General features: G+C 41.8%; 74 protein-coding genes and 1 non-coding gene across 133 annotated transcripts; 34 read left to right on the forward strand and 41 right to left on the reverse strand.

Moving 5' to 3' along the window:
* The first annotated feature begins 230 nt into the window (after positions 1-230).
* LOC132260421 (uncharacterized) lies at positions 231-6,214 on the forward strand. 5 transcript variants are annotated; one of them, XM_059758505.1, is made up of 6 exons: positions 231-873; positions 3,629-3,862; positions 3,929-4,053; positions 4,117-4,314; positions 4,865-4,934; positions 5,123-6,214. In XM_059758505.1, the coding sequence occupies exons 1-6, from the start codon at positions 575-577 to the stop codon at positions 5,319-5,321; spliced, it is 1,125 nt and encodes a 374-aa protein (XP_059614488.1). In that variant the 5' UTR covers positions 231-574; the 3' UTR covers positions 5,322-6,214. The 5 variants fall into 5 exon arrangements, with proteins under 5 accessions (XP_059614488.1, XP_059614489.1, XP_059614490.1 ...); XM_059758506.1 differs by having other exon boundaries at positions 4,868-4,934; XM_059758507.1 differs by having other exon boundaries at positions 3,929-4,047.
* Positions 6,215-6,464: 250 nt separating this feature from the next.
* On the forward strand, positions 6,465-9,974 carry LOC132259377 (fatty acyl-CoA reductase 1-like). 2 transcript variants are annotated; one of them, XM_059756986.1, is made up of 7 exons: positions 6,465-6,489; positions 6,555-6,813; positions 7,011-7,347; positions 7,801-8,071; positions 8,136-8,328; positions 8,546-8,640; positions 8,694-9,974. In XM_059756986.1, the coding sequence occupies exons 2-7, from the start codon at positions 6,641-6,643 to the stop codon at positions 9,260-9,262; spliced, it is 1,638 nt and encodes a 545-aa protein (XP_059612969.1). In that variant the 5' UTR covers positions 6,465-6,489; positions 6,555-6,640; the 3' UTR covers positions 9,263-9,974. The 2 variants fall into 2 exon arrangements, with proteins under 2 accessions (XP_059612969.1, XP_059612968.1); XM_059756985.1 differs by lacking the exon at positions 6,465-6,489 and having other exon boundaries at positions 6,510-6,813.
* Positions 9,975-11,377: 1,403 nt separating this feature from the next.
* Positions 11,378-17,589, forward strand: LOC132260213 (putative sodium-coupled neutral amino acid transporter 11). The gene is made up of 6 exons (XM_059758192.1): positions 11,378-11,680; positions 14,263-14,319; positions 14,380-14,936; positions 15,280-15,350; positions 15,408-16,007; positions 16,504-17,589. Exons 1-6 carry the CDS (start codon positions 11,624-11,626, stop codon positions 16,620-16,622), a joined length of 1,461 nt encoding a protein of 486 aa, XP_059614175.1. The 5' UTR covers positions 11,378-11,623; the 3' UTR covers positions 16,623-17,589.
* A 434-nt stretch (positions 17,590-18,023) lies between these two features.
* On the reverse strand, positions 18,024-21,042 carry LOC132260214 (rhythmically expressed gene 5 protein). The gene is made up of 3 exons (XM_059758193.1): positions 20,741-21,042; positions 19,732-19,915; positions 18,024-19,126 (listed from the first exon to the last, which is right to left on the reverse strand). The coding sequence occupies exons 1-3, from the start codon at positions 20,843-20,845 to the stop codon at positions 18,528-18,530; spliced, it is 888 nt and encodes a 295-aa protein (XP_059614176.1). The 5' UTR covers positions 20,846-21,042; the 3' UTR covers positions 18,024-18,527.
* An 8,634-nt stretch (positions 21,043-29,676) lies between these two features.
* LOC132259574 (uncharacterized) lies at positions 29,677-35,772 on the reverse strand. The gene is made up of 7 exons (XM_059757267.1): positions 35,210-35,772; positions 33,407-33,856; positions 31,517-32,828; positions 30,520-30,813; positions 30,204-30,453; positions 30,030-30,139; positions 29,677-29,938 (listed from the first exon to the last, which is right to left on the reverse strand). The coding sequence occupies exons 1-7, from the start codon at positions 35,373-35,375 to the stop codon at positions 29,734-29,736; spliced, it is 2,787 nt and encodes a 928-aa protein (XP_059613250.1). The 5' UTR covers positions 35,376-35,772; the 3' UTR covers positions 29,677-29,733.
* Positions 35,773-35,894: 122 nt separating this feature from the next.
* On the reverse strand, positions 35,895-37,317 carry LOC132259569 (retinol dehydrogenase 13-like). 2 transcript variants are annotated; one of them, XM_059757259.1, is made up of 4 exons: positions 37,146-37,317; positions 36,973-37,052; positions 36,072-36,900; positions 35,895-36,011 (listed from the first exon to the last, which is right to left on the reverse strand). In XM_059757259.1, exons 1-4 carry the CDS (start codon positions 37,226-37,228, stop codon positions 36,008-36,010), a joined length of 996 nt encoding a protein of 331 aa, XP_059613242.1. In that variant the 5' UTR covers positions 37,229-37,317; the 3' UTR covers positions 35,895-36,007. The 2 variants fall into 2 exon arrangements, with proteins under 2 accessions (XP_059613242.1, XP_059613241.1); XM_059757258.1 differs by having other exon boundaries at positions 35,900-36,011; positions 36,069-36,900.
* Positions 37,318-37,365: 48 nt separating this feature from the next.
* Positions 37,366-40,227, forward strand: LOC132259442 (putative inactive tyrosine-protein kinase Wsck). Its single transcript, XM_059757081.1, has 4 exons — positions 37,366-37,758; positions 37,819-38,887; positions 38,947-39,450; positions 39,626-40,227. Exons 1-4 carry the CDS (start codon positions 37,589-37,591, stop codon positions 40,112-40,114), a joined length of 2,232 nt encoding a protein of 743 aa, XP_059613064.1. The 5' UTR covers positions 37,366-37,588; the 3' UTR covers positions 40,115-40,227.
* Trnat-agu (transfer RNA threonine (anticodon AGU)) lies at positions 39,479-39,552 on the reverse strand. The gene has a single exon. It is a non-coding gene; the product is annotated as a tRNA-Thr (tRNA).
* Positions 40,228-42,566: 2,339 nt separating the features above from the next.
* LOC132260343 (hillarin) lies at positions 42,567-54,386 on the forward strand. Of its 4 annotated transcripts, none has more exons than XM_059758392.1 (9): positions 42,567-42,610; positions 46,119-46,406; positions 46,967-47,108; positions 47,641-47,825; positions 52,232-53,566; positions 53,629-53,772; positions 53,832-53,945; positions 54,006-54,169; positions 54,226-54,386. In XM_059758392.1, the coding sequence occupies exons 2-9, from the start codon at positions 46,209-46,211 to the stop codon at positions 54,371-54,373; spliced, it is 2,430 nt and encodes an 809-aa protein (XP_059614375.1). In that variant the 5' UTR covers positions 42,567-42,610; positions 46,119-46,208; the 3' UTR covers positions 54,374-54,386. The 4 variants fall into 4 exon arrangements, with proteins under 4 accessions (XP_059614375.1, XP_059614374.1, XP_059614373.1 ...); XM_059758391.1 differs by lacking the exon at positions 42,567-42,610 and adding an exon at positions 42,830-42,932; XM_059758390.1 differs by lacking the exon at positions 42,567-42,610 and having other exon boundaries at positions 45,548-46,406.
* Positions 54,387-54,399: 13 nt separating this feature from the next.
* LOC132260344 (uncharacterized) lies at positions 54,400-55,555 on the reverse strand. Its single transcript, XM_059758395.1, has 3 exons — positions 55,351-55,555; positions 54,940-55,152; positions 54,400-54,886 (listed from the first exon to the last, which is right to left on the reverse strand). Exons 1-3 carry the CDS (start codon positions 55,458-55,460, stop codon positions 54,601-54,603), a joined length of 609 nt encoding a protein of 202 aa, XP_059614378.1. The 5' UTR covers positions 55,461-55,555; the 3' UTR covers positions 54,400-54,600.
* Positions 55,556-55,619: 64 nt separating this feature from the next.
* On the forward strand, positions 55,620-91,105 carry LOC132260731 (heterogeneous nuclear ribonucleoprotein K). 4 transcript variants are annotated; one of them, XM_059759041.1, is made up of 11 exons: positions 55,625-55,727; positions 59,183-59,232; positions 73,036-73,174; positions 73,271-73,327; positions 74,617-74,660; positions 77,628-77,700; positions 80,396-80,494; positions 86,460-86,588; positions 87,374-88,027; positions 88,287-88,456; positions 89,802-91,105. In XM_059759041.1, exons 2-11 carry the CDS (start codon positions 59,195-59,197, stop codon positions 89,827-89,829), a joined length of 1,431 nt encoding a protein of 476 aa, XP_059615024.1. In that variant the 5' UTR covers positions 55,625-55,727; positions 59,183-59,194; the 3' UTR covers positions 89,830-91,105. The 4 variants fall into 4 exon arrangements, with proteins under 4 accessions (XP_059615026.1, XP_059615024.1, XP_059615027.1 ...); XM_059759043.1 differs by lacking the exon at positions 59,183-59,232 and having other exon boundaries at positions 55,620-55,727; XM_059759044.1 differs by lacking the exons at positions 55,625-55,727; positions 59,183-59,232 and adding an exon at positions 70,620-70,987.
* Positions 91,106-93,475: 2,370 nt separating this feature from the next.
* Positions 93,476-94,409, forward strand: LOC132260735 (SOSS complex subunit B homolog). The gene is made up of 2 exons (XM_059759050.1): positions 93,476-93,666; positions 93,727-94,409. Exon 2 carries the CDS (start codon positions 93,740-93,742, stop codon positions 94,337-94,339), a length of 600 nt encoding a protein of 199 aa, XP_059615033.1. The 5' UTR covers positions 93,476-93,666; positions 93,727-93,739; the 3' UTR covers positions 94,340-94,409.
* Positions 94,410-94,570: 161 nt separating this feature from the next.
* On the forward strand, positions 94,571-100,556 carry LOC132260733 (ubiquinone biosynthesis protein COQ4 homolog, mitochondrial). 2 transcript variants are annotated; one of them, XM_059759047.1, is made up of 5 exons: positions 94,571-94,596; positions 99,593-99,766; positions 99,828-100,035; positions 100,096-100,319; positions 100,378-100,556. In XM_059759047.1, the coding sequence occupies exons 1-5, from the start codon at positions 94,586-94,588 to the stop codon at positions 100,535-100,537; spliced, it is 777 nt and encodes a 258-aa protein (XP_059615030.1). In that variant the 5' UTR covers positions 94,571-94,585; the 3' UTR covers positions 100,538-100,556. The 2 variants fall into 2 exon arrangements, with proteins under 2 accessions (XP_059615030.1, XP_059615031.1); XM_059759048.1 differs by having other exon boundaries at positions 99,828-100,032.
* On the forward strand, positions 94,616-96,185 carry LOC132260732 (UDP-sugar transporter UST74c). Its single transcript, XM_059759046.1, has one exon. The coding sequence runs from the start codon at positions 94,892-94,894 to the stop codon at positions 95,894-95,896; it is 1,005 nt and encodes a 334-aa protein (XP_059615029.1). The 5' UTR covers positions 94,616-94,891; the 3' UTR covers positions 95,897-96,185.
* LOC132260739 (akirin) lies at positions 97,397-99,265 on the forward strand. The gene is made up of 3 exons (XM_059759051.1): positions 97,397-97,558; positions 97,647-97,731; positions 97,789-99,265. The coding sequence occupies exon 3, from the start codon at positions 97,867-97,869 to the stop codon at positions 98,425-98,427; it is 561 nt and encodes a 186-aa protein (XP_059615034.1). The 5' UTR covers positions 97,397-97,558; positions 97,647-97,731; positions 97,789-97,866; the 3' UTR covers positions 98,428-99,265.
* Positions 100,557-100,921: 365 nt separating the features above from the next.
* On the forward strand, positions 100,922-104,847 carry LOC132260725 (uncharacterized). The gene is made up of 2 exons (XM_059759035.1): positions 100,922-104,504; positions 104,563-104,847. The coding sequence occupies exons 1-2, from the start codon at positions 100,925-100,927 to the stop codon at positions 104,775-104,777; spliced, it is 3,795 nt and encodes a 1,264-aa protein (XP_059615018.1). The 5' UTR covers positions 100,922-100,924; the 3' UTR covers positions 104,778-104,847.
* A 96-nt stretch (positions 104,848-104,943) lies between these two features.
* On the forward strand, positions 104,944-119,939 carry LOC132260724 (nucleosome-remodeling factor subunit NURF301). 3 transcript variants are annotated; one of them, XM_059759032.1, is made up of 17 exons: positions 104,944-105,209; positions 106,213-106,745; positions 107,069-111,093; positions 111,165-111,430; positions 111,491-111,729; positions 111,800-111,841; positions 111,969-112,193; positions 112,261-113,547; positions 113,618-113,754; positions 117,087-117,345; positions 117,496-118,001; positions 118,062-118,258; positions 118,319-118,543; positions 118,605-118,772; positions 118,842-119,037; positions 119,124-119,208; positions 119,275-119,939. In XM_059759032.1, exons 2-17 carry the CDS (start codon positions 106,457-106,459, stop codon positions 119,478-119,480), a joined length of 8,352 nt encoding a protein of 2,783 aa, XP_059615015.1. In that variant the 5' UTR covers positions 104,944-105,209; positions 106,213-106,456; the 3' UTR covers positions 119,481-119,939. The 3 variants fall into 3 exon arrangements, with proteins under 3 accessions (XP_059615015.1, XP_059615017.1, XP_059615016.1); XM_059759033.1 differs by lacking the exon at positions 104,944-105,209 and adding an exon at positions 105,666-105,943; XM_059759034.1 differs by lacking the exon at positions 111,800-111,841.
* A 10-nt stretch (positions 119,940-119,949) lies between these two features.
* LOC132260729 (uncharacterized) lies at positions 119,950-122,455 on the reverse strand. The gene is made up of 3 exons (XM_059759039.1): positions 122,263-122,455; positions 121,154-122,187; positions 119,950-120,969 (listed from the first exon to the last, which is right to left on the reverse strand). The coding sequence occupies exons 1-3, from the start codon at positions 122,369-122,371 to the stop codon at positions 120,214-120,216; spliced, it is 1,899 nt and encodes a 632-aa protein (XP_059615022.1). The 5' UTR covers positions 122,372-122,455; the 3' UTR covers positions 119,950-120,213.
* Positions 122,456-122,561: 106 nt separating this feature from the next.
* Positions 122,562-132,047, forward strand: LOC132260727 (sphingosine kinase 2-like). Its single transcript, XM_059759038.1, has 4 exons — positions 122,562-123,554; positions 129,450-129,549; positions 129,617-129,999; positions 130,162-132,047. Exons 1-4 carry the CDS (start codon positions 122,641-122,643, stop codon positions 130,700-130,702), a joined length of 1,938 nt encoding a protein of 645 aa, XP_059615021.1. The 5' UTR covers positions 122,562-122,640; the 3' UTR covers positions 130,703-132,047.
* Positions 132,048-132,186: 139 nt separating this feature from the next.
* On the forward strand, positions 132,187-138,870 carry LOC132260726 (armadillo repeat-containing protein 8-like). 2 transcript variants are annotated; one of them, XM_059759036.1, is made up of 5 exons: positions 132,187-132,320; positions 132,521-132,725; positions 132,967-133,173; positions 133,368-134,856; positions 138,554-138,870. In XM_059759036.1, exons 1-5 carry the CDS (start codon positions 132,297-132,299, stop codon positions 138,591-138,593), a joined length of 1,965 nt encoding a protein of 654 aa, XP_059615019.1. In that variant the 5' UTR covers positions 132,187-132,296; the 3' UTR covers positions 138,594-138,870. The 2 variants fall into 2 exon arrangements, with proteins under 2 accessions (XP_059615019.1, XP_059615020.1); XM_059759037.1 differs by having other exon boundaries at positions 133,371-134,856.
* Positions 135,455-137,442, reverse strand: LOC132260730 (probable cytochrome P450 6a13). Its single transcript, XM_059759040.1, has 5 exons — positions 137,171-137,442; positions 136,878-137,118; positions 136,721-136,816; positions 135,977-136,659; positions 135,455-135,909 (listed from the first exon to the last, which is right to left on the reverse strand). Exons 1-5 carry the CDS (start codon positions 137,347-137,349, stop codon positions 135,624-135,626), a joined length of 1,485 nt encoding a protein of 494 aa, XP_059615023.1. The 5' UTR covers positions 137,350-137,442; the 3' UTR covers positions 135,455-135,623.
* On the reverse strand, positions 137,504-138,449 carry LOC132260734 (trypsin-4-like). Its single transcript, XM_059759049.1, has 2 exons — positions 137,790-138,449; positions 137,504-137,725 (listed from the first exon to the last, which is right to left on the reverse strand). Exons 1-2 carry the CDS (start codon positions 138,396-138,398, stop codon positions 137,591-137,593), a joined length of 744 nt encoding a protein of 247 aa, XP_059615032.1. The 5' UTR covers positions 138,399-138,449; the 3' UTR covers positions 137,504-137,590.
* A 2,818-nt stretch (positions 138,871-141,688) lies between the features above and the next one.
* Positions 141,689-167,979, reverse strand: LOC132260219 (protein vein). 8 transcript variants are annotated; one of them, XM_059758205.1, is made up of 7 exons: positions 167,665-167,975; positions 161,612-163,079; positions 147,034-147,202; positions 146,509-146,645; positions 146,352-146,442; positions 144,950-145,011; positions 141,689-142,273 (listed from the first exon to the last, which is right to left on the reverse strand). In XM_059758205.1, the coding sequence occupies exons 2-7, from the start codon at positions 162,300-162,302 to the stop codon at positions 142,191-142,193; spliced, it is 1,233 nt and encodes a 410-aa protein (XP_059614188.1). In that variant the 5' UTR covers positions 162,303-163,079; positions 167,665-167,975; the 3' UTR covers positions 141,689-142,190. The 8 variants fall into 8 exon arrangements, with proteins under 8 accessions (XP_059614188.1, XP_059614183.1, XP_059614181.1 ...); XM_059758200.1 differs by lacking the exon at positions 167,665-167,975 and adding exons at positions 164,641-164,693; positions 164,784-165,151 and having other exon boundaries at positions 146,352-146,645; XM_059758198.1 differs by having other exon boundaries at positions 146,352-146,645; positions 167,665-167,979.
* Positions 167,980-176,216: 8,237 nt separating this feature from the next.
* On the reverse strand, positions 176,217-177,645 carry LOC132259809 (inositol monophosphatase 1-like). The gene is made up of 3 exons (XM_059757589.1): positions 177,378-177,645; positions 177,032-177,165; positions 176,217-176,968 (listed from the first exon to the last, which is right to left on the reverse strand). The coding sequence occupies exons 1-3, from the start codon at positions 177,444-177,446 to the stop codon at positions 176,338-176,340; spliced, it is 834 nt and encodes a 277-aa protein (XP_059613572.1). The 5' UTR covers positions 177,447-177,645; the 3' UTR covers positions 176,217-176,337.
* Positions 177,646-178,216: 571 nt separating this feature from the next.
* Positions 178,217-184,506, reverse strand: LOC132260043 (acetyl-coenzyme A synthetase). Its single transcript, XM_059757948.1, has 7 exons — positions 183,914-184,506; positions 180,987-181,182; positions 180,384-180,923; positions 180,003-180,157; positions 179,585-179,943; positions 179,357-179,503; positions 178,217-179,290 (listed from the first exon to the last, which is right to left on the reverse strand). The coding sequence occupies exons 1-7, from the start codon at positions 184,222-184,224 to the stop codon at positions 179,001-179,003; spliced, it is 1,998 nt and encodes a 665-aa protein (XP_059613931.1). The 5' UTR covers positions 184,225-184,506; the 3' UTR covers positions 178,217-179,000.
* Positions 184,507-185,686: 1,180 nt separating this feature from the next.
* Positions 185,687-186,638, reverse strand: LOC132260044 (glycine cleavage system H protein, mitochondrial). Its single transcript, XM_059757949.1, has 2 exons — positions 186,309-186,638; positions 185,687-186,229 (listed from the first exon to the last, which is right to left on the reverse strand). The coding sequence occupies exons 1-2, from the start codon at positions 186,436-186,438 to the stop codon at positions 185,856-185,858; spliced, it is 504 nt and encodes a 167-aa protein (XP_059613932.1). The 5' UTR covers positions 186,439-186,638; the 3' UTR covers positions 185,687-185,855.
* A 400-nt stretch (positions 186,639-187,038) lies between these two features.
* On the reverse strand, positions 187,039-189,466 carry LOC132260398 (uncharacterized). The gene is made up of 6 exons (XM_059758470.1): positions 188,984-189,466; positions 188,302-188,584; positions 187,932-188,059; positions 187,681-187,869; positions 187,466-187,548; positions 187,039-187,409 (listed from the first exon to the last, which is right to left on the reverse strand). The coding sequence occupies exons 1-6, from the start codon at positions 189,041-189,043 to the stop codon at positions 187,073-187,075; spliced, it is 1,080 nt and encodes a 359-aa protein (XP_059614453.1). The 5' UTR covers positions 189,044-189,466; the 3' UTR covers positions 187,039-187,072.
* Positions 189,467-189,601: 135 nt separating this feature from the next.
* Positions 189,602-192,912, reverse strand: LOC132260397 (uncharacterized). The gene is made up of 6 exons (XM_059758469.1): positions 192,228-192,912; positions 192,053-192,167; positions 191,805-191,972; positions 191,381-191,517; positions 190,374-191,319; positions 189,602-189,721 (listed from the first exon to the last, which is right to left on the reverse strand). Exons 1-6 carry the CDS (start codon positions 192,276-192,278, stop codon positions 189,693-189,695), a joined length of 1,446 nt encoding a protein of 481 aa, XP_059614452.1. The 5' UTR covers positions 192,279-192,912; the 3' UTR covers positions 189,602-189,692.
* Positions 192,913-195,018: 2,106 nt separating this feature from the next.
* On the reverse strand, positions 195,019-196,045 carry LOC132259160 (odorant receptor 85b-like). The gene is made up of 3 exons (XM_059756712.1): positions 195,903-196,045; positions 195,160-195,847; positions 195,019-195,093 (listed from the first exon to the last, which is right to left on the reverse strand). Exons 1-3 carry the CDS (start codon positions 196,043-196,045, stop codon positions 195,019-195,021), a joined length of 906 nt encoding a protein of 301 aa, XP_059612695.1.
* Positions 196,046-197,040: 995 nt separating this feature from the next.
* On the reverse strand, positions 197,041-200,719 carry LOC132259161 (uncharacterized). Its single transcript, XM_059756713.1, has 4 exons — positions 200,580-200,719; positions 199,826-200,513; positions 197,186-197,725; positions 197,041-197,115 (listed from the first exon to the last, which is right to left on the reverse strand). Exons 1-4 carry the CDS (start codon positions 200,717-200,719, stop codon positions 197,041-197,043), a joined length of 1,443 nt encoding a protein of 480 aa, XP_059612696.1.
* Positions 200,720-201,774: 1,055 nt separating this feature from the next.
* On the reverse strand, positions 201,775-203,230 carry LOC132259162 (uncharacterized). Its single transcript, XM_059756714.1, has 5 exons — positions 202,993-203,230; positions 202,727-202,841; positions 202,489-202,662; positions 202,289-202,425; positions 201,775-202,229 (listed from the first exon to the last, which is right to left on the reverse strand). Exons 1-5 carry the CDS (start codon positions 203,044-203,046, stop codon positions 201,837-201,839), a joined length of 873 nt encoding a protein of 290 aa, XP_059612697.1. The 5' UTR covers positions 203,047-203,230; the 3' UTR covers positions 201,775-201,836.
* A 172-nt stretch (positions 203,231-203,402) lies between these two features.
* LOC132259908 (uncharacterized) lies at positions 203,403-204,177 on the reverse strand. The gene is made up of 2 exons (XM_059757724.1): positions 204,116-204,177; positions 203,403-204,049 (listed from the first exon to the last, which is right to left on the reverse strand). The coding sequence occupies exons 1-2, from the start codon at positions 204,128-204,130 to the stop codon at positions 203,510-203,512; spliced, it is 555 nt and encodes a 184-aa protein (XP_059613707.1). The 5' UTR covers positions 204,131-204,177; the 3' UTR covers positions 203,403-203,509.
* A 1,524-nt stretch (positions 204,178-205,701) lies between these two features.
* On the forward strand, positions 205,702-206,825 carry LOC132259633 (uncharacterized). Its single transcript, XM_059757344.1, has 2 exons — positions 205,702-206,171; positions 206,252-206,825. The coding sequence occupies exons 1-2, from the start codon at positions 205,867-205,869 to the stop codon at positions 206,640-206,642; spliced, it is 696 nt and encodes a 231-aa protein (XP_059613327.1). The 5' UTR covers positions 205,702-205,866; the 3' UTR covers positions 206,643-206,825.
* A 608-nt stretch (positions 206,826-207,433) lies between these two features.
* On the reverse strand, positions 207,434-215,323 carry LOC132259594 (uncharacterized). The gene is made up of 7 exons (XM_059757294.1): positions 215,188-215,323; positions 211,779-213,862; positions 211,477-211,710; positions 209,800-210,075; positions 209,553-209,732; positions 209,131-209,482; positions 207,434-208,949 (listed from the first exon to the last, which is right to left on the reverse strand). Exons 2-7 carry the CDS (start codon positions 213,747-213,749, stop codon positions 208,945-208,947), a joined length of 3,018 nt encoding a protein of 1,005 aa, XP_059613277.1. The 5' UTR covers positions 213,750-213,862; positions 215,188-215,323; the 3' UTR covers positions 207,434-208,944.
* Positions 215,324-216,662: 1,339 nt separating this feature from the next.
* Positions 216,663-217,256, reverse strand: LOC132259164 (uncharacterized protein KIAA1143 homolog). Its single transcript, XM_059756715.1, has 3 exons — positions 217,152-217,256; positions 216,951-217,086; positions 216,663-216,838 (listed from the first exon to the last, which is right to left on the reverse strand). Exons 1-3 carry the CDS (start codon positions 217,254-217,256, stop codon positions 216,663-216,665), a joined length of 417 nt encoding a protein of 138 aa, XP_059612698.1.
* A 480-nt stretch (positions 217,257-217,736) lies between these two features.
* On the reverse strand, positions 217,737-222,121 carry LOC132260328 (potassium voltage-gated channel protein Shal). Its single transcript, XM_059758370.1, has 5 exons — positions 221,757-222,121; positions 220,083-221,158; positions 219,301-219,489; positions 219,090-219,242; positions 217,737-218,376 (listed from the first exon to the last, which is right to left on the reverse strand). Exons 1-5 carry the CDS (start codon positions 221,956-221,958, stop codon positions 218,347-218,349), a joined length of 1,650 nt encoding a protein of 549 aa, XP_059614353.1. The 5' UTR covers positions 221,959-222,121; the 3' UTR covers positions 217,737-218,346.
* Positions 222,122-222,546: 425 nt separating this feature from the next.
* Positions 222,547-226,787, forward strand: LOC132260873 (dosage compensation regulator). Of its 2 annotated transcripts, XM_059759258.1 has the most exons (4): positions 222,547-222,704; positions 222,766-223,276; positions 223,620-223,793; positions 223,854-226,787. In XM_059759258.1, the coding sequence occupies exons 1-4, from the start codon at positions 222,620-222,622 to the stop codon at positions 226,768-226,770; spliced, it is 3,687 nt and encodes a 1,228-aa protein (XP_059615241.1). In that variant the 5' UTR covers positions 222,547-222,619; the 3' UTR covers positions 226,771-226,787. The 2 variants fall into 2 exon arrangements, with proteins under 2 accessions (XP_059615241.1, XP_059615242.1); XM_059759259.1 differs by lacking the exon at positions 222,547-222,704 and having other exon boundaries at positions 223,229-223,555.
* Positions 226,788-226,957: 170 nt separating this feature from the next.
* Positions 226,958-228,380, forward strand: LOC132260876 (uncharacterized). Its single transcript, XM_059759265.1, has 2 exons — positions 226,958-228,037; positions 228,270-228,380. Exon 1 carries the CDS (start codon positions 226,964-226,966, stop codon positions 228,032-228,034), a length of 1,071 nt encoding a protein of 356 aa, XP_059615248.1. The 5' UTR covers positions 226,958-226,963; the 3' UTR covers positions 228,035-228,037; positions 228,270-228,380.
* On the reverse strand, positions 228,351-232,637 carry LOC132260875 (uncharacterized). The gene is made up of 4 exons (XM_059759264.1): positions 232,383-232,637; positions 230,667-230,822; positions 229,242-230,242; positions 228,351-229,185 (listed from the first exon to the last, which is right to left on the reverse strand). The coding sequence occupies exons 1-4, from the start codon at positions 232,476-232,478 to the stop codon at positions 228,483-228,485; spliced, it is 1,956 nt and encodes a 651-aa protein (XP_059615247.1). The 5' UTR covers positions 232,479-232,637; the 3' UTR covers positions 228,351-228,482.
* An 839-nt stretch (positions 232,638-233,476) lies between these two features.
* On the reverse strand, positions 233,477-262,116 carry LOC132260874 (protein phosphatase 1 regulatory subunit 12B-like). Of its 11 annotated transcripts, none has more exons than XR_009468377.1 (20): positions 261,501-262,116; positions 248,386-248,498; positions 247,259-247,801; positions 247,115-247,194; positions 246,827-246,931; positions 245,861-245,995; positions 245,475-245,550; positions 244,814-245,029; positions 244,450-244,524; positions 244,262-244,375; positions 243,883-244,054; positions 242,311-243,057; positions 241,878-242,160; positions 241,700-241,812; positions 241,587-241,637; positions 237,449-237,588; positions 237,164-237,254; positions 237,008-237,094; positions 235,927-236,391; positions 233,477-234,867 (listed from the first exon to the last, which is right to left on the reverse strand). XR_009468377.1 is itself a non-coding variant. In XM_059759261.1 (19 exons), exons 1-19 carry the CDS (start codon positions 261,753-261,755, stop codon positions 234,781-234,783), a joined length of 3,486 nt encoding a protein of 1,161 aa, XP_059615244.1. In that variant the 5' UTR covers positions 261,756-262,116; the 3' UTR covers positions 233,477-234,780. The 11 variants fall into 11 exon arrangements, 3 of the variants coding, with proteins under 3 accessions (XP_059615244.1, XP_059615246.1, XP_059615245.1); XR_009468376.1 differs by having other exon boundaries at positions 245,475-245,553; XR_009468378.1 differs by lacking the exon at positions 246,827-246,931 and having other exon boundaries at positions 245,475-245,553.
* Positions 262,117-262,549: 433 nt separating this feature from the next.
* Positions 262,550-284,017, forward strand: LOC132259165 (uncharacterized). Its single transcript, XM_059756716.1, has 19 exons — positions 262,550-262,747; positions 262,804-262,897; positions 262,959-263,123; positions 263,185-263,507; positions 263,565-265,746; positions 265,911-266,034; positions 266,717-266,901; positions 266,997-267,214; positions 267,370-267,401; positions 268,921-269,329; positions 269,392-270,087; positions 270,151-270,372; positions 270,430-271,004; positions 271,068-271,442; positions 272,975-273,560; positions 274,098-275,235; positions 275,305-275,913; positions 275,970-276,468; positions 283,901-284,017. The coding sequence occupies exons 1-18, from the start codon at positions 262,550-262,552 to the stop codon at positions 276,413-276,415; spliced, it is 8,577 nt and encodes a 2,858-aa protein (XP_059612699.1). The 3' UTR covers positions 276,416-276,468; positions 283,901-284,017.
* Positions 271,511-272,786, reverse strand: LOC132259015 (gastrula zinc finger protein xFG20-1-like). The gene is made up of 3 exons (XM_059756547.1): positions 272,611-272,786; positions 271,881-272,537; positions 271,511-271,826 (listed from the first exon to the last, which is right to left on the reverse strand). The coding sequence occupies exons 1-3, from the start codon at positions 272,700-272,702 to the stop codon at positions 271,805-271,807; spliced, it is 771 nt and encodes a 256-aa protein (XP_059612530.1). The 5' UTR covers positions 272,703-272,786; the 3' UTR covers positions 271,511-271,804.
* Positions 276,493-280,393, reverse strand: LOC132259166 (mucin-3B-like). Its single transcript, XM_059756717.1, has 5 exons — positions 280,360-280,393; positions 279,654-279,724; positions 279,019-279,596; positions 277,169-278,919; positions 276,493-277,095 (listed from the first exon to the last, which is right to left on the reverse strand). Exons 1-5 carry the CDS (start codon positions 280,391-280,393, stop codon positions 276,608-276,610), a joined length of 2,922 nt encoding a protein of 973 aa, XP_059612700.1. The 3' UTR covers positions 276,493-276,607.
* A 778-nt stretch (positions 284,018-284,795) lies between the features above and the next one.
* LOC132259014 (protein bunched, class 2/F/G isoform) lies at positions 284,796-290,030 on the reverse strand. The gene is made up of 4 exons (XM_059756546.1): positions 289,151-290,030; positions 287,697-288,589; positions 285,097-285,148; positions 284,796-285,025 (listed from the first exon to the last, which is right to left on the reverse strand). The coding sequence occupies exons 1-4, from the start codon at positions 289,730-289,732 to the stop codon at positions 284,810-284,812; spliced, it is 1,743 nt and encodes a 580-aa protein (XP_059612529.1). The 5' UTR covers positions 289,733-290,030; the 3' UTR covers positions 284,796-284,809.
* Positions 290,031-290,753: 723 nt separating this feature from the next.
* Positions 290,754-293,245, forward strand: LOC132260177 (estradiol 17-beta-dehydrogenase 8). Its single transcript, XM_059758139.1, has 3 exons — positions 290,754-290,908; positions 290,973-291,587; positions 293,149-293,245. The coding sequence occupies exons 1-3, from the start codon at positions 290,875-290,877 to the stop codon at positions 293,229-293,231; spliced, it is 732 nt and encodes a 243-aa protein (XP_059614122.1). The 5' UTR covers positions 290,754-290,874; the 3' UTR covers positions 293,232-293,245.
* An 853-nt stretch (positions 293,246-294,098) lies between these two features.
* On the reverse strand, positions 294,099-299,313 carry LOC132260176 (uncharacterized). Its single transcript, XM_059758138.1, has 4 exons — positions 298,876-299,313; positions 297,596-297,928; positions 295,613-295,906; positions 294,099-294,267 (listed from the first exon to the last, which is right to left on the reverse strand). The coding sequence occupies exons 2-4, from the start codon at positions 297,906-297,908 to the stop codon at positions 294,113-294,115; spliced, it is 762 nt and encodes a 253-aa protein (XP_059614121.1). The 5' UTR covers positions 297,909-297,928; positions 298,876-299,313; the 3' UTR covers positions 294,099-294,112.
* Positions 299,314-299,434: 121 nt separating this feature from the next.
* On the forward strand, positions 299,435-305,092 carry LOC132260542 (ruvB-like helicase 2). Of its 2 annotated transcripts, XM_059758736.1 has the most exons (4): positions 299,435-299,581; positions 299,659-299,940; positions 300,001-301,151; positions 304,945-305,092. In XM_059758736.1, the coding sequence occupies exons 2-3, from the start codon at positions 299,677-299,679 to the stop codon at positions 301,147-301,149; spliced, it is 1,413 nt and encodes a 470-aa protein (XP_059614719.1). In that variant the 5' UTR covers positions 299,435-299,581; positions 299,659-299,676; the 3' UTR covers positions 301,150-301,151; positions 304,945-305,092. The 2 variants fall into 2 exon arrangements, with proteins under 2 accessions (XP_059614719.1, XP_059614720.1); XM_059758737.1 differs by lacking the exon at positions 304,945-305,092 and having other exon boundaries at positions 300,001-301,212.
* LOC132260538 (bromodomain adjacent to zinc finger domain protein 2B) lies at positions 302,143-361,177 on the reverse strand. 6 transcript variants are annotated; one of them, XM_059758723.1, is made up of 16 exons: positions 360,745-361,177; positions 360,503-360,687; positions 360,250-360,436; positions 359,870-359,930; positions 359,769-359,789; positions 359,491-359,701; positions 359,153-359,243; positions 358,877-359,089; positions 358,099-358,817; positions 357,712-357,996; positions 354,062-357,116; positions 353,501-353,613; positions 349,863-350,579; positions 349,516-349,637; positions 349,227-349,406; positions 302,143-302,186 (listed from the first exon to the last, which is right to left on the reverse strand). In XM_059758723.1, the coding sequence occupies exons 1-15, from the start codon at positions 360,833-360,835 to the stop codon at positions 349,250-349,252; spliced, it is 6,228 nt and encodes a 2,075-aa protein (XP_059614706.1). In that variant the 5' UTR covers positions 360,836-361,177; the 3' UTR covers positions 302,143-302,186; positions 349,227-349,249. The 6 variants fall into 6 exon arrangements, with proteins under 6 accessions (XP_059614706.1, XP_059614705.1, XP_059614708.1 ...); XM_059758722.1 differs by lacking the exon at positions 302,143-302,186 and adding an exon at positions 323,731-323,815; XM_059758725.1 differs by lacking the exon at positions 302,143-302,186 and having other exon boundaries at positions 348,208-349,406; positions 359,491-359,555; positions 359,613-359,701.
* On the forward strand, positions 319,668-332,485 carry LOC132260546 (segmentation polarity homeobox protein engrailed-like). The gene is made up of 4 exons (XM_059758741.1): positions 319,668-319,749; positions 328,316-328,321; positions 331,117-331,226; positions 331,539-332,485. The coding sequence occupies exons 1-4, from the start codon at positions 319,695-319,697 to the stop codon at positions 331,785-331,787; spliced, it is 420 nt and encodes a 139-aa protein (XP_059614724.1). The 5' UTR covers positions 319,668-319,694; the 3' UTR covers positions 331,788-332,485.
* A 139-nt stretch (positions 361,178-361,316) lies between the features above and the next one.
* Positions 361,317-362,323, reverse strand: LOC132260545 (uroporphyrinogen-III synthase-like). Its single transcript, XM_059758740.1, has 2 exons — positions 362,197-362,323; positions 361,317-362,139 (listed from the first exon to the last, which is right to left on the reverse strand). Exon 2 carries the CDS (start codon positions 362,129-362,131, stop codon positions 361,373-361,375), a length of 759 nt encoding a protein of 252 aa, XP_059614723.1. The 5' UTR covers positions 362,132-362,139; positions 362,197-362,323; the 3' UTR covers positions 361,317-361,372.
* Positions 362,324-362,396: 73 nt separating this feature from the next.
* LOC132260540 (phosphatidylinositol 4-phosphate 5-kinase type-1 alpha) lies at positions 362,397-369,908 on the forward strand. 6 transcript variants are annotated; one of them, XM_059758729.1, is made up of 12 exons: positions 362,397-362,703; positions 363,706-363,893; positions 365,250-365,447; positions 365,510-366,264; positions 366,768-366,900; positions 366,963-367,050; positions 367,343-367,405; positions 367,843-367,923; positions 368,063-368,128; positions 368,435-368,680; positions 368,843-369,036; positions 369,519-369,620. In XM_059758729.1, the coding sequence occupies exons 1-11, from the start codon at positions 362,616-362,618 to the stop codon at positions 368,998-369,000; spliced, it is 2,064 nt and encodes a 687-aa protein (XP_059614712.1). In that variant the 5' UTR covers positions 362,397-362,615; the 3' UTR covers positions 369,001-369,036; positions 369,519-369,620. The 6 variants fall into 6 exon arrangements, with proteins under 6 accessions (XP_059614712.1, XP_059614710.1, XP_059614711.1 ...); XM_059758727.1 differs by having other exon boundaries at positions 362,401-362,703; positions 368,843-368,996; positions 369,519-369,908; XM_059758728.1 differs by lacking the exon at positions 367,343-367,405 and having other exon boundaries at positions 362,402-362,703; positions 368,843-368,996; positions 369,519-369,908.
* Positions 369,909-370,182: 274 nt separating this feature from the next.
* Positions 370,183-372,914, reverse strand: LOC132260543 (E3 SUMO-protein ligase PIAS1). Of its 2 annotated transcripts, none has more exons than XM_059758739.1 (8): positions 372,467-372,914; positions 372,058-372,405; positions 371,310-371,468; positions 371,167-371,248; positions 370,870-371,104; positions 370,647-370,813; positions 370,498-370,580; positions 370,183-370,436 (listed from the first exon to the last, which is right to left on the reverse strand). In XM_059758739.1, the coding sequence occupies exons 1-8, from the start codon at positions 372,521-372,523 to the stop codon at positions 370,365-370,367; spliced, it is 1,203 nt and encodes a 400-aa protein (XP_059614722.1). In that variant the 5' UTR covers positions 372,524-372,914; the 3' UTR covers positions 370,183-370,364. The 2 variants fall into 2 exon arrangements, with proteins under 2 accessions (XP_059614722.1, XP_059614721.1); XM_059758738.1 differs by having other exon boundaries at positions 370,498-370,583.
* Positions 372,915-373,025: 111 nt separating this feature from the next.
* LOC132260541 (zinc finger protein 569-like) lies at positions 373,026-375,247 on the reverse strand. 2 transcript variants are annotated; one of them, XM_059758735.1, is made up of 5 exons: positions 375,133-375,246; positions 375,002-375,063; positions 374,590-374,934; positions 373,652-374,523; positions 373,026-373,590 (listed from the first exon to the last, which is right to left on the reverse strand). In XM_059758735.1, the coding sequence occupies exons 1-5, from the start codon at positions 375,160-375,162 to the stop codon at positions 373,430-373,432; spliced, it is 1,470 nt and encodes a 489-aa protein (XP_059614718.1). In that variant the 5' UTR covers positions 375,163-375,246; the 3' UTR covers positions 373,026-373,429. The 2 variants fall into 2 exon arrangements, with proteins under 2 accessions (XP_059614718.1, XP_059614717.1); XM_059758734.1 differs by having other exon boundaries at positions 375,002-375,247.
* Positions 375,248-375,414: 167 nt separating this feature from the next.
* Positions 375,415-376,431, forward strand: LOC132259167 (queuosine 5'-phosphate N-glycosylase/hydrolase-like). Its single transcript, XM_059756719.1, has one exon. It carries the CDS (start codon positions 375,415-375,417, stop codon positions 376,429-376,431), a length of 1,017 nt encoding a protein of 338 aa, XP_059612702.1.
* Positions 376,432-376,501: 70 nt separating this feature from the next.
* Positions 376,502-381,763, reverse strand: LOC132260073 (histone-lysine N-methyltransferase eggless). 3 transcript variants are annotated; one of them, XM_059757986.1, is made up of 6 exons: positions 381,467-381,763; positions 379,827-381,398; positions 377,614-379,397; positions 377,078-377,544; positions 376,815-376,969; positions 376,502-376,755 (listed from the first exon to the last, which is right to left on the reverse strand). In XM_059757986.1, exons 1-6 carry the CDS (start codon positions 381,467-381,469, stop codon positions 376,549-376,551), a joined length of 4,188 nt encoding a protein of 1,395 aa, XP_059613969.1. In that variant the 5' UTR covers positions 381,470-381,763; the 3' UTR covers positions 376,502-376,548. The 3 variants fall into 3 exon arrangements, with proteins under 3 accessions (XP_059613969.1, XP_059613967.1, XP_059613968.1); XM_059757984.1 differs by having other exon boundaries at positions 377,027-377,544; XM_059757985.1 differs by having other exon boundaries at positions 377,027-377,544; positions 379,827-381,763.
* A 68-nt stretch (positions 381,764-381,831) lies between these two features.
* Positions 381,832-384,861, forward strand: LOC132260400 (uncharacterized protein CG5098). The gene is made up of 4 exons (XM_059758471.1): positions 381,832-382,112; positions 382,168-382,296; positions 382,354-383,889; positions 383,987-384,861. The coding sequence occupies exons 1-4, from the start codon at positions 382,023-382,025 to the stop codon at positions 384,365-384,367; spliced, it is 2,136 nt and encodes a 711-aa protein (XP_059614454.1). The 5' UTR covers positions 381,832-382,022; the 3' UTR covers positions 384,368-384,861.
* Positions 384,862-403,923: 19,062 nt separating this feature from the next.
* LOC132259954 (uncharacterized) lies at positions 403,924-405,319 on the reverse strand. The gene is made up of 2 exons (XM_059757804.1): positions 405,026-405,319; positions 403,924-404,900 (listed from the first exon to the last, which is right to left on the reverse strand). The coding sequence occupies exons 1-2, from the start codon at positions 405,247-405,249 to the stop codon at positions 404,201-404,203; spliced, it is 924 nt and encodes a 307-aa protein (XP_059613787.1). The 5' UTR covers positions 405,250-405,319; the 3' UTR covers positions 403,924-404,200.
* A 3,102-nt stretch (positions 405,320-408,421) lies between these two features.
* On the reverse strand, positions 408,422-413,797 carry LOC132259949 (protein hairy). 2 transcript variants are annotated; one of them, XM_059757793.1, is made up of 3 exons: positions 413,480-413,797; positions 412,006-412,101; positions 408,422-411,635 (listed from the first exon to the last, which is right to left on the reverse strand). In XM_059757793.1, exons 1-3 carry the CDS (start codon positions 413,600-413,602, stop codon positions 410,901-410,903), a joined length of 954 nt encoding a protein of 317 aa, XP_059613776.1. In that variant the 5' UTR covers positions 413,603-413,797; the 3' UTR covers positions 408,422-410,900. The 2 variants fall into 2 exon arrangements, with proteins under 2 accessions (XP_059613776.1, XP_059613777.1); XM_059757794.1 differs by lacking the exon at positions 413,480-413,797 and having other exon boundaries at positions 408,422-411,651; positions 412,006-412,079.
* A 1,018-nt stretch (positions 413,798-414,815) lies between these two features.
* Positions 414,816-416,341, forward strand: LOC132260180 (toll-like receptor 7). The gene is made up of 2 exons (XM_059758143.1): positions 414,816-416,023; positions 416,076-416,341. Exons 1-2 carry the CDS (start codon positions 414,944-414,946, stop codon positions 416,337-416,339), a joined length of 1,344 nt encoding a protein of 447 aa, XP_059614126.1. The 5' UTR covers positions 414,816-414,943; the 3' UTR covers positions 416,340-416,341.
* A 176-nt stretch (positions 416,342-416,517) lies between these two features.
* Positions 416,518-418,263, forward strand: LOC132260179 (protein artichoke-like). The gene is made up of 2 exons (XM_059758142.1): positions 416,518-417,918; positions 417,976-418,263. Exons 1-2 carry the CDS (start codon positions 416,518-416,520, stop codon positions 418,237-418,239), a joined length of 1,665 nt encoding a protein of 554 aa, XP_059614125.1. The 3' UTR covers positions 418,240-418,263.
* Positions 418,264-418,283: 20 nt separating this feature from the next.
* On the forward strand, positions 418,284-420,425 carry LOC132259168 (leucine-rich repeats and immunoglobulin-like domains protein 2). Its single transcript, XM_059756720.1, has 2 exons — positions 418,284-420,112; positions 420,174-420,425. Exons 1-2 carry the CDS (start codon positions 418,739-418,741, stop codon positions 420,423-420,425), a joined length of 1,626 nt encoding a protein of 541 aa, XP_059612703.1. The 5' UTR covers positions 418,284-418,738.
* A 185-nt stretch (positions 420,426-420,610) lies between these two features.
* LOC132259534 (leucine-rich repeat and death domain-containing protein 1-like) lies at positions 420,611-423,802 on the forward strand. The gene is made up of 2 exons (XM_059757200.1): positions 420,611-422,029; positions 422,093-423,802. The coding sequence occupies exons 1-2, from the start codon at positions 420,656-420,658 to the stop codon at positions 422,402-422,404; spliced, it is 1,686 nt and encodes a 561-aa protein (XP_059613183.1). The 5' UTR covers positions 420,611-420,655; the 3' UTR covers positions 422,405-423,802.
* Positions 423,803-424,628: 826 nt separating this feature from the next.
* Positions 424,629-426,030, forward strand: LOC132260243 (ras-related protein Rac1). The gene is made up of 2 exons (XM_059758240.1): positions 424,629-425,651; positions 425,711-426,030. The coding sequence occupies exon 1, from the start codon at positions 425,021-425,023 to the stop codon at positions 425,597-425,599; it is 579 nt and encodes a 192-aa protein (XP_059614223.1). The 5' UTR covers positions 424,629-425,020; the 3' UTR covers positions 425,600-425,651; positions 425,711-426,030.
* Positions 426,031-432,153: 6,123 nt separating this feature from the next.
* Positions 432,154-433,791, forward strand: LOC132259927 (adult enhancer factor 1-like). The gene is made up of 3 exons (XM_059757753.1): positions 432,154-432,397; positions 432,618-433,144; positions 433,626-433,791. The coding sequence occupies exons 2-3, from the start codon at positions 432,659-432,661 to the stop codon at positions 433,665-433,667; spliced, it is 528 nt and encodes a 175-aa protein (XP_059613736.1). The 5' UTR covers positions 432,154-432,397; positions 432,618-432,658; the 3' UTR covers positions 433,668-433,791.
* Positions 433,792-437,829: 4,038 nt separating this feature from the next.
* On the reverse strand, positions 437,830-441,840 carry LOC132260128 (protein Smaug). Of its 3 annotated transcripts, none has more exons than XM_059758070.1 (5): positions 441,732-441,840; positions 440,714-441,350; positions 439,526-440,514; positions 439,232-439,466; positions 437,830-439,102 (listed from the first exon to the last, which is right to left on the reverse strand). In XM_059758070.1, the coding sequence occupies exons 2-5, from the start codon at positions 441,271-441,273 to the stop codon at positions 438,625-438,627; spliced, it is 2,262 nt and encodes a 753-aa protein (XP_059614053.1). In that variant the 5' UTR covers positions 441,274-441,350; positions 441,732-441,840; the 3' UTR covers positions 437,830-438,624. The 3 variants fall into 3 exon arrangements, with proteins under 3 accessions (XP_059614053.1, XP_059614054.1, XP_059614052.1); XM_059758071.1 differs by lacking the exon at positions 441,732-441,840 and adding an exon at positions 441,425-441,713 and having other exon boundaries at positions 440,759-441,350; XM_059758069.1 differs by lacking the exon at positions 441,732-441,840 and adding an exon at positions 441,425-441,713.
* A 453-nt stretch (positions 441,841-442,293) lies between these two features.
* Positions 442,294-444,444, forward strand: LOC132259169 (sodium channel protein Nach-like). The gene is made up of 5 exons (XM_059756721.1): positions 442,294-442,539; positions 442,596-443,095; positions 443,155-443,639; positions 443,693-444,200; positions 444,393-444,444. Exons 1-5 carry the CDS (start codon positions 442,294-442,296, stop codon positions 444,442-444,444), a joined length of 1,791 nt encoding a protein of 596 aa, XP_059612704.1.
* Positions 444,445-444,788: 344 nt separating this feature from the next.
* Positions 444,789-451,500, reverse strand: LOC132259170 (EGF-like domain-containing protein 1). The gene is made up of 8 exons (XM_059756722.1): positions 451,342-451,500; positions 449,273-449,524; positions 447,722-447,896; positions 446,912-446,995; positions 445,981-446,114; positions 445,628-445,919; positions 445,234-445,475; positions 444,789-445,177 (listed from the first exon to the last, which is right to left on the reverse strand). Exons 1-8 carry the CDS (start codon positions 451,498-451,500, stop codon positions 444,803-444,805), a joined length of 1,713 nt encoding a protein of 570 aa, XP_059612705.1. The 3' UTR covers positions 444,789-444,802.
* A 2,957-nt stretch (positions 451,501-454,457) lies between these two features.
* Positions 454,458-455,844, reverse strand: LOC132260155 (ninjurin-A-like). Its single transcript, XM_059758108.1, has 3 exons — positions 455,303-455,844; positions 455,175-455,242; positions 454,458-455,111 (listed from the first exon to the last, which is right to left on the reverse strand). Exons 1-3 carry the CDS (start codon positions 455,709-455,711, stop codon positions 454,659-454,661), a joined length of 930 nt encoding a protein of 309 aa, XP_059614091.1. The 5' UTR covers positions 455,712-455,844; the 3' UTR covers positions 454,458-454,658.
* Positions 455,845-455,991: 147 nt separating this feature from the next.
* LOC132259486 (ninjurin-A-like) lies at positions 455,992-458,916 on the reverse strand. 3 transcript variants are annotated; one of them, XM_059757136.1, is made up of 5 exons: positions 458,636-458,916; positions 457,764-457,964; positions 457,137-457,236; positions 456,841-456,879; positions 455,992-456,772 (listed from the first exon to the last, which is right to left on the reverse strand). In XM_059757136.1, exons 2-5 carry the CDS (start codon positions 457,932-457,934, stop codon positions 456,180-456,182), a joined length of 903 nt encoding a protein of 300 aa, XP_059613119.1. In that variant the 5' UTR covers positions 457,935-457,964; positions 458,636-458,916; the 3' UTR covers positions 455,992-456,179. The 3 variants fall into 3 exon arrangements, with proteins under 3 accessions (XP_059613119.1, XP_059613120.1, XP_059613121.1); XM_059757137.1 differs by lacking the exon at positions 456,841-456,879 and having other exon boundaries at positions 458,636-458,914; XM_059757138.1 differs by lacking the exons at positions 457,764-457,964; positions 458,636-458,916 and adding an exon at positions 457,303-457,473.
* A 407-nt stretch (positions 458,917-459,323) lies between these two features.
* LOC132260182 (uncharacterized) lies at positions 459,324-462,108 on the reverse strand. Its single transcript, XM_059758144.1, has 3 exons — positions 461,995-462,108; positions 460,489-460,684; positions 459,324-459,763 (listed from the first exon to the last, which is right to left on the reverse strand). Exons 1-3 carry the CDS (start codon positions 461,995-461,997, stop codon positions 459,447-459,449), a joined length of 516 nt encoding a protein of 171 aa, XP_059614127.1. The 5' UTR covers positions 461,998-462,108; the 3' UTR covers positions 459,324-459,446.
* Positions 462,109-465,402: 3,294 nt separating this feature from the next.
* LOC132259300 (dolichol phosphate-mannose biosynthesis regulatory protein) lies at positions 465,403-465,851 on the forward strand. The gene is made up of 2 exons (XM_059756866.1): positions 465,403-465,659; positions 465,718-465,851. Exons 1-2 carry the CDS (start codon positions 465,560-465,562, stop codon positions 465,849-465,851), a joined length of 234 nt encoding a protein of 77 aa, XP_059612849.1. The 5' UTR covers positions 465,403-465,559.
* On the forward strand, positions 465,772-469,545 carry LOC132259298 (nicotinamide riboside kinase 1-like). 2 transcript variants are annotated; one of them, XM_059756863.1, is made up of 3 exons: positions 465,776-465,887; positions 467,683-468,152; positions 468,213-469,545. In XM_059756863.1, exons 2-3 carry the CDS (start codon positions 467,684-467,686, stop codon positions 468,320-468,322), a joined length of 579 nt encoding a protein of 192 aa, XP_059612846.1. In that variant the 5' UTR covers positions 465,776-465,887; position 467,683; the 3' UTR covers positions 468,323-469,545. The 2 variants fall into 2 exon arrangements, with proteins under 2 accessions (XP_059612848.1, XP_059612846.1); XM_059756865.1 differs by lacking the exons at positions 467,683-468,152; positions 468,213-469,545 and adding an exon at positions 466,707-467,573 and having other exon boundaries at positions 465,772-465,887.
* Positions 469,546-471,484: 1,939 nt separating this feature from the next.
* On the forward strand, positions 471,485-473,444 carry LOC132259171 (cell surface glycoprotein 1-like). Its single transcript, XM_059756723.1, has one exon. It carries the CDS (start codon positions 471,485-471,487, stop codon positions 473,174-473,176), a length of 1,692 nt encoding a protein of 563 aa, XP_059612706.1. The 3' UTR covers positions 473,177-473,444.
* A 650-nt stretch (positions 473,445-474,094) lies between these two features.
* Positions 474,095-480,549, reverse strand: LOC132259297 (uncharacterized). 4 transcript variants are annotated; one of them, XM_059756862.1, is made up of 6 exons: positions 480,177-480,357; positions 479,701-480,036; positions 478,976-479,059; positions 477,957-478,149; positions 476,728-477,368; positions 474,095-476,089 (listed from the first exon to the last, which is right to left on the reverse strand). In XM_059756862.1, the coding sequence occupies exons 1-6, from the start codon at positions 480,195-480,197 to the stop codon at positions 475,475-475,477; spliced, it is 1,890 nt and encodes a 629-aa protein (XP_059612845.1). In that variant the 5' UTR covers positions 480,198-480,357; the 3' UTR covers positions 474,095-475,474. The 4 variants fall into 4 exon arrangements, 2 of the variants coding, with proteins under 2 accessions (XP_059612845.1, XP_059612844.1); XM_059756861.1 differs by having other exon boundaries at positions 477,951-478,149; XR_009468308.1 differs by lacking the exon at positions 474,095-476,089 and adding an exon at positions 477,664-477,900 and having other exon boundaries at positions 477,268-477,368; positions 480,177-480,549.
* Positions 480,550-483,272: 2,723 nt separating this feature from the next.
* LOC132259707 (uncharacterized) lies at positions 483,273-485,070 on the reverse strand. The gene is made up of 2 exons (XM_059757438.1): positions 484,936-485,070; positions 483,273-483,805 (listed from the first exon to the last, which is right to left on the reverse strand). The coding sequence occupies exons 1-2, from the start codon at positions 484,964-484,966 to the stop codon at positions 483,378-483,380; spliced, it is 459 nt and encodes a 152-aa protein (XP_059613421.1). The 5' UTR covers positions 484,967-485,070; the 3' UTR covers positions 483,273-483,377.
* Between the last annotated feature and the right edge of the window lie 2,289 nt (positions 485,071-487,359).

Consider the following 487,359-nt stretch of genomic DNA (forward strand, 5'->3'; position numbering starts at 1 on the left):
ACTTCACGATGTCGCGTCGCTCCGAAAAGTGCCAAAAATGGCAGAAAAGCATTGCCAGTGAAAATCAGTGCTGCGGAGAGTGCAGATGATTTTGGAGGGAAAGATTCAGAGGCGGATAGGGGTGTGCTCGAACCCCACTTTGCCCACGCCCATGCTTCGTGTGAAAAGTACCGAAGGCACGAAGAGAATAGCACCATGATCTTGTGTATTTAAAAGCTAAGAAACCGTGCGCGAAAGATCATTCGTTTGTAGAAGTTTCTTTACGTTAGATATTATCCTCTATCCAGAAGCGACTTCACTGATATATTTAGTATCTATTGGGACTTTGAAGACGTTGGACGCTTTTCACCATTTTTCCTCCACGCGCGACCGATCAATTGAGGCTCTGTGATCTTTTTCGCCGAGTGTGATTTAACAATATACGTGGCGAATTATGACTTTTCTCAGCGGTGAATAGTGAAAAAGATAATTTTTGAGCGCAAATAATCAGACAATTTAGGCACTTTTGGGGTGCATTTTTGATTCTCGTGATCGCATCGCGTTTTTTCATTGGAAATCCATATACATTTTCACGATGGGAAGCATTCGACGGGCTGGCGTGATCGAGGGATTGATGGTGTTGAGCATCCTGCTCTCGGTGGCCGTTCTCAGTGCTCCTGTGACGCCGGAATTCGAGTCGGGCACCATCCTGGACCTCAACAATCCCGATCCCAACATCCTCCGCCAGTACAACATCAATATCACGACGATTCGCAACCGCCAGGCCGCCCTGAAGAATCGCAATACCTTCATGACGCCTCCGTCGAGCATCAGGAACAATGAGTCCTTCCTGCACAGCAGTCCCAGCTCCACGACCATCAATCAGCGAAGAATGTGAGTATGATCGTGAAAAGTGCGCGATGGTGGGTTTATTTATAATAATTGGGAATTCGTGGAAGCAATTTGGCATACCTTCCCGACAGCGGATCTGGGTTGGAAATTGGTGAAATTTCGAAAGTTGTAATTTTCCCACACGTCGATTTGGTGCGCACGGAGATCTATAGATAGAAAATGCATGTGAAGATGTCGAACTTGCGGTGATATTTTTAGTCACTTTATTCCACCCATAATTCAACATGAAAATGCATACATTCATCCAAAGTGGGATATTATTAATAGAATTCGCGCTATTATCTTCGTGTTGTCGGCACGCGCAAAAATATCTCCCATACAGATTCCCAAATGACAAGGAGTTTGATATTTGAGCGAAAATCAACACTATCATCATCGCAACTCCCGAAAATCCACAAGCGTGCGCCCATCCTTCCAGGATGGCGAGCGCCAAATCATGCGGCGAACGCTCAACAAGAGCTAATTTTAACAGTGACTTTCGCGGACGGCGGACTTGCAATAAATTCTTATTGTGCTATTTTGTAACGCAATTGCTGTGTGTGCGCCTTGCGTGGTTATGTAGAATCTGTCTGGCCGGAGTCTAGCATTGAAATCCGCAAATGAACTTTTTGTAGGTCGATTTGACAAGAGTCAGAAGAATGCATTGAACGTCTGGCAATGCAGCAGAGCAACACCTTCAGAGGTCTCACTCGCCGTCTGGGGGATCCGCTTTCGCGGATTTGTCCTCCCTCTCGAGCCGGATCGAATAGTGTCTGCCCAGACGGAATAACTGTTGCCACACTCGCGTCTGGCCACGGGGATCTTGATTGCAAGAGTAACACGCTCCGTGGCTGAAACTCTTCCAGACAGTCAGTCGAGAATTTATGCATGAGTTCCGACACTCCAAGTGTCCAGTCCAGATATGTTTATCGCACATTTTCCGCCACAGATTCGCACACGACCGTCTGAGATGACTCACGCTCGACTTTTGGCTCCTTCCCTCTGAATTTTCTATATAGGAACCAACGCTTCGGTATTGAAATTGCAAATAAAATTTTACATAGAGAACTGTGGGGTTTTTCAGCACGCTTTTTTTCCTTTCATTGCTTCATATTTATAAAATAAGAAAACTCATCTCTGTTAAATTTGAAGAGCAAACAGGTAATTTAAACGCTGAATTCCTAAGATTTTCTAAGAGATTTTTCTGCGATTGAGCTTAAGATATATACCCCAAATCTGTCCAAATCTCCCCTATTCCATACTTTATTTGTAGCAATTTGTGGTTCTTGTTAGTTGACATTAGACCATCATTATACATAAATTTCTTGATGGGTTCATTCATTACCCTTCAACTGAGGCCTTAAAAGGATGTCGAGGATGTCTTAATTATTCGTTATGGCAAAAATCCCCCCCCCCATGATTGTTAATTCTAAAGACCAGGGATGACTTTATCATGGAAGTTGTGGACATTTTCCACCTCATTAATGTGGCTGCAGGTAATTCCATTGGAGTTAATTGCTTGCGGAAATGGACGCACATCTCAGAGCCATTCAACGTCTGGGGCGATGAAAGATGCCACAGCCAGCCAGACAATTAAATTGTTCCCATTTTGTAATTTTCTAGAGACGCTCGATGTTCTTTTTCTCGTCACTCTCTCTCCCCGTCCCGTAATGCTAGGATGTCTGTCTCAATGGAATTCGATCGATTTGTCCAAGGCGAGACTGGTTAGCGGAGAACTAGTTGGGTGCACTGAGGGGTCCAGACAGCATCAAGGGCCTGGAAGGTCATACGGTTTTCGGGGCCTCCCGCGCTAAATTCCCGGCGGTGCGCGATGAGTCTTAGCGACCGCACGCTGGCTGAACAAATAAATTATGTAATACGAAATAAATGCGGAAATAGAGTGGAAGGAGACGCGATGGCCATTAATTTTCGTGAATGTGCATCATCGAAGCCCAGACGAATTGTCTGGCTCGAAAATGCGATGGAGTGGCGCGGGATGAGTTGATGAGGCTGAAATGCGAGGGTGACCATTTAATGGAGCAATCATATTATTTTATTAGAACGCGACAGAGCAGCTCCGTCAGATCGATTGAGATTGAGGAGAAATTGACGAAGCAATTAGCCTTGGCCCAAGGCGCTCCTGCTTATAACTCGAAGATTCCTCTCCTCGCGGTCACAGAAAGTTCGCAATCTAGGGAGCACGACAATTAGTGCAGCTGTAATTGCACATCAATCAATTGGCAAACACTGAATGGCCATACCTTCAGATGAGATGCGAGCGTGTGGAATTTAGAAAGATATCTCCTTAATGATTTAATCATGGGCAATATTGCTGCGCCTGTGTTGTCCCCTGTCGCGTGATTTCCCTCTCTTTCTTGCCACTCTCTTCGAGTAATTTATCACTTGGCTGCCTCTGGACTGCAGACGTCTGTCTATCAGTTTTATCACGATATTCCGCATATTATTTGATGCAGTTGAATGCAGCTCTTCACTTCTTTTTTCTCCCTCCTTCTTCTCCGTCTCGTCGCACACATTTAGACGGTCTAATGTCGTTTGGGTGACCTTCAAGAAATACCCGAAAAACCACACTCGTCAATTGATTCACGTATTTCAAGCTTGTTCCTCCGGGACTTGGTTTTGGTGTGTATCTTTTCACGCGAATTTTTCCACGTTGTACCGCGCACGTACACCTGAACATATGCTAAAAAATGGAAGTCAACCAACTAGGAAATTAACCCATTAATAACATTTTTTTCAGTTTTGAGGAGAAAGCCTTGGAAAGCATCCGAGAAACTATATTCAGGAACATTTTGCGGAATGACACGAGACCTGGCGGAAACGAGCCAATTTCCCATGATGTTGCGGCCTATTCACTTTGCCAGGCGCCACGCAATACTAATGAGACGTTCTGGAATGAAGGAAATTCCTACAATTTATACTTCGAACCGCCACAAATGTCGGCCAACATGAATTTGAGTGCAGCCACTCTTAGGTAAATCTTCTATATATCTCGTCCTGTTGCATGGCTTCTCATCACGATCTCATATTTTCCAATTAGACTGTACAAAATTGAGACGCCGGTGTCGGAGAGGAGGAACCAGACGAGACAGGCAAACGACTGCGGCCACGTGGACGAGCTACTCCGAATCACCGTGTCGGCCTACGTGAAGAAGCATCGTAAAGGTTTTTCTAACATTACAGCCAAAGGACCGTTCGACTAAATTGATCTCTCTTGCTTTGTTACAGCCGAACGCAAGAAGCGCATCTACAGCAGCACAATGGTGGACAAGTCCTTCGTCGGCTGGGTGGAGCTTGACGTGAGACAAGCGGTGAAGCTGTGGGAGAAGCCCAACAAGAATTTAGGTCTGGCCATCGACGTGCACGATCAAGACGAAAACTCCCTGAGAGCATCACAATTCTTCTTCCAGCACAGCTGTGAGGCATGTGAGTGTGCAATTGAGTGCTATCTAACCCTATATTAACCAAGATGATCGGTCGATGAGACATTATCACCTGGGCCACAGTGCACATGCAGTGGCACTCGGCACGACGTCGCAATTGCATATTTTCTCACGTTTCCCCAACACCACATAAGACATGGGACACGATCACCGGTCACATTACAAGCGTACACAATTGATATCGCGCGCATAAAATTCTTCCGACACTATATTTCCCTCCCAACACACTTTATATAGTCAATGAAGGAGTTGAATGGAAATTATGCACAATCAACGTCTACACATCGTTTTGTATTGCATAGACATTTCCCCGGACTCGAGACGGATCAGCAATTTTCGGACGATGCCTGGTAGTATCAGTTTTCTTGAGTTCAATCGCTAACAATTCTAATTGTGATGTTAATCTTTTTTTTGCATCTCGTGTAAATTTTCGTGTTGTCTTTTGCTTCTGTGGTGTCAATATATGCATTAGAATGCTCATGTCACACTGTTATTAATGCCAAGTCAATTCACACTGAAATCTTTTTCTATAGCAGCCCCGTACCCCTGGACCTTTCTTCGTAAAAGTGCCTGGCCTTATTCTTCAATGGAAAAGGTGCCTCGGTGAGTACACTTGTTTAACTTAAAGAAACCTTATGCGATATTGCCTTGTGATCCAATCAAATTTCAATTCATTTGAAAGCTCTCTGAAAAAAAAATGCTTTTGGCACATTGAAAGCTCATAAATTCCCCGCAAACAGTGTCGAATCAGCTTTACTACATTTTATTCTAAACATGGTCTTATATTATAGCCACCCCAGAATAGACTTCAAGTTCTGCTCCAAGCCGCTATCCGAAAGCTCAGAATTCCCGCCCTGGTCTCATCACCACTCCAGATCGTCCTCTTCGGATTCATCCCCGCAGGACGCGTTGGAGGAGGATGACAATGGGTGCATTCACCGCAAGAAGCGACGCCACATACACCATAACCACTCCAGAACTCACGCTTAAACTGCACACTTTCCCCGGCCGAAAGGGTTAACGCGGAACACGGAAATTCCACGAGACGCCCTGTAGAGGCGAAAAATCAGTCACAAGTGTGTGCAACGCTTTTTCTTCATCTGACCGCGCTATTTCTTCGCTCTTTCGCGATCATATTCTACAATGTCGCCACTGTATTTTCCTTGAAAGGGAATGCAATGAGACGTACGGAATTAAACAAATACAACGAATACAACACAATACTTAAAGGTTAGCATTTTACAGCGCGATGCTTTTCCGTAATTGCGCGCGCTGTGTAATAATGGTTAAGTATAGAATTAGTTTTTTTTTACTGCAATTATAATTTTAAATTATTATATTAATAATTTCTGTTGAAAAATCCTCACTGCTTGAGGCAAAAATACTTCATAACGCTCATTTGCAATGAAATTTGTACAGGTGCGAAGTATATTTCGGGAAAAAAATCATTGATTAGTTTCACGTTTGACGACTTCTGTGGTGAAAACAACACCCTAAAGAATTTGGGCGGCTATACTGAAAACTACTCTTTGTATATAATAAAAATACTCTATTTGATAAAGTTGAGCTTCTTAGTATGTAGAATTTAGATGTAAGTTAAAACATGAATGGGAGGAATAGGATTGAAAATTTGGTATGATCTTTTTCGGAGGGATAGGAGAAAAATTGTAAATATACTATTTAAATTTCACAACTTTAAGAAATGTGCCTTAGATAAGATCGCAGCACCGTATCCTCTCTATCTATTAGTCTGTAGGACATGGAAGATCATTCTTTGAGAATTAGAGCAATTTCAGGACATCTTCCGCATGACAAATTAATTTTAATTTTATACAAACATTTTTTGTATGTTTTTAACAAGAATAAACATATTTTGGTAACGATGTGAGTCAATGATCAATTTCTGGTGACCAAATATAGGAAGACACGCGATGCAGAAGCGCGATGGAACTGTGAAATATCACAGTTGTGGGAATTTGGATTACAGGCGGTGTCGTCATTCATTACCATATATTAGATGGATGGAAAGAGGTGCTAAAAAACGTACTGGTTAAGCAAAATATACAGCGACTTACTTCCGATTTTAAAAGTCATTTTCGTCCACTATCTTGTACGTATGAATCGTCATGCATATTCATGGTCAAGTTAGATTGTTAAGGTAGTAGCTCTGGCTAAGGAGTCAGTTCTTCAGTGAACGTGCAACTGATCGCATGTGCTCTACAGGTGCTCTCATCAAGTTCACAGCCAGTTTGTAGTGACCACAGTTGAGTGTGACTCGTTCATCTTTGCCTTCGAAGTGCGCCGAGAAAATGCAGAGACTGATAGACGAGCGGAAGTTCGATGGTAAGGAGGAGAAGCTGGAGATCCAGGAGCCGGATATGGCTTTGTCCACGCCCATGAGAGACTTCTTCCGTGGCAAGAAGGTCCTCATCACGGGCGGAACAGGCTTCATTGGACGACTCCTCGTGGAGAAATTGCTCAGGTAAATCAGTCCACTAATGTGCTCAATAATTCTAGTTGCTAATTGCAAAAATGTGTGACAATGGGTGAGCAGAAAACAGGTTGGGTGATTAGAAGGGGCAGCAGCATTTTTGCATTTTCATGCGAGACGCATGGAAAATATTCCACGCGCACGAGCGAATTAATGTTTTGCCCGTTTGCATGTCGCATTTCCTGCAGAGTTGGGGTCAGCATGGTGTACCTGGTGGTGAGACCGAAGAAGGCCCAAGTCGCCAAGCAGAGGATGGATGAGCTGAGCCAGGGCGCAATATTCGATCGCCTGCGCCTCCTGGATCCCAACTTCACGGATCGCATCCACCCAATCGAGGGAGATCTGTGTCTGCCCGATCTGGGACTCGATCGAGAGAGCATAGAGCTCCTGGAGGACAATGTGGAAATTGTCATCCACGCGGGAGCCGATGTGAGATTCGACGAGACACTGGCGGCCGCCGTGCAGGTCAATATCCGCGGCACAAGAGATATTCTTGACATGGCGGTGCGGATGAAGAAATTGGAGGTAAACACCTTTCACCTCACTCTGCACTTTTTGGCCAGCACTCTTCCACCGGCATGACTTTCAGTCTCACGTCGCGGTGGCACAATTTTTTCAACTAATGAAATTGGGGAACAATTAGAATTGATGTTGATATACTTCCCCATTTTTCGACTATTGTGACACACTCCCCAAATGCTGATTGAAGTGGACAAATGTAATTCAAACAATTTGAGTCATACACTTAACCGGTCAATCACCTGGCCATTATTGCAAATTAACAGAGTCCAGTCGTTCATTCTTAAGAAATTTAAATATTCCGTGTTGCGGTCGCACGTGATTATTCTGAAAGACATTGTCAAGGAAACGGGATGGCGAATGCACGGGAAAAAAATTGACCTGACCTTTGTACAGGTCTATGCGAATCTTGGTGATCGAGGGGGATTCCCTTGATAACATTTCATCTCTCACTTCCAGGTTTTTGTGTACGTTTCCACGGCGTACTCGAACTGCCCTCGGCGCGAAGTGCACGAGCAATTCTACAGCCCTCCGATGGATCCCTACAAGATGATTGAGCTGGTGGCTCGTGTGGAGCGCGGGGAAATCAGTGCGGATGACTTGAGCACTCTCTCGGCAAAGATTATCAACCCATGGCCCAACACGTACTCATACACGAAGGCGCTGTCTGAGGGCATGGTCAAGGACTACGGTGAAAGGCTGCCAATTGCAGTTGTACGACCTTCCATTGGTAACAACCGCCTGACATGCCAGAAGCCACTTCCGACTTTGAACACATTCCCTTCTTATTGCAGTGATCGCGACCCACTCGGATCCGTTTCCGGGCTGGAGTGAGAATGTCTACGGCCTCAATGGGATTCTCGTGGCATGCAGTCTGGGACTCTTGCGTGCCCTGTATCTCCGCAGTGATTATGTGGGTGATGTTATCCCAGCGGATTTTGTCTCCAACACTGTTCTGGCTGTGGCGTGGCTCACGACAAAGGAGAAGTGAGTAGAATCTTGCTTAATTCTTCAACTATTCCCAGTTCACCATAATATTGTGACTGGTTCTGCCTTTTTTGCATCTTCAACACAATCCTTAATTGCATGAATACATCTTAATGCTGTCTTTATTGCTTTTATACATCTGATATTTATATTGATACTTAATGTCGGACAATAAAGTGTTATTTTTATACATTTATTTGACTCGAATCTCTTTCAGGTCGGTTAAAGCCGATGCAGAAGTGGAGGAAAAGGAACCCCAGAGAACAAAGATCTACAATTGCACCAGTTCAGCGGACAATCCAATAACTTGGGGTGAGTTTTCAACGATCCGTTCTTGATCAGAAAACTAATTAGTTAATTTGCAGGCCTCGTAAATGATTCCATGTACAAAATCTACGAATGTTATCCACCTAAGCGCGGCCTCTGGATCAATTGCTTCACATACACTCGCTATAAGCTCCTCTACACCCTCAATGTAATCTTTTATCACGTCCTGCCAGCGATTCTGCTGGATGTGATCTTCAAATTCGGTGGCAAGAAGCTGCGTTTGCTGCCGGTGTACCGGAAGATTCAGAAATTTACGGAAGCCTTGTCGTATTTCACCACAAACGAGTGGATGTTCTACAATAACAACATGAGACATCTGTACAAGAGTCTTGCGCAGGAAGACTACGAGTATTTCCCATGCGACGTGAAGAAGATGATTTGGATGGAATACATTCATGACTACGGCAAGGGGATGCGTCGTCACATCGGTAAGGAGACGATGGACACACTTCCCGAGGGACGCAAGAGGATGTTCAGAATAACAATTCTGCATAACATCATCAAGGGTCTCTTCTATATGTTCTGGGCGGCAGTTATCTACGTGATTCTGCGCTTCTACAGAATCATTGATCCCATCGACTTTTCAATGTTCACAAGGAGCGAATAATGCGGCATCATCAGGTGGGAAATGCCCTCCTTGAGTGGGGACTTGAGAGTCCAGCAAAGCCAATCTTAAGTGTATAATTCTTGTTGATGTTTTGAGCACTCCTGAGGCCGCCCCGTAAAAATTCTCACACCAGCACAGCTTCAGGTTATTCAATTTAATTAAGAGTATGGAAAATGTTGCTGCCAAGCATCAGAGTTGATGTTGTTGGCCAAAGGTAGATAGAATAAACAGATTTCGGATTTACCATCGAGACTTTGTGGAACAGATAGAAGACCCTTCGTTGAAACTTCTTTGAAAGCGTGATATCTTTTATATTTTATCTCTCAACTAGGCAACAACTTTCGTCTACTTATTAAGTATCACAGTGGAACATTTCGCCCCAAAAGTGTGGGTTTAAAATTCGCAGCGTGTCGTTTTAAGGGTCCCCCGCTGAACTTGCACTTAAGCGTTAATTTATTTAGGAAGCTTTTAACATAAGAGTTTTTCTTTTTATTACACTTCTTCATGCCAATTATTTATAATTCAATTTTGTACACCTGAATGCATAATGAGACACTCGAGGGAATGAGGATTAAAATGACTTCGCGCTAATTTGTAATTTATTTGTAAAATACATTCGACTAAAATTTTCCAAAGGTGACTTGAACTAATTTTTTTTTTCATCTGACAAATGTGAGTTAGAAAGGAGATGAGAATAAAGCGTGAGATTTCCACTTTGATCCTAAAGCAAAGAAAAAGTGTCCGCAAGCCAATATTTTTCGACATCACAGGGACGGAAAATTGATTTTCCCAATCTTCAACTGATAATCCTCAAAAACAAGCAAACAAGGTGGAAATTGAATTGAGGGTGAATCGATGGCTGTGGTATGGTGACATGGAACTCATTTATCACATGATCACCAGATGAAATCGTGTCGCTTCTCATGTCTCATTAATCCACTGTGGAATTGCCCTATTTCACCCTCAATTTGCTCCGATAAAAATTCCCATGCTGTCCCTCATTTTTCACCTGCTAATGGGCCTTTTCATTTCCACCTCAAATTCATATTGCATTTCACAGCTTTTATGGAATATTTCTGAATTTAGCATGTACACATGTTGGAAATTTTCCACTCGCAATTTTCCCGCCCACACAAAATCCCCCTGGAGATAAATTGTGAAGGGAAAAGACCTCTAAAAAGTTTATTGAAATGCTATTTATGACCGTGGGTGGCAATGCTCATAAAGATGCATGTTCGTGGGGGGATAAAATCTAAAATATATCTCATGCTCAAAATAAGTATCTGATAAATGCGAAATTAATTCAACAATGATTTACTGAAAGCATAAAAATGCAGAACATCTTGCTTTCTCCCGAAAATTTGCGCCTCACACCATACTGTCAAACTTGATGACCTTCAATTAAATGCCATGTACAAGCGTGCATACGAATATTCATTTCAACTGCATATCGAAATCTGGTTTTCTCTACTGAATTTCCTCTGCGAATTCCCAGAAAGCTTCATCACCATTCTCAGAAACGGGCTGCAGTTTTTCCCCATGTGTCGTGGATGCCAATGAAAATTTGTCGTGGCACCATTTCGATGTGTCACGTTCAATTCGAGAGGGTGTTAAAGAGATATTTGTGCCTCCCACGCACTGTGAATAAAAAAGGATTTTAAGTATTAAGCGAGATGTTACGGAAGTACAATAAAATAAGCGATTTGGGAGAACTTTTGTGAGTTATTGTGGGGTGACTTTTCTCCTTTCGCCACGGGAGAATTTTCGTGGAAATGCGCGCGAGAGAGAGGGAGTAAACAGAGTTGAGAAATATCTAGTTTAAGTTAATAAACAGTCTGTGTTATCAAGCGAATGCCAGTGACGACAGAGACCCACATTCCAGAGACGATCGAGTTATCAGTTGATCCGCGACTCTTGCCGCTTATCAACTCGGGAGCGATGGCCTGAGAGCGCGGGCAGTGAGCATGAGAGATGTTCTCCAAAGGGGTCAAAATGCAGGAGAAAGACACGTGGTTCGTGCTATTGATTCGCCAATCGCTCCTGCGCCAAATCTTCCCCCTCACCAGAGGTTGGCTGGAGAATGGCAAGCGACGAGAGATGCTCCTCAGTCTCAGCCAGAAGTTCTTCCGTGTTGGCGGGCGCGCCCCCAGTTGTGGGTGAAGTTTCTGTGTTTGTCCACCTCCCCGCACAGTTTTCACCTCCTCTCGTGGGCTCTTTGTTCCAAAGGTTCAAGTGCACCGAGCCAAAAAATTAATTCACGCCGCCTGGCAGGATCAATAATTCACTTCCGACATCCAGTCAGGGCTTTCTTCAGCACTCCTTGGAATTTTCACGGACTTCTCCGGCCACTGTGGACAAGCGATGGAGCCAGAGCGACGAAACACCGCCACGGAGTTCAGCTATATTCTCCACAGGCAGGTGAGAAGCGGAAATTTTCTGCTATTCCGCTGTGATGTTGACTTGAGTGCATCCTGAGTTTTCTGTGCATCATAATTATGTCACACCACTGAAGGACACCTCGGTGCGGGAGTGGGAATTTTAGTATTCAGTCTGTGAAGGAATTTCACCAAGACTTTCCACATTTGCGGAATTTTTTCTTCGCCAGCATTCTCTTATAAGTGCTGCCCTTCAATGAATAATGGAATTTCACTGGAGAAACGCCTACATAAAAATACCGTCACTTTCACACATCCTCAACGCGTTTCACTGCAGGAAGTTCTCCTCAATCCAACAGAGAGTCAATCATCAAATGTCACCTGCAAATGATGTCGTAGTGAAATGAATAAATCCAATTGATTTTCGGAGGCCAAATTTGATGGAAAAATATGCGCTTTTATCAATTTCCCCAAACAAATATTAACTACGTAAAAATAATTGACATGAGCGGAAACCGAAATCCTCACAAAATACCATTGAAAATGTGTTTCACCCAACATTTCAAGTGCTGGAAAATTAATTAAATATTTAAAGAGCTTATGGCGCAATCAATCATCACAATTGGATACCCTTCAATTTGGCGCGAAGGAGTAAATTTGATGCTGAAAACAATCCTGTGCACGTCAACCCATTCCTAAAGCACCACGCAAAGTGGGTGGAATTGAGTTTGAATTTTTCAGTATGCGGTTTGCATTGAAGCAATAGAGAATTCCAATCTAAAGTATTTTCTGCTGAGTTTCTTCGTGCAAATAGTTGGCAAACTTTCTCTCAAGTGCACATTCAAAAATGACATTTGCAGTGTGAACTGAGTGTGAAAATCAATTGAATTTTCATTGGAGAACTAGAAAATAATAGAAACGGATGAAATACGTACATAAAGTAAAAATGTTGCGTGCAATTGATTGCATGAAACCAAAATGAACACAAAACAGACAAAACATCCAAAGTTATTTCTATTGCTTGGGATTATTGTAATCTTGAATGTTGGGTGTAAATATGGTAAAGAAACCACATGGGAAATGAATAATTTTCCTGAAGAATCACTTCCCCGAGGGGAAAATCCCTCTAAGATCCACCAGTTGATGACTGTGACGCACTCATTCACTTTAACCCCTTTCACCCACTTTGCCCAGCCGCCCACACAACCCTTTCGTTGAATGCAGGTGATGAGTTAAAGTGCGACCACACTCCAGAATTATAACAGACCGAGCGACAAGGTGTTTGGTAATGAAGAAGGGAATGAAATTTTCCCTTGAGAAACACACGCCATAAAATGAAAGCAGAGTTGTTTGATTACAGATCTCATTCTCTTAACCTGTGATTTTGTGTAAAATTGGTTGTTATTCCAGAAAATGGATTGCATGTTTAGATTTGCAATCCTTGTATAGAGAATTAAAGTGTTTTATATTTCATTCTGAGCAGTCATCGACGTGGTTTAATTGAAATTTCACATGCTTTCTGTGAATTTGTCTGTAAAATTTATTAAGAAACACGATATTTAAAATTTAGGTTGATATAAATTGAGAATTGCATAAATCGACTATGTTATATTTTACTTAACGTAACGACGACAAGTTTTGAAATTTGTGATTTACCAGATTTTCACAGAACATGCTTTTGCTAGCGCCAAAGAAGCGCAAAATTCTCCTTGAAAATCTCTTCCGCAATCGCATCAACTCTGTTTGGGAAGTGTCTGAGCGATGAATTTCATATCTCTTTGTTCTTTTGTGATTCCATCCTGTATATAGCGAGACCTTATGGGATAATCCCTATTATCGCCATGACCATTTAATGAAGTTCCCTTCCAATATTGACTATACGGCGAGTGGGTGAAATGGGATAATTGCATTAGTGGAATGCCGTGAATGCGGAGGGCATCCGCCCACCCGCCCCGGGCCACTCGAGTGGGTGGCTCAGATGGGTGACGCGACATGAGGGCACTTGTAGGGCGACCGACAAGTGGGGAGCAGGCTGAATAATTTGTCAGCAACACATGACGATCTCGAGAGTTGATTATGACGAGGCCTCTCATAGTGCGTGATTTCATTTTCCACCCCTTTTCTTTCCGAAAATCTTCCTGCATATTTAAATTAAATTAATGCCACATTCCCATCTAACTCGTCAGTAATTTCCCCAGCCGTGCAAATTAGTCAAATTACACTTGAGAGCATCACAAGTTTAATTGGTCGGAATGGAAAACATAAGTTGGGACACATCTTCAAAAGTACCTAACTGTTTGCGAAATCGATCAATATACCGAAATTGGATGCTTTTGAGTATTTGCAGGCGTAGGGTATTAATTGAACGGTGAACAGAATCAGATTTAAACCTCAGTTTTAATTGAATGATGAGCTCCTGCGAAAAGCCTCTTAGGAATCACTTTTTCCAACTTCCCGTGGGAATTTGAATAAATTCGCTGTGGAAAATATTTTATAGATGTGATTGAAAGCGATTCTTCTTTCCTTGCCACTGACCTAGTCTGGTCCGAGAATTTATCTGGGTCACCTTGAAGCTCTCCTGCATTCACTTGCTAATTTTTCCCGCCCTCCTTTGGCCTTTTGCAGGGCTCTGATGACTCAGTGGAAGCGCACGCTTTTGATGACATCAAATCCCTGATAAAGGTGAGTTTAATTGCACTAATGCTAAGTGATAATTGCTGTTGGTAATTGCTACGCCTGCAGAACGATGCTGCCGCCAAGACGGACTCGTTGTCGTCCCTGCCGCAGGCGGCCTTCAACTACATCAACTCAATTGTGGGGAGCGGCGTCATTGGCATTCCTTACGCCTTCCACAAGGCGGGCTTCGGACTGGGGATGCTTCTGCTCATCCTCGTGGCCTACGTCACGGACTACTCCCTCATTCTCATGGTGCGCTGTGGGCACATCTGCGGTCGTTTCAGCTACCCGGGCGTAATGGAGGCGGCGTATGGAAAGTGGGGCTACTACCTTCTGTCCGGCCTGCAATTCACTTACCCTTTTCTGGCCATGATCTCCTATAACGTGGTCGTGGGAGACACACTGAGCAAGGTTCTGGTGCGCCTAATGCCCTCCTGGGGCTCCTCCATGGGCGCCGTCCGAGCCGCCGTGGTATTCGTAGTGACCATCAGCGTGATTGTCCCACTCTGTCTCTACAAGAACGTGTCACGCCTGGCCAGAGCCAGCTTCCTGAGCCTCGTGTGTGTGGTCTTCATACTCTTCGCTGTCCTCTGCAAGCTCATTTCCGGCGAATACAATGTTGTGTGAGTAATTTCTATGCTTTTGTAAATAACTTCAAAATTCTACGAATTACACCCTAAACTTAAAATCGATTTTCTGGCATTCTCTTATCTGAGCGTGCCTGACTTGAAGAGTGTATCTCATGATAGGCAATTTGCATATAATTGTGATACAGTGAAGTTTATACTGGGGAAAAATACAATGGAAAATTGAATTTTTACTCATATGTAGTTTTTGCAACATGCTTTTTGCAATGTTCTACATTGTTGCCAATATGTATAATGAGAATGATGGAAAAATATAGTGCGGCTCCTCGGATAATTAATTACGCTCTGTATTGATTGGTTTTCATGTGTTCTTTCCCAGGCCAGACACGCAAAATTCCTGGGAATTCGCCAATTCTGACATCATCCCAGCCACAGGCGTCATGGCGTTCGGTAAGCTCTCCCTCTCACACTCTTCTGACCTCTAATGACCCCGGGAAATTTTTCCAGCTTTCATGTGCCACCACAATACCTTCATCGTCTACCAATCCATGAGGAATGCCAGTCTGGAGCGCTGGGAGAAAGTCACCCACATTTCTCTGATTTTCGCCTGGAGTGTTGCTGCGCTGTTCGGCATCGCGGGATACGCTATGTTCCGCAGCCTGTCACAAGGTGACCTCTTGGAGAACTTCTGCTGGACAGATGATCTGATGAACTTCTGTCGGGTGTTGTTCTCCTTTTCCATTTTGCTGACTTTCCCGTTCGAGTGTTTCGTCTCACGAGAGATCGTGAAGACGCAACTACAGAGATTCGTCTCATCCGAGCTGCCCGCACTGGACAAGGAGAAGGATCCCTCGCAACAGACAGAGGACAATGACAGACACACCGTCATCATTACCCTCGGCATCCTCGCCCTGGCCTTCATCATCTCTCCCATGACGGACTGTCTGGGCTCTGTGCTCGAATTGAATGGCATCCTGGCCGCTATTCCACTGGCCTATGTTCTTCCCGGACTCGCATTCATTCAGCTGGAGCCGCACTCCCTCTACAGCCGCGAGAAATTGCCCGCATTAGCCCTGGTCACCTTTGGCGTCATCTTCACAATTGCAGGTATCTGTGATATCTATATTGTTCCTCGTCTCGGAAATAGCTTAATTCTAATTACTTTGTGCCCATCATGCTAATAATCCGTGTCGCTGCTGAAAGAATAATCCGACAGACTTGATGACTTCCTTTGCGACACTCCCCTTTTCGCAATTTCACTTCAGTAAATTCCTTATTATGCGACTTTCTCAACCTTTTTTCCTGAAAAGAATGCGAGGAAAAAGTTTTCTGGCATTTGCAAACTTTCCGTACAAAGCGTAGGAGATTTTTATTTAATTTCGACCAGCATAATCTCGTGGGAGGGACTCAGAAGGACTCTCAACTCGGCAAAGGCACTGCTTTGTTCTGTGCTCGCGCAAGAAAGCAAATAGAAAAAATCGAGATATTAAGTATGGGGAGCTTTAATTATAAAGACTTTGAATTTAGAGTTGAGTTGAAATTGCCCTAAAAACTCCAGCTCCGCATAAGCTTGTCAGTACATATCATCCCTTTTTCTCCGCAGGAGTCGCTGTCCTTATCCCTGATCTCAGCAATAGCGATTGCAAGACCGATGTTGTGATGAGTTACTGCAGAAATGAGTCACAAACTGTGGAGAATGTCACTCTTCCTGCCAAACCTTAGAATGGATGAAGGTCAGAGGGAATTTTAGGGAATGGAATTTCATCGATAAAAATGGCACTAAAAGAGCTTTAAAGCAGTTTGCAATAGATCAATGGATTCCTCTGATTTTATGTGACGAACATACAAAGAAAACAGGTAGATTTACAATCCACACAAACTTCTAACGCAACTTTGGACACTTTTATTTTTCAAATTTCTACACACACCAAATCTTATGCAAACGAGTTCTTTCCAAAATGAGCGTAAGTAATCAGACGATGGAAGCTGCTTTAAGAAGAATTTTAGACCAAAACTCAATTTGAAAAGTTTTTGGCAAGTAGAGAATAGAGAATTACATTTTGCGTGAGAAAATCAAGGAATTTACGAGAAAACTAATAGGGAAAATATCAAAAATCATATCCAAGTGTATCAAAGAAAATTTGAAGGACAGTATTTTCTGAAAGGACTCATGCAAAGTTGGGACTATGCTTTATTAGTACCTGGAAGTGGCAGAAAAACATTGAAAAAATATTTTTGAGGTGAATATTTAGAGATTGACGTGAGGAGTATTTTGTGAGTAATTAAATTGGGATCATGAAATGTACCAAAAGCAAAAGAATTTGTTAAGTTTTCAAATTTTAATTCAATGACAAATAGTAATCAAGATTACAAAGAAAAAAAGATCAATGATAATTATATCTAAAATGTATAGTTAGAAAAAATAGATGATATTGAGAGAAATTATGTGAAAAGTGTTATAAAGAATATAAAATTTGTTGCATGCTCAAAATTATGAATGTGTAGATAAAAATGTTTTCTCCTTCTACGAAATATAAAACTAACTTTAGAGAGTGTCTATTTTTTGATAAGAAAAGACTGATATTTCATTTAAACTGTATTATCTATTTTTAAGGATTATATTACTTCTTCATATATACTTATGTAAGTCTTTAACAATTTATTGAGAAGACGCACCAATTTTTCACACAACCGAGTTTTGAAGAATGCTGAACTTTTGTGATCAAAGCTCTACCCAACAGAAAACTCTACTTTCAGGCGTCTTTGTGCACCAATTTTCGATATATCGTTCTTGTTTGCCTACATCACGAGCAAAGATCATTTCACGCGATCGATGATCCTCAGAAAATAAGGAATAATCAAAAGTGAGCAAAACAAGAGACGAAATCCGCGAAAATGAATCGCATTCCAAGCATCATTAATCAAAATACTTATTACGAGATGATCAATCATGTGAAATGATCCTCCAGTGAATTTCCTTTTTGTAAATTTGCCATTTATTTTTGAAATATTGTATTGTATTGTAAATAATAAAAATTGTCATTTTCTCACCCAGTGTCGTTGAGAAATACAATATTTTCCGAATCTTATCTCAAAATAAATATATTGAAAGAGAAAATGAAATAAATTATATTAGCGTTTTATTTCACATATGTAGCATATAAAATCTAAATTGCATGATTGACTTGCTTAAAATCTAAGGGAGAAATCACATTCTTCGCTCTTAAAAATTCACGGTAGCCAAAAAATATTACTTCTGAATTTCTTAAGGCTATCAATAAGTAATCGTTTCTTCCAGACAATGTGGAATACACTATCGTACCTTTTCTCGATCATTTATCACAAAAGATACATCGCTAGATCATTTGATTCATAAAATCTAAATGAAATGCTTATAGTCTAAAAGTGGGAAGGATGCGTGGCAAAATTGATCATAAGATCATTTGAACCTTTCTCTCAGGATCACATCCTTTCCTCTATCCTAATAAATAAAGGACAAAAATAGGAGGAAGACTGATGAGGTATAAGTTAAATTAACTCGCGCGAGAAAGTTCAGGGTTAAGTTGTCTCCTTATGTCTAATGATGATTTGGCAAGATGCGCGCTCTTCTAAAGAATAAGCAATTGCTTAGTAGAACGTCACGACGCCACCGTTCCGTCTGATCGTCCTGTATGTGGGATAATGTCTGAAAGTGGCCGTCGGCTGAGTCGCCGCCACTTCAGCGCGCTCATCAATGCGATTCTGCGTCGTGCTGAATGATCTGGCGATCTGATCCAGCGTTGGCAGACGCGCTCGACCAATCGTCATCTCATCGCGATCATCGTCTTTCGGCAGCCTCCGATGGCGATCCTCAGCCACAGGACTGCCGTCGGGCATCACTCGCACCACCATCGGTCCGGTCAAGTAGTTCGACTCGGACACTCCTGAAGGATTGGCGTACAGCGGCCTAAGGTTTGTGGGCGCTTCCTGGGCGAGGTAGTTCGTCGGGTCAGAATAGAAGACGTCCGACGAGGCCTCGGGAAGTCTGTAGTTCTGATAGGCAACGTCTGAGTCCATTCCCATGGCGTAGTCCTGATGGGTGGTGGGTTTCTTCACGGCCGGCTCCAGTCCATCGAACAGGGGATTCTTGGCGTATTGCCCACCCTCGGGCAGCATAATAGGACTGGCGGTGCTGGTCTCCTTCTTCTGCGGCTTTGACGAGTGCCCCTCCATCATGGAGTCCCAGACTATAAAGAGATTCAACGGAAAAACACACAATGAGCCTCAAATGATCGTCAAGGTGCTGAGAGCGATCAATAACAGATGATTGATTGGGGGATTCTGCGAACAATGCACGCGAGGCCACTTCCTGATCTCCTTCCTACACCTACAACATGGGATGTTCTAAGTGATTCTCATGGGAAAAGGCCACCGCTTGACCTCTTGTTTTTCTCGCACGATCACTGGAGATTATTTACAATCTCTCCACTCGTTTTTCTGCCTTCCGCTCAGTTGATAGGAGGAAGGAAGGGCTCTCGACACGCTTTTGCATATTTATGTGATTGTTTTTCATCTGTGAGATTTTAGAGAGGAAGTCACCACTTGAGTTTCCTGACTGGTTAGACTGGCCAGCGGAGATTACAAAATTTACAAAGTTCAATGATATATTTTTTTTTAGAAAAACATCCAATCAGAGAGTTAAAGGGCGTTTCCAGTGGAATAACATTAAGAGGAAGGTGTTGAGAAGACATTGAATTGAAGATGTTTCTATTTTCAAAGTGATCATTGTTATGTGATCGCGTGTGATCTTCAGTTTACAACTGAAATTGAGAATTCGTGACGAAATACTCACTTATATCATTGGCGCCCCTCTGGTAGGGATCCATCGAATCCAGGTGACTCTCTGGCATCTTCTGCAGCATCTCCAAGCCATGCGTCAGCAATTCTCTCTTGCATTGGGGTTTTGAGACCAAATCCCTATTTGTTTTGCAGTAGCTCGACACTTGTTTGGCGAACATCGAGTACAAATGGGACATCTGTGAAGAGAAAGAGAGACGAGATCAGGTAAAGATCACCGGAACACGTCGTAAAATGTGTGCCATGGCGCAATCATGCTCAATTTACATAACAAACAAATCACGCGAGACTTGTGGGTGCAATATAAGAGAAAAGTGTGACAAGAAGGTGACGATCGTGATCGGCTGTGAATGGCAATTTCACCAATTTTGCTTTCAGTGCAGCACACAGCAACAATGGAATTTGTAATCACACCACGGCCGGATACAGGTGAGTGGATTATAAATTGCGCATGGGGCAAGAGATCGTGAGATTAGCCTGAAGATCACTTGAAGATCATTTGAAGAAGTTTTCGCAGGTGGAGCGTGTAAAAACGTCTTGCGCCGCGTTCTTTTTTGATACACTTGCTGATCTCATGTGGCGGCACAAAAAGAGCAGCTCTTTTGGCATTGAACTTGAACAATTTTCCAGGCACTCTTTTCACGATTTTTGCATGAGCAATGGCTCGAGACCACCAGAGAAAGTTTGCACTTTGCCTTTTCGATATAGGGAGAAAGGGGAGAGAATCCATTCTGTTGTGTGGACACATTCGTGCCGGAGTGACTCGAGGCGAATGCCAAAGTGCTTCATGCAAAATATATTCCGCCAGCAAATATTTGTCAGTGAATAATCTTGGGAGTTGACGCAACAGAAATGGCAATTAGTGGCTCTGATGGGTGTTGCAGCTATTAATAGCCATTCTTGGATTATTTATTGATCGTATCATTGACCTTGCCGACGATCGCGCGCAATTGATGGTCTTCGCGAGGATCACGCAATTCTAAATGCGGAGGATCTCAACTTACCTTTTCACCACGACTCAGGTATTCCCACATTGGAATGGCAGAGCCGGAACATGCAACGATCACTGTTGCAAAGGTCAATGTGTAAACCAGCATACGATTTGCCATTTTACTGCCACTGAATATAAAGTTCCTCTCAAGCAATTGACTTAAGACACTCTCGAGCACTGCAAGATCACTTTCTGAAATCCTATATGATCACTCGCGATCACTGAAATCTTCGCAACAATGGGCAAAGAATGAACTTGGGTTACAGCCTTAGCTCAGCGCTTTGATCTTTCCACATCGACTTCTCCACGCAAAATGACTCAAGATCGGAGCACGATCAGCATTTTATACGACGTCTTGGTCGCTCTCTCGACGTCACAACCGACAATTTGACGCCAGAAGCATTGGAATTCTGATCGTTGGGATGTATTGCTTCTGCCGTGATCGTGCCTCTCCTCTCCTTCACCCACAGATCACGTCTCCGGAGGACGGCCGGCAAAAAGCCAGGAGAGTTCATCTCGAGAGCCTAAGAATTTCTCCTCTAATGCATCATCGCATGAATATTTTATGGTGTATGGCGATAGTACGGTGAAAAATCTCTTCCCATGACGTGAGTAATGCTGCGCGAGAGATTATTCCATGTCGTGTGCCATCAAAGAGATAAACCCATAAATCATGAGCATCCCAGCATTATTGGTGACATCGACCCACGTCATTGGATTCCAATGCAGGGAATTATTCACAGTCCGCTTCCATGTGGGGATCATTATGCTATTTTCAGTCTGATGTGACGATCATCATGCTGGGCGATCGCACTCAATGACGAAAGACTTCAACGAAAGACTTCAATAGATCACATAGAGCCAGAATATTCACGGATCAGTGAAATAAATCACCCAGAAGATGGTATTTGCTACGGAAAGATCACCATCGCCCACATTTGCCATATCTAGAGTGATTTTCCAGGCGAGCGAAATAAATCTTGTCTGTGGTGTTTTGTCGATGGAAAAATCCCCTAACGATCAACATCCACATTCCAATAAATTTCCCTGGCAAACTAGCCAAAGAGCATCTCCGAAATTCCTGACGAAGGACGCTCTGTTTGTAAACATATGATTGGCTTGTGATCCGCTTATGCAAATCAAGTCACATCAAAATCGAAAGTAATCAAGAGTTATCAGTGAAATTTTCAAGATCCAGCGCGACATAGCAATTAATTAAATGGATCTCTGTTGTCATTTTGGAGGCGACACGCTTAAGCGCGGTCGCCGGCTGGTCGATTGACGTCACTGCAGCTCAAATGGCCACAGATCGCCGATCCGGACACGGTTTGTGGAGAGATTTGTGGACACGCGAAAAAATGTGCACAGGTTCGTCTTCGGCATTTCGTAATGCTTCATTTGCATAACGAGTGTGATTCGCGGAAAAAATGTGATCAAAACACGATCAATAAATTCAGCTACAAAAGATCCTCGGCTGAATCTTGCAGCGATCATACGCCATAAGTTGCATTTTAAAATATTTTGGCGCTGTTTTTCCCAGCTCGCGGGTTTTTTTCTTTTGCGTCCATGTAAATGGAGGAAGAGCGAGATCACAGAACCCTCTTAAGCGCAAAATACGCAACCGAAGGTCGTTCAAATGATCAAAATATCGTTGGATGATAAATAAATATTGATTGAGTGAAAAGGTAGAATTGTGACTGTGTGGTGGATTTTTAACTGATTACCCATGCAAGAGCCGATGAAGAATCACTCCTCGGCAATTTTTCAAGTGTGGCCTTCGTCATCAGTTAGAAGTGTTGTGCCTAAAAAGATTTCATGTCTCGTGGAGTCATTAAGATTGCCGCAAAGTGAGACATTCTCGTGTGATTATTGAAATTAATACCACGTGCTTCTCTCCGGGTGTTATGAGACAATTCAATCAATTTTATTTTTATGTCTTTTTCATCCCAAGATTCTTGGCGCGCTTTTTCGGCGTGATGTCAGTCCGAGATCAAGTGATCATGTGTTTATTTCCGACTCCACTTCCTGTGTCATCGACTGTTTTTAACCACATGAACCACCTCGAGAGCTGATGGAGAAGTTTCACGTGTGACTTGTGTGATTTCCTGGATAAACAAACTCTCGAAAATGCGAAGATTCTAAGTGGAATATTCTTCCTTCCCGGAAGAACAACATCTCGCCGTGTGCGTGTAAAAACACTTTGCAGCTGATAGGCTTTCATCAAGCAAGTGAGATCGCGATCTTTTTATGTTGGGGCTCTTTAAAGCATCAATTAGCATCAAATGCGGCAATTGCGCGGGAAATTAAGTCCTCGGGTGATGCGCGTGACTTTTTGCCCAAACCGAGCAGAGACTTTTTTGCCCGCGACAATCATGGAAGATCACACCAATTTTCAGGGAACGTGTGCAGATCAGAAAAAACACCTCCATGTGGCTGCGATAATGAATATTTATGGAACAATCGTGGCATTAATTGAGCGTCTTTTTCTGACCACAAAAGCAGCCTGCGAAAAAAGAACTGATCATGATCCGCATCCATGTGATCGCTGCCGGGGAAAAAACGATGGGATCATCTCTGGGCAAGTGAGAAAATAATTGGAGTGAATTTGAGATCTGCGCTGGGAAAATCCCCATGTGAGAGAAGATCCGTTTTCGATGGCAGCGCAAAGAAATACCAAAAATAGCATTGGCAGCTTCTGGAATTCACCAGCGCGTCCGAGCAATTATTTACATACAAAGTGATTCACGAGAGATGCTTTTTGTCGATCCACTCCTTTTCTCAACACCTGCCGAGTGAGAGTCACATTTCTGTCTGATGGTACGGCAAATAATAATTTTGATAGATTACCATGACTGCTGAGCAGCATTTTTGCCGAGAAATGTTTTCGCGATGATGCAATCCAGCAATGATCAAAGGCAATTTCAATGCACGAGGCACTTTTCTTCGCAACAGCACTGTTTACTATTTGTCTCATCACTTCACTTTGCCCAATCCATCATTCACCGCAAGTTAGATTAGCATTTATCGCAAGTCTGATCCATTTAGGAGTTAAAAAAAAGCGTCGGGAATTCCCAGGAAAAAAGTAACACCTAAAAGTCATTTGCATATTTGTCATAAGTCCAAAATTGGCTCTCTATTTGGTGTTCTTGGAAGAATGAGTCTTAAGTCAGCAATGTAACTACTGACTGGAGTTAATCTCAGCACTGTTTTCTCTGAGTATATTGGAATTACAGCAAGAATCACTGAATAATCAAGCTTCAGATGTGGTTTATAGGGCAGAATGTTTTCTCGCAAAGATGTTCAATGTCGAATTCGCTGAAATGAAGAAGTTACGCTGAAAAAATAGAAATATAATTGAATACAAGATGGTATTTGTGTCACTAAAAGCCTATGTTTTAATATTATGTAAACGATTGGATTATTACGAAAATTAATTTGCCTCTATTGACATGTTGATTGTATTTATGGTCTCTTGTGAAGGATTTCCAAAGTCGTCAACTTTGAATCTTCACCTCCAGCATCTCATTTTCCCAGTTACACTGTTTCACACTTTATTCAGCAGAGATAAAGTTCTGTACAAAGTGGAGTTGATTAATTTCCTCTATCGAGTAAATTGACCCATTTTCTCCGTCGCACAGCTCCATTTTTTTCCCTCTCGCGAGCATCACGTCTCCGCATCTCATTAGCAATCAATTGTATGGCAAAAGCGTGGCGCCAAGAAGTCAATAAATAATTTGGTGTCATCTCCAATCAAATGGAATTTAGTCCATCACCATGAACTGTGCACATTTTCAAGCTCTCTTTGAAGGCTGGCACGACTCTATGGAAGTTCTGGCGAGGCAATTGTGGGATGTGTTTGAGAGAAAAAAGCCCGTTGATTTATTGCTTTTGCGCCAGATGATGTGAATTGAGGCGAATTGAAGAACTGAGTTGGTGATGAGTGCAATTAAGCAGAATGCTGTGTGCTGTTCTGCCCCCGCAATTGATTGCTGCAGAAGAGCTTGTGTATTGTAAATGGTAGCTGAGCTGCGCATTAAATCTCCATGATAGTAAAATATCAACCGGTCTAATTATTATGTATGTCTTTTATTGATTTACAAGCGATTTTACAGCCACATCGCTGGTTTTATAGTGCGCCTCAGCTTACAAATTTACAACCCGGCTCGAGCATTCGGCAAAAAGCCATGGCATTCGCCGTGACTCCTCTGAGAGGCATCGGAAGTGGGAGGTCAGGGAGTCACTCTTGCCTTTGTTCTTCTCCCACAATGCCAATGGCTCGGGAGAGATGAAAGATCATCCGAAAATGGGCACTCATCGTCCGCCTAATTCTACTGGTTGTGTACTTTGGGTCGCTCACGAGAGTGGCTCCGAAGGCGAGTCTTTGTAGAGTGACTCTGGGGCCACGGCGCTGAGGCTGTATCGCGTTGCTCCATGGAAAAACAATTAGAGGCCGGTGGGAGCTGAGAAATTACAAAGTCGCGCCTTCTTAATCGATCTTCACACCTTTTTATGCAAATCCCAAAACCCCAAGACACCCAGGAATGCTGCCAGAGGCCAATAAAAGTCCACTTCTTGGGCAGATCGACGGCGGGGCCAATTGTGCGGCGCCAGACATCATCCACTTTTACAGCCATCCAATCTCTGGATGGCTCTTGCGTCACTCCGGGAGCAAGAACTCGCGAGTGCAAGAGGACAGGGAATTTGCAGAGGCCGGCACGTGTGTTTATAAAAGCGTGAATAAAACATAACAAAATTCGTGTGATCTAAAAATAACCTCGCCGTATGACCAAAATTGGCCAAGCAGAAGAAGATTCCATCGGCAGCCTTCTTCATTCTTCCCCTCTACATTCAGCCACTTATCTTTGATTTTCATTTACAACGCGATTCGTCTCCGCAAAAGTCACATCTTACTCTTAACCCATCACTGCACGGTTCTAGATTAAGCACCTCTTGGTAGAATTTCTTCATTTATCTACTATACAAAAGAAAATTCTTTTTATAGGAAATTGCTTTCAAGTAGAAAGTTTTGTTCATACAATTTACGTAAAATTGATATTTCCTAACTGAATCTTTATGATGAGTAGATAGAAAAAAATTTACACAAGAAAATAAATAATTTTAGCCTTGAAACATTGTTTTATTCATTTCTAGAAATTCTCTTCCTTCGGTGAAAAAGCTCTTTATTTATTTCAAATTATATGATTAAACCCGATTATTTTACCTTTCCAAATAAATTGCTATATATTCAGCCTTCACTATAATTCGGAAAACGATTATTTCAAAGTCTAAAAAAATCTATATTAAAGACTGCGATAAAGTGGTCAAACTGTGAGGAATTGCAAAGGGTTAATTTCGAAACAACCTGCAATCTTGCGTCCTCCAGGATCTGGCTCCGGGCAGGGCATGCAAAATACTTCTGACCATGTCATTCTGGAGATTCAATAGCACGATAAATGAGTCTCTTCACGGAATTTCAGGTGATTCTGCTCAAATGCCTGAGGAAAAGTGGAGGCAAAAGTTATTTTTATCGAGAAAATTGATGCACTTTGGGAAGGCAGTGCATGAAGTTGCATTATCTTTCGCAGATCAATCTCTGGAAATTCCTATCAGGAAGTGCTCAGCAAACCTGATAACCTCCCACTTATCACTCACGAACTGCAATCGATCATTCGGCGTCATAGGTGTTCTTTAAGCAAATGTTCTCTTCTCTTCACTAAATCAAGCCATGGCTCAATTCCTAAGCAGTGAGATGATCAAAATATTTTTCTAGCAGAATAAAGTGGACAAAAAATACCTCCCAATTTGCTCAGAATGATCGAATAAAATTGAAAATTTATGTCAGATCTTATCTAAATGCGAGTGTTTTTTGACCCATGAAAATCAACAAGTCCAAATTGCCGATACAAGATCATTTAGAGAAAATATTAACCCCCATAAATAACAATATAGAAGCTGATCACCCACAAAATAGTTCGGAAAATGTTGTTTTGCGCCGCTCAAAACAAACCAACAATTTATGATCGCCGTGAGAGCAACTTGCTCATTAAAATTCTCCTCCAACCCATCCTTCCACTTCACTTCACGGGGATTTATGCTAATCACGAGCGTCACTCCTGCGCAATTTCTTCGTGGACCATTTTGGAGCCGCTGCCAGATTAGTACCACTTTAATCCCAAATCTCCCGAAATCTAAGTTGTTTACAAAACTTTCTCGCGTGCTCACCGGCCATGTTTCATGGATTTCGCCAAAGTGGAATTGTTGGCGAGGAAATATTTTGCCACATGCGACAAAATCCGGTTTCGCCGCGACCTTATGAGGTCACATATTCCAACCAGCGAAAAGGTCACCAAGGACGTTCAAAATCTTTTCACTCAATCTTCCGCGCCATCGAAATACCAAATGGTCTTTCTCTCAGCATCATCAGCCACTTAATTGCTCAATTCTGATCTGCCTAACCAGTTCCACAGCGTGGAATCTCACACAATTTGCCCAGGCTTTTTGCTCATTCGCGCCATTTTGCCTTCTGCCATGTCGTAAATTATCGAATTAGTGCATTGATTTGAAATTCCTCAGAGTTCCGCATTGATGGGCAGGGAAAAACACCTCGGCGACGTAAGCGAGAGGCTCATTTAGTGGGCCAAAGAGCGGAAAAACGCACTGTTTTTCCCCCAAGATGAGCAAGGCAATATTCTAGCAAAATCAATTGTATGAGTTTTCCTCAAACAAGATAAATTTCTAGCCTAATAAGGCCTACTAATGAGATCTTCCTTGCCAGGAAACGGAAAGCCAGCATTGATCAACTCAATTTGGCAGATTCACTGTTTTCTTCGTCATAATATTCACTGAAAAACTTTCAGAATGCAAACCATCGAAACTTTCTCTGCTCACTTCTCATTATGTGCAATAATCGCTGGGTGAGAATTGCTGATGACGCCCAAAGATTAGCATTCGCGACGCATTTGAAACAGGCACACAATAAATAATTGGATCCCCGCCAATTTGGTGTGGCGAAGAGCGTGAGGAAAATTGCAAAAATTCACCATCCAGCGACTCTGTGTCATCGTGAGCCCACTCGCAGAAATATTCCCTCTTCGTGTGTAAAGTTCTCGCGCGCACCGCAAGAATGTCTCTCAAGCTCTATCCGGGTTTGGGCGCCAGACGAGACTCTTAAATTTCTTGAGGAATCTCCCAAAAGCGATCGCCAGAGAGAATAACATCCAAGTATGTGGTTGACCTCTTGGAGAATTCCGTATGAATTATTTAAAATAACATGCCATTTCATTAGTATACATTATTTTAAGAGCGCACCGCGTTAGGATAGTAAAAAATGAGAAAAATATTCCACTAATTTGATTATCGCGGGCTCGTCTTCACTGTGCAACTCACTCTTCAGTGAATAAATGACGAGAAGAACTTGTGTTCATCCGTCAAGAGAGCGAAGAAGAAAAAACTGTTGAAAATGAGACGGATCGAGTATTTAGGAAATAATTTTTATATTTTTCATATTACAATTGATATTTTTTACTCTTGTGTCATAAAAAATTCATTAGTAATTTTCTCCTTCCCTATTAAAATGTTTTTTTTCTCCCTCTCATCTTCTCTATCATATCTTCATCATCAAATGTCCGTTTATAATGATATATGAGCAATTATTTAGTCTCAAGAGTTTTTCGCCATCTCCATTGCTTGATTTTTCATCATTGAACACCTACAATTGAAGCTGAAAAAATATCTACTTGCCTACGCGCCTTTTCATCATTGTTATAAGAGTTGTTTCTCTACATTATCCCCAACCTCTCATCTTGTATATCGTTAATAAAATGTTAACTTTTAATTTTCTATACATGGGGTATTATTGCATTTTTCAATAAGTGATTCTTTTCCTCGTCCTCATCCTTTAAATGTGTTTTTATATCAGTTTTGCCATTTGATTCAAGTGTTTGTGTGTGTGCAGCGACACATCTTTCTATTCATAAGAATTTTATGAACTTCATTTCCACTTCACATTATGGCAACTATTATATACAAATGATTAACAATAAATATTAATAATCTTGTTTCCTTTTAAACATAGATACAATATAGAAAATCTTTATACAATACATATTTCAGCATGTTCTTGTTTTCTTTTTTTTTTCAATAGAACCAAAGAACATAAAACGTCTTCATACAAAAACACAAGTCAACTATGTTTTGGAAACGATTTTAAAGTACGAATACACAATTTACTTCGAGTTATATCAACTATAATAATAAATAATATTTCATTAGGATTTCCTTTCGCTCTACTAAATCAACGTATGCTTTATGTCCTATTAACCCGCTCTTTGTGTATCGCAAATCGAAGAATTGACTGAGAAATTGTCGATAGGATAAGATAAATCCCTAGACGTCTGCACCGCATCATTGGTTTGTAAATATAATATTAAAAAAATAGAAAAGGCACTAGATAACGTTAGTGATGTGTGTGTGTTTCATATTCAGATAGTTACATCGTTATTCCATATTTCACAATTAATCTCATTGAACAAGAGAAAGAATAGTTGTAAATAATTCACAAATATTACTTAATCTATAGAGAAGTCCATCTTCCGTGAATATTATCAACATGTTTCTGTTGTTTGTTAAATATACAAATTGTTATTGCATCTAAAAAATTGGTCCAATAAAAATAATTCAATAATTCATCTTCATTTTGTCCGTATATAATACAATTTTTCATCGCTTTTCATCTATATTATCATAATGAGATAAATTGCAAGAGAGGGATTCATGTTATTAATTTTTACTCCTAACACTGACTGTAACTATTTTCATCGTCCATCAAAAATACTACGCAGCGTGGATATAAACTGCCGAAAGTCACCTCATCCTCTCTCTCTCTCTCTCTCTCGCTTATTCAATGATTGTTTTCTATACTCTCGAACGAGGAGAAAAGGATCTATGTTATATTACCTACTATTGCTCACCGTATCAGCGCTGAATTTCATCGGAAGCCCAACACATTTAGTTTGTATTCTTCTTCAGTGACGATGTGAGGATTTTCTCCTGTGCCTTCTCTTGGTCCTCCTTGAAGAATATCTTCGTTATCACAATATCACCGGTGCTGAGCGTCTGACAAGCCTCATCTTGCTTCATCACCAACTTCTGTCGATTCACACCGCGACCCGGCGCCTTATCGTGACATGAACATTGGCAGCACTTGCCAGAGCTGCAAAGCAAAACACATTACAAAACAGGAAATAATGATTTCTCCTCAGCTGATAAGATAAAATGCCTTTCATGCGGCATACAAAACACACCTTCGATTCTCTGCCTCGCGATGCACTTGATTCTTGAGATTGTTTTCGTTGTTGGCGTTCAAAATAGCACTGGTGGCCGAGAGTATCTGGTCAGGAGTCTGCGAGAAGACCTGCCAGAGAGCAACCAACCCATCAATCTTCTATTCGCACATTTTATGCTAAATGTCAACTCACCGGATCACTGGGAAGAAGTGTAGCTGCCGATAGAATGGCCTCAAGCTTATCAATCTTCGCCATTCTGTCCATTGTCGTGTCCGATAGTATCTCATCCATTAGCTGCATTGATTCCGTGAGACTCGGTGGCTCGGAATTTCGCGGGGAGAATGTTCCAGCGCCGGGCAAGGAATTGTCCGATGGAACACTGTCGAGGCTCGCGTACTCCTGCTCAGCAACCTCACCATCGTCCTCTGAGTCACTTTGATCGCTGCAACGAGTGTCAATTTCATTATTATTTTCCACATTTCTGACTAGACTGAATTGATAAGCTCACCGATCTTGTCCCAAATTCTCCAGCTTCTCCAACTTCTTAGCCACCTTGTACGATCCCTTGAGCTTTTCCTTCTCCTCCTCCGTCAAGTCCAGATAGCGCAAAAGACGAATTTCTCGGTTACTTAAAACTATGTTCTTATTGCTCGACTGTGACAATTTAGCACGCAAATCAGCCACTTCGGTGCTAATTTTCCTCTGCTTCTTCCTCATCTTCACCTCAATTGGACGGATTAGCATTAGAATCTGTTCTGTGCACAGTTCAGACAACAATCCACGATATTCCGGCAATATGGCACTGCAAAATGTTAATAAAATAGCTATTAATACTTTGTAAGTGAACACAAATCATTGAGGATTGCAATTGCGGTGTAAATAGAGCAATTACTTGAAATTTGCACCTAAACAACTACTCAAGAGGGAAGAGGGGGAGAGAGATAGAGAGATAGGAAGATGTTCTTGAATCTTTTTGCACTCGCATAAGTTTTGCTATTTGCCGCAAAGCAGAATCCATGTGTATTTAACTGTTAGGCACACATCTCACGGCATGGAAAGTCATAAACTCTTCCGGATTGTTAATTTCTCTTTCTTACACTCAGAATGAAATTCTCAAGGTAACAGAGTTGAGAACGGCGAGACACACAATCTAGAATAGATTGCTGACGGAAAAAAGTGTTCGAATTCATTCTCTAAACAAGACATTCTCAACTCTCATCGCAATTTATCACAACATGCGAAAGAGTCCAAAGGGAGTAAATGGAAATGATTAGAGATGCTACATTAAGTGGGATTTACCATTTTCTCTCCTCACTGAATTAATGTAATTCAACCAGTCTTTTCTGTGAATTACCACCATCTCTATCTCCCTCTTTTCGTCGACAAGATAATTGGGACTTGGCATTTTGCACGCGAGGAGAAAATTCACAATCACGAGACTTGTTCACAAGAGTCAAAAAAAATCTGTTTTTGTGGGAAAAAGCTTGTCTCTCTCTCTCTCTCACCTTGCCATGGCTGCATAGAGTTGCTCATTGATCAGCACGAGGACATCACCGGCGGCATAGAGGAGCATATCGCGCGACAGCGGCCTCCTGGCCCAGTACTTCTGATCCCTCCGATATACATTCTTCAGCTGATCCTTCATTGGATTTATCGGGGCGCCGTACATCTCGCACAGTGTGTTGAGTGACACATTCTTCACCTTGTACACCTGCTTCCCGTGATTCTGAAGCTGCAGAATCGCATGAGCCGATTGGGTGTCGAACACATTCCTCAGCAGTATGTTGAATTGGTTGTACAGATTGATGGAATCATTGCGACAATCGTGAATTATCTTGATGACATTCTCACTCTCGAGGAGGTTCTTCAGTCCTCCGTCAACCACCATTTCCGGACACGAGAGTATATCGAAGATAAACGCCTCGCCACGCGTTGTGCCAATCTCCACGAGCGTCAGCTGCCCTTTGGCGCCCAAATTGATGCCCTCACAGTCGAAACTGATCACCACTTGATCATTCACCGCCGACTTGAGTATGGCTTCAGTGACGAAGAGACACTCCTTGATTGTGGCAATCACGCGCGTATTCTGCAACACCTTGATCTTCCACGTGTCACCCACAAAGTAGTTGTTCACATGGACCGGACTCGAGTTCTGCGACTTGCCATCATTGGCTGTCGCTCCGCCCTGAAGAGCACTCATCGCTTGCTTGTCCTTCTCCAAGTTCTCGGCCAGCGTTTTGATCACCAGACTGTTGATGCGCTGCTTCAACGTCTGGTTCTTCGCCGAGGGCTTCTCCGGCGCAGGTTGCACAGCCGGCGGATTGTGCGGAGCAGTAGCCGGCGGCGTGGAGCTTGTGTAGTACGATCCAATGGCCCCACTGGGGCAATTCCTGTCGCACAAGCTGTCCAATTTGGCATCATTGTCGTGGACCAGACTGTCAAATCCACTATTTGGTTCGCTCTTGTTGCTCGCGGTCGGCGAATTGCTGCTGTTACTCGTCACCGGCTCATTCAGCTTGAAATCCCCCACCGTCTGCGCCACAGTATTGTTGTTCTGCAGTCTCATTTGTGGCGACATCGTCCTTGTGGCATTGTTATTGAACTGATCCCTGGCTCTGGCCTGAGCCTGCTGAATGTGAGCATCGGACAGTCGTGGCTTCTGCAGTAGTGTGACTAGATTTGATTGAATGTGGAAGCAATCTGAGAAGAGTTTCAGGAATGTCGACAGATCACTCGGTGTCTTGAACATCCGCAGCCACATCTCCTCAGGAAACTTGGAAGTCACCATATGGAAGAGCTGATCAACAAGAATTGGCCCTGCAAGACACAGACACATAAAGAAAATTTCACTCTGTGACACATTTTCAAAATGAAAAAAGAGCAAAATCAGCATTTCTAATGACGCAGCTGCGATTCTATGCATACATTATCAGAATGGAGAGAAATTGTATAGAGTGAATGTGAAAATATTCCGTAAAGAAACCCGTACTTATCATGTCATTCTTTGCATACAAATTACTAGTCTATTTTCGTTCACAAAAAACCGTCTCTTTTAAATCTATAAAAATAATCAACTCTGCCCAAACTGCTAAAATAATCAATTAAGAAATTAGACAACAAAAAATGCGTTACAGAAAGACAATTGGGCGTGACAAGAGGCAATTCCCCCCTAAAAAAGAGATTTCTACAAAATCTCCGTGTCCAGCAAATCTCTCAATTTTTTTTCTTTCAATTGTGTGTATAATTACATAAAGATTGGAATAATTTCATTATTTTTGCCTCGCGAACATCGGAGAAATTCACTATAACACATCTCTTTTTCTCCCTCTCGATATTTTATAGAGAAAAATAATAATAAATTTTTCGTGTTACTCCATTCCTCAATCGAGTAATACCTTTGTTTTCGATCCAGTGAGCAAAAAAGTCGAGCAACTGTTGCGTGGCAATTGTATCGATTGAGGGTTGTGGCAGATGGAGGCGCTCTCCAGCCGGAATATCCTTGAGATCTTCCGTCTCCACCAGCATCACGTGCTCATCAATCACAGTGAACACGTCCGGATGTTTGCACAGGAAGTCCGTGAACTCCTTGATGTGCTGCCCCGAGATGTGGCGCACCTGCGGCGAAGCCTGACTGCGATGGCCCAGAAGACTGCGGATGGGCACCTCAGTGCCCAGTCCGTACATCAGCAGCTTGTTCTTGAAGTACTCCTTCGCCTCCTGCGTGTAGTCGCGACTGGGAGCGCCCGTGGGATCGTCCGGGGACGCCGACAAGTACGTGTTGACGTGCACATAGTCTCCGTTGATGTAGAACAGCGCCGGATAGCTGGCCAGGAATTTCTTCAGACCTGCGGAAGATCCCAAAATCGCGCGCATTCCATCAGTGAAGGTCATCACACTTTCCACCCCCACGACAAATTCAGTGACCCACAAAAGAGAGGCCCAGAGTGGCAGTAAAACGCCTATTGATCCAACAATCAGCTCTCTTTACGTGCCAAGAAAAAGCGTACAATAAAAATCCGCATGAGCCATGCCAAAGTGCCGCAACACCGCCATGCATTCCCATCTCTGAGCCGATGCTCCAACGAAAGTGAATCAATTTCAGCAGATCACCGCGTCTTTCTCAATTGACAGGGTCATTTCGAATGAAGTCTCTTTGAAAAGTTATTCGACTCTTGCACGAATATTTCATGAGGGAAGTTTCGCAAAGAGAAAAACCGAGGAAGTTTGGCAAAGTTTGCAGTCTGACGAAAGTGGTTAATAAATTCAACTTTAGCAGAGAAACACTGGCACTTTGCCCATGCATAAACACAAAATGCTACTGAAGTTCAATCAAAACAACCCTTAAAATTTCATTTACATTCATCATGATTATGAATTTCGTATTGTGACTGAAAGAAACACCCTCAAAACTTCTGCGTTAGTTTGGAACAGTTAAGAGAACTAGATTAATAAGAAAAAAAACAACTGAAATTGTAAATCATGATGTGAAATTTGGAAGTTCCCTCTAGAAAAAAATTCACCAGACATTAAGCCGTCGACCTCAGATGAAATAATAATACAGAAATCGCGTGACATTGTATGGAGTATGTTGCTTTTCTCCCAAGAATTATCACAAAATAAAAGCGATAATTTCTTTATCTTTTAACACATGCTTTAAGATTAGAGAAAACCAAAAACAAGAATTTCATCAGTTCCAATCCATGCCAATATGAACATCAGTGAGATTTCTGATCAGAAACTATTCAAACAAGACATGATGTCATTTCTAGCAAGACAATACCTTCTCCAATGTTGTCTTTTGCTACTAAAATCGCGACAGAGTACATAAAAAATACAGAGTTAAAGTCAAAAATGACTCATTTGCATATCTGTGCGTGGAGTTGGAAAAATACCCGATAAATAACCTGAAAGTTCTTGGTTAAACAATAACTCTTGCCCCCTTTCTTCTTGCTTCTTTTCTGCTGTTTTCGCGTGTTTTTTTCTCACCTCGCGCACACCCAAAAAGTGAGGAAATCTCCTGCGAGTGTGAAATATTTATAAACTCAGTGAGCAAAATAGAAAATTGAGGACAGTCTCGGCATATTTTTGCAAGAAAAAATACAGTGTTTTCGGCCACTTCCGCGGCGCAAACGTGCCAGAGTGGAGACAGAGAGATGCAACAGTTTAGAATGACTGGCGCGAAGTGCACGAGGACGCACCTGATTGACTCCCTCCGGCGATCTGTCGCATCTCCCGCGTGAATCCCTTGGCGCCGAACTGGCACGAGAGATCATGGAGGGTGCGCGGCTCCCCCTTGTCCAGGAGGCGCTCCAGGAAGAACAGCAGCGTCATGTTGCGCGCCAGCTCGTACTCCATGGTCTCCATCGTGGGGCCCCGGAAGCCCTGTTGCGCAACCCCTCCTCAATCTCAAGTCGGCTGATCAGATGAGAAATCGCCCGGGATCCACTTTGCTGACCATCGAGAGTAGATTTCTCTCGGCCCGCGAGTCTGTGTGCACTTCTGGAATTTCGCTGGGAATGCACTTGAATTCTCTATCGGACTTGACGTAACTGGCCGTCCGCCTGTGTGCGTGGAGACTCCGCACTTTTCTCGCCACCCTCACACGCCGCCGGGTCACGCACAGTCGCACTCGCGGGCCTCAGTGACACGATATAGATCCTCGCGACAGGATTCAAGTGATCTGGAAACGGTGGTCTGCGCGAAATTCACTTAAAATTAGGAACCAACCCACACCGAACAATCGCCAATCACGTCGCCATGTTACACTGCGATTCCATCCACCGATATATCGTCTAGTGACAGCCCCGCGCCAGAGCCATCTGGCGAGTCAGCAGAAACACGGAGCTTAACAAATTCATATATTTATTGGCGCGCTTCCTGCGAATCATGCAAATCTACGTCTTCGATCCCCATCTCCTTGTATGCCTTCTTGAAGATATCCTCACCCTTCTCGTTGACGATCTTTATGTCCAGGGTGTCGAAGTCAATCATGAAGCTCAACTAGAAGGAAAATAATTGTTATCTCGTTGCGAAACGTCTTCAAAAAATCAATTCTACTACACATTGGGCGCCTTGTGGTCCAATCCCGTCCACTTCTCGCTCACTGACCACAGCCACTTGGCCACATTATCATCCTTGGCCGCTTCCGCTACCTCTTTGGCAGCGCAATCGCTGAAGTACTGTCCAGTAACACCGTCCAGATCAGGATCCAGGGCACAGTACAGTGTTGTCTGTGCACCAGCTAGCGGTGTCTTGAAGAAAGGCCACATCAAAGGCTTCACAATCAGCCCAGAAAAGAAGCTGGTAAAGATGCTCATGTGTCGCATGAGATCCGTATTCACAACGCCCGGATGCAGAGCGTTCACCGTGACTCCAGTTCCTTGCAGCTTCTTAGCCAGCTCGCGCGTGAAGAGAACATTGGCCAATTTACTCTGGTTGTAGGCCTTTCCACGTTCGTAGTTCTTCTCACTGTTGAGGTCTGTGATGTTAATTTCCCCGCGAACATGAGCTAGGCTCGACACCACAACAATTCGACTGGGAGCAGAGGCTTTGAGGGTATCCAGGAGAAGGTTTGTCAGCAGAAAGTGCCCCATATGATTCACTCCGAGTTGCATCTCAATTCCCTCTTTCGTCACGGATCGAGGACATCTCATAACTCCGGCATTGTTGATGAGGATGTCAAGTCTGTCCCTCTCGTGCTGGAAATTGATGACGAACTTCCTGATGGAGTCGAAGGAGGACAAATCACATTCCCGACAGTAAACGTATTTGTTCTTTGAATCTAGGACAATCTCTGTCCGGGCCTCTTCACACTTCTCCATGTCACGGCACACCATATAGACGTGAGCCTTCCTCCTGGCCAATTCCCTGGCAGTCTCCTTCCCAATTCCTGTCAGTAAATAAACACAGATGAGTCACAGAAAGAAACGGACGCATCCAATGGAACCAAAATGGAACTCACCGGTGTTCGCTCCTGTTATTACAACTACTTTTCCCTCTGCCATGATTGGATTTTTGAATGTGCCGCCCTGCATATAATCCCTGAAACACAGATAATGAGACAAATTGGTCAGAGATGTCCAGGAATCTATAATAAATGTGCTAATCAAGATGCTAATAGAGAAATTCTCTCACTTGAGAATCATCGCGAGTCCGGCCACTGTTCCTACGGCACTCACGGCCACCACTTTCGTGTTCCGAAGAAAAGCAAACGCCATGTCTGTGGAGAAATCTCTTGCAGTTCCTGGACAGCAACACGGACTTCTTGTCCTCCTAAATCTCTGGAATCGTGGCAGGTGCAAAAAACCGGCTGATCAACAACCTGTCTCGCGGCGAACTTCACGCCGCTCAGTTGTCAAAGAAAGCTGTTATTTTACACCCATAAACAATAACATTCCGTCCAAATTTTCACCGATTTTTCCCATTTTCGCGGTGAATTTGCACTCAAATCACAGATCTTCCTACTCTCTAGACGTATCCAGGTGCCTGTGAATTGCGATGGCGAGGTGAAAGGGCCGCAAAAACAGTATTTCTGGTACCTGGTTTCCGCCCCTTTTGTGAATCACACCTTTTTTGTTATGCGAACCATGCTTCTCTGTGTTCTGATGTTTGGCGTCCTCCTGGCCGCCGCCCAGGAGAATGATGGCACTGTGGGATGTTTTAAGAAGAGCTTCCGCCCAATTGCAACCAATACCCACGTCGGCACGGCGACAGAGTGCGCAGAAAAGTGCCGCGAAGGCTTCTTCAAGTGAGTTTCAAGTTGTCCGGAAGTATTAATGCACTTCCTCATTTGATCATTTCTTTTCAGGTATGCAGTTGTTCAGAGCACTTCCTGCTCTTGCTCCAACACGTATCCTACTGATCCCGCAGAAAAACTTGATCCAGGGCGATGCAACATTCAGTGTAGCAAGAACAAAGACGAATTCTGTGGCGGCGACGATGTCGAGAGCTACTATGAAACCAATCTCAGTGTTCCCGGGCCACCCAAACACCTCCGGATGGATCTGGACACGGTAAAGAACACTTCCTTCACTATCCTGTGGGAACCGCCGGACGCGAGCAACTTCCTGATGCAGTACGCCATCACGGCTCGTGTCATCCACACTTTCGCGCATCGGATGCTCGTCCCGATTGAGTGGAGAGCGGCGAGGACTGATGTCCAACAGGAGTTGGTGGAGTTGCATCCGGCCACGAGGTACAACATCAGTGTGACTTGTCTCTCGGCCACAGAGGAGGGCGGCAGTGCGTGGATTGTGGCAGAAACGCGCGTTGGTGTGCCAAGTCAAGCGCCTCCAGAGCCAAAGATTATGGCCAGAGATGAGAGGACAATCACAGTGCAGATAAATCCCATTGAGAATGGGAATGGCCCCATCACTTTCTACCGCGTGGTTGTGGCTTTCGTGAACTACGGCCTGGTGCAGAACTTCGACTTGGCACTGCTGAAGGACTACCGTGGCTCCCGGGAGGATGGCACGCAGTATTACATTGCAGCGGAGCTGGATTTGAAGAACACCAGTCGCTTGTTCCGTGTGGGTGACGGTCAGAACTATCGTGGCTTCTACAACGCACCGTTGCCGGAAAACAGCCATGTCCACATTAAGATTGGCGTCGTCAGTAGTCTCAGCGGCGTCACGACTTATCGCTACAGTGATGATTCTCACGACCAGCACGAGGGTATAATTTTGGACACCAACGCGGACTCTGAGGAGGACAACAGCGTCATGATTGCCGTGCTGACTGTGGCATGCATCATCCTGGGCATCTTGCTGGTCGGCAGTGTGGCCATGTACTTCTACTTGCGGAAAAGAGTGCAATCCACGCGCCGCAGATTCACTGACGTGCATGAATTGACACTCCAAGGACCGATTGTGGAAGTTGTGAGTAGTCGATGACATACGCTCCAGATCAGATGAGTAATTTTGGTGCATCATTTCAGGAGAACAACGGCTTCATCGGTGATGAACTCGACAAAGGGAACTTCAATGAACAATTGAGGATGCTGCTGGAGAAGTTGGGCACTTCTCAAAAGATCCCACGGAATGCCCTGTCAATGGAGATTGACAACATCCTTGGCACGGGACGCTTTGGGGATGTCATCCAGGGCAGAGTGAATTCCGTGGGTGACTTTCATCAGTGCCACATTCACGTTGTCTCAGACGATATGGAGCAGCACGACCAGAGCCTCTTCCTCAAGGAGTTTGACCAGGTACTCAGGGTGACTCCTCATCGCTCAATCCTGAACTTCCTGGGCGTGTGCCAGACCAGCGACTGGTTGTACGTGATTTTCGAGGGATGCAATGTGAATCTGAAGAAGCGCTTGGTGGACTCTCGCTTGCCGCCCAACTTCGATCCGCGTCGCATGACTTCCCTGTCGGAGGAGTTTGTCCTGCGCATCCTCTGTGATGTGTGCGATGCCATGGAGTACTTATCGGCCAATAAGGTGAGTGGTAAAAAAAAAGTTGTGTCTGAGGCTCCGGCGAGATTCGAACTCGCGATCTCCTGTTTACTAGACAGGCGCTTTAACCAACTAAGCCACGGCGCCACTGTCTCCGGGACTGCCGTGGATCATTCCTCGAAATTGGACACTTTTCACTACACACAATCTCTCTTTTCAGATCGTCCACAGGCAACTGTGCGCCCACAATATCAGCCTCACGACTGAGGATGAACCCAAGTTGTCCATCTTCGGGCCGACACTGTTCACGGAAGAGAACAAAATAATTGACCTAACTCGCTTCCAGCCGCCAGAAGTGCTCAAGTTCCAGAACTACTCCTCAGCCAGCGACGTGTGGTCTTTCGGCTGCCTCATGTGGGAGTGCTGCACAGTGGGTGGCACGCTTTTCCCCAGCGTCCCGGCTGTGGACCTCATGGGCAGGCTGAAGAACGGCGTGCGACCCGAACAAACCCCTTTTCTCTTTGACGATCTCTACCAGCTCATGCTGAACTGCTGGCAGCTCGACTCACGCGAACGCGTGACATTCACGGAGATCGCCAGCAACCTCCACCAGATGTTGGCCACGTCGCCCAGGCATGTACTGGACTTCGACCGGAGGGATCGGGTGACTCTGCCCTATTACCTGCCGCTGCTGGAAATCAAAAACTAGAGCAAGCACTGAACCACAGAATCTTCACCGAATCTCAAGGAGCATTCCACGGTATTTTTGTGCAGTTTTTTTTTTTTACTTAAAAGACAAACTTTTAAAGCGAATAAAGACAAGTTGAATGAATCTCACCCTCAGCTTTTGAGTCCCATTTAATAGTGACCTCAAAAATCCCAGCTCTGCATTAACTGAGCAAAGCGCGTTAACTTATCAACTTTTTTGTTAAAGGAAATATGATGAAAATACGTGAGAATTCCGAAATGAGTTATTTAATGTTTACTCAAGTGCACAATGACGGTATTTGTGATAATTCGAGGTATTTTTAGAGCAAATTGACTAATTGGAATGAAAATTCATATCGATTTCAGAGTTTAGTCGAGGGGAAAATGATATGGGCAGATAAATGGTCAGTTCGTGATCAATTTTGATATCTTTGATGAAAGTGAGACTGAATTATTTAATGGTTCATCAGCAAGTAGACGGCTCTTTCTCCACCCAACACAACAATTAACTCACGATAATCCTGCCTCTTCAATTTCACTTTCAACGTGAACGTGATAAAATAATTTCTCAAGTTTGCCAGTGCGGTAGAAAATTGCCAGAGCGTCGACAATCCGTTCCAACCTCCAGAATTCGTGAATGAAATCGTGAGTTGTGTCGTGCTCGAGCGCAAAGGGAGTGGATTTTTGTGTGTATTTCCGCGGATGTGGTTGTCTGATTTTCAATGTGAAACACCATGCCTCGCTTTTTGTCCCCTCTGGCAATTGCCCGCGACAAACACAAGTGCCAAACGCTGTGTTGGTGCCGTGGAAAAGGTAAAATTCACAGGTGTGCACAATTTGCTTCACTCGCCTCAATAGTCGAAAACGCGACGCTGACTCGTATTGATCTCAAGAATTTTTCAATTAAAGTTTATCCGAAAAAAAAACACCCATCTCGAGTGGTGAACAGAAACGAGATTATCAGTGAGGAATAAAGTGTGTATTGCTGACACAATTCATCTTTTCCGCACACACGCAGTTTTATGTGTGCGTTGACAAATGTTCCCATTCTTGGTGGACTTCTTTTCACTCACTCAGAATTTCACTTGAGAAAAAAATAAGGCGATGAGTGGAAATTGCTGAAAAATGCCAGAGTATCAGGCAAAGGGAAATTAAAGTGATTTAAAATTGTAATGCAACATATAAAAGTGCTTTACTGTTATGTCGTTTCTGGCTTTATTAACAAAATGCTACTCTCTTCAGACCTTTTATGCACATATTTCAAGTGAAAATTAAATTACTTCTGCTCGGTAGAAAGAAGAAAAAAATCTCAGACCCAAAATTGACGAAAGTACGCGCGCCCAAAGTGACTAAATTTCACCAATTGATCCTCTTCTTCGTATGTATCTGCCTCGTTTCTTGCCTCCCCGCCTTTGTATTCGTGCGATTTACGATTGTGTAGGAAAATTGCATAGTTTATGAGGTATGAGATCATTGCAGTGTTTTATTGAATGCATATATGCAATTACTGTGTTGATCTTCTGAGGAGAGTTCATTGCAAAATTGCGCCCGTGATGACGAAACGAAGGCGCAAGAGGTGAAAATTTTCTTCTCCATTGAAGATTCACCAGATGTTCTCTCTCAGGCTCTTTTCTTCTACACTTTCCTGCATTTTTTCCACTTTTTTCCACTCACATTCATAAGACGAAAGTCAACTGGGTGTTATTCTCTCAGAGTGACGTTAAACTAAACGATGAGAGATGTCGAATTAGCTAATTTTTAACTCAATTAGCATATTTATAATACGGCTAGATTCAAGAAACTCACCAACTTTTCTATGCTTTTCAAATTTACACTCGTTCCATGAATTCTACCGAAATGATTCAACTTTAGAGGAAAGGAAGGCTATTTTGAACAAAATTCCAATTTCACAAAACACAACTATTGATAGTTTTAATTTTTTAGGAATCGAATTTCAATAGAATTTTAAGCACTATATCGGAAAAAATTAAATGTCTCTCCAAATCAAATTTTTGGCCGGAAAATATTTTTAGAACACTCATAAACAAATAAACAATCCTGCAAATTCTATATGGAAATTAGCTGTTGATCTTTATGAACTCCGCCCATTCGAATGCTCCGCCCCTTGAAAAATTCTTACAAGTGTCTTGCAGACATTCCATAGAAAAATCACAGCTAGCACCCTATTAGCCTCAGCTCTTCATTTTCAGTCCGTCTCTGTGCTCAAGATCATGGAATTCCTTTTCTCGCTCTCCTCACCTGTGCAATGGAATTCAATTCAAGCTCGCGAGAGTGAGCGAATTGCCTCTCTTTTGCTATGCTATTCAATTCTTCTGTGCGCCTCTCAGCGCGGAGAGTCAGTTGAGCCTCGAATGTGAAACGATTCACATCGATTTTCACGTAGTTCACAGCGAAGTTGTTAAATAGTAATTTCTTCTCAAGTCTTCCCGTGAAGCGACCAGAGGGGAGAGGAATCTTCTCCAAGAGTGCTTGAAAAGTAATTGCATCGAGTATTTTATACGTCAATTGAATATTATTGTTTTAGTGGCAAGTTTTGAGTGAGGATTGCACTTGACACAGAAATTCAAGCAAATTCCTCAGCCAAAGTGGGACGTTTATGTGAAACACACACAATTCGGTTAATGGTTTTTCCATCACTCTGAGGTGCAATTTTACTCGTGCACACGGATCAGATCAGGATACTCCTCATCTCTGCCACTGTGGCCACTGCGGAGGTGGAGCGAGACGAGCGTGGTGAATTTAGGTGTATTTAGTATACTTAATTAGGCGACGTCATCGCTTCTCACCTGGTCTCGCGGGTACGTTGAAAAAGATACAGTGAATGGGGAAAAAAATCCCGCAATGTCAAGAGTGTGGCGCGCGAGAGAGCAAAATCCATTCCCAATAATATGGTGAATTCTTTCGGGTTCGTCGCTTAAATAAACACCAAGTCTTTCGTTTAAGTGCACACACTCTGCCGAGCCTTTCCCAGACTTGTGCGCTCCGTTGATTTTTCTGTATAAATTCCACCGCATACACACACTCTCCGCGCCACCATGATTCTCTTGTGTCTGTGGCGATCATTCTCCATTGCGATCTCCTCTTCCTACAACACCATCGCGAGACTCTCGCGGCCGAGCAATTCCAGTTTTTCAAACATGTCTCAACCCGGAGCCCCCTTCTGGCTGCCCCAAAACCACCACTGCGCGCCCGTGAGTGTGTGTACGCGACTGACATTATACAAGAGTCTCGCAGCATTTTCACGTCGCCTTTTTTCCAGCAGCACTCCATCTCGGCGCGGCTGCCGTGCAAACGGCAAAATAGAAGGAATTTAGAAATTCACTTTATGTATTGATATAATATTTTCTCCATACCCGATCTTTATGATGTGATTTTACACTACAGCATCGTTACGAACTTTGTTGCACAATTTGTCACTCTGCTTGACACAATTTTCCTGGCTGGTGCGCGTAATTCTTTTTTATTCACCATCCCGCAAATGGACTATTAAATGTGATTTTTATATCCATTCCGAGTATGGATCAATGTAACGATTGAAGGAGCAAACACACCTCGACCAGCGCATTTGGCTTTCAAATGAGTGAGATTTATTTTCTAGCCGAACTAGATAATAAAAATCCCTATTGAGAATTTGTCTAGACTGCCTACAAATGGAAATGTGATTTGCAATATTGATAAGCCAAGAAATGGTTTAAAATAGAGTAAACTACTTGCTATCAGACATTCAATATATCGTTGGGTTTAGACTAAAGTATATTGCGATCACTTATAATGTACAAAAGTGATTTTGAAAATAAAATAGTTATGATCTGAAGTCAAATTACTATCGAGCACTTGAAACATCAAGTCCCCATGTGAACAATGAGCAGTTTAGGTACCTCCAGTATGGTTTTTGTTTTGAGAAGATTTAGGAAAGCCAGGGATAAATTATTTCTAAGATACGTAAAACAAACACCTACCATCCGAATTTAATGATATTTCTTTAAGGCAATAATCTAAAATGACTATAAAAACAACTGAAACCTTGACGAAATCGTAATGTATAGACAAATTGTATGGATAAACACTAATTTGTTATTTGATCTTCCTGGACTTATCGAATATTTGTCTTTCGATACTTTACTTTCGACCCGACAATATTGTCATTAAGACATTATAGGTTTCAAGTTGTATGCAAGTCGAATGTTTTGGATTGCTTTATTCTGCTAAACAATCCCAGTTGATTGAGATCATTTCCACTGATGTCACATCGTCTGAAATGAAACACCTGGAGATATAAGATTTCTTGCGTTACATTTCGACAGATTTCAGGCGGAAATGTAAAAGGAAATGTGAGTGTTTGGCAGTGGATTTCACCCGCCTCCGAGGCATCGCATCACAGTGTTGAGATAAGCCCATGATATTCCTGCCCATGTTACATAACAATTTCGACATTTTATCGCACAACACTATTTTATTAGTCGCACACCGCGGATGACAGTGTGGCACACATTTTGGTCTTGATCCATTAGAATGTATTGATTGAATGATCAAACCACACACGCAAAAATCCATCGTGGTGATCTCACGATTGTATTTTTACAGCTTGATCGTTTTTGTGCCTCTTCCTCTTCTTCTTCTCTCACCCAAAACAACCAGCGTGCTTGTTATATCGCACGTCTCCTAATCGCCACCTGATGAAGTCAGTGTGGTGTGACACAATTAAGGAAGTTTTCTTGTGCGCTGATCGATTTTTTTCGCCTCAAAGCCATTCCCGTAAATGGCAGAAATTCAGCTTCACTGTCATTGAATTCTTTTCACGTCTCATTGACTTGCAAATTCCCTCTCGTGAGGACTCTTTGCTCAAACAATTGGCTCTTACATGAAAATTTCACCTTCGGCAAGTTCCTCAGCACATCGTCGGACCAAAATTAGACAATTTATGTGCTGATGATTGTGGAATTCACTGACCACGCCAAATATGATGAATCCCATTAGGTTTGTGTGCACAGAAGAACCTTCAAAAATGTTCGAGCGCAATTCTAAAAGCTCAGTCACTGATCTTCACAGTAAACCAAAACACTCTTTGAAGACGAGTTAGAGGAAAAAAAGAGAACAATTTATGCAATTTACGTGTGAAATACCCACAGTATGAAGTAATGTAACAGTGAATTCTAGCTCGAGTCACTGTTTGATCAAATTTTACTTTCCCACCTCACACATATTCAGAGAGGATTTTTTCTCCACCACCTGTACATTATTAAAATATAATTTTTTGCCCTCTCCGCGCAACATCCAAGCCATGTGAAGAAGCGCTCCACGAAAAAGAGCATCAGCAGCAAAGCGTGAGATTTTACACAGCGACAATAGAGAGCTTTTTCTAGCGAAGAAGAGATTGAAATAATCAGTGTTGTGTTTTTTTTGCTTCGCAACTCTTCAACGCCAAATAAAGCATTCTGGCGGGAGATTTATGCTTTATATTCCTCACCATATCTCTCCGCACCTCAACTGTGTCAATTTTCTGGCCGTTCTGCAAGGAAATCCAGTGCTGGCGCGTAGGAAATGACGTGGGAGGGTGCGCAGATCACATTGTGGTCAGTTGTATTCTTCACCAACTGATCGCCAGCAGTTCGATTACTGAGAAAAAAGTGGAGCTATTTTGTGTGTGCACAAATCATAAATATGTTGAACAGCACTTTCGCGTGTACGGCATGGATGGAATGTAATCAATAATTTGCGATAAATGGCCAAGAGCGATGGGGGAGACGCGGAAAATGGCCTCAGCACGCGAAATTATTATAAAATTAAATGGAGAGTGAAGAGAGAAATTTCTTCATCAAATAAATTAATTCACTGAGCACAACATCTCTTTTTTCGGGCGATGAGGAAGCTGACCACCCTTTCGCCATGTTCAACAGATTACCATACAGCAACACAGCAATCTCATACTAAATAGTACAGAAATGTTTAATTGCAGCACAGATTACTCTTGATAACTCTTGCAGAAGTTGCCGCGCGGAGTGCACTTGGCCATCAATCCCACAGCTGAGGTGCGGAGTGTGCATGATTAAATGGTGTGAGCGCGATTCAGCCTCATGACGACCATGTATCGCCCAAATTTCTACGAGTCCACGTGCCTGAGATGCAACGAGATTGTCTACCAGGTGGACCGCGTGGGACCGCTCAAGGACTTCACATTCTTCCACTCGGGCTGCTTCAAGTGCATCCACTGTGGCACCAAATTGACCCTCAAGACCTACTACAACAATCAGCACAAGCAGGAGGACAAAGAGGTGAGTCGCTTGCACTCATGCTTGATAAGAGACAATTTCCATTTATAAACGGCCCAACACTAGATTTACCATTGTTATGAGCAAGCATTCTTCTCGGCCTACTCTATCTTCTACGGACATACACTAATTAGTGGCTAATACTCCTGCCGAGATATCTTAACACTTTACACACTAAAACAATCCAGTTGTCTTTCCAAAATATCATTCTCTTCATGATCTGTACTCGAATACTAAGTACACTTTATTACTCCATAGAGTATCGTAAGGATTTTGTGAAACTACTATTAAAATTCAAGGGTGTATAAATAAAGTATCAAATTCTCTGGTAAATCTAGTGTTAATCGCGCTCTTTGAAAAAATCAAACACCGTTTTTCGAGCGATCACTCGATCAACAATGCGTGATTGTATCAAAATAGTGGGCTCAATTAATCATGCTGGATTTGAGATTTTCTCGGAGTTGCGCCGCGAAGAGGTTGGCAGCATAGAAAAATTGCCTATTGGCCCACCCACTTGAAACATTCCTCGTCTAATGGCAAATTGTCTTGTCGCCCACTGAAAGGTCTACTGCTCGTCACACGTACCAAAAAGTGGTCCTGGTCACTTGGATCAGACATCCGTGGGAATACGGCAGGCGCTCAACGTACCCAAAACCAACAAGTTCATCAATGAGCAGATCAGAGGTCAGAGAACAGATCAGGACGGTGAGTGCGAACAAAGGTGGTGAAGAAGGGCAGAAAAGAGAAATTTTTACCCGAGCAAATAGACGGGGCTCTCGCGCCTGATACGCTTCATCGAGAGACTTCTTGGTCACTCCTGAGGTCTGTTTTGTGTGCAAATGACCCATTGTTGGCGATAGATAAGTTATTAACTATTTAATCGCCATACATTTTGAGAACACAGAAAAAAGAAGCGAAAATATTGGTGCGGAGAGTTTCTCTTTTTCCACTTGGCTCTCTCTCTATCGCCTTTGTCGCGATCGCGATGCATGTGATAATGTTTTCTAACGAGAAAATTGATTGCCACAGAGTGAGCAATCAATTTATGCTCTCTTATTCAATCCACTCTAGATTGAATATTTGCTATGATTCCAACTTTTAATCAAATGGATGAACTATCCCATGAAAAAATGATCATCTTTCGTCAATTTTAATGTCAAAGATGCCACATTTGAATTGACGGCAGTTGAACAATCGATCTCTAATTAGATTTCTTCTCCTGCTTTGCCCCAAAAAGGATCCCGTCAATCCACACCAAATGGTTACCACAGAGGCCGAGATTTGAATTCATCGGCAAATGACAGTGACTACAAATATGGTAGATTCGACGCCAGTGCACTCCACATTGCGCACGCCCTCAAGCAGACGGAGATCCAGAAGGCATACAACAAGAGACGCGAGAAGCCTATTGACTTATATTTGGTGAGTGTTCGAGAGCATAATTTCCATGTGATTTGTTCGCCAATTTGGCAAAGTAGCAATTTTCAGCCACAACCATCGGCAATCTCTCACGTTCGCGTTTGGAGTGCGTGCGTCTCATTTTGGATGGGCTCGAAAAGAGCGCGCCATATATTTTTGCCATTCATGTGAAATGCAAAGTATCCAACTGACCGAGAGACACTCTTTTCTGAGAGGCCACGAGAGAAAACCGTATTCAAATGCGGCGCACTATCGTGACGATAGAATATTGTGGATCAATTTAGAAATTATCCACGAAAGAATTTCTCATAATTTCAAGTAATTTCGCATCCGACTCTCTTGATGACTTTCTTGTGGTGAGGCAAAAAATATCGTTGATTGATCCTCTCCCGAGCCAAGTGCACCGTGGAGAAAAGGTCATTTAAAATTCATTTTTTACACTTTCCAGAGCCCAAACATTCAGTGTAACGCGCAATGGATGAAAGAAAAAAGATCCCAAACAGTTGAATGAAAGTAAAAATGAAAATGACTAATTTACGCCTCTTTTTCACCACACATTTTCACCCAACAATGTCTTTACAGTCTCTCTCTCTCTATCTCTCCCTCTCATTCTCCCAGCTATGGCAAATTGATGAAAATCAAGCCAACAACAATAAGTAAATGAAGAAGAAAATCTTGCAGGCAATAATGGCGCACAAACAATGATAGAGAGTGAGGAAAAATGCAAATTGATAGCACTAGTATTTCCCATTCATGTGATATCTTGTGCGTTAAATACCTACCATCTGTTGGACAACATTAACTTACAAGATGAATAAACGTAGTGCAATAATTGCCGCTGAAAAGACTCGATTTGCTTAAGTAAAACGTGTTCAAGTGCTTGGACGAAAAAGCGTACGAAATTTTCATTGATATTTCCTACCGATCATAATAATGAAGTGCATGCGAAATCCCTCAATTGACTCATGTTCAATTTAATGGCATAGCAAATAATTCCATAAATCACCTTTCATGTCATGTGGGAAATGTTTATTTACCGACGAACGCGCGCCTCTGGACAAAATCCTCGAGTTGAATTGATCCCAAAACAGGGTGCTTTGTTCAAGAAGACAAGCTTGAGGAACACAAAGAAGCTTATGAATGATTGAGACACTCTTTCCAACGAAAACACCCTGCATGTGAAAACCATTTCGGTGAACAAGATGATCAGAGGGAAGTCACGAAGTTGTTCTCGCAAAGTACAATATCGCGTCATGAACCGTGAAAATAAATCAATTGATTAAGAAATTCACTGCGACTCAACTTATGCATAAAAATGAAAGTATTTCGGTTGTGAAATGCAAATAGCAGACGGAAAAAAGCAGAGCAGATTAAGTTAATTTCTCTGTGAGACATTTAAAAGAAAAAAACGACACTTGAAGAGCTCGAAAAAATGCCTAATCGAAAAATATTCAAATGAGTGTTTGAAAATGTTATTTTCCTAAAGATTCCACCTTCCACGAGGAGATATTTTTATGATTGTATACATTCTGTAATCTCTCTCTCTCTCTCTTTCTCTTCACTTAGTAATTATATGGATAGCAAGTCTTAACGGCTGTTGCGCATCGTTAATGAATTTTTTAGTAGAGCGTTGAAAAATATCAAAACATCATCATGAGCTCTACCTCTCGAAAAAAAATGTACTTCAAGACATTCTAATTTATCGCTCAGCGCATTTAAATACCGACAATCTTGCACTCAACGCGCAAAGTTCCTTCATGTGAAACTCACTGGAAATTTTTGGAGGATCGATGAATTTGAAGAATGGAAGAAAGTTCTCGTCAAAGCACTTTTCATCAAATTTAATAATAATTGCACAGTAAAAGTGCTGAGAAATTTCGTCGCATTAGAGGCTTTTTAGGATCCCGGCACACTTTCCAGCTAAAGTTAAGACCAGAAAATATTGATGGATAAGTCGTGACTTACTTTATCAGTCACACAAGAAGACAATATAAACTTCCCAATAAATTAAGACTCGTCTCACGAATCAAAATCCAATGCAATCCAATTGACATAAGCGTGCGTCTTTCATCACGTTTCGTTTGGGACTCACCCAAAAATCGCAATTATGCTAATGATGTTTGATACATTGGGAGTGTCTCTAAATTGCAGATGGACTAATTTCTTAATTTGATCTGAACTCCAGATTAACTTTCTCACCAACATCTCCCAAAATGTTGGATTTCCACTTTTGATTTCGTTCTTTCCTCGCGCGTTCATCCAACAAGACGTCGCGCAAAAAAGTGATTTGGCTTTTTGCATGTTCAATGTAAATATTTTCAAGAGAGCGCGCAAAAAACGTTGAACCGAAAAACACTTTCTCCGTTCAGTTTCATTGAGGGAATAAATATTAAGTTTTTAGCTCTCTTTATCGATCAACTCCCAAACTGAAATGCAATATAATTTCATCGAGCAAGAAAGATCTAAAAAATGCGTGAGGCAAGTTTGACGAGAATTTGGAGGCTGAGATTTGTTAAAATATGCAAAAATTGCCATCTGGGTGGTGATATTTGTCCTACAAATCCACCCACTTGAGTGGCTTCCAAATAAAGCCCACAAGATTGTCACTGGTTTGCACGCCCGATCTGAGCGCCTAGCAAATTTCAATTGTAAATTCCAAAAAACAATCTGGATTAGCAAAGTATCGAGAGGGCCTCTCATCGACAGCCCAAAAGCACAGTCATATCATCAAACAATGCCACGATAAATCACACCAACTCTTCTCTCTCTCTCGCGTACAAAACTCTGTCTCCAAATTATTTCTTCACACACTTGTTACCATTCTTGGTGAGATCTCTTCGTGGCGCCAATTTATTCCCCTGCTCATCCGCCCACAATTGCCCGTCAATGGAGAGACGCTTATTGAATTAATTATGCGGATCAATTTTCCATTAAAATTCCATCAGTGTGTGTGCGCGCCTGATTTTTACTCAACAAACCACACTCTGTCAATTTTTGCCACCACGCCATCGCAAAATGCAACATTTTCTGAGGAATAATATCAAATCACTTTCATCGCACGCCTCATGCCAGCACTCACTGAGACAAACACATGCTTTTCTTTCTCAAATATTGCAATTAAAAATCAATTTGCCTCACAAAATCATAATTTTCGACAATAAATCCTCGACACGTTTGTGCATTTATTTCAAGTCACAAGTATTAATTTCGGCTGAACCTGGCATCACAAATCTGGCATTTGAATGATTTTCGGGATTTTCACCTGTGTGAGTACGACGATGACTTTTCAATATATCAATATATGAAACTTTCGCACTTTTTCTAGATAATCACTTAGTATTCAGAATAAATTGTGTCTTTAACGCAAGTACTGCAATAATCAATCATATTATAAGTATAAAATGGTCGAGGAAAAATGAAGAGTTTGTGCGATACATAAAGTCAAGCATTAAATAAAGCATTCTGTTGATAACTGAATTACTGGTTTTATGAGTGTGATACCAAGGAGTTAACCTGGAAAACCATTAGAAAATTATTGATTTCGCTATATCAACATAATAAAGCTGGCCGAAACAACTCAACAGCATCGCTAATCGATATGCCCAATACACCGGAGTCTTAAGACGCCCAAGTATCATAGTAGATGGCAATACTTGAGTGCGTTTTGCACAAATAAGCCATATTTTCATGTCCAGATGCTCAAAAATATCTCACCCATTCATCCTCGTGTCTTACAAAGCCACTTCTGGGCCTACATTTAATTACACATTCCCCCTTCTTCAGCACTCGCTCCGAACAAGTGCTTCTGCAGTTCAAAATAAACAAACTCGCCCGAAATGTAATTTTCCTCCTACGCGATTTTTACACGGCACCCGCGCGGGCTCGCAATTAGACGAAGGCACGAGATGAAGATCTGAGAAAGTCACCATGTGGAGCGCTCTTTTGGCGCCACACTCGTGAAAATTGTGGTAGAAAGTACAATTCTTTTCACACCACGAGGGAGAGAGAGAAAGAAGAGAAAATAGCCGGGCAGAGTGACAAAAACCCACACGTAACAATTGCATCACACCGGAGGGCAGAAGTGTGGATGCAATTTCTCAACATTGTGGATATATATAGAGTTTTATGGAGCACGAGATGATCATCGAAAAGTAAAAATGTCCCGTTGTTCATTTGGCCAAGCAATTGTGGGAGAGATTGAACTGAGAAGGGCCTCTCAATGGTGGCTAATTAAAGCCGCGTTGGATGTGCAATTACTCGCCTTTTCCTCTGCACTTGACTGACTCCACAAAGAAAATGCTCATAGAGCTGAGGCGCCATTAACAGTTTTCCACACTCCCACGAGATTACGCTGCCATTTCTTGGAATGAATCAATGCTTGCAACTCACTATTTTTCTCCTCATTGCAGGATCGAGCTGAGCAGGCGCGCTTGGAAATGAAGCACCGGAAGGAGGAGGATGATCTGTATAGGAAGTTTGCGCGCAAGAGAGAAGAGGAAGACCGCAAAGTGCAGGCAGAGATTCAGGATGAGTGGGAGCGTGAGTTGCAGCGCCTCACGCATAAATTCGAGAAAGAATTGGCAACATCGCGACGCAGCCGCGACGAGCAGAACATCCTCACGATGCGCCATGAGCAGCAGAAGGAGGATCTGGAGAAGAACATGACGTTGCGTCGCAACAAGAAGAAGGAGAGCCTCACGCGGAAGATGCTGGAGCATGAGCGCAGCGAGACCGCCGCTCTGGTGGATCGCCAATCCAGCGAGATGCTGGAGCTCATTAGTGCGCGCCGCAGTGAGTACATGCAGACGGAGAGCATCTTCCTGGACGACGAGTTCACGGAGGGCACGCTACCGCTCGAGTATCCCAATGTGGCGCCGCCGCCGGCTCCGCCAACAGTCAGCAAGTTCCAAATCTACACGGATCCCATAGAGTTCGAGGATGTGGACCGTGTGGCCATCACGGTGGCCAAGGAGGACCAGAAGACCTTCACAGATCTCGTGCGACAGCTGGTCGGTCGGTGCACCAGCGACATCGAGAAGGCGCGCACGATCTTCCGCTGGATCACCGTGAAGAACCTCAACACGATGCACTTCGATGACGATCTGCGCGGCGACACGCCCATGGGACTCCTGCGCGGCATCAAGTACGGCACCGAAAGTTACCACGTCCTGTTCAAGCGCCTCTGCAGCTATGCCGGCCTGCACTGCGTCGTGATCAAGGGCTACTCCAAGAGCGCCGGCTATCAGCCCGGCGTTCGCTTCCAGGACTCTCGCTTCCGCAACTCCTGGAACGCTGTCTACGTTGCCGGAGCGTGGCGCTTCGTGCAGTGCAATTGGGGAGCGCGTCATCTGGTGAATGCCAAGGAGGCGCCCAAGACGGGGCGCGGGAAGAATGACAGCCTTCGCTACGAGTATGACGATCACTACTTCCTTACGGACCCGCGAGAGTTCATCTACGAGTTCTTCCCACTGCAGGAAGAGTGGCAATTGCTGAAGCGTCCCATCACACTCAAAGAGTTCGAGAATTTGCCCTTTGTGCGCTCTCTCTTCTTCCGCTATGGCCTCCACTTCGCCGACGAGGGCTATGGCGCTGTGGTCTTCACCGACGACACAGGAGCGGCCACTGTCCGGATCGCCATGCCCGCCGACATGCAAGGCTGCCTTATCTTCCACTACAACCTCAAGTTCTACGACAGCGAGGAGGATTCCTATGACAGCGTCTCACTCAAGCGCTTCGTCATGCAGGTCAGTTGCCGAATGAGCAGCTCAAGTCCATCAATAATAGCTTTTCCTCTTCAATTTTCCAGTCGGTGATTGGAAACATCGTGGCGTTCAGAGTGCATGCGCCCTGTTCCGGGGCTTTTCTCCTGGACATCTTCGCCAATGTGGTCACGCCGCAAGAGTACTTGACCGGGGAGCCCATGAAGTTCAAGTCTGTGTGCAAATTTAAGGTGAGTTCCTCTCACTTGTCTCATAAAGCACAATATTATACTCACAAAACATCTTCTAGATTTGCTGCGAAGAACTACAGACAGTCATGGTGCCCCTGCCGGATTGCGCGAGTGGCGAATGGGGCCCCACCAAAGCCACTCGCCTCTTTGGCCTCGTGCCAATAACTCATCAGGTGAGTTTCTATGTCGTCTCTCCACTGTTCAACTCTTAATCCAGTGTCTTATCACTGCAGGAACCTCTGATATTTGCCGGGAGGATAATTGAGTTGCAGTTCCGGATGTCGCGGCCACTCACAGACTTCATGGCGACACTGCACAAGAACGGAATTGAGGAGAAAAAGCTGGCCAAGTACATTTCCCACAGCATCATCGACGATGTCGTCACGTTTACAATCAGGTAGACTTGTCCAATTGATTTGTGTTCCTTTTCCTTAACTCTGGATGTCTTTGCAGCTTCCCGGAAGAGGGTCAGTATGGCCTGGACATCTACACACGAGAAGTGGGCGCTGTTTCTCACTATCACAACAACAACTCATCGAGTGAGAAGCACTTGCTCACGCATTGCTGTAAATATTTGATAAATTCATCAAAGCGCAACTAAATTGATAATGTTCTGGGGATGCAGTAAGCATTATTAACAGATCCTCCTCACTGTCTTAACACCCAAAAATCTCTCTTCACAACGACATGGTGCTAATCGATCAAAAAACTACAAGAGATCAACTTGTTTGAACGATATAACTAAAAACTCTTTTCCCCGTTTGTTACTGTATATAATGGAGACAAAAGAAATTCAATGTATATTATAGACAATCAAATAAACCATTATTATTCTCGAATTCTGTCCAATAAATCATCAACTTTATCCGATAACTTCTGCAACTCTGTGGACTCCTGAGTTTGACTCTGGTGAACTTTCATGAGATCAGTGAGGACAGACCGATTAGTCTTCAGCGTCTCCAGACTTTCTTGAATCTCCATGAGCTTTGGGACGCATTCCTTAAGCTGGGTGTCTTGGAATTGCAGCTGCATGTTCAGATATTCGAACTTCTTCTGTAGAGTTTTCATTACAAACGGACGAAGCTGCTCCTGAGGCGTCTTGCCCGTGGGTCTCCTGTAAAAGACGTCAGCTTAGGCTTGCTCTCATTCCCTCCTCACGCTCCTCACCATTGTACACCCGCTTTATCTGGGGCCTCCTTTCGCAGACACTCCAGACCTGCCAAAGTCTCAGTGAATTCCGCCTCTTCCCACATCTGATCGAACTCACTCAAAACGCTCTTCTGTGCAAACTTCCTGAACTGAGCATTAAAATCCTCAACATCCACTGCATCGTTGGGATCCTCCAGAAAAACTTCCGTCATTGGCTGGAAGACGCTGGGGCTGCGAGAAAAATACAGTAAGACCTCTCCAGGCACTATCAACTCACATCTCGGTGATATTTGGACTCACCAACAGGCCGGAAGTGGTGCAATACATTGTCAAACGCACTGTTTTGCCCCACGACCGACCCACAAGGAAGTCCACGAGGAGAATGAGAGAAATTCCTGGAAATTTGTTATTTCATAAATGGAACCTAACCTCAATCCGTCGACAACCTTGCTGAGATCCTGCATTAACTCCCTTTTCGCTGATTTTGCGTAATTCTCGTAGATGAGCTCTTTGATCTTGAACTCATTATTCTCCCCCATGCTTGTAAATCAGAGGAAAATCGTGGAAAACCAGAGAAATGTGAAAAATCTCACCGTTTTGCCTCCAAATGCCGCTTCACTCCTCAAATCGCCAGCAACTGAACGAGCCGACGAACTGAACGAAGCATTTTTCCGGAAGACGAAAGCATGATTTGCACATTCGGAGCCGCGTGGTGGCGCGACAGTCGATCACAGAGTTTTTCGGTGGTCAGCGCAGAGAAAAGTGTTTTCAGTGTTGGTTCTCGTCTTAAAATTAAATTTTCATAGGTAAGTCCCTCAATAATTCGTGAGCTATTGATTAGAAAATAGGCGGTGATGTCCACCCCACAGAGTGGAATACATAATTGTGGGAGAAACGGTGAAAAATGGTGTGTTCGCTCGGCTTCCCCTCACCTCCGGCCATTGGAGTTTGTGGAAAATGGCATTTTTGCATAAATTCTTAATTACTCGTCCGTGCACGCTGTCTCACGCCGCAAATCGCCTCAATTATTCACTGGCCGATGTGTTCCACCGCGTGGGGTGATCTGGGGGCGCACGGGTGGCTTGGGAGGGTGAGTTTTGGGGTGTCCGGAAGCCTCCTTGGCTACTGCGTCGCCTTTGTCCCGGAGAGAAAATAGCACCTTGCCCGAATGGGGAGCAATGGCGTGGGTGCTCTTTTAACTGTATTTTGCGTGAGATTTTGCGTGGCTTCACCCAGAAATGCTCAGCCAGACACTGTCCTCGTGACCTGAGCTATTTTTCACGCCTCCGCTGGCCGCCCAGAAGGGCGCAGCGGCTGGCAGATTGATTGGAGAGCGTTTTTCATTGGAGAACTCCCTCGAGGAGCGCCCCCGATGACTCACTCTTCCGCTGGCTCGTGTGCGCGTTTTAATGAAATAATCGATGAAGATGAGGGAAGGACACTGCGCGCTCCCCCGGGCCAAAATCCCATCGCTTCTCCAAGCCGCTGAGTGCCAGAGGAAGCCCCAGAAGACCGGCAGAATGGCAGGGAAATATCCCGGTTCCCTGGTCGCGGTAGGCCTTGGCAAGCTTACGTGAGTTGTGATTCTCTTCTGTGCCGTTCTGCTCGCTTCTTACGTGGAGAAACTGCGCGCCTCTATTGATTGATCTGGGAAATAGAGAGCGATAATCCAATTAAATTTATCACTTTCGAGCGAGAAGAGATTATACACTCTCCTCCCCGAAATCTTAAGACGCGCTTCAGTATTTTCTTATGGACTTGTAATGAAAGATAAGCAAAAAGTGTTTTGCTTGCCAATAACACTGTTTAAACATCCTTTTAATTCAATGCCAGCATATTTTAAACACTCGTTCGTGTAGTATTTTGATAATTCAATGAATTGGAAGAATTCTTTTTACGCATGGTGTGACTTCTAGGAGTTTTGCTGATGAGGATTTTTTTTTTCACAATTTGGGCCTCTGCTTTTCCGCCAAATTCTGTGAAATTGTGTGCATGAGAAAAGTATATTTTGCATGTTAATAGGAGCTTTTGGTTTTCTCGTTGATCACAACTAGCTTTGACAGCTGCCGGAATTTGAAAATTCTCCCAGTAACGTCGATTTGCTGATTTCTGAGCATTTTCCGGGGTGTTCCCATTTTCTTTGAAATACCTGATATATTTTGTTGGATGAGGGGGAGATCAATAAGTTATATTACCGCTGCAGAAATCACATAAATGCCACAATATATAAAATCACGGAGCATTAAATCTTGAGATTCAATTTAAAATGAAATTTCCGAACGATGTGGCGGAAGCATGAGTGTACACATGTGAAGGCAAAAAGTGCAGGTGCAAAAGCAATTTTGATATAAAATATTGTGCACAGACAAAGGTAAATGGTGAGACACACCATAAGGCAGGCGGTATTTTGTGTGTTGGAGAGAAGATGATGGAGAAGAAAAGCGAGAGAGACGCTGAAATTCAAGCTCTGAGGCCTTAAATAATAGGAACCGGCTGACTCTGCTCTGACCACACAATCACACACTCATTTTAATCTCAAATCTGTCTCTATCTCGCGGTGGAATTTTCAAGTGTTTCCTAACATAATGCTTCCACAGGGAATTCTTCGCGCCTCTTGGCGCGTCTCATGCAATGCGAAATATACACAGAGAAAAAATAATTCATTATTTTGTTAGTAAAAGTTTGTACTTCTCTCACTGTCGGATTGTTTCTTTAACAATTCTTGTAGATTCATAAGGAATTTTCCTGTTCCAAATACTATTTTCACTCTGAGAGACTTTTCAATTGAGTAAGATTTATCCAATTTAAGTTTATTTGACAGAAATCATAAGAATAAGTTTTGCGGATTGTCCGCAGTGAACAATAAAAACTGCTTGATATTGTGCTAAAATTTGTTCGCTTCTGAGCATAATAACATAACATTTTCTTGCAACAGATAGTAAAACGTGTTTGAAATCCAATTTTTATAAATAAAAATTTGTGATATTTACAACTAATGAATGACACAAATTTCTGCTAAACTTGTTGGTTCTCTCTGTGTGTCAGACAGCAAGCAAATTCACGTGTCTCCTTTTGATATCACGAATATTGGTTTCTTGTTGGAATTGAGACACAGTTGAAAGCACGTCTGGGTTGAAAAATGAACTTGAATCGTGTGCACAGGAGATTCGCGGCGCGCTCCAAAAGCATTGATCCATTTTTGGAAGTGTATCTCGTGCCAAGATCAATGCTTAAGTGGTCAGACTACAAAGTCATCGTTGGCATGGTTGTTTCGACAAAAGTAATGCTTCTTTGAGCAAGTTGGTGTGGAGTTGAGACAACCTTGAGAGGTATTTTAATATTTTTCTTTGCATTTTTTCTCATGTCGCGCAATTGCTTGTAGCACCGAAAAAAAAGAGTGGAAGGTAGACGAGATGGTTTGTGCGCTAATCTCACTCTCAATTGTTCCACGACAAATTGGTGAATTTGGATAAATTTCAGTGTGTCCGGGTCTTGCTATTAAATTAAATATTTACACGATGATCATGCGAAAAGGAAATATAATTTTGCTTTTTGCTTTTTATCTCTGAAAGTGTGTTATAAAAATGTCATCTGTGAGCTTTTTGAAAACATAATAAAGACTGTTGGGCTATAGCATTCTGCACATTATGTACAAAATACATAAATAGGGGGAAGACATTAAATTTCTCATGGAGTTCATAGATGATGATGACACGGTTTAGCTTTTATACTGCAAAAGACGAGAGTGGAAAAATAGCAACTGCCATACAGAAGAAGTAATTCAATAAAATTGTATTCACATATAGCAATTTTATTTAATTAAACTTTGACGCACTGCAACGTGAATAAATGTCAAGTATATAAAGTGTATTATATGATATGAACGACGGTATGAGAGAGAAGCGAGTGAATTGAAAGATTCCTCAAAGGAAATGGTGAAAATTGTCTGGAGAAAACTCCGTCTTTACTCACACATGGCGATATGGTGGAAGAAGGCGAATGCATGTCAGTAATTTGCCGCTTGTTGGAGTGAAGAATGTATGGTGTATCTCTGTCAGAATATATATGGTTAGGTAAATTGCAAACTGTTTATTTTTAACGCCTCCCCCTTTTATACTAAAATTCATTAATAAAATGGTGGAAGGACAAAACACGATAAGCATGGTGTAGGAATTGAAGAATAATAACACTCATTTTCAGATATAACATCATCCTGTATATATTGCATAAAATTAAACATCCATTTTTTATCTCTTCTCAGTTTTGAACTTCTATGAGGAAAGGCTTCAACATGACTAGCAACGAAGAATTGTATGTCCCCATTTTATCACATTGTACAATATAAATTTACATATGCTTATTGTTCTTCTAAAAATGGTGGTTGAAATGCGACGTGATTGGCAAGTTTTCGTCTGAATTTCGAATTAGACACAGTCTAAGAAGCGAGAAGTTTGAGAAAAATGATTGAAACCTGAAACAAATCATCTCTTGAGCTGCGAAAACGCCCTGATTATAATATAACTTTGCTGTGTAGCGATTTCAAAATCATTAAAACCGGACTATTAGAATGTGGAAGTTATGGCCTGTGTCTTCATGAAGCGCCCAATGTGGCGATTCAATGAAGTTCACATATTTAGATAAAGTGAATAATGAATTTTGCTATCGTGTCGCATCGCACCATTGGCTTGGAGATGATTGTTTAACTATGTGAAAAGTCGACATAGCTGTAGCTGGGCAAAGACTTAACGGGAAGAAGAATAATAATTTTCCAGCGCACACCTAAATTATGTGTCTCCTTGTTGACTGTATAAACTTTCAACATTTTATCCATATTGATTTTTCTCTTTACACGAGCTCACGGTTGTAATTGAAAAGGCAAACATTAAAATGTTGAACGCGATAATTTATTATGAAATGTATTAATGAGTGTGTAAAATGGTTCTCGTGAATTGGGAAGATGTTGAATGCGGAGGTAAAAAATGAGTAAATGTGTGGAGGTAATTAAAATTGATTGAGAATGATGCTAAAATAATTTCATGAATAGCAGCGTCTGTTTTTGGTGTATTATGTGAATTAATTGTGCAGAAGAATAGGAAGGATGGATGTAGAGGAGTGGAAAGTGATGAGAATGAAGGTGGTTTCTTTGTAATGTATCACAATAAATATGGATTTCACATTGGCTCACATCTCATTTAGCGGCATCGCCTGCATTTGATTGGTATTAAATAATATAAATTGGAATTCAGTGGATTTGTTTTGCAAAAGTAATGTGGGTCAATGCAGATGGCAATAATTTCTGTGTTCTTGTCATTGTTGGCAAAATTGAAGAGGCGGTTTTCAACTACGCATTTGTGTGCTTGCAGATTGCAAAATGAGTGGTATTATGAGGAATATTTAACGCACGTGTAATTACAATGAATGTTTATATTGATTTTTTTCCATGCTTTTAATACCAATGAAACTCTCGTGTCAATTGATAGATTCTCTCGTTAGTTTCCAATTCACTTTGATGCTCACTAGTAATTTTGATAATTAGATTCTCACGAAAATCCACCCTCCACTAGGTGCTTAAATGTTTAATCAGTGAGACTGTGTGTGTTGTGTGCTCTTCTACATGTGTATACCTGCAAATGGATAAGAGAAGCAGTCTTTTACTAATAGTCTGTGTCCCACTTTAGATGTTTACCAATTCAGAAGAGACGAAGAGACTTATCATGGTAAACTTTCTCACAAGTTTTTAGCTGATGGTGTCGAATTGCATTCCATTTGATGAATAATTTCACAAGAGGTTGTCTGACATGCGGAAAATTCTGAATATCAATCGTAAATTGCATTAGACTTTCTGCCAAAGAGTAGAGAAAAAGAGTTGCTTGTATTAAATTTGGGCAATTTTTCATGGATAGAATTTCTCTTATGCGGGACTTTGCATATTTCCCGCAGGAATTGGGAAGAGTGGAAAATTGGAGAAATATCAAATATAATCTGCATTTTGGGCGGTGGAGAGATCAAATATTGTTATATAAATTCAATAGTTATGCATGCTTGTGCCCGTGATTGAAATATTTTCCAATATTTCTGCATATATTTACTCAATTCACCTCATGTTCTTGCGTTATGTGGGGAGAGGAAGAGCATAAGGAAATGTAGGGTGCTTCAACTCCACAAGAGTGCATCTCTGAGAAACACTTTGATTGTTAAAAATTTGTCGTCTGAGTGGGGAGAATGAAAGTGTGAGAGATGGTAGTAAAATTCCGCAAAAATCGACTCTTGGGCAAAGATATTTTGCAAGAAAAGACGGTTTTTTTGTGTGTGTTGAATGACGGTCTGTATCTTTGAAGCATAGAGAGAAGGAGTTGTCTTATACATAAAAAGAGCGAAGAAAGATGCTAAAGTTGGGCTGAGAAGAGTGGAAAGAGACACGGGAAATGTGTTTCTGTGCAAATCTCCGGAGTCAATTTAGCAGAGTTTCTTCAAGTTTATGTGTTTATTGGTTGTATCTATATAGTGAAGGGTGAGAGAGAGACATTTTAACCGTTTTGGAGAGACAAAAGAGTGAGCAATTTTGTCTTTTAGTTTTGACATTGTCGGTATTTGTGTGAGTGCGGAAAACTGTTTCACAATTTTATGTTTGTTCTAGATATTAAAGGTGATTTGATTCCCTCACTCTTCACATTGTATCTTCGTCTTTGGAGACTTCATAGATAGAGACGAAGAGATGTGAAAACATTGACCATTTTGTTGGTTTGGAGTAATGGAAGTTATATGAGAAATTGTTTACTTTGCTCCGGATAAATCATGTAAATTTCCTTGTGAACACATTCAAGTTTTCTTGAGATATAATAAGAAAAGGTCTCTTTCTCACTCACTCTTGCTTGCAAAATATGTACAGTACAGTGTTATATGTATGAACGGAAATATCCTTCAAACTTTATCTTCGTCTTTGGCAAAATAATATTGATGATGAGAGATGGCGAAAAGAGTCATGACGATGAAGAATTTTACGATGCCACAGTCTGCTTTTCTAAGTTATAAAAACTAAAGGGATAAAATTCCCTTTGCACTCTTTTCCTCATGTGCAGAGATACTGGAGAAGAGAGCGTGGATGTATGAAGTCTCACTGCCTTTTAGTGGGTAGCAATTAACTGTCCGTAGAGAGTTACAAATTGTGGGTGAAATGTTACCTTTTCCGACTGCTTATTTGTTAGCTCTTAATTGCGGGGGATGAAATCATTTGGATGCTCTTTATTATCACATGGCATTGGCCTGTGTAAATTGCAAAATTAAATTGATTATGACCCAGGGAAATAGTGTGCATGTGATACAAGTTTAATAGGGTTGACATTATTGATTAGCGTGATTGAAGGCTATTTCAGGTTAAACCTGTGTGATAAAGCTGGGTTATTGACCCGATACGCATTGGTTGAGCGGAATATATAGGGTGTTCCGTGGGGTTTTCTGCTGGAAAATTTTGATCATTTATCCTAAATGACTCAGAGGATTCACACGATGGACAGAGAGTCTAAGTAATCACCTTTCTAGTCTGGCAGTGAATGATTAAATGAAATGGAAAATATACACACAGTAAATTTATTCCATACACTTTTTTCGTACACTGTGTGAAGTCGATAGGGGTGGTTTTTCCTTCTATTTATTGCAAATTGAATTGCAGCGGAAAATCGGCGGGTTGGCGCGAGGGGGGAGCAAAAGGGATTGAATCTCTTTCTCGCAATTGCTGTCTAGCTCTCGATTCTCCCCTTGATTTTTCTGTTCCTCCTGATCGTACGATTGTCCCTGCACGACAGACTGTATGCATGATAGGAGGAAGACAATTGTAGTGTATGTATTAATAAAAACGGCATTTTTCTCATGCTTAGAGAAGAGAATGAAAAAGGGGGTGGTTTGGCATTTTAAGCAATTTCACGTATACAACATTGTGTGGAGACTCATGTATATATATATATATATTTTCTTTGCCATCCAATTTTCGGAGAGAGCGAGGAAAACAGACGGATAAAAGGGTGAAAAGTGAATAGAGAGAAAAAGTTGCTGTGAGAGGAAAAAATCGAAGTCTCTCTTTTTAAAAAATTCATAGACATTCGGTCGACACGCGATGTGGCCATTATTTCGTAATCAATTCGTGTGTAAGTAAATTAACAGTATGTGAGACAGAGAGCAAATGAAGGACTACCCGATGGAAGAAGATGGATATAAGAGTGGATGTGAAAAGTTATATTTGATATACAACCAAATTGGAGTAATACTATATCGACATTTTCTACATGGGTTGAGTTTAGGGCTATTCTTAAATTTCTCCACCATTTCTTCTTCTACATGTTTCTTTCTACCGTCCCCTTTTCATGGAGTTGCGGTCAAATCTCCTCGAACAGCCTGAAAAATTTTCGGTCAGACCGTCATGATGTGAACGGAAAACGGATGGAAAAATCGCTTTTTCACCCCCTTCACCGAATGTGTGTGTATGTGGCTAAATTCGATGATTGGGAATTGTGTTATCTGTTCCTGTACATGAAATAATTCCAGTTAAATCGGCGTGGAAGAGCGAGAGAGAGAGAGGGTAGGGGAATGAAATCAGAAGCAGGAAGAGGGTAATTTTTGATGGACTTTCTTGTTGGTGTGAGGGTTTGAAATAATGAAAATCGGAAATTTAGCGTTTTATTAGCATAACAGCGGAATCATATTTTTCATGTCTAATTTGATTACGCCACTTCATTTTCATTCACAATTCACTTTCACGAAAAAAGGGAGTTTCTTCATTTTTCTTGCTCACAAGTGAAATGTTTTAATTAATTAAGTTTCCCTGTGCCTTTGACTTTGCACAGAAGGAAATGTGAGGAGATATAGGAGATGGGAATGGAGAAAACTTCTAAAAAATATAAATTATACATTTTCCAGGTTTGACTAAATTTTATCTGTGATTGCTTCTCACTTTTGATGGCCACGTAATTGTGATGCCAGCAATCAAAGGAACTCTTTCAAGCTGTTAAATAATGTAATAATAAATCGTGCATCCTTCAAATTAACGCATACAGTCGTTTTTATTAATTTCATAGACAGAAGAAACAGTTGCTCCACAATTTTCTTCTTGGGAAACATAACTTTCTGGTTTGGTGTGAGAAATGAGCGCAAATGAAAAATGGGTGGTGGTGAGTTTTAATTAAATTAAAAGATTTATGCTTGCAGTGTAATGTTGGTGAAAAAAATGACGTGAAACATTTTAGAGCAGGAATTATCATTACACAAATTGATGGACTATTAACTTTCCATGGACGTTTCTTGCTTCACTCCCGCGACCTCTTTTCATCCATTTCACCATAGCAAGTGTCCAATTAGGCGAACCCTCAATGTATATGTGTGTCACTTTCAATTTATTATCTAGTTCTTAATGTTTATATCTCTTTACTGGCTTTTTTCTCCATTCGCTCCATTCGCTAACCCTCAAAGTTGGTGGTTTTCGACTGTCTTGCTGGCCTATTGAATCGATTCAGCGCTTTTGGGCGGGCGAAGGGCAAACAATTGTGTGGTTTTCGGGGTAGGAAAAAACATTGGAGAGAAAGGGAGATATAATTTTTGAAATGAGTGATGGTAATGTCCGTGAAAGGGGAGCCGGAGTAAAAGTTGTGAGGAGAAAATGGACATTATTGTTCAAATATTCAGCCAAACAATATGAAGCAATCTTGTAATGAGAATATAATGGATGTCAAGCGAGAGAGAGAGTGAAAAAGAAGAAGAGATCCACTAGAGAAAAGGCGATATTCTCATGTATAGAATTTCCTCTCAAAGTGTGAAGTATGAGAAAAGGGCTCTTTAAGAGGGGGCGTCATTGCCATAAATTTGATCACACTGTTTAGTTTTCAATTTGTCCTTAATTTAATACAACATTTCACTTTGAATTCTGGGTAGAATATGGGAATGCGTGTGTTTTATCTTTCATTTGCCATGCTTTTGCCCTCGACAAATTATTTATATTCTTCCCGGATCTCTTTGATTCCGTCCAAAGGTTGTATTTGGAGTGAAAATATCATACATCGAGAGTTATGAGTTCATTCTCTTCTCTCGGGCTGGGTGTAAATATAAATTGTATACAATTTTCTGAGGAAAATTGCCCCAATGATAGAAGATATGGCTGCCAATGGTGGAAAGATAAGGCAGTTCGTGAAGGATTCTTTTCCCTCCTTTCCTGTTGTTGTAAGAAGAAGGAGAGAGACTGAAACGCAATGTGAAATTCAATATCAATTTTCAACACTGATAACCATACGGTGAAGTAATGATCTAAATTTGAACACAATATGAAATTCTATTAGATATTTAGAGGGGTTGATATTGATTTTTTGAAATTCTGACTTTCTTCTGAAATTTTCAATGACTCGTGACTGTGGAATGGATGAATTTTCATGTGCCAAAACTGTGTATGAGAGTGTCTGAAATGATGGGTGGTTCTTGATTAAAAATCCATCACGTTTTCTCCTGACTCTGAAAGAGAACACTTCCACACAACGCTCTGAAAGTCATCAAGATTGTATTCATTAGAATAACGATTTTTCTGAACGTCATTCTCTCTGTAGACTTGCGTCCGTTTACCGCGAACTTTTATGATATTTTCTCCCCAGACAGAATACGCATAAAGTGCGTTATTATCATCGTTAAATTGTATCTCTGCGGATGGAATTGAAGATTTTCACAATTCTCCATGCGAAAATCTTCCATTTGTGTGCTGTGTGTGTGTGTGTGTGGATTGTATGGCAGGGAATTGTGTCATGCGGTGAAAAATTCAAGCTGTACAGTGTGTGTCTGCGATATTGCAATAATTGTATGAATTCCATAATACGCTGTACAATTGTATATGAAAATAAGAAGAGGTTATTTTGTGGTAAAGTTTGTCGATTTTCTATTATATGATTGCATAGGGAATGTGACAGTGTGTATTTTAGCACAACAATGTGAGAAAAGGAGTGGAATTTTTCCTTTTCATGCCTTTCTCTTCATCCTGTCTGTCTATCGTCAAAGTGGAGAGGCATCAGGAAAAGATGGTAGAAAATATTTTGGAGGAATAAAAGGTTTAAGGAGATAGCATCCTCTTCCTTTTTCTCTCTTTCATGCAGACATTCATGGAGTAAAGAAATAATATGCAATATTTTAAACATCCATAAAAAGACATATTAAATTTATTTTTATTTCCTAGGGAATATCGTGTGCTGAGAAATCCTAAATTGCGATATCCCTTCGTCTTTTCTTCCGTTTCTGCCATACGAAATTTCCCTTCCGTGTGAGGGAAGAATAGGACTCTTTTTGGGAAGAAGAATTTCTCCGTCCCGCATCTTATCTCTCCATTGTGCCACATAAATTATTCAGGGCATCAATTGTGACGAGTCTCAGTAACAAGGAGTTGAAGGAAAAGGTTTCTGTCTCCGTGTTTGACTTCTTGAAGAGGAGAAGGGTTGGGGTGATGAGGCAAAGTAGAGTGGGATATGATATTTCAGTGGAAATAATTGAAGATCATCTATCACTTTGGGCTCACATCCAATTTCTACTATGCAATGCGCGTCTCAAATTACCCGCATGTCTGCCAATAGGTGATATTTTTTTAATTTCATAATTATTATCCACTGCTGGAGTTTCCCTTGCAACATTGTATTATTCACATGTTATCCTGGGAAAATGTCTCAAAGTGTCCATCAGGTTGCCGATGATAGAATTATAAGAGGTGCGAGTGGAAGGGGGTGAGAGGGGATGTAAGATAATTGAAGGGGAGGAAAATGTGGATCACATAAAATCATTGGAGTATGGCAAAATGTTCTGTAAGATGGTTTGAGTGGTGGAGTTTGAATTCCCGCAGCATTTACGGGGTGCGTAATTTGCATATTTGAGTATGTGAAATATGGAAGAATTCTCTCAATGAAAATTTCATGGACTTTCTAATACAAGAGAGTGTTTGATAGTTTTCGAAAGAGTGTGGAGTTGGGGATTGGAAAATTGAGAACTTCGTTGGGGTGGCATTTTCAGGGATGGAATGGGATGGGATGGCAGGGTGGAAAATCATGTGAAAAACACGATAGAAGCGTGTGTCGATTTCATGTCACATCACACTTGTGGATAAATTCAACAACTGTATGTATGGATTTTTCCATTGTGTTTTATTGAAAAGAAAGAGAGAAGTGGGAGGTTTCAGGAGTGGAAATCATGAAGATCCTCCCATGTTGTTCGGAGGATTCACATTAGAAATGTGTGAGGAAAGACGAAAAAAGGGAAAAAATGTACATTTCTATGGGAATAAGAAAAAGAATCTATTCTTATATTGCCTTCTAAAATCATTATGATGCAAGATGGTGATGAAGTAATAATGTTTGTATCATCACGACTGGTTGAATCGTGCAGAAGGAGAGGAACAAAAAAAACTTGATTCAATGTATTTTCAGCGAATTCCTGAGAATGTCGTCACACATGCTCAAGTGTAGTCTCGAGTGTTTGGAATTAATGTGTTGACTTTTTGCTAAGAAATATCGATATTATGAACTTTAAAGAGATACAAGACAAGCAAGAGTAGATTTTTGGAGGACAATGCTTAGCAGCTGTGCTCGCAAGTTTCTGTAATCGTTAACCTTCATCTTTAGCATCTCTAAATCCTTTGAGATATGATAGCAATTTTATGACACGTCTCTGCGTCGTAAAATATAAATGCATTATCAAGATTTCACGTTTTTTGCTAATGTTGGTAAGCCCATCGTAATTTAAAGTATTCAGTCAGAAGTCATACAAATACTCATACAAATCTGTTGCCTATCTTCACGAAATAAAGACCAGAGAAACTGCTCGTTCTGAAGCATTTCGAACTGTAATTCTATTGACACATATGCATATAAAACATATTGTCAAGTGCATTTGTCACAAAAGACGCTTTAAAATTGAATAAAAGACGTGCGAGAGGTCGAGATGAATAATTTTTGAGGAATGTTTATAATATTTGTGAACATTACCATAAAATTGCGATATACATAGGAGGTTAATATGTATAAATATAGGTGTACTAACAATGATGTACTTGGCATAGAAGGTTTCATCATGCTCTCTTTTTCCTATGCCTTATGTATGGCTTTTTGTACATTTTTCAATATTTATGTGTGAGGCGGAGGGGGAAGATCGATATGGGTAAATTGTCATGAGAGAGGGTGTGGGAAAAGAATATTTTATAAAGCGATATACACACCTGAATGCTTGGTGGTCGCGCGATGATGGTGAGAGAATTCCAGGTAGAACATTTTGTGGTGTGTAGATGAAATGAGGGAGGGAGAGAATGGAAGGAAATTGCGGCCTATATGATTGGAAAGTGCCATTATTGGAAATTGAATAATTTATTGTCACACACAGAGGAGGTGTTCTTTTTTATGTAAAAACTAGATAAAAGAGTTGCATCATATGCGTAAGTTTTCATGAAAAATTGATTGTCAAGAGAGAATTGTTGAGGCGGAGAAATATCTTGAATAATGTATAATGGTAGTTTTAGGGCCATAATTCAATTAATTTCTAACCAATTAATGATCGTATTTGTGTTTGAAAATTAATTAGAGATTTTCATTAATTTTCCCGGTGAGACACGAGACTGGAAGTGGTGGGTTTTCTATTTTCTAGGTTCTCAGACAATTATATTGTCTTCCTTTTGAAAAACAGATATATCATAAAATTTATTTGTGACATACTTTGTCTGTATGTATGTCCTGCTCTACAGCATGTTGTGCACACGATGTTTTCCAACTTTTTCCTACCTCGCCCTCGCTCAACCCTTCTCCAGTGAAACATTTTCCAATAAATATATTACATAGTAGTAGAGTGATCACACATAGTTTGTTACATTCAAACTATTGAGTCACACAAACACAACTGCTAAGAGGGAATTTCTTTCAGTGAAATACACTCAAGTTTGCCACCCCATAATGGCGCCACTGCACTTAATTATTCATGCTAAACGATGTCTAACGGGGATTATTGTACTACATACTATGTATGCTGAGAGAAGGAAAAAGCGACAGAGGGTGGGCGAGATATTATATTGTGTGGAGCATGAGTTGAATTTGATTCGAATATTGCAGAATTGTACCTTCTCCGTCCCTCCCAACAAAGTGTCTTGCTTTTGCAATATTTATTGGAGAAGAAGACTCTCTCTCTCTCTTCACGTCATAATTGTTTTGTTTCCTTCCTCACGAAATATGAATAGGAATTGGTGGGGTGTCGGGCTAATACGGGTGAGATATAGGAAATTTTTGTAAAAATACCATTAATCCTCTTTTCTCTGGGCTTCCTTTCTCCTCTTGGGCACCGCGTTGACTGTTGGGTGTTCTGTAGCCAATGAATGATGAGGACATGTTGTGTGCGGATGAATTTTTTTATGTATGTGTGTAGAGCTTTTACCCAAAAAATTGTGAGTGAGAAAGAATGTCAGGGAAGAATAACATGGAATGTTGTTTGCATTATATGTGTTGTCCTAAATAAAACAATTAATCATCGTACTGTCACTCCTAATTCCACGCTATATTGCACTTCCATTGAATGACAATGCAATATTAAGTGACGTGAAAATTCTCTCATCTCTGCGTGAGAATAATAATTTGGCGTAAGTTTACGGTGGAAAAATTGAGAGGACAAATCATTTTTGATGTTCATCGTGTGGGAGATTTTTCAGGGAATTATTGATTGAATTTTCATCTTTTACCCATTTTTCATCGTGGTTTTTATGATGGGGTTTTGGTGGTGCGAGTGAACATTTTCTTTTGTGACACTTTTACCACCAATTTGATTGATAGCATTTGAATTGTGGTGTAAATTATCAGCGATTTAACCCCTTTCTGTTGGGGTTTCCCTTTTGAAGGGAAATTCTTGTGTGGTGTTTTGTATATGGATGAATCAACAGATTATATTTTTCATGTGCTCTTCCTACTAAAGGTCTGTTTTATTTCCAGCAAGTTAATTGAAAGTCTCTTCTTGTGATGCAACAAATTCATTAATTGCACATGTATTTAGGGTTATTCATTTTCTGTGGATATGATATCCTCTCGATGACAACAGAGAAATGTTGTTTGTATTTATGAAACATGATGATGAGAGCGACGAGGGTAAATGTTTATTGAATGAGGAACCTTCAATCATGAAATGATTGCAGATTTTTCGTATATGGATATAGATAGGAGAAAGAGATGGAGAGATATTAGGTGGAGTGATTTTCTGAAGAGGATAGAAAGGAGAAAAACTTTGGATTCACCCTCAATTTGATTGAGTCTTTGTCTTATGCCATGTACATGCTATATAGCTGAATTGGTCATGTTTGTGTGCCTCAATCAATGCTTTGTACGAGTGGGGTTGTTTCGTGTGGAGTCAATTGTCCTTTTCCACTGAAATTCATCCACGCATTGGCGGAGAAAATACAAGGTTTTTTTTCTCTCTATCCTGTGGCTATGTGCCTTCCCTGCATTGTAATTGTCTCTCATGGTGTTGTAGTGCTGTGAGCGATGAAAGGGATGTAATGTGTCTGTGTGTATTGCTTTGGTAGGTGACTATGGAAAATAGTTTTTCATTTTTCCCCACCATTCTTTTGGCCACATAAGAAATATTGTAGCAATCAACCTACCCCTATTTTCATCGGTTTTGATAAATGGCAATCGGATACCGATTCTCGTCAGTGTTCATTCTGCTTCTGAATAAAGTAGATAGAGAGCTTGAGGAAAGACGAGCGAGAAGCGAGGATAGAAGAAAGTAATAGTGAGGCTAAAGGGAGATTTAATACAAGAAAAAAGTATCTGTATAAAGAAGAGAAAGTCATAAATTTTTATTCAAAAAATCCATTATACCAGGATTGATCAATAATATGAATATTATTATTTTGATATCATGTTGTAAAAGTGTTCTCTCTTGATAAAGCCCAAGTGATATTATACAAAGTGGACTGTAGGAGTTTGGAATTAATGACATATTACAACCTAAGTGAGGAGAGAGCGAAAAAAATCAAGTGGAATCATAAATTACAAGTCACATTTCTCACACACATAATTAACTACAGCTGAAGGTAAAAATTATACTTTAAATTTATGGTATTTTCTCATTTTTTCCATGTTCACAGCCACTATATATTTCACAATTTGAATGCAAATTAAACTCCAATGCATTCTCAATGAGGTGAAATGTCATTTGTCAGAGACAGAAATTTGATTTATTTGAGCATTTTTAAGTTTAATGATGATTCAAGTTAAAAAAGAAAAAAAAAATTGGCAGTATTGGGGTTAAAAATCGTATTTGAATGTATAGACAAACATTTCTCAGTGTCGGGTTTGTATTGATTCACATGGTAATTTGCATTTTACAATATTTATTTTTACTCAAAAGCAAGAGAGAAGGAGGAAAAGTCGTAAAAAAGAGCGGTGAGGGAAAAGTTGTGTGTTTGTGAATGAGTCAAATTGTCACAACATGCCTTTTTTACGCCAATCCTCCGTTTTTGCAAGAAGAAAGTTGAAAGCTATCCACTTTTTTCCGTATTTGCCTTATTGAATTGGATGTATTGCATTACACTGGGAAAAAAGGAGGGAATATTTGTAAAACTTAGTTAATAAACTTATACATAGGAATGCTGGTGGGGTGAAAAGTGAACAATCACGCTACGGTAGTGAAAGTCATATTGGTGGAAATTATAGTTATTGGAGGCTTAAAATGAAGTATATTTTTGATGCCCTTCCTCCCAATGATTTTCCATGTGGCAATTATGTGCGAGTCTAAGCAATAAAATGGAGCTGATATGGTAGCGTAGTGTGTGAGGCAATATAAATTAGAATAACCGAAAATGCGTGGCAGGTGGAAGAGAAACTGTACTTAATGGATGAAAATCAATCAAATACTGCTCATAATTCCACCCACACAGACCATGTTCTGAACCACAAATTGTCTATTGTTGGTGTTATTTGCATTCTCACTGAAAATCAATCCAACATTGGCCCGCTATTGTTTAAGCGTGAGTGCATTTTCGAGGATAGAGGGAAATGACAAGAGAAACTAAGAGAGAGATTGTGCTAATAAAGCCAAGATATGGCTTATTTGTCACATAATTTATTGAGGTAGTTATTAAATTAGACTTGAAATTAACATACAATCACACCTGCAGTGTTTTTGTGAGGTGACAAGGTATTAGAGGAAGCGAGATAGTATAGCCAGACAGACTCGTTGGCATAAAGAGAAGTGAAAAACAGAGGCGAAAAAGTCTTTTCACCCACTCAGTGGAATGTTTAACATAGTGACACACAAGTGGTGTCTCTCTAGGTAATGTTCGTGATGCTGAGGAATAACAGAGACAGTTGAGAAGGTGCTTTTTTCCGTGAAATTGATTTGTATATTTTGTGCGCCTACATTTTCTCACATTTCCGACAAGTTTCCCTAAAAGGTGTTTGAGCGAATTCCAAGATTTTTGTTGTTTATGACTATTAACAGCCTATTTTTTGTTGCTCTCTCCACTTTATCGTTATGTAATATGCGCTCCACTTGAAATCAGAGTGTGTGTCTTTCTCTATTTCATCTGCATTTCGTAAGAGGTGGAGAAAGAGAAAGAGAGAAAAGGGCATTTGTGTGGTGTGGATGTGGCGAAAAAAGGCCATAATTCTTCGATAGTGGCTAATTTAATAAATTGCGGAATTTCACATTTGTGCATTCATGCAAATGAGAAAAGTGTGCGCATGGAGAAAAGGAGGAATGTGAAGAAAAAATTCACTTGGCTATAGCGGAGAAAGGGGATCTCATTTCATGATACAATTTGCATATCATGTATTAAATACACTCGACATTCTTTTTGCACAATGCATAATTGTTAATACACATGGATTTTTTAGGGGTGTTGTTAGGAAAGAAGTGAGGAGAAAAAAAATCATGTGTTTGTGTGCCTGAACTCTTGAAATATTCACCTGAATTTTTAATTAAAAACTTTAATAATTATTTATGTGTGAATTTTTGGGGGAGTAGAATGAATGAATAAAGAGAGCACGAAAAGAGAGTTGGAAATATTTTATACTTGCCGCGATAACACACTGTATAGCATTTTAAAGTTTGATTTTATGCCTTTTTCCACTTTTTCAGAGAATACTACTACGAGCAGGAGAAGGACGGTCAAATTGAAAAATCCAACATGAAGCGTGACGCAGGTTCGGACGGCGAAGGGCCCAACAAAAAGATCCGTAAGAATGATGAAGTGATTCGCTTGTTGATCCCAAGTAAGGTAAGTGGAAATTGACAAAAAATAATAATAACAATGCGCAAAGTATGACATTTTTTAATACTTTGCTAACACAACTTGTTTATAATTTCCATTCAGATCGCAGGCGCAATCATTGGCAAAGGTGGTCAAAACATCCAAAAGCTACGGGCTCAGGTATAAAAATCACCTTTCTATGGCTTTTTCTTTCTTTGTAATTAGACTTTTTTGCATAAAAAAATCAAAGAGTTCCGGTATTTATGAATTAGGATATTTCTTTCCTGCAAAATGTCCTCCAATTTAACAAAAAGAAACAGAAATCGCTTACTGACCTTTAAATAAAAAAAGGAGTTCTGTATAAAAGTGACATGTAGAAGCCCATTGAGAGTCTTTTGAAGAGGATGAACAGGATAGATTGTCTTTCAGTATTGCAACTAGGACTTTTTTCATACATACTTTATATCTAAGTTTTAATCTGTGTTTTTAATTTTTCTCTTTTTCTTATGATCTCGATAAGTGAAGACAAAAAAGAATGAATTGAGACTATCTTTATGTTTCTTTTAAATGAGATTTAGTGACGAAGAAAGTCCATTTGTCTTTTAATTTGTGTCTTTAGTTTATTTTCACTTGATTATGATTTTAATTTTTTTTAAATTATACAATTTAATATTTTTATGAAGCAATACACTTAATGTATGAAATTTCTCATTTGCCCTCATATTATGCCCGCCCCTGCCCGTCACTCGCTGCGCTCTTCAACTTGTGCGATGCCCAAATCTCATCTTCTGACTATCGTCGCCTTGGCCCACGTCCACACGTCCAACCAAATGGGTTCCTGGGATTCTTGTGCGTCTATCTGCTGCAAAAACACACAATATATAATGCCAAAAAAATGACAATGAACGTTGATTGAAAATCATTCACCAACATGACCGGATAAATATCGCTAAAACCAACGCCAACGAAATGCAAAAAACAATGATCCATTTTGAAAAAAAAAAAAAAAAAAATTGCTGAAACAAAAAATGGAAATTGCACTATTTTTTTACTTTTGCTTTGAAAAAACAAAAACAATAATATTTGTTTATCGCTGTCCAATTTGTCTTCCATCTGGCAATATGATGAAAACTGTAATATTTTGCATATTTATTGTCCATTCACAACGAAAAAAATAATAATGAATTTGGAAAAACACACACATGAAAACAATCTGTCATCGACCTCCCGAACACACCCGAACATGTATACATGACCACGGTGCAAAACAACATGCACACAATGTTGGATCCATGGCGATATTCGAATACCCGACCAATGTCTGAATATTCATGACCTCGGTGTGACCCGAAAACGACCCGCCCGAATGCCTTGCCCATGTGACGTCATGTGACCCAAAACATAATGATAAAATGACGTCTCTGCCACCACCAAAAATTGACCACAAACACACCACCATCCAAATGCAGTATAAAGCCACTGTGTCTGTCGACGATTGCCAGGGTCCCGAACGGTAAACACTCTAAATATCTCTCTTTATTTTATAACTTATGTCTTTACCTGACATTATTATTATATTTTTACCACTACTGTATACTTTAATGCTAAGTCTCCACCCGAAAACCCCCCTTAAATGCCCACCTCAGAACCCAGTCAGAGAATAATTCAGTGCCACCAAAAGTATTTACCACTCCGCAGGGGAAGAAAGAAGTGAAAGAAACAGTCTTTAATCACCAAGTTGAACAGTTTTATAGCTCCAATTTCACCATAGGCGAAGGTTGAGTTGATGAGGAGCATGGTTAAAATTCAAAGATATTGTTTTGTTGGTAGCATTCGCGAGAAAACTATCGCCCAAGTGGTTTTTTTGAGGCTCAATTCCAGTGTTTGCACGCATAAGCAAGATGTGTCGTAAAATGGTATCGAATATGCTAAATATGAAACCACTGTTGAATAATATCTCGAACCAAAGTAACGCTTTCAGATAACCACAATTGGAAGAAGGGCAATGTTCTACTTCTTGTTACAACTGATTACGAGTTATCAGTTGTTCAGCATTGCACCTTGCGTATCAAAGCTTGTTCATATCTTATCTTGCTTTAAACAGAAGCTGTCAATAAAAGTTACGATATTGACGTCTTATTGTTACTCATCGGAGGATCGTGTTTTTTTGCACTATCACATGGTTAATGTTATTATGTTGGATTCGATAAACTTCTTAAACTGTTGTGATAATGTTATTACAGATATGGTTAATATTCTGCGACTGAAAAATTAACGTTTTCGAATTAACCTTGAAATGTGTTCTTATAATATGCAATTGTTTGTCATTGTGAATACAATGAATGAGTGAATAAAGTTGCACTGCACACGATCACTTTACTTCTTTCTCAACACGCACTTAAAAGCGGTATGAATTTAAGGATTTGCAAACTTTGTGTGACCTTTACGACGCGTCTTTTGCCGACACTGGTTAATTCCTGAACATGACGTGGACGCTTTCACCTGCGATATGGGGTGGTTATATATTTTTTATGATTATAGCGTCACCATATAACGTACAGAAGCTGGAGTGTAGAGAGTAATTGTAAAAGCTGCCGGAGAAAATGTTATGGCATGTTGTAGGCATATAAAGAAAAGAAATGTGTGGAGAAACGTCCAAAAGTGTCTTGCCACCCCAAAGCCAAGCCCATTCCTGGAAACTTAAGCCAGCAATCCACTGGAAATCATTGCTCGAGTTGTCTCTGTGTTGCCAAGTGTCTTAAATCCAATTGTCGCAAGTGTTTGCTGAAAAGTCTCTCTAATGCAATTGACCTCTGGACAGTTTTTTCTGTAACACTGTAGCTCTATGTATAGCGACTTCTTTTTTCCGAGTTGTTGTATAAGTTTCCATCCGCGTACACAAGGAGAGTGACTGATTCTGTTGCCTTTTATGAGACAAAGTGACATGAAACAGAAACCCACCCTGACTAGAAAAGGGAGAAGAGGCAAAAAAGAGAGACACCTTTAGATGAGCGAAAGATATTTAATTAAATTTATTTAGAGATATTGTTTCCACCCACGTAGAATGGTTCTCTCTTGCTTGTGAAACTATATACGCGGGTATACAACACAGAAAAAAGTACATACAAAAACAATGTCATTTGTGTACAGATACCATTGCCCTCTAACAAGCAATCCTAATCCATCAGCTGAAAACTTTTTGCCAGCTACATTTATTTGCGATGAATTAATTTCTCACACAAAATGTTGGAAGATGGTTCTAAAAAATGAGTGGGAGTATTTTGGTTATTATTCTTCCCTCTAGAATATTGTGTTGCTTTCATGAAGAAATTTTAATACAATTCACTCACAATGTATTTTAGTGGGAAGATGTGTGGCAAAAGTTTCTCAATCCAACTTGTTGATAATGTTCTGAGATATGTATACACAATGTAGTGTGTATGTTTGTATGTATATATTTATATATATTTGGAATGGAAAAATTCTTCCCATTTTGGCTCTTTTGCGCGACTTATATATGTGAAAAGTTTTTCCTCTCTCTAAGCATTTAGTAAACTATATATGAGAAACTTTTGCCCGTAAATTCCGCCACTAATAAATTAAAATAGTATAACAATCACTGACGAATGAATCCTGTGGGGAAATCAGCGGAAGTATATTACCAAGTTGGAGGAGTGATTTTTTAAATGGCTTCCTTTGTTGGGTTTTTTGATGGCAAAAGGGAGAGAAGGAAAACATGTAATTCCCTAATGTATATTCATTTGTTTTCAACAATCTTGTTCTTGTCCCTGACAATCTCTAATCCAATTTTTCCATCACACCCTGACATGCAGTAATTTATATCACGGAGAACTTTACTCTCACTTTCTTGCATTGATGAAAGTTTTTTTTACTGTCATTTTCCCTTTTTTTTGACATTATTGGATTTTATTCTTCATACTTTTCTCCCCATTATGGGTTTCCCTTCAAGGGAAGAGTGGAAAAATGAGGGACAAGATAATACATAGTGATATGAAGAACACCTCACTTTGAATGCTTGCTTTCCAGTGTGATATTTCTTTCTACTGTCCCAGAAAGTCCATGACAGGAAAAGTGAGAGAAAGATGAGGAATTCTCCTGTGAATTGATAATGTCAGTGTTATTATTTTACCATCCTTTTTCTCTAATATCACCGCCTTCTCCTCTCCCCACATCTGTGCCCACTCGTGTAATTCATTCAATTAATATGAAATGCAAAATCTGTTTGTTGGTGTTCAGAAATCATGAAAAATTATGAATCTGTTTTGTTATTTCTAAAAAAAAAACCACTGCAAATGTTCATCACTAAAAGATACACACTATCACATCACTTTCAATTGTCCTTTTTCCTCTTTTTTGGCGAAAAAACATACATGACGTATAAATCCAGAGATTGATTTAACGCCGCTTCTTGAGCTGTTGTTATTAATTTTGACTAATTGTTTGCTTGTTTTTCTTCCAGTACGGTTCTCATTTCATCTGACATGGAGTCTGTGTGTAACATTTTGTCGGAAATGCTGAAAAATTTCGAAGAGGTGAGTTATGCGGAGTACTGGCATTCTCTTCGTATTATCCTTCTGTAGTTTAAGTTGACTTGTAAATTCAGAACTATTGTATAAGAAGTGTTCTAATTCTAATCTTATTAACATCAAAATAACACTCTTTCGAAAAGTTTAGTTTCACTAAATTACTCAATTATCATAATTTATATAATTACATGTTGAATTTTGTAAAAAAAAAATCTCTTAATAATTTTTTTGTACATCATATTTTATCGAACATTGAACTTTACGCTTTGTCTAGGTTCGTCTGTGTATTTGTGTGTGTATGAAATTTTCATATGATGCTTGTATCTATGGGAAAGAAAGCAGATTGTCTTCTGGGTTTTCCTTCCGCTGTCTTTTCCGCCCAATGTGGGTGGGTAATGAAATGGAAATTGAACGACATTTTAAGTGTAGACTGTAAAATTCTCATTGAATATTAGGGTGGGTAATTTATATTTAAATTTTTGATGAAGACACCACTATTAGGGTGAATAGAGAAGACGAAAAGTTTTTCTTTTCCCAATAGAAGAGAGCGAGGAGAGGTGGAAAGTGAGTTATGTCGAATTTATAGAGGTGTTTTCTCGTATTTTTTTAACCTCACTCTCCGCCGAGGAAAGAAGGGCGGCTGCATGTCGAGAAAATTACTAGGTGCCTACTCTATGCCCACCCACTTGCCGACAATTTCCAGACCACAATGCGGCGTGTGTGTGTGCTATAGTTTTTATTGAAAACCCTCTTTCTATACTCGCTCACGTATCGATTGTTTTTAATGTTATTTTTTCTATGGACATTTTGCTGTTGATATCATCATTTTTTTTGTGTAAAAATTCTCCTTGATTTTACCCGTCTGTCAACACTCGAGTTGGTCCACTCAAGGGCCAGAGCGGAATTTCTCTTCTCAATTGATAGCCAGAGTGTCGCATATTTCAACGTGAACAGTGTTGAGGACACAAATTGTTGAAAATTTAATAAAAAAAATTTCTTCGTGGAACATTAAATTGATTTTTTCTCTTCACTCTCTTTCAACCAAAAAGCTCACGAGGTGCGCTATTAAAGGTTGTACACTGCGTGATAAAGAGTCCTGGGCAGAAAGGGTGAAAAAATACTCTGGTGACTTTGTGCTAAAAAACACACCCTCTGCTTTTATATTCCAACCACCCACTAATGGGGCTGGATGGATTAAATTGAACTACGTTAAGAGATGGACAGAATGTTGGGAAAGTTATAATTATTTAATAGATATTTTTGCTTTGATTACAAATGTCCATATGAATAATTGAGTGAGGTGAAAAAAAAAATTGAATGGAGGTGAAGAGGAAAATGTGTAATATTGGTATTTAAATAAAATTGGGACTCGGTTTCTCTCTTTTTCCTTGTGGTTTTGATAAGAGAGTGAGAGGGAGAAAATAGAAGCATAGGAAAAAGTGAAAAAGGGCTGAAATAGCACGAAATAGAGGAAAATCTATTGATATCGCGTGTCTCTCGTAATTACTCTTTTAAAATTTCATACCAACTATGGCGACTTTCTGTCTATAACACAGTTTGTTCTCTGTCGCCTTTTTTTCACTCCCTTCCACTGCTCTTTTTTCCTCTAAACCATAGAGAAAAAAACACCGTTTGGTCTCTTTCTGTGGCGTCACACTTCCCAAATTCAGTGAGATTTTCACATAAAGATAATAAATTATTTGGTCAGCTAAGGTGTCTTTTCCTATCTCTCTCTCTCTATATGGCTTTCGGTGTCACAATGTAGAGAGATTTCGATCAAATTTGCGATTGAGATGTCTTTCCCATCTTCAAAATGATTTTCTCAATAAATTCCACTGTGCAATATTTCAGCATAGAATGTAAATTTTTCACAGGTATCACCGCCAAAGTGGAATAAATCATTTAAATTGCGTGCTTTTTCACACTCTGAAGGGATTTTGTGGGGCGGAAATGGTGGAGGAGAAAAAATTACCTATAAATTGTATTAGGTTGTGTTGTGTTGTATGTTATTTCAGTCGTTTGTTGAGTATTGATTTACAGAGCTGCAAATTTGTGTAACTACCTTTAAAATGGGTTGTGGAAAAAAGCACACATCTTTTATTGGCTAATTGTTTGAAAATTGTATAGCACACAGAAATAATTGGTATTGTTTTTTTTGTGTGTGAATTGGCCATTGGAGAAACGGTTTAAAAATATAAAAAACAGCTCCTGAAAGTTTAATAAAAAGTTTTGCGCAAGTTAAAAAATATAATCTGAACTTTGGTTAGTTTTTTTTCAGTCTGTGAGTTTTTTCCGTTTTCTTTCTTGCGCAAGAAGGAAGATGTTTTTGCAAATGACCCCATTATTATCATAACAGCATGAATGCTTTAAAAAATATAACAAATTCTATGAGGAAAGTGTGAAATGTCGAGAAATGTCATGTGATTTTCGCTCTCTGGACTCTTTAAAATTGAAGTCTCACGTACGATAAAATTCAATATTTGCTGATTTTGTACTTTATCCCATGTCACATTTTATTCCAAGGATTTGGAGCACATTGAAAAGATATTTGATATGACAAAAAGGACTGAGGGAGATGGAGATGTGGAATTTATATGTATTTGCCATGGAAATTTAATAGATTAATTTATCATTTACTTCGCGTGCCCTTCTTGCCTCTTATGTTGTCTCTATAATGTATTTTTGGTTTATTTAATTGCAGAAAGAGGAAGGTGAAATTGATCTTCGCTTGCTCATCCATCAAAGTCTCGCCGGATGTGTGATTGGCAAGGCCGGGAGTAAGATCAAGGAGTTGCGAGACGTAAGTTTGTGATACATATTTGGAGCCTACACCGAAGGGGAGAAAAAGTGTGCGAGGGAATTGGCAAGAAATCTGTCTCTTGCTGACAGTTTTTAAAGTGCATTTTCTATTCTTTGCAACACTTTGCTCCTCACTGTCTCAGCATAATGCAATAATTCATGTTATTCTGCTTTTGGGGGTCGTAAAGCAGTGTATAAGGAATGGATGGACGGGGAAGTTGTCTTGAAAATGCTGAGTACATTCTTCAGGCATTGTTGAGGAGATGGAGTTGAAAGGAAGTGAGAGAGAGTGATGAGTTAAAAGTGGATGGAAAACAAATTGAAGAAATGGAAAATTTATGAGTCAAATAGTACATTTCCAAGGATGAGATTTTGAAATACATATTTTGACGAGAAAATGTGGAAAGGGGGGGAGAAAATGGGTGAATGCGTATATTTGATTTTCATGTGAATTTTTGGAAATAAAATGCGCAAGTTGAATGAAAAGAGAGAGAGAGAGAGAGATGAAAAAAAAAATCCTTCAAATTGAGTGGAGAAGTGTGTAAGGGAGAAAAGGCACGTTTTTCTCCAGTGTTTGTGAATTGATGGGATATATGGATTAGATTAAAAATTGAATTTTATATACAGTCACACACAAAACACATTTTTCGATTTAATGGGAAGGAAAAGAAGAGCGCGGCGCGTCCATGTGAAGGCGCATTGAGGGTGAAATATAGGGAAAAAATTCCTTCCTTCATTTAATCTTATCTAACATTTATATTGTGATGTCAATATGGTTGGAAATGGTTCTAGATGGAAATGTTGTCTTCCTAAGGTAGTCATTAGCAACCTTATTTACGTGACACGTCGATACGTTGTACATAAAAGTCGGTAATACATCAGGTGAAAGGAAAATTATTGGACATTTTTCACTGGATTTCACTCATTAGACGAGGGAAACTGTCCGAATGTGGGTGGAGAAGAATGGACAGTACAGTGAATTATTTCCACATACATATTACGGAAAAGGTGTACTGCTCACTTTTTCCACCCTGGCGTCCATTGAGGGTGGGCAGAATGGGTTTTGGACTGAAAGAGAGAGGGGACGAAGAGGAAGTTCTGTGGGCTCTCTATATTGACACAAACAACTAATACACATGCTAAAAGAGACAGACAATCAATACTGATGGAAAGAAATGGTCATATTGCGGCGATAAATTTAGATAGAGTGAGAGAAAGAAGTGGTCAATTTATTCCAATGGATATCCACAAACTGAAGAGTGAAACACCCACGATTTTGCCCAAAAAATTAATTCACCTCTTCACTAATCGCTAAATTGATCTTGATTGCTTGTCTCACAATCATTTGATGTGGTTAGAATGTCTTATTGTCTGCCTCAGGAATTGTAAGAAGTTCAACAAAATTGAGCCATTAAATCATCATCTCAATAAATCCAACTATAGTGTAATGATTGGAAATTTAAAGAGATATATCAAGGCATTTTTCTGTAATATTGCTGGCGGATGAGAAGGAGTTTATTGCAAGAATGAGGCTATAAGTAATAAAATTAATTTTCCCATGTTAATAAAGCTGAATGCAATAAGAAGGGGAATTGATTGAATTTGTGGGTAATCAAGGGAAGAGAGGGAAATGGGCTTTTTGTCATCAATATCACAATACAAACCGGAGGAACAGTGATTTTATTTATATGTACCTATAATATTTTGTATTCGATTTATTAAGTATTTTTAGCTTGTGATTCAGATTAATCCTTATTACTGAAAATCTCCCAATATATTCGCGTGCATTAAGAAGTGGTAGAACAGGGAATGGAATGTATTTTAATCGGTTGCCTCAAAGGCGTGATTGGTTGCTATTTTGGAGAGTAATGTGTATTTGAAATTATTTTTCAAGCGCATTAAACCGATGAATGTTTTTGAATTTTGGGTATATCGTGTGAAAAGCTTAGAGTTCAAATTCAAGCTATTAAAGCCAAAATTATCTCAATAGCTTTAATTGTGTTTTAGTTTGTAAAACAATTCACATCTGAATATTGGGCATATTGAGTGTTTGCGAAAGCACAACCGTTGAAATATTAATTGGATATACTGTGAAAAGTATTTTAAATTCATTGTATTGTGTTTTTTTTTAAATCTTTCAGTATTACGCAGTTGTACTTTTTCCCAATACAATTGTTATATAAAACTCCTAAATTCCCATTTTTTATTGAGCTTTAGTAATATCAAGTGGACTTTTGGCACAGTTCCCTCTTTATGTGTGATTTGTACCAATAACTGATTTTAACTAATAAAAGTCACCACGAAAGAAAACGATATTAATTTATAATTGCTTTGAATTTGTCAAAGAGAAAGGGAGTTTGATAGATCTCTGAGATGTGTTGCACAGCTCGTAATTTGCATGATTGTGTGTCAATAGCAAAGTATGAAGGAAGAGAGTGTGACTGAATGAGCGCATTTTTTCGTCCTTTTCCAAATAAATCCATGTAAAGGGTTGAAGTGAGATTGCGGAGTAAATAGAATTTGTGTCTTTGCCACACTCTGTAGCAAGTATCCTTTGAATGGGGAGAGGGTGTGTGTGTGAATGTGGGTGGTGCACTGAGAGAAAAAAGAGGGCGGCTATTAGGGGAGCTTGAGTCCTCGAGGATTCACAAGTGGTGTGAAGTGAGAGGTGAGTGGTGATAGTGATCCTCTGCTTGTGTATTGCTGAATTCACAGGAATGTTAGAAGTTTGCCTGCGGTGCTTGTGTTCATGTGGGTGCAAAATGTTCGTTGAGAGGTGGAATTGTGGAGTTTAGTTATAATGTGGATCGAAATGAGGGCAACATACGGAGCAAGGATAAATTTCTTTCTCTCTCTTACGCTTTAGCTTTTTTTCTACTGGTTCTCTATATGTGTGTTATTGTGTGGAGTTATTGTTTGAAGGAGGATAAATGAGAAGAAAAAGGAGAGTAAATACACTTGCCTAAAGGGTGGAAGAGGATGATATTTGGTCCTTTTTTAGTTTATTTAGCAAATACTCCATTTACAGTCTGATATTTGTGATAGGAGTGAGATAATGTGGAGATTTTCCTATAAGAGAATGTTTCTCTTAAATTCTGACAAATGTCCGTTCATTAATAACATATTTAGTAGCAGTTGAGCAATGAATATCAGGAGGGGAGAAGGGCAAAAACCCAGTAAAAGTCTGTTGGTGTTGTATTTGAAAAAGAATCCGTATTGAAACAGGTGAGTGGGAAATTAAATTTTCTCATTCATCCTTTATATCCTGCCATTTCTATGAATTTTCATGCTAATTAGTTTACTTTACACCTTTCATGTGAATTTATCACTGGCGGAAGTGGCTTTTTCAATTCGTATTTCCAACACTTGTCTCACTTGTCTATTGTTGAGGGTGAATTTTCATTAGTCAACTTGGAGATGTGCAGAGTTTTCCTAGTGACAATTGCTGGAAGGTGATGTTTGGTGACATAAAAAAAAGTCCTCGTCCGTTTTAGACAGTATCTACTATATTCAGCAATATCAATTACGTGTGACTTTTAGATTAGCAAAAGTTACCACTAAAACGTGACTTTATGGACTGCTATTAAAGTTGCAGTTGAAATTTTGTGGCAAAACACTAAAAGTTCATGTTGTACATTTGACATTCTATGTGTAAAAATGTAAGTCAAAATGTATTTGGCGCTTTTAATGGCACATGCAATGTGGCTCTCTTTTTCAGTATTCATAGCGTGAATTTTCATTAAGGAAGATAAACAGTGGTTTGAGTGGGTGGATGGATGATGACGGGAAAAGAACTGGCGATTTTTCAACTTTAATTAATCTGCAGAAAATGATATTAAACATGTTGAGGTTTAATCTCTACAAACGCGCGAGTGAAATGGGTGTGAGGGTGAGAAGGAGGGAGAGAGTGAAGTCATGGGTTAACGAACCACAATTTGGATAGTGGTACCTACAAATAGGGGTGGTTTTTCCCATCTATCCATCTCGCTTTTTACACTGGACACTAGTGAGAATTTCCCATGAAGTGTGCAGAGGAGCAACACTGTTGTAAACTATCAATAGACAAGTTGTTGGGTATTTTTTTCCTGAGTGTCCAAGTATTTTAAAGAGTAAGTGAGAGGATTTCTTTCGGGAAAAACACAGTGGGACATCCTGCTGAGAGGATTTCTCTCACAGGAGATGACTTTTTGAGAGAAATAAAGTTATCCTGCACATGCGTTCTGCCCACTTGTGTCCTGTCTTTTTCACTCTGGTACACTTTCAGTCGAATTCTTTGTGCTTTTCGTCCCTTTTTCACTCCCCACCAGTTCTTTTTCGCCACTGAACTGTCCCAGTGAAGTCAGATGGGTGAGCAGGACGGTGGTAGATTAATTGAAGGGAAGATCTACCAATAGTGGGGTTGGAAGGAAAGCTCTTTGAGGGGTAAAATGTGTGTGAGAAGGAAAAAACGCACCTCTATTGAGTTTAGTTCTCCACAAACTGTTATACGTGCGGTCTTGTCGAGGGAGAGACGAGATATTGAAGAGTGATTTTTTCTAATTTTCATTTCCTCTACACATTTTTGGTGCCTTCTGTCTTGTGAACAATTGAGGGTGGGCTCTTTATCGCGGGACCCTCTCTCAATTCATCCATTATCCTTCGGCGAGAGTGGAACGTGTGTTTTTGTGGTAGCGAAAGCTAAGGGTAATTTATTGTATTGAGTGTAATTTCTGGGAAATTGTTCTGAAAGTGGCGAAGAAATGTTAAAGTCACTCATGAGTGAATTTTACCTATAGCACAGAATGAATTATCGTGATGTGGTTTCTCCCTATTCTGTCGTGCTCATTTGTCAGTGTGAGTGGGCGTGAAAGACTCAAGATTAAATTGAGAGGAAGAAAGAATTGAATTAAAACACCCAAATTAATTTGATCTCGTTTTAATTCCATGTAATCGCCTTGTTGGACGGCTTTTTTATGGGGTTGTGAGCACTTTTTTTCGCCTCTTTCGCTCTTTCTCTTGAGATCCGATTGATGGAATCAGACGAAAAACTGCTTCAGTAAAGGAGGAGAAGGAATTAATGAATTGTTGGCAAATGATTTTCCTCACTGCAAAATCGTTCTCTCATTCTTAATCCGGGAAAATGGGTGGGCATTTAATTTAATGCGCGCGGAGTGAGGGAAGGTGGGTTGAAAAGGGGGATGAAAATGAAAAATTTGTGTTTATTGAATCTTTACCTCCTTGCGGAAGGAAGTGAAGAGTGTGAAGCTAGAGGTGTTGAAATGTGTAAAAATGGAAGTGATATTAATTTAGGAGAGAAGGTTGGAAGGCATGGAAAAGTGGTTTTTATATGAATGTGCATTTTATACACTTTTTTTCCCTTCACTTTTCGCAAGCATAGAAATTGTGTGAATATCCTTTTCGTCGTGTCGAAGGAAGGCAGTGGGAAAGTGAAGAGGCGAGGAAGGAAGAGAGGGAGAGTGAATAGTTGAGATGGAAGGAAAAGTGCTGAATAAAGTTGATGGTGTTTGTCCCTCAAATAAATGCCGGAAGTTTAATAAATTCTCCTCAATTCCCGTACATACGTATAACCTATGCCGTGAAGGGATGAAGAATGTGAAGAGGGTGGTTGAGAGTGGATGTATGAAGAGAGAGAGAGAGGAAAAAGTTGAGTGAAAGAGTGTCTGAAGAATAACTCAGCATTATTACTAAAAAGTACTATTTCTGAGCTATGAAAATATATCTTTCCGACTTGTAGAAAAAAGGAGTGTTTGCATGAAAGATTGAAAAACTTTGAATGGTGCGCGTCCGGGGAAATAGAAGGAAATGCCGAAATCTGTGTGAGGAAAACAGAATATGGGAAAAATACTGGCTTTGGTGGATGGAAAAAAGGGGGTGGAATAGTGAAGAAATTGCCAATAGAGAAAAGATCAATTTATTTACATTGTATTTAACTTTGTTGTTCTTTGTTTTCTCTCCCACAATCGCAGAAAATTGGATCTCGCATCAAAATCTTCTCGAATCTTGCACCACAGAGCACAGATAGGATTGTGCAGATTCTCGGAAAGCCAGATCACTGTATTGATTCCATTAAAGAGATTGTGAATCTTGTTAAATCGGTAAGTATACGCTCAGTGTCTTCCTTTTTCTTCAAGTAGGAAAATTTGTTGGTGAAATTCCGTCAAAGGCCATTGAGAAATTCTTTGTTCTTTGACCCCAAAGACCAGAGCGAAGAGCGAATGTGCGGACTGAGAAGGACTAATTGGAAAAAAAGAAAAGTATCTTTGAAAGACTTTCTGAGGGTACTTCAAATGGGATTTCCGTCAAGTGGAATTGAGAAGATATTGGTAAAATTTGTAAGATTTGAGCAATATTTTCTGAGTGGTACTTTCCCTCCGTGACTAACTTGGGGATGAATTTCATTTGAAAGTAGTTAAATCTTGTACCATATGGTTTCTATTCATGTTATATTGGCAAAAGAACAATTGGGAAACTTTATTAACACACACAGTTGAGAATTTCTCAATATGATTCTAGTTTTATGTCAGGATTTATTTGTCAGAAAGTTCGAATGCACTAAGTTTTCAAGTATTTGAAGAATATAACTTGTTTTAAAGACATTCATGTTCTTAATTCCTATACAGTTAGGTTTTCTTATCTTGATGAATAGATTTAAATTGCTAATGTGTTTATGCTAAATATAGAGAAATTGGATTGAAACAAAAGAATGTCTCGAGTTAAAAGAAAAATTTTGATTCAAATTTTGTGCAAAGTATTTTCTTTGCCAATTAATAAACATTCAAAAACTTTATGTTGGCCTAATGATACAATTTCTTCGGATCTCAGGGATTTTCTTCTCTTTCGTTATCTTGATATATATGTGTTATGGTTTTGATCCTTGCAGACACCAATCCGTGGGCCAGTGCACAACTACGATCCGCTCAACTTCGACGATGTTTACGCAGAGGAGTACGGCGGTTATGGGGCTAATGGGGGCGGCAATGGGTTCCGCAACGGTGGCGCCAGATTCAGCGGTGGTGGAAATCCGCGCGGAGGCGACCGCTCGGGCGGAATGGATCGCTTTGGCGGCGGTGGCGGAGAGCGCGGCGACAGACGCGGGGATATGGATCGCAGTCGCGGCGGCGGCGGCGGTGGCGGAGGCGGCGGACCAATGGGCCGAGCCTCAATGGAGAGCCGGGACTTTGTTGACCCGTGGGCGAGACCGCCAATGGGCAACGGCGGCGGCCCGATGGGCGGCAGCAGCCCCAACATGAACATGTCAATGGGCGGCATGAGCTACGGCGGCGGCATGGGCAACGGCGGCGGTGCCGGCGGCGTGAGCGGATCGTCTGGCATGGGAATGGGTGGCGGCGGCGGTGGAGGCGGCTCGGGAATGGGCATGGGCGGCGGCAGCATGGGTGGCGGCATGAGCAACAGCTACGGCATGGGTGGTGGCGGAGTGGGTGGCAATATGAGCAGCATGGGTGGCAATGGCGGCGGCTCTGGGCCAATTGAGATGGATGGAAAGAATACGACTCAAGTCACAATACCCAAAGACGTGAGTATATGAGAGTTTATACTTAAAATTATTTATTTAGAATCATAAGTGTGCAAGATAAAGCGCCTTCATGGGTGGCTGGCGATGGGTGGAGGAAAGAGTCTCTCTTTCTCTCGTGAGATTTATAACAGAGTATTTTTGCAACTCGTTCCTTCCCATCTCCTTGATTGATGCAATTTTCTCTTTCATGTCGCTCCGCTTCTGTCCTTCCGGCGGGGGGTTGCCACATATTTATCCGGGGGGCGGCTGGCGTTGGCAGTTGGCTGGTGCGATTATTGGAAAGGGTGGCGGACGCATTCGTCGCATCCGGACTGAGTCGAATGCTTTCATCACGATCGATGAGCCACTTCCCGGCTCAAATGATCGCATCATCACCATCACCGGGACACCAAAGCAAATACAGACGGCACAGTATTTGCTACAGCAGAGGTGAGTTTCTCATTTGCCATCATTTTCTCCCTTGCACTTCCCTCAGGGATGAAGTGGATGTGTTTTTTCTGTCTCCGGTAACCAATTTCTATGGTAATGAAATCAATGTGTTGATGCCTGCTTTGCAACGAACACAAATCATGGTGCTTCTTTTTTTGGGGAGTGGAATTATTAAAATTCATTGCATATTCTCGGCAATTCCGTACAGAATAGAATTTTTTTTGAATACATCCAAAAAATGAGTTTGCGAATGCATTTTTTAAATTATTGACTCCAAAAAGGCACAACAATTCATCGCTTTGTAGCTGAAACGTGTGTAAATAATTCTAATCTCATATTATTGCTAAGCTTTTGTATTATTGCTGCTTCTTGCCTCGTGTGGTATTTGGATAAAGAAACCTGATTGTAAGAGAAACATTTACGTGTAATTGATAAATACTGAAATATTCACAAGAGATTTTCTTTGTGTACTTTTCTCAAAAGACATTTTCATGACACTTCCAAGAATCAGTGGGGAAAGAAATAAGGAATTGAGTGAAGCGGCATAATTGCCAAGGAGAAACAGAGGGAGAAGTTGATGTCACTCGCAAATCAATTTTACATTTAGATAACGCAGAATTGGAAAATAATGTACAAAAAGAAATACAGATTGTGTTTTCTGTTGCAAAGCGGAAAAAAATTCCTTTCAAAATGGCAAACAATGCTCAACTCTTTCCTCTATGATGACTTACATTCTTTGTAATGAAATTACTGCAATTTACATGGTCTAATTTGACTTGCAACTGCCACGGCAGGACGACACGGGGTGCTTTTTCTCATTCTTGTAATTTTCTTGTTGCATGCTTTATCCCAACTCCCCTTTTGCCTTTAACAATATAACATAACTTTAGTGTGGAGTTTGCTGTGGTGATGGTTGGCGACATGCAGGAATTGTGGGGCACATTTTGTATGGAAGACTAGTGATTTTGTTGTTTGGGTTAAGGAATTAACAAAAAATCTCTCGTCTTTCTACAAAGTGAATGCTATGTCTCATCATTTTTCGACCACTCACAAGGACATTTTTGTTAATAATACTGTTTAACATATAGGAAAGTATCATATACAGAGAGACTGTGCGTTGGTGCGCAGGGAATAGGCTGAAAATTCATCAGGAGAATTTTAAATTCTTCAATTTCTTTGTTATTTTTCCGAGTTACTTTCATTGTGAATTTGCAAAGTGATTAAGTTTATGGCAGAAAAGAGTCTTTCTGTATATGACTGATTGTACTGTTTATATTGGGAGAAATTGTTCTTTCTGTCCACATCAATATTTCTAATTCTTGCTTTCTTTTGGCTATTTTTCCAGTGTTCATGAGAATCGGAGGAAATTCTAAAGGGAGAGCCGACGAAACATCACAAATACACATGAGAGAAGGGATAAAATGATGCAGAGCAGGTGTGAAGAAGAAGAAGTGTTGGGAGAGGAGGAATTTCCAAGGAGCAGAAGCGTTATTTTTTCTATATATTGAAACTAATTGCCAGTTTATCGTGTTTATTACACTCCCTCACTGAATTATGGGCTTAGAGAAGAGGAAGAGATGATGATGGAGAAAAATACCCCACCACTGGTCTGCTCTATATTTAATAATTACGATTAATTAAGTATAATAATCTTATTTTATCAAGAAAAAGAAGAGAGAAAGAGAACAGCAAAGAGATGGAGAAATGTTTTATTATGTGAAGTTATAGACAGTGTTGTACGTCTTTCCTCTATTTTTCTTTCTCTTTGGGCATCAAATGTGCGTCAGTTTTTCTATACGTCTATTTGTCTTCCCCTTTGCAGGCATATTTCTTTCTTCTATTATTAAATGTGGGACTTGCATTAAAAATGAGATTGAAGCTCACATACGTGTACTTGATTGTTCTTTTCTCTCTTTATTTTCGGGGGATGTGTGGTTTTTTTTTGTTTTATCAGTGCAGAACAATATAATATTGTGTAAAGTGAATTTTGGGGATAAAAAAGCACAAAAGAGGAGAAATAAAAAATAATTGAAATTTGAGAGAGAGAGAAAGAGAAAATCATAATAACGGGGAAGAGAAAATTTTCATACTCTTATTACAATTGTCATAAGATTACTTAGAATGTTAAATATAACATTTAGTGAGTAGAGAGTATAATTATGTGTAAGGAGAGTGTCGATGGTGAAATTGAATATGTAAACGCCTATTTTTTTTCTTTTACTTTATTAAGAGAAAATCTTGGACATCATTTTTTATCCACACGTAAGGGAAAACGATCGTATTAGATGGAAATGTGTTGAAATTTGCAGAAAAGTCGAGAATGGGTGAAAAAAAATGGCGATACCAGAGTACAAAAGCATCAAAGGGTTCTAAGGAGAGTCATTAATAAGAGAATCATGGAAAGAGGAAAAAAGAAAAAAAAACGACAAGAAATCAACCAAATATTTAACACATTAACTCTAAAAATAGATCAATTAACACACTTTTGTTAGCTGGGAAAGTCACAGTAAATTCTTTTGGGAGGTTCCCTCGACCAAAGAAAGCCTCCAAATTTACCTTCTAGATAAGGGATAAGATGTAAGAATGAATTTGCATTGCATATATATATATATGAGTAAGTTTCTTTTTTTCATTGATATTGTTTGTGGGAATTTGAACACATAAAATTTTGGCGACATTTTCTGTAGTGTCCATTTCAGTTCTATTTTTTCTTGAAAATTTCTATGTAGTGCTAAAGAAGGTATATTGTAAGAACTCTATATTATACATTGGAGGAAAATGGAAAAAGGAGGAAAGATTTGAATAAAAGTAGCGGAGAAAATACGACAAAATGTGAAATTGTAGAGAGAAAAATCACCCATCATTAGGAAAAGTGGATGTTCTCGTGTGACTTTTGACTTTTGCCATTTGAGACACAATTTCTGTCGTCCTCAAGAGATGCCACATGGCAAAAGGGTGGAATTTTTCATCATAATTGAACTGTCAGGGAGCGCTTGAAGAGGGACGGACGAGAGAGACTGCAGAAAATGCAAGCTCAACCACACTGAGCATTACAGTGCAAATGATTTTCATCCATTTCCCAGATTAAGTGCTCTCACGCCAGAGGGATTCCGAATTTGAGCATTCCTGCAGAGTTGTCGGGATCGTCTGAATATTTAAGGGCAACTCATCATTGATTCCACTGTAAAATTTAGGGGCGCATTTCTGCTCCATATTCTTGCTGAGAATCTCCGACAGTGAAGAGGAAAATTTAAACATTCTGCTTTGAATTTCTGTTTCATTTATTTAAGAGCAGATTTTCGGATAAACTAAGGTAACACTTATGGTACTATAAAGAGAGAAGACGTGAAATTACGGGATTTGCTTACTAATTTGCACCGAAAGCTTTCCGAATGGACACAACGATGTTCTCATCCACATGCGATTTACTCATAAAGTCCATTAAATCCGCCAAGTTCTTGCGATCATCAGTCGACATGAACATGGAGAGAATTCTTATCTCATCATTAATCGCCAAGGCGTCCAGAATACTGTGAACGGGAAGATTATTGCTCACAAAATGTCCACACATTGTGGCCAGAAGTTGCGAAAGAAGGCTACTGTCCAGCAGAGGCCCCAATCCCTTAATCACCCCACTATTGGCCGTCACCATGGCCTCTAGATACTGTGCGCGACTCTTCTCTGTGAGATCTTTCCACGTGCTGCAGAACTGGACGGTTGTGCCCGGCACTTCAGGGATCATCTGCTCGTCTTGTGGCGGCGGATCCACCGTCACTTCAGGCTTTTTCAATTTGGGCGGCAGTTTCGGCACAATTTCCTGCCTCGGAGGACTCTCCTTCTTCTGCTCGTTGTACCTGGCCAGATGATCAAACACGTCATCCTCCACATCTTTACTCGTGGACGGACGCGGTGAGAAGGGCAGCGCCAGCATGGAAGTGTTATAATCCAGTACAGACGGTGGACTTGCCGATGGATTAAATTCACCCGTGAAGTTGTTGAACAACTTATCGACAACATGATCAGGAATGGGCTCCGATTCTGTATGATGCTCAACCACTTCAATCCTCTTGAGACTCTTCTGCAAGAAAACATACCATTAACTTCCCTCCTTTTCGCTTTCGTCGCACTATTTACCTTCGATCTGAGGTGTGGCTTCTTCTCCACAAAGTCCACGTCTTTGGCATCCCGATCGAGGCGACTCCACGGCTTCCCAGGGACACCTTTCCAGGCCTCCTCGCGCTTCCTATTGTTGTTTATCTCATCGCGTGACGAGTGATTGCGCTCGTTCTTCAGGCGATTCTTCAGCCTGTCCAGCTCTCGACGGTGTGACAAATTGCTTGGCTCTAACCTCACCACCTGCTCGCAATCCCTGAGAGCAGCTTCCGTGTTGCCCAGAGACTCATTTGCCTGCATTCGCCTGTAGTAAGCCTTCACGCACTGTCTATCCAGAGACAGTGCAATATTGCAATCCTCAATGCATTTATTCTGCCGATCGAGTCGCAGGAGGCACAGTGCACGATTTGTGTAGTAAATGGGGTCATCCGGGAAGATCTCAATTGCGCCAGAATAGAAGTAAATCGCCCCCTCAAAGTCCTTCTCCTTCACACACTTGTTCCCCTTCTCCTTAATTCCATTGGCTACGGTGTGGGGGTCCTCCGCCTTGGGAGCCTCCTCCTCAGTCTCTCGCTTCATCTGACTACGCACGGGCACATCGATATCCTGCCACAAAGGGAGCAACATTGAATTTTCCCCGTCAAACAATGGAAACTTCTCGAGGGAACCTAACCTTATTGTCCTGGGGCTCCGTCTCCTTCTGCTTCATCTCCCGCTGGAAGTCCAGCACCTCCTTCATCTTGATCTTCAGCTCCTCGCAGTTCTGCTCCACTTTCTGCTTGATCTCCAGCTGTTTCTCCACCTCAGCCATTTTTCCCATTTTCCCAAAAACTCCCTGTCGCTGCTGGTCCAACGATGGCCGACGTAGATGGCGCTGCGGCCAGTTGTCAGAAATGCTGTGAGTTCTCTGTTTGGCTGTGTTTTCTCACTCTCACATCACATCACACTGGATCACGCTTTTCCGGGATTTTCTGGCCAAAATCTCCACCAAGAGTCACTAAATATTTGAGAAAATGCAACACTGGTGATCATAGAGCACCGTCACACATTGCATGAGTTGTAAATAGGAGGTAAAACCTGAGAAATCTCTAAAGAATGTAAGTACATTGCCGTGGAGAAATTGATTTCCAGACACTATCCATCAATTCTCCCCACAGATTTCCTCGGAACATGTTCACCACAGATTGTACAGCCATCAAGGACATCCGCCCAGGGCTGAAGAACATCAATGTCGTTTTTATCGTGTTGGAAGTGGGCGCAGCCACTGTGACAAAGGAGAATCGCGAGGTGCGAACATTTAAGATTGCCGACCCAACGGGATGCATCAATTTGTCGATCTGGGACGAGCCCGGGAAGTTGCTGATTCCGGGTGATATTGTACGCCTCACGAAGGGCTACGCCTCCATTTGGCGCCAGTGTTTGACGCTGTACTCAGGCAAGAACGGGGATATTCACAAGATTGGCGATTTTTGTCTCACATTCAACGAACAATTGAACATGAGTGAACCCAATCCCAGCCTGACGGCCATCAGCCAGCCTCAGATGATTGTGAACAATGGAGCAAATCTGGGACCAGTCAGCAGCAACAATGGCACACAGATCGCCGCTCGGACTACACAGGGCAGCAATGGGGGCGCCGGGAGCAGTGGCAGTGGGTCTGTCAGTGCCTCGAAAGCCTCTCGCGTGAGCAATGAGACAAAGTCCAGCACTAAGATACGCACGGGACGCTCCAGCGGCGGTCGGGGGAGTGTGAAGAGCGACAGGAGGTAGTGCCGAGTTGAGTGTGTGCAGGGATAATGTCTATTTATGGAGAAATATACACGGGAATTCCCATTTTCACACAAAAGGCGAGAGCACGGTGAATTTGAATTGCGCGCGCGCTAGAATTTCCGGAGATTCCGGAGTGTCATTGGATTGAGCGCGGCGGCTGAACAAAAAACAGCGCAAAACAAGGTGCGAAAGTGGTGTTTAGGCACAAAAAGTGGAGACTCTTCAAGGAAATAGCAAGACGAGTCAATGCCGATGAGGTAAATTGATCAATTGTGTTTGTATATTTGGCGATTACTCAATGCAAATGACGGGGTGTCGCGGTGCGGCGCGCGGCAGCCGTCAGATGGCCTGTCATCGTGGCCGCGGGATGTTGATATTTCCACGAGGCTTTTCCGGGCTGTTTCGCTGGGTAGCGGTGTGATAGATAGTGCTGCCGATGCAGTTCTAGCCCGGCAATCCAGTGTGTTAGTGGGCCAAGTGTGAAATCAGGCCAGTGGACTTGCAAATGCTTGGCGTGCTAAGTGCTTTTTGATTCGTGTGCACTTTTCAGCCATGGGGCGAGGGGCTTCGATGGCGACACCATTGCTGGGGGAGGATGACGGAGGCGCGGGAGCGCTGTACCTGAAGAAGGTGGGCAGTGCGGTGTTCTACGGAGTGGCTTCGCTGATGATCACAGTGGTGAACAAGAGTGTCCTGACATCCTATCACTTCCCGTCGTTCCTGGTGCTGAGTCTGGGTCAGATGCTGGCGGGAATTACGGTGCTATGGGTGGCGAAGAAGGTGGGCGTGCTGACGTTCCCGGATATGACGAGGGATACACCGCGGAAGCTATTTCCGTTGCCGCTGCTGTACATGGGAAACATGATCTTCGGCTTGGGTGGGACTAAGGCGCTCAGCTTGCCCATGTTCGCTGCCCTGAGGCGATTTTCCATCCTCATGACGATGTTCCTGGAACTGAAGGTACTGGGCATTCGGCCCAGCATTCCCGTGCAGATCAGCGTGTACGCGATGGTCGGCGGCGCTTTGCTGGCGGCCAGCGATGATCTCAGCTTTAACATGGAAGGCTACACCTTCATCATGATTACGAACGCCCTCACGGCCGCCAATGGTGTGTACGTGAAGAAGAAACTGGAGAGCGTGGACATGGGCAAGTACGGCCTCATGTACTACAACTCCCTGTACATGATCCTGCCGGCGCTGCTCATCACGTGGGCCGTGGGCGATCTCAGTAAGTCGGTGGCCTTCCCCATGTGGACGGACCCCCTGTTCACGGTGCAGTTCCTGCTGTCGTGCATCATGGGCTTCATCCTGTCCTACAGCACGATTCTGTGCACGCAGTACAACTCCGCCCTCACCACCACCATCGTGGGCTGCCTGAAGAACATCAGCGTGACCTACCTGGGCATGTTCGTGGGCGGCGACTACGTCTTCTCCTGGCTCAACTGCATCGGCATCAACATCAGCGTGTTGGCCAGCCTTCTCTACACCTACGTCACATTCCGACCCAAGGACACCACGCCGCGCAAGATCCTGCCCGAGAAGATCGAGGCGGTGTAGCAGAGGGTTTCCGCTGGCCACTCAGTGTCATACCAAAGGTGTAGTGCAACTAGCGGTGTTGTAAATATCAAGATGATTAGTGACAATTACTGTTAATCAGACATTGTATTGCTTTGTGACACTAATTTTCGATGCCATTCACACATTTGTAATTTATTGTATATCTCTTTTTACGACCAAGGAAAATTACCACACAAAAATATTTGTGTGCCCGGAGAGATCGCAGGAGAATCTCTGGGATTTACTCTATGAGCTAGACATTATGTAGGTGAAATATACTATATTTACTCAGATGAAACAATATATTCTTTGCTGTGTCCGTTTCCGCCATTCTCATAAATTTCACGGCGTGTGTGATAAGAATATGTTTCGGCAATAAGATGAATCGTTGTTATCTCAAGTGCCAGTCACACATGCTCAAAAGTGTTTCCTCAATCCCCAAGTGAGCTTTGGAAAAAGCCATACCGTCGCACAAATAATGGTTTAATGGGTTTAAGTGAGAATCCGTCCTAAAATAATCACATAGTAAATCTGTCCAAAAAAAATTCTACGTCACTTATCAATTGCAGCCTTTTAGACATAAGAGACGAAAATATTTAAATAACCATAAAAATTGCAAAGATCAAACAATATAATGAGGTTTAATTGCCCATGAATAGAATCTTGCGAACAGGGATTTTATGTGAAAGCAGTAAAACGGTGCCATTGAAATGTCAAATGCCTTGTGGATTTCTTATCACAGCACACCTGCTGCCGTGGCAATTATGCAAGTATTCCGATAACTCCAGAACGCAAATTTTTAAAAATTCATCATTTATCAAGGAATTCATTCTATTCAGTCTAGAGTTCAGGTCTGACAAAATCTAGAAATATTATCTATCGCAGAATGCTCAATAAATTTGAGGATAATAATCATTGAAATATATAATTTATCAAAAGTTTTTTGCTCTCAATCTGCGATTTTCCTAAATATCCTGTTTTCAATCTCATTATCTAAAAGTTGAATTCACAAAGAAAGTAATGAGAATAATTTCAAATTATCAGATAAATAGAAAAAAGAAAAAAGATCAATCCTATCGAGCAGGAAAATTTTTGAAAATCACATTCATATTACAGAAATCGAGATTAATTTTTTTATCAGAAGTTTCTAATGGATAGATATGCTTACAAATAGCGGCGGGTTTTCAGAACGGCCGTTTTATGAGCCTCCGTTTCACTGATGTTGCATGAAACATGAAATGACAACGAATTCGAATTTTTCGGAATCTTATATGATTGTATGCTGCCAACTTCACGATATGACGCCAAAGAGTAATTTGATGGGCTCTTTTTGGCATAATTTGGACAAAATATCAATGAATAATGGCAAAATTTAATTACTAGCAATGCAATTAACTTCTGGAATTGCCCAAGAAGTATGATTTCATAGCTTTTTAGTGGTCCATTCAAATTGGCATTGTGAGTTTCGGAAAGTCGTCAGAATGCGAGCGTGTTGCCAGATGCGATGGCTGTCATTGTGTAGTATCGCGAGAGCGAGGAAAAGGTGTTCTTTTGTGTAAGAATCTGTGAAAAGCGAGCAACTCGGGGTCCAACTGGAACTTCCGGGCACATTGTGGAGGTGCAGTGTGAACATTGGGCGGAAGTGCGCTGGACAGGGAGCGAGTAAGTGTGATTAGTGGCCGAACCACTCAAGTGTGCGTTGAGTGAATCATTTTGTTCTCTCCTTGTGACGATTGGGGCGCTACCATAGGGGCTGAACCGGACTTTGCGACGACCTGGGCATTTCTGTGCAGTGACCATTTGAGGACTGGAGCGGCCGTGGGCAGCAAGAAGAGGTAAAAATAGCGAGGGCAAAGAGGCGATGTGAGTGGCTGACGTGCGACATCTTGCAGGCAGTCTCACCAACACAATCGCCGAAGGAGGCCTTCCGACATTTTGCTGGGGCGACCGGACGTGAGTGGGGCGGTTGAATGGCGTGCGCCACCCTGAAACGCTCCCTCGACTGGGAGTCCATCAATCAGCGCCCGTCGAAGAGGCGCCGCTGCAGCCCGTACGGGGCGAATTCTAGTGCCACAGCGAGTCCCAGCGTGCGTGACGCCGCGTGCGGGTGTGCTACGGAGCCATCATCGTCCCCCTTCGCCAAGACACCTTCGTACCCTATTCTTACGCCGGAGAAGATGGCCCAGACGGTGCACGATGAGATCAAGAGACTCCACAGGACGAAGCAGCTGAGCGCCGTGGCCATTGAACGGATGCAAGACTCAGAGTCGAGTGGCTCGGAGATGGGAAACGACAGCCCGCGGCGTCCGGACACGCCGCCAACCATGAAGAATCCGGACAAGGCTCTCTTCACATTCAAGCAAGTACAACTGATATGTGGGCGGATGCTGAAGGAGCAGGAGGAGAAGCTGCGCGAGCAGTACGATCTCATCTTGACATCCAAGCTCGCTGAGCAGTACGATGTCTTCGTCAAGTTCACGTACGACCAGATACAGAGGCGCTACGAGGCGGCTCCCAGCTACCTCTCCTAAGGCCATCCTCGCACCGCGAAGGCTGGATTCCACTCCGGACATCGAAGCGACACACACACACACACACACACACACTTACACACCGGATCAGGCGGAATGACAGACATTTTCGTTACTTTTTCTACACACACACACACACATTATATAAATTAGAGGATATAGAGTTTAGCGGACGTTGGGAGGCCCTGCGCCGCCCAGGGCAAAGGATATCGCGTAAATTGACACATACTTGGTAATTGTGCGGAGGCACACCCTCTCCGGATGTCAGGGAGTGCGAGAAGCACCAGCTAATGGGCGGAGGAACGAGGAGCGATGCTCGCGCGGACTGCAGAGATGCGATGATAATGATGAAAATTAATCATTTTAGTGAGGATAAGGATGATGATGATAGAAATCGTTTTAAGGCCCCTTTAAGGAATATCGAGACATTTTTTGATAATAATCTCCACACACGATGGACTTATTCTTGAATTTATATAAATTATTTTGTGCCCATTTGCATATAACTTTTGTTTTCTAATCTTATCCATTTGCCATTTATCTCTCTCCCTCTCTTTCACACTTCACATTGAAAACACACAATTTTTCCTCCCTTCGTTTTTTTGTATGTGCAAAATCGAAGGCAAAAGAGGCACGCAAGGTTCGCGCTTTTGAGATGAAAGAAAAAAAAATAATATGAAACAATAAATGTGTACATTGAGAAAGTAATATTTTCATACGGAACAATTCGCCACAATATTTGCTCCCCAATAGAATAAATGAATAGCAGGAGAGAAGAAAAACAGTGAGAATGAAATATGAAACCAATAGAGCAGCTAAACAGAGGGAATAAATAAAAGCAAGGGAAGGATTTTGCGCAACAGAAGATGATAAAGTCATTGAGATAAAATACCACAAGTAGTAGTTTTGTGCCTAACTCTTATGGATTACACACAACATAATAATTGCTATATTATTTTATAATGAAGAGAAAAAGGAGAGGACATAAGTGAAGAAAATTAATAATTATACAAGAAAAAAAATACATGAAATTCATAGTAAGTAAGTCTATGTAATACCAATAAAGATACCGCAAGTAGAAGTGTCTTATTATTTGCCATTTTATCCATTTCATGGAGAGTTTTTCGTGATATCTCTCATTAAAGCTTCCTTGTGTTGTTTTTAGGTCTTTGAGAGGGATTTCCCTGTTCGGGCGATTGCAGGGATTCAGAAGATTATCTGTGGAGTCGACAGGACGCTTCGAAGATGACTTTCACATGAGAAAAATCCCGGTGACAGAGACTCAGAGGAAGATTCTGTCCATTGGATCCTCAGTGGCGGCATTGTTGGATCCAAGAAGGTTTTTGCACACCTGCAAAAGTGTCCAATTACCACTAAATTGATGATTTCATCCGTTTTAGGCACGATATGATAGCGTGTCTGGGCGAAACAACAGGCGAGGTGGCACTGAGGCGCATCCACAAGGAGATGAAGTCATGCGAAGAGGGCCTGCAGATCCTCGACGATATGCCACGCATCAATTCTCGCACTGTGGACCTCGAGAGCCTGGGAAAACTGCCCGCAGATACATTTGGTCATCACTATTGGAAATTCCTGAGTGACAATGTTGTAATTCTTTCTGATAAGCTATCGCATTATGAGGATTAAGGTGTCTTTCTGGGTTTACAGAAGGTCACGCCAGACTCGAGGATGGAGGTGAGATTCCTGGAGGACGCCAAACTGGCATACGTGATGACACGATACCGAGAGTGTCACGATTTGATTCACACCGTTTTAGGGATGCCCACAAATATGCTTGGAGAAGTGGCTGTAAAGTGGGTAGAGGCACTTAATACCGACTTGCCAATGTGTTGGGGTGGAGCCGTATTTGGGGCAGCCAGACTAAGGCCAAAGTAAAGATGCGGAAGTGCCATCAAAAAGAGCCCTCTTTAACGGTTTTTTCTTCTACAGGCAACGGAAGATGTATGTGCAGCATTACTTACCGTGGGCGATTTCTGTGGGAAAAGCCGCCAAGCCACTGATGTCGGTGTACTGGGAGAAACGCTGGGAGCAGAGAATTGATGAACTGAGGGATGAATTGCAGATAAAAATGCTGGAAATTCATGAATAAATTTGTATTATGGATGATGCTATAAAATTTGAATGGAGTGTTTATAAAGAGTGCGCTGCGATCGCGCTTGCGCTGTCAATGAAAATCATTCAAAAAACAAGCGTTCAGTGTGTGCGTCGCTCAATGCAAATTGATGAAAATTCGTGAAAATGGATGGAAAAGAGAGGAAGCGGGATAACAAAAGATCATCGGTAAGCGGTGAAGTGGTGATTGATGATGTGGGATTGGTGAAAAGTGTGAGATTCCTTGCAGATTCTGAAGAAACCCTGCGATCCTGACACCTCGGATTGTACGGCGGATACGAAGACAAAACTCATCCGAAGGATCAGTTTTTCCGGGAAGAAATCCGTCAAGTGAGATAATTTGCGGTATATTTTGCCTTGTCGCATGCCTAAAGATCATTTTTGTAGGGAATTCATCCAGGATGAGGACAAAAACACAGTTTGGGGCACTTCCTATGAGGAGTCTGCAGAGTCCAATGTCCCGTTGAACAATTCCAGCTTAGAGAAGAAATATGAGGACAACAATATCTCAGTGGCCATGGAGATTGACCCTGAATTAGCAGTACATCATCAGATGGATCCGCTTAACAAAGAGAATGAGATTCCCGATGTCACCATTTGGTCTGGTAACATCAGCAGAAAGGCGCCTCTGGCCAGTTCAACAATGCTTGGAGACACTGAAATGGACATCTCATTGAGAGATCAGCCCAATGTGAGAAAAGAGAGCTCCAAGCAGTTCATGAAAAGTCCGCCCAGGCTGCTCAAGACGAATCCTTTTGCGTGGCTGGCGGATCCCAAAGTCGTGGGAAAGGATGCATTGTCTGAGTGCACATTTGTCCCCAGTCCTCTCACCCAATCGCAAATGATGAGAGAAAGCACGTGCAATTTCAATATATCATCACTCCATGATGACCTCAAAGAGAACCAGAGCAGGCTGAAAGTAATGGAAATGAATGAGAAATTGCGTGGTTATGCTGAGCAGGATCAAATAAGCCTGAACTTTACTGAGATCTTTCCTGACAAGAAGAGGAGGCAGCTTTCGGATGAGTATCACCTAGAGCTCACTGAAATGACAGAAAGAAAGATTTCTAATCTGCCCGAAGTGAGTAAAACTGGCAGACGGACAATTTATTTCACTAAGGAGGACAATGAGATGACTGTGTGTGAGAATCCAGATGGAAATCGCACCAAAAATCTGCAGAAAACCATACACTTTGCTTCTGATGGAGAGCAAATGAACATATCACGTTATCAAGATGACCAGAAAGGCAATCGAAGTGTGAGATGTGTGGAAATGGAGATGTCCCTGAACACTCCAACTACTGAAATCAGTAAGCAAGACAGGAAGACGAGGAAGACCGAACTTTTCTCAGCGGACAACAATCAAATGAATCTGACGGATACTAAAGTGTTATTCAATACAGAAGGTCTTGAGAAGACAATCCAGAAAAAGCGTAAAACAACAGTTTTTTCTCCTAACGACAATGATATAGATATTACTGGCGTGTCTGATGAGAGAACAGTCCAGGGAATGAGGATATGTCATCAGGATTCGATAAAACTGATCAGGAAGGACAGAAAGACAGTTTACTACTCTCCAGAGGACAATAACATTGATGTTACTGGTTCTTCTGGTCAGGATCTTACAGATGAAATGGATATTTGCACACAGGAGACAAAGAATGTGACAAGTAAGGATCGGAAGTCAGTCTACTTCCGTCCTGGTGAAAATGACATGATTATCACTGGAGTTTCTGTCCAGAATCCTGAACGTGAAATTAGCATTACTCCTCAGGAGACGGCGAAGGCGGCAAGGAAGGATCGCCAAACAGTTTTCTTCCCTCCAGAAAATAATAGAATGAATATCACAGAAGTTTGTGATCAGGAAATAAGCCTTTGTTCTCAAAACACTGGCAAAGTGACAAGTGCGGGTAGAAAAACAGTTTATTTCTCTTCTGATGGCAATGAGATGAACATGACTGGTATTTCTGGTCGGGAGCCTCAGCAGGAAATGAGCATTTGTCCGCAAGATGCAAATGATGTGACTAAGATGGATCGCAGAACAGTTTATTTTTCCACAGAACGCAATGGTATAAACATTTCTGGAGTTTCTAATCAGGATCTCCAACAGGAAATGAGCGTCTGTACTCTTGAGACGAAGACTGTGACAAATAAGGATCGGAAGTCAGTATACTATCGTCCTGGTGAGAATGACATGAATATCACTGGAGTTGTACGACAGGAGCTTCAGCAGGAAATGAGCATTTATCCCCAGAGTACAGAGGAGGTGGTAAGAAATGATCGCCAAACAGTTTTTTTCCCTCCAGAGAATAATGGAATGAACATCACAGGAGTTTCTGACCAGGAATGTCGCCCGGAAATGAGTATTTGCCCTCAGGAGATGGAGAGTAAAACAAAGAAGGATCGTAGAACGATTTATTTCCCTTCTGGTGGCAATGAAATGAACATCACTGGAGTTTCTAGCGAGGAACAAAGCATTTGCAATCAGGGCATGAACAAAATTGGGAAGATTATTTGCAGAACAAATCTCTACCCTGCCGAATGCAGTGAGATGAATATCACAGGTGTTTCTGGTCATGAAATGAGTATTTGTGTTCAGAATGCGGTGAAAACAGACAAGAATAACCGTAGAACAGTGTTCTTTCCACCTGGCAAAAACCAGATGAATCTCACTATGAACATTGATGAGAGTGATGGGAAATCTGTACAGGAAATGAGAATCAGTCCTGAACCATATCGAGATGCTGTTTGGTTCGACCGCCGTTCAATTCCTCATGAGTTAAACACGATGAATGTGTCCGAAGTTCATAGTCAATTGCCAGCGATGGACATGAGCTATCTAGCTCAGAAATCTGAGAAGGATCAGATGGAAATTGAGAATGAGAATCCAATTATTGGTGGAGTGAGAAGGAAAATGAAGGACGGTGATAAAAGATTAACTCACGAGAGTCTGGAGAAAAGTTTTGGGCAACAAGAGACTGAAGAACTTCGATCTACGATGGAAAAATTGGATATTCAACCCACTGATGCATCTCTGAAGAAGGAAAATTTTGGTGAAATGCCCGAAGATTGGAGTAAAGCCAACTGTTCGGTCCAGAATTCCACAGTTTCTTGTGAGATGATGGAAGAGTCGAAGTTATCAGACACGAAGATGCTCATGGAAGAGTCTTATGTTGAAGCTGCTAGTATTATGGACAATACATCAGCGGATATGCACGCCTCGCCAAATATGACGCTGGACAACACAATCTTTCGTGTCACGAAAGTTGTTCCAGAACTTGGGGAATGGCGTCCTCGTGAGGTGCCGTCCAGAAATATCCGTCGAGAGACATTTACAATTCATAAGAACTCTAGGAAGAGTGAAGTGGAAGTGGACATTCCTAAAAGTCTTTCATCCACCATTGAGTCTGTGAAGATAAGTTCAAATCGTTCATTGACTTATGAGAATACGACTTTGGGCTCAATATTCATTGAGAGTGAGCATGAACGCTCAGGAGCACCTGTGGAATTGCATCAAGTGACTCAACCTGATCAATCGCTAGTGGACTTCTTGGGAAGTGATTTGTTCGAGATACTGAGTAATGTGCGTGGAGCGAAAGCACAGGCTCTGGAGGTCCGAGAACGTGTCTTTCATGAGTACAACACCGTGAAGCAGCATCTGGAGTATTTCCATAAGTGCCCCAACCGATTTCAGCTGCCGCTGTGCCCGAACTATAGAGATCTCGTTGGAAACATGGTGGAGAATCACTGCCAAAGCATCTGGTTCATCGACAAATTCATGGACAAGGGCCTAATGATGTTCAAGCATCGGAAGATCACAACCTTTGAGATCCACATGAAATTCCAGCCGCGGCTCCTCAGGAACATGGATTACGTGCAAAATCGTGGCTGTTTGGTCTTTGATAGCATTGAAGTTCGGGACACGGATTGGTACATCGGCAGAGGTGAGTTGTAAGTTGTTTCGTGGTATTGAAATAAGCTAAAGAATGCTTATTCTTGCAGATCCTGCGACGAAATCCAAGCTGTGGATCTATCTGCACAACAAATTCCGCCGTCAAGTCCTTATGGATTCCTATTTGTTGAACAAATACCGCCACTCAAACGATCTTCGAGACTTTCTGCAATACATCGATAGGATCTGCTGCGATATTTATGCTGCGAGGCCCAGGGCGGTTGAACTCATTAGGATGTTCAAGAATGGGGAACTAAATGCGTGAAATATGATATGATATGGAATATTGTGTGTAATTGTAATTATAAATGAATTAAATTTAAATAATGAAATCTGAGAATTGAGTCAAGCTTCAGTTGGTATTTGAATTTGCCCCTCAGTCGCACCGTACGCCACCTGGTGAGCGCTGCTATGGCATCAGCGCCGCCAATGCGGATTGTCAGCGCAGTGGCGGAGAAAAAATTGCACGGGTCGCTCACGCAGGTGAAAAAGTAGCGTTTTATAGTGAAAATAATCGTGTGGCATAATGCGTGTGTGCACAGAGTCATAGGTGACGAGTTGTGTGACTCGTGAGTGTTGTTATTTACTCGATTAGAACACTCTAGCGCGTGTAAGGAGCTTGTAAAGTGATTTCGCCCACCGCTGGTGACAGACGAAGGGAATTCAGTGGCGTTCCACCATGGCGACCCTCCTTCAGGTATAATGCGGAGTTTTGTTGTCTAAAATGCTGCGTCCACTAGCGTAGAAGCTTGTGAGGGCGTTCTGTGTGTTGTTTACAATTTTCACAGGGATTTTGTGCGATTTTCCGAATGTCATTTTTCCACATACTGAAAAACGACAATAGTCAAAAATGGCTTCTTGAGGATAGAAGATGCCCTCTGATTGGTTGATAGCGGGTGCATGGGAAAATTGCATTTTAATTAGTTTTGGGGGAAATTCCATGACTGAGCTTATGAAGAGGGATGCTTGTGGGGTTTTTCGTGGACTTCTTTAATTTTCTTGATAGGCACATATCACACAAAGGGGCTCAAATGCGGGAAAAATGCTGAGAGATGTGTGGCTTTTCAGCAATGGCGGCCAGAGTGGCAGCCAATGAGAGAGCTCGTACCATCGCTGCGTCCATTTTCTGAGCATATTCTTCGCGTCTCTCAGTGGAAGTGGAGAAAAAGTGAGACTTTATCGTGCGTGTGTGAAATTTTCTACAGAATTTTACCAAATTCTTGACCCGTGGTGGGCATTTTTGAACGCATGTCGAAAAAGGAAGCCGCCACAGGTCGCATGGTGTAGACGATTTTCCGGGAGAGTGTTGGGAAAAGGTGGAAATTGCGTGTAAAGCCGTGGCAATGACTACGTCGATTGCGGGAGTCGAGAGAAAATTTGATTATGATGAAATTCATCTTTGCACCATTGATTGGCGGTCAGAAAGGCAAAGTAGGTGATTTACTACACTCTATTTTCATGCGGATTTTCAATAGGAGCCCCAAGATGGGCTTCCGGGGATGATTTGACGGTTGGTGTGTAACAAAAGAAGGACCACGAGAGTCTCGACATAGCGTTGTGAAATCTGGGACGTCCCAGGGAGAGTGATTTTGTGCGCAAAGTTCACTTTCTTCGGCTCTGCAGAGTTTCGAAGGAAAAAAGCACACTTTTCCGCACAGTTAACAGTCATCTAATCGCTGTCCTTTTTTCCTTGTTTTCAGCCCGCGAAATAGGTAGGAATTTGTGATTTTCCTGCGACGAAGATAAGCGGAGGTGCGGGAGAAAGCCCTCTGCCGATGGTCCACATGTTAATTATCCATCGAAAATATAAACAAACTCCATACGTAAAAAAGTGACATTGACAGTGAAAAAGTGACACTTGCGTGAGAATTCCCCTTTCCCGGGGAAGCCGGACTGAAGTTGCCAGGAAGTGGTGAGCAGGCGGGAAGAGACACCGCGTGAAGGATGTCGGGGCGGGGTGGAAAGCGGCGTGGGAGGCCACCCAAAACCCCCGTGGTGGAGAGAGCGTCCAAGTTCCAGTACCACTTGATGAAGAAGCCCAAGTATCTGCTGAACAAGGGCTCAGATTCGCAAATGAGTACACCGTCAGCTTCAAGGGCATCGTCGCCACAAGGCAGTGACGGCAGTCGCAGGAGCACCTTCAGGGCATCGGCGTCCAAGACTCGGAAGACCCGCGGCGGAGGAACTTCCAGCCGACGAACAACACACTCAGCGTCGGTGTATCAGCGAAAGGGTGAGTTCTTCCACAATGTGTAATTTAGTAATGCAAGAGACTGAGGCCTCGATGTTGGTATCAAGATAAGGATCAAAACAACAAATACTTTTAAGATCATGATTTCCTTCCACACGTTGCTCGACATTGCAAGCGTCAGCAAGTTTTTCGTGATAATGAAGTGATTTTGTGACTTGCATTCTCGAGATAGATCATTTATGCATCAGTTAGGAAGTTTCAAACTTAATTACTTCATAGCATTCCGTAGAGAAATGCAATTCTGATTGAAAAATATTGATTTTCAAAATCTGTAAGACATAATTCACACATATAATATCTTTCAGGCTATGAATCGGAATATCATTATGGCTCAGATTTTGGAGATTCCACGGACAAGAGTGATATTGAGGATGATCCACTGCTAATGTCGCCATCAGAAACCGACAGTCTTGACGCGGTGGATCACGAGAGTGACAGTGACTTCTCGTTGAGCAGTTACAGCACTAATAGCAATCACGTGAGACGAGGTCCTCGTCCGCCCAGTCCAGAACCTCTGTGGCTGCAGGCGCGCGAATTGCCGCCACTTGAATTGCCGGCCACGTCGGATGACTTGCTCGTGCCGCAAGCATATGCACTCAAAGTGGCGTCCATCTACGAGGTGATGCGACGATTCAGGAACCTCGTAAGACTCTCACCATTCCGCTTGGAGGACTTTTGTGCGGCTCTCATGTGCGATGAGCAGAGCAATCTCCTGACTGAGATCCACATGATGCTACTGAGGGCTATTCTACGCGAAGAGGAGGCACAGGCGACACATTTTGGACCGCTGGACCAGAAGGACAGCATAAACATCTCCATCTACTTGATGGACACATTCTCGTGGGCGGAGGTGATGCGAAAGTATGTTGAGAGTGATGCGAATTTCGACAGAAATGTGTTGAATATTCTCACCACGAAGGAATATCCTTTCTGTGGCATCGACGATCGGATGGCGGTGCTGCAATTCCTCGTGGATCAGTTTCTCATAACAACACCCGTGAGAGATGATATGCTGCAGGAGGGTCCCATTCACTATGACGATCACTGTCGAATTTGCCATCGTCTTGGGGACTTGCTGTGTTGTGAAACGTGCCCAGCGGTCTTTCATCTTGAATGCGTGGATCCGCCACTGGTGGATGTGCCAACGGAGGATTGGCAGTGTAGTATTTGCAAGATTCACAAGATATCCGGCGTGATGGATTGTGTATCGTCGCAGGAGAAGCAGGGCGTTCTCTGTCGCCAGGAGCACTTTGGCTTCGATCGACACGGTCGGAAGTACTGGTTTGTGGCGCGTCGACTGTTTGTGGAGAACGAAGAGGGCACGGAGATTTGGTACTACACCACGGTGAAGCAATTCGAGAGACTCATGTCGAAGTTGGATGAGAGTGAATTTGAGATGTCACTGTGTCATGAGCTTAATGAACACAAGGAGGAGATTGTGCGACAGATGACACTCACGGAAACGCTGACGAATCAACACAAGGGCGGCAAGAAGTCATATCTGGAGATTGAGAATGCGAGCATTGAGAAGGTGCAGAAGGAGGAGGGCCAGGAGAATGGTCAAGAGGCGGAGAAGTCCGAAGAGGAGAAGAATGACGAGAGTGAGAGCAATTCCACAACAGAAATGGACGTTGATGGTGAGTGTATGAACAATAATGGAACAGCAAGTGGGGTGAAGGTGATTAAAAACATGGTGACACGCTCAAAGGCCACCCCAATGAGAGATGGTAAGAATTCTGGGGATGATACGATGGAATCTAGTCGTATTACGCGACATCGTCTGAGTCAGATAGCATCTGGAACGCTGTACTTTAAGTTGGGCATGGAGAATTCCTTCCGCACGTATGTGAATCAATACACTACAAATATCAATGCACTGAATAAACCGCAGAGAAATGAGGAACGTGACAAGAAGAGGCATTTGTCACACAAATTCTCTCTGACACAGGCGTCTGAGTTCAAATGGATTGGTGCAGTGAGTGCCACACAGATAAATATTGTGACAACACTGAGGGCAACATTCCTGGCATTGGAGCAAAACATCTCAGCGCCATACTTGCATCCCAATTGGATAAATATAAGAAAGACATGGGTCTCTGCCGTGGCCAATTGCAATCAACCTGTTGAATTTTCGCGGGCACTCATTGTTTTGCAAGCATGCATGAAGAATGTCCTGTTTGCCAATGTGTGGCACGAGCAATTGGGTCACTTGAAATTGTACAGAATCACATCTGGTGAGCGCGAGGAGAAGAAGAAGCTGGAGAAGCGTGAGAAGAGAGAGATGGCCGATGAGGAGGAGAGAAATCGCATGACATACAACTTTGTCAAGTATTCACTGGGACTGAAGCACCAGGTGTGGAAGCAGAAAGGGGAGGAATACAGAATTCATGGACAATGGAGCTGGATTTGGATGTCATACAGTCGTCGACAGGGACGTGCGATTAATGAGGGGCGCGACTGTAATGTGCCCAATAAGGTGATGACGAGACTGAGTATGTCGGATGGAAGTGAAAAGATTCTGGCATTGGAGCCAAAGTCCTATGATTTTTTGAAGAACACTGATTTGGCTAATCCTCTCAATTCGTGCATCCCTGAAAATCTACGAGGTGCAACAATTCAACCAGTTGTGGACAATTTTGACAATATCAATGTCTCTCAAGCGTTGACGTCCTATGGACGCTTGTTGTATCCAAAAGTGGCGAAGAAATCCCGCTTGGATGATCTTCTACAGCGCCGCGTTCATTTGCGGGACATGGAAGAGCGCTCGATGAATCGTGCGAAGGGAGAGATGGACGTCGAGAGTTCACCTAATGTGCCCAAACACACGATAGCCGGACCCAAACTGGGAATTGTGCCGGATTTGGGAATTGTGAAGCAGCCCAATAACATTCAGAAATCCGGACAGATTGGAGCAGCCAATGCAGATATGTTGAGCAATTTGTCTAAGAGAATTGATGCTGTGCGCTCTCACTATGGTCAACTGAACAAGGCCTCAAAGATGTTCCAGTGCTACAGTCAAGAATGCAACAATGCTTCTAATGTGGTACTCACAAAGCCCAACAATTGCTACTCGCCACTTTGTCTCCAGAAGGATCGGGTGCGACGGGAGTTGCTGGCGCTGACGAAAAGAGCTCATGGTCAAGGCAATGTGACGAATGTGGCGGTGGGCAAGAAATCATCAATTCTGGAGCAGAAACTCACTGAGGGGCGTTTCGAGGAAAGCTTTGAGGAGGAGGATTTTCCCACGATGATTAAGAAGTCTCTGGAAAGCGCTTATCAGACAATGCGTGACTACAATGATGAAGCCATTCAAGCGTGCATCAATCAAGTGGATCCGGAGGAGCCTGTAAAGGTTGAGAATGAGGTGAAGGAGGAGAAGATTGAAGAAAAGCCTGTGGAGAAAATGGAAGTTGATCCAGAGCCACCGGCAGCAGAAGTGGAAATACCTGAAACGCCAACCACAGCAAATGGTGAGTCTGACGCAAAGAAGCCTAAGTTGGAGGAGGAGGAGAGCGATCAGAATTCCAACTCAACGGATGCTACGTCGAAGGAGGATGATAAGTCAGGGAGCGGCGAGAAGGAGGAGAGCGTAGAAGCGCCACCGAGAAGGACACCTCGTGGTCGGCCGCCCAGGATTAGTCGCAATCTAACAACTCAAACTACCACCACAACAACAAAGACAACGTCAAAGTATGTGGATGGGAATTTGTCTAGTTACCAGTCCGAGTCCAGCGTCAAGACGCAAACTGTTGAGAATCAGGAGGGCGTGAAGAGTGTCACGACAAGTACGGTGAACTCTGTGAGTGGGAAGACACAGTTTGTTGAGCGGCAGAATCGACGCTTTGCCACGACGAAGACTGTGAAAAAGGAGGAAGTGACGAAGGTTGAGAAGGAATATGGCCCTAATGGTGTGGAGAGGGTATTCTCAACGAAATCCTGCCGCGGTAGGATTTATTTGAAGCGCTATGTCACTGAAGCGGCAGAGACAAAATCCAAACAGAAGCCAACAACAATCAAGTATCCAATGACGGGTGATTTCCTCACGAAGCAAGGATCGCGATCCATATTGATACTGCCAAAGCATGAACTGATTCGATTGGCACGAAGTGGCGGAAGGAATTTCGTTGTTGGATTCCATCAGATGACGAAGAATAACACATCAATTTGGCCGTATCCGTGTTCGAGACCGTTATTCCGCACATGCTGGATTTACAGGACAATCAATGTGAAGACATTGAGTGCTGTGGCATTGCAGCTGAGGATCCTGTGGACTTGTCTTCGGTGGGATGATATGATTACTAAACCACCGACTACAGATGGGAAACATCAGGTATATTTCACATTGTGCACCGCATTGAGCTATAAGGGAACGCTGCTAATTGTAAATTTTCATTTATTCAGATTACCACAGAGACTGAGATAATGTCACTGGAATTACTGAAACATCGGTATTTGGGGAAATTTATGGAGCGAACGCAGTATTTGAGACGTAAGGTTGTGATACCACTTGAATTGCCGAAAGCGGTGCGCGAAGTGACATCAATTCGGTCGGGATTGAGGAAGCGTAAGAGAGCCGAATCACCTCAGCACACAGAGCCTCAAGTCACAGAGGAGTGGGTTGATGAGGAGAAGTTGGAATTGTGGGAGATTAAGTTGTATGGCGAGAGGTATGAAAGGTTTTATAATTGGTTAAGTAGAATATTCACGATGTTTGTTTATATTCACAGACAAGAGAAGGCGAATGCATTGCCGGTGACGCGTCAATCTACAGGAAAATTGCCACCGGCGAGACAAATGGACTTGCAACATGGTAGCAATTCATCATCATCGAGTGGTAGTGGGACGAAGACAATTATTGTGAATAGTAATGCAACTCCGGAGGAGATTAAGGCAAAGATGGAGGAGCAATTGCGCATTCAACGCGCTGCTCATCATCAAAAGCGCGCTATGGAATTGAAGGCACAAGGTAAGAAAGTTTCTTTCTCATTCTCTCTACTGACTGGAAGATTGCTTTCATGTTTGATTTGATTTCCAAGCAAACAAAACTAGAGCGGAGGATGAGGCTTCAAAGAATCCAGGTAGAAGAAAGATGCTTGCTCTTGTGAAGCTGAATCTGACTATATATGTATTTTATGATGTTGAAAGTCATGTTGATTGCTAGAGGAATTTATATTGACTTTGATTTGTCTTTTCAATGTGTTTTAGGTGGAACTGTTTCGACGGGAAGGGTAATAAAGAGTCGCAATATCCTTGTGAAACAAGCTGATGGAACGACGAAGATAATTCAGCAGCAAATTGTGAAGCAGCCAGAAACACAAAAAGTCCAGATTATTCGGACGCCTGATGGGAAGGTGTGTGTGAAGGGATTGAATCCGGGTCAGCAGCTTTATCAACTGCCAGATGGGAAGATTCAAGTTATCAGTAGTCCAGGTAAGATGAGAATTTGAGTGGGAAGTTAGATGAATGGTACTTGATACTAAAGGTGATTTTTTTGCAGTTGGAAATAATGCTGCTGGGAATAAGGCAAAGACTTTGATTGCCAGGGCTATTCAGCAGAGTTCGGGAACTTCTTCTGGTTCATCCACAGTGACTCGCCATCAGGTGACGCCAAAAGTTGCCGTGTCATCGAAAGCCATTGCGAGTCCCGTTCAACCGAAAGCAATTGGCCAGAAGATTCAAGTGACTGGCAATCAGATCATCAGTTCTGGTGGAGTGGTGAAGCAAGTGATTTCGACCTCACAGGCGGGAAGTGTGCAGAAGATTCTCACTAGTGGACAGATTGTGGGCAGTTCGTCGGTGCAACAGCCGAGTCAGCAGAAGATTGTCACCACGTCGAATCTGCAGCAATTATTGCAGCAGACTGGTGGGCAGAAGTTGGTGTTGAGCCAAGGACAGGGCCAGAGGATTCTCATAACGCCGGCGGGACAGCAAATTGCGCAGACCGCGACGACGGGTCAGCAGATTATTGTGCAGCAATCGCAAGCGCCGAGCGTGCAACAGCCACAGCAACAGCAGCACATTGTGATCAATCAGGGCAAGGTGCAGCAGGTGATTGGTGGTGGACAGCAGCAGATCATTGTTGGTGGTCAGAGGATTTTGTTGAATCCCGGTCAGCGGATTGTCACGTCTCAGGGTGGGCAACCGGTGCAGCTTCAAGTGCAGGCGACATCGGCACAGCAACCGCCAGTGTTGGCGGCCGCAAGTACACCAACTGTTGTCCAGGCGAATTCCACGCAGCAAACCGCTGTTCTGGCTTCACCATCGCAGCAGCCGCAGCAACTTGTGATTCAGAATGCCAATCTGGCTCAACAGTTTGCTAGTGGAAAGCTTCAATTGGCTACAATCAATGGTCAGCAAGTGTTGCTCCGTCCTTTGGCTGGCAATCAGGCGCAGATTGTGGCTCACGTGAAGCCACAAGACACCTCAACGTCGACAGTGGTTGTGGGATCGAGCCCGACGCAGCAACAGCAAGTGTTGGCATCACCCACACAGCAAATCACATCTCCACCGACCACACCGCAGAAGGTTGCTGCTCCCATCTCACCTCAATCACCGGCCACGTCCAGTGGGCAGCAGCAGACGAGTCAGACGATAGTGTCGCCGAACATAGAGCACTCTCTGCTGAAGGGACAACCACCGGGCACGGTGATAAAGTGTGTGACGGCGCAGGTGATTCAGACAGCTGCCGGACCGAGGATTGTTCTGCAGGGCTTGGCGAACAATGACTTCACGCCGCAGCAATTGTCTCTTGTGCAGCAACAAGTGAAGCAGCAACTTCTAAAAGGTGAGAGAGAGAGAAAATTTTTAATTGTCACAGACAGAAATATTGATCATGTGCGATGGGTTTGTTGCAGCTCAAGAATCGAGTGGGAAACAGGGTGTTCTTGGACCAACAAAGATCTATCTCGCCGTGCAGCCGGCTACGCAGCAGGCGCAGCCGCCACCGTTGGCTCCTGTCCAGAGCAAATCAGACATCTCGTCGCAACATCAAGTAAGTGTTTAGAGATCAATTAAGCATATACAACAATAGAGTGTTTAAGAACCTCACCTTTAAGAGCACTGAGAGAAGGAAAATGCGAGGAAAAAGACCATGGATGTCGACTCTTCTAATCTAGATGATTTATACATTTGCTCTAACACTTCTTTAAGGATGATGTGAAAAGGTTGAGGGACTGCATTTTGTCTTTCCTCATTGCATTGCATTTATTTGTAGTTGTTTGTTCCTTCATGTCTCTGTTTTTTTTATATATACATATATGTATCTTCTGTTTGTCCAATTTTTTCCTCGTATTGACTTTATAGTGATGATGAACAATGCTAAAAAAAAGTATACAATACATTCTCATTCGCCTAATCATCATTATGTTATCAAATATTCTTACATCATTTCTCTTATTTCTCACATGTGGAAAATAATTTTTTCATGCAGACTTTCTCACGTTCCATTGACATTTTATTTTTTTGTATTGTGAGAGCATCTCGAAGAATTGATGATATGAAAAAAAAAAATTTTGTATTTACAATACAATAAAAAATTATTGATATGAGAGTAAAAAATTGTATAGATGAACCATTTTGGTTTAGTTTTAATGATAAAAATTATTATTTAAGGAGGAATTTAACGAAATTTTTATAATACAGAGAGTAATAAAGAGAGGAAAAATTGTTAGATACACGAATTAGTTAGAAGAACAAAGGTTTTGAAAGTGACGCTGAGAGTAAGGAAGTTGAATGGTAGAATGCGTGCAATAATTTTAGAGAAATCGCGCTGAAAATCACTGAAAATATTATAAAAGTTTCGTTCCAATAGCATTATTTTAAAATTTAATGAAGCAAGAAATAGCGTTAGATTGTGTCTTATATATAGATAAAGATCAACAATATATTAAACAATAATGTTATATATTTTATACATTTTACCAAATGAAAAGATAACTAAATGATTTGTATTAATATATTTTTTTGAATTCCACTTCTTATATGAAAATCATGTTTTATATTGGTTTATCCCTAAATTTCTCATAAGTTTTTATTTATTTTTGAAAATATTGTGACGAGACATAAAAAGATATATTGATTGAAGGCATTTATAAGATTAAATTGAGAATAATTATTCAGGAATATCACACTTGTATGAAACTAAAACTACTGAAAAGAGAAATGTATTTTAAAACATCACACAATGAGGAGCGAATTTGTAAGTATTTTGCAAAGACTTAAATGCCAAAAATGTGATATTGTAGTCATGACAGGAAGTAAAGGTATTTAGTACGTTTTACCAAGATAATGAGAATCGAGAGCGAGGCGAGGCGAGGGCGTTTATCTAGCAGAAGCAAACTTCAAATTTAGGAGTTGTTCCACTATTTTATTTCTACTACTGAACTAGACTTTACTTATCAGTCACATTAATCACATAATTTTGATTAGTTGATTGCATAAATGGGAAGCGGAGAAGAGAATTAATCAAAGAATTGAATGTGTAGTTTGCACAGTAATAACACTATAAAAGAAGAAATAATTGTAGACGCATATACATGATGATTAGGTTATTTAATTTTGATGAAATGAAACGATAAAAGAATGATAATTTTAATACGAAAAAATGCAAAAATAAGAGAAAAAAGAAAAGAGAAAGATAAATTTAAGGATCATAAGATTATTATAATTGTAAAATTGTGAGAATTTTACGAAGGGACGGCATTTTTGGCAAAGCTTTTTCTCTCATTTATTTTTTCTATTTTTATACTATATACATAATAGCTGGTAAAGTACCTTTTTTTAGATAAAACATCTCTATTCATCTTTATTTATTCTTTTTTATAACACATTGTGTCTTTTTTCTATCTAATCTGCTCATATCAATAATTTTTGTGTTATAAAAAATCATCTCATTTTCTTTAACTGGAAATACATTTTTCTCAAGAAAAAAAAAAGGTGGTAGGAAGAGGAGATTAAAATAAAATAAAATATTGTTGATAGAACAAAAATTCTACCTAAATATTTAATATGAAAAGACATTTTAATGTTTTGCATAACATTCTCAAATTTATATTAATTTGTCTGTCGCATCAAGCATAATGTTTTTTTATTACTTTATATTTGTCCCCCTAAAATATGTCTAAAAACACGAGGCTTTTAATTTTTTTTATTTCATTTTTGCGATAAAATTTTTTCATTTTTTGTATGAAATTATACCTAGATATGACATTCCTTTCTTATATCAAACAAAACAAAAGAAAACTAGAAAATTTCCTCAAAACTAATATTAAAATAATCTCTAAACGTGTATTTATAAATATTGCCCTTTAGGCCTTTCAAGTGACGTTATTTTTTTTATAGTTTTGACTTCAAGTAGAACAATTTTGAGTGTGTGTGAATAACTTTTTATAATAGTTTCTAATCTTGTTTGTTTTTACGCGTAAATCAATAAATTTTCATTTTGGTTTTCTCGGAAGGCACACACTAAAAGTTAATGTCTGTCTATTTGTTTTCAGTATGTTACAAATATTGAACAAAAAGTACATGAAGATCATGAATCTGAAAAACTGCCAATCCTTCTAAAATGCTTGCATGTAAATATTTATTTAAAAAAAAAAGAAGAATTGAAATTGAAAAAGAAACAATGAGAAAAGTGGATGGTGAAGCATAGTGAAAAAAAGAGAATTATTGAGACAAGCAAGAAAAACCCGAATAGGTTTGAATAATAAAATAATATATAAATTGTCAATAAATGTTTTTACTCTTTTTGCAAAAAGATGATAAAGAAAAAAGATTCCGACCTAATTTTTCCACAAATTGTTTTACTTTCTTGTATAGTTTTTCGTTTGTATATTTTTCCATCACTTAGTTTTACTTAACACTCAGTTTTATTTTTCTTTTGTAAAATACTAGTTCTAATGGTTTTCTTGTGAACACTACCTTGGTTTCGTGATGTCAAATTGGGTTTTCTCACGAACGGCGTGGGAGAACGATATTTATTGACTTTGCGTGTTTGTTGAAACCTTTGAGCGTCGACGATCAGGATATTCGGTCTGTCTTGATAATGATAAGAGAAAATTGCTGGCATTTTAAATGGATTGGTCCTCGTGATTTTAATAGCATGACATTTTTTACCTTGTTTTCTGTTCATTGCCTAACAAAACAAAGCAAGAAAATGACACCCAAACAGAGAGAATTTGAGAGAGAAATGTCTGAAGATTTCCTTTTGAAGAAAATGAGATGAGATTTGTTAGAGCGAGAGAGTGAGAAAGAGAGGAAGACGTTCTTAGCAGAGTGTTGCCTTGACGAGTGTTGTTGACAAAGAGATTTCTCTGCACTTTGTAGAGTTCATCGGGTCAGACGACACTGCAGAAGCAATTGTCGGGCGGTGCTGGTCAGAAAGTGGTCGTCAATGGGGCTGGCATAAATGCGGATTTGAAGAAAGGGTTGATTCAGAAAGTATTGACGGGGAGAGTACAAAAAGCCCAGCAGCAGGATGGCAGCGAAAGTGCCAATGATAATGAAAATGACGAGGGCCAATCCACAACAGATGCCGGCGATGATGGGGGTTCCTTTGTCGTCACTCCCGATTATATCCAGCAAAGTGAGTGTTGCTTTCATCTTCGCGAGTTTTTTGTTTCCCTAACACACAATTTTTTTTCTTTTCAAATTTTCTGCGTCCCCAACGCTCTTTTCTCCCCCTCTTGTTTTGGTTTGTTCTCTGGGGAAAAAACATTGAAAATCCCCTTTGCAGCCATCAAGAATGCCCTGAAGCAGGAGAATCTCAATCCGGAGATTGAGGAGAAACTCCTCAATCTGCAACGCTATCAGGAGCGTCAGATGAAGAGTGACACGCCGCAGATGATGAGTCAGCCGAGTATGCGTGCCATTTCTCCGTATGAGGACATCCCCTCGCCGCCAGCGAGGCGCAAGAGGCGATCGAGTATGTCGCAGGATGATGAGGATTGGGTCTTGGAGACGCCAAGGCGACGACCAACGAAGAGCAGCGGCTCTGCTCCGGGAACATCGTCGGAGAAGAAGTTCACAGACGGAGTTAATATTAGTACGGGACATCCGGTGACACCATTTGTGGGCTCTAAGCTGAGGAGTCATCTCAATAGTGAAAATAAGATACTCGCCACGTCCACACCTAATCCGGACAGGAGTGGTCTCGTCACGAAGATGCGGCCAGTACCACGAAGGGAGTTGGTGACGAAGCGAGAAATAGAGTTGCGGAAGAAGCAGCAGCAGCAAATGCAGGTGCGATATCAACTCAACGGCTCTTTTAATCAGCCAATAAAACTCAATTGTGTCTTTCAGATGCGTCTCTATCGGCAGAAGGAGTTGCTGAAGAAGGACATCCTGAAGAAGCGAGTGCAGCTCGAGAAGGAACTCCAGATGGAGATCCAGAAGGAGTTGGCTGTGGAGTTGGCGGCAAGGGCGAGTCAGGAGAGAACGAAACAAGAGGATGTGAAACCACCTCTCGTGCCAAATCCCTCGAATACGACAAAAAGAAGGTTTGTTTTGAGAACAGTAATGCCATTGTGATAAGATGCTCATTTCAAGTGTGTTTGCAGATCTGGTGGAGGCGCAACTGTGGTGGTGAAGAAGTCTCTGTCTCCCGTGCCAACGCCTGTTTCGTCGTCCAGTGCGCCAAATCAGGCTCAAGTGCCGCCAACGAGAACAACCAATCGCACCAGGAAAGCCACGGTGAAGAAGGCAGAGTCTGGACAGCACACGAGTGGCTCGAAGAAGAAGGAAAAGCTGTATTGTGTCTGCAGGACGCCCTATGATGACACAAAGTGAGTTCAACACGACACTTAACACTGTTCTGATGAACTGATCTTAATGATAATTCCACAGGTTCTATGTGGGCTGTGACTTGTGCAACAATTGGTTCCATGGTGATTGTGTGGGAATCTCGGAGGAGGACTCGAAGAAGCTCAATGAATTCATTTGTGGTGAATGCAAGCACGCCAGAGATACTCAAGAGTTGTACTGTCTATGTCGGCAACCTTATGATGAATCACAGTGAGTTTCACTTCGTAACATTCACCTTTAGCTATGGATTCATGACTTATTGCTGTGCGTCTCTTGCAGATTCTACATTTGCTGCGATAAGTGCCAAGATTGGTTCCACGGCAGATGCGTTGGGATTCTCCAGAGTGAGGCGGAGTTCATTGATGAGTACATCTGTCCAAATTGTACGAAGAATACTTCAGTGAATTTTGCCAACATGAAATCTCTCACACCGGCTGAGTTTGAGAATCTGAAGAAGTTGATAAAACAAATCACGGTGAGTAGTTTTCGGAATTTAGTTGAAAAAAATAATGTGATGATGAGAAAGTATATATTTATCTTTACTTTTCCTATTTCTTGCAGACACACAAGAATGCATGGCCATTTATGGAGCCTGTGGATCCGCAGGAGGCTCCAGATTACTACAAAGTGATCAAGGATCCTATGGGTAAGTTTTTATACTCTTTCACAACCTTAATGTGCGACTTTTTGCTAATGGACAAGTTTTGTGCAGATCTGGTGAAAGTGGAGGAACGCATTGATACGAAGTGGTACACAACATTGTCCCAATTTATTGCTGATATGACAAAAATCTTTGATAATTGCCGATACTACAATCCGAAGGAATCGCCTTTCTACAAATGTGCTGAGAGTTTGGAGGCATTCTTTGTCCAGAAGATAAAATTTTTTCGCGAAAATCTAGTTGATAAGGGACAGTAAAGAGAGAATGAGTGTATGAAAATTCCTTTGTCTCATCCCCCATAAAAGATGGTATGAATTTAAGCAATTTTTTTCTAAAGGATATTTTTGAGAAACGAATGTAGACGTAAATAATTGTTTGAAAAGAGGTACAAATGAATTATGATAGAGAAGAAGAAAACAAATCTTCACGGTTTTATTTTAACTTTGCTGAAGAAAGAGAGAGATTGTATGAAGTTCTTGTAGAGATATTATGTCATAAGATTTGCAAATTTTACGAAAGGCAAAAATACCAAGATTTCAATTTCACTCACCAAGAATGTGTGGAAAGGATAATTTTTTTTAAATGATAGACGTTGCATTGAAGTAAGGATTAGAAACTACAATAATGAATAAGAACAGAAGTATAATTTTAAGGAATTTTATGAATTCTTTTGAATTTTTAAAGATCACATAATAAAGAAAAATGATGAAATTAAAGACGAGTGTGTTTTGGTTTATAAATCGAATCGTGCAAATTTATTATCAAAAAAAATCCTCACATTGTGATGCGTATAAATGTTCTGGCATAGCGTGAATACAAAAGTATACCAAAAGGTCGCATTATACAGGCTAGAGTAGAGTATACAAAAAAAGAGACTCAAAAAGTGGAATTGGCAATTCTTATCACTAGTAATATCAATGAGGGAGAATGTCGAGTGCTGTGTAGTAATATACTACACGCTGTGCAATCGCCCCTGGCAAGCGCGAATCCTCAGTGCGACTCCTCGAACGTGTGGATGCTCTCCGTAATACTGTCCATGGCATTCACCGGGACCGTGAGGTGCTTGATGGGCGAATCCACGTTGATCTTGTTGATGGTCTCCACCAGGCGACTGTCCACGTGGTGACTGTCGTCGCTCCCGCTGGACGCCGAGTAGTTCTCCACGGACACTTTATTGCACCAGCGCACGGTCTTCCTCGCTCCGGCGGCTGCCTCCTTGGCACTGGACTTGCTTCCGTCGTCCGCCAGAGCCGAGTGGTTCTCATGAATATACAGATCGTCCGTGGCAGAGGCCGTCGTAGTGACGAAGAAGCTGCTGTTCAGCACTGTGGAGTTGTCATGGATGTTCGCGTCGATGTCTTGCAAGTAGTTTCGCCAGTGCTTCATTCCCCTGTTGCTCCTGTTGATGTTCACCACGCACATGTTCTCATAGTCCCTCGTGCTCAGCAATTCGTTGCTGCTGAAGCTGTGCGTGTCGATGAAGCTGGACAGGATCTGGTCTTGCAGCTTCAGATTCTGTATGGTCAGCTGATTCTTCTTGATTCGCTCCTGGAATATGATCTGATTCTCATAGATTGCCGCATCGATGTTCTCCAGAATTGAGCTCTGTGTGCTCTCGTCCACAACCTCGGGAAACACCTCGAGGAGTTTGCTGCTATCTAACTCTCCGCTGTCTGTTGATGGATTCACGATGCTATCTTCCTGTCCAGTATTCAACTCTATCAGGCTCTTGGCCAGAATGTCCACCTGAAAGTATTTCACATTGGGAAATATGTGTTATTCAACTCTGGATGCCAATTGCGCGGCTTTTATGAAATTGTTTTTTTTTGACGCAATCGTAGAATTACATATTAATTTCTTCAAAATTGGCCAAAAAGCGAGTTTATTTGTGCAGCAGACTGTAAAATGGAAATGAGATTATTGTACTCACCTGTTCAGCTGAGAGATTCTCATTCATGATGTCCACCAAGTGCAGCATTTCCTGGGATGAGCAGATGCCCTTACGCTTGAGGACAAAATTGCCCTGACCCTCGGCGATTGGAGTGCTTGACTTCGTCGCCTTGTCTGATGATTCCGTAAGCTTGTCCGTCGAGTGGTATTTCTTGAGTGTATCACAACTGCTGGACAAATCCTTCTCCAGCTTCGTCCAGTTGTTCGCCTCCTTGATGTTAGTCTGCACTGGAAATTTCTCCGTCACGATGCTATCGTCAATCTCGCAAAAGACTGTGGACTGGTTCTGACCATAAAGATCAAAATCATCCCTCTCATAGATGGGCTTTCGCTTGTTGAAGCTGAAGATCTTATTCTTCTCAACATTCTTCGGCGCCAGCTTCTTTGCCATGAGATTCTTGTCGTCTGTGCTGTACAGTGGCTTCTCGAAATCCTTGAAGTTCTCCCTCAGCGTGGCCACACTTCTGCCCTGCTGATTCGACTCGCTGCCCTCCACTGACGCGGAGAGATTATCAATGATCCTTGGAGCTGTGCTGCAATTTCCCAGCTCAGCGACTACGGAATCCTCATTGTAGCGCTTGATCAGGTAGAAGAAGTGGATGAACATGTGCCAGAGAAAGGAGAAGCCCGAGAGACCAGCTGACACGCCAGTGATGACACATTTGTACTTTCGATGGATGATCAGGAAGGACTGGAAGATGAACTGGGGACAATACTGCAGCACAGAATTCACCGTCTGTATGGCATTCACTTCACGGATCTTGTATCTTATCACGTCCACCTCCTGGATGGGGCCCTTTTCAATCTTCCGTAGGATGTTGTGATACCTGAACGGTATTCCCATGAGACAGAGATGCCAGAACACTGCGTTTCCGGACATTCGCTGCTCTTCTGACCGCAGCAGAACTAGCGAATAAATTTGGCACAGAATTTGTGGCACGACAATTATGGTGAGTGTCACCGTGGCCCATTGCAGCTGATTCTCGTGAATGTAGTAGGTAACAAGGCACAGATCTGCAAAAGACAGGCAGGGGCCCCAAATAAACAACGGTGAGAGGTTATGAGGGTGTGGGGGCGCTTTGAGCTCACCTGTTACGAGTTCGGTGACAAATATTAAGGCACTGAACCAGATGAAGTATGTCTCGATGGAGTAGTGAATGATATTGGCACGATTTACCTTGTTTTCCTCATGGTTCATCTTAAAAAAAGAAGATACAGAAAACCCCTGAAGCGTTGGGGCTCTGCGACTGCAACGCCTGCGGTGACGGGGTATCTGAACTCGCGCTCTTTCACCCAAGTTGCTGAGGTGTGCTGTGCGGTGGCGCTGATTGCGTAGCACAGTCTCGTTTGCATCTTTTCGGGAGCGTTCGCTGGTGGTTTTCGCAGTCAGTCGAGCCCCAATCTCCGGAGAGTGGTCAAGTGGTGTCCAATTATGGGTGAGTAGTGTGGCGAGAAGCAGTGTGCACAATGAGTATCTACACGGGTGACTCGATAAAGTTGCAAGACTACACAACGGTGGAGCACAGTGCATCCCCTGTGAATGAGCAGTTGAGTGAAAAGGGCAGCGAAAGGGTGTTTCTGGCGGAGACCTTCTATATCACCTCCAAGAAGAACACAGTGTTTCAGGTGCGCCTCTCAGAGAAGGGGCTGTGCCTGCGAAAGGAGTCCAGCAGCGGCGTGAAGGAGCAGACGATTCTCCTGGCCGACATCATCGGCTGTCGCTGCCTGCGCAGCAAGAGACGCGGCCACGGAGGATCAGCGTGTGCCTGCTCCGCCCTGCCGGGTCCCGCGCAACTCAAGGTGGTGGAGGCCAACTCGGGCGAACAGGACGAGTCGGACGCCAGTGCATATCTCTACATCTACGCTTACATCTTAAAGCGCTCTCGACGCGGCGGACGTCGCGAACGCACCACCATCACGCTCAGATTCCGCTCCTTCGACAAGTACGATGACAACAATCGCGAGGCCCAAAAGTGGCGCACAGCCATCAAGGCGCTGATCAATGACGAAGTCCCCAAGACGCCCACTTACACGCCTTCCGACGCCCGCAAGATGCTGATCATCCTCAATCCAAAGTCGGGCTCGGGAAAGGCGCGCGAGGTATTTCAGCAGCGCGTGGCGCCCATCTTCGTGGAAGCGGAACTGCCCTTTGAGCTGCACGTCACCAAGAGGGCCAACTACGCCCGGGAGTTTGTGCGCACACGGGACATCTTCGCCTTCCGCGGCATCGTGGTGGTCGGCGGAGATGGCATCTACTTCGAGGTGATCAACGGGATGATGGAGCGCCCGGACTGGGAGAGAGCTCTCGAGGAGGTCAGCGTGGGAGTGATTCCATGTGGATCTGGCAATGGATTGGCGAGATCAATCGCCCACAGTTATGGGTGAGTTGCAATTGGCAATTATTTGCGATTCATTGACTTTATAGCTCTAAATTCATTCACACTCAAATCGTCGTATCAAATTAATTGAGCTTGAAGAAATACGAAAAATACCCACCTTTATTGGGAAAGATAAATGCGAATGAATTGGCCAACAAATTGCCCAAGATGACAAATATTCGCGTCGCGCGTGAAAATGCAAATCCGCTATTTTTGCATACTTAATAACTTTGAGTGCTGCTGATTTGCGATTTGCAGAAAAAGTTCGTAGATAAGAAATCGAATAAACCTCTGGTTTTACGTTTTTTCACATTCTTCAATCTCTGTAATTCATGACTATCTCGTCGTTAACCCTTATTCAGTCATAAAGTAATATCATAATCTCCCAAATAAAAAGTATGTTGAAAAGATATGTGGAAGAGGCAATTCCATTGCTTATGCAAATACATTTTCGAATCCCGAATCATTGCTCTATACGTCGAAAAATGTAAAAAAAATTGTATTTATTCACTGATTACTTCTCGTAATTTTGTTGTTCATTGAGTATTTTGAATTGAAAACCAATAAAGAAACGGCTGAGGGTTAAGGTATGTTTGCGACGAAAGAAAAAACAGCTGAATCTGTTTCTAGCTTGAGAACGCCGAACCGCTTATCGGTCTCGTGATAAGGTGATAAGAGAGGGCAACAATGGTCGACTGAGAGGTGTTGTTTATTGCCTGCTTCTCGGTCTATTTCGCGGTGGCGAAGTGATGAAGAAGGATTGAAAAAATGGACTGATTATATTGGAATAATGTGTAATCGATGGGATGTGAAAGAGAGACGCAGAGATATTGGAATTACCGCACTCAAAATCTGGCCGATTTTTTCCCTTCACTACACACGACTCTCGTTAATTTCAATTTGTTTTTATTGCAATTACAATTTCCCATATTTTGCCTGCATATTGAATGTTGCTTTGCTTCTTTTGCTGCCTCAATCAGTGGCTGTTGTTGTTGCACAAGGGCCGAATGTGTGCTCGAGTGACCTGATTATCATTTTTTCAAAGAATGTGGAAATGAGGTGAATGAGGATTTGATGGTCCAGATGAGAGAGAGTTATTGAAAGTATGAGTTTAGCCACAGTCAATTAGGCGAGTCTGTGCTGAGAATTGCTCAGGAATGTTGATTCTATCTCTGGGTATGGTTGTGTTTTGAAGACTTTGCCCCCTCTTGGAGGAGTTTCTAGTTTCTTGGCATGTTTCCAAGGGAATCCACTTGAGAGTTTGTGCTTGCCTCTCAGCTGTTTTCCATGGCAGGAGCGCCGACATAAGGCACTCTCGGACTCTTCATGCTGTGATTTTTAATGAATTTATCAAAGGCTTGCAGAAGAGTCACTCAAATCCCCATGATAAGGCTTGATAAGCATATCTTCTGCGCAATTAGTCGTGTAATTAAATAGAAAATGCAGAACTTTAGAAAAACAGTCGCCAGTTTCTGATCCATTCACTGATATTGGATATTTTCTCCGTCATGTTTGTTGCATGTTAGCAAATATGTTTCAATTAAGGTGGAAAAAAATATGGGGCTGATGTGGGCTGAGTTAGGGAAAAATACAGACACTTTGTATTACACAAGAAAAAAATCAATGAAAAATGTATGAAAACTTTATTTTATTTTATTTTCATTGCTCTTCACAGCACAGTGATGATATAAATAGCTGTTATTGTGATGATAATGACTCACGATGCAGCAATGTACTTTCATTCATACGGGGAAACTGCTGTGGAAAATGTATTTTCCATTGAATGTGAATTATGACCTGTGTTGAAGCATTTGCCAGAAGAGGGGTCACTTTGGATGAGGACAAGTGCAGCGTCGTGGGAAATTATATCATTTTTCCAAAGACATATTCAGGCTTGAACTTGAAATTGGTCCAAGACGATTATGTAGAATTCCTTCGAATCGCACAATTTGTTTTCCGTGTTGAACAATACTATTTCCCGCTTTGTTGTGTAATTTTTCATTATCTAATTAAATAATATGACGGAATCCGGAATCTTGGGGTGTGTTTGGGGGCTTTTTTCGCATTGCACACGCGAAATGTCTCCACAATGTGTTTGCTTTTGAATGATAAATTACACGAAAGCTTTCTTTCTGCCTTTTGCACTCCTTTCACCCTGTTATAAGAGCTGTATTTCTGCCACCAGTCCTTATAATAACCATTTCGTATTTAATCGCTTTTTCATATATAATTGCTTATGTGATCACGAACGTCGTTAAGAAGAAGGAATTGGCGTGATTTGATCCCTTCCAAAAAATGGTGATATTTCCCAAACATTTCCACGGTATTTTGGGAAAAGACTGAGAATATTTAGAATAAGGAAATTGTGTTTTAATTAATTATGGAATTGCGTGAAAATGAGATTGTTCCGGATTCGCGGACACTTGTTATCACACCCGAAAAGATTAATCACCAGATATCCTGTCCTTACGGTAATAAATATGTTGACATGTGAATAATAGGAATATTATGTGATTCACATTCATTCACACTACCGAATTCCTAATGAAAATATCATGATAATTTTTCCCTTGGAGAGTTGCTGACGGGAAATTTTTCTTGGCTCTTTGCTTTGTTTCCATTCTCTTAACGATTTTTCTCCTTGTCAAGATTGCCCAAAAGCTTCGCAATATCATTAATTATTCAATCTACAGAGCATCTGAGATAGTGTGGTATTCTTTTGCTGTTCATTCCTGAGATTGTAGATAAAGAGAAAATGAAATTGAGTTAAAGGAAAAGAACTGTCGTAAGTTTAATTTTTAATTATCCAATATGTGGTTATTTTTGTTGACGGATAATCTGAAAGTAAATCATAAAAATTTCAGGCGAGAGTCTGACTTTTGTCTAAGCTATAAATTCATTATTATTTAATTGTGTTGTGTAGACTAAGGAATAGGAATAGTTTGCTAGCCATCGACTGAAATGATAGATGAATTGACGTTACTTAGACAGGATATAAGTATTTCTTTTATTCAGTAATATCTTTCTTTCTTTTTACATAATGAAAGCCAGCAGTCTGGCCTTCGATAGATCTTCAGTGACTGAAGAGACGGTATTTATTGAAATAACATCGATTTATTACAACAATGCTTTTGTATAGCTTGTTCCGGTTGCTGATTTTTTATGCACGATGTCTAATTTTAGGAATTATATGGTGAGAACATTTTCTTATCCTGATTACAGCGCATTTAAGCTGAGGTTTTCCAAAGTGGCTTCTCAGCATCTACAAATATTTGACGTCATGTACATTTCTTCTTGTGAGTTTATTTATCTTTCTCCTCCACAGAAGCGCACGGAAAAAAACGAAAATCAGATAAGCGCGCAAAAAGTCATTTTTTCATCGATTGAATCACATTTTTCCGTGTGAACGCATTTTTCAAGGTAGATGAGACTCTTCGCGTGTGATCTTTGTCACATTACTTAGTGAGACAATAAGGTTTTTTTTATCTGCGGCCGCCGTTTCGGCATCCGCCACTTCCTCAGAGGTTTGGAGCACGTTGATGTCTTTTTTAGCACCACGACATTTCTTGCCAATGGCTCATAAGATAATTGACTGTGTATACAAAGTGATTTTTCAAGATGAATTTTTGCGCTTGTATTTTATTTTTTTGTAGCAATTGGTGGAAAATCAGCGCTAATTGCTTTATTGTATATTTTTATAATATTATATATTTCCAATGAAAAAAGAGTCATAAAGATGTAAATTCTTGATAATTGTCATGATTAGAATGTTTTCTTGGACCCTGTGTTATTTTGACTGTATCAAAACATCAATTTTCCAGTCTTATCTCATCGCAAAATGAAACTTATTGAAGTGCTGAACGTGGCAAAAAAACACTATGAAGATGGAGTTGGTCTTTTAAAGGTGAATTGTGGCAGTATTTTATATTGAAAATGCAGTTGAACAAGTTGTGTTGTTATGCAATGTTTTTCAAGCAGATGAAATTACAAATTACTCAATTCCTCTCCACAATGTTGTTGTGGCGTTGAGAAGAATTGAAGTTAAATATGGAGATACGGCACTTTTTCGATACTTGCGCTGTAAAAGAACTTTGAATATTGCGTGAAGTCATCGTGATTGAGTGGAAAGATGCCTTTTAAAAAAAAACCTTAATGACAAGAGACGTCTTAAGGTATTGAAAATCATTATTTGCTGGTGTCACTGAGTGACGAGGTGGTTTTCATTCATAAGCATTTGCCAACGAGTAATGACTCGTGCAGATGAGGATTGTTATTTAATTATTGCGTCTGTGGGTCACCGAGGGTGGTGATGATGCTTGTGGGATTGTCCAATGGCGTTGATTGTAATTTTCACCGCAATTCCAAGAAGAAATAGCGTGTGGTTATTTACGCACTTAATCATCTTCATTGGCTGACGTCAGACTGTGTATGATTTGAGAGAGAGAGAAAAAAAAGTGTGCAGTATTTCTCCTTCAAAAGTATTTTGCCTGATAAGTTTAAAGGCTGTGCAGAATGGCGTTCAATTGAGATTAGTGCTTCACTATGGAAAATGGGACGAGTTTATTTGGTCGATAGAGAGGATGAGATTAATTGACAAGCATCATTAGGAATTTGATGAAGACTCACGTGGCGGAAATCTAGCGCTATTCATGAGTATGATTACTAGCTTATTATCCATGTTTTTTGCAACTTAAATAGACATGTTCAGAGACATCAAGACACAAACGTGTGAAAAAATATATGAATTACTGATAGTGTATATAGATAAGGTTGAATATTTCAATTTACACTTATAAATTCAGAAAAGACAACAGCAACCTTGACTGAGGTCATGCAATTGAACATTTAAATGTCTCATGATTCATGCTTTTATTCTCAGTGCTGAACATTATTGAAAGTGTTCTGAGAAGATCAATTTTGCTGGATTTCGCTTTTATACTCATCTTTGTGATTGATAAAAGCGTGTATGCAATGTCGTGTATCGATAATTTAAATTCAAAGGAGTGTGAATTAACTTAACTTATGTCAAATTCAAATGAATATGAATAAAGGTATGATTTTTTTTCTAAAAATTCCAATACTTGTTGATGTTAGAAATCCATTTCTCACTTGTTTATCAATCGACCAAAATGATAGCAGCTTATTTCTCGTTAAAAAATGACTGACACATTCAGAGTTGCTTCTCTGACTTCAGCTCCACATAATTGCTAAACTATTAAATTGAGCTGGTGCTTATCTGTATTTCTTCTCTTACATGATTAGAGTGAATTGTTTTGTTGAGCATTGCAGTAATTAAAGTAATGATTGTGCCATGTAAAGTAATTTTTTCTAGAACTGCGAAGGAAATTTTCCACTTTGTTGTAGAGTTTTGTAGAGTTATTGCAATTCTGTTCGAACGCTGCAATGGTGCGGCGATGTTGACATGAGTATAAATATGTGCTTATCTGCAGAAATATTATTCAATATACATACTATAGAGTGGAAACATGATGATAACATCATGCATAATTAGAGGTAATTGCTAATCTAATTTCCATTCGAGCATTAAGGAAATTAATGCGTCACTCTTTTCACCTTAAGCGCCTCTCATTCTGATCATCTTCCAGGGCATTGGGAGTGCTCAAGAACTGAACGAGAGGTCATGACTGTGATCTGTGACCATATTTTCACCCCATCTACATGGTTGTTCAATCAACAATCAAACGCCTCGTGGTGATTAAATGGAAATGTTGCTCACGGTCTAATTAAATTGGTGTAAATGTGGCTGAGTTGGAGAGGGTCACAGGCGGCAATGGGCTGTAATCCAATTAATTGAGAGCAATTTCAGGAGATTTGACTAATAGAGAATACAAATTTTCACTTTCTGACTCATTTCACTTTTCCTCTTTGCTCTTTCAGTGAGCCATACGAGCCGAAACCCGTTCTGGGAGCCAGTCTGACGGTGATTCGCGGACGATCCACAACCATGGACTTGGTGCGCGTGGAGACAAAGAGTCAGGTGAGAGTTTGAGAGTTGATGTCAATTGCTTATTGTTATAGTTTTTCTTTGTCGCCTCCCAAAATAGATTATGTACTCATTCTTATCAATTGGCTGGGGCCTGATATCGGACATCGACATTGAGAGTGAGAGACTCAGAGCCATTGGGGGTCAGCGCTTCACCCTCTGGTCAGTGCATCGATTAATAAGTCTGAGAACGTACCAGGGACGCGTGTCGTACTTGCCGGCCAGTCAGGTGGTCACCAATGGTGTGGAAAAGCAATACGACGGTGGTTTCGGCAGGAATTCTGGCCCGATGATGAGACACAGCTTGAGCTACAACAATGCCCTGGATTGCCCGGATTGCCATGGTGAGGGTGACTGCGAGACTTGTGATACCGGATTTGGGGATGTTCTGTCGCTTGAGACGTCCACCGGACTCGATTCATTCCGTCCACGGCTGGATAGTTGGTGAGAAGCCATTGTATATTGTTTCACTTTCAACATGCAATTTTGTAGACTTGTATCACGCGATAAAAGTGGAGTTCCTCAAGCTCCAGTTAATATTTCTGTGCAGAGAGAATAAAGTGTGAAAATAATGCATTCTTGCATGCGATGCTTTCTGTCTTCCAGGTATTCGGCAACATCCCGCAAGAGTGCTTACTATTCCACGGCGGAGAGCATTTACCAGAGTGTTCACGAGAAGAGCTCGCAGGAGGGAAGCCGAGGTGACGATGAGACGCAGTCGCATCAGATGTTTGGACCGGCTTCGCGAATTCCTGCGCTCACAACTCCTGTGCCGGACACGTGGACGACCATTGAGGGGGAATTTGTGATGGTTCATGCGGCCTATCAGAACCATCTGAGCACCGATTGTCACTTCGCCACGTCCTCAAAGCTGAATGATGGCATCATTTGGCTGTGCATCATTCGCGGTGGCGCTTCGCGGTCACAATTGTTGACCTTCTTGCTGGGACTGAGTTCGGGAACGCACATTCCCAGCACGCAAAGCGAGTACATCAAGATGATCCCTGTCCAGGCGTTTCGGATAGAGCCCACAAGTGGCGGGCCGCCGGGTTGTGTGACTGTTGACGGGGAGAAGGTGGAGTACGGACCCATTCAGGGTGAGATTTACGGAGATATGGCCAATGTGATGGTTCCTGCGCAATCGTAAACTTCCACCGAGAGATTCTGGGTCAATTTTCTATATAGTGTTTACGAAATTATAGACATTATTTAGAGAGATCGCCGAATTCAGGTGATTTGCAATGCAATTGAAGCAATTATCGCATGAAATATTTAACTGTTTAACATGAATGGGAGCTCTCTACTTAATTTCAAGCATTTTGGGTGTCTTTTTGAATACTAAGAAGAGTGTATCTTTATAATGAGGAGAAAGAAAAAAACATTCCGCAACACACACGAGTTATCAGCCAGAAAACTGGCTTTTCTTCCGGCGAGCATGCGGGGGGCAGAGTAAAATCGATAGTGTCATTGGTCGTTTTCTTTTGTACACCATTTTTTACTGCTAAGTAACACTAGGCAAGAGGAATAACAAAGCTAAACTAAAGCAAAGCTCACACATGGGGCTGTGAATATAAATTTTTGGAGAAAATACCATGGAAAATAATCAAATATTTGTTGTTATGTATAAACGGATTACAAGTTTAAAGGCTACTTCAATGTAAGATTAAGGTTGATTGTGAGCTATAATTTACCCTTTGCTTTATTTCATGCTAGGGAGGTTCTTTTTTCTCGGTTAAGCACGTCATATCAGAAGGAGGAGCAGAAAAAAGCGCAACTATGTAAATACACACAAGACATTCAATATCACAAGTTAGTATCGCACTCGTGTTTCATAAATACGATTATACAAGGCAAGAACGTTCAGTCATTACGAAGAGTCATCATTAGACCTAATGATATATGGAAAAAATGTTATTGCAATTCATGTTACCATCAATTTCGATACAAATTGTAAGACCTAAATATCTTAGAATAGTGTGTAAAATATGGTATAGAATAGTGGCTAAAATTCTCTAACTTGGTGAGATTATAGTGAAAGAATAATTGTATAATGAGGTTGTGGAGATCTAAGGGGATCCAATATATTTCTTAAATTCGTTATTTATCATTTGCTATGCCGTTTTTCTGGAAGAAAAATCAGACACATTTGGCCAAGGAAGTGAAATTGCTGAAGAAACGAACTGCCAATTTCGTAAAGCCTAACAAAATTGATAAGTTATGTGAATTTACCTGATATTTCAAACTAATTGTAAATGTATTCGCAAGATAATTGCTTTCGTCTTCTTTTGGTGATTTTCAAGCCCCATCTAAAGTATCTAATTGAGCATTTTATGAGGCAAGGAAGTTTGTGGAGATGCAAGTGAGGAGTTTACTGGTGAATTTCATTATAAACATAGTGATAAATATGCATGTTAAAACGTCCAAGAGGCATACTTTATGTCATTCATCTAGTGGAAGAGAGATTGTTGATGAATTATAGTGAAAAATCAGTAGATTGTGGTTTTATTCCCTTCGCCATCGCTTTCCCTCCAATTTTACCCGGCGCGATCATTTGGCGCCATGCGCCATCTGCAGGTGAGATATTCTAGTGGCGAGAAAAATCACCAGCCCTGCAGGGGAATCTGCAGTTATTCTCCATCCCTTTTGCGTGGTTGCACGGCCGAAACTATTTTTAGGTGGTTTTTACTGAAAAATAGTGTGTATTTAGTGAAAATTCTTCTTTATCATCACTCGCGGGTGCAATGGAGCCTTTTACATGTTTCATGGCAAGTGGAAAAGTCTGTAAAATCAGCCGGAAAGAGTGGAAAATACCGCGTTTCACACGAAGGCACCGCATAACCTCACTTTTTCCGCAATTTGACACTTTCACGGGGTTTTGCGGCCCCAAAACACCCTTTTGAGCCCCTTATCACACTGAAGCGCCCCTGCGTTGTTGTCGCCGGCACTGATGAGTGGTGTTTTGCAGGAATTCCGGTCGTACATCGATGAGCTGTATTCGAATGACTACCAGAAGTGTCAGGAGGCGATGATCTGCCTGAAAAATGCAGTGATCGGGAGTAACAAACAGAAGGCATCTGTGGTGTCTCAGGGAATCGTGCCTAGGCTTATAGCACTCCTCACAGACGAGTCTGTACCCCTGGCGCTACGCTGCGATGCAGGAATTGTCATTGGTGGGTATCTGGTTCCGGCATCGACTGTTGCTTTCCGGCGGGCTATTTTGATGCTTGCCGGTTGGTATCTTATCGGAGAATCTGCCGAAGTGTGTTTAGTGGTGTCTTATTGGTGACTGATTAGGAATTTGATGGATAATTCGTAGGAACTGCAAGATCTATTGAATAGAGCCGAAGTGACCTTGAGGGAGTCACATTGAGTGTTGGCGCCAAAATTCCTAAGATTCCACTGTCTTTGCAGGTTCTCTGGCCAAGGGAGCGAATGACCAGGTGCGTCAGCTGATTCTCTACGGGACGATCCACGTTCTGCTGCAGCTCATCATGAAGAAGAACAGTGAGAAGCAGCTCGTTGAGATCTGCTTGAAATGCCTGAGATCCATTTACCAATATCGCTACGCACCGACAGATGTTCTGCACTCTAATAACGGAACACTCACCTATCTCATAGGTATTTCAGTACTCCTGAAAGGGATGTGCAGTGAGGAGCAATGACCTACCTCATTACTCTTTACGTTATGTCCGTTTAGCGGATTCTGTGCCTCAATTTCAATACAATGGACTTTGCGATTACGTTCTTCCTCACTGTATAATTCCCAGCTGGGCGTTTTGCGATATCTAACCGTGATTTCTTTGGTCCGAAAGCAGATCTAGCATCGCCTAACAGCTCCATCGAGTGCCAATCGTGTATTGCCAACATCCTGGTGCCCATCTGTCACTCGTACATCGAGCAGATGCTGCTGTGCCAGGCCGGGGCGATTCCTCTGCTAGCGCGCCTCATCACCTCCAATCATCTGGTGTTGCAGACGCCAGCGCTCAAGTGCCTGGCCTCCATGTGCTTCACCAATCGCGCAGTATCGGACATCGTCTGCGCCACTAGTCACGACGACGAGATGATTCCCGACATCCTCACGCGGCTGACTTCGCGCTCGCGACCTGTGGAAGTGCAACTCACGGCTGCCAGATGTCTCACGTACCTCCATCGATCGGGTTCTCTGAGCTCTAACGACTCGAGAATTGAGTTCAAGACGCTGCCCTGCCTGGCGCGTCTCTGCACTGAGGAGTTCGACGAAGACACGCGGGCCACGGCGGCGGAGACGCTGGCTTATCTGGCGGAGATAGACTCGGATCTGCAGCGATTGGCGGCAATCAGCAACCACCTGATAAACTCTCTTAACTCCCTGCTGCAGTGCACGTCGGCATTGCCGCGGCAAGGTGCTTTTCGGTGTTTCGCCTCTTTGGGCGCCAACGACGAGGACATCCGGAAGCGGATTATAGAGATGGACGGGCTGATGGAGGAGGTTCTCGCGGGTCTGGGTGATCATTGTCCGGAGGTGCGTCTCGCGGCGGTGCGATGCTTGCACTCGCTGTCGCGATCCGTGCAGCAATTGCGGACGACGTTTCAGGATCACTCCGTGTGGCGCCCACTGATGGCTCTCCTCACCGGCCAGCCGACGAATGAGCTTCTCACCGTGGTCACGTCTACCATCTGTAATCTCCTGCTGGAGTTTTCGCCGGCCAAGGAGCCCATGCTGGAGTCGGGCGCGGTGGAGATGCTGTGCGAACTGACGCGGAATCAGGATCCGGCATTGCGACTGAACGGGAGTTGGGCACTCATGAATATGGCCTTTCAGGCGGAGCAGCACGTGAAGACGAAGATCATCAACACACTGGGCACTGATAGGATTTTCCAATTGCTCGCCGACTCGGACACGCGCGTAATCATGAAGACGCTGGGTCTGCTGAGGAATCTCCTCAGCAACACTCTGCACATCGATAGCATCATGTCAGACCACTCAGAGAAGGTAATGCAGGCGGTGAATCTGGTACTGGACTCGCAACACCCGAGCGAAGTGAAGGAACAAGCGCTGTGTATCATAGGGAATATTGGCGCTGGTGCTCAGGCCACGGACTATGTGATGGAGGATGAGAATACACTGCGAAAGCTGGGGGAGTTTCTCGTGAACAAGGACACGAAGTTGCAGGCGGGCGCGAGATTTGCCATTGGCAATCTTATAAGGAAGAACGATATCACCGCTCCTGCCAGACGCAATAGACTGAAGGAATTGGGAATACTCAATCGATTGGAGGAGTCCAGACGGCAAGAGCTCTTCGGAACGCATGTCTATGATGAGTGAGTACACATCTTGCATTCCTTTAATGCGAGATTATTTATTTTAAATCACGCTCGCATATGAATATGCATGTCTCATTGCAATTTAAGTCATTCCATTCTCCTGTGATGTACATGTGAGCACAATGCTCAGTATTACCGAAAGCTGCATTGGGCTCACCTGCATTCCAATTCGTATAGTTGAGAATATTTCCATTTCTCACCCAACGCCACAAACCGTCCGTTTGGTAGTTATAGCCGCCAATCCAAGTTTCATGCTTGAGCTTCTTGACAACATCAGTAATAATTTTTTGTTCGGTTAGTGTTTCAATTGATGCCAAATTCATTTGGTACCCTTCACAAAATTCCTGTGCGATATTCCATGACAACTTAGAATAAAAAAAACACAAGTTATGGAATATCAATTAAAAAAATATAGTGCAGAATCACCTTAATATTAACGAGAAAATACACTTTTTCCACTCCATAGTAAAAAACAAAACTGCTTTGATAGTATATGAAAGTTTCATAGGAAAATGAGTGTGGAAGAATGGTATAAATTACTATTATAATAGCAAACTGAATTAAATTCATAATTGTAATTGATAACTTTTTGAGAAAAAGCACAAAAGACTGGAACTTGATATAGAATTTTCGTTGAATTTATAGCAAAATGTTTCATACGATAGCATTTTCTTGGAATATTATTTGATTATCTTACATTTTTCTTTACACATAAGACATAGCACATAAGACTAAGGAACGAACTTGATAAGGTTTCATTTTGTTTATTTCCTCTTCTCAAATCTTAGAATTAATCCATTCCGAGATTGTAGTGCCAATGATCTCATGTCCATGGCGAATTGTTGGCAACTTGGAGACTTTTTGATCTTGAAGTGACTTAAGATACTCACAAGAGCCATTTTTGTCTGTAAAATGCCAAATTTCATTCCAATACAAATTCGGGGACCGTCGCCAAAAGGCAAAAAGGTACATTTTGGCCGACTTTGTCGTTCTTCTTCGGTGAATCTGTGTGGATTGAAGATCTCTGGGCAAGGATAGAATTCAGGATCGCTAAAATTTGTAAGAGTTTAATTAGTTTGTCTTATTCTAAAGATTTTGTTTCTTAACTCTGCATTACTTGTGCAGGGAGTAAACAGGAATGAGAACAGTTGTTCCCGGTTGGAGGATCGTTGGTTGCTTCTGTCCAGGCAGTTTGGGCATTTCATATGGCTTTGTGCACACTTTCTTCATCACTGGAAAGAGAGTGTTGACACGTTGAGTCTCTTGAATGACCAAGTCTAGATATTCCATTTCACTTATCGCTTCGTACGAAAGGGTATTTTTGTGTTTCTCTAGAACCCTCTTGATTTCTTCATAGACTTTCTGTTGAATCTCTTCATGGCGAGCAATTTCCCACAAGGCAAAAGACAAAACGGAGCTTGAAGTCTCGAAGCCTTCGACAAAGAGAGACACAGCATGACCTGCAATTTGATTCAGTGATATGCTGAATTTGTCCTGACTGTCCAGCAGAATCTGCAACATATCTTCGCAATCAAGTTCTCTGTGTTGGCGGGATTTCACATTCTCCTTGACCAGTCTTTTTGCCCATTCTGCCACTGGTTTTGGGATGAAAGATACGCGAAAGAGTCGCTCGAAAAATGGCAACAATTGCATTACTGTGAATTTGATGCCCAACCAAAACGATGGTTTGAATAATGTCCTTCCCATTCGTCGAAATTCACTATTTAGATCATCGAAGCAATTGGCTTCCAAGCTAAAAACACATGACGCCACATTTTCAGTTGTGAATTTTGCAGAGAGCTGAAAGAGTGAATGAGAAAGTGAATAAATCACACACAATGAATTGATAAGGAAAACTCACACTTTTCGCCTCGTGATCAGCTTCACTTCCCTCTTGATTGATATATTTAATCAAACTATCGCAAGGTTTCTTCATAAGTGGAAATATTGATTTCATCTGGGAAAAATATGTACATAATCTTTACTAAAAATTCTATCTTGAAATTGAAAAGTCTTACTTTGTTCGTGGTGAACATTGGTGACATTATGGAGCGACTCAATTTCCATTTCTGTTCGTCTGTCTGGAAAAATGGATTTTCTGCTATCATATCGTGGGGATCGTAATTTATTGCTCGTTCATTTGCCAGAAAAGACGTAAAGTCTCTTATTAGAACGTTCTTTATAAGCTCCACATCTCTTATCATGATTGCCGGTGTTAAGACATTGTAGTAACCAATGAAGGGAAGATTGGAGAATTTCCTATAATTGCATTGTCCTAGAGTGGTTGTTTAATACGCACTCGGTGACTTACTTGTACCAGTCGTCCGCTAGCATTCCCAGGTGTTTCTTCTGAGCGATGGCAGGACCAATGTTTCCAGTTAAGATCGAAGGATTTGGTCCCGGAACACCATCTCTCTGCCAATATGAGTAATTCCATTTAAGCAACAGATGCAAAAAAGCACAAATGATGACAATTCCGATGAGAAACATATTTTGCGCACTTCACCGACGATGTGTAGCTCACGAATGTCTCTCATTGAATTCCATCTGGACGGCAGGGTCGTGCAATAATTGAGAATGAAGATTTATCAGAGTCAATTGAAATACATAAACCGGCTGTTTTCTTTGGTGTGCGAATGGAATCTTTTAGATTTCTTATGGTCGGTTTATTTGAACTTTGATCTTAATTATGGCTAATTATACCCAAATCTGTAAGCATTAAGCAAACAGACTAAATATTTGTATGCTCTCGTATGAAACTCCTGATGTCAGGATGGGCGATGTTGGTGTAGACTCCTGGATAGATGGGAGCACCGCATCCCATTCCCCAGCTCACGATGCCCACTAACATGTTCCTGGAATCCGTCTGGAGGGCAAAGGAGGATGAGTTTGGGAAAGAAAGCAGGGCTAGGGAGAAGATAGAGTCTCACCAGTGGTCCACCATTGTCCAGAACACAGATATCCCTGCCAGACTCTCCTGCGCAGATCATTGTCTCTGACACCCTTCCCATGTAGGTTGAGTTGCACACATCCCGGCTAATGATGGGAATTTGGGTGAACTGGAGAACTTCCGAGGGGCTTCCGTCGATATACGTTGCTCCCCAGCCGCTGACGAAGACGCGAGAGGCGGCTAGAGGTTCGGTCGTGGTGAGAGGAATTGGTCTGACGTTGGGGCCTCCCATGATGCCCTCGATTTCGCACACTGCCACGTCCATGTCGTAGACGTAGTCTTGCGAGAAGTCGGGATGGAGGATGATTCGCAGCATTCGGTGGATTTGGCCTCCATTTTCTCGATAGCGCGTCCCGACGCGGACTCTGATGGAGTCCAGCTGCAGACTGTAGACGCAGTGAGCGGCAGTGAGGAACCAATGGTCAGAGATCACAGAACCGGCGCAAACTTGCTCATAATCAACGTATTCGATTGCGCCGATCCAGGGAAATTGCCCGGGTTGGGCATCTTGGCCGCCGGCTATGAATTTCTCAGCGGAAATTTTTCCGATGAAAGGGAGTAAAAAGCACAGTAGAACGAAGTGCTTCATGGTTGAAGATAAACTGATTAGTTGGTCAGCAAAGGGACTCTGATCGCCCAATATCTCTTCCGCGATCGATAGGCTGGGGATTTAGATAGTTGAATCGATAAGATTTGACTTGTTGTCACTCTTTTAACATGCTTTTTACATTTGTTTTTTTGCAGGATCACATCTCTGATCCGCGAGTTTGACTATATGACGTGATGTGGCCAGTGGAGACCATTTCTTGGGAGTTTCTGCGTGAAGGCAAATAATCGAACAGCATCTTCTTCGAACAGCACATTTTTACTTCACTTGTTTATTATTGTAAACTTATGTTTAATTTTTTTTATCTAGTCATGCACCCACAAATCTATCATTATTTCACATATTTTCATCCCATTTGTCCTCTTCTCCCAGTTTAAGAGAAATCACGATCATCACGAATTGTTAGGGAGAGAGTGAAATTAAATAAAAAAAAATGTTCAAATTGTGCGGAAAAAGTTGTAGAATCATGAGTTAGGGAGAGAAATTGGAAATATTGTATTTTCTTCAAGAATATTTTCCATATATTTGTTGTTAAGCGGGAAACTCCCATTTGTGACTGTTTTTATTAGAGGTTTTTACTGTATAATGGATTTCCTTCTTTCACTCCCTCAATAAAATTATCACGCAGTTTCTCTTGCATTTAACATGCATGAAGACACACATAATTTCGCAATAGTCTCTCCGAAAGCATATAAATATGACAAGGAAAAAAATCAATAGGGAATAGTCCAGCGAATATATAGCAATTTAATCTATAGAATTTACAATTTACAGTATATGAAAAAAATGCCAATGATCCGTGAAATATTGCATAACAATGATACTCTCTGGCTTATCAAAAAATCAATGTTTATACACACTTCACTGTTTCGGGAAATCGTAAATTGTTATACATATTTATTGTAGTTTCTGCAAACATTTATGAATTACTTTGTGGCTATAGTAGTTGTGTAACGTTTAGTGATGATGAATATCAGGAGCGAGAAATAGGAATTTACAATATTCACACGACATTCTAAAATGAATGCAAAATATCCCATTATAAATAAACGAATTCATCCTCAAATTTCCAATTTTTCGCATACAATCTTATATAAACTCCGCAATGAGACAATTCAGGCATTAAATTTGATCAGAAGGAAATCCTCAGTGTCTCTTACTCCTCCTGTCATCTCGATCGCTTCCCTTATCCCCGCGTCGACGCTTGTTCAAGGGATTCCGTGGATCGTACACGTCATACCAGTCATCCTGCTTCGTGGCAGCATCTTTGGCCAGCACCGGCAGTTTCTCCTCGAAGTGCAGCTCGTGCGACAGCCAATCGTCGCCCTGGATGTCTGCATCGTTATCTGCTGGCGCTTCAACAGGCGCTTTCTCTGATCGCTTTGCCGTGTCGAGTTTGTCCTTAAACTTGGCGAGAAGAGAGAGCGTGAAACTTTCCCTGGAAGCCCCCTTTCGAGGATGATTCTTCTTCAGGCCATCGTATTTTCCCTTCTCAGACAGATACTCCTCAAGCAGTTCACTCCGCTGCTTCTTATCCTCCTTCACTGTTCGCTCCTTGTCCAGCAATTCACTCTTGCGCTTCCTTTCCTGCTGATATTCCTTCCGCACTTGCAATATCTCCTCCCTGATCCGTTCTCTATGGGCAAGAAAAGACATCATTTGAAAGCTTCCACGGACAAGAGCACTCATACTACTTACGCGTCTTTCTTTCTCTGGGCCTTTCGCTGCTTCTCTTCGTCGAAGAGATCATAATTGTCATCAGAATCTGAGGAGGATTCCTTAGGTTTCTCCGTAGATGTCTTTTTAGTAGATTTCAGCTTGTTTTTCACACTCTCGGCTGCCCTTTTTACCTCCTCCTCATCTCTCTGCAGACTGGAAGATTGTTCGGGCTCTGGTGAGGAGGATCTGTCCCTCTGTTTCTCTACCTTTGCAGTTTCCTTGCTCAATTTGGGATCTTCAACAGCATCGTGCATGGATTTCGCCTTTCCAGAAGACTTCTTAACAAATTCATTGGTCTCTTCTTCATCTTCTTCAGCCTCCTCACCGAAAGATAACAGCCCAAAGTTCCTGGAGAGTCACAGAGAATTAAGTTCACGCACTCCCGGAGGTTCTCTTATACTCACTTAACGCCCTTTTCCTTTTTCTTTTCCTCCTTCTTCTTCTCGGCCTTTTTCAAGACTCTTGGCTCAATGTCCTCGAAGGGATTGTGCAAGATCTCCGCCTTGATTATCTTGTGCGGATACGTAGGTCGCTCATCCTCATCCACAAGTCCCTCTTCCAGTTTCAGCATGTTGAAAACCGTGTCTCCAGTCACCTTCCCGAAGATCGTGTGCTTGTTCTGCAGCTCTGGTGTTGCGCCCAGCGTGAAGAAGAACTGCGACCCGTTATCATTGGAGCCAGAATTGGCCATAGCCACGAGTCCTCTCCTCGAGAAGCGGAGCCTCGAGTGGAACTCATCCTTGAATGGCGCTCCGTAGATCGATTCGCCACCCGTGCCATTTCCCTCTGGATCGCCTCCCTGGACAATGAAGCCTTTCACGAGGCGGTGAAAGATTGTGGAGTTGTAATATCCCTCCATGCACAACTGCACAAAGTTCCGGCATGCTTTGGGCGCTTCGCGGGGCCACAATTCTATGTCAATGTCCCCGACACTGGTCTTCAGGAGCACCTGCGATGCGATTTTCATCAGTTTCAGCAAGTCTTGAGGGATATTTGGCATTAACTCACCTTCCCCGATGTTGGGGGCTCTTGAATGTATATACTACTCATCTCTGACCTTCCCTTTTAGGATTGAATCCTAAAAATTCAGCTAAACGCAAGGCTTGATCATCCACTTCTCCAGTCCACTGCAGACTTCAAAGCTAATTCATCTTATGCTCACTAGCGCTGCTATCGATGTGAAGGAGAGGAAAAGCGCGAGAATCACGTTTAAACCAACTAAAAATGATATTTGAAAAACCGAAACGAAATTTACTGAGACTTTCAACTTCTTGTGCACGAAAATTTGCTAAGTAAAATGAACAATTTAAGAGATTTTACAAATGTTATGGTTAAAGGTGATCAAGATGAGACATTTATTCCAGAAAATGATTTTCGACAGTCATATAATTAAAGTGGAAAATAGTAATGATGAAGAAATCTTCTTTCCTCTAAATCTATGTCTTAGTTAATTCAAACTAAATACTTACCACAACTCCTTTTTATCCAATTTTCATTAAAAGAAATGAAAAAAAACTCTGTTTTTAGTTAGAAAAACAAGTGAAATTATGTTTTGTCAAGCATTTTTATTGATCTTCATCCATGAAATATTTCATTTTATTTGTTACTTATATAAAAGTTAACAAGATATTTATATAATCGTCCCATACAACTCATAATGAATTTGCAGAGAAGCAGCTGCTAGATACTGTGTGATGTTGAGATGCTCTCAGAAAGCACTAAACACAGATTTAACATACTTTTCATATCTTATTTATATTTACATCTTTGGCATTGCATGAAATCCTACGTTGGCTTCAACTAATTAAATCTTACAAGCTTCTCACTATTGTCAACAGTTTTACACACCTACAATTATTACCAACTATTTTTGTGCGTGAAAAGGGGGAAGAGAAGAAGTTTCTCAGGCAGTTCTATTCTGGTTTTTAGATTCTAAGTGAAACAGGCGCTCTAATCCACACTCAGTGACTGTTTTTAAACTGTCCGCCATCGTGCAATTCAAGCGGAAAGGAGCGCCATTTGTGCGAGAATGTCTTGAGAAGGGACTTGCGAGGTTCAGAAAAAGTCTTCCTCGTCGTCGTCGAAGACGGTGCTGGGTGGTGCAGGTCCCATGAGAAATGTGAACCGGTGATCCTGACCTACAAGAGTGTCAATAGAAAAAAAAGACTTTGTCAATCCACGCGAGAAAAGGCATCCAATTGAAATGTTAAACGATATGAATTAGCAAAAAAATTGCAAGGAAAGTCGCAAAAAAGGCAAAAAGGACAGAAATAAGGAGGCAACTCGAGCGAAAATGGTTAAGTAAATTAAACCGAAACCTCCGTAGAATGTGTTAGAGAGAATAGGAGTGAAGAGTATATTAGAATAATTTGGTTTTCAGGCCCGGATCACAGGTTTTTCTCATCCTTCGGACGTGAGGAATAATCCACCAAAAAAGAATGATTGTATGACACTATATGTACACAATGATGAAGTGAAAAAAATAAGGAACAAAATTGGAGGAAAAGGAATTCATGCAGTAAATCATTTTAGATTCCTCACTGAATACATCAAACAAGGGATAAAAATGAAGCTAAATAGTTGTGTTATTGTAATTTTTTTTTACAGAAGAACTATAACAAGGCTTCGTTTATGCAAAATGTTAACTGTACTGCATATAATATTTGCTGTATCTGTCATGAAATTATCCATTCACACGTTTTCTCAAACTTTGGCATAACTTTGTGCAATCTTTACTTTGTTATTTAATCTCTGTTTATAGGAAATATTATACACTTTATAAATGTGATAAATAATGTAAAAGAAAATTAGCTCAATACAAACACTGTATTTCTGATATTCAAATAAAATTCAACACGTCTCACAACATATACAAATAAACAACAAAAGACTCATTGCAAGTTATTTTTAAAAATTAGTTGTTACGCTTATGTTAATGTACTCGATTAGCTTCTTTTAAATAAATATTTCTAGGCCAATTAAATCTCAATTTAAGGACAAAAAGTTTCTTAAAGTAGCTCGCAAATTCTAAATAGAGTCAGTCTTACCTCGTATTTAAACTATACAAATACATAAATCTTTCAAATTGCAGATTTTTTGCAAGTTTCTCTCACATTCATTTCTTATTTTCATAATCTTTTTTATTTTCAGAAAAGCTAAATTTTTAATACATTTTTTCGTGTTACTTCAATTTACATTTTTTTTTCTATAAACTGATAAAAAGTAATATTTTTATAAGAGAGTTAATGAAAGAAAAGTTTTATATATATATTGTGAGGCGAGGCAAGTGTAAATTTAATTTTTAGCTACATTTCACTATTTTCTTTCATTGACTGTTTGGTTTAGTGATCTTTGTGATTCGTCATTTAATTATTATACTTAAGACAAGAGGAGGAAGAATACATTTTTGCTGCTCAAATGAATATTTCCATCTCATTTTGCAAATTGGAAAAAAAATATACAAAACAACTAAACACGTACTTGAAATTATAAATAAATAAATAATGCCTACATTTCTCATTCAATCTATGTGCTTTTTATTTATTTTTTTATGTTCATCCACTTTCCATATAGCAGAAAACAAAAATTTCACTATTTGAAATCATACTTTTACTATTTATGCCATTTTTTCAAAATGTAAAACCATTTCATAAGATTCTTTTTTTAATATTAAACTTCCTACATTTCGGTTCTCACATGAACCTATACACAAATTCTTTTAAACAGTTCCTCGAAGCCAAATTTTGGGATATTTTGGTTATTTGCGAGTAAAAAAATGTTTAAAATTGTCTTCCACCGAAAGTCAATCAAAACAAAATTAAAGTCAGAACAGGAAATAGGAAAAAACCACGTCCCAATAAATCACTTCTAAAACCATGGCATTACAATTTCGAATGAATGAAATTTGGAAAAAATATAGTAAGAGACAAATTTATACGGTTAGATCTGTTTTGAAAAAAAAAATCATTGAAGAAAGATTACATATAAATAAAAATGAGAAAATTTTTAAAAATAAGACACCATCACATGTACAGATCAATTTGGAAAAAAAGAATATTTACATATTGAGACATTTTTGCAAAATTTTCAATATTTTTCGCATTGAATTTTTTTGTCTAATAAAAAATCAAAATTATAAATCGCTATTAGCACCAATTGCTCGATATATATTTCCTCAATTACAATTTAAATCTTTTTCTAAATAATAACTTTCACAGAGTATTGCATTTACTCTTCTCCTAAAATGTTCTTTTCCTTTATTTATTGGTATTTAATTTACAAAATACGTGAATTTTGACTGGAATGTTTGTACATACAAGTTTAAAATAGTTATTGTCACTAAACATAGATGAATTGAGAAGATACTTTTCTAAACAATTCAAATTATTTGTTTGAATTTTTTCGTTTTTTTATCCGAAATTACTTTTAAAAGTAAGTGTTTAAGAGTTTAAAATTAAACAATATAGTGTTTGCTTTTATTTTTAAGTTTCTTTGTTCTTTTAAATACATAAAGCAAAATTACTGTAATTCTGTTGTAGCTTTTTCTTGTGTGTGTGTTTTAAATAAATATATACAAATTTGTACTATAAAAAATCTTGCGCGATTTTTTCATTATAATCTCGTTTAGAAAAAAATTGATGAGAGCAGTTTGCAGATAATAAAATAAATTTTCGTTTTCGCATGCTCTTCATACGTTCATTGATCTTCTCGCTTGGCTTTTTTGGTAAAGGTAGCAATTGGTGCTAGAGAAAGCCTATTTTAGCAATAATACCCGCCATGATATATATCGCCACATTGTGTTTTGTTGTACGTACTCGGATGGGAATTTGTTGGGCTCTTAGTCTCACAGCGGTTCCCCATGAAGCCATCAGGACAACTGGAAGAGAGAGCAAACAGGATTGTATAAATTCAAGTATGAAACACATTCTCACTCCTTTAGACACCTCAATTGTCTTGCAAGGTCAACAAAGAAGACCCTTAGAACAGATAACACTGTATGAATTGCGTCCTTATTAAATCTATACGCGCAATGTCAGCGGTGAATTCTGTCTGTGATCTTGTATCTTGATGATGATCTTCAATGGAAAAGGCAGTGAAGCTGTATTCTGCAGTGTTAATTATTCCACCATCGCATCTCACTATTTATAATTTTTCACAAGACTTGCTTTTCAACTCTGTTTTTCCACGGCGGAAATTAGCCTTAAAACTGTCGTTTGTCTTTTTCACAATGTCCCCCGTCTCACTCTCGCATCCTGAGAACAATAATTCTTTTCGCAGTCGGGCCAAAGAGAGGCACTTTTGCTTGTGGGAACTTTTCATCAAAATTAATGAATTCGCTACAATTCTTCTCTTTTTGCGCTCTGTGGGTGATGAAAAAAAAACAGCAAAGTAGAAGAAACGCACGAAATGAATTTACGCGAGTGTGGAGGAACTTTTTTTTTATCTTTTTTCCTGTCTCTTCATTAAGTTTGCGATAGAAATTGGAGGGAAAATGCTGAAGAACCGCAATCTAGCTTAGAGCGCCGAGAGTGCAAGGGTGGCTCTAGCGTAGAGTGTGATCTGCACGATGTGCGCGACATTCTCCATGAAGTTGAGATACGGTGAGGAGAGAGACGTAAAAGTATATTCTAAAAATAAATGTCATCACCACTAAACTTGCGGCAAATGATGCGTTACAATAACAGTAAGATGAGAAAAGGAAAATAGATCTTGTGCACATCACTATCGAGAGGAGAAAGTAATGCCGCAGTGTTTGGGTAAACTTCGCAAGAGGAGCACTTTTGTCATTGTTCGGAGCTCCTTCCCTCCCAAAATTGCCTCTCTAAGTGAAGAGAGAGGGACCTTTGGCACTGCGTTGCTTCGCCAGAAAAGGCAATAAGCGCTCGCACTTCTGCGATGCAGTTGGGAAATGCAACGAGACTTCCCAGACGAGACATTTGGGCCACTTAGGAAGAGTGCAGTCATGGAGGGTGAAGAGGAATTGGCGCCTAATTGCGGTTGAAAGCCGGAGTCAATGAGGACATGGGAGAGAAGGAAGCACGATGAAATTATATTTGTCAATTAAGGGAAGAGGCAAAAAGTGTGTCTCGTTTTTCATGAAGATAGAGGAAACATGTGTCCCATCAAATCTCAGTCTAAACACAGCGAAATTTGTCACATTTTGTTGTTCTTGCAAATGTTGTCTCAATTTTTATGAATTGCATCTTTGATACTCACAAACATGCTGGCTCCTTCACATCTGGAAAATACCTACAGGTGCCTCCGTTTAAGCAATACCCATTGCCATTCAGTGGACAATTTTCGTGAGCTGAAATGAGAGACAAGGCGTTCTTTAGCGGCACAATCTCGAGCCAACAGGGAGGAAGTGTCTCACTTTGATCTAGCTGGTCGTCAAATCTCATGAACATTGATCGCGTGACAGGTTGCTTCCCCAATTTGTTCCTAGCTCGACATTCATACTGTCCCGCATCGTGCTTTTTTGCTGACTCAATGGTCAAGATCGATCTTCTCCTGTTGGAAAGAAAATGAGAGCAAAGCGCGATCAGTGCAAATTAAACAAGCGAAAATAACCGCCGAATTACATAAGATCCACTGATGACATAAAAAACAGCATCTCAATCAAATTGGTTTAGTTCTATTTTTGGTGTGATTTCACACGAGAATATCCGTAGAGAATGGCTTTTTGACAAACACACATTCACGTGGAAAATTGACCCGGATCTCCGGCCAATTTACAAAAATCAATTCTCAAATCCGCCAAATTCTATTCACCTCCATTTTTGGCCACTGTTTGAATTTATCACACCAACAAAGAAGGGTTCCATTCATCTAATTGACGATGCTTCAATATCACATTGGCAAGCCTTCATTTTCTCTACAATATCCAGTGCAGACTTACTTGAGGTGAGAAAAAGTGTATCTGTTGCGATCTCTCTTAATGGATCTGCCATCTTTGAACCATGTGATCTTCGGTGGCGGTTGACCTTTCACTCGGCACACCAGGCGGATTTTCTTGCCCACCCGCACTGGAAGGTTTTCCGTAAGGAATTCAATGGAGGCGCGCTGTCCTGAAAGAAAATCAGACAGACATTCAAAATTATAACGCTTTTCCCAATTTTGGCTGTGTGCTCGCTGTGGAATGTCAACAATTCACACGAGTTGCACCATTCCAGCAGCAAGAAGAGAAATGGGGAGAAGATTAAGAAAGAAGAGAAGAGTGAAAAAATGCACGAGACACTCTCGAGGGATTCTGTTCAATGCCAAAATTGTCCCTGCGGATTGGCAAATAAGGTAAGACGAATACTTAATGCGATTGTGGGAATGAGTTCAATCATGTGTAGCCAAAACACTTCCTCGCACACTTCTTGCCGCATTTCTACACAAGAACATTCTTTCAATTGGAAGGCAACGAGTAGAGGTGAGCAGTTTTCATCACAATTGTCGACATTATCAACTCATGTTGAGATCTTCATGACTTTCTGCAGATAGTGTTCAACTATAAGATTATTTAGAGAGCATAGTTTTTGCAGATACTTCTATTTACTGTCCTTCTTAAAGTTGACAGGAGTTTGATTTCCATGACAAGTGTCAACAAATGTGTAAAGAATGCCTAATATACCCAAACACTCAATAATTATATTCAAACACATTTCTCATTCCAAATTTACTACTCATAAGGATTTTAATAAGTATTCCTATAAGATAATGATAGTCAAATGAGTTGTATAAATGACCAGTAATCAATTCGCCCATCTCCCAATTATACTTTCCAAAAGTTGTTCAATTCTCTGGGTAAATTGCATATTAAAATTATCTCTGGTGTCAAGTGAACCACTTGGAAAGTCTCAGACAGCAACAAATCATCAGAACAAGAGCACTTTCGCAGAGTGCCTTTCAGAAATTCATCTTTCTGAAACATTGTTAGCACTTCACGCGGGAAACGTTCTATTTCGGTGCATGCTATTGTGATTATGCTGAGCCATGCGAAGGTTACTCTAGGCTAGAGAATCATAAATGGTAGAAAATGCCAAATATTCAAAATGGAAAGTTTATTGGTGAATGTTTACAGTAATCTCTTTTCTTATTGCTTGTTTCAGCCCACTTTGGCAAGTTGCGATGCTGGAGAATGAGCAAAAGAATTACTAATTGGCTATCAATTTGTTCTGCAAGTTTGTTGCAAAACCTTCTGAAGAACTTCACTCTGCTACTGTATAGTAGCTTGCAAAATGTATTGCAGAGATATACGCAGCAATGAAAATAAGTTTTCTGAGTTTGGATATTTTGCGCCAAATTTTGCGCACAACTGTTGTGCGTATTTATTTAAAAACTCACTACCATATGATCATGCAAAATATTGCCAATTTTCCGCAATAAATTGCAAAGTGTTAACATTTTGCGTGTAGAGTCTCTTAATATTTCCTTTAAAACGCACTAAACCCAAACAAATATTACGTGCTAAGATGGGCAATTTCTGTTTAATTGATGATCGCACTTGAGAGTTTGTATAATGGAAGAAGGAAATCGAGTGGAGTGCACTCTAAAATGAAAATAAAGTGTAAAATATCGGATCAATTCACTATGATTTGTAGAGGATGAAAGTGGAATTAAACCGAAAATGATTCAGGTGCGGAAGAGTCACATTTCAGACATTTTTAACAGATAAATCACCATCTCATTAACCTTCTTGGCGAAAAAAAAAATTGATGGTCTATTTTGAGCGTTGCGCATGTCATTGGAAAGTTTGTTTTTCCGCCATTCTTTGCAAGAGAAAAAAAATGCTCTCACTCGCAAAATTACATTATTTCCGCGAAAAAATCTTTTTCGCAAATGTTGATGTTTTCTTTGAGAGCAATTAACTGTTCCGCGAAGAATTTTATAGCTCTCGCCTTTGGATGGAATTTGCAATGAATTAATTCCACTGCGCCGCTTTTCATCTCACGACCATCTCAATTCTTTTCAAATTCAGGGAAGTAAAAAAAAATCTAAATTGCGATTTATTTGCAAAATTTCAGATAAATCCCATTTACGGTTAAGTTTCTTCACCTGATTCGCTTATTATATTTTTCGCAAATTTTTGCCGTGTGAAGACTTTATTGTTTTCCTCGTTGAGATATCAACCAGAAATAGCATTTATGTAATTTGAAGAATATTTTCATGATAACGCCCGTGCATGAGTATATATTTGCTTTCACATTTAGTGGGTGTATTGATTTCAATTGTATTTGTTTGGCACATGCCGTGAGATTTATCACAAATATTTTCATTGAGAAAGGCGACCAGTTGGGCGTGCAAAATAGAGGAAAATCTCGTGACTGGGTAATTCCGTGGTCGGTGTCCAATCGCATGAGATTTTATGGCGCAAATATTTCAGGGAAACAAGCGTATTCGACGCATTCCTCGGAAACAGGTGTAATTGATGGATTTGACTTTGAAGCCAAATTCACTTGTAAAGAGATAAACCATACGGAAAAGCTCGCTTTTGCGTCAAAATACCATCATATTGTGCACAATGATCGTGAGGAGCCTTTTAAGTAGCTTCAATTGCGTCAAGATCAGCCCCGAAGTGCGGCACAAGACTCTACTTAATCCCAAGAAATGTCTATGAGATTATTAGAGGACAAACGGGCTAACTCGGATAACCATTTTCCAGAGCGACATTTATCTATCAATATTAGATTGTGAAATTATCGCCTATAAAATCTATTTTGAAATCGCTGTCCTTGCACAAGTTCCAAAACTGTTCCGCCAAAATTGCGATATAATCGTGTAAAATTTGAAGTTTGTTTGTAAAATTTGTACAATTTAGTGGTGATAATTTTGATGGATTTCCCAAAAAGATGCACCATTCAAAGTACTCTTGCCCTACGCAATATGAGAAATACTTTGAACACATCTTCCGCAGAGACGCTAATGTCTGCAAATGTGTCTGAATGAAAGTTCTGGCTGTATTCGAATTAATTAAATCGCTGTATATTTGTCTCTCGACTTCTTTGCAATGTCTCTGAGTACACACGTCCAATGAATCATTTAAATTACATCTGACGACAAATAGTGTGGCAGTGCCAAGAGATTCATATCGTCAGACTGAAGAGGTTGGTAAAAGTGTGGAATGCAGTGTGAATTGGAATCAGCTGATTTACTTTGTCTTATCAGCGACATATTTTTGTTAATCTGCAATTGGACAGGCGAAATTGTTTGATTGTGTGATGGAACACCCTGATAGATTACCACCGAGGAATTCCTCAGGAGTGACGTGAAATTTATCTTTATCACTGATCACTACAAATGAATTTCACAATAGAGAAGTGTTTTTCCTACTAATTATTGCGGAAGAACTATCAATATTCGATGAAAGTCAAGTGATTAATCGAAGTGGTATTTAGCATAGAGATACAGGGTTATTTTCTGCATTCATCGGCATCTGATAGTGGAAGTGGTTCCGAGGAAATTGATTACAGTATGGAATAAACAGCGTTTTGGCGCCAGGTACTGGTGACTGTGGCACCTGAACGATAAGTTTCTATTGTGATATCAGTAATTTCATCGCCACCGACGCCAATTTTTTGTGCAATCTCACGTTGACCTAAAATAGGCTCTGTGTAGAATTTTCTCATGCGAAATTGGTAAGTATTTATTGCAAGTATAGGAGAAAATGATGAAGAAAACGCTGATGATGATTAAATCAAAGAGTTTATCGACCGTCTATGTTTTCGGATATTTTTAAACACTGACGAGAAGTGAGAAAACTCCTCATCGCCTCAGACGAGGAAAATTGTGTGCCGCCACAGTTTTTCGCCAAAGCGCAAATGGGATTCTAGTCAATTAGTCAATGTTGTATGTTTAAAAGGCAACACTCTTCAGTCATACTATTCAGCGCGTCATATTTTCATCCCAGACTCGAACTTCCAAGCAAAAGGCACTTTTCCAACTATGAAAAATTGTTCGATGTTGGGAAGAACTGAGCTAAGGCGAGGCGATATCATTAATTTAGCAAAATATTTGTTATTATACTGTTTATTTATTGCACTTTAGAGTATAGCTGAGCGATTAAAGAGGCAAGACAGTTGGTGTGAGAAAAAGCGCCACAGGCAAGGTCAGAAGACAAGCAAGATCGCATGAATTTCAATCCGGCATCGTGACGAGACCTTCTATCGTTACAGAAATTAAAGCCAATATAGATTCAATTCTCAAAAGCACATACAAATTGAGGCGTTTTGTGAAAATCCGTCTTCGCACAATTAATTGGCACGTTTTCGCCAATAAAGTGATTAAAAGTGTGATTTATGAAGTTGGCTGAAATGACTTAAATATTTGGGAAGAGAGAGAGATGATTTACATTTTTCTGCTGCTCTTAATAGAATTTGACATTCTTTGGCAGACTTTCAATAAATTAATTTAATTTTATTCTCAGGTGCTTTATCAATTTTCATGCGGGAACGTGCAACAATGTCGGAGAAATCTGATCATTTGAGCTGACACTCTGCGAATGGAGTCTGTGAACATTTGTCAGCATAAATTGTTGCAGAAGATTGGGTGGAAGAGTGAAAATGTGGCTATAAAGTTTATTTTCCTCCAAGTGGTCAGAAAAAGTCAATGATGAGGAAGATGTAAAAAAGATGGGAATTGGAGGAAAGAACTAGACTGCCTGGGTTCTGGCGGATGAGGCCACATAGTTGAGATGATCGCATGACGAATAGACAGAGAGGTGAAGAGACAGCATCAAACAGAAAATCACAATATTGCCCGTTTTAATAACACCCATTAATCTAATTTGTGAAAATGCCAACTTTTATACGCGCCCAAATACGCTCATTTACGCTATTTAGACGGTCAATCTATATGTTTTCTCCTGTTGTAAAAATGTGGCATTTTACGATTCTCGCCCGAAAGGCCTGAACACACGACTACAGTGAGGGTGAGAGCATAATCGTGCAGGAAAAATAAATGCTGAGAAGCCTTCTTGCTCTCACGCGGGTTGACGTGCGCCACAGTTATGATGGTGGAGAGAGGAAAATATTTGGAGTGACTAATTGGCTACGTGCTCTGTGCCAAGATGCCTGAAGAAAAAATATCATTTTTATATGATTTTTCTCGGGTCATTTGCGGGGGTGTGGGGAGACAGCCGTGAGACTAAATATTCGCAACAGTCATCGCAAAAATCTTGCGGACGCTTCTTGGAATTTCTCCGACTACACAAATAGATTAAAAATATTGATTACAAGAGATTAATAATCGCACAGAGCTTAGCGCATCTAATAGAAGCCTCAATTCGGTGGTGAGTTGAGAAGTTTGTTCAATTCTCGACGTCTCTGCCCCAATAAACACATTTTCAGTCAACACTACCTAAAAATTAATTTACTACTTGAAATTTTAAGTTTCTTCCCAACCACAATAGCCAACATTTGAGCCATTTTCACCGAGTATAAAACGTGTTGAATATAAATTTTCCATTATATCACATCGTATTTCATAACATGGCTGGCATTTTCTTTTTATCTTCCACCACTGAAGTCAGTGCATGAGGAATGATGTCTCATCATTGATGAATTTCCATTTGGTGGAAAAGCCATATCGCTTTGCGGGCTGCGCGACCAACCGGAGAAGATGGAGAATAGAATAAAGAGGGCGATGGTTGTAAGGAGATATTTTTAAATTAGAGAAAATCACACAAAGTGTAACACAAACCGCAGATATAAGCACTTTGGGCTCACGCTGGGCGCGCGAAGAGTACATTAAGCCGAAAAGCCGAAGAGCATGGCGATCGCGAAGGTGTGGGATGAGATCTAACTTGGGCAATTCCGTTCGAGGACCCTATTGAAATACAATATATAAATCTGTCATAAGTTTGCGCATTGACATGTAAAAATAGATGGCGGCGAGGAAGAAGTCAAAAACCTGAGGTGAATATTGGGAAGGAGGCGCGCGCTCTTCTGATGTGGCAACGGAAACTTTTACCAATGCGCACAAGATCCGATGATGATGATGAAGAGGAGATGTGACAGGATTGTTTACATTACAAAATCTTGGCAACTTATCTTTTAAAAAAGATGTAGGACAGCTATTTTTTCGCATGTTTCTCCACACATCATACATTAATACTAAATTAAAAATCATTTTTCACTTTTATGCATAAGAAGGAAAGGATAAAGGAAAAGTTGCAAATGAGACAAACACTGTGGAAAATCCTATCCTATAGAAAATGCACCTAAAGCTGCTGGTAATAAAGTTTATAGTGAATTATTATTTTGGTGCCAGAACATCGGCTCGGAGACCAAAGATCCCTTCCTTATTCAAATTATGTACATACATATGTATGACGGGCCACTAGAAAACACACTCAACGACTAGCTTAAGGCTTTGAGTCATTTTATTTAAAATTGCAAAAGCCTTGCTAGTGCACTCTCTCAAATTTATTGTCAAGTTTAAGCATTCAATTATGTCACGTTCGCAATGCACTGTGCACATTGCAAGATTTATCTTCTTTCGAAATTTTTCTTTTCGGCGCATGAGGCAAAAACAAAGCGACAAAATCACTATAACGGCACACTAATTGAGCCAATTCCACCAATGCCATTTGGAAAATATCTCACACAACGCCACAATGCAAATCTCATGCGCGCACTCCTTCATCTTTCTGCGAAGTGCATTACCGCAATTTTAATTTGATATTCAGCATGGAGCCTATCTTACTTCATTAGAGGAGAGTCACATAAATAATACTTATTGGAATAATAAATAATTCACTCGTTTGTTATTACAATATCTCAATATTGCAGTAGCGCGTCTTGGTCAATCTTCAATTGGGCTGTCTCTTATTAATATATGACTCGGGTGGTGCTTTCAATGGGTATGCGTTGTTAATAAACCACGCAAATTTGCCGCATTGATAATATTAGGCAATGATAATTGCCATCAATGTGCGTATAAATTGGATTTGGCTGGGAAAATCGAAACCGGAGCTGGGAAAACACCTGACTATCTCATTAAACGACTACATATAATTGTTAATAAATCGTGGGAAGAGCTACATTGCCTTTTATATCATTTTCCCTCATTTATATTTGTACATAATTTACATAGAGATTTGTATTTCACAATTGCACAATTTGCAAAAGACTTCCTTAAGCAGTCTTTTTAGTCATGCTGGCTATTTCCACGTCACTTTTTTGCTGCGAAAAACTACATTGAGGTCTGAAGTGTGATGGCGCGTGTTCTTGATCTCCTTTGAGCATTTCGCACGAAAAAAACATGATGCTGCTTGCGATTTTTCACAAGTGACTCTGGGTGGATTTTCCACTTTTTCCACGCCTCAATGTGCCCATCCTAGGCATCGTGAGTAATATTTTGAACTCACTCAGACACGATCAATCAAAAGGAGAGCAATTTTTCTCACATCAATGAAAAAGAAGTGACCGAATTTCATAAATGGGTTATTCATCCACGTCTGTCTCTCTGGCGATTCATGGTTTTTTTTCTTCTGCCTTTCGCACTGGCAAAATTTGTGGGAGTTTGCCAAAAACAGTTGCGATCTCACTTGCGATAAATTTGTGAAATTGTACACCTTCGCTCTGAGTCCGACCTGAAAATTGCAAGTCAAGAAAGGCCAGAAAGTAAATTTGCAGTTGGGTGATCTCATTTGAAATTGTGACACCGCTGGCAATATCGCAGCCCTGCTGGCACTCATAGTATCGTCCGATGGAGTTTTGTTTTCTATACCAAAAGCCAAACATCTTGTAACCGCCGAGACGCGAAATTGAGACACTGTCTGTTGATATTATTTTAGTAGCTCATACGCCAGAGAGGAGAGCTTCTGCCTTTTAATATGTGGCGATCATCATCGTCATTTGTTATACACAACACTCACGACAGTGTCATTGACCTTAAAATTTAATGAATGTAATATATAAAATTATCGCACGACATGTGAAAGAAAATATAGTGATTAATTCAGGCAAATTGTCCAAATTCCCCGCCTACATCTTCGACCAATTGACTCCAATTTATTGATTTTACGACAACTCTTCTGACCACTCACTTGGTCACAAATTTGAGAGTGTGGTGAAATATTTCATGTCATAACTTCCTCGGGATAGTAAAAGTTTTGCGGGCACTGCAAATTCGTTAATTTTATGACAAAAATGAGGTTTGTTACCCAGAGTCAGCACTGAAAGCGGCAGATTCTTCTTTTAGTCACATCTCTTTCTAACTATGATATTATCCTGGCGAACTTGCTTCAGAATCAGAATCACATCCCCGATTGTAGCTGAAGCTAATTTTCCGACAAGTCTATTTCAAGCGCAAGTAACTGATTATCTCTCTGATTTTCTCATACAACTTCTTTTGTGTCTCATTTTGAAAATTCGTTTCTCCACTCATACGCCGAAGGTAAAATGCAGATGTGGCGGCACGAATGGAAAGGGTGCGGAAAAGGAGGCAATAAGAAAGGTGAAAAAAATAGTAATGAAAGAGAGAGAACGAAACAAAGCAAATTGTATAATAAATTAGAATTTTTAGCCTTACATAAAATGAGATTGTTCTCAAACGATAAACAATCGCATTATATACTAATTTCTATCTGCTATTACTGCTAGTACATAAAATATCTTATGTACAGTGAAGAGCACTCGTTTGAGTGTGAGGGTGTCTCAGAGTGTTAATGGAAAGGTTCAAATTCAATTTGAATTTTCCACAATAATTTGTGTCACAATATTGTAAGCATTGTTAGATTCCACCAGCGTCTGCATATGATGATGTTGTTGTATAAAGTGCAAATTACAGCGATTTTCATTTCATGTTTCTTTTCTTATTATTGTTAAGAGATTCAATTAAAATCATTACAGCAATAGAAGAAGCGTATACAAGACAGTGGACAAGGTGTATTCACGGCTTATTTACTTTTTCTTTTCACTTCTCTCTGCCCATGAAGATGAATGTACATGGGAAAAATTGGGGAAGTGACACATTTTCCTCCCTCAAGTCTCCATTGTTCATCATTTTGTGTGTGGGAACACTGAATAGTACGATGGATGTGTTAAAATCTCAGTTTAAAGATCAAAAATTTCCGGATAAAGCCACCAGAGAGAGATATAGAGTGTGTAATTCTAACCAAGAAGCTTGAGAAATTCTGTGTGTGTGTGCGTATTTATTTAAAATTGGAAGGCAAATATAGGGGCGTCTCTTGGTAATTTTGCTCAATTTAAATTCTATTTGTTTGCATTAAATTGAATTATGGTGTGTGGTACAGATTTGATGGAAATAAATCGCTTTTTGGATTTTGCTCATTGGTCGATCATCATCACTCTTCATGCTTCTCTGATAAAAGTTAATAGTCCAGCACGGAGTTATTAGACATACAAATTGATTCAGCAATTCTAATTACAATATATATCGCAGAGTATTTCGCTATTATTTGCATTTTAGCAAATTCTCTCGTCACTTGAACATCAACTTGAACAACTTTTCCCAACATTCATTCCTCTCACGTGCCAAAGGCTGAAGAGCAAATGTAATTCTCTTTTCTCCATGTGTCATTTCAGTGATCAAATCACTCAGATTTTCTCTCTAAATCCGCTCTTATGTATGATGAATACGATGACACAATCGCAAGAACAGAAGGAGTTTGTCATTGGAAAAATCGCACAAATGGCGGATTTTGTGTGTGAAAAATTTTGTAGGACAGATAAAAATTACGAATGATCACACAGCGCAGAAATTGTGAAACATTGTAGCAATTTTTCATCATTTCTTCTTCAAATTTCTGTGCACAAGCGAGAGAAAATCTCAATAAGTGACTCACGATAGACTTAAAATTCACAACATGTCGTGTTTGTCAAGGGAGTCACACACAAAATCACGAACGTTTTGGAGGCCTGAATACTTCTCTTCAATCAGAGCATTACACAATTTGCCACTGCGACTGATGTCATTGAGATAAAGCGAAAGACCACTAGTGGATTTTTAATAAAACTTGTGCCGTAAATCACCAAAGTTTTCACACGTGCCAGTAAAGTTCCCCGTGTGATCTTTTCTTCCCATTTTTTCCACTAATTGAGTGAAAAGTAAAAACAAACGATTAAACGGGTAAATTTAGAGCATTAGAGGGATTAATTGGGAGAGGAGATTAATTTGTGTTCCATGTGGATCATAAATTGGGATTTTATGGGTACGAAAAATATGTGTGTAATATATGTAATCTCATCCAAAGACCGCGCTTAATGCTGAACGTGTGCCTGAAAATCGTCTCCGTGTGATTTTCATGTGTTCATCCGACAACGCTGTGTGCATAAAATATCCCGATGATGCGTAGTTTGAGCAAAATTTTACAATCCACGCAAAATTCAACTGCATATGCCTCAATTCAGCTCAACCAGCGCCCTTTGCAGCGTGTCTGACGAAATCCCCATCAATAAATTGATCAAGTGAGAAGTGATCTAGCAACAAAACCATCTCTCCATGTTCTATTTTTGTGAATTTAGACATGGTGTGTGAAAATTTGGGGTTTTGATCTCTGAAATCCCTCCCATTACGAGATTTTTCACCTCTCATTTTGCCAATTGATTGAACACATGCACACTATTATGCTTAGTGCCGATGAGTTATTCTGGAGTGGAAATTAATGATCGTGAAAATTTGCTCTCGATGGGGTCAAGGTTGCAATTTCGTACATTGTGTACAAAATGCCAGAGGCGAGAAAGAAATGCCAAATTGAAAGAGGCCTTTTTTATCTTTAAATATCCCATAATGTAAACAAATTGGTAAAATTACACCCAAATGATAAGTAGATCGGTTGAAGTCGATGTTGAGAAAAACCGCAAATTGGACACATCGTTGCGTGCAAACTAAATTATCGAATTTGCAAACTAAAAAGAATGACTTTATCATGTGAGACACAAATTATCGGTGAATTATTTCCATACTTTTTGACTTTTCACTTTGTTGGGACGTTTATTGGTCGTCCAAGAAGGAAAAGATGGCTTTTTTAATCTACATTAGCTGGCTTAAAAGACTCACTGTAATTGTATATTCTTATCGATAAGCAAGAATACCTGCAAGTTTTTCCAATAGAAAGTTTCTCAAGTGAGATTATAGCATTACAACGGAGTAAAAATTTACACAGCAAACATCGAATATTGACTCAATGTGATTGAGTTTCCTGAAATTATTGGGCTAAACAGCCAAAGGCGATCACATTGAGACGGAGTGCGGAGAATTTGCGCAAAATGTGTGAGGATCATTGGTGAAAATTATCTGTAAATGTTTATATTTCCACTTCAAAGAATATCCATCTCGATTGTAGTGATTTTTCAGAGAATTTCTCACCTTGTATTGAAATGGAGCAAGCAGAAAAAACTATGTGTGTGTGGCTTATTTTGTTGCAGATGACAAATCACTGAATTGCCACTAAATATCCCAATCTGTTTATTTATGTTGTGTGTGACTAAAACTAAACTGCTACCCATCGTTTTGCACACGTACTCCTATTGTGAGGCTCTTTTCCTTTTCACTCACATATTTATTTATTTCACAGGCACCAAATGTCTTTCTCCTTGGCTGTGTGTATGCGATGGCAAAAAGCGGAAATGAATTGATAACTTTTTCTCTCTTGGTGCCGCTCCTTTCTCTCCCATTTTCGTCCCTGTCATCTTTTGTGGGACTGCGACGGTGCCGGGGACTTTTGAGACCCTTGTCGCATGTCCTGACCACCTTTAGACCATCATTATTAATACCCATCTAATAGTGTGCCGAAGGTTTTTTTTCCTGAAATCACTGGAGATCTTCTTGTGTGTTTCACACAATTTGTCACCATGAGATTGGACAGGAGGCTCGGCCAATTGGTCCTGGATCACAGAACCCTCCGGAAAGTGCACGAGGAGTCACAATACAGCTGGACTTTCCCTCCGGCCTTTTCAACACTCTTTTGCCACCAACTGTGATCCTCATTTTATCTCCTAATGTCTCTCTCATTTCGGCAAATTTACTGGCAAAATCTCGCACTACAATGTATCTTCAAGCCCGTGTGTTTGCAATAATTAGCAATCATCAGTTGAATCATCGCAATCGTTAATTGCGTGTCATGTACTGGGGATTTCTGACGCCAGCAATTTGTCACATGTGATCGGGTGTCTTTTCTGTCAAAGTGCATTTATTGGGGCACATCAGAGGAGGTGATCGCGCATTGGTCAAAACAGTGATCTTGAGGATGAAAAATGACGATCATGTTGCAATTGAAAATTCCTCTGCCTTTTTCGTCGCAATCAGAAGTGTGAGGAGAGCAGCCGGTGGAGAAGAGGTTGAGGTATGTTTTCTTGGCAAAAGTGGGTAAGATAGATTGTGTGGCTGCGCGATCACATGGAGTTCTCTCTCTCATGAGACACTCACAAGAGGCATTACATTACTTATTGACCACCGACGAGCGTATAGTAAGTTACAGTTTAACCAAAAATGGAATTGTAGAAAGCTATTTCATCAGCAGCCGGACAACATAGTGCCCATATAAATTGTTATTGCTGCCGCTGAAATACGTGAGATTGTTCACAAAAATTTATATACTCAATCAATTCTCAGCCTAGCAATTCTCATCTCTTTTTTGCCCATGTGCGCGCCTCCCCGTCATATCGATGGTGATATTGTGTGATATGGAACCGAAGTGAGGAGAAAAATTACAGTGGGAGTCAATGAGATGCGATCACAAATGTGCGCCAACTATTTATAGATTGGCGATTGCGGTGCTTGAGAGAGCCAAAGACGAAGAGGAGATATTCTCAATCAATTTTTCTTCAATTGTACATAAAAATAGGTGTAAATACGCATTTTTCCCAGAATCACACACAAATCTACACGATATTCCATCGTTTATATGCGGAATCAAATGCGAGGGGAGTTTTGGATTAGCACAGAGGATAAATCGAATTTGGTGTGCCAAATCCTGTGATCTCTGCTGGAGGAGCAGAAGAGCAAACAAATTTTTATTGTACCACCCATAGTCAGAACTCCGTGTTGCAAAACACGGTGAAAATCTCCTTGCAGAGAGCGAGCATTAAGCAGATTAAAGTATATTTCTTGGGAGAGCGGCAAGAAAAAAAACTCATGTAAATTAGTGTGAAAAGCAAAATATACGGAAAATTCTCAGCGGGCGAGATTATTTGATGATGATTAATCAATTGGCTGGGAAAGAAAAGGTGGAGGTTCACAGAGAGTCGCGTGAGTGGCTCCAAAACACCTCTAAGCCTCAACTGTGCGCACAAATAAACACTCATGCCTTCTCATCTGCTTTCTATAATTTCCCAATAATGCTGTGAATCCTTTCTCTTCCAGTCAGGCACATTTTCTCATTTCGCCTTGTCGGTAGAAATTGGAAATGTATCTCATGAGCGTGAGAACGACAATGAGATTCTAAAAGAATTTATCCATTAACCTATTTTTTTATTCCAGAGAAAAAGTCTTATCATTGTTGAAATATGTATTTCCTAAGAAATGACAAGTTTTTTTTGCAACTCAATAGGACTCCTCGTGATTATCAGTGCAGTATAGAAAGAGAGGCAACAAGGAATATTTATATCAGTGTACTAGAGTGTATAGAGAGTGAAGATATGAAGAATAAGAGCCTAACCACCATAAAGTAAGGAAAGATTGTATTATTTAAATTATTTTGACGATTTTCATTTCTTCATTAAGCTCAAGTATAATATTTCTCAAGATGTTCTGTTTAAAAAATTGAAATTTTTATTTTAAAATACATATTTGAGATGTGGATGAAATTACAATTTACTCAAACTACTAAGACATTGTATAATAATCGTAATTTTTCAAAATCACTTAATTTGCCGTTTATCACAACAAGGATATACACATATGTAAGTTAAGAATAACAATCTTCTCAAATATTTCCTCTACTCATTGTTTCCAATCTCCTTTATTCCTTTCGCACCTGAGTTTCTTTAAATGTATATCTCTATCTAACTATTGTATTTAAACGTCAGGCTCATCTGTGAATGGTAAAATTTGTACACGCAAATGTGATGTAAAATCCCATTTGAGACTTTAAGTTCTCGAAAGGCTATTGCCTAATCCCAGCTTGCGGACTTAAATCTGAGGGATTAACAAATTCTATTGACTCGCCCACAACTTTTCGACTTTCTACAACTGCCGGAATAACACCGGGTAACCCCTTACCTGAACCCCTGATTAGAGTGTGTCGTGTGACGATTTTCCTCTTCAATATGCAACATTGTATGATTCACCTTCACCATAAGCTATGCATCTTGCATTGGGAACTTGTGCAAATATGAAGAAATTTTCTTTTCCACGAAGAGCTGTGATTTCTCACATTTGCAAGTTTCTATAAATCTGATGATTTCACAGAACTGCGCTGATCTCACTCTCCCCGTGGAGGACATATAGAGCAAAATGAGCTGCAGTTGCGGCGCGAAATGCATAATGATCATTTGCTAAGTATGAGAGAATTGCCAGGGACTCACCATATTTTTCGCTAGCTCCAGTTTTGACCTCGCTGAGTGTCTTCTTGGTCTTCTTGATGGGCTGCCCGATGATGGTGAAGTTGCCCAGGGCCACTTGCTTCACGAACAGAAAGTACACCTTCCCCTGTTCCAGCTCGTCGCGCACGTTGCCGCGCGGTCGGAACTTCTCACGGTAGATGTCACACTCACTGGTATTCCCGAAGGAGAACTGCAGCCGCACGAGCGGCGGCAGCTTGAACGTGGACTGATTCTTGTGGATCTCCTTCACCTCGAACGTGGCGGAGAAGTTGGCGCGCCGGTCGGAGCTCATGGAGCGCACCTTGCCCTCAAATACTGTGGGTGCCTCGAAGGCGAGCGCCGTGGGATCGCGCGCCGAGCAGTAACGCCGCTGGCGGCGTCCCGACCGCAGACGCGACTCGCGCCGATTCCTGAGGTAACTGGCTTCTGACTGGAGGTCCGCCGGCGCGCTCACTTTCAGCCGCGAAGAGATCAGGCGCTTCAGCAGCGGCTGGTGGAGATCGGCGTCTCTGACTAGGGGCGCCAACGAGGGCGTGGAATTCCTGGTGGGAGTCACGAGGTGCATGGCGGAAGCGCCCTCACACCAGACAACCATTAGCAGTGTGCAGGCCACGATCCACAGGTACATTAGAGTTCGCATGAGACACCATTTGCGCAGGACGCGCACATTCATGGCGTCCCAAGTCGCCGCGACGGTGGGGCCGCTCGGAGCCTATGGGGCACCCCTGGAGCACTGGTAGCACGTGAATTGTCGCCGCTGTGCTGAGTTTCCTCGGCTTTTCATTGTTAAGTCTAAAGGCAAATCTATCGCACTGTCCTCTTGGTTCTCGCGAGTCTAGTTCACCACACGCACTCTACACCGCTCACTCACTGTCTCTTCCGGTCGGCCGTTTTCGCAATACAGGAAGTGTAATCTGTGCCGGCGTATAGGACACTTCATTTCACACTATGTTGCTTCGACGACTTGGCACACGAGGCTCTTCACCGTGTCTGAGGATGAGTCAAATCATGAGAATTCCCATGTGGGTGAGGCGAGGAAGGAAAATCTATTTGCTCAGGCACTGGGTAGGTGTCTGTCGGAAGAATCATCAACGGGAAGGTGGAAAGGGGCTCTCGCTTGGCACTCAAGACACCCGAGACTGCAGAAGATGGCTTTTTTATGGTCAAGTAAGATCTCGTCTGTCGCGCGCTGATGGATTTTCCACAAAACTATTCTCGTCCGCAGTCGCAAATTCCCAATATTCAAGTTGACACGCACTTGACTATGTTTTCACAGTTTGAGATGAAAATCCGCTGTGCGGTTCAAAGATTCGAGCATACACGGCAATGGGCCTCTTTTGGGGTAAAATCTCAACACTTGCGCGCGCGCGCGCACTTTTCACTCCTCTCTTTTCCGACGGCGACGACTTAAGTTCTTAGCTTCTTTTATTTTCGCCTCTGAGTCGGTGTGCTGTAGTCGAGGGAAATTATATATAGATGATGTCTATTTTTAAATAATTTATATTTATATATCAAAATCTCAACACACTTTCAGGCGCACACACGGAGGGTTTTTCATCTGTGGCGAGCGCGAGCGGAGTTTTTTGGATAGCAAGACACTGTTTTTTCGTCTTCATCTCCTATGTATTCCAACTGTATCGTGGAGAGTTTACTAAACTCTCCTTGGGCATGAGTTTTCCCGATATTCCAAGGAAAATACACTCTGTGCCATGGGCGTAGTTACAATTTCTACAAATGTTCAATGTATCAAAAAATCACAGAGAATCTTGATTAGATAGTGATTGCCACTCAATTAATTTGTTTGAATATTTTTCGATCTATGAAATAAAAGTCTTTAACCGTAAGAATGTCTCTACGAACGCCTAGAGTTAAAGCATTTTGCAATCATTGCAGGTGTTTGGAACCTAACTTTCCAGAACTTTTGCAAAGTGTGGAATCTCTAGAGAATCAGTGATGGATTGCCTCAATCTCACTTGATCTTAGCCTACGCCCATGCTCTGCTCCATTCTCAATGCAAATCTAGTGCGTATGCGTTGCACTGACAGCGGAACGCACTGTGTATCTAAAGTTTGGTGCAGTGAATCAGTCGCGACAGACGAAAAGGTAGTTGAAGGTAGTTTTCTTGGACAAATGGGTGGTTGTATGTAAAATTTAATGCCAACGAGAGAGAGAGAGGGAGACACAGTATTTCTTGTATGTTTTTATCTGTTTTTGCCCGTGTTCCTGCTGAATATTGTAATGAGAAGAAGTGACTCTGCCTCGTAACTCTTCTCACACGGTTTATATTGTTGAAAAGTTGAGCTGAATTATAATTTATATATTCGTACTCGATGTATATTTATCCAATTTCTTGAGGAGAGTAGGCACATTTAAGAAAAAAAGAGAATCAACCGAGACAGTGAGATTTTTTCCACTCCTATTTACTGCCTCTCTTTTTCACAATTAAACATTGGACAGTTGTTTTGTTGTATATTCCTCTGTCTTATTTTTCTGTTGTGCTTTCTCAAAAAAAAAGATGAAAAAATACATAGTTTGCAGTGATTGTAAAACAATTACTTCAACTGATGATTTTTTTCTCCTCTCTTCGTGGCGAGATTCGTGAGAAAATCTCCAAGTCGCACTCATACAATTGCATTGGGGACTGTCATTAAGAATTTGTGAACTTTTATGCAACACTTTTCACCTCGCGGGATGAGTCAAAGTCCCGCTGTGGGATTTTCTTAAATTGCACACGTTGAAAAATCGCCAAGAAGCAGCTTATTTTGTCACTACAGCAGATCACAGAAAATTTCTTCAATCACACTTCATCCATGAAATCAATCTCATTCTCATTTCCCGATAACACTTTTTAGTTTAATGATCAAAATGTGTGTGCGTGTGTGTGTGTGTATTTGAATTGTTCCTATGAAATTGTGAATATAAATTCAGCAATTCAGCTTTCTCACTCATGTGTGAAATAAATCATAAGAATTTCAATTCTTGTGAAATTATTCCACACTTTCGATGCACACCCAAAAAAGTCGATCTGATCACTTCGTTCGATGATATATTTATATGTATTTTCCTATATCGAGAGAAAAAGACTCATTATCTGACAAACTGTGTCATATTCTGTGTGCAACTTGTGAAAAATTCAAAATTCATGTGAGCTCACACTGCACGATTCGCGATGATGCTTCATAGTCGGTAGTCGATATTGTACTACCCGGCCGTCTAAAGTCTGTAGGAGGAAAAGCCCCCTGTATTCTATATGATTTGTGTGCGTAAGCGATAAAAATGCGATTCTCTCGCCGTCTCGCTCGCATCGTGCCTCTTTCACACACTCGCCCAAAGCCCCGAGATTAGTGGCCAATGCAGTGCTCTCTGCAAGGTTTCATCGCGACTTTATCTGTGTCTCTGGCGGAAAATTCTTCCTGATCAAAAAATTTAATTTCACCATACGATAGTTATTCGTCTGCAACGATGATCGAGCTGTTAGAATGTCTGCAAGCTTTGCAGAGTGCTCTAATTACAAAAATCCGCCCAAGAAGATTGATTTTCTCCATCGAAAATATAAAACGTCTTGCTGTGTAGTTTTCTCTAAAATAGTTCAAGTATTTTGTGAGCTATGAGAAGTCAAAATCTTAGATATTTAGTGCACAATCGACGGATTATAGTGTGCAACTTCTTCATGGAAGACCCCGAGTTTATGGTTGGAAACTGTCTCATTTGCGTGTATTTCAGTGCGGCATAACAATGTATTGAATGTCGACGAAACGAGTGGCACGGATGGATGAGGAAAAGTCGTAGATTTTCGCTCCTTCCTCACAACATGATCTTGCGATCTCCACCGTGAAGTTCCCTTTTTCCATTAAATCAGACACATGATCTCGATTTCCATCGGTGGAAAACATCAAATGGACGCAAACGAAAGAAAAATCAAATAGAGGATTTTAATCTTTAACATGAAAATTCACACATCAATTGAGACGGTGAGAAAATGGTGAAGGAGAAAGAGAGAGTGTGTAATTTTGACTTTATTGGACTTTTGGTCTATTTTTCTGTTTGGCTGGCAACAATGTTGAAAATGATTTTCTTGAAATACACCGAGAGAGAGAGAGACTGTAATTTCTTCTGACTTCTTCCATATACATTTTCATCCAATTTTCCAAAGATATATTGTACAATTTGAAAATGGGGAAAAGCCGCGTGTGTGCGTGATGGCTGGTTCTGCCAAAGAAGTGTAGAGTTTCTCTATGTTTAAATCTCATTAGTGCGTGTGAGAGTGAAATATTTTCCTTATTTTAATATCAGTTGGGAAGTTGAAAGGAGATTCTCTTTTCAACTATCTCACTCATTCTCTCAATAATCCCACCAACTATAATATATTTAGAATTGACGAATGATGAAACAAATCTTGGAGCTTCAAGAAGGCGCAAAGTGAGACACAGGATGTTGAGTTAGAGATTGTTAATAGTTTGGAATGTGTATTTCTTACACTTTTCCTATACCCATTTTCACTTCGGGACTCGCGACATGGAGAAAAGTTACACCAACGAACACACATTTAATTGGCTCTACATGACGGAAGAACAATCATCTATTTTCCATCTCTTCATCGCACACACTGTGTGGAAAATTGCGCAAAAATTCCTCTCGCTGGATAAGTTGTCTGGAAAAGCCGCTCCGTGGGTGGCGCAAAAGGTGAAAAGAATTCATCCTGATCTTGTCAATTTCACCTTGTGTGTCTTAATTAAGTTGAGAGTTAATTTCAGTGTGGAATTATCTCAATATCTGTACAACATATTTCTTTTTTTCTATCTCACATAATTTTTCACTCTTCTTCATCGTCTTTTTTCCTTCCTCTCTCAAATGATCGTCGTGCGAGTGTGTGAAAAATATGTAGAAAATTCACACAAAGTGTTGAAAAAGTGAGAATTACGAGCATTTTTCTAATTTTTCTCCTCATCCACCTATATCATGTGGTGTTTTCGAAGCATTTTCCGACTCTTAATCATCATTGTATCATCATGCTTATAAATAATTGCTAAACACACCAAACAGTCTCCCGTGATTGGAACTCTGCGACATTTTTCATTCTTATGCTGTGCACATATTGTGAAGTGAATTTGGTTGAATTCATTGGCAAACACCATCAGACAGTTTCAGACACTTCCCGACCCCTCAAATCCCTCTGAATTGCCCCATAATTGCACATTTTGAGACATCTGTCCATATTAGTCCAGCGTTGGAATAAACGCCCAGTTGTTGAGATAATTATCACAAGTGGACAACGGGGAAAGTATTTTATCAAAATAACATTTTTGAGATGGTTTCTTCTCCTTGTCTTTAATTTTAGTTTGAAAAGACGAGTATTTCTGTCACGAGAAAAACAGCATATTTCCTAACGAACTCACGTAGGATTTCTTGTTCCGCTGAAAGATGATTGAACATTGACAAACATTATCACTTGTGTTGAAATTGCATCTTTTCTCCACCTTCAGAAACCCATGGCACACACTTGAGAATTCTCTTTGCCTTGTACGAAAGCGCACGCGGGGGACAAAATATATTCTCTGACTCTCTTCTGCAGTTGTGCCGCGAATTTTTTTGGGGCGCAGCGCTTCTTTTTTTCTCCCTGCAAATCTCTGGTGAATCTGTGACGAATTTTTCACATGGCTTTTATTTTAAGTTCAGTTGCTATCTGGTGCGTCGCCCGGGTTTGGCGGAGTGGAGAAAAAGAGGAGTGATCGACCAGAGAGACACACAGATCATCAATTCAATTTTTATACAAGTGGCGTGGCGAATTGGTGGCACACACAATAAGGTCGATGGAGAGACGGCCCGCGAGACTGCCAATGGGGCACTCGCGATGGACGAAAGGATCGCGCGGGGTTTGATGCTATGTGGGTGTCTCTGGATAGCGAACGCCAAGTGTGAAAAAGGAGATAATGTGATAAATAGCCGCGAATGAGTGATATATGCAGAAACATTGCGCGAGATGACAAATGGAATTAGACTGAGCACTCATAATTTGCTGAAATGTATTTGCTCACATCAATTTCTTTTTTTCTCTCTTTCGGCGGGAGACGATCTCCACCCGGCACTTTTTACGCACTCTCCCACAAGATCTCCTGTCTCGACAATTCACTTCAATCCCTGCGGCACAGAATGTCAGCTTGATTTGTCACTGGGCACATTATCACTCCTCATCACCCAGTCAGTTTCCGTAAATTCCACCACTAATTCCTCACTCGTGCGGGAAATGTCTGGGTCTTCTGGTGCACATGCAAAAAATGCACGAGGGAGAAGCACTGTAATTAGGGGAGTGTAGAGTATGATGAGAGACAGTCAATTTGGCTGGCACGGCGTGCGAACAGTTCAACTGTCGGTTGTAAACTAAACTTTTGTGCTGGCTCCCAGTTTTGTGCGATGGATTGTGGATGGATGGATGACTGCGGAGTCGCAGTGCACACTGTTAAAAACCGAGCCGAAGTGGTCTAATGTCAGACTAAAGTGTTTCACTACACTCGCGTCTTTCTCGTCACGATAATTATTCGCACCGTAAATTTTTCACGAATAATTCAAAACATTTACTCATAAATCATTTTTTAACCAAAAATAATATTGCAACGATTATGTAATTTAAAAAAAAATTAAAAATTCTGAAATTGATATTGTGTCGATTGATAAAGGCAAAGAGCACAGAAATACTTTCAAATTTACTTAACCATTAAAAAATTTAATGCTGCAATGCTTCCATTTTGTGCACTAAACGAGAACCATCAGTGCAACTGCTGTGCACGTCATTTTTTCCCGTGCAGCTCGTATGCTCTGCTATAGGCAGCGAAATGTATATACGACTTTTATACTTGCCTATAGTGTGGTGTCTTGTACTGGCTACATAAAGCCAGAGCACCCAACATACAATTCAAATTCTCCACCACAGCGGCACAGATGCACACATTGTATGCGCCTCTGCCACACATTTATGCCTCCAATTGAGCATGGGACACACTCGAGGGAGAGATAAGTCATATGGAGTGGAATAATTCTTATTTGAGCTCAATTAAAATGAAAACAGAGATATTGGGCGGTGCGAAAAGCGGCGATTACATCCACAGCACCGAGAGCGAATTGGGTGAGGAGCGAGTGTGCAAGAAGTGATAAAGGCATCCGAGGAATTCAGGCACAGTTGACATTTTGAGCTAATTGTGTATTTTTCCCGGCTCAATCGCAGACGAGAGTGACGATCGCACTGGGCGATAAAATATAGTGTCTCCTCGGGGGTGGGATGTGTGCCTCATTCTAAGCAATCGCGAGCCGCGGGACGCAGAGAGGGAGCCGAGATGGGATGATCCAAAGAGAGCGCGACGTGACTCTTGTGGTGTGGGTCAGGTGCTTCTGGTTTTTGTCTCTAGACTGGCGGGAACCTCATCTTGGAGTGATGTCTTCTTGGCGCAGACACATCGTCTCTTCTACACAATTTCCTCCTCACTCGCTCTCTTTTAACATCTTTCTTGCACACATTATCTTGTTCACTGTGTACGATGTGATGCCTTGTATATCAACAACGTACAGACGCAGTATCACCAAGCTGTGAGACACTCATGAAATTCTGCGTGGCGTCCTCGAAATGTGACACACACGATTAACTTATTAATAACTGTTCAATTAATTTAAATTAAATTTAATCATTGACATGTACGCGCGCACTGCTTCAGTGTTTGTAGAGCAAGAACACTTGAAGGTTAATCATCTTCTTGCAACAGTGCCCATGGCGCACCAATCTTCTGTGCCGGCGCAGATCATCTCTCTGGCTCTAAGGTGCCAAAACGGAAGACCCCGCGCGAAATCTCAAAACCCAACCCACGGCGAAGAGGCAGGAAAACGGTGGCGAGAGCAATAATGTGCATCGACGAGTTGCTTCTTTATTATTGCTATTAGAGAAATGTTTTACACCGGGAGAAGTCACCGTGAGCGCCGTGATCAGGAGACCATAACGATTTTTGAAGGGTGACGCTCAACAGTGCGCCAAAAAAAGCGCCTCACGTGCGCAAGAGTGAGATGGAGAGCGGTCTCCGGAGCTGAACAATCCCACCAAACTCCCCCACAACCGTGCGACTTGATCGCTCAAGTCTTTCGTCTCCTCTAAATGAATCCACTCCTCTTGTCCACCTCTCGGAATTAACCACCGTTTAGGTGAGGTCACGATCAAGGGCACACACAGTTCACACGCCAAAATCTCTGAAAGTTGGACGTGACATTCTCGCAGATCTCTGCACGTTTTCCAAATTAAACTTTGAGGAAGAACCATTTGTCAAAAAGCCTGAGCTACACGCTGTTCCAACTCATAGTCAAAGTATTTATGGCACAAGAATGCCGTGCAAATCAGCCAAGAGGTGCACTCAAAGTGTAGCACTCCTTGCCAAGCGAGAGCCCGAAACAAACCCCTCGCCTTGGCAATATGCAAGTTTTCCAATCGGGACAAAGGTGCCGGAATTGAGATTCGCTGCGGAATTGGATTAGTTGGCAGTGCGGTGAGAGAGTTCCCAAGATAGGGCGACGAAGCGGCGACAAAAGGAAGACTCGCGAGGCGATGAGGTCACAAGTGGTCCGGCGAAGATGAGAACAGAATCTTCGCTTGGGCGCAACCTTCTATAGGAGTGCGACGTGTGCCCAAATTGGTAATCGCGCATAGCTCATGGATTGCGCGCATGGATGACTCTGTTGGCAGAAGCAGCAGTGGCTGACTTGAGACGCGGACACACGGCAAATATATAAAGGTGGTTTCACCAAATAAAGAACAATTGTTGTACGGTTGTGTGTATACTCCTCTGGAAGCGGCGATGAGAGAAATACCTTCTTTCGCATGGGGACACAGAAGTGGAAAATGCCAGAGAGCCACGGTGTGCCACCACAATAATGTGATCTCTTTCTTTGGGATCGCGCGGCTCACCGGGCGAAAGATAACACGGCGATATGTTCGCTCTGTGTAGCATCCCAGAAATGCGCAAAGTGCCTCCAGCTTGACTTTTGCGGTCAGGTGATCTGATTTTGGTGTTTGTCTCCTCTTCCTCATGGCGAAATCCCGCCACCAGTTTCCTTTTGATCACCCCATAACTGACGCGCGCAGTTCTCTGACCAATTTCATACTCTCCGCCAATTTTGATGCAGCCAATCAGACACTCGCGAAAAAGGGCACCAAAAGGCACATTTTTCACCTCGAAGGGGAAAAACCAATCACTTATACAGTCATGAGAAGGAGCATAAGTTCGCTTTGAAATTCATACGATGTTCCTCTGGGCGCGGAGAGAGAGCGAGAGCCGCGAGCAATGATAAAGACTTAAATGGATCGTAAATTCGATTGAATAAGTCCAAAATCGGAAATTTGTCATCAGTAAATTTAAGCACGTCGTATTTCATTGTTTTTTTCACTTATTCCTTTTCTTCTGACCCTTTTTATCGCTCTCTCTCTCTCAGAACAGAGATCTTTTTGCCAACGGCAAAGTCTAAAATCGAAATCCTAGAGCGATTGCAATTACGGTTATGACAGAGCTAAAAATATGACTCAAAATCGTTATCTCTCAACCTTGCACTTTTCGTCAAAAATCTACTTGAATTGATTTAACGGAAAATCTCTTCCGTCATCATGATATTTTATGCACTTGAGGAAAGTCTCTTAATTTGCCATTTTCATCACCACTATTTCAGTACAGAATATCTGCTATTGTAAATAATTCTGGCGCTTTTGGCATTGGCGAATATTAAGATATCAACGAAGTTTCACACTTTTGCCAATTGATTGTTTCTTTATTTTTATTTATTGCCGCTGACAGTGCGTCTGATTTGCAGAGGAGAGGATTTATGTTCCCAAATCTCTTTTGTGTTTGCTTCTGTTGTGTCTGGGTGGGGGAAAGGTGAGGTTCTAAATAAAATAATAGAAGTGCCGAGTTAATATGGTATGCATGAGACAACCTTATGAATTGAGTGGATTTTTTCGGGTGGTTCTTATTTATAAAAGTGGAGGCGTGATTGCTGTGTGCGTCTCTTCTTCGTCCGTTTGCTCCCTGTGGGCACGCAGAGTGCCTCAGAATTTAATGAAGTCGAGGAGAGAGGAATTCAGACATTTTAAATTAAATTCAATGGATATTTTTACAAAACCCAATTTCTCACACGGTGATCTTCGCAGACTGTTTGTACCCTGCGCCACCTTATAAACAATCACACAACGTCGCGCTTCAGCTTCGCGATGTAGGTGAAAGCCAGAAGCGCACCGCCGAGGAAATGTGGTGGAATTTTTTCGCCGCCCCGCCATTGAATAGTGTTCTATAATGTACTGAAACATCAAGCACGTGTCGCGATTTTTAGACGCTCCCCAGGAAGCCAAAATCATCACCCAAAAGCCGCGCGTGACTCAATGAATCGCGATCTCTTCCTCAGAAGAACAATGCGTCGTGAATCTGAGCATGGACTTAATTTGCAATTACCACCACTGTTTTTGTACATATTCTAAAATTATTTGCCCCGCACTATAAATAGCCAGCGATATTGCGAGAAAAACCCTCCTCCATGGGTTAATTTTAGTCCAATTGTTTGAGAAATAACCATTTGAGTTTTATGTGACCAATATTTTTTATACACATTCACATAATGTGGGGATGAAAATAGAATTGAAAGTTTCAAAATAATTATTCGTAATTTTAATTTTAGATTGATTTTATTCGACGCGAATCACCAGATAAATTCACAAGAACGTGGGATTTGCAGTTTTCGAAGTATTCATCCAATTCTGCTAAACTACATTTGTGTGCTCAATGGACGAGGCAATGTAGAGGAAAGCTCATCTCTTTTGATTCTAAACAATAAATTTCCTCTGGCAAATGACCCAAGCTGGAGCTTTTTGGTTACACGAAATGGCATGGATATTTTCTCTTATTTGCCAATACAGTCTCGAATAACACTAAATTAAATCCAAATATTCTTGTTTTTCCATTGTTGACACAAAGAATGAGATAAAATATGTGAGAAATCAATGGGAGGGAATAAATTAATTCGCCATGACTTGACAAAACATTCCCAGTGGCGAAAAGCACAAAACTCACAGAGCTTCCAATAAATTTTTGGTCAATGACCGATTTATTGGGTGGCCAAATAGACAACAGTCCTTTCGGGAGAATACTCGAAAGCTCACCAAATGTATAAAAGATAGAGAGAAACATTCACCGATTTATCATTGCCATATAAACTCAGACATGCTCTTTTCCTCTCTTCTATTTTTCATCATTTCCCAGCATAACTGCTTACATTATGACCGGAAGGAGATGACAAGCCCATAGCAATGTCCTGACCAACTTGCAATCAATTGTGAATCTATTGATGAGGCGTTTGTGCGATGAAAAAAATGAAGCTATGGCTGAATTTCCTGCTTTAATAACAAAATCCGTGACTTCTCCATGTCTAGAATGGCTGTTAAATGCAAAATAGAAAAGAATAGGGCAATAAAATGATTTCGTTCTGGGAGTAACAATTTTTCAGGCAATCGTTAAAAATTGCGAAAAGAAATGAGTGCCATAAAACACTTCTTTGCATCATTTTTCGCGTTCCAAGCTTTATGGACACAAAAGTTCCCATTTTCTTCGCTTCCTCTTTCCCAAGCCATATCCCAAAACTACTCGGGCAATATATCGTGTGTCCGTCCACTGGCTCAGCCGCCCATCCGTCCTCCCAGTGCTCGTAGGAATATTGTAAAATAATCATTGTCTCTTCGCTGAAAAGTTTTCCATTCTCCCAAGCATTTGGAGGTCTTGTGTATGCATGCGAAAGTATATAAAAATGCGAAAGCCATGGGATTGTATAATAGTGTTATAATAAAAGTCCGTGCGGCAGCGAGAAAAAAATCATCATAACGAAAGTTCAAATGGGTTTTCCGGATCTCTTGCCTTATGGTTGTGCTGTGTGCGGAGTTGCCAAGCAACTCGCGACGCCGTCTCGACGCTCTGGGATATAAAGTTGTGTGGCGCCTCAACGGTCCAGGCAATGAGGAGAGAGTGAGATTAATATCTTTCTTTCTCCAACGGCTCGTTTGCTCCCTCCTTCGCCCCAGACAAAGTTGGAAGTTGTGTCAATAAATTTACGATTGAGACACACATTTTTCGGGAATTGCTCCCATACTTCAATGCCTTTTCAACTCCACCTCAATTTCCTCGTGCTTTCCACGCTCTGCACTTTCGACACCGATAAACATCCTCGCGCTGTGTGTTTTTCAGGTAAAGTTTGCCGGGCTTTTAATTGATACGCCCCAATTACGTCTAGAGTAAATGTCAGAGAAAATGCTCTTCGACTTCCCTCCCTTGGACATGCAGCAAACTACCCTTGCAAGTAGTTCACAGAGTGCCTCAACAGTGAATTTGTTGAGATTCTACCAGTTAAGCAATGGCGTTATGACTCGGAAAAGCACTCGGCTTGAAATGCATGCATCTTCTCTGTCTGTGACAGATTCAAAGTTTATTTAAACATAAATTTTAAACATTTCCTCAAACAATTTCTTGTATAATTAAACGATCTTCAATAGTTTGGCAGAATTATTTGTATGGCAACTAGAGTATATCTGATGCGATACTCAACAAACTATAAACAAATGTCCAATTGAAGCTTTCTCAATCATCTCTTGACAAGTCCGTCAAAACAGAAGCAAAATCGAGATTGAGGAAAAAGTTCATCTCAGTTTTTTCTTCTCTAAAAATAAATTTTTTATCATCAAACAAATAATGGGCAACATTCTGTAAACTCAACAGTTACGGAAAAAGAAAAGAAGTGTTTTAAAATTCCTAAATATAACTCTTTGAGCATTAAATACTAGACCTGGACCTTTCGAAGAAACAGTAATTGAATCCCTTCTATTCTTATTTTTATTCAACGGAGTATTTTTCATACGATAATAAGTGATGCAACTGACCATGCAATCTCTTAACACCCCGAACAGACTGGGCTTTTTACATTGATTACACAGACCCGGGACTTTTTTACGCCCTTACGGGACCTTTTTTCCCAAAATGCCTATTTCGGCCAATTTTTGTTCGGGAAGATCGCGGAAAACGATCAGATCACCTTCGCTCTGCATTTATTTAACGTTTCATAGGAATTTTTACCGTGAAAATTCTCATTTTCGTGAAAAACATGTTAATATACTCAGCTGTGTGGCAGAGTGAAAAAGAGAATCGACACTGTAGGGTGCCTTTTTCAAGTGTCGTCACAGCTCGGGTGATTAGCACAGCCGCTCGGCACTCGTCGGACTGTTCTACTATTGTGCCAATTCGTTTGAACGTCACTCCGAGGCCAATATTTTGGAAATTGGCAAGAAATATTTAGTTTTTCGTGAAATGTATGAGCAAGACGTGAAGAATATTGCAGAGAAGTGAGAGTGGAAGATGTTTCCGGATAAAAAGCTGCATCTTCTGCGAAGGATTAGTGATAAAGGCCGGTCAATTGCAAGGCAAGTTGCAGAAGATGAGCTCAGAGAGAAATTGCCGAAGAACGTCTTCCGTGCGCATATTCTTCAGCATCACGCCAATGAATTGTTGACAAACTGAAATAGGACGATTTCTGGAGGAAAAGAATCACTGTGAACTGATTTAGAAACAACACGAGAACACGCGGTAGACGCTGAGCGAGCCATCAGATATTGAGAGCGAGCCTAATCATCAGTTTTTATCAGGAAATCCTTCGTCCCGAATTAAAATTTACGGTGAGTAATTAAAATCAAATTAAATCATGATTAGAAGTTAATGATTATGATATTTTCAGGGGATTTCTTCCAAGATCTATCCAGAATATTGCAGTACCAGTTCACCTTCTGTACTTTCCTGGACCAAAAGACGCCGCGAATAAAGATCAACGCTTTTTGATGGGGTGTGATTCAACCTGATTCCCGGCTCTAGATCTCGCTGACGCTCTCGCTAGCGTTTACTCGGAATATTCACCATTCGTGGTATTAAATACGGAACTAACAATGCAGTCGCGACCTTTATATTTTTTTAGCGAAATTATCTCAAAAATTCGGTAAGAATTGACACCAAAAACTTCCATATAAAATAATGCTTATGATTTTGAATAATTTTAATTTTGTGGGAAAAGAGAGAAATAAAAACCTTGCATAAAATGCACTTTAAATTTGTGTTTTTGACTATGACGGAGAATTAAATAGTTAATTTGAGATATTTTATGTCGATTTCCGCAATACTTTGCTGTCTGCAAAGTATAACTGAGTAATTGCCGATAGCGCCGCGTTTAGCATTAAAATCGGCGCTGTCTGCTTAACTGTAGCACAGAAGCACGAAAGCTCCAAAGCGCTAGAGCAAAAAAGGGTCTTAGAGCGAGTGCCCTAGAGAGAAGTCCCCGCTCGAAAAAAGTCCCTCAACTGTTATAAAGGTTGAGTCTGTTCGGCGTGTAAATGTCATGCTCATCTTTTTAAAGTGTGTCTCCGCTAAGCTTATCGACATCTCAAATCTGTATCTTTCAAAATGTGAGACTCAACGGACAATTGCACCTTTTAGAAATCCCTGTGCGAAATATCAATCGATTCGTTGTTGCAATCAATTAAACATGATCAATTCAATTGTTTATTCTACGCAAACTCGACACATGCAGGAAACATGAAACAATGAGTAATAAATTAGATACAATCCGACATCAATGAGAGTGATGGCGACGAAATTTCACGGGCCTCATCAATCGTCTCTGGGCTGTGGATAGAACTGCGTCAGCAGCTTGATGAAGTCCTCTGCCAGTTCGCGAGAACTCGCGGCCAGAACGCGCCTTGACATGATGTCCAGCGGGCCACCGGCTGGATCCATAGTGACGCCGCCGGCTTCGCGGACGATCAAGTCGCCAGCCGCCATGTCCCAGGCGTGAGGTCCGTACTCCCAGTTGAGGTCCGCCGCTCCCTGGGCGACCATGCACATATTGAGGGCAGCGGAACCGGTGACGCGAATCCCGTGAACCGCAGGGACAACCTTGGCCAGATTTTCAAGCGTCACGCGAACCTTGTCGGTTTCGCGGCTGGTGCCGAATTCGGTGGTTATTAAAGCTTTGTTGAGAGCTTTCTGACCGGAAACGGTTATCTTCTGACCATTGAAGTAAGCGCCTTGGCCGCGACGAGCTGTGAACTTTTGGCTGAAGACAGGATTGTAGACAACGGCCAGTTCGGCGGATTTGTTCACCCACAGTGCAATGGATACGCAAGATTGCGGGTAACTGTGCACGAAATTCATGGTTCCATCCACAGGATCAATAATCCAAGTGGGATCGTCTGTCAGCAGAGATTTCCGACCTTCCCCGAAAGCCTCCTCGCCAATGAATCTGCCCAAGAGATTTAAAAAGTCATTAGAATTCTAGAAAGGATATCTCTTACTTCATAACTACTTGTGGGAGGGAAACTTCTCGTGGAGTCCATCGACCAGGAGCTTCTCAACCTGCTGGTCCGTCTCCGTAACCAAGTCAATGTCATCCGTCTTCTCAGCAACAGTCTTGGATCCCGAATTCCGGGCAGCGATAAGCTGAAATGCAGGAAGAGAAACAGACAGGAAAGCATATTATCGGCACATGTTTACAGCATTACATAATAACTCCGCCCGATAAAGCCTCAATATCAAAACCACAAACTATAAATTAAACATATAAAAAATTCACATCGACACCTTGATGGAAAATTTTCACAATCTACCCCAACCCCATCCCACTAATGGAAACTCAATGGAAAATTACTCACTTTTCCAGCTTCGTCGACGAGTTTGTTTACCGTCTCCCAGCACAAATCCCAATCCCGATCAGAAGCCATTCGGTGTGGTTGAATCGGAGCAGCACTAATTTACAAAATATGCTTTTCGGCAGATGACTGAGGACCGAATGAACTGGGACGATTTTTGTGTGTTGAATTTTCCACAAAGCGAGCGTGTGTGCTCAAAATAAAAAGTGAGATAAACGTCAAATGCCGTGAAACAAGCATGCTTGCCGAAGAACAGACGTAAGAGCGCCCGAATATGGTCAGAGAGCTCGTAAAATTTCAGCATTCATTCGCCAAGAGCTTTGAGGAAACTCGGGAAGTAGAGTTTGGTGTCTATTCGATATACCAGATTCTGATGTGTCTGAATGTGTTAGTTAACACTTCTCATCATTTTCTATACATACAGTGTGTAATCTTCATGCATCCTTTACACGTTGTCATTCCTTTGCAATGCATCATTATATTATCAAATTTCTGGCAGTTGTTGCAGTGGACTGAAAACCAAATCTGAAACTTCTTCTCGAGTTTGAGAGGTTCGAAGTGCATTGCAAATCTGTCTAAGCAAAATCACATGAAAATAACAGAAATTTTCATGTGGGAACTCTCTCTGCAGCGAAATAGTTTCTTATCAGTGTTCATGAACCAGAAATTACTGCATACAGTGATTAAAGCGATTGAGGACAAAATATAATTACAAGAAAATTGAAGAGTTGTGCTGCAAGCGAGATAGTGAAAATAAAACAACATTTTTTCCACAAAATGCTCCTTAATTTTGAAGAAGGGAATGCAAGCAAAAAAAGCTATAGTTTTGCAAGATAATCTTTTAATATTATTATCTTCAACACATTAATAGTTTTTTTCATCTCTAAATATATATATAGTTTTCGTGTATATTTCCTGCTCAACAATTAGATATTTCTTCGCACTGAACATTTCAGTTAAATAGTGACGTTTCTTTCATTCTCTTTCTCTTCTTTCTAAAATGTGAATGATAAGCCAGCAACAAGAAACAATTATGTATTTATATAAATAGCATATTTTTCCATTTATAGAGTAAAATTTGTTCCAAGCGAGTCCAAAAAAGGGATGTGACACGCTGGAATGATATGTATTTTTTTGGGCGGTTGTGAATACACATTAAATATTCAATATATTTTAGCATTTCTCTTGATTCCTTATTTCATGTCACTTTTGTCGCATTGCTATATTTAGACACTAAATAGATTCACATATTGCCAAAAGCGTAAAGACTAATTAGAAGATAAATTATTGGAAGTTAACATGTAAAAAACAAGATATTGCGAGAATTTTTGTTCAAAGGAACAGCTTTTCTTTAATTATTGCGAAAATGCATCTCTTTACAGTAAAATATAAAAAAATATTCATACACAACAAACTCATTCAAACGACTCAAAGTCCTATTCAAAAAAAATACAGCATCACATCTCACAGATTTCTCTCTTAGCCCTGCAGAAGAATTTCCTAACAAGTAACTTAAGCTATGGTGAATGTTAAATTAAAAACTCGTCTTTGCGTCTATCGAGCATTCATCTCAGTGTGTTGGCTAATCCTAGGCTTTTACAGTAAGATCTCTGAAGAACAGACGCCTTAGGGGCGGTTCTGGAACAACTGCTCCACAATAGATTCATCGGCTAGGGTGGAAATATCACCCACATCGCGATCATTTATGGCCACTTTGCGCAGAATGCGCCGCATAATCTTGCCAGATCTCGTCTTGGGAAGCCCAGGAGCGTGCTGAATGACGTCCGGCTGGGCGAATGGTCCGATCCTCTCGCGCACAAGCTTCTTCAGTTCATCCACGAGCTTCTTATCGAACGGAGAATTTTCGTTGGGGGTGATGAAGCAGTAGAGACACTCGCCCTTGACAGGATGAGGTCCTGAAGTAATATGAGAACAAATCAATAGTGTCTCCATGAAAATTGAAGATTGACAGATAAACTCACGTGCGACTACAGCCGCTTCTGAAACGCTGTTGTGCTTCGTCAGAACTGACTCCACTTCAGCCGTGGACATCAAGTGGCCAGAAACGTTGAGCATATCATCGACACGCCCGGTAATCCACAGATATCCGTCGGCATCACGGCGAGCACCTGAAATAATCCGCAAATAGTGCCATTGAGTTTGGGGCCACTTTTGGCAGATAAGCCTCCAGCCAGACAGATAACACTCACCGTCTCCGGTGCAGTAATAGCCGGGGAACTTTGAGAAGTAGGTAGTCTCGAAGCGCTCGTGATTATTGAATAGCGTGCGCATCATTCCCGGCCAAGGGCGTGAGAAGACGAGGTATCCCTCACCCTCTCCTTCAATCTCCTTGCCACCCTCATCCAGGAGAATCGGTTGCACGCCGAAGAAAGGAAAACTAGCAGACCCGGGTTTCATTGGTGTGGCTCCGGGAAGTGGAGTGATCACGTGTCCTCCGGTTTCTGTCTGCCAGAAAGTGTCGACAATGGAGCACTTTTCCTGGCCAACGAGGCGATAGTACCAGAGCCATGCCTCAGGATTGATAGGCTCTCCCACGCTGCCCAGCACCCTGCAATTGGGACAAGAAATTAGTTGAGACATGACAGATAATAATGATCAAGTTCTCACCTTAGAGACGATACATCATGTTTCTTCACAGGCTCATCGCCGAATTTCATGAGAGCCCTTATGGCTGTTGGCGCAGTGTAGAATTGATTAACCTTGTACTTGTTAACAACTTGCCAATAGCGATCGTTGCCCGGGAAGAATGGTGTCCCTTCAAACTGCAATTGAAATTACATTGATGATTGGAATTCTAATCTGTTCTCATGAAAAATTCATCGACAAATCATATTCGAAAGCTTCGAAAGCCTGTGATTGTTTGAAATATCAATCATTCAATCTGTTTCACGCCAGACGTGATTGTTAATCATTTAGGGTCGACAACTGTTATCAGCTGTCTCACTGTGACAAAAAGTATTGATCCTTAGAACTGGAAAACGAACGCACCATTACAGAAGTGGCTCCATTGGCAAGAGGACCGTACACAACGTAAGTATGACCGGTGATCCATCCAATATCCGCGGTGCACCAGTAAATATCACCAGGCTTGTAATCGAACACGAGTTTCAGCGTTGTGCTGGCGTAGAGCAGGTAGCCGGCAGTCGTGTGCAGAACTCCTTTGGGTTTCCCCGTGGACCCACTTGTGTACAGCATGAAGAGTGGATCCTCCGCTTCCATCCACTCAGGATAGCAGGCCGGCTCGTGGTTCTCCATCTCCTGATGCCACCAGAAGTCTCGATCATCATTCCATGGAATATTTATATCCTCAGATCCCTCCTTCCCCGCTGTGACGCGATTCATGTGAGCCACAACGATGCAAGCCTCAACGCGATGCCCGAGGGTCTCGCATTTCTCCAGAGCTTCGTCGCACAGAGCTTTCAGTGGCAAAGCTTTCTCGCCTCGCCATGCGCCGTCTGCCGTGATCAGTACCTTTGCTTTGCAGTCGTTCATGCGCTCAGCCAGGGAGTCTGGGGAGAAGCCAGCAAACTGGAAATAAAAGTAAATTTAAGCATAACTGGTCAATAAAAATCCCTTACAATTGCCACTTACCACAATGGAATGGACAGCCCCAATTCGCGCGCACGCAAGCATCGCCACTGGCAATTCCAACACCATCGGCATGTAAATGGACACTCTGTCGCCCTTCCTGACTCCGTGCTCCTTCAGGACATTAGCGAATCTGCAGACTTCTTCCAGCAGCTTTCTGTACGTCAATCGACTGTAATCATCCGGATGATTGCCTTCCCTGCAAAAGTGCACTTATGAGAGAAAATCGAGAAAATTGAGGGAAAATTGCAACATCACGCCTTGAATTTATTCAAGTCGTGATGCATTTTCAATGCCACACGACACCCTATGCAACAGTATAATGTTAAGAAAATGTATTATCGATGATCCTTGGAGGAGAATCTTATGACCCCTTTTGTAATGCAAAGTGAATGTGGCAAAAGAAAAATATTCCTAGCAATTTGTTATGCGATTCACTTATTAATTTGGTTACCAAATTTTTACAGCAAAAAAAAAAAACATTTGTAGGTGTTTTACCATGAAAATGTTCACACTTGGCTCTTGTGTTGTGTTGTCTATCGTTGAACTTGATTAGAAATTCCGATCATGATCGTGTGCTTTTGAAGCCACACTGAAGAGCTTCCTAATGAGACATTTCTTTCAGTTTTTTCCGCAACCATCACAAGGACGACTCACTCATTAAAATGCAGTGAAACATAGAGGAATACGAGGTATTTTTTGGGAAATGATTGATAGCGTTTCTCGGAAGTATTCCGCGCCACCAAAGAGATACTGAGCTATCACAGCAGAGATATGAGAAGAACATGGAGCCAGATAGTAATTGGGTGAAATATGTGAATCAGCAAAAAGTGCCAATTTGGCCTTAGACTTGATTACAAAAATGCAGTAATAAATGCTGACAACCTGTCTTCATTGAAACGCCACCTTTTTCGCTAAATTGTGACAGACTCTTCGAGAGTGTTGTTAGACAACTATTGGCCTGTGTTTGCATATTTCTTATCTTTACACCATTGAGGCTATTCACTTAAAAATTGTAAAAAAACGCCCGTCTAGAATGGACATGACTGACCTTCCGATGCTGAGCTAATGATTTTCATTCAGCACTATGTGTATTAGTTACATAATCATCAATATGTACACAGTTCTGGTGTGGAGTAGAAACATTTGTACCTTTTTCGACTGCTTCATGGTATATGTGAACAATCGTGTGCAAACACCTCAGAAATTTTAATATTTTCCCCTTGATTGTGTGTGGAATTATTTCAAATCGACACACGAATACTCCGCACTTCTATGAAGTATTTTTGGCATCGGCATTAATTATTCGGTGAGCAATACCAGATCGCTTGTCCAAAATCCCATTAGTTTGGATTTAAGTGTTGGTATGCATTAGACAATCAACAATTTAGCCACTTTCTCTAGATTCACTGCGTGGAGAGCAGATTTTGAGAGATGAACGTGTCTCTCTTTTGTGTCGCATGACCATGAATCACGAGAGTTTCACTTCCAAATTGCCACTCGAATATGATTTGAGTAAATATTTGCATACAGATAACGAGATATGTTACGTAACATTCTGTAATTGTCTTCACTTAAACGTCCTTGATTGTTGTCCTGCTGTTGATTCTTCTTTTCTTGTAAAGGCGTGGGTAGACTATCGAGAGGCACATTATTGATTGCACACGAAGGCTATGAATGAGACTCTTAAAGTAAGAGAAATTACAATCCTTGGCTAGAGCTTTGGTCCAGTTTTTCTAGTGCCACTATAAATCCTGTCCTTAACCTCTGAACTTCAAGTGGAAAAATGACATGTGAATCACTGAAAGGCGATCAATTCACCTAGTGACCTATATATGAGCTAGAAGTGTGGAAAGAAACTCGCGCATTTTCTTTCATTTCACATATGAGTAATAAAATTTTATTCATTCATGTCACTCAAATAGGGAATAAATCAATAAAAAGAAAATTAAAAGTAATATTGAGACTATTGTATCAGACTTTTAAAGGTAATTTCTACGATAATGTGCAAAAGAAAAGCGACACATCGGTAATAAAAAATTGGAATTGTTTCACCTCACTTGGAATGACCCTGAGAATCAAAAAAAATTATGTATTCAAATTTCTAGTCAAGTTTTTATTGACTACAATTATCTTGGCGATTATTAAATACTGGAAGGTTTAGGAATTACATTTGAAAAACTGCATTTCAGCTTGTTACAAAATACTGAAACTCTCTTCCAATGAAATGAATTTTCATAAGAAAACTGGATTTTTTGAATAGATGTGTTTATTTGTTTGCTTATGCCCTTGAATGTTTCAGTAATTTATGTGCATACAGATAAATATCGAAATTTTTCCCACAACGAGTAAAATCAACTAATACAATAATCTAATTCACTCGTCAATTTGTCTTGTTTTCTTTAGAAAATCAGCCCTTCCCTTTACGATGAAATCCACAGTAAATCACCCTTTCCGAGCGGTCGCATTAACTGCTGAAACAAGGTTCAGACAGTTCAGACATCTCTGAATTGTAACAAAGAACATCAACTTCCGTGAATATTTGTTCTGAATTTTAATTATCTCACACAACGTGTTGTGTTTTACTATCTGAAACTGGAATTCGTGTGCCAACGTCTACTATCTCCCAAAATGCTATGTGTGAATAAAGAGACTGATGATGTAATTGGGATTCTGGGATGCTCAGAAAAAAGTGTCTTGGTGGAAATTTTGCGTCAATTGGAGAAAATTTGCACTCCGTCGCTAATTCAATGATTCCCAATTATGATGTTCACTTTTCGGGGTCCCCCCGATGAGGGTGTAAGTGGAGAGCAATTGCGGGGGTAGTTTAAGTAGGCTGAGAGAAGCGTAGGTGAGAAATCAATAGCAAATCCACATTGTTTATGGCGGATTGGTGAAAATGGCAGTGCGGGAAAAATCGATAGACTCACCAGTAGTACGCAATACTGTCTCCATGGCCGTTCTTCACGTTCCTGTCCAGGAGGTTGTAGCAGATATTGGTGGAGGCTCCCTCCATCCACTTGATGGACACTGGCCCGTTGGAGATGTCGAAGTTGTACTGGCAGAACTTGGCGGGATCCGCCGCGGTCTCCCAGTGGAACTGCTTCGCAATGTTGCCCCAGAACTGCGCTGGGTTGTCCAGGGACTGCTTATGCAGCTCCCTGTATTGCTCCATGCTGGACACATAGGCCGACCGACTGATGGCCGGATTGGGCTCATACACTGTCTTCTCCGAAGGCATTTTTCCACCCACTTTCACACACTCGCGGATCAATAACTTGGGGGACGAGCCCTTTTCCTCCAGGAAAACTCCTCGCACTCAAGGGCACGCGTGAACACTGGCGCGAGAAAGGGGGCCGCAAAGAGGCGATGCGAGACACAGCACAGACACAAAGGCAGTGTCCGGAGGTGATTAGAAGTGGCCTGAAATTGGGTGACAGAGATTTTGTGACGCAGCACAACTCTGCTCAGCGACTGGTGGACAGCGACTGACTCAAGTCTCTCCGACCAGAGAGGCTTTGGCGGGGAAATAGCATGGCGCATGACGCACCACATGTGCCGAGTGGAAGCGCCGCCAGGAGAGGGGCGGAAGCCCATCTTTTCGGATATGGTCGGTATCATGATTCCAAGGTATCTACTGTCTGTCTCGCTCTCTCAGACATTCTCGCGTGGTAATCATGTGATGTCCAGAATTTCCATCCTAGAGACACGAGGCAGCTTCCCACCAATTTTTTTCACTCATACGCATCTTCTTTCCGCTTTCCTTTGTGGCATCCCACCCCGTGAGTCCCTAAGGTTGTTGACCTCAATCGAACAGTGGAAAACTATGAATGACGTCATCGTGAACATTTAACGATTCACTCTAAAATTAGAACTGTGAAAAGGCATGAAAAATTTGTTTATTTTTACGAATTTGGCCAATGATTTCGGAGTAAATGCTCTTCAATACTAATTTCACGAAATTGAATAGAATTTTCAGAACTCATGCAACATTTTGCAATTGATACATAGATCTAACGATCATATATCTAAGCGATTTGCGATCAGTACCTTTAGGAGATTTGTTATGGACTCTAATTTCTACATAACATGTATGTTTTCTATTTCTCTATTGCTTTTTCATTTTACATACATATTTTCATATTCAGTTTAATTCCTTTCCTTCTCTTAATTATTTTAAATCTTACCTGCTTCACAGGATCCTCTTTCCTTAACTAGGAAATCTCTGATGCAACTCCTTTGCTTTTCCATTGAAATTCTTTGTTTTCTCTCTACACAATCACTGAGTAATTTCAAGTGATTGTCCGCAAATCCCTGCTGATGAACTTGCGTGACACAGTGCCATGATATCACCAGCTCTTCGTCGTAAAACAAGCCTTATCAAGTGAGGATGCCAAAGTTCCAATGTTTTATGACGAAACTTTGGGGGCCTCATGCGCAAAAAGCCGCCAAGGGATTTCAAGTTCAATGCTGGGCGCTGATTTCATGTAGCCCGGTGAGCAGGTGAAAACAGAAGGTGTGTCTCTGGATCAGGAGACAATCGTACGATTGCTGATAAGGTGGCTTATTGCCCTGATCGATGTCAAGGTCCGGGAGAGACAGTTGAGGTCAAAGAGGACCACTTAGGCATGTAATTGTCGGACAGACGCGCAATTGGCAGACGGGGAGGACCTTATCTGCCTGGAGAGTGGCTGAGAAGCTAATCTCTGTTTGTGGATTTTAATACAACCGAGAATTCGTTATATAACTAAGTAGTCAAAAAATTGCGGCATATCAGTTTTGTTTGAACTCATTTCGCCCCGCGCGGAGGGTGATAAGCTTTGGTGCACGAGCTACTGATGCCCAGATGGAGCGTTATCATCCGGAGAAGCTTCAGTGGTCGTCGCTCTTCAGGAACTCCTCATACTGTTTCTCGTCCATGAGCGCAGCCACCTCCTCGGGCTTGCTCAGCTCCACTCGGAATAGCCATCCCTTGTCATAGCAGGACGTGTTGATGAGGCTGGGCGTCTCCTCCACGGCGGTGTTCTTCTCCGTCACCTTTCCGGACACCGGCGAGTACAGCTCGCTAGCGGCCTTCACGCTCTCCAGCGCTCCGCACTCGTCCTTCTGGCTCAGGTTTGTGCCCACGTCCGGCAGTTGGGCATAAACTACGTCTCCCAGCGCCTCTTGGGCGTAATGTGAGATGCCCACGGTGCCCACGGAGCCTTCAACCGAAACCCATTCGTGCTTGTCCGTGTATCGTCTCTCTGGAAAGGCAGAGGATAACCTTACTCTCCAATTCACGTGTGTCTGATCTTTCTGAATCATTCCAAGAGTCTTCCTTACCTGCATGGCAGACGGTCTGTAAGCTGAAACACCGGGAAACAGCCGGTGATGAGGTCTTGGCTAAGAATGCCCTTCCCGGAGAGTTTACGGCCAGCCGGCAGAGCCTGAACATTGACTGAGAAAGCACCATGTTTTCACACAATTTTCCACAAAATCCACAGAGATTTCACACAAGACTGCTTTCGGCACAAGTGCTGGTTCACTAATGATGAGTCGAATGCTGAATTACGCTGTTTTCATAGCGAGGATATAAATAAATTGGAAATTCTCTCCGTGTTGATAAGAAAACTGTCAACTCCTCGGCACACAAACACACTCTCGTGAGCTTTTTCGCAACTCGGCGAAAAAGCTGTCGCTCTCTTTGAATTCAACGGTCGTTGGCCATGCGACTGAGCTGGACATTTAAAAAATGTCCTTTTTGTGGAGAAACTATCTGTGAATCCTGAGTAAATGGGAGGAAACACCACTGACAGCATGATCAGAAGCCCTGTTGAGACATATTTTCGCAATCGAACACAATCCATAACTGTGCTATCGCGCTAAAGGTCACTGCTTTGATCTGACCTCTTGCCAGTGATCTGCGAAGTCAACCTCTTTGCAGGGGGGCATCTTGTTATCGCAACAGTCTGACACGTTTCCACAAATGTTCGACGTTCTACATATAGTCTCAGTCTCGCCCAGAAGCGATAGGCAGCAATGGGAACGGCGAGAAATTCCTAAATTTCCTCAATTTCTCTATTCAATGAAATGATGTCTGTCTACATTTACTGATATCTCGACGCTCTGAGGGCGGACTTGAGCGCCGGGCGATTCTCGTAAGGGTTCCCCCTGGGCATTGGTGGACTGTAGTCTGGAGCTGGGACTCCGGGTTCGTTCCTGAAGCTGTTGCGATGATTGATCTCTCGAGCCACACTCTGCGCGGCATCGCGGCGGAGAATCACGTCATCGTCACGGCGACGGACAACAGGCGGCGGCGGTTGCTGCACCGGATGAAGTTCATACGTAGAGACGCCGCGTCGATAATCACGATCGTCAGGAGCTGCGTGACGATCAGGATTGAAGGAGCTCGGAGTTTGCCAGACGCTCGCTGGACGCGCGTTGCTACAAAGGCAGAAAGGGATAAGTGATCAGGCAGTTTTTGCATCGTTTTATCTTACCTAAATCCATACGCGTCGATCGGTTTCTCGTGCTTATTGAGAGAATGCGGTTCGGAAGCGAAAGTCACGTTATCAACTCCGGCCTGAAAAGTCCCAGAAATCAATTAAAAATCACATAACACGGAGGAATTGCTGGCTGTTAACATATCATTGAAGAGTTAAGCACAATATGACACATCTTATCTCTCCGTTTGGGTAAATCTAGCGAAAATTACCTTCATGCGATTGTGATCGGAAATCTTGAAAGTGTGCGTGAAGAGATAGAGAGCTAGGAAGACATTAATGAGCCACAAGAGGAATCCGCGGAATGCCACTCCCATCAAGACGCCCGCCGAAGCCTGAGCAGCCAGAAGGATCGCATGATTGATCGTTGCTCCCACGAAGTCAATTGTATAAGCATGGTCCTGAAGAGTGTTGATCATTCGCATTAGAACTTCCATCGGCACTGATTGAATAATGATCTTACCATAATGGTTCCGTAATCGAGTCCAAAGAGGATTCCCAAAGCCATGTCCACAATCGAGATGGCCAAGGTGAGGAAAATCCAAATGTAGAGAAAGATGTTGGCATATCTTATGTATTCCTCTTTGCACGCTGAAATAAGTCGATCGAATGAGTTATCAGAGGAGTGAATAATGGGGTTTCACACAGGAAAGTCTCCGCTTAATCAATCAGAATTGCAATCAAAGGCTATTATCTTTATCAGTACATCTTTATGATTGGTAATATGTTATTATTAGGAAAAATATCAGCTCTGTGCGATCTTTGATATAAATTTGTGATAATACGAAGATCTTTTAGAGAAAAGTTAATTAAATAGCATCGACGACACTTACTTATGATGATCGTGAGGGAACTGATGAGCCAGAAGAAGGAGATGATGAGGTATGTCCAGGCCATGGCGTGGACATCGATGGGCTCCAGGAGCGGCAAGCCATCCACCACGCCGAAGTCTATGGCGGGAAAGTGGGGCAGGTCGCAGGGTCCGCGGAAGTAGACGTGGAAGAATGTGAGCTCTAAGAGGGATCCCATGCTCGGCCAGACATTCTCGAAGCTCATGTGGCAATAATAGGCGGTCAGTCCGACGATGGCAAAGGCTATCCACAGTAGCGCTTGCAGCTGCGATAGTGAGATACAGTGTGTAAAAACGATAAGAGTGGGCCAATGTAATGTGTCTTTAATCAAAATCACGACACAGTCTTGTTATTGATGGTGTTTCGGCGCCTTTATCAGCCCGCCTAGCATCTCGCCGTTTTTTCATGCCCTCACTTGGACGTCAAATCTTGTGAGCTTAACAACATAATTCCACAGACGATTAAGTGTTATTACACGCGATTTATGCTGGGGCTGGGCTTTCGATGATGACATCGGAATTGTCTTGAATCACGATCATGAATCAAAGTCTTTGTTCGCAGGTTGACAGCAAAACTCCATCAAATACTGCAATTTTTGCCATTGCATTGGCGAAAATCCACGCGCAAGTCATTTAGATGAATCACGACCGAGGATGACACTTACCATTCCAATCACTCCTGCAAAAATCACTACTGGGCGAAGGTACTTGAAGGACGAATACATTTTCTATCTTTTGCCTTTGTCCTGCAACTTCTGAACAACGTTCTCACTTTTCCTTCCACCAGTTGATATAGAATTGTGGGAGAAATCCTTCTTTTCTTGGCGGATTCGCCTCCCTCTTTCACATGAGCGCAACTTTTGAATTTCGGCACCGAGTCACAATTCACACTGTCGATCGGTTCAGGTGAGAATCGCTGGCAAAGCTCTCTCTCTCACTGCGAAAATTCGATAAGACACTTTTCACACACAAATCCTTATCGCCACCCACGATATCGTGGCCGGAGAGTGAGTATGTGAATTAATCAAAATATCAGTCAAAGGGTGACAGATTAGCTGAAATTCCAATCAACTGAGAAATTCAATCAGTCTTAAGATATCAAGTCTCCAAACTTCGTTGAAAAAACTCTATTCTTCGAATTCCTAAGCTCTCTGAACAACATCTAGCGGATTGGTGATAAGTGAAACTTTTAGGGCTTTTTGCCACATAAGCTCCCTTGCACACACACACAAACATAATAATATACAAGGTATAATCTTATCGAATGCTTTAGCAAAGATAACTTTCTTATCACACAAAATATTTATTGATTTCTCCTTCTTCGGCTTTGGCCGTATTTTTGGCAGAAGTGGGGCTTTCTCGAATGATTTTACCTCAGTAATGAACCTCAGGTCCACTCCATCCTGCGAATTGAAGAAGACACACAATTAAGATTAATTGATGAGTGTTTTGTAAATATTGTTCTACTGGGAATATGTTTCTTATTATATTTCAAGTACTGTTGCTGATAATATAATTATAGATTTATAAATAGATATACATATGTCACTTTTTATCATAATTATAAATGAATTACTGTGGTGGTAAGACAAATAAGGCTTTGTCAATGTTCAATACTGGATATGGAATTCGTTTTCTGTCGCTTCGCTACGATATTTTACGTCTCGCAATTGTAGAGAGAGAAAAAGAACTTCATTTCATAATGAAACTGATTCAGATACAAATAAATAAGATATAAAATAAGATAATAAATAAGATATAATAAAAAAAAACAAATAAGCTTAACTCTCAATATTTTGGATAGGACAGGCAAAATTCCTCCCACTAAAATGCCACGCCCACTCGTGATTGACCATCGTTGGCACCCAAATGTAGAACAACACAAAATCTGATGGCCCACATTCTGACCTCTTTCCCAGGATACTAACACAAAAACCCCAGTCAGATTAAAGTTTTCACAAAAATTCCATTTCTGCGATAAACGCGGAAATGTTGGAATTTGAGGACTGATAGAGTCGATAGATTATTGGGATTAGTCATCGTGGCTTCACTCACGTTCAATGCTCTCTTTGGTTGGCTTGGGCGGTGGCGGAGGACCCGGTCGTCCCTTCCTAGGGAAGTGCAGTGTGTAGTCCGGCACAGGAACTGGTGGCGGAATCTCGTCATTGCTCTGTTCCGGGATCTTCTTGGGCCGCTTCACCTCGTGGCGACTTTGGAAGTATGACCAAGGCAGCTGACTACGTAGCTCCTCGGGCGGTGCTTGTTGGGAGAATCTGGTGGCGTCTGAGTATGTCTTCCTAATCTGTGGCTTCTCGTCGCGATTCAGGGAGCCGCCGACAGGCTTGGTGTGTCTCATGATCACGGGATTGTGTGGTTCCTCTTCTCTTGGGTGTCTCCTATCGTTGGAAATCCTCCCGTAGCCCACGTAGGAAGAGTCCCGAGAATGCTCAGGACTGATCTCAGTGCTTCTGGAGTGGGAAGCTGAATCCTCAGACTCACCGCCTTTCAAGGGTTCCAAGAATCTTCTCTCAGTCGTGACGATCGGTTGTGGTTTCAGCGCTGAGACTGGCTCTGCCTGATAGGTGTGATTATCGTACTGATAAGGATGTGGATTGGCGTCCTCGTATCTGCTGCGAGTCTGGACCGGAGCGACATACTTCTGAACGGATTGAGGCTGTTGTTGTGGCGGATGCTGAGAGATGTGGTCAGCCGTTCTCCGCTGAACCATCTCTGACGGTGGATATTGTCTGTCATACCCAAAGTCTGGCGCTCTGAGAACTTTGGGGGACTTCTTCTCTAGGTGCTCTTCCAGCTTCTTCATGGACATGAAGACAATGATCATTCCGGTGAAGTTAATTATGGCAATTATAACGCCACGAGATGAGACCACGGCCATGATGACGGATGGAATGGGGAGTGCCACAATGGAGACATCTTGCAGATACGGCAGCAGCTGATCTCTGTTTTCCACTTGAATGAACTCCAGGAAGTTCATAAGTGTCTGCGAAAATCGAAGCATTAATTCTCTGTTCTCAAAGCACTTGATCAACTGAATGTCTCACCGTTGTCCATGTGATGTCGTATATATGAAAGCCCGTGGAGATGAGATCAAAGACAAAATTGAGAAGGCAGGTGATGGCAAAGGCGACGCAGAAGAATCGCAGGAATGATCTGCTGAAGCTGGATGAGCTCGTGGCAGCTGAAAAGGAGATCGCACAATCGTCAATTGAAGAGGCCCATAAAGACATGTCTATTGTGTTGAAATATTGGTGATCATTAAATCATTATCTTCTTAAAAGGCAGTTTGATAAGATTTCGGACAATTTTCAACGACATTTGAGATTTGATCACGCGATGACCACTTTTTTTGACCACCTCTGTTTTGACAAAGTGACTCTCCGCGCGCGATCGCTATCGCGCGAATGCTTTCCGCTGAACTTCTCCGTGTGTTGGTGAGAGTTTTGTTGATTCTCAGAAGATGCTCACCTATAAACATGATGGATGTGAGGATCCACACACAGCTCAAGACGATGTAGATCTTGATGAAGATCTGCATCCTGACGGCGACGTCGGACACATCAGGCATTATCACCTGCACTCCTGGCGGAATGTCGATTCCCAGGAGTGACCAGTTCACTTCCCCGCACTGTGCATCTGTTTTCAGGAGGAAGAACAGGTGAAAAGATGGATGATTTGGGGGCAGATAAGGAATAAAAAAACTTATGGACACTCACGCCGAAAGTATGCGAGGTAGATTAGGTAACTGAGTTGGGAGGTGTCCATTTGAACGTCGCATTGGTGCGCCAGAATGCCATAGATGCCCATTATCAGGAAACCAATTGCCTGAATCTGAAAGAGGGCACCGTGATCTTTTCGCTGAAGTGTGCAAATACTCCACTGTTTACTTACCAAGGCAAAAAGTCCCGTGAAGAGCATTAGGCAACGAAGTCCACAAGCCATTTTCACCTTCAAGTCTCGCTTTTTTCCACTCTTCACTCACACGTATGATCAGAACATAAGTGCTGAACTAATGACCACTTGGATGGTGACTTGGCGATGGATTCCTGGGCTGATCCTCGGCGCAATCACTCGTCATCGATGTTGTGTGGTCGAGTGAAACTCATTGACTGTACATTTTCGGGGGTGATTATCGATCACAGACGCAGAAGAGGCGCAGCGTAAGTTGGTGGCGATAACACGAGGCAATAATAGGAAGGTTTTGTGATTAATTTGCTGGTGATAAGTTTTTTTCTGCACATTGGACAATGGTTAGATTAGGAAGCCACATTTAACACTTCTCGTCTCACTGTCTTTCCCATTGTATTCCAGGCACACCGCAGTATAGAATTTCACTCCACTCGCGTGATCTGCCAAGATCGCTGATTTACACACAAATGACACTGAGAAAAGCTGACGATCTCACTGTTTTCTGCGCTTCGTGGGGGGACTCGTTATGTAATTTTAATATCCAGAGTTGTTTAGAATTTAATTACACAGATTTTGTTTTCTCTACAAAGATTTTCTCTTCACGACAAGAGAAGCCCGTGAGCCAGTGAACTCGGTGCGATTCACTGGAAAGATCAGTCGAGACTGTAAATGCAGGTGTAATTCTCGAGAGACTTTCCTGGGCTTCAGCATTCACTATTTTTACTGTGTTTGGATCTCTCATTCAACAATGTTTCACGATAAGATAGTGATATTTGCAGAACATCGCGATGTGTGGAAGAGCTAAGAGTAGTCTTCTCTCTATTTTTCCCACTGAAAAATACAAACACTTTTATCTCTTCTGGAAAAAAGCAATATACACACTGAAAAGTAGTGAAATTACCGAGAAGGCGAATTTCAAGAAGGAAAGAAAATGAGGAAAAATACACAGTGTTCCATTTCGAGAACAAAAAGTTTTGGCAGGTAAATGAATTAGTGAAAATCGAACAGTTTTTTACGTCATTAAATAGCTGATGAACCATCGATAAGAGCACTCAAAGTATTTTTATTTAAAATTTTAATCGTCTCCTCCTTCATCTATTTAACTAACTGTAAGATTAATACACTTGGTGAGGCTTCTGTAATGAGACACTCTGTCAGCAAGTAAATAAATGAAATGTAGAGTGTGTCGCTTAAATTATACTGGTAAATAGAAGCTGTTCAGGTGAGAGTACCTCAAGTGCCTCATGACGCATACGAGTGGGTTTTTTTCGTCCACCGAATAATACGCAAAGTGTTCATCTTATCACCATTTCCACTGATAAAGTCCAGATAGTGTGATTTTTATTCATCTTTCACCACTTCTATGTTTTCTCATCCACGGCAATTGTCATGACTCATTAATTACATTCACTCTCTTTGCAAATGTCCGAGTATTGTCCCTATTTTCGTATGTTTTTATTGACCAGAACTTGCGTCGATAAATGAATGTCTGTCTAATATATTTTCTCGCTGACTCAATGAAATGATTTACAGTGTCTATTGAAGAGCTATATGAAAAAATGGCTGAAGAAAGAAACTCGCTGTCTCCGTGTTTGGGTCAAGGTGAGTCAACTTATTTGTGTTTTAGCTGTGACACACTATGTGTAAAAAAACAGCAGTCAATTGAAAAGAAAAATTGTAAATTCACTGAGAGTCCCAGTGGAATTTTTATCACAAATATTTCTCATTCTTTCAGCTCAAAACAACAAATTTATGAGGGAGATTTACACGCATTTCTGTTTTTTTTCTCCCAGACTTGATCTTGAAGCTCTGCGCTTCGCAATGCCACGAAATAAGTGGGAAAATCAACCGAAAATGAGTTCACACCTTCCTAATTAAATAAAATCATCTCAAGTACGAACATGTATGTATAAAATGTCATCAACACTGCTAAAATGCTCAAGTTCACAAACAAGCATGAGAATTCTGCCAATGAAGAATGCTCTAAGTGACATAATTAACAAAGATCATATAGAATTTTTAGTGTCATAAAGTAAGTTTACAAGGCACAGTAAATACGTTTGATTCGAAGATGTGATAAAGCGAGCAGTTTGCTTTCCAATTGCCCACTATCACGCTTATCAGTTTAATAAGCTCTATTCCTCTCGTGTTACTTTATTGTGTCTGCTGTGTTAACCGGTGTTTTCCGACAGCATGTGAAAAATGTTGGGTAAAAATTACATCTTAAGAATCCACTTTATCAAAGTGCACTACTATAAAATGCTTCAGTTGATAGGATTATTACGCCATAATCTTTCCAATAAGCAAACGTTTATGAAAGGTTCTGATTGAACATAGTAAAAGTGAAGGATGGAATATATTTGTGTTTTCTTCTTTATCTTGTTCTTTATGCTCCACCACTAAATTATTGAGGTAGAAAATTACGTGTGAATAACAATGGAGTATATAAAATACAAGGAGGGGTTAAAGATCGGATGAGGATTAAAATCAAGGCATTTCAAAATTCAATATACACTTGAGGGCTCTTTATTTAATAGTAATTTATGAAATCATGCGCAAAGCCAACGATAGAAGACATACTATTTGTGAATTGACGATATATTTCCAATAATACTTTATTCTCTTAAAGAATTCATGCTCTAAATAAACTATGATACAGACAATGTGTAATTCCTGCACTCCTCTAGTGTCAAGAAACTTTTAACTTCCAAAATATTTTCGATGAACTCCACAACCGTTCATTGGTCTCCCGCCAAGTAAGAGATCGAAAATTTCACTGTCCACTGGAAGTGCCTTTGTTGCTGAGAGCATGAATAATTGCGCAATAAGATCCTGATAATTTCACCAACTGTTGGAAAGGAATACTCATTATTCTCAAAAGTAACAGTTCTCAAAAGTATGTCACATTACAAACCTCAACAAACGTGTAGATGGAAACATCCACAATGCCGACAGCTTTAAGGCCGCAAGGTTTCTGAGCATTGTGAAGGATATGAAGAAGATTCCATTTATCTTCCGGTGTGAATTCATACCATTTGGTGAGATAAAAGGCATTCGGAAATGCAGACATTTTCGCAAATATAATCTCCCCGAAGAGACAAAAAGTGAATATTTGACAAATGACCACCACTATTATGATGAAATGAGCTATATCTAGGCCATACATAACGACGACATAGAAGAGAAAAGTTGTTCCAATGAAAGTGGATAAGATCTGCGAGAAGGACATGTAAAAAAGAATATCTGACAGCTCATGAAACATATTCAGCAACTTCAAGTGCATTCGATAAGCTGTTTTCAAGATATCTTGGTGCTCCTTGTACATTTCGATGTGTTCTAGCTTGGAAATCACTTCTTCCAAGCTCACTAATTCACTGCGTAATTGGAAAGCGAACATAATAATCATGCAATCACTTGTTCCAATCGCTGTGAGAGTTGCACAGAAGATAAAGCACTGAAACACAGTATTCGTCAGATGAAAGTAAAGATTGTCCGGACTGAGGAAAGGGATGTAATATTGCATTGGATAAGGTAAACCGCCGACTTGTCGAATGAAAACTTGGAGGAGGATTTCTGAGAACCACAGCATAATCCAATAAGCTCTGAAAATTGTAAGAGACAATGAAATTGAGAATCAAACATTCCCAGATAACTTACATGACTCCATAAGTGATGCCATGAATATGAGCTGAATTGTGACGACGTCTCACATCTTTGACCAAAAGATTGTCGTCCTCAGTGTAGAATTTTCTCAGTTGTGAGAAAATAATCTTAAGATTCTCGCAGTGGACCACCAGCATTATTGCCTTTCCACAGCATTGCACATGAACCGCCAGAAAAAGGATTGTGTAAGTAACTTGAACGCGATTACTGCTATTAAATGACCAAGTGATTTGATAAATGCTGAAACAAGTGCTTATGAAGAAAACCAAAGGAAATATATAGTTGAAAATGCGAAGTTTAGGGTTTCGAATTCCAAGATTTATGAATAAAATGCATCCTTCAAAGAATTTATTCAGCCTGTCGAATTTTCGAAGAGATATTTCTTCCATAGTTTCACTGTTTTCACTCATTCCTTTGTCCTTTTGATCTATAGATTTATTGAAACGATTGAAACGCACTGTTCATAACGTCGCTTTGCCTATCGTATTTATTACCTACTTCTTTTTAAAATTTCCATCAATAATTACAATAAGAAAAAGTAGATCAATTAAGAATAACGATTTATGACAACTATCTACGTAAAACTAAAGTGTGCATATGAAGTTGAGTCCTTAACCAAATCGGCCAAAAATATGTGGAAAACTTCCACTGAAAACGAAAAGAAAAATTCTTTTAGTTCTAAAACTATTCCTAAATATTTCTAACATTTCTTTTAATTTAATTTCACTATAACAATTTAAGAGCCGATTTTGATCGTAGCTCAAGTTGCAGGTTCTTCTGGCATATTGTTTTCCTGAACAACATCTCACAACGCATAAGATTTTTTCTTAAACCTTTCGTATTTTAGAAAATTCCACTAAATTTGAGCTTACCATTCTTAATTACATTGAGAAGATGATAAAATTATTGCTTGAAAAGTGACATTTTAGCCCTGCGCCTATTTTGACAAACTGATTGTTAAATATTGTTTTTTTTTCATGCAGTCAATATTATATGTTACTCTTGACAAACTCTTATTACATATAACACTTATCTGATGTATCACAAATGTGTGTTCACACTTCCTGTCATTTGTACACAGTGTACTAAGCTCTATAACTAAAGATATTTGTGTATTTCAAGAATGAATATTTCACTGTCCAGTGGAAGTGCCTTTGTTGCTGAGAGCATGAATAATTGCGCAATAAGATCCTGATAATTTCACCAACTGTTGGAAAGGAATACTCATTATTCTCAAAAGGCACCACTCTTAAAAGTACAAATATCACATTACAAACCTCAACGAACGTGTAGATGGAAACATCCACAATGCCGACAGCTTTAAGGCCGCAAGGTTTCTGAGCATTGTGAAGGATATGAAGAAGTTTCCATTTATCCTCCGGTGCAAAATCATACCATTTGGTGAGGTAGAAAGCATTCGGCAATTCAGACATCTTTGCAAATATAATCTCTCCAAAGAGACAAAAGGTGAATATTTGACAAATAACCATCACGATTATTACGGTGTGGGCAATATCGAGACCGTACATGAAGACGACATAGAAGAGAAATGTCGTACCGATGAAAGTGGATAAGATCTGCGAGAAGGACATGTAAAAGAGCATATCGGTGAGATGATGAAACATATTCAGCAACTTCAAGTGCATTCGATAGGCGGTTATCAAAATATCTCTGTTTTCCTTGTACACTTCGGTATCCTCCAGCTTAGCAATCACTTCCTCTAAGGACACTAATTCACTGCGAAATTGAAAGGCGAACATGATGATCATGCAATCACTGGCAGAGATTGCCATAAAACCAGCACAGAAAACAAAGCTCTGAAATACAGTATTCGTCAGATAAAAGTAAGGATTGTCCGGGCTAAGAAAAGGGATGTAATATTGCATTGGATAAGGCACACCGCCGACTTGTCGAATGAAAAATTGAAGAAGTATTTCTGAGAACCAAAACATAATCCAGTAAGATCTATAAGAAAATTGTAAGATAGAGAGGTATGCAATATTTAAAAGTAATTGAACATTAAACATTCCTATAAAACTTACGTGATTCCAAGAGTAATGCCGTGAATATGAGCTGAATTGTGACGACGTCTCACATCTTTGACCAAAAGATTGTCTTCTTCAGTGTAGAATTTTCTCAATTCTATGAAAATATCCTTAAAATCATCGGAATTAATCACTAACATGAGTCCTTTTCCACAGAATTGCACATGAACCGCCAGGAAAATAATTGTGTAAGTAACCTGAACGCGATTAGGACTGTGAAAAGACCAAATAATTTGATAAATGTTGAAGCAAGTGCTTATGAAAAAAATCAGAGGAAATATATAGTTCAAAATGCGAAGTTTAGGGTTTCGAAGGCCAAGATTAGTTAACAAAATACATCCTTCAAAGAATTTATTCAATCTGTCGAATTTTCGAAGAGATATTTCTTCCACCGCTTCACTATTTTCACTCATTTTTTGACCTGAGCTTAAAGGATATTGAAACGCACTGTTCGAAACGTGGCTTAAGCTATTCTATTTATTTCCCTTTTTCTATATATAATTTATATTGAAACTACGGTTAGAAAAAGGAGGTAAAACCAATGATCAATTTATTATACAATTTATGACAACAACTAAAAGCAGAGTGTGCATATGAATTTGAATCTTCATCTTCTATATTTGGAGTATTCAGGGTATTTTAGAGGACATGTCTTTGAAAATATTGAATGATAATTTAGTGTGAAACCAGAAATTGATTGATTGTAGTAGTAAAGTTTGCAAAGTTACTCGTAATTCTTTTCTCAACTACAGCCAAATATTAAACATTTTCTCAACGAAATCTCACTAGATTTAGTTAATCTTTTTAAACCTATGTTTTGTAGCTCATTGGACTTTGAACCGATTCATGAGCTTTTTCTTCTAATATCAACAATTGCGGGCGCGATGCGCCCCGTTACACAAATAAAATGAAATATAGACAGATTAAAAGTTGGTGCAACTGTCTGAAAGTTCTAGGTGTTCTTTCATTTTTCATTAAATATCGACATGTGCACAGAATGTAGTAAAATATTAAAAACCGCAGTCACATAATAAATTTTTCAATTGCGTTAATAAAAGATGATGTTTATTATGTCTCGGAAAATCAATATACGATTTATCAATTTCTTGCCACCCCAGAGAAAGTGGAGGCAATTTTAAGCGAAATAATAGCAATTTGCAGTGTAGGAAAATATGTGGAATGAGTACAAGGATATGGCCAGGAACTCACCATCTGTTTTAAATTGGTCTTGATGTCATTTATAATACAAATGCTTCAGCTAGATTCACGCGCTCTATCTAGAGATTGATATTCAATTTCATTAATATACTCATACCAATATTCCTCTGTATTTCGAAAGCAATTTCAATAGTTTCTTATTGAATTTTTGATGATTTGCAATTGATTATGTGGAGTTTTCTGAAGATTAAGTGCTCAACGAAAATTAAGAGTCACATCTTTTCTTTCAATTGTAACCATTCCATGCTTTATAATGACAGTACCTTGGAGAGTACATAAGGACGATAGCATTAGTGACATTTTTCTTCTTTATGTAGTTACATTTAGTGCCACTGCATTTACATTTTTTATACAACTTGTGTTTGAGTACTTTGGTGAATAGTTTATGTGAATTTAATACTTTGATCAAACAAAGTAATTTTTGTTACATTAAGCTTGTGTAATTCCTGTGATTTCTGCAGTGATTAATAAATCTCTCAATTTCGTCTCCAATGAAGAATGAATACTTCACTGTCCAGTAGAAGTGCCTTTATTGCTGAGGGCATGAAAAATAGCGCAATAAGATCCTGATAGTTTCACCAGCTGTTGGAAATACTCATTATTCTCACAACGACAAAGAAATTTAAAACCTAAAAAGTGAATTATATTACAAACCTCAACGAACGTGTAGATGGAAACATCCACAATGCCGACAGCTTTAAGGCCGCACGGACGTTGGGCGTTGTGAAGGATATACAGCAGTTTCCATTTATCCTTCGGTGTGAATTCATACCATTTTGTGAGGTAGAGAGCATTCGGTAATGCAGACATCTTTGCAAAGATGATCTCACCGAAGAGGCAAAGGATAAATATCTGACAAATGACCACCACTATTATGATGAAATGAGCGATATCTAGGCCATACATGACGACGACATAAAATAAAAACGTCGTTCCGATAAATGTTGATAAAACCTGAGAGAAGGACATGTAAAAGTAGACATCGGACAGCTGTTGAAACATATTCAGCAATTTTAAGTGCATTCGATAAGCTGTTATCAAGATGTCTTTGTTCTTCTTGTATATTTCAATGTCTTCTAGCTTGGAAATCACTTCCTCTAAGGACACTAATTCACTGCGGAATTGAAAAGCGAACATGATGATCATGCAATCACTTCCTGCCATTACAGTGAGACCAGCAAAGAAGAGAATGTTTTGAAATATAGCATTTGTCAGATGAAAGTAAGGATTAGATGGGCTGAGGAAAGGGATGTAATATTGCATTGGATAAGGTATTCCGCCAACTTCTCGGATGAAAACTTGAAGGAGGATTTCTGAGAACCAGAACATAGTCCAGTAAAATCTACAAAATGTTAAAACCGGAAAATAAAGTCCTCTGAAAGTTTTTCGTCTTTTCCAGTAAACTTACATGACTCCATAAGTGATGCCCTGAATATGGGTTGAATTGTGACGACGTCTCGCTTCTTTGACCAAGAGATTGTCTTCCTCGGTGTAAAATTTTCTCAATTCTATGAAAATATTCTTGATATCTTCGTAATTGACAACCATCATTAGTGACTTTCCCCAACTTTGCACATGAACTGCCAGGAAAATGATTGTGTAAGTAACTTGAACGCGATTGGGACTATCAAAAGACCAAATAATTTGATAAATGTTGAAGCAAGTGCTTATGAAGAAAACCAGAGGAAACATATAGTTGAAAATGCGAAGTTTAGGGTTTCGAATTCCAAGATTTATGATTAAAATGCATCCTTCAAAGAATTTATTCAGCCTGTCGAATTTTTGAAGTGATATTTCTTCCACAGTTTCACTATTTTCACTCATTTTTTGGACTGAGCTTTAGGGATATTGATAGGAACTGACTGAAATGTAGCTTAAGGTATCCTATTTATTTCTATTTCCATGTGTAGATTTTCTATAGAATATCATGATAAGAAAGGAATAATGATTTAACCCTCGCTATTAAGTATAATTTCTTCTAAAATTGCCCATCTATAAAGTAAAGTGTTCGTATGGAAAGTAACACACATTCTAGTATTTTGATGACAGTATATATGACAGTAATATATACATATATTATGATAGATAAATATTACATATATATTTAATTGGAATGAAATTCGCCAAAACGTCTCCACAAGTAAACCTCATTATTTTGAGAGTTTGTCGTAAGAAATATAGAAATTACTTCCTCGTTCACCAATGCAGGGCGCGATGCGCCTCGTAAATCAATAGAGACACTCACAACCTAGAAGTTGGTGCAACTCTTTGATAGTTGCATCGCTTTTGCATATTTTAGAGAATATCGACGTTGGACGATTTGTTTAATAATGAATTTAGAATTTACCAATCTGCGGTGTTGGAAAATTTGTTTTAAACAATCCAAGGATGTACTCAAGGACCAACTATTTGTGCCTGGAATTGATTGTGGTGTCATTAAATACAAATGAAGCTATTATCAATCAATTCTTTACTAGACTCCACGGGCTCCACCTAGAGAAGATTGATATCCAATTTCAAAAATACATTTCGTATCAATATTTCTTTGTATTTATCAGCAAAACTCGTTAGTTTCTTATGAAATTTAATACTGATGATTGGCATGAGTTGCGATTTATTTACAAATGGTCGTGAGGCATCTTGTGAGCTTCTCTCGTTTGGCTCTTTAAGCTTTAACTCCAGACGGCCCTGGCTCGTTCATCGATGACAATGAAGGATAGATTGCAGTCTGCTGAAGACTCTGTTGCTGAACCATTGGATTTTGGGGAATGACGACTTGTTGTGAATAAGGCGCAGTGGGTTGAGTCGCCGTGGTTGCAGAAATTGGCTGATCACTGACAATTCCCGGCGTGAGTGGCTTCCTCTTGATCCTGTGGATTCTGATACACATGTAAATGAAGATGGAGAGGTTTATAAACCATCCAATGACCGCTCTGCTGGATAAGAGGGACATCATGAGAGCTGGGAGAACCAAAATGTGTTGCGGGATAGCATTGAAGTAGAAATAGTACTCTGGTTCGTAAGGAATTCCCAAGAATTCAATGAGACCCGAAACATCCTGAAGAAATAGTATTTAATTAGTTTAGTTGCCAATGCGAAGTGCCTTCAAAAACTCACCCAGGTATCTATCATATCCACAACGTGGAAGTAAGTGGCGGCCACATCCTGGAGCAAGATGAACAGACACACAAGAGCCCATGGGTAGATGAAGCACTTGAAGGCTGTTCGACCCATGCAGGGTGAAAACACCGCAACTGAGCAGGAAAAATGTGTTTATCAGGCTATAAAACTCACATATGGACACCGATGTTACTCACCGATAAGCATAATCGATGTCACAATCCACAGGATGCTCGTGATAAGATATACCATCAGGATGACCTGCGTTCTCTCCACGGCTTCAGTGATTACTGGCAAGTGAATATCTACCTCTGGTGAGGGATAAATCTGCAAAGCATCCCAATCAATTGTACTGTTTCCGCATCCTTCATCTGTGAGCAGAAATTCATTTTTATAAGAGAGAGAATTTTTGAGGGCCTTCTGTAATTGACTTACGTCTGAAGTAGAGGAGATGGATGAAGTATTTGACTTGGGTAACACTCATATCGAAGGCACAATCATATGCCCTCATGCCCAGGATCGCGGCTATGAGATATCCAGCACCCTGAGCCTGAAATGTATGAGCTTATGATAGAAACTTTCACACGTAAACATTCAATAAAATGCACTTTATTATTAAGCTGAAGTGAAGGTTAATTGCCTTCACCATTTAATCACTTCTTGATCGATAATTTGATAAGCTTTAATTGCAGAATCCTCACCATTGACCACACGGATACGAGAAGGAACGCAATTCTCGTGGTACAGCTGGCCATTGCAGAGATCTTAAACTGTTCACTGAACTCAAGAAGTTGAAGGGGCCAATTAGAGACTGAATTATTCGGTGGTTTGCAGCAAAGTGAGTCTGACTGACTATAAATTCAGGTAGTTAAGGACCATTGGGGCCTGATAAGCTTGCCGTGGGGGTGATAAAGGTGAGTCATTGGTTTCGATAACACTTTTCAACAGCCTCATTGATGAGATTATCAGGGTGGAAATGGTCGAATGGTTTTTACGTCTGTCTCAACTGAGCATTGCTTATCAGTGGTACTTTTCAACGTGATTTACACAGCGTGTATCAGTATTTTGTTGGAGTGCTAAAGAGTCTAATTGGCAGTTTTTCAGTCACTAGTTATACACGTTATAAAACTTATGTATTTCCATTTAGTACCTTATTTACACAGCATTGAGAGAATATTTGAGATGGAATTGCATCACATGAAGACACTCCTTGTTGCTTTACTTTTTAACACTGGGCGTGAGAATGACCGGATCGGCTTCCACCTCAGCTGCCTTCTCCTTCAGATCGTCCTTCTCATCCTCAGTGATCACTGGCTTTGGGACTTCCTTGCAGGGAGATTCACCAGAATCTTGATCTTTGCACGGTGCTTTTGTGCTGACAGGTTTAGCAGTGGTTGAAGATGATGAAGTGTTCTCCAGGGGAGCTGCAGTTGTTGCCTCCTTCTGAACCTCCTCAGATGATTCTTCTGAGGATTCCTCCGATGAATCCACGAGCTTCGCCTTCTCCGTCGTTGGCTTCAAAATGAAGGCTATCGGGGCCAGAATTGAAAGATCATTAACTGGCTTTGGCGGCTCTGCTTCACTCTCATGAGCCACACTCTCCTCATTCTCGGAGGCTTCAGCCAAAAGTTCAGCCACATGCAGAGTGTCAGGATTGAAGATCACTTGCTCAACAGCAAAGTATCCATTATTATCTTCGTCCGGGAAGACAACAGGCGATGCACCGATAAAGCACACGCCAAAGGCACACGCAAATATCTATCGAGAAGTGCAGAAAGTCTATCAGATCAGAAGCTTTAAGAAATGATTTTGATTATATCTCACCAGTAAGATCCTCATTCTGGCTCAAGTTATCTGGAAAATGATCAACTGAAGTCGCATGAGTGGACGTGTTGGGATTTTATACGGCGCAACACAGAGAAGTTGGTGGATTTTCGCAGAAAAAAAATCCACCGAATACAATGATCTGCCGGACTGACGCGATCAGTGATAATTTGTTACTAAAATACTTGAGAGTAGCACATAAATCAGAGCTTCCAGAAGGGGCTTCTCACTGGCGGCGAGACAGGAGCGAAAGAGACGAATCTCTGAGGCAATATTTTTAGGAGAGACACGCGTTTTGCTGTCGTCTCATGCAATTAACGTGGCTCCCAATATAGCTCCCAAAGTGTTGCGGAGACGCGCGATCCTTGATCAGCGGAGTGAGAATTTGATTGGCGCCTTTTTCTTCCAAAATCACCAGTCAAAACTAATCATTCCGCCGAAATTTTATGATCATGCGCGAAGATCATAAGAATATAGCGATCACACGGAATCACTTCTGACACTGAACATCGACGGAATTCCCATGGAGATTTCTAGGTTGATCCTAATATTTCTGGATATGAAGAAAAACATTCTGAAACTCCCTCAAAGTCAAATATGATCAAGCATAATTATTTTTCATTGACGATTGTACATCAAACTATTCTTATGCTTTCGCTATTTGTCTTTTAGAACTTCTTGTTAAACTTTTCATTATCATGTCAGTCGAGCATCTGCATTGCTAACAACTAAATTTCTCGCTAATTTGAGTTATTGGATTATAAGAATGCCTCATGAGAACTCCGCAATACTCATTGTGGTCACTTTTCACTTCTAGTGACGACATTTTTCCCGAAGCACCGAGAAATTTTCACCAATTATCACATTCTTATGGACTGAACTTATGAAATTAATTAAAATTCTGTCGAGTTTGTGTAAAATGACGTGAATTGTGTTTCTCTCGCGCAGTTTTCTGTTCCATGAAGACATGAGCGTGCCCCAGTGGCGAATGACGATGGCTTTTTTTTAGTGGGTCGCTCACAAAAAGCCATCGTTCTAATTGATCTTTGCGTAAATTGTCGTTTGTAATTTTTCCATTCAATCCTTATACGCTCAGGGTGCAAATGAGAAATTTTTCCACTGAGAAATTAGTTTTTTTGCTAGAATACAAATACTGGCGATCGTGCTGGACATGATCACGTTTTTCTCTGCTGCGCAGCTTTATTTCCAAAGGATTCACAAAGTGGCATTATTTGGGGGAAAGACAAGGGATCAGATCACCTTCCCACCTCGGCCACGTGTGATCCACACGAAGATGATCATAGGCAAGATAGGAAGTGTTAATTGTTGATGTGAAACTTCACCCCTCGATCACTCGCTAAACTGCCACGCTATATTTGTCTCGCAATATGATGAGTGATGATTTGAAATAAGGGAAATTGTTTCGCCTGTGGGACATTTGACAATATTTACCAATGTCTTTCGTGTGTGAAAATGTTGATCATCAACTGACGACACAATCTATTCACACAATTTGCCCGATCGCGAGTTTTTGTTTGGCGCTGATTCATATAGTGGCCGCATCTCGCTCACTCTCAGTGGATCACTTCTTCATCTCGCGAGTGGTTGACGCCAAAACTTAATTAGACACCCTATGCTGAATGACTTTGGGTATAAAACAGACCGATCGCGCCTCACCAGCAGTCAGAGATTGGAAGGCAAGACAATAGTGAATACAGCAAAATATCCTCCAAGAGATACAAATCGCGATCATGATGTTCATCAGAGTCCCAGTTTTCTGTGCCATCTTCTGCGGGTGCTTGTGGATTGCCAGTGGATTGCCGGTGATTGATCTCACGGGTGGAACTGTGTCCCTGCCCGCGGAGCCAGTCGGTGACGGCGTGAGCATCCCACAATCTGAGCTGTCGCTGGCCGAGCTGGTCTCCGAGCAGAACACCACGGAGAATGGCACACTCAAGGACCTGTACGTGATCCGGGCCGTTGTCTACGAGATTGGAATCCTCACTGATGTACCTGAAAATGAGACAGATACCGCCACAAATGATACTGAGTTGATGTAAGTCTATAATCTCGAGCGCGATTGCGTGCGATCACACCCAAATCGACTGAATCTAATTGACCGATGTCTTTTTCCAGTAATGAACGTGTCGATCTGACCTTCTTCAACGCCCACAAGAATGACACACACTTGGATCTGGGCGAGATCCCGCTGCCGGTGCAGACAAACGTGAGCGGACAGGTGCTGACAGGCATCGCTCCGGTGAATCTGGGCTCTGTGGATGTGGACCATCCGGAGGAGATCCTCGAGACACTCCCCATCACGGGCACCATCGTGAACATCACGAGGAGTGAGTCATCGATGTTCGTCATCAACACACAGAACGTGACATTTGAGCAGTTGAACACGTACCTGGACGAGGACGACCTCACGAAGATCCCCGTCGTTAGCAATGTGATCCCAGCCATTGAGAACCTTGAGACGTCCAACAACATACCGCTCTCGGAAGCTCTGAGTGATCTTCTGTAGAATCCAACGCCCGCATCACACGATCATCTTCCATAGCATAATTGTTTTTACATATAAAATTAGCGCGTAATTCTCTCTTAAAGACTGTTAATATGTTAAATGTACTATGTAAATTGATTACAAAGTCAAATTATGTACAGAGACAAATGTAAATTGTAAAAAATAATGAACAGAACAATTCTTTAGAAAAAAATGTTTGCCGTCTTTTCGTCCCACCGAAAGTTATTCAATGGAGGAAAAGGTGTGAATTGGAAGCGCACGAGGAAGCTAAAATTAGAGAAAAGTCGATAATTTGGCATAAAAATCCAGTGGAAAAATTTACTCAGCTACAATTTCTAGGAATGTTTTTATTTGCAAAAACACGCTGAAGTGCTGAAGCAAATATGAGGCTTAGATTCAACAGACTCGTGCCAGGAATAATAACACTGATGGTAGTTTTCTAAGATAAACTACTTCAAAAATATTCCTTAAGCAGTTTAAAATCGGTTTGAAGAATAGCTGAGATGAGGAGCAAGAAAAGTCGATTTCTTCATTCTTCCGAAATTTTTTTGGCATCAAAAAATTTGAGTGTTTGCAAATCAAGACTTCCTGTGTGAAATTGCAAAAAGAAAAATCATTCACATCACGAAGTGAACGTCTTCTCAGATAATTTGAGCTAATAAGGGTCAAACAAGATGAAAATATGATTCAAGTATCAATTGAAGACAGCAGCGACTCGCTGAAATCCGCGTGCGCGTATTCCAAAGTCTCTCAGTCCAATCGAAAATCGGGGAGAAGTTAAAAGATTTGCATTTGTCCTGTTATCATTTCTTTTATTTTCTATACATGAGTGTTTTCTATCTAAATTTTCTGCACTTATTGACTTGTAAATTTTTCTGTATATCCATTTTCTTCACTTTCGGGGGAAATAATTTCCTTGTTAGCATAAAAAAGTGTTTCTTTTCCTCTCTCTCATTCTCTTTTACTGATTAAATATTATTACGAATGTCGGGGAGGGATCGAGAATACAAAGATTCAAATGAACATCACTTCAGTGTAATCAGTTTCCTTAATGTTTTTTCCATTTTCTCTCATTATCCTTGTCGTATCAAAGTATTTTCTTCTCATATGATTTACAACTTTTACCCTCCCTGTTTAGGATGTCTCATAATTTCTAATTTTTCTTTAAATACATATTTGTAAAATATGAGAAAGATACAATCTTCGGGAAATTAATAAATTAAATTATAACTTATATATTAATGTCTAGTTCCTCGTCTTCTTTCTCCCTTTCTATCTCTTTCTCTCTCTCTCTCTCTCTCTGTCAATTAATATCCACGAGAGGTGAGATTTATTTTAATAGTCTCACACGGAATCTTGTTCTTTTTTTTCTCTATCTGCAAATGGATTTTGCGCCATTTGTCAGCCTGTCGTAAGATCATTATATATTTACACCTGCCTTTTTAATACATTCTATCGTACTTCTCTCTTTTTTTGCCCAGTATATAAACATAAAAAGCATTTTTCTACATCTCATCATAAGCTTTTTTATCTCCCTTATCTTTCCTGTGTCCTAGAATATCAACATTCAAGTTAAAATAAATGAAATTTATGTTAAAATTAAGGAAAACATGGACATCTTCCGAAAGTTTTTAGCAGAAGAGATAAAAACAGATTGAAATTTGGCTTTTCTCTATTTTTACATGAACTGGTTGTGATTATTTTTGTGGGGTGCGCTCATTTTCAAGGCACTCTAACTATTTACTGCATCGTTTATTACTCCTCGCTTCAGCTGCAATTATATCCATTTGCTATCTTGACTATTTTTATTCCTGTGTCAGCAAAGTACAAGTTACCAAAAGAAAGAAATTCAAAAATTTCCACAAAACAATGCAAAATCAATGTTCTACAGAAGAAAAAGAAATTGTGTTCACACATTTCACGCATTTTTTTTCTCACTTGAAACCAAATCCAAAGACAGAAAATCGAAGGGAAATAAATCCGCCAATTTGGCAATACAATCCCCATAATAAATTGTCCTTATAATCAAATCTGTTCTGTCGCTTTTTTGCTAGTTTTAAAATAGATTTTTATTGTAATTACCTAGACATAATAGAGGAGTTAAATAATTATTTGTAAGATTATTATCCTTCTGTTCGCTCCCGATGGATCGCACACGAAGTATTGGAGTAGACTTTTCTGCATTTCCCATCACACACGCGCATTCTCGCTCTCTTCAAATTCACCTTAAAATGTATTATTATAAAACACAGCTTGAGGAATTTCTCGGCATTTTGTCCTTCCACCTTCTCTTGGAATTCTTTTAATCTGCAATCAAGAAGATATCAAAGTGTCACAAATCATTCATTTATACCCGCACAAGCACAAATAGACCAAAAATTGAGTCATTGTGAAAAACTCCCGCGAGATTTCCCCCATGGCGAATAATCTACATCAGAGTCTACTGAGCTTATCAGATGAGGAGATGCCAAGAGTGTGAATCACTCACCTATAACATGACTCTCAATCTCCATGGGATGCGATTTGCCGGGCTTCGTGGCGGGCTGAGGAATAATTGTGATCTCATCGTTGATCTTTAGGGGCTTCAGCAGAGAATCTCCGCTGCTTGACGAGCTGCCGCTCTTCGAGTGTGATCCACCCATTGAAGACGACGAGCTGCCCTTCTTGCCGTCCATCGCCTTCTTCGCCACTGTGCTGTGGGCCGAGTATACGTGATTCTCAAACTGCTTGTACATCCCAAATGTCGCCGTGCACACGGTGCATTTGTAGGACAGATGGGCCGGCTTCAACGTCATATTGTGATCTCGTGACACGTGGTTAAGCAACTTCCACTGGTACACCTGAGTTCAGACGGCAGAGGGATTAATAAGAAACAACTGAAATGGAGAGCAGCATTTTCTGTGCACTCACCCTTCCGCAAACGGGACACCGTCCAGAGTCTTGGCCACGATTTGCAGCCTCTTGCATGGAACTTGTAACCAAACCATGAGAGCCGAGCAAGTGTCTCTCGAGGCCCTGATCCGTGAAGAATCTAAACTGGCATTTCTGACAATTCAGCGGTGGTCGATTGTAGATCATCTTTGGATGAATCTAACAGAAAGAAGAACAACTTCAGCTCACAACTCCAGACCACAAGCGACATTTCCCCCTCACTCACCTTCACTTTGTGAATCCACTGCATGTGACTCCTCAGCTGATCCAAGTCCTTAATGTATCCATCACATATTTCGCAAATGACGAACGTCGATTTGCCCCCACTCGCGCCCGGATGTTGACCCGGCTTCAGATTCTTCGCAGTGGATGCAGCCGCGGCCGCTGCCGCCGCCTGCAATGCCGCCGGCGTCATCGTCGTGCTGCCTTGGCGCGGCAAAGGCGTGATCGAAATGCTCGGCTGCTGCTGCATACTCTTCGTCTTGCTCGTCGCGGACGCCACCTGAAACCATTTCCAAGAATTATATTCACCCATCGTGACACACCACATTTTCCCTCTCACACCATCTCTCCCATCCTCTCTCTCTCTTTGCACACTCAGCCTCTCACCGCCTCTGCGGCTCCCGCCGTTTTCCCCCCCAACCAAACCCGAGAAGAAACTCAACGTCTTCTTTTCTTGCTGTGATTTTCTTCCTCTCGCTCTCTCTTTCTCTTGCGTTCTCTTTCCCCGTCTCTAACTCACTGATTTCACGGAATTTCGAGCACTGAAGTCCAACTAATACACTCGAAACATTGGTGAGATTTTCAAGGAAAAACAGTTAATATACTTTTTCGAGTATTTTTCCGTTAATTACCAATTGATTCTTTAAGCGTCCAAGGAACTAATATTTTAAAACATATTTTTCGTCAAACAATTGCATGAACACGAGATTACTACGATTAGTTCTTACATTGATTTCCCTGCAATACATTACATTTATATTTCCTTTTTCTTTCTATACATCTTTAGGGCAACTTTTCCAGTGAAAATCCCTTAACTTTTAGATTTAAAGAACTTGTGCAATTTTAAAAGGGTGAGATTTATCGTTTAGCATTGCAAAAGGAAAACTTGCTCACAATACAAATTCTCTGCAATGCCAAAGTTTCAAATCATTAAGTCTTCAAGCAGCCTTGATGGCCTCCACTTCAGTGCACATGAATATGCACTGAAGGTATGCTAAGGAGCATTTTCAGCGAAGTTGTGGGCGTAGATCTGAGTGCACCACCAATCAATATAGTACGCGTGTCTTTGAACACTGGCAAAAACATCAATCGCACATTTGAGCTTCAGACCATAATTTTCCCTGACTATTTTGTATTGTTCTTTCCATTTTTTACTTTAATGTGTTTTCTTGCATTGATTCTGTGGTCAAAATAGTAAAAATTGTCCTTATTCGCTCAAAACAATACAATAATATGTAGAAAATAATTAAAAATTATACGGATAGAATGAAGGATTTTTTGTATTTTTTTTGATATGGAAATTGAATTGGCTCCTGAAATTTTGTGAAACCCTTGCCAAAATGCCCTTTAAATCCTTCTCGTATGTCAAAACTCATTTCCGTAAGTCACAAACAAAAACTATGACGCGTTTTTCCCTATTTGCCATGCAAAATAGCTTCAAACAGACGTCACGAAAGTGAATTCCATTGCATTTTCAAGTGAATCCTTCCTATTTTATTAAATCGGGACATTTTCAAATCAGAAATCAATAAACGACAGAGACAAAGATCTTCATGATGCATTTCCCCTGATAAATAAGTCTCTCTTCGTTGGGATAATCGACCCTGTTTCACATCGCCAACGCAGAGCGAAAGCAACCGTGGGAGCGATTGAATGAAAGCCATTGTCGCCACACACTCACCTGTTGCATCATCGATGCATTCTGCGTGGATCCCATCTGATAGTTATTGGAGAGCACCATTCCAGTGGGCAGAATAGGTCTCATTGTGGTGGAATTGCCACGTAACACGGTTCCAACTGGTGTCTTATTGGTAACTGTTTGCGGTCGCCCTCGTCCTCGCATCGCACTAACGGGATTTATGCTGAGCCGCGGCATTGTAACAGCCTGGGCGCGCTGCTGCTGAGCTGCCATTTGCTGCAAGAGCGAGAGATTCAATTTAGTACAAGAAAGTCCAATTGATAGAGTCAAAAGCTGCGCATTACCTGATAAGCCGTGGCCGTTCCCACCAGTCCGTGCCTCGGCTTGATCCTGGGAATCTTCGCCGGAGGCTCCCAATCCACGGGCGGCGCTAAATTCATCTCAGGCACAAACTTCTTCGCACAGCTGAGCGCATGCCTGGCCATCTTGGACTTGCCGTTGTCCTCGAAGGGACAATTGGGGCAGACGTGGTACGGCAGTGCCTTCTCCATCTTGCACTTTATATTGTGCACCGCCTCCATGTGAAACATGATGTCGTGCATGAGGCGCGAGCTGAACTGGCAGAAGTTGCACGTAAAGAGATTGTTCTTGAAGTGAGGCTTCTCATAGTGATTGGCCATAGCAAGTGCGGATTCTGTCTTGAAATTGCAGAATTCACAACGCTTCATGTCGAACTTGAACGGCTCATTCTTCACCTTGCTAATCTCAAGATTCTTCATCAGGGAATTGATGGCCGTCTGAATTTGACCCAATCGAGCGCTGTCCTGATTGCGCTTCTTCTTCTGTAGTCGCAATAGATCCGTCTGCACGTGCTCCTGCACCAGATTAATCCCTATTGTCATGAAGAACTGTCCCAGTGGACTCTCAAAGTAGTTATCAGACGGTTTTTTGGCCGCTTCCGTCGCTGCAGCGCTCGCCTTGGCGCTCTCCGGCGTTATGATGTGCTTCTTAATGCAGTCGAGATCCTCCTTCGCCTCCTTGATCAGCACTTTGGTCCTCTCCTCGGAGTCTGACGCCTCTTCATCCGTGGAAGTGTCACTCTCATCCCACGAGTCATCAGGATTCTTCTTTCGCCTCCTCCTCGAGCTCTTCTTGGCACTCTTCTCACTCTCCACATTGGTCGCCTCCTCCTTGCCGCCAGCCTCAGCGTCTGATTCATCGCTGTGCTCACCGCCCTCCGCGTCCTCTTTCTTGCGCAGCTCCTCCAACTCCACGCCCATCTTCTGCACCACATCCTTCAGATCATCCTCCGGCGGCTTCTCGTAGATGTAGGGCACAATAAATGACGGCGCCTCCAGGACGAACATGTCATCCGTGAGCGCTGGCAGTAGCACTGGTGGCTGCATCGTCGCCTGGGGTGTCAAGTTCTTCGACATGGAGGACGTTGTCGGTGCAACTGGTGTGATAGTCGCCCTGATGTTGGGCGGATAAACACCCTGCGCCGGAACACCCACCGGCATCACAGAATACCCAGACGTTGTGCTACTCGAGGAGTTCACCACCGATGAAGCATTCTTGATGCTCTGCATCATCGAATTACCCGCCGTGCGGCTATTCAACATCGTATTTGTGTCGATAATCACCAATGTGGGCTCTTTTTGTCCCTTTGAATCCGACGACATGCGACTCACTGGCGTCACAGACAAGTCTTGAGGCAGCATCTTGGGCTTCTTCAGCATGGGACGATCAGTGAGTGGATCCTCCAGAATCTCCTCAACATCATCATCGTCATAAGTTGAGTAGTCTCGCACCTTGACCATGGATTTCCTCTGTCTTCCACTCCTCCTCATATCCTTGCTGTCCTCAATCACCACACAATCCTCCTTGTCGCTCAGAATCTCATGCACTTCCGTGCCATTCCTGTCTTTCTCACAGTCAGTCAGATCAGTGGCCACAACATCGCTGTCTGAATCTGAATGGATAATTACGGCATCATCATCTGTGCCGTGACCATTGATCTTCTCACTGTCGTCAGCACTCTTCGCAGCATCCTCGGAGGGATTCGCCGGTCCTGTGGACTCTCCACCGCCAAGTGGATCCTCATCGTGCGTCTGTGAGTCCACAGTGCTCTCGTCATTGTCCTCATCGGCCGTCGTCACCTCCTCAATATTCTGCTCCTTCAGCGACGTCGTCACCGACTCATCCTGCGACTGCGAGTCCACATCCATAGCTTCATCCTCATCACATCCACCATTTATGTCACCATTCATCTTCTCTGTGGCATTTTCACTCGAATTAGCACTCACTTCACCCATTGTCCTAATATTCTTATCCTGCAGACCTTTTCTCAAAGTCTCTCTTTCTCTCTCTCTCTCTCTGTCTTCACTTTCACGTGAACTCTGCCGATCGGTGACTTTCTCAGTCTCCCCTGCAAATGAGTAAAGACAACTTTAATTAGTTTATATATGCCAACACAGCCCCACTTCCTTTCCCCATTTCCAACACCCCATCCCATTCCAGAGAAATCGATCTCCACACCCGCGCGAGGGAAGACGTGTAGCAATCAATGCCTTTGGTTTTTTGGCTCATTTTGTGCACACACACGCGCGCAGCGTGTCAGGGCCCAAAAGCGGCGCGCCGGAAAGGGGCACAGGGGACGAGGAAGAGCCAAGAGACGCGCGAGGAGAGGCACCAACACCAGGGAGAATCCAAACTCTCTAGATTCTCTACCACACTCACGCGGAGGTGCATGAGAAAAACACTGGCGTGCGAGCGAGAGGAGGAGTGTGGAAATGTTAAAACGGCCATGATGGAAGTCGTGGTGCGGCCCCATTTCCTAAACCCAAGGTTGATACCTTTCTTCAGAATCTTCCCATGGCTCTCTGCCACATGATTTCTCCAGCGGAATACCCAAGAGATTACTGAAATATTCTGCTCTCAATCCGTTGATTTTGAACCATTTAAATCGCTTTGTTTACCTTTTTAAGCGCCACACACAAAAACATTGCCATGCAAATCAGAGGTTATGTCGGTGGAGAGAAACAACATTCATGTTATTCTTTCAGCTCAACTCCGCAGGAAAATCCAGTATTTCCCCCGAGTATCTCAGCGATCAGGATGCTAAGCAGTCAGCTGATGAAATGAACATGTCAATTCCCATGAAAATCCCACCCACACACCTCTCCCCCTCTTGGGATTCTCCGCAACCCCGTCCGCCAACCCCCGGGAAACCCAGAGCCAGAGAGTGTTAATTCACCGACGCCATCTTGACGATTAGATGCACGAGAGTCGGGGCCCCATTGCGGAGCGGACACAGCTGCCACCAGTGTACCTCTCGCTCGCACCCGTGGTCTCGCTCCCTCCTTCGCGGCTCTGAGACACGGAGGAATTCTATGTTGGCACACATAAAATCTCACTCTCTCAATGCCTCTCACTCGCTCCCACAATCTCTGTGCAGCCCCTCTCACTCACTCCCCTGTTCCATATCCCATGGGGATCTCGCACACACACGCGCGCACGCCAGCGGAGTCTCCGAGGCGCCCCCACAGAGAGAAAAGCCAATGAAAAAGCCACACGGACTCTTCCCATCCATCAGGTGGACTTTGGAGCCTCCGAATCACGTTCTCGAGCACAATTGACGGGTGTTGAAGAGTATTGAAGGCACTCCACACCGCCTGTGTCGTGTAAGAAAAACCCCTTTTGGAGCCCCACAAATTCTAACCGCAACTTTCACACATATTCTCTCTGTCTCACCCAGTTTGTTTATCTCAGATTCACCAGGTCAGCCTCAGGCTCCACCATAGTTCACAGACACAATCCTTGGACCGCTGCTCCTCCTGATAGATCACTCAGGACGTGTGCACGAACCCCTCGCCGCCCGAAAACTGAAAATGGCGTCAAGCGGTCACGTGACCAGCAGTGACGTACTCCGGAGCACATCCGCCAGGAGCCTCCACACGCCACGCATCTGGCTGAGCTTTGGCCTCGGCAGAGCTGCAGTAGAGGACAGAGAACGCGAATACTTGACGGGGACAATTTTCGCGGCCGCGAGTTTGGAAAATTCAGGGAAAATAGCCCGCAAGCATGAGCAGTGCGCGCCCTCCTGAGTCCAACACTGCGCCTATACCGCTTGCCTCGGCACCGCACGTCCCCGCCCGTCCCTCACACCTAAGCGCCGTCGTCAGCCCAGCACAGAACCGCATCGGCCGGGCGTGTGGCTGAGACCCCGTCGCCACGGCGGCAGATCACCTCCTGAATTCGTCCATTTTTACAAATAGCGCGCTCTCCGCTCAACCGTCCGCCAGCGGCTTCCCCTCCGATTGACAATGGTTCGGCCCAAGTTTCATTTTGCCTATGTGGCCACTCCGCACGCCTCTCCGCCTCCCGCTGCAGCCCCACAAGCTCGCCGCGACTTCACCACGGCGACACCAAAGAGCGCAGCACCCCCTCGGGAAACCCCCGAACATCCCCCATACGGTGGCCCCGCGCGTGATTCGCGCTCCCGGATTGCCCAGCGCATGAGACTCTTCTTTGTCTCTGAGCGAGCACAATGGCCTCATTCCTGCGAGGCCCTGCGAGCTTTCCCATCAACCCACTTTGTCAGAGCCTCTTCGGTGTAGTCAACAATTTACGACTCTTCCCATCTCGCTCTGGCCCTCCCGTTCTCCGAGAAGGTAGTCCGAAGAAATCCACTCTGCGTAGTGGTGGGCCAGTATATAGGGAAATATATACAGCACACACACACACACACCCACCCAGCCCGAGTACCCGTCTCGGAGCCGTGATGATGAAAAGCCCACTTCGCTATGTATACATAAGGCTTGGATGCGGCGCCTTCGTGTTGGTGATTTGGCGTTATGTAATCGCGAAAGGAGTACATAGAGGGAAAATGGTGTAACCTTCCAATGATTCACCTTCCATCATCTTCCCGGAAAGCTTCGCACCGCCCTCAACCCACTGAATCACTTTTTTGGCCAACATCGGTGCATTGAGATCTCTATGAGCGGACGCCTGGTGGATTGGAAAGAAGTCTCTGACGAGCGTCTTCCCATCTCGAAAAGTCGATCTTGAAATTTAACTATCAATCCACACCAAACTACCTAACAAAATCCACTATCAGAACACATCTACTCCTTCTGGAAGCGCCCCAAACAGCAACATCTTCTCTAGGGGTAGCTTTTCTCCCTATACAAACACATATCCAACCAACAAGTTTCCAAAGCTCTTACCTAAACGCTCTCTTCGTCTTCCTCCTCTTCGTTGAACGACAACTTTGGCTTCTCTGCCTTTTTCTTGTCTCCCTTCGAATGCTCGGAATCCTTATCCTTGCCGGATGTTGAGCTTTTACTTTTGCTTCCCTTGAAGATGATCCTCTGTGACAAATCCGCTGGTTTCTCAGCCTCCTCTGTAAATACACATGGGCAAAATAGTAAATATCTCGTACCCAAATAAAAGCTAACAGTATGAAATATGAATGAGAAATAATATGAAAAACCAGCGTGGAAAAGTCAACGAACCTTTCAGGAGCTTTTGCTGTTCACGCTCAGCTTCGTCAGCCGTTAAATCGCCCGGCTTCAGTACAACAACTTGTGGTTTCTCCTCGTTGACCTCTGAGTCGGAATCTGACTCCTCAAAGTGCTCCAAACGTTGTCTCTGCAACCAGAAAAACCATTGTGCAAACCGAAGGATTCCCAGGAGCCGGAAAAGAAAAATCCTACCTTGGTTTCAACGGTGGGACCCTCGCGATAGCCAATACTCTCCTTAATTCTCTTCAAAAAACTGGGATCTTCAGGCTTGTTGAACACTATATTGCGTTTAGACATTGCACGGGGGCACCGAAGAGGGTCTCAGAACATTTCAGCGGCAGACAATTCCACCCACTTTGAGGTTATTTCACAATATTGCATAAATCTCAGCAGCGCTTGCGATATCTCTCAATATTACTCTGGAAAGCTGAATAAAAGACCCCAAATCACACTTTTAGGGACAATGCCACCGGAAAATCCCGATATATCCTCGTAAAATTGAAGAAAAACAAAGCGAAAGATCGCAATCGCACATACACTGATTGATGACTGACATTTCGACATGCGCGCGCGCATGAACGCATCCCATCGACTGGGGTTGCTATAATTTCATCGATTTGCTTTTCCTGCAGAGAAAAAGAAGCGGGAAACTTCCATGGTTGCTGTTATCGGAAAGCATTCGTGCAAATCTCTTCAGTTCGTGCGGGAAGTTTAACCGTGGACGACAGAAACTCAGCCAATAAAAAGAACGTGGAGAAAAAGTCTCTTCAATTGTTTTTTAGTCGATTATTTAATGATCTAATAAATTTCTGAACATTTTTTTTTATAAACATAATAACTAATTTTACAATTTGTGTTTGGTATTTCGTTTGTTAAAAAGAGGTTGGCTGTTTGTATAATAATTAATGAGGGGATGCACATAAATAATTGAAAGACTGATGCTGATTCTATGATAACCACGATAACATAATTGAAAATTTTGATTTTTAAGTTACTACAATTGTAATTGCATAATTGCAGATCTCTCTATATTTAACATATTGATTTTCCTCTTTACAATCCTTGATAACTTGAGTATTTCATTTTCACGTCCAACAAACACACAGACACTGTGAGAAAAACTGAGCAGCTAATTTCCAAAACGAGAGGTTTTGAGACAAAATGATAGTCGATAAGCCAATTTAAATGCAATGGTGTTTTCTGCGAGTGCAGTCCTGGTGGAACACTTGTTGGCACTTTTTTCCCGTCTCAGGCTGCGTCCTATTTGAGTATTCTCCGATTGCAGCTGGTCCGTCTTCTCTGTGTCACCAGCTAGGGTGTGTCGCATCAAATGGGGTATAATTTTGTCTTTTTTCCTCTCAATACGCTCGATTTTGATTTGATATTCCTACATATTTCTTCTACATCTTTGGCATGGCTTTAAATTTTTTTTCCATATTTTAAATTTTGCAAGAAATTGTAAAATCGAAATTTGAGCAATAAAAATTAAAGCGTGAGGTTTTTTTTGGGGGGCGGGAGAAAAAGAAAAAACAAAGGTTTGTATGAGTGAATTGACTAAACTTAGACTAAATACGCAACGATAGGATGAAGGAATAGTGGTGAAATATGGATGAGAAACACTGAAGAAATAGTAAGAGATTATGTGGCTAATTCTCGAAAACCGTTTTGCAAGATGCATTTTAAATTAAATTCTTCAACAATAAAAATATAAAACCCTGGAAGAATGGTAATGCATGATATGTGCTGCCCTATAAGTGCATGTTGGACAGGATCACGAATCTTGGGCATGAGTGCAGTTTAGCGTCCTCGGATTTCAACCATTAACTTAGGATATAATTCATTTATGATGTCACGAGTTCTCCGCCAATCAGGTCGATTGGGAATCTACCTGTTTCCCGATAACTTTGAACGCTTAGAACACAAAGTTAGTAAAGTTTAGAGAATATATATTTAAGTGGTTAGTACTAGTGTAAAGTATTGGACGGTTTCTCTCACAATATCTTCATGACAGGGTATTATACTTTTATTTGAAGTACGTAATATTGCAAGCCTTAAGTTAAATTTTACAGACTTTCGAGAATCTATGCCGCAATTTGAGAAACAGTTCAATGCACAAGCAAGGACTTATACCTGGTATCGCTGAAAGCAGCAGCGGCCACAGCAAGACTGGAGCAATCCTGCTGTGCTGTTGGTGGAATGCGCTGGACTGGCCATTGGCGACGGTGAGCCTGCTCTCTTGGGTGCACCGTTGTAGGAATTCTCCAGCTCTACGAATTCTCTATCCTGGAAGGATTTATTGCTTGTTCATAGTTCGATATCAAGGATTTTACAGCAAACTTACTGTGGTCTTCTCAAGACAGCGCAGAAGATGATGGTGCTGCATCTCAAACATGTCTTCTTCACGCATATTGTCATCCAGCTCAATGCCGCTTTCTTGTGCTGCCAAGCGCGCTTCGGCAGCTTTCTTCTTACTTACGAACGCTGCTCCTGAAGAAGCCTTGGCAATCCTAATACGCGCCAGACGTGCTTTCTGTAAAATGTTTTACAGACGGATAAGTGCAATTTGTTTAGACAAATATGTGAATTCCCATTCTGCCGTTCGTAGTGCATATGAGATTCCAGAAAACTAATAATAGAACTAACAATAGATAGAAAATAAACAGAGAGAGAAAGTAAATGCATACAACTAGAAAGTGTTCGTCACAAGAAATAATAATATAGAAGAATGAAAAGATTATACTGGAAAGTGCTGAAGGAAAAAGAATGAAAAATCCCAAATAGACTCGTAAACTTAACTTTTGAACTTCTTGAACTGCATTATTAATTCAAAATTTAACCCAAAATTACTTATAGGAAACCGATAATAGAAAAATATATTATTTTAACGAATGAAGCAAGAAATCCATGAAGAGTTGCCAAAAATATACCTCAACCACTGCAAATCAACGGATGAATGTAAAATTTCTTTATTACCAAACTGCAAATATCCAATTTTACTTGCTTCTGTGCAAAACTGGATAATGCAAGGTAGAGAAAGAAGAGTCTGTTTGGAATGTAAGTATCTTGGGTATCTATTGTGGTGCAAGTTATTCGAGGTGGAAAGAGTTCACATAAATGGCGTACCCTCTGGGCCTTCCTCTTATCGGCGCGCTGATTTTGATGGTAGATACGCGAGAAGTTAGACACAATAACGGGCACGGGTAGCGCGATCACGAGGACACCACTGAGCGAGCAAACGCCACCGACGATCTTTCCGGCAATCGTCTCGGGCACCATGTCTCCATATCCAAGTGTAGTCATCGTGACGATGGTATACCAGAAGGCGGCAGGGATGGATGTGAAGTTAGTTCCATCGACATTTTTCTCAGCGTAGAACATCACCGTAGCGAAAATAATGATGGCCATGGCGAGTGAGAAAACGAGAAAACCAAGTTCACTGGCGCAGGACTTGAGTGTATAGCCCAGGATACGTAAACCCTGGGAGTGGCGGGAGAATTTGAAGATACGAAACACCCGGAAGACGCGCAGGGTTACAAATGCACCAGATACATCGTCATTGTCCGTGATGCCGAGTCCAATGTAGTATGGTAGAATGGCTACCACGTCGATGATACTCATTACACTGCGTACAAACTTGCAGCGATCGGGCGCCGCAAAGAGACGCAACAAGTACTCAGCTGTGAAGATCATCACACAGGCCGTATCTAGGCAAAAGAAAACAATTTTGTAGCGTTCACCGCATGGTAGTGTGCCAGCATGTCCTGGGCGCCGACCGCACGGCACCGTTTCCACTACGTTCGCCATCACGGACACGGCAATGAAGAATCCGGTGACATAATAAAACACCAGCGCGGCCGTCGAAGTGTGCGGATTTTCAAAAGCTCGCCACATTTTCTGACGAATGTTTGTCAGTTGCTGAAGATTGTGGTCGCCATTCTCAGAAAGCTTATCGTCCATCAATCGTTCCGCATTTTCGCGCTTTCGATCACGGTAGTCTTCATAGCAGCAGTCACCAATAACGTCGGGCAGGATTCCAAAGAAGGCTAGCTCCTCGTCATAGCTCGTGAGACACTCGTGCTTTGGGTAATGCAGCTTTCCCGTACGATAGTAATTAAGTATATGACGAAAAATGTCTGGATCCCGATCAAAAAAGTACTCTCCGCTCTCTTCGTCATAGAAGAACTCTCGTTCATTTGAGCCTGAAAAGAGAAGTGACTACCAAGGTGATCACCAATGTATTGGAGGGAGAGAAAGTGAGTATAAAATAATCTAGTATAATCATAAATACGAATTTTCATAACATCCAGCTCAAAAATCTTATATCGTGACGGATAGCGTTATATCATTTTATAAGCGAAAACTTAATAATCTCTCTGTGTTTAATTAATTCAATCGACACCATCTGCATTGTCCAAAAATTTTGATGCAAGTTCTCAGGCTAGTTCACGTATTGGCGCATATCACTGCCATAATTGATTTTTGAAAAACAGTATGAAATCTCGCTTGCAAATTTTTCAGTGATTTTTGCAAAAATTTAGGAGTCACCTTATTCTGTAGACTCTACTTCTTTTAACAAATTGAATAACCCTAAAGGATTTGTTTCCTCTAAATTTTATGTGAAGACTGCAAATCTTTTATCTTGAAGAAAATAACCACTGAAAGGCATCTTTGAAAGCTTTTCAAATCCGCCACCCCAAATCGATGGCAGCGCCGTGCATCATTCAATCGAGGCCAAGACTGAGGCCACTGAGGCATTTGAATGAAAATTTTGGACAATGCTTCCGGATTGGGGTTTACCTAACAGAGTGTCAGGATATTTCTCGAGTGTGTTGCGCCAAGTCTCAAAGCGACGGCCAGAGACATTGATAATGAGCTTCTCGTCGTCTGACTTGCGGCGGTCCTTGGGAATTGGTGGCGGGGGCAAAGGGTGGGTTGCAATTGGAACCCACCCAATGGCCGCCGCCCTGGCGAAGGGTAGCCAAGCGGCGACCGAGGCCATACTGTGCGGTGCAATTTTCTTTTCTTATCGACGCCTACACATGCAACACAACCACTGGTGTCACTCTCTAATCACTGCAATCTTTACAGCTTCACGGAACGACGGACTTCATGGTACAACTCTAATTGGATTTTTCAAGCACCGCACATGCGCTCCGGAACTATTTGGCGCGCACATGCGCTCCTGAACTACCAGACGCCATCTATGGGTAATTTATGGTGTACATTTTATGCGCAAGCGCGTTTCAAGACTGTTTTCGTTTGGCGCCTTTTCCTGCAGAAGGCATTTCAAAATACAATGAGAGATAATTATAAATTGTCTGCCAACAATTAAAGTTCTAAAAACATATCTAACAGAACACTGAAGAGTCAGAAAACTCACTTTTTCTCAACTTTCCTCACATTATCATCCCTTCTTGTACAGGAATCAGATCCACAAATTGGATGAGACACGTTGGTTGGCACACGTTGTATGCATAGACTGCGGCTAGAAGCTGCATGCGGTGCGCATATACGCAACTCATCGAGTAGGGTTGCTATAATTTCATCGATTATCATTACTGCAGAAAAATAAAGTCTAGTCGGCTTTCTTGATTGGTTTTCGCTAAATATCCCTGTAATTCACTTCAGCCGGCATTCCTCGTGTTGTTGGGAAGTGAAGAATGGCTACTGACATCAAGTCTTTCTTGCACCAATGGTGCTCCAAGGAGAAATTGCTGAACCCCACCTATGATATCCGGCCGACAGGTATAACTTCATTTTTACCCTTTATGCTTGGGAAAAACACTCAAACATTGCTTTATTCCAGGTCCGAAACATCGCCAGAGGTTCCTATGTGAGATCCGCGTTCAGGGCATACCTTATGTGGGCGCCGGAAACTCAACCAACAAGAAGGATGCGGAGAAGAATGCCTCTCGTGATTTCGTCAACTACTTGATTCGGTTGGGGAGGATTTCTGGGACAGATGTGCCTACTGAAGCTATGGACGGCGACGCTATCCCTCGAGCCGATCCGGGAGTGATGGGTGGGAACAAGTTAGCGCAAGCCAATGTTTTCCAAGGCGGAATGGGTCCGTCTGACTTGGGCCAAGCCTATAGACCTATTCATCAGGAAGACGAGCGTCATTATGGGCCGACATCGTATCTGGATCGCGCTGAGCAGCAGCTGAAGATGGAGGAGGCGGAATCTCTGGACGTAAATGCCGCCATTCACGGCAATTGGACAATTGAGAATGCCAAATCGAAGCTGAGTCAGTTCCTGCAGATGCACAAGCTTCAGGGAAACTACAAGTACACTCCGGTTGGGCCTGATCACTCCAGGTTTGTAGACCTTCTATTCTGTCTCTCAGTGGCTTCTGCTACAGTCTTCCGGCAACTCGAGATATCTGGAAAGTGGGAAAGTGCAATTGGGAGTATCTGTGGCATGCAAACAGTTTATGCATGGTTGTATGTTCAGGGAATGGCGCAGAGAACATTCCCTGTACAGACATAAGAGAGAAGGAGATGCCACATGTAACTCCTGCTATTGATTGCCTTTCAATATCTGAGAGAGTGAATAGAACTGCCGAAAGACTGTGCCAGGATCTGCTGCAATCTGTGGTGAGTTGAATGACTTTAATGTGTATGAATGCATATTGATAATGATAACATGCAATGATTGTAGGAGTTTCATGGCGGAATTGACGATTTACGTGAAGCAACTGGGACGGTCGATTACTGGACGGGAGACTGGATCCAATAAGCAGTCGGCGAGCAAATCCTGCGCTCTATCGCTAGTTCGACAACTCTTCCATCTGGGAGTCATTGAGGCGTTTACTGGAAGCCTCAAGACTGTTAAGTGAGTATTTGTGTGGCCTTTTTTCAGCCAATTAACTAATAAATGTGACCGAAATTGTAGGAACGATGATCAGATGAAACCCTATCCGGTGTGTATCAGTCAGGAATTGGAGGAGAAGATTTCATCGTGTCTCCATGGACTCAATATTCAGCCTGTGAATCCTAATGCTATGCCACGTGTGAAGCTGGAAGATGGCACTAATCAGCCTGTCAGTCTGCTGATCCCTTCCAATGAACCGCGAGTGGATCGCATGAATTTGCCACCTCAGCCGGGCTCTGTGATCTCTTGGTCACCACCGCAACCCAACTGGAATCCTTGGCTGGCGTGTAACATCGACGAAGGCTATCTGGCCACGGCGAGTCTTGACCAATTGAGTGATGATCTATCTAACAGTGACCGCGATCGTCGGATGAATGACACGCAGCTCCAACAGATGATGATGCAGCGAGAGAAGCTCCCAATCTCGGCCATGAGGAATGAGATCATGGCGGCTATCAACGAGAATCCCGTGGTGATTATTCGTGGGAACACAGGATGTGGCAAGACGACACAAATCGCTCAGTTCATCCTGGAGGATTATGTGAAATCTGGTCAGGGTGCGTGGTGCAACGTGTGCGTGACTCAACCGCGCAGAATTAGTGCGATAAGCGTGTCAGAGCGCATTGCCAATGAGAGGAATGAGAATCTGGGTGAATCCGTGGGATACTCAGTGAGATTTGAGTCGATTATTCCACGACCGTACGGATCGATTCTCTTTTGCACAATAGGGGTGCTGCTGAGGAAGCTCGAGGCGGGCCTCAGAGGAGTGTCTCACGTGATTGTGGATGAGATACACGAGAGAGATGTGAACAGTGACTTCCTCATGGTGGTGCTGCGTGACATGGTGCACACATACCCAGATTTGAGGGTGATTCTCATGTCGGCGACAATAGACACCACACTTTTCTCCGAGTACTACGGACGATGTCCTGTAATTGAGGTTCCGGGCAGGGCGTATCCCGTGGAGCAATACTTCCTGGAAGACTGCATTGAAATGACTAACTTTAAGCCCTCGCCGGACAGTCGGAAGCGGCGCAAGGACGACGACGGGGATGACGCGCCGGCGAGCGAGGAGGCGGAGAAGAACTTGAATGCGGATGTGGAATCGCAATACTCGCCGAACACGAAGAGTGTCATGGCTCAGATGTCCGAATCTGAGGTGAGCTTTGAATTGGTGGAGGCGATTTTGATGCACGTGAATAAGATTGGCGTTCCTGGAGCTGTGCTGATCTTTCTGCCGGGATGGAATTTGATATTTGCTCTGATGAAGTTCCTGCAGAGCACTCAGGAGTTTGGCACGCCACGATATCGCATCCTGCCATGTCACTCGCAAATCCCGCGCGAGGATCAGCGGAAGGTGTTTGAGCCAGTGCCTGAGGGCGTGCGGAAGATCATTCTGTCGACAAATATTGCCGAGACCAGCATCACTATTGATGACATCGTGTATGTCGTGGACATTTGCAAGGCGCGGATGAAACTCTTCACATCCCACAATAATCTTATCAGTTATGCGACTGTGTGGGCGAGCAGGACGAATCTGGAGCAGAGGAAAGGCCGCGCAGGACGCGTTCGCCCAGGAATGTGCTTCACGCTCTGCTCCAAGGCGCGCTTTAAGAATCTGGAGGAACATCTCACGCCCGAGATGTTCAGAACGCCACTGCATGAATTGGCGTTGAGTATTAAATTGCTACGTTTGGGATCAATTGGGCAGTTCCTGTCCAAGGCCATTGAACCTCCGCCTTTGGATGCTGTAATCGAAGCTGAGGTGCTGCTCAGAGAGATGAAGTGTCTCGATGTGGAAGACAATTTGACACCGCTGGGAAGAATTCTGGCCAAGTTGCCGATTGAGCCTCGCCTGGGGAAGATGATGATTCTGGGATGTGTGTTTCTCGTCGGAGAGCCTCTGTCGGCCATGGCGGCATTCTCCAGCACCTTCTCGGAAGTGTTCTCCCTGGAGATGGGCCACAGGCGCCTCAGCAATCACCAACGAGCTCTGGGCGGCATTAAGCATTCTGACCACGTCGCCATGTTGGTAGCGTCGCAGATGTGGAACGGCGCTCGGGTGAAGGGCGAGGAGGCGGAGAAGAACTTCTGCGAGTGGAAAGGACTGCAGCAGCCTACGATGCGCGTGATGCACGAGGCGAAGAGGCAGTTGATGGATTTGCTGCAACAGACGGGATTTCCCGAGGAGTGCATTCTGGATTATCGCGTGAATGCTAATGTTCCAGATCCCACACTCGATGTGGCCACTGGACTGCTCTGCGTGGGCTTATATCCCAATGTGTGCTTTCACAAGGAGAAGAGGAAGGTCCTGACCACAGAAAGCAAGGCGGCACTCATTCACAAGACATCTGTGAACTGCACGAATCTTCAGTGCACTTTCCCATATCCGTTCTTCGTGTTTGGAGAGAAGATCCGGACCAAGGCTGTTTCCTGCAAGCAGATGACAATGGTGTCGCCCATTCACATTCTCCTCTTTGCCTCTCGCAAGATTGACTTGGTGGACGAGAAAACTGTTAGGATTGACAACTGGCTGAACTTTGAGATGAGCCCGCGCCAGGCGAGTCTGATTTGTGCCCTGCGTCCTGTTGTTGAAAGTCTCGTGGTGAGGGCTTCTGAGTGCCCAGACGATGTGCTGCAGCAGGAAGAGGCTTACGGGGATGCCATAGCAGTGATAAAGGATCTCTGCGTCATGGAGGCTGGAGATCATGGCATTGAGCGCGACAAAGGAATTTTGCCGCAAGGATTTGGACCTCGTCAGAGGGATGGAGACGGCGGACCGCCCAACAAATTCTTCCGGGGCAGCGGAGGTGGGGGTTACATGGGCGGCCGGGGAAGCGGAGGAGGCTATGGTGGATATGGTGGATACGGTGGCTTCCGGCGAGGCTTTGGAGGGTATCGTGGTGGATTCCGAGGAGGATTCCGTGGCGGCCGTTAAGCTATAACATTCAAACAGTGTTAGGTTGCGTATATCTCAACGACGGTTTTCAAAGAGCGCTTGACAGCGGAAGCCGGAAAACAGTTGGGAATCCGCTAATTCTTGCAAAAACTCTTCACCCGGAAAGACTTTTCATTATAATCTGTGTTGTGTGTGCTGTATCTTGTGTTAAGTAATAAAGCTGAGATGAAGGATGAACACTTCATCACTGGGAAGCATTGATTTCTCTGCAATTCTGGAGGAGGAGTTCCGCGCCCGGTCGGATGAGATGGACGTGAGTGTGCTGGCTGGGGATATCGTGACAAACGCCCTGCACATCCCTCGGAGTCTCTTTTGCCCTTATTGCGCCGATGAGTACATGTTTGAGTTCACACTGAAGGATCACCTCAAGCGACAACACTATGAGGAACTCGAGGAACAGGCTGAGCGCCAGAGGAGGCAGGATGTGAGTCTGGTGGCATCACATGCGTGCCCTATCTGCGGGGCGCTCTTCTTCTACTTTGGCCTGGTGCCGAAACACATCCACCAGCGGCATGGACGTGCATTCCTGCGGCAGTGGCAGGAAGAGAATGCAGAGAATCTGGCCAGGAGGCAAGAGAGGGAACCCAGTATTGTCTACGCCTCGTGTTCACCTGGTCTGAGTGAGATCTTCGACGGCCTGACAACCAATGAGAAGGTGAAACCCGCTCCTGAGCCCTCAGTTGTGACGCCCAACAAGAGCATCCTCAAGAAGACACCCATAAAAGGTGGAAAGATCATCATGTCTCCCTCTTCAGTGTCTATCAGGCGCACGAAGAGCGACTACGTGAAGAGATGCACTCCTGTGCGTCGAGAGCTACGCTTTGACCTGCCGCCACTGAAGAAATCCCCAGAGCAACTGGAGAAGCTTCCTCCGATTCCACGAGACGACTCGCGATCCTCTTGGCGGCTGAAATTCGGCTGGCGCAAGGTGAAGCCTCAGTCACCCCCGAAGAAAGCCACAGTTCTCACCAGCACGCCAATCAACACCCTCGGTGACTCTCCTGACGTGCCCTCGTTCTTCACCCTGGAGCGCTTCCAGTGCGCGCGCTGCAGAAAGACTTGGGACAACAACGCAGAGCTTCTGCAGCATCTCAAGGGGCATCACTGGAGCGCCAGGCACTTCATGAGGCCCCACTACAGGTGCGCCCAGTGCGGGGCGACGTTCTTCCGGAACAGCTATCTGGTGCGCCACTGCCACTTCCACCATACGCCCCAGAAGCACCGCCAGGTCATCAGGAACTGAAGTGTGAGTGACTATTTGAATTGCAATTCTAGCGGCTCTTAAGCAATTATTTTGGGTGGAACTGAATTTAAATGGTCAGGAATGAAGTCAAGAGTGAAGTTTGTAATTAGATAATTAGTGAATTTTCTTCACTTATACTTTTCTTTGTTTTCGCTAATATTTTTGTATGTTTCTAAATTCCCATCGAAGCGTCGGAGCTTTAGTAGAAATCACAATTTTATTTAATTCTTTTTAGGGACCACCAAATTATCACGCAGCAGAACTTTATCCAGTATTCACACTTCAAATTTCGCACCTCCGAGTAGGAAAACCGTGATTGTTTCCTAAAGACATTTAATTATGTAATAAATTGCGCTTACACCTTTAACTACTATAGGCAAATTATCTAGAAAAAAAACACTGCGGGCGAGAGTGCAGGAATGCTCGAGTCTTGACTAGATCCTCAGCACTAGAGCCTCGTGATCTCGGCCACCGTGGCGGGATCGTGGGCTCGTGGCGGGAGGCTGGAATAGTAGCCGGCAGGAACGCCCGGTTTGCTCTGGACTGTGGCCGTCTTGGGCACCGCGGCGCCCTCGAGGCACTCGCACATAGGCGGCCCCACGAGGCTGATGGTGGTGGTTGTGGTGGTGGTTTGCTGCACGAACTGGGACGGCGGCGGCGCGTAGTTCTCCACGTCGGAGAACGCTGTGTACCGCTCGTAAGCGGGCGTCATCTTGCGCGGCATCGAGTGCCTCTGGGGCGCTTGGTGCGCCACGGCCTTGGGCGCCACGGTGTCCAGGTAGCCATAGCCGAAGGCATACCCGCCGATCGCCTTCGTTGTGAGATTGTCCCAGGACTTGGGCTTGTGCACGGCGTATCCATAGCTCGATACTGGCTGGATTTGCGCGGCATGGGGATAGAAGCGCGTCGGGAAGCCCTGGGCAGCGGGTGGTGGGACGTAGTAGGACACACTGGTGCGTGCTCGTGGATTGGCGGAGGATTTGACGGAATGCGTGCGTGAAGTGTCACTGTGCGGATCCCAGAGGGTGTCCGTGCTCAGTGATGTCGTGTACGACATCACAGATTCCTCGACGGTTGTTGCCGCGAATTCGCTGGACGTGCAGGAGTGCAGGCTGCAGTGACTGGCCAGCCCGGCGCTGAGATCGTAGTATCTGGCGAGGAGGGATCAGTTGTTAGACATCGCGGAGAGTTCTCGGTTTGGACTTACCTGGGTTGATGATTGGCGAACTGTGGCGGCGGCGCCGGTGGCTGAGACACCTGGACAGCACGATGGCGCTCCTTGGACTCTTTGCTACGATGCTTATGCTTGTGCTGATGATGATCTTTGCTGTGGTGGCGAGATCTGCGCCTCGCGGGCACGCACTGGGCCTCACAACAGGGACTGGCCAGGTCGTATGCATCCAGGCTCACGTTGTCCCCATTGTTGGTTTTGCTCTTGCCAAAGTGGCATGGATTGCAGGAGTGCCCGTGACAGTGTCGGCCCGATTTGGACTTGTGCTGCTCCTGCGCTTGAGTGCGCTTCGGCGTCTTGTCCTCGGGCAGGGAAGAAGCTGTGGTGTTGTCCGACGAGGGCACTCGTCGCAAGTACTGCTGGCTCTTGCAGCGCTGCTGGTGCTGTGGCGGCGGTCCTGCCGGTGCGATGCTGATGAGATACTCTCCGCTGCCTGTGGAGGCTGAGGGTCGCAAGATGTAGCGACAGTGGGGATCGAGGTAGCGATAGGCGAGCATCATTTGTGTGGGCGGTGGCGCCATACACTGACTCTTCTGCTGCTGCTGTTGCTTCGCCAGAGCGCCCACGTCCTCAGTGGAGATGGGACGATTTCCCAGAGCGTCCGCCACATCTGCAGTGGCCTCCTCTCCCTTCGCCGGCGTCTTCTTGCGCGCCGGTAAGCTGTGCGTCTTCCACTTCCCTTCGAGGAGTTCCCTCTCGCGCAGACACACGCGCTCCAGTTCACTCATCTTGGCCTGCAGCACGTTCTGGAGCTGTAAGTAGCGCATGTGGAGCTCCACTTTGCGCACGCAGTCCTCGAACAGCACCACCATTCGCATCCGCGTGTCGCACTCCTTGATGAATGTCACGAGAGTCTTGTGATCAGCCTTCTCCATGTCCGTGCCGTTGATCGAGAGGATCACGTCGCCCTCACGCATGCCCGCTCGATAGGCTGGACCATCGTACTCCACATAGTCCACGTATGTGATCATTTCCACCTGCAAATGCAGAAAGCCATCATAAATGCCCTCCTTTCCTCTACACTCATCAACATCTTGCTCAGAAATAAATCATATTAGCATCTCTAAACGGTTTAACGCGAAAAGACGTGCTCTTCATGGATTCAATTACATTTGAAGCAATTATTCGCATGAGACAAACAAGTCAATTTTTTTTATTTCGAAGGAAAACACAGGGTGAAATGTGGGGAATTTCACCATGTCATTTTCACGTTATTCAATTTGTGGAGCTTTTAAGCCGCTCTCATGCTTTCAGAGCAATTTTCCGGGCGGTGAACAAAAGAGCGACGGAGGCTGTAAAGTGGGAATTTTGAAGTTTGATGCTTGAGTGGCGGTTAATAGTTTGGAAAAGGTACTCTTGATAGTCCTCGAGCGACGCTCAATTGAATCAATTTGTCCTCACCTCCTGCTCCTTCTTGTAGTGGATTCCGTAGCTCTGAATGGTGAAGCCGTAGGAGCCATTCTTCTTCTCCACGATGATTGTGCGACGTCTCCGATCCTCCTCTGGCCGTGTCATCGTCACTCTGTCCGTCTTAATGCGCCGAAGAACCTGCGAGTGCTGCAACGAAACGTCCAATTGATTCTCACACCCACTCTTCAGGAATGCAAATGGAAGTGAAATTGTGCGACTCTTTGATTGTCCATTTCCGGAACAGCGCGCGATGATACTGCGTGTGGAATTCCTATTGTTCGCTCCCTCGCCCCACCAAATTGCCCGTGTCCAGACGTCAATTTCAGTCAGGACCGCATTTATTGTGCCATTGTTCCACCTTTCAGACACCCAAGAGCCATTTAGACGTGGAAATGTGAATTTCTAATGCGCAGCGTGACTGTATTGTTGATCTCTCGCCGCCCAAAATTCTCGGTTGTTTATATCAATTACCAACAGAATTATCGGGTCTGTGGTTCTTCAGAACGCCACACTTTTTGCACGTCCCTGAGAAGCGTCAATAGGGTAATTGTGCCTCTCACAGTTAATCTCTGAAACAACGGCTTGGCTAGTAAGCTTAATTGATATCGAGAGAGATTTGTTTTCTGTTATGAAAAGACGGATTTGCAGGTAAGTTTGAGTACTTTAACATGCAAATCGATGGTAAAATTCAAATTTATCACGATACAAAGAAGAAGATTGTTTGGAGGCGTAAATAAAAAATTATGAGCAATGCGTGCTAATTTGAAACCGATGAATTTTGGTTAAGATGCGAGAACAAGTGAAAATCACTAGATAAAGTTATAAGAATGAAAAATGTAGAGCACTACAGACATTGCGAGTTTTGCTAATTTTTGAAACTTTAATATAACTTTAAAAAGATATGAATTTATTGACTAAAACTACCATGCCAAAAAAGTTAGTGCAAACTTTGGATTTCACTAATAGCCTTAATTTCTTTCACTGTTTCAATGGATTCTAGAATAGGTTTTTGCGAAAATATGAAAGGATAGGCTTTAAAGTTAGTCAAAAATTGCTTTTCATATCCGTACTTGGATGAAAATTTTATTGGGCTTTTAATTATAATAAAATGAAATAAAAATTGAACTCGAAACCACCCAAGTTTGAAATAATCGGAATATATTTGCTTTTTTACCAAAAAAAAAAAAATTGGCGAAATCCAATAAAGCTCTCTGCTTTAATAACCCGAACAATGGAGAGAGTAGCTTGTGTTTACAATCTTCATTTGATAACTTCTGAGGAACAAATTAGGAAATTCTTGGCGTCCTTCCAAAAGGTTTGATGCTTCCTTGATAACCGAGAGTCCTCGACTTAGTAATTGAATTATGTGAGTCACATAAGATTCGGGAAAGGTATAGAATGTCTTTTAAATTTCTGCCATCCCTGTGGGAGTTGAAAACCATGGAATTCCCACCCCATTTGGGAGAATGCAATAAATTGCTCGGCTGCACAGTAGCATTTTGTGGGTGGTTTTGGGAGAGACAACTTTTCCCACCTCGCCTGTCCCGTCTTCTGCGGCGGTCAGGTCACTCTCTGTGCCCCGAAATGTCTAATAATAATACAATTTGCAGGAGAAATTGCTGGTCGGTGGCCACAAAGTGCTGTGTTTTCTCTCCGCCGGACACGCTTCACGTAGCCAGGTGGGGAGCGCCGGGCGGTGCTACTCACCATGGAGGTGTCCAGCTCGTCCTCGTCGGTGAGATCGGGGGTGGATTTCCTGGCCTGCGGCGGCCCGGCGGCCGTGGGGGTCACAATCTCAGCCATTGCCGTCCGGGCACACTCACCCACACTACGCGACCGTCCGGACACGACTGACCGGAGCGCGTCTCAGTGCCGCTCTGCGCTCTCGAAGCGCGATCTGTCTGTGTGAGTGAGTCTCTCAGGCACTTTCATCGCACTTTGCTCACCAATTGAGCCCCATTTGTGGCTCCGTGAGTCGCCCAGGGATTTCTCACTCTTTCACAGTTGCAAACGCACTGAAAACACCCCGGAAGTATCACAGAAGCCCCCGAGAGCGGGGAACCAGGGTGAAAAGTCACACGACCGGAGAGGAAGGACAGAGAAAAGAGCTCCCGAAGACGCGGATGTCTTCACACAGACGCCATTGCGGGGCTCCAGTGAAAATTTGCAACATGTCAATCGCAACTCCCCACTCTGGGACCCTTCAGGACGAAGGGGAGGCACTCGGGAGGCCAAAGCAAGGCTCTGAGGGGTTCCAGGAGACGGAAAACGTGACTCACTTGAGGGGAAACGCGCGCGCGGGCATGCGTTGAGATTCTTCCACGAGGGGGCACTGCCAATCAATTTCCCGCCTTTTGCCGGTGTTTTTTTTTAAACACAGATAACGCATTTAAATATCCTTAAAGCGCCTCGAAATGTTGTTTCCTTCATATGTTGCGATATTAATTCTCAATCATCGTTGACTTTGAGGTTTAACAACGTAAATTTTGAAAGTATTGAAGATCTGGGGGAAAAACGAGAAAACTTTCTGTCCTTTCATAATTCTGAGACTGCAGAAAATTCACATTACGTCCTATCGATTGCTTGTCGCGGTGAACTCTAGCGTAAATTCTGCAACTTGAAGCAAACTTTCCTGTTGGAAATGGTATGGAAAAGAGGGAGAAGTATTTGCATTTCCACCTTCGAGGAAAGCTCAAGGGATAGAATAAAATGTAATTCCCTCCGAAGTTACACAACCGCAATATTTATTTCCCCAGCGAGACAAAAGGGAAGAAGCGTGAAATACAACTTCAGAGTTCACATTTTCAGACGAGAAATTTATTAATTTAAAAATTATTACAATGCATTTGTATTATTAAAGTGGTTTTGTTCATCAAGTTTTTTTTCCTACGACATCTCTCCATCTTGCATTTATCAACTTCTTCTTTAATACAAGTGAGAAAAGAAAATAAATAAATGGCTAATACTCTTAAATTGAAGAAAACCTATAAAATAGAGTATAAATGAGTAAAATACAACTACTAAATAACACCTCTCCTTTTTCTGCCTGTTTGCAATTTATTTTCCTCCCAGTTGAAAAATTAACAACTTTTTGCTTTCTTGGAATTGCTAAACAAAATAAAATAAAAGAAAAAAACATTCGAGATCGACAAAGATTACGACAATTTTGAGGCTAAAATAGAGGCATTACAAATTTTGGACGCTTTTTCTTCTTTTAGTGTTTTAGCAAAAATATTTCTCTTTGTTTTCCATCCACTCACAGAAAATCATTTTCTTGTTTTTTTTTCTTCAAATTTGCGAGCGCACAGAAAATCCTCATAATTTAATTTCTTTATCGTGTAAAAATATCATTTTGATTAATTCTTTCTCACATTTCTTTCAGCTAAAATACACTACTACATATATTAATTATCGTCTCAGCTTAAGAAGTATTCTTTGCTTATTACAAAAATTGTTTCAACTGAAAATTCTCACTGAACTCGTAATTGCTAATTGACTGTTTTCTTCCCGTTTTACGCAATTTGTTTTTATTTATGCAACAATTAAAATTACTCTCTAACTTCCATTTCACAATTATATTTAAGAAAAAAAAGAAAGAAGAAAAAAGGTATAGAAATTATTGATTAATCTTTCGTTATCCCTTTATCATTTCTCACATTATGCAAATTACATATTTTATTGTATATAAAAGACACAAAAATCCTCGAAAAACTCTCTTCAATTCCACTAAATCATCCTTGAACATTTTTGCAAGATGTAATCGATAAAATTTCTCCATTTTCACTTTGTTTTAAATACATATAATTATTATTTAAATATCAAATACGACTATATATTACTGTAAAATTGTTATTGTTAAAAAATTACATAGTTACTTTCTTTTTAGACACTTGAACTTTACGACGCCAATAGTTGAGTTAAGATTGAGGGAAAAAGGCCTTAACACTTTGATTAGCTATTTTTAAATTTCCTCCTTTCCACCACATCTCGCATTTATGTATATCGCGTAAAAGTTTTCTCTTTTTTGTAACTGTAAAACTGGAGTTGTCCACTTGAGGGATTTATTGTATGTAAGCTAATATAAGAATTCAATTAAAAACTTCCCTTATTTACTTAATTTACTAATCACACGAATAAGGGCCCCATTTTCATCCTTGAGCCGTTGATTTTCCGTCTTGATGCACTCTTGTTGCTGAAATGAAAAGAAAAAGTCAAAAATATGCGACACAAAATTTATGTTGTTACACAGAAAAAAGGTTCAAAATACCAATTTCAAAAAAATAAACAGAATACAAAAAATAATCTTGCAGCACAAACAAGAACAGCATTATTAAAACGAACAATAAAAATAGATTTTAAAAATCTAAATATGTTATTAAAATCACAGAAAAGAACAGCGAAGGAAAGATACTTTCCATTCTCTGCAAGTTTATCATTAAGACAAATAATGCACACATTTTTAATCTAATTTGCGTGACACGAGTTTATTGACAATTTATTACCACATTTTTGCCTCTCAAGTGTATTTTCTTAGCTAGCTTTCAGTGGATTTTAGGTTATTTAAAACATTTTATTCATTTGGAGATTTAAAATCACTGAATACAAAGCTAAAAACACACTTCTTCGTATAAAAAAAATCAGTAAACAACACTTAGAAAAAAACCAAGAGAAATCAGTCTAAATTACAAAGACTGCATTAGTTAATAACGTTGTATTTACGGATCATTACCGTATAAACCCCAATTGTAATGAAAGAAAAATGAGAGAAATGTGACTCCCTAATCCAGACACTTTGATTTTGATTTTTTTTAACTCCCATTGGCAATGAGAAAAAAGTTAGAAAGCAATTAAGCAGTTTTCCCACCGTTTTACGACGGAATTTTGTCAAGAACACTAATTCCGGAAAATATTAAAGAACAGACTTACTTTTAGAATCAGTAAATGATTATTAATTAATACAGTCCTTATCGAATAGTTAGGCACAAAAGAAAAACAAAGACTTGTCGCCAATGCCACGATTTACAAATCATTCCTTATATTGTTAGATTCGCAATTATTGCAGCACACAGTTTTATCGTGTTCATTGGATACAATTTATCAGGGACTTTTGTATGTTTTGTGGTTACAAATACAACAAATAAATAAAATAAAATAATAAACGAAACGCAAAAATGCACTAACACTTTTGGCATTGTGTGAGTTTTTTCGTCAATGTTTAGGAATATCTTTCAAATTAAAATCATTTTCATACCCCCAAATTTCGTTTGAATTTGTTTATCATGCGAGAGAAGACGACGATGTGTTGATGATGGACCAATTTTCAAATCTGATTTTCCTCTGATTACGAATCGCTTTCTTTTATCTCAAGTGTGTCAAAATAAAGACATTTTTCCACGAATAATAATATGAAATTTAGACGAATTCTAGCGAAATTGCTCTTTCAAAAGGATCAATTTTGAGAAAATAAAATGCTTTTCCAAAAAAGGTCAGAAAAACTCTTAATTTGTCACACTTCTTTTTCACGCATTTAGGAAGAACATAAGTTTGTAAAATATTTTTCTGTTTTTAAAAATCATTTTTAGAGGATTTGTTTCATTTAAATTCATTTTCCATGAAGTTGATTTTGAGCAGAAGTTGTTAGTTTCGACACAACTCGAGTCAGTGCTCGATTCTCGGCACGAAGACGTTCATTCTCAGTCTTGAATTTTTGCAGAAGCTGAATAAAATTGGGGGGAAATTAGAGAAAAACATATTGAAATATCCATCCTCTCTTTCATTCATCACTTTCTCTCTCAAGCAACCGCCAAAAAACTCTACCAATATGATTGAATGTAAGCAAATGATCGAAGTTGAATGACAAAATATCATATAATTTGGAAGAAAAAATGTGTGCAAAATTTTTTATTGTATGAAAATTAAATTAAAAAAATTTAATATGTGACATCTAGCTAGTGAAATTAGAGGAAAAAAATTAAGAAAAGAAGAAAATCAAAAATCAAAGCGACAAAATCGATAGTATAAAATTTACTTAACAAAAATAAAAACAATAAATTCAAAAGATGCCAAATGAGATATAGAATGAAAATGAAATACACTTAAATTAAAATATTGAAGTACTATCTTTGAAAAAAAAATGTCATTATTCATAGTTGATTAATTTTAATTGATTTCTGGTGATAAGCGAAAATAATATTGCGATTGAGATGCACGTATTCTATCTTTATCTCTCTTTCTCACTTTCACTAACACAGTACTTTTGTTGTTTTTGAAAAAAATTAAATAAAAAGAAACATCATCAAACCAATTGTTAGAACCAAATTGCGAAAACTTACCTTCAATTCCTCCTCCATTTCCGACAATTTTCTCTCCATCGCTCGTCGCTCGCGCTTATCCAGTTCAGACAGTGAATTTTTGGTTGTCTAAAAAGTGTTTTCCAAATGTTAGCTATCAAAAGTACAACTTGAGAAATCAGAAAAAAATCAACTTACAGCATTTGTGAATCTTTCTAGAGCCGCTTTGGTGCTTTGCAGTGATTCCTCCTTCTTCTGCAACTGCGATTTCAATTGCTCTATCTCGACTCTGGAAGTACGCAAAATTGGACGAGACGCAATATTAAGACGTGGATCAATTTTAGAACTAATAAAATCAATCAAGTGCATCAAGAGCTTTAGAGTGTGGATACACACAACTCCACAAATAGATTTATGAATTTATACTCCACATTCGTTTCCGAAAATACTCAAACTATATTTGCAAGGTTCCTTCTCTCTCACCTGGAAGCTTCATAGAGAGCTTTGTAATCAATCAACTCGCCGTTCTCCTCAACATCCGCAGCTTCTGATTTGCTCTCACTCTTATCAGCTGAGCTCGATGATTGAAGGCGTGATCGCGAGGACGGTTGTTCATTGCCAGACTGCAAGGAAGATACAAAGAAATCTTAAAATAAATTTCACAAAAAAGCTTTCTATGCATTACAAAAGGTTTCTACTGATCATCGGAATGTTCATATTTTTTCCCAAAAATAAACTTTAATTTCTTGCTTTAAGAGAATTGTAAAGCTTTTCCCTTTGGTCAAATTACTTCGTATCCTTCGCTCTTCTCAGACGACGCACTTATAGATCGCACCGAGGCTGATCCTCGGTTTCGTGTTCGACTGCGACTCGACCTATCAGCATCCCTGAACGATTGACTTCTACTAATACTGGACGATCCATTGCCACAGGCATATGAATTGAGGCTTGTATTTGATCCACTCAGGTTGCTGCTTGAGATGAGATTGTTGCTCCTGGACGGAGTGTAGTCCCTCTTCCAGCTCCCATTGTGTCCATAAGAACTCCTTCCAGACGTTCCCAGTGACAAACTAAGTCCAGCTGTTGTCACGCCATTGTCGTAGTTCGAATACGGACTGACGTATCGATCAGAATATGAGCTGTTGTACAGATTGCTGTTGCTTCCGTATCGCGAATCACTCCCGTTTGAGTACTGTCCGTATCCATTAGAGCCGGAGAAGAAGCTCTTCCTCGACGTCGGACTGTAGAGGGACTCTTTGGAGCCGTACTTGCTCTGATACTGATTCCTCAGATTCGCCACGGTATTCCCGCCATAGTATGTTCCACTCAGTGGCCGATTTGACCACGAGGACGACGGTGCTGAGCTCTCTAGGCGAGACTGGGACAAGGACCTGCGCCTGGTGAGCGCTGGCTCAATATTTCGCGAACGTGAAACTCGAAAAGACATGTCTTATAGTGTAAATAAACACTTTTGATATTGACACTTAAAAACACACAACGCGATTCTGTGTATTTTTTGGCAAACCCGAGAAAACCTCTATATTTTCACAAATATAACGTTTTCACTCATGTCCACATTGTGTGCGCATTAGAAGACAAGATCACGGAATTCACACCGAAACAAAGATTTTTCCTTTTCTCTCACTCGCTGTGAGGTATAAATATAGAAATTTTCTAATGAGTGAGAGGCAAAGGAGGAGGCAAAAAAGACGAGGATAGTCAGAGAGAAAGACACTTCCTCAATTATTGCCCAGTCGAAAGGTGAGGAATCCCAATTGATCGTTGATCATTCAACTTGAACACTATTTAAATAATAAAAAAAATCTTTTTATAGTTTCTTTGACCCTGGATAAAATGAATCACACTTTCTCAGCACGAAAGTTTATTTACTCTGAGAGCTAAAAAAAAATGGCTGAGATTGGATTAAATGATCGCCAAATACTTTACAAATTTCAAAATGATGAAAACATGTGGCATTAAAACCAGTTTCATTTCCATTTATAGTCAAAATAACTTATACTTCAGTTCATAAATCATTTAATTCCACACCATAAAAGGAGTTTTAGTCTGTAATGTTTGAAAACGCTGTTTTTCTCACGTCAACACTTCGAAGATCGTTTTCCTTTGACAGAAATAAAGGAATTTATCACAATTTTTCCTCCACCTTTTCCTCTCTCCCTCTTTCTCTTTCAATGAATTTTGCAAAGTTCTTTGTTTTCAAATGAAATCCTTTCACCAGAAAATATTGATCTCTTCACGATCACGCGAAATGCTCACACAAGAGATCGAAAGACGACTGAGGCGAATTTTGTGTGAAAAACTGATGAAAAGCCTCGCATTTCGCACACAAAAGCCTTCCTTCTCACATGTGAGACACTCACATCTCAAGATGCGATCGTTTCGATCGTGTTGTGTGGAAAAGACAGGGTGATCTTGCGTGGTAATTGCACATTAGTGCAGAGTAAAATTTTCCACACCACTTCACAGCGGAGATTGATAGTGCGAAAAGTGTGTTGAAGGATGAATTTTGAAATTTATTTGTCACACGATACATTTTCTCAGAGTTCCTGTGAATTTATTGGAATTTTGCAACGCAATACCGTGAAAATTTATTACTACCAGTGTGAAAAATTTACTTTAATGTCTCCATTGAAATACTCAAGCATCTGTTCTATTCTAAGTTTTTCATCTCGTGATCAATTTTTCGGCCGAATTGAGGTGAATAAACAAGCCGCCCGTGAAAATGTTCGCAGTATGTGTGTAAAATGGACAAATCATTCAGCGGGAAAATCTCTCTAATGGCTCACCACCAACGCCCACACCTTGACGTCATCCCATCATCAAGATTCACAAGAAAAGAGTGAACTTTCTTCACTCTCCGCATGTTCTTGGCGTTGTCAACTCCCCCAGCGCGTCTCGCCTTGGGATACAAAGCACAACTGCGAGGAGACAGTGTATTTCACACACGGAATTCATCGTTAAATACTCTCCTAATTCAAGCTATTATCTCGACACATTGCAAGAGAGATTCATTTCTGCCCAAAATAGAGGCATCACTTGACACAATAAATGAGAATTTCACCTAAAAATAAATTACCCTCACATCATAAGTCAATTTTCCGCCAAAGACTTTCACCGCCCAATGATCGCGATCGCGCTGGGAAATGGTGTGAAAACCACATCACAAATCTAACTGCAAATTATACTTTCCTTAGTAAATGTGTGGTGTTCTTTTGTATACAATTTCTCTGCCAAAGATTGCAAATTAAATGAGATACAGCCATTTTCAACAATAGCACAATAACTAAATATCACTCAAGCGAGAAGATCACATGAAAATCTGACCAAAAAAAAACCACTTTTTTTAATAGAATGTATTATTTTGAGACCACTGATCACCTGTTCTTTATTTTCGTTTTGCCTTTTATGTTCTATTAACCTCATAAAATATTTATAAATCCCAATAACCTCGACTCAATTTTACATACACTTGCGTTCGCGACAGTTTCTTTCTCGTAAAAATTGACCCACACCGTATAAATAGTTTTACAAGTAAATTTCACCATCACAATTATGATTTACATGATCACACATTTCCCGAAAATCCCGTGGGATTGAGGAAACTGTCTCTCACCCATACTTTATTGCACACAATCAATCACACCCTCTCGTGATGTTCCTCGCATTTTTTCCTAATACTCCGTCGTGTGTCGCTTGCATCAGTGATTTTGCCAAAAAATCATTTTTCACACGCTCTGCCACAACCAACTCCAATAAATTACATTTAATTGAGGTGCGACATTTAAAACACAAATCTCAACTCCTTTCATATGCACGCCGACAGTTTTGTGTCTAGAGCAAGATCATTTGCTCCTCATGATCATGACGCAAATTTCGTGATTTCAACGCAGGAGAGCAATTATACTTCTCACCAATGCTTTTGTTGTGTTGAGTGTGTAATTAATCACTTAAAATTCAGGTGTATTATTCAAAATTAAAGTAAGCATCTTCAGTAGCACTAAATATTCATAGGAACGTCGTTACTTTAGATAAATTTGATACCAACAATTGCTAGTTAGATATTACATGAAATTTTGTTTAAACATCGAGAAACTATTCATCTCTGTTCCCACATAATTTGGAATTTTCAATCAAAATACTAATATCAAAAATATTTTAGTTGCTTTTTGTGACCTAAATTTGTTCAAATCATATTGCTACAAATCTTTCGCATTTTTAGATAGAAAACTACAGATATAAAGAAAGAAAAATCTCTGCATGATTGCATTGAAGTAACCATTAAAATCCCTTCATCTTTCCCAACATGTATAAACATTTGCAGTTTACAAGCGGGATTCGCGTCCAAAAATAAATATCATGCGTTGACGTAGGGCCTTTTGGCACGCGATCCACGTAAAAATAAACACATGATTGTATGAAAATTACTCCATCATTGCGCGAGAGAATTTCTACCAAAACAATTTTCCACATTTTCCTCATTCTTCCCAGTCATTCGCACTCCCGCTTTCCGTCTCTTCCTCCTTCTATCTAGAACATTCCGCATTATGTATGTCTATTGAGGGGGAGTCGAGTTTAATTTTACACACAATACATTACTCACCTCTTTGTCATCACCGTCAACTGGTGACTCTTGACGCTCTGCATCAATTTCCTGCGGAAGATGATGTGGGATCAGTGATAATCTAACATTAGAAACTATTCCTATATACTCACGTCCATGTCAACGTGCACGACGCCTGTGGATCGCCTCTTGGGACGCCTCCTTCGCTGAATAACCGCCTGAGTTGCTTGAACGGTGGTGCGACTATCATTCTCTTTATCATTTTCTGCAGTAAGAAAAGGGCATGCGTTTAAAATTGCCACTCGTCTTTGTCGGTGTGACATTTCTCACCTTTATCATCACTATTCTTGAATCGTCGCACCAGCGAATCTGCGTCTCCCTTCGACGGAGATCGATCATTCTGCTGAGTCTCGAGAACAGCCGCTGAACTGGGCAACAGAGGCACTGACACGGGCCTCGGATTAAGGGTCACTGTGGTGGTTGTCGTGGCAGTTGATCCACTGATAATGCTATTTGGTCGTCGCTGGACACTCAAACTGGACACCACTGTGCCTGTTGGACTGCTTCCCGTTGTGGTCACTGGAGTTTCACTCGTCACTTCCTCCAATTTGAACTGTGCAGAAGACATGAAAGAGACAATAATTAGTTCCCGGAAATCTCATAGATTGTGTAAGCTCCCCAAGAGACATCGACACGTAATAAGAGTTAGCAAAGCACATGCAGGAACGTAGGATAAGTTGGAGATGAAACAGGAAGATTTTACCTTGCTGCCAGTGTCAACCTTGAGTCGCCACGAGGGACGCCTGTCGGGAGTGGCAGGCTGCTGTGGTGGTGGATCACCTTTGCTCTCCGTCACCTCAGCCGACTGTCCGGGGCCCGAGATGACAGTGGCACGACTAGCCTCTGAGTATTTGTTGGCCTCATTGCGGAGCTTCTCCGCCAGCGACAGCGAGCTGGCATTGTCCATATCAAAGAGGGATCTCTTGTACCGCGGCGTCCTCTCTGGCGGCTGCTCCGCCTGTTCCGCCTCCTCCATCGCCTTTCGCTCCGACGCCAATTTGTCAAATCTAAAACTACTCTTCACAGTCGGTGATGCTGTTCTCACTACTTCCTCCAAATCAGTCTTTTTGTTGCTACTAGGCACATTGATGGTCGCCGATATTGTTGTGCCTCCACCCTTGCCATCGCCGCTGGTGCGCGCCTCGTCATCACGCGAGGGTATCGACGCTTTGAATGTCACATCATTGGCAGTTGACGCCACCGGCGGTGGTGAGATGGTGTACGAGGCAACAACTTTATCATTATTATCACGCTTAGCAGCCGACGCCTGTGGGGCTGTCAGAGTGTACGATGCCGTGATAGTCTCTTCTGGCTCCTTCGCCGCCGCCCCGTCACCAGCTGCCACATTCGGCTTGATCTGGGCATCCGCAGTTGCCTGACCACTCGGCTTCTGCTCGCCAGATCCAGCAGGAACTCTATCATTTGACGCAACAGACGCTGGATTCTCATTCTGTCGACATTGGGTTAAGAATAACAGAACAGAATGGTTCAGGGATGGTTTTCAAAGATACAAAATAAAACAATTACAAATGACAATGATTTGTAATATAAAATTGTGAGATGAGATTTTAAGATTAAAGCCTTGCGAGAGCTCTTCTCAAAATCCCATTTATAAAATGTACACTTTATCGTGGTCTTTGTCTGTTTGTAATACAGATGAGAGAGTCAAAAAACTATGAACAACACGCAAATTATTCGCTTCGATGAAGGTATTCTCATGAAGAGGAACATTTTTTGAATATCACTCGTCATTCAAATATTTCTCTATTAAAATTGCATTAGTGCCAAAACGAGTGACAACACAACAAAGGAACAAACATTGTAAACCAATTTCATGAAGGAATAAAATATGAAACTTTTACATTTTACACCCATCTCTTAATCACATTTCTCCACGAATGAACATCGGGATAGATTAGTTTCAAGAAAGTGTAATGCAAAGAAGTCTAATTTATCCTGGAAAATATATAAAGTGAAAAAGAATTTTAATAACAGAAAATCTATACTTGCGAGCTTGGGCAAAGACAAGAAGCGCGCGCACCTTCGTCAAAGCGAATAATTAAATTATCCACAATAAAAAGGAGAAATTCAACTCAATGATTAGCAAAAATGGGGAGGCAATTTTTTGACAAGTCAAATAAGAAGCCCTTTGCCCAAGCATACCCAAAACCAAACTCTCTCACATTCTCATTAGCCAATTTTTTTTCAATTTATCAACTCTTCTGTTGACTTTTCAAGAGAGATTATCGTACTATTGCCTCTGAACAATACTCACATTCGCACTCGTATTGTTGTTGTTGAGGTTCTTCTTCTTCACAAGCTCCTCGGCGCTCTTTATCTCATCAAGAGTCACCCCTTGAGTGGATCTTCTTGTCTCCCGAACACGTTTGGCATGAGCTTTTCGCTGCGTTTCGCTTTCTTCATCTCTGGTTGGCGGCACAAATGACCTAAAAAGTCACGACACTTATAGTAATCATCCAAATAGATGTGTGCAAACAATCAGAGGAGAGTTTGGGGAAAAATTCCCCCAAAAAAGCCACGCAACATTCATATTGTCAATTCGGTGAGTAGAGAAAAACACACTCGCTTGGAAAGAGTATTAATAAGATTATATCATAGAAGATATCCCGTAATGCATTCAGGCAAAAACCCACTTGAAGAAGTTCTTGAAAATATTCCCCGGCGACAATTTATTGGTTGTTTGCTGATTTGATTGTGCATTACTGTTAGTCTGTTCGACTCCTGATGCCACATTCTCCTCCTCATTCCTATAGATTGTCACAATTTGGAAACTTTCTTGAGAATCGACCTTAATGAGTAACTAATAAAACTTCATAATCACCTTCGAACTGGCGCAGAACTTGCAGTTGTTGATGTCTGAGTCGTTGGGCTCTGCGGTGGAGACACTGGATTTTTCCTATTGCAACACAGAAACAATAATATTAGCGAAATGTAATTCAGCCAATTCTGTTATTCAATTTGATTCTCATGACTCTACTGGAGGACAAAAATTAAAATTGATGAATGATTTTCTCAATGTGAATTCAGCAAATTAAATTGCAAGTCAATAAATGCATGCAGTTACAAATATTAAACGATAGGCAAGCCACAAGTGTAAGAAATTTGTATATTTTTGTGTTCTTCTCACGAGGACTTTTTTTTCTTTTCTTTTGTGAATATGCTGGAGATTTATCGTCTGGCGATACCTTATTTGTTTGTAATCTTTGAGTGAAGCTGATCGTTGCACAGAGTATGTATTTACTACCACTCCTGGCTTTCCTCCACAATCTCCGCCGCCTCCGCCTTCCACACCGCCCGTCTTTGGTCCATTCCCGCCAACGCCCGTGGTCGGCGTTACCGGAAGGACCGGATAGGAATTTGCTTTGATTCTTGCACGAAGTTCTCGATATTTTTGATAAAATCTACAGTTGAGAGAATGTCAGGACGACAGCATAAGACAGTTAGCAATAAATAAAAAGTACAGCAGCTGCTTAAGAGCTCACAGGGAGAGAAAAAACGTACACATTCGAACATAAACACATAATTTTGCAATAAACACACTTTCATCATTAAATATTCTAACACTGAAAGGGAAAAAAGTCAATTTGCAGCAAAAATTCAATAGAATGATTGTGTCTCAGTAATTTGCCACATTTTGCCTGTTTTAAGATGTGATTTTGAGTTAAACATTGATTAAGATATCTATTAATACTGAGAAAAAGCACATGAAATTATTTTTGTGCTCTGATCTTCCTTTTTATATAGAATGAAGAAAATGATTGATGAGAATCTTGTTAATATATACAATCAAAATAAGGAGAAAAAATATGATGAAATATGGTGTGTTGCGCTTGAATTTTTACATACTTTTCATCATGCTCGAAGCTCTGCGTCCGTCTCAATATCACTTCAGAGTCCGATGGTTGAACCTCTTTGTCTGGTACTTCTGAAAAAAGTCGTACAACCCGAAAAAGGAGTCATTTAATTTCGCGTCTCGGCCAAGAAAAGAAATTCATTGAGAAAAATTCACTTGTATTAATAGATGTGATACACGATGTGTTCAGGACTATTAACAAGTAACATTTTCTGCTGTTTGTCCTTTTTGCTTTTTGATTAAGCCTCCAAGATAAAACAGCAAACAACACAACACTTCCTTTTTTCTACACAAAACACAATTCTTAGTCGAGTCTATCAAAGACTAAGAGTCTGATTACATCGTGTTTTTATGGTAAAGTCAATCAAAAAATACTCACGATTTTTCTGTGGACTCTCAGGCTGTCCTCGTGCCTTAGTGGCTGCAATTCCTGGTCGGCGCCATGTGTTAGAGTCCTCCTCAATAATTTCCGGACGATTGGAAATTTGCTCACTGGGCGCCTTCGGTTTCTCCTCTGTTGAGACACAACACCATATATTAATCAATTGCATTGAGTGCGGGAATAAATTTATACACATCTTTAATTTACACCATGACAACACTATTTATAGATTAAATGGGAATTAATGTACAAAATATTCTCTATAATAAATATCATTATATGTATACACACAAGTATAATACCCATACAGTCATTTTCAGATGAAATATCATGTGCGAAATTTGCCATTTATTAATTTGCAATAACACCCATTTTATTTATTGATCCGAGACACGATGAATTTTTGCTCATTTATTTGAATTTATTGAATGACTCCTAATCTTTCCAATAAGTCATTCTTCACAATCACATAAATTAACGGATTTAATCACATCCTGAGAATTTGCATGACATCAAATCTCATCCACTCAATTTGGGCCACACAAAAGACAGTTTGTCTGCCAAACACCGGAAATTAGACCATTTGGTGGGCGATACAAGGCATTTTGCATCAACACACACTCCAACTTGGCCAATCTTGCGAGACACTTTATGCAAATCTTATCTCAATCTCAGTTGCTGAAAGCTATTCCGTTTCGTATCTGAAAGTGACTGCATGGAATTTATCTTGGAAATATACAAAAAGTACACGGAAATCAATAGATGTGAATCCATTTCACCACATTTAAAATAAACTGTGCACAGATTTTTTTTTCCATTATTCACCCTATTTTCCAAGTGCCTCCAACAAAATCCTTCCCTAGGCAAAATCACCCGCATTCCTCAACACATTCTTTTGCTTGATTTGTGTGTGTGTGTGCGGTATTTTAGCTTTTCACAAAATTCTCTGCTCTTATGCTTTACCTATTGACTCTGAGAGACTTGAGGCTGTACTTTCAGTTGATTCTGTGTAGTCCGAATCACTTGGATCATCACACTCGGCGATTCGGTGCAAAAAAGTGAATCGAGCTTCACATATTGCCGTGGGGCAGCATTAATTCAATTAAATATCATTTTGTTAGTTTCAGAATCCACTCACTGTGACTTTATCACATCTCTTCATCTACTCTCTTCATCAATCTTTAGCACAATTATCACCTGCTCGCAAAATGAGAAGGTGAAGTATAGGAGAGAAATCAATTACATTCTTACCATCTTTCAATTCTGGCTTCACTTCCACGCGAATCACTTTGGGCGGTGTTTCGTTGTTCGCATCCATGCTGTCCTGAATTCTGTAGTGAAAGAAAAATCATGTTGCAGTGAGGGTACAATTTTATCTTATCAACAAAATAGCACCTCGTTTGGCTACCCGGTCGCCTCTTGGTCTTCTTCTTCCTGATCTCATCCAAATACCGTGCCAGCGTCACATCAGCCACATCAATCGCCGTCTGTCCGGCAAAGTTCTTCGTGTCAATGTCAGCCAGCGACGTGATTAGCATCTGGGCAGCCTCCTTCTGGCCCCAATGCGCCGCAGCGTGCAGCGGCGTCCACCCGTCGTTGTCCTGCTTGTCCACATTCGCTCGACCCGCGAGCAGGAGGCTCAGGACGCGCGTGTACCCTTTGGCCGCGGCCACGTGGAGCGCCGTGGCGCCCGTCCGCGGATGAGGACGATCCACCTCAGATGCGTCACTCCGCAGCCACTTCTTGGCATCAGTCAACATCATGCGCTCCTCACGCGAACGCGCCTCCTCGCAGTCAATCGCCTGCTCGTCAATGTGCTTCTGCAGCAGATCCTCCATGCTATTGGACGTAGACAGATCAATTGGCAGCTCACCATCGCTGCTTACTAGTGACAAATCCGCCCCACTCTCAACTAAGTACCGCGCTATGCTGACAAAACTGCAAAAGAAGACAGCGTGTTATTACATATCAGAGCATTACTCCAATATAATTACTAAAATTTCATGAAATCTAGTGACAAGATAGAAAGCAATTGTCATATTGCGTATGTTTTTCATCTGTAATTCTTCAACACTTTCTTAGAAGATAAAGGAAAATCATCACATCAGACAATGAGAAGAAAAAATGTCAAAGAGAAATCACTTTTTTCCCCAATTTCTCGATTGAGCGGGAAATTTTTGGCAATGAAGCTCAGCTGCCAAAAGCCAAATTTTTCAACATGCGCCTTCTCGCGTGTGCGCGCGCGAAAAGAGCGCATGAAAGAGACGAAACACACCATTTCAATTTTTAAACATTCGACAACGAGACTTCGCATCGAAAAATCTAATTATAACGGATCATGTGCTATAAATAATTCTGCGTTACTTGAACTCACAGTGACCCTATTTTCTAAAAACTCTCTCTATATATGTTTCATAATTTAATTATTCTCCATTGCCTTTTTTCCTCCTCCTTTTAGCACACGCGAGCACACTATGCTTGTCTTCCACATCTCTAATCCACACATCATTATTGTGATTTACCCGCAGGAAGCTGTGGCATGAAGAGGTGTCCAGCCTTCATTGTCGGCACGATTCACATCTGCTCCGTGCTCCACCAGGAACTCCACCATGTCCAAATTGTCATCAATGCATGCCTACAAGAGATGGAGAGACACAGGAAATAATTAGATTAGCACTTTGGGCAGATCAGGGGAGAAAAATATGGATTGGACATGGCAAAAAGAATAATTGCGACGCAGATATCATAGTTGTTGAATCATATCAAAATATTTGATTTCTACAAAATGCCACAAATTTGAAATTTCAACTAAAAGTGCTGAAAATATATTGCATACACTCTAATGTTGAATTTTTGCAAATTAAACAATTAATGAGTCAGAATTAGTGAAGAATTTCACAAATGCCACCTGAAGACCACAATTCTGCGAAGAGCAACAACAATTTTTCATTCCAATCACATTTTTTGGCTAAACGCTTGACAAATCTCTCAATTTGCCATACAAATAAAATACCCAATATGTGTTCTTCCTCCCCATCTTCACGCATTGAAGATCACCACACGATCGCCTAGCATTTTCGATACTCCATTCTTCAACACTCACGCTCACACATATTCATGGCATTTGGCATTATTGAGTGGGTGGGTGGATTCCGCACAAGTTTATTTCGGAAATATTATTGTATAATGGCACTATCATCGACTGTGGTTATGTGTTCCATCTCCATTCCGCGCTCTGAACTTGTAGAGAGCGAGAGACATTTTCGTCATTGTGAAATCCATTCTCACAGTCACTCATAATCCATATTATATTTAATATTCTTCTCTCTGCAGAAGGAAATTTACTCATTTTCACACACAGACTGAAAAGTAATCATAAATTTCAATTGGAACAGAAAAAAAATTGACATAAAGCCAAGTGTACAATTCGATTTGGTAATTAAATTAATGGTCTTCGGGTCATAATTATTCCCCAATTTTTCACTCCACTGCCAAACCATCGAGAATCTCCTTCATTGCGCCGCTCAATCTCTTGGAAGGCAGACACTCTCTGGAGAACAAGACGAGGAATATATAGTTATTGTTAAGTTATATACTTTTATTGCTCTCTGACGCAATCTGCATATCGCCGTCTTGAATGACAATTTTCTCGTCAGGGCAAATGATTAATGGTAATGGATACTTTATGTCTCTGATCTTTTCATCATCTCAACTCCCATCTCGTTTGCTTTTGCACTAGAAGCAATCAACCCCTCTTTCACCAACATTTGATCCCAATTGATCAAAACAATTCAATTGTCCATTCCAATATCGAATGGGAATTTCTCAGAATTCACAAAATGATACCACAATTATCTGCCATTTGCCAACTTATCATCGCGGACTTTGTCTTTTGATAAAATAATAAATCCTCAGTCAAGTTCACTGACATTGGCAAAAAAATTTACTGAACAAATCCAATTGTGTGTCATTGCAATTCCTTACAAACCCCCAGAGACGAATAAATGAATGCAACGTGGGTTTGGTTCTATGGCGATATTACTTCAATATATGAATTGAATGAAGAAGACAAGGCGGCTTCTTTGAGCCAATTTAAAACAAATTAATTGATCTGTAGCAAAACTTCTACAGTTGAAGACAGAGAAAGCCAAAGTGAATCAATGGAGATGAAGATTCACTTTTTTGCGACTTTGGGTGGTTTTTTTTTCTCTCTTTCACAATACATCTCTCCTTCAATATTTAAAAATTACATTCATGCAATAAAGAGTTTGTATGCTAATTTATTGGTTTGGATGGTAAATTGACAGATTGATAAATCGACAATCGATTGCTATTATTATTCTTCTCTCGTACAATTTTTGTACAATATTTTTCTACCGTACACAGTTGATCATTGGCTTGAGCTTCACATGGCGCCGGGTGTTTTCTTGAGAGGAATTTTGCCCTCCACAAGGGGAGATGCCTTTTTTTGCTCATGTCTGTGCAAAGTTTCTCTTTCTCATACTGGATGGTATTTCTGTTACATTGCAAATGCCACAAAATTTGATGATCAATGCATATTAAGGTTAGACATGATTTATGCGTGACTTTTTTCACCACAGCACTGTTATGTAGATGCTGAGTGATGTTCAGTAAGTCGAACACGTCTCGCCGCAGATGAGCAAATTTGTTTCTTATCACGATGATTACTCATAGCATGACGTCTTAATTTTATTTCACAATGCAACAAATTTCATTAGCAATAAACCAATGCGTAATTCTTTATAATAAACATTAATAGCTAAAGAAATTTTCCGAGTATCCGCGTCTGCATTTATTCACGATAACGAATATGGTTGTCCATTGAACGTTTTTTAGATAGAGGATCGCAAGTTCCTTTTGTTTTCTAAATAATCACACTATAGTTCTTTGTCTAACCCACAAAATAAGTTCCACCTACTGTAAAGCTCCGCCCATTCGTCTACAGCACAACCAATCGCAGCAATTCGCAACATCGAAGCAATCAGAAAATCAGCCTTTGAACCATTTGTATGATATTTTGGCGAGAGAATTCAAACATTAAATCACTAAAATCCGATTTCAACATTAGCAACAGATACAGTTTTATGTGATTTTGAATGGCAAAATTTATTTACAAGTATTTTCCCAGAATATCTCATGAGAATCTCACTAAGTATTCCATTTATTTTCTGTGCTTTTCATATGCTCAAGGATTTGCCAGAAGAAATCATCAGATAAAGAGTGTGATAAATTGAGTTGTCGAATAATTTGAATAATCTAATTTATTGGGAGGAAGAGGGGGAGTGCCAATTGAGAACGCACGCCATGAGAAAAGCGCTCTGTCTTTTGTCACTTTATATATGGCGCATCGTGTTTGAATAATCGTGAATTTATTGCAGGAATATCTTCCCTCCTAGTGCCAATTTTTTTTTCAAGTATGACTCTCCTCTGCATCAACAAAATAATGTGTGGTATACATAAAACACACAAACCATTTATCGTCATTCTGCTGTGCTCGCCTCCAGGAGATGATGATGCAGATGAAGAATGAAAACTGGATGTGATATTTTGTGGCACGAGCCACAACAAACATCTCGCGAGACTATCAAACAAAATACCCAGTGTGAAAGAGCAAGTGAAAGAAAAAAGAGGTAAAACAGAGCTGAGCCTCAAATTACCATTCTCTCTTCGCATTGCTATTATTACACACATTGAACATACATATATTGCAGTTTTTCTGCAAAAAGGGGATGTGCCTCATTGACGAGGGAAATCGTCAAAGTCGTTTTTCTCATTCACCCTGCGTGGCACTTCTTTTACTTCTTCTTTTGCAAATAAACACGAGATTGAGCTGTAAAATTTTACGATTGCATTTTCGTGTGTCATTGACCGAGTTGTAATATTGTAAATTCTTCTCTTGGCATGTTACGCGATCTTGGGAAAAAGTGTCTTTCACACCAAATTCAACTCAAGTTTGCTCGCGAGATTTACTTTATTATTTTATTGACAGTATTAATTGTGATTTTTGTCTCCAATTTCCTGAAAATACACACTTTTGATCACAATCTGTTGCAATTCACACGAGACAATCTGTAAGAAGAATGCAAAATAAGAAAAAGTTAAGCCCAATATTTCAGAATTTTATTTCTGTACCCAAAAAAGTGACCTTAACACCTCGCAAATCCCATTGAAGCCTAACTTATGCTTGAATAACTGCCAAATAATCCATTGACTCTGATTTATCATTGATGCTCCTTCAACCATTTAATCATTTCATTTTGCGAGAAAAGCCATAGAATTGAGCAAAATCCACTGAAAAGTGTATTTAAATTGCAAATTAACTTCCCTTTTTCACGCAAATTTTAGTCACCGCATCAAACTTGTATTTTTATCAAAACTTCACACTATTTTTCATCCTGTTCATTTTGCACGTATACAAAAGAAATCGCCAGGCAAGATATACCAAAGTTAGAGAAGTGTGTAAAGATAAGTACAGGAATAGAGAGAAACCTCATGGTTGTGTGCTAATTTTAACCACATCTTCTGCACTATAAGTTAAAGACTGGAGATGAGCGCTACCATTTTACATTTGCGGAACCACCAAATGCCAAATGGCAGATAAATTATGATTTTATGGCAATAGGAGAAGAGTGCTTCTATCTATCTGTTTCATATGAAAAAAATATACATATTCTCAAGACTAACGCAATTCCTTCGTTTTCAACTCATTGGCAATCTGCAAAGCGATCAACTGTAATCCCGCCAATTCCACATTATATACAAACTAGCGGTGAATGAGAGGTGAAAAGACTTTGAAACAATTTTCAAGATAATTTTCACTTTCAACGTTCAAAAAATGTATCGTTTTATTCAAACTGTCTCTCTGTCTCTCTCTCGCTCTCTACAACTCGCTGCATTGCACGAGATTCAAAATTAGTCATTCACACACGCACAATTGATGACATGTTGTACAAGTTTTGCACCATCATGTCCTTCCTCGAGACTTTTTGGGACGCGACTGACATTGAAGAAGTTAAGATGAATGTGAGGTGGGAATTGAGAGCAAAAGTGTGTCTGCTACTCTCAGTCTTCAAAACTAATTTTGTATTTATTGACACAAATTGCAGGCTTAAGTATCGAAATCAACCTGAAAATCAACCATTTCAACTTCAATTTGTCACCATTTTACATCACACACACACGCAAACGTGTGCACGTTCTCGAATCTTGCTTCAATTTCTTCCTCAATTTCGCATTTTATTTCATGGGAATTTTATGCTGTTAAAAACCCATTAAAATTTACTTACAGCGCGAGATAAAAAGAATGGGGAGGATGCAGCGTGAAATAGCGCCAATTGAATTGACCAGAGGCACAAAATTGTGCATAACTACACATTAAGGCCTCAACATGAGCGTTCATATTAAAATTAATTTTCACCAACTACTGTCAATTCACTTTATCGCATTAATAAGTCATGCGATAAGAGCAAAATTAAATGCTCTTTAACGTTTCTGAGGAATAAATTTTACTAAAAGTGTGTCACAAAGTATTACATGGCAGAAAAATAAGACGTAATGGCCAATTGCTTTTGAACTTGTGGACTAAACCGGACGAATAATAATCAAGTATTTCTGTGTTTGGGAATAAAATTAGCCTAACTCGAAAAAGTAGACTGTTGGACAAAGTATTGATATGACCAATTACATAGTATCAAGTGAAAATGAAGACTGATCATTACCACAGAAAGTAATCTAGGGAAGAATCGTTATAAAGTAGCAGATAGAAGAATAAATAAGCAACTGCGTAAAACAAAAGAATACGAATCAGGAAGCAGAGCTCAACAGATAGTTTAGCGAACTAAAAAGGAGCTAACAACAATGCTGAGCAACTATTCTGCAGCAAAGTCCAGAGTTAGGCCACGTCCAGCATCTGATTAAGTGCCGACTGAACAAATAAAAAATACCACGTATTTGCAGAGTGTTAATAAATTAGCAGTGATGCATCACATCGCCATCATAAAACACTGTCTTCTGACTGATGCTTCTCCAAATAAATCATAAGCTCCCCCATAAAAACTTCAACGCTTTGAGAAGCTTCGATAAATTGTAAATTTTGTAAATTATCGTGCGCATTATTGGCATTTAACGATATTTCGCAATACCATGTCAATAAGGTATTTTCACAGTATGCGACTCTACATTTTTTTATGGCACTTTATATGTATAAAACGAGAGAAAAGCAAAGTGTGACGCTTCATGCACGCACAATGTCAAAGACGTTGGAGAAAAATAAGTGCACTCAAGAGGAGAAGTGGAGTGACTATGAAAAAGTGAAACACTATTCTAGACCGTGTCACCTTTTCAAACATCATCTTCTCCTATTTCGCTCTCCTTCATCTTTACGATTATCGTTATTATTGTTATTTGTGACTTCTCTCACTCTGTTACCAATAAAATTAACTTCCATATTAGTGTCTAAGCAGGAGAGATGAAAAGTCATACAGCTTCGCTAAAATGTGATGTGTTTGTGCTACAATTCTTTTTTTTTTAACAAGTGTGCAAATAATACAAATTTACAGACAGCATTTTCCTAATGTTACCACTCCAGTCCAATAACAAAAACACACTGTAAATGAGCACGAGAGAGACCAATTAAATGGAGCTGATCTAATAACTTTTGTACAATTGCAATTAAGTAGCACTTGAGACGGGTGGCAAAAAGACCAAAAGACCTGAATGAGACGGAGAATGGAGAGTTGAAAATGTCTTGCACACACTCTGTCCTGAAACCGAATGTGTCTCCAGTCGCAGCACAAGATGCAGAAAAGCAAGGAGCAGCTAAGCTCTACCACACCGTGCATGTTGGCTTTTGATGAGGAACGCAATACAGCGTAATCTCGTAATTCGCATCAAGTCGTTCAACTCTCTTTCTCTCATCCTCCCATTATCCGGGAAATTTCTTTAATTCACTCCATGGATAAGAAGCTCTAACGCCGCGAGAATTATGATATCCCGACCCGAAGGCATGACTTTCAAAGGAAGTCCTTTATCCACATTAATTTATTGGACCAAAGATTGTCTCTTGTTATTCTCCATGAATTTATGTCTCTTTCTGCGTGCTCAGCACTCAAGTCACAACATGAGAGAAAAATTAATTTAGCTTAATTAATGTATTTAACTTTTTCACCTTCATCATATTCGCAAAAATACAGTTTCAGTGCTCAATTCCCCTGCATTCATCTTTGCCAATTGTGTTTTTATTTATCATTTTCTTTCTCTCTGTCTCGCCAACCGTCAAACTAATCATCAACTTCTCATCGTGTCTCAAGAAAATTAGAACGCCTTACTAACCGCAAACATTGCGGTTTTTATTAACATTTTTCATCATTTTATGTGCGGATTTTTTTTTTCTCTCCTCTTCCAACTATGTCTATCACACTAATTCACTCCATAATAGCGCCCATTCATGTCTCTGATTCAGAAATATTTATTCCAATATTGACTCGATGAGTATTCGCCTCATTCAATGGAAAATAGTAGCAAATCACACTAAATTGAAGTCACTCTTATGGAATTATGTGTATGTATATTGGATTTCAAGAAAGACTGGCTAATATTGTATGGCTTCTATCGTCTCAGAGTTGGATTTACTCAGAAAGTGAAAGATCTTGCTTGTCACATGAGAATCTGATAGAATCTCGACAGTCACTCGTACAAATTGACACCCTAAAACTCATTTTGTGATAGTTAATTTATTTAAAATATATGACTAATCAAAATTACATGTTTTTGTCGCGGACGAATTCCCATTTTCAATCTACCATTCATTCAACTCTGTGCAGAAACACCCATAAAAATTACACTTAACACAAAATAAATAATTTAAGTAACAGAACGGCATAAAATTTGCACATCAATACTCGTAATACATTTTGAAGGTCACTGTCATGCTCAACAGATAAAACTCATTCATTTTTGAAGATATTTTTTTCCGTCATGTTCGTAACCTTTCCAGGTGATCAAAGAGAATATTTTACGAGCTACAGAACTTTGAGTGATTCAAAAACATCTCGTCATAATCATCAACCACATGAACTAGAATTATACATTCAAGAATCATATCTCATCAAGAAAAGTGTGACTTTTTTCCCCCCATCTAACGACTCTTCTATTTGCTTCTCCCTCGTCGTCTGTTTTTATACCTTTTATATCTCCACTGTAAGATGCCGTATATGCAAAAATAATGTCTACTCAATCTGACATTGTGTACATTTCGTTCCACACTTTGAATTCCCGTAACAATAATTTAATGTGAATCGTACAAAAAGTATGACGAGAGAAGTAATAGCGAATTTTGCTGTGTTATAAAGCACACTTATGTATATATAATCAACAATACACATTGCTTGAGTAAGAAAAAAAGGCAAGAAGACAATTTTCCCTCTGTACAAAAATCAAGTAAATACGTGTTATTGTCACACAAGAAGATTACTTTAAAATTGTCTAAATATTTCACACCTCTCTTGCATTAATTTTTGCATAAATATTCATTTGCAATAGACAAATAATTTCTCAAGCCAAACGCACAAATGCTTTTATGTAAAGAAAAAATGCGTAAGATATTTTCCCATTGTCTTACTCTCTTCAATGGCAAAACTCATGAAAAATAGACACTTTCATAGGTGCAATTTCTTATATAACATAAATGCTATACATGTAACTTCATCTATCACATCGCATGTATATTTTCATAACCCATAGAGAGTGGGAAAGAGTGAGGAAAACAAACACTTTTCTCAGTAACACATCAAAACCCATCACAAAAATCCTATTTAGACTCTCTAAAGTCTTGTTAGTTTTTGATAAGATAAATCTTTCTCAGGAATTCTTCAGTCAATTCGTCACATTTTTTCGCTGAATATCACTTTTCCGATCTCAAGTCATAAACACCGATCAATGTTCTCAAAGTAAATATAAATGAAGAAGTCAATTTCAACTCAATTCCTGAACCTTCTAATCCAAACTAATCCCAACCCATTAAAAATCAATTTACCTTATCCACACACTCCTCACTGAAACCCAACCAAATACTTCCCGAATGAGATATCTGCCAACTTGAAAGTTGATAAAAGGGTGGGCGTTTTTTTCTTCTTTTATCAATGATCATTAATGAAAATTATTGCTTGGCCAGCGAAAAAGTCAATTGCTTGGAATGCTTCACCCAAATTTCCATACTATTTATTGTGTATTAGATAAATCTATTTTTATTGGAAGAAATGTAGCCAATTAATTCCCAATTCTACCGTAAAATATTCCTCCGGACTCAATGAAAATTAACGAGTCGCCGATAAAGGCTCTTTTATGGCGCCCATAATATTGTCGAGATAAAAAATAAAAAAACCGCAAATATTTCAAGACACATTCATCAAGCGCAACCCAAATTTATACAGTTTCAAACATACAAATAGGAAATAATACTTTCATATAAACAAAACCCTTTATCGCCACTATATTTGCAACATGATTACTGTCATCTCTAAACAAATTGGCAATCATTAAAAACAGATTTACATACATCAAATATGATTACAAGTGTAAATGCTAGACATCGCGCATTCTGCGCAATAAAAACTAGGCTAACAATCACATCAATATTGTACATGAAAGCAGCCGAGAGCCGAGACATGAAGAAATTTCCTGAAAAGGTCAAAAGCCTCATCATCGCTACACTGAGATTGTTATTTATACGCAACTTTGACATCATCCACTGATACGCATTTTATTACAGAAAGATCATCCAGAGAAAGAGAGCGCCAAATCAGATAAATAAATCTTAGATTAGTGGGGAATAATGTAGAAATCCACTCTGGTCAGCAATATCGAGTTGAGTGTATGAAATAAACAAGAAACTAGAGGAGAGAGAGAAAAAAACCGGGACATTAATTACAAAACAAAATGAAGAAAAAAGCACACAAGCAGCGTCTTAAATGTGTGTAAATTAATATTATTTGAGTGTATAAATTAACAGAGCGGAAATTAATGAAATTAATAGAGAAACTGTATCAGAACCAATGGCGTTAGCATAGTGTAAAACTTTGGCTGGAAGAAGAAATACATACACACACTCACAGATCTCTTCATTTATCATCAACAGGTCTCCACGTCTCTTTCAGATCGACCACAAGGGAAGCATTACAGAACACTATAGCGCAGAAATATACCATTTATGACTGATTGTCTAACTCACATGCACTCTGTGAAGTTTCAGAAGCGAGAAAACCTCACAAGAAAGAATTATAACCATATTAGTGCTCCAATAAGACATCAAAAGGTTCATCAATGTTGTAAATTTTGCAAATCCATTGACACTTTCAAAAAACAAAATCTAATACTAACAATACGAATACTAGAAAGTATTACTAAATGCCTGTTTCACTATTTAATGTTTTTTTTAACAGGAATTTTCTAGAGATTCATTCTTAAGGTACATCGTAAACCAATGATAAATTGTTATGCGTAATCCAAAACATCTTATGCGAATTTATTCATAAAATAAAGAGAAATATTTCCATGTTTTATATTGGAATTATATTTTTTACATTATTTATTCTATATTCCACCAATTGTTCCACATAAGCGACAAATTATTAATTCACTTAACGTGTTGCTGAACCTACCCCACGACTAATTCAATTTTAATATCCATGGGAATATAGAAAGCAATAAAGGGAATTCAACTGAAGGAATTTGTGCAAAAACTTTGGCAAACATTGCAACTTCTCCCCTTCAGTTTGCCAAGTGTGTTTCTCGCACGCCATTCGTATAAATTTCATGTTAAAACCTCCAACCTTAATCCATCAGGCGACGTGAGAGTGTCTTTAAAGTAAACTTGCTGGACATTTAAAGGTGAGAGGAGAATTCAGGGCGAGAAAAGTTGAGGTGGTCAGGTTGCAAATGTTCCCATTTGAACTGTGTTCTCATCACGTACACACCACATTAAATAATACAATTTTTCCCTCCATTAATATATTATATATTAACATTATGTGTTGACTATGCTATTGCTTTGCACCTGTATAACATGTCTCGTGAGCCAGTGTGAATTGTAAATATTTTGGGAGTAAATGAAAAGCCAAAGACAGGAATAACACCAGCGAAGTATTTTTCTCAGGAAACCCTTAAGCCAGCTCTGATATGCAAAGTCGATAGATTTTAATTAATTCACCAGATCGTGTGATATTGCTTAATCAATTTTCTAGCATCGAGACAACCAGTCTGGAGGCATCATAAACCATTAAATGGACTGAATCCGCCCATAATTGTTCACGAAATAATTGAAGAAAGTCAACCTCGCGGGCAAACACACATAGAAATGATATCTCTACTTCCACTTTATATTTCATACTCAAAAAAGAAGATATTGAAAATATAAATAACTGCAAGGATTCTTGCTAATCATGCTGTAAATATAGAACTGACAAAACTTCTTTTGTCATTGATAGAAAACAGAGATTTTTGGAAGATGAAGAAGTCATTCATTAAATTCTCTACTCATTTGCTGACAATATACACTAAAGACGGAATATTTTTGCAAATTTTTCCTCCTAATTAATGGTGAAATCTTGAGAAGTGCAGAAACATTTTCCACCTCATAAATTTAATGGACAAATTAATAAATCTATTTTTTGATCCAATATGAAATATTATAAGAGAGAAACATGCCTAGAAACTCGTTTCACAGCTCATGCGAGCAGCTCTACAGTATTTTCCTCATAAAACGTCACTCAGTAGTCTCTGAAATAGAGCGAGCATACCGCAAAGCTCTTCACCTCCACTCTCGCTATATTCTCTTTCCCTCCCAAACTTCACACGGCGACAAGCAAGCAAGAATAGAGCTGTGCGACTGTGAAGTTTTCCTGTTTCATTTTCTCACAACATGAACTTCTTTTCTTCGTCATTCCTACATAACACGGATGGGAAGAAGTAGGAAAAAAGCGCCACACATCAACTTGTGAGACCATCAATAAATTTTCCTCGAAGAAAAAAAAAACCTCCAAGGAAATTCAAATCGCGTCATAACGCAGCCCAAAATAGACTTCTTGCAAACACTCCAAGCAACATAAAAACATACTCATGCTTGCGACTCTGCATTTTCCAGTGCGGAATTGATTTTCCACTCCCGCCCGTGCCAGGAAGTCGGGGAAAAACTTCAGAGGGGGTGGAAAACAAGAAGCATGAGCGAAGCGAATTGCATTGAAATTTATGCTAACACTCGGAATTTCATTGGATCGGCTTCTGCGCTTTTAGGTCGGTCACTGTGCAATTCAGCGAGGGTGGCAGAATGTAAACAAACTGAGTTGAAAACAAAGAGAGCAACTCCTCAACAAGGATCAACGAATTCCATTTCACGGAAAATTGCCTTCCACTTCAATAGGGGAGAAGTTTTTCACCATCTCCTCTCTCTCTCTCTCTCTCTCTGTCTCTAACTCTTCAAATGCAAAAAGAATCATCAATAAATGCAATTATTGATGCCAATCTTAAATAGACGTTATTTAGCATTTATTGCCGCAATTAAGGAATGCTTCTTTCCTACCTCACTCTGCTGAAAACCAATTAGGGCATGGAGACACTCATTCACAAATAACTCTCAGTGAAATTTTTTCAATGTCACATCGTGAGTTTAGAGAAGGTGAAACACAGTGAGGAAATCGAAAATAAAAGTGGAGTAAACATCTTATATGGAAAGGAAATTGGCATAAATTATATATCTGCAGAGAAGGAAGCAAATTGTAAAATAATGCACGTAAATCGTCTGCAAATTAGGGGGAAGTTCATAAGCACGAAAGTTTCCAATCATCAAAATGAAGCGTGAAAGTGAAAAAATAGAAACTGACAAAAATATCTGCACGAAATAATAAAATGTAAAAATTATCTGATAAAAAAACTATGAGTACTTGAATTTTAAACTTTAATTTAGCTTGTAGGAGATTCCGAAGTCGAATACGTTGTGAGCCTATTGGAAATTTTAGCATGAGCACAATTTCTGATTACAAATCTTGATCTTGGAATTACATAACATATTGATTTCTTGGTTTTCATCTTGATGATAGAATTGAGGCCATTCTGTAAGCGCTTCAAAAGTTCCCTGAACGAAAAATAACGAAGTTAGCACACTGCACATTGTTCGTATTAATTGTCAAGCGAAATAAAGCTCGACAAAACCAATAAATTCTAAATATTCAACACGAAATCTCCCAATAGGATTGGCGCCAATCCACTTTTTGCCATTTCTTATCAAATTCCCTCTCGCTCGCCAGTCTTTTTGCCATGTGAATCACACAATGAGACTGAGAAATTCGAAGAATTCTGCAAAAACGGTATCGCAGAATGCCTTGGGAAAGTAGAAAAGCGATCGCGGGCGCTGAGTGGGGAGATGAGGAGCCCTCAGCTCGCGGATGGGGCATCCCTGGAAGCGTCTGTCACCCGGCGAGGCGCGATTTTGGGGCTCTTTTTGGCTTCTGGCGCGTCTGAGCGCGCCTCAAGGCACGAGATCGCTGTGACGAAAATAAATTGTGCAGAGAGCGCCTCTCTCTCCCCGCCCCAGCCCTGGCGATCGCGGAGAAAGTGAGGGATTTACTTGGTGCAGAGCCGTGAGTCCGTCCACGTTGCACGTGTTGATGTCGGCGCTCTCCTGCTCCAGGAGGCGGAGCACCTCCTCCTTGTCACCGGCCATGCACGCGGCCAGGAAGACGCATCCGGCGCTGAATTTCACCTTGCGCGCGTGGGCGTGCTTGGCCACCGCGGGCGTCTGGTTCGTGTCCGACTCTTCCCAGCGCTTCAGCTGCTCGGCCCGCTTGAACAGGGCCGAGTTGTTGCGGGCGTCCAGAGCCATTATTCCCACGTCTCACTTGTCACACCGGACGGGGGCAGCTCATCAAGCCCCTGAGTCAGCCAGGCGGCGATAGGGCTCTCGCGGCCACACAGCACTTCGAGTCCGGAGAGCAGGGAAGGAAAGAAAACGCAAGATGTGCGCGCCTGCTACTCCAGCAATGGGTTACACAACATTTCTTCCACCTCACTTTTCGCACATTCGCCACACTCCCCGACAGCGGCACCCACTTTACACACACGGGACGACACTTGGTGAACACTTTGGGGGTGCTTCCAAGCACTAGGGGCACCGTTTTGTCCACTCACGGATCACTTTTTGGGGATAATCCTGACAACTGTCACTCTGTGCGAAGAACCGACCGTGATGGAGACTGTGTGATGGAGACTGATGGCTCTTCACTGACGCCAGCGACGTGCCGTGTCGCTCACTGAAAACGAGTTCCACAGTGTGGAATGTCCAGAACATCAAAGGCTGAGTTTTTGCATATTTCGGCCAGAAACGTGATGGGAATTGCTTTCAAATACACAATATGCGTGTTTGGTAGAATATTAGAAACGATTTATTTCGAAATTATGCAGTATAAACATTTTTTTTAATCCTCTTTGCGGCTCTCACCTTTAAGTTCTACATTGCGCGCCGAGCGCCATCATCGCAGATCAGAGGAAAAGTGAGGTTAAGTATTGTTTACGTGTGAAAAACCGCTTAGCTTTCAGTTTCATTTTACACGTAAAAAGCGGAGTTTAATCTTGAATAAAATACAAGAGTTTGTGAAGGAGATTATCAGCGACTACAATATGCCGCGAATGGAGAACGAGCTGCTGCAGCTCTCGGAGAACATCGCGTCTAACACTCTGAAAGTCCGGACAGGAGCTGCGGAGAGATTAAATTCTCTCCTGGACAATCCAGAGGCAAGAGACGCAATCTCTCACAATGTATCTATTGATTTTGGCTCAAAGGATCTCTTGAATCACGTCCTGCAAGGACTGAAGAAAGTAAATAACTAATTCTGTGCTTTGAAAACCTTGATGTCGATCAAAATCCTTTCCAGCAAATTGAAAAGTACGCCCGGACTGAGAGACCTGATAAGTGGCTGACTGTGTTCAACTCCTGCGTCCAAAAGATAATGGGAATCATCAGCCAGAGTGAGTTCGAGGACCAAACATTTAGTTTATCGTGAGATATTGACTAAAATCTTTCTTCTAGATCCTCTGCTGATTGACAGTTCATATCTAGTGGAGAAATTCATCTCTATTCTGGAAGATGAAAGCCTCCTGACCTTCTGCGGGACGCAATTTATTCAAATCATCATCAGCTACTTCTCTGCAAATGATGTGACACTCTGTCGCGTAAAACTAGCCCAATGGAATGGTAGATATTCTCCTTTTCGCAGAACTTTATCAAAATAATTCCGCCAAATGATGATTTCTAGATCTTCTGGACATCCTCGTGGATTTGTATCTTGACAGCAATTCTATCACGAAGATCCTTATTCTTCAGGCAGTGAGAACTGTGCTCCAGGAAGGGGTGAAACACAGCTACATCTTAATTCACTTGCCTCAGTTTGTGGAGAAGTTCGAAAGAATCTTCCTTTCGGCCAGTGAAGATTGTATGCGAAGAGAGGCTTTTAGCGTCAACTACACTCTCTGCGAAGTCCTAGCTGTACAGAATACTTCCCTGGTGGATAAGCATTCAAGGAAGATCTTGCCGAAGATCATCGAAAATTATTATCTCGCGCGTCATGATGATATGAAGGTATAGAGAAACTGATTATCATTACAGTCTTACCTTATTGCAATATTTTTGTTACAGGAAGTAAGTGTGAAGTTCTTTCATCTAGTACTGATCCTCAGTACTCTTCCTGATGCATCTTCGGACGATGAAACATCGTGGAACTGCCTGAAATTGAAGATGTTCAACATTCTGGACACTGAACTCAAGCATGTGGTGAAGATTTCGGAGAATAGGAAGTTCTCAGTGTCGCCTATATTGGTGAAATTTGGCGCTTGTCTTTATATGGATTTGATCCGGAGCAAGTTTATCACCCACTCCAGTCGTGGAAATGATGAGCAAGCGAGGAAGAGAGCTCGATTCAATGAGAATTTCCAGGGGCTCCTCGATATGGTAAACCCAGCGAACCAGGAGATCGATCTGGGATGGTTCTGTATTCTCTGTGAGATAGTAATAAATCACAGAGATCTTCATTTGCTGGAAGGAGAGATGGAGAAGGTGGTGAAAATTCTGGAATTATCTCAAATGAGTCTCAAGGCTGATGTTCTGATGGAGTATTTCTGTGGAGCTGCAGCGATTCTCTTGACAGAGACAAAGAGAAATCCAAAGTGCAGAGAAATCTTCCTGACAATTGCTCAAAGAATCCTCAAATTATCTTCGATCGACGCTTTTTCCGCGGATCTAATCAGCAAGATCATCGCTTGTGGAATTATTCCATTGCGACAGCGAGTGAAGATCATTGAGGATTTCTTGGGAAACAAGGAAGAGACAAGAGAGATGAAAATCCTCATAACAGCTTTCAATGATGCCAATGCTAAAGAGATTTTTTTCTCGAAAAATCCCCTGAATACAATTACTACGTGGACTTCTACCTCAACAGACGTTTTAGTTAAACTGCAGCCAAATTTAGTGGCTGAAATGGTGGTGGTTTACCTCGTGAATGCAATAAGGTTAGAAGAAACACGTCCAGAAGATGTGAGGAAATCGAAGATCATCGATAAGGAATATTCTGAAGCAATGAAGGAAATTCAGGGAAACTTAAATGACAAGTTTCTCTGCAAGTTCATCGAAAAGAGTGAGGAGAAGACCAAAGGAATTCCCCAACGAGGACAATTGGTTGGAATTCATCTTCAGGAGTTGATGAGGAGTCTTTGTGTTTTGCCGATAAATATTCCCAGCGAAGTGGCGGCTTTATACTTCACCAAACGTGCCGAGATATTTCTCCGAATCCACAATGCAGTCAAGAAAGTTCTCCTGAACGAGGTGGAGAACTTTCTGGTCATGTTGCGATCTGAAGTAATGAAGAATATACAGGAAGTCGAGAGGCGCCTCACAGAGAAGAAGCGTGAATTGTCGAGAAGTCACATCATGAGTCTGATTGAGAGACTGTCGCACTTCTTCAAAGAGGATAATCAAGGCCTGATAAGAGATTGTGAAGTTTCTGGCATTGTAAAGTACGTTGCTGAGCACTTTCAAAATTGCTACTCTCACCTTGGAGGTGCCAACGAAGAGTCCTACCGCGTCATACTGACAAACTGCCTCCAGTGCATGGTTCATATGCACAGTTTCCATGCAGTATCGGTGGAGAATTCTTGGAGGAGGATTACAGACAGCCTCCTAGATTCTGAGACCAAAGCTACTCGCAGAATTACTTTGGATGTGCTAAAGACGATCGTCCAGATGCCCTATGCAGATTCTTTGGCTGATTGGACGTGCACTGAGATTGAAGACCTCACGTCGAAGTTCAACAAGTGTCCAGAAGTACTTGAAGAACTCCTGGGAATTATACGAGATGCAGCGGTGTATTTCAAAGACAATAATCCTGAGAATCTGGACAAAATCCTAGAGCTCTTCACCAAGCTCCTCAATATCTCACTGAAGAACATCTACCGCCCACAGATTGCGAAGATTCTTATCGAACACATTGTCCACTTCTTCCTGAACGGCGTGGCGGATGATCAGGATACGGCCGAAACGTTTATTGAAGTACTGAAGCGATTTCTCAACTCTTCACTCTTCACCATTCAAATGAGTGTCGTGAGAGCCCTTGTGGAGATCTTCAAGGATGGCACAAAAGTGGACTTTGTATACTTTCCAAAGGACGATCTGGCAAATTTCTTCGTCAACAATGAGGATTCCGCGGAGAATAAATTTGCTATCATTGTGCAATTGTTTCAAGGGCTCTTCATCAATTGCTTGCCCGCCAGAAGATTTATGCTCTTCATATTCGCAGATATGCTGTCGCAACAGAACGAAGTTGATGGTAAATCAAATTTTTTTCAATATCTAATTTAACACAGTAGAGTTTTATTTCATATTTGAGAGCGAATTAGAAGGCGCAGTTTGGAGAAGTTGTCGCAAGAATAATCTTTATGTTCCGAGTCTGCAGATGGTTTCATGTTCTCTATCCATTTGCCCCCTTTTCAGCCCGCCTTGCGCGTCTGCACGACGAGCGCTTCAACCGGCAGGCGAGTGTGTGGCGCAAGTACGTGGAGTACTGCATGCCGGACATGGTGGAGCTGTGGTCACGCTGCGCGAAGCCGGTCGAAAGGTATGTTTCCCTGGTGTGGCAAAGTTGGCATTTTGAAGCGGCACTAACCGGGCATGGGAAAACTTATTTCATCTTTCCTCCTTTTCGAGTCCGTGCACAATTAAATTAGTGTGAATGTGCGCGCTCCGTTTTCGGCAACACTGGCCGAGTTTATCGGGCATTGTGCGCTCCTTTCGCACTCGTGGCGTGCGGTGCACTTCTGTGCGCCGAGTGCGAATGGAGCAAAAAGGTGTATGTGACTCCACATGAGGTTGCTGAGAAAAAAGAGGCACACGGGCGGGCCTTTCTCATAGTATTTTCAGCACATTTCGTGGAAATTCACCATCGTCTGGTGACCGAGTAGAAATGTCAGAAGATTCCCTGACTTTTCGGAAGCGCGCTCTCTGGTCTTCCAGAGAATAACAAACTGCTCGGCACATATGATGGGGTTTAAAGTGCGGGAAAGTGACTGTGTGTGACCTTCGGTGGTGGCCTTATGACGTTGGTCACGCTGAAGGTTTTCTTTCCCCGGCGCGCACATTAGCCAATAGGCTTAGCAGTCTTATGGGCTCCGGATGCGATATTCGAGACAGATTCCCGACTTTGTTGCGATGTCTCGACTGCTTGTCCCCTCTCTCGCGCACCGGCGACCAATACCATCGCACACACCATCCCACTCTCTGTGGATTCGTTGCCGAAAAAGTCACTGTGAGATGACACAGAGGCATCAGCGCCTTCCGCCGCCTCATGGTCGCCTGGTGGGATATTCATACAAACTTGTGACTTGTCCCAAGTCCACAACTCCATCTGAGCCACCTCTCTCACTCGTGCACACGCCTCTGCTGTGTTCCAGCCCACGAGCGCTCGCCTGCCGCTCATGGTCTCCCAGTGAGATATTCAGTCACATGCCGACTTTAGATGTCGTATGACCATATTCACATTTCTCAACACGCCGCCGACACGATGTGCCTCTGCATTTCCAGTTGCCCGCGATGCTCCTCGCCTTCCAAAGGGAAGGCGCACGGCCGCACTTTTCCCACTCTTGGAATTTCTGTCCTCCGCTGAATGCCACATGAGACACATTCCCGGACTATTGGGCAAAACTTTCGGCAATTCCGTCACGTTCGGCACAACAATGTTTGGTATGCTGGCGTTCGGTGTGTGTGCTAAAATCTTCCCACAATTGGCTGGTGGCACTCATGTTTGCCTGTTGAAAATTTCTGACATTTTGCCGACTAGTAAGTGGAAAGTCGGCCGTAAAACAAAATGACTTCTCCGCAACGTCATTTCGGTCTAATGAGGTGTGTGTATATGGGAAATTTGCACTGTCTTTTATGATTGCCGCGGACATTTCAGATGATTATGTCGAGTCGACGCAAACAATTCTCGTAAGAAAAATATTGTCAAAAACACTCACAGCTCACACAATGAGCAACTCCATTTCCTCCACGGAGTTGAAAGGGTTGCGAGCATTTTGTGGAAATTATGAAATCATACTGTGAAATGTATTAATATTCTCAGCTATTGGGCGGAAATGTTGAAAGAAATTATAGTGCATTTGCTATTTATTTGCTTTTGATTTACATTACTAATTCTATTGATTCAAAGAGGAGATTCTGACCATTCGCTCTCTCAAATAAAATTCTGAATTCTATGAACACTTTTTACACCAATGTCTTTCACAATGAGACGTCTTTATAATAACGCGTATGATTTAGATTCCCTAAAGATACAATACAGTATTCAGATCCTGAAAGTTGCTATGATTGTTTCTTGTCTATTCACCGTGTTCTCTCGTTCTTGTTGAATTCGTTTATTAATTCTAGTCTATTTTCAATTTTTCAAGCCTATATCGTATTTTCGTGAAATTTTGCAGCTTCTGCTTTTGAACACCCTCGATGATATCGCGCGCGAGTTTCTGTGTCAATACACCTTCTGGCATCCTAGTGTGATTTTCTAACAAATTGCCGACTTTGTCGGCAGAGTAGCGAGCGTGGTGGAACGTTGTGACTTGCTTTGGTTGTCCTTCGTGCGAATTCTGGAGACTTCTTCCTCTCGCTTCTCATGCGCCTCTATGCCAAATGGTGCCAATGAAATATTTCATGGTGGAATCACATAAAATTTATATGGGAACTTATTCGTTGTCGCATGTGAAATTTCCGATGCGATTGTCGAAACACGGCATCATCGTCGAATATTCCTGCCGCGTCTCATGTGCGAATCGGCTGCTTTTTTAGCCACGATTTTATGGCCGCCTGGTAGCTTAGTATCAGATCATCGCATAAGTAATGCGGTTTTTCCCGTAGCGTGTGTGAGATAGAGTAATAAAAATGTCCGTGCGAGGTAGAAATACGGTTGAAATGTGTGGCTTGCGATCCCGGACTGGTTGGGGTAGTAAAATGCCGTGCTTGGCAGTGAGTCTGAGCGGGATTCGATGTGAGAATGGGCGTCCTTCTCTCCTTGGCCATGAATCAATGTCAAGGATTCAGTCCAAGGATCCTAGACAAGGTCTGTGGATTTTATGAGGGACATTCTCGAAGGGACACAGCGATTGGAAAGTGGCGGGAAATTGGTGCGCGTGTCAAAATGCGTATCATTTCCCTTGTAGAAGTGAAGTGATACGAAACAGTTGGGTGAATGTCGATTGGGACATGGCAGGCAATAAGCATGTGTGTTTTATGGTGGAGCTGAAGCTAATGTGTGGCACTGTAGCACTTCGCTCAAGTTGAATGGAAGATCTTTCCTCCGGTCTTTGGGCGCCTGATGAAAAGACGAAAAAGTGAGAAAGAACTGCAACCTCAGATTTGCCCTCTTTATCCTTCTCTGGCGTACTTTTTGATCATTTTGTCTCACTAGAAGCACCTCAAATTCATATCTTACCTCTCCGTCTCTCAACATCTCTTTCAGACTCCCAACGAACATCGCTGGATGCTCATCTCGTGTCGCTTTTATGGACAAATACCGACAAATTTTTCCAAAATTCCTGATCTATCATGGCCAGGAAAAAGTTCTGAAAGAACTGGGTGCTTCTGACCCGAAGGAATTGGCGAAAAATTCCATGCTCGAGTGCTTTCCGTTCATCCTTTTGGAGCACAATGAGAAGTGTCGCAAGATGAGAGAGTTCTTTGAGAGAATCTTTGGAAATACTGGTGACTTTGCGAAGCAGAATGGAGTCCTGATCCTGCAGAAACTTTTTGAGAATTTCTGGGATAGCGCAGAATTTAAGAAACTCTTTGGTTTCTCCCACAGTGAACTCATGCTTTCTGAGTTGCAACTCAATTGTGAGCAATTCCAAAGATGTCTCGATAAATTGAATGTGAGTTTTAAGGTGAAATTTTTAGCTAAAGGGATTAATTTAATCAGGAATTGTTCTTTCAGTGGGATTTTTCGGATTCTGATGGCAATTTTTTCAGCACTCTATGCCATACTGAACCTTTTGAGGTGGTGAAAATCCTCATGAGCCTCAAGCAAGCTATTTATCGTGCGCCTGACACTCTTGAAATGCTGAATCCGATTTTACGCTTTGTCCACTTCAGCAGAAGACTCACAGCTGTGGTTAAGAGTGATTCCCTAGACAGCACAGTCAAGAGTTTCTTTTTCTGTGATGTGACAAGATTTATCCTTCATCTGGTAACCACTGTTGATTTTCCTCATAACGTGATGAAGAGTCTTCTGCAAGAGTTTTATGCAGTCTTTGAGCAGAATTTCGACAATGCTCGCGATGGTGTGAAGGATCAGCTTGAGTTTGCAGTGGAGAAACTCACGAAAATTGTGAGAAGTGTGGAGAACGAGGATGTGAAGTCAACTGCTTTGAAAACCCTGAGATTTCTTTTCATTGAAAAGCAAACTGATTTGGTGGATGTCCTAAAAGTGATCAACAATATGCCGAGAGAAGTGGAATTTGATGCCATCAGAGAGACTCAGGATGTGATTGTGAACATGAACTTTAGTAGTTCGTGTGATTTACTCATGGAAGAGACTGTGGAAAATGAGAGTAACTTGGTGAAGGATATTGATCACTTTCTGGTGATAAAGAATCCTAACATTGACAGTATCAAGCATCTCAAAAGAAAGGTAAGTTAAACTCTTTTACTGCGTAGATCGTTATGATCACAACTTTCTTCTGTACATCTTCAGTTATCAAAGAATCCTGCGAAATTGGCTGATATTTATCAGCAAGTCAACTCACAAGCCACTGATACGATTCTTCATAAACTCACCGATGTTTTGGTCAAATGTACACAATCTGAAGATGACAGCGTGAGCTTGGAAGCAACAAAGTGCCTCAGTGAGATGGGATATTTGGAAGTCAACCAATCAAAATCCACCTCAAACCCAATGGAAGGCCGGAAGAAGACAGTAAGTTAGTAAATAAATGTGTTATTTCTTTCATTCTGATTGATTTATTCTTTCTAGAAAATCTTCTATGCCGAGCAAATTATCCTGACTTATGAGAAGATCATCCAATCACTGCAGGAATTGCAACAAAACAGTGATGTTTCCGTGTCAAATGCTGCCACAGCGACACTGAATGCAATTTTCAGTGATATAATAGGCAGAGAGATGAGAAGTATGAAGAACAGGAAGATCTTCATGAGCACTAAGAGATGCAAGCAAGTTCTTAATATCTCTGAAAGCTCGGTGAATTGTCAGTCTTTGAGGCAATTGTTCAGAGCTGAGACGGGAGATACTCATGAGATGTGGATTGGAAGGGTGGCTGGGAAGATTCTGGAGGCTTGTAGCTGTTCAGCACTCAAGAAAATCACCACAAAGAGGACGTCATTCGCTGAATTTCTGGTGCCGACACTTATATCCCTCTTACTTTCAATCCACTATCGACCGATTAATGGCGAAATTCAGCAATCTGTGAAGGATTTCTTTGAGAATTACAGCAAAGATAAAACGGACAACATTGCGAGTATTCATTTGAATAAGAAATCGATACAAATCATGCTCACCATTTGCGACAGCATTCGATTTTATAATGCGGTGTACGTGAATTTATTTTGTATTTTTGCTTAGATGAACTGATTTTGTGTCTTTCAACTCTGCAGATCTTACCACGACTCAAACAATGCCAAAACATTCCAAAGGATCGAACTGAGTAATCTACAGATTGCTGATGCCGCGTGCTACAGTGAAAACTTCACTGTATCCTTGGTATTTGCCGAGATGTGGATCGCTGAACAGATGAATATCGAGAAGAAGACTTCACGGGATATTCTAGGGACCGCCATCAGAGAGATTTTGATCAAGTGCTACGAAGCGATTGAGGAGAACGACGCTGCAAAACCATTCTATGACCTAGAAGAGATGAGATTGTGGTATTTGAACAATGATTCTTCCATTGGGAGGTGTTTTGTGGAGCGCGACACGGCGAATGCACTGAAATTGGAGCAATCCGATCAATATGAGCAACTCTTGCAGAGGTAAGTCAAAATACATCGTTTTATTTATGCAGAATCCGCACAAACGATGCCACTTCCTTTACAATCTGGGCACTCCATTGTCTCATCCTCGAATTCATGCTCATACTCATGCTTTTCTAAACTGCGCTCAGACTTAAAGACGTCGCCGCAGATTTTGCAAGGGTAAAAAATGTGGCCTTTTTGGTGACTTTTCATATGAACAGCGAGAATTTGCTTTTGACTGAATTGCTCGTTGCAAATCTCGCAGCTGAAGTGTTCGTTGTGGGTTTTCAGGTGTGAAATGTAGAATTTCTTAAGTCTGAATCCTTTATCACAGTGACGACATGTGAATTTATCTCTCAGATTTTTGGCCCGAACTTTCTTCAGCGGAGGAGATCTGAAAAGCTAGACAGTTTATTATCTATTTCTATTCAATTTTATGATAAATTAATGCTTTACCCCATCGACATGTGGCAATCCTCCAAGTGTGCATCAAGGCCTGCTACTCCATTGCAAGCCTTGCCACAGATATCACAATCTATCATGGGAAGTACTTCTGGATGGGCAGTTTCTATGTGACTGTTAAGTTCAGGCTTTCCGACTGATACCATGTTGCAGTGTGGACACGTCACGAATTTCGTGACATGCCTAAAAATATGCGTCTTCAGCCGATCCCTTCGGCTAAAAGTTTTGCTGCAGAATTGGCATGGATAAGACTTCTCGTGAATTTTTGTGGGTTTCTTGACATGTGTTTTGTAGATGTGTTGAGCTAAACTACACTTTAGGGTAAATTTTTCTGAGCACAGAGCGCATTCAAATTTTTCGTTCATGTGTATCCTGACATGCTGTCGTAAGGCAATAGCAACCCTGAACGTCTTGTCGCAATAAGGACATTTCTCTTCCTTCGCTGGTGGCGTGGTTTCATGAATCACAATATCAAAGTCTTCCTGAGGTTTTGGATGAATGGCCATGTGCATCTCAAGATTGGCACGTCTTGTGAACACTTTACCACAGACTTGACACTTATTCTCATCACTCCTGTTGATCCGTATTAGATTTTCAACATCGCTGATTTCTGTTATTTCAAACTGCACTTCTGCATCATCAGCAAAATCCCTGTTAAAGAGGAAAATGAATCAATATTGTGTGTTAAACGCGTGCAACCAAATTAACTTTTCCGGATACTCACAGTATTTCATTAGTGGTTGAGACATTATTCATGAAAAACTCTTCTTTTACAATCACACTTTTCAAATGTTCGTCTTTCTTCTTTACATCCATCCTGGATTGGGACGAAATTGCAGATATTTCTGCAATCGGTTTGAGATGGGAATTGTTGTTTTACTTTTCATTGCTCGCATGGCGTTTGAGAGAAACGTCAGAATGTAATGTTATAATCTCTTAATTTAAAATGTATAGTTAAGAAGAGTTAAGAGGAATTCAAACTAGTTACTGATATGCAAGTGCTTTTTCTGTTAATGATTTTGTTTTTAAAAATATAATTGTTTTTCAGTGTCTCGCATAAATTATCTATAATTTCTGTTCTTTTACAGATCTGGCCTTCACTACTTGACCAACTATTTGTCGCCTGAGCAGAACTTTAATTGCGCCTGGAGAATGGGCGACTGGAATGTGCTGGAGAAAGATTCATCTGCAGACAAGAATTGCGACTTTGAGCGCGATCACTACAAAGCGCTAAAGAATGTGATGAAGGGCGATGAGAATCTCACGTGGTTGTCCATTGAGAAGTCACGGCTGAGCTTAGTGGAGTCGATGAGGAGGAAAAATCCTCAATCGTCAAGGATATTCTGCAATCACTTTACGATGCTGCGTCAAATGCAGCAAATTGAAGATTTCTCACTAGCATTCTTCAGTGGCGATCGCGAAGATGCTTTGGTGCGATTGTATGACAAGTGGCAGTGGCACGATACTTTGCCTTGTACATCTTTTGTAGAGAAAGAGAAAATTTTGGCACAGAGATTAGCCATCTTGAGTGCGGCAAATGATGTGAAGATGACCGCAGAGAAGCATAAAACTCTCCTGCGGCTCGTTCACGAGGCCAGAGATGCCAATTGTGACAATATTGCCATTAAATACCTCAAACATCTGCGGAGTCTCACTCTGGACGACGAAATAGAGGTGAGATTTCAGGTTTTATTGCAGACTTTTTTTTTTAACGTCTTGATATCATACAAAATTTTTAACATTGAGAAATTCCATGTATGCAATGGTGAAAAGCACCATAATAATATTTTTGCATGCGAGATCAATGTGTGTTTCCTCACGGAAAGAATTCTTTCTTTCGCCAATGAGCAAACAACGAAAGTAGTAGCTGAATATTTATGAAGCTGCTGGGTGATTTCTTTCAAAATCACCACCTTGAAAGAAACAAATAATAGTATTTTGTGCTTCGTGTGATAAATATTGAGAAGTCACGATATTTGCACATTTGAGAGAATTGATTTTCTCAAACAACTCAATTATTCGTTGATCCATGGCGAAGATCATGATAGCATTCGGAAAATGCAATTATACCATGAGATTTGCTTGTGTTTACAATTGATTTCAATACATTTTCCTATAATTCGTACACAATTTCTGTTATTTTTTTTCTCATACACCTTTTACCTATTTACCTGTAGAGTGGAGCAATAATATTACCCCTTTTTCTTCTAGTCTAAAATGCTCCTTGAAGATGCTCAACTCTGCAAGAAATTTGGCTACACAGATTTGGCAAAGAAACTATTCTCATCACTTGTTTGTGATCAGAAATACGAGTCATTTTTCACGAGAATTACAGGATTGTGGACTTGTGGGGAGTTTTTCTCTGACAATATGAGTGAGAATCCCAGTGAGATATATCAGGATTACTTCCTGAAAGCCAAGAATGAGGTGAATGATTATCAAAAGCGCTGTCAAAGTGTCGGCAATGAAATGAAGAGCATCCAAGAGGAGAAGATAAAGATTTTCACAGCTGTGGCGAAGTTCGCAGATAAAATCTACACTGAACGTGACAAGTACCTGAATTCAAATGAGTACAAAGAGAAGTGTCACTATATTGAGTTGACACAGAAGGAGGCGCAGAAGTTATCCGCACAGAAATCATCGAGTGCGGAGTTAAAGAAGAGGAATTATATGAAGCGCTATATTTTAATGAAGAACAGTGAACTGGACAAGAATGAGATTGAGTGCATCCGCAATGACAGGAATCAATATCTCTCAATTGCCATTGATTATTACGTCTGTTTGGCGGTTTTCGGAGAGAACTGTGATGTGTACATCTCGAGACTGGTTTCGTTGTGGTGCTCAAATCATTCGGAGAAGAAAGTCACTGAGATCTTAACGAGGGTGATCGATCAAGTGCCAAGCTATAAATTTCTAAAAGTCCTGCCACAACTTGCTTCACGACTGGGACACTCTAATATGGCATTCAGGAATCTCGTGGAGAAGACGATCGAGCGATGCTGCTCAGATCATCCCTACCACTCGCTCAATCATATAATGGCCCTTCAAAATGCCAATAATGATGCCGAAGAGGACAGTTTTGACGAGAGCAGTCACATGTTGCAGACCAACGCCAAGAAGATCATTCAGAGATTGCGAAGCAATTGCAAAGTGAAGAATATTGTCGAAGAACTGAATGATGTCAGTGTTGCCTTTATTGAATTGGCAAATAAAACGATCGAACCAATCTCACAAACCTTGAAATTGAGCCCTAATGAGAAGATCCTAAAAATGGGCAATAAGCGACTCTTTCACCTGCCAACTGTGAATCTTCCTGTGAGAAAAGACTGCAATTATGCTAATATAACATGTAAGTATCCTCGTGGCACAGCAGTCCTGATCTTGATAAGAATTTTTCTCTATCATTCTCTGATTTCAGACGTAACTCAGTGGTCAAATGAGTTCAGCATTCTTTCCGGCATTAACGTTCCTAAGCGTTTGGTTTGCATATGCTCAGACGGGATTAATCGAAGTATTATTGTGAAGGGGAATGACGATCTTCGTCAGGATGCACTCATGCAGCAGGTGTTCCTCTATATCAATGATATCTTCAGAAGGGAAAGTCACATGCAAAAGCTTCAAATTCGCACGTACAAAATCATTCCACTGACCAAGAGATCGGGATTTATGGAGTTTTGTGAAAATTCGACGCCCTTCACGACGTATTTGTCTAGAGCTCACGCACGCTACAGGCCGTCTGAACCATCTTACAATGATGCTCGTCGGATTATTCAGAGCTATGCGCAACAGGATCCTCAGACGAAATTGTCAGAGTATTTGAAACTCTGCGAGAAAGTGAAGCCAGTGTTCTACAACTACTTTCTGGAGCAGTTTCAAGATTCGAGGCAGTGGTACGAGAGGAGATTGGCGTACATCAACACAGTGGCGTCAACATCAATGGTGGGATTCATTCTGGGCATTGGAGATCGCCATCTGGGCAATATATTGCTAGATCAGAAAACAGCAGAAATTATTCACATTGATTTTGGTAAGTTTTGTTTCAATGATATGAATTATTTATCTGCATTTGTGTTCACTTTTCAGGCATTGCTTTTGAGAGAGGTGTCATTCAAAACACTCCAGAACTCGTACCATTCCGTCTCACGCGTGATATCGTGTCGGCGATGGGATTTTTGGGTGTGGACGGGATCTTCAGGCGCTCGTGTGAGATGACAATGGAGGTGTTGCGTGAAAATCAGGCAACAATTAACACAATTCTCGAAGTTCTCCTCTATGATCCCCTGTGCAATTGGAGCACGAGCCAGCAGTCCGAGAAGAGTGCATCGTCAAATGAGAGTATGCACGTGAGTGAGCAGAAAAATGCATCGGCCGCTCGCGCGCTCTTTCGCGTTAATGAGAGACTCAGTGGACGTGATTCCAACTCCACTACTGTCCATGCTGTTGGCACTCAAGTGGAGAGACTCATTCAGCAGGCGATAAATCCGGCAAATCTCTCGCGAATGTTTTGCGGTTGGAGTGCATTTTATTGATGCAGAAAAAAATGTGAGGCGCACACGATGAATATCGGAGGGAAACAGATCAAGTAAGATTTATTTTATCTCTTCCATAACTTTTTTTATATTGTCTTTTTTCACTCAACAATAATTTCTGAAAGTGGCTTTTTTTTAAACATATTTTATACACATGAATTGTCAATTTTTTGGGAGATTTAGAGAATGGAATCAGTCGAATTTGGGAAAGAAGGCCTGAATGGGAAGAATGGGATCATCAGTGGCTATTGTGAAGTATTCCGGTATCCGTCGATTTTTTGAGTTGGTGTTCACACTCTTGGCGGACTTTTCGGTTGAGATATCATTGATGAGATTAGTGTTGATGAGGGACTCGGTTGTTTTGGAGGTTTGATGAGCATAAGGTCGGTAGGAATGATCGTTCTTGGCGATCTTCATAATGGACGTCTCCAGTTTATGTTCTGTTGTCGTGTCGACTTTTATACTCTCAGGTGAACTCGTCTCTTCAACGCGATGTCTCTGCTTCGTAGTGAACATCTTGTCCTGGGCAGCCTGAAAGCGCCTGTGATTCTGCGTGCTCGATCGCGTTGACGACTCCAGTTCTGTAGTCGAAGACGGCGACGTTGACTTTTGGTTGCGGAAGTCTATCCTACTTGAACCACGACGTGTTGAGAAGGCTGTTGATCCTCGCGAAGCGGGTCCTAAAGCACAAAGAAAACACACAAGAACTCAAGCAATAAGCTTAATTTGCATTGGACTTCAATGGTTCCTCACCTTCTGTTGAGGGCTTAGTGAAAGATGGCCTAGTGAAGGTGTTATTCCTCGTTGGGTGGAATCTCTTGGATGTTGATGTTGTCGTACTCGTGCTGGATTCCGTGGATAGAGTGTTGTCCTCACCTGAATCTGTTGTCGTCGTGGAGGGACGTGTTGGGAACCTCTTTCTCGTAAACTTGGGTGTTGTTACAATCTCTGATGGTTGATTGGTTGTCGTTGTAGTTGAGAGATTGTTGAGATAGTAGCTGCTGTTTTTCAGGCTCAACCTCGGCCGACTGATAGAGTTATACTTTGCCATTGGTTTCAATGTTGATGAATTAATTTGGACCACTGCTGGAGTTGTCGATGCCGCTGTTGCTGTGCTGTTGATAGCCTCATCTGTCGTTGGTGCTACTTGATCTGATATTTCAGTGACAGAAGTTGTGGGGATTTCTGGGGATTCTGTTGTCGTTGTCGTTGTGTCTGTTCTTGTTCTCTGACGGAATCTTGCAGAGAGTCTTGTTGTTGATGTAACGTCTGGTCCCGCCGTCACATTCCTCTCTGCTTTGACAGATTCTCTGACCGATTCTTTGGGGAACTTATCGATCCAGTTAGGATCATTGATGTTGCTCTTGTATCTGTGACCAGGTTTCCTCCTTCGTTGCTTCAGCTTCGATCGCTGCGTTGTGGTCTCATAGATAGTGACAGTGGATGATGAGGAGGGATACTTCATGAACTTGTAGAAGTGCGTGTGTGGCTCTGGTCCTATTGTGGTCACGTCGGTCGTGTCTTCCCGCACTGGCTTGATGATTTCTGTTGTGGTGTCGAAGAGGTCCTTGAAGTCGATTGTATTTCGGGTTGGAGCAGTTCCAGTGACGGCATCTTCGATTGTGAAGAAAGTGTGACTGCCGGAGAACTGAGGTTTTCTGAGGTGATGACCGTAGCTATTAGGTGTGGGTAGGAAGGGAGTGTAGACTGTGGCGGATGGTTCTTTGATTTCATTGAGTCGGAAGTGACTTGAGGAGAGTTTGTCACCTGGCGACATCATTGTGGTTGGGATGGTGGGCAGAATAGGATACTTTCGTGAGGGAGACGTGAAGTCCATGAAGGAGTTGGATTGGAAGGCGAATCTGTTGAGATCCTGAAGTGGTGACTTGGAGATGTTGTATTTCTTAAGGATCTCAATTGGTCGGAAGTTCTGTTCTCCGCTGATGTCCACAGAAGAGACACTTGAGGGAATCTGTGGCAGACCCTCCATGATTTGTATGATGTTTCGATGCCGATTGAGTTCATTGAGAACATCTGATGATTTGAGTGTTGGCTTGGCCTCCTTTACTACTGCATTTTCCCTCACAATGGGCGTAAATGGGCCTTCTTCGAAGATGGTGATCCTCGTCCTGTTCTCATTTCTACTCCTCACACCTGCTTCCACACTTTTTGGTGGTGGCACCTCACTGGGTGACGCCTTCGGTTGCTCCTCTAGCGGCTTCACCACCGCCTTGGGCACTGTATTGTTGATGATCTTGGACACCACTGGGGTTACATTCTTCGTCTGCTTGATGAAGTGCGATGCCAGAACGTGATTCTTGAACACATTCGGCGCCAGCACAGGAACCGTCAGCTTCTCCAGGATGTTCGAGTAGGAGGCGTACGGCTGCTTGTGATTGGTCGCGAGTGCCAGGTGTGCCTGGAGTTTATTGAGGACAGGATGTGGCTTCAGTGTTGTCTTCCCTTGAAATGTTGCCGATTGCGGCATCACCACAGGTGTATCTCTATGAAGATGCATGCAAAAGAGAAGCGTGATGATCGTGCGACAGAGCAGAAAAGGGTTTGATTTAGAAATCCACTGTGTCTGATTTCTGCTCACTTACCTGAATATCAATGAACTCGGGCTGGCTTGCAGCAGAGGAATGTAGCTGTAGTGGGTGATTGTGGGGCTCATGTTCACCGATGGCACCACGCTGGGGATCTTCTGTGTCGAGGAGTGAACCAGCGGCAGATGATGATCGATCTCGCTTAGGTAGATGGGCGCTTTGTAGCCATTCGCGACCACTGGGCTGACGCCGGACGTGGTGACGGTGTACTTGGGCGAGAAGGGCTTGAGGTCGTTGAGCAGGGCGGCACGGAACTTTGGACTAGATGCATTGGCGCCAAAGATCGCGAATGGATTCCTGTACTGTTGGTACTGTTGATTAGCGCTGTACTGTTGATTGTTGTGCTGTGGATTGGTGCTGTACTGATGATTTGTGCTGTACTGCGCCTGCAAATCCTTCATCTTTGCATTCAGCACCTGTGCGTTGTAGTGCGCGATCTGGAGGAGTTGAGCTGTATTGGCTTTGGCCAGGGTTGGAATGGAGATGAATTGGGTCGCCACTTGAGGCTTGGGAGCCGATTGCTGTGCAGCTTGGACAGCTTGAATGGGGGTGAAATGCACTGGGCGCCAGGCCATCTGAAAGGGAAGTTGATTAGTCCTGAAAGACAATCCCTGAAATGGGCCCAATCTTACGGATAAATTGATGGCTCTCGATGTCGAATCATCACAACAAGCTAAATTGACGCACAACACCAGGAAGAGTCCTAGAAATGAGAAATATTTTCCCTCATTTGCATGATTTCCCATATTTATCTCATTTAAACAAAGTGAGTAATATCCCACCAACATGTGATTATAGGTGCTTCTTCTTGTCGACAGAGTAATTCAATAAGTCAATTACAAATGATCGTCAATCAGCTAAAATGTTCCACTCTTTGCCGACACTTTTGCATCGCAAAAATGGAAATATTTTGCAAGTCGTGCAAGATGCATTTATGGGTTTCTTCTCTGTTTTCAAGACGTTCATTTAGAAAGTCATAAATTAACATGAATTTCAATTGTTTTATGGTTTTCTAACCACTTATGAATTATTTAAGATTAAGATGTGCCGAAGAGAAGGAAAAACACACGCAGATGTAATGCTATCTATTGGCAAAAAAATCTGGGAATGCCATTTCAAGTTGATTTATCAATATAGGCATCTGATTAAAATATTACTTTCACTGGGATGTTTTTAAAAGATTCATTTATTCAGCTCAAAATTAACAAATCTTCAATGAAATGACAATTTTCGTAGGCAAAATATCTCATGAAATTTAATGCTTCCGAAAGATTTGTACACGAAGTTTCTCAGTGTTTTATGGGTCAAATTGAACTGGAATTGTGCACTTAAACTCACCCCAAATAACAAGGCTGAATAATTTGGTATTCATTTTTGCTGCTGATTTGGAGATCTGTATTATTGAATTGTTTCTAATTAACACTAAATCACTTAAATTGGTTGCTTTTTGCAGAAGAGGGAGAATATAAGTGTTGCTTTTGCGAAAAATTGCTATTTAATCACATAATTGAGGACACAAATTGTCTCCACTTTTCTTGCTTGGGTTTCAGGAAACACTTTAACTTTTCGGGGGAAATGGGAACACTTTTGGGTGAAAATGTTGCATCCGATAAAAAAGCACAGCACACACAGTTTTTTTTTCTTAAATGTAGAGTTGATAAAAGTGTTGGATGGAGAATTTACGCGCTAAAAATTAATGTCACAGGTCAGTTGAGTCTCTCTTCCTATAGTCACAGATGCACAGTTTAGTAGTATAAATTGTCTTACAATCCAGCATAAAAAGCAGGACAGCAACTGGCAGCATAAACTTCCCACATTTTGCACGATAGAGACACGGAACTCGATTGCACAGAATTGATTTAATTGTTGGTGTGCTGATGGCAGTGATGAAGAGACCAATTTACACAATTTCTTTTATTTCACTTGGTCGCGTCGCACTAATTCAAAACACTTTGTGGCTCCGGGTTTGGCCAAAAAAGGGCTTCACAGCTCTATTGATGAAACGATTTGCCTTTGTTGATGATTGGTTTCGATGGTGTTTTGGGCCGTTTGTGAAAATTTCACGCGCGAACGTGACAAAAATGCTTGATTTTGGTGAAAACAGTCTCTCCTTTGATTTGATGATGGAAAGAAATTATGATATTTGTGTGTTTGGTCGCGAGGTTGCAGAGAGAGAAGAGTTGTGACTTCTTTATTCGCTGCTGCCAGCGAGACTTAACTGTTTCTGAGACAAGTACTCAAATCATACTAATGCGTTTACTGGTGCTGGAATTCTTCGGTACCCACCTTTGAGTTTGCCTCAGCTGCACATCTCGCGATTATACCGATAGATTGCACTCATGTATATATTGAAGGCATCGCCAAGCATAGGCTAACAGTGTTGCCTCTCGATTTTCATCATTGATGTGTGGTAAAATTCACCACAAACACTCGCGCAGCAGCACGCGAAGAGGCGGCCAAGAAGTCGATGGTCTCATGGCTGTTTTATGATAATCCCCGAAGCATATTTGAGAATATCTATGCTCTGGGAACATCTTTTTTTCGCTGGCAAATCACTTCCGCCATGTCTCTATATTCATCACCTGTAGCGATGTTCTTGTCCAGCGCAAGCGAAGAGAATCCGTCCTGAGAACATTTCCCACAGGAGGAATTGACTCTGGAACGGTTGGTATGGCAAAACAAATCGCAAGAGACAAGTTGATGCTCGTTAACAGGAGATGAGCGTGTAATGGGTGTGAATATGCGTTTCATAAAATGAATGATATTTGAGTGAGTGTAATTTAAATTAAGCACAAAAGTCAAGTTCACGAGCAAAATACACGCACAATGTAGGGTAACGGATGTAATTTACTGCTTAACGCACTTTCTCACTAGAATTTGCCTCTTTTTGTGCTTCTCAGCTGATGATTTGTGTAGTGGGAAATTTTGAAAATAGCATCTTCTTTTGTTGATCCAAGACAGAAGTCTCAAGTGTAGTTTATGAAGGCTCAAAAAGAATTGAAAATGAACTGCTAAAGGGGTGCGTCATCGAGAAAATTGGGAGATCAATTATAGAAAATAGTAAGATACTTTTTCTGGGACTTTTCAGTCTTCAAGCACGAGAAAAGTTCTCCGGACAGAATCCGCTAAGCTAATTATTTAGCCTGACGTATGACTTGAAGTAGTGAACTTTTCTGGGATCTCCTGAACTCATAAGCATCGCATTTCTCAATGACGTGCCCTGAAGAAATGCTTTGACCGATAAATCTGACTGAAGGAAATTTTGCATATCTCACACAAACACAATCAATCATCATTTTCCTATTTAATTTCTATTGAATCTCTCTTGAGCTTCGCCATTGTGGCCAACAAAGTGATTAATTGAAAAAAATTGAGATAATCAATGAGAGTTTATTCAGAAATTTAAACATTCCACAATCAGAGAAAAATTGTGTTTTCTCTCACAAATGGTGGAAAAAAATAATAATACGGATTTTTGTGTGTTGGTTTAGAAGAAGAAATTTAGCAATTCAGGTGAAAGAACGATGCTGAGATGCGAAGCATAATTTGGGAGCTCAATCGAGCGTCATTAAATGGATTTGTGTGGAAACAAATTATCTGTCATGGACTGAGTGGATTTTCCGCATCCGGCGAAGTGATTTTTGGGAGAGCGAACGAAATCATTAAGACTTGTGATGCTGAAGTTAAAGGGGGACAAGAAAGTTCTTTCGCCTCTACGGCAATTTTTGTGATATAAATCTCTTTGTCGCACTCTTTTCCCGCCGCAAAGTCAACAAAACAGACGAAATGGATGTGGTTTTTTGTGTGCAGAATCTCTAGACGGGTTTTCATTGTTGTAGCGAATGGGAAAGAAGGGCTATTAAACATTCTTCATTGATGATAAACTGTATTTCCCAGAGTGTTATTTGCAATTAATATGGAACTCACATACATTTGATGGTAAATACTCTTCGTGGCATCTCTCTTTCATCGATAATATGCAATATTTGTGTGTTTTTTGCTCGACTTTCTCCGGTGTTGGTCTGAGCTTGTGTGGCATTCGTTTGGCGGTCATTTCGAGCAGAATTGGTGGCAATTCTGTTTGACCTCCCAAATGATTCAGGACGATCGTTGCCTGTCTGGCCCTGCTCGAATGGGAGTTTCGCCCTAACACTCTCGAATCCGTGCGCAAGTGGAAGTTTTGCTGATCACATGGAAATTCATTCATGCAACAATTAATTATTAGACCATGTCTTCTCTTTCTCTCCAGCATCAGAGCGTCTTGTGCTCTTTGAAGCAGTGAGGAATGCCAATTGAAAATATTTGCGCTGCATTTTGAGGTGATTTTCAAACTCAAAACCACTGTGGAAATCACCTTCGGCGTGTCTTTCACCAATTGAACATGCCGTGCCGCTCTGGGAAAATCGAATCAATAGTTCCTTCAACTTTCGATACTCTGCGCCTTGACGTGAATTCTCTCTCCTCGCTGAATTAGTTATTGGGCAGAAAATGGATTGATGACTATCTGAATGATAGGTTCTTTTGTGTCTGACATGATTAATTTTATTTATCAGTTGGTTGTTTTTTTTTCTTCCTGTCGCTATTTACAAGATCACACTTTTTTTCTTTATACTCTTCTGCTTCACCTGCTTTACAAAACTCTGGGAGGCAATCTCTCATGACAATGTTTCTTTTCACCCTCGCAAAGTGTCTTTTGCTAAATTTCCCTTTCACTAATTCTTGTTATCACTTCTCACTTTCATATGCAATTATTATAAGTTATGCACATACAATAAGTTTTATTATATTGTTTCTCCTCCATACTAGAGAGACCACGCTAAATATTCCTAAGCTGTGTACGCGACTAATCTCAATCTCTCCTTGCTTTTGTCCATTGCAGATGACGAAATAAGGGGTTGTGACGTGAAGACGCAAGCCTGAGGTGTTTTGCTGGGGGAATTCTACCTGAACGTCTCATGGAAGATAAGTGAAACTTCTTCAGTTATATTCCGCACATTGAGAGAGTGTCCAAAAGAATAATATTGACAAGACATAAATGATTATTCATAGAATTAATAAAAAAAAATATGCAGCAAAAAAGAATCCCGATACTTTCTGAACACTCTGACAATTGCTCCTTTTGTGTGGGAAAGGGAAAAAGACCAGAATTGAAGAGCCAAAAGACAAGAAACAAATAATTTTGCACAATATTTTGTTGTGTTTTTTTCTGTCTCTCTCTCGCACTATTTATCTTAATGTCTAATTACGTTCACTGTGCTATATATACAACATAATAACTACAATTCTTCACTATGCGTTTCTCAAATTCACATACAGAAAATGATTACGAACGTCTTGCAAAGTGCTTCTCTTCTGACTGCTCAAATTTACACAGAACAAAAAATATAATATTAAATAGCATCATTTTCACTAACATCCTACTTACATATGCCTCACTATATGCAAAATATTAGTTAATTACATTTATTGACTCGAGTGGGAAAAGGTGACAATGATCTCCTTTTCGCCAAAGCAAAACAGAAAATATATGATCAGATATTTTATAAAATAGCCAAAGGCAAACATTGATATTCTCCTTCAACTCTTGAGTTTACACGTTAAATAGATTTTCCCCGCTTTATAACGTTGGTCTGTCCACATTTAGGGGATGTCTTTCTCAAATAAAAAAAATTACAATACCAAAGACTCTTCTGTGCCTTATCTATCTTAATGTTTTGAAACAAGGCGTCATCGGCTCGTGATTAGCATTAAAATATGTGAGATTGTGGGATTCTACCCTCTCGTGCGCCTATGAAACTGATCCATTTCCCGCAGTTGACGACTGAACCTTCCCAGAAGCCATTGTCGCTGACAATTGCGAAAGGGTCTCTTGCGTTGCATTCGCCTTAAGTATTGTATTCTCCACCTCCAATTGGTTTATTCGATCCATCAGTTCGGCTATCTTCTCCTTCAGCACCTCCACCTCCTCTCGCACAGCAAACATCAAGTGCGACTTGACCAGATCCTGCAATTTCACCAGACACACACACTTTTTAGATAAGCGCCCATTATCAATATTCCAGCGACAAAACTCACCATTGCTTGCTCAATTTTGTTGTCTATAGCCACAGCACTCGTTCCTGACGCACTGCAAAGAGACACAAGCCAGACAAATTAGTCACAGGGAAAAGCAACCCCAAAAATCTGGGCTCGCTCCGCAAAGGCGCCCATTTCCCAGGAAATCCCTGGAAAATGCGGCCAGACAAATCACCCAGCGAAGCCCACAATTCCACCCATGAAAAATCACTCACTTTCCTTCTCGCACGGATAATATCGCCCCCAAAACATCTAAGGCACTTTTTTAGACAAGCTGAAGCGATGCAAGTGGACAAAATCCGCACAAGGACTCGTGAATGGTGTGAAGAGATGCCATTTCTTGCCTCAATCGATCCACCATTCTCACCTCTTTCATTCAACTCTCACATTCGCTATCTTCTTTTTCCCTTTCCGCGTTAAATCCATATACGCCAAATTGTCAGTGGGGAAAAAAAGTCCTCTCCCTCGCACAATTTCGATATCATTTCCACCTTCTCACTCTCACTGACTGTCCCTAACACACTGTGTATGGCAGGCCAGAGTGAGACAGAGGGAAAACGCCTAGGAAAAGCGACACATGCGCATTTTCCTGCGTCCTCTGCACTCTCTTTAATTCATCGTTCGAAGTGTACCTTCTTTTTTTTAGATCCACCGTTTGTACCATGCAAAAATCACGTAGAGGAAAAATACCTCAAAAGGCCTTTCAGTATGCAAATTTATGCGTCATCTGTCAAGAAACAGTAAAGAATTCCGAGAAGCTCTCGCATTGAGGAAATAGAATTAGCGTTGAATTGATTTTCCATAATTAGATGATCATTCTAATTGGCTCGCACAAATTAATTTACAGTCAAAAAGAGAAATCTCCACCAGAACGCTCTCAACAGAATGATTAAAGTTGTAAGATATTTACTGGGAATTGAGATTATGAGATAGATTTAGCATGATGTCAGGCATTTCAAGCTTTCAATATAAATAAAATTTGAGTGCTTCAATAATTTTGAACATTTCACTTTGACAATAAAGTTTGTGATTATTTATACTAGATCGAAAACAGAAGCATCTGGAGTTCTAAACTTCGTTAATGAACAAAAGGATCTTCCAGATCATTTGCAATTCCCAAAGGTTAATGAAATAAACATCTAAAAACAGCTGCTGTGCAATGATAAATGTACCTAAATTCGTGGAGAAACATTCAAACACTCGATTAAAGACAATCCTGTGCATAAATAGTGAAGAAAGCCACCCAAGCCGGTTCATTGCAGTAAATTTAAATGCAAATATCTGCACATTGGTTCAAGTAATTTTGATTGCTTTCTGTGAGGAATCTTCAGGCAAAATTCCCTTGTTATTTGTTAAAGAACTTCTGCAGTGACTCCGCTGTCAAACCCATTGCGAAATTCCTAGGAAATCTTAACTTGAGCAACACCATTTGTAAGATTACAATTGCAATGCAAGATCAAATAGTTGAAACGTCATTAAATATTTGTGTATCTATCATTGAATCACGCTGTAGATTTCCTCTGAATTCAACTCATTTTCCGCCTCACTGCTGATAATACTCCACAACTACTCATTCCCATTGAGAAAACACAAAATGTAGCTCAATGGCCCCTTCGCCATAGCACCAATGCAACAGAGAGTGTCCAAGAGTCTTCAGCCAATGCATACATCAAAAACTTATGCCTCAAACCCTCAAACTTGAGGAATCTTCATTGTCCCGCTGCGAATGTGTGTGACTTGGTGTGAATTCAAGGGCGAAATAGAGCTTAAACAAAGTGGAAAGCAATCAATTCTAATTGCTTGGGAGACATTGTTGCAACATCAAAAAGAACAAATCAACTGTCATTGGCAAATTGACATCTTCTTCTATCATTTCGATGGCGTAATTCAGTGAATTGGTTGAGATTTCGTCTGAAACTGCCTCGCAAACTCTTCTTACGCCACTTTTGCATTGTATAATCGATAGACGATGTTTGTATAGGATGTTGTTGCTTTTAAAAAAAGAAGTGTCTCTCATAATTTCTCCCCCTTTGAATCGCACGGGCCCCGTCTGAAGGCCGCATTCACGTCATCATTCGAAACGCCGAGGAAGTGCGGCATAATTTTTGCTAAACACACACAGACTGTTCTCTCGTATGAAGAGCAGCACATTCCTGCATTGGTGATTTCCCCAAACGCGTCCGCACATCGCGGGCTTGTTTTCAATTCATACTACAAGGAGAGCCCACGCAATAATTGGTCTTATTGCGAATGTCACTGATATTTGTGCCACAATAAATTGATGCTAATTGAACAAATCCTCTCTGAGTGGGAAGTTTTCTAAGTTTCAATCCCGAGACCAGATCACTTAATTCCCCACCTCAGTACGCATTTGGCTGTTTTTCGACTGTAGAAATTGTCTTTGAAAATACCACAATTAATGCGAATTGGCGCCATAAACTATGAAGATACGTCGAGAAACTTTAAATCGATATTGCCGACAGACACTCTCTCACTAGAGAATACATTCAAACGAGTCAAACAATTATTCCATCACTCTCGCAACGAAAGGATAGGATGACAAATTCTTCCCACAATGCAACAACACAAAAAGAACTCACTTTTCGCTGTCGTCATTCGGGGGATTCTCATCGGGATTTGCCGGTGTGGCTCCACTTAAATGCTGCTGCTGCGGCTCAGGTGACACATCCACCTCCGCCACGGTCGCATCGGGGGTCATTTCAGGTTGCGACACAACACTCACAGTGGGCGAATTGACGCCACTCGACGTCGAGACGCAATTGCTGTCCGCCACCTCGGGGGCCACCCTTTCGCACACCACTGGCGGGCCCTCTGCCACCATGATCACTTCCTTCACCCTGTCCACCTCGGCAACGGGGTGGTGCTGACTAGAGGGCGCCTCCGGGCCAGTCTGGGCGGCGACGGAGTCGCTGCGGCGCACCTGGGGTGCCGTGTGATGCTGTTCCGCGGGCTGCGTGCTCTTCAAGTTAGCCAGACTGGCCTCCAGGCCGACCGAGTCACGGAAGTTGAGCAGATGCACCGGCAGCGTGGCGCCCTGGGTGTACTCCTGACTCGTGGTGTGTCGCCGTCCGCTCTGCGTGAAGGTCTGGACCGGCTGTGTCTGTCCTGGCGTGTGATGACGTGCAGACATCTTGGGCGGGCGCTTGGCGGCCGTCGCAATGGCCTCCTGGATCTGGTGCGACGGCATGCTCTGTGCCGTGTACACGGTGGCAGCGGTGGTTGCGATTGCCGGCAAGACAGCCACCTCTGGAAGCACGCCCGTTGTCACCACAGTGGCCACTGTGGAGTTGTAGAAGACCGCCGGTGCCGTCTGTCCGGGAAGAATGTTATTCACCTTTGCCGCGGAGTCGTTTATGCCCTCAATTGCGCCATCTGAGGACGCAGTGGCCTGCTGGAGAGTCGTGTGATCCAGATAATCCATGCACATCCAGCGACCACGCTTGAAGGGCTCTGTGCTCTCGATTTTCACCACCTAAAACAAATCATTCCCGGATTAGAACTCATCAAGTGGTGTTGCCTCCAGTACTGATCCTTTAAAGTTAGGCTTGAATTTATATTCGATTATATTAACCACGGAATGCCCAGCTGGTAGAAAAGGATTTTTCAGTAGTTTTACTTTCAAAAGTGTAATGCGAGAAACTACGGCAAAATGTAGGAAATAGAATAGAAATGATTCATTGAAGTGGGCGGGGTTTTAGAGAAGGCGGAACTGTTACACAGGAATTCAATTTTAGCAACATAGAGACCCTCAAAATTACTGATTGTAAGTTATGACCAGAGATTTGTAACGTGTGTGTCACGAAAAAGTGCTTTTATGGTATTAAAGTGAAGGGTGTGTGTTGTGAAAGCAGTTCACTACTATTTCCATGTGCAGCGATGATTTGATATTGTCATGAGAAAGTTAATTTAGGTGCTAATTTAGCAGCCCGATCAAAGACCCCTGAAATCAGATGAGAAAATAAATTCATATCTAACTTTGCACTCATGGGTTGATTCTCCATAAAGCAGCTGTTCTGTAAGAAATCATTCTTACCTTGAAGCGCTCGTTGCGTTGCTGGGCTTCTTTGCTCTCGACATCTCCCTGTTGCTTGGCATTGCCCACGATGTTGATGCCCGTGTCCGAGAGGCTCACGTGCACATCCGTGAGGGCAGCCGTGCCATTGAGCTCCGGGGAGACAATGGCCAGGCCGTATTGGGAGCTGGTGGGAATGACGGGAGCGGTGCCCAGCGCGTTGGATGAGTAGAAGACGTCCTCCTTGGAGAAGCTGGTGTCCTCGGAGAAGCTGGGCGTCTCGTTCCCGTGATCAGTCACGCGGCTGTTGTCATCCGTGTGGCTGTGGGACTCGTCCAGGTCGTCGGCGCTGTCCTCGCCATTGTCAGCATTGGGGCGCGTGCCCACCGTGACGGAGGTGATCTGGAAGGATGACGCTTTGGGCTTCCGGCTCACGGGCACATTGGGGCTGCTGCTGTGGCGCGCCTCCATCGAGGCCGCCTTGGCATCGTTGCGACGTGGAAGCACGTCCGCCTTGACCGCGTCCGGGAGCACCTTGGCCACCCCGTGCTGCTTCTGTTGCTTCGCAGTGGGACCAGTTGCTGTGTCTGCCATCTTCAGCATGATTTGATCATGTCCGTGGGTGACAAAAACACTTTTCCTATCGAGTTTTTCTCGCGCTCTCTCGCCTCCCCGGCCCCTCACACACACTCGCGACTCTGCATATTTTCTCTGGTCGTCTCGTCGTTTTTTCGCCTCTCCTGGTATCTTCTCACTGGCCCCCACCTCCCCACTCTCGCGCTGTCTCTCTCCCTCACCGAGAGACCACTTCCCGACTGCCCAGACACACAAACACCCAGCCAAGCACTGGCCAGAGATGATCGGGAAAACGGGCGATTGATGTGTGTTGGCAGGAGAAGAGAAAAATTTTTATATTTACACCATCTTTGCGCTATCACAAAAAGACTCTCTCTCTCTTTCGCTCTCGCTCTCTCGCGGATGGCACGAAAAAGCACAAATCCCAACTTTTCCGCACCAAAAACCCAAACAACGACACTCCACCAACACTTTAGGACACAACAGCTGAGGCGCTGGTACTCTCGCGAGAAGATTTCGCCGTGAAAATATCTCGAGAAAATAGCAAATCAATTTTGGGCAGCCTTCGTCGTTCTTTTTATCGCACACAAAAAACTCACTGACAGTGACAGCTGTCAGCCTCTCACGATGTGGTGGTGAGTGCCCGCGGGTCGTCTCGGCACCCACGGGCCTGCCTTCGGCTCACGATGTTGCGCGAAGGTGGCCGATTGAAGATGGTGTTGCGTGTCCCAAAATGGGTCGTTTTTTCATCGTGGGACAGTGCCCCAGCGAACATACGCTAATTGGCTTCCATAGACAAGTCTGAGGCGAATCCTAAGGAAAAGTAATTGAATGTTAGGCTGAACTGAGTGCATTTTAATTCTGCTTATACCAATGATCAGAGGAAGGCGAATAGATGAATTCTGATAGCATTTTCTATAAAACACTCTATGCCACTCTATGAATTCCACATATTTCTGTGATACGAATTGATAAGCTTGTCCTGTATAGTTCTATAGTTCAGATATAATGCTATGGGGCAGCGAAGGTGTATAACAGAATTATACTAGTCGCGCGCTGTGCTGCCGGAAGATTCACGGTTTCGCACAGTTCTTGTTTATCTCTGAACTCCAAAAGGCATTACATAATTTCTGTTGACCTTCTCGCTTCCCTGAGGAGAAGGAGTCACGATGACACTGGCGGGTAAATTGGCTTTTGTAACAGGTGAGGCTGTACCTATTTGTTCCCTGCCTTGGGAAGTGTCTAGTAACGTTCAACAAGTGTGCAGGTGCCGGTTCTGGTATCGGCAGGGCGACATGCCGCATCCTGGCACGTGACGGAGCGACTGTCATTGCAGCGGATCGGAATCTGGCCACTGCTGAGGAGACTGTGAAGCTTCTGGACAATCCGGAGCACTCTTCCGTAAAGGTAGAGGTGGACTCATCGTCGAGCGTCCGGCAGGCGCTGGCCTTCTGCCTGGAGAAGTACAAGAAGCCCCCGTCAGTGGTGGTGAACTCTGCCGGCATCACCAAAGACAGCTTCATCCTGAAGATGCCCGAGGAGGACTTCGATGCGGTGATCAATGTGAATCTGAAGGGCTCCTTCACCGTCATGCAGACCTTCGCCAAGTCAATGGTGGAGCAGAACACCGGCGGATCCATCATCAATCTGTCTAGCGTTGTGGCCAAATCCGGAAACCTTGGTCAGGCCAACTACTCGGCCAGCAAGGCGGGCGTCGAGGCGATGACAAGAGTGGCAGCGAAGGAGTTCGGCAGATTCAACATCCGTGTCAACGCCATCCTGCCGGGATTCATCAACACCCCGATGACGGGCACTGTTCCGGACAAGGTCAAGAATATGATCATCCAGCAGACGGCGCTGAAGAGATTCGGAGAGCCTGAAGGTGAGGCTTGTTTTTATGTTCTTATCGCAGAACTTTATCTACTTTTATTATTGCCAATTGCCAATTTAATGTGTAACTTATTATCTCTTAGAAATTGAAAGTTGTACTTTAAGTACGTTAAGGCTCGAATGAGAGTGTTTTAGGGTTCATTTTCGGCGTTTGATTAAACATATGATGATGTTTCTAAATTAAGATGATGAGTTAGGATGCTTATGAATGAATTAGCAGGTGTTTTCGTGATGAGTTTAGGAATTCCCTTGAGTATCTTCCGATGTTTGTTGTGCCTTGAATGTTACTTAAAGATATCCAGAAGTTGTAACTTGCGTTGGCGGATTGTGTTCTCATATCAATCACCCATTCACGTTAATTCTCATCCGCATCCTCGCAGAACACAAGTCCGTCTCAATTATTCACGGCTCATTGGGTATTCCATTAAACTGCTCATTGGCATTAATTGATTCTGACTGAGGAATATTTCTACCTCAAAATTCCACGTAAAAGCAGTGGAATTAGTATGCAAAAAGTAACTTGACCTTCTTGCGGAGATGAAGTAAAGAAAAATCCTTGCGATGTTTTGCTAATTTTTATTTCTCATTCTTTGACATTATTTAATGGATATCCTCTTTCTCTGTCGGTCCATTCATTGAGACACAATATATAAAACACACTTTGGAGATGTCCTTTTAATGCTATAGCACAGGAAAAATCACGAGATTTCCTTCGTGTGTGAAGAAAATGTCCAATAAAACGTGACCTTTTTCTGGTCTCACATTTGATTGTTTATCTCACGAAATGCTTCTCAAACATTTCAATTTTGGTTTTTTTTTATGCAATGACAGTGTATATATAAGGTATGCTCTTGTATTTGCCACTCGTAAAAGTCAACATTTATATAGTTATTTATGGCTTTTGACCTCCATTCGTGTGTGGATCTCTCATGCTCTTTGTGGGGGTGTTTTGAGCGGAAATTTGAGGGCTGTGGAATATTTTTGACATGCGTAATTATGAGAGGAAATCATTCAAGTGATTTCCAATTATATTTCAATGCTTTTTCAATTTCATTCTGGTGTGTTTATTCAATTTCAAAGTGAAAAGCGTAATTAATTAAAATTTTGAATCCTTAATAAGTACGTTTTTTTGTCCCTAAATTTAGCTTATCAATGAGAATTTTATCATTGGTTTAATCAAGAAGACATTCCCTAAATCAATAGATAGCCTTTAATCATGTCTTCTCCGTGCACGAAAGGTGGATCACAGAGAGAAGAGAAAACATTCTTGTGAAACTTTACTCAATAAATAACTTACTTCCACTTGTTCGGCAATTGATTTTGTTTGTATGCCGAGAAAACGTGTGGACATATTTTTTTGGGGAAAATTTCAAAGGACGATGAAAGTAAATAGAATTGGACGGAATGAAATGCGTAATGTTTCTTATAGAAAGCAACAGCGAGTTTGCACATAGTTTTTAAAGTGAATATTAAAGCTTCGAAAGTTTTACGTAAAAATTCGCGAAATAGCGTTCTTTAATCTAATGTTGACTTTCTGTGCCTCTTTTTTGCAGAAATCGCCGAAGTTATTGCGTTCCTGGCATCCGATAAAAGTTCTTATGTCACTGGAGCCTCGATTGACGTGATTGGAGGGTGAGAGAGATATTTTTTTTTTATTATTATTCTCCAAACTGCCATCACGACTCCGTGTCGATGGGCAAAAAACTCAATCACAGAGTCGGTTTTGCGGGTAAATAGTGGCATTTATGAGTGGGTTTTTCTCGGTATGCGCCAAAAAATCGTTGTTCTTTTGTATATACACAAACAGAGATAAATAAAAAGATGCAAAGCAATTTTTCACGTATAATTTGTATTTAAAATGTCGTAAAGAGCTTTTTTTGTTGTTTCTTTGTATAAGAAAATTCAATAATTTATTTTGTGCAATAAGAAGAGATTAAAGTTTTTTTTTTATCATGTCTTACTCTTAATAAGATGCATTTTAATTTGCCTATATTCGAATATTTTTGTTGATCATCCTTCATATCTTGTCCACTTGTCATTATGCTAAAAAAGTCACAATTTCTGTCCTTATCAAATGTCGTTACGAGGAAATGTGTTGAAAAAGGACAAGAGAGCGTATTTTCTTTGAAACTGATTGAGCCTATCTAAGATGTATTTTTTTTTTATATTTTTAGCAGCTTATCGATATTTAATCTTTTTACTATATTAAAGTAATATAAGAATTAATCTTTACTCGGTATAATTTAATGTCATTTGATTTTGTTTCAATAGAAATCATTCATCTTTCAAGTACAACACGAATATTTCGAGTCAATATTCGAGGAAAAAAATCTTTCACGTGTTCCTCTCGTACATTCATTTTTTTGTTATCTTAAATCTCTCTAGAATATCAATGTGGATTTTTCTTTATCTGACAATATCATTGGCGAATGTGAAGATTATCCATGCGATGCAATGTTGGATGGATGGTATAAAAAAAGGAGAAAAGGGAGCGTAGAAATAAAATGCACAAGTCTCTTAAATGTTGGTGATAGTCACAGAATTGGTGTGTCCATTCCCAAGCAAGAACTTCTTGTCACTGGAAAGGGATGAAACAATCTCGCCACTTCTCTCGTCGTATCGATTGTCCTCTTCGAGTATTTGCTCGAGCAGAATATCCCCGCCGAGTGGTCCTGCAAAGAGAGCGAGAGGAGAAAATGGGGCTCATGAGAAAATCCTCAATGAGATGATTGTTGAGATTTCTATCTCGTGCATATCACATTACAAGCGAGAGTGCTTCTTAGGCTCCAACTCCACCCACTGTCGCGCGCTCCGTCTAATCGCCGAGAAATGCGTGATAAGTTTGTTAACAATATTCTTTTACAGCAAATAAAAAACGCTTCATAACGCTTTTCGAGCGGTGGGAAAAGTCTGGATGAAAATTAATTACGGAGAAAAGCGTATAAAGGCTAAAGTTTTATGAGGGCTGAAGCTGTGAAAAATGCACACCTCGTTTTCTCTCTATTGCTCAGGGGCAAGTTTGTGCGGAATTTGTCGAGAATTGACTTTATTTTCCAACTAAAGCCGTAATTATTCTCCCTCAGGAAATTAATAAAGAAAAAAAAACAGGGTTCTGAATAAAACATTCCCATTTGCAGCTGATGTTGAAAATGTTTCGACAGAATGAACGAAATGATGAATGAATTATGGAATAAGATTTCTTTGTGAAAAAAAAACAATTTAAATATATTCAAATATATAAGTGAGAAATTTGGACACTGTTCTGTATAGAAACATGATCTGGAAAGCTCTGAGAAGAAAGACAAGCTCAGCTTTTTAAGAGAAAAATGACATAAATAGTGGTCGTGCAAGAAGCTGCCAAGTTTTATGACTTTGACTATTTCAATAGGATGAAATAATGGACTCTGTGACAAATGAAAGTATGCGACAGTATAGAGTCGCATTACATCGTTTTTTTCACTTAATCAGCACAATTTCCTCATTAGAAGTAGAGCAAAATATGGTTAATTGCTATTTCTTCGGGTTGGCAATCATCCAGATTTTTCAGTGACCACGAAATCCCGCGTTATATCAAAAACCGGGGTGTTTCTCAGAAGATTCACGACACGGATAACATAGTAGGCGGCGAATCACAGTGGGCGTGGCTTGCATTTATTTAAAAACTCTTCTCACGTAACGTGTATTGCTTAGAAGCCCCGAAAATGTGTTATAATTCGTGAAACATCCCATTTTTATCAGTTAATGGACATTGCGCATAAATTTGTAATTTAATTTGCTCCCCAGAAGCTTAATATTCACGTGTCTTATGGCTTGAATATATTTCTTGGGAAAACAAGGACAGAAAATATTCACTCAGTCCGTGATCATTTGTGAATAGAGTCAGAGCTGACAAGAAGTTCTCCAAGTCATTCAATTTGTGCGATTGAACCAGTTAATTACACAGCAAATGCTCAGCATACAAATGACCCCCGAATTTAAGCGAGACTGTGGATCCACTTTGGGGGTGGCAAGACTCACCATCGTGCGTGTTTGTTGAGGAGAGGGGCTCGATGGAGGATTCCGTTGCTGGCGATTGGAGCAGATCCTTCTGCAGGCGATTCTTGTGGTGCTGACGCGTCGCCAGGCCGCCCGTCTCGACGTCCCGCTCGAGCCGGTGTCCGGATCGGGATCGAGTGAGCTGGCGCTGCACATAGTCCTCTAGTTCGGACTCTTCGCGCTTGCTTATGAAGGAGTTGAGGATGATAAGGAAGATTCCCAGCCCAATGGCGAACGCTCCGGTGCACACCAATTCATTCCACCACGTTTCCCAGGCTGCAAATTGAAAGCGTTGCGGCAAATCACGTCGTGATTGTGGAAGCAATTTCGAAAATAGAGCTACTAAATATTAATTAGGGAATAATTTAGTGGGCGAAAGGTTAAGATCACCAAATGTGGGATTTTTCCAAGTCTGAGATTCTCAAGCATTTAACATTTACGACAGCTTAATATATCGATTTACGCTGAATGACATATAATAACATTAAAACCCTGAACTCTCTTAAAACTTCAACATTTCCCGTCTGTTCGCGGAAAAACCGCGGAAACGAGGCTACTTATTCTTTAGTAGCCCATATTAGAGAGAAATTGGACATTAAATTTCATGCTACGCGAATCATTGTGGGCTGTTGTATTCCAAAATAATCGAAAAAAGCTTTCCAGTGCAGGAAACATTTGATATAATTATAGTAAATCATTTTGCAATATGTATTTATGACTTTTCCTTCAGGCCGTGAGAAAGCTTAGTCAGCAGCCCTTTTTCGCTCTTCGCGGTCTTTGTTTTCCTCCCAGCGTTCGCGTCAATTAGAGCTTTTTATTGATACCAACTTCAGCTGATTTTCACCCTCCAGATAATTTCCATGAGCTTTTATGCATCGCTAATGCCCGAGTAATTCCTCAATAATCCTCTCTGGAGCGCTCTCAAAATCACCCTCTCGTTATACATTCAGTTATGCCGCCAAGTGACACCCTTTCCAGCTCGTCAATTCACTTAAAATCATCTTTCATCCCGAGAGCAGCACATTTAATTAAATGCATCGAATGAATTTGAAATGCAGAGTGATTTCTTGAGCAATTTCTGTGCTCTACATTTTTCTACGTGATAATATGCGCGGAATTTGTCGTCAATATGATTTGTATTATTGGGCTTTGCTTTGTTAAGAATTCTGGGCGGATTTTTGCAGAGATTAAATTGTATAAATCAATTTTTGAGCAACAACATTCATATGAATAATCATTTGGGATTTCATGAAGCCTCGTAACATTTCATCATGCGTGAAAATTTAATAATCAATAAACGAAGGCGGTTATCAAATGCGAAAATTGTAATAAAATCGCTTTTTACTGGCTCAAATGAGAAATTCGAGTTTTATCATATTTGGCTGAATTTTGTAAATGCGCCCCGAAGGAATTTTCCATGTTCTTTTCATATCAAAAGCAACATTTTGAATTCATGCCAAATCACCCGAAAAGATCTCATATTTCTCGTAGAAGCATTTTTCTGACTCAAAAGAATAAATCAACGCCCTTTAATTCGCCCCTTTGTCCCAAACACTCCGCAAATTGCAAATAATTTCCACGCGACAAATCAATGAAATTTGTGTCTGTAAAAAATGTCTCTATCACTACCCTTTTTCGTCTGCTTGAATGGAAACAATTCTAAAAATGGACGCAACGAGGGAAAAGCTCTTTGCATGGAAAGTGTAGTAGAAAATAGAAGACTTTTGTATACATAAAACTTGTAGCAAAAATGCTCATTAAGCGGCCAGAAGCAGCGCTATGTTGAGTGACTGGGGAAAATTTGAAATGAAAATGTATAAACGCAATTCAATTTCCTCTCTAATTGCGCGCAAGGGGGCGTCTCTGCATCAGATAGTGACAAAGAGTCGTGTGCTAATTGCATAGCATTGGAGAGAGGCTTTAAAGTTGCGCAAGGAGGTGAAATTTCGAAATATTTCCTCTCACCGAACAAATTGAACGACGACATGTCGTCGGGCAGTATTCCGGCGCCCAGGAGGAAGATGCCGAACACGACAAACACCACGCCGATGTGCAGCATGCCGATGCTGGAGACCACTTGCTGGTCAAGCAGCGAACTCTCCGTGTTGCGCTTCCGGAGTCCGTATCTGTGCCGGCGCCGCGTCGAGGATGCATTTGTGTCCAGGCTGTCGGCGCTCTGGAGGCTGTATCGTCGCTCCCGAGTCCTCTTCTTCTGGTCATCGCGCCTCTTGCGCTGCCGTTTGACGGCCAGCGCCGAATGGATTCCCACAGCGTGCATTTCCGCACCTGTTCACGCACCTGCAAATACAAGAAATGCGTTAAAGGTCGCCGTTGAAAGAAGGAGTTGAGTAGACATCCAGTATATATGAAGTGTTTGTATTCGGGAATCAGCAGTGCTGAGATCAGAAGAAGTCTTGTGAAGGGGATTAAAGTTAAGAGTTAAACGGTTTAAACTCAAAGGTTCTCAAGAAGAAAAATTTCTGTTGCACGGTATCGACGAGTCTTAAATACAAAACTCTTTATGATATTATTCTCGACCTACTTATTGTTAGGTATTAAGTACTTTTCAAGTTGTGGATGCGAACTTTGTAAAGTTTACAATGAACTTTTCAAAGTTTGTGTTAATTTTATTGTGGGAAATATTCCGAATAAAGTTGTTCCTGGGATTGGCCAAAAAGAACTTGATGTTCCTTTGGAAAATCGTTTATAAAATCATCAGTATTCAAGGATTTCTCAAAAATTTCATTAAATATTCCGCAAAATAAGAGTTAGAATCTGTCTTAACGATGAAAAAGAACTCTACTCAATTGCGGTGTATGTTTCAACACATTTCTGCAATTTTAAATGCAAATTTTTCCTGTACAGTCCGAAAGAGAGAATATTATTTGAAAAGTCAAAAACTTCACTAAACTTCTCTATTATTTAAAAGTTTCCCTTCACTCTATCTTCTCTTCTAACTTTATTATCTTTGTTCTATCGTGTGCAGAACACACATATTTGTTATCACGCTTCTCCATAAATCAACTGGAAGCTCTTTTCAGAGCAGCTTTATCCGTTTTCATCACTTTTTCTGGGAATTTAATTGCCGAAAAGCTTTCTTAAGTCTCCCTTCGCATTAGCTTTGTATTTTTTAGGATCATTTAAAAAAAACAAACATCTTCTTCTTAATTTCCAGTGAAAATTGCGAAATACAGGTCTCTCAATTTCCCCACCCAGCGAAAAAAGGGGAGTACAAAGGAAAGCACCTGTAAGAGAGTCACCGCGTCCGGAAAGAAACGGGGCGCTCCACGCCAGTGGCGAAACACCCGCCAGAAGTTCCGTCTTCGCCTCTTGTGCTCACGTACGAAAGACACTGATAATATTGAGAGAAATCTCACAATTGCGACTCAACAAAAATCAATAACTCTCCGATTTATCGTGACGCCTTTTTTCGTTCGGGAATGTTATCCTTTGGAGCTTCCACAGACACGATGGAGCTTTTATCACGCACTATTGCCGCGAAAGTCCTGCCAATCGGCCCACCTTTGGGTGAATTTTATGCACAAAGTCCACTGATAACAACTATGGCTCTCTCTTGGGCCAACACACTTTTCATCGTGCGAGTTTTCCTCGACGAAAGAGAGTAAAAATAAATAAAACAACCCCTCTTCGGAGTGTCCTTGCGCCACAAAGTATGCCAAACGGGAGTCGGATGATTTGGGTGGGAGGGCAAAAGCTCACACGAAGGCGCCTCGCGTGAGGCAATACTATATTCGGTGTGTGGGTTGTTTGGCCGCCTGGTGGCGAGAGGCTGAAACTCAGTGGAGGCTGTCAGGAACGCGGTGAGTTTGTTTATCGGCGGAAAAGCGTGAATATCCAAGAAATACCGTGATTCATTGGCTGAATTCAGTGGAAATCACAAAGGAAAGAACCAGTGGAAGCTTTTGTACAGAAATTTTTCCAAATAGCAAGGTACTTAAAGCGTTACCGCAGTGATAAGAGAACCTAACCTAGAATGCTGTATTGACCAAACGTTTCTGTATTGTTAGGCAGAAAACCCTTTCCGGATGGCTGACGGAGATAAGCTGGAGGTGCGTGAAATCACCAGAATCGAGAGAATTGGTGCGCATTCGCATATCCGAGGCCTGGGGCTGGATGATGTGCTGGAGGCGAGGAGTATCTCTCAAGGAATGGTGGGCCAGAAAGATGCTCGGAAAGCGGCTGGAATTATCGTTCAAATGGTGCGCGAGGGGAAGATTGCTGGCCGGTGTATCCTCATAGCCGGTGAGCCGAGTACTGGCAAAACCGCTATAGCCGTGGGAATGGCTCAGGTGAGTGAGATTTTCGCTCAGCAAAGAAGCAGATTGGTGAATTTAGTCTCTGTTTTCAAGGCTCTGGGACTGGAGACGCCTTTCACGTCCATGTCTGGATCTGAGATCTACTCGCTGGAGATGAGTAAAACCGAGGCGCTGAGTCAGGCACTGCGCAAGAGTATCGGCGTGAGAATCAAGGAGGAAACGGAGATAATTGAGGGTGAAGTTGTGGAGATTCAAATTGATCGTCCGACATCTGGCACTGGCCAAAAAGTGGGCAAAGTGACGCTAAAGACAACGGAGATGGAGACGAACTACGACCTGGGTAATAAGATCATCGAGTGTTTCATGAATGCCAAGATTCAAGCCGGCGACATTATCACTATCGACAAGGCGTCTGGGAAGGTGAACAAGCTGGGCAGGAGCTTCACGCGGGCGCGCGATTACGACGCCACGGGCATTCAGACGCGCTTCGTGCAGTGCCCGGAAGGAGAGCTGCAGAAGAGGAAGGAAGTTGTGCACACAGTGACTCTTCATGAGATCGACGTGATCAATAGTCGCACTCACGGCTTTCTGGCACTCTTCTCCGGCGACACTGGCGAAATCAAGCAGGAAGTGCGCGACCAGATCAACAACAAGGTGGCCGAGTGGCGCGAAGAGGGCAAGGCAGAGATAAATCCTGGCGTGCTGTTCATCGATGAGGCGCACATGCTGGACGTGGAGTGTTTCTCGTACCTCAACCGCGCTCTGGAAAGCGACATGGCGCCCGTGGTGATCATGGCTACGAATCGTGGCATCACGAGGATTCGCGGCACTGATTACAAGAGTCCTCATGGCATTCCCATCGATCTGCTCGACCGCATGATTATCATTCGCACGGTTCCGTACTCGGAAAAAGAGTTCAAGGAGATCCTGAAGATTCGCTGCGAAGAGGAGGATTGCCAGATGAGCACCGACGGACTCACCGTGCTCACGAGAATCGCCACTGAAACCAGTCTTCGGTACGCCATTCAGCTCATCACGACGGCCAACCTCCTTGCGAGGCGTCGAAGAGCCACTGAGGTGACCATCGAGGACGTGAAGAAGGTGTACACACTCTTCCTGGACGAGAGTCGCTCCAGTCGGATTCTGAAGGAGTATCAGGATGAGTACCTCTTCAATGACGCCGGATCTGGCCCGACCGGGAGCAACACGAAAGTCACGCCGATGGACGTTGGAGACAATTGATGGTAATGATTTGTTTCTTCTGTAATTTCACTGCGTTCCATATTAAATGATATGATTTTCTCACATCCAACGACTTAGTTGTGATTGGGCAGAAAGCAAAAGCTCAGCAACGCATCAAACATTACAAACGATTTACATTTTCTACGCCACTGATTCGATTTAAGAGTCTCTTAAATTTCCTAGCAACCAGTTGATATGTTTCTAATTCCCTCCAAACATTTGTAGAGTTTCCACATAAACTTTCCGTTTAGCGATCATGAGAAAAGGAGAAAAACAGTCTCAATCGTCTCAATAAAATGAGGCAAAGAAATGCGCTGAAAGGGAGGAAAATTGCGCAATTTCCAGTGCAAAACAATGCTTCGCATAACATTTTAATATCTGTTTGCAATGGGCTTTTCAATCAATGTTTAGTATCATGTTTATAGTTTATTTCTTATGCCTTGCGGCCAGTTTTTTTCACCTCTCCTTTTCACTCCAATCTGTGGCATGATTCCTTGGGGCGATATTGTCTCTCTCTCGGCCAACAAGCGCGTCCTTCCGTTTCACTCTGCCTTGTGGAAGCCGCGCTCGTGTGTGAACAAGAAAGGTAGCGTGACGAAAAGAGGGCAGAAAGCACTGGCAAAGCGAGTCAGAGTGAGAGAGAGAGAGGAGCAAAGGAGAAAAAGAAGGAGCGTGTAGTTAAGAAAACAATTGACATTACTGTAATTGTGTTAAGCCAGACACTTACGAGCTCGAGCAGCGAATTGTTTTCCATGATAAAGTAATCAGTGTTGCTTGTTCTCTCTTCTCCGCATCATGTGCTCTCTTTCTCGCGCGCCTGATGAGCTTTTGATTTCAAATGGCGTCGCTTCGGTGAGAATTTAATTGAAAGAGCGGCCAAGAACGCAATTTTCACGACTTTTCTTCCCTCCTTCGGCACATATTTCGCCTCTCCATTGCATCCCAATCATCATCCAATTACTTTTGACTGTCGAGCATTTGAAGAAATGATCGTTTTCGCATGATCTCTGTCGATCCATCGCGCGATTGTCTTTTTCCTGAATTGTACGATGATGATGATGGAAATGAAGAAATTAAAGGCAAGTCAGAAACATAATACAGTCATGCTAATGAAATGAAATTAATGCTTGTCAAGAGAGAGATTTTTATCAGCAATCAAGCGCTCAATTGTGGAGAATGTAATCGATGGATGAAAAATGTCGACGAAGCAATGGAGTGTTGAGAAAAATTTACCACCATTTTCTGGTTTTCACCACAAACATTGAATGAATGGTAAGAATTTTCCATTTCACTTTCAATTGAAATTGATGGAGGAAGAGACTTGGCTTCACTTCAGAGTAAATAAGAAATTAATTGATTGTGGAGGAAATTGAAGGCTTTTTGTGGGATTTTTTTCCGCTCAATCATTGTGCATTTAATCAATAGGATTCGTGGTAATTCTTAAATTTTTAAGTTGTCTTGAGCTTCCACTTAAAAAATGAGCACAACCAGCAAGTCTTCATATTGGCCATTGATTAAGACGCAATAATTATAGCAAAGATTAATTCATTTGAAAGGCCGATGAGAAGATAAATCTATACGAAAATGCCACCAATTGAGAGATAAACGCGATTATTTTGAAATATCATACGCGCTGACAAAATAAATAATTCACCAGGTAGTAAACAGATAAATTAGTCTTGTCTAAAATTGCACGATTCTTGCACAACTGACCATTTTTTGCCAATCTCACGCAGATAAATTTCATCAAATCGTTTACATATACTTTTTGCACAATTTCTCACTTGACAAATTCATTCATAATCACTTCTTTCTTCCTCGACACTATCAGAAAACGGCGCCTTTTGTGCCGTGTGGCGACTCTTTATGTAATCCTCATTGAGGTGTGAGCGTACATTTTCATTGCGTCTGTAATTTAATCCACACAAGAACCATAGAAATTATATTCAAAGGCGGAAAAAAGAGGCGAGGAAGGAAAAAAGTTCGAGGCACAAAGACGTAATTGAATGAAGTGACAAATAAAAGGGAAGAAAAAATATTTTCGGTGTAATTTGCCGTCGGTTCTAATGTGCGTGCACTTTCATGTTGAATCCATTAATTATTTCTTCACAAAAGTAATTTTGATATTTTTCATGCGTGAATAAATTTGTCGCTTTTTTCATCGTCATCATCTTGGATGGTCTCACAAAATCTAATGCTCAGTCGTCGGCAATTTCTGAGACATGGAAAAAAGAGGGAAATATCGCTTAAATAACGAAAGCGACGAACTTTTTCACATTGTGCTTTTGATGAGGGGTTAGAAAAAGCACACGCAAAAGTACTTTATAATTATCAATAATTACACCATTAATTGCAAAAACGCTTGGTGAATTGATGAAGAAGATCGGAAGATGCAAATGATGTGGGAAATTTTATTGTGAAATGAATTTTTTAGATAAAAATGATGTGTTGTATCTAAATTTTGCTTAACGAACACCATGTAACTGCATTAAGATTGCGTTAATATCAATTCTGGGCTTAGATTGTATGTATTAGCAAGTCAATTACATATCATATTAAATGCCTATAGACCTTATATAAAAGTTAATGTCATGTAAATAAATATTTTGGAGGTAACGTAAATTAGAGATTTGAATTCGTATATCTTTTTCAGTAAAAATTGAATGCATTTGTTTACAAAAATAGCTCATTGTCGTATTTTTTAATTGTAAATTCTTCTTCTGCAATAGATTTTTATGAGTTCAAAGACGCATTTTGTGGAAAACAGATCAAAAAGTATTGAATATGATTAATTTGAGTTGAAAAGAAAGTCCTTTATGTATGTTTTATATGAAATGCAGAGCTCTAAAAATTCTATTCAAACTTCTTCATTTAAACTTTGCTTCAAATAATTTAATAATTGTCATCTAAAGATTTTCTTTATACAATATAGATGTTTGCAGAGAAAAAGGAATTTAAATAATGTAGATAACGAAATAAAGGAGTTCTGAGCACAGATTTTAGGTTCATGAGTAATATTAATTTGAAATTACCGCATATTTAGCCTCAATTTGCATAAGTGAATATGATTGCAAGACTCAGCTAAAGGGGTTGAATCTCAACGCCCACACTAAACCCTTGCCAATACGGAAGTTTCCGGTGTAGATCATGGCGTTTTTGTGCTGATTGTAGGGTAATCGCCAATGTCACACTGCTGTTCCGAAGGCAAATATTGCCTTTCAACGGCGCCGAAATTATTTTCTAAAACTCTAGCCCACATTTGACTTTCTCTCTAGTCTAGAGAAGATCATTTTATCACCAGCAATATAATTGTTTGTGTGCAAAGCGGAGCTACTTAATAACAGTATGCTAATGGAGCCCTAATTTCGTCATTAAGTTTTACTGCTCAGCAATTTGGATCTGTTCGATATTCATGAGTATAAATCCGTGTCGAATGACGAACCCCCGGGAGTCGGTGAGTAAAATGGCGGGTGAGCAGAGCGAAAAGAGTGCGCGCGAATGCGACTCCATTACGGTCATTTGTTGACTTTTTTCCGCCGCTTCTATGTTCCTCAATCCCTGATGGCCATCCAGGAGGAAAAGGGAAGTCTCGCGCATTTATTGGATTTTCAAGTTAAAACTGTGGAATTTCAATAAAAAGTGCCTCTATCGCCATCTAAAGAGGTGAATTTTATAGCGTCAACAAATATTGTGTTTAATAGCCGAAGTCTCCTATCGCGACTGGGAGACAAAATAGATAAATTCAGGTCTTGAGATCCAACAAAACACAACAAAATACTTTGGGATTTTTTTCAGGTCCGCACCTTCTCGGCATCGACATGAAGACAGAGGGAGAACAAGGTGATCGGAGATTGAAGGAGAGAAATTTGTTGGATCGAATGTTTTCAAATCATCTTCAGTATGTTGTATGTCATCATCATTTTCAACAGAATGCCCGTGAGAGCCAATTGGAGGGAAGGTGCACTCGGTGGAGGCACAAAAAAAGGACACACATCGGAGATCGGCGCGCGGAGGCAAAAAAGGGCAGACAAGCTTAGAAATTATTTTGTTGACGATTCTGTGGATGCCCGGCCGGGCGGCAGAGGACCAGGCCGGCGGTTGGGATGGCGGAGGGAGGGACACAAAGAGGCCAGGCAGAAGAGAGAAACATTACAAAATGATAGAGCCTGTGGAGCGCTTTTTTATCTGATTGATGGTACACCATTTAAAAGGAGAAGAAACATTTCTACCTTTGGCTTTATTTTATGAGCTTCGCAATATAATATTATTAAAAACTTGAACACTATATAAGCGTTCGGATGCGGAGAAGAGCCGAGAAGAAAAAAAAACCATTAGATTTTTAACATTTTCTCTCATTCTCATTCGATGGTAATATTCATGGGTTGTTAATGCTCATTTTTTAAGCTTTTTTTCCACCGGCCGTCTTCCACCTCGAATAACCATTGGGAGGCCAGAGAGAGTGTCGGCGTCTCAATATCTTCTTCTTTTGCCCGTGATTCTCAATCGGGAAGGCACTGATATTGAAAATGAGCAGTTTCAATTCAAATAATAGACTTGGTTAGAAAGACGTGAAGACCTTGTGTGGATCTATTAACATAGCATGTAAAGAATTTTAAAATAAAAGCAAAGTAATTGTATATAAGCGAAGATTTTTCAGGACAAAATTCATATTTTCTTAGTAGATCATTAGTTGGCCGTAATTTGAGAAACAATCAACAGATTTTTCCTCACAGAGACGCAAAACAAGCAATTGCGAATTATTTCTTTCACCTTAGAGTAACACTCTCACGGAAAAAAACCTCTTTTGAACCCTAATAAACTGTTAACATAAACATCTTGACTTCTATTGGAATTGTCAAATTCTTCTTGAAAGTTCCTCACATTTTCTGAGCTGAATCACGGTGTGTTTATGCTTCTCAAGCCTATCGAATTGCTTTTTCTCCTTAATGTACTCCTCTTGAGATTTCTTCTCTGTCTTAATCACATTTTTCGTTTTAACTCCCCTCGCACCGCGGCCCCTCTTCTTGATCTTTGGCGGACAAAATTATTCTATACCGCAGTTGGACACCGAAAAGCAAAAATACATAATGAAGCTGAAGAGAAGATGGCCAAAAGAGGGAACAACTAATAAAAATGAAGAAGTTCATCCTCCCTCCCGTTCAGCCACGGCGGAGCTTCAACGAATCGGAGAGTAGAAGATCACATTAAATTTATTTCCCAAACATGAAATTAAAACTCCAAATGCCGAGCTACACAAGAAGCATCACAAGAGTCCAATGGACACCGAAATGCGCTGTTGGGCGATGAGCAAAAACAACCACTCAGACTTCATTTCAAATTGATTGAGATTTTAGGATGGAATTGAATTATTTGGAAGACAAACAGGTTGAGGAATCTGGGAATCTTCATCTCATAATTTATGCAGAATCACTGTGAGAGAAAAAGGAGAAAATCAAGTGAAGAGAGTTGCCTCCTTTTTTTCAACATCTCAAGCCAATCCGAAGAGGCGAATTTATATTTTAATTAACTGACAAAGCTATTAAATTGATTTTTGATTGATAAACTCGCGGAGAAGTGATGCGAAATTGAGGTGAAGAGTCAATTGAGATATTTTAATTGAAATCACAAGAAAAGCGCTCAGTTCGAAACCCCCGCGTTGGCTCTATATGTAAATTTTTGGCGTGCGTTTACCTCATACAGAACTGCTTTACATCAATATTTGTGGGCTGAAATAGTATTGTTATAAAATTGTGGATATTTTTGTATGGATTCTTCAAACGAAATAGAGCAATTGAGAGCGAGTCTTTGCGTGTGGCGCAAAATATCTGGCGAAACGAAGAGGCCAAAGTCAAATTAGAGTCAGAAAATCGTGAATTGGAGCCCCAAAGCTTCTCCACAAAAGAATATGACAAGTAAATGGGCCGAAGGGAGACGATATAATTTCAAATTGAGCACCTTTTTGTATCCTCTCGGCCGTGTATCGATTCTGGGGGCTGCTTTGTGGCCTAATTAATTACTGTCTGTTGGCATTTCGGAACGTGCCTGAATAAGGAGTTTTAATTGAAAATTCCCTCCATTCTCTTTCACGTGGAGTGACGAGGTGCCAGATGATCACTGGAGAGAATATAATTTGTATAATTTTGAATTATCGCCACAAAAGCGGAGTCACAGCGTAATAATCCATTAAGCATGTTCCCAGATGGAGGCTTCGGATGAAGCATTTACTTGCGGTGCTCACTTTATTGTGTTAAAATCATAATGATGCTAAACAAGGGACTGGCGAAATTATGATGCTGGCCATAAATTCAAACCCAACAAGGGTTCTTTTGTCGCTAACTGCCCCCTTGTGCGCCAGAGACTTGCAAAGGGGCGCAGCGGCTGGCGGGGTGGTGGCGCCGCCCCCACGGCCGGAGGAGTCCACATTTGAGGCTTTTCGGGTGGTTGGAAAGCCCTAATTAAAATAATTACGACGTGTGTGTGTGTGTATTTAAGTGCGCCATGGCGCATCCCTTGCGAGTCGCTTTTAAATGCTTTTAGCACACTCACTTGACTACAAGAATTATTATATGTGATCCGCACCCACAAATTTGCCTCTTGTTTGATTTATATTCATATTCTTCTGCCAGAAGAGCGTCCCACCGCCCAACCACCCCCTCATCATCTACCCAATAATTATCTGATGGCATTATAATTTCACCACATTCGTGCTCTTGCGCCGCACCGGTCGTGCCGAAATATAAATTGTGAATATGCAAATATTAATTATGGTGAATCTTATCGCGCTGACTAAATAATTGGCCTGTTTTTCGGTGTTTCGCGGTTTTGAGATCATCAGCGAGAGACTGGAAAAATAATAAAACAATTAGATCCTATCGAACACTTAAAAATGAATAAGCATTTGCATACAAGACGGCAATTTTCACCATTTTTTCCACACTCCGCCTGTGCCGTATGACGAAAAGACTGATGAGATCTGGCCGAGATCTCCTATTCTAGGCGGTGAAGTTTCCAATTGACTCGACACAGAGGGACTGAAGAGTGCAAATTGCCATTAACACTTCACAGAACATGCGCACCAGGTACATGTTTTTCGCGCAAAAACCCCGTAATTCCGCGCTTAATTTAAACAATTTTGTCACCTCACTTAAGCGCGTTCATCTGGATCTTGTTTTAGTTTTTATCTCTAATCTATAGAGCATAGAATTTACGAAGAGTGCGTGAGCTCAAACAAAGATCTGTTTTTCAAGACTTAACACGCATTTCTCAGGATTATTTGCGTTCAGAAGACATGAGATAACTTTTTCAGATTACAATGTAGAAGTGTGACCAAAATTCAAGATAAAATCATTTCTTGTATAAATTTCAAAAGTGACAATCGTGAAAATCATTAAATTATTTCCTCTAAATGATGTAAAATTTTATAGTTTTGCATTTTGTGCAAAAGTTACTACGCTTTTTCCCTCTATAGCATGAGTAATCATACAACAAGTTATTGAACACATTTCGAGAAGACTCTGCCAATAGATTTCTAGCTTGTAGACCAAAGATGGTCAAAAGGAAACACGAGCATTTCTGCAACAATGATAATTTGTATTGTAGTGTCCAATGTCGAGAGTCATCCTCAAACTAATTTATTTCCAACTGGCAAACACGGCGTTGCCGTTCAAATGACTTCTCCTACAATTCCTACAAGATTTTCCACTCTCTAGAGAAGGTGAACCTGGGGATCTCGATGGCCTCTGGATGGCTGGGAAAAGGAGGGAAATTTTATGCCTGTGTAGAAATTGATTAACACTCGGCGCTCATTGTGAGAAACCGTGACGATTTTTGAGATCTTTGTCTCGCCTTCTCGCCATGGCGGATCATTTTCTCTCAGAGAGGATGTTTCTTAATTTGGCCAAATGTTCTCTTGATTATGCATGCTCGCCAGTGTAAAAGATGGCCACAGTTCAGTGTCAAGAAGCAAATGTTTTGACCTCTCTTGTGTGAAGGATTAAAAGTCCAAGTAATTAATCAAAGACCAATTAGTTGCCTTCTCTCTGACTTCCTGGAAGTGCTCTTGCTCCTCTTTCCGGCCACTTGTGCGCCTCTTTGGCACGATGGAACTTTTATCATCACGCCACGCAGATTGGATTTCGTGAAGATGAGCCAATGGGTGGCTGAACATTTTGCCCGGCTCATGGCAATATTGTCGAACAAGCGGGGAATGGGCGAAAATTGGTAAATAAATGCTGAGGGACGACGAAGAGCATCTTGTCCAAGTGGCACAACTCCGGCCCCCTACGCCATTAGGGTGCTAACAACGCAGCTTGTTATTCAATAAATATACGGACAATCTGTGGTAATCACTAGTTTTAGGGCAACACACGTGTTTTTTATGTGTGCAAAAATGCACACAAGGCATCGCTGTGCCATCATCATTGCGCCGAAGAAGTCGAGGAATAACAAGAGGAGGTGAATCTTCTCCGTGTTATTCCACTTTCGTGTCTCCCCCTTTTTTTGTGCGCCACCTTCCCAAAATCCACACAATGCAGGGAATATTATTGCTCCGCCACGAGTTTTGCGCAAATATTTCGTCCCTCCTTTTTATTTGCACTTCCATCTCCCTTACTTTTGGCCAATCTCCTCGATATCTCTTTTTGTCCGATGCTGACGACAGCGCAAGAGCCAGAATTTCTGCGAATTTCACCAAGCAGACATTCCTTATCCCATCCTGCCAATGCTTGACCATCTTGCATAAGGACAAATTTATCAGTGTTCAGCGGTTTTTCTGCGCCGGCAGCATCTTGAATTCTTATTAAAAATGCTGCAGAGAGCTTTCATGAGCTTGTTCTCGCATGGCCACATTTCATATAAAAATATTTTTATAGCTCTCATACGACAGCATGAAATTCATAAAATTGCCTTTGAAATATGATGCGATGCTCACAATTGCAGTTATACTGTTTGCTTTCAATTAATGCTTAACGATAAATGACAGCGGGATGATTCAATGCAGTGGAATTAAAATGTTTGCCATTATTCTGAAAATGAGTTTTCGTGATGTCTACTTATGCACTTCAAAATGAGAAATACAGTAAATGCATTTGACATTTAGATTTTTTTAAAGTGTTGGAATGCATATTCTCGCAATTCAACACATAATATAAGAGAATTTCAATGCGAAATCAATTAGAAGTTAGTCGGGAGCGACTTTATATGTGAATAAATTGATAATTGGATTCGTTATAAAGTATAAATGAGGCTCATAAGTTGTTTTTTATTAGCAAAATTCGTAAAATTCTATAAATCTTGACACACACTTTTCATGCATCTTCTCTAAATTTATTTCTTTATGATCAAACCGACTAACGCTTGTATCATTATTCACAGATCATAAAATGTATGTGTTACATTTTATACAAAATTTCATTTTACAGATGATGTTTTCGACTTTTTTCAGTTCAAATATATTCTTCTATAATTTGACTGGTTTAATATTTTTTATTGTTTTCCTCTCAGTATTTTAATAAAATTCATGGCGCAACGTCAATACTCTTTTAGTTCTTAGAGATGATTCTAAAGGAAAATGCATAAAATTTTCATCATTTAACGCAGTCTTCACATGAGACCTTTTGCCGTCACTTTTGAATATATTTTTCGGCAATTAAATTTAATGCTTTGCATTCTTTCGTATGCTAATTATGAGTTTAAAGGGAAATATTTCCCATGGATTACGTATTTTTTCTGAAAATCTCATACCTTGCTCTGAAGCTTTCTAAGAGACGGAATTAAGAACAAACATATTCTTTGTCCAGAATTCCCTCGATTACCATCAATCTCTCTTCATCGGAGCGTTTCGTATGGAAATTAATTTGTTCGTTTTATGGGAGAAAAGTATATGAATTTCAAATAAGATCCTCATTTATTCATCACTTTTTTTCTCCACCTTGCGGAGTCTCAATCTTCATTAGGACACTAAAAGCGCGGCACGGCGCGCAACTCGAAGGGTCACAGGGTCGCAGAGAAGCACCTCGACAGGTAGGCAATGTTGCAGAAAAGTCATAATGTCGTGTAAAATTATTAATATCTTTCTCCGTGTGACATTTTCATTGCGATAAATTGGCGTTTTACACCTTTTAGCTCCAGCCATCATGCAAACGGCCATGCGCGATCGCGGTGAGATCGTCTTTCCATACTGCCTTAATGATGCTCCTCCGAACGATGGTGGATGGAAAAAATTAATTAAACCCCTGGCAGCAATCAGCCAGAATGCGAGCTGAGAATGCCTCCATGGCTGGGCCAATAATGAGGCGCAGAGAGTGTCAATGACCAGGGGGAAATTTCAATTAAGCTCATCGCCTCAAAATTCTCCCCCCGCCACATTCAAATTAATACATTCGACCGTATATATTGAATAATCCACTTTCCGGATGTATTTACTTACGGGCAGGCTCAGCCTGGGCGAAAGGGTGTTAAACATCCCCGAAAGGGGACGGCCTGAGAGTTTAATTTTTATTGCAATGAGCATTTGATAATGTTGCCCAAGAGCATAAAATCAGTACATACATTTGCCATGTGCCGGCGAGGGTGAATTTTCCTTGGAAAATCATCCGCCAGTTGGTGGTGGTTCTCAGAAGTGGGAAAAGGGGTTAATAAGTGGGTTGGCCCGAGTGTGTTGTTTGCTCACTAAACGATCCCTTGCGGGAAAAAGGGGGTGCATTTTGAGAGAGACAGCGAGTGAAAAAGAGAGATAAAGAGTTCGTTAACGGAGGGTTGTTGATTTTGGCGCCCCGTCCTTTCATGCCATGCACTAAAGCCGGGCTCTTAGCGGATATGGAATATGATTAAATTAAAATTGGTTTACGAAAGTAGAGTGGCGATCACAAGGGGTAAACATGTGCCACTCTGAGTGAACTCGGATTGCGAAGATTGTGTGATTGCGCCAAAAGATTGCGGATTGCGCCCAAAGATTGCGGATTGCGCCTAAAGATTGTGGATTGCGCGCAAAGATTGCGATTTTACACTAAGGATTGCGGATTGCGCCAAAAGATTGCGGATTGCGCCCAAAGATTGTGGATTGCGCCCAAAGATTGCGATTTTACACTAGGGATTGTGGATTGCGTTTGGGATTGCGGGATTGCGTTTCAGCGGAATTTGGGTAATATTTCGGGTCATTCGACTTAATTTCGAGTATTAAACGGAATTTGACCAGAATTCGGGTAGTTTTTCTGAGAATTTTGTACTCACTCGTCAACCACGTGCGGCGCGTACATAGAAATATTTAAAAAAAAATTGTTTTGTTTTTCCTTGAGACGTGAAATTTCCAAAAATGCGTATATCCTACAGTTGTAGAAATATCACAAGTATTGCATGTTTACTGCCTAAATAAATTTGTATTTTGCGATGATAAATGAAAATAAAGCGAGAGACGATCCTCAAGCAGATCCAGGTAGAGATTGACTTAGATCAGAGATGACAACTTCGGAACCAAAGACATTCATGAAAACCTTCTCATCTGTAGTTAATTGGTCATCTGGAAGTTTTTTCTAAACACTTTTTGATACCTCGAGATGGAATTGCTATTTTAATTTCTGAGAGTCTGAATAGGCATATGAAGTGTTCAACTCAACGTTTTCTCAAGTAATAACCATTGGTTTAAGGAAAGAAGAAAGTTCGTTACAATAATTAGCAAAATTTCAGAGACAGAGAATCCTTTGGGAAATACCCATGTATAATCCCTATATTCATTTTGCAACACTTTCTCTCAATGGCCAAGTTTATTTGGGTTGCTTGAACTCACACTAATACTTGCAAATATGACCTGGTCAGAAAATAGCCAGTCCAATGCAATTATTATCAATCAAATTTTCAATGATAATAATTTTCTTCTCTCTGCCACACTGTATAAATGCAGATCAAAAACATGTTTAAAATTTATACCCTGCGTTCGAAAAAAATTTGCCAACGACTCAACGTGGTTCAAAATTTTGCATTTTGCTCTGTAAAAATCTGCCCTTGTTTCAAGGAATTCAGGTAGAAAATCGACTCGAAGCAATGTAAAAGTGCTAATCTGCCTATATTTATAATTCCAGTAAATACCTATCGTGAAATCTCATTTGAGCAGCAGGTATCTGAAGGAATTCACACCCAAGTTTAAACCAAAAAAATATATTTTGTTAGTGAATTCACTAAATGAGAATATTCTAAACATTTTTTTTACGAGATCACTGGTAGAATTTATACCTTTACGTCCTGTGTGATTGACCGTATAAAGTAATAATAAAATTACTTACTTGGATCAGAGAATTACTAGTAAGATATCACAAAGAACAGACCACATTTTTGCTCACCACGCCATTTAAAAATAGTAAATCAATCTGAATACGTGCGAAATTCCGAGAAAAACTACCCAAATTCCGCGAAATACTCTTAGAGATTGCGGATTGCGCTTAAGATTGCACTTAGAATTGCGGTGATTGCGCCAAAAGATTGCGATTTTACACTAAGGATTGTGGATTGCGCGCAAAGATTGCGATTTTACACTAAGGATTGCGGATTGCGCCAAAAGATTGCGGATTGCGCCCAAAGATTGCGGATTGCGCCCAAAGATTGCGATTTTACACTAGGGATTGCGGATTGCGTTTGGGATTGCGAAGATTGCGTTCTGAGTGAACCGTGATTGCGCCACATGTTTACCCCTTGGGCGATCATAAAAATCCCACGAGCCTTCAGAAATCACAGCCCTTCAACCGTACACTTTTCAAACTCCAGGAACTTTTAAATTGCCCAAATTGTTGGGTGTCTCTCAGCATGAAAAATACCCAACGAAATATTATATCCTGTCCGACATGAAATTCATGGTAAAGTTATTTTGTGAGGCGGCAATTTTCGATGGCATTCTAAATTATAATATATATCTACACTTTCCTATGCTAGGATAAAAAGTGAACTCAAATTATGTACATATAATTGTATGTATTTGAATTCCGACAAGAACATCAATTCTATGTATTGTTTGAATGTGTAAATATATTGAGTTATATCTGTCAGGATAAACCCTGCGTCAAAGGGTAAACCACAGAATCAGAGAAAAGAATCTCCATTGAATTTGTGCTGCAAAACAGCTACTGAAGTAATTACAGAAAAACGTGACGAATTGAAGAAAACCTCACAAATAGAGACTTTTTTCGGGCTTCGCTTCGTTGATCGGTTAAATGAATAAGGAATTGTTAAAGCCAAGTATGAATAGCTTTTCTTTGATCATTTCACTACCTGAATTCATTTACCACAATCTCCGCACAGCCAAAGACTGTGCCCGCAGTCAATTTCAATGGGAATCATTATGTGACATACCTGAGAGAGCATAAATTTGACACAGAAGCTCTTGGATAAAAACATAATGTTCAAATTCTCCTAAGTAGTGCATCAAATGCATCCCTCAAAACACTGGATGGCGTGCCATAAATCACACTTGCAAATCAAATATTCCAATTGTGCAGATGATAATGATTGCAAATCCGTAATTAGATTGGTGGGCAATTTATTTCCATTGTGCCACCACTATCGATTTGTCTTCCACTCGTTTGGAGCTCGCAGATTGGAGTGATTCCTTGCATGTCGGTTTCATCAGCAAACCACGCGTAAATTTCAGATGACGAAGTAATAATGTTGTTATATTTATTAAATATATAAATATAATAAGTGCGATTTGTATTATTTGCAACATTCTCTCTCTTTCTCCGCCTCTTCAACTCGGATAAACACACAACTTTGAGCTGTGAAGCAGACGAGAATGGAGCAAAATAGAAGAATTGTGCGGTGTATGAAAGTGATTATGAAGTACATCATACATTTTAATGTACAAAGCAAATCGTTTTGTGAAAAAGCTATAATCAAAAGTTCTCCCCTTTCTCATTCCCACCTCTTTTCTCGCTGACTTCAGCGTCGTGCCAAGCATTTATAGATCATTATTTGTTTGGTGTTATTCCTGTGCCGTTGGTGCGAGTATCTTTCTTCAAATTCAGCCTCTCCAGAGTTGGTTTGGCATCGCACACAGAAAAGGACAACCGCTGGAAAGATGTGAAGAAGACCAGAAGGAGAGGAGAGAGAATAAAGAAGTAATAAATTGCAAAACAAGAAAGGAATTTACTAACAATGCTTTTTCCCCTCTTCAATTGCTTCTTTTTCGCCACGCAGAAAGACACCAAATTACCCAAGCGAGCAACTTGGAGAAAAAACCCTCAACTTTGTGCTTGTGCCTCCCTTTTGCCCCAAATTGAAAAATCGAAACAATTTTTGCTCCATCGAACATTGCACGCCTTTTTCTTATTCACAATTTGAATAGGAAACTGTTTGTTCTCTTCGGGGGAAGCTTTTTGCCATCACGAAAGCTCGAGCAAACCAGTCATGCTTGATTAAAGTGTAACCATTTTGATATATTTTATTTGTAATTCGAATCTCACATGAAGAAATTTATAGCAAAATATAGATCACAGTGACAAAAAAACTCAGTTGAATTAATTAAATAAATACAAAATCAGGACACTTTAATTTTTCTTTCCTGGGCAAAATATTGTAACATTCATGATCTTAACATTGAAAACTATTAGTGATGAGTATTTCGAGACACTATAAAAATTACTGTTTGTATCTTTTCAAAAATCAAAACATGGATTTATGAAAAAGCATTCGAAGACAAGTCACGCTTGTTAGAAAATATTCCGATGTTCGCTATAAACTATATTTATGAATGTTTCTGCTTTCGATCCAGAGCACTCCTCTTTCGGGTCTAACGTTACTAAGAGATTGGCGACCCCGGTGTAAAAGCATGTAAAAGCTTCGGCCAATGAGATACAACGCTGATACGGAAATTACTTAGGCAAACACTTTTTCCAGATTTGATTGCTTAACTAAAACTTAATGATCCACTTGGAGTCCGTCCTTCTTTTTCGGGCAACTTTAAAAGAGAGTAAAACAAACAACTCTTATCTCATCTTCAGCCTGAAATGCCAGCTTCACTTAAATTTCGGCCAATTTGGATGAGCTGAGCAGAAATATTGAAATGTTGCCACTGAATATTAAAACACGATAACATGTAAGTGCGGCCTTTTGCACAAAGAATCTCCTCTCAGGAGATATGCAAATGAAATCTTTCACCCAAAATGAGATTTTTCACTCTGTTAAAACGTGCAAGATTGATGCTGTACTGAATTTCTTTTGCGGTCCGAAACGAGTGGGTCTTAATGCGTTTTTAACATTTCGTGCTGATGCACCTTTTTTCCTCATCATCATCATCTCGTAAGGGTTTTCAGTATCAATTTAATAAGCCGCCGATGCGTTGGCAGCTTGTTGGATTTCTCATGTTACCAATTTAAGTGTTCGGAATGGTGGAATAAGGTGGAATGTTGTGTGAAAAACGAGCGCGAAACCATGAAATTATTTTCTCTCTTTCATTCTTGCACATTGAAACGTCCACCGGGCAAAAATTTCACAATCAACAAAACGCTCTTTTTCGAGATGAGCGATATAAAGACATCATTTAGCAAAAAAAACATATCGATATTGAGTTATAATGCCTCACTCGGGGTTCAGGCACAATCCAAAACGACCAAATGACTATTTTAAGAAAAGCCAAGTGTTTTCAACTATGAAACACCTCATTTAACATCTCTCCCGCGCGCATTGTAATCAATTTACGAATAAGCTTTTAATTTTGTACCCCTCCTTCGCTCACTCGGTTCTCCCACACCCACTCGTGCATTAGTTGAATCTCAAATGAACAAACCAATTTAGTGAAAAATTTTTTGCCGCCTTTTCTCGGGCTTCATTTTCTTGCCATTTGGCGCTCAATGACCGGAATTACTAAAGTAAAAAAAAACCCAAGATAGAAGCGTGAACGATCTTATGGAGGGGGCATAGGTAGATCAACTCAAGAGTTAATAAACTATGCTGCTAATGTTACATCGAAGTCTTCTATATGCGAGATGATCGTGAGAATGCCTTGAAATCTTATTTTGCTATTGCCTGTTATAAATTCTGTTATACATTAGATAAAATACAGTCAACCTCAATGCTCATTATCAGTATTGTTGTCAGTCTGATTGTGAATCTAGTGCGAAAATTTACATATTTTGGTCACTTCTTGCCGGATATTTTCTACTTTTCTCTTTTAGGATCGAACGAAAAGTTCGAGGCCAAAATCCCGTCGCTGCAGCTCTTCAAAGCCCGCACCACACAAACTTCACGCCTTAATAATACCCGAAAACATCTAAATTTCCAAATTAGCGCTCTAATCCCATTCAATCCTGACAGCGTCCGGAGAAAAAGAAAGACCAGAAATTCCATAAAAGTAAACCCCTGAACGAATATATCCATCCTTCAAAAGTCATCAAAGAAGACATATGAAAAATTTCACGAAACACATTCTCTGACCCAACTAATTTTCTAATCATTGTGGCTTGTCATGGTGTATTTAATTGGGAATACGGAGTTCCCCGTACACGCCAAATTGAGCCGCTCTGAATAATGGAAGGCGTATTAGGCTGGATGAATAAAAAATCAAAGATATAGCGAGTCCGAGAGCGTAACGAGCAGAAGTGGACAAATATACCCATGGTGGACATTGATTTTTAATTAAAAGAATAATTTTTAATTATACGTCCGGCTCGTTGTGTGCAATAAACTGATAATTTAGGGGCTCCGATGTGTACAAAGTGTCCGTTCGTGTGCTATCGAAGGTGCAGTGTTTGAACATGGGCTCATTTTGTAGGCAGCTGGTGTGTGTGTGTGTTGGTCCCTAAACCTCTCCTTGTCCATGAAATCCCCAGGGTGCATTTCGGCTCTCCGGTGGCCGCCGATGCACGGGATTGGCTCCGCCAGTTCAGGTAGAAAAATACCACAGTCCAATCTAATTAGATGGTGGAAAAATCTATATTTCGAGGCTGGCCATTTCGGCACCAATCGGGGCACTTCCCGCCCAAGTGCGGTTGAGCAACTTCCCGCCTCTATCTCGACATTGCTTCACACGGAGCTGTGTGCCAGTCAAACGGATGGTACCGACTGGAGTCGACCGCTCGCTGCCTCTCTCGCTTCGTGTCTGGCATTTTCATCAGCACAACTGTCGTGGTGCTTTTTTGATACTTGATGCCCCCGGAAAACAACTCAATCTTCCTCGTGGTGTTGCTGTGACAAGACTTCTTTCCGTGCAGCGCTCGTCTGAGTCTTGGACCCACTTGAGAGTCCCTCCGCGATAGGACAGACAGTTCCGGGATCTGGTCATGAGCCACATGAGAGGCCACCCACGCGATGGCAATTCTTTAGATTTTTCCGCCGAGTATTCGCGCTACTGAATTGTGTCGGGACTGCGACGAGAAGCCGGCCATTGGACATAACTTACCTGCAGAATCATGCAAAGTGAAGTGTTAATTGATAACTTGTACGCCTTGAGTAATTGCCGGATTTAGACAAAATCACATCAACGCCTGTTCCGTTGCCGTCGCTAGCATCTGCAACCGGACAACTGACACTGCAGAGGCAGGCCATCATCCCGAGGATTATGCTGAATGTGCAGTTGAAGATTGCCCTGGGAGATGCAATATTGTGCAAAAGGAGATAGAATGTCACCGCGAAATACGTATGAACCGCTGACGGATCATCTCAAGACACCTCGCGTGTTTCCGGACAAATGTCCAGACGAGCGCACTAACGCGGGCAAAGTGAGTCTGTTTCGTGGTATGAGCATGGACGTGAAGAAGTTGGACGATATGGAGAGTGACAGGTCCAGTTGTAGTGGCGACAGTGAGCTGTCCGTGGGCAAGGAGATGGCCTCCGAGGAGGAGAACCTACCGACCCGGACGGCGTTCACGACATACCGACCCACCCCGCCCAAGGAGTCCTCGAGTGACACCTTCAAGAGCCACCTGGAGGCGCCCACGGACAGGATGCCGAAGAGCTTCGAGGGCATCCTGGAGAAGAACTTCCATCCCTCCTCGACGGAGCTCAATAACAGTCACTCAATCAAGCGACTATTCCGCATTTGTGATAACACTAGCAATAGCAATAGCTTAGCCCAGAAGGAGCCCATGGCTATGGATGAGGACGGCGGGTCGCCTGGGGAGAAGGGGTTCGGAAAGTGGAAGCCGCCGCCGCCTGCTGACGATGACGCCGCCAGCACAAAGTCCCAGTCGCCGGGCTTCCGTCACACGGCGCCCAGTGTTAAATCAATATCGCCGGGCAACACGTTGTCGCGGGACAACTCGCTGTCGCCCCCGCTCAAGTCCTACGGCACAATCAACAATCTCGACAACGAGACCACCCTCAAGTTCAGCATTGACAACATCCTCAAGGCGGACTTTGGCTGTCGCATCAGCGAGACGCTGGCCAGCGCCAGGTCCGCTGTGTCCCGCAAACTGGGCCAGGGCATCGCCTTCCCCGGCGCCAAGGAGTCCACTGCCATAGACTTGACTGCCACGGCGGAGAGGAAGTTCTCCGGTGGCGGCACCACCACCTCCCAGGCTGCCGCCAAGCTCTCCTCCAGCACCGGCTCCTCGAGCTCCGATGGACCCATGGTGTGGCCCGCCTGGGTGTACTGCACCAGATACAGTGATAGACCCAGTTCAGGTGAGTCCCCAATGCCGCACAGCCGGCCGTCTGCTGACCTCATACGCTATGAATCATCATCGCAATCCTCCTTTCCACTCATCTTCGGTCCATTCTCCCAGACTGAGACAGAGAGAACCACTAAAGCATCCTAATGCCCTGTCCTTGCTGGTAATCGCCTTTGTGGACACACTCCCGAAATTAATAACCCGCCCGTCACAAATCAAAGTTCCAGCCACTGGGTGTCTCTCCGGAGGAGCCCCTCGACTGTAAATCTATGATGTGTGTAAACATCAATGAAAGGCATTATATACCCTGCTGGAAGAGTCAAGGGGTTCACCAATCTTGGGTCATGTGGCCAAAGGAAAACTATTTGGGGTTCAATAGACTTAAAGCGTTTATCCGCATCAACACTGAATAAGCGATATTAATCTATAAAATTTTTATTTCAATCAGTCAGTCATATTGACAGATCTGACTAAAGCCGTCACTAGGAATAAGCTTGAGTACATGCTAAACCTCGCCGCAAGTCGGAAGTTTACTGCTTTTGTTATCATTCTAGTTCACGCGTCTATATCAGCTTCCTCTCATGCTCAACTCTCAACTCTGCACTTGCATTCTTTCCAAACTATCTCGCCTGTATTTAAGTTGGTAAACCTCTCGGCTCTGTGTGGAAGAAAAGCATCAACAAAAAAGACAACCCAGGCTGTTCATGCGAAGATTCTCAATCCACTCTCGGTCACTTCATTCACGTTCTCAGAGCCACACACGGCGCTATCACTCCCGAAACTTTCGATTTTTCTCCAAAAATTTTGAGAATCCCTCCGGAGAATGGGTGAAAAAACCTGACAAGTCCGAGTCAATAAAAGAGATGTTGGGCTCTTTGGAGCGCACAATCTCAGTGGATTCTTCAACTGGTTGAGCTCCTTCTGTTCCTTTTCATACGCCATGTGTGTCTACGGGTGGAAAAAAATGTTTATACAGAAGAATATGCTGGGATGGAAAAAAACGAGAAGAAAAACAAATAAAGAGCTTAGCGCCAGGTACATTCAATATATCAGTCATATGGACGAATATCACACAGTTTGGGGTCAAATACCTTCCCAATATGAGTCTTGTTACCTTTATATGAAACATCTTCATTAACATATACGAATATGGGAATTATTACATTGGACACCTGAGAAGCCGGTAAATTTCTGCATGCGCGCAAAAACATGGAAATCTCAGGACTAGGGAAAACTATTAAATTGCAATTTGGGAAATTGCCCGCCCATTACAGTCACCTCAAGAAGGCGAAATTGCGAATTTTCTGCGAGGGGCCAAATTGCTTCTCACACTTTCAATTAAAGTGAAATTAGGGGCTAAGATATCAATTGGGCGAAGGAAAGTTATTAAGAATAATAACAATGTATATTCGCGATATGAGTGGCGAGAGAGAAACAGCGAGAGCGAGAGAGAGAAGTGGAGAAGAGTGGCTTAAAAAAGACATCCTTAACTGTAAAATCCGCCAAGAAATCGACACAGAGGAACGCACACACAGTCTCTGTCCAAAGAAGTACGCTGGAGAAACGAAAAATCGCGGAGAGAAACATAAAATACGAAAACATTAATTTACATGTTACGTATTTATGTTTTACGCTGCAGTTTTATGGGACTCCACTGTATTTCTCTCTCTCGTGTACTCTTCTATCGTGTTGGGTGGTCTAAATATTAGATGATGTGTGGTCTTTATTAATAACTCGCCTAAACTGCATATAAAAGAAATACATGACACCAATTGGTATTCAAATAATTCTTTTTTTCTCCTCTTTCTCTTCTCCAATTTATCTCTTAATTTTTTCCTCTCCCTCGCGCGCATATTCACTGGAATCTCCTTTTTATATTCATACTATCCAAATTGAGATAAATATCATTTCGCGCATTAAATTAATTTCCATCAAAATACCATGGGGATATTACATTTCAATTAAAATAGAAAATTATATCATCGTGTGATGTCTTGTGACGTGATTTTCGTGAGATTGTCCGGAGGTGAGTCTGGAGAGAGAAAAAAAGAGATCACACTTCTTTGCCTCTTTCGTGAAGATGGTGGAGAAGGAGGACGAGAGAGAAACTAGTAGGTTGAATTTACAATTATTTATTGTGATGTTTAACTTTGGGAATCTTTACTGTTTTATGGCGCCTTCGTGTCTGAAATTTATTTGATATTGAAGTGGTATTAACTCCACTATTGCCACACTCCAAACTCCACTGGTGGATTAACTTTGAGAGGCACGATGTGACTCTTCTGAATCTTTCTGGATCCCATTTTTAGTATTAGTGGTTTTCTATTTGGATATACAATATAAAATTTTGCAATTTGGATAGAAAGATCATAATCAATTCCTGTGACATTCAAAATACAACAATATTTCCTTGGGTTCCTAAGCTTTTTTCGCTAAAACCCAGCAAATTTACCTTTGTTTTCTGAATTCGTGCAAATTAATCAAAATAATTCCTCACGAGTCTCGCGAATTAGGCAAAAACTGGTATTGATTTAAGCCTCTATCAGCATTTCTTGCCAAACTTCTGGCAAAAAGGTGGCCTAAAGTGTCTGTTGGTCCCTGCTTTTGGGCTTCTTTTTCTTGACGTGTGTGGCTCATTCGCAAAAGTGCCAAACATGTGAGTGATGCTCTCTTCCCAACTGGCATAAAAACACACGAAGATGATCTTAAATCGCCAGTGACGGATTTAAATCGCACAAGAAAGTCCTCCTTTTCTTGCATGCGCTCGCATATAAATTAACAGTGGCGCCCCAAATTGTTTTATAGAGCCTTTTGATATTGGTGCTTTTTTATGGAGGGAATCATTTAGCTTCTTTCCAGTCTACCATTTGTCTTTCTTGCCGCACACCGTTCAACTCTGGTAAACCTACAACAGCATCCCACAGAATTGTTCTCTCTCGCGCGGTCGCCGAGAGATGAGCTGAGCTATAAAAGACATTATAATTAATTTAAATCTCATAGTATTATATGTGTGAGATGAAAAAACAACAGTTAATTATTAAATTTGAGCATTTGAACGGCGGGAAAAGTGGGAAGGGAATTCCAAGGCGAAATTCCTTTTGAGAGTCTTTTCCGCGAAAAAGTGTACATCCGTTATGGACTATCAGTGAGGCAATGAGATGGAGAAAGACACTTTATTAATGTCTTTTCAATTTCTCCGGCGTTCCGAGATAAATTTTCACGATTATTTAAATGGTACGAATTAGCTGAGAAACGCCGGCAGATCATCGTGTGTGGTCTGAAAGGGAATGACATTATTCTTCCTCTTCTTTTTCTTGCCATGGATTTAATTTAATTAAATTGCACCCCAAATTTCTGTCTTCTCGTTCTCACTTCGCATCTGGCATCATGAAAAATCGGCCAAAAACTTAGAATAAACTAAAGCGAAATGTGCTCGGCTCATTTTCTCACCATCGCCACTGACAATGCATTTTGTGTGACTTCCCCAGAAAATGCTCAATCCAATTAAAGTGAGAAACAATTTCCATTTCGCTAAGTGAAATGCGGAGAAGCGCGTGGAGAAAAACTCTGAGAGTTTTCAGCATAATGCTTACGTGACAATTGAAAATGTCGATTAACAGTTTGGAAGTTCAGCTTCACCGAGAAGAAAACTAATTCCGCTTTCGCTTGCTCGGCTTTTATATATGTATTATTTATAGAAAAAGGCCCATTTTTCATTCGACATCGACCTCACACAAACACCGTGAAAGCTTCTTCAATCTCTCTCGCACTCGTTCTGGAGCGAAGAATGATGTGGAGGCCCCCCAAAAACTTCTTAACGATTTATTCGATTCACCATTCGCGATGTGTTACAAAAGTCACTTGGCAGAATTCTCTCCCTTCTTCTCTTTGCCAAGTCACATTGCGGGTGTCTTCGTCGCTGCGCTGCTCCTCAAATCGCTCGTGGAATTTCCTCAAATGGGGGAAATCTTGCCACTGCGGAATTTCCATATACCAAACCATTTTTCACGCGGATTTTAGGGAGCGCCTCGAGGCGACACCATTCACTCCTGCACCCAGATTCCGTTGCTTATCGATGGCTAAAATGCAAAATACAATCAAAAGTAATATTTAGGACCAGACGGGGCACATTCGCACATGATTACATTTATCTACATTTTTAATCAAAGATTCAACGTCTTCAAACTAAAAGTTTGCTCAGTTTGTGCGACTATCTGTTAAATCGCAAGTCTGAAAGAATTTTCCTTTCAATTAATTTTCTCAATCATGAATGATGATTATGTTTTGACTCATATTTTTTATGCTAAGATCTAATCGTACTGATTCATATAGTAAGCAGAATAACCCCGACTTTCCCTACAAACTCTTCAGCACTGATTTCTTATACTTAATTGCTGTACGTGTAAAGAAATTTTCATTTTAACATCATCGAATCAATTCTGACGTGAATTGATTGCAATTCAGCTGATACGGCAAATCGCGAGCTCATTTAAATGTTCGCCATATATAAAGAGCTTTTATCACCTCATTAAGAGCCCATGTTTCATGTCTTTTTCCAATTGTCGCTGGAGAAAAGTTGTTTCATAAAAGATGCACAATATTCTTTGCGACGATGTGCACATTTAAATTCTTGGTCATTTGGTGAAGTTATCTTGATCATGTGTCGATGATAAGGCGAGAGGGGGGAATTTAGATTATGTAAAGTCATTGGCGTGACATTGGCTCATTTAATTATTTATTAATACAATAACCATATCGCTTGAATATTGGCCACTTAAGTCTTTTATTTGTTATTACCGTTTAATTTTCACATATCACCTCTTTGTCAATTTGTCGGACAAAGTGACGGGATCACCCAATAATTGTGCAGCGGCGTTGGGAGTCGAAAGAGGCGTTTAGCGGGGATTTTTCATGTGAACCGCGCGCCATCGGTGAATATTTGAAGTGTAACGGACTCTCGGTGTTGCACGCTAAAGTGAGATAAATTTAATTGCACAATTATCTCGATTCTATACATTTTTCATACATTTAATATGTATGTGGAATATGTGTGGCTCTGCGGAAAGGTGAAAGAGAAAGAGGATTTAATTAACCAGTGAGCGAAAATGCGGGATTGCATTCTGAAGCAGCACCCTCGTAATCGAATATTTATCGGTGATCTTGCCGATGGATACGATCTCCTGAGCCATCTGGATGTAGTCGCCGAGGAGCCTCTTGCCACATATTGTAGCCCGAAATTTTGTAACACAATCGAGGAGAGTGTACATAAGACTGACTTAGGAGGTGAATTAGAGAAAATATGCTAAATATTCTTGTATTTAACAAGCAATCTCCCTCTTTGGATGTGTTAACTGCTTATTATGTTGGCATAGTGAACCACACGATCATCGTATTTGCTCTCTTGATTACTTATGGTAATTGTATGTGAAACCTCTTCACTTGATTTCAAGTGATTCATGACACTCTCAACATGGGTTTCTTCTAGGCAAGCTTCGGAGTTTGCCTCCAATTGAGGGAAATCTTTCTCGTTCCTTCACACATTCCGCGCCTCTTCTCGCTCTCCCCATTCCGCCGCCAATAAATTTCTTTCCTCCCAGTGTGTAAATTCTGAGGAAAATTTTTTATTGTGTCACTTCATTGTTTTACGAGCACACAAGACTTCTTAATGATCACTGAGGAATTCTCGTTCTTCATGCGAATGAAAACGATATGAGGGAAACTTTAGTGAAATTTTACGGGAATTCTTCTTGCCTTAATGAATGAAATCTAGCATGGAATTTCAAATTTAATGCACTCTGTATTTTCCTCAAATTGATCCAATTATTCCCAAGGGATTTGCCAATGGACATAAATTTTCCACGCTAAAGGCGGTGAAGTCTTGATAAGGCTGAAAGTGTATCGATTAGGTTACAGCATTTTGTGTGTCTTCCTTCGTGGTCTAAATTGAATTCCACACGCCAAGCGCTGGAGTGGGAGGGAAATCGATGGGTGCTAATGTTGGAGGAAACACTTAAGATAGTGTGTACTTTGGAAGGAGTGATAATTGTGTGAATTTCACGATTTTCTCTATCAAATCTCTGCATTCAACCCATTTATCGCCTTTTCAGCCATGGGCGTGTAAATTCAATAAATCCTTCTCAAAATCTCCACCATCGGTTTTTCCACTGCAAACATTGTGAGAAATCATGCGTAAACACGGGATTTTTCTGCCTCATACCACACACGAATTGTGTTTTGAATACAAATTCTCTTGTACCGTGAATGATAATATTGTTGTGCAGTTTGCAGCCCTTTTTTCCACCCTCTTTTCAACCCTCTCGTTTTCTGGTACTAGCTCAATTTTAATCTCACACAATACATCTGACATGAAAGCGCTTTTCCACCCTCTCAGAATCCCTCCTTCGGGGTGTGTCGAGTGGGAGAGTAAATAAATGGTGAGAGGGTGTTCAGCCGTTGATATCCCGCCAAATTAATTTCATTGCACATCATCGGAGAATTTATCTACTTCACGCATGTTTGTCTATTATATAATCCATTTGGCTTATTTGCCATCCCTTAGGGACATTCCCTCAGAAACCCACCACTTTCATGAAATTTTCATGAGCCGCCTCTCGGTGGGGGGATTCGCCGGAAAATTGCTGCGGATCATTGAATTTAATTCACACAAGATGATTCTTGTCTCAATTCACAACTACTTGGAAATTAGCTTTGGAAGACGAGGGTCGCAAAGCGGAATTCAGGGATGAAGTCTGAAGACGGTGTCAACTAGGGGAGAACGGGGCTGCTGTGTACTATATATCTGAGTGCGTACTATATTAGAAGAAAATATAACTATCTAGACTGCACAGATAATAGTTTTCTTAATGTCATTTGGCCACTCAGATTTTCCAATATTTATTTTCTCACAGAATCATAGAAGAGAGCTACGTGTTAAACTAACTCTAGACATGCTTAATTTGAATCTAATTATCTATTAAAATCATCAAAGCAAAAGTTTCAGTTCATTATAAATGTTTTTCTTCTCCTAATCTGCTGTTTTTCTCCCTTTTCGGTTAAACATCTTCTAAATACTATGCTTTTATTTATCCATGCAGATGTTGTCGCTTTCAATTGATGTTGAGGTAAAAAGTGTCCGCGACAGACTTGAATATGCAATCCCTGCCCTTATTAGAATGATGATTGAGCCTAATTTTCATGTTAAAGACAGACTTGGGTGGGGACACGAGGCGGACTAAACATGTGTTTGAGATGCAAGCGACGATACATTTTTCAGTCACCAGGGAGAAAAGAAGAAAATTACACATTTACCGACAATTAGTGGTTTAGAGACAAATTTGTAATTATTTCTAGGAAAATGGAGGAAAAAGACTTGGCAAGAAACTTGGCATCTGAACAGAAGAACGTGGCAACATATTTGAAATAGAGCGTGTCTATCTCATTTTCGCCCATTGCAAGATGTTCTTGTCCCAACGAAAATACCCTCGAGACAAGATAAATTGCCCCACCAGGACATTTAGACAGTTTCTAATTATTCGAGAGTGATTTGATTTTCGACAATATAATTAATTAATTTATTGCAACATAAATTACACTTCAATCAATTCCCTTCTCATGTGCGCCAGACATTCATTTTCATCCCACTCACACATGAAATTGTTTGATGTCATTCTGACTAAATTTGGGGAAAATGTTGATGCAACACTGCGAGTGGTTCCGTTGAAAAGGCATTTTGATTCATAACTACGCGAGGGGAGAGACACAATTTCACCCAATGAACATCCAAAAAAGAGTCATTTATTATTGAAGAGAGAGAGCGAGGACAAAAACATGACAAAAAAGACACAATGAAATATCTAATAAACGTAATTCAACTGCGGTTTCCATTCTCTCTCGCCAACATTCTAACGAGATTGTCGTCATGTGGCGCACTAGAGTCTCATGGAAGGCCTATGGAAACCCCTTTGAGTGCAACCGAAGCATTTGGGGCCCAGCAACGGCCCGAAAATGATTGCTCTCAATTGGATAACGAGGAGGGGAGGAAAGAGGGTGAAATAGAAATGGAATTAATTGGATTTCCGTAGAGAAAATTTGACAGACTGTGGATGGAAAATTATGAACTTTCTGAAGCCCTTTTAGTCAAAATTTCACCGGATTTCTTTCTGCTATGAGATGTAATTTTGCAATTGGACAGAAAAAGCTGAAAATTGCCCAGACAATAATAGCAATTAATAATAAAATACCGCTCATTGAGGCCACAAAATATGCCCGCGGGCCCACATTGATGACCACTGCTAATAGAGTTTGCATTATTGTGTCTACACACATCAAATCAATCCACCATTCGTTTTCCCATTCACATGTCCATTGTGCAAAGCTTTATTATCATTTCACTTTGCTCAATGGTGGTAATTTCAGTATTAATTTAAATTGATTTCTCTCTGTCTCACTCCAGCAACGCTAACCGACAACCAGATAATTAATTAAGATATAAAATTATTTATGTGCCCAAGATGAATAAATCTCCAGTGATTTTAATGGAAAATTCTTTAATTTTTACCTCTTTCTCCATCTATTTGCAGGACGAAGTAAGTAATGATGCAGCCATATGATGACCCAAACCGCCCTCACCCGGCTTAGAGTAAGAACCACCCATTTTGTTGTTTAAGGCAATCAATTCAGGCTCAACGGCATTGATGGAAGTGCCATCAACGTGAAGAGTGGACTTAATTGACTTTCACGTAGACTTTTATGGGTGCTTTTACGATGTCAAGAAGTGGAGTGAAAAAGCTCACGCGTCTCACCGACGGGAAATTACCTCAGAAGAGCTTTCATCGGGAACATGAAATGCGTTTTATTTCTGAACTGAATTATCAAATTTGGAGGAAATCAATTAGGAATGACAGGCACTTGATTAATAAATCTCTTTGATTATTTTTAAATTGCCCCAACAACTGTTTATCAGTGCAATCTTCCGAGGAAATGCCAACAAAATCCATGGGAAATGCAAAGCATAACCCTGTATTTTTCAGTCTCCGTTGCCGATCGTGTTGATTCTTGTCGCATTAATTGATGAAATAATTAAAATGCTTGATAAAAGTTTGTGATGTCGTGAAAAGAGACATTTTACTAATTCTCAGTGTTGTTCTATGGATTTCAAATCGATCCACTTTGCATAATAATTGGATAAATGTTTGACAACATCTCCATAAATTGTTCCTGTTTGTTGAGTCAAATAATTCAATTAAAATTTCAAAACATGGGTGAAATCATCATGAAGATTCTCTTCATCGTTTTGTATCACGAGTCGATCTGCCCGGAGAGGCACAAAAAAGAGGCAGTCTGAAAGACGAGAGCGCAGAATTGAGTAAAACTATTTGTGATCGTCTCGATGAATGAGACGATCCATCCGTTGAGACAGTATTTGATTACCTATTGTTTTACCAACAATATTAATGCGATACATTAAATTTCTCTTTGCCGGCTAAATTGTCCCCAAGAGGAAAAGACAGAAATGCATTTTAACCAGGGCGTCTTGAATAGAAAAATGCACTGTAAATGGAGTGTCTCTTGGTATTTGAGATCTTATCGCGAGGTGATTTTTTACGTAAAACTCTCAAGAGAACACCAAGCGAAGCCCTTGTTTCAGGGGGTCAATTCAGGAGTGCCATCGAGGGAGACTTAATGACAGTATTGTGTCAGTATTTCGATCGATATTCTCATTGTCGATGCTTTTCCGTGATAAAATATAATCTTAGATGCGAGTCTCTCGAAATCGAGATTGATTTCATTTAATTTATCACTATAAAGAAGCAAATGATGTGCGTTTTAATTCTTCAATGAAACATTAAACACATGAACAGTCAAAATTTTACCAAGAAATAATCTTCATGAAATCAGCTGAAAATCATTATTTTCACATCTCGTTTTGAGAAATGTCCAAAGGCGATGATTCTTCAAGCGAAACCTAATTTAGCATCAAACTCGCAAAAATGGTCGTTTGGAAAGGAATGTTTCCTGCTCAGGATGTTGAAATGGCATCTCTTCGTGTAATCGTAATTTTTTTTGCTGGCTCACAAAAACATCGTGTGTGGATGAATTGAGTGAATTTTGCCCACCGGTGAAGTCAGAAGAAAAACATGGGCAATTTCCTTGTATTCGGAAGCTCGCAGAAGAGATAAACAGAAAGGTATAGAAATGTGACAGGAACATCTGCTCATTCTCACGCAGGATAAATAGGAAATCTCCTTGAAAATGGAGAGAAATTGAATTTGGTCGTATTTGTTATTGCATAAAAGGCTCTTGTTGCAATTCATCTTCCATGGAAATGTTGTGGCACATGATATTGTTAATTTTGCTATTAGTTCGGGCCCCGCCTCGGCTCTATCGCCGCCCAAAGTGCGCCACCAGCCTTCAATGGTACAACATTTCAATATGTCGAACGAGCAACCCCCTGGGGTTGGTCTGTGATTCAATCCCGCATTGAAAAGACAACCACACCAGACTTCCCACAAAGGGGGCGAGCGGGAAATTTCTGTATAGCAACACACACACATAATTTGTATTTGGCCATGTGAATAGACCGAAAAATCCACTTAATGGTGAGGATTTTCACGCACAAAAAATAGGGAACATCTTGTAAGCATAAATAGCTTTTCTTTCTTATCCAGTCCATCCCACTCGCAATTGAATGTGGGAAATCGTGATGAGAAAGAGTGATTGTTGAACAAATTGAATTACAGTAGAGCCTCGGCTTTTCATCGGATCGTCAAGTGTGAGAGATCCGATCAAATCATGCCCGTGAATTTGATTGATTGGCCCAAGTGTGAGAAGAGACACGAGATCTTGGCCTCATTATTTCTCAATTGTCTCCACAACTTAACACCCAACAAGAAAAGGCACACTTGGAGATAGACCAGCAGCAAATCGCTTCAATTGTGGCGGATAATGTGACCATTTGGAATCACTCCAAATAATCCGTGATTTTCCCACAAAACAGACCTTTGCTGTCGATCGATATGCATCAGTGAATTGATGAAGTGCATATTTTTTTTTTCACTATATTGTCCTCGCAGAAATTATGACTGAGCTCATGAGAATTGCATCACAAAGTGATTTGTTGGCATTCCGCTATCGCTTGCAACCGATACATCGATATATATATATATATAGTTTTTCAAGTGAGCTTTCAACAAGCCATTGAAGGAATTTATGCAGTGTGAAATATCATAGTAGCGAATAATTCATAGAAAATCTGGTGCGAGAAAAAGAGGCCAAAAATTCCACTTATTCCAACGAACTTTTGATGCAATCTTGATAGAGTTATTAACATTTTTGATGGTTGATTCTGTGAAGCAAAGCTAACCATCTTTTCCTTCTGTAGGTCCTCGAACGCGTCGACAAAAGAAGCCCCCGAACGAAAAGGGAGCCCCAGTGCCAGAGGAGAAGCGACCTCGGACTGCATTTAGTGGCTCCCAATTGGCTAGACTGAAGGTTTGTATCGAATGTCTAGATTTTTTAAAGATCCAGAGAAAAGAGCTTTCAAGATATCAATATCTTACGAAAATCTCATAAGAATTTGCATCAGATTCCATAGCGTCTTTCTGGGAACAAATCTAGCAGAATATCCTGTAGAATTCTGCCGTGATTTCCCAATGTCAGAAAACTGTGAAGAAACTAAAACTCTCGCAAAAATAATTCATGTTATGTGCTCGAGTGCTAGTAAAGCTCATTTGCTTCGTCTTGCAAATTCGGCCAGTGGTTCCCAATCTTTCTGCTTACTAACAAGAGAAATTGCCTTTGCAGCATGAATTCAGCGAAAATCGCTACCTCACGGAGAAGCGGCGGCAGCAACTCAGCGCAGAGTTGGGCCTGAACGAGGCGCAGATCAAGATTTGGTTTCAGAACAAGAGGGCCAAGATCAAGAAGGCGTCCGGCCAGAAGAACCCCCTGGCGCTGCAACTCATGGCTCAGGGGCTCTATAATCACTCCACAGTGGCGCTCACGCGTGAGGAGGAAGAGCTGCAGGAGTTGCACGCACAAGCAAAAGTCTGAGGCACTCACGACTGGAACGCGAGTGTCGACGAAGTAACGGATGATAGCAATTGATAAGAGTAAATAAATTTACCATTTTACCATAAAGAAAAGCTGTAGAGTGAAAATCTTAAATTAAAAGAATGATACATTGAACAGTGCCATTGCTAAACTATATCGGTTTAAAAGAGAAAAAGAAAAACAAAAACATTCAGATAAAGGGCGATGATTAAGTGTAGAGAATGTGAGATTTTAGATTATAATAAGCAGAGAATGATAGCAATCTTGTGAATAAGTGTTGAATATTCCTTTCTGTAAATACATTTTATATTAAAGAAGAGAAGAAAGCATATTAGAGATTGTACTTAATGATCCCTTAAGCAGTAGAAATTATTCTATTTTCCTCCGAGATGCTGCATGTTGATATATTTAAAGATAAAATGAAGATTGAATAGCAGTTTTTCTCTGGCGTAAATTCAAAAAAATACATGAACTTCATTTGTCAGAAATGATCATTTCAACTTCTTCTCAGCCAACCAGATGCGTATTTAGATAAAGATCATTGTATAAAAAAAAATTGTCAAAATTCAGAGTAATCTCTTAATATAGTGGATTGTAAAAAAAAGAGTTAAGAAATTGAATTATGTGAAAAGATTTTCCGATAGAGAGAAGAGCCAGGAGAAAGAGAGAAAATATACATTTAATTTTATTAATGAATTCCAAGAAGCATGTGCGTTTCACTTGATTCCTCGCGGAAAAACCTTCTCTTGCGATCAGCCGAGGAAATCCTTCGTATTGACATCTTGACAGCGCGGCGAAAATCACCAAACGAGAAAATTGACTTGAAAGGTAAATATTTACATTTGAGAACTCTTAATTGTTATTAGAGGCGGAATTAGACATTAATCCATTGGCGATTATCTCACGAGATAATCCATTAAAAGAAACTCTGAATAGTCAGTAAACAATATTATTTTCTCAGACAGCCGCAAGAGTCAGAGTTGAGATACCGCCGAGTGAGAGTCGGTGGAAAGAAGAGGAAGAAAATCTATAAAACACTCAACTCTACTTTGAGTGCGATTCTAGAAATTGAACAAAGTGTTGTCTCGCAATTATTCCAACATTTAACATTTCTTGTGAGGATTTTATCTTCGCCTTTCATGCACTTCATATGAATGACGATCAGTTGAGTCTCTGAGAACCGCAGATTCTCCGTGTGGGGGCAGCTTTGCGAGAATAATATTCAATTAAACCAAATTTTTATTGGCAACTTGTCGACTTGGCTCGATTCGGGCGTCGAGTGTGTTGGTTAATGTGCAAAACAGCGTATATTTCACTACGCCCCGAGCAGAACTGACTCTTCTGCAGCCTCAGAAATTCATCTCTGCCTCACCATATTCGCTCACATCATTTCTGGTATTTTGATTCCGTGGCAAAATCCCGCGCTAATCCGTCCAAAAAGACCAAGCTTCCCCCGATGTGCACAGAGAACACGTTTACGCACATGAAAAGACGCGGAGAGGGAATAAAATACTTAATTGAATGTCTTGAAGCGACTCCAGCGATTGTCAAACTGTGATCCACTTTCGATACGATCTAGCACAGCTCGCATGTCAACTCTGATGCGAGATCCTCATTAAAAATTAGCCTGAGCGCAACAATTTAGCTGTGGATTGGCATTGATTTAGTCAACGAATGACTGTTATAGTCAATTATTTTGCTGGCAAAATTTCAAACACTAATAAGTGGCAACTTTTGACTTCATTCAGTGTCTAAATTTTACCTTCGTCTAGTCGTTTGTTCCATCAGTCACTGTCATAACTGATGCATTTTAGTGCAACACGGCAAATTAAGCTAAAATGTAATATTTTCATCCCATTTCTGAGAACATTTTTCTAATAATATTTCTAAATCTTCAATAAAAGTGAGAGAGTTTTAAGTATCCTTGTTTAGAATCTGCCCGAAGATCAAGCAATGAAAACGTTATCAGTGTACTCTTATGGCAGTAGCTGATGGAAGACGCGAAGTGTTATAAAATCATTAGAGTAAGCCTGACAGAATGACGTAAATTACTTTCTTTCAACATCATTTCAATAGGCATTCAAAGTGTTTCTCTTTGCAATTGCGGGTTTGGGATATTAGAAAAATTCTGCTCGGATGACAAGAAATTGATCACATTTTCACTCAATGTGAATTGTTCAACATTCCACATCGACTATACAAAAAAAGAGCGCCCTTTCAGGAGAAATCTTCATTACAAGCACTACAAGATCTCAAGTTTGCAATTCGTCACGTGTTGAGGAGCAAAGTGTGGGATTTGAAGAGGAAAAGGGGAGAAAATCAATTTCTAATGTCAAATAATTTGCACCATTTATCGTGCAACATTCTCGCGGCATTTGCAAGTTGCAAACACAAGTCACGAGTCTCGCAGGTCAGTTGAGGCGCGAGACGTCAGCAGTTTGGAAAGCACTGGCTTGAGCTTCTGCGGCGTACAGAGAAAATCACTTAATTAAATAAATTCTAAATTGGTCCCCATTATGCACGGATGAATGAGAAACTAATTAGTTCTTTATACCGTCAAGACTCGTGTAATTAGACATGTTGCCACTCAAATTGCGTGAATGCGTGCTCTTTGGCTGCAGAATTTCTGGGTATGAGCGGGAGATCCGGCGGGGGTACAAATCCCTTCTAAAATTTGAGCCTCACATTCCCGATGGCCAATCGGGCGGGAAAGTTCGTGGAAAAAACTCATCACGTCGCCGTGGAAAGTGATACAGCGTGACGATTGCGAGAAGGAATTGGAAAATAAATGAAAATGTCCTTCGATTTCGTCACGGAAGGAACTTAATTGAAAAATTCTTTTTACACTTTGCCACCTCGTCTAACATTTCAACCCTCCGTCCTCTGAGGCGAAGTGCCCGGAAAAGGGGTGCAGTGAAATTCTTTCATCACCCATAGAAATGACCATAAAGTTTTATTTCCATTTAATTAAAAAAAAAATAGACGTGAGACGTTCCATGCACTTTACATACACCATATAGCACACCTATTCACTGACTGTCAGAACAAACAGAAAAATATCCCCTTCCCTGGGGTGTTGAATTTCTCTTTGATTATAGTGTGACAATGAGAAATTTATTAGTGTGACGAAAAAACATTTTATCCCCGGACAGTGAAAAAGAGGATCAAATTGACAAAAATACCTCTCACACACTCATCGAAATCAATTTGATCAGATAAACGTGAATGCCTAATGCTTCTGGATGGCAGACAGAAGGTGAAAAGAGCAGGGCATCAAATTCTTCAGCAGCAGACCTCCAAAAGAGCCACAGCATTTGGGCAGTTTCTAAGACAAGGCGCAAGGTTGGCGCGAGAACTCAACCGCACATGCCGATTTGCGTGCAGAGCCAATGCAACAATGTTGGTGCAATTGCAGGCCTCATCGCAAGTGAAGCCGACACTTTTATTACAGGCAGGAGAAACGAGTTGATCTGTTTGAGCAAAATAACCATCTCGAGAAAGAGCTTTAATTCAATTAATACGCCAAGCAACATCTCGCATCGTGCATGTATGGTTATTACTTTCTTCATGGGCGGCATTTGTAATTCAACTTTGACAAAATTGTGTAACCACAAAGGAAGAGGTGAAATCAAATATGATTGTTGTGGACGTTGTGCGATCAGACAATAAACTGCATTACAAAATGCATGTCATGAAAGCAAAACGTATCTTTCACATATCGATTCACATGATATAATAATGAACATAAAATAAGTTGAAGATCATGATTTTGTATTTCACAAATAGCTAGATTTCAAAGAAAAGAGATGAAAAAGTTTCAATTTCCTCGATAGTTGCATAAATTCTAGGTTAGATAATCATACACATAGCATACATGTCATGCATGTGTTCTTAGTCTCTTAGTAGGAAGTGTTTTTTGCGCAGAAGCCGCAATCGATTAAAACAAGGTATAATATTTTCGATAAATATGCAAAATCCAGCATCTCGCGTGTAGATAAAGAGACGGAAATTAGATAACTCATTCTCTGGCAGATAAAAAGACCACCAAGTTGGAGTATTCTTTCAGCGGTGGTGCAATTGAATCTCTCACATTGTGGGCTTATATTTAGAAATAAGATGTGAAAGAGTTGAGTGAGGCATTCTGAGAATTTCCATCACGAGTGAAAAGCCGAGTGTTATTTCATATCCGCAATTAATTTCCCTAATTACTTCTTAATGAACTCCCGCGTGGACTTTTCCCATGCATGTCGCATGAGAATTCTAGAGATGGTGATCAGGCCAGGGCGAGAGTGTCGAATAACACCCGAAATAGCAATAAAAGTGGGTCCTAAAGATACGCGGCTCACAATCCAGGAGGGGCAGTAAATTCTTTCTTGTACGTGAGGAATTTAGATGAGAGACATCCAATAATTTGCATCTTTTTCGCACAGATTCTGCAACATTTACATAGGATTTCGCACAGAAATTTCCGTCTCACCCTAATTATTGCATTACAATCTGCACTTTTTAATTGCCTCGCCTCACAAGAGCACCACCGAGTGACAGTCGTTTTTGTCTTACTCTGAAACGTGTACTGGGTACACTACTTATCAAATCAAAAATTGTGTTGATTGGTTCCCAATTTGAGAAGAGCTCGCAGTATCAACTTGGGTGGTCCACGGCATTTGTATACGCGAGGTTGAAATTCTTCACAGTTTCTCTCTTCACTTCTTTCGCGGCATCGCGACTGCGGAGCTGAGAATGTTGGCAGAATGGGGGCTTTTCAGTACTTCTACACTATGTTTGGTGGGTATTTTGCTTTAAATTATTCTCACTTTCTCCTAAAACGGCTTCTGGGATTATCGTTTCCAAGATGGCGTCGATATTTCCACGCGTTATGCTGTGTGCAGATTTTAGTGCGACTTTTTAGACCTCAGCGTCTAACATTTGATTTATAACTGAAGGTGTACTGCATTTTCACGGAAGAATTTCCGTGAAAGTGACGGAAAAGACATTTTACCTCAGGAATGTGGAGCGCATGCAATGCCATCTCCATTGAGGCACAAATGGGCCTCCACTCGCCCCTCTTCCGCTCCCCACATGTGTGTGGAACAAGCTGATATGTATGCAATAAAAACAACCACAGACACCGCGCCGCAGAGAAGAGCGAGCGCGGAAGGGGAGCCGCAGATCAGGATCGGATGGCGAGTTTCCCAGCGCGGGAGCAGCTCGGCAGTCGATTCCGTGGGCCAGAGTGAGACGCCGCGTCCGAGAATTCCGCCGGCCCTTCCCTGCGCGGCCCGCCAGTGGCAGGGTCTTGAGATTAATGAAGAGAAAAGCCTCTCTATGACGTATAACATTGTGAGGATATGCGTGCTCAATCTCCGAGGCAATTGATCGCAATCATTTCTCTTTGTTGCTCCTCTTCTTAACCTCACTTTCCCCCCGGGTTGTTCTGGGGCAAAATTGTGGCCCAGCAAAATTGACTCATTTAAATGATCACTCTCGAGACAGCCTTCAAGAGGCATCAGAGGTGATTCCCTTCCCCATTGCCAGGCCCCATCCGACGGCAAGCAGTCTCACCATTCCGCCACTTTTTCCAAAGAGGCCGGGCTCTAAGCTGGGCAGAAAATTGGTGTGCTGCCCCTATATGAGGCCCTCTTCTCGCCACTCTGCATCGTGATTCTGGGCGATTATTAGCGGTTGCAAGGGCTTTCCACGCATAACAGATTGTTCAGAAATTTGATAATTTTCAGATGCAAAAAGTGCACATGCGTATTTGGCAGAGGGAGACAATTTGTGGTTGCAGAGGCAATTTTGGCTTTTTTCACATGGGAATTTTCACAGAATATCAATTTCAAGGGACAGACAAAATTTATGGGCAGGTCCTTGTGAGTCAATTTTGGCAAGTGAATATAAAATAAGCCGTGCGTGATTTTCTTCAACTGAAATCACGACCAGAAAATAATAATAATCTATCGAATTTAAATGCATTAATGATATAAAATTATCTGGTATTTTAATATAATTTTGAGGAATAATTTATTCTGACATTGCTAGACAATTGCTTTCTCTACCAATTTCTACAGTCAATAAAACCAACGTGGAAGAGCAAAATTTATACATGAAATATTTGGCGATTTCTCAATGATCTGGAGCAGTAAAAAAGTATAGCCTCAATTTCTCGAGAAACTACTTAAAAGAATTTAAATATAAAAAGTTCAGATCATTTTAACGCAGATTTGTTATTGCATTAGCAGGAATTTTGCTGATTATTGAAAATTTTTAGTTCACACGGCCCCACACTCCTCTATTTTCAAAATACTTGCGGATTTTGTTGTTATTAAATAATATGAAGAAGCGAGCTGAAAATGTACACCACATGATGCAAAATCTCCCCCCTGTCGAGCTGCCCTGCAAGAAAATAATAACACACCAACGAGATGAACTGACTTTTTCTTATTTCAGCAAAAATCCTCTCTCTGTGCAATTGCCGAGGGGCGACGGGGGGCACTTGAGCGCTGTGGAATTGGCGAGTGAGATGATGAAACGCGTTTCTCAGATATTATGCGGAACAAAAGAGTGTTAATTACTTTACTTATGTTCGTCTAATTAGGCTGCGAGTGTGTGTGCACTATTAAATAAATCTGTTATCTCGCAATCATTCGCGCAGAGTCACTTTTAATGTTACTTAATAGATTTTTATTATTCGTACAGCATAATTAATTGCAGATGCTTGTTAATTGGTGGACTGAGTGAGAAAGATGGAGAGCCCTTTATCACCCGACCGTGATGAAGCGCGACACACGAGATGAACGTGTGAAATGTGCCGACGAGCCTGCAAATGAATTTCAAATATTATAATTAGGTCCTGAATCTACATAAATACTCGTGGCGCGGTGCAGGAAGGCGAAGCACTCAGTAAATCTAGCTTTTGTGCCACACATCGCCTAAATACTGCCATAAATCTTTCCTTTTAAGCACTTTCGCGGAATATAAAGCAGAGACGTGAATTCACATAAAAGGAATATGGGGAAAATGGGGGAAAAAGATCTAACGAAGCCACTCGTCTTGCTTCCATGTCATGTTCATATGTTGGACCAGAGAAATGATCGCTCGGGAGTACTTTTTCCACCTTCTCACCAACAGACACTCTTTTCCGATTTATCTTCTTCCCCGCACATTCAATTCAATTCGACATGTGTTCAATGGCAGAGCATTATTGAACTGATGTCGTTCGCGCAAACTTGCTACAATTGTTCTTCGATAGAGATTTATGTCTATAAAACACATGAGAGTATTAAAGGAATGAATTATGGAGATGATGTTGAGTTTAGTGCTGCTAAAAAACACCTTTTCCCCATAATTTCTCTCAGTGCATCGCTCGCTCATTCCTTGATGATCTCTTGTTTAGTCCTATCGAGTGATGTTGTGTCTGCTGCAAAAACGCATCACTTTGCGGATGAAACAATTAAATAATTATTGAGCGGTAGACTTAATTATTTCTTCATATTAACATTCCACGGCGAAATCGATGAGTTTTTGCGCTCATCTCGTGGCAGAGCGAAGATCAAAAAAGTGATGAGGAAGGGAGGCAAGAAAGCCCCACTTTTGAAGAATAATGTGGCGGAATGATGGAAAAAATGCTACAGGAAATGAAGCAATTTCGTATATTTCTAAGGTAGAGAAAGAACGAAGGTTGAGGTGATTTTTGGAGGCATTCTTGGAGTTCGTCTTCAGCCACACGCTTTTCCTCCTTTGATTGAATAATTTATTAGGATTGAATTATCTGATGGAGTGCGCATTGTGTGGAGGATTTCTCAAAAGGGAATTATTAATTAAAATCAATTTAAATTCTTCAAAGAATCAATTTACAGCGCTTGAGGGACTCTTAACAAATTGTTCAATCACTAAATAATGAGAAATGTTGCTGCATAATGCCCGGGTCTCGGGTGTGTTCTTGTGCCGCGCGAGAACGACCCGAAATGACGAGATTAGCTAATAAAATTGAAATTGATTCAACATTTGGCCGCCACGAGAGTACATCATCCACTTAATATCGGCCGCTCTCGCCCCCCGCGCGCGCCGATGGGGCTCCTGCTCAGCATGCCGGAGTCCCTGCTCTCCGGCACTCCTGCGTCATCCCCTTCCTGGCCCAAAATCACGCGGCATCCGTCTCACTCTCCCGCGCACATCGCGCCAGATGCGCCCTCACACTCTTGGGTGGAGTCACAGAGTCTCTGGGGAACCGTTCTGATTCCCTCCATTCGGCCTCTCTTTCCTTCCTTCTCCCGGCGCGGCTGCATTCTCTTCTCTCGCTCCTCGGATGGGCAAAGAACACAGCAAATGACGCGGAGACACTCCCTCCTTCTGTACAAATTGCATTTCCATATCATGCCTTGTTCTCTCTTCTCGGCTCTGGGCCAATAATCGTGAGCTCAGCTCTTCCATCTCGCATCGTTCCACTGCACCCAGTGCGCGATGAGGGAGAAGAGCGCTCTCGCAACATCTTCGACTCAATTGCCTCTTTGGAGAGTCCGCAGAAGATGAGGCAGCGCAAAAATCGACGCTGCAATCAAATTCGCCGACTGCCCGCCGAGGTCACGAGTGGAAACTGTTTTTGGACAGTTCCTCACTTTTTAGCCATAGTATTTTAGCGAGTCTCCGAACGAAAACTTATGAAAAATGGCTTAATCTGCGTGATTTGTAATACAATATGATCATAATTCCTACAAATCCAGAAAATCCATAACGCCAAAGATGAAAATTGCTGCTTTTGCAGACGTAAAAGATGCATTGAGTGTATTTTGATCGTCAAGTAAGAAGATATTATGCTAAAAGTTTGTTAAGTGAGATGATTCTGATAGTCTCTCGTATTGGGATTTAATCTTATTCTTATACCATGCCATCCTTACACTTTTTTCTTTGTCTGAAGTATCCTTGCAAATGTCAATTGACTTCTGAACGCCATCGATCGATTGCACAATCGTCGCTCTTCGCGGGAATCTTGGTGAGAGCGAACGATAAAAGCCCATGGAGATTTCCAACTAATATCTACACATGGAGATGGGTGCAATGTTAACATTCTATACACTTAATTAGACACGGAGGGATAATAGAGTGGCCTTCTCTCTCGCTCTGGCCCGCGGAGAGGACGACGAGACGCGGAGTGGTCGCTGGTGAGCACAACTCTATCTGGGCAATCATCTGGCGCGCTCTTCGCTAAATGCTTCCCATCACTGAATGGTGACAACATTATAATATGTAAATTGCTCTATGTTCCATGGCAGTCCTTCTGCGCAATGCAATATTGAATTTCACATTGTACACTCGCCTTTTTTCCTCGCCTATGCACGCCGATAGAGAAGTTAAGAGACATTTATAGAGTGCGCGCCACACACCCATGATTTGTGCCCCAGAGGCAAAGGGGGCACGCATTTTTTGCGCGCCAGTCTCGGCAGACTCCAGGACAAAATCATAATTTGCAACATGAGATCACATCTCGGCGCAACACGCATTTATAAATCTTCACAATTTTAAATACACTAATTATTCCATTAAACATCACTCAAAAGTCACAGCAGCGGAGATGGAAAATGGTTTTATGTTAAAAGGTGTCAATAATCACCCAACATCATTCTCACCAGAAACATTAATTAATAAATTCACCTCTGCAGCCGCAAATCCCATTCGCGAATCGAACACGAAGCGTCAGAGCGTGATTAACTTGATCGCTCATTTAACGTCAGCGCTCACGGAAAGTTTTGCGATGGCACTGATAATTGCGAGACATCTTTGGCATACTAAATAAAACATTACGACACGAGATGACGGCAAAACGAGTACCTCTGCAGACCAGCTATTGCCCATATTTTATGGAAAAATATACCAGACTTTGCGTTTCAATTCCAAATTATTGACTTTTCCACTGAATTTTAATCTGATAATTAATATCGACAGCCGACGAGTGTCTCTTACGAAGTGTACTTTTTAGCATTTGAATTACTGCACTGACTTTGCGTGTACCTGACTTGATCCTTAAAAGGGCTATTATCTCCTTTTTCAAGTGGTAATTCGAATCGAATTACGCAAAAACGAGAATATGCATTTTGAACAAGAGTATGATGTAGTCCATTTTAGCACTAATACTTTGAATTAGAATTTTAAACTATACTATAAATTTTAAAAGATTTTCCGTCTTCACTGAAAACAGGTTGATTGAAATTTTTCAAAAAGCCAAAACGATATCTATTCTGTGGTCAGGCAATTCGGCCGATCTCGGCCGGCATTTATCTTCCTTCTCGATCCCGCAAGGGCAGACTCTATTAGGCTGACCTCCTGTTGTGATCCCATTGGACAAGAAGTGTGAGGGTGCCTGGAGAGGTATTTCGTGTTTCGATCCCACACACTGGGTCGAGAGGAGGGAGCGGACCTGCCGTGGAAAAGGATAAGGTTTCAACCATTGGGAAATGAGAGATTGTGCCCAAATTTGGGCAGTCTCCGGCGGCTTTCTCTGGGCCCTTGTGACAAGTGTACGGGGCGAGAATTGAAAAGAGTGCCCATTTGAAATGTAAATGTCCCTAATGGTCACTAATTTTTGAATTTATCTGCTGAAAACTATCTGTGGAACAAGGGAGAAGAATAAAAAATTTTACGGCCGATGGGACGCAGGCATAGAAGAAAATTGGACAGGGGAACAATGTTCCAGCTCCTAAGCCCTTAATTTATTTACCATTTCTTCTTCTCATCTTATTTCCCTCCTCCTCGCGTCGCACCGCCGCTGGTAAGTGATGTATAATGCCACGGAAAAAGCGGACATCTTACATTTTCTCCTGCGCGCACCAATGGCAGATAAAATATAAACATTTGAATTAAATGTCGATAATTTAGAGACTAGATCTTGGAAGAATTTCTCAAAATGGCTACCAATCTCCTCGCCTCGCGCGCCCCACCAAATCCATTAATTTATTTGATTACTCTGAACCTTCTCCATTTTCTAGAACATCTCTTGATTAGGTGGAATTGACACAAAAGAAATGGCACCCCGTGGTGCTGAAGTGAGATTTTTTCAGCCATATTCCATACCAAATGGAATCTTGATGCGCTGAAGCTTTTTTCTCTCATTTCTGCTCAGACTCGCGGCGATCATTTAACATCTCAAGAGTTTATTTGAAAACAAACAGCGAGTAAGTGAGATATCGATTAATTTATCGGCGTCATTGGGGCAAAAATTAGATGGAAATTAGCATTTTCGATCAGGGAGCACTTAAAGGCAGAAATTGAGAGAATTTATATGGGGTTTTTAGAAAGGTGGAGAAGTTATAACGACTTGCTTCAGTTGTTTCCACATAAAGTATGATAGGAAAAAAATTGACGAGTATTACAGGGATATAAAAATTGATGGGACTTGTCTTAAACAAATTTATTTGACGATATGCCGAGGGTATAGAGCAGTAAAAGAGGGTATAAACATTGTCGTTAAATAACCCACTCTTTCCGTTTTCATAGAAAATTATTTATGTAGTAACATAGTAATGAGTTCGCCTTGTCAATATTTATCTATTTTAGAGACTCTTAAAACAGTCTCTTATACAGCTTTGCAACACCTTTTCAGTGCCTCATTCGAATTCAATTTCACATTTCGCCATATGAATGCAAGTAAGGATCAGTAGATACTGCCGAGGATAATTCTATGTCTTCGGGGGGTTTTTGGGCAAAGAGACCAACGAGAAATGAGACGTTTTGACAGAGAATTCATGGGTATTTAGTTGCAATAAATCACAAAAACCGCCATTTATTATTCATCCTTGTATTTTCCTCGAAAATTTATACTTTTCCTTCGTGCATTCCGTGCACAAGGAGAGCGAGACAAAGGAGAGTTTTTCTGTATTAATTTTCATGTCTAAATAACTGAAATTTTTATTACGCTCTGTCTCGATTGCGAGTATTATATTATGAAAATGTTCTCAGCCAAGGGAATAAATTAGCACTAAATCTCTCAATGTATTATTTGTATAATATTCACATAAAAATTGTTAATAAATCAATTGAGCGTGTTTTCAATTTGCAATTCCCTTTTTCCCTCCCTATCATCATAAATACATCAATGATTGGGAGAAAATTCGCCTTCTTTCCATTTGCTGCACGTTTCGTGAGATATTTCTTCAGTTCTGGCGTGATTGATCTCTGACTGGCTTTTTGTGCGAATCCGCTCCGAAAAATTTCGGCTTTTCACCGCATCTCGTCCACGAACGAGAAATGCGCCGGAGTGTAAAGTGCAAGGAGAAGAAAATGGATGGAAAGAGTGTGGAAAAATGCCAACATGTGATTTTGTCGGTAAAACGAGCCTCACAATTGCTTCATGAGTGATGTTGGTAAAACATGGCATTCCGCTTCGCGTCGCTCCTCCGCCTCGCGTCAATATCGCATTTGCTAATAATGTTATTACCTGTATAGCGTCGGCTAAGATGATTGGTACTTGTTGGATGATCAAATTACTCCTGTAAACGACTGTGTTCGCCTCACACAGCCACACAGAGTCTCAATCTGAAATTGAATAACGCGCGCTTTCTCGAGTCTGGGCGCGAAGTAAAAACCTGCAACCATGGCAGACACACAAAATTCCCGCGGCAGAAAATGGCTTTTGTTGTTTCACCTCAATCTCCGCAAATATGAGCGAATTTGCGGTGAGACAATTAAAAGATATCCACTCTTGAGGGGAAATCTTGTGGCTTTTTCCATCGACACGTGTGAGGAAAAGACGCTTTAGGGGCTTTAGGAGTGTCTAAACTCTCTTGTACGTATAACGACGTTTAAATAATTCTTAATACATGGCAAGAACTTAATTAGTTGAATAAGATCTACTGTAATTATGACTTATACCTTGGTTCTTAGTATTATTTTGAATGAAAATGTTTGTTTTTGTAATGTATTTTTCGGTTTTTGACTTGAAATTAAGCTAGAAAACAATTTAAAAATTCTCTTAAGTCTATGAAGAAAGACGTAAATCAATATTAAAACATCGCTAACCTAATCAAGTGAATTTGAGTGACACATTCAGAGAACGGAGTTAAATAAAAATATTGATGAAGTTCGCCGACAGAATTTGGTGATTTGCTCACTCGTCAAAGGATTAGCGCACAACTATGGGAAAAGTCCCTTCAACCGGAAGTTTGTGATGCAACATTATTGTTCACTTTCCATGGCAGATGCATCACTCCCCAGAACCCACATCCTCACGTCCTTTTGTGCGGCTCAACAGCCTAAAGTTAATCCCATTCACGTCACTAATTGTGTGTTCTGCGATCTCTGGCTGTGTTCAATGGACCTCCGAGCATATCGATGATATTTTCATCATTTTATTGCAGAAAAGAAGGCCGGCAAGAAGCTGCATTCATCGCGTGATGAATTCTTTTCTCTAACTAGATATATTTATGTTTGCTTTGCAATCAATGGCGTGGCCTCTGATTCTCTCGGATTGTTGTTGTGACCTCAAAAAGATCATTTGGGACCCTTTTCTCCGTTCCTCTTTTTTCGCAATCGTTTCGGCCATGAGAAAAAGTCAGCCAAAAGGCACACGCAACAAAGGGACATTTTATCTAAGCTCAGTTGTGGCTTTATTGAAGATAAGAGAAAAAGAGTGTCCTAGAGTTGATTTGTGCGAAAGTGAAATATGACCGAAGGTGTAGCGTTTGATGTTTCTGCGCCAAAAGACCGTCTTTTTTATCCGGCTTGTGAGAAAAAAAAAGTCAAAATGTTTTGACTTTCAAATCTTCCTTGAATACAGTTGCCGCCAAATGACGTTTTTTCTTCTGCCATGCTTGCCCGATCGGTGTTGCCCACAAGAAATCACCCTCGAGAGTTCTCGTGTTGTGTGAAATGGAAACGGCAAGAGAATCAACGTGGGTGGCCCCATTTGGAGGATGCTGAAGCTGTGTTGTGTGTTGCAAGATAAAGCGGATCAGAAATTGTTACCTTTTATTGCGGTGGTTACAAAACGACACAACAAATCTCCCTTTTTTGCTCCTCTGCGTCCCTCATTCACTCCACCAGGTTTGTCACTGTGTCGTGCCTTGCTCTCTCGCCTTGACGTCTTTGCTGGCCGCACAATTGATTTGAGGGTGTCACAAATTATTGTTTGGTAAACTTTTACCGAATTGACAACAGTGCACCGCAGGGATGCACCATTTAGTGGAGGAGATGCGACAAAATAAGGACACTTTAAAGGACGCCGCCTTTCCCTATCGGAGAGCCTCAGGTCGGGGCCCTTCTTGTCGCCCCGGCACATAACAAATTACTCTTGAGATATTGACAGCATTTTCCCATATTCCTGCAGGAGTGATTTAACATTTCCCGCCGAGGAATGCCAAGGATGATCAATCTCGAAAGCTCGCATTTCACCTAAAAATACCCACAGTTTAATGATCAGTTCGACTTCACTCAGTGACTGTGCATTAAATTTAACCATTTGCGAGGAAATTGGCAATAAATAAATTTTACTCCTTTGCATGTCAACAACTTTCGACCACAGACAACAAGTAAAAAATATTAAAACACTCTTTACTCACTGACCACCTGATAAGCCTTCGAAGAAATCGGTAAAATTCCATATAAAAATATGGCAGAGGCACATTATGACGCGCTTATTTATGCGGAAAGTGAGAAAATTTAATATGTAATTTACACATTTACCGACGCGCGAGAAAAAGTGATCCAAAGTAAAGATCTCTCTTGTATCTTCACATGCTAATTAATTGATCGTGTCTTTTTTGGGCGCAATTTAGCACCAGAAAAATTACCCACTTGCGAAATGGCCAGAAACCATCAGCACGCCGAAATCCAATGGTTATTGACAATTTTGGGAAGTCTATCGCGATTTTTGGATCTCGCGCGACTCAAAGGAATGACGATGGCGATGCGGAGCGCAAAAGTGATTTTTTCCCCAGATACACACGCTGCACGGCATTGTGAAAAAGAAACCGCGCGCGCATAAATAAAGCTGTCGGGCATCTTCGCATGGCTCATTGGGGAATTGAGATGAGTAGCAATTGACGCATTTCCAGCACCTTGTTCTACAAATCTCACACACAAACTCACTGCTTTCAGGGGAGAGAGACCGCGGAAAAAATGCTATATCCACTTAACACTGAACGCCAACGTCTTTCATGGTGCGTCGGCAAGCAAAACACCTCAATTGAAATTGTAAAATAATACAGAAAATACCACACGAGAGCAACCAATGGAGGCACATTCATGGCACCGATGATATAAAAGTTTATGGTTGTAAATTGATGATATTGCATTTGTTGAGTGTCGCCGACACTCTGAGAAATAATGCAGGCAATTTCCACACTCTTCGTCATTCCACACTATCAATTTTTATCATTATGCTCCAGTGGAAATTCCAACCATCCAGCCCATAAATAATCCATTTTACTCCACACACAGAGACCACTAACTATAAGTCACTCCTCGCGGCCCTGGAGATGCCGGGACAAAAGCTATGTTAGTGCCCAAAGATGTGGGAAAGCTGGAGTTGGTCGAATAAATTTCTATTAATCTACAATTATTTACTTTTTTTCAATTGCTAAACCAGAACAAAATGCGATACACAACCGCCACATTTACAGATTGCGGCGCCTATTCTGAGCCCAGAAATCACTTCAGATGCTCCGCCCACTCGCAAACTCCGCCGAGAAGAAGAGTTTTGTATTAGGCAGCAAAATAGTATCAAGAAGTGAATTAGGAAACAAAAATACACCGCGTCTTGTGATATACCTGAAAATATATCGCTAAACATCCTCCTAAAGGCGACAAATACCGTTTCATTGCAGATTTCTGGCCACGTCTTCAAATGGGAAAGGTTAAATTACTGAATATTCCCTCGCCCTCTACAAAATGCTGATAACAAATGGCCATAATTTCCCAGAAGTTCCACTGCTCCAATTTCCGCCGAGTCTAAATCAAACAGAAATAGCCACTTATAAATTAAATCTAGAGAAATTTCTTGGATAGCCTTCTAATGCGACATTTCACCACAAGCCCAGAGTCATGCAAGGCAAATAATTTACTAACTTTCCAAGCTCTGGGATCGCATTACCTTCCAATTGGGGATTATTTATGGGGCAACTTTGTCAATATTTAACGATTTTCTCCGTCTCGCCCAGGTGAATTTGTCTTGTTAATTGGAAGGGTTCCTCTCTCGGGTGCTCTCTTCACTGGTGCAAGATTGAAAACCGCAAATTACTTGTTTGTTTTACACCCCGTAACACCACTAATAGAACACAGTCGATGCTTAATAGCTGACATGCCTATTATCCAGGGCTGTAAAATATGCTTTCACTCCGTGCGAAATGAATAATAAATCTCATATTGAATAAATGTGACAAATTGACGGTTTGGGATATTCATTAAAAGGGGGTTCTAAAGTCAAATGCGCCATTCTGAAATTTTCAATCTTTATTACATAATTAACTCTCTCTCTCTCTCCTCACTTCGCTTGTCAGTTAAATTAGCTCAGAGTCTCAAAAGAAGACTCGTAATTCTAATTGTTTTATATGTATTCCTTCTTGTTCTAAATCTCATTTTATATTCCTCCTACGAGAATTTTCTTCTTAAACATTAATTCAATTTATGTATCAAAGGAAATTCAATGAAGAAATTTTCTACTCTTTCAGCTTTTTCTGTTCTCCCACATTTCCGTTCACTAAATAATTTAATAAAAACTACTTTACATGAGAATATCCTGTTTCCTGGTGGCAATTTTCTGTCATTCACTAGTCTATATACTGAAGTTTTATCCTTTATTCTGTCTTCTTAATGTTCATAAAATTGGTTTTTTTTTCCTTTCCTCCAAATAACAAACAAGACACAACACTGATACACCGAAAATATCGATTTCTTCTTTTGAGAAAGAAAGTAATTGAATATTTGAATTGTTTTTCATTTACTTTCAATGTTTTTCTCTACAATATTCATGTCTTTTTGTCCATTTTCCCATTTCTAGGGATTTAATTTAGCTGTCTCTCACCATTTCGAGGACTCCTCCAATAGTTTGTCTTGTGTCTGAATTATTCAGAGAAAACAGGCCGAAAGTTGCCTTAATGAGTCTGGACAATTGAAACTCTTCAACTTCAACGAATTCAACCCACACTCATCCTCAATTAAGTACTTTCAATACTAATTTGTCAATCATTTTGTCGATGATTCACGTGATTTTATGGTTTGATTAAAAATTAACATTCTCAATCGTATGGACAAAAATAAATAATTGCCTTCAAAATGCATGTACGGAAGATGATTTCTCTATCAAAAATACATTGATATTCCATTTCACATCTCAATTAAATTATCCAAAAAAATACTATCAAAAAGAATTCATGGTTTCCTCACTTAATAAAAAAAATCGCGACGCTTCTTTTAAGTATATATAAATAAAAAAAATATCATTAAGTTACTCACATGGAGTGCGAAATATTGCGCCATCATACATTCTTATCAATCAACTCCTTCCATCGAAACTCAAAGAATTTTCGCATGCCGTGACCGGCCTTGCCCACTGGCGAGTCGTCCTCGTTGAACACTTCGCAATTATTGAAGATCTGCCGCACATCAGTCACAAACTCATCTCGACATTTGTACCTTGAAAGACCAGAGAGAACACACAAAGTTGACGACATTTCCAATACCTCAACTTTCTTCACTCTATTCGCATGCATAAGAAACATTATTTTTCCGCGCAGAAACTTACGCCATGTCCTGAACTTTCTTCTTGATTGTCGACAAATCAATGGGATATTTGATGATTTTCTTGTACGTTGGAAATTGCTTCGTGTTGACCGGCAACAAGAAAGGCCAAGCGTCCTCATGGAGCTTCACGAGATGGAGTAAAAGATGTGCGAAAATGATCAATAAAAGTTTCTTCTTTGTGAGACAAACGGAAGGATTGAACGTCAGTTGAACAGAAAACAAGTCGGAAATCAAAAAATGTCTGACAGACACAGTGTGAAAGAAAGATCTTGTTCGTTGAATGGTAGAAGAAAGTTAGGAAATGCTGGGAAGCAAATTAATTAGCATCAAGACAAACAACTTCTTTACCTCCATTTCGTCGAGGATCGTCTTGCAAAGACCCATATCTTTGATCAGTTTCTTGGACACCTTCTCCTTCTTCTCCTCCTTGGGCTTCTCTCGCACTTCCTGGACATTGGACGCCGATGTGGTTGGCATCACGAAGTTCTCGTCCAGGCTGGACTCGCAGGCGTCGCTGACGGACGCCGAAGTGTCCACCGTGGACGTGTTTCCCCCATAAGACGTCGCCTTATTGGCCGATGACGAAGACTGTGTGAGCTGGCTAGCGTCGTCCGTGGACGCCGTCCGGCCAATGCTGCCACTCGAGGAGGACGACGAGGAGGTCTTCGACGAGGACTCCTCCATGGAAGAATTCCCCTGGCTGCTGTTGAAGGACTTGTTCTTCCGCACGCGCTTCTTCGACGGCGGCGCCTTCGCGATGCACCCATGGCAGTACCACTTGTTCCGCGGCACCTTCATCAGTGGCGGAATATAGCAGTCATGGTGATAGGCGCGCGGACAGAGCTCGCAGTAGATCATCTTCCCAACCGGCGCCGGCCTCAGTCCGCCGCACACGATGCACTTCCTCTCGCCAGTCGCCTTGTTCACGCACTCGTAGCAATACCAGTCGCCCTCCGGAATCTTTTCCATGCGCGGCTTGAAGCAGTACGTGTGAAATCCCTTGTCACAGCCGTCGCACAGTAGCAGCTTGTCCTCATTTTCGCCAGAGTGGCAAAATTGGCAATTCTGCACGACCGGAAAAAAGAAGCACAACAAGAGAGACAAGCCAGTTAATTATTGCTATCGATATTTTGTCGCCACGACGTGCCTTTAGCCCGTAATTTCAATCTTACACAAAATACTTCATTTTCCCCTTTTTCACCCCGTGGCAACACGTTAAGATTACATCGTGATCACCACCTTATTTGTTCACGAAGAATTTCAGAGGTCACCAAGTGATCTGCATCTGTTCTGTTAAATGCGACTGAATAACTGGCAAGGATCAATTTAAGAGAAATGCAAAACACATGATGATTGAAGTTTCCAAATGTGATTAAAGCTTTTAAGTATCTTCTCTTTTTATTATTCACGACTTATGATTATTTAGTCAAAGGAATAAACTTTTGGTGTCTATGTAATTCGTGTGATTTTATTAAATATTCACACCCTATTTTACCATGACAAAAATTGAGAACTTTTATCACACAGCTCACATTTGCTCACGAGATTATTCGTGTGCGCATTTGCATTTTAAGTTAAGTCAAGTCTTCCTTTTCATCCAAATGTCCTCCACTCTCCACATCGATTCCCAATCAATACCACTTGAGAACAATGTAGCTCTTTAATTAATGAATAATTTACACACTTTTTCGGCATAACTTCAATTTCTTATTACTGATTTTATTGCACTTTTATTTATTCCAATAAAAAATCTCAATCTCGCAATACTTGATAAAATTGTTAATGCCAAAAACCAACCACAGACAATAATTTTACGAAATCAGGCAATTTAAATGCACTTACAAATTGGTCGATTTGCGCAAGATATTGAGGAATAAATTTAATAAAATCCACAATTTTTGGAAGCACTTTAGCGATATCAGAAAAATGCTTATTGAAGCTTCAATTAAACTGATAATTCTTTTGCACTTCACTCTGTTTGCGGTTAAGAATTTTATTTATACGCATGTTAGAAAGTCGCAAAGGCCCAATAAATCTTTCAAATAATCCCGTCAAATGAGACTCAATTAAAAGTAAATTAAAAAGATTTATTGAGTTGGGGAAAAGTCATGACTTTCACGGTGCAATTAAAACTGCACTGAATTTTTCTTCACACACCTCACGCAAATCGTGAAAAGAACTGCGTGTCTTGCAATTTCTATAATTGCCATGTTGAAAAATTCGAATCTCACCCTACAAAGTGCCCTTTTCTGCCGTCCATTCACCGTCAAAGTGTAATTACAAATGGTCAGCTTTTAGCCATTTGCACTGAACTCTTTTTTCCTGCTTACGGGCAGAGGTGTAAAAAATCAATCGATTAACGAAGTGTTGAGGCCAATTTTATGTCCCAGAATTCATCGTCAAAAAGTCTGCACTAAACAATAAAGATGTCATATTTTACTCCGCATTTGCAAAATAAGGTACTTTTTCACATAAATTTCAGTCAATTTATGACTTTAATTACAAGAAATTTTCATCGAAACGCAACAGAGTAAAAACACCAATTTTAGGCATTAATTTGCAATTCAATATTGATTTTTGTCATACATGCAGAATGACCAGGAGTTTCCAGTTTATATATTATAATGATTTATCATCGAAAAAGAGGTGAAAATTCATCGCTACTGTTAAGAGAGCTCGCGCTCGATCGCAGGCAGAATATCAATTTAAGGCAATGCCGCATTCAGCAATTTAAAAAATATTTTTCAACATTCAATTTCCAATTAACTTTTATTGATAATAAAAAAAAATCGTTGCATCAATAGACCTCTCGAGATGTCGGGATTTTGGGTCAAATTCAAATAAAACCATTTTGGTGGCAAAATTGTGCCTATAGAGATTAATTTTTCATTTCAAGTCATTAAATTGCCATTAAAAGTAACCCATAAACGCCAAATCAATTATTTCGGCTTTTAATATCACTTATGCTCGCCACACAACATCGACTTAAACCTCATGGGAAAATACTTCGCGAAATGGCAAGAAAATATTGTGTGAAAAAGTCACATTCTTCTTGTTTCATAAATTATAAAAAAACTTGCACACTTGACAGTGTTGTGCAACATGAAAATATCAACTTATTGCGCGAATAATTCTATATTAAAATTGTTTATGACTTTTAAATGATAATTTCAATATAAACACATTAACCACAATTAGTGTGAGGTGCGCACATAATATTTAATGTTCATGCGCCTTTGATTGCATTAGATCCGGCCAATTAAGGCGTCGTAATTATTCAATTTTAACCCACTAAACAAGATATTGAGGAAAAGCACATCATGCAGTCAGTGTGCTTTTGAGAAATCAATATATATATGTAGCATGTATTAAAAATGAATAAAACAAATTACTCATGGGCAAGAAAGAAGGGCAAAAAACATATCAATTAAAATCCAGTACAAGTTGCAGATAAATGGGGAATATTTGCACATTAATTGAGTGGAAAACGAGGCGATTTTTATCAATTAATTAAAGAAGCGACCAGAGAGACATTCCAATTCTGCAAAATGCATTGAGTCTTTGTGCGCGTTGGCCCATGAAAAATCCCTCAGGAAATCAATAAAATGAAGAAATACCATAATTTTGTCATGTTTTTCACCTCTCTTCCTCACACACATCCATCCTTTTTGGCAAACGATTTCATTTGCCACGACGCTTTTTAAATTGAAATTGCAAAAGGCGAGGTGCAATTTATGAAAATGAACATTTTCACATGTTTCACCTCAGTCGCATTTCGCACTCACCAGTGTTTTTGCACCCTTTTCTCCGAGGCCTCATATTTATTCATTTTGCCGTCTGTCAATTTATCAGACGACACTCACTTTTTTCCCTTACCGCCATGGACAAAAGCTCCCCATGCACACAAGGCAAATTGAGGGGCAAACGAGCCATTTTTAAGGGTAGAGAGAGCGAGAGAGTAAAAAACACGTCTCATTTTTACTTACCGCCTTCATTATGCTCTTGTCCCATGCGACGCACGACTCCAGGACGTACAACGTCATTGCCAATTGAGCTGTCGTCTTTGAGCGGCAAACGGCTTCACGCCACGAAACTAATCCTGTAGGTGAAATAAATAACATGACAAAGAATTGCACACTTTCCATTTGCCCATTATCCTCTTGCATGCACTTCTTCTTCACTCTACGCTCGTCCAAGGACATCAGCGATGGAGAAAACACCGCTCTTGAAGATCCTTGGACGTTTGAAATCAACAAGACTGAATGCATTTTAAATCAATAGAATGTAGAAACATTAACAAGCATTTTCGATAATGGTTTTTAGAAATATTACATTTTGTGTGATCTAATTTTAAAAACACGCCGCAAAGAGAACGCAGAGTGTTGAGCAAATGATCGACTTTACTTGATAAGTCCAATTCATCATCATAGATTAGAAAATCACAATAATGCAAGGTATTTTACGTAACTCATCCCTTTTAGAAACTTTTTTTCCTACTTAGCCCAGTTAAATATCAGAATTTAAGTGTCGTCTCGAATAAAACTCACCTTTCGACAAAGTCTCCATCTCTTGATTATCCTTCGGCGACGCTGAAGGATTGGAGGAGTTCTGTGTCTGACTTGTCGTTGTCTCTTGTCCTGTTTGAGCCAGCGCCGCCAGATGCGCGTCCGCTGTGCAATTCCCGAGCGGTGGCTTCAGATATCGCCTCTCAATGGCCGACTCGAGACCCAAGATTCTCTCCTTGAGATGCCCAATTGACTGCTCAAAATCCTCCATGTCGTCAGTCTTCGTCGGCAGCATCCACCCTTTGATCTGCATCGATGCACTGGCCACCTTGTCCTCCAGTCCCTCCACCTGATCCAGCAGCGCCCTGATCACGCGCTCGCACACGTGTGGATTGTACGCAGGCACCGTGGCGGGATCCACAAACTCCCCCTCGACCTCGATGTCCGTGGTAAGTTGGCATTCAGAGACGTAGTTGGGCTTCTCCCTGAGGCACTGCATCAGATTCTGTCGCAGTTCCATCTCGCGCACGCCACGCACGTGCATCACTTCTAGGATCTCATCAATCTGAGCCTCATCTGTGATCCTCCACCAGCCATGACGAAGCTCACGTGGTACAAAATTCTGCTCCAACTTGCGCGGAAAGCCCACCTCCTTCACCTCCTCCAATTGCTTCTGCTCTTCCAGGCTCATCTGCAGCGGCGTTGGGCTGTCGCACTGGATGTATGCACTCAAATTGGCCAGCGAAAAGTTTGTGACTTGCGAATGGAAGCCATTGAGATCCTCACACTTACCCAAGCCCTGCTTCCTCTCCAGAATCTCACAGTCAAGATCATCCGCCAGATCATCCGTGCATCGATTGAGTGTGCGTTCAATCTCACGATCACTGATCCCAGAGAACGTGAGGACGGATTCATTGGTGAAATTGAGATCTGCTAAGATCGAGGAGTCCGTGTGGATGTTGTAGAAGTGGATGTTATTACTGATGTCCCAGGGATTTCCCTGGCACTGCACAATACCCTCGCACGACACGTTCATGTAGGCCAGGTGGGCTTGCAACGAAATAGAACACTCAGACTCCAATGGCAATGGTTTCTTCAGAATAGAGAACCACTTCTCCAACAGCGGTACATCGCCATTCTTCATGCATCCATTTGTCTCCGTACACGATTCCTCCTTGTGAGCTTTCGCGTCACAGTCGCAAGCGATGAACATCTTATCATCCTTGAACTCCTTGCACGGCGGAGGCTCCTCAGCTGTCTCCTCTTTAACCTCCACTTTCACTTCCTCCTGCTTATCCTCTACCGGTGATACCACCGGAGTCAATACAGGAGCAGACTTCACGTCATCTTCGCCCAATTTCTCCACATTCTTCTGTAGAATGGCGTTCGTTGGAATCGAGTCCTCAATATCCATCATCTCATCATCATTATTGGCCGCTGGATTCACAAGGGGTTCCCTCTTGATGCAGTCCCCTTTCTCAGACTTCACCTCGGGCTTCTCATCTTCATCCTCCTCTTCCTCTTCCTCCTCCTCCTCCTCCTCCTCCTCATGACTTTTCTCCTCATCCTCATCGTCCATCTCCTCCTCTTCATCACCATCAGACGTCCTGTTTGTCGATCCCTCCAGAAACTCATGATACTTCATAATCTCCGGCTGGCAAGACTCCATGCCCTCAATGAAAATTCCCCCAGACTTGGGCAGATCCCAGTATCTTCTCCAGAATCTATCCTGACCATAGCAAGTGGCCCTCAAGCGCCTCAGATTCGTCTTCAACGTCTCACGCGTCACTTGCGAAGACTTTATGACCTTCTCAAGCTTCTTCTGAACTTCATCCACGTTCAGCTTCTCATCCTCATCCTCTTCCAGTGGCAATTCCTCCTCCAGATCACTAATGTCGTCATCCAAACAGTGATCAGTCTCATTCAATTCCCTGATCTTTCCGGAGAAATTTATGGAAGTGTTGCAATCTGTGTCTGTGTCATTAAATTCATGCTGCTTCACCTTCTCCTCCTCTGGGCCATTCTTCTTCTCCTGCTGACCCTCTTCCTGGGCAAACTTCGTGGCATCACTGCTGTGCGCTGAGTCCTCCTTTGCCTCCATCGCCTCAGCAGCCGGTGGGGGTTTCTCAAATTCCGCCTCTTCAGGGGACGCCTGTTCCTCCACAGCATTTTCAGGCTGCTTCTGTGGCTGCTGATCCTCCACTACTGGCTCCACAGACGCCTCCCGATTCAGCATGGCCGTGATCATATTCAACCTCACCTTCCTGGCATGCAGACTCTTGTACTTTCTCAACTTGATGTCAATCAAATACCGATCACGACGCATCGCGGACGCCGTCTCCAGACTACCGTCAATCTGCTTCAACACCGCCTTGTTCATCAGCAGATCATTACACAGATGGGCGAGGATTTGGGCCTTTGTCACGGGACTCAGCGCCACAAATGGCTTCTCCCTCAAGCACTCAGACAACTTCCACGTGCTGTTCTCATGCAGATGCTCATAATACTGAATATTCTTCCCTGTGGTGCTCGTGATGGCCATATCCGACGTGGTTTGGTGATGATCAGCGATTCTCTTCTCGCGATCCCGCTCGAAATTCACCCCCGTCAGTTGCTTCACTTCACCCGTGGCGGCGGCATAGAGGTAAATCCTCAGAATCTCCGACACATTGGCATTCGTGATGTCCGCTTGACGCAGCGACTGGCCAAGAAGTGTTGTATGACGTCCAGGATTGGGAATTCCAGGATCCTCGATGGCACACACGAGCAAGTGTGTGATCACAGACAGAAGCTCCTCCTCCGCCTCACCGCCATTGTCCGATACCAGAGCAAAGTGTAGCGACTGGAGCGTTGGCAGGGATTCCATATCGAAGCCCAGTGTCTCTCCAAAGTTGTGCAAGAACTCATACACCATCAGAAGATCAGCAAATGCCTCGCCAGACACCGATAAATTGGGAATCCTCGCGAATTTCGGCAACTCCTGACCGCCAGCAATCTCAGAGTCCTCTTGGGGCTTCCTCAGCTCTCCCAGAATCTCCGAATCCCTCTTCTTGGCCGCCAGTTTCTTCTCTCGCATGATAAACTTATCCAACACCATCTGCAAAGATTGATAGGAAACATTATTATTATTAGACAGTCAATTTGCCAATTTGTCAGAATTACATAAATCATTTGGGGTCACGCGCCTTTTGATGATCATCTTTGATCTTATACTGCCGATCATCATTGAGAAATTGATCAATTTATACTCAGAAGTGCGCTATTGCGCGCAAAATCATCCCAGCAAATTTACACTGAGAGTGTTCTTTAGCAATTGCTTTGCACTTGTCAGAGTTGAAGTGTTATGAATAAGAGAAAAGACAACTATATTTGTTTAAAAGCATAAAAAAAACATTATGACTTCACATACTGCAGAAAGTTTGGCTTTATCGAGGACATAAAATTTATTTCCCTACAAAGAAATGATCTATCATCTAGAATACTTTCAATTCTAATTCTACTAATTGCAATTCTTGTGTAAATATGTATTGATCGAAATTTTATGGGAGTTAAACATTGAGAACAAATCACAGCAAAATCCCTTCAATTCTGCACAAAGAATACTGTGTTTGCTTGGGAAAGCAACAAGAGGTGCGAATAGAATGAACAAGCAACAGTGATCATCTCTAATGGGAATATCAGGCATTAATTACCTGATGTTTCTTCCTCTCCCTCTCCTCGTACTTGCGTCGGATCTCGAGCAACTTCACCAATCCACTGTGATGTCTCCTCCGCTCCTTTTCTAATTCCCTCTCGGACGCCTTCTGCTTCTTTAGCTCCTTCTCCTGCATCTTGCGCAGCATCTCCTCATTCTTCTGTCGATCACTTTCCTCGCGCTTCCTCCTCGCCATCTCCGTGCCCTGCTGATTGCGTATTTGGCGCTCTTGACGCTGTGTCTCCGATTTATCTTGTTTCTCATGTTCCTTCAGCTGACGTGCCTCCATGCAAAAAAGAGAACCGAATAGCGTCGCAGAAGGTGGGACAAAAAGAAATTGTGAATATCGTGGGGGATTCAATTAGTTGACTACCACAAAACTCACCTTCTCTCGCTTGGCATTCTCCTCCTTAACGATCTTCTTGACATCCCGGAGTGCCTGCTGCTGTCGCGCAATCTCAATCCTCTGCTCCACGCCCAATTGTGTGTGACGCGTGTACATCTTGAGCTCCTCGAGACGCTTCATCACGTCCACATCCGTCATCCTGATGAGATCCTCCTCGCGCGTGACGGGCGTCGATGTGAGCGGTGCCTGGAGGAATGTCCCCAGAATGGCGCGCGTTGAGAAGCTAAAGTTGTCCTTGGACAGCACTGGATACTGCTTCTCAATCACAATCTCCACATCCTCCATTGTCTTGAGCTTCAGCTGACTCTTGGGCGGCATATAGATCACATCGCCAATGATCTGGCCAGTCTTTGTCAGGCCTCTAATCACCGTCTCGCGCCTCCAGCCCTGATTCAACGGCACCAGCAACTCCTCCAGGTTGATCGTCTCCTCCGTCTCAGACTCCGACTGGCCACCGTAGTCCGTCACCACGCTCTCGGAGTCCGTGGACACGTCCATCTGCCCATCCTGACTCCTCGCCTGGTGCGGCACCGAAGGCGGGCGAACACACTCGCCGCCCTGACCCAACAAGTGCTGACTACTTATCGACGGCTTCAAGCCAACGGCTCGACTCTGCGCCAGCAGCGAAGCCACGGTGTTCTTCTTGGGCTTCGACACGCCGCGACCCAAATTCCTCGGGCGATTCTCCTTCGTCTGGACTGCAAGTGCAAGAAAGTGAGTCAGAAACTGATCTCAAGCCACTCAAAGACCGACTTACGTGATCCTTCAAACTGCTGACTTGACCCGAAAGCAGCCGTGAAGGACGAGAGATTCTGAAGACTCGTTCCACTATCAGTCTTGGACATTTGTGACTTTGACTCTGGTTTTGTGCACAAATTGAGAGGACCGTCAGGATCAGAGTCCATATTGTGATGCTTATCCTCAAGATTGAGTGGCTCAGTTTGATACATTGGAAGGTCATCTTTCAGTGCTGGCAAAGAACAAGCGGAAAAATTACCATAAAGTCCAAAATCCCCAATAAATTCATCCTCACCTTTCGACTGCATTGTCTGTGTCACCGTTGGTGGCAACTTAATCACCTCCACTTGATCATTTTGCTTGGTGAATTTGTTGTAATCATAGTCCTATTTTTCCAATGACACAGAAGAAGAAGAAGGAGAAAAAAAAACAGAAGATTAACACAATAAATCTCTAGAGAAAGAAAGTATAACATCAATATTTCAATGTTAGTTTCGCTCTCAAAAGCATTTCCCCCAAAAATACGTGAGCATGGAAATTAATTCAATAAATTATCGTGACACATGAATTAGTTCCTCACTCAATGGCAAAGATTAGTGAAAACAGTGAAAATGGTTTTGGAATTGAACTCACCAAGCGTGGACGTTTAGCCGCATCGAAAGCAAGCCCTGTGGGGCTTTCTTGATCATCGACACCACCTATTAAGGGATTTGGATCAAGTGAAATGGTCTTCTTACGGCCACGTTTTGTTGTACCTGGCACTTTGGGTCCCCCCTTCGAAGACGTGTACTTTATTATCTCAGTGTCTGGGGGCAAACGCACGCCCAACAAGGACGAGGAATCGCTAAAAATAACACAATTTCACATTTATTAACTGATTTTTTTTTTAAGAGAAATATCAGGGAAAATACCTCTCATCGGATTGCGTAGATCTGTGTTGGGATTAAAAAGAAAGCAAAGGGAAATTAATAGGAATGAAATCCACGGAATAATGCTAAGAGTATTATTTTACCCTGTCATTTCCTGCATATAACCCTTGAAGAGACGAGATTTAGATGCCAATGATGCGAGATCTGCAGAAATAATAAAGAAAAAGAGTTCTTTAGTCACTTCTACATACAAAAATCAAACTTTAGAATGATAATTCGCATAGCCATTGTTTTCTCATCATTCATTCTCAGAAAAATAGCCAAAGGATGGCGTTTTTATGATTAACTAGTCATGTTATCGCTGTAACGCAAATTTTTCAATACTGTCACAATTCATAGTAGTTTTAAATTTAAAATCTGATTCAGATTTCTTCAAATTCAGTTCCGAAAGCGTGGAATCGAAGAAGAGGCTAAAGCCTTGAATGTACGCGAGAAGAAAGCAAGGAAATCCTTTAGGACTCACCAAAGTTGCCTGGATGATAACCCAGCTGTGATGAATTCGTAATGATCGGTTGAGATTCGTTGGACTTGCGATTGATCTCCTCGTACGACGTCGAGGGCGCTGTGGTGTTGACCGCGTCGTTCCTGTCGCTGGTCGTCGGGACGCTCATGCCGTAGCTCTTGGCCAGGAGGGCGGAGATGTCACCAAGCTGTGGGAGGATAACAGGCGTCAGTGGCGTCATTCGCGAGCTGCTCAAAAATTGTGTGACACTCACCCTGTGCGCCTCGGCCATGGCCATCTTCTGTGGGTCGTTGAGATCTCCCGTGAGTCCCATCGCGGCCGGATTGAGCATCGCGGCGATGTCGGCGCGTCCGAAGGGCATCTGGCCGCCGAGATTGGGCGTCGTGTGGAGGCGCGTGAAGTACTCCTGAGCGGCCAGCTGGGCCATTGACCACCAATCTGTATGGGAGAGATGCGTGAGGCGACGCGAGGGGGACAGAGACAAAGATTACTCACCGAAAATTGATTGAGCATCTCCGAGACGATTGATTGGGTCCAAGTCGTTCTTGCGCTCCTTCTCCTTCGATTTTGAGTGATTGGAACTCATCCTGCCGCCCAAGTGCCACTGTCACCACCACGGGCCGCGGTTAGAGTGTGTAGCTGCACCGGAAGTGGCCCCACGGGGGCGCACTGGGGCCGCCAAAGAACCAAAAAGCCCGTGAGAAAATTCTATCTATACCTATATATAGTGACAATGACAGCGAGACGCCCTCTCAAACAATCGCGCTTTTCACCACCAAATTCGCACTGGGAGCTGCGGAGAGTGGCTGATAAGGGTGCGCGGGATCGCGGCGGAGCGCCTGCAGTACACACCGGTGGGCTTTTCCACCAATTTCCCACTGCTTTTCGCCAAAATACCTCCGAGTGACACACTCAATGTGTGCAAAAACAAAACATATGAAATGTCACTGCAGGGTTGCGCAACTCCGGCCGGAGGAGTCGCTGCCATCGGGCAAGCGGACCAGCAGGCGCCCACTGGTAGGCAAAACCAGCTCGCTTTGAATTGCAACTGCAGAAATTCTTCTACCCACTTTTAGTATTTGTTCAATTTTAATAAAACAACACCTGTAAAATTTAATAGAATTCACGACAGCACCTCCAGAACAGACTCGAACGTGGGCTTCTCACATGCCTTGAAGACTTCTAAACCTTCTTCTTCAATTGCCTTCTTCGTACTCGGTCCAATTGCCAAAAACTTGAATTTCTCCACAGCATTGCACTTTTCTCGGAGGAGTGGAAGTGTGAATTTCACACATGAAGGACTGTAGAACAGCAAGAATTCTGCATTCTCTGGGAAATTGTTTTCTATCTCCTCTCCAAGTGTCGGATTACAGATTGTTTCGTAAATTTCAATGGGATTCACTGCAAATCCACCTTCTTGGAGTTTTCTCTCTAAAATGCCAAGCTTTAAGTTTCCACAGGGAAAGAGAAAAGTGCCATTCGCTATGCCTTTCTTGTGCAAATCCTGCAAAATGAAGGCCGAAAGTGCTTCAGCATTGCCTGATTCTTCTCCATGGCAGTGAAGATTAATTTTCGAAGCCAGCAAAATGGAAGTGGATGGTCCTACACAGTAATTGCAAGCCTCTTGCCATGAAGGATGGACGCTCTCTCCTTCGATAGCCTCTGCAGATGCCTCAACTGCCCTGGGACTGGTGAAGATAATTCCTGTGAATTTAGTGTTGCTCTCCTTGAGAATTCTACCCCAGGATTGCAGGTTTTTGAAGCTGAAGATCAGAGGAGAAATGAAAGTCGCGGAAATGTGATGTTCTGAGAACTTCTCGAGCATTTCCTGCTGGAAACTCTCCTCAACTGCAGACTTGAACACCACCAAGTTTTTCATCATCACACAGCCTGCAAAAAAGCGTGACTTTTAGCAACACTAACTAATAATGATACAAGACTACATACTCAATCAATTTCCATTAGAAATTCAGGTACGTTGCCGCAAAACTGCAGGGAAATCAATGAAAATCCCCCGCTGTTTTTCTCCAAGCAATTTCTGAGGTTATGACAGTCAGATTCCTCAGATTCTGACAGCTCGGATTATCCAAGCATCCATCCGTCTCTTTCTCTCGCTCCGGCGCTCAGTGAGGTGCAAAAGAGCAAAAGTGAGCAATTTCGTGTGACAATCACGCAGGCGAGCAGTGATGTGAAAATTCCAAAGAAGAAAATGATAAAAAATCAATTCCTTTTATTAAATTAGGCCGCAAAAAGAGCAATTCGTGAAGTTGTGCAGTGCTCGAGTGCGTGACGTGTGGCGGAGACGCGATCTCCGATGAGTGAGTGAGAGAAATTGTGGCTGGAGGAAAGTGTGAACAACAAATAAAATGGCTTCGGGAGACAATGTGAATTCAATCGAAGAAATTGAAATTCCCACCATTCAGTCCACGAGTCGCGACTTGGGAGACAATGACGGTGAGTTGGCTGGGCAGTGGCGCCCCGCGGGGCGCTTGTGCGCCTCCCGAGGGGCGGTTTCTGGGGCCACGTCCAAAAGCGACTCCGTCAATCGATACTGTCCATGGCGAGAGGCACACCTCAAAGTCTCGGGGCTTGGCGCCGCACCGCTGGGGCTTCCCGGACACGCTCAGGCGGCCCCCGAGACGACACGCTGCCTTGACTCACCTTCGGTGGGCAGTGAGTCAAAAACGGCACTCGCAGTGTCAATAGAAAGGCATGAGTCATCTCGCGAGATGTTTTGATCGAGCCCAAGGATGGGATTCACGTGTAATCAGAATGCACTCACGCTTCATATGATTCTCGTGCTTGCCAATCTGAGAATAATGCTTCTGCAATTCCAAAAAGATATAAAAAGGAATTCAGACGTCGAGATTTGACCCACGAAATCAGAATTTAGGAGTTTAGCGTATAAATTCAAAGTCTGATCATTTAAATGTAAATTTTAGGTCAGAATCTGACGATATCGCTTTTTAATTGTTGATTTTCCACTTTCCACCCGATTGTTTTGGGAAATACGATGAACTAAGTTAAAATATTCATTCAAGCTTTTGCACATGTTAACATTCTCAACTTGGGCCATAAAAATTTCTGCAAAATTCCATGCGCCAGATTTTGTGTTGCTCAGGTGGCACAAAAATACCCATTAATGGCTTTACCTTTGTTTGGAAACTCTGTAATTAGTGCTCGGGAAGTTTTGGAAAGGAGAAAATCGGATTTAAAATCAGGATGAAATGAATAGTGTCCGTCATGATATGTAAAAAATTTTGTCATTATTCAAGAAGAATCAGTTTTTACGGTAAGACTTCTCATCCTGAAGCAGGTCGTGAGATGCTCGCGATAGTATCGATTACAGTATCAGTGAATAGTTCGAACGGAGAGAAGACTTCCTGTGTTTTTCCTCGAATTTCTCCAGCGCTTCTCTTTTCCGCTGCAATCTCACGTTTATCTCGTCTTCCATAGGTCTGGGCGGCAAAGAGGGCTCCGATGTGGGCAGTGACACGATGGTGCGCTCCGCTCGGTCCAGGTACAAGACGGAGAAGGAGCGCAAGATTGGGCATCGGCGAGTGGGCGAAGGCGGTGAAATCACCTACAAGAAGATCCAAACATCACAGATTATGGGATCGATCCAATTGGGAATTCAGCACACGGTAAATACATCAGCTCGCTGGCCTCATTTCGTCATAACTCACGAGTTCGCACAAAGAAAAATCTCTCACATGGTCACTCGCTTGCCTTCACGCTGAGGAGTATGACTTCAGTCCTGGGAAACAAAATATCGACCTCCTCACGCAATGACGAAATTGGGATAATCACCGACAATTCCGGGCTTTTTCTTATCGCCACAACAGCCATTTCGTGAATTTCCTTATCACAGCGCTGATAGTGACGCACTCGAGGGCAAATTCTTTCCCATTCACGTGCTTTTCACGGTGTCTCAAGGGATTTTCTAATATAGGGGTCAATAGGAAAAACAAGCATGTTTCACAGTTTATTGTTTTGCAATTTATTGTGCTGTCATGTTGAATTGCTAAGGACAAGCTTATGCTTATGCAGTGCTTCTGAAATAGACCAATTGTGCGAATTCATCGCTTCAGAAGACACATTTATTTATTGTACCACAAAACATTACCTTCCAGATGTGCTTAAAGAGGCAAAAATGTATTTTATTCCATAACATTGTGCCAGATTTGGGTTGAAATCAGTCATTTATTAGCTTCAAGAGAGACTTGTGGACATTTTCTCTACCTACAGTTTCATTATTGTCTCTTCCTTATCTCTGTTGAGTAAACAGTGTTGCAAATGCAATGGACAGAGTGAACAATTATCACTCGAAGTGGCTGAAAAGGTGTGAATTCCAGGAGAGATTTTCATGCTATATTTTGCCCAAATGAAAACATTCTGCTGAAAATTTAATTAACGCGCGACAGAAGTTTTCACGTCACTTCTTCGGCGCGGTAATGAATTTAGTGAGTGATTTATTTTGCAATGGGATTAGAGTGATTTGTAGCGACTGCTGTGAATCCCTTCATAATTGCTTACTTTATCGACTATCGCATTAAGGGGGGAAAAAAGCTCAGTTTTTCCCTATTCATCATCCCACGTTAAATTCCAATCAGATAGAAACGTGCTTGTTAGCAAATTAAGTCAACACGCAATATTTTAGCATGTAGAATGGAAATTTTACTACACTTTGGCCGATATCAAAGGTCAATGGTGTCTTCATTGTGGGGGGAAATAATATCAATGATAAAGGCTATAGAGCAAATTGATTATGTGGAGTCAACTATGTGTTTCCTAAGCACTCCCATTGGCAATGAATTTTTATTTCTGTGCGATGAACAACTCTGTATTCATATTCTGTATTAATGATTGAACAGATGATTATTCTTTTGCTCTGACAAGATATAATTGGAATTTAAAAATAGTATAGCTTTTTACAGATCAATACGATGTGTGTGTCTACGTGCTGAGAATGCTTCCTCATGCTGTGCTTTCTATTTCAGGTGGGAAGTTTGGCGTCCAAGCCAAAGAGGGATCTCCTAATGATGGACTTCTGGGAGATTGAGACGATATCCTTCCCACCGGAGGGTTCAAGTATTACACCAGCACATCACTATAGCGAGTTTAGATTTAAGATTTATGCTCCGATTGCATTCCGTTACTTTAGAGATTTGTTTGGTATCCAACCGGATGATTTTATGGTGAGTGTCGCATTAATAGGATTCTGCCAAATTCACATTTGACAATCATTCGTCTCCCCTAGATGTCGATGTGCTCGCAACCATTGCGTGAGTTATCCAATCCGGGAGCGTCTGGATCAATATTTTACTTAACCGATGATGATGAGTTCATCATAAAGACGGTACAACACAAGGAGGGTGAGTTTCTGCAGAAACTCCTGCCCGGCTATTACATGAATCTGAATCAGAATCCGCGGACGCTGTTGCCCAAGTTCTTCGGCCTCTACTGCTTTCAGTGCAATAGCAAGAATGTGCGCTTAATTGTGATGAATAATTTGTTGCCGTCGTATGTGAGGATGCATTTAAAGTACGATCTGAAGGGGTCCACGTACAAGAGGCGAGCCAACAAAGCGGAAAAGGAGAAGAAGTCACCGACATACAAGGATCTGGACTTCATGGAGCACCATCCGAATGGCATCTTCCTCGAGGCGGACACGTACAATGCGCTGATAAAAACAATCCAGCGCGACTGTCGCGTGCTGGAGTCGTTCAAGATCATGGACTATTCACTCTTGGTGGGTGTTCACAATCTGGACTTGAGTTTGAAGGACAAGCAGGAGGAGAAGAATGCTCAGCTGCGAGAGAGTGAGGACTTCCAGGCGGACACGTCACTTGACGGGGCGGGGGATGAGAGAGATCGGCGGGAGAGGCGATCCGGGGGCGCCACGGCACTCAATCGCAGTCGCTCAGTGAATCGGCAGAGACTTGTGGCGCACTCCACGGCGATGGAGAGCATACAAGCGGCCAGTGAGCCAATTGATGATGAGGATGACGTTCCGTGAGTACAAATAAACATTATTCTACTATTGTTCAAGCTACAAATGATACAGAATTATAAAAAAAAAGTATGACGCGAATTCATTCTAAAGCTCTTACACTCTTAAACATCCATGGAATTCAATATAATTTTGGTGGAAATGGTGTCTAATTGGTCTGAAACTGTGCTGTTCTTCGCTATTAATTTTGCGAAACTTCTCTAGAGACTTTTTGCACGCACAGAGTTTGCTAAATAGACCAATAAAGTGAGAAAGAGTCACTCTAGGCACTTTAATAAATTATTATCAGCAAGCTTATCACATATGTTGCTGTTTATTGTCTTGCTAGAAGTTTTCCTTGCCTTTTTGGCACATGTTCTCGCCTGTGGCGAAATGAAAGCGCAGATTGGGGACAAACTGTTCGTGTAGCTTGTGAATAATTTGGTGTTTTCGGAATCCCTTTTGGAGCGAAAACCACTTTGGATGGCGATGAATTGTTAATTGATTGAAATGTCTCTCTTCACAGACCCGGTGGAATTCCAGCGAGGAGTGAAAAGGGTGAAAGACTCTTGCTGTTTATTGGCATCATAGACATACTTCAGTCGTATAGACTCAAGAAAAAGCTGGAACACACGTTCAAAAGTATTATTCACGATGGGGTAAGCTTTGGCGAAGCATAATCGATTAGCTGTTCAGTCATGTGTGTTCATTTGAATTTCAGGACACAGTATCTGTTTGTCGGCCGTCGTTCTATGCTCAAAGATTTCAAGATTTCATGGCAAAAACTGTCTTCAAGAAAATTCCATCACGTACGTATGAAATTTTATGTCTCAACATTGTCACTCAGTGGGGTGAAATCATTCGTTTTTTTCCAATGATTATGATTTTGTGTACACCTATTGGCCCAAAACATTGGAAATAGGAATTATTTATATACTCTCTAATTATCAATCTTGTTGACAGAAAGTCCAACTCTTGTAGAATTCTATCGCTTTCTTTCTGTCTTCCTGTTCTCTCTGCGAAATGTTTTATTATATTTGTTGAGATTCAGGACGAGAGATTAAACGACTGTATAAATTTTTCTTACTCTCTGCCGCTAAGTGGACCTTCCTGAGATTAAAGGGAATCATAGAAAATTTCGTACTTTGGTCACCAGTTATATAGGTAATCTTGTGTAAATTGATTTTCCATCTTTCTCTCTTTCCATCCCTCTTTTCCACCCCAGTATATATTGGTAATTTTCTTCTTTTCCTCCCATACATTTGACGAGGCAAAATTATTCCATGTAGCAATTAATTTAGAGATGGTTTTCTTTCACTTGTAGTTTACTTTATTTTTATTATAACCTCCTCATTGACAATAAATCATGTTTTTTCCTCTCATTTATTTATTTTCACGAGCAGGGTGGATAAATAACCAAACTGAAATGTGATTTTGACTGGGTATTTTTTTCCGATGAACAAGGAATGATGTGTTTATTTTACTTTGTACTCATATTTTTTGTGATTTTTCACTCAGAGTGTTTCAGAGGAATGAGAAACACTCTCAATACGGTTCTTATTCATTGACACATGCTTTTCTTCTGTGAATCTCTTTTCCAGCTCTCAAACATTCGCCGTCGAAGCGAAAAAGTATTTCGAAGATGATGGCAAAGGCATCAACTAATGATATTGAATTTCAAGGTAAAATTTCTCACACATATTTTAGTAATAATATAGAAAAAATGCAGATTGCATGAAAAGTGCGCGCGCGCGCTTTTGAGTGTGATGATGAAACTAACACAATGTTTTTTTTCTCTTGTTTTCTTTGGCATTCTTATAGCATTCCCAGGGGAGACCAACCATCCCCAATTTACCAATAGTACTAGCAATTCAGCAACCAATCCGGGTAAATTTGATGCATATTTGATGCAAATTTTCAAAACGTACATGGTAGAAGCTCACTAAAGCACATTTTCACACATAAACACTCACACGAGAAACTGTTGACAAAGAGAGACAAAAAAGAGTAGAATTAATGTTTGAGCATGAAACCCAACAAGTTATTTTGCATAAACTCAAGTCGTTATCTTTACATTTCACATGCTGCCAAATAATAAATTGTGCAATTGGATGGACAAACGCATGGAAAATGGTCACTAACAAAACAAACTAATAATTGTATCTAATCAATGAATCGATTATGAAAACTCAGTGAATTCAATAATGAAGAATACTCCACATAAGAATAAGACTTCGACACTTCCGTCTGTTGCGAGTAATAATCAAAATGTGGCGGCGAATGTGCAGCAGCCGCCACTGAAGCAAAGCAAGTCAAAGATTCAAAAGTCCAAAGTCCCACCGCCCGTTCCGCCACGAAAGTCGCCAAATAACCGTAAACTCGTGGACTCTAATCGCGGGAATCCTGCCAGTGATGATTTCTTGGATCACTCATCAACAGGTAGTCTTCACCAATCATCCAAAGACCAGTATTTTTGAAGAGTAGAAGCGTGTCTAACCATCTACTAACCCTAATAATGTCACAGAGATTTACTCTTTCTCTGTGCCAAACCGCCTGGAGAAAAGAGCCCGCGAACTGAGCAATGTTTTCGTGTTCTTGCAGGAACGGCGCCGTCTGGATGCTCAACGCCGCCGCCGCCGTTCGATGACATCTCCGAGTATAGTTCTAGTCTGGCCAAGCATCACTCGTCGCCAGGAGCAGCTGCGGGCAGCAACAAGACGATGGCTTCCACGTCGTACGAAGAGGATGTTGTGAGGTAAAAGATTCCACCTAAGCATTTCTTTCTGCCCACCAAAGTGAGTCTTTTGTGCTTTTTCTCCACTCTTTCGTTGTTCTTTTCTTGAGACGATGCGTGAACAAGGCACAAGTTGACTGATTTGGTCAGTTTTTGAGCAAAAAAAAGAACTCTTCAGTGAGTGTGATTCAGTTGAACTTTCTTTTAGATGTTATACTTAGGCTTGCTAGTGGTGTATTTTTTCCTCAAATCATATTAGGAAAGGTTTTCTGAGCAAATACTTATAGAGAATTACGTAGATCCTGATGTAAATTTGACGATTGTTCATGCACAACATGAGAGATTAAATATATATTGTTCATTGATATAAATCAAATGTTGTACTGCCAGTGTTGTTACAAGTTCTCCTAAGTTTGATGTTCTTCAAACACCATAGAATGACTCGTGTTAAATATAGAAATACTCAAGTTGTGCCTTCGAATTTAGCCTCCTTGCTTTTTTTCTTGTCCGTGTGCTAATTATTAATCACTCTTCTCTGCGCAGCATTTCAGAGATTCGCGTGCACAGTCACCTGGGCATGGACATCTCGTCGGGGAGCAGCCACTACGGCTCCAAGGGTGGCTTGGCGTGGACGTCTGGCGAGGGCTCGACGCCCACGTGGACCGAGGGCACGCCCAGCTACACGGAGTCCAGCTCCAGCGGCGAATTGTGCCACAGTAGCAATAGATAATTTGTGGGTGGCGACGCCAAAAATCACCGGGTGGGTAGTCAAATCAATCACATTGGGAGAGAGGAGCGCAGAGTGGATTTCAAATCAATATAAGTAAACTGCATTGCATAAATTATATAAACTAAAGGATAGGGCGAATGACGAATGTATAACCAACTCTTCTTCTTTGTGAAATACAGCAAATAAGCATTGTTGCTAGAGTAGTGGTGAGAAAATTAAATTATTACAAGTTGGTGGTTCATCGTGAATAGTTAGCTTCTTTGAAAACAAAGTACATTATATTGAAAAGTGTAAAAAAAAATTACTCCATTGAAATCAACAAATATAGTTATTACATTGTAAGAGGAAGATAGAAAAAAGCATTAAATAGCCAATATTTCTCTCCATCAGCAGTTCGTTGCATTTCTGCAGTGGAGAAATGTATAACCAAAAAAAAGGAATTCTCTTAAGTGTAAAATGATCAAATGTATTTTATTCTTTTTTTTTTTGTCTAAAGGAGATATTTTTATTTTATATTTAAATGAAATAAGACATGAAAATCATTGAATGTTTCATTAAATCTTATTTTATTTACTCCAATTTATTTCACAAGTGACGAAACAGAAAAGAGAAAAGAAGCTCTCTCGGGTTAAATTAAAATTTGGGAAGAGGGAAGTGAGCTAACGATTGCCAGAGTTTTGCTTTCGTTTAAGCGGTAAATCCTCATCGGAATCACTCAGTGTCAAGTCCACCTGGAAATCAATTGAGAAACAGGTGAGAACAGAGATATAATCGCCTCTGTGGGAAACGCACCGTTTCACCAGTCGTTGAAGATGGTTCTGCTGCTCCTTGGTTGCCAGTTGCATTCTCGGATTTTGCACATTTTGTCGATATGACTTCTGGCGGAAAACAACCAAATTAGAGAGAGCGATAAAGGAGTTTGCCAAGTGATTCGCACTCACCTAAGTCGTCTGATATAATCTCAACGTTTTGCAATGTCTTAATAGGTGTGTCCAGCGCTTGTGTGTCCGATTTCAGAACATGTGCACTCCAAGATCCGTCATTGTGCAGCTGGATCTCATTACTGTCAGCGCCCAGATCCTTCGACGCGATCACTTCCTGGAAATACCTGCAGAAAACATTGCAATCAGTCATCAATCTCAGCACAGCTGATCAGCAACTCACCCATCAATGACCAGGTTCTCGTACACCGCTTGCTTATCACACACAGGACAGTTCCACGTGGGCTTCCGCTCGTTCATCTGCAGATAGAGACACGCATCGAAGCACTGCAAATGAGAACAAGTTGACGCTCGACACGGTGTTGTCATTCTCATCTTCCCCAGAGGACAAGTCAGCGACACCCTTAGCATTGTTGTGGCAATTTCACAGTCTGCGTCCTCCTTCAATTTGTCAATAACTGCAGAGAGAAAAAAAGGCGTTAGGATCTCTTCAGCAGACACAGACGCACTTGCCACTCACTCAAAGCCCTCGTCACGTCGGCAGCCTTGATTCCCTTCGTCTTGAGTCGCTGCAGAAGCTGAACTGATGACAACTTCCTCACCTGTCGGAGGAAAATCAACTCTTAGAGAAGATACAACTTCTGTGACGCCTTCAAAACTCACCAGATAAATTGACGCGACGTGACCGCGGTTGAATTCAGTACACCAGCTGATTTGGATTGTGTTCGTGACGAGCGGCGCTAGCTTTACATTTCCAGTGATATTTACAGGTCTCGGTGGACGTTTTGGCTCAACACCAGGCTTATTTGTCGGGATGGGATTCTAGAAGATAATCAGAATTATGAGATAAATCAATGCCATTGAAATACTTCAGCACCAATCAAACGGGACAATTTCGAGCAATATAATCCTAACTAAGCACTTACTATTTATATTCAAGGAAAATTATTTTCTTAAATCCTGCAAAGCTTTGACAATGCTGAGAATATTAAATGGCTTAAAGTCAAAGTTCATTGACCGGTGAAGAAAAATTGTCTCAAGACGATGAGCTCAAAGGAGAGAATTTTCCATTCACAGGAATTTCTCAGTATCGATTTTTTGGAAAATCGCTTAGAATCTCCGTACTTTAACAATAATGCACTCAAAACCCATTCCAAGTCTTTTCCAGGCTAAACCCAAAGTGAGCTTTGAGGCAATGGCCCGAATTGAAGCTATAAATACACTTGTGTTCACACACACGTGGCTTTGTGTGAATCTCATAAGCTTCGCCATTTTATCTCAGCGAGGTTTAGGTTTAAACCTCGTAAATCAGGTTTACACTTTTCTCGAAATTTCACTGCGCCGCACCTTTGCACACTCCCCGGCCTCTTCCGGGGCTCCGGGGCTCGCGCGGAGAGCGCAGACAACTCACCGGCAATTGGCACTGCTTCCCGTTCACTTTGACAGAGATGTTGGGCGGGAAGTAGTCGTCCTGTTCAGTCGTTGTGTCCATGAGGCAGAACCTCAGCTGCACCTGCACCGTGTGCTCCACCCGCGAGGCGTTCCGGATGTCCCGGTTGGTGGCGATCTCGGTGGCCTGGGCGGGCGTGAGCGTGAAGTGCAGGCTGTTCTCGTGGAGACGCTGCGACGACGTGGGCGCCAGGAGGCTCGGATTGACGAGCGTCGCGAGGATGTCGAAGAACGCCAGCTTCTTCAGCTTCACGTCCACCTCCGGCGGGTAGGTGCCGATCATGTAGTTCATCATGCCATTGTTGTTGGCCTGCAAGGACAGGGAGAGTGCGTCAGTCGGCCGCTCGCGCGTAAACAATTGCCTTTCTCACCGTCATGATCCGATTGGCGTCAGGCGGACAGGATATGAGGCTCTGTTGCTGGTACATCCTCCGTTTTGCGCTGCGGGTGATCACTCTCGACACCGTGGAGGACTCCAATTTCCCGCTTATGGTTACAATGTTGTAATGAAATCGCGCTGAGGCTCAAAATCAACGCCACATCGAGATTCTTCAGCCGACAGGTTACCTGGCTCACTCTCGCATCGGATGGCCAGGCAGGTTCAATTGTTTGCTTAATCTCTCTTCTCAGCAGCCCTAGTGAGGGGTTGTGCACACTAGCGGGACATTATTTGCAGTATTTACTGAGATTAGAAGCTGTTTTGGTCAGACTCCCTCGAAAAAACTCTCTCTCACCCGCAAATTCACACAATGGCCGCTCTTTCGAACACCTCGCGGCGCTGCAGGCACGGTGGTGAAACTGTACTTTCAAAGTTTCAAACAATTCACAGATATTGCAATCGATCATTCAATGCAAACCAAGATTCCTTGCCGAGATCCTGATTTCATGATCTGAATAAGGAACAAAAAATTCTTGTCAGTTAAGTGCAACAGGATGCTTCCCTCTGTTTATTAGCATAATTTTTATATTATAAAAGAATTAAGATTTGAATTTTGAGGTTTGTCTTAAACTAGCTTCAAACTAGGCTACAAGGATTCTTTTGGAATTCGTTGATCATAATCATTTTTGTCCTTCTCGGACTTTTGTGCTGTAAATTTGATGAGAATCAAGAAGCATGGAATATTCTCTTAATTAAAATACATTAATATTGCCTCGAGTTTTTCCGCAATTATTCCATAGATTTTTATCTGTACAATCATGTCTTGCATATTTACACTAATACTTTACTTATATTCTTATCTTTAATTATTATCTATGTCTATAATCATTAACAGTCATGGAAATGAAATGTTTAGGAAACTACTTCTCAAATCTTGCGCTTAAAAGCTTGATATTTAGTGAAATTTGTTAAAGTGTTTCCTTAGTGTGCTCGTGCTGTGAAAATTCCTCCCGCATTCCTCACACTTAAAATCATCCGCGTGCATTATAACGTGTTTCTTCAGGTCGTCCAATGTCTTTTGAACATCCTTGCAAACGCCGCATCTGAAGGGTGGATCTTGAAAGGAAGTAAACACACGATATTACATTGCCTAATTCATTTACCTCATTCAGCTTACCTTTAGTGTTGAAAGGAAGTCCACGATGGCCCGCTCTCAAGTGGTTTATCAAACTGGTCTTGTTCTTATCGAAAACCTTTAAACAATAGGGACACATTTTTCCCAGTTTATCGATAATTTCATGGTTCTTCATGTGAATTTTCAGTTTAAACATTGTCTTAAATGGTTTTGAGCATATTTCACAGTTGATGTACTGGTCTACTTGATCATCAGACTGAGAGCTGTGAATTCTTCTGTGAATCTCCATATAGTGTTTGCTGGTGTATGATTTCTCGCAATCTGGACATTTGTAGTATTGCTTCTTCTTCCATTCATTACTCAATCGCAAGTGGATTTTCTCAATGTGCCGTGCTAATGTGTGCTTCACTCTGAACTTCAAGTCACAAATTGCACATTCAAAAATCTTTTCCAGTCGCTCGTCTCGATGTACGGCCACATGTGCTATCAATTCCCTCATGTTCTTGAAGATCTCGCTGCACACTGTGCACTTGGGAACCGATCGGGGAATCCTGGGAAGACCCCGATGGCAATTCTTCAAGTGTGTCTGCAGGCGAGAAAGCTGGTTGTACCTCCTCGCGCAGTAGGGGCAGTGCTCGGGCTCACCAGTCGATGGCATGTGAATCTTCTTCATATGAATCTTCATGTGTGTTTCCAATCTGAATGTTTTGTCGCAACGGTTACAGCAAAAGGGCTTCTCATTCTTGTGGATACTCACGTGATCCAGCAGCGCTTGCTTCTTTGTAAACTTTCTCATGCAAGTCTCACACTGAAAGATTTTATGTGTCCCGAGATGCCTTTCGTAGCGATATTTCGATGTGAATGTATGTTCGCAGACTTTGCAAATCATAACTTCGAGTTTTTCATGATTTTCACTACGACAAGATGAAAATTATTAAAAACTCATGAATTTATCAAGGAATCTCTAAAAAAAAACTTACATTTTGACGACCGTTTTAACTTTCTCGTCTTTGTCCTCTCTTTGCATTTGCTTCATTTCCGCTTTTAGCTCCTTTGGCGTCTTAAAGATATAATGTTGCTTCTGAAGATGCAATCTTAGACTCGCTGTGTGTTTGTATACCCTCTTGCAGATGAAACATCGCACGGGTTTCTCTATGTGGGTTTTTATGTGTGTTGCCAATTGGTATTTATCATAGTAAATCTTGCTGCAATAGACGCACTGAAGATTATTCCTTCTGTTTTGTCCTCGTCGAGATCGTTGTGGTGTGAATTGTGTGATCTCGAAGCTAACAAACTCCTCATTATTCTTGCTATAGCTCGGAACTCTGGAAGGAAATCAATATAAATTAATAATGGTAAAAACCTGCAAAAGGACAGAAATCACAATCTTACTCTGAACCTGACGGGCTTTCCATTGGATTTTCTTCATAAATTTCTTGGATTTCAAACTCTTCCTTTATGATATCGCAATGCAAGAAGAAGTTATTTTCACTTTCATCGTTGTATTGCACCGCATTTCCTACCTTTATGTTTCTGTTAATGCTCCTATCCATTGCAAAAATTGCAAAAGCGAGTTTTTCACAGACTTTTTTCTTCTCTTTTTGACGCGTTGTCAAAACGCGTGTTTACATTTTCCACAGTCTGAAGTTTACCGATAATATGCTGTCAAATATGCCGTGAGTTTCGTGTCGCTGATTGGTCGCTGCGAGTCTTTGATAAGGGAATTCCCCGCATTAGTTTCCTCTGTGTTATATTGATGTTATCAGAGATAAGTCATCCAGTCAAGCCCATTAAAAACTCTAGAAATGGCCCTTTTGCCCAGAGATTCAGGCGAATTCATCGTCAATTGCGCAGTGCGTGTGAAAATCAATCGGGATGGCATTGAGAAATTGTCTCAGGAAGTATTGAAGAAATTAATTTCCGGGGAGATCGATTTTGGAATGTTTTCTCAGCATAAAAACTTCCCGAAGCCTGATGATGCGCAGTGCCTGAATTGGATCTTCTTGGTGAGTAACCTCAGCTTTTGCTACTGGAAAGGATCCCATGCTGGCAAAACGTGGAGAGTTGAAGGCTATATAGGATTTTACGCACTCTGCGCCTCAATAAATCGTACCAGAAGGATCGGAGCGGACATCACCAATCCGGAATACTATTCTCAGCTTAATGTTAACGATCTCATGTGGATCTTCCGGGAGGACGAAGGAGCTGGAAAGTTTCGCCTCATAGAAGACAGAATCGAGATCTTGAAAGACGTCGCGAAGACGCTCGTGGAGAAGTTTGACGGGAACTTCGAGAACTGTGTGAAGCAGTGCGACAAATCAGCCCAGAAACTGCTTCAGATCATCATTGAGAACTTCCCTAGATTCCGAGATGAGGCCACTTTCATGGGAGAGCGAGTGTCTTTCCACAGACTTGCCCAGATGCTTATCAGAGACATTTGGATCACATTTAAAGGCGAAGGTTTGGGCGAATTCACTGATATCAATAGCCTGACGATTTCCTCAGATTATCACATTGCTAAAGTTCTGGCGTACTTCGGAGCACTTCAGTGCAACCCAACAATGATTCAGTGCATGAAAAATTTCCTCGTTTTGAACCAAGGTCCTGAGCAGGTGGAGTTATGCGGAGCATCGATCTACATTGTCGAGGAGGTGATAAAAAACGTTCTGCAGAAGATCGACGATCAGGGACTGAACATTCCAAGGGAGAGCGTGAATTCATGCCTCATGGATTGCTTCCTCTGGGAGTATCGAATTCCCTATCGACACGACAGAAGATACGGCAAGACAATCAAGAAAAATATTCCACACCAAAATCAATAAAATGATATGTTACGTATTGCAAGAATAAAAATAACAATTCAAACTTCTTCAAACACAGCAATATATATTAAAATCGATAAGATATCTAGAGAAATGCAGACGAGGAACGGGGGCTGATTAGAGAATTCTTCCGCGGCAATTCTTGGAGCCGCACTGGCAGAAGAGGAACTTCCCAGGCACCGTTCCCACGTCGTAATTGTAGTTCCACGTGAGTTCCGTGCCGGCCCGGATGTGACACATGGCGAAGAAAGCCACCCACGGAAAGCGCAGATCGTGTGTGTCCACGAAGACGTTCTGCACGAAGAGATTCGGCGAGCAGGAGTGCTGTAAGGACAGAAAAATTCAGTTTTCTGGCAAGTTTTCAACTCTCCGAAAACACTCACATTAAAGTATCGACCAACGTTGCCCATAATCTTGGCGTCCATCACATAAACATCTTCGCCCTTGCCGAACATACGTCGCAATCCTCGTGCCTTCTTGGACGGCATGTCCTCCTTCTCTATTGAAATATTGGGCTCGAAGCTCTGCGGAATGCGTTCTGCAAGTACAATTAACATTACTATTTTTATAAATCTTCAAACACACCGAAACCCACCATCCTCATCATCTGATATCGCAATTACGTCCTCGTTGGCATTCCTCTCACCTCCTTGAACCCTCGCTGCCCCGCTCGCCATCGACTTGTGTCCCGTTGTGTCGGATCGCCTGGTTTTGGAGCGCGTCTTGATGGTCTTCTGCACCACGGCTGTGTTCACCGAGAAGTAGTCGTCGTCGGAATCGCTTCCGCGCCGGCGCTTCGGATTGTACTCAACATCATCTCGATCAGATGCGGAGTCCTCTTCTGGCGCTTCTGGTTCATAGCCCTCCTTGATACCCTCCGCCACTTCGATGTAGTCCAACTCGGCAAAGTACTCATCACCGTGATTCTGGCCACCCTCGTTCGCCTTCTGCTCCGTCAACAGGTGGCCCGCGTAGATGCAGATGAACTGGCCCTTGGGCACATCGTTGAGACAGCGCAGGCCCCAGCCTCTGTTGGCCGTCTTGAAGACCTGCAGCTTCAGCGACAGCGGATGCTGCACCACGCGATTCAGGCAGTTCATCTTGCACTTGCACCTGCAGAAGTACATTGACAGGTTAGTTTTAAGAGGAAAAATCTTTGCATGCACCACGAAATTCACTCACCTAGAGTTGCACTCGTAAATCCCCGTTGGCACTGGATCATAGAGCTTCTTGTAAGTGTAGCCGACAGTGTTGGGATCCACAGTGGGCGTCAAGCACCTCACGCCGGCTATCGTGAGCTGCCAGCAGGCGCACTTGCTCTTGTCCATGCAGTCGTCAGTGCAGTCGCAGCCGCAGAGGAACTCCGGATCCAAATTGAGATTGACACCTTCAGTGGGGATCCTGTGATTTGCATAGATACACGTCGGCGGCACGGTGTCATCGTAGCAATTCACGCAGGCGATTGGCATGCTCTCCACCCCGTTGCTGATGTCACTCTTCCTCACAATAGCCGAATCAATGACGTACTCAGCCAGGCAGTGCACGGCGGGATCAAAGTCATAGTTGTCCACATTGAGATTGCAGTCTGTGAATCTGAGATAGGTGTGCACCTCATCAATGCCCCGCAAGCTGCGTCCGCAGGGCGCCTTGTACACCACATAGCGACGCGCCTTCACGCGATAGATCTTCCTCTCCCAGCCCGAGAGCAGAGGCTTCGCCAGCGGATTGTACAGGTTGAGATCATACGAGATGCGATACAAGCAGTCGGGATTGCAGTTGTGCGGCGTGTAGCTCTTCGGCGGCATGTTGAACTTTGCCGTGTAGAAGATCACCTTGCCCTTGGGATAATTGTCATCCTCCAGGAAGATTGTGCTGTTGTTCATCAGCTGCTTCTGCGGCTGATTCACCGGCGCCGGCGGTTGGGTGCTCTTCTTCGCCACGGATCGCGTCTGGTCTTTGGTCACTTCCCTCGAATCCTCCTCCAGTCTGCGCTGCTCCGTAGCACGTTGAGTATCATCATCGACATTCCTGAAACTCACATAAGGTTCATTGCGAGTCTGCAGTTTCTTCCCAGTCGACAATCTCGAGTCCATCTTCATTCTGTAGATGGGCAGCAATCTCTGTGATCCACTGTAAATCCACTCGGTGTAGTCATCGTAGTACACCAAAATAATACTCGCGTCCACCTTCGCCACTCTCATAGACACCCACTTTCCATTCCTCTCCACTTCAATCTTCTGTCCAATCTTCACCTGCGCCACGGCGCGCTGATACTGATTCTCCTGCAGGTAGTTCTTGATGAAGTCCCTCGAATTTGGATTCACGTCATCCCAAACATTCTCCGAAACCCTGCAAATGCGCCTCACATCCTTAGAGTAAACGTACTGCACGTAGCCATCGTCGAAGAAGATCAAGTATCGGAAGTTGTTGGTCTCTTGCATGGGTTCCGCCACGATTCCCGGGTAGAAGAGCTTCCGTTTCATATTGCTGAACATCGCCAGAACGCGACAGCCGACGGGGAGTTTCTGTGTGGGCGCCTCCGCGAATGCAAGTTGCTTCCCCGTGAGAATTCCCTCTTGCTGATGCCGTATAAATTTCACCTGGTAGCGCGTCTCAGAGTCCACTCCGCCCTGCTGCAACTTGTTCAACACCTCGCAGTGGTTCCAGGGCTTTGTCAGCTGCGTGCGCATCCCATAGTAGACCGTGCCCACCTTCACTTCGCCCGTTGGCTTAATGCTGGCCATTGTCATCTGACCTGTGGGCATAACTGGAGCCGCCGGCTGGATAGGCAGTGTTTGTTGCATGGCCTGCGTTGCCGCACTTGCCTGCATCGCAGGCGATGGAGTCAGTGTCGCCCCACCCTTTTCCGTAATCATCCGGTAGTGCACCACATGCTTATCATCATCCGGCGCCGGGAATTCCGTGTAAATGTGAATCGGAGGCTCATGCTGAGTCATGCGCTTCTCCTGGAAAGAGTAAACAAAGATGAGCGTCTTCTAGAACCACCTAGAAATCACACTGACCAGCTGAACTGCTTTGCCAGCCTTAAACCGGGCATGCCACTTGCAAATATGCTTAGAGCTAAGAATTTGATCCCTAAAAACTTTCCTCAACATTGCCAATGTCATTTTAACATTCTTCCCCAGATTAACGCAAAATTTAACGCAAATTTGCTGCTCTGTTTTCAACGCGATCTTCATGGTCTCCTTGTGAAACCTATGATTTCTAAGCCGCCCGCCAAGAACTAGCCAAGAAGCACTCCTTTATGGAGACTATGGACACAAAAAAATGATTTTTTTAAGTGCCCTTTTAACTGTTTTTCACTGCTTAAGATTTGCTTGAAAATTTCACATTTATTTAGTTTAGTTAGTTATTAACCAAATTCTTTCACTTACCCTACTATTCAAGCTCTTGAACAGCCCGTCCGCCACTTTCTGGATCTTCTGGAACTCAGCACTCAACTGAGCATGGGAGCTATCCAGCTTGCTCACTCTGTCTCCGAGATCCTTCTTCGTCCACTCGAATTGTTGGTTGATCTTCACCTTCTCCATCGTGGCAATGATAATCTCGTCGAGACTCTGCTCCACCAAAGTCTTCTCCGCCTCGCTCAGAGGCTTCCTCATACTCTGCACAATCTCATCCTCCGGCGACGAGTCATCACTGCTGTCTGAGATCTCCACAACATCCGTGTGCTGCGGAAAGTGATGGAACAGAGGCTTGTGCGCCTTCAGAACACTGCAGTACTTCTTCATCTGGCTTATGGCCACATCGTGGCACTCCTGGCACACGTACTGTATCTTCTTGCGCTTTTTCGTGCTGTAGAAGCTCACAATGAAGCCCAGCGCGACGGCATACTCCACACCATTTTGACTTTTGCACGCCACATTGATGCATTCGTAGTGTTTGGGCTTCTGCGGCTTCTCCTCTGTATTGTCCTTCTGCCCGAAGTTATTCACCGGCCACTCAGCATTCGCCGTCTCGTCTACTTCCATGTCCATCGGCGTGGAATCATCCTCAACGGCGTCTCCACGATCGCTGGGCATGTCGCTGGACTCTATCAAGTCCATGCTCATACTGCTGTTATCCTCAGTGACGCTCGGCCGCTTGTCTGGCTCTTTCTCCGGATTCTCAATCACCTGGGAGGGAATCTCTGGAGCTACTTCAGGTTTATCAATTTCCTCAGATTCAGCTTTCTCTTCCGGAGTATCCTTAACTACTTCACAAACAGTATTTTCAGGTTTCTGATTTTCTTCAGTGATTTTCTCATCATCTGGTTCTGCTTTCATCTCTTCAGGAAAGTTTTCGGAGGATCCCTCAATTGCAAATGCCTCTACAATTTCTTTTTCAGTGTCAGGATCAGGTTTGACATCATCTTCAAGTTTTACTGATTTCAAAATTGTATCTTCTGTTTTCTCCAGAGTTGTTTTCTCATTTTTCTCGTCCTCAGCGAAGAGTTCCTTCCATTTCTTCTCGAGTTCCTCATCTTCAGCAGTTCCCAAGTCCATCTCACTATTCTGGCTTACTTCCAGATCCACATCCTTGACCGTGTCTTCTTTATCTATGTCCTCATTGCCCTTCAAGGGAGTTTCCTGATCAATTTCACCCCCATTTTGTGTCACTTCTTCATCCACCGGTTCTTCAGAGACTTCATGAACCTTCGCTTCTTCTAATTCTCTCACGCCCTCATTCAGGAGCTCATCCAAAACATCGTCAGTCTTATGTGATGATTCTTCTAGTGCTTGTTTATTCAAAACGACGCTCTCTTTGTCATCTTCAGAATCTACAAAGTTCCAGTCAATATCATCTAGAGTATCGCTAAGATTTTTCTCCTCCGTCTTATGCACATCTGTGGGTTTTTCCTCTAGCTTCTGAGGGCTCTCCACAACACCCTCCGGGGGTTCCTGGCATTCCATATCCGACGAAAGTGGCTCGCTCATCTTCCCAGTTTTATTGCCACTAAATGACCTCTGAAAACCACAGTGAAACCAAACTTGTACAAAGAGGGAACTATCCAACAGTCTCTTCAACGAACTACCATGAAAAATAACAATAATTTATACGAGAAACTGATAAAAAGGATTATTTTCCTGCAGAACGGAAGCTTCTGCTTGTTTTACGAAAATTAGGTTATGCACACTGACAGCATAGACACCACAAGATGCCGCTTTCCGCTTTTCTGAGAAAAATTCAATGATTTCCACAAAATCTTCTACACGTGGCCGTGAAATGAGAGAGAAAAGGACAAATGTGATCATTTATGATCATAAATGCAGGACATTCTCTATACAATCACGAAAAACGCCGGCTTTTTTGCAAGCCAAACTGAGACAACAATGGGAAATGTCGGGAAGCAGGTGGCACTGCTGCCGCTGTGGAGGTGCTGTCAGCGCTGTCACAGCCGGCCATCTTGACTCTGTAAAAATTGCAGAAATTTGCCCAAAAACTCACCCATTTTCATATCTCTAAGCGCTCCAGGAGACTCCAATAGTGCCCGTGTGTGTAGTGTCAAACTCCCGGAGTGCGTGTAGCAGTGCTAAAAGGCGGTGCGGCGGGTGCAAAACGCGTCTCGAGGGTGGGAAAATCATGGGAGCATGAATGACGGAAACCGCGGTTCTGCAATGTCTGGTCATTCTCATGGACGCTTGGGACAACCGCCAAACACCTCATGGAATCACCTTCAGGTGAGTTGTTCTGTTCAGCGATTGTGGCTGTCGGTTACCGAGGTTTGGCTTGCAGGTCCCCTCGTACATTCCACGACAGCCGCAACTGGCTCACCTTTCCAATGAGCGCCCCATGACTTGGCACACGCCGACTCCTCCGCCCACAGACGCCCTGTACAACTTCATGGCAGCTAATCACAAGAACGTGAGTATCCAGCGCTCCAGGAAAGCCATCATCTTATGCAAGCTCTCTTCTTTCCAGCCACTCGACTTGAATCCAATGATACCTACTTTTGCACCGACTCCTGCACCTTTCACCGGCACGATGGACCTCACTGTGCCCTCATCTCGCAATATGCAATCTCCGACGAGAAACAGCGGCTCCTCGCCCGGCGCCAGTGTCATCCAGACGGTGGGAAAGGAGAAGAACAACGGCGAGCTCGGGACTCTGTTTGTCCGCGACGCTAAGCAGATTAACAACGACGTGGCGAAACTGGGTGGCCTTGCAGAGCCTGTGGAGTTGGTGAAGGAGGCACTGTTCATGAAGAACCACGCACCCAAGTGTAACAGTCCAATTCAACCGCCGGCGCCGCCCACGCGCCAAAGCCCGGCGCCCAGCGTGAGTCCGCCGGTGGTGAACCAGCCCAGTGATCTCAGCTCAGCTTCTACGGGTGTACAGGAGAGCGTTCAGGTGTCCCCCAAGTCTGTTGACTCTGTAGACTCGGGTGGACGGAAGAGACGAAAGCGGAAGCCCAACAAAACGACGAGGATGGAGAATCAGGAGGACGAAGAGGAGCAGTTTGTGCCATGCGTGGAACCAGTGGCGATCGCAGAACCCGTGAGTGCCATACAAGAGGCGCGGGCGCACGATCCAGTCAGTCCGGGGAAGAATATAGACTCCAGTCCGAGGAGACGTAGTCGGAGAAAAGGGGCGGACGATGCAGAGCCCGTGGAGACGATCGATATGATTGCCAACACGGAGGAAGATGCGCCAAAACAGCAGCCTCAAGAAACTGCTGAACAGGAGAAGGTGCAGGAGAATGGAGAAAAGAGTCAGGAGGCGGAAAATGTGAACTTCGACGAAGTGGAGAACAAACTAGAGCAGATGTTCGCCGGTATTGATGATCGACCGACCCCAGCTGCCAATGCCGTAGCCGACGAGACACCGACGACCAGCAAACCCGGCCCGAAGCCGGGCAGAAAGCGCGCTCTGTCTAAGGATGAGGACATCACGAAGCCCAAGAGGCGGAAGCGCGGTCGAAAGCCGGCTAAAGTGGTGGAGAAAGTGGCGGAGAAGCGGAAAAAAGGGCGGCCGCGACTGAAGCCGCCTCGGGATGAGGCTGGAGCGTCAGCTACGGAGACCAGTTGCAGCACACCGAAGTTTCGAGGTCCCTTCGTGCAGGTGCGCAGCAGCGGCGTGGCGTGCGTGATCAACACGCCGCAGACGGAAGAGGAGGGAGATCGCAAAGGGCGGCTGCATGGGCATGCGAGCGGTGAGAGGCGGAAGATCAGAGGACTTCACGTGAGCACGCTAAGCACGAAATACGATGCCGACACGACGGACGCCACGTGGATGTGTGTCTTCTGCAAGTTCGGGCCTCACAAGATGGGCTTGGGTGACCTTTTCGGCCCATATACTGTGTCCACGGCCTGCGAGGAGTTCCAGCTGAGCCAAGTGGAGCCCGCGATGGATGAATTCAAGAGCAAGCGTACGAAAGGCGCCATGATCCAGCGCAATGCACACACTTTACCCGTCGTGGCGGCAACACTAGCCACAGGAGACGCCGCAGCGTCAACGGTGAGTGACTCAACTCGCGGCCCAAGTTGAGAAGAAAATGAGCGGGGCATATTTCTTTTTAATCAATTCTTCTTTTAATGAATTCTTTCTCTTGCAGTCTGGCGGCAAGAAGAAGAAGAAAGCGCCAGCGGACGGCGCTTTGGAGGCACCTCTGGACGTGTTCTTGGGCATGGGGCGTCTGAGCGAGGAGTCCCTCGAAGTGTGGCTGCACGAGGACTGCATCGTGTGGGCTCCGGGCGTGCACATCGTTGGTTCGCGCCTTGTGGGCCTCGAGGCGGCTGTTTGGGGCGCCACGAGGCACAAGTGCACGCTGTGCGGAAAGAATGGGGCGTCTATTGGGTGTCTAGAGCGCGGCTGTCATGACATGAGTCACGTTCCGTGTGCCAGGCAGAGCAACTGGGCGCTCTCGGATGAGGACATGAAGAGTCAGTGCGTGAAACACACTCCGGGAGGAGTGGCGATGAATGGGCAGGCCTAGTTTCTAGGTCACTACTTAAAAGTATGTTTAAATTATTCTTGTGAGCGAGAGAGAGAAATATTCCGTAAAAGTAATTCTACTCTAAAATGATGATGAAATTGATAAAAAAAAATCTAGAGACTCTTGTGTGGTATAAAATGTAAGGAATGTAAGTGAGTTTAAGGACATTGTGTTTAACTAATGTGAGATGTACATCAGGAATCATACTCACCTTTCTTTCGCGGAACTGATAATTGAAGAGGGAGGGCGGAAGTGGAGAGATGATTGATAGGAAAAAGAAACCAATTCAGTGTAAGATTGATGATAATTATTTTGTATTGTACACTAAATAGTTGGTAGAGAATAAGTGATCTGCTGATCACACTTGACAATTTCAACTCTTGTAAATAGTAATTCTAATAAAGTGTAATTGTCTATTAAGTAAATTGATAATTGAATTAAAGAGGAGAATAGAAATGAATGCTTTTTATTTTAAACGGCTGAATTAAACCTCATTAATCGTCTTGCAAAATTGACTTTTTTCCATTTATTTTCCAAGCAATCCAGTTAGATTGAATTATCCACGTCCTTGGGTATGTCCGGTTCTCGATCTCTGATCATCTGCAGGACATTTTTCTGCACCTCTTGAATGATGTTGATTAGCGCTCCGAAATTGTGAAATACTTCCCAAAATCATAGTTCTTACTGTAACTCGTTTCACAAACGATATTGTAATCGAGAAATATTTATTTGCTGCGAAATGTGAATCTCTAAATTGTCTTCAACGAAGGCTTTTTAGGCTCGCGTCCGGAGATCTCCATGTGGTGAATTTCTCATGCGGCGTTCCATATCAATGCCCACATTTATCCAAGACACGTTTAGAAATTTCCCGCGCTTTTTAACTCGTCTTCAAATCTTACGGCTTTTTCCCGAAACAAATGCAGCGTATTTTCTATACATTTTTGAACAGTATGAATTTCAAATTGGACACAAATTCTTTGACGAGACTTTATTAAAAAAAAAGATATCTACTGAAATAATAAAAAATTTCACTCGTATCTTGGATTTGGTGTGAGCTGTTCTTGAAAAGGAAAATAATATTAAATATTGTTGGAAGGAAATTTATAATGAGAGATGAAACAGGCAGTATTTTAACACTAAAAAATATTAGACCGACTATTCATAAGAGAAATATAGTTGGAGGTTCAAAACAAATATATTATCACTCGCGGTTCTTTTGAGTGTCCATCTGATGAGTCTTATTGAGTCCTCAAAATCTTTAGAGAAATGTAAAAATAATAAATCGACTCCAAAGAAGCGATTAATAAACCCCAAAAATGAAATGTAAAAGAGAAGGAATATTAAAATTAATGGAGTGTTCAGCCTAGGGTTAAGTCTATCCTACATAAAGCGTGTTTATTGGAAATTGTGAATTTCGTCAAGTCAGTCGCGTGTCATTTTGCATAACTTGTCTCGACATTCAATATGCTGACTTTATTACCATCACATTTCACTCCACGCGCTGCAAGTGAAGAAGTGCAAAATCAACATAATTATAGTGGCACTTTCAGGTGTCTCGCAGTGTGATTGTTGCGTGAAGGCCCACAAAAGCCCTCCTGATCGCGATCTAAGTCCAAATGCCTCAATTTCGCATGCTTCGAGAAATGAGTGATGACGGCGTTTTTTCGCGAAGAAATTGCGCGATGCTCCGGGGCGCAGAAGAGGTGGGAATCCGAGTGGCGACAGTGAAGAATGTCCAAGGTTGCCGGAAAGCCTGGGATTAGGGAGATAAATGGCCTGTAATGCTGCGGCGGCAAATCGATTTGGGGAGTCGCGTGGAATGTCACGAGGTGGGAAAAGGAGAGTTTCTGCGATTGCCGGCGATATGGTGTGTAATTTAATTGGTTATTTATATTTCAAGTGCCACGGAAAATGCCTCTCACTGCGGCTCCTCTGGAAGCACGCAGCACACGCGCGTTCACTTTCCTTGTGGCCGTTGATGGCAATAATTGGATATTGCTTAGCAATTTTACATACAATTCCCCTTGGATAATTTATATGTTCGGCCGTCTTGCGCCCTCCCACGTCCCCGGCCGTCGGAGTGCGCAGCGATAAATCTGCGGGACGGAGGAATTGATTAATTCAATTGCGCGCTGAGGAAAATTGCGCGCGCGCGGGTTCGTTGCTTCGCGACGCATTGAAGTCTTTCGTGTATCCTATCGCAGATGGAATTTCAGGTGGGTTTTCTCCTCAATAAAAATTCCTCAGCATTTTGCCGCAAATATCCGAAAACCCGAAAAGTCCACCCTGAAATTGAATGAATCACTTTCATGTCCTCGTCGCGAAGAAATTCCGTGCATTGCATTGCCTCTGCTTGAGTCTCGCGGAAATTCCTCAGTGTCTCGAAAGTTGTTCATCGCCAGCAATTTATCCAATGAGCATGATCGTAAAATTACCCAGATGATGCACCCCAAACCAATTTACTCATATTGTGCGCTCCACTCGCGAGAGATTTATAAAATCCCCGTGCGAATTATCTTGTAATTCTTGCCCAACGGTCGCAAAGAAAAATCGCGCACAAAAGAGAGGTGAATTTAATCAAGGCTTCTCTTGCCTCTCGTGATACTTTCCTTATCACCCACAAATCAAGCCGAGAAAGAGGCTTCCTCGGGCCATGGAGGGCACCATTTTGGACAATGAAGGAGGAAGTTTAGTGTAATTGTTCTCTGAGGGTGTTGCATTCCGCATCGATTGCAGTCCCTGCAGAAGCATCAGCACAAGAGTTTTACGACTTGGTCAGCTGCAGATTAAACGAGCTGACAGTGACTTTCTGCCCAATTTGCAGTGAATGTAATTGGAATAATGAAGCTGTAAAATTTACCTTAGACATCGCTGTAAGCTGACGCTTGTACGGCTTCTCCAAATCAATTCACGAATGGCTCAAGATCCAAACTCTAGAAACTCATTAAAATTCAACAGATTGAAACTGTTTCTCATCGAGAATCAATGGTCCAGGTTCGGAGACACATGTCAAAAGTCCCACAATATCAGTTGATTAATTGAGGAAACTTGCGGATTTCTCCGAATGGGAAGAAGGAATCCTCGGAGGACATCACTGTGTAAATCTTTGGGGTATTTCTGCTGAAAAAATGCCCTCGAGAGACTGATTGAGAGTGCAAAGAAAAGGGATGAAAGAGTGTCGATTTATCAGATTTTTGGTGGGCTCTTTTTTCCCCTCTCGGCAGAGTCGCATTCACGGTCTTTTGTCTAAGGCTCTCGTGATAAATTTATGATGGTCACGAAAATGATTTATTCCTCGGCCTCTCAAACGCGATATCTAGTGTCACAATCATCATCAAGGCAGGTAAAACAATAAAACTGTGCTGCCTCTCTCTCGCGTGGTTCACGGGGGACGACAAGAAATAAATCAGTTGCTGTGTCTTATCCAATGCTCATATCGGAGAGCGACTCAAAACCGAACCATAAAGAGAGACGGAGAAGCTTTTTGGCACTTGTAAATTGTTCTCCTTCTCTCCCGTGACCATTCTTGGGGCCTCGTCTTGGCTTCTTTTGAAAATCCACTCGCGTCGCTTTCAATTCACTCCGCCAAGAACTTCTTCTCTCCGCTCTTTGCTGATCCGATTCATCCGAATAAAGTATGTCTAAAGTTAGCCACCGCATACATTTGTATCCATTTAAGTGTGCAGTTGATTTGTCTTCGCCGCCGCACTCGCGCTCATCGCGGACTCAGAGGCACACCTGAACGCCCCTGGGGCGATTCAGAGCCCCCGAGCATTTGCAGTGCAAAACCAGCTCAATAGAGCAAATTATTTGATCCTTCGACGGGATAGTCGGAATTTTTATAATACTTGAAAGTGAGTTTGAAATTATAGAGAAACCACGCCCACTCGAATGCTCCGCCCATGCCACAATTTAAGGATTCTTTCCCACTCGTAAGCCCCTTATTTGCCTCAAGATTCATAATAAGTAAATAGGTTTAATAAACACACATGGATAATTCTTGCAACAAGAAACTCATCGTCAATCTCGACTGGGGAATCCAAATGCCGTCAACCAATTTTCCCTGTGAGTGCCAGTCGATTGCCGAAGTGTTAATGACCACGGCGGACTTCAATGAGGCTCGCGGCCATTCAATTTCACCCCTGTTTAATCCTACGGGAGACTCAAGTGTGAATTGGCGGAAATGCTACAGCCGAGATCGGGCCCGAGACTGTCGAGTGTCAATATTTGGTTTCTTGGGGCCACCTTGAAACTCGATGCTGCTCTTCTTTGTCCTCCTCCTCGGCATCTTCTTCATCTGAGGTGCGGAGAGAGAGAGTGTTCGTGGCATTTTTTCAGGCTGCGCGGCAGCGAGATATGAATTTCGTTCGCGTCTCGCGGAGTCATATAGAGGCCGTGAGAACGTTCCGCGATAGCGAGTTCCCAGGCTCGTGCTTGGCAGTGGGAATGAGCGACTCTATGCTTGTTTGGAGCGCGAATTGGAGGAGTGGAGGCTGCTCTGGCGGTGGCAGCAGCTCAAATGAGGCGCGCTTCGCTTTATTGGCTGTGGCCACGCTCTCCGTTTCACCTTTGTGTTGTGCCCACAAAACGTGTTCGCGTTCCAATCCACAATGTTGTCTGTGGCTTCGAATGGAGAGTCTTCGACCTCCTCCTGTTCGCCACCTCCGCACCTTATTTAGATAGTTCAACGCGCGCACCGCGCATCTCATGTACGAGAGACAGACGCAGGTACACACACGTGGGCCTCCGACCGGCCCAAGGCAGCTCCCCAATGAGCCACGCGCGAGGATCCGGCCAATTTGCAAATCCAAGGCTGAGAACAGTTGCGGATTTCGAGCTTAAGCCCAATTATGAGAGGCACAATGACGACTCTGTGTCAACAGAATGGGTATCGCATCATCTCCACACAAATTCATGGCACGGATTTAAGACTGTTTGCAGGGTGAATCATTCGCATTTTTGGAATTTTCATGCTCGAGATGAGAACTTTTCTGACTCTTGTAGAAGTGTAACACGGGAAAACTCCGCCCATTTCAATGCTCTACTCGATCACAAGTTCATTGAAGTTGAGTCTGAAAGTCTAAAAATCCTGCAAAATGAGGGTTATCCAGAGAAGGACAAATCAAAGAATTTCAGAAAATAGAGTGAAAAAATGGGTGACTATTCAAACCTCATCTGTTTAATACCGAATTAATCGAGAAAGCGCAGCTCGACATAAAATACCAAAACAGGTGTCTATCAATGTCCACTCTATTCTCACCTTTTGAAATAACTTCACATTTAGCCGCTTTTGGACGACTGTTTAATTACTATCAATATTTATGAGACACCCTAGCGCTGCTCCCGAAATCGATCAGTTCCTCAATTTCTCCTTCACTTCTCCAATGATGATGCGGAGGTGAAAGAAGAGCCCACGATATTTCTCAAGAAAGGAAAGACAGAGAGTAACAATTAAAATTCTAGCGAGATAAAGTCTGATTCACCTACTTTTTTCCCTCTCTGAAGCCACGTTCGGCGGCATCACAAAAAGTCGCGTGGTTGGGATGAAGAAATTAAAGACGATGCCGTGACACACAACAAAGAAATGCAATTTTTGGCCCATTAACGAAAACGCTTCGATACTTAGGGAACACTATTCTTGGGGAAAAAGCACGAGATCAATCTGACTGATTGGCGCGCGGAGGGCGAACAAAAAGGGAGATGAATCCCAAGAAGAAGTTCAAATACCGTGAATATGACTAAACAGCAATTTGACGACTGGACAAACGGTCGTCGCGCCTTTAATGACGCGGTCCGGAGGAGTTCGCCTCAGTCATTATCGAATATTGAATGAAGCCAATAAATACAGCGCGAGTCGGACCAAAAGAAGATAAAGCTGAAAGAGCCGAAGAGTTATTTGTATTCACTTTTATCTTCTCGGGACAGCAAAACAGTAGAGAGCCCACTTCCAAGACTTCTATTTTGGTGTGCATGGACTAATGTGGAAAAATATTTGCCGATCTCACAGGTACAAAGTGGCCTCTCGCGTGTCTGCGATTCACCTTTTTGGTCTGTCCACCAGAAGAACCAGAAATGCCCAAGTAGCACAATCACTTTTCATCTCACTCGCGATGGGCAGCATATTGTCGGGGTTTTGAAGGAAAGTCCGGTGCAAAAAGAGTTTCCTGTATAAGGCAATGGGTCGAGCATTGCATGCAGGATGGCATTCTTTGTCCATCCGAAGATCTGCCACAAGAAGTCTTTATTGTTCAGTGATTTTGGTGGGCAACTACAATTCCTGGGCGGATTTCGGTTGGCCTATTGGCGTCCTCGGAGAGGCAAAAATCGAACTTCAAAAGCGTTGAAGCACGATCGTAAAATGATCGTGATGGTGAGTCTTTCTTCATCTCACGAGTGGCTCAATTAATTGGTCTCATCTTGTCAAGAGGCGATTTATCTGAAGAGGAATCTTCCCCCTGAGAGTCTCCTCTTTGTCGCGCATTCCAAATGACTGCGTGGGCGATTTTAATGTATGATTGTATGGTAAATTTATCTCATTGATATGCGGCTTTATTGCACTCTCGGACATTCACTGAGACACCTGCTCCTTGTTAACTGTGAGAAAGTCAGGTCGATGCCATGCAGGAATTCCATAACCACACCAGCGAAGCTCCCAAGGATTGCGCTCACTGAATCCTTAGTCATTACCATAAAACACCCGCCAAAAATGCAAAAATCTCTTTGTTCGCATGCGCGCAGAAAGGCGCAAATAAAAGAAGGAACAATCTCAACGGACAATTAAACACACATACAATTCCTACGCCTTTTCCACTTGCTGCTCATCCACGAAAATCCGACTCGAGTCAGTAAGTTTTTCGCTGGAAAAATCCCACAACCGAAAAACACCCATTCTTGCCATCGAAATATCGGACAAGACGCTGCAATCTCGGGTTTCTTTTGTTGGATTACTTCCTCTTAATTACTCGCTCCCTTTTTTCCACCATCGCGATTTTGATGCCATCAGCAAAAATGAAGTATCAAGTGACGAATTTTTTTTTTTATAGCGAATGCCTTTTTGCACTCCATTGACCATATCGATGATGACGTGTCGAATTCCAGTTGCAGTTTCAGTGGCAAAATCAGTCTGGGCGGAGGAAAAAAGTAAGGACGGTATAGAAAAAGGCATGATGGGGTTTCATATTTCCACGAAACCACAATTGCACTGAGAAAAAGTGGGTGCTTTTAAACTCTTGAAATCTGTTTATCAGAGACACGAACCGAGTTATTACGGAAATCAGGATATCAAGATTTATTAAACTTCGGTACATAGAATAACCGTCAGAAATACACAAGTCTTACGCATATAGTACTCGCTTTCAGTGACTTTTGAATATGAATTGTTCTGCCATTCCTCAACTTTCTCACGTCTTCTTGTCATTTAACTGAAGTATTTGGCAGTTGGTGCACTTTTCCTCTCACTCTGGGTGCAGCGGATTGATAACTCGAGCCCCAACGACAGTCGAAGGGGAGCCGGGCTGAATTTTGAGGCAGCAGCGCATAAAAATTATGATGAACCGAGGTCGCTCGAGCATAATCCGCAATTCCTGTCTGTATGTAAAGACAGTCTCGGAGTGTGTAATGCTTGTCTGATTTCATTGCTCTGGTGGTGGATTTGAAAATTTTGGACGCGTGACCAACTCGCTTTGTTCCAACTATCGAACACGCTCTCGGGCCTCCCATTATTTATTGCCATTTCGAAACATTGAACGTCGAGATGATTTGGCAGTCAATCTCAATGTCGGGAAGGAAGTTGAGGCATTCGACTGGATGCTCACCGGGGAGGAAATGAGCGTTTCAGCACCAAAAACCACCTCAAGCGCGCGAACCTCAATCAATAAATCTGTTTACACTGAAATCACATAAATAAAACTGAGAGTCTTTTAGCGATAGCGCACTCTTGGCCATTTAGCCTCTGAGCCGAGACCAGCATGATGTTGCTAATTAATTAAATTATCAGCAAAAAAGCATCAAAATTCCGTCTCGGTGTATATTTTATCGCTGTCCATTTAGTCTCGAGTGCTTCCTTGAGACTCTCCGCCAAAATATTCAACACAGAATCATCGCCAGTGAAGATCTAAGTTTGCGTCTTCCCCAGAGTTTGACCCAGAATTGCGCAGCGAAGGGAGAAGTTTTGCATCTTGAACAATGGCATCATCGCTGTTCGACTGAAGCGTTAAAATGCGAATCTGTGATTTGGAAATTTCTCACACCACTAGTCGTGTGCATCTAACATGGGGCGAATATTCAAAAAAGCAGCTCGCATTCAGTCGGAAAGAATTCATAGTCCGTGGCATCGTGAGTGGAAGAGCGGCATAATATCGATGATCTTGCACTTAAAATTCACTCCACACACCAAGAGAGTCCCTGCCAAAAATGTTCGCCACAGACTTCAATAATTCAATTGACTTTCATGCCCATTTTGGCGAGGGACAAGCGCTCACGCCAGCGGATGCAGCCACCGCCTCCAAGTGCAATAAATTCGCCGGCCATCGAATCCGCTATCCCAAAGCCAGATAGGCCCATGCGACGATTGGGCTTGCAAGCATTGGGATTCCATGGAAAACAATGCAAATATTTTATGCATCTGTTCTACAGTTGATGATGTCGTTTTTACTCATGTGAATGCACGACATTTCCGAGTGATCACATTGTTTCACAGATACGAAGCGTTTTTCCGAAGGAAACTAGATCAAACGTATAAAAGCACCCAAATTGTACCTCCTTTAAAAACTTTAAGACTGATCCGTTTGCGCGATATCATCAGACTGAGAGGCATAAGAAATCCCACCAGTAAAAACAATCGCAATATTTATTGAGGCTCCTTCTGGTAAGCCTTTCACGGGCCAAAAATCGTGCCAAATTTACACTGACGACCCAAAAGCTTGACTCGCACTCGCGATAGGATTATCATGGCACGCCAAATCCCCCAAAATGCACTTCAAATGATAAAGCTCGTCCTCGGCCATGAGAATGAAGACATTAAGGCCATTGGCCACAATTAATGACGATGAGAGTGCATTTTGGCGAGGCAAATGGAGCAAAATTCGGCGACTTATCGCAAGATGGAATGCTGAGTGCGCTCAAAAGCGTGATGGCCACTGTTGATGGGCAGAAAGCACACGCCAAGAATGGCTCGCTCTTGTCTCATGCACACGCTTTCGCGGAAAATCAATTTATTATGCACCGGGCACACACAATTATTTGCCGCGATCGCCAATGACACAACTTTAATTGGTAATTCGGTCACATGAAAAGGAACTGATACTGAAACGAGGAATACATTACGACTGAATTTGGCACGATGGTTTGCAAGAGAAAAAAGATGCTTGTCAAATCCGTCTCTTCAGAAGATCATCTCTCATTTCTTTATCATATCTAGCAACACGTTTAGATTCACTAAATTAGCCAATATACGTTGTATTTTATGTTCCCTGGCTACATATTTATGCCTCTTGATAGTTTCGGCTTCCTTCTTTACCAAAATTTAACCTCTTTAGTTTCCCATAAATCTGAAAAAGTAGTTTTCAGTATCTCATGATTCCACACACAAATAATTTACGACCCATTTTCATACCCAATTCTCTATTCCACATATATTTTTATCTCTCCAACGCTTGTCTGTTAAGGTCAAGTGTATAGTTTCCCATTTGTTTTGTCTGTCTTCGACGCTTCTCTTTGCGCCCATCACAACTTCCCGGCACACAATTTCAAGTACCATCAGAGATTTCACAATGTCCAAAAATCAAGAAGCGCGGCAAAGGCCAGGAATTCTAAAGGATGACCATTCGAATAAATTTCACGCGATAACAGCTACAATAAAAATCAGTTTAATAACGCAAGAATATTAAATTGATATCGATTTAAAGTGTATCTCAAGCCGAAATGGCCAATAAAATGCATGAATTTTCTCGGCAGACGAGAAAAATATCCACCGAAAAATCAATCGATGGTCTTTTTATTAAGGCAAAGCTCTTAAAGACTTTTAGGGTATATCTTAACACGTTTATTTGTGATTCAGGTCGTAAAATGTAATCACAGTTGAGAATTCAAAAAATTGTTGTGGTAAAATTAAGGGTAATTTAAAAAAAATGTTTCAAAGGCCAGAAGGCTAAGATTTGCCAAATATTCAATGTTTTTTTCTAGAAAAATTATTCACACTAAACTTTGGTAATTCCATAATCGAAAGTGTGTTTGCTACTAAATTTTTGAAAGTAGAAAAAAGAACCGACTTATTCAGATTTTAAGTAATCCAAAATTCTAACAACTCTTAAACGCGTTTGTTTTGTATACGATCTTGGTTTACTACATGAGTAGCAACTGCCAAAATACAAGTCACAGTGCTAGTAAAAAAGGTTATTACATGACAAAATTCCCCAAAACTGTGCAAAAACGCGAAATTTATGCGATATATCGTGACTGTGGCCCAACAAAGCGGACACACGATATGGAATTAACCCAGACGAAGTGTGGGAAAAAGTGGATAGCAACGTGATCACCTGAAATGATCGTCGTCGTTAGAAAAAAATGCATGCTATTTGTCACCGCGGTTGGGAATTTTCTCTGTGTGTTTCGCTGCGTTGGCTGCTAAATAAGGCGGCAAAGTAGCAATTAATTCGCGTATATCGTGGAATTGCCGGAAAAGGCGGACACCCGTTCGGACGGACAGATTTTGGGTGATTTTCAATTTAAATTACACGCAATTAGCGCATTAAATTACGCTCAAGTTGATAATTTTATGCGTTTTATGTGCGGATTTTATGTGTGTGCCTCGTGTTGAGACACTCGACAATGGTCAATCTTCGTCGCTGCGACGTCTTGGCTTTCGCCCTGCAAATCAACCCATCGCCGTTGTGCGCCTCAATAAATCGAAAAGCAATTATTCCAAATTGAATAACCATCAATTACGAGTGCTCATGGGAGATGGTTGAGACTTGGAAAAGAGCACCGTCGCTCCTCGTGTGTCTGCAATTAAAGTTAAATGTATCTTTTTAGTGTACAATCATTAATTTATTTTACAGTGGGAACACACACTGCATCTCTGCCTCCAACACAAGTGCAACGCATCGCGGCCTTTTTTCTTGCACAGCCCAAAACAAATTTATTGGGCGAATGTATGTGATCGAGTGGGCAAAAAATCACCAGATACTTTATTCCTACTCCTCATCAGCTAATTGGTCAGAAAGATTTCAGCGATTTTTTCCACCCAACACACTCGATCAAGTGGAATTGGCCTGTCGGTTGGAATTCAATACTCTTTTCGAGTGGACTTTTATTGCCTCAGCATCTTTTACGTCCCATTTCACAGTCAAGTGCTTCTCCAGTCGAAAGTTCATCACCACGAGAGTGTAGGCTTTTAATTTTTCCGCCACATTTCCCAAAATTCTCGCTGGCCCACCCCTTGATCACGATTTCCCTCGCACGAAAATGACCCACATCGTTGCAGGGCAATTTAATTAAGCAAAGAGATTCCTCTCGACGAGATCATTTAAAGAAATCACCGTAAAAATTACACTCGCCATTTACCTTAATATAAAATTCCTAATTAATAACAATTCAGCAACTTGTTGGCCATTAAGAGATAAACGATCGCGTCTGCGAGCCTGCTTGAGGGGTTAATAAAGTAGCATGAAAAATTGGATGAAAATTTAATTTTGAGCGAATAATAAAAATGCACTGAGACGCACAAAGAATTTTTAACGATTTTCGCGGGATTATCTCTTCAGGGGGAAATCCAGAAGATCATCAAGAGATGATGGTTTCGACGATGTGGTGTACGTCAAATCGACACCAATTGTATATTCTGTAAATATTGCCTTTGTCCAGGAAAAGAGGTTATTGGGGTGAAAAAAAGACTATAAAAGCTTCATGAAAACAAAACATTTATTGAGGCATTTTTCATGCTGGTGAAATTTAGTGTGAAAATTGTATTTTTAACCAATAACGACACTTGCATTTTTGGACAGCACAACCACGCGCCGTTGAAGTGTTTGTACACAGCAATAAGGGAATGTGCGCACCTGAAAAAATTCCTCATATATCCTTAAATCTCCACCGTGTCGCGTCAGACAAAATGACTCTTAGTAAAGCGATGGCTATAATTGCAGGAGAGTTATTATTTCCAGCGTTCACCCTTTAGTATCGCCAAAGAGCCGTACGTTTTATGGTTTGTTTGAGTGAACTTCATGCGCGCGCCCAACATTGAATTTAAATTTTTTATTAGCTCCTCTGCATTTGCCGTGGAAATCATTCTGCGTGATGGGACGCTTCACCAGCATTTTCACGTAATTTTTCGTCATAGTGCCGTGAAGTGGAGTGAGAGGCTTATTGACGTCCAGAAAGCGTCTCAATTTACCGCGAGTGAAATCCATCGCGGCTGTATGCACATAACAAGCGATATCCATGCGTTTCGAACCACGAAAAATAATCCGCCTGGACATCCAAATGCTGAATTCATTGTCCGTGCGATTTAGCATTCCGTATGATATAATTTTTTATGCTCTGATATTACCCATCGCGGAGCGCGGTTGGATTTCAATTTTTATGCACCCGCACTCTTTTGAGACGAACGCACATGAAGATTTGTTTCACGGACCCATGGATTATACAAAGTTGTGCGCTTGGTCTCGGATTCGGATTCGGGATTCCAAACGTAGCGTAACCCATTCATTTGTTGTTGTGCTCCGGCTCTTTGCTGAATCGGAAGAGTGAGGGCCACTCGATGGGAACCTAATTTTGCTGTTCATAATCATATCTCCTCTCTAATTTGATTATTAGAGGATGACGTCCATGGATCTGGAGCCCCGCGCGCATCCTCGCCGCTCCGGCGATCAATTCGCCAGAATTGCCATTCAGCGCACAATCGCAGGAAAAGCCCATTTCCAGCTCAACGGCGTCACGGCAGGGGGCGCGAGTCAGTGAATTTGATCATTTTGGAGTTCTTGGCACGATTTTCAGGCACGACTTGCCACCTTTTTGCGCGTGCTGGCGACACGAGGAAAATCTCGTGGCGTAACATGACTCGTTCACTACACACTTCTGCCTCCTCACGCGGCCAATAACCTCCAAAAGTATCGGTTTGCGCTGCGATGCAGGGCGAAATGAAAAGGCATTGTGTCTGCTCGCCAGTCCATTCGCCATGAGACACAATTCAATGGACTGCAAAATCACTTTCCTCGATAACAAAGTGTGAGCAGTGGCGCAACAACAAGCGGCATAGGTGGAAATCATCCTTCCGCCACTGTAAGGCTGAAAAATCACAGCTAAAGTGGAAATATTGGGATTTTCGGTGCCAAATGTGCAAGAGAGTGATCCTAAAAGTAATTCGAATTAAAGGGTTAAAAGAGAAAATTGTGAGTGACTGTGTCATTGAAACATTTAGTGAAACTTTACATGAATTTCATGCAATTAATCAATCCACGTGTGTCTCCGAAATTCACAGAAGCCCCGCCCAGTCAAATGCCCCGCCCAGTTTGATCGGTATGTAGAGTAAGGTCTCCTAAATGAGAGCTCCAGTGATGCCAATCATCTGGAGCATCAAACTCAAGGCAAGGCTGAGTGCAAATAGGAGTGTTTTCCACGCTTTGAGGGAGTCGCGCGTTCAGAAATAGTCGCTCTGCGAGTTGATAAGGGCGCCCCATGTTTGGTGTGCCGCGTGCTAACGCAAGAGCCGGATCAATGATCGTCGGCCAGAGAGACTTGATAAGGCGGAATTCATTCATGTGTCAGCTGTGTTGTGAAATTGCTGGCAGAGTGCTGTAAAGTGGCACGAGCTCCAGCCTGATAACAGCTCGTTCCGCGCCATGGAACACCCGATAAGGGCACCTCAACGCTGACGCACACACCATTTCCACCCGCCTAATTCCACAATCTCCGAACCTTCACATGGGGTTTTCATGATAAATGACCTGCTTCCCTTCCGAGACAAATCTCGACTGTATTTCTCCATTGGATTCGTCTCGGTCGCAGGGAGAGAATTCCTAATGACACTCCCATAAAATGCTCTGGATCATCATATTTCATCTCTCGATAATCGTCTTTCTTCTCCATCGATCTTCAAAGTCCTGGGCCGGTGGGAATTTTCCAGTGGTCGGCAGACAATTAAGATATTTATTTAATTAAAATTATTTACGCAAATACGGGTGTGCTAATTGACCAAATGATCGTCAAAAGCTAAATAAGCGAAGAATCAGGTCTAGAGATAATTTCGGATAATTCACCTGTGATGATAGGGATGATGGGATCTTCAGCTGGTCTACATTTTATCTAATTTGCATACTCTACAAGTTATTCATTGCATAATAATGTTAATCATTGAATTTATTTATCATAGATTATGTTAGCACTGACAATGAAGTTTTGTTGAGACAACAAATCTCGGAGTTATTTGGAGACTTTTCTGGATCAAATGCGGAAATAATTGTGGATAGTGCGAAAATTATGGGTTCGCAAGTCCAAATGTCTGACTTTAGCCACAGCAATCAGCCTCACATTAAACCTTGGATGTTCCCTCGGCCCTTCTCAGTCGCCCGTGCCTCCGCCCCTGATCCAGAGTGCATTGGTGGTCGTTTCGGAAATTAACGATTTTGTAAGTGAAAAACAGGAGGTAAAAGAATCCCTCGAGTTAGGTGGTCTAAATAAATATGTCTTAATACGTGTTGCCGCGGAGGAATCGCAGGCGAATAGCAAAAAAAAGGGGCATTAAGAGTGTTGAGGCTCGAGTTCGTGAGGTGCCCTCAAGTGCAGGTGCGCCGTCTCTATTGAGAAATCAACCTGAAGCATTAGTCCTTGGTGATCTGCGATCATTAGTCTTCTTGTCGTGGAATTAAATTGCCATTTCACGCCGCAACTCTTCGCAGATTCCACGCTGTTTTGGGATGATTTTTCGCCGGGAAAAACAGCGCGGCTGACGTTGGGGTCACATAGCTGACCCAGCGAGGGTGATAAGAACCGGACCCGCTGTCTCTGGCGTAATCACGTCTCGTGGCCCGCGGCCAGGGCGATCCCGAGACGGCCAATTTGCCGGCCACCTGATAAACCCATGGAGCCGGGCAGCCCGGCAGGATTTCAATCTCAACGAATGACGCCACACAGATAGTCAGACGCGAGATTGCGAATTAAGTCGAGGGGTCAGCAGCACGTGCTGACTTTTGCACACTATATTGCATTATAAATTTATGCTAGACCACATTAATGAACAACGATGGATCGTCGTAGAGTGTCTTAAGACGTCGTAATGACAATCATGGGATATAGACAACTCGTCTTACGTATTAAATAGAGAATACGTTTAGAAAATTTTTCCACCCTGCTTTTTTCAATATAAATAAATCTGTGAATGCACATGACAATAGTCTTTATCTGTCTCCCAATCAGTCTCACGAGGGACCCCCATCTTCAATCACGACTCTGTACGCTCTGTGTATATATTTCTGAGGAATTGACCCCTCGGCGAACCCACACGCCCCGGCAGTTTACCAATTCATCCGATAAACTTCACAGATCAGAGTAATTATGCTAGACATTGTGAAGACAAAAAAGCAGAGACGGAGATGGTAAAAAACTGACCGTGTTTTCAGCGAAACGAAATAAATTACAGCTCCAGATTGAGACTTTGTAACTTGTGGGCAAAACAGCAGCCACAAAATACGGAGGAAGTCTTCCAACTTGTGTGGCCCACACATTTCTCCTCTCACTCTTTGAGCCAGACCCCCAAAAAGAAGTGATTTCAGTCTCTCGGAATCGATTTTGGACTCCTCCGTGGGAGAAGATCACGAAATGCAGGGACTGGAGATTAAGGCTTCACCCCTTCGTGAATCGCCGGCAGGGCTGAGCAATTTGGGGGTCTTATCGCGATCCACACGAAAAGATTAATGACTCGAATGGCACTCGAGAGCGATATTCTGCCAAGACCATCAGGGGACAATTGGAATCAAGAACGCAGATAAGGCATCATGAGATGTTTTGTGAAATTCCCATGAGTCCCAGCCATTCATCTTTAATGGCGGTAATGGGAATTTTTAAGAGCTTTTTTATGGTCATATTGACATGCTATTGAACTGCTTAAACTAGATTAGATTCACAAGAGAGTGAGTATCAAAGTGAGAGTCTAATTATAGCTTAACTTCGGAAGAGATCATATGGAAAGTTACTCCTACGAGACAGCTCAAGATCACTTGCATTATCTCTGGGAGAATCATTCAATTTCTGTCCTCCTTGAGAGTGACACGAAAAGCCTCTGGAGTGATTGGCTTCCTTATCACCACACCTCAAGATAGGGGAAATCCTTGGGGTTGCTGAAGGATGCCATGTGAAGGATCTGCGATCGTGTGACTAAGCCGACGAATTGGCACAAATTCAATATCGACGCTTATCACGGGTTGTTTGTGCGGAATAAAAAAGTAAAAAAAAAATGTTGCCAGAGACACGTTCACGTATAGTGATTTTTATGGTTGTTTGGATACACAGTGAGCTAAGCAGCGCCCTGATAAGGCACTCCGCGACTGCTGATAACGCATTCTTTTATTGGGTCAGATTTTATGGCTTTCGTGGGTGCGTCGAACGGAGGGAAAGCGTGTGCCACCTGTTGTAAGTGATATATGACCCAATTGAGGCTCTCCACCATCCCGAGAGGCATCACTTGACCCATCGATCATGGCTCTTCACGATCGCGATCAATTATTAATTAGTTAATTAAAAATACTTGATGTCACGCAATAGGTAAGGCAGACAACTCGATCTTACCTTTGCCATCGCCTAACCATCAATTTACTGCTTACAAACCTGCCAAACGGTCCTGGATTATCGGCAGAGATTGTCTTCAGTCGATAGCAAAGTCCAGTGAGTTGTGTATTCGGTGAACCCCCCACGAGGCTATCCATTGCCTTCGGGAGTGATTCAGCAACACGGCGATCACCTAATTGATGCCTGAAGGAACATCACAGACCTCGCGCGCGCGCGTCGATTGATCGTCAATTTGGCCAGAGTTTGTCTTGCAGACATTCCATCGCTATCGCTCGAATATGATCGCGCTGATCGTGCAAAAGTGCCAAAGTTTGCAAAACAACCTCTTGTCCCCTCCTCCTGCGTAATTTGTTGCAAATTTCCGGTGATTTCATTCGGGCAAAATACTGACGAAGCATGTGACTCGCGTCATTTTGTCACGTTTCCCTTCCTGATCCCCGCGCTTTTTTTCACTGTCAATCTCTGTGGAAATATCTGGTTTCTCTGGGTGCCCGTGTGTTTTTTCTGCGCCTTTCATTCATCTTCTGGGGCGTCTTGAGAGACATTTATACCCGATAATTATAAAATTGATATCAATTTCGAACCCATTGGGCTGACTGCAATCAAACTCCGGGCCGCGATATTAATCTTGGCGCGAGGTGCGACACAACACGGCGTGGAACGTGCGATCGCCATCGCACGTCTATGTCATTTTGAGACCAAGAACACACGTTGATTGCTGATGGATTTCGCCGTGTTATTGCGCGCAGCAACAAGGGAATATTGTCAAAAGTGGGGTCAAGGCATCATTCATGAGCCATAAAAGAATTGATCTTATACAGGTGAATTTTCGAAAATTAGCTTATTGGAAAGAGCACAAGAAAATAAAAGTTTAAACGGAACTTTTCAGCAGTTTTAGGGCTGTTTTGGATTAAACAGGGCTGAAGATTGACTTGGGCATTGTTTTTATGACGAATTAGTCTGTATTTTCACTCTCAAAATGAGAAATTCTCGAAGGAACTTGAATTTTTTAGTTTCTGTAGACCATAAGTTCCCCGTCTAGTTTGCTTGAGAACTAGTTTTCCATTAGTTTGTATAATAAAAATGAAAAACTCATGTTCAAATAAATGCTTTATTGATCTGTTTTACAAATCTGTTTGTCAAAATGTAAATAAAATGAGTATAAACTCCACTGTCGCCATGACTAATAGTTTTTCCTATACAAAAGTAATATAATACAAGCCACGCGCGATTCTTTTGCGATCTTGAACTTGTTGTTCTATATATTGTCCTCTGCACGTGCGTCCTCGAGACGCGCATATGGCGAATTTCTCGCAAATTTGTTAACCCCTTCGCACTCGCCTCGGTCGTGAAGTGCGTGAGTGCGGAAATGGTAAATCTTGACAACGATGACTTCGCGCGAGCATGTTTGCCATTGTGCCACCGGCCGTAATTTTTCCAGATCTGCCGAGATACACTGCGAGTGTTGCATGATAAGTCCATTTGCGCAGCACGTGATCCCCTCTCCCATTTTTCTGTTCACTGTTTACCTTTTATCTGGTGGAACATAGGCAAAATTATAGCGCTTGTTTAATGAAAAAGCCGATAAAGCGAGCTTTTTACCCCTTTTGGTATGGTGTCTTCGCCACTCACTGGAAATTTACTCATGTCCCCAAAATAGTCTCTCTAAATCTCTTGCGCATTCACGCGGTAATCGTTCTTCCTCAAGTGGACACCCTCCTGCTTCCCCCATCGCGTTGTCGGCCTTAGAGATTATCTGGGTGTCGCCGTGGAATCTAACAATTCATGCCTGGCCACAAATCAATTTCCCTCTTTTTGGCATGAGCCGCGAGATCATGAGTCGACACTCACATGCAAATGCCTCTTAAAATTAAGAGATAAGCCACTGACTCGCGAAATGGCACTCATCACGCTCTCTGCTGCCTGTATTTGCTCCTCAAAAAAGCAATTACATCCTTCCAATGCGACATGGGTAAATATTTGGTGTGACAGAGAGTCTCTCAACGCCTCGTTGGCGGCTATAAAAATAAAATTAAAGCCGCCACACCACCATTAATGCGATAAAAAGTTCGATAATAAAATAGTAAAACATCGCGCATTGTCGCGCTGTGGGGAAAATGTCCCAATCACGATTATCTTCAGTTGAATTAGAATATCATTTTTAATGCAAACTTCTGTCCAGTGGCCAAGTGTTGAATGGGAGAATTGATGTCTTGCGCCTGAGTGTGATGGGTTAATTAGCACGCTGAAGTGTGACGCAGTGGATTCATCATAATTTTATGGCCTTCCCGCATGCAAAAGGAGTCACACAATCATCTCTCTTCAAATGCCCACTTAGCACCACGGCGGCCACGAACTGGACGACAGAGATTCGACGATAATTAGACGGGCGAGGCGATAATAAAAGTGATGTGCCAAATGAATAATTTGGTGAAAATTGTCTATTGACCGTCCAAGGAAATTTTCCACAGCAAAACCACAAGAACCGTTTGCCATCAGACACACCCAGGAATTTCGCCTTCGAATTACAAGAATTTACCACAATATTTGCGTAATTATGTCATAAAATAGATACATTCATTTAAGATACAGGAAAGCTCTACAATGCTGAAAGAAAGGAATTGGTAGACACAGACAACGATATCGATCGATTTATAAATATTGACATATGGCTGTGAAGAATGTCTTCACTCAAGTGCGAGCAGAAGAAAGGGGACAGAAGCGGACTCTCCTTTGTACCCATTGACAACACATCTTGATTTGTGCTAAGTTTTGCTGTATTTATTGCCTAGGACAGCTAAACGATTTCGTCAGTGCAAATTACATTTTCAGAAAATTCATGAGAGAAATGCGCGAAGATCTCAAGCAAGTTTCAATTAAGAACAAAGCAACGTCAAACTGATTTATCAAATAATTAGAATATGTGTTGTTAGTCTGTCGTACATATATATTATGTGTTAATCAAAAATATGAGAGTTTCAGGCATTATTCTTTCGTGTTGCTCAGTGTAGTACCTAAATTGATAAATATTGTACCAAAAGTTCTTTTTAGTTCCTAATTGATGACTGTATATATGAAAGCCACAAAAGACATTGAGGTCTTCGTGACTTGAACAAGAGTGTTTGCAGATATGACTGTCACTCCTCCCGCGTCGATTCCTTTAGGCCTCTGCGCCATTTGTAGGATGAGGAGAAAAGTCTTCTGTTCCTGCAGACTCAATTCATCCCATGGGGTCTGCAAGAGCGCATCTGCCACTTCTTCAGTACTGCTCAGCAGCACTTGGCCAATGAAGCAGACAATGATCAATTGAAAGGTGATGGCAAGCATTCCGACGACCGTGGCTATGGAAATGGATAAGTATCTCATCATGTAGAAATATGAGCAAAGCATCATAAAATTTGAGCAGATCATTTGGAGACTGAGTTGACAGAAAACTTTCCTGAAGACGTCTAAAATCTCATGAATTCTTATGTGCATCTTATAAATATCCTTCAAAATCATCTCTTCTTCTGTTATTTTGGACGCCAAATCGCTGATGGTCTTCAATTCACCCACAAGAAAGCCCACTATGATGATCAGGACGCAATCTGAGGCCACAACCACAATGTTCAACGAGGTCAACGTTATAAATTGAATGGAAATGTCCAGCCAATGATTTAGAAAGGGTGTAGAATACATAAGAATAGTTTTGGTTATGTAGTAGTTCGTGAAGCATGTAAAGATTGAACCAAGCACAGGCGTTGTCACGTGGATCCTGAAAGCCAAAGAATGGAGTTTATTATCCGCTCTACTTTCTAACTAGTAAGTGTGAAATTTAGAGATCTGGGACAGTTTTAAAGGATTCGATTGAAGACAGACGAAATGTGGTTTAATAATTACCTGACAAACTTCATAGTGGTTTTTAATGTTTTCGGCAAATGTCGCTTCCTGATGTTGGATATCATATCGTTCTCTTTCATTGAGGTCTGCATCTCTCTCATGAACTGTTTGATTTTATTCAGTTCATCATTACTCGACAGAATTGTAGAATACTTCCAGAAACTCTGATAAACTGCCCCCAAAAACATCACTAAGTAAGTCATCTCCACTTGTTTTGCAGCCATTTCCGCTTTCAGTAACTCCTGAATTAACCACCAGCCACAGTTGCCCAGAAGCAGTGGATGAACGCACAGTCTGATCAGATTTGCATATCTCCACAAGTATTTCTTATTGATTCTGGGCAGAAACTCACAGAACAAGCATGAGAAAGCGAAATGAAAGTACTGAAAACTTTTCGTCAGGGTTTCCTTGTGTGCTTCCATCCTGACCAAGTGTTGATCTTAAACTGCTTCTCAATTGTCCACAAACCCTTCTAAGTAAGTGAACTATTAATATTTTAATAGGGACAGCGACGAACAATGCTATAGCTTATGGGAGCAAAGATTTTCGTCCTACTTTATACGTGACAGACTCGATTTGCAGTTAAATTCAAATTATAAAGGAAACTGATTGTTGATATCTCTTATTGTTTCCTTCCTTGTATATTGATTAATGGTAAATGTCACGACACAAAAATCTCTTCACATTTTTGTATTGCCCTTTTCACGTTTTAAACTTCCCTTTGCATATTGAATGTTCCGACATTCATTTTCTTGCGCAACCACAAATAGAGCTGTGCATTCTGCCAGCCCTAAACCAAGGTTTCAGTCAATTTACATATAAATATATAATGTAATATTGGTGTAGATTGCATGTGTCACACTTATTTCGCGACGCTTCTTCTGGTATTGAAACTTCTTGGAAATAGTTCAATAAAGCTATTATCCAATCAAAGAAATCAATATTTTATGGGATCATTTATAGGATAATAAGATTTAACTATGGATATTACTCAATTATGTCAATGTCCAAACCAATATAAAGTCAACAAGACACGAAATTGTACCACAGTGTAGTTAAGACATCATGGAGGACTATATTGAGTGCTATTCAGAATATTTGAGCTTTGAAGCTACAATTAGACGAGGTCTTAAAATCATGACAGGATCTGTATTTAAAAGAGAGTCACTGAATGGCTCGGGAAAAGTTCTTCTGCCAATTATTGGCATCTTTACTGTAATTTGCACTTTCAATGGTGTTCTAAATCCTAATGCAACTCTTATGCAAATGGTCATGAGCATGATGCTCGGTACAGGAATTTCCCACATACTGACAAAAACTGTGTGTACACTTTTCGCTGGTGAGGAACTGAATGAGCTTCTACTTTGGATTGGACAACTTCATCGTGTTCAAGACATTGATATCGTCGCAAAAGCAGTGAAAAAACACCTCAAGACAGGCTTCTTCATCACAAAAATCCTGAAAAGGTCACTTTTCCAAGTCTGACAATCTATTTGAGAATTGAATGCTGTCCTAAATTGCAGATTCCTTTTGCCGATGTACTTTGGAGCTGAAGCTTTCTGCTTGACACATTTTATGCTTTCTGATCAACCACTTCTCGTTATTCCTGGTTTGGTGGCAACTGCTAAAGAATTTCTCCTCATATTCAACATTAACCAACTTATTCTAACCACAATACCTGTCCTCGAAGTCAGTCTCACGGACTACATTGTAATCTCTATTGGATTCTACTTCGTCGAGGCCATGAACATCCTGAGAGACATGATAAAATGTCTCGACGACTCTCAATTTCTTGAGAGACACCCTCACTTTATAAGATCAATTTACAAATTTCACTGCGAAATCACGCAAAAATTCGGCATATTCACGCGAGCTTACTATTATGGTCTCACAGCACAATTTGCATGTGATGTTTGGCTTGTTATGCTTATCTTTTTCATCATTGGAGCGACTCATCAGATTTTCTTTTACTACATCGCTGGTGTCATCTTCTTTCAATTGGCCACCCTTTGCATTTTCGGCGAGTTTATTTTCGCGAAAACCGAAAAGTTTGCAATTGATTTGTATTTAACAAAGTGGTATGAATTGGAGGCCGGCGATCAGAAGCTTCTCCTTCTTATGATGTATGCGACTAATAAGCCTTTTGGATTGAGAGCAGCTGATATGTACGATGTGAACTTACTTATGCTATTTCAGGTGATCAAAATGTCCATTTCGTACTGCGCAATTCTCTACACGTTCACTTGAGAATAAAAATCAAACTTACACATGAAAATTTGTTAAAATCATACTCAAAGAAATAGTCTTGATTGCACTGATTCTCACTCTTTATGTCTAAATATATTTGTCACTTTGGCAACGGAACACTTTTAATAAAAAGAAATTGTCATATTTAGCGTTGCTTTCTTGTTATCCTTTTGGTGTAAATACGCCACATATATTTCAGGAATTTTGTTGATTATATAGTAAAAAAAATATTATTAAATACAATTGAGACACTTTGTACAAAAGGAAGGGAAATTATCGCGGTAAGTCAATGAAAATCCTTAAAGCTTGTCAGTGGGACTAAAAAAGACTTTGAGCAATCAGTGACGTCAATTCTGCTCTTCTTGCATCTTAGGTGCGCAAAAAAGCACCTGAAACATCACAAGAAGAGCCTCTGTCATCTCTAATTGACTACCAATTTGTCAAATGACTCAAAAAATTCCACCGACTCTGCTATTTTGGCTATTAATGGTGTTTGTCTTATTTACTGTCCACTGCTTTTTGCCCAACTCACCCATTGAGTTCTGATGCCTCGCGTCTTTGGAAGTGTTTTGACGACAAATTAGGGCAATTTGCACAGATATTCCGGCCGCAAAATTGAATTAGCTGTAATGCGGTTGTTATTTTAATTCGTGAATTTTCCATCGACAGGTGAAAAGATTTGCCATGGGAATCGCGGCCTGATAGTGTCGTTTCTTGTCTACTTCGAGAGCCTCCGGCTTTGCTGATACACTTTTTTTCTGCGTTCCCAGTGTTTTTGCACTCAACTCGCTCACCGCTGAGCCAATAGTGCAATTGACGTCATGCCGACGAGATACACTGCCGCGTATAATTATCTAATCACTAACAACATGAATGCTCGCTTTGCTGGTTTCGCTGGCGTCAGACGGCCAATTTGTATTGTTGGCTTGAGAATTCTAGGGGCTGATCAGTAGCATTTTGGACATATATTTTAAATACCCACCTTTGGTGTGAAGTTGATTAGCGCCTCCTCTATGAATGCCGCCGTGAAATTGATTACAATATTCCGCTTTGGCGCAACATCTCGAATGCTCAGTGTGGAAAGTTTTTGGCACAAACACACCAAAAGATTAAACCACGCGAGTTTGGATGGCAAAATTAAACACTTGATATTTTTCCACCAGATAATCTCTGTATTTTATTCCACATATTTTCATGCGCACACATTTTTGCAAAGTGTTTGTGGCTCTATTTTGCTCTATTTTCTTCTTTTCTCATCTGCGATGATTGTTCTATTGGAAGACTCTTGTGATTAAGTCGTTTTTACAGTTGGGAGGGCAATTTTCACTTTCAAACATTCGCAATTGTTATGCTCTGTTGAACCTTAGAGATGTTAAGTATTTACAGAGTAAATTCATCTTGTTACTCAATATGTGCTTATCAGATAAAATCAATCACTTACAAGATTATTTATATAAGACTTAAAGTAAAGAAATTTCTTAGAAGTTACCTTATCGCAAGTATGTTTGTTTAGGGTGATAAACAGTAAAAAGTAAAAAATATTTAATTAATAAAGTTACTCTCTACATAATGTGTAGTCAAAATAAGGTGAACCTTACAAATATTGGGATTATCATTATAATAATGGTTATCTTATACCTAAAATGTATGTATTTTTATCTTTATTCACAGCTTTTGCCTTCTCAGAAGTTAAAATCGTGTGCTTTACATCTCTTTTTGAGGGTTGAGATATAAAAAAAATATATGTTATGTTGTCAATTGAGAAAATTCTCACGTATCGCATCAAGACTTGCAGTGAAAGAACCATAAGAAGAGCGAAGGCAGAAAAGGCCAAGATTAACATTTCAAAGTCGCACACGCAGCTTTGGACTCTCATGCCCAATATTTCACATTGTCACACCATATAAATGTCCATAAGTTTAACTCCTCACCGCCGTCGTGACGATTTTCATGCGGTGATTCGCATTTTATTGCAATCACAGCCACTTAAGTGCCACCTCGCGACCAGCAATTCTCGCTGGCAGAAATTTCCCTGCGGCTACACTGGCATGACGACGGGCAGGGACAGACGTGGGTGGGATCGCGTCCATTTCGGGCGCATCCTTGACTGATCTTCACACCAATTGCGCGCGAAAACCACATTGCAAATGTGTGATTATTTTCAGAGATAAACTATGGCAGATTCTCAAAGTTAACTCTGCTACTGTTCTAAATTATAACAGTCAAACTTTGTCTCTACGCATCGTGATTTTGGGATAAACAACAGTCAAAGTTTCCCACCTCCAGGCAAATTATCTGCAATTTGTCACGCATTGTGTTGCCCAAATTCTCTCTGCACGATCACACATGATCGATTTTGAATGCCGCGTGTGAGATCATTTGTCAGAAAAAAAATCATCGACAAAAGCACTCTTTCAGGCCAAAAAGAAACGTATAAAGATCACCTCTGTCTGCGCGATCATGTGAACCTGCGGCCTTTTTATCTCATGCCACATGACAAAGCACGAGTGCAGGGGAGTCTTTTGAAAGGCGAAAGAAGTCGATTGTGGGCAAAAAGCGTTCCCATGCGCCACGAGGAATCCATCCTTCTTGGCTTTTGTGACAGTGAGAAATAATGGATTGAGCGTGTGTTAATTTATTTTGAATGATCTAATGATTCGTGGTCGCCTCGTGCCGTCTATTTTTAATTCCCCCCGCCTTGGCAAGAGGCGCGTTAATGATCGCGCGCTCGATACACGTGATATTGAGTGACTATATTTGTGGCGATGCGATCCTCTGGTCAACACCGAACACACCAACAATGCTAAATCGCGCATGGCTTGCAATTGTGTGTCTCATTCTGCGCGTCTTTTCAGCACTCTCAGAAGGTCTCATTTTGCGCTCTTTTTTCCTCAACACATCGCGCGTGTGCATTTTGGCAGTCAGCGACAACAAAGACGCGCCATCGTCCATAAGCATTATTCATTTGGGGAGGTGAATAAATTTTTGCCTCACGTTTGCACATACGGAAATTGTTTATTCATTAAGTATGCACAAGAAACACGCGCGTGATTCTCACTCTGGGGCTATTGAATAACAATCACTCGATCACCAGGTTTGAGATTCTCATAAAAAAAACTTGATGTTCTGACTCGTGGATGGTCTTACCGATGATAATCTTGACTTTTCTGCCTCTCTTGCATTGGGAAAGGGTGAGAAAATTGCTAATTTGCGCGGTATAACAGTTTTACAGATTGATGCGTGATAAAATTCCACAGTTATCAATCATATTGTGATTTACAATCAAAAGAGGAATTATAAATTTGTCAAACACTAATACAAAATCTGTAGTTAGGTGCTTCTTCAGTAGCGATATAAAATATAACAGTACTAAGTTTTGATTAAAATTTGAATATGTTCAGTGTGTTTTCTCACTTGTGTGCGATACAGCGTCTCCTTGGTGACTTCTCCCATGCTCTGGCTGATCTCCGCCCGCGAATTGCGGGGGACATGCAGTGTCTGCAAATAGCTGAGCGAGGTGAGACGACGATCTCATTGAACCCAGTTGATATTTTCGATCGGCCTGCCGCGTGATCGCGGGTAATTTATAGCCGCTCACCGACTCAATATAGACGCCAATCTCCCACACTCACCAGGGCCGCCAGAGCTTCTCGTCTTCAGGCGGGCTGTCGCAGCTCTTGCGCATCACGAGGGCTAGGGGCGCCGGGCTGGCGTCTGGTGACCTCGCGGGACCCGGTGAGGGCGCCTTGAGGTCGGGCTCGTAGCTGTTGGCGGGCGAGAGGGGCTGATAGTAGGTGGGTGAAGTCATACTGTCCCTCGACACGCCATTAGAGGAGGTATTGGACGCCGCTGAAGACGTTGAGGCTGTCCTAGTTGGGATGGGGATCAGCATAGGCACGGGATTCGATGGCATGGTTTGCGGCAACATGAAGGCGATGTTCCCATTCGCGAGTTTTGTAGGAATCAATTGAATTCCACTCCCTGACCCATTAACCAGGAAATATCCATTCGAGGTCATAGTAACATGATGCTGCGGTGCTTCTTGTTCAGGACTGCTAGGCGGTGAGGGTAAGATATGCACCTGAACTGTGGTATTCTGGGCAATTGCGGGTGTTTCAGTTTCTGTCTTGGCGCCATTGATGCAGAGACTGAGATGCTGCAGTAGCCGTCTTTTCACACCTACATCAATATCAGGAAAGCGACGAACCTCATTGGCACACTCAGTGAATCCTGCCTTGAATTTGTTAAGGACGCTAGGATCTGTGGCTTGCGAAAGGATCATCTGCTGTCTCTGCAGTTCTTGCAAGTGCTTAACAGTCTTCTCCAAAATATCCGCTTTCTCCAGCTTAGAATGCCTCGCGGGCTGAAGAAAAAAGCTACTGTTAACATCATATAACAGTATTTTCGACATACAGAGACCAATACATTAAATGTATTGATCATTTGTAATTTAACGCGCAATAGGGACTTCTAAATTTAGCAATAAACATTTGAAAAAAAATTAAGGTGAAGTGCTCTTCCAGTACTGATATAAATTATAACAGTACAAGTAATCTTTAAACATATTAATCGTTAAATAAATATTGTGAATATCTTATCAGCAATCACTGCGTTGCAATCGTCGTTATGAATGACTTCATTGGAATTCTAGAAATTGTCATGATCGCACGATCTTATGCTCTGTGCATATTCAGAAGAGCACTCATTAGTGTGTTTGAAAAATTGCGACTTACGTCTTTCTTGGTGGCATCCAGAATCAGTGTCTTGAGCTCATTCAAGCAATTGTTGATCCTCGCCCGCCGCCTCTTCTCCATGATGGGTTTATTGCTCTGCAAATGAGGAAAAAAGGGTGGCTCTCAGTCACAGTGCCATGAATCTGAATTTCCGGTGCCAAATAAGCGATAAAAGGGAGCAGCACTGCTGCAAAATAATCAACGCACTTCAGAGCCTCTCTTCTTTTTTTGGTTGGTTGACCATTAGTTTCACCTCGACATCCTCACGTCACGGGTCTCATTATAAATGGGCAGAGTTCATATCGATACCCCTCGATCCACATCGATACGCTTGCGATTATTTTAATTTGTACGGCTTCATTATTGTACACAGTGAAGCTGTGGCGTGGGCCACAATCCACTGATTTTTCGACTGAACTCCAAAATTTCAAGCTCTCCTGGCGTCTTCCCGAGTAAAGGTTCACGTGAGGAGGAATGCTTAATCACTTCTCGGGGTGTTATCAAAAAATACCTCAAAAGGTAAAAAATTCTCAAGTCGCGCCTGATTGATATCAAGTGGGCTATTATCAGGGCCTGGTAAAAACCCCGCCGTGCGCAATCCCGCGTAATTGCCTTATAGTTTCCATCGACAGGTGACGCAATTGCCCACTCCGGGCTGACTAAACTGATCGGACTTGTGATCGCTGGGCACGTGCTTCCACTTTTGCCCAGACGAATTATCATTGCAAATGCCGTGCCAACAGTTCATAATCCGAAATGATCGACAGACGCTGTGGCAAAGCAAACCCGTGCATGGTTTTTTTTTCTCCTTCACTTTGTCAACTAAACCTCCTTGTTTATTATCTCAAACCACCAGACAATCCCAGATATTTAATAAAGACACCCGACAATAAATTACGCTGTCTTCATGAGCTCAATTAAAGATGATCACTTCTCTCTCGCCTAAATGCTCTCCGAAAATAAATCAGACGTCGCGCTATCCCAAATTACATCTCGCAGTCATGCTCGATCACTCGATTGCGGATTTGAAAATGATCCAAGAGCAGAGAAAATCAGCGGTGGGCGCGCTGTCGCGTGTGGGTCTTCCTGGCCCCTGACTCACAGCCATTCGCGTGGTATTTTTTCCCACAGTGCGTGATCGCGATCTTGTGGGCTATTTCTGTGTGTGGGAGCACGTATGAGGACGTGAGAGGGTGTCACGAGCCGCAATTTTAGATTCACTCCCCCGCCCATATCCCGTCACGTTTTCGCTATCACTGGAGATTGTTCACAATTTATGCGCGATTTTTTGCTCCCCGCGAACATCAGACGTCAATGAAAAGTATATGAGGCTATTGTGTCTGGCATGCAAAAATAATCGCAGGCACGTGGAGTGGCAATTAAAGTCTATTAGCGCACTGTCGTCATTGGGTGTTTGTTGCAAGCGCACTTGTTGAAATATTAAGATTTTAGTCATACTGATTTCTTGACTCACCCGTCGGTTGTCACTGGGCCGCTTTGGCGGCTCCGCCGGATGAACCGATGGGATCGCCACACCACTTATCACACCTCCTTGGGCTCCCTGGGCCCCCGACACGCTCCCTATTCCTGTCACCATTGTCACGCTCACTTGGTCAGTCACTTTGTTGCGATTCCCAGAAATCTTGGAATATCACTTCACCGCGTACGCTCACTCCCAAAAACCACTTGAGATCACTGAGATCACCGACGATCCGTCTCCACCGAGGTCTCTGGCTCGACTGACGGCACTGTGCCAGTGGCTGGGCGTTGAATGTTACCACGAGAGCGGTTCGTGTGCTTCTGAGCACGACTGATCGTACGCTTCCGTTCGGTGCGCACGCTACAGAGGCACGAGCGCTAATGGAGGCGATGGGAAAAAGTGCAGTCCTTCACTCGTAATTGTCGTGTGGACGCTCATCTCTGTGTGTGTGTCTGCTTGTGCTGCCTCTGCGTGGGACCGTCACGTGAAGCAACAGGTAGGCATTCCTGGGCCCAGAGATTTGCCTATCGCGCCCGATGGATTCAACTATGACGGCGACACACGCAAGTCAATACTGTAATCTGGGGAATTTCAGAGGCGCACATCAGCTTCTATCGAGCCGACTGTGGAGGAAGAATAAATAATCGGTGGCATCGATGTTTGCCTTCAGATAGTCGGGATGGGACTTTGACAAGGGGTGAAGACGCCGGTGGGATTTAAAAGCAGTCACTTTGACTTTGAATAGAGGAGATGATAAATAATTACATAATATTTTAAAACTCTCAAATCATTGATTCGATGAAAATACCTACTTTTGAGGCAAAATGCAGCAACGAGAATTGGAAGAACACTCTCTTTTCTTACATTGTACTTCATGATTTTCTGTACTAAGATTTTTCACATCGCAACCTTATCTCTAATTTCACTTGCTGATATATTGTCACTCTTCAAGCAGACGTAAAGTTGTACTTAAAAGGCTTTGCTTTGCAAGAAGAATATTGCAAAGAATTTCCATCTTATGTAAATCCAGCTCTGTATAATTTTTAATCGCTTATCACGTAAATTAATTATCAATTGACCCTTGCTTGTTTGTCCGCGATAGGAATTCCCATTGCATATTGCAGATTTTGTAGAGTGATCTTCATTGTGTGACAGACATTCGGAGTCGCAGCACATCTTAAGATGTCGTTCAGTTGTTTTGCAGTGTTATTTACGCATTTCTTCTTTATTGTGCAATCAAAAGAAATACATTACTCAGCAACAGAGCGTCTCTACGGCACATTTGACGAATTGCTGAATTCTACTGATTCTGAGGTGCAAGAAGTTATCCTTGTGTCAGGATTGCAAGATTCGGTTTTCAAGTGTGATGGGCCGATATTTAAAAAATTCTCATCAGTGTTGACTGCCAACTTTGAAAATACTCGCATATTCAGTCTCTCTAGTGATTGTTTCTCAGGAATGAACGCTCTAAATGAGATTAATCTAAACTGGAACCTATTAACAAATGTTAATTTGAGAACTTTTAGAAGTTCTGAGGAGATGAAAATAAATACACTGTATTTGAGAGGAAATTATCTAACCGAGATTGATTTATGTAACATAACATTGCCCGAATTGGAAAATTTTGACTTATCTGAGAATCGACTCAAAAGTGTGACGTTTTCTTCACTAAATTTACCAGTAATTAAGCAATTGCGTTTGTGGGGAAATCACATTTTTCAATTCAATATTGAAAGTCAAATGCTGAAACATATAGATTTGTCTAAGAATCGGATTAAATCACTCGAAGGATCGAGTTTAGATGCACCGGAACTGATAGAAATAGATTTGAGGGATAATCGCCTAATTACCATAACACCTGACTGGTTCTTAAGTAGTCCCAAATTGATGTCTATTTGGCTCAATAGAAATCCTTTGCAGTCTTTTAATTTAAGAGAGTTAACCAATATTCAAAGAATAGAGTTAATTAACTCAGAAATAACATCAATGGATAATATCAGTCTTCCAACATCCTCAGATATTCACTTGAACCTTGATTATACTATAACTTTCTGTTTAGATAGTAATAAGTCAGTGGATAACGTTGAGTATTTCACATGCAAAGTGTGCAATATTCATTCTATGGAACCATTCTATATTGCCAATACTTTTAGGAATATCAAGTATTTAAGGCTTTCTCACAATCATTTGACCACTGCAAACATATTCAATGCGAAGGAAGACTTGGATCTCAAAGTGGTGCATTTAATGCACAATTATATTAGGAAAATTAACAAGGATGACTTCTCACGCCTCACCAATGTGAGAACCTTAGATTTGAGCTACAATGACATTAATTCTATTGCTGAAGGATCTTTGGACGGAATGGAAAAACTTGAAATGTTCGCCATATCAAATAATCTAATTTTCAAACTGCCCGAAAGACTCTTCGAAGCTACACCAAACTTGATCATTCTTTATGTGCAAAATAACAATTTGCCGTTCTTACGGATTCCTGGATGGCAAGAAGACACAGGAGAAATCCTCAGCAATAACAGCGTAAGTAATTTTTGCACTTCTTTCAGATGCTATACTGACTCATATTTTGTAGTCTTTGTGCAACTTGAAAGTTCTGTACATCGCGAACAACCCTCTTCAGTGTCAATGCGTCGACTTGATTCGCAAATGGGCCGGAAATTCAGATATTTTTCTCAAGATAGATGATGATAACGTGAGAAAAGGTGTCAATCCCGCTTGCATAGCGTATAATCGAATGTGCAGAACAGACGTTGGAATAGACTTCATTAAGAACTACTGGTATTTGTTTAACTATATGCAAACTATAGACCTTTACTATAATAAGGAATACTTATAAGCTGAATGCAATTGTGAAATTGCTCTGATAAGTTGCATATTGTATTAAATAATCACTGCGTATCAACTGAGAGTGTTATCAATATTTTTTCGACATGCAAATGTTTCTACTAAGAAAACTGATAGCTTTCGTAATGATCGCCATTCTGTGAAAGACATCGGAAGGCAACACATCTAAGATGTTGTTCTGTAGTTTTGTAGTGTTGTTCACGTATTTTTCCTTCACTGTGTCATCGAAGGAATCATATTATAAAGAGAATGTTTATAGTACATTTGATGAAATGCTGAATTCTTCAAATCCAGAACAACAAGAAGTGGTTCGAGTGACGGGGAAGCCAAAGCCAGAGACTTCAAGTGAAGAGTCATTAGAAGAGTACGATCACCATCAAATTGGCAAAGTTTTTCTGTGTGAAGAGCCGATGTTTCAAAAATTTACAGCAGCAAAATACATAAATTTTGCCAATACTCATATACTTAGTCTCAGCACGGATTGTTTCTCCGGAATGAATGCTCTAATGAGAATAGACCTTCGGCGAAATCACTTAACAGCAATTGATATTAAGACTTTTCGGACATCTGACGAGATGAAAGTTCATACGTTGTTTTTGGGAAAAAATTTCTTAACACAGATCGAGTTTAGCGACTACACATTGCCTGATCTGGTGAATTTTGACTTGTCTAGCAACCGAATAAGGACAGTGAGATTTACTACAAAAAATTTACCAGAAATATTGGCTCTCGATATGCAGAACAATCACATCTTTCAGTTCAATATTGAAAGTGAGACACTGATGCGTTTAAACTTCGATGGAAACAGGATTATATCATTCGAGGGATCGAGTTTGGACACTCCGGAATTAACATCTATCAGCCTTAAGGACAATCAACTGATCACAGTGACAGCAGATATGTTTGTATCGAGTCCAAAACTGATGGAAATCGGCCTCGCTCGGAACCTCATGGACTCCATCGACTTGAGAGATTTGAAAGATCTCGAAAAGGTGAATCTAATTAGCTCCAGCATAAGAACGCTGAGTGATGTCAAATTACCGGAATCCAATAGGATTCACCTGACACTTGATTTCAACAAAATACTGTACTTGGAAAGTAGAGGAACAATGCGCAATGCTGAGTATTTCTCCTGTATATTCTGTAATATTCGCATCATCGATTCATTCTTCATAGCAGACATCTTTAAGAATATTCAGGACTTAAGACTTACGAACAATTTTATAACTACAACAAACATCTTCGATGCTTCTGAAGATTTGGAACTACGGAAAATAAATTTGATGTACAATAAGATAAGGAAAATCGGCGCAAATGACTTCATACGACTTACTAAAGTGGTTTATTTGAATTTGATGTACAATGACATTAGCACGGTATCTGAAGGAGCTTTCAATCGAATGACGAATCTATCAGAATTAAATTTGTCAAATAATCTGATATTTCAACTGCCCAGAAATGCCTTTGAATCCACAAGGTTAAAGTTTTTATCCCTCGATCACAACAACATGCCATTCTTCCGGATTCCTGGATGGCAAGAAGAAACTGGACAGATTCTCAGCAGCAACAGTGTAAGTATCACCGTATAGTTTGCACTATATCTATTATTACTTGCTTTTCTTTCACAGCCTCTGAATAAGCTGATAATTCTGTCTTTCACAAACAACCCTCTTCAGTGCCAATGTCTGGATTTGATTCGCAAATGGACTAAAGATAGTAAAATTTACCTTTTCATAGAGGAAATGAGTACTAGAATGGGAATAAAACCATCGTGCATTGTGAATGATCGAGGATGTAGAACAGATGTGGGAAAGGAGTTCGTCAAAGACTATTGGCACTATTTTAATGATAAGAAAGTCGTGGACATTTTTCTGGAAGAAGAATATGAATAAACAATATGAGACGTTTTTCTTCAATCTTACTGCATTTTACGTCTGTTTTCGAAATACAGCAATACAAATTTCCCAAGTTCATTGATAAGATGCACATGAAGAGATCAAGCTCATTATCAACAGTTTCATATCTCGAAACATTAGTTAGCAATTATTTTTTTACAATGTTGCATAGTTTTTTAGCGCGTTAATCATCTTCAATGTACTACCGGATTTGATTGAAGATTATCTATGTCCCAAAATATAAGAAACCACAAATTTGATTAGCTCACAGCGATTATGGTCTATGCGCACTTTCGCGAATACCACAATTATTTTTCACTGTATTTGCAGCATAAGTTTTTATGTGTTTATACTGATAATTGTACAGGAAAATAGCAACAAGATCTTATCTATGTACCGGATTTTTTGTTTCAGAGGTTAAGTTCAGCCTGATCACTTTGCAATTGGCATTCTGCTTGAAACACTCGATGGAAGCACATTTAAATTGTATTCTAAAATGTTGTTCGCTAATTATGTATTATTGTGCAGTTTTGTCGTGTTTATCGTGCCATCAAAGGGAGAAGAATTCGAATCAATTGAAGATTTGTTGAAGTCTCCAAATCCCGGAAGCTTGAGAGATATTCTTGTGATTGGAACCTATGGAAGAGAATTACCTGGAACTTCAAATCATACTCTTCATCAGGGATTTGATTGTGAAAACTTTTTGGAGAAATTTACATCAGTGGAAACATTAGGATTGATGCATGTAAAACTGCTCAGCATCGGTAAAGATTGTTTCGAAGGATTGGACAACTTAAAAAATGTTGTGCTTTTCGGAACTTCGCTAACGAATATTCGAATGAGTGTGTTTCGAACCTCTTATGATATGTCAATCACTTATGTGAACCTAGGTTTTAATTATATAACAAATATCGAGTTTGGTAGTGTCGTTTTGCCTGGACTGAAAACATTAAGTGCAGTTCGTAATAGACTAACGACAGTGCATTTCACATCACAAAATATGCCAGCAATAACGCACCTCAATTTGGCATACAATCACATTTCCTCCCTCATGATTGAAAGTCAAACCCTGACAGCGTTGAATTTAACTGGCAATAGGTTAAAGACATTGCAAGGCCTTTTTCTACCAGACTTGCAATACGTTGATCTTATGAATAATCAACTGAGCAGAGTGACACCGGATATGTTTGCGAGTATGCGGAGCTTGAAACAAGCTATTTTGTCTAGAAATCCTGTGCAGAGTGTTCACTTTATGCACTTTAATACGATGGAATACTTAGAGCTAGCCGGGACTGGAATTGTATCATTGTATGATATAAAGTCTCTCTCAAAAATTGATATGCTAGACTTAAGTTTTAACAACTTTTGGATGTTGGGCTATGCGCGGAATTCAGATAATCCAAGGCCATTTGATATCAATATGTTTCGTTGTACGCATTGTAATATTCACTATATGTTACCATTCTTCTTAGCAAATGCTTTTCCAAATTTAGAAAAAATAAAGTTAAACTATAACTACCTTACTACTGCATTTATTTTTATGGCAGAGAGAGACTTCGAAGATCTCTCAGAAGTATACTTACAAGATAATAAAATCAGTCGTATTGGAAGTGGTGATTTTTCACGATTAACCTATATGGAAATGTTGGATTTGAGAAGCAATGACATCAATACAATCGAGGAAGGAGCTTTCGATGAAACAACAAAGCTGAGCATTCTTGAGCTAGCAAATAATATGATATTTCAGCTGCCTGCAAATCTCTTTGAACCAATTAATTTAAGGGAATTGAATCTCAATGGCAACATTATGCCGTACTTTCCAATTCCTGGGTGGCAAGAAAACACTGAAAAAATCTTTTTCCGCGAGAGCGTGAGTTCTTTTATCAATATTTTCGTGTTATCACAGTATTCTATAACTTTCATGTTTACAGAGTGTGAATAAACTGAAAAAGCTTCAAATAAACAACAATCCTCTTCAATGCCAATGCGTGGATTTGATTAGAAAATGGACTGCAAAGAATAATATTGAGCTGACGATAGACAACTCATTGGTGAGGTCGGGCTTGAAGCCTGCCTGCATTGTGAACAACGAAGGATGCAGAGCTGATGTTGGACTGAACTACGTTAAAGACAACTGGCATCTGTTTAATGATGGAAAATTAATACTTGATACCTTGTATTAGGAATTTATTTGCTTACTTTCTCAATTTGGACTCTTTGTAAAGAATTGGGAGAGTTTAAGCTCAATTGTGGTATTGCAAATAAACCATTGCATTTCTCCACTACTTAGAAATTTGTACAATGTATTTGTAAAATCCTCGATGAAATCTTACTTAATTGATACGCGAGATAATTTTGCTTCAGTCGTTATTCAGTTGCATATGCTTGTTGTTCGCATTGACTGCACTTCATCATGACCTTTTGTAGAATGTTATTCAGTGTGTTCTGTGGTGTTTTCCTCTTTATTGTGCCACTGAAGGGACAATATACGGCCGAATTTAATTCTTATTCATCCTTCGATGAACTTCTAAAATCCTCAAATCCTGAAGTGCAAGAACACATTCGTGTAATAGGAGAAGATTCTGCGACAAATAAAGCCTTGGATATGTTTGTGTGTGATTCAGCTATGTTTGAGAAATTTACATCTGTGAAATCAGTGGTTTTCAATCACGCTCGTGTTCTATTAATTGATCGCGAATGCTTTAGTGGAATGAATTTCTTAAGAAAAGTTGATCTTCGCTTGAATCACTTAACATTCATCGATTTGAAGAGCTTTCGAACTTCTGACGAGATGAAAATTAACACTTTGGATTTGAGTTGGAACTACATTACGAGGATGGAAAGCAGTGATGTTGTATTACCTGAACTGGAAAATTTGGAAGTGTCGCACAACAAATTAAAGTCAGTGATCATCACATCAGACGGTTTTCCTGAAATTTACTCTGTAAACGCGGACAACAATCATATTTCTGAGATCGATTTAGAAAGTGAAACACTCGAGTATTTGTCCCTGGACGGAAATAGGATCAAATCATTCGAAGGATCGCGCATCTTGTTACCGAGACTCAAAGCCATTAGTATCAAAGACAATCAACTGACTATGATTTCATCTGAGATGTTTTTGAGCTTGATTAGTCTGAAAACTCTGTATCTCAATAACAATTTTATTCACTCTGTTGATCTACAAAAATTGAATGTGTCTCTGTCGTTGGATCTGAGTCGCAATAGCATCAAAACTATGGATAAAGTACTTCTTCCAACCACCCTTCCAATTCGATTGACTCTTGACTCAAACAAGTTGCTTTACCTGGAAAGTCGACGTCATCTGAACAACGTTGAATTGTTCTTCTGCAAGATTTGCAGTTTTCACTTGATTGAGCCGTTTTTCCTGGCAAATTCTCTTAAAAATATACTCCAATTGGATCTTTTTCATAACTATTTAACCACTGCTAACATATTCAATGCTCAGCGTGATTTCAAATTGACATCAGTGAATCTTGTCTACAATAAGATCAGAAAAATCGGCAAGAATGACTTTTTCCGATTAACCAATGTGACAGATTTGTTTTTAAGCTACAATGATATTCGAATTGTTGCTGAAGGAGCTTTTGATCGAATGGAGAAGCTGAAAATTCTCTATCTTTCGAACAATTTGATCTTTCAACTCCCTGCAAATATCTTCGATGCCAACAGTTTGCATTCTCTGCACATTGACGGCAATAATATGCCATTTTTCCGAATACCAGGATGGCAAGAAACAACAGGAGCACTCATTGAGAGTAATAGCGTGAGTTTTCTTAACGTTTATTGTAAGATATGAAGTAATGAACGTGCATACTCTTTCTTACAGACCCTGAACAATTTGTATATCCTGTACATCCAGAACAACCCTCTTCAGTGCGAATGTGTCAATTTGATTCGTAAATGGGCTGGAAGTAATCGTATTCATCTAATAATAGATAACTTTAATACGACGAGAGGTTTACAACCAGCATGCATTGTGAACAACCTGGGATGCCGAACAGACGTTGGAAAGGACTTAGTAAAAGATTACTGGCATTTGTTCAATCCCATAAAACTGGAGAATCTGATTTTGCAAGATGAAGATGAAGAGTCAGTACTAGTCACTCGTTTCAAGCCCAGCAAAGTCACAAACTTTTAATTTATTCCTGACTTAATTTTGTGTCAGAGAATTCTTAAAATTTGAGACAATTCTTCAAAAAGGTCTATTATATTTTGTACTTCTTTCATTAACATGTATGCATTTATTGAACTAAAAAACATGAAGTGTATTGAGTTAAAAAAGTTCATTAAGAGTGAATTGATGAGATATTTCAAACACTGTTTACAATAAATTCTTACCACAACTTGATTGATTAGCATAACTAAATTCTGTGTGGATTTTGCATTAGCTGAGTAGATAGACTTATCCTTAAATATATAAAATATCTTAATCTTTAAGAGGTCTTGGGTCTTCTTAGAACGCGGAGAGACAAAAAAGAATGCTGCTCCTGCCCTAAAGAAGACCCATCTTCAAATTGATTGGATTCGATGGCGGGTGCGGCCGAATGCATTAACCCATTAATCTTAATTAAGAGCTCATGAGATGAGAGCGAGGAGCATGCAAATGAGCTGTGATCATGTGAATATTGGCAATTTTGGGGCTGTGCTAGTGCGTGAAGATGATGTCCGCCGAGGGATCGAATTTGAGCGCACTTCTCGCGGTGCAGCGAAGCTGGGAGATGGCGAGAGAGGAGCAAAAAGGCATGCCTCATGAAGGTTTATGTTTGCAGAGCATTGTGGCATTACAAAACACATCTTGAGAGGAGTCCAAAAACTGGTCACGACGCATTCAAGGCACTCGCTTCAATCTGTTCTCGATCCGGCACCAGTCACGACATGACTCGGACGAAATGTACCGTCTTTACGCGCACTTTTATTTCAATATAACGTCTCTGGCCCGCCCTCAGCTCTCGCCGAGACCATGGGAATGCCCGGGACTCAGGGCTTGATTCAATTACGCGGCCCGAATCGATCGCCAGCGATCTATGCTGGGGCCTTCATTAAAAAGAAATCTTGACACGCACAGCTTCGCTGTCCCTCGCATTAGCAGCAAAATTAAAGATGTGTAATTTGCTGTGAGATAAGAGGCCGCGAATCGCGAGGCACGCCGCGAAGTTTAAGGACAAGACACTTCGCCTGCAATCACACGAACTGCGGCTATGACAATGCTGGAAATAAGGCGAAATTTCATCGCAGAACGAGTGACTCAGAATGATTGATCGAAGGAAAATGCGAGAAGGCCCTGAATCACTCCCTGATTCACCTGACCAACTAACTTCCAAGTAAGTCTAATAGAATTTTCACCACAGAAAAACTATCCATTGAGGAATTGCAGCAATTTACCGAGAAGTCGAGGGCAGTAAAAAGGCACAACATGCTCAGGGAGGTGAGACAAGAATGCGACCAGAAAACAACCACTGAGCAATTCACGAAGACACTTCTTGTGGTTCTTCTCGGAACTTCTCACCTTTCTTCAGCCCACCATCGCCAATTGGCCGCAACTAATTTCCAATAAATCAACTTTACTTAATTCCGTCTCACTTGGCTCTCCACGCGGCCGGGAACGGGCCTTCTGGCCGGAGTCCGGGGGCATAAATCACGCCGGATCTCCTGGCAAGAAGTCGTGGGAGGGACGCCGGGCCGTCTCCCGATCGGCCTGTGGGAGGAACTAATCCAAGATTGATGGCGCGGCGAGAGTGATCGTGATCGAGAGGTCTCTTTGTGCGCCTTTCAGTTTAAATTGTGATTGCGAGATATGCGCGCTTCTCGAGGGTTGGAAGTCAAAGTTTCTCTTCTAAGCAAATATTTGATATCTTAATTTTAATTGAGGCTCATGGCTTGTGAAGAAATCGCTAACAAAAAATATTCATCACAATTTTCTGTAAGAAATACTCCAGTTACAGCATTTAATTAATTAGAGGTGTTTCTCGTGATTCTTCATCTCTTTATCATTTTACGCATTTTACACATATATGAAATTGCGAGCAGTTCGTGAAAACATAAATAAATATTTTCATATTTATTTTGGTACTTTTTTATTCTGCGTGAATTTCTGTTCTGTTGCAATCGCGAGTAAAAAATCATCTGTTGTTTTCCAACACTGCAGAACAAATTGCTCGCCTTTCAGTTGCTGTGCAGAATGGGCAGAACGATAGAATGAAAACCATTTGCCACGTGAAAGCCAAAGTAATTCCAATTCATCTTGATCTTGCGGCTGCACTTGAATTTCCCCTCTTGAGCAATTCATGCAATTCAATCAGCATCTCCCACATCCGCCGAGACCGGCCCGCGCTGTGTCGGTTCGCCTTCCCTGGCTCGCCATGACAAAGAATCTCCCGCGGCCCGAAGTTTTTCGAGCACTCCCGCCATGAATCAGCCTTCGATTAGCGCCCTTATCGGGACGTTATCAGATAAGATGTGGTCGAATGGGGGCTCGGGGGGTCTTGGGGGTGTTTTGTCGTTAATTGCTGGGAGATTTTACGGGAGATTTGGGTCGCTGATGACGCTCGGGTGGCGGTTCGTGTGGACTTCGGGCCAATCGAGCTGTCAGGGAGTTGTTGAGTGAAAATCCGAGCTGTCAGGGCGAGAGGTTAGTTTTTCAGGCAGACAAATCATCTTTGGGGCGCGTTTTCTGAGCACTGAGAGGGCGGAATCCCACAGCGAGACAGTGAAGTGATTGCGTGCGTGCGAGGGACAGTCAGGGTACAGGACAGAGATGCAGGCTATCAAGTGTGTGGTCGTGGGCGACGGAGCCGTGGGTAAGACCTGCCTCCTCATCAGCTACACCACGAACGCCTTCCCGGGCGAGTACATCCCCACCGTGTTCGACAACTACTCCGCCAACGTGATGGTGGACGGGAAGCCCATCAATCTGGGCCTGTGGGACACAGCCGGACAAGAGGACTACGACCGCCTCCGGCCGCTGTCCTACCCACAGACGGACGTCTTCCTCATCTGCTTCAGCCTCGTGAACCCGGCCTCGTTCGAGAACGTGCGCGCCAAGTGGTTCCCGGAGGTGCGTCACCACTGCCCCAGCACTCCCATCATCCTCGTGGGCACGAAGCTGGACCTTCGCGACGACCGCCAGACGGTGGAGAAGCTGCGCGACAAGAAGCTGGCGCCCATCACTTATCCGCAGGGCCTGGCCATGGCGAAGGAGATCGGCTCGGTGAAGTACTTGGAGTGCTCCGCCCTCACCCAGAAGGGCCTCAAGACCGTCTTCGACGAGGCCATCCGCGCCGTCCTCTGTCCAGTCCTCCAGGTCAAGTCCAAGCGGAAGTGCGTCCTTCTCTAAGGCGCGCCTCGCCACGCCCGCCGGACAGCGCACACTTCTAATCATCTAACTTGTAATTAACCAAAATTAATGGATGCATAGTCTGTCTCTTTAACCCCGTCTTTTTCACAGAAGGTAATATCAACATTTTACCCACATTATTTCTCAATTAATCCCCGCGCGCGCGACCCAAAATGCATTGACAGAGAGGCAAATCAGTATCACAGCATCCCCATTGTCTAAGTAAGTAACATGGATACAATTTTATATTAAAAGAAGTAGTGAAGAAAAAAATACACCTTTTTTATCTCCGAAAAAAAAGGCGCAAGAGCATTATTTTTATTCATGGTAATAATACAATAAAAGTGTAATTGATGTTGGACAAATTGTATCGAGGGAAATGCAAATTATGTTGAATGTTATGACTAATAAATGAAATGATATTGAGAATACACACTCGCCTTTTCTTTCTCACACTCTCGCTTGTGCACACGAGGCGGTTTTTTTCTGCGGTAATCAGAGAAAAGGGTAATTTGCAATTTTTGGGAGCTTTGTGTGTTAAATTGCTGTCTTAAGGAAGTGCGGCGCAGTGTGGACTTCTCAAGAGGCGATTTTCACTTAATTTCGCTAATGGGAGAGAAATTCAGATCGTCTAAGAAGAGGTGAGATAAACCACGAGTTCACGAGAGCTGTGATTGAGAGAACAGAAAAATGAGGTCAAGATCTTGCACTTCGCCAGCAGATTTTTTGATGATTTTCTTCTTGAAAAATTATATTAGACAAAGCAAAATAATTCTTTTGCTTCAATGTTGTGTTGCACTTGTAGAAAAGACTTGATTAAGAAAAAAAATTGAGCCTAAATCACGTCATATGGATATTAAAGAAAAATAAAGATATTTTGGTGGAGTTTCGAATCGTTTCTGAACTTCATTTGTCATCCTAATTTGCTAAAAAGTCAGCAAAAGAGTCTTTATTTTGAATGCTTTTGTGTTTGTGAGTCTGGTAAGTGACTTACACTAAAGTGTATTACAATTGAAGCATGACAATAGCAATCTTCAACAGATGCCATTGAACGCCCTTACTTTGTTCCTCGTTCGCTGGGACGAATTTCTGCATTCATAGGAGTCGAGAGGCTTCAATTTTGATCTTGGGGCCCGAGGAGTCAATTTCGCATTTATTCTCATGAGCATCTGCAGAGTAAAAGGGCTTCTGTCGATTATACCGCGAAATGTTGTGAGCGAGGCAATCATCTCGTGGCCGATATGACTCACGCATTTATCTCATGCCTTTTCCATTAATCACAGAGCGCAGGAGGATCGCGATCGCGGGCGCAGCAGAGGAGGATCTCTCATGCCGAAAATTGCACTCTCGGTGAAATGCCGGAGAAAAATGCTGGGTAATTGCGGTGAGGGCATAAAATGGGCCTTTGTCTCCCGCAAGATCGCCTGCGATATCGCGGAATTTCGGCCGTGTCGTGAGCGCAAAATTGCAACAGTGAATGGCCGAGAGTTGAGGGTGATGGAATTCAGCGAATGCCCGCCAAATTGGATCCACCGCGAAGTCGCCGCCAAAGCCATCGTTCTTTATTGTTATTGCATCGACAATTAAATCTGGCGAAGGAGAATTTTTATACAAATAATGGCTTGTTGGTCCGCGCGCGCGAATGGCACACACCTGATCGGAGAGCCTTAAAAGGCAGCCAAACTGTGACCTCAGCTCCGCAGAAGTTGCATCAAATTGCAGCGTTTCTCCGTCGTCGACATTGTTTGCCCCGCAACTGCTGAGATATGGCATTTTTCGCACAAAAGAAAAGCAAAATATGGTCAATTGCCTCAAAATTTCTCGAACAGAGCTGAGAAATCATAAAAATGCCAAGCAAATGCCGAGAAGAAGGGAGCAACAAGTGCGCGATCGCTGGAGTATCTCATGAATGCACTTTTACATCTCCTCAAGAAATGAACAAGGGGGTAATCATAAGAATTTTCATATGCATCTCCTGGAAACTAACGAGAAATTTCTGTTTGAAATTATCTCGCTCCTCTTCTAAACTACTTATTTTTCATTATCTTCTAAAATTTTTTCATTTAATTTACTACACATAACAAAATATCGTGACAAGTACTTTTTTCAAATTCACGAACTATAGTCTAGAAAAAAATTCTTTAAACGTTTTTTGTGTAAATAGTAAAAATATATATTGCAATACATAAAACATAAAATTTAAATATTTCATTTCAATAAATCAAAATCACGATTATTTGGTAAGTGTTAAACAAGTATTAGTGTTGTCAATTGACGATAACATCACTAAAACTTTCCTTAAATACCTACATTGAAGTTCTGTCACGAGTTATGAGGAATAAATATCGTTGGTAGTTTTTCAAGCGAATCAAACATTGTTCAAGTTTCCGCAGGAAAGTGCCTATAAAGAAAAAAAGTGAATATGTATCAATTTTCTGGAAAAAGTTTTTACGTGTGGATTTTCTTTCTGATCTCATTGTTCATAAAATATGGTGATTAGTTTTAAAGATATATTATTGAAAAAGAAAGGTTTTTTCACAATTTTAATAACATGCAGGTTTGGCACAATGCCCTGACGGGCAAATTCAAACACCATTCGGATGTGTTAATCCAAGTAATCCATTAGGAATTGGAAGTAAGTACAATATCCACTAAAAAAAAATAGTATTTAATCTGAAGTTCATTATTTACTTTGAAATATGGTAATGTCTACAAGGATTATTACTATTTTTTACATACTCTTGTTCTTGTTATCTTTTATTAAATTTTTCGCAAGAAAGTAAGTAGAAGAGCAATAAATTTCGAGTAAAGTTTATAGAGTTTGTGAAATTTATGGCACAGTAGTCATATTCCATTAAATCGTGTTTTGTTTAACTCTTCGTCACGTTGAAATATGTAGCATATTTTCACGATATCTTAACTTATACTTTTAATCATTCAGTTTTGACTTATCTGTTGGTCAAGGTAAACCAAATTCAAGTAAATATTATAAGTTACTCAAAAATATGATTTGATTGCAGTTTCATGTCCCGAGGGCCAAGGCTTTAGCGTCGGGGGATGTGTCGAACTATGTCCTAATGGACAATTGCCATTTCCAGGTTTTGGTTGTCCAGGTAAACCACATACATATACAGGTGAATTTCATATACCTAATCAAATATAACAATTATATTCGCTTAGTTTCATGTACCGAGGGCCAAACATTTGTCCTACCATTAGGATGCGTTACTCTTCCCAATCAATCTTCAGGTGACTAAATAGATATAAATAAGAATTGACGAAAAACACGAGACTTAGAAACTAGGCGGTTTTCTTCTAGTGCAAATGAATAAAGAAAATGCTATATGCATTTTCATTCCAAACAAAGTTTTGACTCAAATGGAAAGTCGATAGAAAACACAATTTTAAATATGAAAAATTAAAATGTATATACCGTTTAATTTTTTTTAAATAATTCTTTTATTTCCGGTATAGAGTGTCCTGCTGGTTTAAGTCTCCAAACCCCAGTCATTGGACTTTCGATCTGTGCTAGTCCGAATGCCTCAGACGAATAAGGACAAGTTTTATTATACCCAGAGACCAGAGATGCTTTAATCATGTCTTTGTTTATAATCTTATCCAATTTGTCAATTTTAATGCAATTTTTCTCCATCTGAGACATTTGATGAACCTCAATGTAAAAGAAAAATGATCATATTTTAAATACCAATAAAATTGCTCTGATGTTCTCTTATGAATACCCCTTTTAGTTACTACACTTCTTTCAAATCTTCGCTCTTGAACCTCAAATTTACTCCTCGTGACCATTGTTTCCAGCTTCCTTGCAACTTGTGATCACCACGGTGCGTCTTGTGGCCCAATTACTTAAACACTGCGCTTTTCTTTGGTTTAAGAAAGGCTCAATAATGCGGAAAATGCCTCAAATTGCGGCTGAATCATGTTCATTGTGCCCATTAAATTGGGGGGCTTTGTTGGGCGGCAGCAACGGACTTCTTCATCATCTCGGGTGTCTCTGGAGGCGTCTCGCGGTGTTTGTCGATAAATTCTGCAGCCCACGAGGTCAGCGCAAGATTTCTCAATTGGCCCCAAAACGCGCGCGCGAGTCCTTCGTGAGTTAATTGAACTTGTCGGCTACTGAAGACAAATCGCTCAAGATTCCCTCCCGAAAAGCCTCATCAATCTTGGCCAGTGAATGCGTCTTCGGGGCACGAGTGAGGATGTCCAGTGGATGTAATTTGAAGTTGATCTATTGGGCAGCTAATTGAGATGAGGCAAACATCTCTTACCTAGGATGAATTGTACTTCTGCACTCCGTCTTTATGATCGTATTAGGAGGAAAAAGTCCCTCATAAAATAATGCCTGAGAGAGTCCTTCTTGGGCGAAAATTCTGCGGAAGACCTCAACAGTTGGCATTGATGATGGCAAACCATCCCATGATGAGGGTAAGACCAGAAAGCCTCAATGACTTTATGAGACTCGGCCAGAATTGACCTCCAGGAATTTGAGACGACTCCCAGGAGATTTACAGTCGCTTCGATGGCCAGATAAAGGGTTGCAGACGTTGCAGAGTGCCTCTGAGGTGAGATGAGCAGTGAAAATGAAGAATGAGATGCACCTTGAAAGCTGGGAGCCGAGCGATCATTAAGTTTTCCCCTCTGCCAAAGTATCGGGAGATGATCTTCAACGATAGCGTCTCACCTATTGTGCTCCATTGAGGATCGCTTTCCACGCGAGAAGACGCAAAGTTAAGTGAAATTATCGGAAATTTTCAAAAGTTCACTTCAGTCTCTGCTGGATATTTCACACCGAGAGCGGTTCTTTTCATGCAATCGACAACCTCAGCGATCGCGCGAGTTTGAAGGCGTGATTGCAGGTAATGCTGAGTCGTCACGCGTGATGTGTAGATTATTGAACTGGCCGACAGCGAAATCTCACTCGCTCATCAGCCTACAAGAGCGTCTTGCAGACGATTATCCCAGCGTGATGCTGCCGTCTTAATTGGTTTATTCATCTCTCGCGAGCCACGGCAAAAAGACTCCTCAGAAGAAAATTGAATCGTCTTCCATTGTTCCCGAAGCGCGCAGTCACTGGATTTTGGGCATCCTTGTGGCCGCCAGAGGACAGCCGTTCCCACAGAAACCACTCTGCGCGGACCAATTAAGAGCGATAAGAGTTATGCATTCCGCGAGAATCTGCCAGCATTTCTCAGATATTCACTCCTGAATTACTATCGCGGCAGAGACTTAATTGCCTCATAACAATTAAGCGACAAATTTCCACTATCAATTGCATTTTCTAGAGCTATCTTATATTTTTTAATAGTCTTGTAAGCATTCTTACATCAGCTAAAGAATTAATGTTAAGCGGTCTTTATCGATTAAGTGCATAATAATTCATGCTATGAAATTAGTTTGCGATAAGTTAGCTGCTATCTAATTCTCCTCTTCATTACGATTTCAATATTCTGAGAGAATATTTTGCAAAAGTTTACAGCATAAGTTGTGAGAAATCTTTAGTTAGTATAATATTTTCGTCACAATTCAATTTTATAAAGTTTTAAGCTCCGCTTAAGATCTGAACAAGTTTGAAGCCCTCAAAAAGCTTCTGAGAATTTAATTTATATGAATTTAAAGTGCAATTTCCTTGGCAAATGACTTAAATATGCCCTTCTCCTGCTGATCACCGCGAAGTGTGAGATTTGAGATAATGCCTCGTCCATCAATTAATCACATTGTCACTTCCAGAGTAATCCCGAGATGATTCTTCGCCTCAATCTGCCTCTTTGGCCGCCGTCTTAATTGCCGCGGTGAAAAATGAGCGGCAAAGCAGACGCAATTTTTCCTCTTGAGCGCACTTTCGAGTGAGTGTCTTTTCGGCATTAATTGTGATATCACCGGAGGGCCTTTCTAAAGCCATACTCGGGCCATTGTTCTGGTGGGATGAAAGGGCTCTCGAGAGAGATTGAACGACCACCCAAGCAATTCACATGCGTTTTTTGTGGACAATGCGACTCTTTTGATCACTCACTGCATCTTTCATGTCGCCGGCCTCTCGCCGCACGTGATCCTTGATCCAATTTTGCTAGATTTGTCCGGCAAGACGACATGATCCCATCGCGACAGTTGCGGAGGAGCCGATAATTGCAGTCCTGAAATCTCGACTTGTGGTCGATCCGCACCTTGACACACTTCTCCATGGGACAGTGTGACGACAGAGGAGTATTTTGGGTAACAGATGGTCTCCCGTGCTCATGAGATTGCGTGAAAATGACGCACTTTTCCGCGGAAATGTTTATGCAATGTTTTATCGCTCTATTTCGGATCGCGCGTGGGCGCTTTTGCTTCAAGATCTCTCAATGAAGTGTATGGAATACAAAAGTAAATGAATTTTGATGAATTTACTACAAAATCTATTGATTACCTACCAATTTCAACAAGGATTTGCATAATGTTATGTATAGAAAATTATATAGATGTAAAGAATGTAGAAAATCCAAAGACGCGCGTAAAATATTACCTGCCTTTCCAGTCTTCGCATGCACTTCCAGCCGTCATTGGAATGTCAGATGTTTTCTGACACTTTGCATTTCTCTCAATATTTACGCTTGAGAAAAGTCTCAAAATAACCAGTAATTTCAGGATTTTCCGTGAAAATCCGCGTTGAATCTCAATCTAGATATACTTTAGAACTTTTTCGCATAAGAAAACATCAAGTCGGACGATGAAAACCTCGTGAAAAGTGCAAAAAAGTTCAATATTGAGTGCAACAGTTGGAGTTGTTTTTATTGATATTTTGAGGTAATTTCCCTGTTTTCTCGCCTATATTTTACATTAGATAAGCTTTTTAGAGTGAAATAGAGTAGTTTTTCAAGAATAACTCCAATAAGCAATGTATTAAGATATTTTTCCGGGATGTTGTTTGTCTCATCTCGTCTTTGTGACGTAAGAGATGTTTTTCTGATCAAAAGAAAACAATTCCAGCATTTTATCTGTGTATTCTCTGTATCTCTCATTCCAGGCCTCGCGGAAGGGGAAAAAGAGGCCAAAGAGGAGAAAATAATGACGGGCGGCGAGGCGCGAGAAGAAGTGCTGGAGGATTCCATGAAACGATCAATGTCACGAGCACTCACGCGCGTGATTAAGCTTCACGGGGGCGCCGAGAAGCCCTTCCACTGTCAGATCTGCGATAAGCAGTTCCGGCAGCTCTCCACACTGATGAATCACATGAAGATCCACACCGGCGAGAAGCCGTTCAAGTGTCAGGTGTGCCAGAAGAACTTCCGCCAGTCTAGCACTCTCACGAATCACGTAAAGATTCACACGGGCGAAAAGCCTTTCGCCTGCACGTACTGCGAAAAGCAGTTCCGGCAACTGTCGACGCTCACGAACCACCTCAAGATCCACACGGGCGAGAAGCCCTTCGAGTGTGCCGTGTGCAAGAAGCAATTTCGGCAGTCCAGCACGCTAAACAACCACATTCGCGTTCACGTGGGCGAAAAAGTCATCGTCATTAAGAATGAACTCGACAGTCTCTATTGCACAGAGGTGAGTAATCTTTGTTAATATTTTTTTTTCAAAATTAGAGAACGGAAAATATCTTAGAAAGTGCTGAAAACTAAAAAAAGCAAAAAATCCAAATGACTAGAACTTTAACGAAAAAATTGATTCACTTCTCTTTTTGCTTTACTTCACTGTAGAAACTTGAACACTGGTTTATTACGCTTTAAGAACTACAACGATTTTTTTTAAACCATGACAAGAAATTTGATTACTTTTGAGTAAATATTAAAATATTACTGCTTTTATTGTCAAATGACAAATGGTTTTTTTACGTCAAGCAATCACAACTCACGTATTTTAATCTGAACTCTAAGTAAATGAATACAGAAACTCTTACTTACTGTTAATTAAAGCTATTAAAACACAAATACACGGGCTCTCGACCTGGCGGGTTTCTTATTCTGATGTCAATGCATTATAGGTGTGGATAAGATTAATTAAGCAATCATCTGCAATGTCTTTGCAGGAATTACCGCCAATTTCGCAAGAATCCGAATCGAGAAGATAGGCAGTGACTGCTGATCACCGAAAATGTACATTACAGGGCCATTTAGAGAGTGTAAGTAGAGATGTAGCTCAGAACCCCAAACAGTGTAAACTGATGTGAATATATTTAATGTTTTATACAACAATGTTTTGCTGTTCGAAAATTCCTCTGCACGCGAATGATGGTTGTCTTGCACGCCAAAGATAAATCACCGTCGAGATTTCTACGTGAGATTTCACCTTTTTCATCGAACTCACGTCTGCATTTCTGTGACCCGGGCGATCTATGATCTGAATGCGCGGATCTTTTGGTGCATTTCGAGGTACTCAATCATCGTTTTCGCCGCCCCTCGCGATAAGTATAGAAGAGGTCCAGAAGCGCGACTGACAGCGTGATTTTGGCTGGGCGAATAATCAAAAAATGCAAATTATGTCCACGCCAGGCGACCGTCGACACGAGGAAGGTGAACACAGAACACACCCTCCAGCCATTAATTGCCACGCTCACCGGTCGCCACGAAAGGGTTGTCTTTGGCCAATTTCTTCGGCAAATATTTTCACAGAACGCCTCTTTGTGGCGGCTTTCGCATGAAAAATATTACAGCTTGCATGAGGTGCAATTTTGCCACTTTTTACTCTTGATGCTCCCTTTTGCTAGCCTGACAGTGATGAAGGGGCACCGATTCTGGCGAGGTGAGGATCACAGTCGCGCTCACTTGACCATCACGCATCTCACGCGAGGCAACAAGTGATTTTCGCGGGTTTTTCAGCATGATATGCAAATGGAGATTATCAAATGATCGGTAATCTTGATCTCTTACTTTAAGAGCTTTCCTGATATAATTGGAACTTTTATTTCAATTATTACTCTTGTTATCTCTGCTAAATTGACGCTGTAAGTGTCCAGCGGGCATTTTCGACCATAAACGCAAATATTTGCGCTGCTCTGATCTTTATTTTACCCTCACTTAAAGACTCTTTTGTGGTGATCTAATTAAGTTGCTCATTCAATTAACAACCAAACTCTGAGCTATAAAGTTTTGTGCCATTGCGACGAACAATTTTAGAGGTGATCATCTGGGCAATTTGTTCACTGACGAGGCCAAATAAACAGTCCCAATTATTACCACTGAAATCCTCCTGAAGCAAATAAATATTTTCGTTCGTGTGAGGACTTTTGGGGCAGATATAATTAAAAAAAAGATCTCGCTGACGCTTCATCGCCTTGGAGGATGTTTTTGGCCGGTCTCGTGAGTGATTTCGTCAAGAGAGAGCCGAGCAAACACTCCCTGTGAATTTTTATGAAGTGTAAATAACAAATGTCGAATAACACGAACGCCTTTGGCTCCTTTTTGCCACATCCGCGAGACGATGGAGTGAAATTAATTAAAATTGAGATGCGCAGCGCTGGAATTCGTTAGCGCCCAGCCTCGCACTCGATTTATTGTTATTAAGAAGAGTCCCTCAGCTTCAACACGACCAGAGTGTGCAAACAGAGTTGACGCGCCCAGGAGCATCTCGGGCCGTGTTTAGTTTTCAAATTAGCTGGCAATGCGGGGCAGAAGGCCATTTGCATAATTACAGAGGCGAGGATCCAGCGAAGGGAGGCTGGATAGGTGTGCGTTAGATCGCAAGTGAGTGGCAGAATTACTGCTCAATCGATTCCGAGATAGAAATCAGACAATCTCACTCGAGAGGACAGAGGACAGTGTTACAGAGATTTCAATAGAGATCACCTGCCGATCATATGATCTCGCGTGATCACATACTTTTCCCACAAGTTGCTCTCAAAGTGCATTAACGATCGCTCAAGTGATCTTTAAAAATTTACCTTCTAATTATATGATTTTGCCCCTGAAAAAAATCCCTACATGAAATCCCACTCAATGATGATCGCGCGATCGTCAAATTTTTGCAACCTCTCGATCATAAAAGATGATGTGAAATCCCTTTAGCTCATTAACACTGCTAATTAGTGCCGTTGCAAGAGCATTTTGCAGTGGCAGAATTCCTCCCTTTTCGCCCTAATAAAACATCTCACGATCGCGCCTTAATGCCCAATGCTTGTCGCGGTGGCTGTCGAGTGTCAGAAATTGTGATGTTTTCGCAGTTTTTTATGCACACTCAGAGTGTGCAGCAATTTCTGACGGAATATGAATTAAAGTGCGAGAGGAAGTGGCAAAATAGGCGAAAGATCGCGATCGAGCCTAATTGGCAGTCTCGATACTCGGGGTGCGAAAGGATCGGCGCGTCTGGCAGTGCCAAGTCGCGGCTCCTGATTATATTTATTTAGTCGATGGTGCTTGTTTGATTTTCGGTCGGGGTGCCTCTAAATGCGAAAATGACAGAGTGTACCTGTGAAATTTGCACACCCAAGTGTTGCCCATTTAGCAGTTTGCGTGTTCCCAATATGTACGGCCCGCGGGGCCGTACAATTATGCTCTGGCCAAACACAAATCCTCAGCAGCCACAATTTATTTGTTTGCCTTTTATCGCGCCCCAGAGATCGCACCGAAACACATTCTCCCAATCACTTTCCCAGACTCACCCAGGCGAAATTGGCGATCTCTGCCGCGGCAGAAGTTGCACTTCTTGCGTTCGATCCTCTGTGATTAGATTGGCCGAGGCCTAGCCGAAATCCACGCGCGTCAATTAACTTCTTCACAGCGCACAACATCAATCTCGCGATCCTCCGGAGAAGTCATTAAAATGTATCACGGCACGTCGTTGAAGGCCAAAATCAACGCGGCAAATTTATATTCTTCATATTCTCGGGACGTTTTTGACTTGGTGTGGCAAAGAGCGCCAAGAACACACTTTTCTGCGGGGCACGTTTGATGAAATTAATTAAATTTCTCTTGACTGTCCATTAATTTCCCAGAGTTTGATTTTTATGCAGTGCATGACAGGGAATTTGCGTACAATATCGGAAATTCCCTAGTTTATATAATAATATTTAATCAAATTAAACAAATCGGCCTAAGTCATCATTAAAAAGAGAAAAATCAAGTAGAAGAATCCTTTTTTCTGTGTAATTAATCTTAAGCCGAGAATTTGGACACCGACTCTGCAGAACAACTGGTGTGAAATTAATTCATATTCTACAGTGGAACGTCTCAAAATTACCTTAATAATCAATCTATTGTGTTCTTCACAGTATTTTGTACAGTGTGTTTATTTTGTAGTATTTCCAAGTCATGAAAATTTCATCGATAATTTCAGGAAGTTTGTTAAATTTTCCTAATTGCCGCCTTGGAACCATTCGTTGCAAAAATTCTCGATGGTCTCCGTCAACTATTCTCCATTGACCATCTTCATCTTTATCTTCTCGGGCACAGAAACAGTCTAGTGAAGAGTAATTTTGATAGTAAATTTTTAGAGTCAAATTTGATGGCGTTCCTGAAGTTCAGATAAAGAAACTTGCAAGCATCAGTGCTAGGAGCGCCAAACTCCTGGTAATCGGAAACCTTTCCCGAGAAAGAAAGACAAATGCATTTACTAAGTAGAAAATTAGCGAAACGACTCAAGAATTCACTCACAAAGACAGAACTTGCGTTATTTCCATTCCTGTGTTATTGCAAAACTGTGGAAACAGCAACAATTTCTCAGATAATTGCGATTTTTTTTTTGTAAAATCTCCTCACAAGAAATGTACCAAAATATTCTATAACTATTAAATAGCAAAAGTAAATCATTTGCAGCAAATGAAAAGAGTATGAAGTGAAAACTATGATGCTTTATGATTCAATTCTTCTAAACAAAAAAGGGAAATCTTTCTTCTAGAGACTTATTGGAGACTTATTAGAGATTTATTGGACATCTTGCTCGCCCTCCAATGCTGACGCCACAGGTTTCAGTTCATTAATTCTCAATATTTTCCCCTAAAATATTGTAATAATCTCAAAATTGCCGTTTCCACATGAAATTCGCACTTTATTACGTTCCTCTGATTACAAGCATCCTTTCTAGCTCACCTTCGGTGATGAAGAATACCAGCAATCTTGTGGCATCAATTATGGCAATTTTCACGCTAGATGCAGCCCTAAATTCGCGTGATCCTCGCCTGATCGCGCCATCAATAGATCAATCAAAGCGAAATGCCCTCAAATTGCATCGCGCGCGATGCTGCGAAATCTCACACCAGATGCGATGGCCAGTAGCAAATTGAACGTCTGCACGCATCGTCAGTTAATTGATTTTATTTGTGAATCGAATCTCTCTTACACATTTTGGCTAACTACTCTTTATCACTTCCTTTATCATCTATTCACATTCATAAATCTTCGCCACGAAAATAGATTTATTTCGCATTTTTAGTACGGATTTGTCGGATTGTTTTCTTCTCCACACGCCAACATTGATATAACTTTGTGAATAGCATTTAATTTTTCTTTTATCCTCTCTATTTCATAGAACTCTTTTTCTGGGCTGCGGGATGGAAGAAATAATTTTGCTATTTTCTCTAATACCCAGTTGGAATGTCACATTTTTTTGTTATCATTTATAAGTTTTATCCATTCACATAAGTTTGCAAAAAGTTTTCATAAATTTGAAATACATTAATTCCCGCCTCGTCATCCTTAACTTTACATATTGACTAGCAAAGCACGTCTAATACAGAAAAAAAAATAAATTGAATTTAACCACTTCTCTTTTATGCCTTCATATGGATTCTCCACACATTATTTGGTATAAATCGTCAAAACTATCGCAATTGCAACAAAACAACTTCTTTGTAAGAACCTAACAAAAAGATTTCACAGCTTCTTTTCCACTTATCAACACTCTCGTCGTCAACTAAATATGATAATAGTATAATATAGGGTGAAAATTCAACTTTCGGGCCATCGCCGGGCCTTTGTCTTTCGTGAGGGTGTGAACAACATTCAAAAGGGGGGCGGTGAAGAGTCGGCCGATCGTGAAACTACACCTTCACACAGGGACAACACACTGAGGAACATTCATGGACAATCAGTAGCTCAATTGATGGCCTGCTCCGTCATCTGCAGGCAGAGAAACTCCAGGCGACTGTTGATCTCGCCGATGCTGCTCTTGGCACTCTTGCCCACCTCCCTGGGCCTCGCATCTGTCGCGTTCTGCGGCCCCAAGACGCTGCTGAACGACGGCTGCGTGGACGTTTGCTGCGTCCGCGGCGCATTCTCCTTGTTCACGTAGCTCTTCGCGCCCATGAGACTGTTCAGCGAGTGCCTGTGGTACGGCGGCTGCGCCGGGAAGGCCTGATGGAGTGGCTTTGCCGAGCTGCTGAAGTTGGGATAGGACGAGGACTTATTATAGTGACTCGGCGTCTGATGGTGATGATGCTGCGGCGCCGAGTGGTGAAGATCGCTGTACGACGGCTGCTGCAGAGCCATCGGATAACCGGGAAGTGTGCCAGTGGAATTCTTCCTAACACACTTGTCCTGCCCACTCTTGTGGGGCTTCACGCCAGGAGTCCACCTGGGAAATTGATAGCAAATAAGATTTGCTCTACTAGAAATGCACTACTATTTTCTGTCCGATGGCTTATTCTTTTTCCCTCTATCCTTTTGTTAATTATTATTGAAGTGAATTGAGTATTGAACTCACCTGGCTTTCCCCATGGCGCTCATCGCGGTCTTGCTGTAGTGTCCCTTGGCAGCATTAGCTGACGCTCCGAACTGCATCTTGATCTTGGACATCTTATACTTGAACTCCTTCAGCTGATTCGTCTGCGCCACGAAGGCTTCATTGTGCAGTGCGCGCTCAAGAACCCACATGAAAGCTCCGATGCTTTCCTCATCCACCTGCCCAGCAGCTGACTTGTTAGTCAGCAACGAAGCGACTGAAAGAATGCCAAAAGTCAGGAATCTGAACCAGAGAATTGAAAGGAGTGTTTCTTACTCAGTTCTAGAACCTTGTAGAATTGCGCCGCCACGTCTTCCTTGGCATAGTGATTTGCCGGACGCATGGGTGTCAGGACAACATTGGCCAGTTCCTCGAGAGCTGGCGTCAGGAAGGCCTGATCCGTGAGCAGACCCTTTTCAATCTCCATCAAGTGGCTGTGGCGCTCTTTAAGCTTCTGTATGCACAGCACGAGCTTGTGACGAGCACCTTTAGTCACTCCCAGATTCTGCAAATGTTCCTCCGTGATGTCCATCATTTGCTCGTACGTGATGTTGGTGAACAGCCACACGTACTTGTGCAGTCGCAGACTCTTCAGCCACTGCCCGATGCCACTCATGCCCACTTGGTGGTTCGGCCCCTTCGTCAGACTGGGCCTAAAGTCATCCAGGCGCGTCTCCGATCCACCAGCCGTCAGCGCTTGCACACCATGTGTGCTCTCCACAGTCGTCAAACTGAAGCTGCGCGGCTTCTGTGCCATTTGGGCAAGATTCTCCGCCGATGCTGAGCTGGGCGCCACCTGACCAGCAGTCAAGCTGTTGCTGCGCCTTGTCTTCAGCACAGCAGCGGCGCCATCCAAGAAACTGGGCACCGCCAGCAAATCCCTCAATGTCAATGATTCGAATGCGATCTTCGTGTTGGACTTGTTCTCATCGTCAAAATCGAGAATCTCGGTGCCGTTCTTCGAGAAGGACACATCCTGATCATCCGACGGTGTCTCATACAGCGGCCCACCGCCTGTCGCCTTGAACTCCACATTCTTCCCGATTGTCTTGCGGAAATCCTTGATAGGCGCCGCACCGTCGTCACAGAAGACGCCACCCCACTTTGCAGCCCCGCAGTCCGTTTTGGTGGCGGCCGGACTCTGCCACAGCGTCGCACTGCCCGAATTCGGTGTCCCAGTGTCCAGTAGACAATTGGACTGCGATTTGCTACCATACGGTGAGCTGATATACTCCTCCAGATTGTGCAGCCAATGCCCCAAAGACCTGCAGAGACGAAATGACGGTATTAGTTTCTGCATTCTCTCGCACAAGCTGCAAACTCAGGACAATCACAAGACAATGACAATGAATCGTTCACAACAAACTAGACTTTACAGTTACCCATCACCAAAAACGCCTCCAGCAGAGCTCGAGAGCCTGCCAGAAGCACACAGAAGATAGAAAAGATGTGTGCGTGAATTACCTCATGAGAAGGGGGATAGTGAGCATAGTGTTATCGATAAGGTACCTTCTGTCCTCACTCGTGACGGCCGGATGGATGAGCAAGTACGAGAGGATCTGCTGCACCAGCTCAGCCGGGACGAGTTGCCTCACTGAGTCATCCACAGCGATGGGCACGATGGCCATGTACACGGCCTTGGCATCATCATTGCCCGGCTTCAGCAGCGGCAAGTATTGCAGCAGTTCCGTGAGGATGTCCTCCTTGCGCTCCTGCTTACCCAGCGCCTCGTAGATCACAGCGTCCTGGTCCTTGTTGCCCTTGTAGGCGTTGAGCAGCTTCGCCAGGAATACGCCGTTGTTCGAGTTGCTCTCGAGGATTTGCAGTCGTGACTGGGAATTATAGTTCTGCGCGATGTTGTACTCAATAGACAGCTGCAGGAACTTGAGATTGGCAAAGGGGACGCGCTTCAGCAGGGCGTACAGCACCACGGTGCGTTCGCACTCGTTCCACTGCTCGAACAGTGTCGTCACGGTGCCCACCTGCTCGCAGAACACTTGGGATGGGTGTCCAGGGTACTTCATGCTGGCCTCCTTGTGTTTCGGCAGCGGCTCTTTTCACTCTGGCGCTCTGGTTCTCCCTCGCAATCGCTCCGACGTCTCTGCAAAGGCGCAAGAACAGGAGGAAAGATATGAGAATCTCACTTCCGGAAGCTCTAGAGACTCTTCGCAATACCCAAAACTCGACTTTCCACCCCACAGACTCTCCTCAAACTGGCTTCCCTGAACACTCTCGAGCCGTGACAACCAGACAAGCCCTCGGCTAACAGTACCTGGAGACCCATAGTCAGATAACAATAGCCCAGTAATCCCGAGCAATCAGGTTTTTTCCACTTTTTCCCTCTTTCTGCGCGCAATCAAATATGGTGGGTGGATCACAAACACCCACTTTTCCCCCTGCAATCTAGCGCTTTTCCCACACGACATTCCCTAATACCTCCACTTTGGGGGCTGTGCTATGAGACAAGCTGATGAATACGCACCTCAGGAGAGTCAGTGGTGTAAAATTGCACAAAATATCGAGATATTTCACGTTTCTCCCATGTCAAGACGACACAAACACACTCGAAAAGCAATAATAATTGACGCAATGACTCAATCTGCAGCCGACTTCATTGCATTCAGGCAGTTATTGCAGTTTGAAAATTGAGGGGAATATTTAAAATTAACGAATGTGTGGGGAACACAAATTCTTGTAATATTTCGAGACCTCAAGAGGGCAATCAACCGAGATTTTATAAGTCTCGCACATTTAATGCCACCCCCACTCAAGGAATGATGTGTTACATTTTACTGGAAACATTTGATGTTTGTTGACTCCACCTGACTTGTAAGTATTCTCAGAGCATTCTCAGCAAATAAGCGTGGGAATACAGCAGGACTTCTAGGGAAACTCTGGTCAAAGTTTCGTCCTTTCACGCGAGTCAACACCTCAAGAGTAATTAAACAGACAATTTCGGGGGTGTTAATTGACTCATCGCGTGCTAATTGAGTGCCTATAAAAGTCTCCCTTTCCACATTCGCCTCTGCATTCAGGATTCAGTCATGAAGGTAACTCCGCACAAAACCGCTCTCAGAAGGAAATCCAGATTCAGGATCAACTGGGACGCTCCTGTGAAGTTGTGCGTCAGAATTGATGAGAGGAACTTCATCCTGAAAGGAGTGGCGGACACTTGTGAGATGTTCTGCAAGGAGACAACGCTTCATGGCGTTCGGTATATTGTGGGGAAGAAGAACCCGGATGGTTACAACAGGAAACTTAAGCAGTTAACGACGCTTATAAGTCGTTTGGTAGAGAGTGCAAGAAGAATTATTGAACTGGGACTCAGATCAGTGTGTTTTTGCAGGTTTGGATGACTGCTTGCGTATCCGGAGCAATTTTTGCCGTGGCAATGATGAGTTTGGTCTGGGATAGGTTCCAAACTACACCAACTGTGACAACAGTAGAGACTACCAGCCATCCAGTCTGGGACGTGCCCTTCCCTAGTGTTACTCTTTGCAATATCAATAAGGTGTATCGCCCAAACACTCTAAACATCACGAGGATATTAATGGAAAATGGCATTGAAATCGACACAGTGCAAGAATTCCTGGAAAATCTATCGAATTTAATATCACCTGAAAATGTGGATTCGATTTATATTAAGACATATTCAATTCTCGAAAAGTTTGGCTACAACACCGAGCGCTTGATGATAGAACTGGTTCAGCCATGCGAAAGCATGCTTAAGCTGTGCTTTTGGCTAGGCAATGAAGTTCCTTGTCATAGTATCTTCAAACTCTCCAAGAGTTCAGAAGGTCTTTGCTGCTCCTTCAATTATAGAGCTCTCAAGTCCTTCCTTGAAATGTAAGTGATGACGCTAGAGCGTCTTAATTAGACTACTAATCAATATTATTTCATTTAAGAGATACGGAGTCTAACGACACAATGGGCACTTCTGAGGTTCTGCACGTTAGTGGGTCTGGTCGGAATGTAGGACTGCACATAGTTGTCGACATAGAACCGGAGGATTCAGTTGCAATGACGAGGAACTACTATGGAATTGAAGTGATGGTTCATGATGCCGAGGAGTTCCCTCAATCTTCAGTGACGACAGCTGTGGCTCAACCTGGGCAGGAAGTAGTTATAGCAGTTAAGCCTTCTGTAGTGTCTAGTAGGCCATCAGTTAGAGGAGTAGCAGTGCACAAGAGGAACTGCTACTTTAATGATGAATACAAGCTGAGAGCAACGAAGAAGTACACGCTGAACTCTTGCATAGCAGAGTGTAGAGTGGATACAATAGTGAAGAAATGCAAGTGTCTGCCCTTCTTCTTCCCGGACATTTCGACCTTTGCTAATGAATATCGTCAATGTGATCTACATGACGTGGATTGTCTTCGCAATTATCGATGTAAGGCGCTAGTATTCTTAGATTTCAGAGTGTAATCTCTTGTTCCTCCGCAGCTATCTTCGAGAGTCTTCAGCCGCCTCTAAACACACCTGGATTCAACACCACTATTGATATAGGGATAGACTGCCCTTGCTTGCCGAGTTGCTCTGAGCAGAACTATCAGATCTCAGTGACCACGGCCAGTAGAACTCACACCGGAATCAAGGAGCCACTATATGGGAACGCGGATCTTACAAATCTCACTTCAATCCTGGTTTACTTCAAAGAACTAACTTGCATAGAATATCGTCGAGACCTCTATATGTCCTGGGATGGTCTTCTAGCCTCATTTGGTGGAATCTTTGGACTTTGCTTAGGGGGTTCAGTGTTAAGTCTGGTTGAGATGCTTTACTACTTCACAATCAAGCTCTGTATAAATGTGATATCGTGCAAACGTAAAGCGGATTCGGCAGCTAGAGTAACATTGGGCGGTAATCAGTGGGCTATTCCTATACAGCCAAGGAAAGTAGTTCACCACCTGCCTGAGGATACTCACTACCGCGCCAGGAGACAGATAGTCTGGTAAGTGCTGTTGCTCTTGTATGTGGACGAAATTCATTTATTAAATTCCTATTTACAAGAAGTATCGCCTTATTCTAACCACCACCTCGACCCAAGATTTACGCCTACGACACTTTCATGTCTCCTTAAATAAGATTTCCTAAGACCAATTTGCCCGATACTTACAACTAAGCTTAATCTAAGATTGTGCAGTGAATTGGCGAGGAAGAGTGTAGAGAAATGCTGCAAGTGCATTGAAGCCTAACATTTCACACCTGTAAGAATTCTGTTCAAATCAATGGTAAAGTATCATGAACTTTCTCAATGTAATGCTACACAAGAACTATTTGTATCACTCTTGTACAATATTCAGGTAATTTGTTCATGCTTAGAGAACACGCATGTTGTAAAATTCTTCCTCACCATTACTGAAATCACTTAATTATATTTCGATTTTATGCTATTAATAGATTGTCAGTTCAGAGATAAGCTAGTTGCGAAGGATGCGAAGGATTATTTACAAAGTTGTCCTGTTCTGATCCTGAAGAATTTTGACGCGCGAATTCCATGAATGGTGTTTGATGGTGGGTTTTCGATCACAAATGCTCTCGCCTGCACTGCTTTCACTCAATCTGACCCTTGTGGTTCACATAGGTGTCGAAGAAGCCTCCCTCGGCCTTTCTGTACTTTAGCTTCGTACACGTGGTGAGCAGTGATCCTGCCAGGACGAAGATCACAGCGCAACTCGTGGCCACGAGTGTGAACAGCATTGAAGTCTTGAGACAAGTCTCATTCGGAGCCTCACGTTTCGTTGCAAAGTTATCATTAGCGGCGCCGTCTAGGAACTCATCATCCTCTTCTTGAAGCACTCTTAGGGACTGGAAGAGGCTGATGTTGTCTGAGATTGTCTCTCGACTTGGAGGGTCATTCTCTATTGTTTGGTTGGCGATCTCTCTCTTCGCCACACTCTTGAGATTCCTCCAGTGACAAGGTTGACTCTGAAAGACCATCGAAGCATTAATTATGATCTCTAGAGATGTTTAAGACTTCTTACTGGACATCTTCCGTGACACATCCGTACGTCGCATTCGATGTAAAGCGCAGGAGATCCTGTAAATCTGAAGGTTTTCATGTAGGCAAAAACTTGCGTCTCATAGATTCCACTTTCTGACCAAGAACCTCGGAAGCGAGAGATCAGTTTATCGTCGACAGGACACCCAAATTCGTCGATCATTTGTATCCTCTTGTTAGCTCCATTGTGGGCGTAACAATCATTTACGACAATATCAAATCCATCTGAAAAAAATGTATAATAAATAATAGTGGTAAATAAACTTAAATAGCTCCACAAAAATGAAATAAAATTATATATAGAGAGGTAAATCCTTCACTTATAGAAAATTTAGTTCATTTCATATGATTTTATCAAAATTGTTAAGCAATCTTACCGTATTTGCTCCTCATGTAGATGATAAGCGTTAGAGGATCTCCAACTCTGACCGGTCCAGCCACTCTGGCTCCATTGATTCCATAACCATTGCGTATCTCCATATAGCACTCCGGAGGGCTTAGCGTGAAGACAACCGGATTGCCTGTGGCCACTTCAACGTCCAAGAAAGGGAAAGTCACTGTCTTCCAGAAATCGTAACCATATTCGCACGTGACCTTAAAGTGCTCGTCGAACTCCTCCTCGATCAGAGGATTGTACTGAACTGTGATGGTGTTCCACATGAAGTTTTTCTGCATACAAAAATAAATCCTTCGAGATCAGTCGTGAGGATGAGTTAAGAGAACGTCTTACAGTGGGATTCTTGCGGCTGTCCTCGCCGTGAGCATTCTTTCCCAGGGTTCCGCACCTATTCAGCTGGATGTAGAACTCATAGTAGTCCCTGCCGGATCCGTTGATGTACATGCAATCGGGATCGTACGCATAGCCTGGGCGGGAAGAAGAGGATTGTGAGTGCATTCACATGCAAGAAAGTGATCACTCAATTAATGATGGACTGTTTATTCGTGAAGGTCTTCTTTTTATGTGCAGAAAACATAATGAATCGCCTCGGCGATGGAGTGAAGAAATTTCACGGTGTCTGCATGATCATTCTGTTCTTACACATTGTTCCTGATGTCACGGTAATTTCATATTTACAGACTTGGGAGAACCACCATCGAAGGCAACAATCACGATCTGCTTTGCCACTTTTTAGACACTTTTTCTCTCTCTCTCTTTAATTAATTAACCCTTTAGCGAGGTCGTGATGATTTCTTGTTGTGCCTTTTGGCATCAATGTGCTCTCGAAGAGTTAACGCTTGTCTTAAACCAACTGAAAGCACTCACAGAGATTCCTAATGCAATTCTCGCGAGTGCGCAATCAAAATAATGAAAATTGAATGAAATTCCTCGCGATGTGATTTTCCCATTGGCTTCAGGAAGAGACACACGATGACAAGGTGCAATTTTCCCTTTCAGGTGGAATAATTCAATTTATGGCGCTCTCTTAGGTTGAACAAATGGGCGTCTTAATGGCGCAGAAGTGTGAAGTTTTCTCATAATGGCCATCCAGTGCAAGTGCATCAGATGGGAAGGGCATCGAGGAAGTCGACAAAGGGTGGCCCTTAATGACAATTTGCACAATGACAGCGTCTCTTCCAACTGATCGGACGCGTTCGGATGAATGAATTGGTGTGTGACTCAATGAATATCACGATGATGATGATGGTGGGAAGTCAATTACCTGCTGAATATAGGAGGCCAGCAAATGAACCATTAAATCCGATTCGGATCTTCATGTAATCATCCTGGCATTCGGCTTCGATGTCTGCAAGAGGAAAAAAGAAGGCAAGACAATGTTGAGATGATGAGGAAAACCAACGAAAAGATTATGAAGTTTGAACTCTCTTGGTGAATTACAATAATTAATTGAAATTTCTTCTCCTCGCCACGATCATTTAATTATTGCCACGACCACCACAAGAATACAACCTCAAAGAGAGGAGGCAATGAAAGTGATCGCCATGGACAATTGAGGGAGTCTCCGGAGGAAGAGACTCAGCAAATGAGCTTCTTTTCTGCTTAGCCACCATCAATTGTTCCCATCTAATTTCTCAATCCTTTCTCTCTCGCTCGAAATATCGTGATTGATAACACGGAGATCTTCCCTTTTGTGTGCCCACAGGAATGCGAAATATTTATGGGAAGATCCACAACTCTGAGAGAGTTTTACTTTTCTCAGAGGTCAATGTCAAGATTAGTGGAGATGAGAAGCATATTTCCTGGGATTTTGCGTTTAAACCCATTCTTGTGATTCTTCTAGTCTCCTGAATGTTTTTTGTTTTATATTAGACGCTTTAGTAAACCCCAAAAATTCAAAATGATGACACAAAAATATGCAAAGTTTCTCAATAAAGTGCGCCACATCCGAAAATACTCAATTGTATTCATATTTAACTAACACTTGGACCCTGACTTGTCTCATTTATCCGAAGATTAACAACTTCCGAGGCGATCTCTTTAACATTTCGCCCACTTTTTGCGCTGTACTTACGCTGGACTCGGGTGTTGTTGAATCGATACCGCCTCGTGTAGTCCCTGTCCCAGAGATCAGGCCGCCAGGACTCCAGGTCGACGGAGGCTCCAGTGTGGTAGGACGTGGCGGCGGGAATCCTCGTCCGGATGGGCGTGACTGGAATGTATCCCGCCGTGTCGGAGAGATAAACCACCTGTGAAGAATGAAGACATCTCATAAAGGCGTATTGCGACACACTCTCTGGATGCAGGAGGCGAAGGTGAAGTCTCATCACGCCCACAAATTTGAATATAATCCACGCGTCAGGTGCGAGAAAAGCCCAGGAGGTGAGATGTTGGCCAATATCCGGCCCTGCGAGACACCTTAACCGCGAGCCATTCAAATTCCAGGTAATTGTACAATTATTGCCTCGAAATTTTCTTTCGCGGCGAGGGTGTTGCTGTGGCCTCATGAGAAAAACCATAAAAGACGCTCGAAGGTTGACGGAGGCCTCTGATTGGAAAGATAAGGCAGAACAACACGTTGACTTTCCACACATTAATTATTAATAATAACTAAAAATGTGTTTTGTCGACAAATTGAGACTCTTCTTTCATTGAAAACAAGAAAATCTACTAACAACAATTACCAAATTCAAAGAATTCAATAGAAGCAATACGGAAATATTTTATGAAAAAAAGAAATCATTATCAGGAAAATTCATGAGATTTTGCAAAACAACTTCCACGCAGAAATGAGAGCTTCTGAGGACAAAATGTATGCCATCGACCATGAAATGATTCAATGTGAATTTTATTGCTGGAGGATATTTTGCAATCAGCCCACAATTAAAAACGCTGAGCCACTTTGCTGATCATGGTCGAGATTTTGAGAGTCTGTCGAGAAGAATACCCCAAATTTCACACACATCTTCAGGGTAAATTAACCCCACAAATTGACTGCTATATGAGGAGACGTATGAATCTCATTGCAAGGTGGCAATCCTTGTGGGAAAGTTGATTCTTTTCTCTTGAATTTGAACTACACACTCCACACATGCCTTCCATGGCCACATTTGTGTGAAATAGGCATTTCGAAAGAGAATATAAATTCCCCTCTTCACCTCAATTGACCATCAATATGTTATTTTTGTATTTTTGTTTCCAGGATCCGCTGAAGCGAGACGCTCAAGACAAGCGCTTTCGGCACTTTTCTCTCTCGCCATCATCGTGACAGATTTTGGAGGAATTTCCGATGGCAGATGGTCAAGAACGCGAGATGAGAATCTATCGTCAGAAGCAATTTAATTGGGAGCACTTCGCGAGAGTGCTTACACAATGATATTAGTCATGTGGAAACATTGACTTGCATTGAGGCGCTTGAGGCATATTTTTGAAAATTCCAGGCATTGTGTGTTACTCACATGGTACATGAGTCCATAAAGTACGCCAAAAGTGTTAGAAAATCTAATGTGATACAATGATATCGCAAATGAGCTGAAACGAAGGATATGCAGGAAAAGAGTTCATAGGATTTCACCCACTCATTCAAATTTGCCGGTGAGGAAGTTTCTAAACTGAACTGACTCACCGGATCGCTTCCCTCGTGGGAGAGCGCCTCTCGGCTCTGGTTCTGTGCCTCCACCGACGTGGCGGCTGTCTTAGTGTCCTCAGCCCGTTTCTGCAGCTTCGAAGGCGTCTGATGACTCACTGGCACGAAGATCTTGGGCGTGGGCTTAAAGGCAGTCCTGTTGCCTGGCGATTTGCTCACGCTCTTCGTCACATGACCTGTGATGCTCACGTCCGTGGACGTCTCGGCGGTGTCCGCCAGGCATCCAGTGATCTGCAATTGCGTCAAAGATCCGGGGCGAAAGTGAGATTGAGCAAAAGGGGAAATTGACTCATCGCCAGACGCAGCCTCTCAATTGATTCGGATTTATTTGCGCTCTCTGGCGAGATGTCGAGAAATGGGTTTTGATGTAAGATGCCCCATTGTCTTACCTGGACTATGACGAAAATGGCGAAGGCGATCTGGCGCAATCTGCAGAGAGAGATGGGGAAGACGTAAGAAATTGCTCTATATTTAACGAAGTGGGGGCGCTCGATCTTCGGCCTCGCGATTTTCACCTCAATTGACTCTCTTTCTTCACCAGGTTTTTTTCTGGTTCTATTCTTTGACACCAGCCTCGCTCTCGATCAGTTATGTTCTTTTCCCCAGAGTGGCAAAGATGGATCATAACTGCAGAGACAGAAGAACTGTTTTCTTCCCATGGCAAAATGGCATAAATTTCGTCAAAATCAATATATGCTGTGTGAAGGTGGGATAATTGAGATGCATTCGGTATATGGCAATTGGAATTGTTGTCAGATCAGTCAAGGTCACGACATCCGCGAGTCTCTTTGTTGACAAGAGGTTCTGGACCGTTATGGAGGAGGCATAGATAAAAAGCGCCCATAATTGGTGCTTTTGCGACTCGAGTGGTGAAAAAGCGCGCGCAAAAGCGTCCAATTTTGCGAATCGGAGATTCCTTCGGATACTTTAAGAATATATGTATAAGAGAGTGAGGCAGAAGAATATTGCATAGAATATAAGTGTGGTTAATAATAGGAAATGTCTCTGGGAAATTTCTTTCTTTCTTTCTTTCCACACTCCATGTAATTTATTTTGGATGATTGAAACGTGATCATTTCCATGAAGTCACTCTTCGGGGCTCTTCCACACTGCAAAATAATGCACAATGACGAGAAAAGGTGGAATTCTTAAAGCCATATACATATACAGTGAGGCGCAAAAATTCTTGGCGCGCAAACGGGATTCAATTAATGCTTTGCTGCCTTTCCTACGCCAATGATGACATAACGTGATCGCGAGGCACTAAAATTGTCTCTTCGCCTTGGCTAAAACCAAAATTAAATTAATAATCGACAAGAACAGTAAAAGCCACAAGAGATCCTCGACATTGAGACAAAGAAAGATTCTTGCACATGGCTCCGATCTGTATCGAATTGGATGGGTGAGGAGTAATTGCAAAAACCACATAGACGTGCATCAATAAATATCGCGAGTGACTCCCGTGAATTGGATGATTGTTTGTTTATTGTGGCCCTTTTTTGCCATGAGTCGAGGAGCCATGTGACTGTCTTCTTCCAGCCACTCTTTTTCGCGGTTTTGCATCACCTGGGAAAAACACGCGGCCAAAGGCATATTTGCTGACTCTCTTCATCAGGGTGGGAATATCTTGAGATCATCGATCGATGATGAAGTTGCGCTTAAGAGTTTTTCACTCAAACATCGCGATCTCTGGCCAGATCGACATTATAATCAAGTCGGATTTGATTTGGTTGCAGAAAATGGGTTACAAGTCAATTTTTACAAACCGTTTGTCAAGTGACTAAGAAATGGCAGTTTGTCTGTTTCTTGGGAAAAGAAGGGTTCATTGGTGGCCTGATTCTGGAGAGTACTTTTCAAGCTAATGAGAGCAACTCTTCTCAGCCAAAGAATTCGAGCAATCGACGAATTGCTCAGGAATGCTCGCGATGAGGAAAATTTCACACAATCTAGCGATAGAATGCTGGCTCCAAATTGGCCGATTGAGAGTGTTCGGCGGATGGAAATTGCCTCTTCCACCTTCGCCGTGGCCTTTTGATCCAGAGACCCACTTTATGGTGCATAAGAACATCTCCCCAAGGAAGAACAGGGTGAATCGGCAGCCAATCACGCGTACTCAATTCCACACCATCATTTGGCCACACTAATCGATCACGCTTCTCCACTCTCAGGCCCCCGCCTTGCTTAATATGGACCCTTTCCTCAGTCATTCACCCGATGATTGCCGGCCTAATAGAGAAATTACACGCCGCCTAAAAAATCTCCCATTCTAATGCCATCTTCCATTAACAGTATGTCACATTACGCCTTAAGTCAGCCACGCAACATTTAATAAAGTAACAACCATCGCGATGCCCCCTCGCAATGTAATTGCTGGCAAAGGTAAAATTATGTATTCAAAATTGGATGCAATTTCGCGGAAGATTAGGGAAACGGGATTGATTCTCTTTCTTCGCCTATAAGAGGACGTGATGGAGATTTTGTGAATGATTCTCCCGAGATGAATTCTCAACTGCAAGAACTTTCTTTGGGGCGCGAACAAAGACACAATTATTTCCACGTTTCGGTGGCTTTTCTCCCAGCTAGAAATGTTACACATTATGGGTGGTGTTTTGGGTTCAAAAGTCACAGGAATTCCTCTATTGAAGCGTGCATGGAAAAGCGAACAAAGAATTGTTCTGCTGGGTGCCAAAGTTGCAATTTAGAACATTCTAAAGAGAACTGATTCATAAGTGAATACGCGTATAATGAGTGATTTATTGTCATTTAGGACTGTATATTAGATTAGTAAAGTTCTGCTCTTTGCCGATTATTCCTTAACATCATTTCTGTGTGATTGAAGGGAACGAACACTTCGAATTTACAACTTCCTCAAGTGATTGACAGAAATTGCCATTCTCACAATATTCAGGCGCGTCGATGAAAAAAAGTTCTTAAAACAACAGTAAGAACATTTGTCTAAAATGGGTTAATAAGACTATTGATTTTGATCAATTGAATGAATTCCCCAGACGGAGCGAAAGAGGCTCTTTAGCCGAGCTGTTTTTGATCACATCTTCTCAATCTCATGATCATTGGGCCAGATTTCTCACCAACATCCACAAGTATAGCATCTTCTAGATCACTCAACTGATTAAAATTATGCCTTATCATCGTCCATGGGCTTGAAATTGCCCTGGGAAGGTCTTCCAGGAATTTTGCGAGCCTCTGGCCTTTTGTCACTGGCGAAAATTCTCACAGAGATGCAGCACAAGTGCACAACTAAGACAATTGAGGTGTCTTAGCGCTTTTTATCAGCGACAGTGATCGTTTTCAGGGCATAAAAGTGTGACTCTGGGTACATTGTGTTAGAACATATTTTTTGTGCACGGAATTACAAGAAGAAGCGCATGTTCTCGAGGGCGTACCAAAAATTGACATCAATTATTTCTGGCTCATATTCATATTGCGAGAAGGGATTCCAAACACTGCTATTTTAGAATAGAACGGGATTTGAGCATTTGACGTGGGTTCAGTTAGATAAAATTGCTCTCACCTCATTTGACACATTTTCTCGGTGGCTTTTTCGGCTTAGGCGAATTTTTGCAAATCCTACGACACTTTTTCGGTCACACCAAAGTCTTTTCTCTCAGAGCAGTGCAAAAATTGATACTGAGACGCGCTGTCACCAGAAGAAGAAGAAGCTGTTAAATGCACAACAGTTAGGAAAATCACTCATAGAGCACTTCTTTTGCATCACTGTAACCATTAAACTGCAATTGTCGCGGAGCCACAAACACACAAAAATCCTCTGCCATCCACGGAAAATCTCTCAGAATCACTCAAGATCTCCAAGCATTTTCCACGATGCAGCGACGAAAATCTCCTTGGCCACCCACTCACAATCAAAAGGCAAAAAAAGTGAAGAACCGAACAAGTTTCACTTTTAATTATTGGATCGCCGCGGTCATAATGAATTCACAATTGCGAGAGAGTTACGCAAGATGGTCTGTTTGAATATTTTTCCGCGCCACTGGGACAGGCTTTCCCCGGCTGCAGCCTCACAGAATGCTCTCAAGATTTTCGCGCCTCACTCGCGAGCCTCGCCGGACAGGTGTGAAGCGAAGCGAGCCGCCAAGTGAACTTATAAAGCTGCCACTATAGCGCCTTCCAGCTGAGAGAGCGACAATGGAGGCGCCCGGTGGCCCGAGCTTTGGCATGGGCTTTGTTCTTCTAATGCTCTGCATATGGGGCAGTGCATAGTCATTTATCACTATCAGCTGCGCTGGGGAGAATCGTGAAGAAGATGAAAATCGCGAGTTTCCCGCCTTTTGCGCAAATGAGCAGAAAGAGCGGGAAAACCATTGGTATCCCAAAAAGGAACTCTTTCAGCAAATCATTGGACATTTCAAATTTAAAAGAACATGGATCGGAAAAATGGAAGAAAAATTAAACCATTAACTTGTTTTGACAACTTTGTTTGATAAATAATCAATTTTTTCAGTTTATTTATTCATTATCTCTTTGGAGATAAAATTTCTTGCAGACAAAGTTAAATTAATCAAGAAACCACTGAAATTATTAAGGTTCCAACTGAATTGCTCCGTGTTCACAATTTCTTGCTGAAATACCAGCCAAAGGCAGGTCATAACTGCTGAGAATGTAATAATAGGTCTCCAGAGCTTCCCAAGAATTAAAATTTCGAGAATATACACAACAATAATCGAGATTGTCCACTTCTGTTCTTTGCTTATCACTTCTCTGATCAAGCTTCCTTCCTGCTCCTTGGAGCTGAATTCCAGCAGCTCTTTGAGGTACAGCGAGCGCTTCTCATTGGGCGACACGTAGAATTTAACCATGGAACACACTGGGAATTTTGAGGGACCACCTCGGATTTGTGATACCGAGACTCGTGATGCGAATAAAAGGCGATTAGCGAACGCCTTCTCGGATTTTGCGAACAGGTGGGAACGCAAAGCGTGAAGGGCGTTCCCTGATGGGCCGATATGGGGCACTCAGGCGGGAACGTGACGGCAATTATATCGAAGGTGTGAAGGATGAGGAAGAGAGCATCTCAATCGCAGCCCTTCAACAGTGACGCTCTCATATAAGTTTATGGGCGAAATTAATCACCCAAAGACGGAGAAATTGATTGTGAGAAAGACTCTTTCAGTGGGAGAAGTTGATGGTCGGGAATTCCCGAGAAGGGTTATGCAATATCACTATCCATGCTTTATCTCGAAAATTCTCCACCTACAGATCACATAATTTTTTTTAGCAAAATGACTCAAGGTAGACTCTTTGGAGCATTGAGAGTTGCAAAAGTCCGCCAAGTCTCATCATTTGGTTTATGCTGGCTTAATTACTCAGTTGTGTGAGGTCATTAAATTCACGCAATGGCTATTCCCGGGTCCATTGGGGCGACTGGCGCTTGAAGTGTAGCGTCCACTGGAGGAGGTTTTGGAGCATCGGGAGACGGAACAGGAATATTTGGAGCTGGAGCAGCTCCAGATGCACTGCTTCCGCCGAAAGTGCTGATGAAGACGTTTATTAACGTGATCAGGAAGACGCCCAGGACTGAGAGATTGTTTATGCGATCCGCAGAAGCCATTCCACTGCGCCTCCTCATATTGAAGCGGTGACTCCAGATCAGCATAATGCCCACAGCCACTTGCAGGACGAGGCTGCTGATGATGAGAGTAATGCTCACGTAAAAGTACATATTATCGTCCCGGGTTTCGAGAATGTAGCGAAGTTGATTGGTATTGGCTGAGAGCAAGGCCAAATCTAGCATCCCCTGAGCCATGCTCTTCTTCTGCAGGTATTGAGATATATCGACGCCCTGGAGCCAAGCAAAAATGTTAATAAAAGTTAGTTATACAGTCTCTTAACATAAGAGATAAACCTTCGGTTTGTGGTGAGGCTCCACGCCTGCAGGTCCGCAATCGACAACAGTTTCATTTGGCTTTAGACCTGAGAAAAACAGGGTTTGGGGTTTATGAAATTTTCCAGATTTAATCAAATTTGTTTTACCTTTCTCAGGATCATCCTCATCTCCAGAAGTCTTATCTTTCTTCTCCTTTTCCTCATCAGGATTTTCATCTTCATCCGCCGTGAGAAAATCACAATCATCACTATCATCAGTCTTCTGTGTCTCTTCTTTATCCTTATTCGAGTCCTTATCTGTGTCATTATCACACTTTACTTCCACCACTTCAGACTTCCTGTCAGAATCCCTCCGGATGAGTTTCATTTCCTCCTCTGAACTGGGATTAGTTGACCCATTTTCACTCTCTTTCTTCTGCCGGCGATTCTTAAAAGACTTGTAAACACCCGACAAGCCATCTATCATTTTTCTTCCGGTCTCGCGCTTAAACGACGGATACTTTTTGCCGATCTTATCAAATGCCACATCCAGCACACTCGATTGGAACCCTGCCATAAAGGGTTTGCTGTTCCGAGAATGACCAACTCTACGCACTGACAAGAAGCCAACTGAGCCGCTTTCCGCGGTGTCTTCTTCAGAGATTCCGACAAATCGGCTCGCCACAATCTTCCAAGTCTAGGTATTGAGAGCAACAAGTAAATAGCTTTTTATTTAAAAATTCTTTATTAGTTTTAATATCGAAATTTGGTGAGTATCTAAGTTGAAACAGTGAGAGAGTTAATTGTCTATAATGCCTAATAAAGTATAGTAACAGTAATAGAGTATAGTAACTCTTCCCAATAAATATCACGACTTGTGTGTGAAAATGACGAGCATTAGCATAATGTGTTCACCTTCCCATAGCTCGTTTATCGCTATCTTGTGCCTCCTTATCAGACTGAGCGGCAGAAATAAACCTGCCTTCGGCCAACAATGCTCACTGTGGTGGAATTTTATGGTCTCCAGGATCCTCAACCCTAAAAATTAGTTTCTCATGTCAGGTGGAGGATCTGCCACTCCAAAAGACGATATAAACACATTAACAATGGTGATTAAGAAAATCCCTATGACTGTGAAGTTGTTAATTTTGTTTGCCTTGCAAATATCGTCTTGATTCCTCACATCGTAGCGACTATTGAGCACCAGACCGATTCCCACTGCCACTTGCAAGATCAAGCTCATCGAGATGAAAGTCACGCTGAAGTAGTAGTAAGGATGTCGAGTGTATGATTCTAAGACGTAGCGAAGCTGGTTAGCGTTGGCTGAGAGCAGGGCCAGGTCCATCATGCCCTGTGCGAGTGTTTTCTTGTGCTGGTAAACGTTCACATCTGGGATGACCCGCGGAGTCTCGGGATTTATAAGGACGCTTGGGCCAAAGTCGGGAGCGTAAGGAAACGCGGCTGGAACACTCCCTCGGCGAGGACCTTGTCCGTTGGGAGCAACTGGTTTCTCTTCTGGGTCGTCTTCACCTGCTCTGGAACCAACTTCAGGGAAAAAGCCATCATCCACTCCCGGGTGAGCGTCAGAATTGTACGGAACATCGTCATCTGGACTATCATTGTCATCTATTTCCGGTCCTGTCAAATAACATGAAAAGATACGTAGATTAGACATGAGGTCAGTTTATCCGCGTAATTTCACTTACTATAGAATCTTCTCACTTGATGATGCCTTACGGAATTGTCTGAGGCATGAATAAAAGTACAAAAATACCTTCAAAATCTATCAAAAAAACGTCATCTGAATATCTGAATGCATGATATCATTGAAAAGACACCCCAAATCAGTATGTTTGTACAAGATTACATTCCCAAAATCTCTGCCCGCCACTCTAAGCGATATCATGAATGCCACGAGTGCCTTATCTCTACTTCAGTGACGCTTTTTATTGGCAGCCAAGCACACAAAGCCATGCAAGAGAAGCAATTAAGTGAGATTCACCTGCAAGCGGCGGATAACGCGGTGGCAAATCAGTCTCTAACAGAGGTGCAGCATCATTTATAGCAGCATCCAAGCTCCTCCTGCTCCTCCTCGGTGATCTCTGAAAAATGGGGAAAACTTCAATGAGTCGCTCTTTGTCAATGAGTCAATGAAGCGCGGAATTCACAGATAGCATCTGACACAAAGCATTCCTTGCAGAGTGGTTTCAATTATATCAACACGATCACTAGTTAAGATTAGGAAGTCAAATGAACATTTCAAGAAAATTAGCTAAGATGATGAGGAAGAATTTCTCGCGATCATGCAGTAAATTGCAATATCGCGAGTGATAAAGCTTTGTCATTTTGAATGGTATTTCAATTCACATTCAGCGATTACAATTCATCTTTTATTCATGGAGTTTTCCGCTACAGGTAATCACTGTATATAAAACATTGAAAAGCACATGACAAAGAATAAACAAACAGTGGAGAGCAAAATAGATTACTAGAAATAACTCAACAATCGCCTGCGTGTTTTTTTTCTTATCTTCCCAATCAGGTCATAAATGAATTGATTGTCTGAGAAACTGGATTCACGCATAGCGCGGTAATTATCCCTTATTGTTATCAAGAAGTTGACACTCACACTTGCCGGGCGCGGGGAATTCGTCCGCGAGCCTCTGCCAAGAGCGCTGTCGGCTGAGTTTCTTCGGGATCTGCGACCTCTTGTGGTCTCATTTTCCTCAATGAAGGTCTCTCGGCTGTTTTCTCCGATCGTGGGCAGGTGAATCGACACGTGGTGATTGGAATTGGACATCTTCGAACACTGATGACTCACTTAAGAGATCTGCGAAAATGGACCGCAAAGCGACATTATTTGAGAGGCAAAAAATCCCAGACAACGGCGTTCTGAATTCTTAATCACGCAAGTGAGTTTATTACAGCACTCAACGCATTTATCAGGTCACACGCCCTTTGTTCCATTTCCACGTAAATAATAACGAGGGGATGATATTTCTCAGTAGTGAGAAATCGCGAGTAGAAGAGATTCTGAGAAGAGGTATTTTTAGAATGTTCGGAAACACTAATTTGCTGCCAAGTGAAATTATGTATATTATTTGCGTGAAATTGCACAAGCAGACCTTCCCGAAAACAGAAGTTCGCACTTCAATTTTCTTTGAATGCCTCAAAATAGAGTGGACAAGAATATAGATTATGGAAATGAGTACATAAAGCCGCAATTAAACTTGTAATCATGTGTTTAAATGACTTATTGTAAAAGCAATAATAATAATTTAATTTCATTAATTTGCGTAATCACATTAACATATAAATTTTTATCTTCCATCTATAAATATCTCTTCCAGCGTCTCCTCAACTCTGCCCTCAATTAGTGAATTTGTCTTGTCCACTTTTCCTTGTAATTAACCACAAATGATACCAAATTGTTTCACAATCACTCATTGTCAAAACTCAAAACTAGTCGATATTATCACAGCCCTTTCGGCATTTCATTACCTGACTGTTGAAGAAAAAGCACTTAAGAACTAGGCCAGTCACGGAGACGATTTATTGAATTTCCTTCCTCAATAATACACACAAGCACTATGCAAATTGATTTGACTTGGAACACTTGGAGTATTTGTTTTACTATTTGAGAATTTCACACAGAGATCAGACGCTGTCTTGAGATTCTCTCTATCTCCTCTCTTGGCGACACCCGGAGCGAGTCTGAGATCGCGACCAAGTCCGGCGACTTAATGAATCTCCGTGCCAACCGAGGCGATACAACAAACTGAGAGGAAAACCAGTTGCGAAAGCAAGACGTCATGAAACATACACACATCTCGCAAAGTGGGGATTTTCCAACTGGGTCTCCATTGACTAATGGGAAATGCATGATGCATAAATCGATTTTCCACCCCTTTCCTTGTCATTTCCTTGCACGAAGGCTTCCCACGTATTCGCGGAATGTTTTCACACTCTTTATTTGACTTTGATTGTGTGTGAGCCGCCTCAGAAGCTAATATTTGCCGTGCATTGATCTGTGGATGACATCATCTCTCTCTAAGAAAGTAAAAAGAACACCAAGATCACGATCAACGGAGCGGAAGAACGATCAGCCAAGACACACTTTATACCCCTGGAGGCAGGCAAAACTCTGTATCTCTTAGAAATCGAATTTATTTTACAAAATACTCGCTGATTCTCTTGCATCACGATAAAGTCCTATGAATACGCAGATTGTCTCTTAACTTAAATGAGATACTCCTCAATTCACTCGTTGGCACTTTCGAGATTACGCACTTCCTTGTCCACTCTTCGACACTCATACGAAGCACAAATGGTCATTGCAGTCGTCATCTTCTGGGCTGATACAGCAGTACGTCACGAGAGCGTTGAAGTCACTTCTTTTGCTCCTGACTTCGTGCGTTGAGTGTCCATGGCGGTGTCTTCGATGCTCCCGGGAGAATTTTCCAAGGAGCGCAACGTCGAAAGAGTCCTCGACGTCGTTATTGTGCAGATGAGAGTGCTGCCGACTAAGGAAATGGTAGAGTCTGTGGGACAGATTCATCCTGATGAAGCCATTGTTCTCAGGATACGACTCTTTCCATCCATAAACGATGCCTCTGCGGCGTCTTCCACCTGCAAGAAAGGCAGAAATTGTGATATTGAGAGTCAAGAAATGATAACAGTAATAATATTGAATTGAATTTCACGAGATCAAATCAATGCAGAGTCTAATAATCTTCTAGCGATTATGTTCTATAGGATATCCTTGTTTTTTTTTTAATAATGACTACAATAAGAATGTTTTAGAACCAAAAAATGAGCGCATGAAAATTAGAATGCAAAAATAGCAGAAACTTGTGTGACTCATGGCTCTGTTCTCTCGCGATATTTACTGTTAAATCTTCTTCTGGTGTATGCAAATTTCAGAATAGAATATCAAATTTTGACCAATAAACCCATTTTCGGGGATGTTTTGATTTCAGTCAATATTCCCAATACCAATCGATAGCGAAATCCACAGAGATCATTAGCATATGGCGGCCATTGAGGCTTGAGGATGATCTGCATTCGGCCAAGAAGACCAATGGAATCTTCCATGCAATGCCGGGTTCACGATCGCATATGACAATTTGGCTCAAGGGGAGACACAAAAACAAATCATTGACCGCCCCAGTCCTTCACCCAATTTCTGCGATTTCTGCAATTTGTGATTTGCATATTGTGACTGCGCCAAAGTCACGGCCGCGCTCGCGAATTATGCAAATAAGCGGAAGTCTAGTGCGAGAAAAGTCCTCGATCAGCAGATCGCTCTCTTCCAGCATTGAAATCTAATGATCCTCAGCTCGAGGGCGACTCACTTTCAGTCTCATTGAGCACTTTGTACGAGTACACGGCCGGATTCCACTCGTGATTGTCGGGGCTGCGGATCTTCCTGGCCAGGTTGTCGCACGCATTCATTGCGTGCTCCTTCATGTCGCGCAGGGAGCAAAGCTGGGAGCTCACGTGGGTGACCAGGAGGGTTGAGATCAGCAGGAGCATCACAGAATATATCGCCTGGAAGAAATAGAGACAATCGTGGGTCACAATCTGCCTACAACTGCCCTAATCTTGTTTTCGACTACACTTTCCCACCCTTTCCCACTGTCTATTTATAAATAATAAGATCATAAAGGAATGGCTGGTAATCAACTTTTGCGAGCATTCTTGACATTCACTCAATGTTAATGTTGCAATTAATTTTATCTCCTATTAGATACTTTGGCTTTTAATACGCAAAATGGAGAAGAAAAGCTTTTAGGGAATTTTTTCAGTGGAAATTTTACACTTCATCGCGAGAAGACCTAAAAATAAAGGTTCGAATATAATAATAAAATCGTACGCATGGAGGAAATCATTCAATTTATTTTTAAAGTTGTGTTCAGAGGAATAAGTGCAAAAATTGAGAGAATCACTTATTTATTTTTAAGACATGACACGTCGAATCGAATTTCGCGATAAACCAACTCAGATTTCCTTTATCAAATTTACAAAATGCATTTACTGAAATGAGAAAAATTCCACCAGATTTGCAAGAATCATGCTGACAATTCGTGAAAAATGCACGCGCTTCTTTTCGTCACACTTTTCAGTGTGTGATTAGATAAGGCAAAAGTGGGTCTAAACAGGTGTCCCCAAAATTCTTTAGCGCGACTTTCGACGTCACTGCGCCAAGCGAACAACCTAAACTTGATCACAACTGCACAGTATCTTATCTTGAGTGGCTCGAAGCTCGCGAAAGCGCCATCGTAAATTGTGCTTTCGATGCAATTTCCGGGTGTATTTTAACAGCCAATGGCAAAGAAAGTGGCGAGAAAGTGAAGAGTTGCGCAATTATACGTCAACAAGATCATCAACCTTCTAGGTTACACTAAAACACGCCGTCCTTTGGGATCTGTCAACTCATAAATCACAGCTTTAGAGCTGTTTGTTCGCGCTCAATTTCCTTTGCCTTTTTGTGAAATAAAAATAGCATTTTCGTGGACTTCCGGGCGTTTTTGCGAAGCGTGTCACTACTTGGAAATGTGCACATGGAAGATCGGGAAGAAGTTAATTGTCCTGTTTTGAATTCTCAACACATTTAGCCAGTCCCGAGAATCGAGTCAATATGTGACGATAGTCTCCATGTGACTCTGTTTTTTTCACATCACCCACGGCAATTTCACTTGACGATTAACCACGAGGCTTGTCTTGCCGGAAAATCACATGTGAGAAAGACAAACGCCCTTATCAGTTGCCTCTCGCCCAAAAAGCAATTGAGTAATGTAGCTTCCAGAGGCACAAAAGGTCAAGAATCCCATAAAAGATCATCGGAAAATAATAATTACCATTTTTCTCACTGTCACTTTTTCAGTGGAATTTAAGTACTTGTTTTAAAGAGTCTAAATTATCACAATAAATTAATAAAAAGTTATCAGTTTCTTCACTTTCATCAACACAATTTATTCACTAATTAATATTCTTTCCCAGTTTCTTCTTATCACTGCATCGATGCAATCACTTTACTAAGTCCACGTTTTATCTTGATCACACTTAACGATTGAACAATCACGGAATTTTCGGACAACACGAGAAATTGATTCATAGTTGATGTGACTTTTGCAACGAACTGCCGCGAAATGCGAGAAAAACGGCCTCTTTTATAATGACTCCGCGATCGCGACAGTTAAAACGCGCGTCAATTGGCCGATCGCACACGACCATATTCAATTCGTGAACTCACAGTTTCTGCTTCACGTGAGGGTGTCCTTAAACTTTTTCCACCCGTGGATTTTGGCGGGTATTTGCATACGAAAATCGACCTGAAGATCACATGATCGACATGCAGTTTTTTCTGCAGAAAATTCGAATGCGTAAATGTGACATAAGACAATGCGGAAAAATAGTACAGTGACTCTTGGCAGTGGAATGCGTTTAAAAAGGTGTATGTTTTAGTTTTCTCACGTGATCCGTTGGCGTTTCTCTGTCACGAAATCCATGAAACTATGCACAAAGTGTGTGAATGTGCGGGATTTTCAACTTTAAGGAATTTATTGTTATGAGTTTTAAATTGTTACTGCGTTTTAAAGATATTCACTGACATTTTATCATGCAACATCACCTGGAGATCACCACAAAAGATCTTTGTATCGATGAAACGGCGAAATCTTGAGACTTTATGCAGATTTCTCACTAATTGACAGCCTTTCTTCTCTCAGAACGATCACTTCTCAATCACATGAGAATATTGAAAAATTACAAGGCAGTCCCCAAGAATCAATTGCTAACTAGCAAAAATAATATTTTTAACAATTAATCTCTTCGCTGACCCGCTGAACCAAGTGGGAGTGATAAAAGAAAGACGATTCCGAGTGTTTTCGCATGAGGCAGAATATCGCCACTGACAGAGATCACTTCTCATCTCAATTTAATAATACATAAATATCATTTTTTGCCTCCTCAAGTGGCCCCAGAGAATTTAGAACAAATCAAAAATTGACCTACATAACTCTTGGAGAATTTCTTTTTACTCTTTCTTCCTCTTCGCCTTGTTCGGCGACGAGACACACGCAGAAAATACGCGTTTTAATTGAAATACAACAAAAATGAGAGAGAGAAGAGCAGAAAAAACTAAGTCTTGATAAGATTGCGAAATGAAAAATATTTAGAGAAGAGAGATTGAAGACAATGACTCTTGGGAAGTGTCGCCAATCTCTTATTCGTCACATTTCTTTTTATTCCTGAGCTCCACGATCTGCATCGAAATGCACTGGAGTCTCACTTGTGATTATCACTTGTTGCCTTTTTTGCCTCCGATTCTGCCCAAAATATTTACATTTTCACATTGCTATTAACTGCTTTTTAACTGTTCGCCAGAGATTTATGCTTCCCATGTGGAGACGTGGAATGAGATCAACGCGAGAGATTTCTTCTGGAGACTTTGAACTCTCCAGAAATATTAATCGTGGCATTTCCACGTCTGATAAGCACTTGATATTAACAGGGTGAAAATTGATGAACTTTCTCATCTTTTGGGCGGAAAATTTCTCCACTATTTCGAGCTCCTCAAGCCAAGTCCAAAGTCCACGAAATATCTTAGTCATGCTGATCACAAAGAATTCGGAGGAAACCTTTAAAGCTCGCAAATCATCTTTCCAAGAAGTCGAAGGCAATATTCGGTGTCCAATGATCGTCATTGCCCAAAAATCTATTAATCACTTCCTCTCCGTCTGCCTGTCTTCAGTCACGCGAACCAATATCTCATATCGATCGCATATCGAAAAAAAACACTCGCCTTCCGCTGGGAAATCGGGCGCCAGAACGCGTGATCGCGACACCACAGCAAATATGGAGTATTTCGTGCTGTTTCCTCATGCCATTAATCACGCTGAACCGCAAGAAGGTGAGCGTTGACGTCACGAGTGGCACGGATTGCAGATCTTCGCGGGTCGGCGTTCGTTCAACTTCTCGCGCTGGGGCGAAAAATAGCTTTCTGGGAAGGCACATCCGTGGAGGAGTGTCGCAGTGGCCAGAGAATTGGGATCATTCGGTCAAGACAGTCGCTCATGGAAAAATGGGGCAAAACATAAGAAAGATTTACTGTCCGCGAGTGTGGAGACAGTAATGGTGAAAACACAGCATTTGTAATTTGTAATTTGTCCGCGATCATCTCTTTCTTCCCCTCGCGTTTCGTGTATTTTCCTTCCTACTTTGTCAGCGGCCGACTCTGACATGTCGAGACAGCCACTGTGCGAGTAGGAAGGAAAATACACGAAACGCGAGGGGAAGAAAGAGATGATCGTGGACAAATTACAAATTACAAATGCTGTGTTTTCACCATAAAGATCACTCGAATGCACACAGACTGTGAATAAGAAGACTTCTTCATACCGTTTTAACCGCTTTTTATACCGAAAATATGTAGAAATAGTTCTCTTAATTTACATTAAGAACGTTATGGCGCCACTAAAAATTATCTATGGATTTCTGGTATTTCTAATCCACACTTTCCAAAATTGATTTGTTATTGCAAATATTCACAACTGAATTACTCCCACTGTAAATCTTCTCTCCTTATCGCGGGACCATTGAGAAAAACCCGCGAAACCCCTTCAATCCGCTGATTTTTCGCGGGAATTTCCACTGAGCCTTGGAGTGCTTTTCTGTGCCACTAAAATACAGCAGAAGCTCTTAAAATCAAGCTAAAAGTGAAAGATAGCCTCTCTCACCTTCCGAAATGCCGCACCATATGAGATTTATTGACTTGGCCGAGGCTCATTTTAAGTGATTTGCATTGCAATTTCTCCAAATTGGCCATCGTGCAATTTACATCGCCGCCAAAGAGAGTCCGACGAAGCGCCCAGAGGTGGAATTCCATTGAGGAATCGACAGCTGGGGAGCCTTAATGATAAGAGTGAGTCAGCATTGAGCGAAACTCTGTCGCCAAGGCGTTGTTTTTCTGGTGCCGGCTTCGCGGGGACCCGCAAAATTGACTGCCGAAAGCGATCCCTGATAAAATTGATTGGGTTTTTTTTTTTTAGAAACGCCGATTACAGCGGAAAATAGACTCTTTATTATTGCAATGGATTATAATTGTGATGTCATAAATTGTTGAGTGTAATTCAAACATTTTTTATCGTCAGTGTCGCCCTCTGTTATCGTGACTGCGTTTCTAAATCTCTGAAGCTTGGATGAATTATGGCATCTTTTGGAGGGGAAATCGATCGCGCTGACCTCACGCGACAATTATTAGAATTCCATGACACTTTGCATTGTTTACCTTTTTTGTGGTGCTCTGCAAAACACACTTTTGGATGGATATTTCGTGGGTTTTTTCGCCTTGAGACGCTCGATGCTCATTGGACACGTGACGAGGAGTGTGATTGTGCAAATACACAGAGATTGTCATTGACGATGAGAGACTCAATCATCGGGAAAATCGTCTTAACGCTGACTCTTCTCGCCTTCATTTACTACGTCTCGTGGCTCGTTTTGCCATTCATCCAAGTTGAAGGTGAGTTTTCGTGCATTTTCTTGCATTCCTGGCTAATGTCTTATCTCTGATTTTACAGGAGACTGGATCCAGTCGCTCTTCCTTCCCGTGGAGTTCGCCTTCATGTTTCCGGCAATCTTTGGGATCTGCTTTTTGGGAGCATTGGCACTTTTCACGCTGTATCGCGTCCAGGAGCACGTGAGGATCTTCTGAGGCTCTTTCCACAAGAGGACAATCACAAATCGAAAGGTCAGTTGAAGGAAAAACAAATCGGGAGGAACAGAATGCAGTCATTTCCCAGAAATTCACATAAATATTTGCTCAAAACATTCTTCTTTAATATGCTAATTGCATAATAATCTACGTCTCAATTGAGTTATTCTCAAGTTATTCTTCTGAAAATACCGTGACACTGAGCTTAATTCTAAAATCATGATCGAAATTGGGTTCAAAAAATGATATTTTGAAATATTGCTAGTTTACACTGAACTATTGAAATCCCTCTGAATTTGAAACTGCTTTAAAGTACTGAAAGAGATTCCGATTTAGCTTAGGTGATAAGTTCTACAGTCTTCACACGTTTATCCTTTGTGCGAGGTTCAGTCTTAATAATCATCTTATTCAGATTGATTTCAATTTTGAACTTTGATATTTAAATATTGGTGAATCTTTATCTGAATAATTCAGAACATTTTAAATTTCTCGTTCTTATTTGTTCAGTTCAGATTTCTAATTCATATCATAATTACGGATTTGTCATTTGTTTGTATTATTATAATTTTTCATGATAATGCAAGGCACATTTGAAAATTATTAGCTGTACCGATTTGGTGGTAGAGTGAAAACTCATGGATTCGTTGGCCCAAAATGCTCATCAATCAAAATTTTCGCAACTCCAAAACTCACACTCAGGGCAGGGTTAAGAGTGCGAGATGAGCTGATGCTCCAAGCTCGCAGATCGACCCCTTTAGTCAGTTTTGCGAGCTCCGCGTGCGTCACTGTCTCTCGCTAGAGGTCAAGCCCAGATCTCGTGACCTTTCGCCATATCGTGACACTCGTCCTTTGCAGGATGCGCCCGGATTGGCTCGTCGTGGGCATTTCCGGCACCACGAACAGCGGAAAGACGACCCTGGCGACGCTGCTCCGCGATCGCTTGACTGCGGAAGTGGGCAGCGTGCAGGTGATCAATCAGGACAACTACTTCCTACCCGAGGATCACCCGCAGCATCAGCACATTGATCAACTGGGCCACGTGAACTGGGACATCCTCACGGCTCTGGACATGGACAGGATGATTAGAGACGTGGAGGCTGTGCTGAGTCAGGCGACAGCGTCGACAAATGTGTTGATAATTGAGGGATTTTTGGTGTTCAATCATCCGCTGCTGGTGGAGGTTTGCAGTCCCAAGTTCCATCTGCACGTGCCCTATGAGGTGGCGTATGCCAGACGACGGACGAGGACTTACTCGCCCCCTGACTATTCGGGATACTTCGAGACGTGTGTGTGGCCGATGTACGAGAAGCACTTCCAGGAGATCAAGGATCGGACGGACATTCGCCTCTTGAACGGCGTTCTGCCGCCGGAAAAGTGCCTGGACTACGTCTGTGACATCCTCAGGCAATACATGTGAACCAATATCTGCAGTCATCAGCCCCTTTGCTTTGTGAATCTCTAATCTTCTTCGCAGCGTCGGAAATTTTTCTCTTATCAATATTTTTTCCACATTTGAGATCATCAAATCTGTCATGTAACCAATAACAAGTTCCTCGTCAGCTTTAAGCTTGAATGTGAGAGAGTTCTTCATGTACTCGCGTTACATAATGCACAATTCCACAATTATATTTGTAAGTCTTCGCAAGAATTGTACAAAAAGTGAAAATTATATACAAACCTCTGTACAGACGTGTAAATAAAGTTTCTTTATACATTCTTAAAGTCGCACTCTCTAAATCGAACAACAAAAGCCGACCAATTGTGTTGAATTGCGATATGAATGACTTGCAATTGAGATTTATCATGATGTTTTGCCTGGTGTTTTTTTCAGCATGACTCCTGAAGAGTTCCGAAGAGACGCTGGTGACTTCCTGGATATATCTGATCGCCTTGGCGACGCTTGGGAGTTGAAAAGCGTCAAGAATAGACTAGAAGAGGAAGTTCCCTTCCTCTTGAAACGTGGAACGAAAGTGTCTTCTGCAGAGAAAATCTTCAGCATTGAATTTCATGTCACTTATCATGTGAGCTATCAAGTTCCTGTACTGGGATTCGAAGCCTTTGCCAGTGATGGATCTTCAGTGAGGCACGAGGACGTGTGGAAGTTGCTGAAGATTGAGGAGAAGCCGAAAGATTTCTTCTCTGTGCTCACTCAAATGGATCATCCAGCGCTCTTTCGGCCAATTTGGACACTTCATCCCTGTCGCACTGCTGAGATCCTCGAAAGCGTGACTGGGAACAGGATTGTGGCCTTCCTGAGTGCTGTCGGACCCAGTGTTGGGCTCTCTCTGGACCTGGCGTACGGTGAGTGTTTTCCCAAAGTGGCAGCAGAAAATTAAAATGGAAAAATCCACTTTCCCAAAGGCATATTGCGCAAATTTTGCACTCTATCGAAGTCAATCAACGATAATTCCGCTCTTCAAAACCATTTAAATTCCTTCTGTGGCAAAACAGAAAAATTGGTGACGTCTTGAGGTGAAATTGCGCCTTGCCCTCGAAGTTGGTCACGGAGCCACTTTTGGGCGACATGCAAAGAGAGATAATTCATTTTGGGTGAAAGATTTGTGGAGCGACGCATAGAAAACTTAATGGCGCCAACGAAATTGCCGGAAGAGCGATGGACAGGCCATCCTCTTGACACTGACCTCAAAGCTGCGCGAGCGAACTGCAAATTTCTGGTCTTTCTCTATGACCGCTCATTTTTCATGCAATCGCGTCCAAAAGAAGTTATTTAATGGCTGAGCGATCGAATGCGAACTTGAACCACTTTTATCGCTGCTCTTCACGCGCATACAATTGGAATTAATTTGAGCTTGCAAGTCGCTGAAATTGCCCTGCAATTTAGCAGAGGAGAAGAGCCGGTCTTGTGTGGCAAAAAGGGCTCGCGGATGGCGAAGAGCGTCTGTGTTCTCAAATATGGGCATTGGCCGCAGAGGCGCAACTTACATTTTCACTTGAAGATGCTGACGAGAACCGGTTGCAGTTCTTATTCTTCAAACGAGTTGCGTGGCCAATGACTCTGATGCAGCAACCTTTTGCCCAGCGAAATTCCATCCGGCCGGGATGCTCTAGACTCTCTCTAGATGGACGGCGCCCTCGTCTATCTATAAATAGACTTTCTGGTTTCGCCTCGGGAGCCCGCCAGCCAACTTTAGAACCTGCCATTCTTCATTCTTGCGCCTCTCCTGCACTGCGTCCAACGTGGGAAATGCAGCCGAGCTCAACACACCTCCCAAACTTCCATGGATTTATCTGATCTCCAGCGGAAATGCTCTGTTGCGATTCAATGTACAAATAAGAATGACTTAGGGCAGTTCTTGCGGCCAAATTCAGAACATTACACACTCGATTTGAAGTCAAAGTCAAATTGTGCTGCTTCGATCGCAAAGTAATGACTCTATTTTATCTCTATTCAACTGTCAGAATAAATTGTTGTAACAAAATTGTTTATTCGCTGGCCAAATGGGCGACGTCGATTCTAGAGAGCTGGCAAAACGTGAGATGGTTGTTCAGAAGAGTTGCAGCATTTGCAAGAGCTTTTCAATGAGCTCAAGATCATCGAAATCGAATGAAGCAATTTTCAAAGTTAAGTTAATTGATCTTTAATCATTTTTAAAATTAATCGTTCTCGCAATGTACAACAATTGAACTTCGGTGAAAGCTTCATGTTCTTCTTTTAGTATTTTGTTACATATAAATTACAAGAGACGAAGAATACTTTTTCAATTTGCTTAACAATCATTGTTCTCGATTCCTTATACTTTGCTTTCATGAGAAAGATAATACTGATTTTCTTAGCTTTTCTTCTGGCGATCAGTTCACGTTTAGATGTTTGAGTTTTATTCTCACTCTCACTATACTCCAAAGGTCTTTCTTCATGAAATTCGGCAATTGAGGCCACTAGGCATCGCTGGAGCTCTTCTTGCGCACAAGAACAGCCCAATTGATTGGAGTGAAAGGAGAATTCTCGGGCGTCTTGCAGAATCTTCTCAATAGGTACCGAAGATTTGCGCCTCAAGAGGAGCGTCAGCATGGCCCAATTACTGGACAGAAGATTGATGGTGAGGCGTCGAAGAAGCGTTAGAATGAGGAAGCGAGGTGGCAAAAAGTTCACGATATATAAACAAATCAATGTGAGATTCTTTGTGAGCTCCACGGGATATTTTGGGTCTCTCTTTTGGACATGTTTTTGTGGCTCCACGAGACTGTCCAAGAGACCGTTAGGAGGCCTGAAGAGAAAGAGTGACTCTTGCAATTCTGGCGGTATCATTTAAATTTTAATACTCAACTGTCAATTAGCATATTTTCGACAGAGAGAATTTTTATATTGGCACAAAACATGCAAGATTAATCTCGTAGTTTTTTTTCACCTGACTTCTTTAGTGGTGTATTTTGCGATTTTGCACTGCGGAATAGGAAAATCTATCACATGATTTGAATTTTGAACTCTCTTGGCGATGTGATTATGCAAATAAAAAGGTGGATCATTTTTGCCATCTCTCGACCGAAGAGCATTCTCCTCTTCAGTGCGGATGCGATGCGGAATAAATTGGACGACACACGATATGGAAGTTGCATTAGATTTTTCGGACAAAGGTGGACTCTAAAAATAACCCACGGTAATTTATTGCGCATTTCAAAATTCCTCACCATCTTTTCACACAAATTGAGGCATTTCTGTCCCCGTATCTTATCCGCATTGGCAGGTCCATTGACCGCTATTATTACGGCCACCAGACGCGGGTATCAGTCGGGGAGAATTCTTCTGGCATCACTCACTGAAGGCCCATCAGGAGGGCAGAGGGAAAAGCGTGGAAATGATGACCATTTGAAAATGAGAGTTTGAAGATTATTGTAAAATGACGAGCAGAAGGTGACCCAATTGAGTTGAACGGATCTCAATATCGTGGCGCACGTTTAGATGCTGTGTGGGCGGGGCCAAGAGGTGGGCGGATCTCGAATCTCTGCTCTTCGAGCACAGGAGAGACTCCTCATCGCACCTCAATCGGCTGCTTCTGTACGCAATTCATGCGGAGATTTTTATGCCACCGAAGCATGCACACTTTTATGCTTGCTTTTGTGCTGGATCGGAAATCGATGGTATTTCCCAAAATGCACCGATCTTGATACCCTCAATTTGTGGAATCTTCACGGCTCGCATCCAGAGGTCATTCATCTCGATCGTCCCGAAAGATCACCGCTGAAACTCGGTGATTAGCATAAGAAGCTGGTGTGTTGCTGCTGATGTGAAAATTTGCAGTGCAAATCCCACTCAATTATCATGTGAAGTCTTGGGCATCAATTTACTGATCATCCATGATCACGATTGCGGTATTTCGGTGGCAACCTTGACTCAATTTTTTGGGCTGGCAGAAGGGCTGCATTTGGCCGGTAGTTTTCCATCTCTCTGGGTCGCCATAGAGAGTGTGGATCTTTTCGCGATCCTCGCGAGCGCCATCAACCTCTTGGCGCGCCTCGCTGGCCAGTGGGCAATAAAAGAAGTAACGGGTCAATGGCTGGCGATCGTATAAAATGCCTTGGGTGCCTTTTGGGTAATTTAGTCTGAGTCCACAAGTTGCCGCGATCGCGTCTCTCGAGTTTTGCCTTTCACGGTTTTGTAAGTTCTTTCTTGGATGATGAGAGTTTTCGGTGTGCTGGCCCTCCTTGCGCTCTCGGGCGTCGCCCAGGGAGGCACCATTTGGCGGAGCGCGAGGGAGACGCTCCCGGAAGTGGAGAAAGTGATCCCAGAGGCGCCGGAGGAGATCAAGGAGTCGCCTATCATCAGTGAGGCCCCCGCAGAACCTGAGGCGCCGCGAAATGAGATTCCAGTGGTGCTCGAGGACAGCCCCAAGGAGATGGTGATGGAGGAAATCCTCCCCAACGGAGAGCTTCTTGTGAAAACCGAAGTGGTGCCCGCGATTGTGGCGGAAATTATCAGGGAGCCCGCAGTGGAAGTTGAAGAGGTCGTGAATTCAGTGAAGCCTGAGGAGCCACTAATGCCTCAGGAAATGCCCTTGGAAATGCCTCAAGAAATGCCTCTGGAGGAAGAACCCAAGGAGATGCTGAGAGAAGAGCCCATTGCTGAGGAGAATGAACTGAAAGAGCCTGAGATGATCGAGGAGAAGCCCCAAGAAATGCCTCTGGAAGAGCCGAAGCCTGAGGAAATCCCCGAGCAAAAGGAAGAAATGCCCCAGGAGATTCCCAAAGAGGAGCCTCAAGAGATGGGACGAGATGAGCCCATTAGGGAAGAGATCATTGACGAGAAGCCCCAAGAAATGCCTTTGGAGGAGCCGAAGCCTGAGGAGAAACCACAAGAATTGCCAGAAGAGAGGCCAGAACCACCTCAGGAGCAGCCACAAGAGCAGCCACAGGAGCAGCCTCAGGAGGAGCCTAAAGAAATGGGACGTGATGAGCCTATCAAGGAGGAGATGCCTGAAGAGAAGCCTCAAGAGCAGCCGCAAGAGGAGCCAGAGAGGCCCCAGGAGCAGCCGCAAGAGAAACCCCAAGAGCAGCCGCAGGAGCAACCGGAAAAGCCACAGGAACAGCCTCAAGATCTCCCAGCAGAGCAGCCTCGTAGTGGATCACAGGAAGCTGAAGCAGAGAGGCCACAGGAACCTGAGCAGCAGCCCGAAGAGAAGCCACAAGAGCCCCAAGAGCCCCAGCAACAGCCCGAGGAGAAGCCCCAAGAACCTCAGGAGCCCCAGCAACAGCCTGAGGAGAAGCCACAGGAGCAGCAGCCTGAGGAGGCCCAGCCAGAAGCCCCAGCCAGTCCTCAGGAGCCAGAGGAGTCGCCCAGACAGAACGAAATCCCCGCCGATGGTGAGAAACCTGCTACTCAGCGTCCCAGCATCATACAATCGTTCCAGAATTCCTTCCAGAATCTCCTGAACAACAACCCCATCACTAATGCCATTCGTGGCCCCGGAAATCAGGCGCAGAAGCCCCAAGATGACGCTCCAGCGACTGAGAGACCCAATCTGATCCAGCAGTTCCAGAACTTCATCAATCCCAACAGGCCCCAGACGAATCCCCAGAGCGATGACGCCCCGCAGCAGCAGGCAAATCAGAATCCCATCGGCCAGGCGTTCCAGAACGTCGTGCAGGGCTTCCAGAACAACGTGCAGAAACCCATTCAGAACTTCTTCACCGGCGGCAGCCAGCAGCAGGCGCCCGAGAAGGCTCTGACTGATGAAGAGGCGCCGGAGAAGCAGCCAGAGCAGCAGCCGGAAGCCCAACCGGAGGAGCAACAGCCAGAGGCGCCTCAGGAGGCCCAACCCGCCGAAGATCTCACACAACCGCCCGCGGCAGAGGCCCAGGCGGAGCCCTAAGCCCCTATCTTAAGCCACCCCTAGACGATAGACTTCCACTTAGCTAGTTAGGCTCTCAGATGAGTTCTAAGGCAGCTCCTAAAGTAAGAATTGCCATTAGCAGACGAGAGAGATTGCGTGCCTTTATTTATTGAGGACCTCCCGGTAAAAGCGGAGGTCGACGAAATCCCAATATTTATAATTTATTATTTGTGTGATTTCGAGACCCTCCAAGTGGGGTTTCGGAAGTATTCGCGAGATTCATTCTTGATCAAAATAAAGAAAAAAACTTGAGAATTGACCGAAGTCTTTCATTCGGCGCCCTCTTTTCACGCTCAGTGCTCCTCTTATCTTGTAATTGTTGGTAAACAACCGTGAAACAGCACCTCTGCACATTCCTGGCGATAATTCGGCTGTCATGAGGTCAGGAAGAAGTCGTTAATGCTTCATGGGATTTAAGAACAATTAAGTCAAAGTCGCAGAGTAACAGCAAACTCTGTTTGCCACGATTAACATCAGGGCGAAGACCTAAGAAGGCAGTTAATCGCGAAATTTGGCTCTAAATATAGAGCTAAGTCAAAATGAAATCGCTTTTCCAAGTGTTTTATTCAAGGAGAAAATTTCTTGGTAAAATATTTTGAATGCTTTGTTGTTATTGACGAATTTTCTCACTTTTTTATGAGACTTTGACTCCGAATTTGTTTGGAATTTCATTAAAATAAAGTTCAGACCAAATTAAGTGTTTTGTTTTCATAATTTCCCCTTGGAAGCAAATTCTTCAGATACATTTGAAGTGTTAAATCAGTGAGATTTAACATAAAATATCTAATTTAATCCATCAACCTCTATAGTTTGCTTCTCCGGAAATCCCTTGGCTTTTATTTTTATAAGAGTGAAGAGAATAACAACGCACGCCCTTCAGCAAATCAAAAATGCATGTTTTCTGTCGTGTTTCTCACTTTTATTTAATGCCTTATCAGGTTAAACATCAAAATGAACAAAACATCAGTTTTCATGTCTTTGCATGCTTAATTCACCCACAAAGACATGGTTTGGAATGTGATGGCTTAAGACAGAGTCACAAATAAAATGCTCTTCTCTTTGTGCTTGGTTTTCCCTTAAGAGAGACTAGAAAAATGTGTGCTTTGAAAAGTAAGCGCAAATTCGAACTTGAGCAAATCAGCTTAAAAGCTCACCGGCTTTTTTTTCTCTTTTTTTCTTTTTTTGTATCGGAAAATATCGATAGTTTTATATCCTAGAAAACTTAACAATGAAAATTTGCACTCAAACACAACACAAAGATAGTTTCTTATTACAGTTTTGTGTCACAGAAAAGAAGGATAGAAGCTCATGTTGTGCACTAAATAGCATGATGTTTTATCTTAAGAGGCTTAAGAGGTAACAAATGGAATGCAGACTTTTCTGTAAATGTTTTTATTTAGGGTTTTACAATAAAATGCGCCTCTTTTAATCGTGTCCTTCGATACTAAGCATTTATAGAAAGGAGATTATCTTGAGAATTGTCTGCTTCTCTATGTCAAAATTTGTTGCTTGCATCCTCACTTCACTTATCAATTAATTTCTTGTTTAAATATTAAAATATATGTATGTGGTACATAAGATATTCTTTATCTCACTCTCATTATCGGCTATACAGCTTCTATTCCGTATTTATAATCAGTAAAACGTCGCTTTTGAGTATGTTTTCAGAGCGTCTTTGAAATCTTCAGATGTGATATATCATCTTATTCATAAACCTTTTTCTTGGGACGATATAAAGCGATTTAGAAGCCCAAATATGATATTCTTGCGATATATTTTTTTTGCTCTTATTAAAGACTTCCCTTCTTGCTCTCGAACCAAGGAAAACAGTGTCTTTTGTGAGGAAGACAGAGGCAGAAAATTTAATATCTCTTTGGCAAAATCTGTCTTTTCGTATCTTTTTTCTCGCAAAGTCCAAAAAATGTCTGGAAGCTCACAAATTAAAATAGGTTTGCCATACTTTTTAAGAATATACAATCAGCGATACCTTTGATGGTGGTTTCTTTCTTATTCGCTCTTTAAATCTTATGAATTGTTCAGTGATTCTCAAAATCTTATGTTTTCACGCAAATAATTGCTATTATGGCAAAGCAAATTGACTAGCTTTTAAGGATTTTAAAATCTGGTTTCACTACAAAAAGAAAACCCATTCAAAACCATAAGAAAAGTTTTTAAATCAATTGAAAAAAATGTCTATAAATTAACCACTAAATAACAAAAAAATATATACAAATAAATTCACATCACGATACTTGAGAATCACTGCCCGAAGCCTTCCTACAGGTTCGTTTCCGTCCGGTGCGGTTTGCCGACCGGCTGCGCGCTCCTGTTGTGAATTGACCACTCGTTCTGCTTCAGCAGGAATTGCTTCACATTGTACTCCATCTGCGCCAAATCCACGGGCGTCTCCTTGTTCCCATTCGGGGCATCACAGTTCACCTCCGGCTGCCGCTCCATGTTGTTATTGACGCTGGGCGAAGCGTCCGGCGGTGTTCGTATGTCCAGCTGCGTCGTCTGCACCCATTCAGCCACGCGCGTGAGTTGCTGCCGCCGCAGCATCACCGTCTCCTGCAGTTCCGTGTCACTGGACACCGAGCTGGACTGTGTGCCCGTGGACTTCACCTTCTTCGCCTCCTTGTCCATCTCGCTCGCCGCCTCCAAGCACTTTTCCGAGTCTGTCTTGTTCCCATTCGCCATCACCATTGAAATCTTCGCCTCACCCGTCGTGATCACATCCTTGGCGTCGTCCAGCTCCTCGTCCAGGAAGCGCTGGCGACGCGTGTAAACCACAGGCGTGGGACTGGCCTCGGCGCCGTCCAGCAGAATGTTTGTCGAGCCATTCTGGATGCGCACCGAACACAGACGTGGCCCGTTTATCTTTGGATTTTCAGACTGCAAACAGACAATCAAGAACAATTGATAAGCATTTGCGCTGCTCGATTAATGGAGAAATAAATTAGAGAAATTTATTAGAATATCAGAATTCAATTGTGGCTCTATAGAAGTGATTTGATAAAGTTCAATTTGAATTTTGCAAGGGTTTTCCAAAGAGTCGAAATTTCGAACATAAGCCAAAGTCATGGCATTATCTCTTGTTTCAAAAACTTTAGCAAACTGAAGTAATTGGCGCATAAATCAGATTTCAATTAAATATTATTGCAAACTCATAAAGTTTACTACATTTGTTACGTTTAAGTAGCAATTCTCTTTGAAAATACCTCATTCTTATCTGACTGACTACCAATGCTTTGTATTTTATATCGCTTTCTATTTCAGTTTTTTTTCTATACAAAGCGATATATGTAAATTAATGCTTCCTTTCTTGCCTAAAAAACATTTCAGATAGCAGCAGATAAGACGTGTGTAGCTTGAAGACACAACGCTATTGCAGCATTGTTTTATCTGAATAAAATTTAGTGTGTCACAAATACCAGTCTTTTACGCTTGCTATTGCAAAGTATAACTTTTGTAACGAAAAACGAAATTTTATGTTTCAAACTGATAATCGAGTAAATTCAGAAATCACCTACCTTAATGGTTTTAATAAGATTCTTGTTAAATGTCTCGAACATCTTGTGTCCCTCGGAGCTGCTCGTCTTGCTCCACAAGCTGTTGGTGCTCCCCATCGTGGCAGGTCCTTTGTCTGGACTGCTGATGGACTTGGGCGTCTTGTCCGGCGTCGGCAAGGCCGCTTGCTTGTCCTCCGCCACGTCGCTGGGATCCGTGAGCGGCTCCAGTGGACTCTTGAGACTCGTGCGATCGCAGATGCGATGATGCCCCAGAATCGGATTCACCATCAATTCGTCCTTCTTCGCTGGCGTGAAGAGCTTCTCGTTCTGCGTGGAATTCGACACGCTGCTCTTCGTTTCGCTAATCACACTGTCGCTAGACTTTACCAGCTTCATGATATACGGACTGTTGGTGCGCGATGGGGAATTCAGATTGCTATTGCAGCGCAAGCAGAGCGCATTATTGGCCTCCCCGTGAAGGAGGGTTTGAGTGCCCACGCTGTAGGTCTTTTGCGTGTCCGGCAGCACTGTGAGATCCTTCGTGGTGCACTGACAACTCTCGCAGTGCTTCAATTCGCTAGACTTTAGCTCATCCTCGAGAAATTTCGACATCATCGACGGCGTGATCACTTGATCTCGTGCATCCTGCCCTTGGGCGGCATCTGGTCACCGAAAGAAGAGAGAAAAGTTAGATGTCAGCCGCAAAATGGGTGGGAAATCACCCAATCCAAAGGGAAAAGTCACCAACAGTTACAGTAAAAGAAGTGGTCATGCTAAGTGAAAGCTTGTGAAGATTGCACGAGGGTTAAAAATTGAATTTTGACGCTTTTTATGCTGTTTCATTAGCCAAAAATTAGTCAGAAATGTGAAAATTGCGTCAAAACTCAATTTCCAACCCCCTTCACCTCACCAAAAGTGTGTGGATAGATAAGAGAAAGAAAAAATCTTACAGCTCACCTGTTGAACTCACATGCAAAAATCCTCACCATTTTTATCTACTCAAAATGTTATTTTACAAAATAAAAAGGTGTTTTGCAGCAAATTATATACACAATAATTCAAGAGGAAGTAAAAGCAAAGACAGTGTGTCCGTCTTTCAGGTCTTTTTTTCTCTTTTTCTACTATCTTTTGCAAATAGTGCGCAAAATCTAAGGTAATAAAAAGCGCTCTTGTGACTTTCTGTGCACTCTGAAGCTGCCAAATGAAGGGTGGTTAGAGAAATAAACAACACCAAAGCTACTAACACTTACCGAGTCCTCGCATTGAGTACACCATGGCCGTGGGTGGGAATGGGCAGAGGGGTGGCGGGCTGTCCGTGGCCGGGAGGACACGATAGGACCTCGTGGCGTCCGCCGTGCCGCTGGTGCTTCCCTCCGAGTCTGAGTGAGAATTCGTGTCCAGTCGCATGTACGACGCCACCTTCGACTGAATCTCCGCCGGAAGCTGGGCGCAATAGCAGGAATTTCATTTAAAAACATTGACAATAAATTCATCTGTCACAATTCAATTTCAACGCAGCCTCAACGGAAAGTGGAATGAGAAGGAGAGTTATTAAATAAGGTGGAAAAATCAATTAAAACTCTTGAAGTTGTATTTTTAGCCATAAACCATCCAGCTTCAGTGGCGGAACCGATCAACTTTACCATTAACCACCTCACTATCAATTAATTTAATTTGCAATGATGGCGAAGTGAAGAAAGGAAAACTGTATTGTTATATTGAAGTAAAACTCATGAAATTTCTACACTGCCACGGACTATGGCAGACTCAGTTTCTCTTGAGAAAAACACAAATTTCAAGTATTTGGCACTTGTAAAATATTATATGACAATCCAGAATAGGTCAGAAAGTATTGATATAAAATTGGATGGCAAAATTTTTAAAATAAAGTGTCATTCACTGGACTTTCCACCTTAATTTGGCAATATTGCAGTTGCAAACTGATTAATGATGGCACAGCAATCGAGCTGTGATTCACAACATTTTTTGCACTGAATCCCGAAAGGAAGTTCGGGAAGAATCCCCTTCAAAATTGTGCTTATTTAAGGCACAAAGAAAAAAAAGACAAAGAAACAATACCCAGAGACACAAATTTGGCTCACGATGTTTCCTTCTTTCCCAAAAAGTTTCCTCAAAGCTGCGTCACTTCCATTTGACACAATTAAAAAAGTTTTCCACAACTCTTTTTCAACTGGCTCAGCACATTTGCTCGCGCGCTTTCCCAATCATTTTGTGTGGGGACAATTTGAGGGCGTTTCATTGGACTCACCGATGATATCTTCTGCGATACGAAGCTATCTGGCTTGCACTGCAGCAACTGAATTGCTAAGCTCATATCCATTTTGTAGCGCTCCTGAAGCGAGAAAAGGGGACCATCAGCAAACAATTGCCAGTTGAATTTATCGCTATTTGTTGTCACAAACAGCGTCTCGTATTATCACATCACAAATAAATTGCCACTCTGATAAGCAGTGGTGAAGAAAGAGAGACGAGATCACCAAGTGTAATTGTCTAACTCAATTGCAAACAATATTTCTCCATCTCTGAGCGAGGAGAATTCATTCGGATGATCCTCCCAGTGATTTATTGACCCGAACTCTGGCCCATGATAAGAACTATTGCCAGTTTATCACTGGCTAACCCATTTCCTCACCACGAAGTTCACTTTGTCCACCCCGAAAAACGCCTGCACTCTAGAATTCTCACCGGAAATTCAATTAAAAGAATGTCATGGTTGCTTCTTGCGCCTCAATCAAAGACCAAGAATGAGAACAAGAGGCGAGTAAATGCTCAATTTTATGATGTTTTCCCTCTAGACGCCAACAATCAATGAATTTAGGCTTGTTAGCACTTGTAGAATGGCTTAATTACCATATAATCGACTTGGGAGATAAGGAAGATTAGGCAGAAGTCATCAATTACGCCAAAAAACCAGTTTATAAGTCTCGATAAGTGCTTATCTGGTAATCCAGAACTCAAGGAATGTCTACTCACGATTTCCCTCTGCAGATTAGCTATGTTGTAGTTCGCCTGGGCCAGGCGGACGCTCAGCGTGGCCACGTCGCTCGTGAGCTGCGCCCGTTCCCCGGAATTCCTGTCAACCAGCTTCAGGAGCTTGTCCTCCAGGTTCTGGTTGACCTTCTGCACTCGCTTGTGGGACTCATAGAGGCGGTCGTACTTGTCCTGCCACGCGATGATACTGTCCTCCAGCTCAACTTGCCTGTCGCTCTCCCGGAGGCACGCAGTCTCCATCGCCACCAGCTGCGTCTGCTTATCGGCCAGCGCCTGCTTCAGCACCTCGATCTCCGCGTGCAGATGAACATCACAGTTCTGAAACGAGCGACAATCCACTGAGGCCGCCGACGAGAGACTGAGTCGTCTTATCAGACGCCCGACCGCTGATAGGGAAGCCCACCATTTCCTGTCCCGCCAGGAAGCCTTCCACCCACTCGAATCCCACCCCTTCTCACCTGTTCACTTAACACAGACATGGTTTATCTACTGCTACACTCACTAAACATAGAGGAGACCTAAGAAAAAGTCTAATATTTTCAAAAGACTACACGTAGGAGGAAAAAACAATTTTCGTGTGGTTTTTCCTCTACGTTTTTTTGCAAGCTGACATTCGCGATGTCAATTGTTATGGCACACAAATTGCTTGCAGCGCCGCGTAGCGGAAAAATAAAGTGGACTAGAGCCTCGTTGGCGCCTTTATTGAGCTCTCAATTTTTCAGAGATTTTCCCACAATAAATACCAATAAATACTAGAAAAGTGCACTGAGGGGATGAGATGGAGACTGTTCTACGGGATGGCGTTGAATTATTTGGTTGGTGTGCAGCTTCCGATGTGTTTCACGTAGATTTCTGGATGGAAGAAAAAGAAACCCAGTTACAAAGGAAATAGCCTCGGCTATATGCTCGCTTTGATATTCATTGTTAACTCGTGAATAATGTCTACTATTAAAATAAATCTGCTCACCCTCCATGCCACAATTGTTGGCACAGGCAAGCTTCCCTCGATTTGAGTAGCTTTTTCCGTCACTTCCGCACACTGGCAGATATTCCTGTGTCACTGTAGTCTGAATGCATCTCCTCTCGCAGGAAATACTCGTAGGACTAGCTCTCCTGAGCACAGGTGGTGGCGTTGTGGTGATCTTCACGAAGAACGTGGGTCTGGGAGTGTAATTCTTCAAGTTATCTTTCAGATCCAATGGTGTCGTTGTCACTTTAGCCGTTGTTGTAGGGAAATTAGAATATTTTTCCGTTGTTTCTTCATCTGGAAACTTCAGAAAGTCTGAAATCTTCTCAGCAAAGTTCTGCATTGGCGGGATGTAGAAACCGTTGAAATTGGCATGAGGATCAACTTGTGGAGTCGGTGTTGTTGAGTTCAGAGCTGTCAATGAGATATTAACAAATTCAGGAATCTCATTCAATGAAGGTATTGCTTCCTCCTTGAAGAGTGTCTCTGGCCAAAGTGGCGTGTCGTCTTTGAGATCAATTTCCTGATCAGGACCGGGTTTAGCTTCGTTCTCTTCAAAGCTGATACTCGCTGATGGACGGAAATTGAAGGTGGAGCTTGTAGGTTCTGACGTGGATAAAAGGTACTGATTGTAGAGAGGTTCTCTCTTAGGCAAAAAATACTCATCTATGTCTACATCTTCGTCGAATTTCTTTCTGTTTTCATTGAAATATCTCTCCTCTCGATCCTGAAAAACCTTCCCCTTCTTCACTGATCTGTGGTGATTCCTTCGGGATGATTCGAAGTTCTTGTATCCCTCTGTGATTATTTCCACTTTCTCCGAAGGACTCTTTGTTGATGGGAATGATGCAATAGTGTATCTTAAAGCTTCTTTAGCTTTCCTTGTGGCTTCTAAATACATTTTCCTGGCGTCTTCCATGTACTTTCCGATGCCAATGTGAGGAACTTCTTTCTTATCCCCTCCCAGAGGCAGATAAGGATACCTGCGATCTTCAGGAACATCCTCAATCACTTCATAAGTGGAATCTTGGTTGTTGAAAGTTTGCGGGGATGTCTTTAAACGATTTTCAAAAGATGATGATGGTTTCTTCTGATGAAATTCTGAAGTAAAATCATATTAAACAATTACAATAGCGTCTTGCTCTCTTCTTGCTTGAAAGTGTGAGTTTGACTATTCACCTGGCGTTGCCTGAGTTGGAGAAATGAATTTATTCCTCTCCTGATGACCTCTCTGCTTGGGAAGATACTCAGAAGGAGCCTTGACAACGTTGATTGCATCCGCAGGAGCAAAACTCACTTGATTATTGCTCTTTTGCTCGACATTGCTGTGCCTCGGCGGATTTACAATATTGATGACATCGTCAGAGGCATAAGTAAAGTCCATATCAGGTTGATCTCTGTTGAACTTGAAGTGCTCTCTGGGCAGCAACTCTGGGCCAAGGCTAATGGGTTTGGACTCCACAAGGAGTTCTTGGCCACCAAAATCGAACTTGTAGGGTTCTGAAGATGGACTTATTTCTCCTGTGAGGTCATGATAAACACCTTGATCGTTCTCAATGAGAGAGGCTTCGATGTGTGGAGGAATGTTGACCCCGGAAGACGAAGGTTTGCCAACAATCACTTGGGAAAGTTGAACGGGTGGTTCTTGAATTGGGGCTTTCGGAGAGAGAATCACAGGTTCGGGTTCCGATTTCATCTGAATTGGGAAGAATGCAGGCTCTAGGATCAGAGGCTTGGGATTGTAGGCTGGATACTTCTTTTTCTGTGACATGGCATCGAAATCCGCATTAAAAGTCGTGTGAAGAGATGACAAAGGAGCAGCTTTGATGATTGGTGACGAGATCGGTGGTTCTTTCTTGAATTTCACGATCTTGTAAGTGACTTTTGGAGGACTCTTACTTCCTCCCAAGAAACCCCAATCAAAGCCATCGAAGCTGAAGTTGGGCAATAAACTCTTCAAGGATGAACTCAGGGTGGAACTTAGAGAGGATCCTGACGAGGAGTGAGACTTTCGTGTAGGTCTAATGGGTCTGATTACATACAGAGGCCTCTCATTCTTGACATATCTCGACTCGCGTTGACTCTCGGCGGTCTCTTCGTCTTGTCCATCAGTGGCCACAGCGACAGAGACTGCAAGAGAATCCGGGTTAAGTTGCGGAAGATTTCCGCCAAACGGCTTTTCACTCAATAGATTAACTATCTCGCCAGCTGCATCGTAAATGAGCCCGAGAGAAATTGAATTTCTGACCTGCGATCAAGATCAAAAGTTTGGTAATCCACATCCCAATTGTGTTTGTAATCCAGTATATAAATCACTTTGCTAAATATTCACACAAGGTCACTGGTAATGATAATCCCACAGATGATCACTGATCACACTGTACGGTCGCGAGGTGTTGTGAGACTCAATCTTCAAGCTCTACTGATGGCTCAGGTGAAGAATGGCACCTATTAAAGCTTCCGCCACTCCATCGCGGCTTTCGCGAGCATTTCTCCGGGGCGTCCAAAAAAGTGCGCCAAAATTCAGCGAAAGTCTCTCCCGCATAGAATGACGGTCGGCATGATCGCACAAGCGTGAAAAATTGTCATATAGAAGTGTTTTATTGATCGATTAAGGCAATTAAAGATGAGAAATTCATGTGACAATTTCTCCAAGTCTTATTTTCCCCCCCAGCTGAAGATATTTGGATCCTCATCCAGATACTGGAACGCAGGTTCCGGCGAACAGCACTCGAATGTTGGCGCCACAGGAAACGGCGCAGTCGAACCTGGCCATATTGTGGTAGCTCTGCATATCTGAACCGCACACAGGGTTGTATTGAGCGGTTGATGGGCAGGCGTCGAAGCACCTGGAGAACTCCTCGGTTGGCTCAGTGGTGATCCCAACGATTGCTGTGGTGTCGGGGACGTTGCTTAAGGGCTGCCTCGTAGGGCTGACGATACTGCCGGTTCCTGAGGGTGGATTTGGCCGGTTTGGTCTGGGTAAACTGGGCTGATTTGGTCGGATTTGCTGGTCTCGACTCGGCTGGCTCTCCTCTCCGCTGCTAGATCCCCAAGACCATCCCTCTTCGCCGGAGTCCTGGAAGTACTGGGGACGTCCGCTAACGAGGCACACAAGCCCTGTAGAAATAAGAAAAAAAGAGTAAATTCTGCATTAAGATGCGCTCAAGGTGGACTTGGTAATTCAGAATTGCAGTGTCATTAAATCTCCGTAGGTTAATTAAAGATGCATTGCGGAAAGTCAATTCTTATGACGAGATCAAATAGATTAAGAGCTTGAAGAGGAGTATATTTATGCGCTACATGTTAAGAGAAGTATAAAATATCAGTTCCTCTTAATGGTCGGTTGAATAAAAACAACGTTTGAAAAAATAAATAAATAAATCTCCATATTAATTTATATCCATATTAATTGAACATAATCAGGCTCAAAACTCACAATAATCCCTTTATTTTGACTAAAGAAAGATATTATCTCAGCACTGTTATTGATTTCACTTCTGTCCCCATAATTCACATCACAGTCTCTCTAACAGTTAGTGAGATCAGTATTAGAAACTCCGTCGGATGCATAGAGCACGTAGTGGAAAGAGATCACCAAAAGTGTGTCTCATTTGCTCGTCGTAAATCATCTCTCTGCTCTTACATAACTCGCGACTGGCCCGAAATTACACATTAATTGCCCATCGATCTGCATCCGGAATTCTCGCTCAACACTTATGAGGCGTCCTCGACCATAAATAATGCCAGCAAATTGGCCGACAATTGCCAATTTGCTCCACGTGAGGAGGTATTGAAACTTTCTTCTCACATAGCGAGCGAGCCTGGAAAGTCAATTCCTGGTGTGAAATTGTGGACAATTTAGATTGCACCTATAATGAGTGAGTTTTGCCATTGGGAAAATTCGATTTTGCCAAGATGAATAATTCATCAAGTGTGTGGCAGAATTCTTGTGTGATAAACAAATTTTGAATATCACTTCTGGTTCATTTGCTTGAATAAACATTTTGTTGATAATATGGAAATTACGCCAAACTTGCTTTTAAACTCCATGACAGAAAAATCTCTAGGGATTATCGTTGACTTATTTTCAAGTTGAAAAAGAAACTGATTGTTTCCATAATTTACAATGAGGCTTTTGCGTCTGATCAGTCAATAAAAAATAGAAGCGCATCGTTAATTCAGCAATAAATCCACGGCTTTCTCGAGGATTCGGCACTCTTAATCCGTTCTGTGTCACTCAAACTCACCGAACAGTGCTGACATTGCGAAGATCTTCATGGCTGAGCTGTGTGTATGAAATTTGGAGATTCGCACTGTAACTTTTCCTTTCTGCGCTCACGGATCAACTGGCGTCTCATTAGAGATCGTGCCAGCCTTTAAAGACCCAAACTGTGCTTGTGTCAATATTTTTGTGCACTTTACATTGGATATGTGACTGTTTGCGAGCAACCATTTATCACCTGTCGACTCATGGGCAAAACAGGAAAATCCAGTAGATTCTCCCAAAGCAAAACACTCAAGACACTCTGCCCAGTGAAGCGATCAACTCTTCATGCGTCCCCAGAACTAAGAAAAACCCGCCTCAGGGTCTTCTAGGCCATTTCCCTACTAGCAGAAGTCTTGTAACACTTTGCAAAATGCGTCAAAAACATTGCCCAAATTGCTCATTGTTCTGGAGAAAAAGACGCTAAAGTGGTTAATTTGCGCATCTCAATGGGATTTATACAGCAAAAGTGGATTAATTGAATTCTTTTTCTACAGACAAGCTCTGAAAGTGAAAATTTAACTTAGAATGTACGTCAGAAGCCATTCAAAGTGTGACTGGAACAAATATATTGTATTTGAAAAATTGGTTGCTTAAGAACATTAGGAAGAGAAGCGTGAAAACATTGAGAACCTGATTAAATGACGAATCACTTTAGAATTTGATTTATAGGTTATTAACCTGTCTACACTTTATTTGGCCATTTATTTGGAATATTGGGAAAATTTAACAAGACAGCATTGATATTGTGAGTAAATTCAGAACTTTTCATTTGGCTCATGCCTTATGAAAATTACCCTTTTAATTAGCAAGAACAAATATAAGTACTTGGAATTTAACTGAAAAGCTAAATCCGCAAAAGTCCCGTTCACTACAATACCCTATTGTTCTTTGATAAATTTGGATACTTTTGGTAATTTGGTTACGTGGCTTAAGTGACTATTTAACATCTTTGTATTGTTGATAAAATATATATTTCGCGTAAAAGCTGAAATTCAAACAATTAATGAAATTTATTCATTGAGTTTAATTAAATATACGTTAATTATCTACACTTTAACCCGTGTACAAATTTTGAAGACTATGCACATTTGATATTCAAAATAACACGAAACTACACAATCTTTATCTGAGTGAATGGCTTAAATGATAACTAATTGCCAAGGAGAAGTGTAATAATGAGTAATTTTTGATAGCTCATTATAATTGCACTGTAATCTCTTAACTTTCTCTAAATCGACAGTATGAAGGAAGTAAAAAAAAAGTGTAAAACTGTAACTGTAGAATAAATACATAAAATTACTCGTGACATTTTATTTTCTTCACAAGAATAAATCTGCTGAAAAATCCAACCGTGACTCATGTCCGCGATTTACTTGGGGATTTTTCTTGCACAACAACTTCGCTAAATACTCCAATTGGGATTTGGAGTAGTGATAATGCAGAAGTCATAATAAGGTCGGGTAATAAGGAATGACAGACGGTTTCCCACTTTGGCCCCCTTGTCTAAAGTTTCCTCCCACAGGAGTGAATTTGATTTACTGTGACATCTAATGACAATCGACACTCATCGTCTTCCACGTGCCCAACTCTTGGAGTCATGACGAGGAGCCAGACAAATGGGCGACAATCTGGCCGACCCCATTTGGAATTCAATATCACTGGAAACTCGTGACGGGCTTCTAGAGAGTTGAATAGCAGCAAATCTTTGCATTTCTGCCATTTCAGCAATTTATTACCGTTGAGAAAGTACTTCAATTTTACTTTCTTGCCCGGGAAAAGTGACGAGAATGGCTTCTCGGCCGGTCGGTATTCGCCTGATGGTATGCAAAGTGTTAGAATTTCGCTTTCAAACGCAACGGCATTCTGTGGTGGCGGGAAAAGAGGAACAAAATAATATTTATGGCTGTGTATAAATTCCACACGGTAAATGGAAGTGAGGGATACTCAGAGGAGAGGATATTTCAATGCAATTTCAGACTCTTGCGCTCGATTGTTTCCCAAAGTTTGGCCCGTCCACGGGTCAAAAGGTCGACCGAGGTGCGACGGGGCGAAGAGACGAGGAGGAAGGCGAGACGAAGAGAAGCCAAATTCACAGATAACCATGGACGGTCTCGTCAAAAATAGTCGGAAGACGCACTTGTGCTAATAAATACCTTCCAATTTTCGGGATGCACAGAATACAAATTACCTCTTAATATGTGTAATCTTCTTGAGAAGACTTCCCATTTGTCACGCCTTAAACCACCTCTCAATTTTTCATGCTAAATTTTTGTCATGCGGAAGATTAACGTGAAAAATTGTGAGTAATTTAAATGCTGCGCTCTTTTGCGAAATTGATGATCAAATTATGCATGAAAAATCATTTTTGCCCAAAAATCATTTGCCAGCAATTTAAAGCACTCAC

Source organism: Phlebotomus argentipes, unplaced genomic scaffold, assembly GCF_947086385.1.
Source record: "Phlebotomus argentipes unplaced genomic scaffold, Phlebotomus argentipes genome assembly scaffold_18, whole genome shotgun sequence".
Classification (NCBI taxonomy): domain Eukaryota; kingdom Metazoa; phylum Arthropoda; class Insecta; order Diptera; family Psychodidae; genus Phlebotomus; species Phlebotomus argentipes.

What these genes read in the sequence shown, in the direction of transcription:
- LOC132260733 (XM_059759047.1), top strand. An exon ending in GCATTGTTGGATCCAAGAAG is followed by an intron (nt 99,767 to 99,827) that starts GTTTTTGCACAC and finishes CATCCGTTTTAG; the next exon opens with GCACGATATGATAGCGTGTC. An exon ending in GCAGCCAGACTAAGGCCAAA is followed by an intron (nt 100,320 to 100,377) that starts GTAAAGATGCGG and finishes TTTCTTCTACAG; the next exon opens with GCAACGGAAGATGTATGTGC.
- LOC132260540 (XM_059758727.1), top strand. Translation starts at nt 362,616, where the DNA reads ATGGCTTCGGGAGACAATGTGAATTCAATCGAAGAAATTGAAATTCCC. An exon ending in CTTCAAGAAAATTCCATCAC is followed by an intron (nt 367,051 to 367,342) that starts GTACGTATGAAA and finishes TCTGCCGCTAAG; the next exon opens with TGGACCTTCCTGAGATTAAA. An exon ending in CAATTCAGCAACCAATCCGG is followed by an intron (nt 368,129 to 368,434) that starts GTAAATTTGATG and finishes ATGAAAACTCAG; the next exon opens with TGAATTCAATAATGAAGAAT.
- LOC132259574 (XM_059757267.1), bottom strand. Translation starts at nt 35,375, where the DNA reads ATGGAGACCATGGAGTACGAGCTGGCGCGCAACATGACGCTGCTGTTC. An exon ending in CGCCGGAGGGAGTCAATCAG is followed by an intron (nt 33,857 to 35,209) that starts GTGCGTCCTCGT and finishes GATCTTCCGCAG; the next exon opens with GTCTGAAGAAATTCCTGGCC. An exon ending in TCACTGGATCGAAAACAAAG is followed by an intron (nt 32,829 to 33,406) that starts GTATTACTCGAT and finishes TGTGTCTTGCAG; the next exon opens with GGCCAATTCTTGTTGATCAG.
- LOC132260400 (XM_059758471.1), top strand. Translation starts at nt 382,023, where the DNA reads ATGAATGACGGAAACCGCGGTTCTGCAATGTCTGGTCATTCTCATGGA. An exon ending in CCTCATGGAATCACCTTCAG is followed by an intron (nt 382,113 to 382,167) that starts GTGAGTTGTTCT and finishes TTTGGCTTGCAG; the next exon opens with GTCCCCTCGTACATTCCACG. An exon ending in TGGCAGCTAATCACAAGAAC is followed by an intron (nt 382,297 to 382,353) that starts GTGAGTATCCAG and finishes TCTTCTTTCCAG; the next exon opens with CCACTCGACTTGAATCCAAT.
- LOC132260729 (XM_059759039.1), bottom strand. Translation starts at nt 122,371, where the DNA reads ATGAACCATGAGGAAAACAAGGTAAATCGTGCCAATATCATTCACTAC. An exon ending in TGTCACCGAACTCGTAACAG is followed by an intron (nt 122,188 to 122,262) that starts GTGAGCTCAAAG and finishes TGTCTTTTGCAG; the next exon opens with ATCTGTGCCTTGTTACCTAC. An exon ending in AGAATCTCTCAGCTGAACAG is followed by an intron (nt 120,970 to 121,153) that starts GTGAGTACAATA and finishes AAATACTTTCAG; the next exon opens with GTGGACATTCTGGCCAAGAG.
- LOC132260343 (XM_059758392.1), top strand. Translation starts at nt 46,209, where the DNA reads ATGACGACCATGTATCGCCCAAATTTCTACGAGTCCACGTGCCTGAGA. An exon ending in TCGTGCCAATAACTCATCAG is followed by an intron (nt 53,946 to 54,005) that starts GTGAGTTTCTAT and finishes TTATCACTGCAG; the next exon opens with GAACCTCTGATATTTGCCGG. An exon ending in GTCGTCACGTTTACAATCAG is followed by an intron (nt 54,170 to 54,225) that starts GTAGACTTGTCC and finishes ATGTCTTTGCAG; the next exon opens with CTTCCCGGAAGAGGGTCAGT.
- LOC132259300 (XM_059756866.1), top strand. Translation starts at nt 465,560, where the DNA reads ATGAGAGACTCAATCATCGGGAAAATCGTCTTAACGCTGACTCTTCTC. An exon ending in GCCATTCATCCAAGTTGAAG is followed by an intron (nt 465,660 to 465,717) that starts GTGAGTTTTCGT and finishes CTGATTTTACAG; the next exon opens with GAGACTGGATCCAGTCGCTC.
- LOC132260073 (XM_059757984.1), bottom strand. An exon ending in TCAAGAGCTTGAATAGTAGG is followed by an intron (nt 379,398 to 379,826) that starts GTAAGTGAAAGA and finishes TACTCTTTCCAG; the next exon opens with GAGAAGCGCATGACTCAGCA. An exon ending in ACGTTGGTCGATACTTTAAT is followed by an intron (nt 376,756 to 376,814) that starts GTGAGTGTTTTC and finishes CTGTCCTTACAG; the next exon opens with CACTCCTGCTCGCCGAATCT.
- LOC132260739 (XM_059759051.1), top strand. Translation starts at nt 97,867, where the DNA reads ATGGCGTGCGCCACCCTGAAACGCTCCCTCGACTGGGAGTCCATCAAT.
- LOC132260735 (XM_059759050.1), top strand. Translation starts at nt 93,740, where the DNA reads ATGTTCACCACAGATTGTACAGCCATCAAGGACATCCGCCCAGGGCTG.
- LOC132259170 (XM_059756722.1), bottom strand. Translation starts at nt 451,500, where the DNA reads ATGACTGAGGAAAGGGTCCATATTAAGCAAGGCGGGGGCCTGAGAGTG. An exon ending in CAACAACACCCGAGTCCAGC is followed by an intron (nt 446,996 to 447,721) that starts GTAAGTACAGCG and finishes TTCCTCTTGCAG; the next exon opens with ACATCGAAGCCGAATGCCAG. An exon ending in TGGCCTCCTATATTCAGCAG is followed by an intron (nt 446,115 to 446,911) that starts GTAATTGACTTC and finishes CTTCCCGCCCAG; the next exon opens with GCTATGCGTACGATCCCGAT.
- LOC132259569 (XM_059757258.1), bottom strand. Translation starts at nt 37,228, where the DNA reads ATGGCGTTTGCTTTTCTTCGGAACACGAAAGTGGTGGCCGTGAGTGCC. An exon ending in GGACTCGCGATGATTCTCAA is followed by an intron (nt 37,053 to 37,145) that starts GTGAGAGAATTT and finishes TCTGTGTTTCAG; the next exon opens with GGATTATATGCAGGGCGGCA. An exon ending in AATAACAGGAGCGAACACCG is followed by an intron (nt 36,901 to 36,972) that starts GTGAGTTCCATT and finishes ATTTACTGACAG; the next exon opens with GAATTGGGAAGGAGACTGCC.
- LOC132260182 (XM_059758144.1), bottom strand. An exon ending in AGTGCTCAATGAGACTGAAA is followed by an intron (nt 459,764 to 460,488) that starts GTGAGTCGCCCT and finishes CCTTTCTTGCAG; the next exon opens with GTGGAAGACGCCGCAGAGGC.
- LOC132260043 (XM_059757948.1), bottom strand. Translation starts at nt 184,224, where the DNA reads ATGCCTTCGGAGAAGACAGTGTATGAGCCCAATCCGGCCATCAGTCGG. An exon ending in GGGCTGTCCATTCCATTGTG is followed by an intron (nt 180,924 to 180,986) that starts GTAAGTGGCAAT and finishes TTTTATTTCCAG; the next exon opens with TTTGCTGGCTTCTCCCCAGA. An exon ending in ATGGAGCCACTTCTGTAATG is followed by an intron (nt 180,158 to 180,383) that starts GTGCGTTCGTTT and finishes TTTCAATTGCAG; the next exon opens with TTTGAAGGGACACCATTCTT.
- LOC132260344 (XM_059758395.1), bottom strand. Translation starts at nt 55,460, where the DNA reads ATGGGGGAGAATAATGAGTTCAAGATCAAAGAGCTCATCTACGAGAAT. An exon ending in AAGGTTGTCGACGGATTGAG is followed by an intron (nt 55,153 to 55,350) that starts GTTAGGTTCCAT and finishes TTTTTCTCGCAG; the next exon opens with CCCCAGCGTCTTCCAGCCAA. An exon ending in GATAAAGCGGGTGTACAATG is followed by an intron (nt 54,887 to 54,939) that starts GTGAGGAGCGTG and finishes CGTCTTTTACAG; the next exon opens with GAGACCCACGGGCAAGACGC.
- LOC132260179 (XM_059758142.1), top strand. Translation starts at nt 416,518, where the DNA reads ATGTTGTTCTGTAGTTTTGTAGTGTTGTTCACGTATTTTTCCTTCACT. An exon ending in AGATTCTCAGCAGCAACAGT is followed by an intron (nt 417,919 to 417,975) that starts GTAAGTATCACC and finishes TTTCTTTCACAG; the next exon opens with CCTCTGAATAAGCTGATAAT.
- LOC132260177 (XM_059758139.1), top strand. Translation starts at nt 290,875, where the DNA reads ATGACACTGGCGGGTAAATTGGCTTTTGTAACAG. An exon ending in TAAATTGGCTTTTGTAACAG is followed by an intron (nt 290,909 to 290,972) that starts GTGAGGCTGTAC and finishes ACAAGTGTGCAG; the next exon opens with GTGCCGGTTCTGGTATCGGC. An exon ending in GAGATTCGGAGAGCCTGAAG is followed by an intron (nt 291,588 to 293,148) that starts GTGAGGCTTGTT and finishes TCTTTTTTGCAG; the next exon opens with AAATCGCCGAAGTTATTGCG.
- LOC132259161 (XM_059756713.1), bottom strand. Translation starts at nt 200,719, where the DNA reads ATGGTTGTCAATTACGAAGATATCAAGAATATTTTCATAGAATTGAGA. An exon ending in CCATCTACACGTTCGTTGAG is followed by an intron (nt 197,726 to 199,825) that starts GTTTGTAATATA and finishes ACTGTATTTCAG; the next exon opens with AGCTTTGTTTTCTGTGCTGG. An exon ending in CCATCTACACGTTCGTTGAG is followed by an intron (nt 197,116 to 197,185) that starts GTTTGTAATGTG and finishes CCTTTCCAACAG; the next exon opens with TTGGTGAAATTATCAGGATC.
- LOC132259015 (XM_059756547.1), bottom strand. Translation starts at nt 272,702, where the DNA reads ATGGATGTAAAGAAGAAAGACGAACATTTGAAAAGTGTGATTGTAAAA. An exon ending in TCAACCACTAATGAAATACT is followed by an intron (nt 272,538 to 272,610) that starts GTGAGTATCCGG and finishes CCTCTTTAACAG; the next exon opens with GGATTTTGCTGATGATGCAG. An exon ending in GATTGCCACATGTCGATGGG is followed by an intron (nt 271,827 to 271,880) that starts GTAAAGCATTAA and finishes TAAACTGTCTAG; the next exon opens with CTTTTCAGATCTCCTCCGCT.
- LOC132259297 (XM_059756861.1), bottom strand. Translation starts at nt 480,197, where the DNA reads ATGTCTGTGTTAAGTGAACAG. An exon ending in CTAATCTGCAGAGGGAAATC is followed by an intron (nt 479,060 to 479,700) that starts GTGAGTAGACAT and finishes TTCTCGCTTCAG; the next exon opens with GAGCGCTACAAAATGGATAT. An exon ending in ATCTTATTAAAACCATTAAG is followed by an intron (nt 476,090 to 476,727) that starts GTAGGTGATTTC and finishes GTCTGTTTGCAG; the next exon opens with TCTGAAAATCCAAAGATAAA.
- LOC132259298 (XM_059756863.1), top strand. Translation starts at nt 467,684, where the DNA reads ATGACTCCTGAAGAGTTCCGAAGAGACGCTGGTGACTTCCTGGATATA. An exon ending in CTCTCTGGACCTGGCGTACG is followed by an intron (nt 468,153 to 468,212) that starts GTGAGTGTTTTC and finishes ACTTTCCCAAAG; the next exon opens with GCATATTGCGCAAATTTTGC.
- LOC132259954 (XM_059757804.1), bottom strand. Translation starts at nt 405,249, where the DNA reads ATGGCTGCAAAACAAGTGGAGATGACTTACTTAGTGATGTTTTTGGGG. An exon ending in ACCACTATGAAGTTTGTCAG is followed by an intron (nt 404,901 to 405,025) that starts GTAATTATTAAA and finishes TTTGGCTTTCAG; the next exon opens with GATCCACGTGACAACGCCTG.
- LOC132259165 (XM_059756716.1), top strand. Translation starts at nt 262,550, where the DNA reads ATGCCGCGAATGGAGAACGAGCTGCTGCAGCTCTCGGAGAACATCGCG. An exon ending in TCCTGCAAGGACTGAAGAAA is followed by an intron (nt 262,748 to 262,803) that starts GTAAATAACTAA and finishes AATCCTTTCCAG; the next exon opens with CAAATTGAAAAGTACGCCCG. An exon ending in TCAAGCATCTCAAAAGAAAG is followed by an intron (nt 270,088 to 270,150) that starts GTAAGTTAAACT and finishes GTACATCTTCAG; the next exon opens with TTATCAAAGAATCCTGCGAA.
- LOC132259633 (XM_059757344.1), top strand. Translation starts at nt 205,867, where the DNA reads ATGATGTTCATCAGAGTCCCAGTTTTCTGTGCCATCTTCTGCGGGTGC. An exon ending in ACAAATGATACTGAGTTGAT is followed by an intron (nt 206,172 to 206,251) that starts GTAAGTCTATAA and finishes GTCTTTTTCCAG; the next exon opens with TAATGAACGTGTCGATCTGA.
- LOC132259166 (XM_059756717.1), bottom strand. Translation starts at nt 280,393, where the DNA reads ATGAATACCAAATTATTCAGCCTTGTTATTTGGG. An exon ending in CCGAGTTCATTGATATTCAG is followed by an intron (nt 278,920 to 279,018) that starts GTAAGTGAGCAG and finishes GCATCTTCATAG; the next exon opens with AGATACACCTGTGGTGATGC. An exon ending in CACTAAGCCCTCAACAGAAG is followed by an intron (nt 277,096 to 277,168) that starts GTGAGGAACCAT and finishes TTTGTGCTTTAG; the next exon opens with GACCCGCTTCGCGAGGATCA.
- LOC132259167 (XM_059756719.1), top strand. Translation starts at nt 375,415, where the DNA reads ATGGCCCTTTTGCCCAGAGATTCAGGCGAATTCATCGTCAATTGCGCA.
- LOC132260727 (XM_059759038.1), top strand. Translation starts at nt 122,641, where the DNA reads ATGAGTATCTACACGGGTGACTCGATAAAGTTGCAAGACTACACAACG. An exon ending in GCGTGGAGACAAAGAGTCAG is followed by an intron (nt 129,550 to 129,616) that starts GTGAGAGTTTGA and finishes CTCCCAAAATAG; the next exon opens with ATTATGTACTCATTCTTATC. An exon ending in CGTCCACGGCTGGATAGTTG is followed by an intron (nt 130,000 to 130,161) that starts GTGAGAAGCCAT and finishes TCTGTCTTCCAG; the next exon opens with GTATTCGGCAACATCCCGCA.
- LOC132260875 (XM_059759264.1), bottom strand. Translation starts at nt 232,478, where the DNA reads ATGGCTGAGATTGTGACCCCCACGGCCGCCGGGCCGCCGCAGGCCAGG. An exon ending in ACTACAAGAAGGAGCAGGAG is followed by an intron (nt 230,243 to 230,666) that starts GTGAGGACAAAT and finishes CTGCATTTGCAG; the next exon opens with GTGGAAATGATCACATACGT. An exon ending in TTCGCCAATCATCAACCCAG is followed by an intron (nt 229,186 to 229,241) that starts GTAAGTCCAAAC and finishes CCTCCTCGCCAG; the next exon opens with ATACTACGATCTCAGCGCCG.
- LOC132260734 (XM_059759049.1), bottom strand. Translation starts at nt 138,398, where the DNA reads ATGAAGCACTTCGTTCTACTGTGCTTTTTACTCCCTTTCATCGGAAAA. An exon ending in TGGACAATGGTGGACCACTG is followed by an intron (nt 137,726 to 137,789) that starts GTGAGACTCTAT and finishes TTTGCCCTCCAG; the next exon opens with ACGGATTCCAGGAACATGTT.
- LOC132260876 (XM_059759265.1), top strand. Translation starts at nt 226,964, where the DNA reads ATGAACACTTCATCACTGGGAAGCATTGATTTCTCTGCAATTCTGGAG.
- LOC132260155 (XM_059758108.1), bottom strand. Translation starts at nt 455,711, where the DNA reads ATGGCAGGGTTCCAATCGAGTGTGCTGGATGTGGCATTTGATAAGATC. An exon ending in TGAGGATGATCCTGAGAAAG is followed by an intron (nt 455,243 to 455,302) that starts GTAAAACAAATT and finishes TGTTTTTCTCAG; the next exon opens with GTCTAAAGCCAAATGAAACT. An exon ending in AGCCTCACCACAAACCGAAG is followed by an intron (nt 455,112 to 455,174) that starts GTTTATCTCTTA and finishes GCTTGGCTCCAG; the next exon opens with GGCGTCGATATATCTCAATA.
- LOC132259162 (XM_059756714.1), bottom strand. Translation starts at nt 203,046, where the DNA reads ATGGCCAGCTGTACCACGAGAATTGCGTTCCTTCTCGTATCCGTGTGG. An exon ending in CCATCTCCTCTACTTCAGAC is followed by an intron (nt 202,663 to 202,726) that starts GTAAGTCAATTA and finishes TTCTGCTCACAG; the next exon opens with ATGAAGGATGCGGAAACAGT. An exon ending in TGGATATGATAGATACCTGG is followed by an intron (nt 202,230 to 202,288) that starts GTGAGTTTTTGA and finishes CTATTTCTTCAG; the next exon opens with GATGTTTCGGGTCTCATTGA.
- LOC132260541 (XM_059758734.1), bottom strand. Translation starts at nt 375,162, where the DNA reads ATGGATAGGAGCATTAACAGAAACATAAAGGTAGGAAATGCGGTGCAA. An exon ending in GAAAGCCCGTCAGGTTCAGA is followed by an intron (nt 374,935 to 375,001) that starts GTAAGATTGTGA and finishes ATTTCCTTCCAG; the next exon opens with AGTTCCGAGCTATAGCAAGA. An exon ending in ACTTCCTTTCAACACTAAAG is followed by an intron (nt 373,591 to 373,651) that starts GTAAGCTGAATG and finishes CTTCCTTTCAAG; the next exon opens with ATCCACCCTTCAGATGCGGC.
- LOC132259164 (XM_059756715.1), bottom strand. Translation starts at nt 217,256, where the DNA reads ATGTCTAAACGCAATATAGTGTTCAACAAGCCTGAAGATCCCAGTTTT. An exon ending in GTCCCACCGTTGAAACCAAG is followed by an intron (nt 217,087 to 217,151) that starts GTAGGATTTTTC and finishes TTCTGGTTGCAG; the next exon opens with AGACAACGTTTGGAGCACTT. An exon ending in ACAGCAAAAGCTCCTGAAAG is followed by an intron (nt 216,839 to 216,950) that starts GTTCGTTGACTT and finishes GTGTATTTACAG; the next exon opens with AGGAGGCTGAGAAACCAGCG.
- LOC132259949 (XM_059757793.1), bottom strand. Translation starts at nt 413,602, where the DNA reads ATGGTGACAGGAATAGGGAGCGTGTCGGGGGCCCAGGGAGCCCAAGGA. An exon ending in GGCCCAGTGACAACCGACGG is followed by an intron (nt 412,102 to 413,479) that starts GTGAGTCAAGAA and finishes CCTCATTTGCAG; the next exon opens with AGCAATAAACCCATCATGGA. An exon ending in TGGATGCCACCAAGAAAGAC is followed by an intron (nt 411,636 to 412,005) that starts GTAAGTCGCAAT and finishes TTTTTTCTTCAG; the next exon opens with CCCGCGAGGCATTCTAAGCT.
- LOC132260421 (XM_059758505.1), top strand. Translation starts at nt 575, where the DNA reads ATGGGAAGCATTCGACGGGCTGGCGTGATCGAGGGATTGATGGTGTTG. An exon ending in TTGAGTGCAGCCACTCTTAG is followed by an intron (nt 3,863 to 3,928) that starts GTAAATCTTCTA and finishes TTTTCCAATTAG; the next exon opens with ACTGTACAAAATTGAGACGC. An exon ending in CCAGCACAGCTGTGAGGCAT is followed by an intron (nt 4,315 to 4,864) that starts GTGAGTGTGCAA and finishes CTTTTTCTATAG; the next exon opens with CAGCCCCGTACCCCTGGACC.
- LOC132260328 (XM_059758370.1), bottom strand. Translation starts at nt 221,958, where the DNA reads ATGGCCTCGGTCGCCGCTTGGCTACCCTTCGCCAGGGCGGCGGCCATT. An exon ending in ATATCCTGACACTCTGTTAG is followed by an intron (nt 221,159 to 221,756) that starts GTAAACCCCAAT and finishes TTCTCTTTTCAG; the next exon opens with GCTCAAATGAACGAGAGTTC. An exon ending in GCTGTCTTGAGAAGACCACA is followed by an intron (nt 219,243 to 219,300) that starts GTAAGTTTGCTG and finishes AAATCCTTCCAG; the next exon opens with GATAGAGAATTCGTAGAGCT.
- LOC132260873 (XM_059759258.1), top strand. Translation starts at nt 222,620, where the DNA reads ATGGCTACTGACATCAAGTCTTTCTTGCACCAATGGTGCTCCAAGGAG. An exon ending in CTATGATATCCGGCCGACAG is followed by an intron (nt 222,705 to 222,765) that starts GTATAACTTCAT and finishes GCTTTATTCCAG; the next exon opens with GTCCGAAACATCGCCAGAGG. An exon ending in GGAAGCCTCAAGACTGTTAA is followed by an intron (nt 223,794 to 223,853) that starts GTGAGTATTTGT and finishes CCGAAATTGTAG; the next exon opens with GAACGATGATCAGATGAAAC.
- LOC132260538 (XM_059758723.1), bottom strand. Translation starts at nt 360,835, where the DNA reads ATGAGTTCCAATCACTCAAAATCGAAGGAGAAGGAGCGCAAGAACGAC. An exon ending in CGGCTAAACGTCCACGCTTG is followed by an intron (nt 359,244 to 359,490) that starts GTGAGTTCAATT and finishes TTGGAAAAATAG; the next exon opens with GACTATGATTACAACAAATT. An exon ending in CGATCCTCGACGAAATGGAG is followed by an intron (nt 349,638 to 349,862) that starts GTAAAGAAGTTG and finishes CATCTCGTGAAG; the next exon opens with CTCCATGAGGACGCTTGGCC.
- LOC132259442 (XM_059757081.1), top strand. Translation starts at nt 37,589, where the DNA reads ATGCGAACCATGCTTCTCTGTGTTCTGATGTTTGGCGTCCTCCTGGCC. An exon ending in TGCCGCGAAGGCTTCTTCAA is followed by an intron (nt 37,759 to 37,818) that starts GTGAGTTTCAAG and finishes ATTTCTTTTCAG; the next exon opens with GTATGCAGTTGTTCAGAGCA. An exon ending in AGTACTTATCGGCCAATAAG is followed by an intron (nt 39,451 to 39,625) that starts GTGAGTGGTAAA and finishes CTCTCTTTTCAG; the next exon opens with ATCGTCCACAGGCAACTGTG.
- LOC132260219 (XM_059758198.1), bottom strand. Translation starts at nt 162,302, where the DNA reads ATGAATGTGCGCGTCCTGCGCAAATGGTGTCTCATGCGAACTCTAATG. An exon ending in TACACTTTTTCTCACCTCAA is followed by an intron (nt 146,646 to 147,033) that starts GTAAGTCTGCAC and finishes TCTTTCCAACAG; the next exon opens with GAGAAGATCGATCTTGACCA. An exon ending in GTGAAGGAGCCAGCATGTTT is followed by an intron (nt 145,012 to 146,351) that starts GTGAGTATCAAA and finishes TCTCTCTTCCAG; the next exon opens with TTGTCCTGATGGCTTCATGG.
- LOC132260397 (XM_059758469.1), bottom strand. Translation starts at nt 192,278, where the DNA reads ATGGCTTGTGGACTTCGTTGCCTAATGCTCTTCACGGGACTTTTTGCC. An exon ending in CTACCTCGCATACTTTCGGC is followed by an intron (nt 191,973 to 192,052) that starts GTGAGTGTCCAT and finishes TCCTGAAAACAG; the next exon opens with ATGCACAGTGCGGGGAAGTG. An exon ending in ACGACATCACATGGACAACG is followed by an intron (nt 191,320 to 191,380) that starts GTGAGACATTCA and finishes CGATTTTCGCAG; the next exon opens with ACACTTATGAACTTCCTGGA.
- LOC132259534 (XM_059757200.1), top strand. Translation starts at nt 420,656, where the DNA reads ATGACCTTTTGTAGAATGTTATTCAGTGTGTTCTGTGGTGTTTTCCTC. An exon ending in CACTCATTGAGAGTAATAGC is followed by an intron (nt 422,030 to 422,092) that starts GTGAGTTTTCTT and finishes TCTTTCTTACAG; the next exon opens with ACCCTGAACAATTTGTATAT.
- LOC132260731 (XM_059759041.1), top strand. Translation starts at nt 59,195, where the DNA reads ATGAGGAAAGGCTTCAACATGACTAGCAACGAAGAATT. An exon ending in TTGTGAATCTTGTTAAATCG is followed by an intron (nt 86,589 to 87,373) that starts GTAAGTATACGC and finishes TGATCCTTGCAG; the next exon opens with ACACCAATCCGTGGGCCAGT. An exon ending in CAGTATTTGCTACAGCAGAG is followed by an intron (nt 88,457 to 89,801) that starts GTGAGTTTCTCA and finishes CTATTTTTCCAG; the next exon opens with TGTTCATGAGAATCGGAGGA.
- LOC132259169 (XM_059756721.1), top strand. Translation starts at nt 442,294, where the DNA reads ATGAAGGTAACTCCGCACAAAACCGCTCTCAGAAGGAAATCCAGATTC. An exon ending in CGACGCTTATAAGTCGTTTG is followed by an intron (nt 442,540 to 442,595) that starts GTAGAGAGTGCA and finishes GTGTTTTTGCAG; the next exon opens with GTTTGGATGACTGCTTGCGT. An exon ending in TTGTCTTCGCAATTATCGAT is followed by an intron (nt 443,640 to 443,692) that starts GTAAGGCGCTAG and finishes GTTCCTCCGCAG; the next exon opens with CTATCTTCGAGAGTCTTCAG.
- LOC132259377 (XM_059756986.1), top strand. Translation starts at nt 6,641, where the DNA reads ATGCAGAGACTGATAGACGAGCGGAAGTTCGATGGTAAGGAGGAGAAG. An exon ending in CTCGTGGAGAAATTGCTCAG is followed by an intron (nt 6,814 to 7,010) that starts GTAAATCAGTCC and finishes CATTTCCTGCAG; the next exon opens with AGTTGGGGTCAGCATGGTGT. An exon ending in GGACAATCCAATAACTTGGG is followed by an intron (nt 8,641 to 8,693) that starts GTGAGTTTTCAA and finishes GTTAATTTGCAG; the next exon opens with GCCTCGTAAATGATTCCATG.
- LOC132259927 (XM_059757753.1), top strand. Translation starts at nt 432,659, where the DNA reads ATGACGGGCGGCGAGGCGCGAGAAGAAGTGCTGGAGGATTCCATGAAA. An exon ending in ACAGTCTCTATTGCACAGAG is followed by an intron (nt 433,145 to 433,625) that starts GTGAGTAATCTT and finishes ATGTCTTTGCAG; the next exon opens with GAATTACCGCCAATTTCGCA.
- LOC132260180 (XM_059758143.1), top strand. Translation starts at nt 414,944, where the DNA reads ATGAACGCTCTAAATGAGATTAATCTAAACTGGAACCTATTAACAAAT. An exon ending in AAATCCTCAGCAATAACAGC is followed by an intron (nt 416,024 to 416,075) that starts GTAAGTAATTTT and finishes CATATTTTGTAG; the next exon opens with TCTTTGTGCAACTTGAAAGT.
- LOC132259707 (XM_059757438.1), bottom strand. Translation starts at nt 484,966, where the DNA reads ATGAAGATCTTCGCAATGTCAGCACTGTTCG. An exon ending in CGCAATGTCAGCACTGTTCG is followed by an intron (nt 483,806 to 484,935) that starts GTGAGTTTGAGT and finishes TTATTTCTACAG; the next exon opens with GGCTTGTGTGCCTCGTTAGC.
- LOC132260542 (XM_059758736.1), top strand. Translation starts at nt 299,677, where the DNA reads ATGGCTGACGGAGATAAGCTGGAGGTGCGTGAAATCACCAGAATCGAG. An exon ending in TAGCCGTGGGAATGGCTCAG is followed by an intron (nt 299,941 to 300,000) that starts GTGAGTGAGATT and finishes TCTGTTTTCAAG; the next exon opens with GCTCTGGGACTGGAGACGCC.
- LOC132260243 (XM_059758240.1), top strand. Translation starts at nt 425,021, where the DNA reads ATGCAGGCTATCAAGTGTGTGGTCGTGGGCGACGGAGCCGTGGGTAAG.
- LOC132260730 (XM_059759040.1), bottom strand. Translation starts at nt 137,349, where the DNA reads ATGTTTCTCATCGGAATTGTCATCATTTGTGCTTTTTTGCATCTGTTG. An exon ending in CTAGCGGACGACTGGTACAA is followed by an intron (nt 137,119 to 137,170) that starts GTAAGTCACCGA and finishes ATGCAATTATAG; the next exon opens with GAAATTCTCCAATCTTCCCT. An exon ending in CCTGTTTACTCCCTGCACAA is followed by an intron (nt 135,910 to 135,976) that starts GTAATGCAGAGT and finishes TACAAATTTTAG; the next exon opens with CGATCCTGAATTCTATCCTT.
- LOC132259594 (XM_059757294.1), bottom strand. Translation starts at nt 213,749, where the DNA reads ATGGGTGAAGTGAGTGCTAATTCGAGTGAAAATGCCACAGAGAAGATG. An exon ending in AGTGGATTCACAAAGTGAAG is followed by an intron (nt 209,733 to 209,799) that starts GTGAGTGAGGGG and finishes TCTTTCTGTTAG; the next exon opens with ATTCATCCAAAGATGATCTA. An exon ending in GGTGTCCCGTTTGCGGAAGG is followed by an intron (nt 209,483 to 209,552) that starts GTGAGTGCACAG and finishes GTCTGAACTCAG; the next exon opens with GTGTACCAGTGGAAGTTGCT.
- LOC132260545 (XM_059758740.1), bottom strand. Translation starts at nt 362,131, where the DNA reads ATGATGAAAAACTTGGTGGTGTTCAAGTCTGCAGTTGAGGAGAGTTTC.
- LOC132259160 (XM_059756712.1), bottom strand. Translation starts at nt 196,045, where the DNA reads ATGCTGGTGGTCCACTGCGAGAATCTTAAGATTATTTTCTCACAACTG. An exon ending in GGCATCACTTATGGAGTCAT is followed by an intron (nt 195,848 to 195,902) that starts GTAAGTTATCTG and finishes TACAATTTTCAG; the next exon opens with AGCTTATTGGATTATGCTGT. An exon ending in CCATCTACACGTTTGTTGAG is followed by an intron (nt 195,094 to 195,159) that starts GTTTGTAATGTG and finishes CCTTTCCAACAG; the next exon opens with TTGGTGAAATTATCAGGATC.
- LOC132260543 (XM_059758738.1), bottom strand. Translation starts at nt 372,523, where the DNA reads ATGTACCAGCAACAGAGCCTCATATCCTGTCCGCCTGACGCCAATCGG. An exon ending in GGAAGCAGTGCCAATTGCCG is followed by an intron (nt 371,469 to 372,057) that starts GTGAGTTGTCTG and finishes ATTATCTTCTAG; the next exon opens with AATCCCATCCCGACAAATAA. An exon ending in CGACGTGACGAGGGCTTTGA is followed by an intron (nt 371,105 to 371,166) that starts GTGAGTGGCAAG and finishes TTCTCTCTGCAG; the next exon opens with TTATTGACAAATTGAAGGAG.
- LOC132260546 (XM_059758741.1), top strand. Translation starts at nt 319,695, where the DNA reads ATGGTGTGGCCCGCCTGGGTGTACTGCACCAGATACAGTGATAGACCC. An exon ending in CCCAATTGGCTAGACTGAAG is followed by an intron (nt 331,227 to 331,538) that starts GTTTGTATCGAA and finishes TTGCCTTTGCAG; the next exon opens with CATGAATTCAGCGAAAATCG.
- LOC132259014 (XM_059756546.1), bottom strand. Translation starts at nt 289,732, where the DNA reads ATGCTGAAGATGGCAGACACAGCAACTGGTCCCACTGCGAAGCAACAG. An exon ending in AACGCAACGAGCGCTTCAAG is followed by an intron (nt 288,590 to 289,150) that starts GTAAGAATGATT and finishes GATTTGTTTTAG; the next exon opens with GTGGTGAAAATCGAGAGCAC. An exon ending in ACAAAATTGAGCAAGCAATG is followed by an intron (nt 285,026 to 285,096) that starts GTGAGTTTTGTC and finishes GTGAAATTGCAG; the next exon opens with GATCTGGTCAAGTCGCACTT.
- LOC132259168 (XM_059756720.1), top strand. Translation starts at nt 418,739, where the DNA reads ATGTTGTTCGCTAATTATGTATTATTGTGCAGTTTTGTCGTGTTTATC. An exon ending in AAATCTTTTTCCGCGAGAGC is followed by an intron (nt 420,113 to 420,173) that starts GTGAGTTCTTTT and finishes TCATGTTTACAG; the next exon opens with AGTGTGAATAAACTGAAAAA.
- LOC132259809 (XM_059757589.1), bottom strand. Translation starts at nt 177,446, where the DNA reads ATGGCTTCTGATCGGGATTGGGATTTGTGCTGGGAGACGGTAAACAAA. An exon ending in TCGTCGACGAAGCTGGAAAA is followed by an intron (nt 177,166 to 177,377) that starts GTGAGTAATTTT and finishes CCTGCATTTCAG; the next exon opens with CTTATCGCTGCCCGGAATTC. An exon ending in GAGAAGTTTCCCTCCCACAA is followed by an intron (nt 176,969 to 177,031) that starts GTAGTTATGAAG and finishes TCTCTTGGGCAG; the next exon opens with ATTCATTGGCGAGGAGGCTT.
- LOC132260128 (XM_059758070.1), bottom strand. Translation starts at nt 441,273, where the DNA reads ATGAAGTACCCTGGACACCCATCCCAAGTGTTCTGCGAGCAGGTGGGC. An exon ending in ACTATCCCCCTTCTCATGAG is followed by an intron (nt 440,515 to 440,713) that starts GTAATTCACGCA and finishes TCGTCTCTGCAG; the next exon opens with GTCTTTGGGGCATTGGCTGC. An exon ending in AGCGCCATGGGGAAAGCCAG is followed by an intron (nt 439,103 to 439,231) that starts GTGAGTTCAATA and finishes TCAATTTCCCAG; the next exon opens with GTGGACTCCTGGCGTGAAGC.
- LOC132260732 (XM_059759046.1), top strand. Translation starts at nt 94,892, where the DNA reads ATGGGGCGAGGGGCTTCGATGGCGACACCATTGCTGGGGGAGGATGAC.
- LOC132260874 (XM_059759261.1), bottom strand. Translation starts at nt 261,755, where the DNA reads ATGGCTCTGGACGCCCGCAACAACTCGGCCCTGTTCAAGCGGGCCGAG. An exon ending in CATGCCACAGCTTCCTGCGG is followed by an intron (nt 247,802 to 248,385) that starts GTAAATCACAAT and finishes CTTCTTTTGCAG; the next exon opens with TTTTGTCAGCATAGCGCGGT. An exon ending in CAAGAATAGTGATGATAAAG is followed by an intron (nt 241,813 to 241,877) that starts GTGAGAAATGTC and finishes TTCTTACTGCAG; the next exon opens with AAAATGATAAAGAGAATGAT.
- LOC132260726 (XM_059759036.1), top strand. Translation starts at nt 132,297, where the DNA reads ATGGAGCCTTTTACATGTTTCATG. An exon ending in AACACTCACCTATCTCATAG is followed by an intron (nt 133,174 to 133,367) that starts GTATTTCAGTAC and finishes TTGGTCCGAAAG; the next exon opens with CAGATCTAGCATCGCCTAAC. An exon ending in GGAACGCATGTCTATGATGA is followed by an intron (nt 134,857 to 138,553) that starts GTGAGTACACAT and finishes GTTTTTTTGCAG; the next exon opens with GATCACATCTCTGATCCGCG.
- LOC132259486 (XM_059757136.1), bottom strand. Translation starts at nt 457,934, where the DNA reads ATGTCCAATTCCAATCACCACGTGTCGATTCACCTGCCCACGATCGGA. An exon ending in ATTCCCCGCGCCCGGCAAGT is followed by an intron (nt 457,237 to 457,763) that starts GTGAGTGTCAAC and finishes CCCATTTTTCAG; the next exon opens with AGATCACCGAGGAGGAGCAG. An exon ending in TCAAGTGAGAAGATTCTATA is followed by an intron (nt 456,773 to 456,840) that starts GTAAGTGAAATT and finishes GTTATTTGACAG; the next exon opens with GACCGGAAATAGATGACAAT.
- LOC132260176 (XM_059758138.1), bottom strand. Translation starts at nt 297,908, where the DNA reads ATGCACGCTGTGGGAATCCATTCGGCGCTGGCCGTCAAACGGCAGCGC. An exon ending in GTCGTCGTTCAATTTGTTCG is followed by an intron (nt 295,907 to 297,595) that starts GTGAGAGGAAAT and finishes TTCAATTTGCAG; the next exon opens with CCTGGGAAACGTGGTGGAAT. An exon ending in CTCAACAAACACGCACGATG is followed by an intron (nt 294,268 to 295,612) that starts GTGAGTCTTGCC and finishes CTCTCTTTGCAG; the next exon opens with GACCACTCGGCGGGGATATT.
- LOC132260213 (XM_059758192.1), top strand. Translation starts at nt 11,624, where the DNA reads ATGGAGCCAGAGCGACGAAACACCGCCACGGAGTTCAGCTATATTCTC. An exon ending in GCTATATTCTCCACAGGCAG is followed by an intron (nt 11,681 to 14,262) that starts GTGAGAAGCGGA and finishes GGCCTTTTGCAG; the next exon opens with GGCTCTGATGACTCAGTGGA. An exon ending in CGTCATCTTCACAATTGCAG is followed by an intron (nt 16,008 to 16,503) that starts GTATCTGTGATA and finishes TTTTCTCCGCAG; the next exon opens with GAGTCGCTGTCCTTATCCCT.
- LOC132260044 (XM_059757949.1), bottom strand. Translation starts at nt 186,438, where the DNA reads ATGGTGCTTTCTCAGTCAATGTTCAGGCTCTGCCGGCTGGCCGTAAAC. An exon ending in ACAGACCGTCTGCCATGCAG is followed by an intron (nt 186,230 to 186,308) that starts GTAAGGAAGACT and finishes CTGCCTTTCCAG; the next exon opens with AGAGACGATACACGGACAAG.
- LOC132260214 (XM_059758193.1), bottom strand. Translation starts at nt 20,845, where the DNA reads ATGGCAAATCGTATGCTGGTTTACACATTGACCTTTGCAACAGTGATC. An exon ending in ACCTGAGTCGTGGTGAAAAG is followed by an intron (nt 19,916 to 20,740) that starts GTAAGTTGAGAT and finishes TTCTCTTCACAG; the next exon opens with ATGTCCCATTTGTACTCGAT. An exon ending in GAGGGGCGCCAATGATATAA is followed by an intron (nt 19,127 to 19,731) that starts GTGAGTATTTCG and finishes ATCTCTTTATAG; the next exon opens with TCTGGGACTCCATGATGGAG.
- LOC132259171 (XM_059756723.1), top strand. Translation starts at nt 471,485, where the DNA reads ATGAGAGTTTTCGGTGTGCTGGCCCTCCTTGCGCTCTCGGGCGTCGCC.
- LOC132260724 (XM_059759032.1), top strand. Translation starts at nt 106,457, where the DNA reads ATGTCGGGGCGGGGTGGAAAGCGGCGTGGGAGGCCACCCAAAACCCCC. An exon ending in ACATCTCGTCGCAACATCAA is followed by an intron (nt 113,755 to 117,086) that starts GTAAGTGTTTAG and finishes TGCACTTTGTAG; the next exon opens with AGTTCATCGGGTCAGACGAC. An exon ending in AGTTGATAAAACAAATCACG is followed by an intron (nt 119,038 to 119,123) that starts GTGAGTAGTTTT and finishes TATTTCTTGCAG; the next exon opens with ACACACAAGAATGCATGGCC.
- LOC132260398 (XM_059758470.1), bottom strand. Translation starts at nt 189,043, where the DNA reads ATGTATTCGTCCTTCAAGTACCTTCGCCCAGTAGTGATTTTTGCAGGA. An exon ending in TTCCCTCACGATCATCATAA is followed by an intron (nt 188,060 to 188,301) that starts GTAAGTGTCGTC and finishes GACTTATTTCAG; the next exon opens with CGTGCAAAGAGGAATACATA. An exon ending in TCGATTACGGAACCATTATG is followed by an intron (nt 187,870 to 187,931) that starts GTAAGATCATTA and finishes AACACTCTTCAG; the next exon opens with GACCATGCTTATACAATTGA.
- LOC132260725 (XM_059759035.1), top strand. Translation starts at nt 100,925, where the DNA reads ATGCCTAAAGATCATTTTTGTAGGGAATTCATCCAGGATGAGGACAAA. An exon ending in GGATTGGTACATCGGCAGAG is followed by an intron (nt 104,505 to 104,562) that starts GTGAGTTGTAAG and finishes TTATTCTTGCAG; the next exon opens with ATCCTGCGACGAAATCCAAG.